General features: G+C 40.9%; 5 protein-coding genes across 17 annotated transcripts; 3 read left to right on the forward strand and 2 right to left on the reverse strand.

The window, feature by feature from the left end:
* Nucleotides 1–10191: 10191 nt before the first annotated feature.
* On the reverse strand, nucleotides 10192–278818 carry arvcfb (ARVCF delta catenin family member b). 9 transcript variants are annotated; one of them, XM_068006115.1, is made up of 21 exons: nucleotides 278617–278818; nucleotides 231562–231606; nucleotides 189475–189571; nucleotides 176246–176495; nucleotides 104709–104867; nucleotides 98149–98750; nucleotides 90126–90625; nucleotides 78389–78572; nucleotides 69752–69869; nucleotides 67239–67410; nucleotides 63928–63945; nucleotides 62954–63025; nucleotides 32551–32678; nucleotides 30405–30555; nucleotides 27747–27939; nucleotides 26791–26902; nucleotides 24712–24811; nucleotides 20588–20635; nucleotides 19700–19791; nucleotides 17776–17888; nucleotides 10192–12194 (listed from the first exon to the last, which is right to left on the reverse strand). In XM_068006115.1, exons 4-20 carry the CDS (start codon nucleotides 176453–176455, stop codon nucleotides 17787–17789), a joined length of 2961 nt encoding a protein of 986 aa, XP_067862216.1. In that variant the 5' UTR covers nucleotides 176456–176495; nucleotides 189475–189571; nucleotides 231562–231606; nucleotides 278617–278818; the 3' UTR covers nucleotides 10192–12194; nucleotides 17776–17786. The 9 variants fall into 9 exon arrangements, with proteins under 9 accessions (XP_067862216.1, XP_067862217.1, XP_067862215.1 ...); XM_068006116.1 differs by having other exon boundaries at nucleotides 278568–278818; XM_068006114.1 differs by lacking the exon at nucleotides 278617–278818 and adding an exon at nucleotides 278171–278544.
* Nucleotides 278819–279227: 409 nt separating this feature from the next.
* Nucleotides 279228–389266, forward strand: tango2 (transport and golgi organization 2 homolog (Drosophila)). 4 transcript variants are annotated; one of them, XM_068006123.1, is made up of 9 exons: nucleotides 279228–279329; nucleotides 344940–345054; nucleotides 349304–349392; nucleotides 365729–365848; nucleotides 370489–370603; nucleotides 384274–384344; nucleotides 384797–384950; nucleotides 386736–386840; nucleotides 387872–389266. In XM_068006123.1, the coding sequence occupies exons 2-9, from the start codon at nucleotides 345005–345007 to the stop codon at nucleotides 387990–387992; spliced, it is 825 nt and encodes a 274-aa protein (XP_067862224.1). In that variant the 5' UTR covers nucleotides 279228–279329; nucleotides 344940–345004; the 3' UTR covers nucleotides 387993–389266. The 4 variants fall into 4 exon arrangements, with proteins under 4 accessions (XP_067862224.1, XP_067862227.1, XP_067862226.1 ...); XM_068006125.1 differs by lacking the exon at nucleotides 279228–279329 and adding an exon at nucleotides 279397–279514; XM_068006124.1 differs by lacking the exon at nucleotides 279228–279329 and adding an exon at nucleotides 302980–303109.
* Nucleotides 389267–402304: 13038 nt separating this feature from the next.
* On the forward strand, nucleotides 402305–440215 carry dgcr8 (DGCR8 microprocessor complex subunit). Its single transcript, XM_068006127.1, has 14 exons — nucleotides 402305–402390; nucleotides 403795–404814; nucleotides 406431–406593; nucleotides 410448–410590; nucleotides 411630–411978; nucleotides 412924–413121; nucleotides 420399–420500; nucleotides 421744–421842; nucleotides 422942–423024; nucleotides 426223–426323; nucleotides 430216–430322; nucleotides 433146–433273; nucleotides 434969–435082; nucleotides 436599–440215. Exons 2-14 carry the CDS (start codon nucleotides 404098–404100, stop codon nucleotides 436680–436682), a joined length of 2388 nt encoding a protein of 795 aa, XP_067862228.1. The 5' UTR covers nucleotides 402305–402390; nucleotides 403795–404097; the 3' UTR covers nucleotides 436683–440215.
* Nucleotides 440216–442527: 2312 nt separating this feature from the next.
* On the reverse strand, nucleotides 442528–461878 carry trmt2a (tRNA methyltransferase 2 homolog A). 2 transcript variants are annotated; one of them, XM_068006128.1, is made up of 12 exons: nucleotides 461803–461878; nucleotides 458414–459045; nucleotides 454690–454798; nucleotides 453720–453901; nucleotides 452784–452898; nucleotides 451531–451646; nucleotides 449702–449813; nucleotides 448234–448356; nucleotides 446584–446659; nucleotides 444463–444579; nucleotides 444208–444304; nucleotides 442528–443025 (listed from the first exon to the last, which is right to left on the reverse strand). In XM_068006128.1, exons 2-12 carry the CDS (start codon nucleotides 459028–459030, stop codon nucleotides 442899–442901), a joined length of 1791 nt encoding a protein of 596 aa, XP_067862229.1. In that variant the 5' UTR covers nucleotides 459031–459045; nucleotides 461803–461878; the 3' UTR covers nucleotides 442528–442898. The 2 variants fall into 2 exon arrangements, with proteins under 2 accessions (XP_067862229.1, XP_067862230.1); XM_068006129.1 differs by having other exon boundaries at nucleotides 461776–461849.
* Nucleotides 461879–462087: 209 nt separating this feature from the next.
* Nucleotides 462088–483395, forward strand: ranbp1 (RAN binding protein 1). Its single transcript, XM_068006130.1, has 6 exons — nucleotides 462088–462206; nucleotides 465259–465395; nucleotides 472556–472713; nucleotides 475291–475419; nucleotides 480046–480102; nucleotides 481984–483395. Exons 1-6 carry the CDS (start codon nucleotides 462192–462194, stop codon nucleotides 482115–482117), a joined length of 630 nt encoding a protein of 209 aa, XP_067862231.1. The 5' UTR covers nucleotides 462088–462191; the 3' UTR covers nucleotides 482118–483395.
* Nucleotides 483396–493325: the final 9930 nt, after the last annotated feature.

Here is a 493325-nt window from a genome sequence, read left to right on the forward strand (position 1 = left end):
TGAATTTCCTTTCCACTGAAATCAAATGGAGACATCTACAGCCACAAAGTGCCTGCACATCTGTTTCAAAGAGAAAACATGGCAACAGGGAAGCAAATAAAGTGAAGTTTACATCAAAGCAGATAATATGCAACCTCCTACAGTAGTGTTTTTCAAATTTTTCAGTTGCTGACCTAATTCAAATATTGTTACATATGATTGCATTGAAAACACTTGGCTAGAGTTTCACTTCAAATATTAGGGGACCCTCTATCCTAACTTCTGAAAGACAGTGACAATTACCGAAAGGAAAACGGTGTTATAATTGCAGAAAGGATGTTTTAACATACAGCGTCAACAAATACGGGCATCCCAATTTGAAAACTTATGCTTTACAGCTAAGGGCTGCACAGCGTCTTTGGAATATTAACTCTGGATAACCGGTAAGGTCACAAGAAATAGGAGCAGTAGTAAGCCACACGGCCCATCAAGCCTGCTCCACCATTCAATCTGATCATGCTGATCTTCGACCTCAACTCCACTTTCCTGCCCAATTCCCATATCCCTTGATTCCCCTAGAGTCCAAAAATCTATCTATCTCAACTTTGAATATATTCAATGACTCAATAGCCACAACTCTCTGGGGTAGAGAATTCCAAAGATTCCCGACCCTCTGAGTGAAGAAATTCCTCCTCATCTCAGTTAGGATCAGGCTCGTTTGTGATATCTCCTCCATGGTCAGAAAGGTACATTACACAGACTCACTCAAAGCTTCTAGCACGTAGCTAACTGCACAACATCTTGAGTTCTCAACTTCCGAAGAAGGACGTGAGAAAGTTGGATTTAAAAATTCCTCTGTTGGCCACAATAATATTAATTTCATCAGGTTATATGTCCTTTCTAGACACTGGTTTTTCAAAGCATTGTGAGCTTATAAGGTTGCTGCTGTTCCTTAAGTGGACACCAATCACTTTGTGCAGCCAGTATAAGTGCACGTACTAGGCGGCATGCTGCCGAAGCTGGGAAGAACTTCAATTAAGGACTTGCCTGTTAAATGATAATTATTACATGCATTAGATATTACAATATACATAACATTTCTATTGGTATTTGATAGTTAAATTGAAAGTTTAGGAGTGAAAAGTAACTGAAGTGCTAATTGCATAGCACCAGCAAAAAGGGCAACAGTTATAATTAACACCTTGTCCTGTTAAAATTTCTCTCAATTGTGTAAAGTATACACAAATCTTACCAATCTAAAAATGCACACTGATTTATAGAGATGCCTCTTCACATGCATATTGTACAACATTTTAATCTGTTTTCTTCAACACAGTAAGATGGCATTTGTCCCATTAATTCATGACTGCATTTGAAATTTATTTCTTCAATTTCCTCTTTCCTTAAATGGTGCACATAGTCAGCAGATTTCTTTCTTACTATTTCAAACAACCACCACTTATTTAGGGCCATTAACGTGAAGAAATATCCCAATGCACTTCATAAAGAGGTGCAAAGAAGGTGATAGCAAGCAAGTGTAGGGAATTCCTTATTTTGTGAAATTCTTGGACACTGGATGAATAGTCAAGCAAAGAAAGTCACCCTCACTCATGGTGGTTTCGTTAATCAAAAGTAATTATTTAATGATGTTATCATTCATACTAGCATTCATGAAGCAAAATCAAACCATACATGTGACTTTCCTCTATAAAATCCCATTATACACTTAATTTGCAACGTTATGTAATGACTTAACAATTCATACACACATTAGGCAAATCATTAATACATATACAACCTTTAAACCAAGGCTTTTGCTCATCAGGCCTGAAGGTTGATCAGCTCTTCAGTACTGGAGGTCCTCCTCTTCTTGCATGATGTTCAACTGCAGTGTGTATTCCTTGTGACTGCCGGGTGGTAAAGAAAAGAGCCTGGTCTTCTCTCAAAGTCGTCTTTTTATGTTGATTTTTTACCAATAGGACGTAGGATTGGGGAGGGTTAGTTTTTCCAATTGCTCCCTGTGGCTATGCCTCAATCATTAACATACTTCAATGATTGACAGTTTAGGCTTTGATCATGTGACTGGAGATCCTTTGATGCAGACAAGACCATGTGCTCAAACGATCGGTTGTAAAAGGCCTCTTTACTGTCTCTGTTTATGGCCTTTCATGCAGAGATAGCCCCCTTACATTTCTACACAGGCATTCTTAATGGTCCTTGCATCTCCAATTTTGATTGCTCCAGTGGCTTCAAATCCATTCCTTATACCATTTGACTGAATGCTGGGTGCAATACTATTTGATATTCTACAATTCCCAGTTCTTTTGAACAGATTACCAGATATGAACGAGAGGCCTATGCTTGTTTCACACCAATCAGAGCTTTCCTGATCCGAAGCCTTTGATGTATGTCTTTGTTGCCTTTTCTTACAGCACCCCCTGCTGTGTGGAGAAACTTGTGCTCCCAAAAGCTGATGTGTTTTGAAAGGCTGACAAATGGTACGTTGGCCTTAATTACAAGAGAATTTGAGTACAGGAATAAAGATATCTTACTGCAATTATATAGGGGCTTGGTGAGACCGCACCTGGAGTATTGTGTACAATTATGGTCTCCTTACCTAAGAAAGGATATACTTGCTATAGAGGGAGTGCAATGAAGGTTCAACACACTGATTCCTGGAATGGCAGAATTGTCGGTTGAGGAGACATTGAGTAGACTAGGCCTGTATTCTCTAGAGTTTAAAAGAATGAGAGGTGATCTCATTGAAATATATAAAATTCTTACAGGGTAGATGCAGGGAGCATGTTTCCCCTGGGTGGGGAGCAGAGAACCAGGTGGTCACAGTCTCATAATAAGGGGTAGGCAATTTAGGGCTGAGATGAGGAGAAATTTCTTCACTCAGAGGGTGGTGAATCTTTGGAATTCTCTACCCCAGAGGGCTGTGGAGGCTCAGTCATTGAGTACATTCAAAACAGAGAGAGATAGATTTCTAGATAGTAAAAGGCATCAAAGGATATGGGGATGATGCAGGAAAACGGTGTTGAGGTAGATGATCAGCCACGATGTTGTTGAACGGCGGAATAGGTTCAAGGGGCCGAATGGCCTACTCCTGCTCCTATTTCTTATGTTCTTATGCTTTAAGCTCAATATTAACCATCTAGCTTATTTATTTATTAATCTAGATATCTGTCCACAGTAAGATATCTTCAATCCTGAAACTCATACTTCTCCAATGCCATAAGCATCAGTGAAGGAAAAATAGGATTTGCGAGAACAGAGTTTACCACATTCTGTGTCTTTGTTTATAAGGGGTACAGTTAACACTTTCCTTCAAATATCTTTTGTTAAAGGGGTTTTGAACCCCACACAAGGAAAGTGTTATAATCTGAAGGTGACAAAGTCACGTACAAGACTTTCAGTGGGTTAGATAATAGATAGGGTGAAACAGAACACCAAGATTATGAATGATTTGGCTCAACCTGTGTGTGGCCAGGGAGGGGGATGACATCAGTGGCAAATGATTGGAATTTGTGGCGGGGGCAACGATGATAGCTTTGGCCTTCCCAATGGAGGAAACTGTGACTAATCCAAGATTTGATATAGGATTTGCAGTCTGACAGCAAGGAGACAATCAAAGGGTCAAGAGGTGGAGAGGTAGAGATGGTATCGTAGTTGTATCTGTGATAGCTAACCCCCATGCCTCTGCTGTCACCAAGGGGCAATATACAAAAAGGGATGAAAAGGGAACAAGGATAGGCCTCGAGTTACCTCAGAGGTGAGGATGCAGGGGAGGGAAAAGGAGCCATTGCTGGAGATAAACTGCTGTGCTGTAGAATCTGGCAAGGGCAGTCAAAGGAAGCTGGATAATGAAGAGGAAGTATTATTAGACGCAAATAGTATGGTTAACTATATCAAATGCTGTGGAAAGTCTGAGGTATTGAGGATGACAATTGTGACTTTGGCTCTGGCTGATCCAGCGCTGAAGGAGAGAAGCCAGACTGGAAAGATTCAAACTGGGAGTTTAAGACATTTTATTTCTCTCGGCCTCCTACTATGCACCAGTCCCAGCCAAGAGGCAGACGTCATGCACCCAGGCTTCACTGATGCTTCTCTTGCCCAAATACTACCACCAAATCCTGGTGACTTAAATGTAATTTTTTTCTCACATTCCACAGGAAGGCTTGGCCTCCAAATTGCTACCTCCCAATAATACATCTAAAATCACAACCTTGCACCAAACTATTGTGGTACAACGCCCCTTCTGCAGTCCTGTGCAACATCTACTCGTTCATGTTTCAACTAGTTGCACACTAATTCAAGGAAGGAGGAAAAATACAAGTAGGTTCAACCCCCAAAGCAAGGTAGACTGCCTTAGTAGGTCAAGTAAGCTGCAGGGCTGATGGTGTCAGATAGTGTTGTAAGATTGGAACATCCTTTTCTTTTAAACAACAACACAATGGGGGAGGGGAGGGGAGGGAAGAAAGAAAGAAAAAAAAAATATTTTCAATGCAATGATTGCATTTTGTATCCAATTGGCTACCTCACCTTAAAAGAAAAAAAGGATACAAAATTGGATTGACGACAGAAGACAGAGGGTGGTTGTATAGGGTTGTTTTTCAAACTGGAGGCCTGTGACCAGCGGTGTGCCTCAGGGATCGGTGCTGGGTCTGCTGTTATTTGTTACTTATATTAATGATTTGGATGAGAATTTAGGAGGCATGGTTAGTAAGTTTCCAGATGACACCACGATTGGTGGCATTGTGGACAGTGAAGAAGGTTATCTAGGATTGCAACGGGATCTTGATAAATTGGGCCAGTGGGCCGATGAATGGCAGGTGGAGTTTAATTTAAATAAATGTGAGGTGATGCACTTTGGTAGATCGAATCGGGCCAGGACCTACTCCGTTAATGGTAGGGCGTTGGGGAGAGTTATAGAACAAAGAGATCTAGGAGTACAGGTTCATAGCTCCTTGAAAGTGGAGTCACAGGTGGATAGGGTGGTGAAGAAGGCATTCAGCATGCTTGGTTTCATTGGTCAGAACATTGAATACAGGAATTGGGATATCTTGTTGAAGTTGTACAAGACATTCGTAAGGCCACACTTGGAATACTGTGTACAGTTCTGGTCACCCTATTATAGAAAGGATATTATTAAACTAGAAAGAGTGCAGAAAAGATTTACTAGGATGCTACCGGGACTTGATGGTTTGACTTATAGGGAGAGGTTGGATAGACTGAGACTTTTTTCCCTGGAGAGTAGGAGGTTTAGGGGTGATCTTATAGAAGTCTATAAAATAATGAGGGGCATAGATAAGGTAGATAGTCAAAATCTTTTCCCAAAGGTAGAGGAGTCTATAACGAGGGGGGCATAGATTTAAGGTGAGAGGGGAGAAATACAAAAGGGTCCAGAGGGGCAATTTTTTCACTCAAAGGGTGGTGAGTGTCTGGAACGAGCTGCCAGAGGGAGTAGTGGAGGCGGGTACAATTTTGTCTTTTAAAAAGCATTTGGACAGTTACATGGGTAAGATGGGTATAGAGGGATATGGGCCAAGTGCAGGCAATTGGGACTAGCTTAGTGGTATAAACTGGGCGACATGGACATGTTGGGCCGAAGGGCCTGTTTCCATGTTGTAAACTTCTATGATTCTAAAATAAGAGAAATTCATCAAAAGATACAGAGCTCAGCTCCAACAGGGAAGCTTTGAACTTCTATTCAGACTGCAGGGGGTTTGAATCCAATGCCCTTTATCTTTGTTAAATGAAGCATCTTGCAATGACATTGCACTCACTTACAGGGGAAAACTAATCCAGTAGGGACACCTCTCACCATGACAACCTGCACAAAAAAAAACCTTTAAGTGGCGCATGGTCGGCTGAGATAGAGATAAAAGGCAGCAAAATTCTATTTTTTTTTAAAAACTCAATTTTCCACAAGGTACAATATCCTTTCAAAACAATTTAATTGAGGTGTGCCATTCACTTCTTCCAAATGGTTTTCTCGTCTATTTGTACTGGAGTTTTTTTTGTTCGAAAATGTTATACTGATCTGGTGGAAACTGCTGTTTGAAATTTGCTTTGTGTTACTAAAGACACACAAGCTGAAAATCACCACTTGTTCTAGTCTCAAGAAACCAAAAAAAAAGCTGGTTTGTATTCATGACGCAGCTCAGGATGAGCATCATTTCTGCATAAGGTCCAGTGGTGTGATTAAAATCTAGAAACACTTGAGGTTAATCTATCAAAAAAAATCAGTCTTGCCTAGCCAATTGATTTTGTGAGGTTACAGCAGTTGCTTTGATACAAAGGACAAAAGTTTGATGCTGGGAGAAATTGCACATTATAGTGAGACAACTAGAACATAAATCAGAATTTCCTTAATGGTTAACGGTAATTTTTCTTTTAGTAAGCTAATTTTTACAATTGAACCTGACCAAAAGTCCAGAATCTTAGAAAAAGTCCATGAGGTGATTTGCACTTTCAGACATGATTCTTCATGCATTTATCCAAAAGCTTGAATAAAATTTTGCAGGCTCAGGCAGAAGGGTGACAGATACTGTTCAATACAGAGAAACATGTGCATCTCTCCAGGTGATACTGCTGAACTCAAGACCAAATCTGGCCCCAGTGACCCAGAACATTACCATCAAGTAACATTACAAAGACTCAGGTGTAGAAGGGTTTGATCCGACTTGTTGAAGCTGCTTTGGGGGCTCAACCTCCACAGATAAAAACGATGGTGGCTCTGCTTAGGGCTAAATGGACCATTACATTGCTGACAGAGCTGTATATATTCAATATATTATGAAAACTAAATTTAAACTATGGTTAGGGATCACCAGCCATTAAATAACTCAATTTCAGAAAAATGTAAGGAATGCCACACAATGTTTCAGTATATTAGTTTTTGTGGAGTGGTGGAAAGTGAAAATTTTAATATTTGTCCTATATTCAGAGATTTTAGGGCATTTATGGGATATTACAGTTTAAAAATAGGAACCTTGCTTACTCAATGGTTTAGGTAGTTAAGACAGTGAATAGCTGCACCATATATTTCAGTAAGGTCCCAGGTTTGATCCCCAGTTTGTGCTGAGCTAGCAGAACTCAGCTAAGGCAATGGTAGCGGCACCAATGCCTGCTCCAGGTTCCTAACCAGCAACCAACACTGAATTGTCAGACAAGGGCAGGATCTGACTCACCCTGTGGTTCACACAAAGAACAGCTACTTGTTTGAGCTAGTGGAGTGTGCCTGGAGCCCACAGAACCGCACCCCAGCAAGGAGTCAATGTCTTGAGGAAAGTAAACATTCGCAGAAAAAAGGAATCTCAAATAGCCCAAGACATTTGGCTGTCTGCATCACTGCACAGAAGTTTCTGCAAATTCAAGCTTTTGAACACTTCTCTGATTAAGTTTACATAAGAACATAAGAAATAGGAGCAGGAGTGGGCCAATCGGCCCCTCGAGCCTGCTCCGCCATTCAATAAGATCATGGCTGATCTAATCCTAACCTCAAATCTAAATTCATGTCCAATTTCCTGCCCGCTCCCCGTAACCCCGAATTCCCTTTACTTCTAGGAAACTGTCGATTTCTGTTTTAAATTTATTTAATGATGTAGCTTCCACAGCTTCCTGGGGCAGCAAATTCCACAGACCTACTACCCTCTGAGTGAAGAAGTTTCTCCTCATCCCAGTTTTGAAAGAGCAGCCCCTTATTCTAAGATTATGCCCCCTCGTTCTAGTTTCACCCATCCTTGGGAACATCCTTACCGCATCCACCCGATCAAGCCCCTTCACAATCTTAGATGTTTCAATAAGATCGCCTCTCATTCTGCTGAACTCCAATGAGTAGAGTCCCAATCTACTCAACCTCTCCTCATATGTCCGCCCCCTCATCCCCGGGATTAACCGAGTGAACCTTAGTTCCAATAGCTGCCTGGAAAATGTTCAAATCGTAGTTGCACTGCTCAGTTAACAGTTTGTTAAAAATGTCACCAGTGTTCTTACAAAGTACCGAGTTCTTACAAAGTTCTCTTCATTATAACAGTAACTACACTTCAAAAAATACTTGATTGGCTGTGAAGCATTTTGGAAAGTCCTGAGGTCATGAAAGGTGCTATATAAGCGCAAGTCTGTTGTATCTTCCTTTGCTGCTTTCTATTTGTTATAGTTCAAAGTGGGTTGACTGAGTCTTGAATGCAGTTTAATGCATTCTGATCAATTCTATCAGTAAAACTGCTGGCTAAAATCACTAATCCCCATAGTTTCAAGTATTTGCCCGTATATGCTGTCACAAGCATGACTCAAAAAACTGATCAAATACTGATGTACTTTTTTTTCCCCATAAGTACATTTTAGCTAAGGAGAACCTTTGTACATCAATGGGTTCTTCAGAGTTTTCAGATGGATCAGTGAACATGATTAATGTAACTTTGTTGGTCTGATCACAGGCTTGCATGGGCTCAGCTATGACAGTATTTTGACTATTCCCCGTGGGGTCCTGGTTCATTATGAATCAGAGACCCATTGCTGAACTAGCGCTCAAGTTCACTTGTGAATAAATCAATTTCTACACCAAGAGTGTTCAGAATACCTTACTCCAAAATAAGAATGTGTTAAATTAGAAGCTGGTTGCAACCTTCTTGATTATATATATATATATATATATATTAATGACTTTGACTTGAGTGTATAGTGCACAATTTCAAAATTTGCAGATGACACAAAATTTGGCAGGGTAGTGAACAGCAAGGAGGATAGTAATAGACTTCAAGACGACAGACAGGCTGGTGGAATGAGCGGACACATAGCAGATGAAATTTAACAGAAAAAGTGTGAAGTGATACATTTTGGTGGGAAGAACGAGAGGCAATATAAACTAAAGGGTACAATTCTAAAAAGGAGTGCAGGAACAGAGATCTGGGGGTATATGTGCACAAATCATTGAAAGTGGCAGGGCAAGTTGAGAAAATGGTGAAGAAAGCATACAGGATCCCGGGCTTTATAAATAGAGGCAGAGAGTACAAAAGCGAGGTGGTTATGATGAACCTTTATAAAACACTGGTTCAGCCACAACTGGAGTATTGTGTCCAATTCTGGGCATTGCACTTTAGGAAGGATGTGAAGGCCTTAGATAGGGTGCAGAAGAGACTTACTAAAATAATTCCCAGGATGAGGGACTTCAGTTACATGGATAGACTGAAGAAGTTGGGGTTGGTCTCTAGAGCAGAGAAGGTTGAGAAGAGATTTGATAGAGGTGTTCAAAATCATGAAGGGTCTAGACAGAATAGATAGAGAAGAACTGTTCCCACTGGCAGAAGGGTCAAGAATCAGAGGACATAGATTTAAGATGATTCACAAAAGAACCAAAGGGAACAAGAGGAAAAACTTTTTATTTAAAGAACACAGCGAGTGGTTATGATCTAGAATGCACTGCCTGAGGGGATGGTGGAGGCAGATTCAATCATGGCTTTCAAAAGGGAATTGGATACTACTTGAAGGGAAAAAAATTTGCCGGGCTATGGCGGGGGAGTGGGACTAGCTGGATTGCTCTTGCAGAGCCAGCATGGACTCGATGGGCCAAATGGCTTACTTCCGTGCTGTTACCATTCTATGATTCTAAGTGAATACCTTTTAAATCCATTCATAGCAAACACTTGAAACTTTTAACCTTTAAAGCTTACTGGGAAATCTGCACTCAAGGGTTTAGAAGTTACAATGAGCAGAAGGTCAAGTTCCAAAGAATGAAGTCATTGCTGTTCATTGAAACAACTGAGGGCTTCCATAAATGCACAATAATGAACCTAAAATTAAGAATAAATCACAGGAGTTCAGTCTTTTTTCAGTGAACTGACAATGAAATAGTTCACTTATTTGGCACAGGAGCTCTTGCAGCACACGTTGGACAAAATGCTCAACTCCAGTAATCAGGAATGGTCAAGAAGTGGACCTCCAAGCACAAGGTTTCAGGTACAGAGAGTTAATAAATTAGACATACACAACAAAAACTGTTCCAGTATTACTAAGGCGGCAGGCTTCCTTCAACACGACCTCGACTTACCCGATCCAAGTGTGTGCCGCACGGCATCAAGTTCAGAGTCTGGCTTAACATCTAAAAATATTTACTGCTGACTGAAGAGTTTTGCTGGCTCAATGAGCAGTAATCCTTACAAACGAGCTGCACAAATCTGATGAATAGTTTGAAAAAAAACACAGAACCATTTCCAGGTATTGTTTATTGAAAACACACCAAGTTGTTAATTCTACAAACCTGGTTCAACAAGCTTTCTATCTGCTGCAGGATATTAGTGGAATTAAACATAATACATTCGGTCACTGTAGCATAGTTCTAAGAAAGCGTAAATCATTGTTAAGTGTAATTTATAATACAGTGTAATGCAATGCAATGCAAAACCCACCAGTATAAACTACAGTTATGCTAAGAGTAATATATATATTATATATATATATATATATATAAAAACACATTATCATCTTTTTCTACCATGAAAAGTTTAAGGCACATGATAGTACAAACACATTTGCCACTAATAACCAGAAGTTTCCAGAAATCTGAACAGTAATATCTACAACCAGAATGGCAGACCTTGCTTGTTGTTTCTTCAAAGCCGTCACCTGCAGCACATACTACACAAAAGAAATGTAATTAGAAGGTCACTAACAGCTCTTGTAATGTACTTCAAGACCTTCTCCATTTTCCAACCCTTTGGTAACAAACGAGAATTAACAGCAAATGTTGTGTCTATACCATCCAATGACACTGTTTTGGCAATACGTATTCCAGTTCATCCTTCAGGTACTTTAGTATTTGAAGAAAAGCACTGCTTCAGAATTAACCCCCTTTCAAAAAAAAAATTAAGATACTGTTCTGCTTCAAAATGGCATTGCAAAAAGTCAAGCCAGTATTGTTAGACACGATGGACACATATTGTACATGCCAGTTATTACGAATACAAAGTAAATTCAGCTCCTCCAGTAATTTGGAAGCACGTGAAGAAAGTCAGTTTAAATATGTTGTTTCCAGGCATTCAGGTTGAAAGTTCACAGTTTGTAATTCAGCTGCGAGAAGTAATAATCAATTGGAATTTTACACGACAAAACTCTTTTTTGAGTAAAAAGACTCAAAGTACAATGGTTCAAAATACATACACAAACTTGTCGCACTGGAATAGAACCCAATTTCCTTCAATTCTTTGATTTATTTGCGGGGTGGGGGGGGACTCTTTTTGTTTCTTCATTATATAGACTGGTCCAGCACCAAAGTCACGTGTCATGCTGGTTCTGAATGTATAAAGACTAAAGTGGGCCATAAACTGCAGAGCATCCCAATAATGTTAAGGGTTAAATCATCATTCCACAATCAGTAAAATCCAGAATGGAACTGGGTAAACGTACGAAATGGCAAAAAAGTTAAATGTCACCTATGCATTACAATTTGCTTCCATATTTCAATAGCTGGCACCATTCTGCCCCAGTCTATTGAAATATTTTGTATTTTCTTCATGGAACATGTAACATCTCAATTATAACTGTACATTTACACCAATTCAATAAAACCAGCAGTGTAAGTAAAGTGAGCTTACTCAGCTGATTAACTTCAAAGCCTTCTCTCCTCACCTATCAAACTCTTTTCTCTATTCACTTTCTTCATCCCAGCAGCTGTGCATTCATCTCATCTGCTTCACTCAGAACACAAAATCCTTCGTAAAATGAAAACAAATTTAAACTTGGTTTTCACAGTTCGAAAAGGAAGTGCTAGCAAAGTTATGGTAAATGGTTTTAATTGAAAAAAAACTATCTTGAAACCAGTTCTTAAAAGCAATGAAAGATTTTTTTTTAAAAAAAACACCCTCTTGGCCTCTTTTCTCTTCACCGCATAACATTCTCTCATCATCCTACATACCACCCTCTGAAAAGATTTCAAAAGAAATCTAGCCAACCAGACAAAAGCTTATTTTTTGGGCATGAGGCTGCTACATTTGGAGCCCCAAAGTTACAACTGTATTGCAACTTTCCATTCTTTCACATCCCTCCCCCCTCCCGGAAAGATGTGTTATTTTATGATTTGACCCATGGGATTCTTTTTTCCAACTCTTTAAAGTTAGTCGATAGCTTCTGTGAAATGAAGTCCTCCAAATCTAATGGCAGTGGTGAATAATGAGATCATCTGTATAGTGTTCAGTAACTGCTGCATTTCATGCCTGGAATAAACAAGTTTGGGAAAAGAAAAACAAGTTATAGGTTGTGGAAATAGATCAGTATCAAATTGTGTATGCTCCAGTTGTCACTGGACACATTTTCCTGGACTGATAATGCCACCTGTTCTGTAGAGTAATTGTTAAAAATTATTTCCTTTTTGGAAATAATCCCCTCCAAAGGGATCTGGGGGTACAGATACACAAATCACAAAGTAGCGACACAAGTTATTAAGGCCATAAAAAAGACAAACCAAGCACTGGGGTTCATTTCTAGAGGGACAGAATTGAAAAGCAGAGATGTTAAACTTGTATAGAACCTTGGTTAGACCACACTTGGAGTACCATTCACAGTTCTGGTCTCCATATTATAAAAAGGATATAGAGGCACTGAAGGTGCAAAAAAGATTCACATGGATGATACCAGTAATGGGGAGATATACCTATTAGGAAAGGCTGAACAGACTGGGGCTCTTTTCTCTAGGAAAGAGAAGTTTGAGGGGTGACCTGATAGAGGTCTTTAAGATGATGAAATGGTTTGATAGCATAAATGCAGAGAAAATGTTTCCACTTGTGGGGGAGTCCAAAACCAGAGGTCATCAATACAAGAATCACTAATAAATCCAATAGGGAATTCAGGGGAAACTTCTTTACCCAGAGTGTGGAACTCCTACCACACCCAGTAGTTGAGGCAAATAGCATAGAAGTATTTACGGGGAAGCTGGATAAACACACGAGTGAGAAAGGAATAGAAGGGTGTGCTGGTAGGGGTAGATGAAGTCGGGAGGAGGCTCGTGTGGAGCATAGACCAGGTGGGCCGAATGGCCTGTTTCTGTGCTATCAATCCCAATCATCTTAACTCAATGTAATAATTCCTTGCAGTCGTGAGGGTCAAATATCCAGTCCAAGGGAGGCCGTTTCCCAGCCTGTGCTATTAAGAGCATCCTTAGGTTTCATAAATAGGTGAATTTTAAGATTGATAAAGCTCAATAAAACTGAATAATGCTGCAAAACTACAGTCATCCCAACTTGCTTGCACTCTGCCTTATACACAAATTTACTGAGCAGCTTGTTCATTTTTTGTTTGAACACTCTGCAATCCATTTAAGTGTATCTTTTCCTGCATAATCATAGAAAATTTATGGCACAGGAGGCCATTCAGGCCATCGTGTCCACACTGGCTGAAAATGAGCCACCCAGCCTAATCCCACTTTCCAGCAATTGGTCCGTAGCCTTGTAGGTCACGGCACTTCAGGTGCACATCCAGGTGTACTTAAATGAGTTGAGAGTTTCTGCCTCTAACACCCTTTCAGACAGAGAGAGTGTTTCAGACCCCCACCACCTTCTGGGTGAAAAAAAAAAATCTTTCTTCAACTCCCCTCTAATCCTTCTACCAATCACTTCAAATCTATGCCCCCGGTTACTGACCTCTCTGCTAAGGGAAATAGGTCCTTCCTACCCACTCTATCTAGGCCCCTCATAATTTTGTACACCTCAATTAAATCACCCCTCAGCCTCCTCTGTTCCCAAGAGAACAACCCCAGTCTGTCCAATCTTCCCTCATGGCTAAAATTCTCCAGTCCTGACAACATCCTCGTAAATCTCCTCTGTATCCTCTCTAGTGCAATCACATCTTTCCTGTGATGCGGTGACCACAACTGTACACAGTACTCAAGCTGTGACCTAACCCATTACATTTCTCTCATATACTGGGGAGAATGGCATGACGACGACTGCAGAGCACCCGAGAACAGCAGAGTGTTGGCTGTTTGAATTGGGATTTGATCAGAAGAGAGATTAGTCAAGTCTCATAACAATTACTCTCTCTAGCAGGATGACAAAGAGAAAGTTTATCCTGTACAAAGATATCTACAGTTAATCAGTAGCACCAAGGAAACAGGCTCATAATTATGGATTGAGCTGTTTGTGGCTCTCATTTTAACGTAACACATTCTGACAGACTATGAGCAGGACCTATTCAAATAATAGAAGGATAAACTAGGTAACTATAGACCAACATAACCTAACTTTCATTGCAGGCAACTTCTTAGAATCAATAACTTATGATTAAATTAGCCAACATTTAATGATGCATAGGATAATAAAGGACAGGCAGCATGGATTTGTTAAAGGAAAGTCATGTTTGCCCATTTTAATAGGAGCTTTTGAAGAGCGATTGATTGCATAGATAAAGGGAATGCAGTAGATGCTGTGCATGTTCATGATATTAGATAAGGTGTCTCATTGGAGGCTTGCTATAAAAATATGGCCTAAGAATAAATATAGCAGCATGGATAGAAAGTTGGATGAGCAAACAGCAAGAAAGAGTCTTCAGAAGGACATGAAAAAGGTTAGCAGAATGGGCAGAAATATGGCAGATGCAATTTAATGCGGAGAAGTGTGAGGTCATGCATTTTGGGAGGAAAAACCAGGAATGTGAACATATGCTTAATGGAAAAATGCTAAAGGGTGCGGTGTAACAGAAATACCTATGGGTGCAAATATATAATTCCTCTGAAAGTGCAGGTACATAAAGTCTTAAAAGGCCAATAACATCTTGGGTTTTAAAACTACAGCACAGAAGACAAAAGCAGAGATTATCAATTTGTTGGTTAGGTCACAGACTACAGTGCACAGTTTTGTGCACCCCAATACAGAAGTGGTATTAAAGGATATAGCAAAGTTCCACCAGGATGATACCAGAAAGTAGAAACTATAGTTATGAGATACTGGGACTATTTCTACTGGATTAGCAAAGGCCAAGAGGGGATTTAATTGAGGTTTCTAAAATGATGAAGGGTTTTGATAGGGAAAAACTACTTCCTCTGGTTGGGGTGTTATGTTGAAGTATTAATTTAAAATGGTCACTAATTTTGGAGAGAGGAGTTAGGAGAAATCTCTTGATAGAGTTGTTTGAGCATGGAATGCTTTGTCTTCGGTCCTTTATAACTGGAACAGGTTGTAGTTTAATGGCCTTTTTGCTCATCCCTGCATCATGACAGCATTCATTGTAGGATCCAGGGGCTCCTTCCATAACTGAGACAAAGATCATTGCATTTTTTTAAGGCAAGAGTAGATAAAACTTGGAAGCAGAGGAAGATACAGGGAAGTAGGATTAGTTTAGGATTGCTCGAACAAAGACTGCTTTAGCAAAGACCCAACACCCAAACATGGTGGGCCAAATGGCCCCTTTCTGTGCTGCAAACTGCTAATGTTCTGTCGGACTTCTCACTGCTGTCGCTGAAGACAATTCCAGGGCTGTACTGAACAGAGAAAGTGAACATCATATTTTGGTGAATGTCCAGCATCTCCAGTTAAGATGACACTGAATTTTTCCTGTGGCATATTATCCCTTTGTACAGCAGTGAAGGATCCTGGTCTTGGTTTCAGCTAGAGAGCATGTCACAGCCCCTTAAGTACACAGCCTTAAAAAAATATATTCCGCACATATTTTCCAGCTGTTCTCTTCATGGAAGAAACCTCGATAGAAGGGCAGACTATTTCATTTTACAAACTTGCTGGAAGGAACAATCGATATCTTGGTTTATCAATTTAGCCATTGCTCTGTTCAAGGGATGGCCCAGTGACGATACTCGTTCCTTAATTAAACAGTATTTGATAAAATCAAAGGTTCTGTATCTCTTTTACGTTGACCTACAAGGTAGGTTAGAAACTGATTTTTTCTGATTCAGTTTATTCTGATAATCATGGTGGCATTGACAAATCCAGGAAAAAGACAACAAGTGACATAGCTAGTAGTTGGACAACAACAACAATTTAAGTAGGAGACACAATTACATAAAAACTGAAAAATGAAGCAAGGCATTAAACTAGCTAGGAAATTATTTAAAGCAAATTTAAATTGGCAACATGTTTTACAAAATAAATGTTTGATGGAGCAGTATGAATTACTTGACAGTATGGAGGCTGCTGTGAGATTTGAGACTAGAAATAATGCAAATCAGAAAAGGACATCAAAGCAGAGTCGGTGCAAGACTGACTGTTTCAGCAAGACAGGAAGTATTAATCTTTCGTTTAGATGGCACCAAAAATTTTGCATGCAAGTACTCTGTAAGCTCACATGGGTGTCAGTGCGGCTGAGTTGGAGCACTCTCACTGAAGTCAGAAGGTTGTAGGTTCAAGTCCTACTCCAGGTCTTGAGCACCTAATCTAGGCTGATACTTCAGTGCAGTACTAAGGGAGTGCTGCACTGTCAGAAGTGCCACCTTTCGGATAAACTGTTAATCCAAGACCCCGTCTCTTCCTTGACGTAGATGTAAACTATGCTATTGGAAGAGCAGCGAGTTCTCTTGGCCATTGCCCTTCCCTCAAACGGCTTAACTGGTCATTCATTTGATATTGTGTGAGGAACCTTGCGAGCAAGTTGGCTGCCATATTTGCCTATATGACAGGGACTACACTTGAAAAAGAAAATAGTTTAGATTAAAGCTGTGAGTTAATCAGAGTTAACTTCCGTGATTCTCATGCTCATTTTTTGAGATTAATTTTTTTAATGCACATTTAAGTTAGTGCAACTTAACAAAAAGTTACTTTTTAAAAAAAAACACAAATCACATTGAAAAATTACAACTTCCAATGAATGAGTCTGCTTTATCTTGCACACAGTCATAATTTATTTGTAGGTATTTAAATAAAACTAGCCAAAATGTCACAAAATTCGACCAGTGCTGTTCTTTGCAAGATGTGTGGTCCGAAACGAAGCCAGTTATGTTCACAGTCTGAAGTTGCAAATTGAAACAGAAAAAGTACTTGCCTTGATCGGCGACTTTAAAATCAAAATAGGTCCGAAGTGCAGTTTGAAAAAAGTAACAAAAAAAAATCTACTTAGGAAAAGGAGTAAGCCATTCAGCCCTTCGAGCCTGTTCTGCCATTCAATTAGATCATGGCTAATCTGTATCACTGTATTACTTCTTGTAATATTTGCATTTATATAGTGATTTATCGTAACAAAATGTCTTGAAGCACTTGACAAGGAATTACCTTTGAAGTACAATAAGTTATGTGGGCCAATACAGCAGCCATTCTGTGAAGTAATGCCCCACAAACAGCAATGACATAAATGACCAGTCTATTTTTTTGGTTGAAGGAGGAATTGTGGGCTGCTTACGAAAACTCTCTGCTCCTCTTCAATAGTGCTATGGGACCTTTGCTTACTCCAGAAATTCAGGTGGAAATTAGACAGGGTTACTGCTAAAATTGAGGTCTTGGTTTATAGATGTTTAAGTGGCACAGATCTGTCTTACAATTCAGATGTACATTAGTATGATACATAGGTTGGTCACCTTATGGGAGGAACAAAAGTAACCAGTTTACAGAAAATGGAAGTATCTGAAGTCTATTGTGATTCTGGTAGAAACATAGGATTTTAAAACAGCCTTTTCGTATAAAATAACAAGGCTCCTGAAAGATCTAACTGTTGCAATGAAAAAGCAATACTAGGAAGCAACTGCGGTGCAAATATTAGTCATTGAGACTTCAAAAAAAAATTACATGGTTTACTACTTAACTTCAAAGTGATTGGAGGTTGTCATGTGACTAGATTATTAATCATGTGATTGGAACCTACCATGCATGCACTTAGACCCAGGAGTCAACGGGCTGAGGTTTAGTGTCATGAGCATCCACAAGATTCACTGAGGCCCTATTAATCCTGTTAATGTTTCTCTTATTTGTATCATTCTGTGGCAACAGGGAAAGGGTTAATAGCAAGAGAGCTGGCCTTAAAACAGGTATAGATAAAAGCAAGTTAGTTTAAAATTAAAGCAATAAAGTATACTTGACAGCTCGAAGGTCAAGGCCACAAAGAAAAACCTTAAGTATAAAAAATTATTCCTAATGTGGAATTTGTGTATTAGAATTTGGGAGCGGTGAAGTCCCATTTTGATCCAAATTCAGTTGTTTAGCTGGACATGTGGAAGTGAAGGTTACTGATGATCTGCCCAATATGTGATCGAATTGACAGCAATTTTGAAGAAATTGTGAAGTCTCAACAGTCTGACATAAAATTTCTAAATAATGCAACACCCAGATGTAGTGCTCTGATATTTAATGAAAACTAAAGGATTTCAAAATGTTTTCTATGTATATCAGAGATTGAACTGAAAAGGAAATGCAACTTCACTCATGTTATTTAATTGAATTAGAAGATGAATTAAAGTGATGCAATAAATCTGAAGATTTTGTTTGAAAGCATACTGAGGTTTAAAAGGAAAATGTGAGTATCTGCTTTAGACTATAATAAAACAAGAATTGAGAGTTCATAACACAGCATATTCATGAAAATTTATTCTCCCTCCTTCATTTTTACTTTCTTATTCCATTTATTTAAAAAGGACAAATTACAGGTGGTTTTATAAAAGTGAAAATAGATCAGGCTAATGTAAAATTCAAAATAATAATGGATTTGAAACACTAATTTTTGTGCACATTCGATTTAAAAAGTGCTCCACCCAAAAATGACAAGTCTAACTATAATTAGTTCAGTTGCTTGCATAATTTAGTAATGGAGGTGTAAATTAAAAGCCATCTTCCAAAAACTTCAATGAAGAGAACTCAATAAAACATAAAATTTGCATTGTAAAAAACTATACATTAGGTTTTATTATACATTACTATTCACCAGTATCACAAATAGGTTTCTTCCCTAATACTACTGTAATGGAGTATGTAGTCATTGTACTAGCTACAAAATTATGCCAGTCGACCATACCTACACATTGTGCTTCTCTTTTATACTCTGCGACCTAACGGAACCTGCACTTCAAAAAAATATATATTTAGCAGTGGCAGTACAATTTGTCCAGTTCCCTGACTCTGCCCTGTGCCCCTCAAAGCTGAATCTGCCATGCCAGCTTCTAAATCTGGGTTTGCTGTATGGCAGACTGATGCACTGAAGCAAGATCAAGTAGCCAAACTAATGTTTATCGACTGACCACAGAATATACTCCAGTTCTCCAAAGTTAACATTGTGAAATTCAAAGCTTTCAAAAAAATTTTTAAAAAATTTACACGATTTTCTTTGTGGCCTTAACGTTTCTGGAACAGTTCGAGAACACAATTCATGCAAAATTCATGTACACGCTTAAGCACCCTTTTGATTGAGCGCAGCATTAAACATTCATGCATATAGCTGACCAAACATGGAAAGAGCAATCCAGAACAAGAATTTTGTTAAGAGGGCAAGAAAGCAGATAAAGCACCTAATCAGACGTTACCACCAACTAGGGCAATAAGCACGAAAATCATTATTTTCCTCAAAATAGCTAACTGCAGCAATAATTGCCATGCATTTATGAACAAGTCTATCACAAACAATAACCAACAAGCACCATAAAATACATCTATGCGTGCAAGGGCAATAGCTAACTAAGGAATTTTTCAACAGTTCTATCCAGAAATGGATTCAGGCATCAATGAGGTCTGCCTCATCTAAGTGGTAGTGTTTTAAGTCTATTGTGTGTAAAGTACAAGTGACTGTGCAAGTAGCCTACCCGCAATGGTTGCCGCTCAAAAGTATCCCCAGAAACGTCCGTAGTCTTATACTTGCGCTCTTTCTCCCTCTGCTCCAAGGTGGAGTACGCATCTGTGGTGACCAATGTACAATTCAAATACAGAGGCATTCATCTCAAGTGAATCATTTCCATGGATTTATCATGGTTTATATTATGCAGCACATTTTCAGAAAAGACTAGAAAACTAGAAAAATAATTCACAACCAGTCAAATCTTAGATCTCCAACACGCACCAAAAAGACTAGATGCCAGGTTAACCCACAAGCAGATTTTGGACAGACACAATCATTTAAGCCAAGTCTGGGGGAGAGGGAGGGAAAGAAAGCAGGAGAGAGAAAGACACAGAGGAATTGTTCATGGACGTACTAATCTAAGACCTAGTGTGTCAAAAAAGTTCACACTTTACAATAATTCACAGGCGTGTAGAATGTCCATAACTTATAAAAATACATCTAATGCACAGGTCAGTAAAAATATGCATATTGTAGTAACAGATTTCCACAGCTAGAGGCTGCAGTTGAATTACTTTAAATCTTAAATCATTTCTGTGGTTATTTCAAGTACTGCAACACAACATGTACTTGAAAAACACATCACCACGCCCCAAAGAAAAAAAATCACAAAGCTGTGACTGGGGGATTTCAACCCCTTGCAAAGCACACAGTCCAAAATCAAATTGAAATAATTGCCGAATTATTTATTTTTCAACCAAACCTAGATATTCTTCAGTTAAATAATAAAGCATGCTGTTTAAATGGAACAAGTGCTGCAAGATAATTTGTTCCTGGTTAAAGCACTGAACATGGGGTATACGAGCAAGAGCAATTCCTGAGATCATGAGAAAGGAGAATTCGAAGCCATGTTTACCTGGGCCAAACTCTTCCATGGATATCATTTCAGCAGACCATTTGTTACCTAAAAATAGAACTGATCATGAGGTTCCTAGTATGCAAAAGTTGAATCTGCTTACTGAAATCAGTAGGCTTCCAGCGTCCAATGTCAAACCCTTCGAGAATTGCAGGGCATTTTTTGAAGTTCTAAGAATTTAACAGTTAAAATATTTTTCTCCCCTCAAATATTTGGCATCAGTTAGTTAACTCTGTATATGCAACAGTGAAAACAAAGTACTGGAAACATCTCTTTCCATTAAAAGACAAAAACATCCCCGCTGCTTCCTCCTATCAGCATACCTTATTCAACCTGTGGCATATTTCATGTTCACAATCAATGCATTCCCATTATTTGCAGACAGCAGGCATGATTCTGGCAGCTTTTCCCTTTCCCATCACCCTCAGGTCAGACACTGAGCTCTGCTGCGGTGGCTTCCTCCCCCACATCTTATCATTTCCCAAGACTGCTTTCTTTCACCTCACATAGCCCACCTCCATAATACACCGAGTCATTGAATTTCTCAGACGTTGGCCTCTCCATTTGTATATTCATAAAATACAAGTCATTCAGAATGCTGCGGCCCATGTCCTCACTAACACCAAGTTTCACATCTCATCACCACTGTCCTCTGAGTAACAATGAACTGACTTCCTGTGCCCCACAGAACTGCCTTCAAGATTCTCATCTTCACCTTCAAATCCCTCCATGGCTTCACCCAGTCCCTGGCTTCATTATCCACTTCAGTCTTATGTTCCTACAGTACTGACCGACGACTCATCTCTTGTTTAATCATGGGTGGTTGCTCGTTCTGCTCCCTCTCACCCTCCTTCTGGAGTTCACTCCCTCAGTATCTCCATCTCGACACATATCTCCATGCCTTCAAAAATCTCCTTCGGACCCTCCTCTTAAATCATGCTTGTGCCTGTTCACGACCCTCCTCTTTTCCCCAAACCCTCATTATCCCCGTGTCCACTCGCTATCCACCACCCTGTAAAGCATTCTGATCATCTCTATGTATGCAATTAGTGGTACACAATTGCAAGCAATCATTCTTGTTCGAAAAAGCTCCCTCCATCTCACAGCCAATTAAAAACCATTAAAACCTGCGGCTGTGCCTGGGTGAGCAAAAATGTCAGCTAAAGACCTGAATACGAACTCGTGAATCAAATTCTTTACAACCAGAACCTTCAGACTACAGCTTTGGTCACAGTATGTCTTGGGGATGGCAACATTTTCATTATTTTTGGACACACTGCCTCTCATAGGGTCAACACAAAGTTATTGAATGACAGCTAGAATTGTGTATTAAAAATATTTCCAAATATTTTGCATATTTCCAAAAGCATTTTAAACATTTTTCCAGTTTCATTTTGCTGAGCTGGTGATCTTAGAAGTAAACTGGTCAAAATTGCAACTACCAATAGATGAAATTGTGGTGAATCAAGTAGCAACATTCAGTTCTATTTAAACTGGATACTATAATTTCACTGGATGAAGCATTGGCTCAGAATTTGATGTCAAAACAATGGTGGGGATAATGGCGCTCACTTAATTATGCGCAAATTGTACAGCAACTTCAGGCGAGGGCAGATGTGCAGTTAAATGTGGAAATCCAAAAGTTGCTGTCCAAATTGCGCCACTCCGCCGTTAGCTTTGTGAAAACGGCATCTCGCTGTCTGACTCACCGTTGAACTACACTGAACTGTGTGAAGTTCCTGTATTTGCGGTAGATACGAACTAAACTGGCCACAGAAATCAAGTCAAGTCATTTCAAGTCTAAGTACCCTTTTAACAGCATGATAAGTGTTAATTACTGCCAATCAATCTCTCTGGCACTGAAAATGAACTATTACAAGTGTGGAGTCTCATTCCTTCAGATTTTAATTGTTGGAGATTTAAAAAAATTAAAATTAAATAAAAATTTGTGTCTCTTTTTTTCTCACTCTTAATCCAATCTTTCTTTTCTTCTCTTTCTCCTTCAGTACCTGATTTGACATTGAATTCACTCACTAACTTACACTTCCTTCTCAGTTCTTGTGCTGTTCATTTCACAATCCTTCAATCTGATTGGTTAAGGAGATACACAGTTGCTAGCCCGGTTCACTCAGATCCCAGGCGCCCTGTAGAGGGCATTGCGCTTTTTCATCTCCCACTTCTAGAGACTTGTGGCACAAAATATCGTGGCGATTAAACAGGCAAGAGCAAGTCTAACTAACTGTAGGTGCCGTTCGTTGCCCTGCTACAGCAAATTCTGGGCTAATAATGCTAACCAACACAAAGCACTCAAGATTGGATGTCATTTGGTGCTTTATACATTTCACAACGCATATACACACACACACAGAACTAGACAAAGCACCATTTAATTTTAAACACATCATAGTATCATACAGCATATAGGGAGGCTATTTGGCCCATCGTGCCTGTGCCGGCTCTTTGAAAGAGCTATCCAATTAGTCCCACTCACCTGCTCTTTTCCCATAGCCCTAAAAAATTTTCCTTTTCAAGTATTTATCCAATTCCCTTTTGAAAGTTATTATTAAATCTGCTTCCACCACCCTTTCAGGCAGTGCATTCCAGATCATAACATCACGAATCAACTTTACAATTGAGGAGACTTTTTTTTTTAGAAAAGGTGGAGGTGGGATTTCATAAGTCATTTGTGCTCCTGCAAAAGTAACAAATGAACCCCAACTTTAAGCAACTGGAAGACAATGCTCAACGCTATATAACACACCGATAAAGTGAAAGAGATGCGATGTTTCTTAGCATGACAGGTCATATATTCACAGATGCAATTCTCCTTGCAATACAAACCAAGAGATTAGATCCCACAGGGAATAACAACTAGCAACAACTTAACCTGGGCCACTTTTTAGTTCCCAGTAAAGGATTACAGAGCAGCATTGGCAGAAACTTGGGAACAAGTTGCTTGCAGGCTCCCTCAGATGGATGCACTATGTACACTACAAGAGGAAAACTCATTCTGTGGTGAAGTAAAACATTTCAACATAGTACCATAGTAGGTACAGCACAGGAGGCGGCTATTCAGCCCATCGCGCTGTTCTTTGAAAGACCTATCCAATTAGTCCCATTCCCCCGCTCTTTCCCCATAGCCCTGTTAATTTTTTCCCTTCAAGTATTTATCCAATTCCTTTTTGAAAGTTACTATTGAACCACTCTTTCAGGCAGTGCATTCCATATCATTACAATTCGTTGCGTAAAAAAATATTTCCTTATGTTGCCTCTGGCTCTTTTGCCGATCACCATAAATCTGTGTCCTCTCGTTACTGACCCTCTGCCACCGGAAACAGTTTCTCCTTAATGACTTTCAAAACCGTTCATGATTTTGAACACCTCTATCAAATCTCCCCTTAACATTCACTGTTCTAAGGAGAACAACCCCAGCTTCTCTAGTCTCCCCACATAACTGAAGAGTTGACATGTAATGATTTACTCGTTGTTCTGACTGTGCACACATTTTAATTCAAATAAAGTGCCAAGCTGACTAAGGAAATCAAATTGAATGAGGCTTTCCCCTCTTGAGCCAAGAATGCACACGTTTTACAATGGTAGCAGCATTACTGCGGTCCTCAATTCTTTCTAAACCATGTGTACTTCGTTTCCTAAAATTAGGATCTGAAGACTGGCAGGTGGGATTCTATGATAAGCACCTGGTTGTAGTTCTTAAATCAAGACACACAAGGCAGTGTCAGAAAAGCAAAATGTGGATTTGTTCCTGCAATCCCCCAGAAATTCCTGACCTCAGGTGTGATGCTGTGCACGAGAGCCAAAGTCCAAGTACCTCAACAACAAAGGGGAAAAGGGGGAAAAAAATCAGTCCCTTTCAGAGCAACATTAGCAGAGATCTAGCTGGTGCAAGGGACAGGAAGACAATTCCACTTACAAATAAGAGAGGTTGCATAGGATAATTTAGTATGGCTACCTTATAGAAAGTGATGTTTTAAATGATGTATATTAAACGTATAGTATTTTCTAAAATCTAAGGCGATGAATGTTGGTGCTGCAGGCAGGCTACATAAATCAGACAAATTGGAGACACAAGAGAATGTGACCAAGTGCTAATGACCAATACTCACCATCTTTCTGGTTCCTTTCAATTAATGGCAGAGTGCTGTCATCATAGCCAGTTGCCTTGCCACCGCTTCTAGCTCCTTTGGGGAGTGTAGTTACATTAGGCTAGATAGTGTTTTAAAAAAAAAGCAGTAAGAAATTCAGTTCTGATGCAATGAATAGATATAATTTTTTTAAAACTTTGCTTTTCCCTCTATCCTGAAAGGTTCATCCACGAGTATTGTTCCACAAGAGCCAGGCACCCCCTAATACCTCACCCATGCAGCCATTTTTCAAGTGCGAGTCTAAACAGTGGGAATCAGTAGCTGATTTGACTGCAGAATAATGCAGCTATATCCGATTCTGCCATAATCAAACATGCAGACTTTCCAGCAGGGTTCATCTGTTTGTGACCATCAGCGGGAACCTTAGTCTATCCATCTCCACCCACCCCACCCAAAGAAATCCACGGCACTAGGACCAGTTATAGAAGCCATACCCCCACCCTGGCTGTGATCAGATTGGGAATTAAAAGATTTTCCTGGACTTTGTGACTTAGCTACATATTGACTTTACCCACTGACTAAGACATCATAGACTTCTGAAATGGTCAGTTAGTTATTCTTAGATTACATCATAATATTTCTTGAAGCTCTGTGTACAAAACTGAATTATTATTAGCACTGGCACAAGCCATGAGCTTCCTAAAACTAATAGAAATACTAGGAAATCTGTAATTAAAATATTAAGTTCCTTTTGAGCATTCCTGTTGGCCAATAGTAATCATGCAACTCTTCAATTGTTAGTGTCACTTTCTGGGAATCTCATTAACCAACAGTAATCATGTGACCACTGATTTGTTTCTACCAATACCATGTACCTTAGTTGCTAACAAGAATGTGAGATATCAGATTGTTCAGTCTTTGTTTGACAGGACTCTGAACCATTGCTAGTAAAAGCAGAGCAGGTGGAGGTGGCAATTCAGTAGGTTTCAATTAATTCAGCAGGTTTTAATTAATTCAGCAATGATTCATGGTAACCATACACTTTTCCAAGATAACTTCTGCTAAGTGATTGGTCCAAAGCAACAATAAACTGAAAAATATAAAGTATGATTGGTGCCTGAAAACCAAATTACTTAAATAGTATTATATTTATTTAAGGACCCTAATAGTGCCAATAGTAATGAATTATATCAATGATGATGGATTTGATAGCGCTAGTTGAGGGAATATTGACCAGAACACCATAACTCCTTGCTCCTCCTCAAAGTGTGTCATGGGATGTTTCACATCCATCTGCACAGGCAGCTGGGACCTTTGTTTAATGTCTCATCTATTGAACCAGGGGGTCAACCTAGATTACATGCTCAAGCCCTGGAGTGGTGTTTGGTCTCATGACTTTCTGGCAGAGACGAGACAATATATAATTGGGTAAGCAATGGAATAGCAGGAAATATATATACTGCAGGACATATAATAAATATACTTTTAAAAAAAGGTGTCCATGAGCAGTTCCACAGGAGATCAACTTAGTCTATAAGAGAGTGTTAAAGACAAGTGATTTATGGTTTGCACCTTCAGAACAATCTCAAGAATGCAATGCATTTTCATTTATTTTCTACTTCAACCTTTCAAATTCAAATTTCATTCAGAACAGTCAAATAGCTTTTTATAACAAACTGAATTATAGAAGAGAGCAAAAGTCAATATTATTTGTATGTTTAGCACTTTCCGTTTTTGACGTCCTGTCTATCCCAATCAGTTCAGGAGGTCAGATTGCGAGCTGTACTGTCATGTTGAGCTTGTAAAAGCCCTTGCAGATGAAGCAAAATTGTGACTTAAATATCGTACAAATGGCCGACTAGACTGAAAAATTACAACATAATCCTGTCTTGAAAGGTTTAACGAATTAGTGATGAACATGTAGATAATATACTAATGGTATAACTACAGCTTGAATCAAATGCTGTCAACTCTCTCCACAAAACTGCTGACCTTTTAACAGTCCACATTATGCAGCTAACTCATCCCTCAAAGCTGCACAACAAAAACCTAGAAATTATTCTACATCAGTTTACTTAATGTCCTAAAGGGGACGCTTACCTGGAAGTGGGACTTGTTCCAGCCATCTTTGTGCAAAACATTTCTCAACTCCTTGTAACTCCATACTGTCTGCAAGACATGAGCTGCAGCCTTCATCTCCCTGACTGACTGGCTACAATGTTGAATTCAAATCAATAAAAGACAAGTTAAAAATTTGCAAAAATATTAATGCATCTTTAGACAGTTTCAATATATGTGACGTATTGAAGACCATTGAAAGTAAACTGTAGTTGCCTTTGTTTCAAATTAAAAAATAGTTCTCCACACATTTACCAGCTTGCCTATTATTTTAATCCCCAACTAAAAGTCTCATGCAATCCCTTAAGCCTTAGTAATGCATTAGGCTCTTGCAGCTGATAATTAAGCTATATGGGACAACATGCACAGAGACCTGAGTATTCAGAAGCAGAGAGAATATATTTTGCTTGGTTGAAACATATTCGGAATTCCCATTACGGAGAAAGTTCAAAGTTTTAGGATTCCCGAAAGTACAAACTATTCCAGGACACTATATATGTGTATCAACTCTTACCGTCTCATGAATACGCACACTAATGATGTCTGATAACAGTATGTACTAACTTGATTTATACTAGCATATATCTGCACATGGTAAGACATTTTCCCAGTTTTAATTCTCAATGGATTCACTTCTAATGAAAATATGGCAAAAACCTGGTTTTAAGAACTCTACAATGGTACAGCAACACTGGAGCAGCAGGATGTGAGTTTGTGCCTCCAATTCCTGATCAGGCCAAGGAATTGTATATTAGCTGCATGCTTTGTTTTGGATTTGTTACAAAATAAAATCTTGGTTCTGCAAATGCAGTCTGTTAGGAATAGTGCTCAACTAAATACCAAAAAGAGGAAAGGACCTTCCAGTTCACAGACATAAATCTAAATTCCTCTAAACATCTAGAATTTTATAGCTAATTTATAAACATTACTGAGTTTACCTGGATTTGTTGATTGCCACAAGCTTCTCAATGCCCTGTGCTTGAATCAGGGATCGGGAATTTGATGAACTGTCAGTAACAATCTCATGGATAGTGTTGAGTATTGCCACTATTGTGTCTTCTTCAAGGTTCTTGGCAGGTCTTTGTTGGCCTCCCGTCAGATTGCTTACTAGATCATGCATAGCATAATTACCTGCAGAATAGCATGGGGGTAGAAAATACAATCATGAAAACTCATTTACCGAACATACTTTTCAAGAATGACAAGACAGCAGGACGGAATGGATTTCATTTTAATAGGATTAAGTTAACCTACTTTATCGCTGCCAAATATTTTTCAATCAGAAAAGTATGCTTTTGCTATTGGTGATAAATGCATCGCTAGGTGTAATATATTCACACACTTACGCTTCATGCTTAAAATCTAGTTTAGAAGGCCTTGTGGGAATTGACAACACAACTCTTCTGTTGAATTGTGGAAAAATATTTCAGCTGCAACATTTCAATGGGTTTTATTTCCTGAGCTCACAAATACATTCATTTCACAATCTGCAGTTTATCCAAAGCATGCATCATAACATTCAGTTGAAGAGATAATTAAAGTTGGTTCTGTTTCATGCTCATACCGTAACTGCTAGTTATGTCTTAGTGTGCTATTTTAATAGATTGAACTGAAAAACCATCTCAAGAAATTGTTTTACAGGAAACATTATTTTCTATGGGCTTGAACAGTAATTTGCTTCAAGAATTTCTGTTTGAAGGCATGAAACCCCCAATTTCTCACCTGCCTACCCGTCGCATTTTCCTTGTAAGTTAGTTACTCCTCCAATGAATGTTACACTGATCCAGGTATTAGATGCAGGTATTTGCAGCCTGGCGATCGCAGCTGGGGCAGCTGTCGATCTTTGACATCATGGACACTCAACTGTCAGAGGTACGAGATGACCCCCTCCCCTTTTAAAAGGAGTCTTGGTGCCACCGATTGCACTGGCATCACTGTTTACTTTACAGGGTCATTCTCAATGACTGTCAGAAGCAAATCTCTGAAGTTAATGGGGCACCAGAGACCTGGATTTATATCCTACACAGACTAGTGGAATGAAAAGGTCTGGTCTCAGTTGGTTTGTAAAGTCCCAAGTTAAATGAGCTTTGTCAGATTCATTCCAAGTGGTTACAAGTTTATAGCAAAAAACTGTCTGCTATTGAGCAAAAACTAGTCTTCCCAAGGAGGCCAAACAGATGGTTTGTGTGGGATATGGAAAAATTCACAGCATGAAGTTTGAGATGGGAGCAGATTGCTCTTCTGAGGTTAAGGGACTTTAAAGAACTCTAAACTGACTTGGTAATTCTCTATTCTGACATCTGATGCCAAAATTAGCAAGTGTTCCCTTCTTCAGTACCTGTTGTGCTGTGCATTTATTATGAATTTATCTTCAATAAACCTAAAACTCCTTTACGTCAAGCACAATAGATCCTAAGTTGTTTTACAATAGTTGGGGACACCTCAATTAGTGAAATGTACACAAAATGAAACATTTCTGCAGCACTAAAGAGCTGGTGGTATATCCAAAATATAACTAATATTCTTATTGGAGCTCTGATCAGTCACATTATGTAGTGTCATTCTGATAGGTTACATATGTAACCTAACCAAGAAAACAAGATTGTGGCCAGTATAGCAAATACCACAATAAGGCAAAATATTAAAAAAGTGATAAAATATTTCACTGTCAGGTTTAAATTTTCAAAATATTATGTATGCTTTGAAAAAAAAATGAATGAATAGTACATTTTAAGGAGTGAAATCAGCCAAATGTGACTAATCCCAAAACATTACCATTCCACACTCAACACTATAGAAATGCAGAGGGTGTGAGAGGACATCCTTGCTCACTATTAAAAGTGGATTGAGTGATCCAGAGGAAGACTTATTTTTGACTCCAAAAAAAATGATTCTTTGTGGTGGGCAGTCTAGTACTCATGATTAAAATTTTTCACATTCTCCCCCCACTTCTTCCCCCAACCACAGTCAATGGGTTGACTTCCATTGCTGCTTAAAACCCCAAACTCAGGAATTTAAATTAGGAGAGAGGGGGGGAATTTTGGTTACACGTTAACTGGGTCACTGTGTAGTGTGCAGTATCAATTCTGAGGGTGCTGGGGACAGCAGTGGGAGAAAGAAAGACAGGCCATCTCCCTCCTGGCATTAGAAACCACAGAAGTCTGCAGCCAACTGACATGTCAGCTCATCTTCAGCTGGTTCCATAGTCCCCTCTATGGTTTCTTGCTGGCACGTTGCCTCCCTCAGTTGGGAGAGTAACACAGTATGTGGTAAGGACTTCCAAAGCCATTGATCATACCGTCCTGTCATCAGATGAGAGATAGTTCCCTTGGACAGGATGAGACAGATCATGACAGGAGCTAGAGTCCTTCATTACAATGCAGTCCATTCAGTAGGTCAAATAAAAATTGGCAAAATTGTGACACCGAGGTCAACTAAGTTCAAATGACGGTTAAGACTAGAATTTCAATGAGTGCCTTCTGGATGAGAATCCACTGTTTTGCCACAAGAGCAGTTATTTAGTGATTCAGACAAGCTGACACTTAAAAAAAAAGTTACAAAAACTAAAACCTTGACATTTATCTTTGGTACTGTACCTATGAGATCCTTATTGCGTCCGTCTACAGAAAGATTACGCAATGCGATCGCCACAGCTCGTACGACCTTATCGGAATCTGACCTCAGCAGCTCCACTAAGATAGGGAGGCCCTTCTCTTTCCGCACAGTTGAACGAATGTAACTAGACCACTGTAATTACAAGCAAAATTACCAAAATAATTAACCATCTGCATATCAGTGCATACTGGAGAGAGCTGCACACTATAAAGTTATTTTACAAGTTAGAGAAACTGAATTCTGTTACCCAGTCTGGATTTTCTTTAATATATGTGAAGTATTACTCAGTTTAATGAAGACTACAGTAATTGATTATTTACTAACACTGAAGAGCTAAAACTCAGATCATGAAGGATAGTTTGTGAAGTAACTCAGCCCATAAATGTGGAATTCTCACAGCAGCATTGGTTAAGAATTTGAAGAGCAAGTCATCACCTACCCTTCAAAAAAATGAAATCTTTATATTAAAAAAAACACTTTGTTTAAAGAGCAAATGCTGAGAACTCATCCAGGGTATCTCTGCTTCAACCATGCACATCAATGAAGCACCTCATTAAGCTCAGTAACTCCAACAGTGCCGTCAAAACAAACAAAAAAATACATAGTCCAGTCAGCATCCAAAAAAGATATGCTAATATTTCAGATCTAACAGTTCAGCAGAATCCTGCCCAGGTTCTGTTGACCTAGTTTTGTGTTTCAGATGCTGCCAACCTGCTGTGCATTTGCAGCATTTCGTGTTTGTAATTAAAAATTTCCAACATTTAATTTAATTCCAAATCTGTGTAACCATTAGTGTTTTTTTTCCCCCATTTCTCTAATTCTTAGTAACCATTTGACCTCTGAAGTGTATTATGGATGTGGATATTTCTTTGTAAAGTGGCACTTCCCAAAATGTTTCCGTAATGTTCGGTACTCCCTGAAAAAAATCTCTTCAAAATAAATGCTTTTACATTTCCACACATGCAAATGCAGTTTTATTCCTTCCCCCTCTCCCCCAAGAAAAATTACTTTTTGCTTTCAGGCTAGTACAATGACCCTTAACTTAAACAGGAAATAAAGGGGAAAAAAGGCCACCTTTTAAAAAAAATTACTACACAAACATACATCTCTTCCAAGGGCTATTTCTCCACTCTCTTCCCCTCCCCTCTCCCCCACCCCCTGCCCACCAAAAGCTCCGACCAGTGGTTGCTCCTTCATGCGGTGCATGCACAAATTGTATCCGAAATGTGCTCTGCAGCTGTATATTAAAAGCACAGGATTTCGAACAAGTTGCATTTTGTTTAGGAGCCAAAAATTCTCAAAGTTTTACAGCACATCTTTAAAGCACGAGCTGACTATACAAAGAAGTGCTGTGTGGAGTCTATGAAGCTCTGTGAAGTCCAAGTGACCTGATGTTTTTCACAGGATCTGCACGGACGGCTTCTTGAAATTTTTTGGGTCCCCTAACTTTGCAGAGGCTCGGGGACTCCAAAAATGTACCGCCTCAATATGTTTACTCTTACTGGAATGCATTTCACAATGATGAAGCAATGTCATTCATCCTTGTCCCTTCCCAAGAGAGATATCTTTTGGATCAATACTGTCAAATACGTTAGCCCCTAGCCACATGTGGCCAATTGGGAATCCAGATGCGACTAATTGCATTCATGATTAGAAACTAAAAAATGAGTAAGTCACCATAGTCTGAATGTGATCTCAATACTCATTTGCATGAGTACGCAGGTGTACTCAACCTTTGTGTGCGCTTGCTGGTGAAAGCAGAGTGTGCAAGTGTTTTTTTGATCGTTGAGTGCTTTACTTCCTTGGTTACTGAATGGTGGCAGATGCTGGTTAAGTAAATATATACGTGAAGTACATTTACCTGTATTGTGTGCGTGTATGCAAGGAGTTTTCTACAAAAATTAGTGCATGTGGCTAAAACAGTATCACCATAGCCAGTCCTGTGGCCAATCAGCAATTTCTATTGGACACTATTTTAGTCAACTGAAATACTGATACAAGTTAGATTCCTCTGTAGAGAATTCATCTTTTAGGGAAAAAAAGAGGGCAGTTAGCAATTGGGGTGCTGTATTTAAGAATGTGAAACCTTGGATGATATTTCAATGTTATCTATATTATTGCACTCACCGTCCACTGGCCAGCACTTAGGTTCTGCAGGGCACCCGCTGCAGCCTCTAACGTGTTGTAATTTCGACTTTCTGTGAGCAAGGACAGGTAGAGTCGAACCACCTCGGGCTGGTACAGCAGCTCATAGCCTGAGAAGATATGAATGACATTTAATCTACATGCATTAACTTAACTCACAGTCATCCTCACCGCAAGACAAGAGGCAGGTTTGAGTTGTGTGTAGGTAAAAGCTTAAAATATATAGTGAACAAAATTGGTGAGCAAGAAGCACAAATTACTATGGGGGGGGAGGGGTATGATATAATAGCATTAACTGCGATTTGGCTTAGCCTACAGCATGACTAGGAGCTGAACATTCTTGGTTATAAAATATTCAAACATGTGCTCACACAAAAGGTGATTCAACTGGAGTTCCTTGGATGAATTGAGAAACTAAAATTGAGGTGAAAATGGGAGGCTGGGGGTGGGGGGGGGGGGATAATGAAGCATATGACAAATCTAGGGCTAATAATACAGAAGAAAATCAAGTAAAATAGAGAGGAAGCATAAAAAGATTAGAACGCAAAAGGTAAGTTGAAAGGCTGGCAGATAATGGAAACAAAGGGTTTTGTGAACACAAAGAAGGAAAAGACTAAAGGGTAGGGCCAATTAGTAATAAAAAAAATCAAATCTTCTTATGGAGGATGAAGGATTGGCAGAGATACTGAACGCCTCAGTTTTCACAGAAGAATGTAGTAGTGGGAGTTAAAGGGTACAAGTTGGAGCAATTAAATAGGATAACCATAGATAAGGAAGCAGTACTAAAAAAAATTGGTGGAACCCAATGGAAAAGGCACCAGGCCCTGAAGGCATGTATCCTAGAATGCTGAGGGAAGGCAGAAGAAATAGTACAGGCTCTGACCACTGTCTTCCAAACCTTCTTGGATATGGAAGTTATGCCAGATGACTGGAAGGTGGATAATTTAACACCTCTGTTCAAAATGGGAGAAAGATATACATCAGGCTATCAGTAGTGGGTAAGCTTCAACAGGCCATAATATGGGATAAAATTAATAGTCACCTAGAAAGACATGGGTTAATTAAAGACAGCCAGCACGATTTGTTTTAATATATATAGGTAGATAGATGTGGACTCGGCAAAAGGGGGCAGAATATCAAAATTTGCCAAAGAAGTGTGTTTAACTGTGAACAGGACCATAAGCAAATTCAGAAGGACAGGCAGGTTAATAAATTGGATAGACAGACAGCAGATGAAATTTATGGCCTTGAAATGTGTGGTGTTGCCTTTTGGTAGGAAGAAAGAGAGGACATATGCACCACGTAGAAAAAAATTAAAAGGAGCAAAGGATCACAGAGACTAAGGGGTTCAAATAAACATCTTCAAAAATGGAACAACAGGTTGAAAATGCTGTTGAAAAAAAAATCCTATGGGTCCCTATGTTTTATAACTATAGGCATAAAGTACAAGAGAGGTAATGCTAAACCTAAACAAATCATTTGCTTTCATTAGAGCAGAAGAGGCTGAGGAAATCTGATAGAAGCATTCAAAATTATATGGGGTTTTGTTGAAGTAAATAGGGAAAAAAACAATTTCACTGGTAGATGTTAGTAGAAGTGAGCATAAATATAAAACCATCACCACCTGACGAAGGAGGAAGCCTCCGAAAGCTTGTGAATTTAAAATAAAATTGCTGGACTATAACTTGGTGTTGTAAAATTGTTTACAAAAGAATGAAGGGAGAGATGAGCAGAATTGCTTTTTTTTTAATATAAGTAGAGGGTTGTTCGGACATTGAATGCCCTACCAGAAACAGTAGCAGAAGCAGGATCCATAATCATTTTCAGAAAGGGAAATGGACAAATATTTGAAACTTTTTTTTTAAAGTGCAGATAAAGGGTAGGAGAATGTCACTAAGTGGATAGCTCAGAGCTGGCACAGGCTCAATGGCTGGAAAGCCTCTTTCTGTGCTGTAAAATTCTATGATTCTATAAAGTCGAAACAGGACGAGTCTAAATGATTGTTTAGGTCAATATTTGCAGCTTATTCACTATCACATGATTAACAATTTTTTCCTCCAAATCTGTTTTGTTCCTCCTCCCTAGTGAAGAAGTCCATACGCCCAAAAGGAACATTCCCTGGAGCTTGATAACCAAATTGCATTCAGACATTGGGCTAATTCACACAAGCCAGGAACTGCTCATGAATGCTTCACTGTTAAGTGTCTTCATTTAGTCATTTCCACACTTCAAAAGAAACAGTGAGAAGTTCCTTGGATCCATATACATGTCAGACCATACAACTATCAACAATGTGAAATACTAAATCCGGCACCCCAATTTAACAGAATCCCTGCATTGAATGGTGCGTTCACATTAGTCACAGACATGTAGTGAACTCCTAGCATATCGCAAAATGTTAACATAATAAAACTAAAGAGCAGTGCATTTAAACTTTCTTCTGGGGGGGGGGGGGGGGGGTTTAGTTTAAGAAAAAAAGCGTTTGGCAGTGGGCTAGGATATTTTTCACTTCTGATCTGCCCAAGTCAATTCGAACCCAGACTAACGGCATGATCATTTCCAAGTGAGGATGATTAGTTTGATTGGTGTGGGTCAAATGGAAGCATCATGCAAGTGCAGTCCAGGAAAGGGGAGGGAAAAGGTAAAGAGAGTCAGGGAGGAGAGACAATCAGTTCTGAACTGAGTTGAACCACACTTCTATGGAGTTGTAGAAATGCTAGAATACAGAAGGAAAATATTTGTTTTGTTGCTTATAAGACCTTGGAGCACTCCAGTAGCATTTCTGGAACAGTTAAAACCAAGTAACACTTTTTTGTAAACCAGGGGTGGAAAGAGAAAGAGCCATGTAGGTAGTATCCAAATACAGCTGTTTTATGTGGAGCAGCGGATTAAAAAGAATGTTGATTCCAACCATCATTACACTACATATTTACAGCACTACTCATCCACAAAACTGTCAATGCACAAGACACTTGCAGATGACAAAACGTGGCAGCTGTTGGGGCTTAATGTAATTAAAATATTGAGTTTAGTTGGCTTGGATCTGTGCAAAACTCCAGGTGGTCTTCGCTTAGTAATATTCATATTTCACTGTCTAGTACAGCCTAACATTTATCAGCCTCATGGCGCCACTATTTACATTCTGTTAAATCTAACAGAAGGTGATGAGTGGAACTGCAGCTTGTGGAATGTGGCAGGATAAAGACCGAAGTGATCAGAAAATGGTGGTTCTATGATATTTTAATAATACACATCACACTTGGTGGATACCTCAGTGATGAGCATTTCTCTAAACACATTTATTCTCCCACCAGCTTTGAACGAGTACTTGGAAAGGATTGCAGCTGGAATGATCATTGACGAGAATCTTAACAGTGTTTGCCAAGCACTTTTCAACAAGGACTCTAATTTCTACTCGCTACGAAACCAGTCTGAAATGAGCTTAAAATAGGACACGTGAAGTGTTTACCAAGCTGCATTCTTTAACCCTAAATATAATGTATTTTGAACTGCTCAAAAGGAACAGTAGGGTAAATGTAAATATGAATTAATATTCTTGGATTCATTTTGCTTGAAGAAGTTACCTCGTTCACCTCATATTTCGGAGTTTAAACATCAGCACCCTGTTCAAAAACAGGTTTCCTTCAGCTCCCTTTGGAATTTAACTAGAAAATAAGGAGATCTACTCATGGAGGCAGAGGGCATGGCCAAGGTACTAAATGAGTACTTTGCGTCTGTCTTCACCAAGGAAGATGCTGCCCGAGTCTCAGTAAAGGAAGATGTAGTTGAGATACTGGACGGGCTAAAAATTGATGAAGGAGATACTAGAAAGGCTAGCTGTACTTAAAGTAGATAGGTCACCCAGTCCAGACGGGATGCATCCTAGGTTGCTGAGGGAAGTGAGGGTGGAAATTGGAGGTACTGGCCATAATCCTCCAAACATACTTAGATACAGGGGTGGTGCCAGAGGACTGGAGAATTGCAAATGTTACACCCTTGTTCAAAAAAGGGTGCAAGGATAAACCCAGCAATGACAGGCCAGTTTAACCTCGGTGGTGGGGAAACTTTTAGAAACGATAATTCGAGACAGAACAGTCACTTGGACAAGTGCGGATTGATTAGGGAAAGCCAGCACGGATTTGTTGAAGGCAAATTGTGTTTAACTAACTTGATAGAGTATTTTGATGATTTAACAGAGAAGGTTGATGAGAGCAATGCAGTTGATGGTGTATATGGACTTTCAAAGGTGTTTGATAAAGTGCCGCATAATAGGCTTGTCAGCAAAATTGAAGCCCATAGAACAAAAGGGACAGTGGCAGCATGGATACAGAATTGGCTAAGTAACAGGAAACAGAAAGTAGTGGTGAACAGTTGATTTTCAGACTGGAGGGAGGTGTACAGTGGTGTTCCCCAGGGGTCAAGTGCTGGGACCACTGCTTTTCTTGATATATATTAATGATTTGGACTTGGGTGTACAGGGCACAACTTCCAAATTTGCAGATGGTACAAAACTTGGCAGTGTAGTGAACAGTGAGGAGGATAGGTGATAGAGTTCAAGAGGATATAAACAGGCTGGTGGCATGGGCGGATACATGGCAGATGAAATTTAACGCAGAAAAATGCAAAGTAATATATTTTGGTAGGAAGAATGAGGAGAGGCAATATAAACTAAAGGGCACAATTCTAAAAGTGGTAAAGGAACAAAGAGATCTGGGGGTATATGTACACAAGTTGTTAAAGGTGGCAAGGCAGGTTGAGAAAGCGGTTAGAAAAGCATACGGGATCCTGGGCTTTATAAATAGAAGCATCGAGTACAAAAGCAAGAAAGTCATGATGAACCATGATGAGCACTGGTTTGGCCACAAGTGGAGTATTGTGTCCATTTCTGGGCACTGCACTTTAGGAAAGATGTGAAGTCCTTAGGGAGGATGCAGAAAAAATTTACTAGAACAATTCCAGGGATGAGGGACTTTGTGGTTACATGGATTGACTGGAGAAGTTGAGGCTGTTCTCCTTGGAACAGAGACAGTCAAGAGGAGATTTGATAGAGGTATTCATAATCATAAGGGGTCTAGACAAGAGTAGATGGAGAGAAACTGTTCCCATTGGCGGACGGGTCAAGAACAAAAGGACATAGATTTAAGGTGATTGGCAAAAGAACCAACGGTGGCATGAGGAAAAACCTTTTTTTACAGAGTGAGCGATTATGATCTGGAACACACTGCCTGAGGGGATGGTGGAGGCATCGTGGCTTCCAAAAGGGAATTGGATAAGTACTTGAAGGGAAAAAATTTGCAGGGTTACGGGGATAGGATGGGGGCGTAGCACTAGCTGGATTGCTCTTGCATAGAGCTGGCACAGACTCGATGGGCTGAATGGCCTCCTTCTGTGTTGTAACCTATGATTCTATAGGTGTCTATATACAGTAATACTGGTTCCAATATAACAACTGCAGCCAACACAACCCCTCAGAATCCAGTATAGATGCATACAGAAAATATTGCAAAGGAAGTGAGAACACCACTGTCTATAGGGAATGTTAGTTGACCAGGAGTTTGAGAAACTATTTATACTGCAGGACCAGTACCTGTATAATGCAATTCAGGGTCAGCTGACCACAGTTACACTGTTAGTTTTTAAATATCGAAGAGCCAATACAGGTCTAAGTTTACAAAGTTCACTTACCACCAGACTGCGGTTACATGCAGCCCAAGCAGTACAGGAATATCTCATGAAGGGGAACGATGATCACATACCTCTCGCCCTTAGTGCATTCTGTGCCAACTTGAATGCAGAATTATACTGCTGGTTTTGTGGCCATGAAGCATCACATTAATACAAATGCAGTAGCATAACTGGCCCATAATATCCCTCAATTGCCCCAGATAGGCTATAAATGTAGCAAGGGCACTAAATTCAGTTTGGTGGCACTTGGGCGTAGACTGTCTCAAGCTGAGAAAGCATGAAACAGAAGAAACTTAGTTCTCTTGAACTTGCTAATCATTTTCCATTGAAAAACAAATTCTTACATACAGCGAGGCAAAGCATCTCTCCTCCATTGTCTAGCACCATTGGACTGTCCTGGCTTGGTTCCACCCTTTCCTATCCAATCATAGCCAACGAATCTCTCACAATGATGTCTCTTCCCAACCTTGTACTCTCGCCTCCAGAGTCCCCCAAGGATCCATCCCCCAAGCTTCCTCATCTACATGACTCTTCTTGGCAATGTGATCTACAGACATGGGTGTCAGTTTTCACATGTAATCCAATGTCACCCAACTATACCTCTTCACTGCTTCTCTCAAATCCGCTGCTACCTCCGAACTATCAGACTGCTTGATAGTTAAATGTTGGGAGAGCAAATCCATCATCTTTGCCACAAACTCTACCCTCTCCACCGGCTCCACCCCCTCCTTGGCAATTGTCTCCAGCTCAACCAAACTGTTCGTAACCTCGTGGTCCTCTTTGAACCCCAAGCTGACCTTCGACCCATATCCTCTCCATCAAAAAGGCCATCAGATTCCACAACATTGTCCATCTCCATCCCTACCACAGCCCATCCGCTGCTGAAACCCTCAGCCATGCCTTTGTTACCTCCAGACTCGATTACTCCAAAGCTCTCCTGGCTGGCCTCCCATCCTCCACTCTCAACTTCAGCTTATCCAAAATATTGCTGCCCTCATCCTATCCTACGCCAAGTCCCACTTGCCTATCACTCCCATCCTTCCTGACCTACGTTGGCTCCTGGTCCCCAAGTGTCACAAATTTAAAACTACTGTGCATGTGTTTAAATCCCTCCATGGCACCACTCCTCCCCATCTGCAACTTTACAGCTTTTCTCCCCCCAAGCTCTCTGTTCCTCTCATTCCAGCCTCTTCTTCATCTCCCCTCTCTTTGCCCCACTTTGGTGGCGATTTCTTAGACTGACTCTGGAACTCCCTCCTTAAACCCCTCTGCCTCTCAACAACTTTCTTCTCCTTCAAGACCCTCTTTAAAATTTACCTCTCGTCACCCTTCCGACTGTCCTTGGGTACAACATCCATTTTTCTTCAGATCTCTGAAGTATCTTGGGGCATTTTCAATATGAAAAATGCTAAATAAATGCATTATTGTTCTGAAAAAGTCAACATGTCAAATTGAAGTATACCCTTTACTGCATTGGGCCCATTTCAGGCAACAGTTTGCTGCTTTCATTGTCAGAACAAACACTCTGTATTGTGTACAGGGCTGGGCTATTGCGAAGTTAACAAGAAATTTAAATGTTTACATTGGCTCCTAAACTACTGAAATTATAATTACAGGAAACAATTAGTCTGTGATTTCAAGATCAGAACATAATAGGTTACACACACACTCACACACACACACTCACACACACACACACACACTCGCAGAGGACTATGTGCAGAATCAAGCTGGATACCAGGAAACATGTAACTATTAAAGGATATATAGGGAGAGACTTCTTATTGAAAATACTGCTTCCCTTTTGACCAAGTTTGGAGAAATGAGTAACATTTATGCTATTGCAGATATGCTTATGGTAGCAGGATGACAACTTTGGGTTCCTAAAGAACAAACGAACTTGCATTTCTATTGCGCCTTTCACAACCTCAGGATGCCTCAAAGTGCTTTACAGCCAATTAAGTACTCTTGGAAGTGCAATCACTTGCAATGTAGGGAACTGTGGCAGCCAATTTGCACACAGCAAGGTCCCACAAACAGCAAGGAGATCATGACCAGATAATTCATTTTAGTGATGTTGGTTGAGGGATAGATATTGGCCAGGACACTGGGGAGAACTCCCCTGCTCTTCTTCCAATAGTGCCAAAAGATCTTTTACATCCACCTGAGAGGGCAGGCAGGACCTTGGTTTAATATCTCATCCTATAATGCCAAGTTCAGAAAAAAAGTATAGGTTTCAAAATAATAAACTAAAAACTCGTTATAAATTAAGAGTACACAAAGTCATTGCATGGACAATCTAGATTTTAACACAGCTCCCGAAGGCTGGATGAAAGAAAGCGTGGTTTGGTTTCTAAAATTGCTGATTAGCTCCTGCTGTGACTTTCCTGTTAAAGCTTTAACTTTTATTCTCAGCATTAAAGCTGTCAAAAAAAAAATCCCCAAGGAAGCAACAGTGCTTCCGATTTGCTTTCGGCCAGCTCCATTACATGGCTGTCAAATATTTCAAAAATTTCTCAGATAAACAGAAAATTGTGATGTTTTTGAAATGACAGAGCTGTTGCAGTGATGTGGAAAAGCAGACAATACTTGCCTGGAGACAGTCTTCACTGTGTAACTTCTGTGAATTAAGTTAAACCAGCAGGAATCAAATGAAGAAAGGATTTTTTATTCCATCTTTCAGAATCCGCACCGATCAAAGCACTGTCTTGTGCCTCTCCTTCTAATGAGAATTTTCATTGCCGACACTTGCCCACTTAAAGTCATGTACTAATCTGTATAAAAGTCCTGTACCTATCAATCAAGCTTAATACCCAACAAACACTATTCTACTAATCCAACAGGCTAACATTAACATTTAATAAAATGGTGATTAAATTTTTGGTGAAAATTAATGCAAGATATTTTAATATGTCTCTAGGTTATCTATATGTGCCAATTTAGTTTAAAACTTCTGTGGAAAATAAATGACAAGATATTAAATTATACAAAGTAATAATGTCACAACTAAGACACTCACATCTCATTACTGCTCTGGGCAGGGCTGTCATGCAAATCAACCTACTGAAAGCAAATGTGGAGTCTTTAAACACAAATGAATTGTGCTAATACATCACACTCTACGCTGAAATACCGTTAAATTGTGATCAGCTTAATAGGTACAATTTTGATGAATGACATTTCCAGACACATGAAGGAATGCAAATGTGGAGATAACAGTTAGTTAATCATACTCCTATCTACACACTTTGAATTTTAAAAATCTAAATGGCGAAAAGCTGCCAAAATGTGGGAACTGCAGTACATTTTCTCACCCCTACCCAACTGCAGTTAAAACTGGAATCATAAGGCAGACCTGAACAGAGCAATCTCTCCACACTAACATTAGAATCCTTGGGTGCTGTTACCATGACAATATCAATAATCAGATCCAGAGCATTGCTTATCTTGTATAAATAGCTGTGTGAGGAGAAAGGATTTTACTGAAGCATGAAAGCTGCTTCAAAGAGCAAAGCATTGAATCTCAGGCAGAATATTCTTTGCGTTGGTTCAGCTTCTTCTCACATTAAAATCAAAGAATTTCCAAAAGCCTTACTGAGTGGTTCATTAGAAGACTAAAACAGTGATTTACAATGACTTAACTCTACATCTTCATTCACTGTTGCAGGGCTGTAGACAAAACAACTGACCTTTCTATATTGAAGGCAATTATATCTACCATGCAAGCTCTGTATGACTGGTTGCTACATGGCATCGAATGCTCACAGAAGCTATGGGTCTCTAAGATTTTTTAAAAAATAATTAAGGATGTGTAATACTGAATTTCCCTTTTCTTCCTTCTCCTTCACCCCCCTCCAAAAAAAATACCATATCAAAATCAGACATTCATGGTTCTCAGTTAAATAAGCAAGGGCCAGTGTGGACAAATCTTCCGTTGATCAACCAATCGAGACGAGTGACAGGAAAGGGATGTCAGGCAACATTGTTGACTTTCCCTTCCTTCAGACAACTGAGCGAAAACTGCCAATATTACCTCCCCGTGGGAAGGTCACTGTGAATCTCAGTCAAGACTGGGAAATGGATTTTCTGTCGGCCACGTATTTTCATTACCATCTCTCAGAGCAAGAAATACAGCCTGCTTCATTGCATCGTACACAAACACTGCTTTAAGGCAACTGGGAGAAAAACAGGTAGTATAACAGTATTTTCCAGAACGGAGACATCTTATTTGGCACGAACTGGAAAGAGATACAACTCGCAAATGTAACTTTGAACCTGTGACTGTTGAACTAAGTGCTTCCCCAGACTTTGAGAGACAACACTTTATACACTTCATACAAACTTTTTAGAATTAAGCATTTTCTTCCCCACACAACAGTACCCTACAGTCTTAATATACAATTTATTATCCTGAATTGCCAATTTAACTGGCGATTTCATTTAAGTATTGCATCCCATTGAATAGAATTGCAAAAGAATTAACCAGAAATGAAGTTTTGAAAGTAACCATGGATTTTCAACTTCTGAAAATTAGACAGTACTTGGGATTCATCTGAAATAGATTTAGAGGGAGAAGAGATATTGGCTGTAAAGAGAGAAAAATAGTTATTGCCAATAGGGGTGGAAGCAAATGTTTGGATGAAGAAAATACAAATACAAAAAAGGTTCAATTCATGATCAAAGTTAATGGTTTTCATTCTGATGCAAGAAGCACTCGCAATAAGCCACTGGAAAAGAGGAATTTACATCTGGTAAAAGCACCAACACTACAAGCATCACAGCTATAAGCTGGACAAGAAATACAGATCAGAAATAAGGGTGTTCGCTGGTGATTACAGTGTGCTCGGCTCCATTGGCAAATCCTCAGATAATGAAGCAGTCCATGCCCACATGTAGCAAGACCTGGACAACATCCAGGCTTGGGTTGTAAGTTATAATTATATCCATGCCAAGGGCAATTAGGGATGGGCAATAAATGCTGGCCTTGCCAGCGATGCCCACATCCCATGAACGAATTTTAAAAAATTGCCAGGCAATGACTATCTCGAATAAGAGAGAGACCCTAACCACCTCCCCATGACATTCAATTGCATTACCACTGCAGAGTTCCCCACCAACATTCTAGGTGTCACCATTGACCAGAAACTCAACTGAACCAGCCATACAAATGCCACAGCTATTAGGGAGGCTGGGTTTTCTGCGGCAAGTGGCTCACCTCCCAACTCCTCAAAACCTCGCCACCACCGACAAGGCACAAGTCAGGAGTGTGATAGAATACTCTCCACATGCCTGGTTGAGTGCAAGTGCAACATTCAAGAAGCTTGACACCATCCAGGACAAAGCAGTCTGCTTGATCGGCACTTCATCCACTAGCCTAAACATCTACCCATCGACCACTAGCATACAGTGGCTGCAGTGTGCACTATCTACAGGATGCATGGCAGCAACTCACCAAAGTGACCTCCATCACCTAGAATAACAAAGGCAGCAGTTGCATTGGAACACCATCACCTCCAAGTGACATGCCATCCTGACTTCGACATATATCGTCTGGATCTTCATTGTCGCTGGATCAAAATCTTGGAACTCCCTACCTAACAGCACAGTGGGAGAACCTTCACCACATGGACTGCAGCGGTTCAAGAAGGTGGTTCACCACTTACTCAAGGGCAACTAGAGATGGGCAATAAATTCTGGTCTTGTCAGCGTTGCCCACATCCCAAGAATGATTTTTTTTAAAAAAGCTCAGAGGTCATAGAAAGTTACACAAATATGTTAAGCTAGACAAAGGAGTGACATAGGAACAGGAGTAGGCCATTCAGCCCCTCAAGCCTGTTCCACCAAACATGGCAGGCAATGACAAATGCTATTGAAAGGGTAGAAAGAGCAGTCGAAAAGAAGACTGCATAAATAGTTTGGCTAGAGATTAGTAGTAAGACAGCCACAGAATAGCTAACGTTGTCAAGATGATCAGGAAACAGTTCCTGGCTGCAGGAAACTAATGCAAGTCATGAGGGTTTTCAACATACCTAAAAAGGTACAACAGACAACTAAAAACTAGGGATAAGGGTAAATGGAAAAGTAATTGCAGTGGGGTAAGAATGGTTTCTGAACACAAACTCGTGAAGTGGCATTCCATATTTAACACTGCACACTGGAACAGATTAGTAACCTGGAAATGGGTGAATGTTTGGGTTCTTGCACTTATTGGAAAGTTAGATTTGATACCGTAACAAAAAGGGACGGTCAAAAACAATGCAGATGTCGAGACTATTGAAGAGTAAAACTTGTGGCTATTTTTGCAGCTCCAAGGAAAATTAAGTTGGGAACAGATACAGAATTTTTAAAAAAATGTATTTTTTTCTTCAAGATTATTATACTTTAAATAGGGATGTGGAAAGTAACTATATCCCTATCGGGGGGGAAAATAAAGCAACAGGACTAAGACCACAGTTGAATAAGGAGGTCAAAATTACCTCAAGGTGAAGAATTACTATTTATAAAATATACATGGAATCAAAATATAATGAGGTATGGGAGTCATAAAAAATTTAAGTTGAGTGTCACTAATATAACTATTAAAAGGGATAAAGAGATAACAGAAACAGTGGATTGCAGATACCAACAATCAAGAGCAAAAGTTACCTTAGCTGCACAGAGCACACAAGCACAAGAAAGTGAGCAAGAAAAAAAACTTTAGACTGAAGTAAATCAGCTAGGTTTTGCTTAATATTTTTAAGAACTCAATAGATATGATGATGTATCCCAGTGGTGGAAAATGGTAAATGTAATTCTAATATTCAAAAATCAAGGAGATGGACTGAGGCATTACATAAATGTTCAACAGCATTCCACAAAACACCATCATTGTTCATCCACATAGCACAGAGGCCCAAGGGATGAATCATTATTTTAGAAGCAACAGGTCATGCCTCACAAATTTACTGGAATTCTTTGAGGAAATAACAGGGCTTCGGGATCTACTTGGCTTTTCAGAACACATTCACTAAAGTTCTGCACAAAGCTTTGAAACATGAGCAAGATTGATATATTATCTAGCTGGACCGAAAGTTTGCTGGGCAAAAGAAAGCAGGTGGTGGTGATGATGAATAGCCAAGGCTCAATTTGTAGATCGGCGACTTGTAGAGTTCACAAAATCACATGATAAACATGGATGAGGGAAGCTATTGCACCTGTTTTGGTTATCTATCGAAAAAGACCCAACTCTCAAACACTCCCTTCCCCCACCCACATTGCAGCAACTGTTTTTTTTCTCAAATAATTCAAGGATTTTCACCTCGACTACCCTACTTGGAAGTCATTTCATGTATTAAACAATTTGTGCGAAGTACAACGTCCTGACATCATTCCTAAATTTCCCTTTTACTACTTTGAACCAGTGCCGACTTGTCCTAATCTTGCAATTTAGTTTGAAGTACTCGACTGGAATTACATTTTCCATGCCATTTACTATTTAATGCACTTCCACAAGATCACCTCTTGATCTTCTCCTTTCAAAAAGTCCAAATTTTTCCAGGTTTTCCTCATAAATCAGACCTCCAGCAACAGCCATCAACTTGGTGCTTGTTTCTGGATTGCTACTAGTGCTTGAATGTCTCTCCTTTGTGTCTTGATGACCAGAACAGGACACAGTACTCAAGGTGTGGTCTAATTAGTGCACAAGTGAGTTTAAGCACGACTTCTTGGCTTGACCTCTGCTGTTTGGGCTATATAGTTCAGCATTCTATTGGCTTTAATGACTGCTGCTCTGCAGTAGTTGGACCATTTGTAGGCTGTGTATGTTATCCATTTATTTTCCTTTGTAAAATACTTTACACTAACCCATATTGAATTTAATCTGCCATGGTTCTGCCCACTCATATTTTGTCCAACTCGTTTTATGTTTGCCAAGCTGCCTCCTTAAAATCAGCTGTCCTACTGTTTTGGTATCATCTACAAATTTGACCAATTGAGTTTCTGAATCCAAGTCACTGATGTTAATTAATAACAGTAGTGGTTCCGACACTGATCTCTGGGCATCTCCCCAACCACCACCTCATCCCCACCCCCAACTCCAACATAATTCCTTCAAAAATACCCAGAGTTTTTGACCCGTAAGCCAAATTCCTGATTCATCCCAACATTTACCTTAATCATCGCAGCTTTGAGCTTAAATGGTAAACTTTGTGCAGGATTTATAGAATGCTTTTTGGAAGTCGAGGTACACCATATTGTAGGCCTTTCTTCAGTCCACTTCAGATGTCACTTGCTCAAAAAAAACGAGTCAAAATGGTTGGTTAGGCAGCACCTTGCTCTTCTGAAACTACGATGACTGCTATTTATCTCTAGTATTTGTATTCTGTTCCTTTCCCACCCTTCCTCACTCAATCTTTCTCTCCTCCTCCTCCTCTTGTGAAAGTGCTTCCTACTGCAGAGTACAGTACTTTGGTACAGTGAAGCGCCCATCCTTCATTTGTAAACCTAGATAGCAAGTGCCAGCATCACAGCATACAATAGTCAAAACCAACCTGGTTCTTCCTCCATATCTGCATAAACAAACTTTCATGCAGGAGTCACCAGATAGGAATCAGGATTGGGAATCCTGGCTAATTTTCTCAACCTATAATTTGGGAATAAACGTTTGAACAGAATTGAACAATATTTATTGCTCGGCGCTGTAGCCAGTAATGGCAACAATTAGATTTTACCTCTAATGTGTGACTGCTGCCTCATTCGGACCACCAGAAAGCTCACTTCCTCTATTTTAGCAAGCTATTACCACATAGAAACACAGGCATTCACTTAAGGCTTGAAAGTTGCACTTGCATCTGATTACTTAACATTAGGGGGCCAATAACCCGAAAATAACAATTTGACCACCTTTCAAGCAAGAAGGTTGAAGATACTGTGTGAATTCTTACAGCTCTGCGAGAAGCTGTAATTAGATGGAAATGCAAACCGTGCAAGATTCCTTTCCTGTATGAGAGGTAACAGCTCATGTAAAAAATAAAATTCAACAGCTATCATAACCAAAAAGTCCAACTTGTACTTCAATGTTAAATTCTTTTCTTAGAAGCCAAACTGCTGACACTGACACTGCCCTAGCCCAAGAAAATGAGAGAATCAACCCAAGTGCTGAAATTTTCCCAATGCTAAAAATACTGCAGTGCACATTCCCCAGGGCCGTAAAATTACACTGGAATATTTGCATTCAAATGCGTAACATATTTGTCTGAAATCCTCCACTGGGGGCATTAGTCAACTTAAAAATAACTGAGTTGAAGGCTCTGCTAAAATAGCACAGAGAAATTTTAGACAAATGTGTTAAGTGTTCAAATGCTATTGCCCTACAGTTTAATTTCAAGGGCAAGATTTCAGCACTTGATAGTTGCAGTACAGTTTAAGCTTCTTCAGTGGACTTTCTTTTTGAAAGTACATTTTGTAATATCCTGTTAGAAGAACACTGGCATTGTCACCACACAAGTCATGCAACAGGATAGATCTTCAGAACCAGCATCATTATCTATACCGCTCTGTCCTTACACTGTCTTTCCTTTACTTCAGTCTGCCAGCCACGTGACAGCAGAAACAAAACAGCATTAAAGTTATAGACTAATTATAAAGATAAAAAGAGCCGCCAATGAGCTTCCAAGGCAAATCAATCTGAGTCTGTTTGCATAACCATTTGAGCTTCAACTTGCATGATTCAGGCTGTGCCAATTGATTTACTGCCTTCCGTTATCAAAAAATGTAATTATATACATGTCTCTCTGGATTATATTGTTTTCTTTCTTCGAATATTAAATTATTCTACAATTTCATATACAGATTTTGAACTGGAATTCCTATTAGAAGATAAATTCAAGAGGACTTCTGGTGAAATCACAGACCTAGCCAGCACTTTAATCTTGGAGCTCTGGATCCCAATATCAATTTCCCCACCTATTATCCCCATGGAGAGAAGGTAAATTAAGTTCTTCAGATAAGATGCAACAGGAAACGTTTGTTTTAGAAATGGAAATGACCTTTTAGAACTCCAGATGTTACTTCATAGATTGAGAGATGTAATGCTGGGAGAGATTGATCTAAAATCATTACACATCATTGTCAATTTCCTGGTTCGACCATTGAGAACATCCATCAAGCATGGAGGTAAAGAATTCTTGTACCCTGCAGTAGGATACATTTCATTTTCTAACATACTTCATATTATAATTGAATCCAGCCAGCCTGTAACTGTGAGCTAAATAGTTCTTACAGACAGTATGCCAACTATATTTCCTCAGGTGCGTGATGGGGGAAAGGGAGGGGCAAACCGAGGGAGTGTGAGCTCTGATGGTAGGAGGAGGAGGAAAAAAAAAAATCGGAGCGTGAACGTGCGTGGCAGCGGAGCTGAAGTTTAAACCACTGACAACCAGTAAGGGATCCAACCGGACCGGACGGCGTGGCTCAGCCCAGGCTGATTCGGCCCGTTACACTGGCACACACTATGTGCCAGTGGCTCCGGCTGTGTTAGTAAGTGAGGAGGGACTGTTGTGGTGAATTAGTTAGTTAATTTAGTACTGGGCAGCTGGTGGAATGGGCAGACGCATGGCAGATAAAATTTAACACAGAAGTGCGAAGTGATGCATTTTGGCAGGAAGAACGAGGAGAGGTAATATAAACTATTCTAAAGGGGGTGCAGGGGCATATGTGCACAAATCTTTAACGTTGGTCGGGCAGGTTGAGAAAGCGGCTAAAGCAGCATACGGGCTTTATAAATAGAGGCAGAGTACAAAAGCAAGGAAGTTATGTTGCACCTTTATAAAACACTGGTTCAGCCACAATGGGAGTGTTGTGTCCAATTCTGGGCACCGCACCTTAGAAAGGATGTGAAGGCCTTAGAAAGGATGCAGAAAAGATTTACTGGAAGGGTTCCAGGGATGAGGGACTTTAGTTACATGGATAGACTGGAGAAGCTGGGGGTGTTCTCCTTAGAGCAGAGAAGGTTAAGAGGAGATTTGATAGAAATGTTCAAAATCATGATGGTTAAGATAAAGTAAATGAAGAGAAACCGTTCCCATTGGCAGAAGGGTCGAGAACCAAAGGACACAGATTTAAGGTGACTGGAAAAAGAACCAAAGACGACATAAGGGAAAAACTTTTTTTACGTAGCGAGTAGTTTCAATCTGGGATGCACTGCTTGAAAGGGTGGTGGAAGCAGATTCAATCATGGCTTTCAAAAAGGAATTAGATAATTATTTGAAGGGAAAAAAAATTTGCAGGACGACAGGGAAAGAGAGGGGAATGGGACGAACTGGATTGCTCTTACAAAGAGCCAACATGGGCTCAATGGGCCGAATGGCCTCCTTCTGTGCTGTAACCATTCTATGATTCTTGGTGTGGAGTATGCTTGAAGGAACCAACTTGCATTTATACAACACCTTTCACATCCTGAGAACATCCCAAAGTACTTCACAGTTAATGAGTTACTTTTTTGAAGTGTGCTCATTGCACCACCACCTTCTCAAGGGCAATTAGGGATGGGCAATAAATGCTGGCCTTGCCCACATCCCATGAACGAATAAAAAAAAATTGTCAGAGGTGCTGTCTTTTGGATGAGATGTTAAACCAAGGCCTTGTCTGCAGCCTGTTCTGGTGGACATAAAAGGTGCCGTAGCACTATTCAATTGTTATGCAGGTAAACACAGCAACCAATTTGAGCACAGCAAGATTCCACAAACATCAAAAAAGACAAATAACAAGTTAATTGGTTTTTGGTACTGTTAAGAATGAATATTGGTCAGGACTGCCTGCCGTTCTTTGAATAGTGCTACAGCACCTTTTATGTCCACCAGAACAGACTGCAGACAAGGCCTTGGTTTAACATCTCATCCAAAAGACAGCACCTCTGACAATTTTTTTAAAATTCGTTCATGGGATGTGGGCAAGGCCAGCATTTATTGCCCATCCCTAATTGCCCTTGAGAAGGTGGTGGTGAGCCGCCTTCTTGAACTGCTGCAGTCCGGTGTAGTATTGCAATGAAGCATCAGCCTAGATTATGTACTGAAGTTCTGAAATGGGACTTCAAATTTCTGACAGAGGCAGGAATGCTACCAATCACCAGTTGAAGAGCCACATTTTCAACACTGCATTTAAAGAGGCCAATTTCTTCCATTCTTGCTTGTTGCCATCCACAATTCACAATTTGTATTGTCCCTTTTATCCCGCAGCAGACTTGGTAATCAGATATCCGAGCCAGGCAAGCCAGCAGCATCCAGGGGTTGTTGATCAACCACCTCACTGATGAATGAAACATGGAGTGAAAGAACTGTCTGGGATTCTTACTACTCCGCTCCAGGTAATTCGATAGAACAAAGTTCTAATGGGCAGAGTGGTCAAGCACCAGGAAACTTACCAATAATTTGCTCTGATAAGACACACAGTTTTAGCTAGTTAAACTTCATCACTACTCCTTCAAGCACTTGTGGGTCTCCCAAGCCTCGGCCCTGCTAACCTGCACCCAATTCGTTGGGACAATAAGTGGTATACTCTCCATGGGGAGGCAGTGTGCACTCCATATTGAACTAACAGAAAGGTGGGTGCAGATTTCTCAGTAGCTTGAATTGGAGACTCTCAAATACTGTTATGGGTTTCTGCATGTGTCATATGCTCGACTGATCGACAACAAAAAAATTACTACACTAAGACACTTCAGTACCTCACCTGTCATTCTGCTGCACAGGATTTTAGTGTTAGAGAGCCAGCAACCTACGCACCCTTTAAGAAATCTATTAGATCCACTTGTCTCCATCCCGTCAGAAATCAAACACCTATTTTGCCACCAAGCTGCATGTTTATGACATTCCAGTCTTTTCTGCTGGTGGGAAACTCTTCGAGTTACCAAAGTGGCGCAGTCCACTACATCAACTCCAGTCGATTGTCTACACATTCTATCATTTATGTTGTTGAATGGTTTCTAACTCAGGAAAAAAAAAATCCATTTTATTACATGGTCCATCTTAGCAGCCAGAGCAAATTACTGGCAACTTTCCCGCTACTTGACCATTAGAACTTTGTCCTGACGACTGAAAGAACATCACAACTTCATTTTGTCCATGGCTATTTTTTCATTTCTGTCCATGGCTATTTTTTCATTTCTGTCCACCACGTGCTTCCGCACATCATATTGTGGAGATTTATTAAGATTCACAGTAACTGAAAGTTGTGAAAAGTTTGAGACTCTGATTGAACAAATAAATTCCACTGCTGCTGTAATAGATTTCACAAGTTCCAGTACAGACCTTTTGGGTTTTGTCCAGCAGTCAGCCAAGAATGGTGAGCAGATGTGAAGATTCAAATTTCCAGTTAACCAAATATGATGCTGGGGGAACAGTACTGGGTTTGTTCTTGTATTTTTTTTGATATTTGTACCTCAGAAGTCATTTTACAGCATTTTCTGCAAAAGTTATCTGTACTAAGGTCCATGACAGTTCAATCAGTAGGGGTATGTTGTTTCATTACATAATCACACTTCAAATCCAAGCCTCGTGCACATTTCCATACTGATTAATGCAAAAATGGTCTGATAGACCACAGCATTCATATTCCATTATAACTAACAAAACTGTAAACAAAAGCAGCTCATACTGAACCTGATAGCTGTAAGGAGAAATTCAAAAGATGCACACATTATATAAGCCATCATAGTTCTTCAGACTAATTTTTCAAGACATATTTGTATTGCAGTTAGAGACAGAATATATTTCATACAATGAGTTGTCAAAAAACATTCATGCATTCAGCACATTGTTCACAAGCATTCAGGGGAAAAGACAATGACTGACAATCAAACACAGTGCAATCTCCCACATGAACGACAAGCCATAGATTCCAGGACACTTGAATTTGTCAGAACACCACAGGGTACTTTTAAAATGAAAGAAATCACATCATCTTCACCTTCAACAGATATTAATGCTGCACATTCATTTATTCAGTTGACTGAAGAAATACTGATTTGTCCTTCACATTAGTTTACCCCACTTGAGCTCCACTTCACTCCATAGCAGGCCCAAGTCAAATAGCCCAATTACTTTATCGTTTTCTCAATCATCTGCTCCCCAACTTATACTTGGGTCTGTTGCATGAACAGCACAGGGGAGCAGGGATGCAATAGTGGAAATGAGACAGATTTTAAGGAATACAGGAGAAAATCCTCACCTAATGATTATTGTGATCGGAAACTCCATGTGGTGAACAGCAAGTATGAACCCACATCATACTAACCTCTGCCACAGCATCTGGGGCTATCAATGTCCTGGACCCCACAAGCCCAGTTTGTTCCCACGTAATTAAACTGAAGGGATTTTCTGCTAATGCCATTGGATAGCCAACCAGAGGTGTTCCTGCGGGTTACGATTACATGGAAGAAAGGAAATCATAACCTTAATTATCCTGTTTGGATCTGGGGGATGACAGTAGTATGGGGGAAGAGGGGAGGAAGGAGATATGGTAACATTCTTGGCCTCAGTATCCCTGGTTGGAGGGATGGAAGAAATTAGCAAGAGTTTCTTGCTCCTGATCGCTACCCAGCAGTTCCAGCTAGAAATGCACGTGTATGGACATTGGTTGAAGATTGGGCTCAGCTGCGGTAGCCAAAAAATGTCAACACTCATCGTCTTAGCTCATACATTACATAGAATTAAATACTGTACAGCACAGAAACATGCCATTCGGCCCAACAGGTCCGTGCCAAAGTTTATGGTCCACACGAGCCTCCTCCCACTCCTCTTCATCTAACCCTATCAGCATATCCTCCAATTCCTTTCTCCCTCATGTGTTTATCTAGCTTCCCCTTCAATGCATCTATACATGAAAATGGACAACTGGAATAAGGTACCAGGGGTCAAATGACACCTATGGAATCATATCCTAATACTGAGTCAATTCATTAAGTAGAGAGGGAGAGGGGGGGGGGGCAGAAAAGAGATCAAAAAATCTAGGAAAATTTAGTATGTCTGATTATATTTTTATTTGATCAGAAATGTCACTGCAGTGTTCGAAGTGTTATGCAACAGATGGCAGTCTGATGTACATGTTTTTCAGGCAACATGGTCTGTGCTAAACTAGTAACAGAAGGTGAATTTTAATATTTCACAACAGAAAGTAGATTTTAATTTTAATACTTTCTTCCCCCTCCTTTTAAGTCTAACATGCTTCGCATAAATTCCCTCAGCAAAGAGGACAGTTAGGTGAAAAGTTTCCATGGCCTTTGCCAACACTGCGTGAGCTGGCCAGTGTTTGAGAGAATCACCGTGATAACTCTGAAATTACCTATTGGTCTCGAAAGAGCTCTCAGGTTTCTAGTCTGCGCACTCTCCTCCCATCCCATTAAAAAAAAACATATGTTTGAAATAGGAACTTGCAATGTGAGAGTCACAAGTGCAAACCTGCGTCCTAACACTGGGGCTTATATAATGCTTTGATGCCATATTAATTGTATGACTCAAGTTCTCTGGTGTCACCCCAGGGTTAGGGCTTGTTTAGTTCTAAATTGGAAGTGATTCCAAAGATCTCTACATGATATCAGTTTGTACTCTTATAGTCACTCCACAGTGCACAAGTCCAGTGCATTTTAACAAGACATTTTACTCAGTGACTAGGAAACTTCCAGAGCTCCACCAAAAGACACTGGATAAGGTGCTAAAATTACACTTTTCAAGCTGCACATACCAGCATCTTGCTACTTCCATCCCTCAACTTAGTGCCCTGAATATCCTTTGTTCCTTTTAAAATATGGATGTGTTTCCAATTATAGCAGTGTACACTAGAAACATGCAGAACATTAAACATTGTCCCAAGTTAAATGTCAATCTGCATTTACCATAAGAATCTCAGACCCAAGATTAAGTGGCTCACAAAGACCACTGTAATTATATTTTTGCTAATTACGTCACGTTATAGATAGAAGTTACAACATGGAAACAGGCCCTTCGGCCCAACATGTCCATGTCGCCCAGTTTATACCACTAAGCTAGTCCCAATTGCCTGCACTTGGCCCATATCCCTCGATACCCATCTTCCCCATGTAACTGTCCAAATGCTTTTTAAAAGACAAAATTGTACCCGCCTCTACTACTGCCTCTGGCAGCTCGTTCCAGACACTCACCACCCTTTGAGTGAAAAAATTGCCCCTCTGGATCCTTTTGTATCTCTCCCCTCTCACCTTAAATCTGTGCCCCCTCGTTATAGACTCCCCTACCTTTGGGAAAAGATTTTGACTATCGACCTTATCGATGCCCCTCATTATTTTATAGACTTCTATAAGATCACCCCTTAACCTCCTACTCTCCAGGGAATAAAGTCCCAGTCTGTCTAACCTCTCCCTGTAAGTCAAACCATCAAGTCCCGGTAGCATCCTAGTAAATCTTTTCTGCACTCTTTCTAGTTTAATAATATCCTTTCTATAATAGGGTGACCAGAACTGTACACAGTACTCCAAGTGTGGCCTCACCAATGCCCTGTACAACTTCAACAAGACATCCCAACTCCTGCATTCAATGTTCTGACCAATGAAACCAAGCATGCTGAATGCCTTCTTCACCACCCTATCCACCTGTGACTCCACTTTCAAGGAGCTATGAATCTGTACTCCTAGATCTCTTTGTTCTATAACTCTCCCCAACGCCCTACCATTAACGGAGTAGGTCCTGGCCCGATTCGATCTACCAAAATGCATCACCTCACATTTATCTAAATTAAACTCCATCTGCCATTCATCGGCCCACTGGCCCAATTTATCAAGATCCCGTTGCAATCCTAGATAACCTTCTTCACTGTCCACAATGCCACCAATCTTGGTGTCATCTGCAAACTTACTAACCATGCCTCCTAAATTCTCATCCAAATCATTAATATAAATAACAAATAACAGCGGACCCAGCACCGATCCCTGAGGCACACCGCTGGACACAGGCATCCAGTTTGAAAAACAACCCTCGACAACCACCCTCTGTCTTCTGTCGTCAAGCCAATTTTGTATCCAATTGGCTACCTCACCTTGGATCCCATGAGATTTAACCTTATGTAACAACCTAAGGTTTATTGTTAAAGTGAAGCTGTAGTTGATCATTCTTAAATCAAAATTTGATTCAACAAAAAAGTCTGAACAATTAAATTAAGGTTTGTTTTTGGAGGCACAATGTAACCTGGTTTTGCAAGACAACTTACAAGATTTGTGAACAAGAGTTTACAATAATGACACTGCATTATCTTTCCATGTGATGTAATTAACTTAAATCGATCTTATTTTGCCTGGACTTTAAAATCTGAGGTTGAAGAGTTAACAATATTCTTACCAGTGGTGCATTTTACTCATGCTGACAGGAAGGCTGTGTCTCGAACTTGTTAATTGAAGCAGTTTATGTAGGACAACTGCAGAGCCAAATTAGACAATACACTGTACACCTACATCCCTATTAAATTCACCTCAAATTTTTTTTAAAAGTGAGCGGCAATTTATAGGGGTTGGAGAACCTTTCTTGATCAAGAAACAAATTTATTTAGGACATCTTTACAGTTACAGGACAGTTACTCCTGAATTAAATTTGTACGGCCAATTTTGACGACAGAACTATAGTAACACTCAATATTTATACCGAGGCCACAAGTTTAGAGTAGACCATATAAACTGGCTTACAATAATGGGAAAAGACAACACAGAAGGCAGCTTCCATTCAGTCCATTGTGCCGGTGCTAGCTATCTACTCTATTCTCATTTCCCTGCCATTTCCTTAACCTTCTACATTCTTTTTCAAATAGATAACCAATTCTCTTTTAAATAATGCTATAGTCGCTGCGTCAATGGTCACTTGTGGTAAAATATTCCATGTTCTATTAACCGTGTGTGAAAAAAAATTATTTTCAACCCCCTTCATTCTGAGCTTAAGCCGCCCTGGTACCGATTCAGCAACCAGAGGAAACAATCATTCACTACTTACCCTCTAACAACGTTTCATAATTTTGACCACCTCTATCAGATACCCCCTTAAACTTCACTGTTCCAGTGAAAAAAGCCTCAGCTTTTCTTCATAACTATAACCTCTCATTCCTAGCATCATTCCAGTGAATCTTTGCTGGATCCATTGTTGGTTCTAATATTCTTCCTATCAGAACTGCATACAACAATCCAACTATGACCAAAATAATGCCGTATACAAATTTTACGTCAACTCTTTAAAAAAAATGTAATACCCCAGTATATAAAATCCAGAATTCTGTTGCCTTTTTCACCTGCAACCCCACCTTTAAAGATTTATGTATCTCCACTCCTAAATCTCTGTTCCTCCATTCTTGAGAATTCTCACATTTACAGCATACTTCCTTTTGCTGCTGTTCTTCGAAAATATATTTCACATTTCTCCACACCGAACTGCACCTCTTACAATTAACCCTGGTTTCCATTGTGACATTTGCTGCAACATTCTGGCTTAGCATGTTAGATCTTATATCAAACAACAGTGTCCCCCAAATGCTCCTTGTGGTGAATCCCTTCCCTAGTTTACAATAGGCCCTTATATCCTTGCTTAATTGCCAAATTAATTTGATGGGCATAGAGTACAATGCTGCAATTAGGCTCTTAATCTTTTGTTTACTATCCAGTACTTCATTTCTTAAAAACTGGAATCTCAAAAAACATATTTCCGTTTAAGATCAATTTTATAAGGGACAAAACCACTGCACAAAATTATTTTCTATTAGCTTGATTCTAACTTTTTACTTTGTTTCAGGAACAAAAAAAGTAAATCATAACTTAATTATTCCAACATGAGAAAACTAGTTTACCTCAAGAAGCTCACCACCTCCCCGCAAAACAGGCAGTTTTATATTTAGATTTTGTCACATTTTAAGGTACAAGTGCTGCTTTGTTGGAGTAAGGCAAAATCATTTGTAGATTTTCCACTCGTATAGAGTCTGACTTAAAAGCCCAACCACTTTACGCAATTTCTCGTGCTACTGTAGGATGGAATTATTTAAACCTATTCTTTAGACTGGATTTTGTTGATTTCAGCTTTTATATGTTAATCTTTAAAAAGTTAAAATCCACAACTCCATAGCTGTCAAGTAATTCAACTTCAGTTGACAAAATGTGCTGTACATGCACCTTCAGAATAAAGATTGAGCTTCTACTCACCTCAAAACCGGCAAACTATTTTGACTGAGATGCAGTTCAAAAAAAGTACAGGCATTTTTAGTTTGTGTGTCTGTTCGTGTCTCTTCACACAAATATGGTCAATTATATCTTTCTCACTTATCTTTCCAGTTCATAATCTGTTCCAGGAATCTGTAGTGCTCAAGTAACCATACCAGTTGAGTAAATGAGAATACAGATAATTTTAAGAGGCCCAGTTAAATGGAAACATATGTACACTAACAAATTCAAAAGTTGCAGCGTTACTCGCAGCTTCAGTTGGATATACAAACTATGGGGAAAAATTTCGGACTATTTTGTGCTCATTAACATAAGACCTGACAATCTTGTAGAATTAAGCATACTAGCAAAAAGGTCAAACAGTGTGCGATGCTCTCTCTTTCCAACTTTCATATGCAAACTATTTCAGCAATGCATTTCAAAGGAATACTTTAGGATAAGGTTGTATATTGGCCTCATCTTAAAAGAATCCATGTGAAAATCATCACCATATCCAATTTTTTTTGAACAAACTCCCAAGTGTTACAAATTCCTGAGAGTGGGTGAAGAAACATAGCATTTCTTCAAATAGCCTTGGTTGCAAGCCCTAGTCGTTGCTGCACTAAAAGCACGCAGCAGCAAATGTATTCGTGAGCTTGAATAAAAGTGTGTGTTGTGGGTGGCCGAGAGGGCGAGTGAGCAAGAGAGAGGGAGAGATAATGTCAGTCTTTATTGAGGGGGCATTTTTTTTTAAAGTTATACTAACACTTGAGAGCAAGGCTATTGTAGAACCAACATTAAGAGTCTGAGGTCTCTACAGTTTTCAACACTGATCAGTTAACTGAGAAAGAGGGGGGAGGGTAGGAGATAGGACAAGAGATACTTAATACTCTAAGAGTCATCTTTATTGGTCACTTTTCACAGAATTTTGGGAAGAGGAGAGTAGGTAAAACTACATTGAAATTTTGTGAAAGGATAATTGCAGCCACTAAATTAAAACTCGTAAGTCAGTGAATATTTTCTGGTGAAACTGCGATTAAAAAGAAGATGCTGCCAGAGCAAACTATTCCTTGGTAATTGGGGGGGAAAAAAATAACAATACTTCCTCCTTTGTGGCAATATCAGAAGAGGTAACTGCCAAATTAAATCAAAATTTTCAACAGCAAACTTAAGTTTTCTCCAAGCAATTTTTAGTGTTTTTGTTCCCATGTTCATTATTTCTTGGCAAGGTCCAAGAATGATGTCCAACTTACAATTAATATCCCCACCATGCAAACAACTAAGCACAACCATACTAACCTGGAACTGGTCTCCAGGATTGCCCACTGCCTAAGTTCTCTGTCAGTCTCAGTCAAGTGCCAGCTTCACTAAGTGGTAGCACTCTTGCCTCTTGTGTGCTTAAGCCTCAGTTTAGGAATTGAGCATGTAATCATGAATGACATTTCAGTGCAATACTGAGGGAATGCTACATTGTCAGACATGCTGCATGAGCACGGATGAGACTTGAAACTAAAGTCCCGTCTGCCTGTTCAGGTGGACGTATAAAATCCTGTTGTACTATTCAAAGAAGTTCTCCTGGTGTACTGGAGAAAACCAACAGCATCAAAATAGATTAGCTGGTCACTTAATCCAAGTTGCCCACATAACAGTGGCTGCACTTCAAAACAATAATTCAGTGATTGCTGAGTTTTTAAGACAGTCTGAGGGCTTGATAGGTGGTGTATAAACACAAGTTCATTCTCTTTTTACTACAAAGTATTATAGATGAATTATGCCATGTGCACTCCATATTATGAAATATGTCATCATACTGTAACTGAATAACCACAATTTTTTTTAAAAATGGACCAATAAAAAGTGGTCAGATACTGCCCATCAGAAATGAAATCTGCAGTGTAATAAGAAACAAAGGATTATTGCTAATGTTGGAGTCATTCTCTGGACAATTCAGAACTACTAAAGCAGAAAAGAAGTAAGCTGAACAGTGAGATCAAGCCACATGGCTGACATGGGATTTTTTAGTCAACTACAATTCCTGAAGTCACACATTTGGTTTGTACTACAAGTGTTTGCTGAAAGGAGCGCAATATATTTCTCACCATTTGGATCAATTTTATTTTTTTTTAAAAAATTCAAGCTTGGTGGATCTAAGAATTTGTAATGGATTCTGAAGCCAATACTGATTGGTCTCCACCTGTGTTCAGTTGTACCAGAGAAAGTAACAATTGCAATCTGGTGGAATATATTGGGTAACTTTGACAGCAACTTATATCATTTAATTACACTCGGTAAAGGAGAAACTTGACTGTGCTAAATTTACATTAACATAACTGGTTTATCACTGGTCTGTGCTGAGTTTGCTTATCTCAGCTGGGAGGGGAGGCGCAAGAGGCGGGGAGGAGAGGAGATGTGAGGGTGGAGGGCCCTGGGTACACTGACGCATTATTGCGGTCTCACAATCGCACAAATGAAGATCACACATAGCTCAGTGCCACACTTAGGGCCCAATATTAGGAGGGAGGCGGGTTGCCAGCTGGGGGGTCAACTGGGCCTGTGGGTAACCCATCTAGTAAAATCGGTGGGTTCCCCACGCGATCATAAATAAATTGAAGCCACTTACCCTGGCTTCCAGGTTTCGCACTGGAAAGCTGCGCAGCGGGCGGACTGCGCACCCCCATCATAGGCTGTCAGCTGGAGGAGCCCTATTTAAAGGGGCAGTCCTCCACTGACTAATGCTGCAGAAAGGAGCCAAAATTACAGCATAGAGCAACCCAGGGAGAAGGCTGCTCCCAGGTTTAATGATGCCTCATTCCAAGTCCTACTGGATGGGGTGAGGAGGAAGGGGAGGACAGAGAACTTCTCCCTGACAGACGGGAGGAAGTGGCCTTTCTCTACCACCACGAGGGTCTGGCTCGAGGTCGCAGAGGAGGTCACCAGCACCACCAACCTATCATGCATCTACATACAGTGCAGGAGGCGCTTCAATGACCTGAGTAGATCAGCCAAAGTGAGTACACTTCGTCATTCCCCTACACTCCGTCTGCCATATCATCGCCCCAACCCCACATCTCTTTCTGCACTGCCAAAACTACTCTCTGTCACATCACTCCTCACACCCACTCAAAGCTCATCCTCATCTTACCTGCACTTACTCACCTCGCCAGTACTCATCCCACCACGACCACTCAACCCAATCCTCATACAATCTCATGGCTCTGTCTCATACTCACCCCCTCATGCATCTCTTTCACAGTCAGCCTCACCCCACCTGCCACGATCTGTGCTGCAGCCACAGGGCATGCATCACGTATGTGTAGTAGGAAGCGTAAGGCAAATGTGTTGTGAGCATGAAGGGGATGCACAAGGGTGTTTGAGGGTATGTCATGGTTTTTTACTTACTATTTGATTTCTGATCAACTCACATTACATATTATATTGTCACCACTACTGCCAGATCTTGGCCATTCTTGACTGGCTTGTGCAATAATGCCCTTTCATGAGGTTCTCCATGAACACCCTTGATGCCACCCATTGGGTCACCCTACAGTGGGTGTATGTGTAGTTGCACGACTACTTTGTGCAGGTGCCTGTTGCACAGCACTGTGTTGTGTAGCACCACACGGCGGAGGTCGACGGCATGCCTGGTGAGGCTGGTGGTGTTGTTCGTCCTCCAATGGAGTGATGAATGCAGCAATGGACCCCCCCGCCACCATCCTGACGGTGAGTGTGAGGGGGTCCACAAAGTAGGTAAATGTGTTTGGACAGCAGAGTTTAGAGTATGATTTAATAATTTTGAATGTGGAGACAACGGTGCGGCAGGCAAAATTTTGTCTGAGGTGACAGAGTGCCCTGCTGCAATGAATGAAGGTTTACCCCGCACCTGTTAAATGGACCTTTGCAGCTGCCACTGGCTGCAACACGTCTGTTTAAAAAGGGAGTGTTTCCCGCAGCATGGGAAACATGCTCTGGGCAGTCCAAAATCCAAATCCTCCTAAAATCTCCAACTAATGAGGTCTGTAAACGACCTCAAGTACCCAGATAATGATCTTAAGTGGGATCCCGCCAGCTTTGATTGGCCGTGGGAGTCCTGCATGCGGGAGCTGCACGCGCACTGATTAGCGTCATTGGGGAACCCGGAAGTGGGTGGGTTGGAGCCGGGCTCCGGACCCGCTCTGGGAATTCCCAATTTTAGGAGCCCCCCTGCCACGAATGCACCCGCTCGGCCACCCGAAAATTGACCCCTTAGTCTGCATTTACTTGAGTTACCTGGAAAACCAAATTAACAAAATTCTAAAGATGCTGGAAATCGGAAAACATAAACAGAGAAAGCTAGAAATGTTCAGCAGGTCAGGCAGCATCTGTGGAAAAACCAGGTCAATGTTTCAGGTCTGAAGACTTTTCCTCAGGACCGGGAAATATTACAGATGCACAGCATTTAAAAAGAGAAGTCAGAGTGGGAGATTTGAAATGGCAAGCTGCAGGGAGCTCTGTCTTTGACCCTCTAGACTGTTACCAGTGAAATTCAACATAAGCTTGAGAAACAGTACCTCAATCTTTCTACTAGGCACTTTACAGTCCTGTGACCTTCTCATCGATTAACAGCTTCAAGCCTCAACCACAGCTCCCATTTCCTCTGCCAGTTAGTTCTGGCTTTGTAGGATGGGTCTGCAGGTGTTGGGGGGGGGGGGGGGGGGGGGGCGGGAAACAGGTTGGTTCTTGGGGTGGGGACCCCCCCAGTCAGACAACCACTGATGGGGTGGTCTGCACCTTCAATGTCGACCTGTTTTTTTTCTTCCACCAGACTCCACTGTGCCCTTTTTTATGCTTCCCCATCTATCTATCCACCTTTAGCTACTCACACACTTGTGTCTTGTATATGCTTTTAATTTCTTTGATTTCTCTCATTAAGACTCATTTTGTCTCCTGTTAATATCACATCTGCCATTTAATCATCCCCTATTCTCCACCCTTTTCTTGTTTATTTGTGTTGTTCTCTCCTCCCCCTCTTCCCTTGTTGCATTACTTTTTAAAATGCTGAACATTTATATCATCCCCCAGGCCTGAGGAACAGTCTTAAGACCTGAAACATCAACCGACGTCAGTTTTTCTGAGATGCTGCCTGACCTGCTGATATTTCCAGCTTTATCTCTATCTGGAAAACAAGACTTAATTTGACATTTTTGCACAATGGACCGAATGGCCTCCTTCTGTGTTGTAACCACTCTATGATTCTACAATTTTGCTAACACAATTTGGTAACACATCAAGTTCATTGTGTTTGGAATTAGAGCTGGCAGATGTGGAGAGTGTGCACAAAATAGCCTATTATTTATTTAGTGAGTTTCATTCACTTTGGAAGAGTACTCTTTGGGAATGGTTTAAAAAAAATTTATGCAGAAGTTGGAAGCACACAAAAGATCAGGAATTGAATGAATGAATGAATGGTGGATATTGCAATTAAAATGCATTTCCAGCATGCACAACATTGTGGAACATTTCAATGTTCGATTGTCAGTATATACAAGTTACCTTTTACTGGTTCTATACGCTTTGGCAAGTCCAGGGTATCGAAGTTCTTATCAGCATCTGCATTCCTTTTACCTGAGCATGGAACAGAAACAGGATATTACCAGAATGCTATCATCTGGAAAGCAGTCACACGATGGTGGCAAAAAATTAGTTGTGGCACAATCATTTAATGATGACACTAAAAAGATCAGCAAATCCATTTTGAATGTGGCTGCTCTATGAAAACTCCAGTCTTCTTACCTCTTAAAACTAGAGGTTATAGGAACATAGGAACTTGTGCTGCCATTCAATTAGATCACGGCTGATCTGCACCTCAACTCCATTTACCCACCTTTGCTCTGTATCGCTTAATACCCTTGCCTAACAAAAATCAATCTCTCTCAGTTTTGTAATTTCCAACTGACCTAGCCTCTTGCATTTTTTTTTGGGGGGGGGGTGGGGGTGGGGGGTGGTTGGAGAAGGGGTAGTGCAAATCTGGAACACCCTTTGTGAAAAAATGCTTCCTGACCACCCCTGAATAACCTGGCTCTAATTTTAAGGTTATACCCCTTGTTTTGGACTGCCCCCACCAGAGGAAATAGTTTCTCTTCATCAACCCTATCAACTTCTTTAACCATCTTGAATAACTTAATTAAATCACCCCTTCATCTTTTATACGCAAGGGAATACGAATCTAGTCTATGCAACTTGTCCTCATAACTTAGCCATTTTAGCCCCGGTATCATTCTGGTGAATCTGCACTGCACCCCATCAAGGACATATCCTCCCTGAGGTGTGGTGCCCGGAACTGAATGCAGTACTCTAACTGGGGCCTAACCAGCGTTTCATGTAACTAACATAACTTCTAACCCCTGATACTATATTGGAATGTTTCTCAATTAATAACAGCTCCGACATCACATCAACAGGAACAAGAGAACAGTAACAGGGACAAGCTCAGGATTAACAAAAATACAAAACAAAAGTAGACTTACCTTGATTAAACCACTCCTCTATTTGGTAGAAGAGCAGCCAAGAAAAGTGCAAAGAAGAAAGGAACAGTCAAACCAGGCATGAAAAAGCAATAAGATGTACTTAATAATGGGAAAATACACACGCTATCCTTAGGCAACAATAACATGCTAGTAAAAAGGATGAAACCAATGTTCTTTTCTATTTTTGCCGTAGGTACTTGCTTTTTGTTAGATAACTAAAATGATACATTTTATCAAATCTATTTCCAATCCTGATATTGCTTTACAATTTCATGAGCCTGGTTCTTCAGTCCCAATCGGGGAAAAAACTCCTGTCCACTTAAATATTAAATGAACATTTTTGTCAGCTATTATCAAAACCAACATGGAAGGAAACACGTCCTCTGCCGGCTGATCCTCAGAGTATGGGAAGAGATTTTTGGCCATTATCCATATTTGCAATATAGCAGAGACAGGTAGTTAAAGAGACAGATTCAGAAATAATTGGGTAGGGAGGGTTGGGTGGCTGGCCAGCCAAGGATCAGTTAGAGGTTTCATGTGACAACATAGGATCTGGTTACTTGTACTACACTGCAATATTTCAACCCAGGTCAAGCCAGATTAAGGACATAAGAAACAGGAGCAGGAGTAGGCTATACAGCCCCTCAAGCCTGCTCAGTCATTCAATCAAATCATGGCTGATCTTTGATCTCAACTCAACTTTCCCGCCCAATCCCCATGTCCCTTGATTCCCCTAGAATCTAAAAATCTATCCATCGCAGCCTTGAATATATTCAATGACTCAGCATCCACAGCCCTCTGGGGTAGAAAATTCCAAAGATTCACAACCCTTAGTGAAGAAATTCCTCCTCATCTCAGTCTTAAATGGCCAACCCCTTATCCTGAGACTATGCCCCCTAGTTCTAGACTCTCTAGCCAGGGGAAACAATCTACCTGTCAAGCCCCCTCAGAATCTTATATGTTTCAATGAGATCACCTCTCATTCTTCGAAACTCCAGAGAGTACAGGCCCATTCCACTCAACCTGTCTTCATAGGACAACCCTCTCATCCCAGGAATTAATCTAGTGAACCTTTGTTGCACCACCTCTAAGGCAAGTATATCCTTCCTTAGGAAAGGAGACCAAAACTGTACGCAGTACTCCAGGTGAGGTCTCACTAAAGCCCTGTATAACTGTAGTAAGACTTCCTCACTCTTGTACTCCAACCCCCTTGCAATAAAGGCCAACATGCCATTTGCCTTCCTAATTGCTTGCTAAACCTGCATACGAACTTTGTTTCTTGTGCGAGGACACCCAAGTCTCTATGAACACCAACATTTAATAGTTTCTCACCATTTAAAAAATTCTATTCTTCTATTCTTCCCACCAAAGTGAATAACCTCACATTATACTCCGTCTGCCACCTTCTTGCCCATTCACTTAACCTGTCGAGATCCCTTTGCAGACTTTGTATCCTCCTGACAGCTTACTTTCCCACCTAGCTTTGTATCGTCAGCAAACTTGGATACATTACTCTCGGTCCCTTCATCTAAGTCATTAACATAGATTGTAAATAGCTGAGGCCCAAGCACCGATCCTTGCGGCTCCTCATTAGTTACAGCCTGCCAACCTGAGAAAGACCCGTTTATCCATACTGTTTTCTGTTTTTTAACCAATCCTCAATCCATGCTAATATATTACCCTCAACCCCATGAGCCCTTACCTCGTCTAACAACCTTTTGTGGCACCTTATCGAATGCCTTTTGAAAATCCAAATATACGACATCCACTGGTTCTCCTTTATCTACCCTGCTAGTTACAGCCTCAAAAAACACAACAAATTTGTCAAACACGACTTTGCTTTCATAAGACCATGTTGACTCTGCCTTATCATATTACGATTTCCTAAGTGCCCTGTTGCCACATCCTTAATAATGGATTCCAGCATTTTCCCAATGACCAGGAAAATGTTAGAATCCAGGCTAACTGGCCTGTAGCTCCTCGTTATCTCTCCCTCCCTTTTTGAATAGCGGGGTAACGTTTGCTACCTTCCAATCCACTGGGACCGTTAGAGAATCTAGAGAATTTTGGAAGATCATAACCAATGCATCCACTATCTCTGCAACCACCTCTTTAGAACCCTCAGATGTAGGCCATCAGGTCCAGGATATCTGTCGGCTTTTAGTCCCATCAGTTTGTCCAGTACTTTTTCTCTAGGGATACTAATTGTTTTAAGTTCCTCACTCTCATTTACCCTTTGGTTCCCCACTATTTTTGGTTTGCTTTTTGTGTCTTCTATTGTGAAGACAGATACAAAATATTTGTTTAACACATCTGCCATTTCCTGATTCCCCATTATAATTTCTCCCATCTCATCCTCGAAGGGACCAACATTTACTTTTGCTACTCACTTCCTTTTTACATACTTGTAGAAGCTCTTACAATGTTTCTATATTTCTTGCTAGTTTACTTTCATATTCTATTTTCTCCCTTTTTCATCAATTTTTTGGTCAGTTTGTTGGTTTCTAAAACTCTCCCAATCCCCAGGCTTATTACTCTTCTTGGCAACATTACAGGCCTCTTCTTTCAATCTAATACTCTCCTTAACTTCTTTAGTTAGCCACGGGTGGATCACTCTTCCTGTGGAGTTTTTATTTCTCAATGGAATGTATATTTGTTGAGAATACTGAAATATTTCTTTAAATGTTTGCTATTGCTTTTCAACTGTCAAACCATTTAATGTAATTTCCCACACGACCTTTAACAACTCGCCCCTCGTACCTATGTAATTGGCTTTAAGTTTAACACTCTAGTTTCTGACTTAAATATGTTACTTTCAAACTCAATGTAAAATTCTCTCATATGATTGCTCTTCCCCAGAGGGTCTTTCACTGTGAGATCACTAATTAACCTGATCTCATTACACAATACAAGACCTAAAATAGCCTGTTCCCTGGTTGGTTCCACGACGTATTGCTCTAGGAAACCGTCTCAAATACATTCCATGAACTCGTCTTCCAAACTATCTTTGCCAATTTGATTTGCTCAGTCCATACGCAGATTAAAGTCCCCCATGATTACTGCATTACCTTTGTTACAAGCTCTATTATTTCATGATTTGTACTCTGTCCAATGGTATAGCTACTGTAGATTCTGTAACTATTATCGCTTTATAATCAAAAATATCTTCTAAACTTTCATTTTCTGCTGCAATCCAATCTTCTTGCAATAGTTCAATTCCCATTACTTTTAATCATATCACTACATGAAGCAAACAATGCTACACTGCAGGTTGCAACTTAAACGCTACATTCTCCCTGCCACATTCTTACCTTTTGCCTTCTTCCCACCAAAGCAACCAGAATCATCTTTCTTTTTCTTCTGAGCTCGTCCTGTTCCAGTTTGCTGGTCAGTTGCTTGCTCCCTGAATTTGTCAGCTCCTGGCACTTCTCTGTGCACTTGATAGGAGAGGTTCCGCATAATACACACACAATTCTCAACTGACTGTTAAACAAAAGCAATTAAACTTCCATAAGAAACACAAAGCAGCATATTTTAACTGGATTGAGACTTCCCTAGCTCATTTCTCAGACTTACAAATGGAAAAAGACTTCACATCCTTAGTCTTGGCTTTATTTGAGCCCAAGTCCCAGAAGTCGAAGGGCAGTATCTAACCCTCTGTCACCCAGTACACCCATGGACATGTAATTTTGTTAAGCAAATATTTCATGACTTGAATTGTGTGTGGTTTGTTCATAAGGTAGTCCATTACACTGTCTTCTAGTAATGATGTCATAATTTATTGACCTGATAAAATGGACTAATCTAGCATGCTACAGATTACAACTGTTTGATTGAAGACAAAAATTGGCTTGATTGAATGGTTTCTGGTGATGTACACACAAGAGATTTCCTTTCTGATAAATGCTTAATTGTTTATACCTATTATTTATGTCTCAGCAGTTATTTCCCTCCAACTCCAAACAAGTTCTTGCCCTTTCTCCTTTTTGGAAGGAAGTTGGAATATCTCAGTGCAGACTTCCTGACAGGCATTGCCAATACCACTCTATGATCAATTTTTGTTTTGCTACGAGAGGGGGTGACTAAGGTCTTTAGCCCCCGGTAGGGAGTGCTTCGCTACATTTTTTGACTCACTGAAGAACTAATGAAATCCAATGGTTCCAAAGACAGCTGGATTTTGATTGCATGAGCTGTTGCTTGAGGCCCAGTACTTGGCCACTGGAGCTGCCAAGCCATTGTTGACCTACATTGTCTCTTCTCACACTTATTGCTTCTTTCTGGAGTCAACAAAACTACAGCTGTGTAAATATCTCAATGCATACTACATATTGAGTTCAATGAAGACTTTAATTATTACCAAATGTTAAATAATCAACTAAGCATTGAATTTTGAATGCAATCATGCAATTATAAATTATCTATACAGAATAATGTTTATAAATATGCAGTAGCCATTTGACTAATTTTTCTTTCATGTGATCAGTTATTCTATAATATGGTTCCATTCTACAGTAGTGAATCTCTTAGATCCAAACTGACAATTATTTATTCCTGCACACACCACAGTTCTGCAAAGACAGTATTGAAATAGTTGTATAGCATGTCATTACTCTGCACCAACGCTAAATTTTTCTCAATTCTCTGCCCCGCAGTCTTGGAGGCAGTGTTGCATCCTGAGGTACAGCTCCATGGATGTCAGTCGCCCTCTCGCATCTCACCCATTTGGGCCATTCTTGATTGATAAATCTTAACAGTGCCAGCAGGCTATTGAACTGGGTCAGGCCTCACTTTCAAAGTCTCTCATAATATTCTGAATTTCTCTCCAACTCAGTTTTGCCTGCCTTCCTTTCTCTGGTGTCAGTTTGTTTTGATGTTAACTTCTAACTTTCAATAAGCAATTAAAATTGCTCCCAAATTCAAGAAAAAGAGAAACTTGAATATTATGGAAACCAGAGGTACAATTCTGTACTTACTCCCATTCATGAAGGAAGGAAATCTCCTGCTGACCAATAACTTAAAAAAAAACTTGCAATTTTGCCTAAAACAGTGTTCTACTTGAAGCATAACCATATTTGGCTTGAGAAAAATTTCTGGAGTTAACACTGCCCCCAAAAGGATAAACTTTTAGTATGCATAATGGCAAAAAGAAATCAAACAAAAACCTCATAAGCAGAAAGCTGCTAACGTTACAAGCAGATGGCACCTTGTAACAATTCCGGTTTAGCTATGCATGCAGTTTTTAATTACCATGAAAGGGTTAAAGGCATTTGCATTACTAAGATAAACAATGCAATAAAAAAAAACTAAAAGGCAAGTGGAGCCGTCATGCTTTAATGGTCTCAATTTACTTATTTAACATCTCACATACTTAGAGATTCCAAGACATTTTCCATGCATTTTCAATTTCGTAGGTTAATATTGGTTGAAAAAACAGTTTAAAGATAAGGCGCTGAAACTGTAGTCCATGGGCCACATTCAGTCACTGAGCCTTTGTAAAGCCAACCCTGTAGGCTAAGGCAACTCATTCAATCTGTGCTTATATTGCTTATTTGCTGATTTGTCCACTTTGAATTTTGAGGGACAGGAGGTTTTCAAAGGGTTCCCTGTCGCACTCTTGCCTCACTGGTAGATTAATCCTATTAGATCGGTTAGCATCAGCAATTTGAGCTTTAGGCATATTTAGGGATTATGGATTTAAGTTTTATACACTGTCTGAGAGGCTCCATGTTCAACACTACGCAGCCCATGAAGACTAAGAGGTTGGACACCACTGACCTAGAGGGACATTGCCTCTTTTAAATGCACAAACACAGTTTTACATTACCTTTCGATCCATGTCTTTCTTGCCCACTGCTGACTGCAGTGCATGCAGGAGTGCATCTACCAAACCCTCGCATTCACGAAGCCTTCTACGAGCATCGCTTCCATCTGAACTCACATTTCTACCGAATGAGAGAAAAGTATCAACAGAATTAGAAAAAGGAAAAAATACTCCTCTGACAGGCTGAAAGCTGTCCAGGAAAGTGAACTTAGCCAATTTCTCCACAGGTGTATTTAAATACTTCTGAACATCATGCCTAAAAATAATCAAGCCACCCAACCTTAATCCCATATTTTCAGTACATTATCGAAATAATACATTCCTGGAACAGCACAGGAGTCAACAGAATATTTTGGGTCAAAAAAATGTATCACCCACAGTATATACAACCAGTTCAACTTAGATTTTTCAAAGAATTAAACCCTACAGGAATATAAACATTAAACAGATAATATGAGCACAATTAGCAGCATTGTTCCCTCTCACAATGGAAATTTACTGAAGTAACAGCTTCAATTTCTCTGCTGTCGATCCATTTTTTTGGTTTGCTGACAAGCAAAGGCCAGTTCAGCCCAATTCATTTACATCACCTGCTGGACATCAGAAGTTCTGACACCAACCATCCTAAAATTCCTATTGCAGAATGTGAAGCAGAAAGTGGCACTATTAGGATAATGTTGCCAACTCTGGTGCCAAATCTGTGCTGCATTAGCCGATTTCAGTCAGAGCAGTGGTGGGAGTACAACAACTGGTCCCGAAACTCCTGGGATAGAGTGTAAACTCTTGATTGCTATTTGTGACCTCACATGATCTCCAGCCTCCGACCACCCCACTCCCCACCAGTGGTTGCCAGACAAGTCTGTCTTTGGGGCACACAGTCTTCCCACGCCAATTGGGAACAAAGCACTCTCTTATTACCTGATTGAACGCCAAGAATTGTCCAGTCACCGGCCCCCTTTCTCCCTCCTTTCCCCGCCCACCCCCCTCTCGCTGATTTTTTTTTTAAGGTTCCTATGACTTGTCTCCCAGGTTGCTCGCAACAGCATCCGGGAGATTAATTTCCAATCTCTGGTGATTCCAGGACAATCCAGGAGGGGTGGCAACTCTACATCAAGAAGAACATGGGGAAACAACTGCAAATGAATTCCAATGGCTTAATGAGCTAACCAGCAAGTAGGTAAATCCTAAAGATGAAGGCGACCAGAATCTGTGCTGCATTAGCCGATTTCAGTCAGAGCAGTGGTGGGAGTACAACAACTGGTCCCGAAACTCCTGGGATAGAGTGTAAACTCTTGATTGCTATTTGTGACCTCTGTTGGAAGAGATGTGTGGGGAGTTCGGGCAAAAATAAGATTGGGTAGCTGAATAACATGTTGATACTCACATTAAGAATGACCACTTGTGCAAGCTATCAGAACAACAGTGCATATGAAACTGTATCCCAAGCAAGGAGTCAACACATTCAGAAAAGGAAGGGGAAAATAAATGGCTAGAAAAAGAAATATTGCAGTTAAAAATCTCATACAGCTTCTAACAGCACCTTTTCCAATTGAGTGATGGACAGCAGTTATTTGCTGATGCAATTTTATAATGTATTGAAAAAAATCTATTTTTCATTTAATGATCTATCACTCACTGCAATCACTAATGGACAAACATTTGGAATATCAAGCAAAATCATAAATGTTAACAAATTAATACTAACACAAGATTCCACAAAAACAATGTTGATTTCTGTAAAAGTAGATATAAAATCAAATCTGTCAACAATTCCTCCAAGGAATACTTCAGACAAATGACATTAATGGGTCATTTTTTCCAGAGACTCAACTATCTAATTCAACATTAGTGAACAATTTTTCCCTCCATTCAGGCTTGACTAGCTGCCTGCACAGTTTCATCTGTATAAATTGTGGAGCTTACAATGCTGTTTGGGATTGGCAGTAGAAACATAGAAACAAATACCATAATAAACACAGGAAAAGGCAATGCTTGATGGAGAGTCATAGGGCAAGGATGCTGGATCACATCAGATTGGTTACAATTCTTAGAGCTGGAGCAAAAGTAATACATCTTTATCAAGCTCAACGTGAATGGTACATTTCTAGCTGTCTTAGAATATTACACCAAAGCCTTTGAACCTGCCTTATCTCAGAAGGAACTGAGCACATCTCCCTATGCCAGAGGGAACTAGCTGATAAGAAAATCCACTATCTTGTTTGTGGGAATTGTGTGCTTATCATCAAGTGTCTTTCCTTATCCCCTTTACAGGGGATGTTTATGAACATGGTATATTCCAAATGCAATTGTGGAGTTAAGAGGAGCAGATTAATTGGGATAATTGATGTAATAAAGTAATGCCATCACCTGGGTTCGTCCACACCAAGATAACTCCCTTCGCTGAAGGGAGAGCAGTCTAATTGCTTTTTTTGGGAGAGTGAATTTTGTGCCCATTAAGGTTCCGGACTTTATATAACTTATTTTAAAATCATTTTTAAAAAATCACCCAGCATTAGTATAAAGCACCCTGGATCATGAAGAGCATAGCCAGCCACACAATACAAAGCCTTTCAGTCATTTGAAAACATGTACCTTAGCTCCAAACTCAAAATTCCTTCTCTCTCCATCCCACACCAACATGAATTTTTTCGCCTCCCAACTGGTCAACCTTTAATGCCTTTGAGTGACATCGCCAATGTGCTAATTAGTTCCACAGAGTTTCATGGTGTGGACTCATATCAAGTCGGAGCTGCATCGAGACTTTTGATTGCTCCATAGGCACCAACAGGGTTCTTATCTGCGATTTGCAATTAGGTGAAGGGACATCCTTTCCCCAACAAAATTTTTCCCCATATCCAGCCAAGACTAAATAGCAGCAATATGTTACCCACCACTATTGGGGAATTGGATGTGAAATCTTGTATCCTAGTCATGACTCCAATGCTTTGACAATATAGTTACTAAGCTGAGTTGGTTGGTTTTGCTGCATCGCAGAAGTTCCACTCCAAAATTTCTGCATAGAAAGTTACTGATGTCACTCAGTGAGCTACAGAGGATGCAGCATAGGCAGAGTCCTGGGAACAGGTCACCAGCTGAACCCTCAGTTTGAGAATAATGTGTGGGGACCTAAGTAGATAGGAGAAAATTGCAAAATAAACTGAAAACATGACACACTGTTTTATAGAAGCTGCAAGGAAAGCTGCTGTGTTCCAACTTTATTTCCTCTTCAGTCATATAATGGCTCCATTGTTCCCATCATAAGCCTTTGTATAATTTATGAATATAAATGCTTACTCCCTTAACAGTCATGACCCAAATATTCGCTTGCAGCAGAATCAAGCAGCCTTGATTCACTTCCGTTTCTAGTGTTTAGGCCCCAGGACAGACTCCTCTCACATTTCTGAGATTCTACAAGAGAGCATTCATAATAGGAATACAGTTGGTGTGAAACAACAGGCTCCCTTCAAAATACTAACCTCCAAGATATTTCTCATTTTTCCCTCAGTACATATTTACTTAAAACATCCACTCACATATTGTGCAGACAACATAATGGACTCCTGATAAATATATAGCTGCTTCAAGTGTAGTTTAACTGGATTTTAATTTCTCCCATTATTTGAAATGCCAGATCCAGGAATTGTACAAAGATAAAATTCTGATCCATGAAGGCCATTTTCTTAGATCCTTCAGGCCTTCAATACAGTTCAATCTGATATATAACTTCACCTGCAAATCCCCTTGCAAATAATATTGTCATAACACGTCAATATTTTAATTGAAGATACATTTTCAAAATAAAAATCAGGGATGAGGTATTACTTGCAATTGTACAATTAGTTCACAGAAATCTTGAACAATGTGCCACTTTTTTTGCCTGATCCACAATTCAACTGCTTGTACCGATGACAGTTTTACCTAGCATTCATTTGCATATCATTATCTAAGGCACTCGTCAAAGTTATTCTTACACAGTAAGGTAGCAAATACCACAGCTATAAACTGTGCTTTTGTAACATAAGCATTTAGTGCTTTTAGTGAGTTCACCTGGAAGTGGAAGTCTGGCATTTGCAAGATGCATATTGGCTATGATATAAAACCACTTGGCTCAAAATTCCACCAAATTTTCAAAGTTACAAATAAACTCTGGCAGTCCAGTGTATGATAACTTGCATTTGAATAGATTAAAAAGAGTCATCACTGGCTTTGTTAAATCATTATTCTGCGCATCTCTGGTGGGATCTCAATCGTCAGCTCAAGTAAATTATTGAAAATAATCAGACCAGCAACTGGAGGGCAGTGAGCAGCACTCTGTTCACATATGTGTTAGCCAACTTCACAGTGGCAAAAACAATTTGCAAAAACATGGTTTCCCCACTTGCACCACCCTTGTTAACTGTAGCAGCATCCTACCAAGTTGTACCATTACAACAACATGATCATACATTTCAACAAAAAATGCCCTCTGGATTCCTGCAAGTTCTCAACACAAAATGGTCTTGCTATAAGATATTTAACAGACAAAAGATGGTGTTGTTCACCTTGGAGTAAATGTGCACACTGATCATTGTGTCCTCCCCTTTCCTAAAATTTTTTTAAAAATATATTATTATTCGTTCATGGGATGTGGGTGTCGCTGGTGAGGCCAGCATTTATTGCCCATCCCTAACTGCCCTCGAGAAGGTGGTGGTGAGCTGCCTTCTTGAACCGCTGCAGTCCATGTGGTGAAGGTTCTCCCACAGTGCTATTAGGAAGGGAGTCCCAGGATTTTGACCCTGCGACGATGAAGGAACGGTGATATATTTCCAAGTCGGGATGTCTCAGCATATGTAAAAGTTCACTGGTTGTAGTGCGAGCTATTACTAGACACCGACAGCCTAATAAAAATGATTGCCCTCTTCAGAGAAAATTGTTCATGGCTTATTAAACCCATAATTTCAGAGATAACCTTGAGACAGCAGAAGTGCACTATTAACCAATTGAAACATTTTAACATCTAATCATTTCCCAACCCCTTCCTTTCATACCCACACTGATATCCAGAGATTTAACCATCTAAGGGACACAATGACCAGCCAATAAAATGTGCTGAAGCATGTTGAGAAGAGGAACATCTGTCAATTTTTCTTATCCATAAACTAGAATAATTTGCATCCACTTGGGTACTATCCTGAGATCAGTAACTCAATGTCTGAAGGAAGTCCCAGTGTAAATTTTAGTTGAAGCTGGAAATTGAACACACTCTGTTGCACAGTAGAGCTTGCAAAATATTTCAATGCAATTTCTGGCAGTAATCAATTGAAAGGTGATTGCTTTAAAAGAAATATCAAGAAACTGGAGTGTTTATTGATCGCTTTCACAGGTATCAAACTAGCAGTCAATAGTATTACTTTTTAAATGCGATTCAATCTCAGTGGCTAAATGCAGCATCCAATATAGTACTGAGCAATACAAGCCACGAGGAACTACCAGGGCTACACTTGTAAGAAGTTATTATTTTGACTGTAAAAACGTGAGAAAGATTAAGTTGCATGAAAAAAGATCCTAACTACTGGTCTATGTGCCAAAAACCCTGTGCACCAAATTGGTCACCGTGTCTTGCAAACATACCTATGAAGTATATCTGCCAGATTCGAATTAGGAGTCAGTTTTTAACGTCCACCTGGTGCTCTGTGCTTTCTGCCTTGCTCACCATAAAAATTCATAGGAAAAAAAAAAGTGATTGAGACAAGCAAAAGTTGCCCTATCCAGACAGCATTACAAATGGTGCAGTTACTCTCAATCAACTGAAATAGATTAATTTGTTTAGCCTGGATTAAGGTACCAGAATTCTATATTTAAAAAGTCCTCTCATTTTTACATTCTAAAAATAGTTCATTTGCTAGCATATGACGTAATTGCAAACCAGCCAGTTACAACAAAATAGCTCTCTGTAACCTATGCAAAGTTGCTGATGTACATGGGTAGTTTACCATAGATTTTGTCCTTGGCCACTCAAATTCTGGCACACCATAATAACTGCTACATAACATGATTCCAAAACATTTCTGACCAAATTACGCACCTAGTTTTAAAAAAAATCTTGTGTACCAAAACATAATTTTCTTGCATTATTTAAGGAATGCTAGAGTACAGACACACTCAACTGAGCTAAATGCAATAACATTTTTAACCAGTGTGCAAATGTCACATGATCAGCGACTGCATGACCAAATGTCCAGGAATACCCTAGAATTGGCAACCTTAATGCCCATGGATCTGTACCTCAGCACTTGGGGAGTGTGAAGAAAAATAATTTTAAAAAGCTTGGCAACACTATTTTCCTCCTTTTTTCCATCCCTGTGTATCACACACTACTCAGAGGGCAGTCTGGTGATGTTTTCACAATCCAGTTTTACGCCATTGATACATAGGAGGCACTCTGGGCAACTTGCTGTTCAACTTTCCTCGATCTACACGTTTCGTGCAAGGGCTCTTGGCAGCATTCATGGGTCAGGGTTTCAGTGAAAAGAGAATAGTAGATGTAAACTTCCATCTTAACCAGTGAGATTAACATTCAACAAATTAAAGTGGAATTAAACCATAACTAGATGTCAACTAAGCTGCTTTTGCCCATCAGTGCACATGTCCAATACCACAACTGAAGACCATTAAGGAAGGTGTATTTCTGAATATGTCCCTTGCATGACCCCACAGTTGCACAGATCATTGATGAAGTCCAATCACTGTTTATTTTAATATCCACCTAGAATGCTGATTAAACCTGATTGGCCCGTCAAGCCTGTGCCAGTCAAATAGCCTCCTTCTGTGCTGTAACCATTCTATGATTCTATGACATGAAAGGTGTGCCTCGTCTGCAATGTTCTCTTTCAGTTTATATGTACCAGTGGACCCAAAACAGCTATCAAAAGTAACTAAGATAATGAAGTAATTATCTAAACATCCTGAGAGTCTTTATACAATACAGTGATCAACACATATTGCAAGACTGCGCTACGGTTCAAACAAGAACAGTACAGACCAGAAAAGGAAGGAAAATAAGTTTAGACATGTGGTAATGATTTACAGGTTTGAGCACTATGTGAACAAAAATAATTGAAACAGTAAGGCATAAACATCACATTAGCGAGACAAGTCTTGTGAAAATATACCATTTTTATACAGGTGCCAATTGCTACCATATCACTTTACAAAATGGCGATAGCTTTTGTATTTCTCTATTTATTATGGCTACAAAGTGGGCAAAAACCAATAGATTTCTATGAAAAAGTATGTAGAAGCACAAATAATACCAAGCTGCATTAGCTAAGGTCAAGGAGTCAATGTTATCCACCTCTGTGCCCCGCCTCCCCCCCAAAAAAGTGAGCAGCCTCGGTTGATTAAAACAAGAACTTAATTAAAAAGATTATATGATCCTAGAACACTGTCAAAGCCACGAATTCAATTAAAGGAATCTTGAGAAAGACTAACAGGCGGGGTGGATCACTTGTGAATGTCTGAGCTGCATATGACATTGGAGTTGAGCTGAATCCCATTGTTGAAACTATGGTAATTAGAGCATAAAAGTCTGCACTATGCAAGAGTAGGTAAGCTGTCTAGGTTGGCAGAACTTCGCAGTCAACAACTGAGACATAAATAAAGCTAACCATCGAACAGGGAAGCAGCCAAGCTCTGGACCTTCTGAAGGAAAAGGCATCTAAAGATCACGCCGAGGGGAATTTGACCACCCAAGACTAGTTCTCCAATTACACCAGTGCTAGCATGAGATTTCTCGGTTTACGTTAACTTAGGAAACAAAACTCACCTAAGCTTGTAATCGAAAGAGCAATATCTGTACCTCTCATCAAAAAAAAATCTGTTTCTGTCTCCTCTGTTCTCGGGATCCCCTTTTCTAAATCTTAACTAATATTAACCAACTATCTGTAAAGTAACACCCTATTATAACAGATATGGCAATATTACCAATAATTTTGGGAGAAGCCAGAGAAATAATTTTCAACAGACACTTTCCTCAAAGGGATAGAAGCCCAGAATGGTAACTGAAAATTCTCAAGTTTTATGAACTCATGTTTATACAAAAACTGGGGGAAGAATAGCAACATGCTAATCACTCATCTCAAAATGCATACATTCACCAGACTTCCTGTAACGTCATTGTGAAGAAAGACTTGCATTTCTATTGCGCTGTGTCACATAACCGAGTAGAATCTCAAAGCACTTCACACAAATCACTATCAAAAGGCAGTTTGGGGGCCAACATGGCAGCCAATTTGCACACAGCAAGATCGCACAAACAGAAGAGATGAATGACCAATTTATCTTTTTTGGTTGTTGGATGAATACTGGCTAGTATACTGTGAGAAACTCACTGTTTTTCTTTGAAAAGTGCCATGAGATCTTTATCATTCACCTGAACAGGCAGCTGGGACCTTGGCTTAACGCATCCTCAATGAAAGCACTTCCTGCAGTGCAGTACTGCTGGAAGTGTCAGCTTCGATCCTGTTGTGGTGTGGGATATTAACCAGCAACTTTGACTCCAAAACTAGAGAGCTACCATCGAGCTAAGTTAATACGAATACAGAATCAAACTCGCGTAGCAATGCAAGAACACTTAAGAGATGTGAAGGAAATCGCATTCACCTTAGGCACCCCGATGTGTTTTTGAAGACTGTTGTCCATTCAGCATCACGTGGCTTGGAATCTTCATTGGGTTCGTTCTCCCAGCCCGAATGAGGGATGATGATCTCATTTGTTAGAGTCTGAAGGCCATGATTAATAATCACAATTTTGAGTGGTTCATAGGAAGACAAGTTCCACAGTGTGCCTACAAAAGAGAAAAGTCATAACTTCTTTTGACAGCTTAAAAACAATTGTGGGCAATAAAACATTTCCACAGGCTGAACTGTGGGCTTGAACTTAACGCCTGTTGTGTGAAACCAAGAATATTTTGGCAAAGCTTGTATGCTGCAACAAACAGAGGGGATCTCATTGAAACAGACAATTCTGATGGGGCGAGACAGACTGGATGCAGGGAGGATGTTTCCCCTGGCTGGGGGGGTCCAGAACGAGGGGTCACAATCTCAGGATACGGGGTAAGACATTTAGGACTGAGATGAGGAGAAATTTCTTCACTCAGAGGGTGTGAACCTGTGGAATTCTCTACCACAGAAGGCTGTGGAGGCCAAGTCATTGAATATATTTAAGAAGGAGCGAGATAGATTTCTAAACACAAAAGGCATCAAGGGTTAATGGGGAGAGCACGGGAATATGGTATTGAGATAGGGGATCAGCCATAACCAAATTGAATGGCTGACTCCTCTTATTTTCTGTTTCCATGTAAATCAAAATTCCAACCTAACTATCCAACTCAGAGAATTGCTGTAAAGGAATAATCACATTCTAACTTAAAACTTCCAAAATCCAATGTCACAGTCATAACACCAAAATTGTAAGCTTGACATTTATCCAACGTGATTATACCAGCTGTACAGATATATGAACACTTTTAAAACATGTTCTGTTACAGTGTCTATTCCCTCGTTACCATCACCACACTTTGCTCTTCCTCCTCCACAATGTGACACAGCTCATCAGTGATCTTTTTACAATGTTTTCTGTACAAGTAGTAAAGTGACTTACATGCACAATTTAAAACCAATTAGCTGTCATAGCTTAAAGACTGTCTGGACCGACAGATACTCAAAACTCCAAGGATCACAACTTCAATATTTAAAATATGAATTGTCACCATTCTCAGATTTAAACTAGGTATGAGGAACAACTTGATCAGCTGGGGCTCTTCAGCCCTGAAGAGATACATCCGAGGGGATCTAAGACTCTTAGCAGAAGAGACAGGAAATCAGAAGTGCTCTCAGATACAGTAGGGGAACATACAAGAGGGTGCAGGTTCAGGGTTGCATGGAATAAGTTTAAAATGGGGACCAGGAAGTATTTCTTCAGACACTGATCAACAGCTGAAATGGGGTGGTTAAAGCCAGAATGCTTTGCTCATTTAAATACTGTTGAAGACGGCAATGGGAAGATGGCAGGCTTCCTATCATTTAATGGGAAATAAATAGGCCAAAAGGCCTTCTGCATCTGACCCCATCTTTCAAAACCTTTTCGGCTAGTGTGCAGTTTTGATTGGTAACAGAATTGAAACCAACCTCTTCCTACCCGTGTAATTTCAGGGAGGAGTTAATCTCACCCGAATACTTTTCTTTTCCACGATAAGGAAATCAAGCTTTACTTCATATTTTACACCAATCTCTCTCCTAGATTTAGTGACTTCCTTTTTTGCTTTCTTACTGGGAGTCTTTATTTAATTTTCCCTTTGGCTTCTTTAGTTTGATCACCGATTCCCCCACTGAGCAAATATTAACAATCCAGCTGCCTGAGCAGAATGAGGGCTTGGTATCAAGTACATAGAGGATTGCTTTATGTGACAGCACAAGCCATATTGTTTAGTACCTCCCACAGCTTCTGTGAAAGAACTTTTCACTAAAATATTATTAATCACAGTATCAGACATAAAATTGAACAACTGGGAGTAATGGCTTATGGAAAAATAGGCAAGTGACTCGACTTTGGGCTCAGGATTCATGACATGCTAGTCACTTCTCAGGTTACTTTTTGCATAACTGCACACTCAACCTTTAGACTCATTGTCGAACTTCTGCAAAAATACTTCCTAAAACTGAACATGTATATAAAAGAACGATTATGATACGAAATTAAGGGAACCCCCAGTTAGAGAAGGATGGACAGTTCACACAGGACCTCTCTTATACACTCATTTGCTACACATCAGAACTAGTTCATTTCCAATTATTGATTTGTTTGAAGCAAAGTAGGAGTTATCTATCTGCAATTAAAGCAAATCCAAATTGAATAATAAACTTGAAAATTAATTTGTATCTGTATAAGATAGAGCAACATAATACTCACTAGACCAAAACCAGACACTCAAGGTACCTTAGTTTTGTATTTTTTTCCTCTATCTTGACAAGCACACTAATAAAAATGTTTTCTGCAGTGATAGCACTGTACCTTTTGACTGATGACCTTGTATGAAGGGAGTTCCATTGAAATGTCCAAGGTTATATTACCCTATACTTGGTTTATATTAAATTAACTCCCAACAGAATATAATTTACTAAAGATACATGGGAAAAATGTGTTTGAAATGAAGTTTTTCCACTAACAAAAATCTGGTAAAGGAAATAATTACGCATTACCTTGTAGGTAACCCAGAGCAACTTAACATGTGTCACCCTGTTTCCAACACGTTGTGATTACTGTGGTCTACCTGAAGGCAGAGCACAATTGTTGAGGAGCCCAGAAAAGGTTGGCTCCCAAGGAAGGATATGCAGCACCCAGGCAAGAATAGGAATAAAGGAAGGGCAAGGACAATTAAAACCTTGTATATTTGTAGTAGGAAAGTGACTTAATGTGCTAAATCTGATAAATTTTACTGGATTATATCAATCCAGTAAATCTAATGGCATTTTATGTGGTTAGCATATTGAGACATATCATTTGTGACCGGCAAACATCTGAAGAACATCCATCATTCCATCTTCACATCCTCCTCCAAAGAGGCCATAGCAACACACCTACCACGGGACCAACATGGATAAAAATGTAGGAAATTTCCATGGGATTTATTGCTCAAGGTAGTAGGAAACATATTTTAAGCTCCTCTTGCCCCCACCCAAACCAACCACACAACCAAATTGGAACCAGTCTGGATTTTCAATTCTGTTTGAGCACAGATCTACCAACTCAAATGGAAGCACAGACCACAACTGTATGTTAACGAGTTACTGCAATTAGATTTCTCTTTCGGTCATGAAAAGCAACATTATTCATTTGTTAAAGGTCGTAACACAATGTGCACAAAGTGTCCCTATGAAACATAATTTTATAAGCACAATTAACATTAACTTTAATTCTTTCTAGAAATGAAAATAGTTGCAACAAAAACATTTATTCACCTTTTTAAAAAAAAAATAAACTTGACCAACTACTTACTGAGGTTCAGATAGCAACATAAGTTGCACTCTAAGCGCACACACACAGTTCAAAAAGAAAAGCACCACACAACAGTATGCAAGCAGGGTTTATATCAGTGGAAGTTGTGCTAGGAAATGGCAGGACAAAGGAGGAAGGTAAAATACTCTGCTTCTGAATTCAAAATACATTCTGTGGGGCTGGAATTCTGGAGTGTTTCAATCAATAACCACACCCAAAGACAACATCCTCCTTCCATGGTACTCGTGTGGATCCCATTTGGAACCAGCATCTTAAAACTGGGTGGAAATCACAGTGACCAATAATTTATTACAATTAATGGGTCTATTACTGCCACATTTCATCATAAAATCTATGTTCTGACTGTGTAGAAATTATGTGCTTATGAGTAATAGACTTGGACAGAAACACACTTGGATTTTTCTTGCCCTTTAAAAGGACAAATGCATTTTTCCAAAATTAAAAATAAGTTTGGTAAACCAGATTGCCAATTGCCTAAAAGAAATGTCCATTAACAATCATGTATTATCACCCACTAAGAAAGCACTACAGCAAGAGATGCAAGCACTGGGTCCTGCCAAATAATAGCACACCAACTCCATTACAGGACAAGCTGGCTGTGGATTAGTGCAATATTAAATTCAGTCAACAATAAATTCATTATTAATCCTTGGGTTTTTGCAATTCTGCAATCATCACTTTAGAGATCAAGTTCAGCATCATTCATACTTCAGTGTTCTTTTAATGTCCTCTGCTCACTAAGTCTTAATTTGAAAGTGAAGACACAAGATTTTCTTTTTTCACCTTGTGAATATGTTTCACATACTCTGCCATCTACACTTCATTTGACCCTCCTCCCAAATACTGTAAAACCAGACAATCCAAGAGGTTTTGTAAAATAAAACCAACAGCGGATCCTACTTATAACAACTGTATCTTTCAATATCTACAGCACTTTCCAAATATCATTATGGAACATGACTAAATACTTGAACAAAATAACTTGACAGAATTTGATACTAAGTGTCACAAAAACCAACAAGATGAGACCGAGAGATAGATGTGTTGTACAAGTGCATACTACCTTTCTCACAAGTTTGCCGCCATAATTGGTAATCAACGTTGGGGCTTTGCTACAGAACGAATAGTTGGGGAGTGACAGAGGGGGGCCGCGGGCACTTGGAATCTTCCTGAGACAGATCATTGAAAGAAAGTTTTAGTACTGCGAAGATTAAATTGCAGAATTAAAAGCAATGTGATGAAGTGCAGCCAAGTGTCCAACATCACCTGGTGTCTTTAGCAACCTGAACACGTTTGAACATGACCAAGCAAATTGGAAGACTGAGTGGGGGGGTTGGGGTGGGGGAAGTGATTAGATTGTTTCTTCGAGTTACAATCTCAGCCAAATTCACCACAACTCAGTCAACTGCTTTTTGTGAAACGGAGAAATATTTTGCAAAAGATTATTCCAATAATGAAAATATGTATTATGTCACATCAATTTGCATAAGCAGTTTGTAAGTTGGCTGATTTTCTGCAATAATCAAAGGGTTGCACAAATTGTATTTGCTGCTTTAAGTTCAACACCAATGATAGATTAGTCACAGAGCTACAATGACACCTTTAAGATAATTTCCTATCAGCAACAGCAAAAATCTCAAAATTTGATCTTAGCACATCTTAGATTTTGTCATTTTAAAGGCTGAAGCAGTGTACTTTTGCTAAAACTTCAGTTATACTTATTTCCATGATGTGTGCAAATATTAAATAAAAAAATGAACAAAACAATTATAGGGTACCACATTATGCTGCAGAATTGGCCCACTGAAGAGACATGACAATTCAATCATAATGCTGACCCTCAAATTTGAAGCACATTACCCTAGGGTCTGGAATAGATGCTGAGCAAATGCATTCTCAAAACATTCGAAGTGGCAGCAATAAAGTTGAGAGCAAGGGAAAAGTGTAAAAAAAAAGTACAAACTGGGAGGCAAGTAGGGATGACATAATTCCAGCTAGAAGCATCTTTTGATTTCGGTTTCTGTTCGATGGGAATTGTGGGGAGGGCACCACTAAATGGACTCTTTTCTAGAAAAGAGCAGACAGGTGACCTGATAGAAGTCTTCAAAATTATGAAGTGGCTCAGCAGGGTAGGCTTAGAAAAGATTTTTCCACTTGTGGAAGTGTGCAAAACTAGGCACCAGAAATACAAGATAGTCACCAATAAATCCAGTTAGGGATTCAGGAGAAATTTCTTTTCAAGAGTGGTGAGAAAAATGAAACTCCCTACCACATAGGTTTAGGTGAATAGCATAGATGCATTTCGAGGAAAGCTAGTTGCACACGAGGGAGAAAGGAATAGAAGGATATGTTGTTAGGGTGAGATAAAATAGTGGGAGGAAGCTCATTTGGTGCATCAACACCGGCATAGGCCTGTTGGGCCGAATAGCCTGTTCCTGTGCTGTAAATTCTATGTAATTCTATGTATACAGAGAATGCTTGCCCTACTTTCTATTCTTGCCCCATATGCAAGAAGGAAGTCTACTATTTGTGGAGTTCAGCAAACCAGGGGCAATCCCCCACAAAATCGCAACTGATTAGAATTTAATTTTCACCAAGTCCGCAAGATGCATTTTACATACTTCATGAACATTGGTTTAAACGTTAATGATAAAAATGACTTTTCAGATACACGCCCAATACATGCACCATTTGTACAATTAACCTAGAAATTTGGAGCGCATGCTAATTCCCCTCCGGAATTAAACAGTGCAAAAATAATCATTCGCAAAGCAGTTGAAGATTATAACCAATGCACAGGAGCAATAATATCTATTAAAACCAGGCTAATTTTCTTCAAGAGCCTTTTTGTAGGCAACTTTGCACACTGTCAATGGCGGCTCTAAGAAGTTCGCAGGAGGTCAGGGACAATACACTCATAATCCATGTTTTCATACCTACCACGATTGGGTTTGGGAGAGGCTAGTAGATTCTACTTAAGCTATGCATCTCCAACAGGTGGAACCCCAATTTGAAGCAGGATGTTGAGACCATGCTGTGTTCAGAATGATGGCAAACATTCACATTTAATGGTGACGTGTTGCTCACCATGCCATTGTTGTCTCACACGAGATCAGCTGTTTAATATCTTACTAGTTAGGGGAAGGGGAACCAAGAAAGGTATCTTTGGGGTTGATATGGCTCCAAGTTGATAGGTTTGAAGTCTGGGCCAAGTCAACCCTCCAGAATGGACTTCGTAATCCAATACTTCAGCTAGGTAGGAGTGCAGTATTCCAGACTACTGATTGATCAATTGGCCAGTCATTACTGAAACCTGAAAGGCAAGACCGGTAACTGGGGCCTGGGATTCTTCACACTCACCCCCAAATAACCAGCAAATCAATGGTGCAACAGATAAAGTGGTCCTGACTGGACAAGTGGCAGGAAGATAACCAGTGCTCTGAGCTCTTAAGATAGAGTTTTGTCTGCTTAACTCCAGCAGTAGTTCTGCAGAGACTGGAGGAATCCCTAAATTTTATACTGCTAACTTTCACTTTGGATAAATGGAGGTGGGAGGAAAGAGACTACGCCCCATACTGGGCAACAATTGTGCCTTTAATGTAGTAAAACGTCCAAAGGCGCTTCAAAGGAGCGTTATCAAACAAAATTTGACACTGAATCACATAAGATGATATTAAGAAAGGTGACCAAAAGCTTGATCAAAGATTTAAGTTTTAAGGAGCATCTTGAAGGATAAGTAATAAAGAGGCGGAGCGGTTTAGGGAGGGAATTCTAGAGCTTAGGGCCTATGCAGCTGAAGGCACAACCGCCAATGGTGGAATGATTAAAATTGGGAATGCGCAATTTGCAAGAACTGGAGGAATGCAGAGATCTCAAGGTGGTTATAGAGCTGGAGGAGGTTACAGAGATAGGGAGGGGCAAGTCCATGGAGGGATTTGAAAACAAGCATGAGAATTTTTATAAAATTGAGGCACAAACGGACCAGAAGCTAATGTAGGTCAGTGAGCACAGGGGTGATGGGTGAACAGGATCTGGTGTGAGTTACGATACAGGCAGCAGAATTTTGGATGAGCGCAAGTTTATGGAGGGTAGAAGGTGGGAGACCAGCCAGGGGAGCATTGGAAGAGTCAAGTCTAGAGGTAACAAAGGCATGGATGAGGGTTTCAGCAGATGAGCTGAGACGGACCGATGTTACGGAAGTGGAAGTAGGTGGTCCTAGTGATGCAGCAGACATGGTTGGAAGCTCATCTCAGGGTCAAATAGGACGCCAAGGTTGCGAACGGTCTGGTTCAGCCAGAGACAATGGCCAAGGAGAGGGATGGATTGGTGGCTAGGGAACTGAGTTTGTGGCAGGAACCAAAGATCCAATATTTAGTTGGAGGAAATTTCTGCCCATCCAGTACTAGATGTCAGACAAGCAGTGTGACATCACAGACACTAGAGGGGTCAAGAGGTGGTGGTGAGGTAGAGCTGGGTGCCGTCACAGTGTACGTGGAACCGGATAGTGTTTTCGGATGATGTCGCTGAGGGGCAGCTTGTAGATGGGAAATAGGAGGGAGCCAAGTATAGATCCTTGGGGGACTCCAGAGGTAACCGTGCAGGAGCGGGAAGAGAAGCCATTGCAGGTGATTCTCTGGCTACGACTGGATAGATAAGAATGAAATCAGGTGAGAGAAGTCCCACCCAGCTGGACGATGAAGGAGAGGTGATGGAGGAAGATGGTGTGGTCAACTGTGTGAAAGGCTGCAAAGAGGTAGAGAAGGATGAGGAGGGATAGTTTACCATGGTCACAGTTATATAGGATGTCATTTGTGACTTTGATAAAGCCCGTTTCAGTGCTATGGCAGGGATGGAAACCTGATTGGAGGGATTCAAACATGGACTTGCAGAAAAGATGGGTACGGATTTGGGAGGCGACAACACGGTCAAGGATTTTGGTGAGGAAAGTGAGGTTGGAGTTGGGGTGGTAGTTTGCAAGGACAGAGGGGTCAAGGGTAGGTCAAGAAACCGTACCTGTTTGGACATCTCAGTAGCTTGGTTGAGGGACTGAAACATGGTGATGGATTTCTGCATGTCAGACGCCAGGCTGACCAAAATAAAAATTAAAGCACAACAATGGTATTCTACTGCAGATAAATCCTGCAAGAGAAAATGATACTTAACTTCACTTGAAGTAGAAATAAAGATAGATGTTGTGATCAGCTCCTCAAAGCTCCATGTACACATTGATTTTTATAATGTGTATGGTCTACATAAATTTACTTTTAAGTACATCTGTCTCACTGTAATAAAGATGATCGGTTCGGGCAGGATTTAACACGACAACCTAAGCTGCTTTACAGAATGGTCATGGGCATATGGACTTTTCAACGACTCGTGTGAAGTGAAACAAACATAATTTATATGACCAATAATGATTTATAACTTATGCAGATAAATCACTTCAATTTTTTTTTAAAAATGAAGACATTGTACCTCAATTTATACTTTGCTGGAAATTATAAATTTTGATGTAGAGAATGCCTTCATTAAAAAAAAATTCCACACACATTAAAAGTTTGTTGACTGCATGTACTGGGGTGTTGGGAGAGGGTTGTTTTGGAAGACTAGAATTACCTTTCCTTGTCTCAGCCTGCAGCGCCAGGTGAGCTACTGTTCGAGTGGAAGAATGAATTCATAGAAAGTACAATGCACCTATTAGTTGTGTCTTGAATAGGAATCTAGACTGCTTTCTAATTCTTTTTTTAAAAAAGTAGCTGCTGAGCATTATTCTCTGATTGACATCTGTGTATCAATAATATGTTACCCACATTTGTGGTAGAGGGGTGGAACTCTGTCACAGTAGCTGAATTTACCTTCTCGCCAGTAGCTGCGAATATTGTGCATACACCTTCTGGCTCTGAACCCAAATCGACTCATTCTAGGCTGATGGTCCAATATGACACTGTGGGAATTCTGCATTGCTGCTGCTCGTCAGTTGAAAGGTTAAAGCAGGGCACCATGTCACTGTTCAACAAGACATTAAAATCCCATGGTGCTATTTGAAGAGGAGCGCATAGTTTTTCCAGTGTTTTGGCCAATAATTCTATCAAAAACAGATCAACTAGTTTACTCGTGCATTTTGCCTCTCAACAATCACTCTGCAGAAAAGTATTTTATTGCCTTTACGTAACATGACAAGGAGTTATATAAATGTAGCCCTCATTACCCTGGACAGCAGAGTTTTTTTTCTTATTCATTCATGGGATGTGGGCATCACTGGCAAGGCCAGCATTTATTGCCCATCCCTAATTGCCCTTGAGGTGGTGGTGATGATGAGCCGCCTTCTTGACCCGCTGCAGTCCGTGTGGTGAAGGTTCTCCCACTGTGCTGTTCGGTAGGGAGTTCCAGGATTTTGACCCAGTGACGATGAAGGAACGGCGATATATTTCCAAGTCGGGATGATGTGTGACTTAGAGGGGAACGTGCAGGTGGTGTTGTTCCCATATGCCTGCTGCCCTTGTCCTTCTAGGTGATAGAGGTCGCAGGTTTGGGAGGTGCTGTCGAAGAAGCCTTGGCGAGTTGCTGCAGTGCATCCTGCAGCTGGTACACACTGCAGCCACAGTGCGCCAGTGGTGAAGGGAGTGAATGTTTAGGGTGGTGGATGGGGGTGCCAATCAAACAGGCTGCAAGTCCATGTTGTAAGTACCAGTAATTAGCTGCATAAATTAAAAGAAATAAGAATGTGGTTTTAAATAGCCCTGTGTGGTCTCAAATGGCCCATGGTGCTGCACGTATAATGAATTATATTGTAGTTATTGTTTATTGGGTGAACTTTGCAGCCATTTTGCACACCATGTCCCAAACCAACAGCATGAAAGACGAGTTCATTTGTTTTGGTGGTGTTGGTTGATGGACGAATGTTGGCCAAGACTCCAGAAGAAAATATGGCACTTACAAAACTGCAGCACTCCCTCAGTACTGATGTGAAGAGTCAGCCCAGGTTACTGGAGTGTGGTTTGAACCGAGGAGGTAAGAGCCCTACTAATTGAGGCAGGCTGAAACCATCTTCAAATTGCTGCATTTTCTGACAATATAGTCATATAAACCTGATTGATACATGTCTCAATGGGCTATATTTTCTTGCATTCACTAATTTTAGCAAAAAATATAAAATGGGGAATTAAAATGAGCTAATAGAAGATACATCATGTCACATATTATTTGCAATTATCTTATTGTCAGAATTGACTTTTTGGTGGCACTTTCTGCATTTGTGGACACAAGATTGCATTTCACTGTTGTATGGAATTCAGATGGTTCACCTCATATCAGTTGCAACCAACCTAGTTAATAAGACAGTTCTTTAGAGTTCTGCCAACAGATATGCCACGATTTGACTTCCATATCTGCACTACAATCCCAATACCTAAACATAAATTCTAGGTATTTGAGGCACATTACCCATTTTGAATTTTAACTGAGGTGTTGTAAAAGTAGAATGGTTTATAATAGTGTAAACAAAGATTCATACAGGTGCACTCATGTGCCTGTTACTTGAAAAAATCCCACATTCTGCATACAGCTGTGCAATATTCATCATATCGTTGCAGGTTTGGGTTGAATGCGAAAAGATTTTCATCACAAATATAATACTATCCTTTCTCTTAATGGTAACTGCACAGCAGTGCTGGATTAAGAGAAAAGCAGCACGAACAGGCTCCTGACAACAAATCTAAAAATTGATGGGACATATGGGGAAATCTCACTAAGCTGTTGATGTAACTCGAAGTATCTGATCCAGGACTGCTGTAGAAAGCAGCTTCTAAATCAGAGATATCAATCCACAATCATAGCAATGTACCAGTAACCAGAGAATAACATGTTCATTTAAAGGGAAACAGAGTATTTTAAATATCAAGTACTTTTCCCTTTTCACCTCCTCTCCACCAATTTAATCAATGTCACCGGTAATCTCTCCCTATGCTGTCAGGGAAATCCGACTTCAGATTGCAGCCTCATGAAGACACGGCTTTTCAGATCTGCCAGCTGGCAAACAGCCACTCAGCAAGCAGATCCGTAGCATTGACAATGAACTGTATCCTTTCCTGCCTTGAACAAGGACTTTTAAAATTCACCACCAGCTGGGTACTGCTAAGCATTTGTTTGGCACTGAATTTATAGAAACTGACCATTTGGGATTGACACTCAAGGCCAAAGCAACATGCTGCTAGCTGTCAATTCTATAGAGCCATGTGCTGACAAACAAGTTCAGTGTACTGAGTGCAGTGACTTCTCATATTGAATTTCTGAAAATTATGAATAATTTCCCCACTATTCTTACCTGTAATCAATTCTCTAACTTCCATGTCATTGGTCTTCCTCAGTAATCGAACCAGGGCAGGAATTCCATCACAATTCTTGATTGCCACTTTGCTGTCATGATCTTTACCATACGAGATATTTCTCAGAGCACCACAGGCCCTACGATGGACATCTGGTTTCGGGTGATCCAGAAGTCCTACCAAAATAGGTATGCCCTTCAGCTGCCTTACTTCCTTTTTTATTTTGTCATTCTCGTAGCACAGATGCTGCAGGTACGCAGCAGCATTTGATTTAACTGGGTCAAGGTGATGGCTGAGCATTGCGATAACTTCTGGAAGATCAGGGTCCCGCCACCTGGGATCTTTCCGGATGCTGTCTATTGACGGCGAGCGTCTCCCGAGCAGGTCCAGGCTGGCCATGCTCCCCCTTTCTGGCTGAGCCAGTGGTGCATTGTACACTCCTGTCAGATACGGCATCCGATCTTCAATGATCTCTGCTTCAATGGGATCCTCATAACCTCTAAAAATAGGTACAAAATTATGGAGTCAGATCACGTAGAGTGAAGAACAGCCATTCTACCTCCCCCATGCAAAAACTGTAGTTAAATTCCATCCTGAATTTTTATTTGTCAATAGTTAACAAATGAAGCTGTTACTCAAGGGAACAAGCAAGATTTTAAATGGGTAAAGCAACAAGGAAAACTGCAAAAGCTGGAAATTGGAAATAAACTTAAGTCAGTCAGCATCGGTAAAGCGAAAGGATGTGTTGGGACTGTTCTGATGAACATGACATACTCGAATCATCATAACCTGGCTTTTCTCTTCACAGATGCTGATTGACGTGTTGCTATTTCCAGTATTTTTTTTGAACTTCAGGACTTAAAAAGGGTATGTGACCCTTGAAATCCTGACAAGTCATTAGTAGATCTATCAAAATGTTTTTTCTGCTTTATAGGCTTCAAGATAGTTTGTGATGAGTGAAGGATGGAGAGAACTTCTGCACTTGTGGCACCAATATCATTAGTGCGCGCATTAGGTCAGATACTGGATGGGCTGGATGCAGAGTTAAGCTTCCTCTACTCTGTTTCAACAATGAACCTTAACCCAAACTCAGAATAACTCTTACCACATGAATTTGAAGCCAACTCACTCAGTCTGGACTGCACTCAAATCCAGTTCCCAAGGGCCAAAAAAAGGGCAAAACCTCACTCACTGCAACATTGCCCCAGCAGGCTCCATTTGCCTGCACCCACCATATGGTCTTCTTCACACTTCAAAATTGCATCACCACAAGAACAATTTGCATTTATATGGCACCTTTAATGTAGCAGAACATCCAAGACACTTCACAGGAGTGTTATCAGACAAAATTTAACACGAGTCACCGAAGGAGATATTAGGACAGGGACTTTTAAAAGCTTGGTCAAAGAGGTAGGTTTTAAGGCGCTTCCTAAAGGAGGAGAGATGGAGAGGTTTAGTGAGGAAATTCCAGAGCAAAGGGCCGAGACAGCTGAAGACACGGCCACCAATGGCAGGGCAAAGGAAATTGTATGTAAAAGAGGCCTGAATTGGAGGAGTGCAGAGATCGCAGAAGGTTGTAGGGCTGGAGAAGATTACGGAGATAATGAGGGGCGAGGCCATGGAAGGATTTGAACACAAGGATGAGAATTTTAAATTTGAGGCGATGCCTGACCAGGTGCCAATGTAGATCAGCGAGCACAAACTCCTAACAAACTGAGGCTATCACTTTTATGCTATGTTCTAAGAACTGAAGATGTAAATTTGATATGTTTAAAATTGATGTTGAAGTGTAATCGTTAATTCCTGAACTGATAACCTTTTCTGGATTAGCTCCGATGACATAAAAATTGAAGCAGCATTTAGTAGATTCTTTTTGTCTCTGCCTAGAGGAACTAAATGAAAAGTCTTCTCTTTGCTGCAGGCCTAGCTCAAATCGATTTTCAGGGTCTCAACCCAGTTCCCTCTAGACACGAGTCCATAGCAGAAAACCACTCAAGTGAACTACACCCAAGGCACAAGGATAGCTGGTTCAGAAAGAGACAGGTGTCATCTTCAGGTTGAGGTTTTAATTTGAACTACATTCAGTCGAACTTGGCTTTACAGGTGGCCTGTGCTTTACCCAACTTGTGATAGAACTGGAACTAAGTCCTTCTTTCAGAAGCACTGATATCCATTACTGTGAGCATATAAATTTGCCACCAATAAACTTTAAAAAAAAAAGTAATAAAGATGCATGTTGAAATTCTTACAAGATGGCTGAACGTACCTTCATTTTGACTTCCCATTCAATTACGCCATCCAATGTTAAAAAATGCAATATTTATGTAAAGCCAGTACATACCTTGGAAATTTAAGACAAAAATAGTAATTGTAATTTGGGCCTACATGAAATTTGACAAATTTAACATTCCTGCCAAATGTGTATTCAGCAACTTACACAGTAACACTCAGATTAAATTTCCAAGGACACATGTAGTTGTCCAACTAATAGTGGTAAGACCAAAAACACGTCAACATCACACTCATAACTGCTGACACAATATCAAGTTGAACAAAGATTTGAATTGCCAAAAATGTAATTAACTTGTAACATGAATCCACTTGGCCAATGTTCTGATCGAGATGATTAACTCATCATCGTTAGTTGAAAACTCCAAAGCCTGGAATTTCCTCAGAGGTGCACCCGCTCTGTTGCCTTAACTTCACTGGAGGTGTGGAGGGGGAACAGGAGTGGATCAGAGGACATTCTGGGTCCAAGTTGTCAAATTCAGCTCCAATGACTGGGGGAAAATGCATCGAGAAAAACAGCTTCCTTCTACATCCTGGACTTACACTCCTGCCCCTGCTCCTCAAACACAATTGAATCGTTTTCACTCACTTTTGTTAGAATGATAAGCATATTATTCCATAGTTCCAGTTTGCAGTGCCTTGGTGTTACAACCAATAATAGTTAAAAATTTACAATGGCTTATGCTATCTACATTTGTACAGTAATTAGATAGAAATAGCTAGCACAGATTTCAAGAGTGACGATCATGCTCAACAAACGTCATGAAATTCTTTGAGGAGTTAAAAGATATGGTAGATGCAAGACTAGATGCAGGGAGGATGTTCCCTATGGCTGGGGAGTGCAGAACCAGGGGTCACAGTCTCAGGATATGGGGTATGCCATTTCGAACCGAGATGAGGAGAAATTTCTTCACTGAGGGTGGTGAACCTGTGGAATGCTCTACCACAGAAGGCAGTGGAGGCCAAGTCATTAGATGTATTCAAGAAGGAGATAGATATATTTCTTAATGCTAAAGGGATCAAGGGATCTGCAGAAAAAGCGGGAACAGGGTACTGAGTTAGACGATCAGCCATGATCATTTTGAATGGCGGAGCAGGCCCGGAGGGCCAAATGGCCTACTATTACTCCTATTTTCTACGTTTATATGTAAATACAGTAGATGTAGGAGAGGAAGAAGTATGGAAACAAGGTAACTAAAAATTATTTGGAAGGGAGAAAAGAGTCGGGGTTTCGAGCAGTTTTTCCCAGAGCAGGGAGTGGTGTGCCACAAGGTTCAGTTATGGGGTCACTTCTGTTCACTGTGTATATCACTAATTTTGATTATAGGCCAAGAGGGGTTGGGTGTCAAAATTAGAAGATGACACCAAAATAGGAAGCATTGTTAAATCTTTACAAGAATAAAAGGAAGCTGCCAATTGATATTGATAAGATGGGAAAATAGAATAAAACGTGGTAGATGGAATTCAACGGCAGTAAGTGTGAAGTGATACATTTTGGTTAAAAGAAACAGCAATAATTATACTCAGAATGGAAGCAGGCTCAGTGCTGCGGAAGAGCAGGGGGAGTTGGAGTACAGGTTAATGGGGTATTAAAGGCAGCACCACAGGTTGATGAGGCTGTAAACAAAAAGCTAATCAAAGTCTAGGTTTTATCACAAAAGGTATAGAATATACAAGCCAAGAAGTAATGATGAGTCGACTGTGAAACCTTAAGACCTGTTACTTTGTGGAGTTTGGGCTCCACATGATAGGAAGGATATGAAGGCTTCAAAGAGAGAACAACATAGGATTCACCAAGATGCCTGGTATAGTCCCCATTGCATATAGCTGGCGCATTGGTGCGACCACAATTTTTCCTCCATTTGCGTTGGATGGTTTAGATGAATCTACGTTTGTTTATATCCCTGTATCGTACTATAGATGAAACATTTCCTCACTTTTGTTTCCTACGTCTGCTAACAAAACTACATATTAAGATAAGAAGTCTTCCACAATATTCACGGCACTGAGTAAAATGAGACATCAGGGGGAGGGGTGATCAAAAGCTAGGTCAAAAAGTTTTTTTTTTAAATTGATTTTCTATTTTTGTCTGAGGCTATCTTGCTGTATATTGAGGATTACAACTTGAATTTCAACTTCAAAACTCAAATTCCAAGTTCTCAGAATGCCTATATACTTAAAAAAAAAACCAAAAAGAATGAGGATCTCAATGATCCTAGTACAGCTGCTGAATTAAATACAACTACCTTTTGCATTTTTAAACCCTAGGTGTTCAATATTCAAGACATTGGGGAGAGAGCAGGGGGAGAAGGGGAAGTGCTGAATGACATCCATTAATTGGTGGAGGTTCTTTCACAATTTAGGATATTATTGGAACTACTCAAAGCTTATTAAGCTTTAGAATTGTGCGTAGTAACATTCAAAGATTAACCTTGCAGCAATACAAACTGATTCATCGTTATTTCATGGCATAAGATAGACAATTTAGTGTCAATTAAATCATCATGTATCAAAGCTAGATGTTAAGAAAAGATTAGCAGTAGTTGGAAACCTCCAAGCAGTAATTTAGAACAGCTCAAATCAACAATGGGGAAAAAAATTATTGTAAACTAAATTACAACATTTGGGAATCTGCTTAATAGTACAGCATTCATCAAGTTCGGACAACTTTTATAAATGACTAGCTTTGCTCCAGATTTTAAACCCATCTGAATCTGCCACCAGCTACCTATTCTCTTTAACATAGCAAAAAGTAAACGTGCATTGCTGCAGATGATGTTGCAGAAAATAAATATTGGATATTGAAAAGTTGGCAGCCTATTTCAAAATTGGTGCAGTGAAAGGAAAAGGGCCAACACCCACTTTTTGAAACAGAGATCTGCAAATATAAGCCTTCGCTGCAATTAAAAACAGTACATCCAAAAACTTGCAATGAAGAAAATTACAATATTCCTTCAATTGTAGCCTGTTAATCAAACTTTTTAGATTAAAAAAACTATGTTGTAAAAAAGAATTTAGATATGTAATGGATTTTCGTTTCACCTTCCTGTTTTTGAAGCATCAGATCATAACATCCCTTCTGTGATTGATCCACCCAAACAAGACATCCTGAAATACATGCTTAATAGCACTTTAGAAAACTTGTCACAGGAGATTAACTAGCAGCACTACTCCCTTTGAAAGACCTTACAGAATTTTTTTTTTAAATGTATGTGCGACCACAAAGCGCTAAAGAACAATTAAAAACTAGAGTTATTCATGAAAGCAGCCAATCCAAGGAAACACGGCTATCAGGAGATCTTATATTGGTTTCAAATTTGGTAATTTTCTTTGCCCAAAAGTTACATCTTCCTCACTGTCCTACACACCACCTGTGGCAATGCAGGTAGCTAAGGTGGTGTGGTCCAACACTTGAGAAAGAAAAAAGAAATTGCATTTATATAGCCCCTTTCATGACCTCAGAACATCCCAAAGTGCTTTACAGCCAGTGAAGTACTCCAAGTATAGTTGCTGTTGTAGGTGGAATTCAACGTCAATGCTGCAGCCAATTCACGCACAACGTCCTCCCACAAACAGCAATAAGAAAAATGACCGATAATCTGTTTTTCTTCAAATGATATTGGCTGAAAGCTAAACTCTGCTCCTCTTCAAATAGTGCCATGGAATCTTTTACATCCATCTGAGGGGGCAAACGGGACCCCAGTTATATGTCTCATCCAAAAGATGGCATCTCTAACAGTGCAGCACTGTACTGAACTGTCAGCCGAGATTATACGCTCAAGTTACGGCATGGGGCTTGAATCCACAATCTTCTGTGTCAGAGGCAAACGTGCTACCACTGAGCCCAGGCTGACACCAATCAGCGATGAGAGAGTGCATGACAGAATCCCTTGGAAGCAGCTGGCCTCTGCTCTCTGTCTTCACACAATTGAGATTGTTATCTCATGGGGAAAACACAGAATAATGGAATTTTCAATGAACATATACTCTTATCAAGTGGTCTTAAGGTTCTAAAGGGATTGCAGTTGTAGGTGCCATCATAAGGATAACTTTACTTGGCCAATTGACTACAATGGCATCAAACACAATGAAACGTAACAGCCCCCAATCTAACAAGGAAATATAATAAGTAACTTGGTTAAAAATTCCCCCGCCCACTGAGCAAGTTTTTGGTCCCAACCCCACACCCCCTTGTTAGCTGAAGTTGCCCCTCTCAGGCTACCGTGATCTTACTTCACTTCCCTTTCCTTTTATAATCACACTCCTGATACTTTTCCCATTCACAGCACCTTCCCTCTCCCACCAGCTGGCAGTTCCATGCCTCAATCCCCCAATCCTGATTATCTCAATTCCCCTTCCTCCGTACTCCCTCCCCACTTCTCCTTTTCTCCCATGCCTCCGACTATATTATCCTTCTCCATTTCACCTTTTCTCCCCACCTATTTCTTCCTCCTCTCCATTCCCCCATATTATTTCCTTTATCCAGCAACCACTAGCACTACTTGATGTAAAAAAAAAATCAAATTGGTCTTGACTATCCATGTGCAATGCCATGGGAGATCAACTAGTAATTAGATTAAATTACTTCAGATGCATGAATAAACATATTCAGAGCAGTTCCATATTCCAAATAAACTCATGCTACCCTTCAGATACCTTTTAATGATGAACCATGTCAAAGATACTTTTTAATAACTAGTAAATTAAGTTAGAGGTTATTTGCAGATACAGCAACAAATTGTCCAATTTTATGGGCGGAAGAGTAAGAGGTAATTGTTCAATTTGCAGCCTTCCTTCTATCCATCAAATGAATTCCAAGTTCCTGCCAATACCTTATTTCCAGAGTACAAATACAGACTACATTTAATTCAAAATCCATTAATTTAAATTATTGGATAATTCAAACTATTACGTTCTAAATTCCCACTTTGCTTTCTTAATTAAATTGCTATTTCAAACTATTGGATAATTCAAGGTTTTTGAATTACCAGGAGTAGACCGCATCATTAACCAGCATCTTAAGCCAGAAAAAAGTGATTGTGGAAACATCTTGACACCTGAACTTCCACACCACTGATGTAAAAATAATGCAAAGAACATTACACCAGTGAACAGTTATGCCAGCAATTTTTTTTGCAATTGATATAGTCAACATACAAAGCTCTATTATAGCTAGTGTTCTGAAAGTATGAATGCATTTGGGTGTCTAATACTGGCTTCATGGAGCTAAATTTGAAACAAAAGCACTGGCCAAATAAACTTCCGACCCCTAAATGAATTTAGCATGTTAACTAAATATAGCAGAATATTGTAGTTAATTTATTTGAGACATCAATTCCAGAGGGTTGGGGGGGGGGGGGGGGGTGTGGCGGAGGGGCAACAATCAATACTGTTTCAACATTCTTATTACATCGATAGATTGCCATCAATGGCAAAGAGTCATTGAATTGGAATGCAAACTGTGCATACAGATGGTACTAATGAAAGGACATCAAACTCTACTCCTTACTCTGATCCTCCAGAGATATCTCTGAGAAATGGAGTGTAAAGCTGACAAAAGGTGGAAACAAAGATGAAAGCATAGGATACATTGACGAGCCATGGGAAAGCATTACAATAATGGTCAAAACTATGATGATGTGGTGTAAGTCACACTTTGGTCAACCAGTGTACTGCAGCATGCATGGTGAAAGATTGTAGGTATCATTACAATAAAGAGTGTCAAATTCTTACTTCCTTGGTCTCCTTCCATTAGCCCTTGTGGGTGCCCTTCGACCGACTGTCGAGTAATCTGGTTCTGGCTCTGGCTCTGCATCCAGTTCATATCCATCGTCATCAGGTCCTAGACTTCGATGGTCATCTTCAAGTCCATAAGGTTCTGGCTGGAAGCGTTCTGGTTGCGATCGGCTCAGGTCAACACTGCCGTCTGGCTGCACTTGTGGCTGGGCAACAGCATACTTGTTTCTACTAAGCAATGTGTAACTTTCATCGGGCCTGTAGTTGTCACGTGGCATATAAGCATAGCGGGGGCGGTAATGAACTCCTCGCGACAGGCTCCCGTAGTTATCAGATACATCTGCAAATCCATCCTGGCCTGTGTATGAACGGTACAGGTCATGGTGATTCTCATAAGAGTCTGGATAATTGTTGTAGACTCTTGTTAAAGTAGAATTGGCCTGTGGTGTGATGTAACGGTCTCCATTTTTCATATATCTTCTGTCAATGGAATCTGTACAACTGCCAGCAGGAGATGACCCCTCTGCAGGCAATCCATCTGGTCCAAGTGGCACCTGACGCACCGTTCGGGTTGTCACAGTTTTAACCACTTTAGTAACCTGCAAATACAAATTTAATAAAAATGTTGATTGGCATAAGGATCAGTAAGAACCTCACATAATTAGAGGGAATAATAGTAATCTTGCCACCAACACACACCGTCCCACACACAAAAAAATGAACACAGATTTTAGGGATGTGTTAATAACACATGCAAACAGAAGTACAGTGGGAAGTAAACAATTGGAAAGTAGTACTTATTTTAAACAATCCTCTGGGTGCCTAATGAAGGTTTTGTACAAGCAGAGGAGTGGGACTAATTGGAAAGCTCTTTCAAAGAGCAGGCACAGGCACGATGGGTCGAATGGCCTCCTTCTGTGCTGTATCATTCAATGATTCCAAGTGCTTTAAATGTGCTTTGAGTACAAGGGCCAAGCTGAAACTTGTTTTCCTGTTGTAAAAATTTAATCAACTGTGAACACATAAAAGGAGCAATCTAAATGCAGTAAACTTGATTGAAATAATGGACACATGGATATTAGGCAGTAAATAAATTAAATTTTGTAGATTTTAGTGAAGGATTCACTGTGGTCTCATAAGCAAATGGAAATTTTCATTTTACAACATGGATTAGATCAAATGTCCAACTAGATGTTTGAGCATCTGAAAATAAAATTGGCTTCTACTGCATAGAGATAATCAACAGAACAGTTCTAGAATATTTGATATATAAACAGTGCTTTTTCCCCCGATGTCTTTGGTACTGCCCACGGCCATCAATTTTACTCCCCTTCATTCTTTCACTCTTCAACATTTCAACTCCTTGATACGATATGGTTCGATAAGTGCCAGCAGCCCTCCAGCACGACTTTCCAAGTTGCCAATTTTCACCTGCAAACCTGGACAACAAACTATTCAACAATGGGGTACTGCAATTGGGCATTAAGCTATCCTCACTCAACATTCACACACACTTCCAGCAAAATTCAATGGATAGGGATCAGGAACAGAAATCACAGGCAATGTTTTCCCTCCCCAACCCACATCGCTGAGACTAATTCCAACGGAGGGGCAAACTCGGCACAGACTTGGTATTAAAACCTGGGATGCTCATTGTCTGTATGGCTCAGCCACTTACTGTCTTAACCAGCTGAGCTATTAGGGGCACTCAAACAGCACCATTTAGTCTAAATATAAACAATGGAAGTACAACAAATTTTTAAACATTTCATCTCCAGTTAACTAACCAGTGGGAGTTCACTAGACTAGAAAAAAATACAACTTAGACCTGAATTCCCACTTTCTGCAATATCAAACACTGCACGAAACAAACATGATCATGCAATTACTATAGCTGGTCATACATCATTCCAATTTCAAACACAGTCTAGGCATCGACAAAACTATAACTCTATCATGCTGCCCATTAGAGCAGGGAAGCAAGTCCATCATGTTCACCACAAAGAGCAACTATTACCATGAAGAAGATAAAATGAACAGCATCGTATCAGATGAAATATTAAAGACTAAAAGTGTTCAATTGAAGAGCCACACCACTGTCAACATGACTAAACAGATGTTAATCACTTAGTAAATAATTCCTTTCATATACGTATTAAGAATACACCCCATTTTGTTGATCCGCACAAGCAAAAACTGGAAATGGTTCAGAAAGTCAACCCTTCAGCTTAGGGGCATCAGAATATTTTTGACACAAATAATGGTCTTACTGGTCTAAAAATTTCTATACATCAATACAGCAACTATTCATCCAGCATTCAGCCCTTTTAAACTTACTTCTGTTCATAGGATGAATAGTAGCGGATATGGTGATGCCGCTAACGTGTAATAGGACTAAACACAAAAAATACTAATGCAGGGTTTTATTATATATAAAAAAAGCACGTGGATTACTGGGTCAACTTTGACGCTAACTGGCCAAGTCTCGACCAGGGTCTCCGTAAGAGTCACCGGGTGAAGGGTGCACTGTGTAATGGTTTTTATAACTTTTGTTATCTAGGAGTAGATACAGGGTTTCAAAGATGTGAGGTTCTCACTTGGCATGAGCTTAGAAAAGCAACACAATCAAACGGATAAGTACAAAGGTCCAGCTGTTCCTTTCGTTGACTGATCAAAGCATAGGCGCCTTTTCTAGATTTGCAGCTGGAGTCTGATTAATGTTCTAAATATTCCTATGCTTTTAAAACCAAAGAAAAAAAGTTAATGAATAGGTGCATCATAAAATCACCCCAAAGAGTTAGTGCAGAAACACCATTTTAAGTTCATGTAAGCATCTATATAAAACTTGCCATAAATTAGTGTATAAAATATAGAGTCAGTGCACGATATGGCATTTTTTCGGATAGCTTTCCAGTTACCAAATTGGTACACTCATCCTAAATCAAGGCGTGGTTGCTGGGATGCGCAAGTGTTAACTTGTACGACACAGAATCAAACCATTATTCACCAATAATATTCATTACTGATTCAAATCACAATAATGGGAAGTCTGGGCATAATATTACAAGGGTTCACTATCAATTGAGCAGTGCATTAAGAAACAAAGAAACAGATTGGCTTGGTGATGCAACATTTCCAGACCAGCATTCAAAGGACCACAAAACATCAAATAATGAAGCTTTATCCAACAAAGAACATTCCACAGCTCAGAACACTGGACAGTAACAACTTGCAAAACAGTTGAAAGTATGTAAAAGTCCATAAAAATATTGTGAATATGGCACCAGTCCACAAATTGGAAGCTTCACAAAAACCTGTACAATAGTATATGGGAGGGGCGTGTCATTTAGGGTGCAGTTAGTTATATTGTAACTTTTGCAGTATTGCACTCTTGCTCAATCTTTGCTCAGCAGTGACAACACAACATCCAAATCTGTTCCTGGTTGGACTTAAACGGAGCAAGACCTTCACCGGGAGACAGTCACATGATGCTTCAGCTGGACACCACACAGAATGCGATTGCAGTTGAAGTTACTTCTTGGGCACTATTAAACTGAAGGAAGAGTTTGTTTATATGTTTTGGCTGTACAGACATTCCCACTAACTCTGTCAAAGAAGTTAACATATATCCATGCATATACAGAGCTCTCTCCTGGACCAAGATCAGGATCTGCAGCCATGCAGCATTAACAGGAGGAGGGGGGAGGGAGGGGTGCTGCTGGCTGCTAATTGGTGATTTGGCTATGAAAATGCAGCTGCCACTGGCGGCTGGTGACCTTTTTGACAGCTGAAGCAGAGCGACACATGCCTCACAAAGTGAGCATGTTACCATGGCAATGGACCCTTCCTGTGGAAACCCACCACCATTTAAAAAAAATTATAATGGAGTATGTTTGAATGAGTCCAAGTGTATGCATTACTCACAGGATCAGTTAAAGAACTGTTCTACACTTGGACAAACTCTTCTTGGATTCTCTTATTAAAGACAGTGTTATGTGCAGAAAGTTGTACATTGACAGAGGGGTCACAATAGCAGCACTAGGTTCTGGAAACAAAAAGGTATCCAATTTTACTGACCATAACCCAATACTGTGGCTCAGATTTTGGTGTTTACAGGTGAATGTACGGTTATACAGTTATGCACATCTGCGTGCCAACAGCGACCACTGATTCTCCGCTCACGTGCATGTACAAAATTCTAGGTGCCTCACCTGATGAGCGGCCTCTGGTGGATGCCAATCTAAGTTTCCTTCGGCAGCTTAAGATAGGCATTTAGAATGTGATTTCTCATATTACAAACCCCATGCTCTTCGAATCACAAATTCCAAAAAACCCTTCTACTCCACCTGAAATCACTTCAATCCGGACTGGTTAAGGATACTGGGGCTGAATGTTCCTGCTAGCTTTTTGGGCTATGCATTGCACAACCACTTTTTAAAAAAATTCTAGGGGAATCCAGGCAAATTATACTTGTATAAAAAATGAAAAAAAATGTTACCTATAACTTGCAGCAAAAAATATTTTAAGATTTGCTAAACTGTGTATGGGACCCATCTACGCCCAGCTTGTCATTAAAAGAGATAATTATTCTTCTAACGGAAGGTCATCGACTTGAAACGTGAACTCTGTTTCTCTCTGCCCGACCTGCTGAAAATTTCTAACATTTTCTGTTGTTATTTCAGATTTCCAGCAACTGCAGTATTTTGCTTTTATTTTAATTCTTTTTGGCTATCAAAATTGCATAAACAAATGGCTAGTATTAATGTTTTAGCAGCAGTAGCTAATATGCAACTGTGAGTATCACAGACGCAATTAAAATTAGAAACTATGTAATTGCCATGCTAGAATTTGTTGATTAGCCGCAACTATTATTCTCCCATTACAACTTCGTCCCTGGAAAGCTACAATTCCGCAGAGGTAAAATCTGCTGCAAGATATCAGACTTGCCTGTCACCATGGGGGTCAATGGATTTTGACAAACAGGAATAAAATTGGCACTTTCACGCCAAACTCCCAACAGCATATGGTCTGCAGTTAATCTTCAAGCAGCAGCAATCACTTCCTGTAGTACTATTACATGCCTTTTTTGTGGCAAAGCAGAGCCCTGATCATGCTGTTTATTACTTCTAGCACGGAGTGATATATTGATCAGAAGCTCTCAGTCAGCACCCAATGGTAAAACCTTCACAACATCATCACAAGTAACATTTCAGGTCAAATATTGATAACACCATACATCTAGACACTACCACTACTAGTCGTAAAGCAGGACGGTTATGTTTAGAAAATTGTACAACACTGTGGTTTTTAGTGGACCCATCTTCACACTTTCCATACATCTCAATATGTACTTAACGCTATCTAAAATGCATCATAATAATGCTATTCAAAAACTTCAAAACACAATGCAGGACTCAGTTTATTCTAAAACTAAATTGACCTCATTCTCCAACTAAAAAATGTCACTTCCTACTCCATTGTGTCTTCTACAAATTAGACATGCAATAATCAGATAGAATAAAAGGAGGTAGTCTCAAATCTTCAAAATTAACTAATGGTTCGTGTTAGCATAGTTTGTCCAATTATACATTCGCCTTGGGCCTATTTTGACATACCAGTAAGGCTGACACGAGGTTGCACTCGGCTCACCAAACAAGAATCATCACAACAAGTGCCCCGATTAAGGCACCACTAATACAGGAAAGAAACATATGGTCCAATAAGAGGAGCTCAACATAAGCAATAAAGTGCCAACAAAAGCTAAGGGAACCTTCCCAACGAAATCAGAATGTTATCAGTGTCTAGACACACTGTACCCTGTGGTTTTTTTTTATTCGTTCATGGGATATGGGCGTCGCTGGAGAGGCCGGCATTTATTGCCCATCCCTAATTGCCCTCGAGAAGGTGGTGGTGAGCTGCTTTCTTGAACCGCTGCAGTCCATGAGGTGAAGGTTCTCCCACAGCGCTGTTAGGAAGGGAGTTCCAGGATTTTGACCCAGCGACGATGAAGGAACAGTGATATATTTCCAAGTCGGGATGGTGTGTGACTTGGAGGGGAACGTGCAGGTGGTGTTGTTCCCATGTGCCTGCTGCCCATGTCCTTCTAGGTGGTAGAGGTCGCGGGTTTGGGAGGTGCTGTCGAAGAAGCCTTGGCGAGTTGCTGCAATGCATCCTGTGGATGGTACACACTGCAGCCACTGTGCGCCAGCAGTGAATGTTTAGAGGGATGGATGGGGTGCCAATCAAGCGGGCTGCTTTGTCCTGCTTTGCCCATCAGTCCCTCTCCAAGGCCACAGAGAATACCGTGGAAGAGGGGCAGGCAGCCAGAGCTACCACCCCAAGGGGCCACGCCCATCCTGGACCTGTAAATCACAGTCTTTGCCAGACCCAGGAGCAGACCCACAAGAAGGACCTCCGACTTCTCCGCGCCCCCCTCTCTAGTTTACTTCTGGGTGGCACACTGCTATGGAATGGCAGGATGAAAATGTATCAGGAAAAGTACTGTAGAAAGGTAGGAGTGTGAGTGCCCTCAAGTTAAAAGCATAATGATCTCTTACCTTAGTTTCTGTCCGTCTTGTAGTTCCATCATCTGATGTCACCACAGATATATGAGAGGTGGGAGTTCCCGGGTCTTCTTCAATGGTAACAGTTTCTTCCACTAACTCTTGTGGCTCCTGCATTATTGCTTTTGAGGTCTGATTACTGGGGTTTTGCTCCTGGAAATTAAACATGACACGTTGTAAGCTGTGGCTAATTGCACATGTTGAATATTATTTTCACTCTTTTACTCTGGTGTTGATTAGATTAGTTTTTCTCAGGGATACAAGAAGTTTATTTAATAGAATTAAAAGATGCATTATACATTTCATAGTTGCTTATAGCAGGACCTCTTCTCTCCCACAACTCCAAAATAAAGCCCTTTTTGCAATCTTCTGCTTTTAGCTGGTTAATGGGAGGGGAGTTCTGGCACAAATCAGTAAAATGCTTCTTCGCTGGCACAGGTTTTGTAATCAAGAAGATAATTGTATCTTCAATATTAAAGTAAGTCATTTTCAATATATATTGTCCATTGTAAGAAATTATGGCCTAGCATTTTAAACAAAGAATGCAAGATTTAGTTTTTGTGCATTTCATCCCAAAATGGCACTATAAAAAGTGTGCAAAGTTCCCATTAGTCATACTTCTTCAACAGTACTTAACAAAAACTTGTTTATATAACACTTTTAACATAAAGACAATCCAAAGTGCTTCACAGAGACAGAATCAAACAAATCAACCCCTAACCAAAATAGGAGATTTTAAGAAGAGTGACCTAAAGCTTGGTGAAACAAGTGGATGAAGAGAGATGCACAAGAGGTCAGACTCAGAGGAATGGAGTGTTTGGAGGGAGTGGTTCTGGCATTGGAGAAGGTTAGAGACAGGGAAGGGCAATGGCATGGAGTGATTTAAGCAAGGAATGAGAATTTTGAATTTGAGGCACTGAAGGGACTGAGAGCCAATGCAGGTCAGCGAGGATAGTGATGATGGGCAAGCTGGACTTGATGTGGGACAGGACACAGGCGCCAGAGTTTTCGATTAGCTTATGTTCACGAACAGTGGAGGATGGGAGACCAGCCAAGAGAGCATGGGAATAACTGAGTCTGGAGGTGACAGACATGAATGAGGTTTTATAGGCAGAAGCATGGAAAAAGTTAGAGCTGAACGTAGGCAGTCTTCATAATGAAGAGGATATGGGGTCAGAAGCTCAGCTCCAGCATGAATGGGGTGCCAAGGTTATGACCAGACTGCATCAGCCTTTCTGCTTTTTCAGTTCTACATTTCATTCTCCAAAAAAAAAAAAAAAATCGAGAAAACATGTTTATGTATTAAATTTAAGCCAAATTTACTTTAAAAGCCATGTGACTATCATATTTTTGGGCAGTCAAATATTGTAACTTAAAGCTACCATTATGACTCACTAAATGCCACAGTCAACCGCTTTGAGGGGCATATCTGGGTTATCAGTCCACTACACGACCTGTTAGCACTGAAGCCAGAACTCCTCCATCTTCATGCTAAGGTCACAAAAGCTGCTCCAGCTACTCAAATATTCAGCATCAATCCAAAATGTCCCCAGATAATACCACTTTCTCTGGCCCATCATTCCCTCAACCAGTGTAATTATCCAGAATGGCCCGCTGCATGTGGATGTTCAGTCAACCATCACTGCCCAGGAGATATTGTACTATAGGAAACCTCATTTACCTATTAATATTCCAGTGAAAGTTTCAAATCTTTCCATGCCACCCACCACATTGAAGCAGTGAGATATTTCCTCGTTAGTCATTTCTGGCACCACCTTACTTACAAAAAGCTACTGGCCTCGTACAATGAAATTGGAATATCTGTAGTCACATTCTAAATTTACCAGTGCTGCAGCTACTCCTTTTGTTGCTATATCGGTAGATATAGATATATTGTCCTGGTCAATAATTATCCCTCAACCATCACTAAAACACATTATCTGGTCATTAACTCATTTTTTTTTTTTTTTTATTCGTTCACGGGATGTGGGCGTCGCTGGCAAGGCCGGCATTTATTGCCCATCCCTAATTGCCCTCGAGAAGGTGGTGGTGAGCCGTCTTCTTCAACCGCTGCAGTCCGTGTGGTGACGGTTCTCCCACAGTGCTGTTAGGAAGGGAGTTCCAGGATTTTAACCCAGCGACAATGAAGGAACGGCGATATATTTCCAAGTCGGGATGGTGTGTGACTTGGAGGGGAACGTGCAGGTGGTGTTGTTCCCATGCGCCTGCTGCCCTTGTCCTTCTAGGTGGGAGAGGTCGCGGGTTTGGGAGGTGCTGTCGAAGAAGCCTTGGCGAGTTGCTGCAGTGCATCCTGTGGATGGTACACACTGCAGCCACAGTGCGCCGGTGGTGAAGGGAGTGAATGTTTAGGGTGGTGGATGGGGTGCCAATCAAGCGGGCTGCTTTATCTTGGATGGTGTCGAGCTTCTTGAGTGTTGTTGGAGCTGCACTCATCCAGGCAAGTGGAGAGTATTCCATCACACTCCTGACTTGTGCCTTGTAGATGGTGGAAAGGCTTTGGGGAGTCAGGAGGTGAGTCACTCGCCGCAGAATACCCAGCCTCTGACCTGCTCTCGTAGCCACAGTATTTATATGGCTGGTCCAGTTAAGTTTCTGGTCAATGATGACCCCCAGGATGTTGATGGTGGGGGATTCGGCGATGGTAATGCCGTTGAATGTCAAGGGGAGGTGGTTAGACTCTCTCTTGTTGGAGATGGTCATTGCCTGGCACTTATCTGGCGCGAATGTTACTTGCCACTTATGAGCCCAAGCCTGGATGTTGTCCAGGTCTTGCTGCATGCAGGCTCGGACTGCTTCATTATCTGAGGGGTTGCGAATGGAACTGAACACTGTGCAGTCATCAGCGAACATCCCCATTTCTGCTTATGATGGAGGGAAGGTCATTGATGAAGCAGCTGAAGATGGTTGGGCCTAGGACACTGCCCTGAGGAACTCCTGCAGCAATGCCCTGGGGCTGAGATGATTGGCCTCCAACAACCACGACCATCTTCCTTTGTGCTAGGTATGACTCCAGCCACTGGAGAGTTTTCCCCCTGATTCCCATGGACTTCAATTTTACTAGGGCTCCTTGGTGCCACACTCGGTCAAATGCTACCTTGATGTCAAGGGCAGTCACTCTCACCTCACCTCTGGAATTCAGCTCTTTTGTCCATGTTTGGACCAAGGCTGTAATGAGGTCTGGAGCCGAGTGGTCCTGGCGGAACCCAAACTGAGCATCGGTGAGCAGGTTATTGGTGAGTAAGTGCCGCCTTCCATCACTTTGCTGATGATTGAGAGTAGACTGATGGGGCGGTAATTGGCCGGATTGGATTTGTCCTGCTTTTTGTGGACAGGACATTCCTGGGCAATTTTCCACATTGTCGGGTGGATGCCAGTGTTGTAGCTGTACTGGAACAGCTTGGCTAGAGGCGCAGCTCGTTCTGGAGCACAAGTCTTCAGCACTACAGCTGGGATGTTGTCGGGGCCCATAGCCTTTGCTGTATCCAGTGCACTCAGCCATTTCTTGATATCACATGGAGTGAATCAAATTGGCCGAAGACTGGCTTCCGTGATGGTGGGGATATCGGGAGGAGGCTGAGATGGATTATCCACTCGGCACTTCTGGCTGAAGATGGTTGCAAACGCTTCAGCCTTGTCTTTTGCACTCACGTGCTGGACTCCGCCATCATTGAGAATGGGGATGTTTGCAGAGCCTCCTCCTCCCGTTAGTTGTTTAATTGTCCACCACCATTCACGACTGGATGTGGCAGGACTGCAGAGCTTTGATCTGATCCGTTGGTTGTGGAATCGCTTAGCTCTGTCTATAGCATGTTGCTTCCACTGTTTAGCATGCATGTAGTCCTGAGTTGTAGCTTCACCAGGTTGGCACCTCATTTTTAGGTACGCCTGGTGCTGCTCCTGGCATGCTCTTCTACACTCCTCATTGAACCAGGGTTGATCCCCTGGCTTGTTGGTAATGGTAGAGTGAGGAATATGCCAGGCCATGAGGTTACAGATTGTGCTGGAATACAATTCTGCTGCTGCTGATGGCCCACAGCGCCTCATGGATGCCCAGTTTTGAGCTGCCAGATCTGTTCTGAATCTATCCCATTTAGCACAGTGGTAGTGCCACACAACACGTTGGATGGTGTCCTCAGTGCGAAGACGGGATTTCATCTCCACGAGGACTGTGCGGTGGTCACTCCTACCAATACTGTCATGGACAGATGCATTTGCGACAGGTAGATTGGTGAGGACGAGGTCAAGTAAGTTTTTCCCTCGTGTTGGTTCGCTCACCACCTGCCGCAGGCCCAGTCTGGCAGCTATGTCCTTCAGGACTCGGCCAGCTCGGTCAGTAGTGGTGCTACCGAGCCACTCTTGGTGATGGACATTGAAGTCCCCCACCCAGAGTACATTTTGTGCCCTTGCTACCCTCAGTGCTTCCTCCAAGTGGTGTTCAACATGGAGGAGGACTGATTCATCAGCTGAGGGAGGACGGTAGGTGGTAATCAGCAGGAGGTTTCCTTGCCCATGTTTGACCTGATGCCATGAGATTTCATGGGGTCCAGAGTCAATGTTGAGGACTCCCAGGGCCACTCCCTCCTGACTGTATATCACTGTACCGCCACCTCTGGTGGGTCTGTCCTGCCGGTGGGACAGGACATACCCAGGGATGGTGATGGAAGAGTCTGGGACGTTAGCTGAAAGATATGATTCTGTGAGTATGGCTATGTCACGCTGTTGCTTGACTAGTCTGTGGGACAGCTCTCCCAATTTTGGCACAAGTCCCCAGATGTTAGTAAGGAGGACCTTGCAGGGTCGACTGGGCTTGGTGTTTTTCCGTTGTCGTGTCCGGCGCCTAGTGGTCCGATGCCGGGTGGTCCGTCCGGTTTTATTCTTATTATGACTTTTCGTAGCGAGATTTTACAACTGAGTGGCTTGCTAGGCCATTTCAGAGGGCAATTAAGAATCAACCACATTGCTGTGGGTCTGGAGTCACATATGGGCCAGACCGGGTAAGGGCGGCAGGCTTCCTTCCCGAAAGGACATTAGTGAACCAGATGGGTTTTTACGACAATCCGGTAGTTTCATGGCCATCATTACTGATACTGGTATTTTAATTCCAGATTTTTATTTAATTAATTGAATTTAATTAATTAATTGAATTTTTTAATTAGCCAGCTGCCGTGGCAGGATTTGAACTCATGACTCTGGATTTTAGTCCAGGCCTCTGGATTACTAGCCCAGTAACATAACCACTATGCTACCGTACCCGTATAATCATTGCTGTCTTCAGGACCTTGCAGTGTGCAAATTGGCTGCCACACTTCCGATATTACAACAGTGACTACATTTCAATGGCTGCAAAGGCTTTGGGATGTCCTGAAGGCATGAAAGGAGTTCCATAAATTTCTTTTTTTAATCTCTATTACTTATTAAAAATTTTGTGCAAAGCACACAGCACTCTGCAACAACTGTGTAGCATTTTCTGTAATGCTTCTTTGTAACACCTAATCAGTCAAATTTAATCTAATCTAGGCAAATTTACTTGGCAACTTTATTCTACACCCGATTGTGTTATTCATCCTGGTTTTGGGGCTCCCAGCCCCAACATGCGCACTTTCAACAGTTGCAGCCAGCGACGGATGAGTAAGTTAAAATTTAAAAATTATATAGCTCCAGGTTTGGTCAACGTGAGAAAGTTTAAACTTTCTCACAATGATTCCTACAATTAGGAAAACTTACACATTCTGCACTTGGTTGTTCTTTTTAAACATGCAAAATAGTTTCAAAACACAGTGTGTTTCAGCTCCGTTGCTCCAAGAACATACCAATTCCTTAATGTCTTCCAACTTAAATGGCTAAATAAAGCCAGGGTTCTGAACTGTAGTCTGACTTGCCCCAGCATTCATTTCAAGAATGCAGAGCAATTACACCTTCTAGCCTTAAAGGGGCACACACATGCATCCGATTTATAATGTTCCTGACCTTCTAAAACCATGCACTCTGACTTACTGTGAGCAGCACCACAGGCCATTCATGAACAAAGACCACTAATTTACAAATTTGACAGGCAAAAATGGACATAACCTATGGAATATGTTCCCTAAAACACCAGTAAAAATCCTTCAATGCCCCTTGCATTAGAAGAATTTGACTTATTCAGTGGCCTAAATACACTCTGCTACATAGCATAACATCCATATTATAAATATGGCACTTTCTGAGTCACCATGAGCAATGGTACAGAAGATTTGCGAAAATATAAAAGAACTCTCCCAAAAGTACAGCAATAAATCTTTTCTTCTTTAAAAATTGTGTGGTTTATAGTACTTCTGCACATCTGGCTTGTGGTATCAAGTTTCTTTTACGCTGTCCCAAAAAGATGTCTAATTAACAGTCAGAAACTGCTGTTTTGAGACTTTGCTGTGTGCAAATTGGTTGCCATATTTGCCTACATAAGTGACTATGCTTCAAAAGTAATTAATTGGTAGTAAAGCACTTTGGGATGCCCTGCTGACATTAAACGGCTATATAAATACAATTTTTTTCTTCCATTAGCGCACCAACAATACTATCGTTCATTTGAGATGCTGAATTATTGTATGTGGTACACTGGGAACTGAGTTGAGAGCGCCCGACTCATTTCACCCAAGGCTCTTGCATTCAGTGCAGATTACTTCAGTTTCGACAATGTGGGCAGCATTCCAACCCAGAAGTGAAAGGACAGTGTGCTAACTCACCTAATCCCCAACCCTGCAAGTTTACAAAAATTGTTTTTGTTACTTATTTAGATTAGCAACCCAATCAGAATCCTTGCCAGCCCTGGCTTTGTGTTGTTTTCATGGCATAAACAACTAATCTCACTTCCACATTCATGTTAAGCTTGTTTTTGCATTAAAGGATACTGCACTTCAAACAATAGCATTTAATTCCTGCACAATCGCACTTCCTGTTGGAATGCCTGCGACTGACGCTCCCACATTGGGTCAAAAACAGTTGCTATGTTTTGTACAGAATGAGACACCAGCAGCACTGTTAGGTCACAAAGGAAGCAATCATAGCAGTGAAATCTAGGGTAATGGCACAAGATTTTACAATAAACAACCTTTATAGCATTGTCAATCACAAGGGGCTCTCCTGGAATGGGAAGAGAGAGAGAACTGGTTTGGACAGTGATAAACTGATTAGAATGATGAATGAATCACGGGGCAAATTAACCTCCTCAGATCTTCTTCATAACATGGGAAATACTTAAAACTGAAAAAAATACATCAAGGAGTAGACAATGAACAGTCTTGTTCCTGGATCATATACGAACATACGAATTAAGAGCAGTAGGCCATTCGGCCCCTTGAGCCTGCTCTGCCATTTTAGAAGATCATAGCTGATCTGATTGTGACCTCAACCCTACTTTCCTGTCAACCTACTATAACCTTTGACTTCCTTGTTAATCAGGAATCCATCTAACTCAGCCTTAAAAATATTCAATGACCCTGCCTCCACCACTCTCTGGGGAAGGGAGTTCCACAGACTCTCGACCCTCAGAAACAATTTCTCATCTCCGTCTTAAATGGGAGACCCCTTATTTTTAAACTGTGGCCCCAAGTTCTAGTCTCGCCCAACAAGTGGAAACATCCCCTCAGCATCTACCCCTTCTGGTCCCCTCAGGATCTTATACGTTACAATAAGATCACCTCTCATTCTTCTAAGCTGCAATGTATACAGGCCCAACTTGTCCAACCTTTCCTCATAAGATAACCCCCTCATCCCAGGAAACAGTCGAGTGAACCTTCTGTGGACCGCCTCTAAAGCAATTATGTTCTTTCTTAAATAAGGAGACCAAAACTGCACACTGTATTCCAGATGTGGTCTCACCAATGCCCTATACAACTGTTGCAAAACATCTCTACTTTTATATTCCATTCCCCTTGCAATAAATGACAACATTCCATTTGCCTTCCTAATCACTTGCGGTACCTGCATACTAACTTTTTGTGATTCATGTACTAGGACACCCAGATTCCTCTGTACATCAGAGTTCTGCAATCTCTCTCAATTTAAATATACTGCTTTTCTATTCCTCCTGCCAAAGTGGACAAGTTCACATTTTCCCACATTACACTCCTTCTGCCAAATTTTTGCCCACTTACTTAACCTATCTATATCCCTTTGCAGACTCCTTATGTCCTCTTCACAACTTACTTTCCTACGTACCTTTGTGTCATCAGCGAACTTAACCACCATACATTCGGTCCCTTCATCCAAGTCATTGATATAGATTGTAAGTAGTTGAGGCCCCAGCACTGATCCCTGTGGCACTCCAGTTGTTACATCTTGCCAACCTGAAAATGACGCAATTATGCCTACCCTCTTTCCCGTTAGCTAACCAATCCTTTTTCTATGCTAATATGTTACCCCCTACACCATGAGCTCTTATTGTGTAGTAGCCTTTGATGTGGCACCTTGTCAAATGCCTTCTGGAAATCCAAGTCCACCACATCCACAGGATCCCCTTTATCCACATTGCTTTTTACTTCCTCAGAGAACTCTAATAAATTAGTCAAAACATAATTTCCCTTTCACAAAGCTGTGTTAACTCTGCCTGATTGCATTGAGATTTTCTAAGTGCCCTGTGATAACCTCCTTAATAATAGATTCTAGCATTTTCCCTGTGACAGATGTTAAGCTAACTGGCCTGTAGTTTCCTGCTTTCGGTCTCCCTCCTTTCTTGAATAGAGGAGTTACATTCGCAATTTTCCAATCTGATGGGACCCTTCCAGAATCTAGGGAATTTTGACTCTTCACTCAAGCAATTAGTGCATGGAAGTGGACCACTGGCTGAGACAGTGGAGGCACTAATGCCAATGCATCTACTATCTCTGTAGCCACTTCTTTTAAGACATAGGATCAAGTCAGTCAGGACCTGGGGACTTGTCAGCTTTTAGTTCTAATAATTTTTTCAGAACCCTTTGCCTGGTGATTGTAAATGTTTTAAGTTCCTCCCTCCCTTGCATCTCTTGATTCACAATTATTTCTGGCACGTTATTTGTATCCTCTACAGTGAAGACGGATGCAAAATATCTGTTCAATTCTTCCGCCATTTCCTTATTCTCCATTATTAATTCCCCAGACTCACTCCCTGGAGAACTGATGCTCACTTTACTTACTATACTACAAGAACAAACAAATACAAGGTACATTTTGCAATTTATCTTAACTTTTGAAAAACAAAGTTAAATCACAAACTTATTTCTAGTGTCAAAACAAACAATAGCACATCTCAATGGGGCCATAATAACAGTGCAAACTTCAATACTCATCCATGCTACTGCAAGTACTTGTATATATTGGGGCCTAATAAAAATCGAACTACTAAGTCCCACCAACTTTAGCGCCATAAAGAACATGGCAATATGTAGTGCTGGTCACCAAGACACAGACATTCAAGTCCTGGAGGCTGTTCAGATTAAAGCTCCAAGACTGATCCTTAGTAATTGACGCACAATTTCAGGAGATGGACTGGAAAGAATTGGACTTCTTAACCTTGATAGATGACTAACAAGGTACTTCACGAAAGATGTGAAAAATAGCAAACAGTACAGCAATAAAATCTGAATATTACTTCAAATAAATCTACAGCAGCTAGGTAATGGGGACAGGTTCAAATTAGCAAAAAGCAGATTTAGGACAAACATGACTCTTCACTCAAGCAATCAGTGCATGGAAGTGGATCACTGGCTGAAACAGTGGAGGTACTAATGCCAAAATCATCAAACAGTGGAATACCATGAAAGAGTACTATAAGCTTTTTCAGGATGGAATATAGGTATAACCAGTAAACTAATATAAAGAAATAGCATTTATATAGTGCCTTTCATGACCTCACAACGTCCCAAAGCATTTCACAGCTACTGAATTACTTTTGAAGTGTAGTCACTTGTAATGTAGGGAAATATGCTATATTGAAAATGAACATCAGTGTGTAATCTTAGATAAACCATTGTTAATTATTCATTAAAAAATGGGCAAGGTTTTCTTGGGGGTTGGGGGGGGAAAGAAGAGAGGAGCATTTATAAATCTCCTTTAACTACATTGTCACTATAGATTATTACTTCATTTATAACTCAGGAATACTGAATAAATTAAAAGGCATTTAATAATGTTGTGCAAATCAAGAACCACAGAAAGGTTGCAACACAGAAGGCAGCCATTCGGCCCATTGAGTCCACGCTGGCTTTATGCAAGAGCAATCCAGCTAGTCCCACTCTCCCGTCCTATCCCCGTAGCCCTGCAATTTTTTTTTCCTTTCAAGTACTTATCCAGTTCCCTTTTGAAGGCCATGATTGAAACTGCCTCCATCAACTCCTCGGGCAGTGCATTCCAGATCCTAACCACTCGCTGTGTAAAAAAGTTTTTCCTCATCTCACCTGTGGTTCTTTAATCCTCTTGTTCTTGACCCTTCCACCATTGGGAACAGGTTCTCTGTCTTGACCCTTCATGATTTTGAATACCTTATCAAATCTCATTGCAACTGTCTCTGTTCCAAGGAGAACAACCCCAGCTTCTCCAGTCTATCCATGTGACTAAAGCCCCCATCCCTGGAATCTTCTGCACCCTAAATCTCGTATAAAAATAGTTAACTTTGGAAATATTTGCAAATTCAACACATAATGCATGGTTAATGCAGGTGACCTTTCCCCCACTAAAATTAGTTTATTGGGAAGTTTGTACGCGTCACCAATAGATGAAACAAAGTACCTATTGTTTGTGAAGTTAGTTACAAAGAAACCGTTCGGTTACAAATCCTACATAGTACAATATATGAAACATAATTTCTCCAGCTATCAGCAAAAGAATGCAGATAACTCATTAGTGCTCCTGCTAAACAGAGCATAAAATTCTTGATTTTACTTAAGCAGGCATTAATAGGATCTTCACATTTCAAGTGATTTTTCAAGTTTGATGACAATGAGTCTAACAATTGTTCTCTGAAGGCTTGGCTGTCTGCTGAGGGGTCTGGAAAATGTCATGCTGTAAATTCTGTTTCTTATGAGACAATTAAGTCGCAGCCAATATTTTCAGGAACATTTCGGGACGCATGAAAGAGCTTTGGCATGAAGTTTTAATTATTTCTTGAATGCCTAAACACACGAGACCTACGATAGATCAACACAACTAGTACGCAAGAATGCTAAACAAAACAAACCTCAACGTCATGTTTCCTTTAAGAAGTTACTTCATTCTAGATAACATTATATATTTCCTTTTGGAATATGAGGTAACAACTTGCAATTATACAGTGTCTTTAATGTAGTGAAACGTCTCAAGGCCCTTCCACAGGAGCGTTATCAAACAAAATTTGACACCGACCCACATTAGGAGATATTAGGATAGGTGACCAAAAGGAGCGTCTTAAAGGACGAGAGGTAGAGAGGCGGAGATGTTTAGGGGGGGGGGCAATTCCAGAGCTTAGGGCCGAGGCAGCTAAAGGCACAGCCGCCAATGATGGAGCGATTAAAATTGGGGATGCGCAAGAGGTCAGAATTGGAGAAATGCAGAGATGACGGAGGGTTGTAGGAGGTTACAGAGATAGGGAGGGGAAAGACCATGGAGGGATTTAAAAACAAGGCTGAGAATTTTTAAAATCGTGACTTGCCGGATCAGGAGCCAACGTGTGACAGTGAGCACAGGGGTGATGGGTGAATGGGACGTAGTCCGAGTTAGGATACGGGCAGCAGAGTTTTGTACACAAAGTACTTGAAGATATCAAACGCAGATAGATAAGACTCAAATTTAAATTTAGTGGCTGCTGAGCTACCCCGAATGGCAGAAATTACTGGGTGCCAGCTGAGTCACAAATTTCCCATCATTTGATCCAGTGACCATTGCTGAAACTCTGAAGCAAGGGACAGAGTTACAAGCAACAAATGCCCATGAGACAGTTCGACAAACAGGAGTAGCAGTGTTTGAAATGCTACAGCTGGTAATCTAAGTGACCCCTCTTGGCTGGGAATCCAGCCATTGAAACTCATGCAAATCAGTGCTGTTTCAATTTATATTACCTATTTGCTGATTTGTCCTGTTCATTTTGAGAGCCTTGAGCTTTAGAAAGCAGTTATATTAATGATGGTTAAACCTTCAATGAGAACACTAAGAATTGTTGGTATCAGCAGTTTGAGACCTAGAGAAATTAATGGGAACATAGATTTAAACTTTGAATGTGGTCCATAAGGCTCCATAGCTCACAAAGACCAGGTGCTTGGACTCCCCATCACCCCTGTAGTAGACTTTTCAAATTCGTGGAATTGCTTCACTGTAAATTTGACAGGTGTCTGAAACTTTCCCTTCGGGAACAGGAGTAACTCAATTTCCTGAATTTTGTCACTAACAATAAATCAGCTCTAAGGTCCGAGAGATATTTTCAACAGACTGGGAAATGTTGCAGTAATAAATTTGGAGTAGTTATTCAGCACTCAAACTGGTGAAACTGAAAGCATTGAACTTTTGGGGCAAAATTCACAAATCTTTAGGTTTATTTAATATTCAACATGTTCATCAGAACCATTGCCCATGACACTTAAAAAAAATGAAAAGCATTACTGCCTTGGTAAACTTCAAAAATTAGGCAGCTGTTAGATCCCTAAAGAATGCTTACTGCTGTCTCAAATTCTCTTTCAACTTTCCTGGGAGATATTACAAGGAGTAGCCTCATGATAGCAATTCAACAAGTGAGAAAGTAATGCAACATTTCAAATGTCATCTTTTTAATTATTTTTAAATAAAGATATCAGTCTAAAAATTATATCAGATACCTGAAGGAAATTAGCTTTTCCTCATTTGAGAGCGTTGAAGCTGTCCCACTAGGTTTCATCTGAAACAGTGGGTAATATCATTAAGGAAGCTTCCCGCTGCTAGAAATGAGCACTTCATTAGCATGTTGAGATGTTCAGATTATTTACGTTTGGTTGTTCATGGAATAAATTAGTTCTCCCCATTTCAAAATTAGATAAGATCTAAACAAGCACATTGCCGTACCTACATATCATGAGTGGTACAACATGGGTTTTAACTTACAATTCCCCACTGTCTTTCTGTTCAGTTCTAGGCAATTTGGGAAGTTGCTGAGTTGACACAGGATGCTCATGGCAGGAAATTTGTCCATCACCCATTCCATGATCTCATACTTGCAGCTTGTACAATAGGATTGGAATTGCTCCTCACTATCCCACTTAACTGTTGCAAACTGTATTTGCAGTTTCAAAAATAGTCTTAACGTCAAGTCTCAGGTTTAAAGCACAAGATTAAGAAAGCTTGCACAAAAAAAAATGGTGCATTCCTAGTATTAAAAGCCAAGAAAAGGCGACTGTCATACTCCAGCTTCTGCCAGATGTTTCGTTGTCCATCTTGACATGGCTGTCAAGCAACTAAACAATGATGGGGAGATTGGGGGGGGGGGGGGGGGTGGAGAGAAGAGGAGGAGGAAGAGAAAAAATAGAAACCAGATTAAACGCATGTCAATTCATGGCCACAACCTCCCACAGCAAAGGCTGTGGAGGTATCTGCAACTGCTTACCCGACCACAGTTTACAGCTAGTAGTCCAGGAGACTGCTAAAGGAAAAGCAGAGACAAAATCAAATTTGTCAGATTAGCCATACACGGTCCACTTCCCTTACCAAAGTGAGCTTTTAAAAAGAGCTCGAATTTGCTGATTTCAAACACGACCTTCCCAACCTCCCGCCAACTATTTCACAAATTTAAGCATAAGTCATTAAGCAGTATTGACACAAGATAGTTCCCGGGTATATGAAATATGACTACTATTTTCAAAATCATATTACAAGTTTCCAGGCTTCTGTTAATAATTATCCATTGGCTGCAGAACATGCAGCATTCCATAGATCACTCACACAGTGAATACAGACAAGCTATGCTTATGTATGTGGAAATAAGACACAAACACAGATGTCTTTCTGCTCATTCTGCACACCTTACATTTGTGTACCCGATAAGAGGCTTATGAGCTAAGCATCAACAGAGATACAGTCAGCAGGATTATACCTCAAACATGTCTTCAAAGTCGTTAGAACACTTTTTAAAAAAAAACATGGAAGGGCATTCAGCCAATCATTTCACAGACTGAGAATCGGTTATGGATGTTATACCGCCTATTTAATTTCCTACGGGAAATGTCTGCTTAAATTGGCACCTCATCCATCACCGGCGCACCATGGCTGCAGTGTGTACCATCCATAGGATGCACTGCAACAACTCGCCACGGCTTCTTCGACAGCACCTCCCAAACCCCCGACCTCCACCACCGAGAAGGACAAGAGCAGCAAGCACATGGGAACATCACCACCTGCACGTTCCCCTCCAAGTCACACACCATCCCGACTTGGAAATATGTCGCTGGGTCAAAATCCTGGAACTCCCTTCCTAACAGCACTGTGGGAGAACCTTCACCACACTGACTGCAGCAATTCAAGAAGGTGGCTCACCATCGCCTTCTCGAGGGCAATAAATGCTGGCCTTGCCAGCAATGCCCACATCCCATGAATGAATAAAAAAAATTGGCTCATTTAACAAATTCTCGGACCGGTACACTGCTGTTGAACCAGAGGTCTCTAAAATCTGACTTTGCCTTCATTCTGAGCTCCATGGGGTTGAACTGCAACTCTGCCCTTATGAGGAAGATCCTGGTTACCATCCATAGCCGCTGACTGGGATCATTTCTAGTGTTTCTCCTACCAACTTATTTTTATTTTCCTTTCCATCTTTCATTGCTAGCTTGGAGCAAAAAAAATTATCTGCTAAAGTTATGCATTAATACATCTTTTGTGGATTTTTAAATAATTCCTTCATTGCTGAAGGAAAGTTCGAAATTCACTGAAAACTCATTCCAAGTGGTTTATTTTGTTGTTGATAGGCAGTATAAATACTAACACTACTGAGAAAATACCTGCAAACGCACTTTGGTGGGCCAGAACATGAGTGTAAACTGCGACTGGCAGGAGGAAATAAAGAGAAGGTAACGCTTTGAGTATTGTTGGAAAGGGCAGGTGGCATATTGGTATAACCAATATTCTGTGCCAGAGTAGTATCATAGTGGCTCACACATCCAATTCTCCACAGAATAAGCTCTTCAATGTCATGATCGTGGGGAGAAGAATTTCCCAACTGAAAATGAAAGGAATTGGTAGCTAGTCACCTGGTTCACTCTTGCACCATCTGTCACTGCTTCCAGAGTGGAACTATCAAAGGAGCAGGAGAAAGTCAAATGCCCATCTTGTTGGCTAAGGTTGTAATGTAATCGAGGTGAGCAAGAACACATTCAATACAAGAGGGGGCAGTGTCATGACTTGCTTTTGTCGTGTATCTTTCAAAGGTATACTGAAGGCACCTCGCAATGCCTGAATTTTTAAAAAATATTGAAGGCATGCAACGTCCATTGCTATTGGACATACTCCAAATTAGTTGTGGTTACAGAAAATGTTTGGTTTCCAAGTATTCAATAAATCCCAGTCATTTTTCAGAGCTTACAACAACAGATTAACAAGCTACCAGCATCTTTATATCAATGGTTCTTTTTGTGAAATTTACATCTCGAAACAGCAAGAATACAAGGTCAGCTGATTAATTGACAAGTAACTGGCACAAGTTTGAATTCATGAAGCAAGAATTGATCTGGAAAGATAGATGGCAAGTCAAGAACAAGTTATATATTGAGGGGGGAAAAAAAACCCACAGCATTTATATTATGCCTCATCAAGTCTCAAACGTTCCCAAGCATTTTACACACAATAAATTACCCTGAATTGCAGGGATTGCTAAGTAGGCAGACAGAGCAGCCATTTTGCACACAGCATAATCCCACAAATAGCAATGAGATGAATGATAAGTTATCTGACTTTTGATGGTGTTGGCTGATGGGGCAATGTTGATCAGAACCAGAACACTGCTCTTCTGTGTCCATCTGACCCACAAGAGGCAGACACGTGTTTTCATAGAATCATAGAAGTTTACAACATGGAAACAGGCCCTTCGGCCCAACATGTCCTTGTCACCCAGTTTATACCACTAAGCTAGTCCCAATTGCCTGCACTTGGCCCATATCCCTCGATACCCATCTTACCCATGTAACTGTCCAAATGCTTTTTAAAAGACAAAATTGTACCCGCCTCTACTACTGCCTCTGGCAGCTCGTTCCAGACACTCACCACCCTTTGAGTGAAAAAATTGCCCCTCTGGACCCTTTTGTATCTCTCCCCTCTCACCTTAAATCTATGTCCCCTCGTTATAGACTCCCCTACCTTTGGGAAAAGATTTTGACTATCTACCTTATCTATGCCCCTCATTATTTTATAGACTTCTATAAGATCACCCCTTAACCTCCTACTCTTCAGGGAAAAAAGTCCCAGTCCATCTCACCTCTCCCTGTAAGTCAAACCATCAAGTCCCGGCAGCATCCTAGTAAATCTTTTCTGCACTCTTTCTAGTTTAATAATATCCTTTCTATAATAGGGTGACCAGAACTGTACACAGTATTCCAAGTGTGGCCTAACTAATGTCTTGTACAACTTCAACAAGACATCCCAACTCCTGTATTCAATGTTCTGACCAATGAAACCAAGCAAGCTGAATGCCTTCTTCACCACCCTATCCACCTGTGACTCCACTTTCAAGGAGCTATGAACCTGCACTCCCAGATCTCTTTGTTCTATAACTCTCCCCAACGCCCTACCATTAACGGAGTAGGTCCTGGCCCGATTCGATCTCCCAAAATGCATCACCTCACATTTATCTAAATTAAACTCCATCTGCCATTCATCGGCCCACTGGCCCAATTTATCAAGGTCCCGTTGCAATCCTAGATAACCTTCTTCACTGTCCACAATGCCACCAATCTTGGTGTCATCTGCAAACTTGCTAACCATGCCTCCTAAATTCTCATCCAAATCATTAATATAAATAACAAATAACAGCGGACCCAGCACCGATCCCTGAGGCACACCGCTGGTCACAGGCCTCCAATTTGAAAAACAACCCTCTACACCCACCCTCTGTCTTCTGTCGTCAAGCCAATTTTGTATCCAATTGGCTACCTCACCTTTGATCCCATGAGATTTAACCTTATGTAACAACCTACCATGCGGTACCTTGTCAAAGGCTTTGCTAAAGTCCATGTAGACCACGTCTACTGCACAGCCCTCATCTATCTTCTTGGTTACCCCTTCAAAAAACTCAATCAAATTTGTGAGACATGATTTTCCTCTCACAAAACCATGCTGACTGTTCCTAATCAGTCCCTGCCTCTCCAAATGCCCGTAGATCCTGTCTCTCAGAATACCCTCTAACAACTTACCCACTACAGATGTCAGGCTCACCGGTCTGTAGTTCCCAGGCTTTTCCCTGCCGCCCTTCTTAAACAAAGGTACAACATTTGCTACCCTCCAATCTTCAGGCACCTCACCTGTAGCGGTGGATGATTCAAATATCTCTGCTAGGGGACCCGCAATTTCCTCCCTATCCTCCCTAACCTCCCATAACGTCCTGGGATACATTTAATCAGGTCCCGGAGATTTATCCACCTTGATGCGCGTTAAGACTTCCAGCACCTCCCTCTCTGTAATATGTACACTCCTCAAGACATCACTATTTATTTCCCCAAGTTCCCTAACATCCATGCCTTTCTCAACCGTAAATACTGCTGCGAAATATTCATTTAGGACCTCACCCATCTCTTGTGGTTCCGCACATAGATGACCTTGTTGATCCTTCAGAGGCCCTACTTTCTCCCTAGTTACTCTTTTGCCCTTTATGTATTTGTAGAAGCTCTTTGGATTCACCTTTGCCTTATCTGCCAAAGCAATCTCATGTCCCCTTTTTGCCCTCCTGATTTCTCTCTTAACTCTACTCCGGCAATCTCTATACTCTTCAAGGGATCCACTTGATCCCAGCTGCCTATGCATGTCATATGCCGCCTCCTTCTTTCTGACTTGGGCCTCAATCTCCCGAGTCATCCAAGGTTCCCTACTTCTACCAGCCTTGCCCTTTACTTTATAAGGAATGTGCTTACCCTGAACCCTGGTTAACACATTTTTGAAGGACTCCCACTTACCAGACGTCCCTTTGCCTGCCAACAGACTCTCCCAATCAACTTCTGAAAGTTCCTGTCTAATACCATCAAAATTGGCCTTTCCCCAATTTAGAATTTTTAACTTTTGGGCCAGACCTATCCTTCTCCATAGCTATCTTAAAACTAATGGAATTATGATCACTGGTCCCAAAGTGATCACTCACTAACACTTCTGTCACCTGCCCTTCCTTATTTCCCAAGAGGTGGTCAAGTTTTGCCCCCTCTCTAGTCGGGCCATCCACATACTGAATGAGAAATTCCTCCTGAATACACTCAACAAATTTCTCTCCATCCAAGCCCCAAATGCTATGGCTGTCCCAGTCAATGTTGGGAAAGTTAAAGTCCCCTACTATTACCACCCTATTTTTCTTGCAGCTGTCTGTAATCTCCTTACATATTTGCTCCTCAATTTCCCGTTGACTATTTGGGGGTCTGCAGTACAATCCTATCAACGTGATCTCTCCCTTCTTATTTTTCAGTTCTACCCATATCGACTCCGTGGGCGAACCCTCGGATATATCCTCTCTCATATGGTCATCTCATTCGAAGTACGGCACCTCTAACATAGCATTCCTTCATAATTGCACTGGAGTACCAGTTCCTACAACACATGGGGCCACCACATTTGCAGAAATGCGCCTTACATTAAACAGTAAAAATTTGGAGTAGAGAAAATAGATTCTGTACATTTTTATAAGTCATCATACAATGCTTTAATCATTGCATTCTCTATCAGTGGACTATGATCCGGTTACTACTGGTTGTTCATTAAAAAGAGAGCGCACACAGTAGGCGACAGTAAGGCTGTACCATTTGGTGAAAGCCCAGGAATATTTTGTATTTTTCATTCCTCATGGTTGCTGGATAATAGATGTTTTTCTCTCATCCCATGTAAACTTTGAAGTCAATCTACACTATGCCAGAGGCTTAAAATAATCCAATTATCTATTTCAAGCAGAAACAAAGTCCTTTGAAGTCTCAACAAGGTGGATATATAAAGGATACTGCAAAGAGCATGAAATATTAATTTTTTTAAGCAAGTTGACCTAATAGTTAACAAACACAGCTAAGAGTTCAAATCAGTAAAGTATTTCATATTTTACACCTCCCATACAGTATTGAGATTTGAATGTATTTCCCCCCCATCTTCAAAATCAAGTCCATCTTTTAGCCAACACCATAAATGTTGATCTGTTCCATAGTAAGCAATAATAGGGATTTTGAGTTAAACAAACGTGTATGCATATAACACTACATTGTAGTGCTGTGACACTGGATCATCACAGATTCTGAACACCAAATTTTAATGCTAAGAGTTTCATTAATGTCTACATTTTATAAGCTGCAGAGCATGCTGATGCTATTTAACAGTCCAGTACTGGAGTGTCCAAATTATGGTCTGTGGCTCTGGCTAACTGGCCCAGGAAGTTCAGGTCTTATTGCATTTTTATTTCTTGCATGCCATTCTTTCCCATTTGAATTATGTGGGTCTGGAGGTTTGGAAAGAACTGTGTTTAAGTGTTGTCGCCTGATAAGTGGATAAACCTAAAATCAGACCAATATCAGAATCCCAGATATATGCAAATTATGGGAATGTTGATTTGAACTTTGCGAAGCCTGAGACACTATCCCTCTACATGGGCCGCAAAAAAAAAAACCCTGTTCTACTGGCGACATTTGACGTCAAAATATTCAATGCTAAAAAGAACAATGATTATAAAATAACCTCAATTCATCTTTCCAATCTACTCCTTGAATCTGCTACAAGCATTCATGAAGAACATTCCTCTGCATCTGTATGGCAGTTCCCTAACTGATCCAATTATACGTCATTCCAAACCAGTTTGATTTCCCCATCACGGAAGCAGACCATGATCAAAAATAGATCACACATATGTAAAGAAAAGCTTGTCCTAATTCCACCATTCGAGATAATCTGCGTGCAATTGGCTTTGGACTTAGGCATAGGAACGGCAATATCAAAATCTGATGACCCAAAATAGGGAGTTTGGCAAACAGCAAGGGCTGTACAAGAATGAGGTCAGGTTAGGAACCTAATACAAGAGGTTCATCCCAGGCTACCTCAAACACCTCGATAGCTCATGACAATATAGCACTGGAGGAGGTTTAAGCACTGTGTACTGTTCTTGCAAAGAATGATGCATTTCAGGATGAGGGAATTAACAAGGAGAAAATTTCAAAAAAGTACTCCAAACTAACAACTTTTTCTGTAAAACTGTATGCAAAGCTTCTTTGTAGTCAAAAGTGACCTCATTCATAAATAGTTATCCTTTGCAGAGGCACAATTCAGAGTTGTGGGACACATCAAATGAAAGACCTTGAATTTGAAGATTTGAATCAGAGCAAAATGAGCTGTCAAAAAAATGTCACCAGTGCTACTGATCTTTCAGGTTCATCTGCTGAAGTGTGTATTCTTGCATGTGCAGTCATTAGGTTATTCTCCAGTCTGAACATTACTATGCAAAGTAACACATACCAATTTTGTTCCAAGGACAGAGACAACAGACACAGACTAAACATAATACAATACATAACACATTTCAAAACTTCAAATCTAATCTTAGAGTTCTGATGGCTGTCAAACTTATTTTATGGGGTTTTATCCACATCAACTTTTGGTGATTTGTCTAAATGTTAGCGCTCTATATATTTGAACAAAGACAACCAAACCAGGTTAATTAATTTTTTTTTAAAAAACTCGAACTTTGATTTACTGCACATTTTACCCTCCCCCCTGCTCTTGCCCTCATCACCCATAGGTTCCAGTTTGATCAGAGATCAAGAGGAGCTGATCAGTGACAGGGGATGTTATTTTTCCATGAGTAACGTAGACCTGCAACACAAAAGCATCCACTAAGGGTCTTTGGGCTGAGTGAAACAATGTCTGGAACTTATCACAGTTGCAAGGTTTCAGAGAGAGTGAATGATGCCTGGAATCTTAGAGCAGTTTTCCAGCTGAACTGTTGCATGTAATTGCAATCCTTTCTCTCCTCTCAATATTTTCCATCCCTCTAGACAATGAAATTGTTACTCCCAACTAATGAACTTTTTTTGTTCCCCAGCCACCAGTTCTGACTTTGCAGGATCTATTTTCTGAGAAACAGACTTGGCAATCGCAATGCATATAGGAATTTTTACGTGATGCTAATCATGGTGTCACAATGATTGGCTTTAAACATAGACTTTGAGTGAACACAAAGTACAACAAACAACAGTACGAGGAAATGGAACCATTTTGTCTGGTCACATCCAGGCTCTTTCCCAATAAGCAAAAAATTGTAGATGCTGGAAATCAAACAAAAACAGAAAATGGTGGGGGCACACAGCAATTCTGACAGCATCTATGGAGACAACAGATAAGTTAATGTTTCAGATGTAGACACTTTTTCAGAACTCAGTGCTAATGAAGGGTGCACACCTGAAATGTTAACTCGTGTTCTCTGAACAGATGCTGGCTGGCCTGCTGCATTTCCAGCAGTTTCCGTTTTTGTTTCTTCTTTTGCAATGTTCTCTTTGCTGGCCTCCCAAGCTCTGCCCTCCTTAAACTCCAACTCATCCACAACCCGGCCACCCGCATCTCATCTCATTTACCTGCCATCCCTACCCTTGCCAACCTCCATTGGTTTCCCATTCACGTGAAAAGCACGTATATGAAAATAACTTGTTACGTCAGTCAACAGGATTTCAGAAGGTCTGACATTTACTGGGTTATTTTCACGTAGGTGAGCAAGTTTGTTACTAATTAATTCATTATTTTGACAGTTACCTAAAAATAATGGGACCATAGTTTTGGTAAATATGTACCATGCTGGCTTGTTTCCAATCCAAGGGAAGGATCGTAGCATTTGCTGCTTTTCACAAGATAATGGTCAAGACTTAATAGATTTCACTTAGTATCTTGGGTACATATTATCTATCCCAGTGGATTCATTGATTTTGATCGTGTCTGGCAATTGATGTTAATAACAACAACTTGCATTTATATAGCACCTATAATGCAGTAAAATGTCCCAAGGTGCTTCACAGGAGCGTTATCAAACAAAATTTGAAACCAAGCCACGGATATTAGCAAAGATGACCAAAGCTTTGTCCAAGAGCTAGGTTTTGAGGAGCGTCTTGAAAGGAGTGGAGAGGGGTAGACAGGCGAAGAGGTGTAGGGAGGAAATTCCAGAATTTAGGACCTAGGCAGCTGAAGGCACGGCCACCAATGGTGGGGCAACGGAAATCGGGGATAAGCACAAGACCAGAATTGGAGGAGCGTAGTGATCTCGAAGGGTTTTAAGGCTGGAGGAGGCTACAGAGATAGGGAGGGGTGAGGCCATGGAGAGATTTGAACAGAATTTAAATTGTAGACGTTGGTGGACCAAGAGCCAATGTAGGTCAGCAAGCACAGGGGTAATGGATGAACAGGAGTTGGTGCAAGTTCGGACACAGGCAGCAGGGTTTTGGATGAGCTGAAGTTTACGGGGGGGGGGGGGTGGGGGGAAGGTGGGAGACTGGCCAAGAGAGCAGTGAAATAGTATTTGACAAGAGAAATTGTGCACCAAAATTAAGGTCAGTATTGAGTATGCTCGTAGCTTAATTGAAACATGTTCAGGGTGAACGCAACGATGGTAGTGTAACTGGACGAATAATCCAGGGAATGTGAGCTCAAATCCAACTGCAGAAGTTGAGGATTTGAATTCAGTTTAAAAGTAGTAAAATCTGGAAATAAAAATTGGGTATTAAAAGTGACCATGAAGCTGTTGGATTCTCGTAAAAACCCAACTGGTTCACCAGAGTTTTGGATGGGCTAAAGTTTACGAGGGTGGAAGATGGGAGGCCAGCCAAGAGAGTGTTCGAATTGTTGAGTCTAGAGGTAACAAATGCATGGATGAGGATTTCAGTAGCCAATGAGCTGAGGCAGGGTGGAGACAGGCGACATTACCATGGTGGAGGTAGGCGGTCTTGGTGATTTAAAGGATATGGGGTCGGAATCTCAGCTCAGGGTCAAATATGATGCCAAAGTTGCGAGAAGTTCAGACAGCAGCCAGGGAGGGGGATGGAGTGGGTGGCTAGCTAGGGAATGGAATGTGTGGCAAAGACAATGGCTTCGGACTTTACAATGTTTAACTGGAGGAAATTTCTGCTCATCCAACACTGGATGTTGGACAAGCAGTGTGACAAATCAGTCATTAGATTTAATTGTCAAGCTTCCTGTGATGAGTGGCATACTACAAAGTTTCATCTGATGTATACTTTCAGAAAATGAGTCAGTGTGTTTATTATTTATTACTTCATCCTTACAACTTAACTTACACCCTAAAATGATCTCAATTCTATTTTGATAACTGTGTTTCCTGGTATAATACTGGAAGAATTTCCGACGGTTGCATTTGGCTTCTATGGCTATACTAATTTCCGATTCCCTCTTTCTCCTTCACATTTTTTTCTTTGGAGATGCTTCAATTCTTCCAAATGGATCCCTTTACATTTTCCCCCCTAAAAGACCGTTGTAGAGTTCAAATTTAAAAAAAAACTTATTTCCCTTCCTGTTGGTGTGTTAGCATCCTAGACTGATATTTTTCACAATCCTGTGGGAAAGGGCATTCCTTCCCATTTTCTTCATCTTTACCACAGTTCAAAATTCAAGTCACATCACACGAAAATCACTCCTCTTTATGAAGCAACATTTCACATTAGAATTAATATATTGGTGTTCTTTTAACAAGATAGGCAATACCCTCAGCAGCAAGCCATACTTCAATAATTCAAATTTCTCCAAGAATTTCAAAAAATGCTTCAAAATGACTGACGCTTTATATGCTCAGCACAATGTTTACCAGTTAATAGCAGAGCAAGTGCAGTTTAAAGGGCTTCCTCTACTTCATACCAGTGAAAATGGATAGTAGGTTTCAAGTCTACTGGAGAACAACCTTACAATTTATGGGAAGCTTAAATAATTTTCAGGAAACTTCACAACAGGATCTCATCACAGACACAAACTGAACTGTATTTGATTCATTAATTCATCACCTTCCACCAGCTTCTCCAGTAGAGCTACTAACTATGAACCGTAACAGTCTGCAAATAACAGTGAAACCATTCCAGTATTCAATTCGTTCCTCTGGCTTAACCAACTCAAAATAGTCGTATTTTGTAAAACCAGTAACAAAATCTATTTTCTTCATCATGCCCATCATTTAGGGTAAATTTTCAACAATTTCTTAGATGTGGCCTATCAATACAAAGCTCCTTTGCTAAACTCATTGATGTACTGAAGCAACCACCATTACTCAAATACCATTAGACCACTAGTTAACATTGAAAAGGACTCAGACAACTGATCAGTGATGTCAGAAGCATCTAATTCAATGATTGTATTCAAACCCAAGTCTGGGTAGATAACCTTCTGCGTCAATTATATCTTTACATTTTTTGTTTAAAAACACTATCCATTTTAACTAGACTGAAACAAAACTCCAACAGGAATTGGTCTGATCCAAACATAATTTGGACTAATTGCTCACAATTTGATGTATGCGATACTGATGGGATCCATTAGATTTTTAAGCTGGGAGGGAGAATGGTCACTTAAATACTGAATCACAATCTGAAAGCAGCAATGGGAGCCTGCAATGAAGTAAGGAATTGGGGGGTAGGGAGAAAAAAAAAGAATATCCTTTTAAATGACAGGAATGCGCTCCAGCCACCCGCCGTCAGCTGGCACTCCAGCCACCGTGATATTGATAAGGCAGTTCTCCCTCCATACTCCTAACTTCACTAATTTCAAACTGGAGAGATTTCTTGTCTCTTCAATGAGTGATCAGTCACATGCCAAACATTACTTGATCATAGTCAAAAGTCCTGGTCTGTGAATGAGTATTTATTTATAAAATGCCTTTAGAACTTCGAAATTAAGGTTAACCTTTAAGGCCAATTTACCCGATGACCAAAGATCCAATCTAACCACGTAGGATGAATGTCTGTCTTTGAAGTTCCGACAAGAAATGAGTTTGGGCAGTCACAATCTTATACTTGAATGGTGTTACTTCACACCAAATGAAAATTGTCTGAACTTGGCAATCTCATTCATAACAGCCACATGCCTGGCTGGCAGTTAAGGACAATCTCTTTGCAAGTACCACTGACCATCTTGCCTAGCCCCATTCTCTAATGCCAAACTTCAACTCATGGATCTTTTTCTTCAAGATTGAGATTATCTCCTTAGCTGCTCAGCTACCCCTTCCTCATCCCATAACTGCCCCTTAATATTCCCTCATCCATCTTCACCCCCCATATCACACTGTAATTCAGTTTCCATCTCTCCCCATGTCTTTACCAGCCACATCTCCATGAGACCCATTCTCTTGCCCTTGACATCACCCAAATCAACTCAACCACAAATAACTTTGCTGGCCCTAATGTTCATTCGCATCCTGAGCAACTCCCTTCAGACATGCACAGATCCCGGCCTCTTCAAACCAGTCATCCCACATCTCAAAGCCCACTCTAATCCTGACGGCTACTATTACTACTACCCCACGCCCCCCCCCACCCAATCACTTTCCTCTGAAGTCTTCGTCATCCAATCACCACCCAGCTATATGCTCAATTTTTCCATCATTACCTATTCACGTCCATTCAGTCTAATCTCAGTCCTGCACTCAGCACCGAAACCACACTGATGAAAAAAAAATTCAGTGACTTCCTCTGACTAAAATGGTGGCACATTCTTCCTTCTCTTTCTCAAACTCCAGCATCCACCCCATGGCCCTGCCCTCACTTAATTCTATTCCTAGCTGTCTCAATACAACCTCTGGGTTACCTTGGAAATACCCAAAGGTTTATCCTTGACACCATCTATGCCCAGTCCATATGTTGCTCTCAGCAACACTATCCTTATATGAACACACGAACTAAGAGCAGAAGTAGGCCTTTCAAACCCTCGAGCTGACTCTACCATTTGTTAAGATCATGGCTGATCTGATCATGACCTCAACCCTACTTTCCCATCTACCTACTATAATCTTTGACTCCCTTGTTAATCAGGAATCTATCTAACTCAGCCTTAAAAATATTCAATGACCCTGCCTGCACCGCTCTACGGGGAAGGGAGTTCCACAGACTCATGACCAGAGAAAAATTTCTCCTTATCTCAGTCTTAAATGGGGGACCCCTTATTTTTAAACTGTGGCTCTGAGTTCTAGTCTCTCCCACAAGGGGAAACATCCCCTCAGCATCTACCCCTTCTAGTCCCCTCAGGATCTTATATGTTTCAATAAGATCACCTCTCATTCTCCGAAACTCGAATGTATACAGGCCCGACTTGTCCAACCTCTCCTCAAAGATAACCCCCCTCATCCCAGGAATCAGTGAAGTGAACCTACTCTGAATGCATGGGGTCAGTTTTCATGCATGTGTGGACAACATCCAGCTCTACCTCTCCACCATGACCATCATGGTTCTGTCAGACTGCTCACCTGACATCAAGTCAAGGAGAGCCCAGAACTTTCCCCAACTTCGAAGCAAGACCAAAACCTCCCTGCTTGGCTCCTCACAAAAACTTGACCCTGACTTAATCCCCCCTTAATACCCCTCAGCACTGCACTCTTTCTCTTACACCCCACCTGATGGCCCAGCTGAGATCAGAAATTCAATACAAGGTAAATTGTAAAGTTAAGGCCACGTCTTAACCACTCAATGGCAGTGTGCTTGTACATCAACTTAAATTATCCACTGGAGCCAACCTTTGGCTATAGACCTCCAAAAGTACTCAACAGCAAATGCACACCGGTTTCCATATTTTACTTTTAAGATGTAGAATGGGATTTTTTACGGTAAAAGGGTGACCAAATTCTTTTTAGAGATCACGGTGTATTATCTAAGCATTTCCAACAGTTACTCACTTACCTGGCAATAGGACTTTTCCAGCCTAATCAAAAAACTGAAAGTGTTGCCGCAAATTCTAGATACATCATGGACTAAATAGCAGAATCAAGGGAAGGATAGGAAGATGGACGATGCATAAATTGGCCTTTGCTGGAAATCTCTACCTCCAACCAGCCAGCCATTCTTAATTAAGTAAATCAGCAATGAGTATTGTAGGCAATAGAAAAGCAGTACAAATGGTGGGTAATTATTAAAACACTATTGCATTATATGATAAGAAATTCACAGTGCTCATGGTGTAAATCCAGAGTAGGGATGGGACTTTAGCATAAATAGAGTCATACTCCCCTGAAGGGGGATCTTCCTGGGCCTTATCCAGATTCACACTAAAATTTGAACATCTAAGGCAAGCAAAACATCTTGGTTACAATTGTGTAAACGATGGTTTAATATTTGGCGTTTATTCTAATCAGAGTAACCTCATCTATTACAAGAGCAATTAAATAGTACAAATTACGCATTTAAAAAAAATTAAAAGTAGCGTTGTATGGAAGCAACTATCTTGAGAGCTGTCTCCAAGATAGCAACCTTGTGGAGGGCAAAAAACAGCCAGAGATGCAGTCTTGCAGTTGCACTGCTAAGTGCCTTTCTTGAACATGAAGTAGGCAGGGAAAACAAGACAAACAAATAACACTTGTTACACTATAAAAGTACAACACGATTCAGTGTTATGCTTTTGAAAATTATGCCAACATATAGAATTTCAATTTAATTAGTGCAGGGTTCTTCACAAGTTTATGCTTAGATCATGTAGCACTGATCCCAACTGCTGCCTAAAAGACATGTCATGGGAACAATTTCCATTTAAAAATAATGCATAGGGGGCTAACAAGGACTGAGAAAGTTATTACACAAAAAAAAATTGCAAAAACATTTTGCTAGTGCGGCCTGGGGTTTTGGTGGGGGGGGGTGGTTTGCAGAAGAGCAAAAAGGCTCATGCACATAAAACTGGTTTATGAGGAGTAACTTATAAAAAGTTCACCTGACACAGCAAGCATCAGCCAGATGGCTGAGCACTTTGGCTCCCCAAAAAACAGGTAGTGTGCGCGCAATGGAGGCAACAGTACTACCTGCATCTGGCTGACGACAGGTATGGAGCTCAGCAAGTCCAGTGTGTTTTTTTTTTGTTAGTTTGTAAAGACTTTCCCCAGCTATCTGTGAAGGTATGCAGCCAGAAATGTAAAACCACAATTTTCAAACAACTGCTCACTTGCAACTTGAACAGTTGAAAACTAGCACCAGTTATGTGGAATCCATCCCAAGAAACAAATTTGACAGCACTAGGACCACTTAAATATTACAGAATCTAATAGTTCTTTAAATGTTCTTGAAAATGTCACAATTCACAATATCAGACTAATAAATAAAGCCTATTTCATTCATTGCATGTCACAAAATATGTCCTTCACATTTCAATGCAACCAATATACAAACTCCCTTCAATACAGAAGCTGGTACAAGAGGTCAGCACACTAATTACTGGCTCCACTTAATCTTTTCCTCTCGTACAGTCTGTAATGCAGTTGGAATTTATTTACATGACATCATGTACTAAAATAGTTTTTTTTAAGATTGTTACTGGTCACTTTTCATTGTATTTTCAGTCAAACTAACTCAATTATTCCTCATCAGCCTTTTATGTACTCTGACCAAATCTGGCTCATCAAATTAATGAGTATTATTGATCATCTCTCTGGAAAAAAAAAGTAACTGTACACTAAAGACAATGAACACTTTCAGGCCCCCTGTGACACGTTAAAGTTGTGCAGTAGATTAAAAGAATTATAAAGCTAGCAGACCATTTAGTTGTACATTAGAATACCACAGTAATAAGATCAACCCCACCCTGCCTAGGAGTTAAAATATTTTATATTAAATCAGAATCAATATCCTGCCCACATATTTCAATACAATTTGATGAAACATTTAATGATTGCCCTTCTTTCCATGGCAGTGAATGACTTCTTTATATATTCATATGGGTGAATACCCTTACCAAGTCTAAATAAGCAATGACAGTTAGTCAGGATGTTAACCCTCAAGTACAAAAAAAAACCTAAAAACTCAACACTATGCAAGAATGACCTCTGCACTTCACTGCCACATGACCCCTGCTTTGACAACTACCAGATGCCATACCACTCTATAATGGGCACCCTTGAAGAGGTCATTTGAAGGAGAGTCAACAAGTGATTAAGAGTCAGTGCCAAAATGGATATATGGGTACTAAAATTAACTTTCATTGTTTGATTCTGCAAGCTCAATCATGCTACCTCAATACTTCAATTCAACCTTTGTTAACATTAAATCCGCATCAGAGTAAACTCAGCATTACAGTAATATGCAAAGTCAGTCAATATTTAGATCCATAGAATTACATCATATACCAGCAAAAACATATCAGCACCATAAGCAACCACAAAAAGTAGCCAATAATGCAGGAAGTAACAGCTTAAAATACCTATTAAACTCCCATCTTGAATCCAGATTCTAATACATTGGTCTACAGTGCATAATCTATTACCTGAACAGTTCTCCTGCACATAAGAGTAACAGATAACAAACTGCATGTATGGGTAGGTATGAGAGGGGCGGGGGGGGGAAGGGAGAGGACAAACATTTAACTGCTTTAGGATTCAATGCACTATGACCTATTTTTCTCCAGACCAGAAGATATCGGGAGTCCAACAAATGGATTTATACTTGGGTGTGGCGTGGTGTTGTATCACATTCCTGCCGGTAGGTGGAAATATTGCATTACACCAGCCATTGGCAGAAACTAAGAACTGCAGCAAGGAACTATTTGCCTTATGATCAAAAAACAAAATGAGAAAGTAAGAAAGATATAGGGTGAGAAAATTTGATGGGCATTGAAGGAAGACTATTAAAAATAGTTGAACAATGTTATCCAATCTTAGGCTATTATAAATTGAAAAGAAAATTGCTGTCAAATAATAATACATTTGCACATTTCAATTTATTGCATTTACCAACCTCAAACAGCATTATTTTGCATAAAACTGGTCAGCCTTGGATTATGGAAAATATTCTTGGCACTCATTTTCACATTCAACAGCACATTCAGTTGAAAACAAATAGTTTGAAGGAACTGCAGCAGTGAGGTTTTACTTTTGGGGAACTGAGAATTAGTGACGAAATCCAAATTTGTGAAGTTTTAGCACACACTAGGTTAAGCAAACAAGTACTTGCAGCTTCCCTGATTTATCAGTTGGTCAGGCCAGTTGAACCACAGAGCCCAGGATTCCAAGTTTTTGCTGAGTTAACGGATCACAGCTGGGAGTGCCACAATTGGACAGGAAGGGAGAACGTATGCCTCGATTCCCACTTACAATCACCATCTTGTGAGCACTGCTGGAAAGTGCAATTTATATGGACATTGATGGAGAGTAAGACTCAGCTTTGCTGTGATGCTTCCCATGGTAGAATAACTGACATAACACTCACCATCTAAACTCACACAAGAGAATAGCCTCTTGGGTGAGAGACCAGAGAGAAACTGGTGGCAATGGAACTGTACCTGTGTTAATGACGTCAGGACGCAAAAAAATTGGCAAGAAGTCAGCATTTGAGATATATTTGTACTATAACAACAAGCAAGTCTGGAGTATTAGTATCTCCCTCAGTCATCATCTCAGAATTCAAGCTACACAAAATTAAAATAGCTACATGACATGCTGCTCGTTAATCTTAAATTATCCTGACAAAAAGTTTATTTTTTTTTAAATGACTCAGGTACGTATCAAAACAGTCGAAAGATTGCATCTTTAAAGAATTATTGGCTAACACTAAATTTTTGTAAAGGACCTACTGATTCTAAACTTGGTTTGTTATAATGACCATATTCACAAATGTGGATTTCCTTCAGTGAAGTAGCCTCCCCAAGGAAATTTAAAACCTCATTAAGCAACCAAATGCCAGTTTTAGAACCCGACATAACCTTAAAACATGAATACATTCATCAAACTCCCACAGTGTTCTCAAATACATCAACAAGTACACAAAATAGTAGCGACTAGTTAGTATCATAATTCATTCATTCTGTTGAGCATCTTTCAAAACTGCTTTCCTGCTCTCCAACATTTAGCTTTACAACATGCAGCCAGTCTTCCTGCACACCAGCTCCACAGTGGGTACCCAAAATTCTGCACATATACAGAACAGCGCCACACTTGGACCAATATTTACACGAGGTCCTGACACTTGGGGAGATGGAGATGTTCGTGCATAATGATGCAGCCAATAGACAAATCAACATAAACCTGCCTGATTTTGTTTTAGACAAGGGACAAGACCTATTTTTCACTGGATCTTCCTGGCTACTGACTCTCTTACTACAAGGCAATATACATCACAGCATCAAACTATATTTTAAAACGACTCCAATTCTTCTTTGCCTCTACTATCTTGCCTTAAAATTCTTGCAAACATTCATCGGAACAGGAGTAGGCCATTCAGCCCCTCAAGCCTGTTCCGCCATTCAATGAAATCATGTCTGATCTGAATCCGAACTTCATATCCCTTAATACCCTTGGTTCGCAAAAACCTATTGATCTCAGATTTAAAATGTTTTAATTGAGCTAGCACCTACTGGTTTTTTTGGGAGTTCCACACTTCTACCACCCTTTGTGTGATGAAGTCTTTCCTAACTTCTCTCCTGAATGGCCTGGCTCTAATTTTAAGGTTACGTCACCTTGCTCCAGACTCCCCCACCAGCGGCAAAACTTTGTCTCAATCTACCCCATCAATTCCTTTCAAAATCCAAAAACCTCAACCAAATACTCCTTAACCTTCAATATTACAGGGAATACGTGCCTAATTTATGTAATCTCTCCATATAATTTAACCCGAAGCCCTGGTAACATTCTGGTGAATCTGCGCTGCACTCCTTCTGTGGCCAATATATCCTTGCTAAGGTGCGGTGCCCAGAACTGTACACAGTACTCCAGATGTGGTCTAACTAGGGCTGCAACAAAACTGCCTCCCCTATGTATTCTAGCCCTCTAGATATAAAGACTAACATTTAAAACAAGTTTCCCCCCCCCCCCCCCGAATATCCATTTCAAATTTACCTTTCACTAATTTCCATTTACGTTCTGTGGTCCTACTTTCCTGGCTGACTTTGAAGTAATAATCTGGAGTCATGTTATGGACACCATTACATGCAAGTCAATGAGGTCCTCGTTAACCACCACCGTTCCAGTCTGTGAAGCTTAAGCATCTCTAATCTTCCATCAGAACTCATTCCTCTACAGTTCTGTTGCAGCCAGTACATCTGCACAACTCTCCCTGGAGTGAAAGTTGTATTTAGTAATATCGCTTTTGAAGTGCACCAATTCTCTCAAGTTTTTTTTAAAAAAGCTATTGAAGAACATGCCCATTTTATGAACTTCTAACTTCATTTAGCATTCAGGCTTCTCAGCTATATGGTGACAACAATTAATAAGCCCCAATGGTAAAAACAAGTATATGGCCTCATTTCATGCCATTGAATCTTGTGTAATAATTTATGGATATGGAACCTTCTCTCTGTAATTGCTTCATGCAGTTGGTATTAAATGTAACTTTCTTTTCCTAAGTCACAAGTGACTAATATTTGCAGGAAAGCACAATCGAAGACCTAATTCTCAGTAACCACTTCATTATTGATGAAATCACTGCTTTTGCATAAATTATCCAGAACATACCTTACCATTACTGGTGAACATTAAAATGAGGCAGTAATACAAAATGGCTGTAACAGATTTATTTTGGGGCTTGTACATGCAAACACTTGCAGTATAACCAATTAGCGCATTATGAAAATGCAGCAATTCATTTGCTGACCCATTTTTAACATGCAAACGAAGCCTCTGGTTTGCACATCAAATTTAGTGTGTTTCAAGCAGCAATCCCCATGTGGTGTTTATGTTTCATGTGTAATTACAGAACTTGCTCAGATATGAGCACATTTGAAGGTGCACTGCCTGCAAGATAACTGCTAAAACCACAAGGCAAGTGCAAATAAACTCATTTATAAAAGCCAACTGCTATAAATGATTAACTGTAACTATACCTGCAGCAAGATACATATTATTTTGCTTGCAGCACAAGTTTTACTTCACAGTTATGAAATTTATCTCAAGAACATAAGGCAGTCTATGCTGAGTTTCTCAGGTACAAGGTAGCAGAATATCAAAACACTCAGGACTTTAAAAGTGAGACGACAAGCTGAAGTTAAATATTTTGAAATCATGGCAGTACTTATCCTTTTTTTAAAAAAAAGCTATAATTATTCACACTGAACAGATAAATAAGAAACAATGCCCAGGGCAAGAAAATGCATCAAACCCCTCCATCCACCACACAATCATGCAGTGTTATTAATATCTCTATTAGCTGTAATATCCCACCTATTCCCTTCCAATTGGATAAACTCAATTTCCCAGTGACACAAAATAGGTGGTTTGTCAAACAGTGAGGACTGTAAACCAACTTCAGGAGGGCAGACAAGTTAATGGAAGAGGCAAGCAGACAGGTGGCAAATGCAATTTAATGTGGCCAAGTGTGAGGCAACACATTTCGAGAAATAAAAACAAGGAATGGAAGCATACACAGCCAAAAGACACTAAAAAGTGTGTGGATGGACAGAGATCTCAGGGTTTAAATACATAATTCCCTGAAAGTTGAAGTGCAGGTAAATAAAGCTGTAAAGAAAAAGCCAAAAGAATTTTGGGTTTATAAATAGAGACAAGAGTTAATTAATAAATGTACACAAAATATTGGTTCGGTCACAGTTAGAGTGCACTATAGAAAGGACATCAAAGTTAGAGAACATACAGCACAGATTGGGGATGGGAAAGTATAATAGGAGACTCTCGAGATAATGGGACTATTTTCACTGGAGCAGAGAAGGCCAAGAGATTTAAGACAGATTTTATGAAATCTCTCTTAAATCTAAAGAGCTTCGATAGAACGGAGGAAAGACTCTTTCCTGAAATTGGGGAGTCATAAATTTGAAATATTCACAGAAGTAGGGGAGAGGTTAGACAAATTTCTTTACACAGAGGGTCGTTGGGAGCATAAAATGGTTTGCCAGAGTGTGGTTGCAGCAGAAACATTGCAACTTTTAAGCGAAAGAGAAAGCACAGCAATGGGATTAATTTTAGATTGTTCTAGTTAATAGCTGGTACAGATATGATGGGCTTCCCTTTATGATTCAAATGTAATAATTTAGAGTCAATGCACCAAAATTGCAATGTGAATAAGCTATTGCTTCAGGAAAGGTGAGGGACGAGATGCACCGATTTTCTCTTCCTCCACCCTGCATTCCCACCACATTGAAAAAGATTAAACTCACTTCTACTCAAGCTCATTCTTTCCAGCACTTGAAAACGGTAATACTCGTAAACACACTATTTTCTTCCTCCTAAAATTGTCAGACTATTAAAGTCCAAGCTGGTTATCACCCACTCATTGGCTTTTCATTCATCTCTTCTTCATCTGCTCTTTTCAATCTTGATGTGGAGATGCCGGTGATGGACTGGGGTTAACAATTGTAAACAATTTTACAACACCAAGTTATAGTCCAGCAATTTACCCGAGGAAGGAGGAAGCCTCCGAAAGCTTGTGAATTTAAAATAAAATTGCTGGACTATAACTTGGTGTTGTAAAATTGTTTACAACTTTTCAATCTTGTCAGTGTCTTGCATTAGGGGGTCTTGGTATCAAAAAAATATGGGGCAGGGGCAGAGGCAGAGACACCCAGGGGCAGGGGCAGAGGGACCGAGAGAGAGCGAATTCTAAACCTCATGTTACTACTTAGTCCCAAAGAATTACAATAGAGTACGGTCTTCCTCTTGGAAAACAGATTTGACTTGGCAGCTAACATGAAGCTTTTACTTAAAACACTTCATGAATAAATGAACTGTCAAGCTCTCAATAATTCTAAATTAAATGAGCACCAAAATAAAACCAATTATACATTCAGTATGAATAGAAACCAGTAAGATTCAAGATAGATAGAAAAGTTAAAAGGCACGAAATTCAACTCTGATTAAAACTTTAAAAAAATACCAGTTTATATCCACAATACGTCCTTGTTATGAAGTCGCTCCAGCTCGAGGGAAACAAGATTATCTGTGCCAGAGAAATTCAAACCAGGGTCATCCTGTACACAAAGACCATGCAAGATCATGGGATTACAAAAGATTCTAGATATTTTGCTGTGTTGTAATTACATGTTTGATGCCATAGCAATTGGAAAAAAATGTTGGCACTTGTTTAGGTTTTAACTGTGAAGAGCACCATTTGGTAACGCAATTCCCCAAACACAAGAATTGGGGGTACAAGATCACACCCTATATTGAAGCATCAAAAAAGAATGTTCTGGGTCACATTACACTATCCCTCCGATTTGAAAATAAACTGAAATGCTGCCTCTCCCTGCATCTCTCTGAACCATACCCCATAATGAATCATTCTCAAGAGGAATAATCTCTGGGGGCAATTGGAATTCAACTCATTTAGACTTTGCTCCTGCATTTCACAAGGTTATCAGACCACAGATTAGAGGGGGAAAAAATAATCCACAGTGCAGTGGCCATTTGGAACAGACTCAAATCCGTGCAATTCCAAGGTAAAAGCTGGAAATGGGCAAGAAACTGTCTGAAACAAAGCAAACAGCAGTTACTTGCAAAGGGAATGATGCAAGAGCAAGTGGAGCGCCTCAGGGCTTGTTCCAGGGATCCCCGCTGTTCCTAATTTATACCAATGATTTGGACTCGAACTCAATTTGAAGTGGCCCAATTGGCAGATGATAGCAAAATGAGTGTGGGTGAGGAAGTGAAATCAGCAGCGAGAGGTCTACAAAAGAAATTAAATAAAATGTGTGAATGTGCAGAACAGTGATACAAGTGTCCAGTTCTACATACTGTTCGAAAAATTGAAGTAACACACGTAAAGGTGTAGGAATAAATGAAGACAAGGTTGAAAAACTTGTGGGTGCTAAGAGCTTGGCAAGGAACTGTGGAGCAGCAATTCTTTAAGTACATATTACCAAATCAATAGCATTCAAGTCAGAGGAGGTATGCTAAAACTGCACAGTGCTCTCGTCAGACCACAACTCACGTAGTGCAAGCACACCCCCCCCATTTTGGTCACCAAGACATAAAAATTGTCAAGCCCTCAATGCTGTTCAACAAAGATCTAGGCTGATTCCCAGCATCAGAAGGCTGCCTCAAAACGATGAGGTTATAGAAGATAACAAGAAATTAAACAGGGCTTTAGGAAAAAAAAACAGGGCAGTGGGCTGAATGGTGTTCCTCTAGGCTGTAAAATTATATGGCTCTTATGATATCGAAAAGGCAACCCAGAGTATTGCTCCAAACTAAACCAAGTCAGTAGGACAATACAGCATATGTTAAAAATTAGTAATGGGCACATTTGGAATTGATGTCAGCAAAAAATTTTGCAACAAACTGTAATCAACGTTCGGAACAGTAGCAGAGGCCAAAGTTTTCAAATCATTCGAGAGCCTACTGGATGGTGAGATAGGGGAAGGGAGAAAACTAAGTTTTACTTCTGGATATCGGAGCTAAATTGGGTTGAATGGCCTTGCAAAAAGCAGCAAATGCTGAGTCAACAATCTCTCAAAAGAAGCTGCAAAAATGTCAGCTGAAGATTAAAGGGATAAGACATCAAGCTGCACAAGACATGATGGTTGAAACCGGGAATGTAGTCCAGAACTGAATAGTAGAGATGTGAAAATGAATAAATATTTTGCTTAATTATGGGGTAATCTATAAATATTTATGTACAACTTTCACTCAGTTGAAGTAAAGCAAAGTACTGTCCAAGGCATGGTAGATTGTATAATAGTTTGTGGACAGAGCAGGCTTGATGAGCCAAATGGCCGACTCTTACTCCACACTTAAATATTCTTCCCATCGCACAGGACTATGAAGTATATACATGGAATCCTGACCCCTGCATATGATTGGAGAAAATATTTTCTCCAAAGCAAATATGAATTCTCAAATGTTAAAATCTTGTTCAGAAAAATAGACAAGAAACAAGAGTGCTGACATGAAAGAACAGGGAAGAAATTACTGTGCCCAACATGAGGGAACCAAATTAATAGCTCAAATAAAAATGACACGATCACTGAAACACCGTTGATTAATGACAATCTACTGATGTTAATTCAGCTTCCTCACATGGCCAAGCATAACAATTCCTTCCAATCAGTAACATAAAGTTAGCAACTTTCAATGTTGGAACAAAAATATTCATGAGATAAAGAAAGAAAAAGATTGTAATTGTTAAGTTTTAAAAAATTTTAAATAGTCCTCTCAATGACTCAATTGATTAAGGTGCTAAATACCTAAGTCACAGAGGCCAGGAAAGTTCCAGATTCCACCCGAGGCCTATAAGAAACATAAGAAATAGGAGGAGGAGTAGGCCACACGGCCCCTCGAGCCTGCTACGCCATTCAAGATCATGGCTGATCTTCAACCTCAACTCCATTTCCCTGCCCGATCCCAATATCCCGTGTCCATAAATCTATCCATCTATCTATCTATCTATCTATCTCAGTCTTGAATATACTGAACGACTGAGCATCCACAGCACTCTGGGGTGGAAAATTCCAAAGATTCACAACCCTCTGAATGAAGAAATTCCTCATCTCAGTCCAAAATGGCCAACCCCTTATCCTCAGACTATGGCCCCGAGCCCGAGTGTCTCCAGCCAGGGGAAACAGCCTCTCAGCATCGACCCTGTCAAGCCCTCAGAATCTTATATGTTTCAATGAGATCACCTCTCATTCTTCTAAACTCCATCGGTATAGGCCCATTCTACTCGATCTCTCCTCATAGGACAACCCTCTCATCCCAGCAATCAATCCAATAAACCTTCGTTGTACCGCCTCCAAGGCAAGTGTATCCTTCCTTAGGTAAGGATACCAAAACTGTACACAATACTCCAGGTGTGGTCTCACCAAAGCCCTGTACAACTGCAGCAAGACGTCCTTACTCTTGTACTCCAATCCCCTTGTAATAAAGGCCAACATACCATTTGCCTTCCTAATTGCTTGCTGTACCTGCCTGTTAACTTTTTGTGTTTTGTGTACAAGGACACCCAAATCCCTTTGAACAACATTTAACAGTTACTCACCATTCAAAAAATATTCTGTTTTTCTATTCTTTCTACTGGAGTGAATAACCTCACATTTCCCCACGATACTCCATCTGCCATCTTCATACCCGCTCATTTAACCTGTCCCTTTGCGGACACACTGCGCCCTCCTCACAGCTTACTTTCCCACCTAGCTTTGTATTGTTAGCAAACTTAGATACATTACACTTGGTCCCTTCATCTAAGTCGTTGACATAGATTGTATATTGCTGAGGCCCAAACACTGATCCTTGCCACACCCCACTAGTTACAGCCGACTCGTGCTATGTTAGCTGTTCTGAGCTGGTGGTACAGCAATGACATGGAAATTGCTCCAGCACAGCATGTTATCGAGTGGAGCATTAGCCAATGTTCCCACTTCTGATGGTAATCCATTGATCCCTGCTGGAAATGTACTCGCGAGTGCCAGGTGAGGACAGGATTACAGAGTCAAATAGCCCACAGATGCGCACCAACCGGCTATTCACATCTGAAGAATGGTCAGTTGGGCAAAGTATTCAAGGATGGCTTGCACGTATGGGACCACATCCCAGCAACAAGTTACCACCTTCAGAAAACTGGCAAAAATTAAAAATTGAACTATAAATCTTGGCGAAAGGCAGGGGAGTGGGACTAATTGGATAGCTCTTTCAAAGCCAGCAAATCAGAATACTTTCTTAATGGTGAGAGACCAGGAGCTGTGGAAGAGCAGAAGGATTTTGATATCCATGTACACAAACCACTAAAAGCTAGAGCACAGGTACACAAAGGGTAATGGAATGTTGACTCTTATCTCAAGGGTTTGGAATTCAAATGAGGAGGTGTTGCTTCAGTTGAACAGAGCCTTGATCAGACCTTATTTGGAGCACTGCATTCACTTTTAGGCACTGAACCTCAGGAAAGATATGTTGGCTTTGGAAGGGGTACAGTGCAAATTTACACAAATGATACCGGGGCTTAAAGGATTAAATTATGAGGACACGTTTCATAAACTTAACTTGTATTCCCGAGTGGAGATGGCTGAGGGGTGATCTAAATCAAGGTTTTTAAAATGAAGGCATTCGATAGAGCCATTTCCTTTAGTGGAGGAATCCATAATAAGGGAGCATAATCTTACAATTAGAGCCAGACCATTCAGGAGTGAAATCAGGAAGCACATTTTCACACAAAGGGTAGTAGAAATCTGGAACCCACAATCTCAAAAGGCTGTGGATGCTGGATCAATTGAAATTTTCAAGACTGAGATCAATAGATGTGTGTTAGGTAAGGGCATCAAGGGATCTGGAGTGAAGGCAGGTAAGCTGAGTTGAGGTGCAGATTAGCCATGATCTAATTGAATGGTGGAGTAGGCTCAAGAGGCTGAATGACCTATTCCTGGTCTTATGATCCTACGGTCAGATAGCTAACAAAATGTCGGCAGATAGAACGTGAACAAGCAACACAACAAATGCTAATAGCGTCAGCCTTGACTCAGTGGTACTGCTGGAAAAAGTGCAAGGGAGTTCTTTTGGTGTCCCAGCCAATGTTTATCCCTCAATCAACATCACTGAAAAAAAATTATCTGGACATTTACTTGATTGCTATTTGTGGGACCTTGCTCTATGCAAATTGGCTGCCCTGTTTCCCAAGATTATAACAGCGACGACACTCCAAAAAATGCTTCATTGTCTGTTAAGTGCGATGAGATGTACTGAGGTCGAGAAAAGTGCTATTTAAATCCAAATTCTTTCTTTGTTTAGATGCATACATTCCCATTAGTTCAGTGAATAAGAAAGTGAATGCTAGAAATGGCCACATGAAAGAGTACGGTTAATGTTTCAGATGGGATCCTGCATATTTTGTAGCATCTTGTGAAACTACAATGTTAAACAATTTGCAATTAAGAACATGTATCAAAAGGCTTTTTTTAATATTCTATGATGTTGGGAGAACCATGTTTAAGGGATTACCAATCTCAGTGCGGTTTTCTTTTTACTAGCGCAGTGCAGATTGCTATCAGGCCAGCTGGTTGCCCAAGTGCATCTTTCACCATCTCCAAAAGCTCTCCGGACCTGCAAAAAGCCAGGCATTGAACATTGCTGGAGGTGCGTAATTGACTTCCTTTACGTTGATACGGTGCCATTGGCAGTGAGAGCGGTGTGCACATGTGGCAAAAAGCACAATATCAACATAAAAAGACCATAAGGTAGGGGACTGCAGTAGGTTATACCATCGATCACAACGAACGCTGAACTTTCAGAATCGGCACGTTTTCCATTTTATTGTCGGCAAGTGCCAGCCTTTAGTGCTCGACTTCTGTTTCTAAATAGTATTTCAACAATGCAAAGGTTTGTTCACATGCTTCTCCTCCAGAAGAAAAGTTAACTACATATTACATTTTTTGATTATATCTTCATCTTGCATATGTAATAGTAGATGCTGTGCAAGGGAAGCAGCAATGACTGCAAATTGAATCACAATCTTCGGCTGACCTCCCAACGACAGCAGCAAAATCCTGAGCAATTTCTCAATGTCATTTGAAACCAGGGATTGGATTACAGCCTCTTACTTTGCTTGAAATGTAATTTCCATATATTTGTTGCTTATTACAATTTTCTTAGTTTCTGAGCTCTGCACTGTCTTGCATAGACTAACAGATGCTAGACTTCGCACTGTACTCACTCCACGGTCCAGCAGCTGACAAGCACCACTGGCCTGCCAACAGGGTGGAAACTCAAATACTTTTAAGCAACTTTACTACTGATCACTAAAATGCCAAATGTTTTCAGGTTTGCATTAACATAGGCTGTGTACTGTATTTAGAATGTAATGTTGACTAAATGAGCTTGCATAAGAGTACAGACACCAAAGCTTAGTTGTTCTTGGGCGCAGCAACTGCATGGAGCCACCATTATAACTTTTCATTTGGCTCTGTGCCTGTCATGCCCTTAAATACAGATTTTACAAGATGATTTGTGAAGGACAACATAGCTGATTTGCCTGAAAATGTACAAGACGTGGTTGCAGTAAAGAACGACGATTTATCTTGCACCTTTCACGACCTCAGGATGTCGCAAAGTGATTCAAAGCCAATTAAGTATATTTTGAAGTATAATCACGGTTGCAGTGCTGGCTGGCCAATGTTTGAGAAGCTTCATTAAAAATAATCAGAAGTTAGCATTGGATGCCAATAAAAATTCATCATAGTTGAAGTTATCTCTCAAATTTGCAATATACATAATGAATTCTTTCTTTTTAATATAAAAAGACCGCCTACAAAGAAACACTCGCTATCACTTGCTGTTATCTGGGTTGGGGGGGGTTGGCAATAGTGGGACGTATATTACGCAATAACTATAACAATTGCGTAACTCATGCCAGTCAGGTTACAGGCTACAGAGACTGATACACACCTATTTGCTTGGAAACAGCAGAATTACATTACATACTAATGCAACATTTCATATACTGTACTGCATCAAGTTAGAACACGAGTCTGTGGCGTCTGTACCCATTACACTTGGCTACGCACACAATGGCCTGTAAATTGCTGAGCGGTGAACCAACAGTGCTCGCTGCTCCATAGATTTATACTAACCACTAACATACCGCAGCCTTTAATGCGGGCACTTCCTCTAATAGGAAGCTAAGAGCCTGGCGTTACCTCCAGCGAAGCTAGGACCCATGGGAAAGACGAGGCAATTGCATTCTCCCCTCGACCAGATTGCAGTATTTTTGACAAGCTGGAGAATGGATTTTACATTCCAGCTTGCAGAAACCAGAAAGTGGAAAGGTACAACACTAAAATCATTTGTAAAAACAGTTAGACAGTGAAAAAAAAGGATAAGAAATAATCAAATTAAATAAAAAAAGCAAAAAATTTTAAAAAATTTAATGACCAAAAACTATTAAAATAAGGAGGAATGAGGCTCCACATTTTTAAAAGTTGATTTTTGGTTGTTTGGCAGTCATTAAGACTTACCACCCTGTTAAAACTTAGTTTAGACCTGATATTTTTAAGCGTACCTGTTTTGTGGTGATATTAGTTACTACCAGCTGGCCAGAAGAGCAAGTTGGCGCTGGTTCATTGATTCTATTGATTGCAGCCAGCAATATCCCTTTAAAGCGAAGCTGACAGATCGCCAGCGAACCAGGAAGAGCACGTTCCAGATTTCCACGTTTGTCTGTGCGTGTGCGAATGCCGGAACTTGCTCTTTCATTTCATCACTAATAACGGTGAGCGCTGTTGAGCTCACTGATTTTTTAAAGCAATTTTTGGCCCAATGAATCCACCGGCACCTTGCGGGAGTGGAGTAGGGAAGAGAATGGAAGAAAGTGCTGAACCAATGCTAAAAGTAAATGGCGACAGTTTCAATGCAGATTATGATGTGCAAGCATGTTCTGGTCCACCATGTCATGTCCAGCTGTTATACTAGAGCTAAAAGCACTCTTCTGATGTCACTAATTTGATGGGTTTTATTGCAAATGCAGCAACTTGGTTACAATGCAACTCAGCTGTTCTATACATGCATTTTCATGCTGAATTTGTGACTATGAACGTAAATTAGAATACAGTATACTGAATACATAACATCGCAATGACATCTATCTACATCATTAAGGATTAGGATTTTAACTGACATTAAAAGTTCACAAAGCCTCTGGTGATACAAAAAAGTGGTCATTAAAGATGCAATTTAGGTTGTATTAAAGTTGATCTTGCTAGTTGTATTACCACAGTCTCACCCCTGCTTATTTCACATTTTTCCCCAATACGAGGAAGTATTAATTCACTAATAAAAAGGAACAGGAATTTTTATGATTAACTACTTTATCTGGAAGTCTACTCGACAAACCCACAGCTGGACAAAAGTCTCCAAAGCTTTAGCTTTGTTTGAAACTTGTTAATTTTATATCCTGTCCTAGCTTTACATAACTCATCTCAGCATTGTGAAAACCTCGATCAAATTGGCTTCCTAATCTTTTGCCCCTCATTAAAAAAAGCATCAGTCCTTTTTGACACTCATAACTTAAAGCAGTAAAGCATGAAAACATCCTAATCATTCTTCTCTGAACACAATGTACTTTCAAGGTAACTGGACATAATCAAAATACAGCCTCACCAATTATCCTTAAAGTTGAAAATAATTTTTCCTGATTATAAAATAAAGGGCAAGGCAGCAAAAATTTAAGATAATCACTAAAAGAACCAAGACAGAGGTTAGAGTATGGAGAATGGGACTTTCAGCAAGCTGGCACAGGAGCAATAGGCCAAATGGCCTCTATGCTTTAACTTCTGATACTACAAGGTGTGCTATACCGATGCCCATAAATAGGTTAGGAACTCCATTAAGGTTAGGGTTTCCTTACATTTTGTTGTAAATTAGGGAAATTTTCATGTGAAATCTTCTTTGTTTTAGTTCTTATGTACTGTTCAGGGTAGCTTCGTGACAAGCTTGTTTTGTGCACCAATACCATGCATCATGGAGCTCTGCCTCCTCTCTGATTGAAAACCAGATTGTTTTGCATTCAGAACAGAGGAAAATCCTTCCTCTTAAATTACATACTAGTCTTACACAATGACACCAAAACAAACTTTCCAGAAGTGCTAAAAGCCCGTTTAAAGAAAAGGTCAGGAGCCAGTGGTACTGTGGTATTAAGCACAATATAGAATAATAGAAAGGTTACCGCATGGAAGGAAGCTATTCAGCCCATCGAGTCCGTGGCGGCTTTATGCAGGAGCAATCCAGCTAGTCCCACTCCCCCGCCCTAACCATGCAAATTTTTTCCTTTGAAAACCACGATTGAATCTGCCTCCACCACCTCACCTGTACAATGCAAATCATAATTGCTTGCTGCGTAAAAAAGTTTTTCCTCACGTCGCCTTTGGTTCTTTTGCCAATCGCCTTAAATCTATGTCCACTGGTTCTTGAGCCTTCCGCCAATGGCAATGTATAAGAAAACCTTTCTAAGTAGTCTAAATTTTCCTTTCGCTCCTTTAAACCAGTGCCTCCTTGTCCTGTCACAATTACACGATCACAGTTGCCTTTCACGATACTAAGGCTCAATGTAGAAAATAGGACATCACACTCATCAGTTTAAGAAAAAAAATTCAAAACACAATATTTCAGTACTTTATATGCTTAAAAACTATTATGCCAAAAGACATTATCTGAAAGAAGTGTGCAATCCTGAGTTTTATACTGTGCTAATTACAATTAAATATTGCCATTTAGAACTACCAAGAAAAAAATATTACTTTTCAGTGAGTTTTCCCACACTGTCACCTTCTTGGAGCATTATCTAGGCCAGACATGTTCCTGGCAGAGAAGACAGCCTACATAACTATAACCCAAGGCTCCTCTAACACTGCTTTATAGCAAAAGGCTAGAGACATACAAGAATGGTTTGGGTTGATGAGCACTAGTTTTCCCGAATTCTGAAGGATGCATCCTATTTATTTTTATTACAGATGCTGACTGAGTGCCCGTCCATTTGCAGCAGTGCGTGTCCCGGTTGAATATCACTCCATATGGGACTGCCATGTGTGGTGCCACACCGTAAAATCATATTCCTACCACTTTAATTTGCAGCAAGCTGGAGCTTCAGTAATTGCACTACCATCCCGTCCTTACATAGTTTAAGTTAACACAGCAAAAGAAAAGCTTTGCTGAAGGGTCTAAAAGATATTGCTCCTGTGGTTTTCCTGCTTGATGACAGGGTACAAGGACAGCAACCAATGATACCATTTTGACTACCATTTCTAGGCCCAGTATTCTACAAAAATAACCACATATTCAGTATGGCAACAAAAAAATAATTTCAAATGCCACTTCACCTTTTTCTCATAACTATCAGCCAAGAGCATCTGAAAACAAAAAATTAATTCTGGAGCACCTTTAAATGTATATTTAAGTTTGTAACATGTAATGCCACTTGTGATTTATAAAAGAATCTCTTCAAATGTTTAATACATTCTCAAAACAGTTCCTTGCTTCAAGGATTGCTGTAAATCAGCAATGTTTACCAACTTCCCTTTTTGAAACAGTACAGGACTTAATTAATTCTATTCCACCCAACTGCTCTAAATAGCTATACGGGCTTTGTAATTAGTTCTAAATAGTCTCACCTCAAATGTTGTCAGAATTAGGGCTACTTAAGAAAAAAGAAATTATATTACTTTTAAGCCATATTGGTTTCCTTCATGGCATATTTGCCCACACAATGTTCATTCCAGAAGAAATCTGGGTAAAAACCTCAAAACCACTTTGGTACCCAAGTTAAACTCCTAAAATGGCTAATTGTACTATGTCAATATAAACAATTACTTTAAGAAATTTACATGCACCTAAATTTATCTTGATCGATAAATGACTTGCTGGGGCAGCACTTGGCAAACAACTGAACAGTGATGCAGTCAATTAGAAAACCAGCCACTTAGGCTCTGTATTTAGTCACTATAGCATAATAAATGGAGAAATGGTTTTTAAAAAAGCGGCCAGGGACAGACGCACTCTACTGCTCAACAGATAGAGCTCTAATATGCCATCAGAAAGTACACAAGGGAAATTACACAATCTGTTGAGCTGTGCAAAGTTGCTACAAGAACTCTCTCTTCACATTGCACTTTAAATACCAATAATTCATTCATGTTGGTGTATAGCCAGAGGAAATCAGTTCAACATCCCAATTTGCAGCAATTACTTGATTCTTGCTTTCAGTGGGTTGCTCTCCAAATTATTCACCAACTTGTTTCACTTTATGGTCGCATTATGTGCGAGAACATTTCCTCGAAAATGATCTAAGAAATACATCCAACAGCCTCAAGAGTCATTGCACATATCTCCATTTAGCTTGTTGGCTACACTCAAGTGAAATGCAACTGAGGGTGAAATCTATTTGGAATCAAGTCTGTACAATTCAGCAGCAAATGGACAGGTGACATCAGATTCTGAATTGAACCATGCACAGTTGAAGCATGTGGGCCATCAGCCTTAGATATCCATTTCACACTGCAAGTCTCATTATGACAGCATTTCAGTCATGTGTGGGCTGGGTCACTATCCCCAAGGCTACCGATCTTCATATTTTAAACTGTGTGGGCAGTGCTGGATAATGAGGTGCTGGGGGTACACCAAGTTTAGAAAGGAAATTGAGTGCCAAATGCTTTTCAGAATATACTTAAAACAGCTTCATGTTAATATTAAGATTTGAGAATGAGAAATCTCTTCAATAACAAAAAATTATACACTACAGTTCCAGAGTGATGCTAAATAAATTAGAAGTTGGAAAAACTTAGTTGAATTAACAAATGCCACCACCTTTTTTAAAAAAAAGTTACTATCTACAATACATATTGATACACAGAAGATTTGTTTCAATTTTTGGAGTATCATGTTGCTTTTAAGAAACATCACTATCAGCCATTTGTGCAGCACCAGTTCCTAGAATCAAACAAGGCCAGATGTACAGGTTTCCAGTACAAACATCAGAATTACATCCTTTAGAATATAGACATTTCAACGCACTGGCCACCATTCAACAACATAAGCACTACTTAAAATAAAATTCTCCCCAAGTGTCCATCTAACAGATTCCATGATAACTTTTAAACTTAGACTTTTCAACAGTTTCAAAGATGCAACAGTCACAGAACAGCTTTTTAAAAATAAATCAATCCTATTGAAACAGTGCATGGTTGCAGTGGAACCTCCATTATCCTCCATGATGGAGGGGATCCCCAGAATGGAAATGGAAACATAAATAATCAAGAGTCCCAAAATTTTGGTCTTGCTCATTTATAGATACCCTAAGCACAGGAATAAAAACAAGGTTGATGAAAACAAATTGAATTTCATTTTTCTCGGACTGTGAGTGCAACTTGTTTTATTAAAGAAAAGATTGGGGTTAGCAGGCGGTACAATGAGGTGACGCCTGGGGTTAGCAGGCGGTACAATGAGGTGACGCCTTATGTAAGGCTGTTCAACAAAAGTTTTCGCTTTTAGTCAGGAAGGTAGATAATTGGATCACAGATAATCAAGGTTCCACTGCGCAGTTAAAAAAAAGTTATTGCAGAATTTCCAACTTTGATCAAAACTACCATCTGTTGGCATACAAATACTTCTGATTGGCAAGTTAGAAAATCTTTCTGCCCAAGGGTACTAGGGGAAGGAAGGAGGGAAGATGAGGACAGTGAAAATGTTTTAATAATTGAGTCTCATACAAACTAATTAACTGCATTCAATGTTGAATATTTATTAACAAAATCCCAAGAATGGTCAGACACAGCACCTAGCATGTAATGTGTTAAACCAATCCAACATAAGATGCTGCAAATACATATACATTCACCACATGTATATTAATTTCACATTTTAACTAAAACCCAAGACAGATCACAAAAATGAGCACTTCAATGTGGTAGAATAGTGTGCCCCAAACCAAACTAGTACTGCTGTTGACACAAATCTCAAAGCCAGAACAAAAATACACAAAGTAAACTCTATCAGTAGCTGTTAAACCCTTTTGCATGCACCAGAGATGACGGTTCGTATCTACCATACTTACATTTTTTTTTTACTTAAATCTTTCTCGCACCCCACCTAACCCATTTATCTGGATTACTAAAGGATCTTCTGCAAAGCATCAGCAGGTAAGTTCCAAATTAAGTGTCCCAGAATCAATTTTATATTTAAACCCCTGTGGAGATGGGATTTAGTGTCGTTTTGGATGATGTATACTGAATGGTTTAACACTTCCAGCTGCTCACTTTCAGTTCATGCGCTGGGCAGCATTAGATTACAAACTCTGCACCTCCACTGAATTTTTATGAAGAAACAGGAGGAAAACACTGACCATTTCTACAAAACCAGTAAACCTCCTCTGATTCACACCCCAATTCATCTCCACTATCAAGGGGTGTCATTTCTACGAATTCACTACAATCAGTAATCAGTTGTCAATAACTTCACACCACTTACATTCCATAGCTTAATGCGAGTCAGCAGCAAATTCACAAGTGTGGAACTGTAGAATAAACTGAACTAAGAAACCTTAAAATCAAATCTATGCACAGCACAATCTTTTCTGAACTGGATAAAATACTAAAAGTAAAGTCTAATAGTGAAGACATAAGAGCTTTAGATCCCAGTATAGGACTGACAGTAACAAAAGCTATTTGGTCATTTTCTGTTTGTGAAATAGGTAGGCCATTCCTTTTTGTTTAGAATTCTTCTCCCAGCATTTCTTATCTCTTTCCTTCTCTCTATTCACCACCCCCACAACCACAAAACCTGAATACAAGACTTAAGCATTTTCACTCTTTCCACACATGAGCTCCATTTCTTTTCACGCCTCCTTCATAAGTATTTATCTGTCCTTCGCACAATTCACTTTTCTAAATCTCAGGCAGTGCAGTCTCTTACCTTAGCTTGTGTGTCAGTCTGTCAAAGTCCTTCCAAAAGCAATGGCACTCAAATTCCAGTTATCTCTAGTTTATCGCTCAAATTCCATACAAGTTCCACATTAAACTCACAACTGAGAAGGTCCGTGACTCTGCTTATCCCTCTGCATCAATTCATAATCTGTTAAATGTCCCTTTCTAATGAACTGCTGGCTCTCATACTGCGGCCAACACCTCCAAACTTCGCATTTCCACGGCTCTATAACGCAGCAAGCAGTTCCAAGTCCAGCTACTACTTCATTTTCCTCCAACAGCCCTCACCCAATGCCCATCCCATACTACTGAGCATGTGCAGAACAGCAGTTTGCAGAGATGGACAGTCACAACTGGAAACTCCAATACAGCCATATCTGGCCACGCCCTAATCAACAGAAACCAAGGACAGTGCTAAAGCAGACTTTAAAGTTTAGGTCACAGAATTTAACTCACAGCTGCTGCACTTCCTAAAATCTGTGCTAACAGTCTCTCTCTCTCTCCCCCCACTCCTCAGATATGGCCATGATTTCAGCAATTTTGCAACTAGTTGAATTCTCTCGACAAAGGCAAATACAATACCAAAATTTTGCTATAAATTGCAACAATGCCAAATAGTCAGGTTTGATCAATCTTGATAAACTGCATACGCACAATAACCATTCCTTTACAAAGGAACTGAACCACGTTCCCAGGAAAAACCCCGATATCTTAATTAAGTAAAAACCAAAATATTGCCGATGGTGGAAATCTGAAATAGAAACAGGAAATGCTGGAAAAGCTCAGCAAGTGAGGCAGCATTTGTGGAGCAAGAAACAGTGTTAACATTTCAGGTAAAAGACCAGGGTTCTGACAAAAGGTCTTTGACCGGAAACGTTAACTCTGTTTCTTTCTCCACAGATGCTGCCTCACTTGCTGTGCTTTTCCAGCATTTTCTGTTCTTATATCTTAAGTATATTTGTAGCTCAAATAGGTACTTCAATAGGGAGCAAGATTTAAACACCTGTACATGCTCTTACTTTGAGGAACAGAAATGGTAAAAATTTCAAATCCACACAAGGCAATTTTATGTTCACCCACATACTCAACAGTTCTGCTTGAAACACAAAAGGATCTGGTCACAGGGACTACAGTTTAGTTTTACATGGCAAAAGTAAACTTGGCACAACAGTGCAAAACAAGGTTTGTTTTATAGAAAAAGCTGCACTGCACATTGACCTTTTGAGCCTACAGATACACAACAAAGACTTCATTAAGTTACATCTACAACGTCCCAGGTTCGATCCCTTATTTGTGCTTAGTTAGCTGATCTCATGCAGGTCATCAGTACAGACATAACAATTTATCTCCATGAGGGTTGGAGGCAAATTGGAATGCCCTACTTACTACACAATAAACTCTGCTGTAAATCTACACGAGGCCAAGGATAGACTTGGCTATCATACCCCATGGGCGAGGAGTCTCTCAAAACACCATCAAGACTGGATCAACAAATGATGCGTGCGAGAGTGAGTGACAAGATTTGACTCTCCGTTTCAAGTCTTCCTTCCAAGTGCCAGAATGATCTGGTGCCAGAGTCTTAATAGTTTGGCACAGCATGTTAGCACACCAATCTACTGTAGTACAGGACTGCTAAACACTTAAAATAAAACAAATGTGTTGTTCCTCAAAATAAGCCAAAGTGCCAATTTTGTTCCAAAACTGCACTTGCCTAAAACGCTCTCACAACTTTATTCTAAATGTGACGTTTGGAACTAATCAACAGCTCCTTCTGTAAATATTGATAGGCATTTGCATCAAAGTTTAAATTAATACAGATTACTGTGCTCATGACCAAGAAAATGAGCCACATAACATTCAACTGAAATGGCACAGAATAAAAATCAGCTCATCTTCCTAACAATCATTTTCTGACATCCACATGTTAACGGCTGGACAAGTACCTTACTGTACACAATGCATGGTTTTCAGCACCAGGTGATATTGTTTGTTACACAACTCTGCTCTTCAACACTAAGTTATTTATCATTGCTTTGGACATCTGAGGCTTCGACAGGTTCTGGTGCCATGCAGTTGTAAATACGTTAACACATGCCCTCCCACCAAAGTTACATTCATGGATATCTAATATCCTTTCCAGTTGCTCGAATACTTCCACTCATCTTACCCTATCGCTCTTTGCTGATGATCCAACTCTACATTCCCCAACTTTCTTCAAATTGCACGCCCTCAAAGCTCAGAACCTCCCATTCTTCACAGGACAATGCTTGAATCATTACATCTCAATCTCTTCTATGCCATTTAATAAGACATTGAAAATCTTGTTTTCAATTCTTTAAGACCCAATGAATGATGTCTCTAACAAACCTGGTGACCCATTACCTTTGATGGTGCCACCGTTAGACCATCATAATACTTGGTCCAAAATCTTTTCTGATTTCAAACAACACCCAAAGCCCCTCCATTTGCTGAAGCGGTTCCTCTTCAGTCAAACATAATTTTTCTCCTTAATACTTCAATCTCTAATATCTAAGTTCATCCAACATTTGAATACTGCTGCCAGTGGTCTGGAGAAGCTCCTTTTGTATTTCTCTCACATCCTTGGACAAGCTACCAAAAAAACTCATGACCCAATGGGCAATTCACTTACCTCCACTCCAGCCTCTGACTCCTCTCGCCCTTGTAACTTTTTCCATTTTTCTCCATTTTTGACTTTCTTTTGAGCTCCAAATACACTATTCTGCATGCCCTTCCTTCTCCCTACATCACCACTGTAATAAGACATCTCTTCCCTTTTTGTCAAGGCGTGACCAAAAGGATCGAGAAACAACGTAATGGCATTCATTCCCGGTATTTCAAAACTCTACCTCCTTCAATTACAGTCTTCAAGCATATTTTAAAACTTAGAGGTGCCTAGATCACACTCTTGGATCTAGCTAGTCATTCTTTTCACTCTTTTCAACATTGACTGTACCCTGCAAAAAGGATCTTAGCCCTTCTGCTTGGTTTCAGAACATTTTTCAGCTTTGGGTTAGTCCAAAATTACATGGCGAGTGAACTTTCAACAATCCTATTCATTTTATATGAAGGAAAATGTTTACTACAACATTTATCACCTTCACAGCAGTACTTGATGCAGGCTCCATTTTAAAATAATCTCCCTCCCCTCCTCAAACAAACAAATGTCTCAAGTCTGCAACGTTTGCTTGATCTGCATAATACATGAAAATATTTAAACTAAGAACTACTTCAGAAACTCAGCCCAGATCATGTCTTATGTCCATTACTTTATGAGAGGGAATACAGCAGACCTGTCAACTTCAACAAGCTATTACTAGCAATAACACACAGTTCTAACATTTGGCAGTTACCATTTATGGTAGCGATGTGGTCTCCTCACAAGTAGTGCTATGTCAATTATTTATTGACCCAAGATCAAATTCATTCAGTGTTTGTTTAAAAGCCCAGGAATGTTTCTGGATGAAACATGGTTAGTGCTGCAATGAAGCATTATCCTGACCATAGCCAAATCAGTAACAGTACAGTGAGCATCAAACAAAGTTAATTTATTAAAACATCATTTCCAAGTGACCAGTACCAGGGCTTTTTAAATGTCAACTTGTTCTAATTCACAACTTGCACATTTCTATTTCACCCATTTTATAACAGATATATACACTAGTCTCAACTACAGTCCACTCAAATTTTAATTGCTAGTTTCTTGTAATGCAGCTTTGCTTTTATCTGTTTCTCAAGAAAGGAACTTGCCCTCTGCAAAAGACCTCTGCAAAATCTTGACCAAGAAACTGCTGGGGGCGGGGCTGCTCAATAGGCAGTTTGATCTTTAGGTAGCAAATCCCCTATACGCAGATCTGCATAGAAAATCCTGGGTAACTGGTCACTTCCCAGCGACTCCTGCGACAGTGCCCATGCATGGTTACTGGGTGGGGAAAGGATCAGGTCAGGCTGCGGTCATCTCCAACCATCACCGGTGTACACCCCTCCAATATACCGTATGGGCCAACACATGAAGAAAAGCCATTTTCGAGAGGGCGGCCTGTAACTGTGGAACCAAATTCTAGCCTCAGTCAACACTTTCAGAAGGGGAGAAAGTGGGGTGGGGGGAGAATCTCATCTGGTAAACTACTGTTTATTAGACATGTTTTTTCAAAATTATTCATGGCTGCTTCGAAAGAAGTCCTGAAGTTACAATGCACTAGAATTTTAAAACAATTCCCATTTTCCTCTATGTCACTGAATAATAATGTTTCAAATCGAAGTTTGCAATGAGATGCGAATAGCATCTGGTCAACAATGGGTGAGTTTAAAGTGATTTTGCATCACAATTGAATGATGTCCTCCATTATACTCCAGCAGACTTCAAATCTTGCAGCAGAATCAATATGGCTTGATGCACAATAAAGATGTCATTTTTAAACTGTTTTTATGTTTGTTTTAGCGACGTGCTAGTGTCTCTCAGCCTATCGGCCTTTTGCAGCCGAGTCAAATCTAATGTAAAGTTGTTGGTTTCACTCAGGCTGGCACAATCAGTTTTAATTTAAAAAAAATAAAATCGGGTCAGCCCAGCCACAATCTTTAGCAAAATTGGCAGTTTGACCTTGGGGATGTCACCGGCTGCACATGGACAGCTAGACTAGCACATCACTAAACCCAAAATAAACGCAACTTCAGTTTACATATCCAAAGCATTTCAAGTAACTGATTCAAAGCAAAGTAACATCGCACTCAAAGCTGCAGCAAAACGAAATTTGAACAGATATAAATCACCTTCAGAGGGAAGGGATAAAGAAATAAATATTGTACTTCATCCTGTCACATCTGGATGTCCTTTGGATGTGTGCACAGGGTCTGATTTTTCACTTCCTGTGAACACTTCAATAGACAGTGATTCACACCCATAAAAGAAACCACTGTGGGGTGCCGGTAAAACTGTGTGCTCTTCCTTCTATGAGAAGCGAGGCAGTTCTGGCTTAATGCTAATTTAGTTCACGATAAAGCAAATATTAGAAAACAGGAAAAAAAAGACAACAACTTTTAAAATACAAAAGCTGCACAGTTTTATGAAATATAAATTTTTAGAAACGTAAACCCATTTACTCCAGTTAGTAAAATCAGTGTACTGGCCCAATAATTAACGAGAACATAACCTGCGCAGGCATTCTAGTGCAGTACTGCAGGATTGTAGGGGGTGCCGCCCTTCAGATGAAGAGTTGAATCATGGTCCTGTCTCCCGGTGGACAGATGTTAAAAAATCCCATGGCACTATTAAAAAAGAGTGACCTAACAGCAGTTGTTCATATACACAAGTGCTACTCTCAATCAGCACCAAAAACACATTAACTGGTCATTCATTTCTTGCTGTTCGTGGGATTTTACTGTGCATAACCTGGCTGCCATATTTGCACACAGAAAAATCACTACACTTTAAATTCACTATATTTGAAAGCGTTTTGAGGTATTTGAAATGTGCTGACTTGCAAGTCTTCGTTTCCTTCTTCCATTAAGATGTTGTAAATATAGATTGACACAAAGCACAATTAAACTTCTTATAACAAAACTGCAATACTGTCAAACAGTAAACTTCAATTACTATACTTTGCAAGTAATCCCCGAGTATCTCAATTTTTTTTTGTTTGAAGTTTCAAAGTAGTCCAAACCTGAGAAAAGTTCTATTTGAAAAAAGTTAAATATATTAATTGTTAACAGCTGAATGTTTCCAGAGATCATAACTTGTAACAAACTGCAAAATTCTAAATGAATGACAGTGGAAAGTTGTCAAATTTAAAATTAAGTGCTCACCCTTCATTGCCTGAAGGCTCCATTTACAAATACTCCATGCAGGATTGCTCTGTGACTGTTACACAAAGCACACTCCAATGCAATTCCCTTTAATGTACAGCAGTTGTTAATATACCAAGTGCTTCAAATTAACAACAGCGAATGCTAAACTAAAGCCAAATTCCAAGACGACAGGTGCTTGGCAAAACGTGGGTTTGGTTTCTGAAAGTGCTGCTGTAGCTGTTTTGAGATCTCTGAAAATTTTCAGAAAACTCAACTCACCAAAATTTGCAATATAGGCATTCTACATTTAAATGTACTGCCTAGCAAAAAATACTTTCTGTAGACAGACTTTCTAAATGATGTCCAAAAGCCCATGCAGTTGGATCGTATTCTATAACAGTGATTTGTTAAAACCAAACTCTTAAGCCAATCTTATCAAATGCAGGAGCCAGCAAGAAATTGTAAAGTGTTTAATAAAAATTGTGCTCCAAAATTGTTTTCAAATGAAGCCAAGAACTAGCATGGCCTAGACTCTTGGCAGCAATTACAAGGACGAGCTACAGAAATAGGAATGCTGGCCAATCAGACGAAAATTCAAATGACTAAAATGTAGGGTTTCCAACACAAAGGGTAAAAAAGGGTAAATGCACCATTTAGTGCAGTACTGAGTCATGCAGACTTAAGAGCTCCACACTGATCAGCACATCACAATGAGCCAGCTAGAGTATCTGGTTGCTAAACTGAAATCCCTGCAGGAAAATGCATCCTTTGCAGATAACGGGATCAGGCTAAGTTGTTACATCCCCCTCACACAACATTAGTTAAAGCAAAAATTTATGTTCAGTTACTGGGTTCACAACTGAATTGCTACTACATGGGAGTGAAATACTAGGGGCTGCAAGCAGCCAACACAAGAATCACTGCCATCAACAGCCACACGCTCCCACTTTGAAGCAAGGGCCACTGGTTAGTGATCAGGAATGGGAACTCTGGTTGGCTTTCCACTCCCTAACCCTGGATACAAAAATCAATGACATAATCTCTCTCTCTCTGACGAATATAAATTATCTTAGCCTAGAATCTCAATTACGACCTCCAGGTCTATGTGAATCACCTGCAGAACCAAGCTGTTGGTGGAGTATTGCTCCATTCCTTAAGGTAAGTTACTCATACTAGAATGCAAAGCCACAGGTGCCAGCAACACACCCAACTAAACATTATCCACATGTAAGCCTCAACAGGCTCAAAACAACAAGGCGGAACCACTGATTAGCATAATTCTCTCCTCACAAATATGCACCCCATAACATATCTTCAAATAGCAGTAGGAACACAATTTTCATTCCCTCAGACTTGGTTGTTCATACTAAGATTGACTTGGTCACATCTATGACCTATAAGGTCACAATCCCAGCAAGCAATGTTCTCCATTTTGGATTCTGCTCAGTTTTGTTCAAAAGGCAGAATCCAACTGGGACAGAAGACTATACTTACTTACTGCAAGTATGATGTTCCTTGCTCTTTCAAAGAAGTTCAACTATTAAATACAATTACAAATGTCATCATACACAGGAAAGGGAAATAAAAACAAGAATGCTATGGGCATCAATTGTCCAAGTCAGAGTATTGAAACTGTTCAATTACTGCAGCCTAGCTTACTCAGTTGAAGAAAAAAAATTGCAATGGATTCTTCAACTTTTGAGAATGTGGTAATTGACCGTACACAACTTAATGTAAAATAGCCTTATTCAACCATAACAATTACAACATCCCACCTATACAATGAAGAAAAGATACAACTCATAACAGCATGCAACTAAAATCATAAAAATGCATGGATATTACACAGGAGGAAACAAATCTTGCTTGAATTTGTGTGCGCTGCCCAAACTTGTTCAGCAAGAAGCGAGGGAGCTAATTTCCATCAACTGATTGGATGACGTGCATTACCCAGAACTTGTTGCAATTGAAAACCAATCTTCTTACTCCTCCACGAAAATACATTCAAGGTCACAATATCCACTGTAAATAGAATTTAACCGATTATCCCAGGCCCCATCAGCACAGTGTTAGTGCACGAATATGCTGTTTCTTGGAATGGGGTGGGATGCTGGTTTAAGGCACAACGATTCACATGGCAGGTTCCACATTAAGTGATAAGTACCTTCCCCCTCTTTGACCTCCCAGTTTCGTCGAGCTGCTTGATGTGATAGCAAACCCAACAAGTTGTGGTTTAGGTTTTGACCCTCCACTCCCCTCCATCACCAATGTATGTGGTCAGGATATCACAAAAATGAATAGTAAGACTTCGATAAAGCAAAACAACTCAAGATTTACTGATGGGTGTTCAGAAAAGCCCAGCACTACGACATTTCTTCAGTCAGAGTTCAAAGTTAAGTGAAACCACACCCAACTTGCCCCACCTTCCCCCCCCCCCCCCACCCCTATTTAAACAACAAAATGCAGAGTGTCTGCCCTTTCTCCAAGGCATGTAACTGTCGTGGTCCAATATGACTCATCCTGATTTTTCCCCCACCAGTATTGTTCTCCCCATTGCCCCTCCCCAGACTGAACAACAGGTCAAGATTAGCAAAGTTCATATCAACCCTCTCAATCTTCAATCCTCCAAAATTAAACTGATTTTTATCTGATAAGGGGCAAGGAGGGCAATTTCTGCCAGAATATAGAATTAAATTCTTAGTTGAGGTGAATGCTCTGCATATCATCTGCTCTACAAGTGGCTTAGATAATTAATTGTGTTGTTTTTTTGAAGTGTAAGATGGTTTACTGCTAACTAACAGAGCCCAAACTGTGCACTTTTGTTGTTGTGCTGATAAATGAGGTTTGTGCCATGAATGTGCCAGTTTGGGATCTCTCATCATTTATAGTACCAGCTTTGTCTTTTTGGTTAGGCCCATCTGTGGAAACAGAAGATACTGTGGTTTATGAAAGATCACACTGATCCTTACTAAAGAATGGAATCTCTTCAAAAACTTCTAGTGAAAGACAGTAACTTTCAGAATGAAGCAAATTGAAGACTTTTGCACTTACTTTTAAGAAAAATGCCCCTCATTATAGTGAACACCACATTTAAAACTCTTCAAACCTGCATGACTTGAAAACATAAAAAGGAATCCAAAAGTCTTCTACAGGCATATAAACCGTAAATGGGTATTAAGAGGAGGGGTGGGACCGATTAGGGACCAAAAAAGAGATCCACTCATGGGGGTAGAGGGCATGGCTGAGGTACTAAATAAATACTTTGCATCTGTCTTTACCAAGGAAGAAGGTGCTCCAAATTCACAGTAAAAGAGGCAGTTGAGATACTGGATGGGGTAAAAATTGATAAAGAGGGGGTATTCGAAAGGCGAGCTGTACTTAAAGTAGATAAGTCTCCCGGTCTGGATGAGATGCATCCTCGGTCGCTGAAGGAAGTAAAGGTGGAAATTGCAGAGGTACTGGCCATAATCTTGCAATCATCTTAGATATGGGAGTGGTGCCAGAGGACTTAAGAATTGCAGATGTTACACCCTTGTTCAACAAAGGGTGCAAGGATAAACCCAGTAACTATAGGCCACTCAGTTTAACATCAGTGGTGGGGAAACTTTTAGAAACGACAGTCTGGGACAAAGTCAATAGGAGTGATTAAGGAAAGCCACACAAATTTGTTAAAGGCAAATAGCGTTTCACTTGATTGAGCTTTTTAATGATGTAACAGAGGGTCGATGAGGGCAATGCGGTTCATGTGGTGTATATGGACTTCCAAAAAGCGTTTGATAAAGTGCCACATAATAGGCTTGTCAAAATTGAAGCTCATGGAATAAAAGGGACAGTGGCAACATGGATACCAAATTGGCTAAGTGACAGGAAACAGAGTAGTGGTGAATGATTGTTTTTCAGACTGGAGAGAGGAATACAGTGGTGTTCCCCAGGGGACAACACCAGGACCACTGCTTTTCTTGATATATATTATGACTTGGATTTGGGCACAATTTCAAAATGTGCAGATGAAACAAAACTTGCATGTGTAGTGAACAGTGAGGAGGATAGTGATAAACCTCAAGAGCACATACAGGCTGGTGGAATGGGTGGACACATGGCAGATGAAATTTAACGCAGAAAAGTGCAAAGTAATATGTTTTTACATTTTGGTAGGAACATCAGAAATAGGCGCAGGAGTTGACCACATCGCCCCTCAAGCCTGCTCCGCCATTCAATCAGATCATGGTTGATCTTGGACCTCAACTCCACTTCCCTGCCCGATCCCCATGTCCCTTAATTCCCCTCGAGTCCAAAAACCTTCCTATCTCAGTCTTCAATATATTCAACGACTCAGCATCCACAGCCTCTGGGGTAGAGAATTCCAAAGATTCGCAACCCTTTGAGTGAAGAAATTCCTCCTCATCTCAGTCTTAAATGGCTGACCCCTTATCCTGCAACTATGCCCCCTAGGTCTAGACTCTCCAGCTATGGGAAACAGCCTCTCAGCATCTACCCTGTCAATCCCTCTCTGAATCTTATATGTTTCAATGATATCATCTCATTACTCTGAACTCGAGAGTATATGCCCATTCCACTCAACCTCTCTTTATAGGACAACCCTCTCATCCCAGGAATTAATCTAGTGAACTTTCAATGCACCGCCTCGAAAGGCAAATATATCCTTCCTTAAATAGGGAGACCAAAACTGTACGCAATACTCCAGGTGAGGTCTTACCAAAGCTCTGTACAATAGTAAGGAAGAACAAGGAGAGGCAATATAAACTGAAGCATACAATTCTAAAAAAGGTGCAGGAACAGTGAGATATGAGGGTGTATGTGCACAAATCTTTGAAGGTGGTAGGGCAGGTTGAGAAAGCAGTTTAAAGAAAACCAAGTGGGACCCTTTATAAATAGAGGCAGAGAGTACAAAAGTAAGGAAGTTATGATGAACCTTCATAGAACACTGGCTCAGCCACAACTGGAGTATTGTGTCCAGTTCTGGACACTGCACTGTCGGAAGGATGTGACGGCTTTACAGAGGGTGCAGAAGAGATTTACGAGAATGGTTCCAGGGATGAAGGACTTCAGTTACATGGATAGACTGGAGAAGCTGGGGGTGTTCTCCAGAGAAGGTTGAAAGGAGATTTGATTGAGGTATTCAAAATCATGAAGGGTCTAGACAGAGTAGATAGAGACAAACTGTTCCCATTGGCGGAAGAGTCAAGAACCGGAGGACATGGATGCAAGGTGATCGGCAAAAGAACCAAAGGCGACATGAGAACATATTTTTTTTAAAACACTGTGATTAAGATCTGGAATGCACTGCCTGAGGGGGTGGTGGAAGAAGCAGATTCAAATCATGGCTTTCAAAAGGGAATTGGATAAGTGCTTGAAGGAAAGAAATTTGCAGGGCTACTGAGAAAGGGCGGGGGAGTGATTCTAGCTGGACAGCTGTTGCATAGAGCCGGCATGGATTCAACGGGCCGAATGGCCTCCTTCCGTGTCGTAACCTTTTTTTTTTATTCGTTCATGGGATGTGGGCGTCGCTGGAAAGGCCAGCATTTGTTGCCCATCCCTAATTGCCCTCGAGAAGGTGGTGGTGAGCCACTTTCTTGAACCGCTGCAGTCCGTGTGGTGAAGGTTCTCCCACAGTGCTTTTGTTCGGTAGGGAGTTCCAGGATTGAACGATGAAGGAACGGCAATATATTTCCAAGTCGGGATGGTGTGTGACTCGGAGGGGAACGTGCAGGTGGTGTTGTTCCCATGTGCCTGCTGCCCTTGTCCTTCTAGGTGGTAGAGGTCATTGGTTTGGGAGGTGCTGTCGAAGATGCCTTGGCAAGTTGCTGCAGTGCATCCTGTGGATGGTACACACTGCAGCCACAGTGTGCCGGTGGTGAAGGGAGTGAATGTTTCGGGTGGTGGATGGGGTGCTGATCAAGCGGGCTGCTTTGTCCTGGATGGTGTCGACCTTCGAGTGTTGTTGGAGCTGCACTCATCCAGGCAAGTGGAGAGTATTCCATCACACTCCTGACGTGCGCCTTGCAGATGGTGGAAAGGCTTTGGGGAGTCAGGAGGGGAGTCACTCACCGCAGAATACCCAGTCTCTGACCTGCTCTTGTAGCCACAGTATTTATGTGGCTGGTCCAGTTAAGTTTCTGGTCAATGGTGACCCCCAGGATGTTGATGGTGGGGGATTTGGCGATGGTAATGCCACTGAATGTCAAGGGGAGGTAGTTCGACTCTCTTGTTGGAGATGGTCATTGCTTGGCGCAAATGTTACTTGCCACTCATCAGCCCAAGCCTGGATGTTGTCCAGGTCTTGCTGCATGTGGGCACAGACTGCTTCATTATCTGAGGGGTTGCAAATGGAATTGAACACTGCAATCATCAGCAAATATCCCCATTACTGACCTTATGATGGAGGGAAGGACATTGATGAAGCAGCTGAAGATGGTTGGGCCGAGGACACTGCTCTGAGGAACTCCTGCAGCAATGTCCTGGTGATTGGCCTCCAACAACCACTACCATCTTCCTTTCTGCTAGGTATGACTCCAACCACTGGAGTGTTTTCCCCGATTCCCATTGACTTCAATTTTACTAGGGCTCCTTGGTGCCACACTCAGTCAAATGCTGCCTTGATGTCAAAGGTAGTCACTCTCGCCTCACCTCTGGAATTCAGCTCTTTTGTCCATGTTTGGACCAAGGCTATAATGAGGTCTGGAGCAGAGTGGTCCTGGCGGAACCCAAACTGAGCATCGGTGAGCAGGTTATTGGTGAGTAAGTGCCGCTTGACAGCACTGTCGACGACACCTTCCATCACTTTGCTGATGATCGAGAGTAGGCTGATGGGGCGGTAACTGGCCGGATTGGATTTGTCCTGCTTTTTGTGGTCAGGACATAGCTGGGCAATTTTCCACATTGTCAGGTAGATGCCAGTGTTGTCGCTGTACTGGAACAGCTTGGCTAGAGGCGTGGCTAGTTCTGGAGCACAAGTCTTCACCACTACAGCCGGGATGTTATCGGGGCCCATAGCCTTTGCTGTATCCAGTGCATTCAGCCGTTTCTTGATATCACGTGATTTACTTGGTGATTTGCCATATTTTTGGTAAGACACAGCATGCAAGGAAATGTTTCATCTTTTTCACTTATCATCCTGAACTTCTACAACTCAGTTTCCTTGGTTAAAGAAATAAAGTTCAGTGAGGAGAAACTATTAAATCTTATAGATTTGTAGTTGATGAATATAAAAAGCAAATCTTGAAAGAAGTCCATAGGCTAGTGATCTTTTCATAGGACTTGAAAAACATGAAAATACGTATTTTATAAACCAAGCTTTAGCACTGTACTTCTATAGCATCAGCTGTTAATGTAAAAAAATAAGTTGTCTTTCAATTCAGAAGAGATACATGTATAAAAAAAGTGTATAATTCAACTTTAAATACAAAACAATAGGCTTGCACCATGGTAAAGGATGTGGGCTGGTTGGAGCTAGCGACAGACATAACCAAAATTGCATACTTCAGTCCTCATTTTACCCTCACAGCACAGCTGTTACGTCGCAAAACACAATAGTACACTCTTGCAGATAGATGCTCACATATGAATGCGGGATTAAAATGGTTTTGATACACTCAATTTTCCGATAAGGGTACTGCCACTCAATTTATTATAGTTCGCACAGCAATAATGTTCCAGGTTTGAGTAAGAACAGGTATCAGCTGGATTGGGAATAAGAACATAAGAAATAGGAGCAGGAGTAGGCCAATCGGCCCCTCGAGCCTGCTCCGCCATTCAATAAGATCATGGCTGATCTGGTCCTAACCTCAAATCTAAAATCATGTCCAATTTCCTGCCCGCTCCCTGTAACCCCTAATTCCCTTCACTTCTGGGAAACTGTCGATTTCTGTTTTAAATTTATTTAATGATGCAGCTTCCACAGCTTCCTGGGGCAGCAAATTCCACAGACCTACCACCCTCCGAGTGAAGAAGTTTCTCCTCATCTCAGTTTTGAAAGAGCAACCCCTTATTCTAAGATTATGCCCCCTAGTTCCAGTTTCACCCATCCATGGGAACATCCTTACCGCATCCACCCGATCAAGCCCCTTCACAATCTTAGATGTTTCAATAAGATCGCCTCTCATTCTTCTGAACTCCAATGAGTAGAGTCCCAATCTACTCAACCTCTCCTCATATGTCCGCCCCCTCATCCCCGGGATTAACCGAGTGAACCTTCTTTGTACTGCCTCGAGAGCAAGTATGTCTTCTCAAGTATGGAGACCAAAACTGTATGCAGTATTCCAGGTGCGGTCTCACCAATACCTTATATAACTGCAGCAATACCTCCCTGTTTTTATATTCTATCCCCCTAGGAATAAAAGCCAACATTCCGTTGGCCTTCTTGATCACCTGCTGCACCTGCATACTAACCTTTTGATTTTCTTGCACTAGGACCCCCAGATCCCTTTGTACTGCAGTACTTTCCAGTTTCTCGCCATTAAGCTAATAACTTGCTCTCCGATTTTTCCTGCCAAAGTGCATAACCTCACATTTTCCAACATTATATTGCATCTGCCAAATCTCCGCCCACTCACCCAGCCTGTCAATATCCCCCTGTTGGTTTTTTATGTCCTCCTCACTCTCTACTTTACTTTCCCTCCCATCTTTGTATCATCTGCAAACTTTGATATATTACACTTGGTCCCCTCCTCCAAATCGTTAATATAGATTGTAAAGAGTTGGGGACCCAGCACCGACCCCTGCGGAACACCGCTGGCTACTGGTTGCCAGTCCGAGAATGTACCATTTATCCCAACTCTCTGCTTCCTGTTAGATAACCAATCCTCCACCCATGCCAGAATATTACCCCCAATCCAGTGATTCTTTATCTTGAGCAATAATCTTTTATGTGGCACCTTGTCGAATGCCTTCTGGAAGTCTAAATACACTACATCCACTGGTTCCCCTTTATCCACTCTGTACGTTATATCCTCAAAGAACTCAAGCAAATTTGTCAGACATGACTTCCCCTTCGTAAAGCCATGCTGACTTTGTCCTATTAAATTATGTTTATCCAAATGTTCCGCTACTGTCTCCTTAATAATAGACTCCAAAATTTTACCCACCACAGATGTTAGGCTAACTGGTCTATAATTTCCAGCCTTCTGCCTACTACCCTTTTTAAATAACGGTGTTACATTAGCAGTTTTCCAATCTGCCGGGACCTTTGCCAAGTCCAGAGAATTTTGGAAAATTATTACCAAAGCATCCACAATCCCGACTGCCACTTCCCTCAAGACCCTGGGATGTAAGCCATCAGGTCCAGGGGATTTATCCGCCTCGAGTCCCATTAATTTACTGAGTACCAATTCCTTAGTGATTTTAATCGTATTTTGCTCCTCCTCCCCGAGAGCCCCCCGTTTGTCCACTGTTGGGATATTCTTAGTGTCCTCTACCGTAAAGACTGAAACAAAATATTTGTTCAGCATTTTTGCCATCTCCATGTTTCCCACCATTAATTTCCCGGTCTCATCCTCTAAGGGACAAACTTTTGCCTTAGCCACCCTTTTTCTTTTTATATAACTGTAGAAACTCTTGCTATCTGTTTTTATACTTTTTGCTAATTTATTTTCATAATCTATCTTCCCTTTCTTAATCAATCCTTTCGTTACTTTTTGCTGTCTTTTGAAGACTTCCCAATCGTCTATCCTCCCACTAAGTTTGGCTAGCTTATATGTCCTTGTTTTTAGTCGGATACTATCCTTTATTTCTTTACTTAGCCACGGATGGCTGTCATTTCTTTTACACCCTTTTTTCCTCAGTGGAATATATATTTTTTGAAAGTTGTAGAATAACTCCTTGAATGAACACCACTGCTCATGTACCGTCTTACCCTTTAATCTATTTTCCCAGCCACTTTAATCAATTCCACTCTCATACCATCATAGTCTCCTTTATTCGAGCTCAGTACGCTTGTTTGAGAACCAACCTTCTCACCCTCTAATTGGATATGGAATGTAACCATGTTATGGTCACTCATTCCAAGGGGATCCTTAACTAGGACATTATTAATTAATCCTGGCTCATTACACAGGACCAGGTCCAAGGTTGCTTGCCCCCTTGTAGGATCAGTTAATGTGTATGACAGACAGCTTCACAAATCATTCCAATAGATAAGTCACCAAATTAAGCAATCTCAAAAACAGTTCCATTGGTTCTTGCAGCTCAGCAGAGTGCAGCAGCCTTGGAATCCTTTAGAGCTTGGGAAATCAGCAAGAAACCAAATCTAACTGTGGCCAAACCTTACAAGATATTGAACAAGATTGGAGACAATAAACTAACAAAGTGCAAAAGCTCTGGGAAGAAAAGATGTTAGCTTTGAACTGTAAGGTGCAGGCCAACATACTTCCGCTGAAGGATTAGGGTGCTTCATGCCATTATGGTTTTGGGATGTTTCATGCCATTATATATTTTGCTTGCGAAGGAGAATTAGCAGATGTTCATGCTGGGTTAATAAATGCCGGATGGTCAGTTTCCCAGGGTTAACGTGGCCAAATGCAATAAGGTCTGAATGCATGCCTTAAAAAGAACCAAGGTCACTATGCACTGTCTCAAAGTATACTTTTAAATAGCATATCTCTTAACCAATGTCTGGTTGCGCAGTCTGATAGCAAGTGTCTTTGCACCTCTTGATTCTTATGTAGAAAACAGGACATATGGTTATGGGCACCCGGTAGCTTGCTGAACAAAGGGGAAATTGGTGATTATATTTAACAAGAGTTTTAAAAAAAAGGGACAGTGACTACAGGGAAGGGACAGTTGCTAGATTCTAGTAAACAAGTCATCTATACAAGTGTACATTGCCACCTGTTTGTTAGAACAGACGAGAGAGATGACTGCCAGTGAAGCCCATCGCTCTCTCCTCCCGGAGTGGAACTATAACTTTTTTGTTTGGCATTTTTTATGGCACTAGTCTGTATATTAGTGCTGTTAATAAAAGTCATTAAAGACAATTTGTTGCTGTGAGCTTAATTATCTGAGGTCCACAACCTTAGGACTCCCATCATTGAAGCCAACAGAACTCTTAACGTAATGCATATCTAGCATTCAGTGTATAGATTCAGTCAATTCAGTTGAAAATCCTCTACAAATTCTATTACACTCAGCATACAATGGCTCAACTGGGCTATTCGCGGAAGGCGAAGTGTTTTGCACCCACTCAAAGGGAATACTTCTTCACATACTGTGGCACTAATCTAAAACTTCCCGTTCTGGGGCATGGTGGTGAGTACCAAAGCCAAGTTAGGTGATGTAGACATTGATGATAATCCTAAAATATTGATTTCAACTGGTTGGTTGATTTACCTTGTGCTCAGTTTTATTCTCCTGAACTTCAAGTCATTACTCCATAGTTACAAGTGGAAAAATATCAAAATGCAATCGTAATAAAACCATCAAAACTGAAATAAATAGGTTTATGATCCTCATTCTACCACACAAATCATTTCATGCACTTAACAGAAAGATTTTAATGTGCTCCATCAAGGTCAGTATATTCCCAACTCCTACACATACATATCCACAAACTGCTTAATGTCATTGAGAATAGTAACATCCTGTGCTAGCATAGCACAGGAAAGAATATGGACAAGCAATAGAGAAAAATAAACTGCAAAACCACTTTATTTCAACAAAATATTTTAAAAATTAGAATGCATTTCAGGAGTTAATCGAGGGATCTGGGGATACAGATACACAAATCACAAAGTTGCGTCACAGGTTATTAAGGCCATAAAAAAAGGCAAATTAAGAACTGGGGTTCATTTCTAGAGGGATAGAATTGAAAAGCAGAGAAGGTATGTTAAACTTGTATAGAACCATGGTTAGATCACACTTGGAGTACTGTGCACAGTTCTAGTCTCCAGATCATAAAAAGGATAGAGAGACATTGGAGAGGGTGCAAAAAAGATTCACAAGAATGATACCAGAACTGAGAGGACACCCTGATCATGAAAGGCTGAACAGACTGAGACTCATCTCTCCAGAAAAGGCTGAGGGGTGACATGATTGATAAGATACTGAAAGGGTTTGATAAGGTCGACAGAGAAAATATTTCCACTTGTGGGGGAGTCCGAAACTAGAGGACATAAATATAAAATAGTCACTAATAAATCCAATAGGGAATTCAGGAGCAACTTCTTTACCCAAAGGGTGGTAAGAATGTGGAATGGGCTATCACAGGAGTATTTGAGGCAAATAGCATAGATGCATTTAAGGGGAAACTAGATAAGCACATGAGGGAGAAAGCAATAGAAAGGTATGATGGTAGGGTTAGATGAAATAGGGAGGGAGGAGGCTCATGTGGAGCATAAACACCAGCTAAGGCCAGTTGGGCCGAATGGCCTGTTTCTGCTCTGCAGTTTCGAAGTAACTCGATGCAAGGCCAGATATGTATTAAATATGAAATTTGCTTCCTTTTTAGTAACTGTATCCATATTTTTAAGATTCAGATAAAATCAGATTTTTTTTGCAACAAAAATTAATTCCAATCTCAGCCCTGTAAAATAAAGCAAGAATTCAGGCTTTTAGCCTTATTTTTCTGTTTCAAGATGTCAGCATGGGGGAAAGGAGGGAAGAGGGCAAATTTGGGGCACAAAGAAAGCGTGCGCACAAAGCAAGAGAACGAGTTAAGGGGCCCGGGGGGGGGGGAGAAGCTCCCATCCCCCCCCGGGCCCCTTAACTCGTTCTCTTGCTTTGTGCGCACGCTTTCTTTGTGCCCCAAATTTGCCCTCTTCCCTCCTTTCCTCTCCTCCTTCCCCCCCACCTCCATCATCAATAAATTACTTTTCAAGTCTTCTGTAAGCAAATGCTGCATCCAAATCATACACTGCAGGATTTCACAAACAGCAAAGGAGATTTATCACGTGTTCTTGGTGGGGTTAGCTGAGCAAGGAATGCTGCCCAGAAGACTGGAGGAACTCTCTGCTCTTCATAATGTAATACGATCTTTGACATTCCACTTAAACTAAGGCCCAATATTCTACCCTATACTAATGCTGTACAAAGTCAATTACTAATAGAATATTAGATTTGTATAGGTTGTAATTGTATGAACCATTTTTGCATTTTCTTTCCTGTGCTTACTGTTGGAAATGGAATTAAGGCAGAGATTTATCAGATCTTAATTGCCAGTTCTGTTCCCATAGTTACAAATTAACTGGTGGAAATTTTATGGTCTATAACAATAAAATATTAATTACAAAAATCTACATTGTTGAAAAGTAGTTAAAATTAAGTAAAACAAGCTTCAACTTGAGGGGAAGAACACAAAATCAAAAATCTCAAGTATGTAGGAGAAGCTCCCTTAATCCCATCTTCAATATATAAAAGAAAACCTCTAATTCCCCTCCCCCCAAAAATATAACAAATTAGTACACATTTTCACTACAGTGATAAGATGCCACTTCATTACAAGCTAACTATATGCAAGACCACCATTCAGCAAGATTTTAAACTCTCCCTATTTCAGTACCCAATTATTTCTCAAATGATGCCAAGGATTTTGCCTCCACTATTCTTTCTGAAAGGATAGATAGATACATAGATAATATGAAGATGAATTTCCTTACATCAGTCCTAAATGTACCTTGTACTAGTTTGAATCTGTATACTCGTGTCCTACTCTCAATTTGATTGAAACTAATATCGAAGATTTACTTCTTCCACTCCTTCACTCTTATCTTGAAGACGACTAATATGCCTCCTTTGCAGACTGAAAAGCCCAAGATCATGACTGCAATATACATACATTTTTAAGAGCAAAACAAATCTGGCACAGTACATTCCAGCAGAATTCTAGGGCATGAATTCTCAGTCATTTCCAACACCCAGAACTTGCAGGTTTGACCAGCTACTGAGAGCATCATCACTCGAGGTAACATTTTTTTAAATCCCATAATTGTTCATGCAATGCAACTTTCCTACTGTTTTATACATCCCTGCAACCATTGCCAAATAGCCTTGGGAGAAGCACTGCATCAGGTTGATGTCAGCCTTACCAGATAGAAAACAATGCTCAATAGTGGAGATACCCAAGCAGATATACAAGCTGAAGACTAGGCTTGCACTGCCTTGAATATAGAAGATTAAGGGGTGAACTAATTTAGGTGTTTAAGATGATTGAAGGAGTTGATAGGGTTGATAGAAAGAAATAAGGGGGCATAACTTGAAATTCGAGCTCGGCCGTTCGTGAGTGATGTCACAAAGAACTTCTTCACACAAAGTGTAGTGGAAATCTGAGACTTCTCTCCCATGATCTAAATTGAATGATGGAACAGGCACGAGGGGCTGAAAGGCCGACTCCTGCTCTTATGTCGAAGGATGTGATCTATTATAGACATGATAATCTGCATGAAGTTGTACAAAGTAGTAATCAGCGCACAAGCTTGTTCTTTTAACATTCAGCTTAGTTGCAAGATCATAACAATGACCTCGACACGACAAGCAACAACTTGCATTTATGTAGCGCCTTTAACGCAGTGAAGCGTCCCAAGGCACTTCAAAGCAGCGTAATCAGACAGAAATTGACAGGAAATATTTCATAGTATGCAACAGGCGGCAGTACTATTTTCACTTAACCAACCATATTATTTTCCACATTATGCAAAAATGTATTCATTCGAAATTAATAAGCCACAAATTGCATTTAAAACATCAGCCATCTGGAGCTAACTGGTTATCACACAATTAAAATAAAAAATACAAGGAACTAAAGCAAAAATAATTTAGGCAAGGAATATGATTTCCTGCTGCACAATAGAATACCAGACAACTTCCCTGCTAAAACTGTAAACTCTCTTCCTCAATAGGCAAATTTATTTTACCACAATGAGTGAAAATAAAACATATAATGTTAACTTGCAGTCAAACTATCTCATTCAATTTCTCTTAATGAGATGTAAACCATGACTAATGAATCAGTCTCATCTATAACAGCCTCAAATCACTTTTCTTCCATTTGTTGCATTTTCACTCAGCTCTGATCATTCTTTGTGGATTCATCAAGCTTAATAATGTAAAAGTGCAACAAGATGTTCAAAAGTTACTCTTAGTATTTGCCCTCTTCCCATCCTTTGAGCCTTTTCCATTTCAGCTTTGGTCCAAGGCCTCTCAGAAATGCAGTCAAAGATGATTGGTCTCTCAACTTTCCCTCCCTCTCAGGAACGAAGAGCACTAATTAGCAATCTACCACGAATAGCAGTGAATTACAGCCACAAAATACTGTGCCAGCCTAGAAGATTGTTTTTTGTGAATTTTGCCCTCAAGGTGCTGAGTGATGTTTGCGTTCGGGAATTCAATGCCTTCCACTTTGTGCACCCAGTCAGCATCAAGCACTCTCAGGTAAGGTATGAATGCGCCTCAGCTGCAACCACAGAAGAGCACTCTTTTTTTTCTATATCACTTATCTTTATTGTCCAAATTCAGGAGCAGTTTTGGTGCTGAAAATGCATTTCCTACTATAATCACATGCTGTCGATCAAGATAGCATTTGTTTAAAAATTTCATTTTGAACTTCAATTAGTTTTAAGGTGCAATTTAAGACATCACCTCATCTTCTGCATTAAATTAAAAGTACCTAAGAGTAAGCTGTAATGAGGTGAAAAATTGTGAAAGGCCATTTCTAGATTTCATCATCATTAGGGCTGGAACATTCCATTTACACTTCACTGAAAGCAGACAGGGATCCAGCACACTCGTGTACTAGTGCACTATGACTTGGAAGTTTGAGATATAGCTTCAATGCTCTACCAATGCTGAGAATCAGGAAAATTATGGTTGAAATAGAGAGGGGAAATTTGATGGGCAAGACAGCCACAACCAAACTGCTGCTTGCATATTGTGTCTAGATCCAAGGCACAGAGATGAAACAAAAAACGAACAAGTAGTCACCTAGTGCTGCTTGCATCAGTTTGGGGAAACAAACAGGCATACAAGCAACTTCACTTTTGGAAGTAAGATGACAGAACAAAACTGAACACTTGCCAGCCTTTAGCTCTGAAAGCCTGAACCTATCAATTTCAAGATCCTTTCAATGTAAACACCCAGCCACCCTTAACTGAGTCAGCAGTGGCTCAGTTGATCGCACTCTTACCTTTGAGTCAGGAGGTTGTGGGTTCAAGTTCCACTCCAGAGTCTTGAGCACAAGATCTAGGCTGACACTTCAGCGCAGTACTGAGGGAGTGCTGCACTGTTGGAGGTGCTGTTCAACCGAGGCCCCATCTGCCCTCTCGGATGGACATAAAAGATCCCAGGGCACTATTTTGAAGAAGAGCAGCTATCTCCAGTGTCCTGGCCAATATTTATCCCTCAACCAAGATTTTTTTTAAAATCTGATCATCATCACATTGCTGTTTGTCGGACCTTGCCGTGCGCAAGTTGGCTGCCCCGTTTCCTACATTAAAAACTGATGACACTTCAAAAGTACTTCATGGGTTGTAATGCGCTTTGGGACAACCTGAAGTCATGAAAAGCACTATATAAATGCAAGTCCTTCTTTTAATTTTAGCTAAAAAGCCAAACATCTGCTTTACTACAACTATAGGGAAAGACTTTTAGCTTTCCAAATCATTTCTTATTCTAAAACTAAACTTCCCATAAAGGAATTCTGATCCCAAATGCAACACATTTAGATACACCATGATCCATAACATATTGCTTATGGTTCTTGTTTTTATAGAATTATACAACATTGTCCCTACAATATGCTCACAAACAACCAGACTCTGATTATAGAGCCAATAAAAATGCTTGTGCAGCCAAGTAATCTCACACTTCATAGACCTCAGGGGCACAGTAAGCCCAAACCATTTTAATGTTTCATTTCTCTTCGCCATAATCAGTACTCAGTTTAGTATTAACAGTATTTGCCATTCAAAATGTGTATTCTCATTTACAACAGAGAAGTTGTGAGGAAGTTACAGCAGTTTTATTACACAAATATCCATATTTTTTTGGTCTCACTGGTGTCAAGTAACACATCAATTCAGTCCAGTCAAGATTAAAGGATAAGTTACCTGTAACACTAGCTGCTGCCATGCAAACGACTCACTGTTGTGAATGTTGGATGTACTCGCTCTGTCTGAGGGGATAGCGGCCCACTCTAGTTGCATGGAAACATTACGACGCTCTTCCTCAAGTGCTCTGGTCAACTTCTCAAACCGAGCCTCCTGTTCTTTAACTGAAGCTAGAATGCTAGCAGCAGATCTTACATCATAATCATCCATGATCGTCCTGAGGTTCTTGCCTGGTGGCTAATCAGGCAACCTTAGGGTCAAGGGTTAGAGGTTAGCAGATCAGTAAAAGTAGTTATTTTTTAAATGAAGAAAATCAGAATGATCATTCATACATGGTTAATAAAAGCAACACACACAGTTTGGTTTAATAGTTTCTTAAGTTAAAGAATCACCTGCTACAGCTACAAGGAAGCCTAGGAAAGCACAGCAACAGCCTCAAGCAGAATCAGAAAGCTGCAGGGGGAAAAAAAGTATAGGAATAGTGAATTAATGAGTTAAGTATTAAAGTCAGAAAAATGTAACTTCTATAAGCATTGAGGCAAGTAGCAACAGCAAATATAAAAGTTAAAGACAGACATGAAAAGGACAGACAGGAATAAAACATCAACAGCCACTGTTCTGAAATTTAACAGGGGAAAATGCAGCTAATTCTGTGAAAACCATCCAATAATATTTAGAAAGCAACACACATGCCCCCCCTATAAATAATGCTTTTCTGTGCTTTGGTTTCCACCTCACTGTACTCTAGGAACTCTGACACTGGACAGAGATAACGAGACCTAAAATTACATGGAAATTACAATACGAAAACAGGCCATAGGCCCCACCAGCCCATGTTCGTTTATCCTCCACAAGAGCAGTATTCCAAATCTTACACCCGTTACACTCCCATCTCATTATGCATCTATCCAGCCTATTCTAAAACGTTGACATAGTATCTGCTTCAATCACTAACTCTAGCAATGCATTCCAAAGACCCTCAACCCTCTGTAAAAAAGTTTCTCGGGCTCTCTCCTGCATCTCTCACATTTTATCTTCTATCAAATGTGTCCTCAATCACTGGAAACAGTATTTCTATCTACACTGTCCCAACACTTCATAATTTTAAATACTTGTCAAATCATCCTGTAATCATCTCTGTTGCAACAAAGACTGCCCCAATTTTTCAAGTCTCTTCATGTTTCTATTTCCTCATACCAGGCAGCATCCAAGTGAATCTGTGCTGGTCCCTCTCTACCGCCCCACATCCTTCCCACAGTTTGGAACCCAGAATTGCATGCCAGTCTTCCAACTGTGGTCTGACTAATGTTTTCTATAAATTCATCATTACATCTTAACTTATTCCATACCAATTGCCATAAAACCCAGTATTCCATTCGTTTTTTTTTTAAAAACGGCCGTATCCACTTGAAGCGCTGCTTTTGAAGTCATGTGAACCTGAACCCAAAATAGGTAGCCTAATTGTAAGTGAAGAATGTTCAACATTCAAAAGCAAGAATTTTTCAAGGAGAAAACACAAATGGTTAAACAATCACCCACAGTCAGTCATTCAAAATTTATGACTGTGGGTTCTTTTAAGCTACTGAAAAAACCAAAGTGCAGCACTAAGTGCAAGACTGAAGAAGAGGTGATGCTAACTTTGGCTTTTAAAAGCCTTTTGATTGCACAAGGAGGCAAAGACAGGAGGTAGCAAGTTCCAGTTTTGAGATTCAGGGAAAGAATAAATAGGAGGCTCTTTGGTGATCCTCAATTTTGAAGGGACACAGGAGGGAAGACGTGTGTGCCAGATGGTCCATCAACTTTGAAGGAACATTGGTAAATTCAGAGCTGCACCAATCATTGTGTTTTGATACAAGAGAGACAAAAAAGGCAGAGGCTAGAGCGAGATCACCTTTCCAGCATTCAATGAGAAAAGTGGTGTAGTGACTTCCCTAAATAAGAGATATCTATTCAAATCTTCAACATAGAGCTTTATACAGTTCAATTATTCGGGGAAAAGCATTTGGCACCAAGAGGACAGCAAACTTCTTGGAGGCAGTTTAGCAATCGAGTAAATGTGGAAATTCCATTTGAGATCACAAGTAGTAAATCGTCCAGGAATGTTGATGGATTAAGGATGGAGACATTAGGGGTAAGCAGCAGCAGCTGTTGGTTAGTCTCACAGTAGACATGAAAAAAGCTGTCTGAAGAATTTAAATTTTCCTTCATGCTCTCAGAGCCCGGATGTCGTGCAATCCAAAGGAAATCAATTAATGTAGTGTGGAACAATCAACAAAATATTGGATAGGGTTGGGGAGGTGGTTATTGATTAGAAAGGAATAGAATGGGTGACTTCTCTGGGGAACCAAAAATAGAAAATGAGCCATCAACAAATGGAATGACTTAACAGGAAGTGAGAGACAGCCGTACAAATAATTTTGATAGAAAGCTATATGGTGGCAACATGACAATGGAAGATTGGAATGGGGTCAACCTCCTGTGGAAAATTTGTTTGATGACTGACGAGCCAAACTTGGCATTAAGAGGACAGGAGGCATGGGCCTTTCACTGAAGGCGCCCACTCAGCTTCATTGCCCTAATCGTTAGGGTGACTCTGGTTCTACAAGCAACAGGAAGTTTACCACTACACTGTGCTGGTAAACTGCACCACTTAAATTGCACTCAAGCTCTCTGGATGCGGTTAAGTAGGGGCCGGGCACCCACACAGCGAGAGCGGGTAAGCTGGGGGAGGGGGGGGGGGGAAGGAAGAGAGGGAAAGCACCCGCACAGCGAGAGCGGGGGGGGGGGGGGGGGGGTCCAGGTGAAAAGCAACTACCTTCAACTCAAAGCCATCCCATTCAGCTCTTGCCAGAAACCATCTTAGCCCCGACTCCACTCCCCTCTCAGGCTGACCCCAGCAGCATTGTGCAACCATCATGTCTGGTCACACCCCAAACTAAGTTTCAACACTTGCTACCGAAGCCACACATTTCTACCTCAGCAGTGATGGTCGCTTCTATACCATCTCATCCTACTGCTACTAAAACCCTTCTCCATAACTCTATTGCCTTCAGACGCATTACAACACTTTCCATTCCAGCCTTCACAAATTGCAACTTCGTCCAAAAGTCTGTCACTCACATCCTACCTCGCACTTCATTGGCTCCCCCAACACATCAATTTCAAAAGTGCCATCTTCATGCAAGAGTCCCTGCATGGCCTCGCCCCTCTCTGCCTCTGCAGCATTTTTCAACCTTGCGATCCAGAACTTGCCCTCTGCTCCCCTGTACATCTATCTGCCCTTTTCTCCACAGCAAAGCCTTCATCCATCTGAGCCCCATGCTCTGAAATACACTACATAAACCTCTCTGCCTTACGACCGCTTCCCCTCCTTCAAATCTACCTCTTCCATCTCGTCATCACTCACCACCCCAAATCTTCCTCCCACCACTGCTTCATATCTGGTTATTTGTTCGCCCCTGTGAAATGCTTTTGGATGTTTTATTAAGTTTACAGCACTATAAAAGTGGAAAAAGCGGTTGTCTGATCCACCCTTTTGTGAATCACAATATAAAAAGGAGGTGGTGAACTTCAGGCAGTGGCTATGTTCGGTCAACCACTTTCAGCATCCTGCTGACAAAGCTTTCCCACATTAAACAGGGATGTTTCACTAGAGGAAATGTAAAACCATGAATTTACAGAAGTACTTTCAAAAGCTCGGCTGTCGTATAAATTGGCTCCAAGTGAATTGGCCACACAAATTCAATATGGTTAAACTCTCCTCAGGGAGCAGTAAATTGATGCTACAGATATTTAAAAATACTGATATTTGATTCAGTCCGAAACAAAACTTTCAGAATCAGTTATGAACTCTCAAATTTCCTCCCATCAGTAGAATTAGGCAATATCAATCTAAAACAAATGGACAAGGGTCATTAAAGTTCTCACTGAAAACAGGATTCAGTAGGTTCCAATTTACTGTGACTTCTGTGCTGATAAGAAATGTGAAACCAGAAACATCTACGTTTGTCTCTATAGAATACGACACAGCAATAGCTCTATAAATCAGGTGTCCAAAACTGCTGGCAAGTTCAGTAAATTGCTGTCTCCCAAGTACAGACACTAAGAAAAACACTGCAGTTATGAAGCAACACAAATTTCAGGAACAGTAACATTACATAACTAAAAAGACATCAAAAAAACATTTATCTGTTCACCAAGTTGTCCTTCCAGTACCACTCATTTTTAAACCCATGTTACTTCATTTCTACCCAAATCAATTTTCTTTTCGGTCCCTTATTTTCTAAAATTAAAAGCCTTTTACTTACCCTTTCTCCCCCACATTCATCCTGACTCGCAACTTCCATTTCGGATGCTAGAGCGTTTTTAAAGACAGAACCACTGGATTTCCAATGTGAAAAATGGCTCAAAATGCCAGGTTTTCTTCCAGGTTGAAGGCCATGATGCAAAAATGAATTGGTGGCAGATGTGACCAAGTTCATTTATGATATTAAACGCACACAGAAGAGGCTCTGCTGAGCAAATATACTCCAAGTGACTCAAGGACACAGGCACTGCCCAGAAGAGTAAACACTGCATGGGGTTAATTTTACCATCTTAATTTTCTCGTGTTGTAGGATCTCTTAGGTAATAAAATTCTGCACCTGATTATAACTAGCTTCGTCAATTTTGTTTTGGAATTATTTGAAAAGCATAGCATAGGAACGGCTTTAATCATCTATTCACACCATCCTTGAAATACTAAATTGACAGGTATCGCAATCATTAAACCAATTGCTAAGATCTGTGTTCTCGCTGACCAACATTGGCACCCTGTCCAGCAATGCCTCGAATTTAAAATTCTCATACTCGTTTTTAAATTCCTCCATGGCCTCGCCCCTCCTTATCTCTAACCTCCTCCAGCCCGACAATCCTCAGAGATCTGTGCTGCTCCAATGCTGGCCTCATGCGTATCCCCGATTTTCTTCGGGCCACCATTGGCAGCTATGCCTTCAGCTGTCTCGGCCCCAAGCTCTAATTCCCTCCCTAACCTCTCCCACTATCTCTAAGACAGTCCTTAAAACATACCTCTCTGACCAAGCTTTTGGTCACCTGTCCTAATAGCGCATGTGGCTCGGTGTCAAATTTTGTTTGAGAATTTTGTTAAGCGCCTTAGGATGTTTTACAACTTTAAAGGTGCTATATAAATGCAAGTTGTTTTTGTGTTACACAGAAGACAAGACTTCAGTGCCAGACTCTCTCCTCTGCTCCAGCCTGCGCTGCTGCTTCTCCATGATGGTGACAGCATACACGGGCATGCCCGTATGGAAGCCATACTCGCTGGCGAGAAGCCCTCACCGTAGGGGTGGGCAAAAAAACTCCCAGCGGTCTCACTGATGGAAACAAGTCAAAGTCTGCATGCACAAAATGTCAACAAAAAAAAAAATTGGTTCCCAGCTGCCAGTCCAGCAAAACTCTCCACATTCTGCAGGCTCAGCAACTCCTCAATTGTGCCTGTCTCAGCTGATGCTGGCAACTGCTGTGCCTTACAATTCTCAGTACAAGGTACCAGGACACTTTGCAAGAGTAAAAGCAGGAAATGCAGCACTGCCGCGCCTTTGGCTCTCACTATATTATATAAAAATTAGGCCGCACAGGACTTGCCGAATGGATCACAGGAAGCTCACAGGAATTCTGGGGCATTGATTTTTTGAGTCTGAACACCAGTGGAAACAGCTTCCCCCCCATTTTCCTGCCACAAAATATTACTTGCCCCAATTATGCACTGAAACTATATCAAAAATGGCCAAGAAACTTTGCCCTTTAATCTACACCTGCCAGCTGATTAATTTAACCCCTTGAGAGCCAAGTTCAGCTCAACAGCAGCACTCTTCACATAACAGAGGTCCTTTTGTGGTGTCAAAATCTGAAATCCCAAAACGTGACACCTCCAACAACAACTTGACACCCACGTCTAGTAGTACAACCCCAATATTTACCTACTCTGTGAAAACTAAAGCAAAGTACTCATTTAGTACATCTGCCATTCACTCTCTCAACTGTCCTTTCACTACGAGTGTGCCAGTAGAAAAACTTTTCATTGCTCTTTGTTTTTTCTGTTCTTCGTTGCTACTTTTGTCTAGGAGGTAACACCATATGGGATACACATTTACGGACACAAGTAACTGACTACTCCTCGTCACTATTGAATCTCCCATTAAAACTGCAGACAGAAGGATTACCAATTCGGATGTGAATACTCAAATTTATGATATAAATGAATGGTGGTTGAAAAATTCAATGTAAAATGTTTTAATTTGGTTCAATATCTTTTCATGCAGGTGGAAAATAATGAAGTAGTAGGAGAAGAAACTGCAGTCATCTTTTTTCCCTAGCTGTACAAATGATGCCAACAGCCTTTCTACTATATAGAGCGTCGAGCCCAAGAGATACTTGGAACTCTATAATGTAATTTTTATTCCTTCAAATCTATTCAAATGAGGCTCCCTTGACAGCTTAATGGGTTTACCAGTATAAACCCTGGAATTGAACCATGCAGACCAGGAAAGCCCTGGATTCCATTCCTGATTTGCACCAAGTTAACGGATGACAGGAGGAGCAGCAGTAGTGCAGTACAACTGGTCTTAAGCACCATCGGTTTAGAGAGAAAACTCAGGTTCCCACTCCTGTTTGGCATCAAGCATCCTGAAACTATGTAAAAGTGCATGTACATGCATTGACTACAGCACTGGACTCCCCTGTGATGCCCTTTGTGCTAGGACAGCCTGCCAAAACTCATACAAAAAGAATGGTCATCTGCAAGAGGTGAGCCATGAAATCATACCCTAGCAAGAAATTGTTCAGAAGAATGTTATATGAAATGTAAGTTTCTGAGAGGGCTTGACAGGGTAGATGCTTCGAGGCTGTTTCTCCTGCCTGGGGAGTCTAGAACTAGGGGGCAGAGTCTCAGGACAAGGTCAGATATTTAGGACTGATGAGAAATTTCTTCACTCAGGGTTGTGAATCTTGGGAATTCTCTACCCCATAGAGCTGTGGATGCTGAGTCATTGATTATATTCAAGACTGAGATCAAGAGATTTTTGGACACAAAGGAAATCAAGGGATATGGGAATGGGGCAGGAAAGCAGAATGAGGTCGGAGATCAGCCATGATCTTATTGAATGGCGAAGCAGGCTCGAGGGGCAGTATGGCCTACTCCTATCTTTTATATTCTAATGGTTTGGGGGGGGGGGGGGGGGGGGGGGGGGAGAAAACTGGAGGAAAGGGGAAGAGGATGTTCAAAAAATTCATTCAAATTAAATTGAACTGTTGCAAATTAAACTGCGAAGTGCAAGAGGGACAAAAAACTTCACAGTGCAAAAATTGTTAAAATCTTATGATTGGATTCTCCTTCAATCGACCTCCATTTTTTCTGAAATAGAAACTGTTGAATGACTGCAAGCCTGTATCGACACGTACCACTACAAACAATATACTAAGCAGTGTCACATATATTTACTGCGATGATGCCTCTAACAGTTACATTCCTAATCGACATGCACAGCTGCTCACAGAATGCACATCAAGTTTCATGTGTCCAGATGTCACTGGCCTTCATATTCAGGGCACAATTGAATTTGATGCCTCGTGTTTCAAATGACATGTTGATAAAAGTTACATTAGTCGTCTTTTCCAGCTCCACTAAAAGTTCACAAAAAAAACTAGTGCATTTAACAACTGATTCACCAAGCTCTTAATGAAAAGGTCACTGAAAATCTTCACCAATTTAAAACCGCTTTATGTGCAACATAGTGCACTAAATCAACCTATTTTGTTTTCCCATCCAACACTAATTGAAAGAGTCACAGTAACAAACAGAACTCTCAGCACTAGTGTCGTGTCCTTACCTTGTTCTCTGAATGGCAGAGCCACCGATGTAAGGTGAAGAACTGCGCTAAAATTATTTAAACTCTGCAACAAACAGCAGCTGGAGTTTGGAAGTACGATGCTCAAGATCAACCATAAAAATGCACCAAAAATCATTGTATTGTGCTCCATTTATGAAGTAATTCTCTTTTAAACAAGATTATACCTAGTGGCATTTTAATAATATATTCTGTATAGTTTAACCGTCCTACAGAATTCTCAACAATTTCAGGGTAAACAAAGCAGCTAACAAAATTAGTAATAAGCTGCTCCGAATACTGCAAAATTTAAGTGTTGCTTTTCCTACATTAGTAATCATCAAATCAAGTAACCTCGACATTACAAAATTCAGACCACCAATGAGTGATGAATAAAAGAATTTATCAATTGCTTCATTTTTCCTCTTCAGCTTGGTGGCTGAAATGATTTTCCCCTTTAAAACGTGTGTGATACACTGATGTAGCACATTGCTGCTCAAGTGTCACCGAGTGCTAAAACATGGGATCACACTCACAGGTCCCCATATGGCAAGTTGTGGATGAGATGAAATCCATGACCGCTTTCCAAATACCAAGTTTCCCACAGAATAAAATATTCTCAATTGTTAATCACAAGGCAGGCAATGATAGATGCTTTATTATATTTGAGATTGATATGCTTGTGCCAGTTTACGTGCCCAATTGGACTAAAAAAACCTCACAGTTTTCACCAAATATGGTTCATTAGCCAGCTGTGGTACTACACAAAAGATTATCTATTCACTTCTGGGGAACCTGGGTTGCAATTTACCTCTGTCAGATGACTACCTCCTCTCGCTGCCAAAAGTAGCAAGTTTGGACATCAACCCACTTCCTTGAAAGGAAAGTGTACTTACGTGAAAAATAATAATTGTACTCCGAACAGATATTTCAACCTAAAAAAATTCCTGATATGGAGATCCTGGAATAGGGTCGTCTCCTTCCTCAGCTGCTCCAGTGACATCAATTACTGGGAAAGTCAGAGTGGCTCTATTGTGAACATTTGGGAATATAATTTCTAGACCAGCCTCAAAGCTGCTCCTAACGATATTACAATGCTCGGAACGAAGTCACACCATCCATGAATCTTGCAATTAAACAGTACCAGAATGTATGGGGACATTCCATTAAATTGACACCATGAAGCAGACAAGGGTGAAAAAGAATGCTTTAATGAACAGTGTTAGGTAAAATACAAAGTTTTATTAGAAAGGGGGAGCACTTCAAACCAAATAATTCGAGCTACACTTTCCTACTCCTTTAATGGATTCATAGATTAAAACTGCGCATAATTTGGCTCAGACCTAAGAATGGATAACATCACAGTGGAGCAGTAAAGAAAGTTCTGAGGTGGAACAGTCAAAGGAGCTTAATTCTGCATTCATCATCTGTTGTACACAACCTGATTATGCTGGATGGTGACAACAGATGTCAGAAATGGACAAGTGGACATTTCCCCAAGAAGAAAACTTCAGCTTGAAAATGTGCTCCTTTTCCTTCCCCTTCCTCCCATAAACAAGTTATAAACAATCATCAATTTGCCTGCCTGAAAAACAAATCAGATCAAAGCTCTGCAGTCTTGCCACATCATCCAGTCGTGAATGGTGGTCGACAATTAAACAACTAATGGGAGGAGGCGGCTCTGTAAACATCACCATCCTCAATGATAGCAGAGTCCAGCACCTGAGTGCAAAAGACAAGGCTGAAGCATTTGCAACCATCTTCAGCCAGAAGTGCAGAGTGGATGATCCATCTCAGCCTCCTCCCGATATCCCCACCATCACAGAAGCCAGACTTCAGACAATTCGATTCACTCCACGTGATATCAAGAAACGGCTGAGTGCACTGGATACAACAAAGGCTATGGGCCCCAACAACATCCCAGCTGTAGTGCTGAAGACTTGTGCTCCAGAACTAGCCACGCCTCTAGCCAAGCTGTTCCAGTACAGCTACAACACTGGCAAATACCCAACAATGTGGAAAATTGTCCAGGTACGTCCTGTCCACAAAAAGCAGGACAAATTCAATTCGGCCAATTACCGCCGCATCAGTCTGCTCTCAATCATCAGCAAAGTGATGGAAGGTGTCGTCGACAGTGCTATCAAGCGGCACTTACTCACCGACGCTCAGTTTGGGCTCTAGACCTCATTACAGCCTTTGTCCAAACATGAACAAAACAGCTGAATTCCAGAGGTGAGGTGAGTGACTGCCGTTGACATCAACGCAGCATTTGACCGAGTGTGGCACCAAGGAGCCCTAGTAAAATTGAAGTCAATGGGAATCGGGGAAAACTATCCAGTGGCTGGCGTCATACCTAGCACAAAGGAAGATGGTAGTGGTTGTTGGAGGCCAATCATCTCAGCCCCAGGATATTGCTGAAGGGGTTCATCGGGGCAGTGTCCTCGGCCCAACCATCTTCAGCTGCTTCACCAATGACCCTCCCTCCATCATGAGGTCAGAAATGGGGATGTTCGTTGACGATTGCAGTGTTCCGTTCCATTCGCAACCCTTCAGCTAATGAAGCAGTCCGTGCCCACATGCAGCAAGACCTGGACGACATCCAGGCTTGGGCTCATAAGTGGCAAGTAACATTCGTGCCAGACAAGTGCCAAGCAATGACCATCTCCAACAAGAGTCCAACCACCATCAACATCCTGGGTGGGTCACCATTGACTAGAAACTTAACTGGACCAGCCATATAAATACTGTGGCTACGAGAGCAGGTCAGAGGCTGGGTATTCTGCGGCGAGTGACTCACCTCCTGACTCACCATAGCCTTTCCACCATCTACAAGGCACAAGTCAGGAGTGTGATGGATCTCCACTTGCCTGGATGAGTGCAGCTCCAACAACACAAGAAGCTCGACACCATCCAGGACAAAGCAGCCCGCTGATTGGCACCCCAACCACCACCCTAAACATTCACTCACTCCACCACCAGCGTACCGTGGCTGCAGTGTGTACTATCCACAGGATGCACTGCAGCAACTCGCCAAGGCTTCTTCGACAGCACCTCCCAAACCCGCAACCTCTACCATCTAGAAGGACAAGAACAGCAGGCACATGGAAACACCACCACCTGCACGTGCCCCTCCAAGTCACACACCATCCCGACTTGGAAATATATCGCTGTTCCTTCATCGTCGCTGGGTCAAAATCCTGGAACTCCCTTCCTAACAGCACTGTGGGAGAACCTTCACCACGCGGACTGCAGCGGTTCAAGGCGGCTCACCACCACCTTCTCAAGGACAATTAGGGATGGGCAATAAATGCTGGCTTTGCCAGCGAAGCCCACATCCCATGGACGAATAAAAAAAAACGGTAAAAAGGAGTGTTGATGGGAACTGGGTGATGCAGTGCATCAGACATTGACCTTTAGTCTGGAGTTCCAATCCAGCTCACGCTGGTGGGATTTAAATTTCCTCTCCGTTCACTTCAAGAATTGTGTGTGAAATGAGTATGAGCAGTTTCAATCCAGTTTCAATCCAATATCGGCCAAGGGCCGATATTGGGAAAACTGTCCAGAATTCGCATGGTCAGTGACCCCAGGACGGCGAGTGAAGGAAATGGAAAAAAATGCCACATTTCAATAGCAGATGCTCTTCTGGAGTTGGGGCAGAGCAGAAGCAGCTTTACTCTGCATCTGGATGTACTATTACTGACCTGAGCGTGCTTGATGCCAACACTATGCCTGAAAAACTTCCTCACCCCCCCAATCTCAACACTAAATATTTCACCTAGATTAGCGCAACTGACTTAATATACTAGTGGACGTTCACATTACAAATCATTTTATGTGCCCTCAGCATCATTAGCAGCCAACAGATTGATTGAAACTGGGTTTCATTTTACATCAGTTCAACAGACTGCAGAACAATTAGCCCAGGTCTCCAAGTACCAGTGTAGGCATTGCAAATAACGTGACCAACATTTCACCAAATTTAGCACCTAAAATCCAGTTTTCAAAGAAGCATTCCAAGTAACTCGCAAAATGCTAATTTGTAAAAACTTGCCCTTTTTTTAAAAAACCACTGACATGATTAACTGATTCCTGTCCAAGAGAAACAATTAACACACACACGGGCAATTTGATACAGTGCCACACAAGAGGTTGTTACATAAGATTGGGGCTCATGGGATTGGGAGTAATATACTAGCATCAATTGAGGATTGGTTAATGGACAGAAAAAAAAGAATAGGAATGAACACGTCATTCTCAGGTTGGCAGGCTGTAACTAATGGGGTACCACAAGGATTGGTGCTTGGGCCTCAGCTGATTGCAATATACATCAATAACTTAGATGAGGGGAGCAAGTGTAATGTATCCAACTTTGCCGACGATACAAAGCTAGGTGGGAAAGTAAGCTGTGAGGAGGACGCAAAGACGCTGCAAAGGGATATAGACAGTTTAAGTGAGTGGTGGTAGATGGAGTATAATATGGGGAACTGTGAGGTTATTCACTTTAGGAAGAAAAGAAAAACAGAATTTTTTTTAAATGGGGAGAAACTATTAAATATTGGTGTTCAGAGAGACTTGGTGTCCTTGTACAAGAAACAAAAAGTTAGCGTGCAGGTACAACAAGCAATTAGGAAGGCAAATGGCATGTTAGCCTTTATTGGAAGGGAGTTGGAGTACAAGAGTAAGGAAGTCTTACCATAACTGTACAGCGTTTTGTTGAGACCAAACCTGGGGTACTGTGCACAGTTGTGGTCTCCTTATCTAAGGAAGGATATAGATGCCTTAGAGGCAGTGCAGCGAAGGTTCACTAGATTGATTCCTGGGATGAGAGGGTTGTCCAATGAAGAGTGATTGAGTAGAATGGGCCGATACTCTGGAGTTTAGAAGAATGAGTGGTGATCTCATGAAAATATAAGATTTTTGAGAGGGCTTGACAGGGTAGATGATGAGAGGCTGGTTCCCCTGGCTGGAGTGTCGAGAACTATGGGGCATAGTCTCAAGATAAGGGGTCGGCCATTTAGGACAGAGATCAGGAAAAATTTCTTTGCTCAGAGGATTGTGAATCTTTGGAATTCTCTTCCCCAAAGGGCTGAGTACATTCAAGATTGAGATCGATGGATATTTGGACACCAAAGGAATCAAGGGATATGGGGATAGGGTGGATAAGTTGAGTTAAGGTAGAAGATCGGCCATAATTTTCCTCAGCCCCTCTCCCCATTTAAAAGTTGTGCAATTCAGTTCAGCAATAAATATCAAGTGAAAAAAATAATGTCCTGCAGGATTACGAAGAAATTGAATACCCAAAAGGGTTATTAACCCTCATGCTGTAGAGAAAGTATTGACTCCTACCTTGTGTGTAGCGTTCCAGAGGGGCAAACACTGTCAGTCAAACACTGAACATTAGCTCCACAACTGGTTAAGACAGTCTTTTAGCAAACTTGTTGCACTGGAAAAAAAATAGAAGAAACCATCAGATCTTGCGATCTTAATATTACTGAACAAGGAACTCAAAAGCAGAACTGATTTAAAATTTAAACGGTAGTTGAACAGTGGGGTATTTCTGCCACTTGTTCCCCTTCCCACAAATTCTGCTTCCAAGTGCAAGGGCTTTTGGTACGCCATTATAAACAAAGCCCATTTAGATACTGTATAAATCTATATACATACATATCTCTTTACAGTACAGTATCCAAAAGTTCAATCAAAAGCACACACTTCGGCCCAACTCAACCTATTCTGTGCAAGAGCTCCACTGCAGACCAACCAGAACTTTGTACTGAAATGGTGTAAACAGCAATAAATGAAAAAGAGAATCGTCTCCTCAATAAAATCTTTAGACTCTTTTTTCCCACAGGAAGCTGAATCATGGGAGAGCAGAAACCAACACGGCTTTTATGCTGAACTAGGAGCTAAGTGTGTTCTGGGCAATTGCACATCCATGACAAATTAGCCACCGCACAAGTGCAATGTTATGGAGTTTCAATGTTAACAGATGAGGTCCTGGTGTAGGAAACATCTAGTGCAATAAAATGAGTTACATCATGACATTAGGACAGTGGGTATGCATGATGACATCATGACATATCATTACATTAGCAGGGGGTGTTCCAGGTCCTGCTGCCACTAGTGCAGTACACTAAGTGGCTCGTGATTAACAAACTGGTCTTCTGGACCACTCGTGTCCTTGAGCTTGGAAAGGGGGTTGAAGATTTTAAAATAAAGCTGAGGTTCTCAAATGTGAGTGCTGTGCAGCAATTTCTGCTGAATATGGTTATCTGTAGAAATCAGTTGAACAGAGATCACGCTTGGCTATGAATCTCCTGTTGCAGCCCACAAATAGCCTGCCGACATTATCTATCTACACTCATGCATGAAGAATGGCATTTGACTGAGATAACAGTGGGCTGCTGTACCCATAGAACAAAGTTCCAGTATGAGCCAGTCTTTGAAAGAGAAGCAGTGGAAAGCATTGACAAAATCATGCCCAGCGACAACTGGCCAGGTTTGAATAATGGAGGTGTGCGTGTAGATGCATAGAGTGAAATCTTGCTCAATGATCTGTGGGAGATCAGGGGGAATAACGTGCAGCTTCTATCCCAATCACCAGAGGACAATCCACATATGAACAACCTGTAAAGTAACCTGTGACAGGACGAGACTGTGTGACAGGACTCAATTTTATGTGCCAGCTTAAACGGAGGCAGAAAATGCTGCGTATACACAGCAGGTCTGTCCACATCGAAAAGGCAGAAAGTATGGGTTCATGTTTCAACTGTACAGGTCAATTAATCATTGCCTTTTTTTCTGAAGTGATATCAATTAGCTTGCGTTTTTTCAGCTTTTCTGCTTTCATTTAGATACACAAGCATTGCTGAAAAATCTGAAGCGGCCTTTTCTTGTTCCATTTTTTTCTTCCTGCTCACATACTGGGAAACTGTAGATTGTTAAATTTAATCTCAGCCATCAGAAAGCTCTCAAGTGATTGCGATCTCCATGGGGTAAATATTTAGAAAAGTAGTTTTTTTTTTAAAAGGCAGTCACTCAAGTATGCAGATATTCCTGACATGGTAGATGGGTGAAATAGAGTTTAATAATTTGAGGATTTTCAGAAATTTTTGATAAGACATGAGCTTTAATGAGTCAGATGGCCTTTTCTCATCTTCGGCTTTTTTTTTTAAGTAGTCCTTAAAATGATAAATAGAAGACCGTTGATTGAATGAGAAATAAAAGGCTCAATTATCTTTGACCCAAGAATAAAGCACAAAAATATTGTTAAATGACATGCATGAGGAGGAAATAGTTGACTTTCTCCAACTCTGGCAAACAACTTTAGCCCGAATTTGAGTAATAGTCAAGCAAGTGGAGACTACTGAACAAGAGGAAACAAGAATATGAGTTCAAATTCAGGCCAAGGCACCAAAGTTACCTCCCCAACCCAGGACATGGAAAGTGAGTTTTGCTCCTCTCAAAACTAGCTTCTGTTGAACATAAGCCCACAGTATGAACAGCCTGTAGCTTATGCAGTCGGACTCATTTCTCAGCTTCATGAACAAGATTTTCCCTGTTTCCTTTCGCGTCTTTTGCTAACTCTTACCGTGCGCACATGAGGTGGAAGGAATCCCCAACAGAACATACAACATTCCTGGGTTAATAAGTCAGTCAATATAACAGTTAGAAGGGGCACAAGCACACCAGGTCACCTGCCCACATTTCCCCTTCTCTTTCTGGAAACTATCAGCTTCCCCCAGGACCTCCACCTGGCCACTGGTATCTCTGGAGTCCCCCAAGGATTTTCCATCTCCAATAGCCAAAGATTAAAAAAGCCAGAACACAGTCAACTGTAGTCATCAACCAATGTCCATGACTTGACAACATAAATAGACCACCACCGTTCATCTTCAATTGATATGAATGAACTTGCATTTATAATGCACCTTCCATGACCTCAGGACATGACATGCGCTTTAATGAGTCTAATGGTCTTTTCTAGTCTCCGGCTCTTTTTGAAAAAAAAAGTCCTTAAAATGATAAACAGGAGATCATTGATTGAATGAGAAATAAGAGGCGCACTTATCTCTGCTCAAGAATAAAGCACAAAAACATTGTTACATGACATGCTTAGGAGGAGGAAAAAGTTGACTTTCTCTAATCCTCCCTCTCTACTGCACTGAAGTGTCAGTCTGGGTTATATGCTCGAGGCTATGGAGTGGGGTTTGAACCCAAGACCAATCTGACTCAAAGGCAAAAGTTCTACCACTAAGCCAAGGCTGAGATCGAAGTTAAAACTAAAACGTTCAACTAATCATGTTTGCTGGAGACATTCATACTAGTCTAAACCATTCTATTGTAAGGTACCGAAAAACTTCAAGTACACTGAATTTGCAAATTAACAAATGGAAACCTATGTGCTTTCGATATGTTACTAAGCTCTTTAGCTTTTTCATACTCCAGATTATCTTAAAAAATGCAGAAAGATATTGGTACGAGATCTACAATCCCTGAAGGAAACGCAGTTTAAAATCTTCAAAACAAAATGTATGTTAATCTTCTGAATTTATACAAGCAGCTCAAGTTTTGCTGCTGACTTGAAGGATTATTAAACTCACCATTTTTTCTCCACAATACCTGATGGGAATAAAACTGCTGGTATGAAGTACTATTGTGCACGTCACAATAGTACATCAACACAACACTCATTCAGCTAGAAGATGGTCAAGTTCCTTCAATTTAGTCAGCAACTAATTCAGCACCCATTTATTTTGTTCAGTACCACATCAGTTTAAGCCATCATGCCAGATTTTAACAGGTCAGGTAGATCGTTTTTTGTTTTAAATGAAAAGTAAATAAATGGAAGTCACCATTGTGTTGCCTCCCTATTAATCTGTGGTGGGATAGTTATGCCAAAGCCAGAAGAGAAACAGTGACCTTTTCCATAGCCACTAGACAAGATGCATGGTCTCCAGGCTATAGGACATATAATACACAGGGGTCAAAAACCTTCAATGTCACTTCAATAGAACCCTTTTTATAATACAATACTTTTCCAACTCACTATTTGTAACATTACATTGAAATGCTTTCAATTTTACCAGAGATTTTCTATTTGTTACTACAACACATACAAGCTCTAGAGCTATAGACCATGCATCGATCACTTATTAATGTCTCAATAGCTTTTCTCTTACGTTTAATTACACATTGTGACAAAAATGAAAGCAATGGTATTTTTTGATTCATTGATGGGATGTGCACGTTGCCTGCAAGGCCAGCATTTATTGCCCACCCCTAATTGCCTTCGAGAAGGTGGTGGTGGGCTGCCATCTTCAACCGCTGCAGTCCATGTGGTGAAGGTTCTCCCACAGTGCTGCAGTTTGGTCGGGAGCTCCAGGATTTTGACCCAACGATGAAGGAACGGCTATATATTTCCAAGTCATGATGGTGTGTCATTTGGAGGGGAACGTGCAGGTGGTGGTGTTCCCACGTGCCTGCTGCCCTTGTCCTTCTAGTGGTAGAGGTCATGGTTTTGGGAGGTGCTGTCGAAGAAGCCTTGGTGAGTTGCTGCAGTGCGTGCTGCAGATGGTACACACTGCAGCCACGGTGCTCCAGTGGTGGAGGGAATTTTTAGGGTGGTGGATGGGGTGCCAATCAAGCAGGCTGCTTTGTCCTGGATGGTGTTGAGCTTCTTGAGTGTTGTTGGAGCTGCACTCATCCAGGCAAGTGGAGAGTATTCCATCACACTCCTGACTTGTGCCTTGTAGATGGTGGAAAGGCTTCGGGAAGTCAGGAGGTGAGTCACTTGCCACAGAATATCCAGCCTCTGACCTGGTCTTGTAGCCATTGTATATGTGTGTGGATGGTCCAGTTAAATTTCTGGTGACCTCCAGAATGTTGATAGTGGGGGATTTGGCGATGGTAATGTTGTTGAATGTCAAGGGGAGATGGTTGGACTCTCTTTTTGGAGATGGTGATTGCATGGCACGACTGTTACTTGCCACTCATCAGTTTGTGTGCGTGTCACAGAAAGAAATAGGTGTTTGGAGTGGGTGTGGGGCGAAGGGAGATGTTTGAGGGGTGCTTCAAAGCTAATCTCAAATATTTCAGCCAAGTCAGTGAACCAGACCAAGATCACAGCAAATGGAAATCTACTTAGGTGCAGGTCACTTGAAGGTAGGCATCACTACTGATGCCAACTGCAAACAAACACCAAACATTTTGTATTTTTAATTGAATATTACAGATTTCAAAATTAAATCACAATCCTTACTTCTGTCTTTAGCAAATACAAGTACTGGCATGCACCTTCAATAGAGAAAAGAGAAATATCATAATCCAATAGACCAATCATAGTTACACTTCTGTTTATGACCCAAAAGCAAAAAAAGGTATAAGTGATACTATCGCACCCATTTTCCCCCCCTTACAGTCAAGCAGTAACATAGCAGAAAATATCACTGTCTTAATTAGCATGTTATTTGTGTACTGTATATGGCATTTCAGTTATCTTTCCTAACATTGCAGCAAGTACTTTGAGGCTTAGAATCAATTTTGAAGCATTGCTGTCGAATTAACGACGAGATGTTGGGCCCAATATCACACCATTACTTGACTGAATTAGTTTGGTTTATTTTTTAGTTCATGCCACCGCCCCCCGCATTTCTCCCCTCAGCTATAAACGATCACCGTCAGTACTCATTTCCTGAAGAGGCATCAAACAACATAAATTGCCTCGTTTGCAATGATTAGCCATGCTATGCAATTCATACTCCATGAAAGGGGAAAACAGATTTGTTAATCCCAAAATATTAGGTTACTCATCTGGAATAAGTAGTATGTGTTTACTTTTCTATAGAAGCTATTAGTCACAAATTTGAGCACACTGGACAATTAACACCAAGTACTTCAACATGTGACACAAAATGGTTGACTTCTTTAAAAAATCATTTCAGTTTTCTTCTCTCCTGAATGCAGCAGCTGATGCTGAATGATGGTTCTACTCGCACCAATAGACATCTGGTACCTCATCAGAGTAACCATTCTTCATACATTAGCCAAAACTCAGCGTTGGCAGACTATTTGACCATAAGGGGACACCTCAGCCGAGCCTGATCATGTCCTCACCCAACATGCACACACCGGCCCTGTCCAGTCCTCCCCAGCTTGAGAGTGCTGAAGCCAATTTATAGTACCCTTCTCTTCCAACACAAGTTCAGATTGGCTACCTCAGCACAAACCAGGGATCAACATTTCTTTGTCTAGCAGCAAAACATTCAGAAACTGTTGATGGGTAGAAATGAAACTACATTACCACATTTCCATAAAGCTCAAGTGTCATTTTAGGGCACAAAGGGCTCCAGTCAGAAAGTCTGACAAATTATTGGCGTCACAACGTCATCATTGCAATTCCTATTACAATGGATTGCTTCACTGTCTCGTAACATTAAGAGGATATGTAGCTGTTATCCCACTTGAAATAAAAATAAGTTTGCCCAACATTTGGCCCCTTCCTCCAGCAAGATAGTGCTCTTCAATGGATTATATACAGTGCAAACTACTGCTTAGTGTTTAGAGATATTACATTGGTTTAACTAAATTGAGGAAATTAGGAGACTAGACCCAAAACTGTATTCTGCCAACAAGATTCAAGAAACAATGACTTTCCTTAAAAAAAAATCATTTCTGCGATTCAAAAATGTGTATGACTAAACCATTTTAAGAGCCACCCACTTAAATTTCTGCTGACAAAAAAAACTGACGAAATGACAGTGAGTTAATTGGGGAAAACTCCGGTATAAAATGTAACCTTTCTGCCATACATGACTTATCAAAACTGTTTTGTATGGCAGCTTGAAAAGCAACACTAAATGTCAACATCCAAGTTAGTCATCCACTCTATGGCCTCTGGTGATACGGAGTGAGTAGAAACTATTCTCCAGGGAAGGATCTTTGAGAGCAATGGTTCACAAGGTGCTCTGTGGTTTGGATAGCATCTCTCAGTTGCACATCAGGCTATCTTTCACCCTCCATTTGCGTAGCAGGTGGTTGCAGCACCTGTATGAAATTCTGATGCAGTTCATGGCATAGTGAAGCCAGTTCATTGATCCCTGGAGTCCACGATCAGGTCCTGATTCTTGATCCTGCGAGTTTCCCACATTCTCTGCTGCTTTCCTTTAGGAAACATTTGCCTGAGGAAGGAGAAAATCTCCGAAAGCTTGTGAATTTAAAATAAAATTGCTGGACTATAACTTGGTGTTGTAAAATTGTTTACAATTCCTTTAGGAGAGACTATGTTTTGATCATGAACCAGAAAAGGTTCCTGGACCTAAGCGGAGAGCTTCAGGAGATCTTCATTAACAGGCAGATTAGACTTTGCCAGGGCCCAGTTGTATTCTATGATTATTGATGCTTCTATTCGAAGAGCTGGTGGCAAGATATACGAGAGAACAGGGAGCCAGACTGTCTGTGTTGCTTTCAGTACTCCTGTGATGATTCTCCTATGGTGTTCAGTTGTATGTCAACAAGATTTATCTGTGCACTTCCTGCTCATGTGCAATATTCAGCTACTGAGAAAACATGGGTCACAGTGGCTGTCCATAAGGTGTGAGCATCTGCTCCTCAGCTGGTCCCAGCCAAATGGTAGATTAGGTTGATTCTACTCTTAATCTTGGCTGCAGTTTTTGTCAGACGTTGACAGTATGAGAGTCTACGATCCACAACTACTCCAAGGTCATTTGGGAAATCCTCGTGCCAGAGTTGAGTGCCACAGAATGGAGCACTCGAGCAGCCTGCATGCGAACAAGTGCTTAAGTGAAATGCAGAGAAGTGTTCAGGATTTAGACAAAGCTGCCACAGTTTTTAATAGTCCTCAAGTACTTTCAAATCTTCTGCAAGCATGCAAGAGTTCAAGACTAATTTTGAAGGACTAAATACGACATGTGAGAAGGCAAACACTTGCTGTAGCTCTGGTATTATACCGTGAGTGAAGCTACACAGCTTTGATCCCACCTCAAATGAATTCTCAACCGTACTCACTGCATGGGGAGAGAATTAACAGGAAAGATATTGCCAGGTTAATTCTGCAGAAGTCCAAGTCATTGGCCAAATGGATTGGCAGAAACCAGGGAGCAGGTGGCTTGTTGCAACTGTGTCAAGTGCATGTATTCATACAAGGCTTGGCTGGGGGGGGGGGGCGGGGGGGGGGGGCATTATACTGTCCAAAATATTGCCTCTGCTGTTGCTTAGTATGACCTTATTGAAGTATTGTTAATAAGTGTAATTTTCATTTTGTCCATACACTGTTGGTCATTGTATACAACCACACAAAATGTCCTATTTGACCCAACGCTGAACTTCCAGTTCTCTATCCTCTCCATCCCAAAGGCTGAGGTGGAAGTGGGCAGTCACATTGCTCACCACCACCCATCTGCTGCCTAAACCCCTATCCACACATTTGTCACCTTCATACTCTAATATTCTAATGCTTTCCTGGCTGGCCTCTCATCCTCCACCCTGCATTAAACTTCAGCTCACATCCAAATTTCTGTTGCCAACATTGATCCCACACCAAGTCACGCTAACCCATTGACCCTGACAGACTGGAAGCCATTGCAGGTCAAACACCTCAAATGTTAAATTCTTATCCTCCTGCTGCAATCCCATCATGGCCTCTCCCCTCCCCACCTTCGTAACCTCTTTCAGCCCTAAATCATTCCTTCCCCCAAATTCACCATTCCCCAGATTCTAGCCTCTTGTGCTTCCATCTGTTTGCCCCACCAGTGGCAGCTCAAGCCCCAAGGTCTGGAATCCCCTCAATAGCCCTCTCCTTTAAAGCCCTCCTTAAAACCCACCTCTGGGTGACCCACTTTTGGTCACCCCACCGAATACAGCAACATGCATTTATATATCATCTTTAACGTAGTAAAACATCCCAAGGCTCTTAGATCCTCCTTTGGTTCGCCATCCATTTTATTACGCTTGTGTGAAGCGCCTTGGAATGTTTTTATACGTTAAAAAGGTGCTATGTATGCAAGTTGTTTTTCATGTTAATACTTCATTTGAAATGCTATCCTTTTTCTCGATGTGGAGATGCCGGTGATGGACTGGGGTGAACAAATGTAAGGAGTCTTACAACACCAGGTTATCGTCCAACAGCTTTATTTAAAAACACAAGCTTTCGGAGGCTTCCTCCTTCGTCAGGTGACTCTCACTTGACGAAGGAGGAAACCTCCGAAAGCTTGTGATTTTAAATAAAGCTGTTGGACTATAACCTGGTGTTGTAAGACTCCTTACATCCTTTTTCTCAATCTCTCTGAAAATGGGTATGACAGATAGTTTCACAGGGATAACAGAACTTGAATACTTCATTCAAGTGACTATACTTCATGCAAGAGCTGGACAACAAGCATCAATTGGCTGTTCCACTCTGGCAGTCTTCACAGGCACACCCAGGCACTTTCTAACAGGGTTCACTGTATAGTGACCCTGAACAGCTAAATATGTTAACTTGAGTCAGATTGCAATTGTCTTTTCAACCTTGATCAGAAAAGATAGTGCATTCTGTCTACCGTGCCTTTCAAAAAAAGTCTTCAGGTTATTGAAAGCAATTATTTTCTCTAATCTCCCTGAAATCTAGACATGAGCGTAAGAACTTAAGATATTCATTCTTCCTCCCCATTCTGAAAAGGCAGCTTTCCTTTTCATTATCTCTTCCACCCAATGCATATGCCCAGTCATAGTCAACCCTAGAACCAGCTCTGCATAAACACTCCCTCTATTTCTCCACTACGCTTCTCCTAACCCTCTCCACTTGATATCCTCCCATCTCCATCACTTCTCCCAACCCCCTTGCCCCCAATTTGTGTCGAAGCCTACATGGCAACTTCAGTGGAGTAATGGTTCAATGCACAGCTCTATAGCAATGGAATCAATATTTTGTTAATGGGGATAGGAATATTTGCAATAGAAAACAGAAAAATTTACAGCAGAGGCCGCCATTCAGCCCATCATGTCTGTCAATCGAGAAAGAGCTACCCAGCCTAATCCCACTTTCCAATATTTTGTCCGTGGCCTTGTAGATTACTGCACTACGAGTGGATATCCAAGTACTTTTTAAAATGTGATGAAGGTTTCTACCTCTACCACCCTTTCAGGTAGTGAGTTCCAGAACATTTTTCACCCTCTGGGTGAAAAATGTTTGCCTCAGCTCCCCTCTAACCCTTCTACCAATAACTTGAAATCTATGCCCCTGGTTATTGACCCCTCTGCTAAGTGAAATAGGTCTTTCCTAGCCACTCCATCTTGGCCCTTCAAAATTTTGTACACCTCAATTAAATCTCCCCTCACCTCCTCTGTTCCAAAGAAAGCAACCCCAGCCTATCCAATATTTCTTCAGGACTAAAATTCTCCAGTCCTGGCAACATCCTCGTAAATCTCCTCTGCACCCTCTCTAGTGCAATCACATCTTTCCTGTAATGTGGTGACCAGAACTGTACACAGCACTCAAGCTGTGGCCGAACTAGTGTTTTATACAGTTCTAGCATAGCCTCCCTGCTCTTATATTCTATGCCTTGGCTAATAAAAAGGAAAGTATCCCGTATACCTTCTTAACCACCTTATCTTCCTGTCCAGCTACCTTTAGGGGTCTGTGGACATGCACACTAAGGTCCCTCTCTTGCTATACACCTTTCAGTATCCTCCCATTTATTGGATATTCCCTTGCCTTGTTTGATCTCCAAATGTATTACCTCACTTCTCCGGATTGAATGCCATTTGCCACTTTGCCCACCTGACCAGTCCATTGATATCTTCCTGCAGTCTACAGCTTTCCTCCTCACTATCAACCACACAGCCAATTTTTATATCATCTGCAAACTTCATCATGCCCCCTACATTTACATCTAAATCGTTAATGTATATACACACCACAAAAAGCAAGGGACCGAGCATTGAGCCCTGCGCAACCCCACGAGAAACAGCCGACCAGTCACAAAAACACCCAATTACCCTTTGCTTCCTGCCACTGAGCAAATTTTGGATCCAATTTGCCACTTGCCCTTGGGCTTTTACTTTTTTGACCAGTCTAACATATAGGACCCTGTCAGTAGCCTTGCTGAAATCCATGTAAACGACATCAAACACGCTACCCTCATCGACCCTCCTGGTTACCGCCTCAAAAAATGTAATCAAGTTAGGCAGACACAACCTTCCCTTAACAAATCCATGTTGACTGTCCTTGTAAGATTCTCAATAAAAATGACTTTCAAAACAGACTTAGTAACCAATCTGTAGCATTAGCCTAGTTAGTACAGAATATAAAAACCTAACAACCAAAATCATAGCATTTCAGATTAGTGCAAATTATCCTTTCAGAATTTAAGTGTTTTAGCCCTTATATGCATTATGATGTCACCTATTGCAGGGTGATGCAACCTTTGAGCAGTTGGCCAGATCATGAGCAAGTGGACTCCACACAAGTTGGACAATCATTCAACACCACATACAACTGCCAATCAAATTTATATTTGAGACACTGGACCATCAACCAATCACTTTCTCTCTTCCTACTCCTTCCTTTCCGCTTCACCTTTTCTACACTTTGCTGCCACCTTTCCCATCCGCTGCCACCTTTCCCATCCGCTGCCACCTTTCCCATCCGCTGCCACCTTTCCCATCCGCTGCCACCTTTCCCATCCGCTGCCACCTTTCCCATCCGCTGCCACCTTTCCCATCCGCTGCCACCTTTCCCATCCGCTGCCACCTTTCCCATCCGCTGCCACCTTTCCCATCCGCTGCCACCTTTCCCATCCGCTGCCACCTTTCCCATCCGCTGCCACCTTTCCCATCCGCTGCCACCTTTCCCATCCGCTGCCACCTTTCCCATCCGCTGCCACCTTTCCCATCCGCTGCCACCTTTCCCATCCGCTGGTTGCGGAGAGTGGGGACTTCAGCAAATGCCAAGTTAGAAGCAGCATCAGGGGGCACTACGTAGGGGGTTTGGTTGGGAAGAAGCTGATGGGAAGAAATGCTTAGGCTATGCAACTCAACCTTTTTAAAAAGGGCTTTTCTGCACTGCTCCAAGGTGATCTGCCCAACCACTAATCTACAACACCCTATCCAACTGCCTGAACAGAGTCACATTTGAATGAGGTGAACCCTATGAATGAAAAGCCCTCTCCCTAGAAAGTAGCTGATCGGCCTCTGGTAAATAAAGTAACTAATGCCACAAACACTGAAAATACAATGGGTTGAACCTGCCTTCTGCTTTCAGCAGTCTGTTGTCCAGCACCAGAATCTACAATGCTTAGTGCCCCATGATAAGGAGTGTCCCACGAGAGCTGCCAACATGGTCAGTGATAGTTATTTTTATTCCCTACTGGAAGCAGTTATTTCATCAATCAGGAACTGCTTGGAAGACTATGAAATCATGAACTGGGCCAGTTATGGGCCATGGAATCCCACACTCACCTGACGAAGGAGAAAGCCTCCGAAAGCTTGTGATCTTCAAATAAAACTGTTGGACTATAACCTGGTGTTGTAAGATTCCTTACATGCATCCTCCTATGAACAAGGTGATGGTTTTACAACTTGGAGGTGGGCTACATACCATTTACAAAACATTTAAAATTGGACTCAAACCTGTACAATTTCAATCTACATTGCTATCAGTAGAAAACATGTACAACTGGAATCAAGCAAACATAAAACAAAGTATTTTTATTCACCATCATGCATTCTATTATGGCCAGATCAAGCAACTTTAAGATGCAGATCTTCCAATTCAACATTTTCACTTCAACAGTAAGATCTCCTGGGTAACTATTTCCCCATCTATTTCCATTTGTGAAATGCTTTGGGGTGTTTAACAATCGAGGTACTGCATGAATGAGAGTTGCTGCTGTCGTCGTAAACAGGTAAAGTCAGTTTTCCACCGAATTTGAGGCAATCTGCTTAGCCATCAAGGAAATCTGCTATCTAGAAGTACAGTACAGTTGACAGCTCATCTCAGCAAAAGTTGGCAAAGCATGAAGAGCTCAGAGACTGAAACCTACATAGAAAAATAGAAAATAGGAGCAGGAGTCGGCCATTCGGCCCTTTGAGCCTGCTCCGCCATTCAATATCATGGCTAATCCTCCATCTCAATACCATACTCCCACTCTCTCCCCATACCGCTTGATGCCTTGTGTCAAGAAATCTATCTAGCTCCTTCTTAAATATATTCAGTGACTTGACCTCCACAGACTTCTGTGGTAGAGAATTCCACAGGTTCACCACCCTCCGAGTGAAGAAATTTCTCCACATCTCAGTCCTAAATGTCCTACCCCGTATCCTGAGACTGTGACCCCTCGTTCTGGACCCCCTGCAGCCAGGGGAAACATCCTCCCTGCTCTCTGTCTAGCCCAGTCAGAATTTTATCTGTTTCTATGAGATTTGTACAACATCTGGACTGTGAATTGGGTATTCTTATGACTACATTGCTTAATCTGTTGCAGTTTTTAGATTTTACAAGTCATAATGCACAACAATCAGATGTGTGGAAAAACTGGTATATGAGATTCAGCTATTTCCCATAGAAACAGCCCTAGCATTCAAATTTTATATGAAATATAAACAAATGTAGTCTGTACATCTTGAATTTATATATTAGCTTAATTGTTAAGCAACACCCCACAGCACTTAAATAGGCATAAGGAATCCCTATTTGTGACATGCTCAACACAGCATCCAACTGCCTCTTCCAGGACTGAAGTTTTTGCCTCCACTCCAGACACAAAGCCATTCCAGGTGTTACAACATCAAGTGCATCCTGAACTCAGTTCTGAACTTGCCTTTTTACCAGTTTGTACTTGGATTTTTTAAAAATCTGATTACATCTCTTACGTGCCTTGGGATGTTTCTCTACATTAAAAGACACTACATAAATGAAAGTTGTTACTGTTCTTTATCTCCTTGTCCTGGAGTTGTGGATTAACTTCAAAGTGCACAGGGTTAACTTTTTCTATTCCATCTAGTATATTTTAAATATGTAAAGTCCTCCCTCGTACATGTCTAAGAGTCTAAGCATTTTTAACCTTTCCTCATTGCTCAGTTATGACACTAGGGTTCCTCCTTCGTCAGGTGAGGAAGCCTCCGAAAGCTTGTGGAATTTAAAATAAATTTGTTGGACTATAACTTGGTGTTGTAAAATTGTTTACAATAGTCAACCCCAGTCCATCACCGGCATCTCCACATCATGACACGAGGGATCAGTTTTGTTGCAATAGCACATTTCCAGGGTTTCTTATGTATATAAAAAAAAGTCATCTTTACATTCTATCTAAAGTGATCATCAGGTGACTCCAGATACAGTAAAAGGTCTGCAGAGCTGCACACTTGCTCAATTTCCAAACCAATTGGTAGCTATTCCTTCAACTCAATCTGCAGGGGTTTTACTGTATTTATTGCAGCACAGGAAATGGGATGTCTGTCTACCCTTAAACATTTTTCTAATTACGTCACATAAATAAAGCACATGGAACACAGATGGGGGGGGTATCAACTTAACATTCCAACAGTACTTGCAACCGAGTATCCCAGGCCTACAACTAGAAGAGAGAAACTATTCAAATCAAGTAAACATTCCCAGAAACTCCAAACAAAAAAAGTTTAATTTCTGTGAAAATGAGGCATAAGTGATGAGCAGCAGTAATGCTGTTGACAAAGCACTATCTTTTTATGGATATATAAAATCGTTTGAAGTTTCCTGTATTAGGCTTGGATCCAAACAACCCAAGGGAGATTTCAATATAGACACTAAGCTGCAATTCTCTCAACCAGGATTTCAATAAGGTCATTTCAGTGCGAGGCATGTGGTACGACATGAATGAGGAATAATCTGCCTATATCAGCTCCCAGAGTGTTCCCAAATTCTGGCCACGAAAATAAAAGGCATTTAGAGACACTTATGGACTGTCCCCAGAATGACTGACTGGAGAGGTACAGGAAAGGAAAACAACCTAGGAACAATGGATTCAAAATACAATATTATTTGCATTACACTTGAAGGTGTAAAGCATCCATTGCACAATGCTGTGCACCTTCAGGTGAACCAAGACCCAACAAGCTGCTTCATCCTCTGACCCTCACTGCTCCTAGTGCACACGCAGTCATGCCAAGAAATCTCGATATACTGATGCATTCCACCCACAAGCAGCATGCAATTGGAACGTATTCAATACCTATGGGCATGTACACTTCTATGTGCATTAGCTGCATAAAACAAATGTAAACATACTTTCCAGAGAACCAAAAAAAAAAGCAAAGGGTTGGATACATCTTGATCTTTAATGAGAGGGCACTACACAAAGTATTTCCAGACTCTATCCTTCTTTTACACATCAAAACGTATGGAAGTGGTTCAGTTAAAATATCTTTGCTTTCATGATTTATGACATTTATATCCTTTGAAGCCATTTTAGCCTTGCAACACACAATGATTGCATTATCCATGTCAAAATCTGAAAGAAAACCTGCTCAGCACCCAACACACATCATGCACTAAATTATAGCACAATCCACTGTAAAGAAGTGTCAGAGCCACAATCATCACCCATTCTAGTTAGTGACAAGAATTGAACTGGGCTCCAATATAATTTTTGTAAAAGGGATACGGAACAAAGCCAACGACACAAATTCAATATATGCTGACATTTTATGAGCTCATTTGAACTCAAGGTTACAATCTAAATTCACCCTATTATAATTTTAGAAATATGAAAAATTGGCTGGATTTGGCAAACTTTTAAACCCATTAAAGTTGTTTGAGACCTTATCTGGACTATTGTAGTTTTATTTAATGTAGAATTAATTTACTCATTACATCAAATAAAGATGATAGTATTGTAATTCCAGAGAATCAGAGGATCATGTAATATATACCAAAAAAATGTAAATGGCTGTCACATAATGGAAAGCTGCAAATAGTACAACGAAAATAACTTGTATAGCACCTTCAGCAAGGTAAGATGTCCCGAAGTGTTGGAGGCAAAATGTACCCCAAGCCAAAAGGAAAAGAGATCGTGAGGGATGACCAAATGCTTGGTCAAAGGTGTCTTTTTTAAAAATTTGTTCATGGAATGTGGGCAACATTGGTACGGTCGGCATTTATTTCCCATCCTCGCTGCCCTTTAAAATTGAGTGGCTTGCTCGGCCACTTCAGAAGCAGCAGTTGTCAAACAACATTGATGGTTCCCTGAAAGGACAGTGAGCCAGTTGGGTTTTTAGTCCTATAGAGGGAGGAGAGTCAAAAAGAGGTGAGGAGGCAGATGTGTTTAGAGATGGAATTCCAGAGTGAGACATTGCAACTGAAGGTAATGTATAAAGGGTAGGGCAAAAGGGGTATGAAAGACACGAGGCCAGAGTCATAGGAACGGAAAGTTTGGGGGGAACTCCTGGGGTGGAGGAGGTTAGAGATAGGGAGGGGTGATGCCATGAAGGAATTTAAACACGAGGATAAGAATTTAAAATTTGAGGCGTTGGGTGGGGAGGGGGAGATCAGGAGCCAATGTAGGCCAGTGAAGACTTGTCTGATGGGCGCGTGAGAGTTGGTGTGGGATAGGATCTGGCCAATGGAGTTTTGGATGAGCTGAAGTTTAGAGGGTGGAGATTAGCTAGGAAAACATTGCAGTAATTCAGTCTGGAACTTGGGGCTCATTCAAAACTGGATGGCAGACAAGCAGTCCAACAGAAGAACTGGAAAAAAGCTGATTTTAAGGAGATGTGAACTAGGGAAAATATATTTGGATTTTCAAAAGGCCTTGAATAAGATACCACATAGTAGACTCATGACTAAGATCAAAGCATGTGGAGTCAGGTGACAAGTAGCAGAATGGAAAACAAGCTGGCTACAAAACAGGAAACAGAAATTAACTTGAGTTAAAGGTAGTTACTCAGACTGGCAAAAGGTGGTAAGTGATGTTCCACAAGGATTGGAGCTGGGACCACTGTTCACTATTTACATAAACTTGGGAATTGCAAGTACAACTTCAAAATTTGCAGACGACACCAAATTGGAGGGTTAATATCGAGGAGAACTGAGTCAAAATACAGGAAGACATTAATAAACTTGCAGAACGGGCGTGTAATTGGCACATGAATTTCAATATAGATGAGTGTGAGGTGGTACATTTTGGTAGGAAGAATAAGGAGGCCACATTCTCCTTAGAAAATAAATGATTGAATGGGGTAGAAGAACAGGGATCTGGGGGTGCAGATGCACAAAACAAAGTGACGCAGGTTAATAAAGTCATCAAAAAAAAGCAAAACAAGCACTGGGGTTCATTTCTAGAGAGGTAGAATTGAAAAGTAGGGAAGTTATGTTAAACTTGTATAGAACCTTGATTAGACCACACTTGGAGTACTGTGAACAGTTCTGGTCTCCATATTATAAAAAGGATATTGATCTACTGGAGAAGGTGCAAAAAAGATTCACTAGGATGATATCAGAACTGAGCGGTTATACCTCTCAGGAAAGATTGAACAGTCTGGGGCACTTTTCTCTTGAAAAAAAGACTGAGGGGTGACCAGGTAGACAGCTTTAAGGTTATGAAAGGGTTTGATAGGGTAGACATGGCGATGATGTTTCCACTTGCAGGGGACACCAGAACTGGGGGTCATAAATAGAAGATAGTTGCTAATAAACCCAATAGGGAATTCAAAAGAAACTTCTTAACCCAGAGTGGTGAGAATGTGAAACTCACTACCACAAGGAGTAGTTGAGGCGACTCGCATAAATGCAGTTAAGGGGAAGCTAAATAAATACGAGAGAGGAAGGAAAAGACGGATATGTTAATGGGGTTAGATGAAGGGTGGGAGGAGGCTCGTGTGGAGCATAAACACCAGCATGGATCTGTCGGGCCAAATGGCCTGTTTCTCTACTGTACGTTCTATGCAATGTTGATGGATTGAGAGGGGTGATGCAGGAGCAGAGCTGTCTAAGTATGCATGTGGAAGCTAACCCCATGGCTTCAGATGCTGTCACCAAGGGGATGGATGACGTCGACCATCAATTTATATTTGTCCAACACCCTGAACATAGAAAAGTGGCCCCAAGATCTTCACAAAGAATAAAAAAGTCCTTGCATAAGTTGATCAGAATCAGCACAATGTTAACCTGATGGTCAGCAGAAAATATTACAGGAAAAAAAGTCTGGTCAATCTGTAAAATTATTATTGCAGGTTTATTGAGAAATATTACTACAGGGGAAAGAAACAGAAGGACTTATAATCCCAAGTACTAATCACCTCGAATGTGTAAAGTGACAATGTCAAGTTCCAGAGAGTGTACCGAAATTAACATTTATATCGCATCATGATCGAGTCAACTGCAGCCAACCACCTGCAGCTAAGAGTGATCCATCACCTCGGTCATTCACGCGGGTCTTTTTCTATCCACAAGACACGCAACATGATGGGTCTCTGCAAGGCTGATTTTACATCAGATGAATAGATTCATGACCACCGCCCCCCCCCCCCCATCCCAGCCAATGAAGGAGATATTCTTTACAGTTTGTCATCTTCAAATTTTATCTAGAGTATTTCTCTTCATTCCCCTCCAAATCCCATGGTAATGCTCCCCATGAATGCGAGTAAGATCTTCAACAGTTTCATTACATTTAGACAAAAACAAACATCTTGGAATTTGGGTGACTGCCCAGCACAATAACAAATTCATTCTATTTCACGAACTGTCGATTTACTTTCTCACAAACAAGGTTTAATTGTAAACTACCCTGCCGAGCTCAGTTTACCACATTTAAAATCATTCAAATGAACTAAATAAACTACTGACTATTTTGGGAACTGTTGTTCTTTCCCAAACCTTTAAACCCTTTGCTCCACTGAATAGGAGCATCAGTAAAACAAATGAGACAATTTTCATTTAATTTACATTTATAGTTCAATTACAAGCATCTACTATTTTTGAAATAACATCCTATTAAACATCTACAGCAATGTTCTGTGCTATGGTACTTCAATATATGAAATTTCATGTTCAAAGTCTATGAATTAAAGTGGACTGCTATGACGAGCGCACATGAGGGAGAGCGGGAGAGAATCTGTGACAGGCGTAATTTTAAGTGCTCCGTTGAAGAAACAGTCTTGATGTCCCAAATGCCTTTTCTTATCTGGCGGACAGTCCTCAATGTGAAGCTATTTGTAAAAGGTATGACTGGCAAACTATCCTGCTCAGAACACTTACTTCTCTTTTGAATTACATACTAGAAGGCAGTCAGGTTCATGCATCCAGTTCAACATTCCAATCCAGCCAAACTCACTTCACCCCTTCAATGGAGACACAGCCCAATTCAGAGGCATGTGGAGCCCTGCCAGTATCAACTGGTAGATTCCATGCTAAATATCAAACTCCCAGCAAATTGCACATCCATACTCAGTCGCCCAGCAGTGGTTTTGAAAAAGTAATAAATCTATTCCCCACACCCTCCAAGAAAAGCACCTCTGCTGATATGAGAACAGTCTTTCAGGACTTCAGTGTAACTTTTCCTTCCAAGCAGATTGTGCTTGAGGGCCAGAATATTCCAACAGAGGCTGAAACTATCCTGCATCATGAAGGTACAATTTTGAAAAAAAAAGAGCATGTCCAAATGCACAAACTGGAAAAATATTTCTCCAACTAAGTGCATTATAATTAAAGCCAACATCTTTTACATTTCAACAGGAACATTTCTAACCAGTAACAGACTTTGAAAACATTAACATGATTCTGTTTAAGTAGATTGTACAATGGGTAGTTGAGATATAAGAAGCTATCAGAATAAGTAAAAATTTAGCCTCAACTTGAGTTCAGCACTGAAGTGTTGGCATGAAACTTGATTATATTAGAGTTCAATGCAGCTCATTTATTATGGCAGGACAACAGCAAAACTTGCATAATGAGAATTTCTTGAAATTATGAACGTCCAGGACAACCACAAGTGAAAGTGAGCAGCTGCAGACGCAATTGCTCAAGTTCAAAGTTACTGAACTTGAGAAACCATTAGAGACACATCATATTGGAAGTGAGTGTGTTCCTGGAATGCACATTGCAGGAGGTCGGAACCCCACAGCAAGAAGTGATCAGTAAAACAAAAAGGGAAGTGGGCGATCATCCACTCTGAGGGGGCCAGAAACGGAGGACTCAGGAATAGGTGATGCAGGAAAGTCAAAGGGGTTTCAAGTTGCCCAATAGGTTTACAGTGCTGGATATCCATTAGATGGATAAGAATGGCAACTCAGGAGAAAGTTCCCTGAATAGTGGGGGAAGTAATAGCAAGAAGAAATAACTTGCATTGATGTAGTGCCTTTCCTGTACCCAGGACAACGCAAAGCATTCTACATCCAATTAATTACTTTTGAAGTCTAGTCACTTGCTTTGTAGGCAACATTCATGCACAAGATCTCACAAACAATGAGATGAAGGGAGATGTTGGTTGAAGGATCAAAAGGGGAATGGGGGAAATCACACTCCTGAAATGGTGCATGGAATCTTTTACATCCATTTGAAAAGGGTGGACAGGGCCTCAGTTTAACGTCTCATTCCAAAGGCAGCACCACCTCAGTATGGTACTGAAATGTCAACCTAGATTATTGTCAAGTGCTGCAGTGAGGCTTAAACCCCTGACTCAGACAACAGTGTTACCACTGAGCCAAGGCAGACCCTTGGATGGAGTATAAAGATGTGATAATGATTGGAATTCCCCATAACTAAGTAGGATAAATGGCCTCATCTTCAACTGCGACCAGAAGTTCCAAATGGTCTGTCACCTTCCAGGTGCCAGGAGATGATTCCAGAAAGGGAGGATGAGCAGCCTGAAAATGTGGTAAACTAATAAACTCAGCATTTCTTCTGGAAAATCTTTGTGTAACACCAGATTTCAATACTTAGGTCATCCGTTTGTTGAAATCCAATGTTGGACTCCGTTTATACATTTTATGGTTTGGTCTTCGACAGCTCTTCCTCCACTGCAAATTACCAGACAGCTCAGCTACCGTGACCCTGCGTATCAGTGTGAAATCCCCCTGCTCGAGTTAAGATTCAGTCACCTGCTATTCGGCAGGGAGCTCCACGATTCCATTTATGCTTCATTGATCAACTGTGGTGAATTATTACTTAAGAAAGTTACCTATTCTTCTGTATGCTTGTTGTTCACAAATAGCTTCTCAACTATGACCTGTAAAAATAGATATATCCCAACGGTCGATCTATATGGAGGATGGAAGCCACCAGAGATTGCGATAGTCTTAAATGGTGCCAATCAAAAACAATCTGTTGAAGGAAACAGATGATGTTGCTGGGTGGACAGAGAGAGACTGGCCCAAAATCAATCCTGCAAGGACATGGGTTACAACGCTTCAAGTCACCTCATCCTCAGACAGCTGGTCCAAAGAGAATGGTCAGTAGACCAGGTAACACTTTGTAGGAGAGGGTAGGAAGGAGCAACATAATAAACCACAAACAAATTACATTCCAAAACTCATTCTGATCCATATATACCACCCAAAATTGTTCCCATTATCCTTAGCACTGAACTAATCAAGTTGATTTGATGGAGCTTAAGTAGCTGATGCATGAAAATGTAACCTTGTTTCAAGTGTAACCACTACTGCACGTAAGTCACAGCAGAGGTTTCAATGAATTTCAATAGTAAAATTCTTGAATTTCTCCATGCATTGATTGAACTAAATTTAGCAATCCTGTTTAAAGAAAGCATTTTAATTTTTAAGCTTAACCTGTTGCAAAAGCTATCTAGCAGAGAAAAATAAATGACATTTCAATTTCAGCAGAAAGATAAGCGCATCTGATCAGGTCTAGTTTGGTTTCTAGCCAAGAGTTTCATTTAGTTCCTCAGCAAAGCCTCACTGTATAAATTATCTTTGTAATCTGATAAACAGCTATTCCTTCACAATTAAGCCATGGCAATTTGAAAATGTCAAGCTGCAATGAAATAAAAAGTTCAAACACAGGCGAACATTACAATATCCTAATATTCCAACAGTGTTTACGACTGGCCCATTATCAAGTTACAGCAAGCACAAATCTTTCATACAACTGCTTGAGGTGCATTTTTTGAATAGCCCAAAACAATGCTACAATATTTTGGGAGAAAACACAACTGGCTTACCATTTCTACAAAAATTCCATATTTATCTGGGCAACATGAAAAGTCAACCTTCACATTATACTGGTTACTTTTCCAGTCGCAAAATGATGGTCGTACAAACCCTTTCCACCAAACCACAATATACCTCCTGTTTTGGCAAATGCTCCTATATCCAGCCATGTTGCTTTAAATGTCTAATCAGTATCAGCAGACTCAACATGCCAGACAGATCCCAAAATTAATTTAGCCAGTTATAATCGAGCACAAGAATTATCAAAAATAGGTGGCCTGGGGTGAGGCACACGTCGGAACAATGTCTGGGTGCTTCTACAGTTCATAGCATTGGCTCTCCTGCATTGTGTTCATCTTCTCACACTATAGTCTACAACAAGCTATGAACTTTATGCTACTTTACACACAAATTTGGGCTAAAATTCAAAAAAAGTCATAGGATTTAAAATTAGCCACTTAATTCAGACCTGATTTTAAAATGAAATTAGATAGTTGCCTTTAAAAGAGAAATACTGGAAAGTACAGTGAGCAAGCCAAAGAATGGGTTTAGACTGGGTGGCTCGTGGAGAAAAACAGCAGACTTAATGGGCCAAATGGCCTGTTTCTATGCTGTAAGATTCTATTGTAAACAATTTTACAACACCAAGTTATAGTCCAGCAATTTTATTTTAAATTCACAAGCTTTCGGAGGCTTCCTCCTTCGTCAGGTGAACGATGTGAAAATGAAATCCTCGAAATGAAATCGCATTTATAATTCACAGAACAATGCTTGGTGATTACAGACAGTTTTTTCAACTGCCCGTTGCCAAGGCAATCAGTGTGCAGACAGACAGGTGTTACCTGCCAGGTCTCAGAATATACAAATCACCAAAAAAAACAACAAACAAAAAAAAAAGAGATAGAGAGGCAGAAACATAGAAAAGACAGCAACTGACCCGTTATATTAAAAACAGATAACATTTGTTCGCTGGTGGGGTAACGTGTAGCGTGACATGAACCCAAGATCCCGGTTGAGGCCGTCCTCATGGGTGCGGAACTTGGCTATCAATTTCTGCTCGACGATTTTGCGTTGTCGTGTGTCTCGAAGGCCGCCTTGGAGTACGCTTACCCGAAGGTCGGTGGATGAATGTCCATGACTGCTGAAGTGTTCCCCGACTGGGAGGGAACCCTCCTGTTTGGCGATTGTTGCGCGGTGTCCGTTCATCCGTTGTCGCAGCGTCTGCATGGTCTCGCCAATGTACCATGCTCTGGGGCATCCTTTCCTGCAACGTATGAGGTAGACAACGTTGGCCGAGTCACAGGAGTATGAACCATGCACCTGGTGGGTGGTGTCCTCTCGTGTGATGGTGGTATCTGTGTCGATGATCTGGCATGTCTTGCAGAGGTTACCGTGGCAGGGTTGTGTGGCGTCGTGGACGCTGTTCTCTTGAAAGCTAGGTAATTTGCTGCGAACGATGGTCTGTTTGAGGTTGGGTGGCTGTTTAAAGGCGAGTAGTGGAGGTGTGGGATGGCCATAGCGAGGTGCTTCTACAGTTCATAGCATTGACCATGCAGACGCTGCCACAACGGATGAACGGACACCGCGCAACAATCGCCAAACAGGAGGGTTCCCTCCCAGTCGGGGAACACTTCAGCAGTCATGGACATTCATCCACCGACCTTCGGGTAAGCGTACTCCAAGGCGGCCTTCGAGACACACGACAACGCAAAATCGTCGAGCAGAAATTGATAGCCTAGTTCCGCACCCATGAGGACGACCTCAACCGGGATCTTGGGTTCATGTCACGCTACACGTTACCCCACCAGCGAACAAATGTTATCTGTTTTTAATATAACGGGTCAGTTGCTGTCTTTTCTATGTTTCTGCCTCTCTATCTCTTTTTTTTTTTTGTTTGTTGTTTTTTTTGGTGATTTGTATATTCTGAGACCTGGCAGGTAACACCTGTCTGTCTGCACACTGATTGCCTTGGCAACGGGCAGTTGAAAAAACTGTCTGTAATCACCAAGCATTGTTCTGTGAATTATAAATGCGATTTCATTTCGAGGATTTCATTTTCACATCGTTCACCTGACGAAGGAGGAAGCCTCCGAAAGCTTGTGAATTTAAAATAAAATTGCTGGACTATAACTTGGTGTTGTAAAATTGTTTACAATTGTCAACCCCAGTCCATCACCGGCATCTCCACATCGTAAGATTCTATGATCTGGATCATGGTATGACAAAAAAACCCAGTCATCTGCAAATTTCACTCATTTGAATTCTAGTTGAAAGCACAGCAGTTTCTTGAATATTTTAGTGCTGTAAAAACAGCAAGTCAGTATTCATTTCTCAAACAACTGATTAACTAAATTCCTATTTCACAAGATCAATTCTGCCACAGAGCAAGCACATTTCATCAGCTGGGTATGGTTTAGAAATCTGGAGCTTTTAATTTGCTTAGCCAGAACCAAATTGAAACATTTACAATCAATTGTCCTTGAACTTCTTAGCCACTCTGTCCCCCAAATACATTTTTATAATATTAACTATTTCCCCTCCCAAGTTAATCACTTTCTTCAAAAAAAAGGTAGCACAGTTCAGTTTATGGACATACACATAACAAATACAGTTCTGATCGGGGGCATACATTCAACAGCAAGGGAGGGGACATGCTTTCTCCAACTCACCTGATCCAGTAATGGCCCAACTACAAGTGACCTGCTGAGTGTTTCCAGCACTTTGTTTTTATTTCTGATTTGCAGCATCGGCAGTATTTTGCTTTCAGTTTTATTATTGTCGGTTCCTGGCTGACGATGAAAATATCACCCCCAAAAAAACTGAACTTTATATATGCCTCAACACTAACAACTACCTTCTTGGAAGAGCAATTTCAATGTTTAGTTGACTTCAAATGCCAGTTCCAGAGCAAATATAATTGGTGAATTGGAGCACATTACATGAAAAGTATGTAATATCTGTAACTAAAAATTTAGTCTATGGGATTTTGAACTCTTACCTATCACCTCCCCCCACCCCCCTCCCCAGTTTGTAAAAGCAGAAATTACCAACTCCACACAACCAACTGCACAAAGTCTCCCAATACTGCAATGTTTCCATAAAGCAGTACACACGACACACTGGCACAAAAATTCTTGGATTGATACTGCATTGCGTTAAAAACTCAAACTCAATAGCACCTGAGCATTTATTCTCCAGTTCAAACTTGCAGACTACAGTCGTTCTCTACTGACCAAATTAACTTCCCACCTATTTCATTGTATTTATGTGACCACAAATATTTCTGACCTCCCAAAAATCTATGGATGCATCTCTGCATTGCTCTGTGAAATGGAAAAACAGGTCCACTCCTACGATTCTGTTAACCACATTCCTTGGTCAGATTGTGAGGAAATAAATAACTAAACCGAGTACAAGCCAGAGTTTGATTTCATCAAATGAATCTGACTGACCTTAAATTGGCCTGGTATGGAATAATAAAAGCCCAACAACTTTACTAATCATGAAAAGTAGGACGATGGAAAAAAATGCAGACATAAACTGACTATTCATTAGCCATTGAAACCAAACTGCCAGCGACATGCAGTATAATTTACATCAAACTAAAATCAAAATATTCATTACCAGTAAATTGTAGGATTTCCCCTATGAACATACCTACATCTATTGATAGAAGAAATGGACACTGACTCACTGTTAATTGGCTGATATCTCCCTACTTTATTTTAGTCATGCATGGTTAGACCATCTCATTGGAATTCAGTGGTCCCTTAAACTTGCATCGCTATTATTAATTTACCACATCCCATTCAAGTATTGTTGCTGATAAACTCCCCAAAAAGGAAAATATGCAGTTCATGTCTTTAGTTACTTGTGCCTGAAGTAGCCAAGTATCATACTTCGTTGATGTAACCATCTTTTATCCAATTTACACGTCACGATCATTGTAGGCTGTGCGTGCACTCATGTTAACGAGCTGATCAGCTTCAACAGAATTTCCATATTTACATATTCTTCTAACTATGCCTTTACAAAGGTTTGCTTGGTGTGGCATGCATAACCAAGTAGATGTAATATTAACAAACATTCCAGAAAACAAATCCAGAACTCAGTTTCAACCTTGCACTTCTCTATTTGACCAAGACAATGCATATTTTACCATATTCAACCTAACCAAGCTGACCCAGGTTAAGAAATTCATTTACGATATCCACGCAAGTTCAATTTACAGCACAGTATCAAAAAACAAATCTATCTATATTTAAAGTTCAGCATTCATACATCATTGTATAATGCTCATTGAGTCCATACAAGTGATAAATGACCAACAGTGCCAGAGTCAAAAACAGTAATTATAAAACCTGATCAAATTAAGTATTCGGTCAGCTAGAAGTAAAAGCATTTCAGATTATTTTAATTGGTAACAAAAAGTTGATGCCAACTCCCAATGTCATAGCGTCTTCCAGTCTATTTGTTTCTTTGATGATAATTAAGTCCATGTTGCAAATATATTGCAAAGAATATAAGCTGCTCATTAGAGAGGAGCAAAGGATAGATGTGGAAGTGGCAATTTTAATACCTTTTGCTGTACTACAGCACTGTCCTCATCCTGTCTCTAAACCCAGGTCCTGCAAACAAGCTGAATCAGTGCTGGGATCTTCATTACTGTGGGATCACATGAGCAAAGGTCTTCACTTTAACAGGAGAGATGAGCCTACCCACAGCTCCCACGGGGCATGCACTTGGTTTGTGTTAAGCAAGCAGCATCAATCAAACCTGTAGTGTCATGTAAACCATATGCAACTCGCTCAATTAGCTGCAGGTATCTACCTCCCCAATAAGCGCATTGTAGTGTCGGTAAACGAGTTGGCACAGCACACTCCATTTAAAGCACAGGTCCATTCTGTTACCATGAATTTAATATAAAATATCACAATTCTCTGATTTTAGGTCCGACACATACATATAGTTGTCAAACCTGAAACTTACTCTCCCATACTCAAACATAAAATCTGAAAGATTACATTGTCGCCATTTCTTAGTCTGACTGCATTCTACAGCTTAACCATGGCTGTGGAAGGTTTTACAGTCAAGTATTTCAGGCACAGCAGCAATGTTTGTGAATCTTGGGAATTCTCTACCCTAGAGGGCTATAGATGCTCAGTCGTTGAGTATGTTTAAGACTGAGATCAATAGATTTTTGGACACTACGGGAATCAAAAGACATGGAGATAGGATGGGAAAGGGGAGTTAAGGCAGAAGATCAGCTGTGATCTTATTGAATGGCGGAACAATCTAAAGGGGCCGTATGGTCTATTCCTGCTCCTATTTCTTATGTTCATTTACAGCTCCGAATAAACGTGCACGACTGAATTTCTTTTCATTTTATTCAGTGAACATACATCCTACCCTATGTTTTGTAACTTGCAAGTACCAAAGGCTGATGAAGATTGGCCATTGGCTGCACTACTTCTGATCCGCCACAATGCTTGCTGCGGCATATTCTACTTAGACCACCAAGAAATTTTGGATTAAGTTAGCAATGACTAGATTGGCACCCGAGATGGAAAAGTTTACAGTGCAAGTTGTTGATCGCGCCATTGTCTGTATGACCAGCATGACAGGAGTTGAGATTCTCAACGTGGCTTCTGGTCACATCTTACCAGTCCCGTTACATTTTTGAGACCGTTACTGGGTTGGTGGACAAATGTACCCTGGTTGACATGAGAGATTTCAAAAAGCTTTCGACAAGGTGCCATACAACAGGCTACTCAAGATAGTGGGATTGGCAGGCAGATCTCAGGGTGGATAAGAAATTGTTATTAATGACAGTAGTTTTACAAGGGGACTGGTTATGAGTGGAGCCCCACAGGGATCAGTGCTGGGACATTGCCCCTTACAATCTTTATTAACCAAGGTGTTAATTGTATGCATGTGATTTATATCAATTAGTGTTAATTGTATTCAGGTGGTGTGCTTCAATTGGGGCTCTTGTATCCATATACAAGAGCTAATCTAGGGTGTGGTGTGTGTCATTTGGAGCTCTGTGAATAAAGGCTTAGAAGCAACTGAAGACTAGGCTCCAGTATTCTATCCTTCACCAAAAGGTGTTGGGGAAACCCTCTGCAATTGCATGGATTATTTGTCAAAGTGTTAGGATCTTATATGAGAAAAAACAATTAAGATAGGTCCCGAGTCTAGAAGATATAATTTAACATAAATAAAGGCCATTTTATGCATGTGGGAAGGGCCAATGCCAAGCACATGTTTATCATGATTTATTTGTACTTCTTTAGTGTACTGTATTTGCTGCTCACAATGTAGTCTCTTCTATAACAGGGAGACCAAATACAGATTGGGTGATCACTTTGCTGAACACCTCCGTTCAGTCCGCATGCATGACCCCGAGCTTCCGGTCACTTGCCATTTTAATTCTCTGTCCCACTCCCATCTCTCTGTACTCTGCCTCCGACACATTTCGAGTGAAGCTCAACGGAAGCTGAAGGAACAACACCCCATCTTTTGATTAGGCACTCTACAACCTTGCAGACTCAACATGGATTTCAATAACTTGAGATCATAACCACTGCTCCCTTTTTTTCCCTCCACCCTCCCAACAGCAGGTGCTGGTAATGGTTCTTCTGTTGCTATTTCCAGCTCCTCCAGATCCATCTTTTGTTTCTCGTGTTCCATTACCACCGCCATTGCCTTGCACCATCATGCCTTTTGTCATTTAATCATCCTGCCCTCCACCCTATCACAGGTCTTCCCTTTTGTTCTTTGCTCCCCTCCACCCCTTTCCCTGGCTCTGCACTTGCTTAAAAACTGTTCAAATCTAACTTCTTCAGTTCTGACAAAAAGGTAATCAACCTGAAACTTTAACCTGATTCTCTCTCCACAGCTGCTGCTGAATCTGCTGAGTATTTCCAGCATTTTGTTTTTATTTTGTATACCATGTATACTTCACCTGTGTAAAAGGACTTTTACATAGTTTTAAGAATAATGCAAACTCAAAATTTAAAAAATTCTTTCAAAGCACAAAAGTAGAGAATTAACAGGTTGATTGCTACTTAATTTCACTTTCACAGTGCCACTACCTGGACAAAATTGTTTCATCATAAAGCATTTCTAAAAATCTTAATTTGGCTTTCTTTCCTTGCAACAGATGTTTCCTTTGCGTTAGATTAAATCAAAAAACTGTGTTCGACTGGGTTGTTTTTTGTACAAAACATTATTTGATGGGACATTTAAATCAGCACGAGTGTTTTTGTGTTAGGCAATTAATGGTAACCAGGGGAATTAAAAAACCTTACTAACTGTACTGGCAAAGTATGCAACTGGCCATTTCTATCAACTGGGAAATGATATTACTCCTGACAGAACCAGGATATTACTTGATTCATCATAGCTTGCATGCAACACACTGTTGATTATTATTTCATCAGTATGAATAAACTCACAGCTAATTAATACTGCAAGTTAGCAAGATGTTTCTAATTAGTTACAGGGACAGGGCAGGGGCAGAAAAAGAGATTGAAGAAATTACATTAGCTCTGAGATTCTAGGAGTTGATAGGGAGTGGGAGGGAGAAAAGAGATCGAGATGTCAGAATTAGTGTCCATGAGTTAGGAAGATCTATCCTATCCTTGATACCACATGTGCACTGTGTTCATGAGCTTGGGGGAGGGGGTGGGAATGACAACTGGGCATGATTGTCATTCATGGCTGCTACTTGGTAGAATCCTTTTTCCTATATATTTGTTTGGACCTGTCACTCATCCTCAAAAGTTATTACTGGAGTGGGATTTGAAATTATTCCATAGCGTAATGGCCACTTACATGTGTAGAATATAATGTTCACCAGTATTTATTATTCTCTTTACCCCTCCTCCCCTGAAAGCAATGACTCATGTAGGGTACAGTCCCACAGGTACTGGCAGCCCTTTCATACCCAGCCATTCTTCAAGAGTAAATCTGGACAATGCATGTCAATGAACTATTAAATTACTGGGGGTTGCATGGGAAGGGGTAGGGGGAAACATGGGAAAGAAAATCACTATCAAACCCAACCCTGTCCTCCTCCATCCATACACACATACCTTCAGCAAGTCACTGCATAATAATCATGACTGGGAAGCCTGTCTTCTGAAAGACAGTAGTTTCAGGGAGGTTTCATACACCAGTCAGTGCTAAAGAGCTCCCAAACTGAATTTTCCAGATGGGGACAACTGTTCTTGTTGCCAATACTGAAGATTATACCAACAGACTGCTGGGAGCAGACAAGGGTATTCCCCAAAAGAAGCAGCCCAAGTCAGACCTCTTTTTAGTAGAGACTTCATATAATCTGATAACAATCTGGGTGCACTCCTGTCGTACATGGTGTCGATCAGAGGTCACCTGTTACGGTTACTGGCTTAGTACAAAGAGGAGATGGGAATCTCAGGTTACTGCAGCCCCTGGCCAACAATGGGAAAGCTAGAAGAACAAACCTATAGTGCAAGTTGAAGTCCAACATACACATTTTCAATAAAGTATCTCCACAACCTTAAGTTAAATGGAAAATTGTGGCGCATTATTATCTCTGCAAGACCAACTTAAGTTTCAGTTCAACACAATTCATATTGCATTTCTCTAACCTGATTTCCCCTTCTCGATTAACACATCCAACAAGTTTCTCAATCCATCTTCCACTGCTGTAGAGAACTGACAAAATCCAATCATGCATGTCAACCACCAGTCCTGACACTCGGACACAGCCACTCAACTATGCAGGGTCATCAACAAATTATCGACCTACTATACTCAAAACTTAATAGGAGATACACCAGTTCAATTCTAATCCCATATGGGTAGACTTTCAGTTTAACACACAACCTTCTTCCATCACCCCACTACCCATTCGCCAATACTTGAAATAATTTTGCATATCAATAGAAGAAACTTAATTCTTGATTTGGATACATAACTAAAAACTAATCCTCAATACCACCATATTCCATTCCGACCCAATTTTCTTAATTGAATTAATTTTTTCTACCTAAATGATGGTTATTTTTATTTTCAGTTAACAAAAATACAATAGCAACCTTATGATGCAATCCCAGCTGCAATATTCCATTTCTTACTTTGCAGGAAGCTCAGGATGTTTTCTACATTGGGGGGGGGGGGGGGGGGCACAACACTATCATATCCGCTGCAGTCCTCAATAGGATGAAAAATACTTAAGTTGCACCATTTGGCTACCAAAAGTAGTTGTTGAAATGACTTCCAAGTTATGAATCGACAGACGCCAAATGACAGGGAAGGTGTGGATATTAAAGAGAAAAAAAATCACTCATTCAGCAACATTACTCCATTTAATCTCCCACAAAAGGACGAAATCTCAGCACACAAATCTAACAATTTTCAGACACTAAACACATCCTTGAGCACCTTAAGATTTTTTTTTAAAATACTCATCCAAGAAATGCCATCATGCAGCTGCTTCTGCAAATGCCTTGCATTTAAAGCAACAGGAGGTTACAGTATTATAATGGGATTGTTTCAGACCATCTCTCAGGCTCTTCAATCACAACAATGCACATGATTTATCCAACCACCGCTTCTCCTTACAATTATGATTTATCATCCAGAGCGCAGCTTGGACAGTCTTAATATTTTCCAGCAATTTACAATTATTGTAACATCAAAAGTTGGCAAGATAATGAGTTTTATGATAACTATAATTTAAAAAAACATTCAATCTTTGTGCATTACACAAACAAGCAGTCAGACAGATGACCAACTCCAGCCAATTACCAGGAAGTGTGCGTGAAAGTAATCAGGGGGAGTTGTTCAATTTGTCCTCCCTTCTTCTGTGCAATTCCCATGCAGAGCTCAAAGTGTCCACTCCTTTCTCACCCACCCACCCCCAAAATCTGAAACTTGCCAAGAGAGAAACAAGCATAAATCTAAAACCTGTCCTTGGAAAGTAAATTTTGTGAGAACATTCATATTATGTAGAAATGCAAGTTCTTTCTTCATAAGATTTTTAAAAAACCCTCATCCAAGAAATGCCATCTGTAGCTGCTTTTACAAGTGGCTTGCAGGATGTGTTTAATGTCTGAATTTTGTCATGTGACTTAATGGAAATTTTCTTGTTTCTCATTTCAGTTTATTCCCTGCCTCTTATTGTTGTGCACCAAGGGTGTGGCAGCCTTCTTGTATATTGCTGAAGAGGCCATTCTTCATGCAGGAGCCTGGATTCTTGTATTGCAACACAAGAAATTTAGAAAAATTGCAAAGTTGGGACAATGAAGAAATTAAAGCAAATGAACTGTAGGGATATATCTGTACAAGTTTAGAGGTTATACTAAGGCTTGATAATGGACTAGTCTAACTACTTGGACCACTGTGTTCAAATCCAATGACTACATTAGAAAAAGTAAATACGTGTTGGAAAGGATGCAGAAAATAGCAAGAACTGATCCAAGTGTGAAGGTGATCAATTATGAGAAACTATTAACGAAACTTAGCCTTTGTTCTTGACTATCAGATTAAGACCCAGTAAGACCAGAGGATAAATTTACAAGTATACTGGGAAGAACTTGTTAACTCAAAATGGCTATAAATGTTTGGAATAACTTACCAGGAAATGTAAGAGAAAGATAAAGGATATTAGGAATGCAGTTGGAAGCTTGGCTGAATGTGTTGAGATACAAATAGGATGACCTTCGACAGGTCAACCAAACTCATTCGTCAATGCTCTTATTTCAGACAAGCTACACTTGAAGCAGGTGAATAAATGTAATGAAATCCACAACGTAACCTTTTCTTCTATCAGCAAGGAAAGCAGCATTACAGGAGCATCAGGCATTCCCCTACACCTGCCATCATTAAGTCCCCGGTCAATTGTTAACAGAGGCAAGATACAACCTCGAGCATTTTACTTCACCCAAGGTCAAGTACTCTTCCATACCATTCTACATGAACAGATTAAGGAAAAATAACTGCAAATGGTGTAAATTTGAAATAAAAACAGAAAATGCTCAAAATATAGCAATCATCTATCAAAAGAGGGGACAAGTTGATCTTTTCAGCAGATCCTTTCTTCAGAATTGAAAAATGCAACAAACATACATTTTAGCAGAATCAGAAAGTAACAGGGAAGGATATGAAAACAGATGCTGGGTTGAATGACCAAGCACCTGCTTAAAAAAACAAAAAATTGTTCAATGAAAGATTCTTAGTGAGGCAAAGCAAAGATATTTAAAATACAGAGAATGTGTAAACTACTAAGAAACGTCCACCCAAGTAAAAAGGAAGACAACGGAGAGAGAAAAAAAACTTCGCGGATAAGGTCTAAAATTAAATTTGAAAATGATGGAACACACAGCGGGTGTGTCAGTCCTGCGGGGAAAATAAATTAGACCAAGACGCTGCCTGCCCCCTGCCACCTCCCCCGACCCCAAATCAGAACTGTGCTCTGAAATGTCGATATCCAGGATGTCAACTAACCTCACCTGAACACCAACAGACTCATTCCACATCACTGGCACATTGTGCTGTTAAGAAAATAGTGTATATAGCTAAAGTCTGAACTTACTAAAACAGAGACCGGAGGACTGCAGATAGCCCAGGAGAACGATGCAGTATAATGGTTATGGTAACCCAGACCTCCTGAGTTCAAATTCCAACAAAGCAATTTATGAAATGGAATTTAATGGATTTGGTTGTTTGTGGGCTTGTACCAGAGCAACGACCATGAAAACTGCCAGATTGCCATAAAAATCCAACTGGCTTACTTCTATGAAGGGAACCGGCAACCCCTATATATGGCTCCAGTCCCACACTATGTGGCTGACTCTTAATGTCCTTTGAAGTGGCTTAGCAACCAAAGCAGAAGGCCCATCACCCTCTCATTAGACAGCCTTCTCAGGGCATCTAGGGATGGGCAATAAATGCAACCTTGCCAGCATCATTCTAAAAACGAACAAAAACAAGATTTAAGCTTGCATTGGGCTTGGTGGAACAGTGCAAGAAGCTAAAGACCATGAGGTCAAATTAAAGTGGTGAGCCACAAGAAAGTCAGGATAATGCTTATGGATAGAAAGTGATCAGCAAAGCAGTCTCCTAACGTGCATTCAGCGCCCCCAATGTAGATGAGACTGCATTGTGAGCAGTGAACAGTAGACCAGATTGGAGAAAGTAAATGTAAATTGCTGTCTCACAAGACTAAGTGTCCACATTTTGTGGCCTAAGATTCAAATTTTCATTCCTTTGGATGAGTCTCTTCCACAAAAGCAATGATCATCTTCAAAATGGGTAGAAAACAAGTTCATAAATGTAGTGGAGGACATTTCTACTAACATCTTAATTCCTAGACTGACAACTTACAGTCTTCACATTGTATTTACTTTTATCCACGGAAACCATTTTAATCCTCTACCTTGAATTTTAGTTTTGTTTTAAGTGTAGTCTTCAGAAGGAAATTAATACTAATTACATCTTAATAAAATGTAATAATTGTCAACTGGTAGCTAACAAGTGAGCAACAAAAATGAGTGAGATATTCTTTATCATCTCAACTGCTTCAGATCGGGGAAGGGAAGGAAGGAAAAGATATTACTCAGCAACAAAAATGACAAACTGTATGTCCAACACAAATCCTCTTAGATCAACTGAATGAACTGCTTTTAGCAAAACAAAAATTCATATTACTTTATATATACACACGTCTACCAGAAAGCCTACAATGAGGGAAAATGTATGTGTAAATGCAACTGCAGTCACCGAAAGATTGATTAGTGCATTTCCACATCTAATCAGAAAAGGTGATGCAAGAAACAGCTAAAACCCACCTAAGAATTGTGGGGTTCAAAACTCCTTTAACATAAGACATTGAAGGAAAGGGTTAACTGTACCCCTTTTAAACCAAGACATTTGAAAACTGTGTTCTTGCAAATCCTGTTTTTCCCTCACTGACGCTGATAGCATTGATGTCGTACGAGCTTCGGAATCGAAGACATTGTACTGCGGATAGATATCTAGATTTTAAAATATAAGCTAAATGGATAATATTGAGCTTGAAGCATTGGCAGGTTTTCAAAACAGGCTTTTGGAAGCACAACATCTCAACCCAGCAGGGGGCGATGTAAGAAAAAGCAACAAGGACATACATCAAAGGCTTTGGATCAGGAAAGCCATGATAGGTGTGAAAAAAGCATGGGCCTCTCATTCATATCTGGTAATCTGTTCAAAAGAACTAGGATTTGTAAAACATCAAATAGTATGGCACCCAGCATATGGCCAAATGCTATAAGGAATGGATTTGAAGCCACTGAAGCAATCAAAATTGGAGAGGCAAGGACCATTAAGAATGTCTGGGCATAGAAATGTCAGGGACCTTTTACAACCCATCATTTGAACACGGTCTTTTCTACATCAAAAGGATCTCCAGTCACATGATCAAAGCCTAAACTGTCAATCGTTGAAGTATGTTCATGATTGAGGCACAGCCACGGAGTGAGATTGGACAAGAATGACCCTCCCCAATCCTATGCCCTATTGGTAAAAATCAAAATAAACATGACTGAGAGAAGAACGGTCTCTTCTCTTCTTTACCACCCAGCAGTCACAAGGAATGCACACTGCAGTTCAACATCACGCAAGAAGAGGACCTCGAGTACTCAAGAGCTGATCAATCTTCAAGCCTGATGAGCAAAAGCTTTAGTTTAAAAGGTTTTTTTATTCGTTCATGGGATGTAGGCATCGCCGGCGAAGCCGGCATTTATTGCCCATCCATAATTGCCCTCGAGAAGGTGGTGGTGAGCCGCCTTCTTGAACCGCTGCAGTCCGTGTGGTGAAGGTTCTCCCACAGTGCTGTTAGGAAGGGAGTTCCAGGAATTGACCCAGCGACGATGAAGGAACGGAGATATATTTCCAAGTCGGGATGGTGTGAGACTTGGAGGGGAACGTGCAGGTGGTGTTGTTCCAATGTGCCTGCTGCTCCTGTCCTTCTAGGTGGTAGAGGTCGCAGGTTGGGGAGGTGCTGTCGAAGAAGCCTTGGCGAGTTGCTGCAGTGCATCTGTGGATGGTACACACTGCAGCCACAGTGCACCGGTGGTGAAGGGAGTGAATGTTTAGGGTGGTGGATGGGGTGCCAATCAAGCGGGCTGCTTTGTCCTGGATGGTGTCGAGCTTCGAGTGTTGTTGGAGCTGCTCTCATCCAGGCAAGTGGAGAGTATTCCATCACACTCCTGACTTGTGCCTTGTAGATGGTGGAAAGGCTTTGGGGAGTCAGGAGGTGAGTCACTCGCCGCAGAATACCCAGCCTCTGACCTGCTCTTGTAGCCACAGTATTTATATGGCTGGTCCAATTAAGTTTCTGGTCGATGGTGACCCCCAGGATGTTGATGGTAATGCCGTTGAATGTCAAGGGGAGTTGGTTAGACACTCTTGTTGGAGATAGTCATTGCCAGGCACTTGTCTGGCACCAATGTTACTTGCCATTTATCAGCCCATGCCTGGATGTTGTCCAGGTCTTGCTGTATGCGGGCTCGGACTGCTTCATTATCTGAGGGGTTGCGAATGGAAGTGAACACTTCAATCATCAGTGAACATCCACATTTCAGACCTTATGATGGAGGGAAGATCATTGATGAAGCAGCTGAAGATGGTTGGGCCTAGGACACTGCCCTGAGGAACTCCTGCAGCAATGTCCTGGGGCTGAGATGATTGGCCTCCAACAACCACTACCATCTTCCTTTGTGCTAGGTATGACTCCAGCCACTGGAGAGTTTTCCCCAATTCCCATTGACTTCAATTTTACTAAGGCTCCTTGGTGCCACACTCAGCCAAATGCTGCCTTGATGTCAAGGGCAGTCACTCTCACCTCACCTCTGGAATTCACCTCTTTTGTACAATGATTTGTTTCACACTGACAAAAACTAAAATTTCAGATGAAACTCTTACAAAATAAAGTTTTGAATTTGGATTCTTACCAACAGTAGCTGAGACTATTTCCTCTCCTAAAGACCGACAAGAAAGACATTTAAATAAAAAGTAGCAAGGGCAGCCCATCAGAAGTGATGGCATTCTTGCATAAGGCAATCAGTCATGGATCAGAACAGCTCGAAAATCCACTCCTCATGCTTAAAATACTGAGGATCACAGACACAAGAGAAAAGAACACAGCACTATTAAAAAAGTGTTTGGAAAGGAGGAAAACAAACAGACATTTTGCAAAAGCAATCATTTCTACCCTATGCCAAGTATTTAATTAGAAAGTCAAGTACTGGCAAACAGAGTTAAAACCACAGATAGTACTGACATTTCTGAACTGGGCAACCTTTCAATGATGGGAGCAATATCACCACCTTGTGGAAAGTCAAGACACAACCCAAATATGAAACTTGAAGACACTACTTTGTTGGGAGGCGGGGGGGGGGGGGGGGGGTCGAGAAAGAAAGGGACCAGACAAGAGGATACAGAAATATTGCCCATGCAAATCAGCTGCATTTGAAGTCCAAGTGATGACAGAATAGTGTTCAGTAAACAGCACACTCTGGCAACAAGCATCTCCACCGCCACAGAAACAGGTAAACACCTTATTTTATTCCCTGGATGCTGCTCAAACAGTTGTTTTAGTGCCAAGTGCCAATCAAATATTCAGTTAGCAAATTCCCATTTTGAATAAACACCCAGGAAGAAAACAATGCCATCTTTACTAGTCAGAAGAATGCTACCTCAGAATGCCTGACTTCAAATATGCAGTCTGCACAGGGATGTGCGCAGTGAGCTCGTCACCTAAGCTGCTTTTATACTTCAGCTAGCAAAAGTGCTGGGGCTGCCAGCAACCAAAGCACATCTCACACAGCCAGTGGCAACCCCAGAGTGAACTTGCCAGATGTGTTAGGCCCAACCACCGAGAAAACCCAGTAAGAGAAGACTTTCTGGCAGCTAGCGTCAGCAAATTCATTAAGTTAACTCTTGAGGTGCACAAGACCTGCACTTCAGAAGCCAGTGGCCATAGCATCCCACAAAGCCGAACGTAAAAGCTATTTATGATTTGCCTTGAGTAGGCATAATGTGTTTTTTTGTGCACACGGGAAGCCCAATACTTCTGAGAGATGATTCTCTTCCTCCCCCTCTAGCTTGGTTCAAAGCATTACGAACCAAAGTGATGATGTGGTGATGCCGGTGATGGACTGGGGTTGATAAATGTAAGGAATCTTACAACACCAGGTTATAGTCCAACTGTTTTATTTGAAAATCACAAGCTTTCGGAGGCTTTCTCCTTCGTCAGGCGAGTGTGAGTCACACTCGCCTAACGAAGGAGAAAGCCTCCGAAAGCTTGTGATTTTCAAATAGAACAGTTGGACTATAACCTGGTGTTGTAAGATTCCTTACATTAACCAAAGTGAAACAGACCAAAATAAAGCTGTATGATAAATATGAAAGCATTAGGTCTCACTTGTTTTCACACAAAAATTTAAATAAAGTTATGAGAGAAATATCTAAGGAAAATAAAAAGGATTGAGAAAGCTACACAAGGTCATCTGTACCTTCTGGTGTTTGCAGACTTTGAAAACCCCTTTCAATTGAAAGAGAAACCAATGGAGAGGTATGCATAACTATGATCTTTTGAAGGATTTAGTAACTGTTTATCTAAACCTCTGAGTGACAAATGAAATGGGAAGGAGCAAAGATAAAAAGTTCAAAAATTGATATGACGACTATGGGGAGAGAAACACACAAACGCAGAGTTTGAGTTTGAAGTTTCAAGGTTCAAAAAGAGCTTAGAATATTAGTATATTGCATTTTATGATGGAAAGATTGGAGAGCGACTGCACAATTAAAGATATAATGTGCTTGTAGTGGTATAGATGAATTTAGTAATTAATTTATATCACATCTTTACAAGGAAGTTTTATTGTACCTATGGTGTAGATTTTTTTTGAATAGAGGAAAAGGAAACTAACAACTGTTAATGTAGGCTGCACATGGAGGAAGAGGAGAGTTTCTGAAGGAATAAAAAAAGGCTGCTGAATGTTTGAATCGGGTAAAAAAAAAATTGCAAGCGGGCAAGGAATTGTGGGTGGGAAGGAGGGAAGGAACAAGGAGGGAGAATGGCAAGTGCAACAAGAGGAAGGCCTAGAAGAACGGGAAGTGCTGACTGAATTTAGAGCTGGTTGTAGGTCATGGGAACAGTGGAAAACAGTAAGGAGAGTAATCCAAGTAGAAACTTATTTTTGGGTTGATTAATTTAAACCATTTTTTTCCTTCAATTTGAAGCTTTGCTTATTGTTCTGGTGCAGCTGTTCACAAAGTACTTGTCAGATCTACAGATCAGGGCGAGAAGGACCAGGGCAAGCTAGAGTTAGTAAGAAAGTACATTTGGGATAATATAAATTAGTGATTGAGAGGCATTAAAGAAAAAAAGTGATAGAAAGTAGCAAGTGTTATAGGAAGCAAGCATTCCACTTGCAATACGAATTAATTTTTAAGACCCACGAGTGGTATGAGAACACATTTAATTTCACAATGCAAAAAATGCCATGAGTTCATGACATGAAGAAAAACTTTACACAGCGAGTGATTAGTATCTGGAATGCACTGCCGGAGGGGGTGGTTGAGGCAGATTCAATCATGGCCTTAAAAAGGGAGCTGGATAAGTACTTGAAAGGAAAAAAAAATGCAGCATTACGGGGATAAGGCAGGGGACTGGGACTAGCTGGACTGCTCTTGCCGAGCGCTGGCAGGGACTCGATGGGCCGAATGGCCTCCTTCTGTGCTGTAACCTATGATTGTCTGCGAGCAGTATTAGCCATCCCAACCCACCTAATTAATGCAATTTCTATTATGCAAATTTAATGCAGGTGGAATGAAAAAGCAACTAAATCAATCTAAAAATGAATAAAGATTCAGATATGCAATATTTTTAATCGACAGAATAATTTGATCTGAAGTTTGAGCAGCTCCTGAAATGCTTCACCCCTAGTCCAAGATTTTTTGTTAGTGTTCAATTTATCTTGTCTTAACTGAAGTGCTTTAAAAAAAAAATCAAAGCTTAAAAACCCATTATTCTTCACAAAAAACAGATCAAATCCAAAAAGTGCTCAACAATACTAGATAATTGTAATGGAAAACTGATAAACTACGAAAGGAAAAAAAAATTACTGGAGTGCTAAATACCAGTAGTGCATTTCCAACTGCCCCAGCCACGTTATTTGGCCACATAAAGGGTTACAGAAAAATGTCAGGAATTTTTCATAACTATAACCACATTTACAGTTTTACAAACTCCCTCAGTTTTAAAAAGAGTTCCAGCTCTTGACAAACTAGATTTCAGAGTCAAGCTTACATTCCACTTGGGTTTTCCACATTTCTATATCTTTTGTGCACTGGAGCACATGGTTTCCCAAAAATCTTATAGAACTGAAAGGAAGTCAAAGGGTCACTTTTTAACATGTCCATCAAAATCAATACGCTGTTCAGAGGACTGCCAAACCTGAAAAGCTTAAATACCCTGAAGACAAATTCAACAAGGTGAGACTATGGTGAGGGAGGTGACAAGGAATTTCCCTAGAGAGAAATAAGATTTTGAACAGGATCCAAATAATTATAATTTGAGATTCATAAACACAGACAAGTCTAAAGCTCAAACCTATAAAATAAATAACCATGATAAAAATACAGCATATCATTGATTTTCTTTTCTGTCTGAGAGGACAAAACTAACCAATAGTCTTCAATTACCTGACCTCTGTTCCATTGGTCTTGCACTTATCAATAGAATCTACAATATTTTCACTTTTTTCATGCCAAAACTCAAAAAATTAGTGGCATGCTACCATCCGCTTCTAGCCAACCAGATGCATCACGGACCTGTTCTACAAAAGACGCGATAGAATCTTTACGACAGAGCATATTTTATTTGCTTAGATAGTTTTTCCCTCTGTACAATGCAAGTAAAATTAATAATTCACTACACATGGTAAAATCGCAGCAATTAATTGCAGACTCCTTGATAAACATGCAGAAAAGACACAATCGTTATCAGTCATGTCTGATCACAAAAGGGTTAAGAGTCACCAACAGAAAAAACCTTCCCACTTGTACTTGTAAATTGTACACTGTTTATACAGCATGCAACCTTCAAACTTTTCATCTTTTCTGCACAAGAGTAAAACTGAAGCTTGTCCCTCTCCACTGATGTTCAGCATCTGTTTTAATAATAACCATCCCATCAGCCTACTCACCTAGATAGGTTGCAGAAGCAAGATTTTTGAAATTCCATATGTATATTACCCAAACTTTGGTTGCCATTTGTCAGCGAGGAGAACAAAACATGGTTAAATTGAGGTGCAAAATCATCAAAGTACATAGAGCCAGGAGCTGTCAAAATGGAATTGAAAAGATTAAGACAAAAATGTTACCTTTGCTCCATCACAACATGCTTTAATATAGCACCTTTAATATAGAAAAATGTCCCAAGGTGCTTCAGGTGGGGTAAGACAAAATAATGGACACCCTGCCAAAAAAACGAGGTATTTGGCAGGGTGCCGAAAAGCCTGGTCAAAGAGGTGGGTTTTATGGAGTGTGCTAAAAAAAGAAGAGGGGGGTGTAAAGACAATTCCAGAGCATGAGACCTAAGCAGCTGCATTTCTCCTACCATAACTGCAAAGAGATCTGCAAATATTTAATACACATGTGGGGGTACATTACCCCAGGCACAAAATGTATACAAACTAAAACAGCATGCAGTTTTATTCACCAAGATGAAATGCAAAAAAGTTGTGCAATAAGGTAAAATTTCTGGTAGACTGTCAACACATGACGACTTATTATCCAGATTTATGAAGACATGTTAGAAACAAATCAGAGTTAGCACATGGCCGAACATCAGGTATTGATGATTGGGGCTCACCCAGTCAAATTTTTAGTTTAAAGTGACACAGGGTGGAAAAGAAGGATCGAGCAGAGAAGGTTCCATTATGCTGCTCAAGAATTAAGCACACTCACACAACCATTTTTTCACTGCATAGGAACCATACTGTTTTATATATTGTACTTGTGCTAAGGATTGAATGTGTTTTCTATTAGACTGTGTACTTCATGCTTTTGGAAAGAGTATGCTGATATTACTTACATAGAAACAGCAGTCTGAACAGACTTTGATGACGTATCCAGATTATCAGTAACACATAGCTGAACCTCAGTAATTGGTGAATGGTGTCCAGCCACTCAAGTTTTCATTTAAAAAGACATGGGGTGGGAAAAGAAAATCAAAGATTGTAATGCAATTTTACTTACCCAAGGATGGGTGTCCTGGGAGATTGTTCTGATGCCAGCAGTTGTCTGGAAAAGAAAGTGAACTTTTTATTGGTTGGAAGATTACAGCAAGACTAACTACATATTTATAAGAGTTCAAACTATTCAGAAACAATCAAATCCATTTTAAATTAGAGAATGGATACCAAGTACCAAACTAAAATTCACTTTGAAAAACTGAATATAATGAGCATTCATGTCAACTAACACACTGAAATGCAAGAATCTCTCCAGTCCATCCAAAGATGTGTTTGAATTCTACAAAATAAGAGAGCTCCTTTAGGGCACCAATACCACAAGACATAAAAAATCCTCAATCTGAAACACCAGAAGCTCAACTGAACTTCAATCTTACAAAGAACTGATGTAATGTTAGTTTTGCATGAGGATGAAATTGCAGGGCTCAAATTCAATGCTAGCTCAATCAGCAGCACTAATCATTCTCCTCTTGCGACTCAGCTTATCGATAGTAAATTTCAGCATCTGGTCCTGCGGGTTTTTTTGGCTGCCTTGCATTAACAGTAACTGCCAGAATCTTCCACCATTCCAGTCTGCTTTATTGGAAATATGCCAAAAGCAGAAGAAGCAAAGCCAACATCTATATTTTGCAAGGTTTTTATATCCACAAAACATGTTTTCTAAAACTGGTAGCAGCAATCAAAACATTGTCAGATTATTTTTATTTCAGATTTCCAGCATGTGCAGTATTTTGCTTTTATATTATTGTAAACTTGTGTGTACTTGAGCACCAATATCTGCTAAGGAAAACATAGTAAATATCCTTAAGGTCACTTGCAAAAAATTCCCTATGATTAGAAGTGGACGGAAAAAAAAAGATTTAACATTTTTTCTTGTCTTTGTCCATCATATCATAATCCTATGATAATAGGATTCCAAGAGAAGCACAAGGCTAAAACACAAAAAATTAGCAAGCAGGTACAGCAGGCAATTAGGAAAGCAAATGGAATGTCGGCCTTTATTGCCAAGGGGGGTTGGAGTACAAAAGTAAGGAAGTCTTACTACAATTGTACAGGGCTTTGGGGAGACCTCACCTGGAGTACTGTATACAGTTTGGGTCTCCTTATCTAAGGAAGGATATACTTGCCTTAGAGGCGGTGCAGCGACGGTTCACTAGATTAATTCCTGGGTTGAGGGTTGTCCGATGAGGAGAGATTGAGTAGAATGGGTTATACCCTCTGGAGTTTTGAAGAATGAGAGGTGATCTCATTGAAACATAAGATTCTGAGGGGGCTTGACAGGGTAAATGCTGAGAGGTTGTTTCCCATAGCTGGAGAGTCTAAAACTAGGGGGCATAGTCGCAGGATAAGGGATCGGCCATTTAAGACTAAGAGAAGGAATTCCTTCACTCAGAGGGTTATGAATCTTAGGAATTCTCCACCTAAGAGGGCTGAGTCGTTGAATATATTCAAGGCTGAGATAGACAGATTTCTGGACTCTAGGGGGAAATCAAGGGATATGAGGATCAGGCAGGAAAGTAGAGTTGAGATCGAATATCATCCATGATCGGATTGAATAGCGGAGCAGGCTCGTGAGGCGACGTGGCCTACTCCTGCTCTTATTTCTTATGTTCTTATCGGTCTTGCAAGACAAACAGTGGATCATACTGATTAAAAACTTGGCAACCTTGGAATACTTCCACAGCAAAATTCAGCGCAAAGCTAAAAATTTAAATATCAAGTTCTTTTACCCGTGTTGTAATTTTTTATAATCTGTGGGAAAAACAGGCTTGTAAATCGAAGTATTTTGCAAACTTAATCTTAGCTCCTCTAAGTTTCTGACTTGATTTTTCTTTCCCGAAAGCAATGACTTATGCTGGGGTGGTCACTGAGTTGAAGTGGCGATTCTTGATGCAGGAGCCTTCAGGATTAGTGCAGAGATGCATCAGAACCATGGTGACGAGCACATCAAAGCATTATCGTTTCCTTAGCCGCTGTCCACAGATGCACACTTCCAGTAGACGTGGCTAGATAAACAGAAATGCTGGCCAATTGCTCCCTCTCAGCCCCCTCCCTGCCAAAGCCCGAGGTGCTGAGGACAACTCACATCTGGTACAACCGTGGTTAACTTAACATAGACTAAGGATTGAACATGGGTCATCCCTGGTCAACATGATCCTGTACCACAGAACGTACTGATCTTCCCTACTCAACCAAATTATTAAAAACTGCCTTTTTATTTCTTGTCCCTATGTCATTCCTTGGTTTATTTGTACCACTTACTATTGTGAGCCAATACAGAAAGTAGGTGATGCCCTCTTAGCCCTCTGATGTTCAACTCTTCTCTAGGCGTTGCAAATTCACATGGGATTAGGACTACTGCTTGTGTGGAGGATAAATACCATCACGGATTGGTTTGGCCGAACAGCCTCTTTATTTTGTTTGTATACCCTGCCTCCATCTGCAGACAGCCTCACCGACATATCCCGAGGAAACACTTTCTTGAAACAGTATTAACATAGAAAACATTAAAAGCTTCGCGACACATTACTTGCTTTTGTTTTGCCAACCCTTCTCACACATTGAAGAGCACTTGGGTTGTAACCTGTTCAAAATAATTTTAATAGCTTCAAATTTCTTCTCAGCTCAATTGTTATGAGGTATGAAGCAGGTTTCAGCTTCAAAACCTGTGGAAAGCAGCAACTCAGGGCAGAATATTTTTGAGATTTTAAACAAAAGAATAACCCTGCAGCATGCAGAGAAATATTTTCACCACACCATGTGTGAAGCATCCTTGCCACATTTGACCTGAAATGAGAACACCCTGTGCTGGGAAAGTCACACGGGAAGAACCTAGCAATCCAACTATTGATATAGATCTATGTACGAGTTGGAAAATTGCCAAGATTTTTTTTTAAACAACATATTTGAATTTGTGCTTTCCCCAAATGACTCACTTGTTATTTCAGCACCCAAAGTCAAACTGAGCCACACAACTTTGGACGGTCCCAGGTTCGATCCCCAGTCCCTGCCAAGTCAGCCAATCTCATCCAGAGTGACACAAAGGCCACTACAGTTGATCTTGGAGGAAAGCAAGGAAATAAAATGACCGGGGCTCCTTGCTCCCGATTGCTATCCAATGACTCCTGACGGAAAGTTAAAATTCCTGCATGCCAAAGATAAGATTGGGGTCAGCTCAGATGTCAGCCATGGTAGAATAGGTAGCTTGTGCACATTGTCTTGCAGGACAAATGGCCACTTGAACGAGGTACTGGAGGGTAGCAGCGTTTGTGGAACCTTATGCCAGTACAAATTAGTGCCTTCAGAAGAGGAGAGGTAGAGAAAAAAGAGATGGGATAAAGAGCTGCATTCATTGTTAATAATTTTTTTTAAATTCACTACAGCACACCATTCTAGAGTTCCAACAAGCAACTCCATGAAATGGCAGGATATGGCTTGGCACCCTTGCTTCTCCAGAGTCGCAATCTGAACAGTGATGTCGTGGGAAGTTGGCACTTCTCCACAAAGTGGGGGAAAAAGAAAAAGATACATGTTGGTGCTCTTGTGCAACAATTTCAAAAACAGAAGCCAGGGAGGAATCATCAATTCTGTCATTGATTGCTTATAAGGATTAGAACATTGGAACAGGAGTAGGCCATTCAGCCCCTCGTGCCTGCTCCGCCATTTGATAAGATCATGGCTGATCTGTGATCTAGCTCCATATACCCGCCTTTGGCCCATATCCCTTAATACCTTTGGTTGCCAAAAAGCTATCTATCTCACATTTAAATTTCACAATTGAGCTAGTATCAATTGCCGTTTGCGGAAGAGAGTTCCAAACTTCTACAACCCTTTTGTGTAGAAATGTTTTCTAATCTCGCTCCTGAAAGGTCTGGCTCTAATTTTTAGACTGTGCCCCCACTCCTAAAATCCCCAACCAGCGGAAATAGTTTCTCTCTATCCACCCTATCCGTTCCCCTTAATATCTTATAAACTTCGATCAGATCACCCCTTAACCTTCAAAACTCCAGAGAATACAACCCCAATTTGTGTAATCTCTCCTCGTATCTTAACCCTTGAAGTCCGGGTATCATTCTAGTAAACCTACGCTGCACACCCTCCAAGGCCAATATGTCCTTCCGAAGGTGCGGTGCCCAGAACTGCTCACAGTACTCCAGGTGCGGTGTAACCAGGGTTTTGTATAGCTGCAGCATAACTTCTGCCCCCTTGTACTCCAGTCCTCTAGATATAAAGGCCAGCATTCCATTAACCTTACTGGTTATTTTCTTCACCTGATCATGACACTTCAATGATCTATGTACCTGAACCCCTAAGTCCCTTTGGACATCCACTGTTTTTAACTTTTTACCATTTAGAAAGTACCCTGTTCTATCCTTTTTTGATCTCAAGTGGACGACCTCACATTTGTCTACGTTGAATTCCATTTGCCACAGTTTTGCCCATTCACCTAATCTATCAATATCGCTTTGTAATTTTATGTTTTCATCCACACTGCTTACAATGCCACCAATCTTTGTGTCATCAGCAAACTTAGATATGAGACTTTTTATGCCTTCATCTAAGTCGTTAATAAATATTGTGAATAATTGAGGCCCCAAGACAGATCCCTGCGGGACTCCACTAGTCACATCCTGCCAATGTGAGTACCTACCATTATCCATACGCTCTGTCGCCTTTCGTTCAGCCAACTTCCTAATCAAGTCCGGACTTTTCCCTCGATTCCATGGGCTTCTATCTTAGCTAACAGCCTCTTATGTGGGACCTTATCAAATGCCTTCTGGAAGTCCATATAAATAACATCCATTGACATTCCCCTGTCCACTACTTTAGTCACCTCTTCAAAAAATTCAATCAGGTTTGTCAGGCACGACCTACCTTTCACAAATCCATGCTGGCTCGCCCTGATTAACTGAAAATTCTTGAGGTGTTCAGTCACCCTATCCTTAATTATAGACTCCAGCAATTTCCCCACAACAGATGTTAGGCTAACTGGTCTATAATTCCCCGGTTTCCCTCTCTCCTTTCTTAAAAAGCAGACTGACGTGCAATTTTCCAATCTAGAGGGACAGTTCCTGAATCTAGAGAACTTTGAAAGATTATAGTTCGGGCATGTGCAATGTGCTCACCTACTTCCTTTAAAACCCTGGGATGGAAACCATCTGGTCCAGGGGAAAAAGTTGTATTTTGCATTTCTGCTCCCCTCCCCTCCCGGGTATTTTCCTTCCATGCATGTCAGGCACTCCCTTGTCCCTCAGTGAATGTCCAATTTTCAGGTATCAGCCTAGACAGTGAATTTTGTCAAGCTATTCTACGTGAGGGGCCAACACAGCTGGGCACACAGTCCTGTCCTTATTCCATGTCCACACACATGCGCTTTCCAGAAGGGAGTTACTCGATGGGAATCAGAAAAGGGAGCCCAGTTTTATTTTTCTCTCCCTAACCCAAGGGCATGAAGACCAACCGTAGTAACCCAACTCTGTTCCAGCTAAGACAAGTTATCTCACTCACTCATTTTTAAGCAGTGCAATTTAAAGAAGGACAAGTTAGTGTTCGCCAACCACGTTTTGATTATAAATGGAGGTTAACAATTTCACACTCTGAAACAGGTTCATGCCTGATTCTTACAGACATGACGTCACAACACAGAACAAAACCATGATTACGGACTTCTAGCACCAACATTCTAAAGCAAAGATCATTTTTGTATTTGAAAATTATGTCTGACATACAGAAATTCCCATTATGAAAACACTATGACCTAAGCCCACTGGTTGAAAGCATTTGTTTGGCAAAGCATAAGAATTGTCACTACTGAATATCTCCACCAGTTCCACAAATAAGCGATAACAAAGATATTTTACTCAGTATGATCAAAAAAAATGAAAATCATGGGTATCAAAAATTTGTATATAAGGGTCATGTAGTTATTAATATATTTATGTTGACAGAAGAGTTTTCATTACACCAAACTTAAAAAAGCTACTTACCTGTATCACAGGTATAAAAAAAGTTCTGCATCTGACACACGTCTGACCTTCACACCTGAAAGTGGTCTGAGGCGCCAAACCTCAAAAGGGGAATTCATAACGCAAAAGTTTGTGATTAATCACATATTTGGTTTTAACCAAACATGAAAAAAAAAATTGAACAGCAAAATATACCAATAAGCTGCAGAAAACCAAAGCCCCCATTTTTTTTTCCTCAAACTACCATTCACAAACTAGTAAGTCCAACAAAAATCAACTAATCAAAAGGTTTAAATAATTTCTTTGGACTATTTTCATCTGTCATTTTCAGGTGACTGCATACAACTAGAAACATGACAAACAAATACAATTCTTGAGGGGGAAATAATATTAACTGAGCAATTCATTCGTAAGTTTAATGTTAGTAATACCTGCAAAGGTCCCACAAACAGCAATACAATGACCAGTAATGCATTTTGGTGTTGTTGGCTGAGGAATGACTTTTGGCCATGACACCAGAAGAACTCCTTGCTCTTCTTGCAATAGTGCCATAGGATCGTTTATGTCCAAGTGAACAAGCAAATAGCACCTCATCCAAAAGACAGTAGTTCCATTAATACAGCACTCCTCAGTACTGCACTGAAATGTCAGAATAGATTAGTCTTGGAGTGGCGCTCATGAGGCAGCAGTGCAGTGACTCAGCCAAGCTGACACTTGCTGTCTTTTAGCACTGGGTAAACTGGTGTCATACTTGGGCTGCAGTGGAAGTACAGCCAACGTGAGAAATTTCACTCCAGCTTCCAGACTACCCACTGAGGGGGAGGGGTGGGGGGGCGGATCAAGCGGAGGTGGAGTGTGAGGGTGGAATTAATCAGGAGATTTAATCTGAAATGGATTCTTGTCGCAGAATTTTAAAAATGTTTGAGTGGTCGAAACAGTTTGTGACATAACTTCAAGCACCAGCGGTTTATGTGTGGATAAGAACATGGCTTGACACTTAATGGGCGAATTGTGTGTAAACTTTACTTTAGAACCATGAAGACTGTGGCTAAAGTCAATGTGGAACAACTTAATCTGAATTATCTTGACCCAAAGGCTTTTATGCCTGTTCCTGACAAATCAATGGATACCCACACATGGAAACAAAAAGAGATTTATCCATGGCTGCTTAGTCTGAGAAAACTTTTACAGTGCAAATTACACAGTTACAGTTTGAAAACTTTTAGCCATAAAGGAAAAAAGTTAAATTAATTTCTTTCCACACAAACAGCTGGAAAGGTTGGGGGGGGGGGGGGAAGGCAGTGGAGAAACAAGCTGTTTGATGGTTCTAATTGGGTTAAAAAAAATTAGATAATCTTTCCATGAGGAAAAGCTGAACTGTGTCTTGGAAACCAAAAAAGGCAACTGCCAAATTAAAACAATAAAATGTAAATCATGAAGGAGAGCAGCATGAGACAAGTTGAAGTGTTCCACATCTTCACCCGCCCTCGAGAAATGTTGTTAACTCTCTTGGGAAGTTGTACAAAAACGCAAATCGAAAATCTACTAAGGGGAAATGAAGGTCAATGTTATAGTATGGGTGCCATATTATGATTTATAATACCCTTCATTTGTATTCTGTATGTTGCATACAATGCAGAAGTCAAAAATTTAAAATGTCTGCTCTTTCATAAAATTGACTGCAAAACATACCACCCTGGCATAAATTACAAAGATTGAAGAACTGCAGGGGTAAAATCACCATATTGCTCCACAATGCATCAGCAGTGCATTGCCTTATTTATTTTTTTTGTTAAAACTTAAAATAAAACAGTGAAGTGAGCAACCATTCTCTCAACTCAGAAGGCATAGACAAAGCTCAGGATTAGTCATGCAAAGCATCTGCCTTTATGGGTCACTTTTAACCACTTGGCACAAGATCAACTGCAATAACTTCATGGGCTTGCTGTTCAGCAGATCAAGGGCAAAAAATAAATTTGATAGGCTATTCAAAAGGGGTAGCCACAAAAGAGTTTCAAGCATCCATTACTTTGAGGTTCGTGAGCACATGCTGAGCATGAGCCTTTGCTCCCCATTCCCCCAAGGTACCCAAACATGACAGCGTGAAACCCTTCTTTCCCCCATGTCTTAGCACCTTCAGGTCTCCACTACTCAAGAAAAGACAGCAGATGCTGAAAGCTATGAGTGGTCAAAGGGTGGCTCAAACAGTAGCTGAAATTGTGATCGAACAGCAAAACAGAACTGGTCCTTAATTTACAGGGGAAAACCAGAAAAGACAATGAGCTGTTTTGAAGCCATGAAAATTTGGAAGGGAGAAATCAGTTTTGCAAGTAAGAAGTGCTGCCCCACCCAAAATAAAAACATGGTAAAAATGTACAATACATTGAAATTAAAAATCCTAAATCTATCAAGTAAACTGTTCCCCACTGAATTTAAGGATCCTGCAAGACCATGTATTACTTTACTTTTTATACCCAAGTATAGAAACGCCAGTTTCAAAAGGTAAACCCACCACTGATCTTTTCATTATGTCACTGAAATTCAATTTTTGCTTTTTGGTTTACTGGCTCTGTAGTTAAAAGCATTTTCTACTACAACTATCCAGATGTCAATTTGGGAGGGGAAGGGGCAGGAATTGTCAGCAGGATCTACACTCAATTATTGCATCTGAAGCTTCTCTGTAAAACCACAAATACTTTCCTTCATAACACTAAGCATACCCTAAACTGTATACATGATCAATGATTAGAAACTGTTTTAAAAAATTCTAATAGTCCAACTCTTGTATGCTATTGATCCAAAGGAGGATGCTGGCTGCTATGGGATTTAGAAATCTTCCAGAAGTCAAGAGAAGAACAAACTGCCCACCGGCATGCATGACTTCATCAGCAGAAATCATTCCAGCCTGGCAGAGAGTTGGCATGGTAACCAGATCCAGGGTAGTCACTACTGTACAGTACAGAAAGAACATGTCAGGAGTTCAGCCCAGCCGGTTAAGATTTTTCATTCCAGTAAGTCAGATCATTTTCATTCAAAATGGTTTCTCCAACAGCAAACATAGTAATGAAAGATAAAATTTTTAAAATAAAAACAATGAACTGTTTCATAAACAGACTGGTTTAAAAAAACCTGAAATATTTATATTCAAGATATCCTAGCTACCAAAACAATTCAGCTTGTAAACAGACATGCCCCTTTTCACTGCTGAGTATGATTTTATTGCCTTCACACACACACCTGCATCCACATCAAGATTTAAAATGTAAAAGGGACATGGTGAATGCAGGATAAAATGTACATCACATGTAACCACAACAGCCTTGCATTATTTCTCCTTTTTGGCATCAATCGCCCAGTATTTACACATTGAGGGAGAGTAAAGAAGTCATCTCCTTTGAATTAAACCAATGCCCTTCAAAACTAATTTGCAGAATCACCATGCCACACTGGGGGGAAAAAAATTTGCATTTATTTAGCACCTTTCAAGACCCCAGGACGTCCCAGCCAATGAGTGCTACCAATGAGTGCTACCACTGAGGCAGAATATTGAACTAGGACTCCAACTGAAACCATAAAACACTCAAGATGAAACACTAGTTTTCAACTAAATCACTAAAGTGGCTTGGCTCAGTGACTCCAAGTTATCACTCGTGTAAGTTGTGCAGCAATACCACTAGCCATTTTACTTTGACCTCAATGTTTTCTTCAATTTCCCATCACCAAGGACATCCATGCTGCAGCAAAAAGCACTTTGACCATTTCAGCTAGTGGCTGCATCAGTTCACTGTACACTGTTGCTGTGCAAAGTGAGCTAAGCTTAGGCATAATTAATACTGTATCACATCTATATATGCATTTTATACGACACTACTGTGTTTTAAAATCTCATTTGCATGCACCATTCAATCCCAGGAATTATTTGAAGAATATTACATAGAATGAAAAGCCGTTCTTTAACTATTACGTGGAGGTAGCTGGAAGTTCAAATGACTAAGATTTTTCTTTTGGTTGATTACATCCGAACCCCCTCAAATTGGGTTAAAACAACCTTGCAACTCCATTTGCGATATTAATTATTTTGTTTCAAACTTGCCTAATTACATACCATTTTTGAGATAAAGAAGTTTAAATTTCTCATGGGAAATCAGAAGCCAAACTGGAAGTAGATCACATAACTCCCTGAATTGGGAAGCAAAAACTACCATACACACAGAACTGGGCTAATTGGTTCAGGCTTCTTCTGATCAGACCATACACGGAGATGATTGGCTTAATCGGTTGTTCATTTCTTCCTGGAGAAACAACAGGCCACTAGTCACTTGCATCTGGGGCCAGTACAGAAGAGTACAATAGTGAACTTAGGGAATGCCTCTAACCTGGAAAGAAGAGTCCAAAATCTACCCATTGAAAAGGGAATTTGGTTCCTTAGAAATACCTATAGGTTGAAGGTATCTTCAGATACCCACTTTGAATTCAACATTTGCTACGGCAGCTAATCAATGACCAGATTTTTGAGGAAAGAAATAAAGTAACAAATAGCATTGTTATATGACAGTATAAAAATCCCAGGAACAACTGTAATGATTAAGTATTTGATTTGAGGTAACGAGTCTCAGTTGGTAGCATTCTCATCTTGAGATAAAAATGTACCCCTAATCTACAGTGACATTTCAGTGCAGCAATGAGGGAATGCTGCATTGTTGGAAACACTGTCCTTTGGATGAGGTGTTAAACTGACATTGTGTTTATTTTTTCCAATCACCAAAAATAGATTAACAAGTCATTTATCTCATTACTGTTTGTAAGGCCTTGCTGTGCAAGCAACAGCATCTGTGTTAACTTACATGACAATCAGTGCACTCCAAAGTAACACATAGTATGTGAAACACTTCGAAACATTTGTGACGTAATATGCTATAAAAATGCACGTTCCTTCTGTCTTATAACTGGTTGCACAAGTGCAGCACCTCAAGGACTTTGACAAAAAACTCCAGATTGCAACTTAAGCAATTTAAAAATTGTGCTATATTTTAATCCTAGTCAAATATATATGGACCTTGTCTTTTGCTCAAACTGATCCTATCTCCCAAGTGTGTCCAATGGTGGCTTCCTTTGGAGTGAATGTTGGTTCAATATTCAAGTAACCATTCTAAATATTAGTCCCTTCGATCCAGTCACTTTGTTTTAGGGCAGTCAATTATAATTGATGAACCCAAACAAACTCCAAGGTTACTAGTCAAACTAAAAGTCTACTCTCCTAATTAAGGACAGGGAAGAGCAGAGAGTCCCTCTCTTAACCAAGGAGATTACCAGCTGTTAGGTCGGTTTGCTGAACACAAATTCTGCAACACAGTTATCCAGGGTCCTGGAGCTAATTCAAAAAGTAATGAAATTTGGTCCTCAGTAGCATATTCATCAATATTGGTGGAGAACGATCCAATCATATACTCCCGAGATTAATGCCAGCTGCTCAGTGTCAAGTTTAGCCAATTGTTGCTTAATAATGCAATAAGATTGCATCGCATTTTTTGTCAACTTTGCGCATTTCAATAAAAATCATACTGCTCAGTTGTGGGGTAGATCTACACAGTGTCGATTGTGACACAAAACAAATGGGTTAAGAGTTGTAGCTAGCACACGCAAGTCTATGCCATTAGTATCGTGGCCACCCAATCAAATGGAGGAAGGAAAACAGTATTAATACATTTAACAAACTCTGTACAGCAGCAAATCTCAATAAAATTTTATACCAATTAAAATACAGAGACCATCCCAACAAACAGGTCAAAACAAAAAAAAACACAACTGTCAGTTCTTCCTCTCACCGACAGCATTGAAATAACAGTGCCACCTTATATTTTGAAATACACAACAGCTGCCAGAAGCAAGGAGCCAACACAGTTATCTCCAGCAGTAATTGGAGCTACTTAAAAATGTTAATTTGAAGTCAATGCCCATTAAACTCGATATTACCTTTTCTCTCCCTGCCCTGAAAGATTATATCCAAGGACAGGGTTAAAGTCAATAACACCCAGGAACAGTCAGCACACTGCAGTTCTCCTGTGGCACACACAGCTGCTTTCCCCATACCAACATACAGCACATCTTCAGTCACCTGCATCACATACAGACAACCGAACAAAGTCCATAGGGAGAAGCAGCTCAGGATACAGCTAATGATGCACATCAACTCCTTTTAGCATATGCTTTGTGAAGACAGCTACAAAACAAGTGTTTTATTTGTTCCTTCTGAAACTGTTCTACTGATCAAACCCAAAAAGGTTTCTGACCAGAAATAAAAATGCACTCGCAACTTTTACATATCAAATGTCTTCCACTTAAACAAGGTTATTGATTAATATACTTGAACAGAAGCAGAATTCTTCAGAATACAGAATTTAGTGTGATTTGAATGGCTGCTTCCAAAATTCCACTAACTACCCAACCACTAGTTTAACACATTAGAACATTTAATGTACAAATACCACTGATGAAGGATGTCTCCAACATAGGTCACCTGTGTCACAATCTCGACTGATCAGGAATCAATAGTCAAATGACCTCTGAAAGGTAACAAACTAACACTTTTGAAATGGGTTGTATAGATTATATGTAGCTCAAACCTACGAAATACCAAAGTGAGGATTCAGACTTCATGATCAACAACCAATTATTGATTTCAAGTGTTATGCTGTTGTATCAGCCTTCCTGCTGCAATGTTCCCTCTACTTCACACACCAACTATCATTACGAACTCTCCAAAAGTGCTGGTGTGCGCTGTGGAAACATGCCCACTAGGAAATGGGTTGAGCCGGTCCAATTTCATTCCTTCGAACCATTACAGCCAAAGAAACGTTTGTCTATTCAGTCTAGACTGAATTAGAAGCAGTCACAGGAAGTAAAAAAGAACAGACTACTGTATCAACATTCTATTTCACACAATCCTTCAAGCTCCAATTCTAAAAGACAGCTGTACAGAGCTCTGGTTAGACCCCATCTGAAGTACTGCATTCAGTTCTGGGCACCGCACTTCAGGAATGATATATTCGCCTTGGAGGAGGTACAGTGCAGATTCACCAGAATGATACTGTGGCTAAAAGGGTTAAATTGTAAGGACAGGTTGCATTGACTAGGCTTGTATTCCCCTGAGTGCAGAAGATTAAGGTGTGATGATTTAAGGATGATAGGGTAGAGAGAGAAACTGTTTCCTCTGGTGAGAGTCCAGAACAAAGCAGCATAACATTAAAATTAGAGCTAAGTCATTCAGGAGTAATACTAGAAATCACTTCTTCATACAAAGGGCAGCGGAAATCTAGAACTCTCTCCACTAAAAAGCTGTTGAGGCTGGGAGTCAATTGAAAATTTCAAAACTGAGATTGATAGATTTTTGTTAGGCAAGGGTATTAAAGGTTACAGAACCAAGGCAGGTAGATGGAGTTAAGATACAGATCAGCCATAATTTAACTGAATGGTGTGGAGATGCCGGTGATGGACTGGGGTTGACAATTGTAAACAATTTTACAACACCAAGTTATAGTCCAACAAATTTATTTTAAATTCCACAAGCTTTCGGAGGCTTCCTCCTTCCTCAGGTGGTGTGGAAATGAAATTTTCGAATCCTTTGCATTTGAAAATCACAGAACAATTAACTGAATGGCACATCAAGCTAGGAGGGGCTGAATGGCTTACTCCTGTTCCAAGTAGTCATTTTTTTTTATACACACAATATCCAACCTGATCTGGTGATGTCACTGAAAATGAAGAACTGTTACATTAGTGAAGCTTGCAGTACACTTGCCAATGATGAAGGAATTCAGTAATTGCCTGCAAACAACCACTATTGCATTATTATCCAAGGGTGCAACATGGAATCAGTGGGAGGGCGAAAGAAATTAAACCATTTTAAAAAGCAGACACAAATATTTTAGTGCTTTACTCCCTATCAATCTTCAACAATTTCAATTCACCTGTCCCTCCCTCCTCAAACCACCATGTTGGGGGCATGTTTAACATTATCGCTCATCGTCCAAACAACTTTACAAACAGGAAGGAAACATCATATACATATAAATCGGAAGACTCAAACTGATATGGTAACTGCCTAATCTTATCCGAATGTCAGCTTGGTTCAACTGGTAGTTTAATCTAGTCTTGATCAGAGGTTGCAGTTTATGGTCCCACTGCAGGGTTTGAACGCATAATCTAGCGGACACTTCAGTGTATTGTGACAGGAACGCTATATTGTCTGAAGTGCCATCTTTTGGATAAGACTTTAAACTGAGATTCTGTCTGGCTGTTGAGGTGAACACAAAAGATTTGCACAATTCAAAGAGTTGCCAGTGCCCTGACCAATTAAACAGATTAGCTATTCATTTCCTCTTTGTGGGACTTCAGTGTGTGCAAATTGCCTCTTGCTTTTGTCTACATTATAGTGACAGCACTTCAAAGCCATTGATTGTAAAGCACCTTGGAACTTTGAGGATGTGATCAGGCATTATATAAATTCAAGTTCTTATTTTAAAACAAAAATATGATTAGAATTTATACAGTCAATTACTTGTGTTTTGTATATAACAACAAAAATATTGGAATGCTACTTTTAGTTCATAACAGTATATTTTCTCCAAAATTACAATAACTCACCTCAATAAATGAAAAAAAAACATACAAAACAGAAATAACTGACATAGTATTCAAATTCCAATTAAACATCACAAATAGAATATGAAGGGATCATCCTCTTGCTTTACACTGGGATCAGCAAAATGTAATCCCTTCACTTGTCCTAGCTCTGCTTTAGCATTGCTGCTTCTGATTGTGTAAATGAATATGATGTAACATAACCATCACTTTACAAAAAAAATATTTAAAATGAAAAGAACACAGCCATCTATTCTATTAAGTTTTCACTCATTATTATGCAGGACAAATAGATACCTTAAAGGAGATATCTGATCATAACCACAAGTTGAAGTACCAGAATACTGAGCAGCCATCTGTCAAAAATCCAATTTATGAGTCTCACAGCTGGGAGATGAGGCTTACGCACACTAATAATTGGTGAAGTGCATTACCCTATGGTGCTTAATGCGAACTGAAGTACCACAAAAAAAAAATTCACAAAAGTAATAGAAGGACCACCTTAAGAGGCAGAGACAAATGATACTTGGAACAAAATAAAAGTTAGAGCTGCAGATCAAAAGGCATTTTCAAATCAATGAAGTAGAGAATATTGATAGCATTCCGAAGCCTCTACAAACGTAGCCAAAAGCCTTTGGTGTAAGGTGTGAATGCCATTTACACCATCTTGTCCACAATTACAAAAAAAATTCAAGTACTTACTTTCCAGTCAGTCAAAAAATTATGTTTTCACACCCGCTAAATCAAATTCAATATAGTTACTCATGGCTACCCCTTTAGAAAGAAACCAGTCCCAAGGCATTGGGGCCTCCATGCTGGGAACACACTCCCAAATGCTTGGGGATGCCCCAGGAGAAATAACTTTACTGGTCCATTAGATATCTGGGATAAACTCAACTGACTGAAGCAGTGAAGGCAATGAGTTTCTAGAATGTATTTGGGACAGTTTTCTGTAACAATGTTTTAGAACCGACAAGGGATAAGGCCATTCTAGATTTAGTGGTGAGTAACGAACCAGAATTAGTTAACAATGTGACTAAGGGAAACATCTCGTGAATAGTGACCATATGATTAAATCTGGTATTTGGTTTGAGAAGGAGAAGAGTCTCAAATCAAGATTTTAAATTTAAGTAAGGCAAACTTTAATGGATAAGAAATAAATTGACCACAGTAAACTGGACACAGCTGTCAATGGGTAAACCAACATATATACAGTGAGAAGTTTTCAAGGACATTTTTGGTACTTTTCAAAGCCAGTACACACCACTAAAAGGCAAAAGCTCCACTTGTGTAGTTAACCCGCCATGGTCAACAAATGAGATAAACAGTATTAGATAAGGCTCACACAAATGCAAGGAAAAGTGGAAATCCAGAAGACTGGGACAGCTACAATAACCAAGGGATACAAAGAAAGGTGATGAGGAACAAGAAAGTGATGAGGAACAAAGACCTGCAAGAGATATCAAAGCTAACAGTAAAAAGCTTTTATAAATATATTAGAGAAAGAGATTGGCAAGGGGGAACGTGGGCCCATTAAAGACATATGCAGGTGATACTATAATGGATAATAAAGAAATGGCAACTTGTTAAATGAATACTTCGTATCCGTTTTCACAGTATAGGAAGAGAACAATATACCAGCGATACAAGGGAACCTAAAAATAAGTCAAAGGGAGGGACTTAGTGGATTTAATGAGTTAAAAAAAATGGTAATGGAGAGAATAATGGGACTTAACCAATCCATACTGAAAGTGCATGTATGTGATTGTCGGGTGATGATTGGGCATACCTGTAATGCCTACTAGTAACATGCATCAGATAATGAATGTCCATTTGGTGAGGTACTGAGGGCAAGTGGCACCCATGGAACCACACCTCCACACGGAGCTAACGGCTTCAGAAGAGGAAAAGGGAAAAAAGTCAGAAATGAAAGCACTTGTCACCAAGCGTTGGGTCCATTACAAAATTGTGCTCCAACTCAATCATCTTGTGATCCTTACAGAAGGTTTTTTTTGGTGCCAATCCACAAAGTACCTTTCTATCGACCCCTCCCAAAAGCAAAATAATTTATTTTGGAGGAGGCAAACAAACTCAATGACTGCAGCAGTCATCAATTTAGATAACATCATGGTCACCCATGAACTGATAAAGTGCAGACTCTTTCAGGAGTACATTTCCATAGACACGAGCAGCCCTCCAATATCTCATCCATGCAAACACAGTGCTGGCAGGCTATTTGACTGAAAGGCATTACAGTGAAGCCCAATGTGGTCCTGACCCAACATCGACCAAGGCACATTTTCCAGCAAGGGTCAGGGCTAACAATCAGGAACAGTAACTTGGACAATGTTTTTTCCCTTCTTTATCCAGCCAACTTGGTCAGTGTGGCCCAGGGATCATACCTAGGATTTTCAAGTTTGTATGTTTCAGTACCTGGCAGTGCCTTTTATCAATCAATATTTGCATGTTTTTAAATGGCAACTACGATGTGGAGCAGTTGCAGATCATCAGTTCAGGCCCCCGACACTATATAAGTCACTGCCATTTTATTGCACAGTGATGACCAGAACACACACAACATATCTTGTAGTTCAGGACCAAGTGCGTGACCATCTCAAAGGCTGGGAAGTTGCAAGAAGATCAGAGAGGTTTCTCCACTTTCTGCAGGTTGACAGCCAAAATATGGCCATCTCCACTGGCTAATCCAATTTTTTGATGGTTACTGAGGGTGCTATTACCTCCAGAGATGCCCACAAAAATCTCTCGTTGATGCAAACTGCCCGAGCAGTCCATCCCACCAAAAACCTAAATGTGTAATTTACAGTACTGAGTGCCTAAAATCTCTCATACTTTCCATTCCTTCATGGAATTATTTATAACTGGGTCTGTGGCTACTTCTGGTGCCGTTCATATAGTCAGCACACATGGATAAATTTCAATCTGCACTGTTGAGAAAAGCCCAGTACTTACCACATGAAGCCACATGTTGAACGCACATCAAAAAAAGGATTACAAATCGGTATTCAGGGGACAAACTGGTTCTTCAGTCTGACTGATGGACTCCTGCCCAGATGAAATAAACCTGCCAAGAATATTCATTTGAAGCTAAAAATACTGGAATTAAATCAGAATTCTTTTCATATTTGGGTTAAACCTTAGACACAATGCTGTTTTTTTTAGGTCTCTAGATGTTCATGAAAACTTGGCTCTTTAAAGTTAGTAATAGTGACATTTTGCTGCCCAAGACCACATTATTGGATGGCGTTAGACCACAAACATGAACACTACTTCCACCAGCATATTTTTTTTAAAAAGCTTGATTTTTGTTGGATTTTAATTTCCTAATTCTTCTGAAAACAATGCAACAGGAGAAATCAGAATAGACAAACACGCGCCGATAACTGTTCACTTTGCTTTGTATAGATGTTTAACCTCAAATGTTAGCAAACAAAAATTTCAACAACTAATTGATAGTTCTAAAACTGGAATGCTTCCATGCTGACAGCTTGAATTTTTTGCCGAGATAAATACTATATAGAAGATAGTCATTAATCTATTAGACAGGCTTTCCTTATGCAGGGACAGTTCGTGTAGGTGCAGACACCCCAGTGCAAAGCTCCATAATATTTGCCAACACTTCGCTTAAACTACCTCTTACATCGCTAGAGGAATCCCTGATTCTCTATATCCAATCACACTGATCCTATGCTCGAAAACAAAATCAAGGTTAATGCACTCAATCATTTGTTTAAATGGAAATTCACACATTTCACAATTGATGGGCAACATAAGAAAAAGGAAAAAGAGTCGGCCATACAGCCCCTCAAGCTTGTTCCACCGTTCAGTAAGATCATGGCTGATCTTTAACCTCAACTCCACTTTCCAGCCCTATCTCCATATCCCTTCATTCCCCTAGAGTCCAAAAATCTATCAATCTCAGCCTTGAATATACTCAATGACTCAGCATCCACAGCCCTCTGGGGTAGAGAATTCCAGATTCACAACCTTCAGTGAAGAATTTCCTTCTCATCTGAGTACTGAATGCCCCACCCCTTATCCTAAGACTATGCCCCCTAGTTCTAAACCCATCAGCTAGGGGAGACAGCCTCTCTGCACCTACCCTGTCAAGTCCTATAAGAATTTTATACATTTCAATGAGATCACCTCTCATTCTTCTAAACTCCAGAGAATAAAGGCCCATTCTACTCAACCACTCCTCAAAAGGACAACCCTCTCATCCCAGGAATTAATCTGGTGAACCTTCATTGAACCCCCTCTAAGGCAAGTATAGCCTTCCTTAGTTAAGACGACCAAAACTGTACACAGTACTCCAGGTGCGGTTTCACTAAGGCCCTATACAATTGTAGCAGGACTTCCTTACTCTTGTACCCCAATCCCCTTGCAATGAAGGCCAACATACCATTTGCCTTCCTAACTGCTTTCTGTACCTGCATGTTAAACGTGTGCATCTTTGATCCAAGAACCACTTTTGAAAATATAACTTAACAGCTTTATTTTGTGCCTGATGTGTAACTGTCTACAAACCGAACGTCAAGGGATGAGGGTTGTCCAATGAGAGATTGAGTCAAATGGGCCTATACTCTCTGGAGTTTAGAATAATGAGAGGTGATCTCATTGAAAGATAGAAGATTCTGAGGGGGCCTGACAGGATAGATGCTGAAAGGCTGTTTCCCCTGCCTGCAGAGTCTAGAACTAGGGCATAGTCTCAGGATAAGGGGTCAGACATTTAGGACTGAGATGAGGAGGAATTTCTTCACTCGGAGGGTTGTCAATCTTCGCAATTCTCTACCCTAGAGGGCTGTGGATGCTTAGTCGTTCAGTATATTCAAGACTGCGATCGATAGATTTTTGGACACTAAAGGAATCAAGGGATATGGGAGTTGAAATAGAAGATCAGCAGTGATCTTACTGAAGGCTCGAGGCCACATGGCCTACTCCTGCTCCTATTTCGTATTTTATGTAAAACTGCCAGGGCTTGCCAAGACCAGCGACCAGGAAGACCCTTTTCCGTGGGTATCAGTTTTATCTACCTCCGTCCTCTGGAAAACAGATTTAACAGCACAAGAGCCAGGAGCCGCACAGAGATGCCAGACTCTGGAATCCAAATTAAAACATAAGAGCAGCTTTACATTTGACTTTGAAGCAGAAGCTCAAGACCCACACTTCTGGATCTCACAGCAATATAATCCAAGCAGTTTCTACACCGTAAACCATTTTCCACATACTCTTCAGGAATTTATAATCTCTTCACACACTCCTGGGCAAGGGGGGGGGGGGGGGGAAAGAGAGAAAGAGATCAAGAAAAGGCTAGGTTTTCAGTTCCCAATTACTATTCAGCAATCCTTACTGGAAATGTACATGTGTCAGTAAGCGAGGATAGTTTCAGGCTTGGCTGAAATGCCTTCTGCTTTCAATTAGTCTGGCAACAGTGAAAAACTTGTAAATTAGGAACACCTAAAGGCACTTGCATCAGGTGTCCTTTATTTACAGGTCTTCATTTTCAAAATGGGTCACTGTACGTGCAGTAAACCTGATGAGTCAAATATCCCGGGAGTGGCTGTATCGCCTGCAGTGTTCCTCCTTTTTTTTGCCCTCACTTGGGATCGTGCTTAATTCTGGAGTCCTGCCAGTGGGATATGATTTCAGTTCATTCTGTTTGTTGGTTTTCCCAGTTCATTGGATGTCCTGATCCTGGGAGCTGCTATGTTAGCAGCCAGCACGAGGCAATCACCAATCTCTCGCTCTCGCATCGCCCCACCAAAATCACAGCTCTTTGCGGGTACCTGGTCTGAGCAGCAGCCAGTTACCAGCTCCATGGAAAAGGCTGAGAAACGACAGTTCAAAATTAATGGAGGAGTTTAACCTTGTTCTGACTCCCAACCCCAGGCTGTCAGTAATTATTTACAATACCACACGCAGTGTCTGTTGTTCATGTGGGCACACTGCAGCAGGAAATTTAAATCATGAACTCCCGGGCTGCTGGAGGCAGCGTTTGGGAGAGGAACCCCCAGTTATTCGAAGATGGTTGGGAATCCTAGGGGTGGGTAGGGGACTGTTAGCAGCTCATCAGTACCTGACCTACTGGTGGGGTGAGGTGACTTGCCCAGTGCAGTTCCTGGCTTTTGTGGAATGGAAAATTCTTCACACAGCATCCATAGCTGCAGAGAAAGCCCTCTTTCTTGAGATAAAGCCGTGCAAGCATTCAAGTGGTTTCTCTGCCGCTATGGATGCTGGGTAAAAAGATTTCCATTTCACAAAGGCCGTTTCTCATCTGTGTTGCTCATGTTTTAAGTTATAAACCTACAGCGCACTGAAGGCTGTCCATAGTTCGTAATTTGCAAGTGCCCATGGTTTCAAGCTTAGGGTTGTATCTATTACAGTGTCAGTTAGTTGGGACAGTCAATAAGTGGCCTTTCTTAAAAAAAAAACAGGTGTCTGCTTTGGGGGGGGGGGGGGGGTCCGTTTTTACAGTTCTCACTGTCCTATCAATGCTTTCACATGAAAACTGGCCACTTGGTTAAGATGCCTATGGAATCATATGTAATCAAGGAGCCAGTTCCTCACCAAGGAGAGCTAGGGACAAAGGTGTTGAGAAATTAACAAAACATTTAAGTCACAGTATGCAGTGTATTGTCTCCAAGTGAATTCCATACAGTAAAGCCCATTACAACAATCACTGGTGTTGGGTACTGATCTATTTTCCCAATTATACAAGTAAACATTTTCTGCCACCATTGAACCTTACAATGGTTTGGGGGCACGCTGCAGTACAAAGGATAATAAAACAGACAGTTAGGCTTCTTGCCTTTCACCAAGGGTCTTAATCGACTTCAAGTAGCCATCTGTTTGATTTTAAAAAGGCTGTCCAGAAATTTTTTAAATGCAAACTGGACATTTTAAATGGACATTCATTATTCCACTTTGCTTACATCATTCATGATAGAGACCTTTACTGATCAATGTTTTCAATTAATTTTCATTACTAAGTCAAATATCGAACCAAAACCACGCTCCCACTTCCTGCACAGTCTAAATAGTTAGACGATGCAGGCCATTCGGTCCAAGGAAGGTTCTGCACAGCGTTTCAACCACCAGTTCAGGCTGAACAAAGTTCTTAATGTTCTCCTAATGCCCAAAAAACTAAGTTCTTCAAAAGGAATCCATCTATAACTTACTATATAGCCACAAATGTTACACTATGTAGTTGTACAAACTTGCTCTGCCTATCAATTTTACTAATTTTTTTTAACTGTATACTTTTTTAAACTTACAGGTAAGAGTGCATGTTTCATGTAAACAAATATTGCAAGTAGATACTTCAATTTTGCATTGCCATTTGGACAATTTTCACACATGGAGCTGTTCTGACAGATTTAGCCCTGAGGCAGTGTCAGGGTTTCTTGTGTGTGAAGAGATAGGCACCACAGTCTGAATAACAATAAAGCAAATGTCACAGTAGCAAAGGCATACAAGCACTATATGATCCATATGCCATTAGAAATTCCTCAGATATTTGTACTGCAAAATGGATTTTAATGAGTAAACCTGGCTCTGCAAACTCACTCGTGAGCAGCTTCATAAACCATATTCAGTTTCTGGAAGGCTATATTCAGGCTATTTTTCCTCCTAAACAACTGTACAACCTTAAAATTTTGAAAAAAGTTGAAGGTTTGAAATTAAAATGCTCCATTTGATGCTTACAGTGCATTATTTAATAAAATTTAATTGCACATATTAAGCTGCAAATATATCATACTGTCTTCCTGCATTCTCATTGTGTTGGAATCAATACTGGTTGCAGTCTCCAACTCAAATTGATCCTCTCCCACGGCTTCAAAACACAAACTGCTAAACTCCCTTGCTCAGTCTTTCCTTCAACAATCTTAGTCTTAAACCCCGAAGTTTGGTTTCTCCTGTTCACTTGATCCAGTCTGATCTAGTCTTCAGTGTTCGTGGTGTCCTGTAGGACAAGCGTAGGGCTTAGCCCTTCGCTTTAGTTTCTCAATTTGAAAAATGACCTTGAGATCCACCAGGGAGCTGCTCACAGTTAACCGGAAGTTACACTGCTAAGGACAGAATCATTATGCAGTTTTGTAAGAACAGGAAAGTTATACCAGGATACATAAAATGCTGTTCTACTGTTAGCTGTACCATTAAAGCCAGGAGGCCTAATTTCCAAAAAGCAACAATTAAAATAATTAACATCCCCTTGTAAGTTCCTGACTCCTACCCAAGGTAAAAGAAACCAGCATCACACGACTGGCTTTCTTTCACTTTTGGATAGTGTTCTGTAAGCTTGGTAGATATATTTGAAATTACCTTTCTCTGACAATGATTGAGAAATATCCAAGAAACATAACATAAGCAATCCCTGAAATCTATGATCTTCATAAACCTAACTCTGACGAAACCAGAAAAAAATGTTACTGTAAAATGTTGAACTTGTCTGAACCCTACAATACAACCTGGATCTCAACTCTTAATAAGATAGTTATAAACAATTTTACAACACCAAGTCATAGTCCAGCAATTTTATTTGAAATTCACAAGCTTTCGGAGGCTTCCTCCTTCCTCAGATGAATGTTGTGGTTTTTTTCCACAACATTCACCTGAGGAAGGAGGAAGCCTCCGAAAGCTTGTGAATTTCAAATAAAATTGCTGGACTATGACTTGGTGTTGTAAAATTGTTTACAATTGTCAACCCCAGTCCATCACCGGCATCTCCACATCATGAGATAGTTATGTTCTGTTTCACAAATCTTTGCCATTAACTAGTGCACAACTATGCCATTATCTTGATATTGTTTCCAAAGCTATTCAAATGTCTAATAACCATTTAATGCATTATCTGTATGCAGCAAATTTAAAAAAAACTGAAAACCTTACCTATATTGCAGAAAAGCTGCACTCCAATTAATGATTTAGTAAAGGTGACAAATGGGTTCATGCCCCTATTGTTCCATATGTCTGGAACAGTACCCAGAAAAAAGCCATTTCTCTACATGAAATTTCATCAAATTATGCATAAACTATCTGGTATTCTCTTGTGAAATTGTTGCTATTGGGCTTCAGCACAACAATCACAAAAGGTAAGCATAGCTAATGGAGTCACGTTCGGCCCATGCTTCTATGGAAACCTACAGTGCCCCAACCGTATTGTCTGTCTGTTGAATTATTTCAAAAGGAGTTATTAGGACAGGTGACAGGGAGGGAGGTTTTAAGGAGAGTCTTAAAATAGGAGACAGAGGTAGAGGGAATTCCAGAACTCAGGGCCTAGGCAGCTGAATGCACAGCCACCAATCGTGGAGCAATTAAAATCAGGGATGCACAAGAGGCAAGTGAACTACAGATGATGCTTTTAGAGACTCAATTCTGCAAGTGAAAAAGCAAAACTTCTAATTTATCCAAATGTGAATGGCAAGTCATCACTCCCAACAGCCAACTTAAGAGCAGCATTGCCAAGAAATAGCATGTAGAAGGGGAGTGCGTGGGCGCTTGGGGGGGGGGGGGGGGGGAAGGGGTGGGGGAAAAAGAAGAGAAAGGAGCAGTGGAGATGGAGGGAAAATTCTAGTATTAATATTGTACACCCAATGCCTGAAAAATTAAGTAGGAAATAGGGTTAATGTGAATTATACAAATACAAAGTGTTGTTTTTAAGCCTAAAACATCAAACATTTTAAAATGCTACATGGAGTACCAGAGGAGCAAGTACATTGCACATCCAGCATTTTGACAAGTACAGCATAGTAAATCAGCATGAAGTTCTTGCTCGAGTTATAAATGAAGTGGCCTGAGCGTGAAAAAATATATCACTAAAGGGGCCAAACATCTGTGCACCTACTAAATTTATGTGCAACATACACTTAATGGCAAATAAAAACAGAAAACGTGGGAGAAGCTCAGCAAGTCAGGCAGCATCTGTGGAGAAAGAAACAGTGTTAACGTTTCAGGTCGAAGACCTTTCGTCAGAACTGAAAGATGTTGAGAATTAAAGATTTTGAGCAAGTACAGTGCCAGGGAAATTGGGGGGGGGGGTGGGGGGACACAGGGGAGAACAAAAGGGAGGCTCTGTGATAGGGTGGAGGGCATGAGTGATTAAATGACATAAGGGATGATGGTGCAAGGCAAGGAAGGTGGTAATGGGACAAGTAAAGAAACAAAAGATTGATCAGGGGTAGCTGTAAATGGCAGCAGAACCATTACCAGCACTAGCTGACTGAAAAAAATGGAAGCAGAGGTTACGAGCTGAAGTTATTGAAATCAATGTTGAGTCTGGAAGTTTGTAAAGTGCCTAAACGAAAGATGAGGTGCTGTTCCGAGCTTACACTGTTCCAATGAAGCTCAGTGTAAGAGGCAAATGACAGACATCAGAGTAGGAGAGGGAAGTGGAATTAAAATGGCAAGCAACCGGCAGGTTAGGGTCAAGCTTGCGGACATAGCGGAGGTGTACTTGCTCAACAACTTTAACTCTTAACATCTTTCAGTTCTGATGAAAGGTCTTCGACCTGAAACGGTAACTGTTTCTTTCTCCACAGATGCTGTCTGATTTGCCAAGCTTCTCCCGCATTTTCTGTTTTTATTTCAGATTTCCAGCATCTGCAGCATTTTGCTTTTGATGCACTTAATGTCAATCTAAAAAAAAACTCAAACCCATGAAATGTCAGAGTATCTGAATAAATTGACAGTGATACTGTAGTTACATAACTACACAAATGCAAGGATGAACTTTCTTTAAATAGAAAGGAACAGAAATCCACTATTGTTAATTATTGAAGTTAACAGTTTCATATAAATTATTTATCCCATTTTAATTTAATTTCCTCAGTCAACTGGAGGAATACACCACCTTACCGCACCCCCCCGCCCCCCCCCCCCAAACCCCTTGCTCCAAGTTTTATGCATTTTGGATACTTCCCATAAACAAAGCCTCTACTGCAGAGGTAATCACAAAGCTGTAGAAATTCTTAATAAACCTGCAGCATATTTGAGCATAATTCAAACTCCCCAAATTTTCTAACCGACCATCCTGAAGGTGGCAACTTCAGCTAGGTCACAATTAGCTGTACACCAGCAGTCCTCTGCCACCTCAACCAAAAAGCCATCTGCCTGCATGAACCAGGACTATGAGTGCAGCAGGCTATTTGCCCAAGATGAATTTTAGGCAGTGAATTGAGTCCTTATTAAAATATCATTCACACACCAATCTGAAGCAGAAACCTTGACTCAGTATTCCCCTATTTAACCTGGAGACACAAATATCAATAGTGCCTCAACTAACAACACAAACCAACGGAACTTAGCACCATCCTGTTCTACATGGTTCAATATCATCCCATATAGTTCAGTGAATGAATTCATTGGAGGAGCATGCAAGCAACATTTTTCACGTCAACAGCTGATACAGTTCTTTGGATTATATAATCAGAAGTTTCAGTGCAAGAGGTTACCATGCAGCTCACAGTAATTTAGCCAGCACTGATCTTATGACCCTGCTCTTTTCATGTGGACTAGTAGGACATATGCTAAATTGCTTGAAAACAGCACCAAATAAAAAGTTATTCTCTTATCACACTGTCAGATAGTTACACAAAACATTACTAGAGAATGGGGTATAGTTTCAGTTTCCCACTCCATGGAATTCCAGATCTTAGCCACATAGTTGTACAAGCAATAAGCAGAAGCCAGTTACTTTCCCATGAAAAGGAATCTGCACATCCAAAAATCAGACAAACAAACTAGTACAGGTCATTTCTCCCGGTCATGGATTCCTCCGGCTGAGCAAGTTGGCAATCTTATGTTGGGTGGGCTGGATGAAAAAGAACTTGCACATTATTTAAATGGAAAAAATAAAATTCCACTCCTCTGAATGATGAAATAGATGTAATACTCAAGACCAATTACTGTGCTCACTGTAGTCATTTCCCAAATTGGGAGTACCTGTGATGCCTTTTGGACAACAGAGCATCACAGTACATGCTCAAATCAAAATTCTTTTTGTTCCATAATGTAACTTCAGCAAAAAGGCATGTTGCAACAATCCTTCAACGTATTAAAGTGACTCATTTACAATGCATACTCACACATACCTCAGAAAATATCTTATACATTCAATGCAAAGACACATCAGGGACACAAAGACCAGACACAAGAGTCCATATCCAAGTCCCTCCAAATTAACAAACAAATCCACACAAATTCCAATAAATATTAGAAAATATAAACTGAGAAAAAGACCTACTTGATACTCTACTTGGGAACCAGGTAAAATGCCTCAATATATATGGCAGCTAATGGAAATAATATATATTAAGAATCCAGGGCAACTGCATCTAAAGAGCCAGGTGAGGTTTGGGGGGGGGGGGTGGGGGGTGCAAGGGAAGAGGAGGGGAGAGAAAGAAAACTGAAATTATCACATTCCCTATAACTCAACATGTGCTGACAGCAAATGATGGCATGTACAGCTACAGCACCCCCACTTCAAATTATTGAGGCTGCATAATGGTCTTAAACTATACCGCAGCTCCACCTCCCTCACCCTTTCGAGCCCACTTCTTAGGAATAGCAGAACAAGTGTCAACTTTACAAGTCAGCTTACAATTTCAATTTGTCACTATTCACTTAAATAAACTTGATTCTATTAGTAGAAAAAAAGATGTTAATCAATTAATTGATTAGAGATGCAAGGAACTATGCATTTTATTTTTATTAAAAACAATGAGGTCTCAGAATTAATAGCCTGCAGCAACTTTGACAAGCAGATATTAACTCGACCTAAAGTGCTAATTAGTGAAAGGAAACTACAAAGAGAAACCCTGGCTCTAAATCATAATCTTTGTTACACTAGTTCCTGATTTTGTCACATATAGTGATAGAGCAACTACTTAATTTTGACTCAACACAAAACATGCTGATATCTGCAGTCACTGTACCGTGGCAAAATGATGGCCATTATGGACATCGTACCCTCCACTTAAAAATGCATTTGCAGTACCCAGTCAATAACCTAGTTCAGTTAAAATGTCTCACTGAATTATTGGCAAGCTGTCAGAGCTCAACGTATTTCACTCATTTCTTTTTCATTTCCACTGTCAGTTTATTGTGAAGCTCAAACAAAAATACAGATTATTGACAAATAATAAATTGTCCTGAAACAAAAATTACAGAGAGGGGAAAAAAAATTGAACTATCAGTTCCTCTCCCCATTGGCTCAAAAATGTCCTACAGCATATAGGCTAAATCGCTAGTCTATGCAGAGTTAACTGGTCTCAGCCGAGGCTACAATGAGGGCACTACAGTTAAGCTGCTTTTGTACTATGCCAGACCAGTGGCAGCACTGACTATTCACTTTGCATTTATGAAGCTCCTTTCACATCCTCAGGATGTCCCACTGCGCCTCACAGCCAAAAGAATTCGAACACGTACAAGCAGGGTTGGAGTTAGGACTGTGCAATTACACTGGACCCCAACCCAGTCAGTGGCCCCGAACTTAGAGGTGTTCTTTCACTGAATACAATGGTAATACCTGATCCTTGATTATAGTGAACTATTTTTAATATTTCCCACTGCAAACTTGCACTTTCACAATAATACATTGTGCAGATTTGACACCAGATTAGAAGGTATTATTTAGTATAATTGCCCAGTAAAATAAAAAGGTGGCCAAGCCGAAGCTTTGCACTCCACTCTTGCATTTAGGTTAACATTAAAATTACATCAAATGGCATTAAGTGCGACGGCAATAAATGCAAATGCTGCATTTTAATCAAGTTCGATTAAAAAAGAAAAAGAAAACCGAAAATGCTGGAAACTTGAAATATAAGGCAAGTGCTGCAGATATGGTTAATTTCCTGGATGTGATTAGAGTATCCGTTCTTTTCCTCCTATGCCCCCGCCCCCCCACCCCAGGGGACTTGCTTATCTTCCAGTTTTCGGATCTGGCGAAGGATCTGCAGCCAAAACGTTAATCGATCTTTTCTCTTCACAGCTGCCGACAGACCTGCGGTGTACTTCCAGCATTTTCCAACTTTATTTGAAATAACGTCAGTTTTGAAGCGCAAAGTAGGCAAAACCTGGTATTGTTTAATTTGAAAAAAAAAACTTGCTTCAAAAGGGCTCCAAAATACCTGCGTGTACAGGAAAGCACTGCTTGAAGCATCAAGTTCACCTCTACTATGGTCAGGGGTTCACTGATCAGGTCTGTCATTTCCCATGATTCTGCTCTAGCCCCCTTCCCTTCTCTGAAAGTGTTAGCCAGGTATTCACCTTGCACCCCACCTGCCTCCACATTCGCTCGACCACCTTGCGCCATTTCCACCACCGACAACATGATCCCATCACTAACTATTTCCTCCCCTCCACTTTCTGGACAGACCGTTGCCCGACAACATCCAGGTACACTCTTTAGCCACCCCTATTTATAGCTGCCCTTCCCCAGGCATCTTCCCGTGCAAACAAAGGAGATGCAACCGCCAGTATTCATCTCACAGCACAGTCCTGGGCCAAAAACGCTCCTTCCATGCAAAACAGCATTTAAAATTCTCATTCTTGTTTTCAAATCTCTCCATGGCCTCAGCCCTCCCTACCTCTAACCTCCTCCAGCCTTACAACCCTCCAAGATCTTTGTGCTCTTCTAATTCTGGACTCTTGCGCATCCCTGATTTTCATTGCTCCACCAATGGCAGCTGTGCATCCAGCTGCCTAGGCCCTAACTCTGGAATGCCCTCCCTAAACCTCTGCTTCTCCACCTCTCTCTCCTCCTTTAAGACACTTTAATCAAGCTTTTGGTCATCTGTCCCACTATCTCCTTAGGTGGCTCAGTGTCAAATTTTGTTTGATAATCGCTCCTGTGAAGCACCTTGGGACATTTTACCATGTTAAAGGCACTATATAAATGCAAGTTGTTGTTGCAAATGTAGTTCCTCTAATCTAGTATACTGTAGTCCTACACTTGATGCCATCTCCTCTACATTGTGGAAACCAAATGCAGATTTTATGACCGCTTTGCCAAACTTACATTCTGTCCACAAGTGTAACCACAACCTATCAGTGGCTCCACTTGAACTCTCTCTCACACCTCTGGCATTGACCTTTTACACCATTCTAATGGAGCTCCATGCAAGCTTAAATAATACTGCATCTTTCTCCTCGGCACCCTGAAGCCCATTGGTTTGAACAATTACTTCAGAGTAGATGCTTCCTATTTTAATTTTAAACCTGTGCTCAGATTTTCCATGTTTTCTTTGTCTCCCATTTCCCCAGACTGCCCACTTCCTTAGCTATTTACGTAACCTTCGATTCTTCAAATGTCTTCATGCTGCTGTCCATTACTTGACAGATGATCTACCACATCATTCTACTCATGATTCCCCTTTGACTATAAATCTATCCCCAGTGACGTGAGAGATTATCCATTCCAATTTTGCTCTCCTGGAAAACACCTTGTCTTGAGTTTACCATCACCTTGAACAAAGAGACCTTGGAAAAAAAAAAGTGATCAACATTAATGGCACTCAAATCTTCAGTCCAAAAAGAGTCATACCTTCTTCGCTGAAGCAATTCTGGGAAGCAAGGCCGCCTTTTAAAAGGACAAAATTCCAATCCTGAAGCCACAAGAATGTTCATTAAGTTCCCCCTGCCGAATTTTCACCCCTCCTCACCCAAATATACTAACTGCTGCTTGCCTACAGTTTCATTAGCTCGAGGAGCCTTCTGGTATCCACTCATGTGAGCCTTGACCGAATCGACTGCAAACAAACGCAATTATGCAGTGATCGTAGCTGAACAGAATCCTATTCTCACCCAGCATCCATAGATATGCGATTTACAGCAAAGAAAACTGGACAGGGATCAGGAGCAGCAACCCTGGCTGGCTTCTCCCCTCTTAGTCCAGGGGGCACTAAAGCCAATTATAGCAAGCCGACTTATCCATCTAATACAACACCAATTGGAAATGAAATCCGGAACTTCAGAGTCTGTTTGACTTAGTGCTACACTAGGCAGTGCCCATCCAAAAAGCAGGTCCTTTTTGATAACCCCATTGCCCTGACTGCACGAAACCCAAACTGTTGATTTTCTTCAACATGGTGCTTCACTTGTAAATTATCCAACACTGTCTGCACACTTTTCAGTGATTAGCTATAGAGTGGGATCAATAAAGACCTGGGAAGTCATCTCTAGTCCATCATCTTCACCAAATACAGTGAGCAATATAGGAGTTTACCAGTGGGCATTGGGAGGAAAGGAAAGGCAGCATCAAGTCAACTGGTGTCCTCACATCATGTCACCTAGAAAGATCAGTTTCACTTCTAAGTCCTAAAGGCAGCACTGCTGAAGCTGAAAGTTTAGTGCTGAAAATTGAAACCAAAAACTAAGCCTTCCCAAGCAAGCCACTGGAGACAGGATCACAATAACGGTGGCCAACACCTACAAAGTCATCAAAAATTAGACCAATCTAACAGTACAGTAAACCTTAGCTGTCAGAATCTCCAACATTTGTTTCTCACAAAGCAATGTGACACTATCCATTCAGGAGCTTTTTTTAAAAAAACATTGAAGGCTGTCTTACACAAAATATTGAAGATTTCAGAGGTACTAAAGATTACAAATGAAATTTGAAGCCTTAAAAGAATCCTTAGGCTATGATTCATTCACACTTTCTGTAAAATGAGGAAAGTCATCAGGAACCAGGTAACTAAGTAAATGGGCGCACAAGAAATTTACATTTATGAAATGAAATAACACCACCTGAACTCCAGGGCGCTTCCCATGTCCTGGACAACCACAGGTGCAGGAAGTGTCATCAGCTGGAGGAGCTGAAGCTCCAGGTTTTGGAGCTTGAGCAGCATATGGCATCACTGCAGTCCATCTACAAGGCTGAGTTTTGTGGATAGCACGTTTCAGCAGGTGCTCACCCCACAGCTCAAGAGAGTCCGGGCAGAGAGGGACTGGGTGACCGTCAGTCAGGCAAGGAGGACTAAGCAGGTACTGCAGGAGTCGCCTGAGGACATCTCACTCTCGAACCAGTATTCAGTTCTGAATACTGGTGGTGGAGAGGGTTCCTCCAGGGAGTGCAGCCAGAGCTAAGACCATAGCACCATGGCTGGCTCAGCAATACAGGGGGTGGGAGAAAGGTCAGGAGAGCAATAGTGATAGGGGATTCTATAGTTCGGGGAGCAGACAGGCATTTCTGCAGCTGCAGACAAGGTTCCAGGATAGTATGTTGCCTCCCTAGTGCCAGGGTCAAGGATGTCACCGAGCGGCTGAAGGACATTCTGGAGGGGAAGGGTGAACAGCCAGAGGTCGTGGTCCATATCGATACCAATGACATAGGTAGAAAGAGGGATGAGGTCCTGCAGGCAGATTTTAAGGAGTTAGGAGAGAGATTAATAAACAGGACCTCAATGGTAGTAATCTCCATATTACTCCCAGTGCCACACACTAGTAAATATAGAAATAGGAGAGTAGAGATGAATGGGGGGCTGGAGAGATGGTGCAGGAGGGAGGGCTTTAGATTCCAGGGGCATTGGGACCGGTTCTGGAGAGGTGAGAAATGTGCAAGCCGGACAGGTTGCACCTCAACAGGGCTGGGACCAATATCCTCGCAGGGAGGTTTGCTATTGGGGAGGGTTTAAACTAGCTTGGCAGGGGGATGGGAACTTGTGTAGATTCAGAAGGGAGAGAAGCAGAGCTGAAAATGGAAGGCAGAAAATTAGTAAGTGAGTTTGGAAGGCAGAGGAAATAAAGGTTAGAAACTAGACAACAAAAGGAGTTTGGCCGTGCTTAATGGTATTTAACTCAATGTAAGGAGTGTAGTGAATAAGGTGGATGAGCTAAGGGCATGGATAGACACGTGGAAGTACGATATCTAAGCTATTACAGAAACACGGCTTAAACAGGGGCAGGAATAGCAGCTCAATGTTCCGAGTTAGAGTTTTCAGATAGAGAGGGGAATGGCAATATTAGTTGAAGAAACAATTACAGCTGTGAGGAGGGATGACATGTTGGAAGGATCAAATGAGGCCAAATGGGTTGAGCTGAAGAACAAAAAAGGGGCAGTCACACTGCTTGGAGTGTACTATAACCCCCCCCCCCACCCCCCACCCCAGTCAGAAGATGATAGAAGAGCAAATATATAGGCAAATTTCAGAGAAGTGCAATAATTAGGACAGTAATAGGGCAGGATTTCAACTATCCTAAAATTAACTGGGATATAATCAGTGCAAAAGGTGTACAGGATTTAGGAGGGCACAGAATTCTTAAATTGCATTCAGGAGAACTTTAGCCAGTACGTAGCAAGCCCAACAAGAGTGGGGGCAGTTCTGGATTTAGTTTTAGGGAACAAAGCTGGGTTGGTGGAAGGAGTATCAGTGGGAGAGCATTTTGGTTGAAGTGATCATAATTCAGTTAGATTTAACAGTTATGGAAAAGGACAAACATAGAACAAGAGTAAAAGTCCGAAATTGGGGAAAGGCCAATTTCACTAAGCTGAGAGGCGATTTCGCAAAAGTGGAATGAAAACAGCTAGTTGAAGATAAATTAGTGCAAGAGCAATGGGAGGCATTCAAGGGGGAATTTAATGGGTTCAGAGTAAACATGTTCCCACAAAGAGGGTGGGACTGCCAAATCTAGAGCGCCCCTTGGATGACAAGGAATATACAGTGTAAGATAAGGCAAAAAAGGTCAGATACCAGAGCTCAATACTATAGAAAGCCTAGGAGTATACTAAGTGCAGGGTGAAATTGAAAAGGAAATTGGGAAAGCAAAGAGCAGGCATGAAAAAGTACTAGCAAGTAAAATTAAAGAAAACCCCAAAATGTTTTATAAATACATCAAGAGCAAGAGGATAACTAAGGAAAGAGTAGGGCCTATTGGAGACCAAAAAGATAACCTATGTGTGGAGGCAGAAGATGTGGGTATGGTTGTTGATGAATACTTTGTCTGTCTTCACAAAAGAGGGAGGTGATGCAGACATTGTAATTAAGGAGGAGTGTGAAATATTGAATGAGATAATCATAATGAGAGCAGAAGTGCGAAGGGGTTCAGCATCTCTGAAAGTAGATAAATCACCAGGCCCAGATGAAATGTATCCTAGGCTGTTAAGAGAAGCAAGGGAGGAAATAGCCAAAGCTCTGACCATTTTCCAATCCTCCCTGGCTACAGGCATGGTGCCAGAGGATTGGAGGACTGCTAATGTTGTACCGTTGTTTAATAAGGGAGAGAGACTGAGTAATTATAGGCCAGTCAGTCTAACCTCGGTGGTGGGCAAATTATTAGAATCAATTCTGAGGGACAGCATAAATGGTCATTTAGAAAGGCATGGGTTAATCAAGGACAGTCAGCATGGATTTATTAAGGGAAGGCCGTGTCTGATTAACTTGATTGAATTTTTTGAGCAGGTCACAAGGAGCGTCGATGAGTGTAACACATTTGATTTAGCGTGCATGGATTTTAGCAAGGCATTTGACAAAGTCCCACATGGCGGGCTGGTCAAAAAATTAAAAGCCCATGGGATCCAAAATTGGCTGTGGCAGGAAGCAAAGGGTAATGGTCGACAGGTGTTTTTGTGACTGAAAGGCTCAGTTTTAGCTTTTTGTGGTATATATTAATGATTTGGAATTGATCAAGAAATTTGCAGATGATACAAAAATTGACTGTGTGGTTGATAGTGAAGAGGATAGCTGTGGACTGCAAGAAGATATCAACGGACTGGTCAGGTGTGCGTAACAGTGGCAAATGGAATTCAACCAGAGAAGTGTGAGGTAATGCATTTGGGGAGGGCAAACAAGCCAAGGGAGTACACAATAAATGGAAGGATACTGACAGGTGTCGAGGAACAAAGGGACCTTGGAGTGCATGTCCACAAATCCCTGCAGGTAGCAGGACAGGTAGATAAGGTGGTTAAAAATGCATATGGGATACTTTCCTTCATTAGCCACAGCATAGAATATAAGAGCAAGGAGGTTATGCTAGAACTGTATAAGATATTGGTAAGGCCACAGCTTGAGTTCTGCATACAGTTCTGGTCACCACATTACAGGAAAGATATGATTGCACAAGAGAGGGTGCAGAGAAGATTTACGAGGATGTTGCCAGGGATGGAGAATTTTAGCTATTGAAAAGATTGGATAGGCTGGGGTTGTTTTCTTTGGAACAGAGGAGGCTGAGGGGAGATTTAATTGAGGTATATAAAATTATGGCAGGACTAGATAGAGTGGACAGGGAGGACCTATTTCTCTTAGAGGGGTCAGTGACCAGGAAGGCATAGATTTCAAGTAATTGGTAGAAGGATTAGAGGGGAGTTGAGGAAATTTTTTTTCCTATCCAGAGAGTGGTGGGGGTCTGGAACTCACTGCCTGAAATGGTGGTAGAGGCAGAAACCCTCAACTCATTTAAAAAGTACTTGGATGTGCACTTGAAGTTCCGGACCTACAGGGCTACGGACCAAGTGCTGGAAAGTGGGATCAAGCTGTCTCGCTCTTTTTCGGCCGGCATGGACACAATGGCTTCCTTCTGTGCCATAACTTTCTATGATTCTATGATCCTCAAGGCACCCCAAAAAAACTTCCCAGTGAATTGCTTTAAGTGCAGTCACATCTGCTGTGAAAGCAAATACAGCAGCCAATTTTGCACACAGCAAGGTCCCATAAACAGCAAATGAGATGCATGACCAGTTAAAACACATAGGTGCAACAGGAAAAATCCAGCGGTGACTTCGAGTGGAGTCATCACATTTTGTCGAGTCCAAAACTGGACAAGGAGAAAAACTGGAGCTGGGCAAGAGGTGCTCAAATTCTGATGTTCGATTGAGAAACTAAAATCAGAATCTCCACTTTATAAATGACAAGTTGGAAAAAAAAAGACTGGTTTTGACAGCTGGTTTCTAGATTACAGTTTGGAAAAGTTTACAGAAGGCCCATACAAAAAATAACAATGTCCAATACAAAACTAAACCATCAGCAATCCTGATTTTCATTCTAATAGCTGGAGGAACATCTTCCTATTCAACAAAGAAAACCCCAAATTTTCAAAACTCAACTGCTGAAATATAGCATCTTCAAGCTTAGTCACAATTCTAACAGATCATGCCTTTCTGTACTTTGGCAGCTTATTTCATTTTGTTTGTAAACAATTGGGAATCAATTTTAATAGTTGATTAAAAATACAAGTTATTAATTATAATGCAACACAAATCATTGAGGAGCACAGTCTTCGACTGGCAAAAGGGTCGAGATGGAAGCATTTACACTGACTACACGTTGCCATAGACGAAATATCATAGTGTCAACTAAGCTATTTAGGTGAATAATTAACAAATTAGCAATGGTCAAGGCAAGAATGGGACTGCTGACTGTAAACTCACATACTTCATTGAAAATTATCCTACATATCCTGAAGAAATGGCTGCGACAGAAGGAGAAAAAAATGTTGCCTTTTCAAAACTAGGCACTTTAATGTAACACATGCTGCAAAGAAAAAGCAGATTGCATTCTATTAACAATTTCCACCCATCAAAGTGCAAACAAATAATTTATACCTGGTGCCAATTTTGCAGCAAATATTTATTTTTGCAAATAAATATGCATAAGTCAATCTCCCATGGCAAGTAGAAACCAAGTGCAGTTTTCAGTTGAAGCAGGGTTATAAGTTGGGGATAATTGGACCGGGGATAGATATGATATATTTCAGTTCCCACTTTGAAGTCACACAGTCTGCCCTTGTTTTTATGCTTCCATTACAAATTTGGGTATCCACAACAATAATAAAATTTGGTTATGTAAACTTGTCACACTGTAATTACAGCCTTCTGCCCACTGCGGCATTGCAAGACTTCCACTGGAAGCAGGGTGCAATTCATGTGACAAGTTTTCATAGGTTGTTTCCACTATAAATAGACAAAAAGGAATTTATAATAGAAAATATTCACAGGAAATGTGCACAGATGCAAGATTTTATAAGAAAGAATTTGCATTTATATAGCTCCTTTCACGACCTCAGGCAGTCCTAAAAGCATTTTACAGCCAATGAAGCATAGTCATGGTTGTAATGTAGGAAACACACACACACAGACTGTGATGGTCTAAATACACAGGGGCCAGCTTACCAACTGTTTGGAGGCTAAATTTCTAAAATTAGGCAGCCAGCTGGTTACACTCATTTTAAAACATTGCACACATTATTCACACATTAGCAAATCTTTCTTCACATTAAAAATTGCTAAATGTCAAGATTGGAACAGACTGTTGATGTCACAGTAATGGAACTTAAACATCTACACGGTAACACGTGTGGCACAAGGTTATGTAGGAAAATGATCCGTGCCTTTACAAGCACAGAGAACTGCAGGACCAAATAACCTCACTGACGATCAGGCAATTTAAAATAAATGCTTCATTTTCAGTCACCTGGATGTCTGTCATTCACAAAAGCCTATCACCATGCTCAAGAGTCTCCAAATCAAGCTACTGAGAAAACCACACAGGCAGAGGTTTTGTTTGCATCTCTCTGCAGGGACACACCCCAGTTACCCAAATTCAAGAGCTTTGATGCAGGTTGGCAGAACCAAGATTTCGGATCAGTCAAGAGTACTGCTGTAGTTCAACCAGCTAAAATCATACAGCTTACCAGCACCAGGTCACTATGTCAAGGCAATGGTTTGCAGGATCGTCTGGAGCCGGGTGGAAAAATCCCAGGTTCCATTAGTCAGTTTCCTGGAGTACAACAAACCTACCTAGTTCAGCTACCAAATTAATTAGCCTACCACGGTGGGATGACATGGTTTATGAAATTCTATCACTGGATGTTTAACCTTTTTTAAACTACAAAGAAACCCTGCTCACCTTTCCCCCTTCACTCAAAAGGAAGGGGGTCACTAGTTGGTCATTAAACACAACTGACAACCATGGGTTTGAGCCCTCACGAAGTGAAAATATGTACCAGGAGCTGCTCACGAGAATTGTTTTGGACACAAGCAGCCCAGTGAGCAACACAATCCATCACAAAATGCATGCATTCCCACCATCTTCCTCACCCAGGATATGGACACACGGTATTGCCACACCAGCCAAAAGGAAGCCCTTCTGTTGCTCAGCTATGAGTTCTGAACCACAAAGGAGACCTGTTTGGATCCAAATGCTCTTCATCTTGTCTCAATCCTGCAGATGGTTCCTTACTCTGACCAGTTGACGCACCACAATTAAATATAATTGTTCTTCTAGATCTTGAGAATGCCTCATGATTTGTTGATTGTAAACAATTTTACAACACCAAGTTAAAGTCCAACAATTTTTATTTGAAATCTACAAGCTTTCTACAAACATTTACCTGACGAAGGAGGAAGCCTCCGAAAGCTTGTAGATTTCAAATAAAAATTGTTGGACTATGACTTGGTGTTGTAAAATTGTTTACAATTGTCAACCCCAGTCCATCACCGGCATCTCCACATCATGATTTGTTGGACAGCATCAGACTTGATCACTAACTGGCACTAGACCAATAAAATTTATCTCCTTGTAAAAACAGAAAAAACTCAATCAGGAAGCCCACAAGCAAAGCTAACTAGAAAATTCACAAATTACAAAAATGTAATAATGGATAGATCCACCCAATAAAAAGGTTAGATTTAACCCAAAACTTATCAGGGTGCATTCAGTTTACATTTGTTCATTTGAAAAAAAAAAATCACTAGAGCTTCCCCATACAAATGTCTCAAGTTTCAGTACACATTAAAATCTACCTTTATCAGTCATGGATAAAATTTGATTTTCAAATTTGGATGATAATCCTCCTGCACTACTTAAACTAAATTGCTTCACACTATGTCAAGCAACACCACTGACCAACAGTGGTAGGACAAGTTTCTGCCCACGATTTCCCCTTCCCTTCCCACGTCGAATAATCCCCAAGTTTCCCATCTCTGTAGTGCTGCAATAGGCAAGTACTAAGTGGAAGTGACATGGGAAGCTAGCGAGGAAATTCGAGGCTAGCTCTGAACAGCTGGTTTCAGAGTGGTACGGTCAGAAGCAAATGATCAAGTTACCCAGGCTTTTGGCCAAAAATTCGGCATGGCATAGGTAAAGACTGAAAAGGAATAGGGGGGAAAAAAGTATCTGAGAGAAAATATCACCTTCAACAAAAAATAGTTATGTAGAGGCTTTAATAGAAGTTCTCAATATATATCACTGTAAATGTCTTTTATAAATTAAGTTAGTGCTGCATAAATGAATGGGCACTTGGGTATCACTTCAACTTATTATCTTGTATAAGGGGAAGGGAATGGCCAATGTTCAGAGACAATTAATGAAAAAAACCATTAGCAAGGAATCCCATTCTGAATTCACTACATGATATAAAAATTACTGTACCTATAGATGACTTCTATTCAATGGTTGTGAAGCGATGACAAGGCCACAAAGAACATTTATTTACATAGTATTAGCACTACACCCTCAGGGTGACCAAAAGCAGTTCCAATGAATTACTTTTGGAGTGCAGCCAGCAAAACATTACCAACTAAACCAAGCCGACACCGGTATCCTAACAAACAAGTGATGGAAATGCTCAGCAAGTCAGCCAGCATTTGCTGAGAACAGACAAGTTAATGTTCCAGATGTGGACCCTCTGACAAAGGGTTTACACCTGAAACGTTAACTTGCCTATTCTCTCCACAGATCCTGATTGAGTATTTCCACCAATTAATATTTTTGTTTCAGATTTCCAGCATCTGTCGTTTAAGCTTTTTTTTTTGTTTACCAGTAACTTAATCTTGGGGTGCAGACAAACTTCAACTTAAACTGTTTGTAACCATTATGTTGCAATTATTCTCAAAATGTTTTTTAAAATTCATTTTCAATGAAGATTTTAATTTATTTTGGTTCTTTTCTCCTCCCTCCCTCTCCTCCACAGCAGTATTCATGCAAACGATGTTTCCAGTGCCAGAGTTGAAAATATATTACATGACCTTTTCCACAGCACGATGAGTGATCATGACATTACAATAGCTCACCCCTCTGTAAATTACAAGACATTCATTCAATTGAGGGATGCGCCTGTTGTCAAACTCATGTAATTTCCTGAACCCCCAAAAGTGGATTAGCCCTGTAAGTCTTAGTGTTTAACAGTGGATTGTAGTCATGATGCACAACAGGTTTTTGTTCATTTTTCCCCACATTGACAGAAGATTATTGCTTTCAGCTGAATTATTTTCCTTTTTTTAAAAAGGAAAATAGTTCAGGTAGCACCTGGCAGTTCTGTGCAGTATTGTCAGGTTACTTTGGATCAGAAATCAGGATGAAATTTGCACAACATTAAATATTTATTCAATGAATGGTTTGAAGTAGGGGTTCAACTCCAGTCTGAACAACTTAACTAGACAACAAAATAGCTCACTAGGAGTTTATGCACATGGCAAACCCAAGCTGTGAGTAACTCAAGCTCAGTCACTTACAATAACTATAAGCATTTAGAAGCCATAAAGAAGCAAACTCAGTTATCAAAAGGTCCATGAACTTGGAGAAACAAGCACTACATCTGAACTGGTTCGAATAGAAGGACTCCACCAGAAGTCCACCGGACTTCAAGGGTTAAGTTACGAGGAGAGATTACACAAATTGGGGTTGTATTCTTGAGTTTAGAAAGTTAAGGGGTGATCTGATCGAAGTTTATAAGATATTAAGGGGAACGGATAGGGTGGATAGAGAGAAACTATTTCCGCTGGTTGGGGATTTTAGGAGGAGGGGCACAGTCTAAAAATTAGAGCCAGACCTTTCAGGAGCGAGATTAGAAAACATTTCTACACACAAAGGAAGGTAGAAGTTTGGAACTCTCTTCCGCAAACGGCAATTGATACTAGCTCAATTGCTAAATTTAAATCTGAGATAGATAGCTTTTTGGCAACCAAAGGTATTAAGGGATATGGGCCAAAGGCAGGTATATGGAGTTAGATTACAGATCAGCCATGATCTTATCAAATGGCAGAGCAGGCTCGAGGGGCTGAACAGCCTACTCCTGTTCCGAAATTCCTATGTTCCTGGAAACACTTAGGTATTTCCAGGTTTTATTTCATACATCCAACCATCACGGTTTTGCTTTTACAGTCAGTAATGAGTACTTTGTATTAAAATTCCCAACTAAACTAATAATGTTAAAACTAGAAAATACTCATTACAAACCTGGCATTACCATCGCCGAATCCCCCATCAATATCCTGGGGGTCACCATTGACCAGAAACTTAACTGGACCAGCCATATAAATACTGTGGCTACAAGAGCAGGTCAGAGGCTGGGTATTCTGTGGCGAGTGACTCACCTCCTGACTCCCCAAAGCCTTTCCACCATCTACAAGGCACAAGGCAGGAGTGTGATTGAATACTCCCCACTTGCCTGGATGAGTGCAGCTCCAACATCACTCAAGAAGCTTGACACCATCCAGGACAAAGCAGCCCGCTTGATTGGCACCCCATCCACCACCCTAAACATTCACTCCCTTCACCACCGGCACACGGTGGCTGCAGTGTGTACCATCCACAGGATGCACTGCAGCACCTCCCAAACCCACGATCTCTACCACCTAGAAAGACAAGGGCAGCAGGTACATGGGAACACCACCTGCACGTTCCCCTCCAAGTCACACACCATCCTGACTTGGAAATATATCGCCGATCCTTCATCGTCGCTGGGTCAAAATCCTGGAACTCCCTTCCTAACAGCATTGTGGGAGAACCTTCACCAGACGGACTGCAGCGGTTCAAGATGGCAGCTCACCACCACTTCTCAAGGGCAATATATGCTGGCCACCAGCGATGCTCACATCCCATGAACAAATAAAAAAAACTGCCAATTAAAATCACAATTCCAAAGCACTACACAGTGGAGCACTGGCTAAGAGATTTGAGGATTAACTGCAAAAGTTTCTGTGGACCCTGGATTCTAATAGTTAAGCACTGAATGAGTGGAACACATTAAGGCCTGGACAGAACACTACTTCAATCCTGGCTTATATTGGGTCAATGGAAATCTCTCTTTATCCCAACGGATGTAACTCCCATTTTCATTATTTTTGGCAAAAGGGTATAGTTATTAAGTGTTATACCACCATGAAGATGGAACATTTCAGCCTTTTCCTGAGCACCCAAGACTCTACTTTAGCACCTTTTTACCTCCATTATTCTCATCATTTCTATCTGCATTCCTCAGTTAGTCTCTCGATTGCTTCTGATGTTTTCTTTTAGTCCAGTAATCTTTCCCAACTCAACACCTCTGAACAGCTTTGCTCATATAATGCGTACTCAACAACAAAATCCTTATCAACATGGTAGACACAGCACATAGCAACACTGATTGTGATGGGAGGCAGCTAAGAAATCTTCATCACAGCAACGACTTCCCATTAAAACATAGCAGCTTCCTGCCAAGCAGTGAACATGCAGTATTGCAGACCCACCCAAAAAAAGGTCTTGTGCCAAATCTGGGAATCGGAATATAAAAGATCAAGTGAGGTTGTGAGCCCAAGCAGAAGCACGAGGACTATTCAAGAAGTTAGGCAAATCAGGGCTGCACAGGACTTGTATATGGTTCCAATGGATCCACATTTATGCTCCAAGTTGAGATTCTCCCACCCCACCCCCCAATGTGAGAGTCACTTGTGCCTGAAGATGTGTTTGGGCGTGGCAGCATAGGATCATACTAGAGATCCTCCATAGTAATTCCTAACAACAGCTTTCATTAGTGAGGTGGTAATAGCAGAAAGAAGTCACACTCCCATAAAGAGGGAGAAAATGCACACCAACCTGGGCCACTCACGCCACCCACCTAGCAAACACATGTTCAATGAGGAACTGATGCATGGGCTACCATTTACTCGGAAACATTCTACCAGTCTAAGTCTAGGACAAATAGGACCCATGGTGTAACAGATTAAATTGTCACCTCGTCACATTTCAGTCCTTAAAACTTAAAAAGTAGATATCATATCTAAGTTACTAAGTTCAGGTAAACACCAACACTTTCCCTAAAACATTAGGGAAAATGTCAAAAGGTCACTTCAAAGTGACACTAGATATTAAAAGCAAATAAACATATACTTCCATTTGTCTTTACAAACCAAGAGGTTACTCTATTATTCTAATGCTGCATATTAAACACTGACATAACTAGTGACAACTATTATTCAAGCATGGTTTAAACAAAGGCCAACTTACAGCCCAGCAGGAATCGGATATTCCTAGCTAACATTACTCAAGCAACACCATCAAAACAGATTAAATGATCTCATCTTATTGCTGCTTGTTGTACCTGGCTGTCACGTTTGCCTACATAACAAGAGTGATCACACTCATAGGCTATGAGACACTCTGGGAAGTCTGAAGGATGTGAAATGTGCTGTAAAAATTAAAGCTCATTCTCTTTACAATTTTCAAGCTTTTATAACTCAAGCTTCATGATATTTTGGATGAAATGTATCCCAGGCTGTTAAGAAAAGCAAGGGAGAAAATAGCTGAGGCTCTGACCATCATTTTCCAATCTTCTCTGGCTACAGGCATAGTGCCTGAGGACTGCGAACATTGTACCGTTGTTTAAAAAGGGAGAAAGGGATAGACCGAGTAATTACAAGCCAGTCAGCCTAACCTACCGGTGGTGGGCAAGTTATTACAAAAAATTCTGAAGGACAGTATTACTCGTCATTTAGAAAGGCACAGATTAATCAAGGACAGTGAGCATGGATTTGTTAGGAGAAGGTCGTGTCTGACTAACCTGATTGCATTTTTTTGAGGAGGGTAGCACGTTTGATGTAGTCTACCAAGTCTTCTGACCAGTCTGCCATGTGGGACCTTGTCAAATGTCCATGGGATCCAAGAGAAAGTGGCAAGTTAGATCCAAAATTGGCTCAGTGGCAGGAAGCAAAGGGGAAGGGCAACAGGTGTTTTTGTGACTGGAAGGCTGTTTCCAGGGGAGTTCCACAGGGCTCAGTACTAGGTCCCTTGCTTTTTGTGGTATATATTAAGGATTTCAACTTAAATGTACAGAGCATCATTAAGAAGTTGACAGACGATATAAAAATTGGCCTTGCAGTTGATAGTAGGGCAGAAAGCTGCGAACTGCAGAAAGATATCAACGGACTGGTCCGGTGGGCAGAAAAGTGGCAAGTGGAATTCAATCTGGAGATGTGAGAGGTAATACATTTGAAGAGGACAAACAAGGCAAGGAAATATACAATAAATGGGAGGATACCGAGAGGTGTTGAGGAAGTGAAGGACCTTGGAGTGCATGTCCGCAGATCCATGAAGATAGCAGGACGGGTAGATAAGGTGGTCAAATCGACATATGGGATACTTTTCTTTATTAGCCAAGGCATAGAATATAACAGTAGGATTATGCTGGAACTGTATAAAACACTCGTTCGGCCAAAGCTAGAGTACTGAGTACAGTTCTGGTCACCACATCACAGGAAGGATATGATTGCACTAGAGAGGATACAGAGGAGATTTACAAGGATGTTGCCAGGACTGGAGAATTTTAGCCATGAGGAAAGATTGGATAGGCTGGAGTTTTTTTTCCTTTGGAACAGAGGAGACTGAGGGAAGATTTAATTGAGGTGCATAACATTATGAGGGGCCTAGGTAGAGTGGATAGGAAGGACCTAGTTCCCTTAGCAGAGGTGTTAATAACGAGGGAGCACAGATTTGAAGTAATTGGTAAAAGGATTAGAGAGGAGTTGGGAAGAGTTTTTTTCACCCAGAGGTCTGGAACTCACTGCCTGAAAGGGTGGTATAGGCAGAAACCCTTACCGCATTTACTAAGTACTTAGATAGGCGCTTGAAGTGCCGTAACCTACAAGGCTACAGATCAAGAGCTGGAAAGTAGGATTAGGCTGGATGACTCTTTTTCGACCGGATGGGCCAAATGGCCTCCATTTGTGCCCTAAATTTCTATGATTCATCACCTGGTCTGAACTTACTTTTTTCAACCTTCGTCAAGTGCCCTGCACAATAATCCTAAAGTTTTCATCTTGGCTTCTCAAAAAAAGAGATGTACGCTGCATTTGTGTATCAAGATACTCAGTCCCAGAGCCAAGACTAGGAAAGTTTTAAATCACAGTTACCCCCCCACCCCCCACTCCAGTCTTTACTGAAAAGGCTCAAGACTTGTAGATAATTGAGTAAAGGGTAAAAGGGCCATTTTAGCCAGCTGAACCTACAGAAGCATGTCCTTTTCTCGAAGAGCATTGGTGCCACAATTGCATTTATTTAACTCATTTTTAGAAGTTAGCTCCTGGGTTAAGTAACAGGACAACACACCCACAAAAACATCCAATATTTACGCTCATCTTCTCCAGTGATGCAACAGCTCCTTGCTAAGGATTTAAGATTTTTTTCATATTGCTCCTAATTAAACTGTTACCATTTAACACCAACAGATGTACAGAAATATACAACCAGCTCTGTCATAAACTGAATCCAACAACAACTTGCATTTATATAGCACCTCTAACATAGGAAAACATCCCAAGGCACTTTACAGGAGCGTTACCAGACAAATCTTTACTCAGTGGTTAGAATGTGGAACTGGCTACTACATACAGTAATTGAGGCAATAGCATAGATGTATTTAAGTAAGTACCGTGAGGGAGAAGGCTGATAGCAGGCTCGTGTGCAGCATAAACACCGACATAGACCAGTCGAGCCGAATGGCCGGTATCTGCTGTAAATTCTATGTAATTCTGTCTAGAATTTGACACCGAGCCATACGAGGTATTAGGACAGGTGAGGTAGGTTCTAAATCCAAAAATAAATTGCATGGCTCCATTCACTTTCCATATGCGAGACCGCTAAACTCTGAACCGTTTCCTACACTGCTTTTAACAATTTCCTATACATATCCGTTCTACGATAAGACTGAACATTCCATCTCTTCAAGGCTGCAACGTGTCCACCTGTCACGATCAGTAAAACATCAATTGTCACTCCACCAAAAACACTACATGGCAACAGTAGCAGAGGCGGAGTCCGCTTTTCATTGAATGCTGTGAACAGTTTGAAAGCACTACGGTTCACTAATGTACAACCAGATTTCCTCTAGAATAAAACATTTGGACAACAAAAACTGAACGGTTTGCAGTATCTTCCGGAAAAAAAACATTTTGATCAATTCCATTAGACGCGACAGAAAGGAATTTTAAAAACTTCACAACTGTATAAAAAAAATGCTCAGCATTGCAATCGTGTTAACTGAATTAAAACTCAACTTAATTCTCCACCAAAATTAAAACTTGTTATTAAATGTGAAGTGTTTCGATAAACAGAAAAATCATACACAATATAACTTGGAAAGAGAACATAAACACGACAGGATGCTAGTCTACCAGATAATAAAAAATGTCACCCACGGTCCCCAGCTGTTCCGCTTGTTCTGTCTTTTACACTGTAACGAAGATGGTCTAATGTTGCTATACAGGCATGGTATCGAATTAGAAATCAGATTGCTACCGAAGCTGAACAAATAAGCAAATTTTGCTATTAAAAAACAAACTCCAATAGCTGATGCTACTTGATTCTATTCTAGAGAACCCAATCCCAACATTTCGCAGCATTGTTTTTGCCTTGTAGGTTTCCAAAATGTTACTCAAGCCAAATACAGTTGAAATAGATTTCCAAAATACACCAACACATACAGGCAGTACAAGGAACATATCTGCAAACAGTGTCAAGTTTAACAGTGCTTAGATTCAGCCCCCTTGGGCCGAAATAGATTGCAGTCTCACATTCATTAGCTGGTTCTTTTTTTTCCCCATCCCTATTTCTACTCTTAGAAAAATAAAAGGCAAAAATAGGAATCTATTACTAGGTAGTTGGGTATCATTCCAATGCACAAAAAAAAAAGTTTGAGGCTTTCATCCCAAAATGCAAACACAAATGTTCGAGACTCAGGATTCCCATCTTGGAAAATCCTCTCTCGAAAAAAAGCAGCGCTTTGGTTATTTAATCCATTCCATACCTCAAATGTGTTATCCCAGTTTCAGAAAGAGGATTTGTTCCTCTTTCCTCCTCGAAAAGGCGGCTTCACTCGCGGTCCCAGACAGATTAATTACAGCACCTTTTGTTAAGTTGTGTGCACTGTGCCGGACCTCTCCTCCCAAACCCGCTCCTTTCACCACAGCAACAGCAGAGCGGTTACGGCCTCTTCTTTTTTATTGTTGCGTTCGGCCTCACTTAACGGCGTTTTAAAAGAAAGGGGGAAACGGAGCGTGAAAGAAAAACCTTCCACTGGGTTGTTAATATTTTTTTTTCTTCCCTGTTTTCATCAAATGGAAAACACACTCAAATAAAATATTTTTTCTGAGGATTTATCTGCGGGTTTTTCCCCTCCTCCCACCTCCCCTTTTAAAACAAACCTGCTGTAGAGTTTCCCCCCTCAGGCGACTTCTCCGCGGATTAACGTACCTGAAGGAAAAAGGAGCGGGGGTGGGGTGGGGGGAGGGCTCGATCTGAAGTAAAATTCAATGAGGGGAGGGGACCAGGGGGGGGGTGGGGGAAACCTCGAGGAAATTGAAAAGGGAACGAGCGGCTGGCTGCAAATCTCAGCCAGTGAGACGGCGGCTGCCTCTCCCTCCTCCTGTGGCTGGGAACGGCCAAACCGCCGCTTTCATCGCACGACGACGCCGCCTCAAATCCCGCCCCCCGACCGCAGCACCCCGCCAAATAACAAATCGGCTGCAGATGAGTGACATCGGCTTCACCCAATCGGCAATCAGTCTGCTATGATTGACATCACAAATAACGAATCACCGATCGTCGAAGGCGGTCGCGGGCGAAAGATTGACGTGCGAATTGAGCAATCAGAGCTAGCCAACCGAATTAGTGTTGATTGGCCAATCAGAACGAGTGATAGATTTGCGCCCGAATACTTCCCCGCCTTCCCAAAAATTAACCAATCAAAATATGGCAGTTGGTTTGAATGACGTGAATATTAACCAATAGAAAAAAAGGTGATGGATAAAAGTTATCCAATCATGGTAAGAGAAGGGCGGTAGTTTAGTCGTCAGTGGAAAATCTCTGCGCCAATAGGATTGATCGTTATTGGAGGGACTGCAGTAAGAGAGGAATTGTTTGTGAGATTTATGGAGAAGTTGAACGGCCAAGTATCCAAGGAAACAGTATGTAATTTTTTATATTGTTTTATCAGTTATTAATATCTTGTAATTACAAGGCTCGCAGGTTGCGGCTGGGTTTTGCTGAAATTACCGCAATAAATAGGATACCACCAATTTATCTTCAGAGGGCCCAGGATCACCTCCCTATCCCCAATTTTGGTATTTTACACGTTATACAACATGAAGAGGTGAGGAGATTATTTCCTGGATTTCGATAATATCTAGGGTTCAAAACACAGGTTTGGTGAATTGCAATGTTACCTCAACCCCCTTTTTTTGTTGTTTACACTTCACTTTTGTAAAGGTGGCAGATGGTCAGAGAGGCGGCAGAAGTGTTTGGTTGCATCTGCAGACAACCCTGTTAATCCTTCAGATTGAAAGAAATTTGGACACATGACTGGCGCAGCTTTCCCCTTTCACCCACATTTGTGTTATAATGCCGAGTATGGATTCTTCTAACTTAGAGAAATTCTCTCTCTTTATGTCAACCTTGCCTGACTGTACAATTTGCAAGTGTTTCTTTTTGTTTTCTCTGTCTGTAAATCAAGAGACAACTATGGAGGGAAGGCTATCCCAGCATTCATAGCAGTCATGCAAGCTTTCTATCAATTCTAGTTTCATACAGAACAAGCGATTAACTTTTTAACAAGAGATATTCCAGTACTTACTGACACACTTGTATCTGCCTTGGGGTTGAAATCAAAATTTTCTGTGTGAATCTCCTGTTAAATGAGGAAGAGTTGTGGGGTCTGATTTTTATCCAGGCAATCATACTATTAATAGCAGGTTATTCAAAGAATTACGATTTCAGTTTTGTGTCGGCTGTTTGTGTTTCAGAGTTAACATATTAGATGTTGGGAAAATTTATGTTGCAATGAATGTAATAAGTACTGCACTACAAACTTGCAATATGGTTTTTATGTGGCTCTCCTATTTTTTTTCATAATCTTCCAATAAAGTTTATAACTATTATAGCAGCGGATGCAATTGGATGATGTAATTATCTAACATTCCATTACCTTGCATGTGTGCAATGGCTCTTTACATGAAAAAGATACAAAATCCCAGAATGTACAAAACATTATAATGTGCGCTTTCACCAGTAATATATCATAACATGAGTAGAGTCAGACGACAATTTGCTTTATGTGAAAGTGAAGTAGTCCAGTCCGAAACTAGGGTCCTAAATCTAAACAAAGGAAACTACGAAGGTATGAGGAGTGAGTTGGTTATGATAGATTGGGAAGCTTCATTAAAAGGCATGTCAGTGGATAGGCAATGGCTAACATTTAAGGAACGAATGCATGAATTGCAACAAGTATACATTCCTTTCTGGTGCAAAAACACAAAAGGAAATGCGGGCCAACCATGGTTAACAAAAGAAATTAAGGATCGTATTAGATCCAAAGAGGAGTCATATAAAGTTGCCAGAAAAAGTAGCAAGCCTGAGGATTGGGAGCAGTTTAGAATTCAGCAAAAAAGGACCAAGAGATTGGGGATCTCATTGAAACATATAAAATTCTGACAGGGCGAGACAGACTGGATGCGGGGAGGATGTTTCCCCTGGTTGGGGGGTCCAGAACGAGGGGGGTCACAGTCTCAGGATATGGGGTAGGACATTTAGGACTGAGATGAGGAAAAATTTCTTTGCTCACAGGGTGATGAACCTGTGGAATTCTCTACCACAGAAGGCTGTGGAGGCCAAGTCACTGAATATATTTAAGAAGGAGCTAGATAGATTTCTTGATACAAAAGGCATCAAGGGGTATGGGGAGAGAGCGGGAATATGGTATTGAGATAGAGGATCAGCCATGATCATATTGTAAACAATTTTACAACACCAAGTTATAGTCCAGCAATTTTATTTAAAATTTAATGGTAAAATTGCTGGACTATAACTTGGTGTTGTAAAATTGTTTACAATTGTCAACCCCAGTCCATCACCGGCATCTCCACATCATGATCATATTGAATGGCAGAGCAGGCTTGAAGGGCCAAATGGCCGACTCGTGCTCCTATTTTCTATGTTTATCATTGATATGGTCTGTGATTTTATGCCATATCATTAGCATCCAACAAAAGCACTGCAGTGATCTTGCCCAACATTGTAACATTACGATCTAAAATTAGCAGTATGCCATTACATTGATTCCTCTCGATGTAAATCTAGTCGTGTGATTGTTTAAGGTGCAGTATTATGTTAAAATGACTGAGGAAACATGTCTTTAGAATACAGCATATGCTTTGGTCAGAACAGTTTTTTTTAGTTACTTCTGTATTTCTGTCGATAATTTTAAGCAAAAATTTATAAAAGCTGTGGTGATTACCGTTTATATTGGCTTCTAGAACTATAGCAGTTTCTTGTAAATCTTGTGTGTGTCGTGATGCACCTTGTAAACAGTCATATTATTGATGCAGGTAAGGAGCAATGGTCATATTTTCAGTACTTGTATTGCATGCTGGCTGATCAACCATGGTGTTCCTCTAAGGTGACCTAGGATGTAGTGTTCAGATACGAGGGTACCTCATTGAATCCCAGGGATCAGTCTGGTGAACCTTTGCTGCACTTCCTCTAAGGCAAGTATATCCTTTCTTAGGTAAGGAGACCAAAACTGCACACAATACTCTCGATGTGGTCTCACCAAGGCTCTATATAACTGCAGTAAGATATCCTTGCTCCTATACTCAAATCCTCTTGCAATGAAGACCAACATACCATTTGCCTTCCTAACTGCTTGCTGCACCTGCATGTTTGCTTTCAGTGACTGGTGTACAAAGACACCCAGGCCCCTTTGTACATCAACATTCCCCAGGCACTCCCTATAGGAAGTGATTTAAATAGTCATTTTGTGAGGTCAATTAGAGGCTAATTGTTGAAGGTTTCTGTAGTTTGGCAGCTGCTAGTAACTTTGTGGTTCCTGCCCTTGCATACAAACAAGGTCAGAAAAACCTAGTATGGAATGACTGGCTTTCTTTTTTTTTAAATTAAAAACTTTTGCATATGTTATAAAGTGTAAATAGACAAAACATTTTTGCATATACTGGTGAATCTCTGGCATTGCCCATGGTTAATTAACAGCAGCAACAACTTATCTTTATATTGTACCTTCAACATAGAGGGGCGAAGAAAAAATAATGAATAAAAGGAATATAAGAGCAGATGCAGAGCCATGGTGTGGGTTAGGAGAGGTGACCAAAAGCTTGATCGAAAAGGAAGGCTTTTAAAGGTGCAGACAGAAGGACTTCCAGGGAGTCGGGCCGTGAGGCAAATGGAGGGCAGGATGTGCATAAGGTCAGAGTCATAAGGATTTAAGCTGGAGGAGGTTGTAGAAATAGCATGGGGCAAAACCATGAAAAGATTTCAAGTTGAAGACAAGGATTTTAAATTTAACATTTTCCGTTACAGGGAGCAATAATAGATCACTGAGGACAGGATTGATGGACGAACAGGACTTGGTGGACTGCTCAGTTTTGAAGTTTATGGAGGATGGGGAATGGGAGGCCAGCGAGGAGCACACTGGGGAAATAAATCTGGTTCTAACAAAAGCAGATATAGGCAGCGTTGCACAAGTGGGAGTAACCAGTCTTAATGATGGCTAGGACGTGAAGTCGAAGCTCAACTCAGGATCCAACAGGACCCTAAAGTTTCACATGGTGTGGTCCAGCCTGAGCAAGTGTCTTGGGGGGAGTTGGAGGAAATTTTGACTCATCCAACAAAAACAACAGCTTGCATTTATATAGTGACTTTCAACGTAGTAAAATGTCCCATGGTGATTCACAGGAACGTTATCGAGCAAAATTTGACGCTGAGCCACATGATACATTAGGACAAGGGTCAAAGAGGTAGGTTTTAAGGAGCATCTTAAAGGAGGAGAGAAAGGTAGTGAGGCGGTTTAGGGAGGGAATTCCAGCGCTTGGAGCCTCGGCAGCTGAGAGCACGGCCTCCAATGGTGGAGCGATTAAAAGCAGGGATGCGCAAGAGGCAACGATTGGAGGACCGCAGACATCTCGGAGGGTTGTAGGACTGGAGGTGGTTCCAGAGGTAGGGTGGAGTGAGGCCATGGAAGGATTTGAAAACAAGGGTGGGAATTTTAAAATCGAGGCGTGTATCCATATATTAAATATCCACTGCACCATTTTTGTCGAATGCTAACATTTTTTTAGACAGAGGTACCTCTGCATTTCTTTTGCATTTCCTGCTTCTATGTCCAACTATTGATAATGTAAGAGCAACAGAACACTTTGTTTTGTACTTGCCAAATACTGTATTCATTTAACAGTTCTTAGCGTGACACTGTACTACATACACAATTATGTAGAACAAGTAAGTGTAATGTTTGCATGAAATGTTATCTGGATATTACAGTCGATGTGCTAGAAAACTCCCAATTAAGAAGATATTTGCCATTTGTTTGTATTCTAGGACAAATTCTGAAATTGTAGGTCAGCGAGCACAGGGGTGATGGGTGAACGGTACTTGGTGCGAGTAAGGATACGGGCAGCAGAATTTTGGATGAGCTCAAGTTCATGGAGGGTGGAAGTTGGGAGGCCGGCCAGGAGAGCATTGGAATAGTCAAGTCTAGAGGTAACAAAGACATGGATGAAGGTTTCAGCAGCAGATGAGATGAGGCAGGGGAGGAGACAGGCAATGTTACGGAGGTGGAAGTCGGTGGTGTTGGTGATGGGGCGGATGTTTGGTTGGAAGCTCATCTCTGGGTCAAATAGGACGTCAAGGTTGCGAATGGTCCAGTTCAGCCTCAGATAGTGGCCAAGGAGAGGGATGGAGTAATTGGCTAGGGAACAGAGTTTGCAGCAGGGACCTGAGACAATGGCTTTGGTCTTCCCAATGTTTAGTTCGAGGAAATTTTTGCTCATCCAGTACTGGATGTCAGACGGGCTGTATGACAAATCAGAGAAAGTGGAGGGGTCGAGAAAGATGGTCATGAGATAGAGCTGGGTGTCGTCAGCGTATATGTGGAATACAGTGGAGCCTGATGTGTTTTCGGATGTAGAAGAGAAATAGAAGGGGGCCAAGGGTAGATTCTTGGAGGACTCCAGAGGTAACGGTGCGGGAGCGGGAAGATAAGCCATTGCAGATGATTCTCTGGCTACGACTGGATAGATAAGAATGGAACCAGGTGAGCGCAGTCCCACTCAGCTGGACGACAGAGGGGAGGCGTTGAAGAAGGATGGTGTGGTCAACCGTGTCAAAGGCTGCAGACAGGTCGTGAAGGATGAGAAAGGATAGTTTACCACGGTCACAGTCACATAGGATGTCATTTGTGACTTTGGTAAGGGCAGTTTCAGTACTGTGGCAGGGGCGGAAACCTGATTGGAGGCATTCAAACATGGAGTTGCATGAAAGATGGGCATGGATTTGGGAGGTGATAACACAGTCAAGGACTTTGGAAAGGAAAGGGAGGTTGGAGATGGGGCGGTAGTTTGCAAGGACAGAGGGGGCACAGGTGGGCTTTTGAAGAGGGAGGTGATGATGGCAGATTTGAAGGGGAGGGGATCAGTACCTGAGGAGAGGGAACCGTTAACAATATCAGCTAACGTAGGGGCCAGGAAGAGAAGTTGGGTGGTCAGCAGTTTGGTGGGAATAGGGTCGAGGGAGCAGGAGATGGGTCTCATGGTCAAGATGAGCTTGGAGGGGACATATGGGGAGATAGGAGAAAAACTAGAGAAAGATGAGACAATACTATACAACAATAACTTGCATTTATATATCGCCTTTAACACAGTAAAATGTCCCAAAGCGCTTCACAGTAGTATTAGCAAACAAAATTTGACACTAAGCCAGATTTGTTGTTGTTGAATGATAAAACTGAGTAAGTTAAGTAAATATGAAATGAAATAAGAACAATAACAGAAGAAATTAAATACAGACAAGTGTAAAGTGCTTAACATAGGAAGGAAAATAGGTGACACACGTACTTCGTGAATGTTGTTGAAATAGCAAAGGATGAAGCTGAATGAGATCTAGAAATCTCAGCAGACTTGAAGCTCAACATATCCCAACAATGCAGAACAGCAATCAACAAGGCCAACAGAATGTTGAAGTACGTTGCTAAAACAGTAAAATAGGTCACACCTTGAATACTATATCCAGTTCTGGTCGCCACAAAACATTCAAATTGGACGTAGTGCAGAGAAGAGCCAAGAGGCTGATCCCTTGTGTCAGGGGTCTGAGTTATAAGGAAAAACTGGAGAGACTTGGGCTTTTTGCCTAAAAGGGAAACATCTGAAAGGTGATCTTATTCTGGTACTGTATATAAATTTAAGGGAATGGAATAAGTAAACCCGGAATATTACTTTAAATTAAATTGTCGGAGTAGAACATGGGGACACGGGTTCTAATTAATTAAAAGCAATTTTTGTACTGAAATCAGGAAATTTTTCTTCACACAAGAAGTGATAAAAAGGTCATGATGTGGAGATGCCGGTGATGGACTGGGGTTGACAATTGTAAACAATTTTACAACACCAAGTTATAGTCCAGCAATTTTATTTTAAATTCACAAGCTTTCGGAGGCTACCTCCTTCCTCAGGTGAAGGAATCACATCGTTCACCTGAGGAAGGAGGTAGCCTCCGAAAGCTTGTGAATTTAAAATAAAATTGCTGGACTATAACTTGGTGTTGTAAAATTGTTTACAATTGATAAAAAGGTGGATTAGATTTCCAGATTGAGACAATTAGGCAAAAATCCTGGAATAATTTAAGATACAATTGGATGCTACAATGGGGGAACTTTAGGATTTTTTATTATTCGTTCATGGGATGTGGGCGTCGCTGGCGAGGCCGGCATTTATTGTCCATCCCTAATTGCCCTTGAGAAGGTGGTGGTGAGCCGCCTTCTTGAACCTCTGAAGTCCGTGTGGTGAAGGTTCTCCCACAGTGCTGTTAGGAAGGGAGTTCCAGGATTTTGACCCAGCGACGATGAAGGAACGACGATATATTTCCAAGTTTCTGGATGAATGAGTTACGATGTCTTCCTCATCCATAATTACATTGTGAATTGTAATGTGGTGTGGAGGATCCCACAATACTGTACTTAGCTACGTTCAAAATGGCTGGACATGAAAGTGCTGTATATGAGTAGTGGAGGTCAAGTAACAATGAGGAATACCATATAATGTAGCGGAATCATTTTCCTGGACTTAAGAATGGAGTAGTTTTCAATTGATTTTTACCTGTAAAGTTTTGTTTGCAACTCATTATTTTAAGCTGTAAATTCTCTTGGGCCTCAGGGCAGCCAGTGGGAAAAGTGGCCAATATTATCGGGCAGTGGAGCAATAATTTCATATTAAATTTTCCTATATGTACTTATAAATGGAGTCATTTTCAATTGATTACTTTTACCTGCAAAGTTTCGCAAGTATTAAGGCCAGCAAGGTTTTAGAAGGAAAAGAAAGTGGGGAGCATTATCAAGTTGGCTGAATAATTAACTAAGAAATGTTCTTTTTAATTTGTGAATTGAGTATTTATGAATTGTGCAGCCTTACCTGTAAAGCTTTGTTGTGCAGTCGAGAGGGATTCTTGTGGTAAATGAGTAGTTTATTGATACAGTGGGAGGTGGAGCCTTGAAGACGAGGGTCACGTGCTGGATTGAGCAAACCAGAGTTCAGTGGAGGAAATTTTCCAACATAAGAGTAAATTTAGAGAATTATAATAAATTTGACTGATTAAGCATGAGTGAGAAGTGCAACTGAAAAGTTGCAGGAAGTATAGTAGTGCAGTGGTTATAGTACTGCCTGCCTTGGTTCAGTGGTAGAACTTTCTTTCTCCCCCGAGTCAGAAGGCTGTCGGTTCACGCCCCACTCCACAGGCTTGATTACATAATCTCGGCTGACACTTCAGCGCTGCTCTGTCGGAAGTGCTGTCTTTCGGACGAGATGTTAAACCGAGGCTCCGTCTGCCTTCTCGGTTGTATCCCGTTGCTCTTTTCAAAGAGATGGGGATTTCTCCCTGGTGTCTTGGCCAACATTTATCGCTCAATCAACATCAATAAAACGGATTATCTAGTCATTTATCTCTATGCTGTTCATGGGACCTTGCTGTACACAAATTAGCTGCTGCATTTCCAAGTGCAACAACAGCGATTGCAATTCAAAAGTACTTCATTGGCTGTGAAGTGATTTGGGACGTCCTGAGATCATGGAAGTCTGTATGTAAATGCAAGTTCTTTCTTTTTTGGACTAGCAACCCAGAGAATTAAAATTTATCCAACCATAACAAGTTGTGAAATTGAATTTAATAAATCATTTGCATTGTGGGCTGACACCAGAAATAAAATATTCATGAAAGCTGCTGGTTGTTGTAAAAACCCATCGAGTTCACTAATATCCTTCATGGAATGGAACCTGCCGCTCCTAGCAAGTCTGACCTACACAAAATTCCAGCCCCACACTACGTGTGTGACTCCTAATGCCCTCTGAAGTTGCCTAGCATGGCACTCAGTCGTCAAAGCAACAGGGATAACCAGTAAATTCACATTTGCGACATCATGCACATCCCAAGAATTTTTTTTAAAGTAGGTCTTACAACCACAGGAAGTGCATGTTATGCTCACGTACCTCCTGTAAGTGTAACATTTATTTTTCTAATATACGAGTTAATCTCCTGTGGCATTGCTCACAGGAAGTCAAGACAAGTGCAGTATTCAAGTCAAGCAGGGTCAGATGGAGCGGGCCTAATTGGAGTCAGGTGGGAGAGGGGGGAAGGAGAGGGAATGGGAGAGAGAGGATTTGGATGGGGGAAGTGGATGGAGAGGGGAGTGTGAAGGGAAAGGGGAGGAGGGAGTTGAGAAAAGATAAGAATGGGGAGGAATACAGGAATGATAGGAGACGACAGTAGGATAAGGAAGGTGGGTGGAGGATGGGGATAGGGGAGTAGAGAGAGACAGGGGAGGGCGATAGGGGAAAAGAAGGAACAACAAAGAAATTGCCACATAGAGAGTGAGCTCCTCTTCCCTCCACCAGGCCCAAATTTCCATCCTGGTAGGGGGGAAGGGGAAGGTTGTTTGCTGCACGGAATTCTTGCTCACCAAAATGGAGCAGTTCACACTCCTGTTTTGGGGTTCAAGATTGCTGCTAAATGGAGAAGGAGCTGGCCAGCAAAGGCACGCCATGGTGATGTGACTTGAAATCACATTCACTGGGGAGAGAAGGGTGCTGGCCACCTAAAGCAATCAATGGGGAGGGGAGAAGCGGGTGTTGGAGATTGAGAGGCTAACATGCTTAACCAGTCAGTGTGTAAGAAGGATGGGGGAGGTGGGGAAAGAGAATGGGCATGGAATAAGTTGAGTGGGGCAAATATGTTCAGCTGGGGGTTGCTGTCTGGCAAAATCTACTGAGTGGGGAGGGATGGATTGGTCTAGGGGAGTGCATCCAGTGATGGGGCTCCATTCTAGGTGGTGAGATCGCTCATGCTGTCATAAAGTTTCATCTATTTTCAGGTATTCAACGACAACAACAACTACTTTCATTTATATAGCACCTTCAACGTCCCAAGGCGCTTCACAGGAGCGATTATCAAACAAAATTTGACACCGAGCCACATGAGATGTTAGGATAGGTGACCATAAACTTGGTCAAAGAGATAGGTTTTAAGGAGGATAGAGAGTTGGAGAGGTTTAGGGAGGGCATTCAAGAGCTTAGGGGCTGGACAGCTGAAGGCACAGCCACCAATGGTGGAGCAATTAAAATCAGCGATGCGCAAGAGGCAAGAATTGCAGGAGCGCAGAGATCATGGAGGGTTGTAGGGCTGGAGGAGGATACAGAGATAGGGAGGGGTGAGGGCCATGGAGGGATTTGAGAACAAAGATGAGAATTTTAAAATCAATGCTTTGCCAGACTGGGAGCCAATGTCGGTCAGTGAGCACAGGGGTGATGGGTGAACGGGACTTGGTTGGGGGGAAGGCGATGGAGAGACTGCTGTATTCACTGCACGAAGGTGAGAGGAAATTTTTGGTGGAGGACTCTAGAATGAGGTACAATGCTCACTGTCAGTGCATTTCCTTTCCTCGGCAGGTGCAGAGAAAAAAATAAGGGCAGTTTCATGCAACAAGAGCATTAGTTGGAACATTGGGTGAGAAGTTCAACACTCATGGTTGGCCCGATTTTCTACTGATTAGTTTCATTGAGCAGAAAATTGGGTGAAGCGTGAATCGGATGCAGTAACCTTTAGGTCTGATATTCCAAATAACGCTCGCATCACACAGAGCACGGTGCTGGGAGTGTTGCACCATGAATTCTGTTCCACAGTGTTGAAGTGGAAGATTTGCTCTTGGAGGTGATTTGGGCCACGTTGGGGATTTATGAAGTTTAATGTTCGATGGGCGAAACGGGAAGCATTGAGTTTGGGTCGAGTGTTGGGGAGGTATAAAACATTACGGGAGGAAGGAACAGGAAAGAATACAAGTGCAGAGAGGTTGGTGGTGGTAATTGGGATAGAGATTGGTGGTGGCAAGTGGGTGCTAATGTGGGAGTTTAGCATAGGTTGGAGAGGGTGGGTGTAGGTACTGGTGGTTGGGTTGGGAGTCGTGAGATGTGGCAGCAGTGAGAGGGGGAAACAGATAGGCGATAGAGGTGGGAGAATTCCTAGATGACACAAGCGAGTGGGGGAAAAAACAAGGTCACCCAATGATGAGAGGCAGAAGGAGGGAGTTGGGGGGTGGAACCACAGGCACGTGGGACAGGGGGAAATGTTGGTAAGAGTGAATGGGGAATGCCATAGCTTTTGAGTTACAAGTGGTTAGGAGGGAGCAAGCAGGATAAAAGCATAAGTGTTCAGGACGGTGAGAGACAGGTAGGAGTGGGTGGAAGGCACAGATTGCCCGGGCAGATAGGGATGGAGCGAGAAGAGAGGGTAAGATGGAGCAGGCAGATGGGCACAGGCTCTCGGAGCAGGAACAGTGGGAGCCAGTGGAAAGGAGTAGGATGGGTGAGGGCACGGGCTCTGTGGATGAATTAAGATGGGGGGGTGCAAGGCAGGGGCACCCAGGTAATGTGGATGGGAATGGGGAGGGTTAATGGGAGTGAAGGAGAATCCTTCAGCTCATTTCTTTGGAAGATTTAAAAATCTTTAGGGCATTTTTATTATCAAAAACTGTTTCAGTTCAACAGGGAAAACTACAGTTAAATAATACAAGGCTTTCTATAGGGAATACTCACCTGCCCCACATTACTAAAAGCTGATTCCAATGTGAGTGGGATGGCTCCAAATTACTAATGTATTTTTGAGAGTTTTAAAAATGTTATTATTAATTATTAATAGTTTTAAAGTGCTTGAGTAATTTAAATTTGTTCCACTCACAGCAGGAACCAACTCTAAGCAGTGCAGGGCACGGTGACTGGGGGCTTGGGTCAGGAGGTTATGCTGCCCTGCAAGTGGAAGGGGTGTAGCAACAGGTGGGATGTGCAGGGTCCTGAAAGGAGGGGGGGGGGAAATCCAGCAGCCAGGTGGAGAATGGACAGCAGTACCCGAGTTTCAAAAACTGCGTGGGACACATGAAGGGTATCCAGCTCCTGCAGTCTGAAAAGCTGGATTCGGGCAATCAGCAGGAACTGGCTTTAAGTTTTTTTTAAGGCGAGTAAATTTTAATAATTTTAAAGCACTTATGACACTTAGAGCTGGCTCCTGCTGACAGTAGAATCTGACACCGGAACTCTAGGAGCTGAATTAGAGCTGGCCTCAGGTGACGTACAGTGAAGCACAGTGACACCTAGCTTGAAGTAGTGAGTTCAGAGGACTTGCTGGCTGGCCTAGAGCGCCACCTATTGCCAAGAGGAAAACTGGAGGACTCCAGCAAAGGTGAGGAGAAATCAACAGGTAAGTTTAAACGGGTCAGAAAATTTGATCGTAATTTGGTACTAATAATTTTTGGATCCTTAGGGTCCCGAAGGCTATTTCTACCAACGTCTGTGTGACCTGCAGTTTGGACAAGCTGCTAAAGTCCAGCAGCTTCTGCATCTCCTTAATATGTGGGTCCAAGTCAATGATCTCCTGATCCAGAGCAGAGACCTCAGGGACATAGTTGTCCCTCCTCTCTTGCTCTTCTTCCTAGCATGACAGAAATAGCGTTAAAGAAAATTGTTATAGGAAGAGCGTTTAACATATTTTACATAGAAATATAGATTGGTACCAGTACACTAAACGCTATGGGGAAAATTGTACAGCAGCCAACATTCTTCTAAAGTCATGCAGTACGTTTGTTGTGTGCTGCTTTTAAACAGTCACTTCAAATTGCTGTTACTGCAGCCACCGCCAGTGACAAACCTGTAACCACCAGTAATTCAGTCTAATGTGATTTCACTCAAAATCCTCTCTCCAAACACAATTCGAGTTGGGAAAGGCAACATTTACAATTGTACTGCTGTTTTTTTCCAGAGTTTAAGTGAACATAATAGGAAAATTTCATATTCATTATCGTGATCTACCACTTCTCTCAGACACATCCCACTGCACTTCACAGACAACAAATTACTTTGAAGTTCAGTGAGTTGGCAAACGCAGCAGCAATTTTGTGCACTTTTATCTGGGACAGCATCCAACCATCTCAGCCCTACTTTCTGGAACATCATTCAACTCTCTACTTCCCCCTTCACCTTTAAAACCCTCCTTAAAACCCATCTCTTCTCTGAACTCCTTGACATCTATTCCCTGCTTCCTTTGTGAAGCACCTTGGGATTCTTTCCACATTAAAGGCACTATATAAAAGCATTGTTGTATTGTTGTGGCAACTGAGTTACAATTGCCACAGACAGTGACAGACCAAATTCTTCCAAAAGTTAGCGATTCTCCATGTTCATTCCTATCCAGGCATGCACAACCAAAATTTATGCTTTCAGGTTGGTTGAGCATTACCCATTGGGTACATTTACATTATAATGGTAACATCTGTGTGACAAGAAGGCTGTAACTCACGAGATTTAAACCACAAAACTTCAGCATTGGTGCAAAGGTTGCTTCTTCACACTGATGACACCATTGGAGTGCTGAAACAGTTTTAAATTCAGTTGAACAGTCAGTTCCAGCAGCAGTTGTGCATTTTCAATGCTGATTAAAAAGAGTCGTCAATGGAAAAATTTTGCCCCATTTTCCATTTTTTTTTACTGTATAATTTAGAGATTTGAAGGCCAGTTTCCGAATATCACCATTAGGAGAACAGTGCAGTTTCAAACCAGGGAAAGGCAAATTTAGGACCGATGTCAGGAAATTCTTCTTCATACAAATTGTGTGAACAAATGCTTAGCACTTATTTATGTAGTTCCTTTGTCCACTATGTTAATGAAGAGTAATTTTGAGGCATAATGGTGATCAACAGTTCTAGATAGGGAAATGGAGGCATAAACCTTGGAAATGCTGTGATGGGGTGACTGGAATTTTCTAGATGGTTGACCCAAGATGTAATGAATGGACTTCCTCATCCATACTTATCTTGTGACCTCTCCCAAATATCACACTTCATGTGTCCTCTTCTGATGTCCTCACGTACCTACTTTCCACCAGATGGCATTGGGCAGTGATCAGGAGCAGGTAGTCCTCTATTTCTTCTCCCCCCTTGCTTGATAATACTGAAACTCATTGCCATTTCCACCACTGCTGCCTCAGCTGAGATCAGTTAGCATCACATGTACTATGAATCTGATGTTCTGTTTAACTTAATATCAAATGGCAAATTTACCCTCTTAGCTATCGGGAAAGCTCCAATTCTATTTGTTTCAAAGCCGTATGATGAATGAAACTTGACAATTTGCATGCCCAAATGGAAGAAATTGTCTCACTCTTCATTAAGCTTTGGGATATTCAATCTACGTGTCAATAATGCCCTTCCTGATGACATTATAGGTACACATCATTGGGGTGAATGTGGCTGTATTTTATGCAGTAGACACAAGGCATGGCTGAATACACAAATCAGTAAATCAAATGTCAATACAATGAAATGGAGTATGCTGATGTGTTCTTTAAATGGCACTATCATCTCAGTTGGTGCTAAATCTGAATTGCGACCTTTTTTTCTTCCTAGCACAAGGCCAAGATTATCGTAGGTGCAACTGAATTTAGCTATCAAATAATTTTGTTAACAAACACAAACTCTTACTTTTATCAGGGATTTGCTTTATTCAAAATTGACTTTGATTTAAAGGAGGTGAAGAAAGAAAAAAGGGGCATAGATTTGGTGGTGTCTTAAACACAGATGAAGCAGTGCATTGATTTCAGTGAATCTAGAATCTCACCAAGTCACAGTTGGTACAGATATACCTGCTGATTGAACTTAAGGGAAACAAGCCTCCAAGAGAAAGCAGTACCTGGTGAAGTACTTTGGTGTGTTTTATATGGACCATTTCTAATAGAGTGAAATACTCTATGTGGGCAGGGTTAGAATCACTGATTTTTTTAAAATGTAGATATTATTTGAGAAATGTTCAAGTGAAGCTGGCTAGAAAGCATGTCCATTTAGAACATGAATCACCACTCAATATAGAGAGTAGGAAATGGTACTGTAGTTTGAGGCCAAGGTTTACCATCTTACCATATGTTTGTTTTTCACTGGAGCAACTTACCTATTTTTAAAATTTATGTAATAATTTAATCCATCTAAATAGATTTAAGAAAAAAGGGGGAATAAAGTTAAAAGAATAGTTTTCCAAGTCAGGTAAAGCAATGGAGAAGGTAAGGTGTTAATAGCATCTCTTTGTGCCATTGAAAATCATGGAAGCATGACTGTATGAGTTACCCTACCTGTATGGGTTAACCTCCTCCAGCCCTACAACCGTCCGAGATCTCTGCACTCCTCCAATTCTTGCCTCTTGCGCATCCCCGATTTTAATCACTCTGCCATTGGCGGCCGTGCCTTTAGCTGCCGAGGCCCTAAGCTCTGGAATTCCCTCCCTAAACCTCTCCGCCTCTTTACCTCTCTCTCTCTTCCTTTTAAGGCGCTCCTTTCCTGGTAAAGCTGAGGTCAATTGCTCAATTGCCGTGCCCTCACTACCACCTCAGCCAAGATCAGTTAACATTGCATATACCCACAATCGTGTTCTGTATAACTTAGTATTTCCTCAATGTGATACTTTTTTCTCCAGATCACATTCTTTTACAATATAAACTGCCCAAATGACACAAGCATGCTCTGTATACACACTGACCAACATTGGCTCCCGGCCCGGGAACGCCTCAATTTTAAAATTCTCATCCTTATTTTTAAATCCTTCCATGGCCTCGTCCCTCCCAATCTCTGTAACCTCCTCCAGCCCTACAACCGTCCGAGATCTCTGCACTCCTCCAATTCTTGCCTCTTGCGCATCCCCGATTTTAATCACTCTGCCATTGGCGGCCGTGCCTTTAGCTGCCGAGGCCCTAAGCTCTGGAATTCCCTCCCTAAACCTCTCCGCCTCTTTACCTCTCTCTCTCTTCCTTTTAAGGCGCTCCTTAAAACCTAGCTCTTTGACCAAGCTTTTGGTCACCTGTCCTAATATCTCCTTATGTGGTTTGGTGTCAAATTTTGTTTGGTAATGCTCCTGTGAAGCGCCTTGGGACGTTTGACTACATTAAAGGCGATATATAAATCCAAGTTGTTGCTATTGTACGATAGTCCAATAGGACTGCTGGTGTGTTTTTGACTTGCCCCTATAAAGCTTGAGATCAAACTGGGTAAAAGATATAAAACTGCCTGACTCTGGTTCAGCCTGAGATTTTTTTAAAAAGCCAGAAGCAAGCCAATGTAGCAATTATCTTTTTCCTTTCTGTTGTAAGGTATCAAATTATCATATTACAACAAAAAAAATGACAATAGTCATAGTTGAAATGCAGCTTCAGCTGAGTCAAGGTTAGCAATTAAATATACCTGAACGTAACATTTTCAGAAGAGATACAGATACTCTGGCAGAGTCAGTGCTGGAGGGCACCGGGCAGGCACTGGATGGGCAGTCTCCAGCGTAACTGCTAGGATTGTGGCCCTTGGATGATCAGCCCCAGTGTGTTCAGTGGCTGGAGTGAGCCATCTCTGTGACCTAGTTTCCCAACGAATAAAAGAGCTACTGCAGTTTATTATTTCTTTTCAAAACACCCTGACAGTGGAAATTGACAATCGTTTCACCTCACTCTAAAAGCTCATCCTGATGTGTTCATAAAAGGTTACTAATGTGATTTTTGATGCCTTGAATCACTTAGTGCTTATGTATGCAATGCACTCATGGTTTCCACACTTTCTGCTTCCACTGTACATTTTGTAACAGACTGTCTTTGCCCTTATATCTTAGAGGTCATGGCTTGCTTCTGGCTGGACTCTATTCCTTTCATGACCTAGCTCTGCAATATTTCTGTTTTAGTCAGAGCACAGTTCTGCAGGCATTCTAGTTGAAATCCATCAGAAAAAAGTGATTCAATTTTAAATTCAATTATGCAGCCTTGAATAAACAAAAGGTCACAACAGCTGCCCTTTTTACACAAATGAGGTGAATTGGGTCACCTAATTGTGAAGTGCAGCCCCCTCATCAACGGCTTATGCTGCCACTATAAATTATGAAGATAGCCTGAGGGACTTGTGAACTAAGGTTTTCTGTACATGGGAGTGCCGTATCATAATCGACCGTTTGTCGTGTCAAATCTGCGGAATTGTGATGTGAAGCAGATTTGTTCCTCCATTCCAGCCTCGCTGGCGCAGGTGATGATCCTCAGGACAGGTTTAAATTCCTTCCGTTTTATTTATTGCGAATGTTTTTAATCATGGAAAAGCTCTTGACACATCTTTTTTTCAATTGATCACAAATGCAGCACATTATAATCCATAGGCCTCATGTCGCCCCTCAGCCGCAGTAATCCAGCGCTTGAAGCCCAGGCTACTCTGCCAACTCAGTCCAATTTGTACTTATAGAATCATACTGCACAGAATGAGGCCATTCGGCCCATCATGCCATGCCGGCTCTTTGAAAGAGCTAATCAAATAGTCCCACTCCCCTGCTCTTTCCCCATGGCCCTGCAAATTTCTCCTATTTTTTTTAATTGCTGGCTTGGAATTTGTGGGCCTGGAGGATTGTAAAATGCTGTTTTTAGCATTGCCTCATTCATAGATAAATCGTACATCAGTACCTCAAACACTGTTGGTATCAGCCACCTGAGGATATGCAAATTAACAGGAACATTGATTTTAAACTTTATATGTGGCCCAGAGAATTCATGGCAAGTACCAACGTGGCCCGCGAAGACAAAAACTTGGGCAACCCTGGTATAGGATATATTTTCCTTTGTTTGCCATGTTTGGAAACAACTTGGTGTGAGTATAAATTGGGGAAAATAACATAAATCATCAGCACTCCGTCACTTAGGTGCTTCATAATTTTGAGGAGAAATATGCACAGCTCTGTGGCTCTCTTCTAGACAACAAAAGATTTGTTGAATATTTTTTCATGATGACTGCGTCCCTTTAAAAGCTTCCAGTATATATTGGACAGAGAATTTCGAGTTAGATCGGCAATAAAAGATGTCAGAGTCATTAACATGCTTGTTTGAACATTCTCGCTTGTGAAGGACATGGAATGCACTGGCAGTTGGCCTCCATGCTGACTGTGAGCACTAAAAACTGGCGCAAAATAAATTCCTGTCCCGCATCCAGCCAAGACCATATAAATTCTTCTTAAAAGCAATACCAAACAATAGTTTCAAGGCATTAATGTAATTGAGAAGTTCACATCACAGTTCCAAACAACACGTGCTTTGTTTCTAACAACATCTAAACCCCTTGATTAGATTAATGCCTTGCAATTGCTTTCAGTTATTCATTATTTTTGTTCGATCTTGTGCTCCATCCACTTTGCTTCTTTGTGGGGCTAGTGTTCAAGGAATAGCATGCAATTGCTCGGTACATTGTTTATTTGTAATAATAAAGGTACAGGACATATCTGAATGGTAGTAGATCTGTGCTAGTTCGCGATCTTCGGTCTATGGCTAACCAGAAACTGTTCTTTTTGTGTTTCTAATCATCAGTACTTTTGCCATTTTAGCATGAAAAGCCCAAGATCAGGTTCTGATTCAGTTCACTGAAATTTGAGTCACAGCCAAATTCCAGACACCCATCCCTAATGGTTCTGAATGCATTGGGCTTCATGGTTGGAAATTATTTCACTCAGTTACTTGTTCATGGTCAATTCACAGATAAAATTACTGTTCTTAGTTTCTGAATAACTGGGCCAGACACTGTAATCCAGACATTCCAAAACTTGTTGTCTTTGTGGGCCTCGAGGGCCACAATTAAATACAAAACACTGACATGCCAGCCACCACTGCCAAATTACAAACTCACTTTATGTAATTAAATTTACAAAAAGCCACTCTCCAAACTTAAGCTACAGGTGGAGTTTAGAATTTTTCAACCGATTGAGAACAGACCTTTTGAAACCACCAGGTCTTCAAAATGCAATTGTAAACAATTTTACAACACCAAGTTATAGTCCAGCAATTTTATTTTAAATTCACAAGCTTTCGGAGATTTCCTCCTTCCTCAGGCATTTGCCTGAGGAAGGAGGAAATCTCCGAAAGCTTGTGAATTTAAAATAAAATTGCTGGACTATAACTTGGTGTTGTAAAATTGTTTACAATTGTCAACCCCAGTCCATCACCGGCATCTCCACTTCAAAATGCAAGTGGTTGAACCCAGTTGAATGAGAAATGTAAGCACAAATAAAGACTGTTCCATTGGGGATTTGCAGAACAAACATTACTTGTGAGCCACGTGCATAAGTCATCGTTTTCCCATTCTCAACCATGTCTATTTTCTAGTCTTTTCTCCCCCTATCTTAACACTCTGTCTGGCTTATCTTGTGCAGAATCACATCTCCCAGTTCCAACACACTGTGGTTCAGTACTTAGATTTGTCAATGTGTTATACCACTGCATTCCTTGTTCAAAGTCCATTTTAACATTGTGGGACATTGTATCTTTTAAAATACTTCCTGAAGAGCATCAATTTGTGTTCTTTATTCCTAGAGTACCACGGAGCTGTGACTAGTACAGAAATATACCCAGGGGTGATTCACGTGGCACCTTTTGTGGTCTTAGACTACTACACAGCTGTGAAATATTGTTGGTTGCTCAAAAATAGCAGTGTAAGCCGAAATATAGGTTAATCGCATCTTGGGGGCATCATGTTCAATCTGCAGGCTTGTAGCTATGAAAATTGAAGGCCAATGAATAGCTTACAAGAGAAAACTATCAAAATACACCTTTTCAATACATAGGTCATTGTCCAAGCTGCATGGGGGACCGGTACAATTATAGTGATGTCGTTTAAAAAGTCATTTGTAAGCTATCACCGTAGCTCTAGTGGATAGGCCACAAGAACACATGATTGTTAAGGATGAGGAAAGCCATTCAGCCCATCTATTCCATCCAAACAGAAAGACGCAGTAGTACACACACACACGCACCCACACACCAAACGTCTCGTAGTACCCAACAGATTCTGGGGTTTTTGGCTCCATGATTTTATCTGGGAATTTCCTGTTATCAATTCTAAATTTGCCTTGAATCTGTGTCCCTTGTCTTACTCCGACAATGTAATTTAAAGTAGCTTTCTGGATTTACTTTTTCTACATCATGCACTATCAAATACCTTTATAAGACCATCTCCTTTCATGGTTGATGAGCTCAAGTTTATCCGGTCATTCCTCATAACTCAAACCTTAAAAATAAACCTCGAGGCTCATCTCCGCACTGCCTCCAATGATAGAATGTCTCCCTTGTGTCTCAGTGGCAAGAACTGGCACAGTACTCAAGGTACAGTCTGACAAGAGCTCTTTGTAGTTGTCTGCACCTCTTGGCCTGGAATGGTGCACAACATTTAACACTATATAAATGTTTTGCCATTCCTTTTAACTGTTTTTAAATGTAATCCTCATCCTGCTGAATAAACTTGCATAGAAATCGGTTCCTGCCCACAATCTCTTCAAACAGCAAGTTCCCAATTCACATATCAAAATGAGGCAATTAAACAAAATACAGATTTTCTTTTCCTTCTCCCCACCATCCCAAAAGGGAAGAGTGGTGAGTAACTCACCCTGGCTACTCATGACAGTTTATACAGCGCTGTTGGCAATTGGCAAGTCCTGGAATTGGGTTGCCTATTAGGTCTCTTAGGAAGTGTGTGTAGATTTGAAAAACATTTTAGAAGTAGGGCAAGAATTATTATTATTGTTTAGTTGATGTGACATGTATGAAAAATACTGTTGGGCTGTGTAAAGCTGTCTTATTTCACTCACAAAGATAATTTTGAGAATTATAACGAATATTCCTTCCAGCATTACAAATCCACTTTTTTAAATACCTAAATTTTTCCCTCTGAGTTCCTGCCTTTCCCACCTCCTCTCAAGGCCTCAACTGCTTGCTGGGGTTCGGTTCCAGGTCTTGTACCTTTCCCAAGTGGCCATTTATTCATGTGTGAGTCTTGATTGCACCACAGCCAAACCTGATCCTTTCCTAGTCAACTCTCGGGTGCACTTGCAATTCTAGCAGAAGTCACTGGATAGCGACCACGAGCAGGAATCCTGGCTGATCTTATTTTTCCCCTCCCCTCAATCCGGGAGCGCTGTGCCGAGTTATAGCACTCCTCCTGCTATCCTGATTCAGCTCAGCATACTCGTCACAGAGTTCCAACAGTGTTGTCCTGTGCTTTGAAGGACACTGAAAAAAGAACTTGAATCCAACCCTATAACTCAACACTGTACAGGGCTTGTATTAAGTGATTGCAGTCTTTCCCACAATTACAGCCATTAACATCTTCAATAGACACTTTCTTGTCTATAGTCTACAACTTTACATTTGATTAATAGAAACAAAGGAACAGAGTGCCCCAAGTGCAATAATTGCAGACAAGCTTCAAAGCTTTGATGTAAAGAATATTTGAAGCTTTGAAGTCCATTTTTAAAAAGGGCAACCATTCCTGCCCAAGTGTTGAAGAAAATGAGCTTTGGGAAGACAATTAACATCTTCTTGATTATATTAGAATTTAAGTGCAGATTATCTTCAGGGTAATTTCAGATACAGTTGGTGAACGAGAAATCAATACACAGTTAGCATGTGAATGTTATAATTATTTGATGTGAAGCACCTTGGGATGTTTTACTACATTAAAGGTGCGATATAAATGCAAGTTGTTGTTATTGGAGAAAATGCCTTTGAAAATGTCGGGAATTTTGTTTTTTTCTCATACCACTTTTAAGCCCTGAATTTTTTTAACTACAAAATGATGACAGCCAATATCATATCCATTAGAAATTGGTTTAACACGTCTTGCTGTATCACTTGGTTTTACGCTACTGTTTTTACTGATAGTGTTATTTCAGATATAATTGATGATCTAAGATATTATCACAAGATCAGTGTTTCATACACATAGGTGTCAGCCGTGGCTCAGTGGTAGCACTCTTGCATCTGAGTCAGAAGGTTGTGAGTTAAAGACCCACTCCAGAGGCTTGAGCACATAATCTGACACTTCAGTGCGGTACTGAGGGAGTGCTGCCCTGTCGGAGGTGCCCTCTTTCAGATGAAATGTTAAACCGAGGCCCCGACTACCCTCTCAGGTGGACCTAAAAGATCTCATGGCACTATTTCGAAGTAGAGCAGAGGAGTTCAAGCAAATTTTTAATTACATTATTTCTATTGAACACATCTTTCGCTTGATACTTAAAACCAGCCTATGTAGCAAAATAAACATCAGAATTACATGTTGTCATTTTTCAAACCCCTGGAATGAAAAATAACTGTAGATTGTAGATAATCAGCAAAAAAAGATTTTCTGATTGACCAAGACTGTACCAAACCATAATCTAACGTCAACTCAAAAGGTATTTAACTGCTATATGACATTTCAGTTACAGCTGAAGCAGGTGCTGCAGAAGTCTTTTTTTTAAACCCAGAGTATACCACCAGAAAACTTGATTGTTGCTTCTTAGTTGGGAATTTAAATTTGTATCCACTTGGATGACCTGATTGTAATGGCCCTAATACTAGGTTAAGGGGTAATTTTTTGCTTGGCTCAGCTTCTCTTCAATGTTTTGGCATGCTGCCATGTTGGTATTCTGGCAATTTGCCATTTTCTCCTGCCTTTCCTGAGGTGCCGGGATTGCTAAACACTGCCACAAAAAACTTAATGAAACGTAGATATTAACCAAACGAAAACAAGAAAACTATATCTGCAAGCAACAAGTTTTAGAAGGATATGCAAATAGGGTGAGATGAAGTAGGGTGGGAGGAGGCTCACATGCAGCATAACCACTGGCACAGACCAGTTGGACCGAATGGCCTGTTTCTATGCTGTACGTTCTATTTTTTTGCAGATGTTCTGTCCTGCCATGCTGGGTTTTATCATGCATGACTATTATTTCTGCTGCAATGTGAACTTCTTCAGGAGTTTTTTTTTAAATTTTCATTAAAACTAAGGGGAAAATCACTTCTGGCATCCTTTTTCCCTGTTTTGATGGTGAATGTCATGCAAGCCTCCACCATTTTAATGGCGTCATTAGCCCAATGAAATTAAATGGGTGAGCGCATCAGTTAAAATAGCAGAGACAAATTTGACACAAATTCATCAAGCATTTGAACTGTAACATCATTCACAGTAATTTTCAATGTCTTGAAGTCTTTCTTTTATTTGCTCCATGGAATGTGGGTAAAGCTGGAAAAACTACATTTATTGGTCATCTTGAGTTCTCCTGAGACGGTGGTGATGGCCTTTTTCCTTGGACCGCTGCAGTCCTTGTGCTGATGGTGCTTGCACAATGATGTTAGGGAGTGAATTCCAGGATTTTATCCCAGCGACGATGAAGGGATGACTATGTACGTCCAAGTCAGGATGGTTTGTGACTTAGAGAGGAACTTGGATGCGATGGTGTTACCATGATCTTGTTGCTCTTGTCTTTCATTGGCAGAGGTTGTGAGGCTGGGAGGTGCTGTTGAAGTAAGCCTGGTGAGTTGCTGCCAGTGCTCCGGTGGCAGGGCCACTGATCAAGTGGACTGATCTGTACTGGATGGTGTTGAGCTTCGAGAATGTTACTGCAGTGGCACCCATCCAGGCGAATGTGAGTGTTTCATCACACTCCTGACTTGAATCTTGTAAATGCTGAACAGGCTTTAAGATGATACCTGTTAAATCTGTATTTTCTAGCAATTGATGGAATAGACAGAAATTTGGCAACATTATTATTTGCCTGCTTTTTCAAATGGGTATTATTGTGTTGAGAATTCAATACAAATGGTAGTAAAAATTTAAAAGAACTTGCAAAAATCTGGAGATTATTCAAATAACTTCTGGCACTGGGTATGTTGCAATAGCACCAACATGTAGCTGTTTTTATGGTGGGGAGAAGGTGAATCTTTCATTCCTCGTCAGTCCTTTCAATTAACAATCACCCTGTGCTTTATTAAGTGATTAATATTAACATCTGCGTATCTTTGCATATCTGCTACCAGTTTTTAATAGTAGTTCATTTTTACCCCTCTGGCAACTCGTGGAATGTATAATTATATATTAATTTTGTAATAATTAATATATTAATTATATGAAATTGTATCAGGCAGTGAGGAGGAATGGCGTGTGCCTGTGTTGCGAAACAAGTCTGTCTGAAGTCCAGGTCAAAGAACAGAAGAGCAGTCAGCAGTCACCAGAGAGGTAGAACTTAGTGACCAAGCAACAGCTGCCCAAATGTGACGGGAAGATATTTGGTGTCAGAATTAACTTTTGTGATGCACTTATAAGGGTCGATTGCTATACGGACTCATCTTGAAGGTAAGAGAACAAAATTTCGAGAAAGAATGGGATAGGTTAAGAAAGAATCTGGCATGACATGAACATAGTCCTACCAAACACTGAGAGCCAAGAGCAAACTGTAATCATTGTTAATGGAGCAAAATTTAGTTACTACTCGACACATCCAAGAAAACACAGACCAATAGATTTGGTCTGTTGAGTTGCTGCTTCATTTCTGCATTGAAATGAACTGGTAATGGAGCCTTGTCAGCTGCCAGCACTGCTGTCAACAGTTTACTAAAATCAGCTTTTAGGCAGCAAAAAAACACTGCAGCAATTACCAGAACAGCATTCCTTACGTTTTGGCAAGCAAAGTAAAAGAGATGGGGTATCCTTTTTTTCTTTTATCGCGATGAAAAACTGACTTTTGTCAGGTGTACCCTTTTCTGCGACAATTGTCACTATAACAGGATAAGATCCCACCTTACTGCGTGTGATTCTGCTAATCCATTCCAGCCCTTCTGGGGCCTTCAGTATGACACACCACTTCTGACAATGCAGGGTTTTTTTAGCTTGCACAAATCCTACAGGAAAGGGTCATAATGATTGAACTTGCTTCCTCAAGCTTCATGCATATGATTTTTTTTTATTAGTCATTTCTAATTGAACAATCAACATAACTGCTGCTCCCCATGCCATGCTGGTGACTGCAGATTTAAAATAAGTTCCTAGAGATGGTTGTCTGTTTGATCATTTGAGTATTATAATTTTTCAAATTCTAGTTCCAGCTTGTCATAATGAGCATTTTCAGATTTTTGGCTGATTTCTTCTGCCATAAATTTATGACTCTATCATTCAGCCTCTTATTTATTTTTAAGGGTACTTTGTCCTCTTTCCTTTTCTTGTATTTTCACACAGCAAGCAGCATCTGCAGGTGAAGGACATGACTAGGTGACCTACTCGTGTGCCATTACATCTGGGAGGCACCAAAAAAAAATCAGCCTGGGTGATTTTCCTCCTCTGATTTTAATTTTCTCTTCCCATCTTTGTGAAAATGCTTGGCTTCTCACACTGGTACAATTAATGTTGGTAATTCACTATGTGGAGGATCATAGGAATGAATGTACATTTCGCCACTACAGGTGCATTTACAGCACAGGGTTAGCATCTGCCGAAACTGAAGCAAAGTAGAATGAGACTCCCTTCTGGACGGTCTCACTCTGCTTTGTTCCGGTGTCAGTCAGACTCTCATTCCAGATTCAGGCTGCATTTACACTATAACTGTACTGTCAATATGAAATTAAACTTCTTCATACCAACACTACAGTTGAAATGTAAATACACTGTATGTCACAATGCACTGAGACTCCAACTTGCAGCTCCTGCATTTTTTTTTGGACCTTTTAGTCAAGAAAGTGAGTGATGTTGGTGTTGGGGAATGCAGTACAGTATTATGCTTGGCAGCCAGTATTAGCATCAAGCACTCCTAAGCCAGAATTGGTGTAACTAGATGCAGAATAAAGCTCCTTCTTCTCTGTGCTAACACCCTGCCCTAACTCCAACCTTCAGGGCGAATTTTCCATTTCCCAATTCAGCCATTGTTATTTCTTGTCTTGAGATAAGGCAATTTGTACTGAGCTATGGACAGTTTTATGCTGAATGCTGTTCCCACCAGGATTTAGATTGAAATAGCGCAGAATCATTTCGCTGAAGGCCCTCAATTGCTGCAGAGATTATCCCAATTTCCCGCCGTAACTTTGGCGGATGATTGGCAGTGCCCCTGGAGAAATGGCGTAAATGGCCATTTTCAGCATATTTTCCAGAGGTTCCGCTGATCTCCTGCCAAAGTTAAAGCAGGAAATCGGGAGAACCCATCCTCCCCACCAGCCCATGGAAGTTCAGGGTCAAGAGCACATTCATGGCCAGCTCAAGGAGTTTGGGGGCCCTCTGAAAGAGCTGTTCAGCTCCTGACTGCAGAAGCCAAGCACTGAAGGAACAGAAGGGTTTGGGGCATCAGAAATTTACTTTACAAGATGAGATAATGTGAGGAAAAGAAATTGGACTTAAAATAGTAGTTGTTGAAGAAAAATATTGCTTGAAGTAGATTAATTTCAGTAGACTGCAGCTTATTCCTGAGCTTTAGTGTCAATTGTATCCATGTGATTTATATCAATTAATGTTAATTGTATTCAGGTGGTGCGTATCAATTGGGAACACTCTTGTATCCATTTGTGAAGGAGCTGTTCTAGGGTGTGGTGTTGGTGCAATGTAAATCTCTGTGAATAAAGGCTTCGAAACAACAAGCTGTAGTATTCTATCCTTCACCACCTGGCTATCCAGTTTATTACATTTAGGTCTCTTTCTCCCCGTCACAAATTGCTGCTTGGTATCTACCTCTCTGTCCGATAAAACACTCAGAGACATTAGCCCCATAAGCATGAGCTCATCAAAAATTTTGCTGCCTGTATCCTAACTAGCACCAAGTCCCGTTCACCCATCACTCCTGTGCTCGCTGACCTACATTGGCTCCCGATTGGGGCACGCCTCGATTTTAAAATTGTCATCCTTGTTTTCAAATCCCTCCATGGCCTCGCCCCTCTCTATCTCTGTAACCTCCTCCAGCCCTACAACCCTCTGAGATCTCTGCGGTCCTCCAATTCTTGCCTCTTGTGCATCCCCGATTTTAATCGCTCAGCCATTGGCGGCCGTGCCGTCAGCTACCTAGATCCTAAGCTCTGGAATTCCCTCCCTAAACCTCTCCATTTCTTTCTACCTCTCTCCTTCTTTAAGACACTCCTTAAAACCTACCTCTTTGACCAAGCTTTTGGTCACCTGTCCTAATATCTCCTTATGTGAATAGGTGTCAACTTTTGTTTGAGAATCGTTCCTGTGAAGCACCTTGGGACATTTTACTACATTAAAGGCACTATATAAATGCAAGTTGTTGTATGCCCATGGGTCGTTATCGCACAGATGAAGGCCATTGTAAGTTTTGCAATATAAGCCTGCCCCCTATTTTGGATTGTCTTTTGGCACAGAAACAGCTTTTTCTGTGAGTTTAGCTGGGGATTGTTAGATATGGTGTGGGAGCAGCTCTTAAAGGACTGCAACTCATCATAAAAAGGGAAGTTGCAGAGGTAACGAACATTGTCTAATTGTTTGCAATGGCACACAGTTAGCTTCAGCCTCTGTATTTAGAAGGTGAGGAGGGGGAAAGGAGGAAGACAGATATTTTTGTTCCTGAGAGCAGTAAAGAGATGGTACATTTTTTTTATTTGTTCTCAGGATGTGGGAGATGTTAGCAAGGCTGGATTTATTGCCCATCCCTAGTTGATCTGAATAGGTGGTGGTGGTGGGCCGCCTTCTTGAACCACTGCAGTCCTTGTGCTGATGGTGCTGCCACAATGGTTTAAGGTCGGGAATTTCAGGATATTGACCCAGCGATGATCAGGGTACTGTGATATATATCCGAGTCAGGATGGTGTAGGGTTGCCAACCCTCCTGGATTCTCTTGGAGTCTCTAGGAATTAAAGATTAATCTCCAGGACACGGCTGCGAGTAAAAACCCAGGAGAAAATCATAGGGCCATTAAAAGAAAATGAGGATTTTTTTAATCAGCTATAAAAATATCGGCTATCATAGTAGGTATAGCAATTACCTACCCGCTGCCCTGTGATGTCACTCATTCAAATTTCTGCCTGTGCGAGTTCATCTCAACTGCAAGTGAAGGAGGTTCTCTGCTCTCGCTCAGCTCCCACTGTTTGATTATCCAATTAGGTAACAAAGAGTCTGTTGGCTTTCCAGTTGGCGTAGGAAGGTGGTACGCTGCGAGGAGGGACATGTTGGATGACCAATGGCGGAGTGGGGAGGGGCGGTTGGAGGTGGGAGGTCATGTGATGAAACCTCCTGGAATATGTTCAACCAGAGATGGCAATCCTAGAATGGTGTGTGATTTGGAGGTGACGGTGTTTCCACGATATTACTGCTCTTTTCCTTTTTGGTGCTGGAGTTTGCAGGGGAGGGAAGTGTTGTCGAAATAAATTTGGTGAATTGCTGCTGTTGCCCTGTACATACCGCAGCCAGAGGTGGAGCGAGTGGATATTGAGCCCAGTAGCAGGGTCTCCGATTAACCAATCTGCTCTGTTATGGATAAGTGTGTTGCAGCTGGAACCAACCAGGTGAGTATTTCATCAACACTCCTGACTTGAGCCTTGTAGATGGTGGAGAGACTTTGTAAAGTCAGGTGGTGAGCCACTTGTCGCAGAGCATCCCACCTCTGCCCCGCTATTGTAGCCACAAATTTGTGGCAGATGGAATTCAGTCTCGAGAAGTGTGAGGTCGTCCACTTTGGACCTATGAAAGTTCGATCAGAGTATTTTCTAAATGGCAAGAAGCTAGGAACTGTGGAGGAGAAGAGAGATTTAGGGGTCCATGTACAGAAATCACTTAAGGAGTAGTGGACATATCCAGAAAATAATCAAAAGGGCTAATGGAATGTTAGCCTTTATTTCAAGGTGGGTAGAAGGTATGATGTATTGCATAAAGCTTTATTTTAATGGTGTAGTAAAAGATAGACAATGTCAATCGGATTACCTACATTCACCAACCTAGTAGTTTCCTCAACAAATTCAACCAGGTTACCGTGACATGGGGGAGTAGGAGTAATTTGATAGCTCTTTCAAAGAGCCAGCACAGGCACAATGGGCTGAATGGCCTCTTTCTATGATGTATGAATCTATGTTAGTAGGAGTTCCAGATCTCCTGCATTTGGCAGGAGACTCGCTCTTGAGATTATAGTCTCCCATCTTGGGATTGCAATCTCATACTTTGTGCATTTTTCAATAGTCCCTATAGTTTTAATAGATGACTGTCACTACTTCTCTGGATGCTGGTTTAGCCCTGCCTCCATAATGCTCTCTTGCTTTCAACAGGAGAAAGCACTGATGAGCTCCACTGCCAAACAGGCTGCAACAAGAGAAAAAACAGAGAGACATTTTTCTCTTGTATTCTATTATTGCTGCTCCTCAGGCTCCAGTGGGAGACACCAGTTTTACTATGGTTATACTCTTGGAACAAATCAGGTATACGGCTCGCGACTGGAAATCTCAAACCTGCGATTCATCCAACGTTGATAGCTCTGCTACGTATTAAAGTTGCGGTTTGATCATCATGCATCGTTCCTATACCTCCAGCAATATCTGACAGTGGAACTATAAAGAGTTCATAACAGGTGTTGAAAGACTTCCAAAGGTAGAGGAAAAATTGGAAACCTTCACAATTACTCCTAATCCAATAAAACCGGCATTGCTCATGTATTTAGCACTCAGATAAAAATCCCAAAATACATCACCTCAAAGTTTCATTTCATTTTTCTTTATTGCTTGCTGTACTAATCTGCTTATAAAACAGAATTATAGTTACATTCAGTTGTAAAGGAATTATACTGTAATAATCAGGTTTAAAGGTTATGATATGTTTGATATTGATCAGTATCCCAAGAGAGCTCATTTTTTGCAGGTGTGATTCATAAATTATTTTAAATCGGTTGTTCAAGCCAAGTGAATCACAACATTCAAGAAGGAATTAGATAAGCTCTGGAAGAAGAAAAATATTAGAGTACAGAAAAAGGCAGAATATGACCCATAAAGTCAATAATCTGGGCTACTTGGATACTCCTGAATGAAGACATTAGGATCCATTCTTCAACGTGATGTAGTCTTTTTTTTTCTCTTTTGCCAACCACCAAAGAAGTGACAATATTGGAGTGTGCCCCACATACTAAAACTTGGCTTTTATTGTGGATCTGGCTGATTCCCAAGATGTTATTAAAGGTACCAATACAGACAATCACACAATACCACCATGTGCAATTGAGAGTGAAATACTCCAATTATTAAAAAACATTTGAAGCGTCTGTTTGGCTCAGGGATAGCACCCCTGCCTCAGAAGATTGAGGGTTCAAGCACTATTTAACACTTAAGCACATAATCTAGGCTGACAATGCAGTACGGAGGGCTTGTTGCATTGATAAGGATTCTGTATTTTGGATAAGATTTTAAACTGAGACACTGTCTGCTGCTCAGGTGGATGTAAAGAATCCCATTGCAATATTCGAAGAAGAGCAGCAAAGCTCTCCTGATAGTCCTGACCAACGTTTATCCATTAACCAACACCACCAAACAGATTATCTGTTTATTTATGTCAGCATGTACAAATTGGCTGCTGCGTTTCCCTACGAAACAACAGTGACAGCACTTCAACAGTAATTCATTGGCTGTAAAGCGTTTCAGGGAGATTTGACGTCGCCAAGGGCTACATAGATATAAGTTATCCCTGCTTTGCACAGATTGGGCAAGGTCCAATCCCACCAGAATGCTGTAAGCACCGCCCCCACTGAGGAGAAGGGCAACACTAAATTTAAAATCAGACGGACTGTCCTAAATAAAATAGCAAAATTCATATCAAATGACAGTCATCAAATCTGAATTAATAAAATGTTAAATCTGATTCAATGGCTACCAGACACAGAATCTAAACGTGAGTAAACAGGTAGAGGCACCCCGCCTACAGTCCTATGCATCCTGGTTCTATGACTGTATTGTTTCTTGCTCTGTGATTCTGTCTTCGTGTGAAAATGTATTGGTGTCCTTTATTTGAAGAACTCTTGTTATGGAAATTACACCTATTTTACAGTACTTTAGGTTCACGATCCAGGCAACGGAAATGTAGATCGGGTACATTTCTCTGCATAATGCTTCTGTTAAAAACCTTATTGGTCCTTGAATTTTTGTCTTGCTTTTTGTCATTGGAGGATTTGATTGAATTTTTAATCCAAGTTACTGCCTAAAGTTTTATTTTGTCTTTTCTGCATGTATATTTTTTGATGTGAAAAATACAGTGCATGCTGTAAGTGCACAGACATTTCTCACTGTCTGATATAAAATTAGAAAAAATGTTCACTGTAATCTGGACTGTTGGGTGTGCATATGATTCTTATCCATCAGTCCTATCATAGAAAACATTCTTAAGCCAGATGGGCACTTAAAGTAATCTGTTGTTGTGTAAGTATGGACCTATTGCGTCTTAAAACATCCTTGCAATAAACCACAATGGCACGTGTTATTAGCCTGTCTAGCTGATGAAGTTATTTTTGTCTCTTAACAAAATATTTCAACTAGCAGCTGCTGCAGGCCTTCGATTTTCCAACATAACTTTGGTGCTAGACACTGAGATACAGCTGGAAAAACAGGCTTCATTTTCTCCACTCCTTTTTTATAGTACCATAAAGTATGGAGTATAAGTCATACCTTCATTTAGGTTTTGATGACTTGTGACCAGAACTTGCAATTTATGTTTGTGGTGCAATCAATGTTTTACAACAAGAACTTGCGCCTTTAACATAGTAAAACGTCCCAAGGCACTTCACGGGAGCGTAAATTGGGTAACAATTGACACAGAGCCAAAGAAGGAGACATTAGAACAGGTGACCAAATGCTTGGTCAAAGAGGTATGGTTTAAGCAGAGTGTTAAAGGAGGAGAGAGAGAGGTAAAGGGGCGAAGAGGTTTTAGGAGGAAATTCCAGAACTAAGGGTCTAGATGGCTTAAGGCACCGACCGCAACGGTGGGGCAAAGGAAGTGGGGGAATTGGCAAGAGACCAAAGTTGGAGGAACGTAGAGTTCTCGGAGGGTTAATGGGCTGGAGGAGGTTACAGAGATAGGGAGGGGCGAGGCCATGGAGGGATTTGAACACCAGAATGAGAGTTTTAAAATCGAGGCATTGGTGGACCGGGAGTCAATGTAGGTCAGCGAGCACAAGAGAATTTCCTGCTGCCTTATTGCTCAGCAAGATGCTCCCTCAGTCTCTCAGCGGGTAAATGTGCTTTATGGAGTGCGACTCAACCATGCAGACCAAGAGGGAACCAGGATCGATCTGTGTTGAGTTAGATGATGCCAGCTGGGGAACCAGTGGGTGTTGGTGGCACTGTTAGTTGTCCTCAGTATCTCTGAGTTTGGATGGGGCTAAACTAATCTGAGCGCCAACTCCTGATCACTACTGTCATGCCTGCTGAAAAATGCACAGTTTTCACATTGAACATGATTAGGACTGGACTCTGCTGCGACCAACCAATTAAATGCTGTGCTCAGTGTCAGGAAGAAAGATCAAGGCAATGCCAGGCTGCTGGCACCTGTGGAGCCTTGAAAATGCCACTTTGCTCAGGTTTGACAACACAGTGGAATTTATGGTAGCTCACCTTGCAAAGCTATAGAGAATATTGGATAACAAGGAGCAATTATAAGGCAATGTCTATTCAAAAGATAGCAAAACGTGAACAGTTCATACCTATATTTTGAACTCTAAGAAATTGAAGTAATTCCTTACTATTTGTTTAATGAAATGTATACTGTAATTTTATAGGGTGGTTTTTGTGTAAAAATTGACATTTGGGATATCATTACTACAAGTTTATCAAAGTAATTCAGAGTGTTGCTGAGGAATTCTATGGATTGTAACCTTGAAAATAGGATTTTAGGTGTAAAACTTCTTGCTGTGCTTTTCCTTTTATTCCAGCACTTGTGAATGTGTTAATTGTTGCACTGGGCCACATCTACAGTCACAAAGCTACTATTTATTAAGCAAGATGGGCCAATAGGTGGCAGATTCAGTGCAAGATGGCCAAGTGTAAAATAATTAGTAATGGGAGCAAGAAGCCGGGGGAGAATGTGCTGAAGATTTTTCTCAATGAGGGATAAATCTATAAAATCATCAGCTTAATGCATGATTACAAGGAAAAAAAGGTGACAAAGGTACTGGGTTACGTTAGCAGAGGAATAAGGGTGTGAGCCATAAGAATCCTTGTGTAGCTATAGAAGGCATTAGCTAGATTCCACACAGAGTACTGTGTGTTGTTCTTGTCACTCAATTCTAATAAGGATATTATTGCCCTTGAAAAGCAGGGGAGAGAAGTGAGAAACTAAGATGATTTTGGGTTTCTGCACTATACATTGAGGCAAGGTTTGAGCTTGGACTTATCAACTGGGTTTAACCAATGTCTTGTACAAGTTCAGCATCACTTCCTTTTATATTCCATGTCCCTAAATATAAAATATAACAGTAGGCACGTCAGGTATCTAGCCATATAAATAAATATATATACATATTAAACTTACTCTGTAGTAATTGTGGTGGTTAATCAGGATGAGGTCAGTGGCTGAAGGTTGGGACAGGCAGGACTTGATAATAGTCTGTAGGAAGAGATGGGAAAGGAATGTTAACGAACGGGCATGGTGCCAGATAGTCTGGTATTGAAAAGGAAATGTGAGGCATGAATTGAGCTAGCTGTGAAATATATCTGGACGAGATAAGAAAGCGAAGGCTATGTCTGACAGACGTGGTTACTCATGCAGAACGAACGATGAACAGAGATCGATGGTGTGCTGAAGGAACGTTACTCAACGTGGTGCTATCATAGGCAGAATACATTAACGTATTCATCAGACAGAGATAGGACATGCTGATGTAATGGTGTCACATTAGGAAAATGTAATTAACTCTATGAAGATACGGTGCACCTAGGTTCCTGAGGGACTTCTACCTAGTCTTGTTTAGGGCTTGCATGACCAGTCAAGACGATGTGCTTACAACACCTGATGAGTCCGTTGCACGTGAGTTGCTTTTGCTACCAGGATCATGGGCACTGCATGTAATGGGTTGTATCAATTATGCAATAAATTAAGAATATTAATCAGGCGGCTCAGTATTTCCTAGTCCTCAAACTTGTATCAAGAGTAAGGATAAAGGATTATCCTATAAACCCAATATAAAACCCAGAATCACATGGATTTTTTTCTTAAACCTGTGTTTCAGATAAGTGGAGACAACTAGATATGTTTCTGGAGAGAGAGAGAGAGAGAATGAGGGATTTGGTGAAAAAAGTGGGTTGGTGGGATGAGAGAAATCGATAAGGGACAGGATTATTCTTTAACAAAGAGTAAATGCTGGAAACACACAACAGGTCAAACAGCATCTACGGTGAAAATAGACAAGTTAATGTCTTAAATAAAAACAGAAAACACTGCAAATACTCAACAAGTCAGGCAGCATCTGTGGAGAAAGTAACAGAGTTAACTTTTCAGGTCGATGACCCTTCATCAGAAATGGAGGAAGTGGAAGATGAAACAGTTTTTAAGCAAGTACAGAGTCAGGGAAAGTGGGGGAGGGAAGGGAGGAAAGAACAAAAGGGAAGGTGTCTGATAGGGTGGAGGGCAGGAGTGATTAAATGACAAAAGGGATGATGATGCAAGGCAAAGAGGGTGGTAATGGGACAGGTAAAGAAACAAAAGAGGGTCTAAAGGAGCTATTAAATGGCAACATCAGAACCATTACCAGCACCAGCACTGAGTTCTGATGATAGGTCTGCGACCTGAAACGCTAACTCTGTTTCTTTCCCCACTGATGTTGCCTGACATGCTGAGTATTTCCAGCATTTTCTGTTTTCATTACTAGCACTTGCTGTCCAAAAAAACAGGAGCAGTGGTTATGATCTGGAGTTACTGAAATCAGTGTTGAGTCCAGAAGGTTGTAAAGTGCCTAATCGAAAGATGAGATGCTGTTCCTCGAACTTCCGTTAATGTCTTGGCATCTGCATCAGATTCATTAACTTGTCCCTCCACAGATGCTAACTAACCTGCTGAGTGTTTCTCCCACTTTCTGTTTTTGTTTCATATTTCCAGTGTCTTCAGTTTTTGTATTTTTACCAGGAATTATTTGTTTCTTGTTTCTAAAAATTGTGGGTGACAATGTCTATTGAAGCCTCCGAATCCTTATTTAGCAACAAATTTTATTCTCATACCACCTGCTGCTGGACAAAAACTCTTCCAGAATTAAATGGAACTTCTTTGAACTTTATGTCTTTGGATTCTATGGGGATGAAATATTACTTGTCCGGTAATGCAAAATGGCCGCTATCATATCGGCAGCTCTTCTTGCACTCCCTCTCCCAATTTTCTTCTCCATTTTCTTCAAAGGAAAATAAAATTGGGCGGAGTGTCAGATGGGCTGCTGATATGCTAGTGCCCATTTTACACACTCACCCAAGACCAATTTCAATCCCTATTTCTTTAGATTTCTGCTATTTTCTTACAGCCCCGAGGAAGGAAAGTAAGAAATAACTTGCATTTAAATAACGCCTTTCACAATCTCAAGACATCCCAAAGTGCTTTACAGCCAATGAAGTACTTTTGAAGTGTAGTCACTGTTGTAATGTAGGAAACGCAGCAGCCAATTTGTGCACAGCAAGATCCCACAAACAGCAATGTGACAATCATCAGATCTGTTTTAGTGATCGAGGTTTAAATATTTAGTTCATTGAGGTTTAAATATTGGCCAAGACACCAGGGAGAACTCCCCTGCTCTTCGAATAGCGCCATGGGATCTTTTAGGTCCACCCTCGGTTTTACACCTCATCCGAAAGACGGCACCACCGACAGTGCAACACTTCTCAGTACTGCACTGGAGTGTTAGCCTAGTCTCTGGAGTGGAACTTAGAATCATAGAAATTTACAGCACAGAAGGAGGTCATTCGGCCTGTAATGTGTGCCGGCTGAAAAAGAGCTATCCAGCTTAATCCCACTTTCCAGCACTTGGTCCGTAGCCCTGTAGGTTACAGCACTTCAAGTGCATATCAAAGTACTCTTTAAATGAGTTGAGGGTTTCTGCCTCGACCAACCTCTCAGGCAGTGAGTTCCAGACCCCCACCACCCTCTGGGTGAAAAGAATTCTCCTCAGCTCCCCTCTAATCCTTCTACCAATTACTTTAAATCTATGCCCCCCCGGTCACTGACCCCTCAGCAAGGGGAAATAGGTCCTCCCTATCCATTCTATCAAGTCCCGTCATAATTTTATATACCTCAATTAAATCTCCCCTCAGCCTCCTTTGTTCCAAAGAAAACAGCTCCAGCCGAGCCAATCTTCCCTCCATAGCTAAAATTCTCCAGTCCTGGCAATATCCTCATAAATCTCCTCTGTACCCTCTCTAGTGCTATCACATCTTTCCTGTGAAGTGGTGACCAGAACTGTACGCAGTACTCAAGCTGTGGCCTAACTAGTGTTTTATACAGTTCTAGTATAACCTTCCTACTCTTGCTTTCCTTTATTAGCCAAGGCATAGAATATCTACTTATCCTGCTACCTTCAGGGATCTGTGGTAATGCACTCCATGGTCCCTCTGTTCCTCTATATACTTCGCAGTATCCTCCCATTTGTTGTGTATTCCCTTGCCTTGTTTGCTCTCCCCAAATGCATTACTTCACACTTCTCCGGATTGAATTCCATTTGCCACTTTTCTGCCCACCTGACCAGACCATTGATATCTTCCTGCAGTCTACAGCTTTCTTTCTCACCATCGACCACACAGTCAATTTTTGTATCGTCTGCAAACTTCTTAAATGTAGGGCGCATAATTAAGTCTAAATCATTGAGATGTACCACAAAACCTAGTACTTGTACCCCTAGTACCCTGCGGAGCCCCACTGGAAACAGCCTTTCAGTCACAAAAAAGACCCGTTGACCATTACCCTTTGCTTCCTGCCACCGAGCCAATTTTGGATCCAACTTGCCACTTTCCCATGGATCCCATTTATTTTTCTGACGATTCTGCCATGTGGGACCTTGACAAAAGCCTTGCTAAAATCTGTGTAGACTATATCAAATGCGCTACCCTCATCGACCCTCCTTGTTACCTCCTCAAAAAATTCAATCAAGTTAGTCAGACACGACCTTCTCTTAACAAATCCATGCTGACTGCCCTTGGTTAATCCGTGCCTTTCGACATATTACTGTTGATTAATACTGTCCCTCAGAATTATTTCCAATAATTTGCCCACCACTGAGGTTAGGCTGACTGGCCTGTAATTACTCGGTGCTTCTCTTTTTAAGCAATGATATAGTCCTCTGGTACCATGCCTGTAGCCATAGAGGATTAGAAAATGATGGTCAGAGCCTCCGCTATTTCCTCCCTTGCTTCTCTTAACAGCCTGGGATATATTTCATCCGGGCCTGGTGATTTATCCACTTTCAAAGATGCCAAACCCCTTAATATTTCCCCTCTCACTATGTTGATCCCATCCAATATTTCACACTCCTCCTCCTTAACTACAATGTCTGCATCATCCCCCTCTTTTATGAAGACAGACGCAAAGTATTAATTTAGAACCCTACCCACATCTTCCGCCTCCAAACACAGGTTACCTCTATGGTCTCTAATAGGCCCTACTCTTCCTTAGTTATCCTCTTGCTCTTTATATATTTGTAAAACATGTTTGGGTTTTCCTTGATTTTTACTTGCCAATATTTTTTCATGCCCTCTCTTTGCTTTCCTAATTTCTACTTAAATTTCACCCCTGCACTTTCTATACTCCTATAGGCTTCCTGCAGTATCGAGCTCTGGGTATCTGACATAAGCTTCCTCTTTTTTTGCCTGATCATACCCTTGACATCCAGGGGGCTCTACATTTCAGAGTCCCACCCTTCTTCTTTGTGGTTCCCCCAGAACTGGTCCCAGTGCCTCAGGAATTTAAAGCCTGCCCTCCTGCACCATCTCTCCAACCATGCATTCATCTACACCATCCTCCTATTTCTGTACTCGCTAGCGCATGGCACTGGGAGTAATCTAGAGATTACTGCCTTTTGAGGCCCTGCTTATTAATATCTTTCCTAGCTCCCTAAAATCTGCCTGCAGGACCTCATCCCTCTTTCTACCTAAGTCCTTGGTACCGATATGGACCACGACCTCTGGCTGTTAACCCTCCCCCCTCAGAATGGCCTGCAGCCACTCAGTGACATCTTTGACCCTGGCACCAGGGAGGCAACAGCCATCCTGAAATCATGTCTGCGGCTGCAGAAACGCCTTTCTGTTCCCCCAATTATTGAATCCCCTATCACTATTGCTTTCCTGACCTTCCTCCTCCCCGCCCCTGTACAGCTGAGCCACCCATGGTGCCATGGACTTGGCTCTGGCTGTACTCCTCAGAGGAACCATCGCTCTCACTGGTATTCAGAACCAGTTAAAGAGCGAGATGCACTCAGGGGACTCCTGCACTACTTGCCTGGTCCTCCTTGTCTGCCTGGCGGTCATCCATTCTCTCTCTGTTTGCACGCCCTTAAGCTGCGGGATGACCACTTCCTGAAACATGCTATCCACTTAGGTCTCAACCTCGCGGATTCACTGCAGTGACGCCAGCCACTGCTCAAGCTGCGAAACCCAGAGCTTGAGATTCCCCCAGTTGACAGCATTTCCTGCACATGTGGTTATCCAGAAGCGTCCTGGACTTCCCACATGGCCAAAACCTTCTGGCTCAGAGGCGAGAGTGCTACCACTGAACCACAGCTTTATCTTAAAAGCCATTTTTGAAATTCTTGATCCTCACTCTGTAAATAGTATTTGAAAATTCTGCACTTTGTTTACTTGACCTCTATCATTTACTAAGCTGTCATTCTTTATTGGCATCATGTTGCATCTAAAATAGCCTGTAGTCCCTATGGGCTTGACATGCCTTAAGACTCATTATTGTATGAATGCTTTAATTTTGTTTTTATCCTGGAGGTATCACGTATTCCTGTCATTTTCCTTGCTTGGCTTTAATTCTTAAGTAGTTTCTTTTTGTGACATTGCCCATTCCTTTGCTCCAAAAAGGTACGTGTTTTTTGTTATAACAGGAATTACCATGCCCTCTTTCCATACTCATTAAAAAAAATTGTAATGTACTTGTATAAATGATGAGCCTGTTTTAAACTGACTTCCATGGCTGATTACTCATCTGCAGCTGTGCTTACAGAGTGAATAAAATCAGGGGATTTGCAGTTTGAACACGGTTCACACATTTCCACTGGGTCTCCTAAAAAGAAAAGTGCTGTTGCTGTGTAATGAGCTGCTTGGGGAGTGCAGTGAAATCCCCCTCCCTACATGAATTATGTATCACATGAAGTCTCAATAGACTTTAGGATTTAAGATAATTGACACTTAGAAGTTAAATATTTCCAAAATTTGCCTTGCGGCTTACAAAAGTAGATTCATTTCCAGTTTTAACGAGTTGACTTCCAAAATGTCCTTCCATTTCGGCAGTGGCTTACTGTTTTCATACTGTATCTGAATTGCTGGTTTAACGGTATAATTTGTTTCCTATAGAAGGGTTTCTTCTTCCTGTCGCCAGGGTCAGCTATTTTATTGCTCACAAAGCCTGCTTTGCTACCCAGTGATGAAATATTGTAGCCCGGTTTGACAGGTTACGGAGAAACCCATCTGTTGCTCCTGTATTTTGGACGCTGAAAAGCTATTAACTTAAGTCAACCACATGAGCCCTGATAACCGCAGAGAGTTGCAGCCAGGCTGCTAGTTCTCTAACAGGTCATGACTGGTGCAGCGTCACAAAAGTTGCTCAAGGAATATGAGAGCTGCACCTCGACACTCTACACAAATATAGGCATGGTATACCAACACCAAAGCTTTGCATGCTGATACTTTTGCCTATACAATTGTCTCCCAGACAATGTGGTTACCTGGAACTCTGTCCCTTGTATACTTAAGTTTCAACACAGCGTTGGCCATTACTTGGTGAACCAAGATTTTTTGAGCACACATTAGACCATCAGACAGCTCTGGACTTGGCTTTGACACTTCAGTTCAGATTTTCAGTGTTCTGATACTGCAGCAACCAACGGGATATATTTTGTAAGATATTTGTCCAATATTGCAGTTGCTTCTCGCTGGATCATGTCGCATCACATATGGGGAAAGAATAAAAATGTAATGGAAGAATAAATCTTTGCAATAGGACTCAAACCTGTGTCACTGAATTCTGTCAAGCACCTTTCTTTCCCATTTGTCCTTGGATGTGGGTGATGCAGTCAAGTTCACATTTATTTCTCATCTCGAGTTAATCTGATAAGGTGGCGGGCCTTCTCCATGAACTGCTAGAATCCTTAAGGTGATGTCCTCCAATATTTCCTAGGCTACTTCACAGTACATTAAGAGTCAACCACATATTGTGGCACTGGATTTGCGTTTAGGTCAGACCAGGTAGCGGCGATAGGTTCCCTCCCCCGAAGGACATACTGAACCAGTCGGTTTTTAATGATAATCTGGCAATTGGGTGGGATTTGAGCTCAGAACTTCTGAGTTGGCAGTCCAGTATCACAACCATTGGGTCATCATTGCCACATCTTTCGTGATAGCTTGTGTCCGTGCTAAAAGCAGCTATTTCGCTTGAAAATTTATCCCAAAACGGTGATTGTTCCTAGCACTTCCCTAGGATAAACAGTGTACACAGGTGTAATATCATTCTGACAAGTGGAAACAACTCCCTAAAATGGAAGTGACAACATTACCGGGGGCATTTTCCAGTAGCTAAGAAGAGAACACTGATAGCTGAGGCAACCAAGGGTGCTGTCGTACCCTTCCCAGCAGGCAGGTCCACAGTGGCATTGACAGAGGCCAGCGGGAGGTTGCTCTCGGTTGAGCAGAAGGATAGAAAAAAAAAGAGGGGTTGAGGCAAAAATAAAGTATTACTAACTGGATATTTGTACAGAACAAGATGGGCTTGTAACAGAGCTCTGTTACTACATACTTCAGCTGGCATGAATCTGGGCTGCCTCTTTGATTTTGTCATCACTCAATTAAAAGTATTGCCTGCTGAAAGTTAACAAAACTATTTTTATTGTTCAGCTTCTCTTTTTTTTTGCCAGATTTGCTTTCAGACCCTAGCCCAAAGCAATAATGATTGGAGGTGTCTTGATTTTTAAAGTGGATACACTGTCTGTGGTCTGCCCCTCTGGATTGACAGTACCAAAACGAGATGAATCTTTGGCTTTTAATACATTAGGGCCCTTGCATGCAGCTTATGGGAGTATTCCACCGAAGCTTTGTAATTACTGGAAAAACAAATTAAAAGCTTCTTGTTATGGTGGTATCCTTCGTGTTTGGGGATGGCCTGAAACTGAGCAACTTGCTTTGCTACAAGCACAAGCGGCTGATAGCTGATCACAGTGTGCAACTGACTGTTGTGGCAAGAGCTACAACTCATCATTTAATCCCTTCCCCGGCTGAACAAATCTGCACAGTGACACAATGCAAAAGATAAAACGAAAAATAAGGGAGAAGAAGAAATCCTTGTGTTGTTGGCCAGAGGCCGTAAGGAGAAAAGTTAATTATCTGATGGTGTACAATTATGAAATGCTGCTCGACTGTAAGGGGAGAAAAAAAATGACTTTTTTTTGTGTGGAAGATTTTCGGGTTTATGCGTGTTGCCAAAGCACCAAAATGAAAACCGAATTTCAAAATTTGCTAGTGTATCGTATCAAGGATCCAAGAGATTTGCAACTGGGGCCAAAGGATCAGAGCACTTGCACGGTGATAGGGTGTCCAAAATACTGTCTTGTCTGGTAGATAAATTAGTGCTGTAAAACAGGCCTTCGATTGAATTTTCTCCCAGTTATCACAATCAAAAGAATAGTTATTTTTTTGCCCTTGTATTTCTGAAGAATAATTGGAAGGCTAAAAAATGAAGGTGATGAGTGACTAAAGGCACAAATAAAGATGCTGCATCTGGTGCACATTTGAGGTATCGCATCTGAAAGTGTGGCCTCTGCCACATCACACTTCCGTAAAACAAAAAAAAATTGTGATTTTCTTAAATAACCACTTGCCGTTAATATCTGATCGACTAAATGGGAATAAATCAAAAAGTACCATTTAAGGCATGAGGAACCACCTGAAAACAGAAATCAAATCCCTCAATTTTTTTTTCAAAGCCATCGTTTATGAACTAGTAGGTACCACAGTACAAGCAATCGTATTGGTCAAATAATTTCTTCGCTGTGCATGCATGTTCTCCATCTAATCTTTGGGAAGACCAAAGCCACTGTCTTCGACACCTGCCATAACTTTCATACCTTTGCCACTGATTCTGCCCACCTTCCCAGCCACTGTCTCTCACTGACGCAGATTGTTCCAAACCTTTGCGTTCTGTTTAACCACAAACTGAGCTTCCAGCCCCATATCCTCTCCATCAGAAAGACTGCCTATTTCAACCTCTGTAACATCATCCATTTCTGCCCCTTCCTCATCATCTGCCATTGAAACCCTGACCTGCCTTTGTCACCTCTCGACTTGATTACTCCAGTGGTCTTCTTTCTGGCCTCCCATCCTCCACCTTCCATAAACTTCAGTTCATCCAAAACCTTTCTGACTGTACCATGTCCCCATCACTTATCACCCCTGTTCTCACTGACCTGAACTAAATGGGGGGGGGGGGGCTCAGGTGGGGAGAAGTTTAGATTGATAAAGAGAAAAGACAAGGAAGTAGTACAGGTAAGTGATGGGGATAATGATAAACAGTGTGTGTCAGGAAGGGACAGAGCAACCCCACTGCCTATTCAGGGTTATTTAACATTTTGGAAGGATAGGAAAAAAGGTAAAGGCAGTGGGGTTGCTCTGTTAGTAAAGGATGAAATTGGTATAATAGTGAGAAATGATCTTGGCTCAGAAGATCAAGATGTTGAATCAATTTGGGTGGAGGTAAGAAATAGCAAGGGAAAGAAATCACTGGTGGGAGTAGTATATTGGCCCCCTAACAGTAGCTACACTGTAGGGCAAAATATTAATCAGGAAATAAGGGGGACTTGTAAAAAAGGTAATGCAATAATCATGGACGATTTTAACTTTCACATAGATTAGACAAATCAAATTGGCAAAAATAGCCCTGAGGAGGAGTTCATGGAGTGTATTAGGGACTGTTTCGTAGACCAATACGTCGGGGAACCAACCAGGGAACAGGCCATTTTGGATCTGGTAATGGGTAACGAAACAGGATTAATTAATGATCTCAAAGTAAATGATCCCTTGGGAAGCAGTGATCATAACATGATAGAATTTCACACCCAGTTTGAGAGCGAGGATCTCTGGTCTGAAAATACCATATTAAAGTTAAATAAGGGCAATTATAAAGTAATGAGGGCGGAATTGGCTAAAGTGGACTGGGTAAACAGATTAGATGGTATGATGGTGGATAAGTAGTGGCAAACATTTAAAAAGATATTTCATGACTCGCAACAAAAATATTTCCCTGTGAGGAGGAAAGACTCCACAAAAAGGGTGAACCAACCATGGCTAACTAAGGAAGTAAAGTAAAAGAAAAAGCGTACAACATGGCAAAGATTACTGGTAAGCCCGAAGATTGGGAAAACTTTAAAAACCAGAAGAGGATGACTAAAAGAATAATAAAGAGGGAGAAAATAAATTGAGAGTAAACTAGCAAGTAAAAGCTTCTACAAGTATATAAATAGGAAGAGTAGCCATGATGTGGAGATGCCGATGATGGACTGGGGTGGACAACTGTAAGGAATCTTACAACACCAGGTTATAGTCCAACAGTTTTATTTGAAAATCACAAGCTTTCAGAGATTATCTCCTTCGTCAGGTGAGTCACCTGACGAAGGAGATAATCTCCGAAAACTTGTGATTTTCAAATAAAACTGTTGGACTATAACCTGGTGTTGTAAGATTCCTTACATAAAAAGGAAGAGGGTAGCTAAAGTAAACATTCATCCCTTAGAGGATGAGACTGGGGAAATAATGGAAAACAAGGAAATGGCAGAGGAATTGAACAGATATTTTGTATCTGTCTTCACAGTAGAAGACACTAATAACATACCAGTAATAGTAGAAAATCAAGGGGCAAAGGGGAGGAAGGAACAATCACTATCATTGGAGAAAAAGTACTAGGTAAACTAATAGGTCTAAAGGCTGACAAGTCCCCTGGACCTGATGGCTTGCATCCGAGGGTCTTAAAGGAAGTGGCTACAGAGACAGTGGATGCATTGGTTGTAATCTTTCAGAATTCACTAGATTCTGGAAAGGTCCCAGCGGATTGGAAAACCGCAAACGTAACACCCCTATTCAAGAAGGGAGTGAGACAGAAAGCAGGTAACTATAGACCAGGTAGCCTAACATCTGTCATTGGGGAAATGTTGGAATCCATTATTAAGGAAGTAGTAGCAGGACATTTGGAGACTCATAATACAATCAAGGAGAATCAGTATGGTTTTATGAAGGGGAAATCGTGTCTGACAATTTTATTAGAGTTCTTTGAGGAAGTAACGGGCAGGGTGGATAAAGGGGAACCAATGGATGCAGTATATTTGGATTTCTAAAAGGCATTCGATAAGGTGCCACATAAAAGATTATTCCACAAGATAAGTGCTCATGGTGTTGGGGGTAATATATTTGCATGGATAGAGGATTGGCTAACTAACAGAAAACAAAGAGTCGGGATAAAAATGGCAATCTGTAACTAGTGGGGTGCTGCAGGGATCAGTGCTGGGGCCTCAACTATTTACAATATATATATCAATGAGTTGGATGAAGGAACAGAGTGTCTTGTGGCCAAATTTGCTGATGACACAAAGATAGGTGCAAAAGCAAGTTGTGATGAAGACACAAAGTGTCTGCAAAGGGATATTGACAGTTTAAGCGAATGGGCAAAAATTTGGCAGATGGAATATAATGTGGGCAAATGTGAAGTCATCCACTGTGGGAGGAAAAATAAAAAAGCAAAATATTATTTGAATGGAGAAATACTACAGAATGTTGCGGTACAGAGGGATCTGGGTGTCCTCGTACATGAAGCACAAAAAAGTCAATATTCAGGTGCAGCAAGTAATCTGTAAGGCAAACGGAATATTGGCCTTTATTTCTGGGGGGATGGAGTATAAAAGCAGGGAAGTCATGCTACAACTGTGCAGGGTGCTGGTGAGACCACACCTGTAGTGCTGCGTACAGTTCTGGTGCCCTTATTTAAGGAAGGACATACTTGCATTAGAGGCAGTTCAGAGAAGATTCACAAGGTTGATTCTGGGTATGGAAGGCTTGTCTTATGAGGAAAGATTGAACAGGTTGGGTCTATACTCATTGGAGTTTAGAAGAATGAGAGGAGATCTTACTGAAACATACAAGATTCTGAGGGGACTCGATAGGGTAGATGCTGAGAGGATGTTATCCCTCATGGGGGAATCTAAAACTAGGGGGCATTGTCTCAGAATAAGGGGTCGCCCATTTGAGACTGAAATAAGGAGGAATTTCTTCTGCCAGAGGGTCGTGAATCTTTGGAATTCTTTACCCCAAAAAGCTGTGGAGGCTGAGTCATTGAATACATTCAAGGCTGAGTTCGACAAATTTTTGATCAGCAAGGGAGTCAAAGGATGTGGGGAAAGGGCGGGCAAGTGGAGTTGAGGTAAAAATCAGATCAGCCATGATCTCATTAAATGGCGGAGCAGGCTCGAGGGGCCGAATGGCCTACTCCTCCTATCTCTTACGGTCTTATGACTTACACTAACTTCCCACAATACCTCAAATTTAATATCCTCATCGTGATGTTTAAATGCGTTCATGGCCTCGCCCCTCTTCCAGTCCTATAACCCTCAGAACTCTCCATTTCTCTGCCTCCACCACCTTGCGCACTCTCCTCTCCCTTTGCTCCACCATGGGTTGCCATGCCTTCAGCCAACTGGTTCCACTCTCTAGAATTCCCTCTCTAAACCTCTTGGTCTCCTTTAAAACCCTCCTTAAAACCGACTTCTTTGACCAAGCTTTTGGTCACCCCTTCCACTAGCTCCTTCTTGCACCTCTGTGAAGCACTTTGGGATTTTTTTTCTGCATTAAAGACACTACATAAATGCACGTTGTTGTTGTTGTTGTTGTTGTATTTCCTGCTCACTGGTTTGTCCTGTTTAAATTTCATGGGCCTGAAGCTTTGGAAATGGCTGTTTTTAGTGCTGTTGCCTTGTTGGTGGATTAATCCCCGATCAGATTGTCAAGAATTTTAGTGTTAGCAACTTGAGACCTGTGTAAAATTAATTTAAATTTTACATGTTGCCCATGAGGCTCCATAGTATGTGCCCAAGCAGCCCATGCAGACAAAAAGCTTGGCACCCCCCCCTTTCAGAGCATTTATGTACGAAACAGAAATCAAAATCAGAGTAGTTATATAATCCCCATAAGAGGCAGCACTTCGAGGCAGTAACATGCTGCTTAAGATCATTAGCATTTTTTAATGACTTCTTTTTACTCTATCTGTATTGGCATTTCTAATGAAGAAAAACTGGAAAAATCTGAACTATAAACAGAAAGTGCAGGAAATATACAGCAGTACTGTAAAGAGAGAGAGGACAGGATGATGAGCCTTTGTTAGAATGTGTCCTTTATGTTTCCAGTTGCAGACACACCTGTGTATTTCCACCATTTCTATTTTTGTATTAAAATTTATGTTCATTAGCTCTATCCCCCCATCACAGTGTTTATTCTCCCCTCCTTCTCTTCCACCACCACACATTGAACACAGGACCAGTCAGATACACACGAAAATCATGTATTACTCTTGGAAAAAAATTGACATTCCAATTTATAAAGCTGGAAGTAACAACTAGCTGTAAATGTTTTACTTGCCCAGTTTCTAACATTTCTTTGTCCTTTTCTGAGGAGAAGGAGAGGGTCAAATCAGCCCATATCCTGAAAATAATGAGGTTTGTTCAAATGTGAAGTATCCATTGAATTGTAGCTAAAAGGAGAAATGAGACTTGCTGTCTATGATAAAGGAGAGCAGTCTATAAGGATTATGAAGGGAGGAAATATTGCTGCCACTGAGATCTGTTTTATCTTCCAATAAATTTCTGCAGTGCACTTTATAATGTTTGGTGGGAACAGTGTGTAGTGCTTATTGCTTTGCCAGAGAAAATTGATAGCAGTTGCCAGGAACACTTCACATATTTCGAAATGTCATTCAGCGTCTTGTACTGGAATACTGCAGAAGTAAACATAAAAATGTACAATTACCAATAATTTGTCGTAATTTATTGAGCAGATAAACGTCACAAGACGTGGGCACACTCTATTAAACGGAGTGCCTTGGTGCTCACAGGAGAGGCTGTGGGTAGAATAATGGACGAACAACAGCTGGCAGGGGTGTAATTGGATAAGGTATTTACTTGCTAAAAATGACATTGTCTGCATCGTGCAGTAACTAGAGTACAATAACCTAAAACATCGTGTAAGCTGTCTTGTGTGAAGATGTATTCCAAATCAGAGAGGTTCTAGGATTCTTGTGCAATCATTTCAAAGACCTGTTGTTTTTTTATAAGTACAAATTAAGGTACACTGCTGGAAAGAAAGGAGAAAAAAAGCAAATCACTAAGTTTGAGTGTGCCTTTGTGTTCCGTTAGCTGCTGCAGTGCACCAGCGCACTTATCCATCATTTTGTGCATGTACAGTGGGTCTTGGAGAGAAATTATGTTTTGCTGCTGATGACGTCTTTTTTCCTTTGTGAAATTGGGAAGGGCAGTAGAGCCAAAGAGACAAGCAAAACGAAATAACAAGCCATGCGGCACCATTCAGATTTTCACCTCCACAGAGGCATTGCTACATCTGGTGCACATAAAGGTTACAATATGCCTCCAATGCTAACAGACGGCTGTGGGCCAAACCTAGTTGTTTTGCTAACTATGAAAACACGTCAGATTCTACGTGTATGCTGACGACTCCCAGCTCTACCTCATCACCACCTCCCTTGACCCCTTCAGTCTCTGATTTGACATACTGCTTGTCTGACATCCAGTACTGGATAAACAAAAATTTTCTCCGACTAAATATTGGGAAGACCTAAGCCAGTGTCTTTGGTCCCCACTGCAAACTCCGTTCCCTCGTCACTGACTCCATCCCTCTTCCTCGCCACTTTCTGAGGCCGAACCAAACAGTTAGCATCCTTGGCGTCCTTTTGACCTTGAGATGAGCTTCGAACCATATGTCCGCTTCATCACCAAGACCGCCTACTTCCACCTCCGTAACATTGCCCGTCTCCACCCCTGCCTTAGCTCATCTGCTGCTGAAACCCTCATCCATGCCTTTGTTACCTCCTAGACTTGACTATTCCAATGCTCTCCTGGCTGGCACCCCATCTTCCACCCTCCATAAACTTAAGCTCGTCCAAAGCTCTGCTGCCTGTACCCTAATTTGCACCAAGTCCCGTTCTCTCATCACTCCTGTGCCTGTTAACCTACATTGGCTCCCAGTCCGGGAACGCCTTGATTTTAAAATTCTGATCATTGTTTTCAAATCTCTCCATGGTCTCGCCCCTCCCTATCTCTGTAACCTCCTCCAGCCCTACAACCATTCGCGATCTCTGCGCTCCTCCAATTCTTGCCTCTTGCGCATCCCCGATTTTAATCGCTCCACCATTGACGGCCGTGCCTTCAGCTGCCTAGGCTGTATGCTCTGGCATTCTCTCCCTAAACCTCTCTGCCTCTCTAACCTCTTTCCTCCTTTAAGACACTCCTTAAAACCTACCTCTTTGACCAGGCTTTTGGTCACCTGTCTTAATATCTCTTTATGTGGCTCAGTGTCAAATTTTGTTTGATTACGCTCCTGTGAAGCGCCTTGGGATGTTTTACTACATTAAATGTGCTATATAAATGTAAGTTGTTGTTGGTACTGCTAATGGCATTGATCATGCTCCCTTGCTGCTGCTTTCGTGTGCCTAGACCATCTTTCTGTTAAACATCAGTTGCTGCTTTCTTTTTAATAAGTTGTTTGGGTACAATTCCATGAGCGCAAGTGAGCATTCTTCATTCGATCCTTGACAATGAGTGTCAGCAGCTGTTCAACTACAGTGGGCATCATTCCTGAGCCTGATTCTGCCCTCGCTTATCACCCATACGCATGCAGTTCTCGTGGAGGTTGCTGAACATTGTCCAGAGGTGAGAACCCTGGACAATTTTTAAACCCCGAGGCACTGAAGCCGATTGTAGTCCCCCTGCTGCCACCCTGGCTGAGATCCGCCAGTTCAGCAGAGAACAGAGATCAAATCTGGGGCTTTTCTGTGCAATATGACTCAGTTATTCACGGTATAAACTTGATGAGCGATTTTTAAAGAATATGAAAATGGTCTAGGTATGAGAAATACTCGAACAAAATATTTCATTGTTTATAACTGGAATTTTGTTGTGTATACTGAGAAACCAAACTTAAGGGGGAAAACCATCAGGACTGGAAAGTGTAAAAGAGAAGACAAAGCAAATTGTATTGCTGAGCCAACGCCAAGCTTGCATTTTAAAAGCCTGAAAGATTTCAGGAGGAAGGAAAGACTGAGGGAAATGAGGAGTTCCACAGTTTTGAGATACTGGGAAAGAATGAGTGGGTGTAGGAGACAGTTGAATTGAGCTTCAATGCAACAAGGATGTAAGGAGGGGGAAGAGCATCTAGGATGATGCATCTGAAGCTTAAGTGGAACAGAAGGAAAAGTTAAGAGAAGCACTGCTCATCGTGATATCAGTAGAATAGCGACAAGAAAGGTTGCAACTAAAGCTGCGACTATGTTACGTCACAGCACCAATGCTAAAGCTGTGCAATTCCATTGTCTGGGCCTGACCCGAGACTCCAGAGTGAGACTCCATGATCATTTCTGAATTTATCGTAATTAAATGTGACGAATGTTTGGTATGATTTTTTTTGTTTTTGAAGTATTTAACTTTTGTTGCAAACACTTGAGATTTTCCCAAGTATTGTTCAGTTGTGAAAAACAGCAGTTATATAAAATCCAGTTGCTTGGAACTGACTGCTGATGGATTCTTATGAGCTTTAACGGTTTACATTCTAGAACACATTTACTGCAGTTCTCCAGATGAATAGTTCTGCCTGCCTCTGCTCAAACTCTGCAATCAAACATCCACAAATATTGACGTGCAAAGTGCAAGTGGATGGAAGGTAAAACAGCAGTTAATCATTCTGTATCACAGAATCTGCCACTAGAGGAAGGACGCAAGTCCTGTGATTTGATCATACATTTATTTATTTATTTATTTCCATTTCATTTTCCTCATTTCCTGGGTTGCTGACGTGAATGTGTGCTGATGAATCCCATTATTGCAGACTAAACAACGTTGATAGGTGAGGGAGGGAGAGAAGAGGTGGGGACCATCTGATTCATGAGGAATCATTTTTCAATAAGTCAAGCATTATGTAGGAGCGTTGAAAGTGTGCTGCAGATGTGGATTATACCGAAGACATGGATTTAGGGTAACACTATGTGTTCCATATCAATTTCGATTTCTGAGAAAACTGGGTGCTCAGTTGTTCGAGCGCTGGACTTAGGACTGGACGGTTCCAGGTTCCAATCTCAAGAGGATGCTTTCACCTTCTGAAATGGATAAGAGATCCAAGGGGCTGAGAGACTGCAGTGCTTTCTGTACTGTTCAAACAGGAATGCCGAGTTGTCAGATGTTAATGTCTGACACTCCTGGTTAATGATGTGGAGATGCCGGTGATGGACTGGGGTTAACAATTGTAAACAATTTTACAACACCAAGTTATAGTCCAACGATTTTATTTTTAATCCCACAAGCTTTCGGGGGCTTTCCCCTTCCTCAGGCAGTGTGGAAAAAGACAGCAATCAGTGCTGACTTGTTAACGGTGCATTCACTGTGCAGCTACTGGTCTGAGATTGGGTTTCAGGCAGGCAGTATCCTGACAACACAGCCTGGGTGGGAAACTTCAATTCTGCTGCTCATGAGCTGTATCACTCTCCAAGTCATTAAATTTTATGGGGGAGAATTTCTGCGGGGGTTCTCCCGATAGCCAAGAACACTGTTCCCAGCAATCTTCTACCAAAGTTGTGGTAGATGATTGGGCAAACCCCCACAGAAATTCTACCTCTGAATGTTTAGACAGTGGAGGCAGTAGTGCACACACTGTCTAAACATTCTAATTAATTGCAAGTAAGTGTTAAGTGTTCAAGAGGTCCAAGGGATCTCCTGGGCACTTCTTGCACCTGACTTGACACTGCACTGGTTTACACTACATCTGGTATAAAATGGAAGTTGGCTGAGACACTCTCCTTCAGGGAATCTCACCTCTGCTTCTCTCTGGAGTGAAGCCAGGCCCTGATTACAACTTCAGTATTGGTGCAATGCTGAAATTATAATGAAAGAAAGAACTTGCATTGATATAGCACCTTATCGTGTCCTCAGAAGGTCTTAAGAACATAAGAAATAGGAGCAGGAGTAGGCCATCCAGCCCCTCGAGCCTGCTCCGCCATTCAATCAGATCATGGCTGATCTTCAACCTCAACTCCACTTTCCCACCCTATCCCCATATCCCTTGATTCCCTTAGTGTCCAAAAATCTATCCATCTCAGACTTGAACATACTCAACGACTGAGCATCCACAGCCCTCTGGGGTAGAGAATTTCAAAGATTCACAACCCTCACTGAAGAAATTTTTCCTCATCTCGGTCCTAAATGGCTGACCCCTTATCCTGCGACTATATCCCCTAGTTCTAGGCTCTCCAGCCAGCGGAAACAGGCTCTCAGCATCTACCCTGTCAAGCCCTCTAAGAATCTTATACATTTCAATGAGATCTCCTCATCCTTCTAAACTCCAGAGAGTATAGGCCCATTCTACTCAATCTCTCCTCATAGGACAACCCTCTCATCCCAGGAATCAATCTAATGGACCTTCGTTGGACCGCCTCTAAGGCAAGTATATCCTTCCTTAGGTAAGGAGGCCAAAACTCTGCGTAGTACTCCAGGTGAGGTCTCACCAAAGCCCTGAACAATTATAGTGAGACTTCCTTACTCTTGTACTCCAACCCCCTTGCAATAAAGGCCAACATACCATTTGCTTTCCCAATTGCTTGCTGTACATATATGTTAACTTTCTGTGTTTCATGTACAAGGACACCCAAATCCCACTGAATGCCAACATTTCTTAGTCTCCCACCTTTTCAAAAATATTCAGCTTTTCCATTCTCCCTACCAAAGTAGATAATTTCACATTTCCCCACATTATACTCCATCTGCCACCATCTTGCTCAATCACTTAACTTGTCTATATCCCTTTGTAGCCTCTTTGTGCCCTCCTCACAACTTGGTTTCCCACCTAACTTTGTATCATCAGCAAACTTGGATACATTACACTTGGTCCCTTCATCTAAGTCACTGATATAGATTGTAAACAGCTGAGGCCCAAGCACTGATCCTTGCGGCACCCCACTAGTTACAGCCTGCCAATCCGACAATGACCCGTTTATTCCTAATCTCTGTTTTCTGTCCATTAACCAATCCTCTATCCATGATAATATATTACCCCCAACCCCATGTGCCCTAATCTTGTGTAACAACCTTTTATGTGGCACCTTATCGAATGCCTTTTGAAAATCCAAATATACTCCATCCAGTGGTTCCCCCTTATCTGACCTACCAGTTACACCCACAAAAAACTAATAGATTTGCCAAACACGATTATCCTTTCATAAAACCATGTTGACTCTGCCTAATCATATGATTTTCTAAGAGACCTGTTACCACGTCCTTGATAATACATTCTAGCATTTTCCCTACTACTGATGTCAGGCTAACTGGCCTATAGTTCTCTGCTTTCTCTCTCCCTCCTTTCTTCTTGTCTTGATGAACTTGACATCCAAGGAAGTATAGTGACTGTTATATAACCAAATACAGCAGCCAATTTGCACACAAGATCACAGAAACAGCAAATTCAATGACTGACCAGTTAATCTATTTCTGGTGGTGTTGGTTGAGGGAGGAATGTTGGCCGGGACAACTCTCTGCTCTTCCTTTTTTTTCATGCCCACTTCAATAGGCAGACAGGGTTCAACATCTCCTCCAGATGGTATCTCTGATACTGCACTGAAGTGTCAGCCAAGATTATGTGCTGAACTCCTGGAGCGAGGCTTCAATCTGCAACTCTCTCATTCAGAAGCAAGAGTGCTAATATTGAGTCACGCCGACACTTGTCACGTAAATGTGTCCTAAAGGAAATCAGCTTCTATAGGTTGACTTCTCTCGACTCTCTCTATGCTTTACACCATAATTTCTTTGATGTAGCAGCAACATAAATCTTTCACCAACCTGCAGCAAGAAATACTGACAACATGTGGTAAGTAGAGGTTACTTTTGATTGTGGTTGGGAGGAATCATTTAAGGTGCATTGTTCAAGTCTGTTAATTTGCTATAAATAGAAAATGCCATTTTAGTTTTGCACAGCAGTCTAACAATGTCCATTTTTCTTTTATTCAACAGAGATAATCGACATCTGGTAGTAATTACCAGGTAATAATGTAGCATAGGAGCTTTGATGATGTAAGTCATGAGAACAAAGCTCTACACGATTATGATAGTTATCTGAGCCCCTTGATTTGATTGCTAGTTTGAAATCATTTCCTGGAGTAATTTATAATGTTGGTGCGACAGTATGTTGTGCCTTAGTGTTCCATATAAAATGCACACCTGTCAAGTCTTACACATTTAGAGTGCCACTTATTTTGGAGCTTCATAGTATGATACAGCACAGAAGGGTGCCATTCGGCCCATCATGCCTGTGCCGGCTCTTTGGTAGAGCTATCCAATTAATCTCTTTCCCCAGAGCCCTGCAAATTTTTCCCCTTCAAATATTTATCCAATTCCCTTTTGAAAGTTAAGATTGAATCTGCTTCCACCACCCTTTCAAGCAGTGCATTCCAGATCATCATAACTCATTGCGTATAAAAAAAGGTTTCCTCATGTAGTCTGTGGTTCTTTTGCCAATCACCTTAAATCTGTTACCGACCTTTCTGCCACTGGAAACTGTTTCTCCTTATTTATTCTATCCAAAATCATGAACAGTTTTAACACCTCTATCAAATCTCCTCTTAACCTTCTCTGCCCTAAGGAGAACAACCCCAGCTTCTCCAGTCTCTCCACATAACTGAAGTCCCTCATCCCTGGTACCATTCTACTAAATCTCCTCTGCACCCTCTTTATTGCCTTGACATCCTTCCTAAAATATGGTGCCCAGAATTGAACACAATATTCCAACTGAGGCCAAACCAGAGTTTTATATAGGTTTAACGTAACTTCCTTGCTTTGGTACTCTGCTTCTATTAATAAAGCCAAGGATCCCAAATGCTTTTTTAACAGCCTTCTCAAATGTTTCCCCTTTTGTCCTGCCACCATCAAACATTTGTGAACATAGACCCCCAGGTCTCTCTGTTCCTCTCACCCTTTAAAATTGTACTATTTAGTTTATATTGCCTCTCCTCATTCTTCCTACCAAAATGTATCACTTCACACTTTTCTGCCATGTGTCTGTCTAATTCCTTCTGAAGTTAGTATCCTCCACATTGTTTACTACATTTCCGACTTTCATGTCATCTGCACACTTTGAAATTATACCCTGTATACCTAGGTCCAGATTATTAATATTTGATATGTCATTCTGAAATAATAAAGATCCATTTGTTTAAATGGACTTGCAATTTGTCTCAATCTTGGTGACCGTAAATCTCATTCACAATATTTTCCTCCGTGTTGACAGCCCTGTTCACACATGGCATGTTCCCAATCATCCCTATGCCATCAGCCAGAGAGGCCTAGCAAAAGCTAAATGCCTTCCCATGAGCAAGGAGGGAAAAAGCTTAGTGTCATGCTGCTCTCGGGCACCTCCCTGCAGCTGACTTGATCAGCATTAGAAGCTCGGGAACAGGTGGCCTGGGGATGGACAACACAAGGAGAAAGCAAAGGAATGTTTTTTAAAAAAAAAGAATTGAAGGAGGGGATCTGCAGTTTTAATCCCACCCCGACTTAAAATCGGGTTCATTGTGTCGGTATATGGATATATACTGTGTGTGTGTGTTCATTAATTCTGTGCCCTACATATCCTGCCCTTTACATCTCTCCTCATCTGTCACTGCCAGCCTCTAACAGGTCCACCTTGTTGCACAAAGCTGTGCTTTGATTTTCCCTCCTGTGAAATGCCAAATGTACACAGATCAGCTGTCTCCTCATTGAAGCGTGAGCCCCATGAATACCCCTTTTCCAGGCACTCCAGTTTAGAGATTTGGCACTGCAAGTAGAAGCCATAACAAACATTATCACCTGCCAAAAATTAGATTGGTAAGAGCTAAAAAGAACATCGACTTGGGGCCCAACCATTGAGATCTGTAAGTTAAACGCTTATCTGGCATTTATCCACCAGTGAACTTGTCTTCCACAAGCCTTCTGCCTAGTCTGGAATTGGCAAGAATGTATTAGTTGTAGGTGCTGCCAGGAAGATTAGGCCACATGCCTATGATGATATTGCTGGCATACAATACTATCTGCACACTAATAGAATGAAATCCTTTCTTGTAACAGCAGATAAACGCATTCTCTGCAGGTGCACTAAGACAAAGAATGTCTGTCCAGCTCTCCGTCTCAGCTGCTGTTGCTGTGGAGATGCCATGAAGCCGTTGTATCATTCTGCCCTCCTCAGCAAAGCAGCACTGGTTTGAGAAATTGCTTTGGATGCTGTTATATGAAGTGCTGTGGTCACCCTCACCGGCAGAGGCACTGGCAAATTTGAGTGGGCCTAAAATTCCAAGTGCTCTTCAAACTCATCTCACAGGTTGTCTAGCATTTGCTTATTAAATCAAGATTTCCCAAAAAACTTCACTTAAGACCAATTGATAAATCTAATGGCCTGGAATTTCCTCCTCGTGCGCAACCTGGAGGTTAGACCTGAAAATGCGTCCATTTTGCCGATCTCAAGTTACGCCCAAGAATTCTCTTAATCTCATGAGAATACTTCTGAACTTGAAATGGGCGTAAATCAGCGCAAACAATCTGAGCTCAAGGAAACCTTGAAACCCACACGAGTATATTTTTTTCTTTAGAGTTTTAAAATTGAAGTTTCATCTCATTTAACCATTATGCATGCAGATCAGGCACATATTTAAGAATGGTTTTCAATTTTTAATGTGACATACTTATACCATAAAAATGTATCCGAAGAAACAGAAAATACAAAGCAGGTCTCGGTGAGGATAAATTTAAAATAAAAACTCAAAAAATTGCAATTAAAGGACCAGGAAAAATGACTTTGCTTCCTGCTGCGCTTGAAAATCTGGCTGCAATGTTAAAAGACACCACCTCCCCCTAACAAGCACAATTGGAAGATAGTCGCATTTGAGAGTCAGGGGCGTGGCCAGTTTTGTGGACGGAGAGTTTGATGGACGAAAGTCAACGATCGACAAGACTTGGGCACATTCCAGTTACATGCATACCTCCCTGACACCCAAAATTCAGCAATCTTTTAAGCTACGTAATTGGTTTACGCCCAGATCACGGGTGTATCTGGGTGCAAATGCGGAGAATACTCCAGGCCAATATGTTTATAAATCCTGAGGCATGCTTCTCTTTCCACAGTCTGAGTGTGCCTGTATTGCCAGCCTCCTCGCAGCCATTTATATGCTGCACCTTTGTTGTTCCACTGTAGAGTACTAATTTTGAAACATTTTTGCATTTTATGCTTGAATATGTTGTCATATCTGCAAAATATCAGTGCGCAAGAAACAAGTCCCTGTTTGCAGCAGATGTGATGTTGAGTTGGTGTGCTGCACATCATTGAAGTCTGATAACTTCCAGGCAGGAGGAATCATGGCATAATACTGAGGCATTTTCTGCAATCACGAGTAAATTCTGAGCCTGCAGTATTTTTATGCTCTATTATAAAGCTAATGCGCTAGCAACTGTGGTTGGTTGCTTCTCTATCACAATGTACAGACTTAATTATTAATAAACTGGACGGAAGTTGGATTTAATATTGATTATTATCCCCCCTCCTATCTGACAGTACAGTTTCAGGATCAGCGCTGTTAATGTACTGAAAAAAAACCTACCATGGATTGTATTGGTGGTCTTGGGATGATAGATTTCCTCACTGTGTCATGCAGATGCATTCTATGTCTAATTCACAGTTTTGGCTTTCTATCATTTATCATAGCATCATAGGAGGTCATTCGGCCCACCGTGCCTGTGCCGGCTCTTTGGTAGAGCTATCCTATTAGTCCCACTTCCCTGCTCTTTCCCCATAGCCTCATTTTTTCCCTTCAAGTATCCAATTCCCTTCTGAAAGTTGTTATTGAATCTGCTTCCACCACCCTTTCAGGCAGTGCGTTCCAGATCATAACAACTTACTGCGTTTTAAAAAAAAAAGTTTCCTGTGTCACCTCTGGTTCTTTTGCCAGTCACCTTAAATCTGTGTCCTCTGGTTACCGACCCATCTGCTATTGGAAACTGTTTCTCCTTATTTACTCTATCAAAACTGTTCGTGATTTTAAATACCTCTATCAAATCTCCTCATAACCTTCTCTGCTGTAAGGAGAACAACCCCAGCTTCTCCAGTCTCTCCATGTAACTGAAGTCCCTCATCCCTGGTACCATTCTACACCCTCTCTAAGGCCTTAACATCCTTCCTAAAGTGTGGTGCTCAGAATTGAACACATTATTCCAGCTGCGACTGAACCAGTGTTTTATAAAGGTTTAGTATAACTTCCCTGTTTTTGTACTCTGCCTCTATTAATAAATGTAAAGGATCTTACAACACCAGGTTATAGTCCAACAATTTTATTTGAAAATTCTATTAATAAACCCCAAGCTTGTCTTGCTATCTTCAAAGATTTGTGTATATATACCCCCAGGTCTCTCTGTTCCTACACCCCCTTTAAAATTGTATCATTTCGTGTATATTGCCTCCTCACTCTTCTGACCAAAATGAATTACTTCACACTTCTCTGCGTTAAATTTCATCTGCCATGTGTCTGCCCATTTCACCAGTCTGTTTATGTCCTCCTAAAAGTCTGTTACTATGCTCCACATTGTTTACCACATTTCCAAGTCTCGAGTCATCTGCGAACTTTGAAATTATACCTTGTATCCCCAAGTCCAGGTTTTATATAATGTGCTTTGGTCCCAACATCGACCTCTGGGGAACACCACTGTACACTTCCCTCCAGTCTGAAAAACAATTGTTCACCACTACTTTCTGTCCCTTAATAATAGATCCTTGAGATGCTGCCTCCAGCCATATTTGTGTGTCCTGGTTTACACTGAATCTTGCACTGCTGAATTTCGACCGATCACCTGGAGGCACAATGATGCATTTTATGTCTCAAAGACTTGTCCATCGTTATATCACCACTAATCTTCCCCAATTGATTTTTATTATATGATTCTAGATTAACCAATAAAATACCACGTTTTGGAGTTACACTTGTGTGAGCTTTTGAGCACCACTTAACATAATGCCTTTCCATTTGAGTTTGTGGAACAGGCTGCAGCAAGGGATAAGAAAATTTACTGTGCTAGATTTCAAGAGAACTTATTCTAATGAAACGAAAGAAGAGCTAAGAAAGAATAAGTTTGAAGTAAAATTCAGAGGGGATTTGAAATCAAAAAATAAAAATGAAAGTGGAGGATATGAATTATACCTACAGTGTGTGAGCTCTTAAACAATAAGTGGCTGTTACAAATTTAGGGTCTTACCTTAGATATTCTCCAACTTGTCACTCCTACAAGGAGCCTGAGCATCTTAAGTTTGTGAGGTGCCCGTTGTACCCAATATCAAACAATATAATAGCTTCATCTCAAGGACCATATTTTCAATAAATTATAATTTTCAAGGTTTTGAAAATTATTTTTGAGTTTGTTGAACAAACTAGCTCTTCAACATCAAGTTCAGGCTGCTTTCTTCACCGTGATAACCATCGCCATTCACAAAAATCATGGAATACAACAGCAGACACATTACAAAAATGTGTTGTGCATTAGTAATTTGTCATGTGCAATTATCTTGGAGTGGCCATTGATCTCCATGATTTTCATAATACCACTGGCGTGCTTGAGATCATGCCATTGAACCCTCTAAAGGACTTATGAACTGCTTATTTCTGTGAGCGTTTTTGACATGGACAGCAATGAATCAGAACACCTGGAAAAATCGTAGTGGTGGACACTACAGAACGGTCTTAGAAAATGCCAGTATGTTACCAGACAGCAAAAGTAGGATGAAAATCTAACGTTTGTTAGGTACATCAGTACCAAAATGTAGCTCAACTTGACTGAGCAAGAAAACTGTCCATCAGGTGGGAGAAGTTGACAGTTACAGCTCCAGATTAACCATAAGCATGTACTGTAATGACCCACAGGATTCCACAACTGGTCTGAGTTCAAAATACAACAGCAGTGCTTCCTAAAACTTGGAAATTGTTCCTGGCCTATCAGGGAGAATACAGTCTACTGTTAATTCAAAGGTTTTTTTGCTCAGAAAATCAAATTCAAATTATCCAGTAGTTCAAATTAGGCAATTTTAATGAAACAGCTTAGAAACACATGGCAGGAACAACAGAGAAACACTTAAAAATGTCAAAAAAAAACAAAGCAATTATTGAAATGTGCTTGATCAAAACATGAGCACTGTACAAGTTTCACATCACAACGTTCAATCATTTTGCAAAGTACTCAGTGATTGTAGTTTGCTTCCTGCCGACAACATATTCGTCCACAAAATTATCAGTTCGATTTAGCACAGAGAAAATGTTCCATCGGGACATCGAGCTTAGTTATCAGCCACTCCTCATCAAACACACAGAATTGGACACCATAGCCACGGTGAGGGCTGGGTCTTCTACCTCTGCTCATTGGACTCACTCATCATGCCTCTTCCTCACTCTTGACATCAACAGTTTGCGTGTTAGTGAGCAATCCAGGCATCAGGACAACCTTATCAGTACTGACAGTGGATTTACAAGTCATGTCTGTTACCATTAGCAACAGACAACACATGCAGCTTAGAAGGTTGCTGCTTCAGAGTCGGCCGGCAGTGCCTCAGTCAGATCCCGTGTCAGGTGAAGCTACTTCCATTGCTAGTGGGATGAATTTTAAGTGCCGAAAACAATTGCTTTTAGCTCGTCCCATGACAAATGGATCATGCGAAGTGTCTGCAGAATATCCAATGAAAGTGGTATGCCAGCATCATGCAAGGCACTCATTTGGCACTAAACTTTTTTTGTAGTGCTGTTTCATATAACAAATCACACCAGCATCCAGTGGCTGCATCTAAATGCTAAACGTTGTGTTTAGCATTTAGATGCAGGCACTTCACTTGAGTCCTACAGTTCTCAACTCTCTGGGCTACATTTCTGCTTTGCAATGCTGTGCTTTAGTCAAAGTGATGCAGCCTTTCCTCAAAAAGAGCATACCAGCCATCCAATCCTTTTTGTTGTTTCCATAAAAACATCGGGGGCCTTTGGAGTTCCCAATTATCAGCTGCTTCCCTCCCCCCTCCTAGTCATGCTCGAGCAAACTGATGGTAATTTGCTGCTTGACTTTTTTGTTCCACCTGAGCATTTTTCTTTGACGAAAGCCAACATTCCACTTGGGCACAGCTTGTTTTTTTTTAAAAAAAGGCCAATTTCATCAGATGTTTAAGCTTGTAACGAGGTAAAATTTCAAGAATTTCATCACATAACCAGTTGTCGATGCTTTCTGTCGGAACACCGCTTGTCTCCTGCTGTATGCAACTGCTTTTGATTAGGTGGCAGTCTCTGAAGAGGCTGATCCAGAAACAGGACTGGTTCCAAATGCTTCAGCAAATTGCCTCTTCCAGCAAAGCTAATTTGATGCAAGTTGAGGTGTGCATGCTCTTCCCTTGGCTGGAAAAAATCTGTTAGTAATCAGTGGGGTTTTTGTTAGGTAGATGGAGAGGGTGGTGGGAGAGATGTTAAATTTCTGTGCCACACATTTCTTCATTTCTCCAGGACACCCTTCCACATAGTTGATGAGCTTGTGTTTTTAATGGGGCGGGGCCTCCTGAAAACTGCTTTTAAACTGCTTCCCAACCCCAGTTGATACGCGACACTCGGGTGAACAAGGGCTGCCGCAAGTAGGTACTTGATGTTGATCACAGGATTGAATTCGAAGTAAGCAGCAGATTGCACTGGTCAGGACCCATTTGAATTAACCAATAATTCGAGTTAAGAAGATCGAATTAAGCAACAAATGTTCAATGCATTTTCAATGGGAAGCCCGATTTCAATTGGAATTAACAGCTAATTTGCATTAAACAACTTTGGATTAAGAGGACTGCACTCTACGCAATTCTGTCTCACTGATCCATCTTCCAGTGCTTGCAAGTCCATATCAGCTTATGAAGTTAACTCCACTTGTCTCCACACATAGCAACAGGAGTAGGCCATTTCGGTCCTTGAGCCTGTTCCATCTTTCAATGAGATCATGGCTGATCTGTGATCTAACTCCATATACCTGCCTTAGCCCCATATCTCTTAATACCTTTGGTTAACAAAAATCTATCGATCTCAGATTTAAAATTAACAATTAAACTCTCATCAACTGCCATTTGCAGAAGAGAGTTCCAAACTTCTACCACCCTTTGCATGTAGAAGTGTTTCCTAACTTGACTCCTGAAAGTTCTGGCTTGAATTTTTAGGCTATGTCCCCTAGTCATGGACGCTCCAACCAGCGGAAATAGTTTCTCTCTATCTACCCTATCAGTTCCCCTTAATATCTTGAAAACTTTGATCAAATCACCCCTTAATCTTCTAAATTCCGGGGAATACAACCCTAGTTTGTGTAATCTCTCACTGTAATTTAACCCTTGGAGTCCAGGTATCATTCTAGTAAATCTACGCTGCACTCCCTCCAAGGCCAATATATCCTTCCTAAGGTGAGATGCCCAGAACTGAACACAGTACTCCAGGTGTGGTCTAACCAGGGCTTTGTATAGCTGAGCATAACTTCCACCCCCTTGTATTCTAGTCCTCCAGATATAAAGGCCACACGATGGTCATTCACCTTGAAACTGTGTATAAGAGAAGAGTGGCCCCATGGAGGAGTTCTGTTAGAACTTTGTCCAATGGTAAAGGCACGGAATGAACACCTGAATCATCCTACAATAGTAAGGGTACTGGAGCAGAAGATGTGATGGAGGTCAACAGAACGGCTGCATTGTCAGAAGTATTCCTGTGGAACATCCGGGGCTCAATTTTAAAATTAAATTGTGGGTGGGGTGGCTGCGAAAATGGCAAAAATCCCCAGCGGGTTTGGAAGCCGGCTCCGACCTGCCGACTTCCGGGTTTCCCAAGACGCGTCCGTGTGTGCGCACGCTTCCCGAATCTGGAAGTCCCGCCAGCAATTAAAGCCGGCGGGATGACAGTTAAAGAACCAAATGTACCTCACTGAGGTACTTAAGGTACTTTACTTCTGACATATTAGGCAGTTAAAACGATTTTAAACTTACTTGGGCGACTTTCAATTCATGCCTGATGAAACCTGGCATGAAGGGCCGGATCAGGCAAATATAAATTAAATAAAAAACAATTGTACAAAGCTTAAAAATAAATTAAACCTACCTTTCCACCCTGCTCCGATGTCTCCCTCTCCGATGTCCCCCTCTTCCCAACCCCCTACCCGAAGTCCCTCTCCAATCTTCCATTCTTTTTCGTCCCTCTCCAATCTTCCACTCTTCCCCTCTTCCCCCCCCCCCCCCCGGTCTTCCATTCCTTTTCCCCTCCCCCCAGCCGATCTTCCGTTCCAACGCCGGATGACGTCTCTCTCTCCCTTCACCCCCCCCCCCCCGCCTCCGTCGACATTGCAGCTCCTGTCAGTAGCCAGCCTGTCAATCAGGCTGCCACCGCGAAACCCGGAAAGAACTTTAATCACCATCAATTACATCGCGATTGCGTCAGAAAAGGTACATTTTTTTATTTGGCTTTGCCACACGCACCATCACCCCTCCTGCTGCCAACCCACCACCATTTCAAAATTGAGCTCCCAGAGTCTATCTATGGAGCTGGGTTGATATCTAATGGATCCTATAAGAGAATCTGTAGCTGCCTGTGCTGAAAATGGGGCTGCTGCTAGTCACTATAAACATTGCTGAGCATGTATTCCGCCACTTCTCCAAAATACCAACACTTAAACACTAACTGCTGCCCACTGGCTTCTTTCAATAGACTGGAGCTTAATGGACTCCTGGGTATGAAAATAATGCTGAAAGGAGTGATCAACTTGATATTATCCATAGCAACAAATAAATCTCTGCAGTCTTTTTGACAAATGAACTCTTAGGACTGATGCTGTCAAATCAGATGAAATATTAAACCGAGGCCCCCTCTGCCCTGTCACATGGACCTACAAGATCCCATGGTACTATTCGAAGATGAGCTGGGGAGTTCTCCCGATGTCCTGGTCCACATTTATCCCTGAACGAACATCACTAAAGCAGATTATCAGAAACAGAAGCAAGTGTCCTGGCCAGCAAATATACCTCAACCACCAGCACCAAAACTGTCATTAATCTCTTTGCTGTTTGTGGGATCTTGCTGTGAGCGGTTTTGCCACTGGGGTAAAGCGGAGTGACCTGAGCCCCCGAAGACAGGGCAAGTTCTATTTTTAATAATTATTGGATAGTCCCCATTACGTAAGGGACTGAGGAGCGCAGCCCCCTCTCCAATGGCAGGCAGGTGCTGGATTTTCCACCAGACTCATGTAAATAAAGTGCCATCCCATTTATCCCCACAGACCCTGGCGGGGACAGCACTGGAGGGCACTAGCAAGCACAGTCCTTGTGTAACCGCTGGAATGGCAGCCTGTGGATTTTTAGAGTTTTTATGGTATAAACACAATATTTTTAAATTAAATTTTCACTACTTTACATTAATACACATTTGTTATGCTATTTTATTGCATGGTGCTTGTGTTGTGAAGGAATTTGGGGACAAGGGGTACCTACTTTTGAAGCACATGGTGAAGACAGCGGATAGGGTCAAGAGGGCCTACCTTAGAGCATTCCTTGCTAACCCTACACAATGGGACACAGATAAGCAAAAAGCAGAAAACAGCAGCTGGCTCAAGGGCACCTGCCTTTTAACCAGTACTTGAAGTAACTCTTTACGATGAACATGGGCTGAAGAAAAACAGTCGTCAGCTAAAATGCAACTAGTTTTGATTAATATTAATAAGTAAGAATTGAAACCAAGTTAATTAACAAGAGCCTTGTCATCAAGAATGCTCACAGCCAAGATGAAGTAATTGGAAAAAATGATGTAAATTTTGAGAGCTCAGCTGAAGTTTTTCAGATTCGCTTAAAAGGGCTGAAGCGTCTCTCGACTATCAGAGTAAGGTGACTTTATAGTCTTCTACTACTCCGGGATTTAAGGGAAAAGCTACCTTAATAATTGATGGATATCCTGTCTAAATACTTTTAAGAATTAGAATTTTTATCTTTTCAAGAAACTATTAATGTTGCAATTGACCGGTCTCACATCTGTAGATTGCAAATTGTTTCATCAGTAAACCTCTGTATAGTTTTTATAGTGTCTCGCATAGTCTTCTGTATCACTAACTCGTGAACCCCATCTCCATATACTCTTTTTTTGGTGAAGAGGTACATTACTGAGAAGAGACCCCCGGACCCCCTCAATATCCGGGACATTACAATCTGGCTGGAACTAGCTAAAATCGCTATCTGGAGGACGATAATATTGTCGGGTGATCCCTTTCCCTTGGGGAGAGATAGACCAGACCTTCAGACCCAGTCAGTGTCTTTAGGATTTGGCTACCTCGACCTTTGGTTGAGAGTGAACGCCTGAGAAGTACGCCTGATCTGGGATAGCCCCAAAGGGGTTAGGATTGTAAAATCACCACAGTGTGTGATTACACTATGGAATATATAAACTTGTAGTCAGGCAGGAAAAAAAATGAAATAAATTGGGAACTGGATTTTTGTTCCAATGTCACTGAACAGTTCACTTCTGCAGGTGTACATACTTGGGCTAGTGCCTGTAGAATTATGTACAAACTGTGTGCTGAATATTGCATGCTATACTTAACTCATTTGCTGTTTGCACATGTTGAAAATGAAATAAGTATGAATAGTCTTAATTTGGACATATTGACAGCCATATTCATGTGGTTAATAATGTAAGCACTTAAGGGGATGAATTTTAACTCGCCCACCCCCTCAGCAGTAGGAATAGGGTGGGCGCAAAATTAAAATAGCAAGAAAGGCAATTCCCAGCATGGGAAAGATTTCCCTTCAGTCCTCTAACGTCGGGGGCCATCAGAAGTTTTACCTGTTCCTGGCTCTTGTGCAAATTCACAACCAGCAGCTTTTCGGACCCAGAATACTTACAGCAGTTGTAATCTTTACCAATCTCCTTGAAAGGTCAAATCAACAACTCCTATACTGTCTTTCAACATAACATTGATTTTTGAAACGTGATTGCTCACTTCCTACGTGGTGTAATGCTGCCATGTAGCCAGCTCGAGTTCATTCTCTCTGCTGGCCTGAAATTCCTCCGGCTGGCTTTGGATGTACCATTCAACATCTTTTGAAGAGATACTGAAACAAAGAGCATTAGACATCTGTTTCATAATTAGATCAACAGCCATTACAAGTTCTCAATTGCACCGAATGTTTGTTCATACAACTACATCTACTTGTCTGTCTCTGCTTGACCAGTGTCAAGTTAACCAAATTGAATAGAATGAGATATGAGCAGTGAGGTGTGAAGAAATGCTTCCTCGGAACACTGCATTTGAAGTGACCCTTTTACATCCAAACTGTAATGTATATTCCTGTAGCTTGCAGAAACAGCCAGCATAAACCAATATTAACCCTGTGCGCATAAAGAAATAAATAGATGACTTAACACAGACAAAGATGCTTCATTTCTGCCACTTTTTTTTCAAAGTGTGGAAGCAAAAATCAATACCTTGTCATCATTTTAAAATTTGGCTAAATCTTAGTGTGATTTTCTTTCCGTTTTCTGGATAGCTTGTATTTTGACACAAACTACACCTTAATAAATAAGTACAAGTTTATATCTTGATGTCTTAATATTGCACACAGGTGGGGCCAGCAGCAGAGACCTGGAAGTTATGCTGTGTTTGATGGCTGGCGTCATCTGAATACCATTAATTTGATTTCTTTTTCTGTAGGCCTTGTACCAATGACCCTAGCCTTTTCTCTGGCTCTGAAGAAGTGAAGTTAACCTGAGGTCTCCATGTGTATCATCTTCTTTCAGTTTGATCCGGATCGAGTTTCTGCTTACAGGTATTCTAATTGCAAATCCCCTGCATGACAAACTCTCAAACCTTGCAGCAGGGGTGTCCATACTGCAGCCTTTGGTTCATGTGGCTCCAATTCCTGGCAATCCAATCCTTGAAGCCCAAAAAATGCAGTCGTTTTGCACTTTTTTTCTTACCTGCTGGATTGTCTTCTTTAAATTTGGTGGGCCTAGGGGTTTGATTTTAGCGCTGTTCCCTCATTAGTGCATAAATCCCAAATCAGATTAACGGTTGCTGTCAGTAACTTGAGGCCCCCCAACCCCCACAAGGCTCCATTGTCTCCATGGTCTGCACCGATACAACCCATGAAGGACAAAAGTCTTGGATACCCCTGTCTTCCAGTAGTGACCATAAGTGCAACTGATAGAGTGCAGCGTGATAGAGTTGAGCGCCCCTTAAGATTGTATGGCTGATAGAATTTCAAACGATGGACATTTTCATGTCTTTACAGATACTGGATGAAAAAAATCCCTTGTGGAATTTCAGGACCAGCCAGTTTAAAATGGGGCCTGAATACTGAGACAGTGATGTGTTCACTCAATGTTACTGTTTAACAAGGTCATAGATGATTCAGAGTTACAAAATAAGTTTATGATGCAATTTTCCTAAGCAAATTTATATCTTAATATTTCTATCTTCAATTGTGTTTTAGTTGACTGCCCCATAAGAGTTTGAAACCAGTCAGGTGAAATTCAAGCTATATTTAGTCCATGTTGATCTTTTTTCAAAAAAGAACTTCATTTTTTAAAACTTTTTTTGGTCTGTTTCAAATTATGTCAATGTACATTTCACTTCATCTCTCTCACTAAATTGGCACTCAGGAATCTTTCAAAAAATCTGTGAAAAGCAAAATAAAAATAATTTAGTAATTAATAATTGTGTTAGCTTGGCTCAGTGATAGCACTCTGACCTCCGAGACCGAAGGTTTTAGGTTCAAGCCCCACTCTAAGATTTGAGCACCTAATCAAGGCTGACACTTCAGCACAGAACTGAGAGTGCTGTATTGTTAGAGGTGTTGTCTTTTGGATGAGACATTAAACTGCCTGTTCAGGTGGACGTAAAAGATCCCAAGGCACTATTCATTGAAGAGCAGAGGAATCCTACAAGTGTCCTGGCCAGCAAATATACCTCAATCACCCCCACCAAAATTGATCATTCATCTTATTGCTGTTTGTGGGACTTTGTGTGCAAATTGGCTGCTATGTTTTCCTACAGAACAAAAGTGACTACACTTCAAAAATAATTCATTGCCTGAGAAGCGCTTTGGGATATCTTGAGGAAGTGAAAGGTGCTGTATAAATGAAGTTCCTTCTTACACAAAATAAGCCACTTGTGCCATGGCTGCGAATTTTGCGGTTGACAGCACTTGGGTGTAGTTTGTGTAAGTCATGGTTCTCAGCATGGGTCTTCGAACGTTGATGTCACAAGCACAACTCGTCTTTAGTTTTTAAAAGACAAATGATTTTTAACTGGAGCTCCCCACGAAATGGCTGGCCTACTCCTATTTTGGAGTTTTTCTTTCTCAATATTTTTCACTTAAACTTTATAAAATTGTGCATGTTTGTGTATAGTTAACAAGATGACAATTCCAACATTTAACGTTTCTTTGCTCAGCGCCTATGACAGCATTAAGCAAGTCTCGGTCAGGCAGATCTCAACAAAGCACCTGAATCTCTACATCAAAAGACTGCTTCCCCCACTTGATCAACTTGACTTTCAATTTCCTATATGGCCAACCTTATCCTTTCTGCGCACTCTGGATGAGATTGCCATGACTGCTCGTTCTGCTGTGAGTGAGAACCTTTTTGTGCTGTGGACTTTGGACATAATTGCAGTCACATCTATTTGAGCTGCCTCCAGACTCACATTCCAGATCTAAGAGGACAGAGTTTTAACCCTTTAAATAAAAGTGTACAAATTGTACATTGATCTTTTCCTCCATTATATGGAATGAATAACTGCCAGACTACAAAAGGGTATATTTCAGTGTTAAGCTCCACTCCCTTACAGTATCAGGGTGTATGACCTTTAGACGATTTAGAGATGACTTTTGCCTTTCATTCTTTGGGACAAATTCCTTTGACATTACTAGCAGCGATGAATCTAGTGAAATCGCAGACTAAAGCTGTAAATTGGCAGATTTTGTGTCTGCAATATGTAATTAGCACCGCGTTTACAGTGATTGTTGATTATTGTTGGACTTGGATTTTTCTCCTGTCACTGCACTTGCTTCGGACTCGTCTGCTGCCTTAACTCTAGATTTTCATCAAGCTTATTAGCCTTTAAAAAGCCCCACAAATTGATGCAAGACTACACCGATTTAATATCGCAATGTTCAGTTTTGTACATCCAATGACATTTTTGTGTATATATTTTGGGCTACTGTGACTGGTGCATTATCCCTCTTCATCCTTCCCGACCTCTCTGCAACCTTCCACACTGTCGACCACATCATCTCGCCAAAGCCTCTCCTCCATTGTCCAGCTTTATCCACTCATCCATCTGATCCTATCCAGAGCATCGCCAGCAATGACTTCTCTTCCCACCCATTCACTGCCACCTCCAGAATCCCCCTTGGCTCCATCCTCTTCCTCATTTATATGCTGTCCCTTGGCGGCACAATCCACAGACACAGGGTTAGGTTATACATATAAGCTGATGACATTTAATTCTACCTCTCCACCACCTCCCTTGACCACTCCACCGTCTCCGTGCTCCGCAACTGCTTGACTGACATCCAGTCATCAATAAGCCACGCTTGTCACCTGCCACCCAGTGGAGCCCACTTCTGCACTTTTTTTGAGGCTGGTATGCCTCATCTCATTGGGTACTTCAGGTCCCTAGGGGGGCTAGGGAAGCGGATTCGCCCAGTATAAAGTCACCGCCCCCTCACATAAGTGACTTTAGATGGGAGGAGGGTCCATCCCTTACAAGACCAAGTGGAGATTCCCAATTAAAATTGGGACCCTGTGCTTCCAGGTCCCAGCCTTTTTCAGAACCATTCCATCTGGAGGAATTGCCAAGGGAATTGAGCACCACCACTTTAGAATTTTCCGCATGATGGTTTGTTCTACTCAGCCCATATTTTTCATATGTCTGTGTTGAGTTAGCTAATGTCAACCGAAGTGGCCGTGGGCATGTTACAGTTGGCATCAGTGCCTCTGGCCGAGGGTGGAGAAAAATCATCCACAGCTCCCGCTTATGTTAACTGCCCATTGACCCATGTGCACGTGTGTGGACTCTGATGAGTACAAGATCGAGTTTACCCCTAATTCTCCATGTGGTTGAATAGCCTGCTACTACTTAATAGCTATGCCTCACACATGACTGGCCCATTGACAACATCTGAGGAAACAGGTTTAAGGTGATTGGCAAAAGAAATAGAGACGACATGAGGAAAAAACATTTTATGCAACAAGTTGTTATGATCTAGAATGCACTGCCAGAAAGGGTGGTGGAAGCAAATTCAGTAGTAACTTTCAAAAGGGAATTGGATAAATACTTGAAGGGGAGAAAATTGTAGGGCTATGGAGAAAGAGCAGGGGAATGGGACTAATTGGATAGCTCTTTCAAAGAGGCACAGGCACGATGGGCTGAATGGCCTCCATCTGTGCTGTATCATTCTATGATTCTATATTGAATGGTTGCCAATACCTGTAGAACCATGTCCCAGAAAGAATCAACGCTTTGAGAAGAGAAAGATTCTGGATGGGACATTAAACTGAGGTCCCATCTGCCTGTTTTTGTAGTTCAGGTGGATATTCAGCTGGCACTATTCAAAGAATAGCAGGGAATTCTCCCAGTGACAACAGCAAGAACTGATTAACTGGTCAGTCTTCTCAGTGGTGTTTGTGGCAGCTTACTGTGCACAGAATGGCTGCCACATTTACCCACATTACGACAGTTGTTGCACAATGTGAAGCTTGGGACACTTCTGAAACACACATTATTTTGAATTATTTAGGAAGGGAGTAATTTCAAAAAATAAATTACCTCTCACCTGATGTGATGTAAAATAATTTACATGTCACTCTAACATTTGTGAAAAGCAACAGGGGGTTTATTTTCCTCTTCCCTAATAAAAAGTCATTGTGAGGATAAAGCTGGTTTCCCCAATTTCCACTTATCCTGACTGTTCCGATTACATTCGCAAATAGGGTTTTAAATCCAGTAGGATACATTTAAAGGCTTTCTCTCCAATATATGTTTATTTTTCTACATTCTATTTTTTGCAGGTTTATCCTAGCAGCAAACAGGGATGAATACTATTCGAGACCAACAAAGCCAGCAGATTTCTGGGAAAACAACAGTGATGTTCTGAGTGGTAAGGACATGACCTAGCAAATCCACAATCCTCAAAAAAAAAAGCTTGAATAGAATAAGCATGATCAATCTTGACTGGTGCGTGTTTTACTTTTTGTGTATTACCTTGTGAAATGTGTTCCCTTTGAACCAAAGCAAATGTAAATTCTTGGCCTTGTGGGCACGTTCAAATGAGGAAACACGCTTCAACTCTATCAACACTGGTTTTAAAAATAAACTAGTTTTATTGTATTCGGTAAGCAACTGACAGCAGAATTGTATGGTGATGGTGCCACAGGGTGCTACATATTGAGCACTAACGTGCACTGCCACCGAATTGGAAGATCACAGCTTTAAATGGCCATCAAAAAGGTAATTTGAGACAAGATGTATGTTAAGTGTATTATGATTGGGAAGAACAAGTTGCTTTAGACTTATGTTTCCCAAAGCTCCCCACCACTGGGTAGTATCATTGTCTCATGTCTGGATCTGTTGTAGACTAATCGATAGAGATTGGTTGCCACGGAGTGTGGTAAATAAGGTTGGCGAGCTGCAGGTACAAGTAGCTGCAAGCGATTATGATATAGTGGCAGTATCAAAGACCTGGCTCAAACAAGGGGAGGAATGGGCACGTAATATTCCTAGCTACAATGCATTCAGGAAAGATAGGGAAGGAAAAAAATGAGGGGGGGGTTGACACTATTGATCCAAGATACTGTTAAAGCACTAGAAGGGATAATGTACTTGAGGTTTAAAGAACAGAATCTATTTGGTTAGAATTAAGGAACAATAGAGGAGCTATTATGCTGTTGGGTGTATACTACAGGCTACCAAATAGTGGGAAGGAGATAGAGGAGCAAATTTGCAGGCAAATTGCAAAAGATGCAAGATCTTTAGAGAAGTGATAATGGGAGACTTCAATTGCACTAATATAAACTGGGAAAATAACGTTGTAAAGGGCCAAGAGGGAGAGGAATTTGTGAAATATGTACCAGAGAAAACTTTTGATCAGCCATGTTTCCAGCCCGACAAGGAAGGAAGCTGTGCTGGACGTGGTTCTGGGGAATGAAGTGTGGTAAGTGGAGCATTGTTCAGTGGGGTCGCATTTGGGAAACAGTGATCACAATATCATTTAGGTTAGAGTAGTTATGGAAAAGGACGAGGAAAAATCAAATGTGAAAATACTCAACTGGAGGAGGGCTAATTTCAGTGAGTTGAAAAGGGATCTGGCCCAGGTGGATTGGAATCAAAGATCGGCAGGTAAAACAGTAAATGAGCAATGGGAGGCCTTCAAAGAGGAGATAGTTCGGGTACAGAGTAGATACATTCCCACCTGGGGGAAAGTAAGGGCATCCAAATCTCGAGCTCCCTGGATGACTAAAGCTATCGAGATAAAAATGAAACCAAAAAAGCTTTATGATAAATGTTATGTTCATAATTCAGTAGAGAACCAAGCTAAGTACAGAAAGTACAGGGGAGAACTGAAAAAGGAAATAAGAGTGGCAAAGAGAGTGTATGAGAATAGTTTAGCGGTTAACATAAAGGGGAAACCCAAAAGTCTTTTATAAATATATAAATAGTAAAAGGGTCATCAAAGGAAGGGTGGGGCCATTTAGGGACCAAAAAGGAGATCTTTTTGTGGAGGCAGTGTGCATGGTTGAGGTAGTAAATGAATACTTTACATCTGTCTTCACTAAAGAAGAGGATGCTGCCAATGTCACAGAGAAATTGGATAGGATAAAAATAGATAAAGAGGAGGTAGTTAAAAGGTTGGCAGCGCTCAAAGTAGAAAAGTCACCCGGTCCAGATGGGATGCATCCTGGGTTGCTGAGGGAAGTAAGGTGGAAATTGCAGAGGCTCTGGTCAATATTCCAAGCCTCCTTAGATATGGGAGTGGTGCCAGAGGACTGGAGGATTGCAAATGTTACACCCCTGTTCAAGAAAGGAGAGAGGGATACCCAGCAATGACAGGCCAGTCAGCCCAACGTCGGTGGTGGGGAAACTTTTAGAGACGTTAATCTGGAACGAAATTAATTGGCACTTGGAAAAATATGGGCTAATAAATGAAAACAAATTTGTTATAGGCAAGTCATGTTTGACTAACTTGATTGAGTTCTTTGATAGAGTAACAGAGAGGGTTGATGAGGGTAGTGTGGACAATTGATAAAGTATCACATATTAGACTTGTTAGCAAAATCGAAGCCCTTGGGATTAAAGGGACAGTGGCAGTGTGGATACGAAATTAGCTCAGGGACAGAAAGCAGACAGTAGTGGTGAACGGTTGTTTTTCAGACTGGAGGGAAGGATACAGAGGTGTCGTCCAGTGATCAGTGTTGGGACCTTTGCTCCTTTTGATATATATTAATGACCTGGACTTGGGTATACATGGCATAATTTCGAAGTTTGCCGATGACACAATTGTAGTAAACAGTGAGTTAACAGACTTCAGGAGGACATAGACAGACTGGTGAAATGGATAGACACATGGCAGATTAAATTTAACAGAGAGAAGTGTGAAGTGATTCATATTGGTAGGAAGAAAGAGGAGAGGCAATATAAACTAAATGGTACAATTTTAATGTGGGTGCAGGAACAGAGAGACCTAGAGGTGTCGTTGAAGGTGGCAGGACAAGTTGAAAAGGATATTAAAAAGGCATATGGTATCCTTGGCTTTATAAATAGAGGCATAGAGTTCAATTTTAAAATCAAAACGTGGGTGCATTGGGGGCAGGGGGACTGCGAAAATGACGAAAATCCCAAGCGGGTTCGGAAGTCGGATCCAACTCCTCGACTTCCAAGTTCCCCACAGACGTCCCTGTGTGCGTGCGCGCGCTTGACGAATCCGGAAGTCCCGCCGGCTTTAATTGCCAGCAGGATGATAGTTAAAGAACCAAATGTACCGAATTGAGGTACTTAAGGTACTTTATTTCGGATGTAGTAGATAGTTGAAACGATTTTAAACTTAGCTCGGCGGCTTTCCCACAGCTTCTGATTCACTCTTGGTGCAGGCATGAAGGGCCGGATCAAGCAAAAGTAAACAAAATAAATTAAATCAAAAACCATCGCAGAAAGTTTTTTTAAAAAAAATAAAATAAACCTACCTTTCCACCCTGCTCCGAAGTTCCCCTCAGCCCCCCGGTGTCTCCCACTCCGATCTTCCACTCGCCCCCACCCCCCCGATCTTCCACTCGCGTCCTCCACTCTCTGTTCCAACGAAGGATGAATTCCCGCTCTCTCTTTCTCTCCATCGCCCCCCCACCCCCACCGCAGGCGTTGACAGGCTGGCTGCCGACAGGAGCTGCAATCAGGCTGGCTGCCAGGCGCGAAACCCAGAAAGAACTTTAATCACCATCAATTACACTGCGATCATGTCGGAAACGGTAAGTTTTTTTTTTCAGGTTTGCCACGCACACCTTCACCATCTCCAGCCTGCCACCATTTCAAAATTGAGCCCATAGTGTACAAAAGCAAGGAAGTTATTCTAAACCTTAAAAAACAGCTGGGCACCACACTTTAGGAAGGATGTCAAGGCCTTGGAGAAGGTGCAGAGGAGATTTACTACAATGGTACCAGGGATGAAGGCCTTCAGTTACATGGAGAGAATAAAGAAACTGGAGTTGTTCTTCTTAGAGCAGAGAAGATTAAGGGAAGATTTAATAGAGGTGTTCAAAATCATAATGGCTTTAATACAGTAAATAAGAAGAAACTGTTTCCAGTGGCAGAAAGGGCGGTAACCAGAGGACACAGATTTAAGGTGATGGGCAAAAGAACCAGAGGCGACATGAGGAAAATAATTTTTATGCAGCGAGTTGTTGTGATCTGGAATGCACTGCCTCAAAGGGTGGTGGAAGCACATTTAATAGTAATTTTCAAAAGGGAATTGGATAAATACTTGAAGGGAAAACATTTACAGTGCTATGGGAAAGAGCAGGGGAATGGGACTAATTTGAGAGATCTACAAAAGAGCCGGCACAGGCACAATGGGCCGAATGGCTTCCTCCTATGTTGTATCATTCTCCGATTCTAACAACTCCATTCTTGTTGACTACCAGATGGAAGGCAAACTCGATGGACGGTCTTTTCTCGTCTAGCGATTCCTGTGTTTCCCCATTCTGTTCAGCTTCTGACCTGAATTACTCCAGGCAAAGACTGTGGTGCCTTTTATATAGGGGGAGAAATAAAAAAAAAATTGAACTGGCTTGTCCTGCCTGAGCAATATGCCTCATTCCATAATGGCTGACCAAAGGGCTCCATTGCCAAGCAGCTGGTAACAAGTCACTTGGCCTCTCAATAGCTGAGATACAAGACCAGGTAAAGTTGTAGAAGTTTAAAAACTTCATAACTCAAGAGCATGCTGGTTGGTCACCCCTGGTGTAGGCATTATCAAAAATAGTACAAAATAGATTTTTGGATGATTTTGTGTTTTCCCTCCCCACAATTTTTGCGATAGACTCTTTCAAATACAGCTCAGATTTGACTTTTAACCAATGGCACCAGGAGTTTGAGTTTGCTGGGTCTACTGGTGGCCGATAAGAGTCAATTCCTGTCAGATTTCTCAGAGGGACAGTTTGGATGGTATTATTGAACCATGTGAATATGTACTGAGAAAAACCTAATGATGTAGAAGGCAACACAATGCTAAATCCTCAACTTGCCTGCACATTGTAATGTTTGCTGTGTCATGTTTTATGATCAATAATGTCCAGTTCCATAACTTTATTAAAAAAAATTATTGTTCCGATTAATTGCAAAGATAAATATTGATCATTAACAAATGTTTAACAAACTTATCCAAGACAATTGTTTTCCTTTTAACGTTTACACAAAACAAAATAGCTGGCAGAATTCCAAGTAGCTTTCTTGAGGGTGTATTACTCTCCTGCACCCTCTTTCTTTTCTCTCACTTTACTTAGATATACATAGAAGTTACAACACGGAACCAGGCCGTTCAGTCCAACCAGTCCATATCAGCATTTACTTCCCATGCGAGCACCCGCCCTGTTCCCACATCCCTTCAACCTCTTTTCCTCCACCCACCAATCCAATCTAATCTTGAAGATTGATATAGTTTCTGCCTTAACCACTAACCATGGAAGTGAATTCCATGGTCTCAACTCTGTATAAAGAAGTTTATCCTGCTCTCTTTGCTTCCCTTGAACATTCTCAGGCCCCTAGGTGACGCATCTTTGTGATTGTGAGGTACCCTGGGTGCTGGGTCACAACTTGTAACCCTACTGGAGTGGGGATGGGGGGAAAGAAACTAAATAAATAGAATTATTTATTAACTTGCATAAGTGGCTTGTAAGTTCAAGTGGCAACCGTGGTTAGAACTGAAATCCCATGGTATATAATCACCTCAGTATCGGTCAGGGATGCCAAAGCACTCTGGTCACTCAATCAGTATCAGCAGTGATCACTACTAGCGAAGAAAACAAACTAGTAGTGAATGATGGACTTGAGAATGAAAGTGAAATGAAGAGTGGGCCAATTTGTAACCGATACGAGGGGAACCCACAAACTCATTACTTCACTTTTCAGTTGAATTGCTTAGATGAGTATGTCAGCCATGGGAAATGAACACAAGGGAGTAAATGCATAAAATATAGATCTTTTTGAAATCTCGCTATAAATGGAGCAAACATACTGATTCTTTGCTACTCTTGTAAAATCATGTTCCTGACTCTGTTTCTAAAGGCATCAGATGGCCTCATGGGTAAAGATATCACTCAATGTAGCGCAAAATCACAAACATCAAAAGGTCCCAGATTCAATTCCTGTTGTGTTCTGAGGTAGCGAGTCCTGCACCTGATTCTTCACCCGGCTCCTGTGGAGCAAGACTGTGCCTTGCCTCACAAAATGTACATTATAGTTTTACAGTGCGGGAGAATTTCAAGTACACTGGTAGTTTTACAGTGCTTGTGAGTAGTATACACTACTTGACACTGCCACAAAATACTATGCCCTGTTGCTTGTATAAGAGTTGGAGAATGATGTGCATTGTTGTATTTTGAAGCACCAATATACTCCTGATGAAGGACAGCACATGGGAATATTATAAGCCTCTACAATAAGTCACCAAAACCAGATTTTTTTTTTTTTGCTTCTCACTACTTCTTACCGGGTCAGACCACAGGCCGATTTTCTGCTCCCCACCTTCCCGCTCCCAACTCAGTGAGAGCTTCCCTTGAGCAGGTTGGCATTCCTTATGGGTATACCCTTGTATGCCTGTATCATGAAGGAAGAGGAGGAGCACAAGATGGAGCAAAGGGGACAGGCACCATTTAAGAATGGTGCAGCCCACCAACTATTTAAACCCCCCACCCAGGAAATATGCAGGCAGAACCAGTTATATGAGGGCCTTACTGAGGATACCTGTATAAGAAGAGTGTCCTTCACGAAAGATGCCTCCTGGATGATGATCTGCAACCATTGCTTATCTGCCCGTGTTACTCTCTCTCTGGCTGTGAAGGTGACAACCACCCTCAACCTTTTTGGCGCTGACTCATTCAAGCAGCCAGGGACTCTCTGTACAATCATCCAGGCTGCAGTTCGGGCATGCATTCATCGGGTCACTGACGCACTTTACAGGAGAGCTGGCAAATTCATCACATTTGGCATTAAGATGAGATAGGGCCATAAAGTTTTACGGGTGTGCTGACTTCCCCAATGTCACCTCTTCACTAATACTATCTAATTGTCCCTGGGTGAAAGGCAGACACATGGCAGATGAAGTTTAATGCAGAGAACTGTGAAGTGATACGTTTTGGTCAGAAGAATTAGGAGAGGCAATATAAACTAAATGGTACAATTTTAAAGGAACAGAGAGATCTGGCGGTGTATGTACACAAATCTTTGAAGGTGGCAAGTTGAGAATGCTGTTAAAAAAGCATATGGGATCCTGGGCTTTATGAATAAATGCATAGAGTACAAAAGCATGGAGTTTATACGAAGCCTTTATAAATCGCTGATTAGGTCCCAGCTGAAGTATTGTGTCTAATTCTGGACGGCACACTTTAGGAAGGATGTCAAGGCCTTAGAGAGGGTGCAGAAGAGATTTCCTAGAATTGTACCAGGGATGAGGGGCTTCAGTTATATGGTGAGATTGGAGAAGCTGGAGTTATTCTTAGAACAGAAAAGGTTAAGAGGAGATTTGATAGAGGTGTTCAATATCATCAACGGTTTTGATAGAGTAAATAAGGAGAAACTGTTTCCAGTGGCAGAAGGGTTGGTAACCAAAGGACTCAGATTTAAGGTGGTTGGCAAAAGAACCAGAGGCTACATGAGGAAACATTTTTTACGCAGCAAGTTATGATCGAGAATGCACTGCCTGTAAGGGTGGTGGAAGCAGATTCAAGAGCAACATTCAAAAGGGAATTGGATAAATATTAGAAGGGGAAAAATTTGCAGGACTATGGGGAAAGAGCAGGGATGTGGGACTAATTAGATAGCTCTTTCAAAGAGCTGGCACAGGCACGATACCCCGAATGGCCTCCTTCTGTGCTGTATCATTCCACAATTCTATGATCTGAGCTGATGCTTGGAAGTGAAGAAGCAAAGCTTTTTACAGGCTGCTTTCTAATTTCTGTGCACTTCACCAGATTACACTGGTTTTACATGGGATTTATACCAATGGGAATAAAATCAGGCAACTTCTTTACAGGGCAGCCAACCCACAATGCCAGTTTTACACCTGGGCGGCAAGTTGAAAATCTTTGTCTCCTCTTTGAATATTGCCGATAGTATCTTGTGGATTTGCTAATGAATACTTCATGATTTAATGGATTGCTACAGCTGGCTGTCTGGAATGAGAGGGGGAAAGGAAACAAGGTATTTTCCCAGAGGGAGGGGAAAACCAAAGGCCAAATCAGCCGACAGTGATTTTCAGTACTTCCTATCATCCGGCTCAATTAGGATAAAGTCTGCAAGTAGGTCACCCAACTGACTGTTGGTTGAGGGTGTGATGTGTGACATTAGGGAGGGGGGGGAAGACCCTTTTTTTTAAAGAAAAGAGAAAAATAACTATTACATTAGGGAGGGGAAACATTATTTTCATCACTTAAAATAACTGAGTCAATTCTTGGCTGTGTTGTTTGGTTCACTTGCAATGTAAAAGTCATAAATACTGTTCACTGCCTATCATCTCTTTATTTTTCAGCTGAGAATATTACCTGATTTGTGTAGTGAAATTATTTTTTAATAATGACTATGATACACTGTCTTAAAGGGGCAGTCTCTGGATCAAAAAAAGTATTTGGTAAGTGTTTTTTTCTTCATGAACACACGATGCAATGACCTATGTTCATGATTCAGGATTTTTGTTGGATAATTTTTCAGAGAAAAGGTTTGGGAAAAGAGTTACTTTTAAATGAATTTTAAATCACAGTATATTCCCAGCAGTTTAATAAAAAGGCTCTTAGACCATAGGTCGTAAAGTTGCTAATGAGCCATCTTTAATGTTATTTCCCCATGGACTGTGGATAATGAGCAGTTCATTAGCTTGTCTTAGCATTTGATAAACACCTCACACCCATTGTGCTGGTTTTGGGTGCTTGGCAGGGATCAGACAGGCCTTCCCTTTCTGGCTGTGAACAGCAAGAGATAAAACACAGAGACAGAAGCAGGCCAGGAGGTTTTTTGAAAGAGAAAGACTGCAAAGGTATTCTAATTTGTTGAAGAGAAAGCTGTGAGGGCATTCATTGAGGCACAGAGGTAAGAAAATGCTAGAGAATAGTTAGAAGCCATTTTGTTTAAATCATATATGGTGACTCACTTATATGGGTGGCATGGCGTGTTCTTTATTTTGTATTATTACATAAAGGTAAGCTGTACATTTTGAATTAAGTGAGTTTGATTACAACGACTTCTGTACGTTCACCTTACTCTGAAATCAAGCAGCTTAACGAATCATACCTGGTCTCGTCGCAAGTGTTTGCTTGGCCTACCTTGTAAGAGATTGAAGAAGCACATGTGTGAAAGACATGACTATCCAGTCCAGATCACAAGGAGATGCTATTGTAATGTCCTAGGGTCATGCTATTGTACAGGTATAAGGCAGTGTGAGTCAACTAACATAGGTTCACATCCACAATCCCTCATTGTGGTACCTCACTCTCAACTAAAAAGCTGCTCTATACAAAGAGGATGGGACTGGCACTGGTCTTGGAGGAACCACCAGGTCTCCTTAGAACTACCTTTCTGAAACTGGTGAATCGGTTTCCATTTGAGTCACATATGCCCTCAGTTTTCCAGGGCGCACTTGTGATTTCTGGCAACATGAAGAGGAATTCTGGTGATCCTGAAAGTTACTGAGCAATTTTGCTTATATCATTGGCCGTTAAGGTGCTTCTTCGGATTGTCCTGGCATGCATGTCAGTTACTTCAGAGGCCCTCCGAGTAATCAGAAAAGGAGCAGGCTGAATTTTGCTCTTGTGAGGAACGTGTAGGCAGATTTCTGAAGCTCATGTAAAATCAAAGACTTGGAAACACACGTGCATTGCTTTCATCGGTTTCTGTCAGCCTTTTGAACAGATGCTCACGTGACGCTCGTGGAAAAGCTGGAATGTATGGGAGTACACGGTCAAATCTTGGATATCATGCAGCATGTGTACTCCAGCTCCAAGATCTGTGTAAGGATAGGTGAGAAACTCACTGAACCTGTCTCTCTCAAAAGAGGAATGAGGCTAGGTTGTCCATTGTCACTGATCCAATTCAATGTCTTCAATCATGATGTTGGAAAGCATCATAAGATATGGCCCCAGGGTGTCTATTTCAGGCAGTTGCAGCTCTCCTTTGTGCAGGTGATATTTTGATGACAGACTAATCTAGGGATCTAGTGCACTCTACTTACCGTCATGAACAGTGGGCTACCAAGTAGGAGATGATGGTGGGTGTTCCAATTATAGTATGGCTTTGTAAGAAGGAATCTCAAAGAAATTGATTGGAAAATAAAAGAGGTACCTGTCCCACCTGTTGATTCATATCAATATCAAACATGGTGGTTGCCAACTTTAACCTAGATGTACCCCTTCAGGACTGCACTGAGAAGGGGCACATGACACTTTGGTCAGTTCTGATGAAGGATCATTGACCTGAATCATAACTCAGTTTCTTTATCCACAGATGCTGCCTGACTTGCTGAGTATTTCCAACATTTTCTGTTTTTATTTCAGATTTCCAGCATTTGCAGTATTTTACTTTTGATTTAGAGTTTAATTCACTGCCACTTCTCTTCCAGGAATTCCCACCTTTTGAAGAAGTTCTGCTGTTCTCTCTGACGAGATTTCCGTTTGTCTCTTTACCTTGTTCACCTTCATTGCTTTCTGTTTCCCTCCTCGTGTTTGATCAGGTATCTACTAAAACTTGCTTTCCCAGCCGCATCTCTTTCCTCAGCAACTGTCTCCAGCACCGACTTATTCCACGTGGATTCCCACTTAAATTCCACCCTTCATGTTTCAGATCCACCCAAAAAAAAACAGTTCTGATGAAGGATCATCGACCTGAAACGTTAACTCTGTTTCTTTCTCCACAGATGCTGCCTGACTTGCTGAATATTTCCAGCATTTTCTGTTTTTATTTCAGATTTCCAGCATCCGCAGTCTTATGCTTTTGACACTTTGGTCTTTCTCATCTTCAATAACAGCAAATTCCAATAATAATAGATTGAGGATTCAGAGTGAGATTCATAGTTGGAGACCACTTGTCTGAAGCCATCCCCACAGATGGTTGTTACAGATGGGTTTCACTATAATTTCATTACATTTCTCAACAGCTTGGCTCTAATGTAATTTTTTTTTCTTGGCTGAGGAGTTTTGCTGGAGGATTGTTGCTGTCACCAGTGAATACTCTTTTCTACTTGTAAAACAAAGGCCATATTGAAGCTTATGGCAATCTTATCTGATTAACAAAAAAAAACACTGGAAAATGTACTGTACTTCAAGATCTACACCACATACTTGCTATCTCTATCAAAACATCTGGATTCAGAGGCAGAAGGTTTAAGTCCTTGCCAGCAATATTCTGCTATTCAAAAGCTTAGTAGAAAAATTGAAGATTTCAATCTTCATTTTGTAGTAAGGTAGAATTAAATTTGAAAAGTTGTCAGTTGTAACTGGAAAATAAAAAGGGAAATAATCTGGAAATCGTTCTCCGTGAATACAGGGTCTGACCAGTTTTTCACACGTACATTGATCAAACCTCCCCCAGTTTAAGGTCATTTCTAAATGTGATAGATGCAGCTGGTTCCAAGATCTGACTGTTCGGTTTGTTTTTGTGCAGCGAAGGGACTGAACAGTAAAAAAAAAAAAAATCAATTTTAAACTATTTTACAAGGAAACATATGGTCACAAACTACGATTATGTGACTGGCATGTATTACCTGACTATAAAGAAAACTTTTTTTGATATATTTTGTTGCACTCTTCAAGGACAGGGATGCCAGTGCTGAGTAATGGAATACTCCCAGGTCAGGTATTGCACAAAAACAGAAAATCCTGGAAATATTGGAAGCATCTTCGTGGAAATGAATAACCCTTCGTGAAGTTAACTAATTTTTTCTCTCCACAGATGCTGACTGATCTGCTGAGTGTTTCCAGCATTTTCTGTATTTGTTTCAGATTTTCAGTATCTGTAATTTTTTGCTTTCAGGTGTAGCACAGTTGGATGCAGAGTAAAGCCTCTCCTCCTTCTCTACCCCATCAACATGACTCAGCCACAACCACAGAAGTGCATCCCCGCTGCACCAATGTGGGACTTTCTTTATCTCCCACGAGAACCAGACATAGGTCTGTCTTAGTGACATTGTCAATAAATGTCAAATTAAGGGCTGTTTGTTTTGTGGATCCATCCCCGCTAGGAACCGAGTGAGACTGCCCAAACTCATTTCACATAGAACCCTTACTTCAATGTATGGAGGAGACTTTCATCCCATCAGTCTGAGCTGGATTTGAACCCAGGTCCAAGAGGTAAAAGGCCATGTCTAACCCAACTGCACCACCGAGTTCCCTAACATTTTTAAATGCTTCATCATTAAAATGCTTGAATGGTGTGAAGTTGCTGTATTTGAGTGGTAGATACGAATTAAACTCACCATAGAAAGTTAAGTCAAGTCATTTCAAGTCGAAGTACTCTTTTAACGATGTTATAAGTGTTATTTGCTGTCAATCAATCTCTCTGGCACTGAAAATTATCTATTACAGGTGTGGAGTCTCATTCCTTCAGGATTTAATTGTTGGAGATTTTAGAAATGTAAAATTTTTATTTTTACATTTTTTTCTTTTCTGTTTTTTTTTCTCTCTCTCTCTCTTAATCCAATCTTTCTTTCCCTCTCTTTATTTCTCTTTCTGTACCTGATTTGACACTGAATTCATTCATTCAAATTTACACTTCCTCCTCAGTCCTTGCGCTGTTTATTTCACAATCCTTCAATCTGATTGGTTAAGGACATGCACAGTTGCTTGCCCTTTCACTCTGGTCCCAGATGCCCAGTTACCCTCACTGCGACGTTATCAACTTTCAGTTTAAAATCAGAGCACAGAACAGATTAATTGACCACCTTGAGAGAGTGAACATGTTGTTTCAAGTTCTGTCCCCATTTGGTGTTGGTAAGAAGATGAATAAATGAGGAAGGGCCATCCTGGAGTTCAAGTTATATTTTTAGATTAAGATTTGACTGTATAATGATGCCCCCAACCCCCCAAAAAATTGTTTATTTTCTTTATATGTGTAAATTAATAGAATATACTAAATGCAAAAACAGTGACACACAAGATTTTGATTCAGGATTGGAATATAAGGATAAATTCACCAATTCCACACTCCCTGCATGACACCATGCTCAAAGGAAGCCCCTGTCAGATGGAGGTAGAACGACAACACTGTAGCACCAATTCTCCAGCCCACCCCCCACTGGCCATACAGGATCAGTAAATTTATCCCAATAAAACATTTCTTACCTTTGTTTTATTGTTTCTTCTCTTTGCTTTCCCACTATCTTATTCTTTTAAATTCTCAGTCGCTTTGCTTATCTCTGTGCCTGTGTTGATAAAGTGGCTCACAGAGCTGATTACAAATATAAAGAGGAACAAGCTTATGTAGATATTTTCAAGCTGGCCACCATTCTAGGCTTTACAGATGTACTTTCTCTGTCAACATTGATCTCTGCTGATTTTTAAGTATGATTTCCAGATTCCATTTCACTTTTATATATTATTAAAATGCTAGTGATGGTAAATCTATTTTATGAGTATGAATCTACACATCTGCATTAGTTTGGGCAGAAGGGACTCCAACTGCCTGTATCATAATCCAGGTCAGCGTTCTGCAGTTCCCTTTTCTTACCCGTATATCACAGAATCTTTCAAATGTACCAGTTCACTGCTGTTCTTTTCAAAATTTGTTTTATCTAGTGTACAAGTCGCTCTCACCATCTGTAGCTTTGATGTTCAAGCGGTCACCAAGATTACTGGAGAAATCTCTTACATATTTTCTCGGAGAATCTTAGCAACCATTTAAACAGTAGAGAGCAAACATGGTGATGTAAAACTCTGCCTAAATTTGTTTGAGTTCCTGCTTAAATGCAAGAATTCGCTTCGATCTGGGAATGCTGATCACATTGGATTTTATTATTTTTTAAATTACAGTGTGTTTTAATTGATGGGTAAATGCTAAAACCTGAGTTTTGACTTTTGTGAGTTTCCACTCGGTCATAGTTAAGTCACACCAGGAACAGAGGGGTTTGTTACTCTTCAGTGGAGATCAGGAGTTTTCTCGATGCTTATTATGAAATATGTGTGTTTGATGTCTTATGTAAGCACTTTAAAAATGTAATAAAACACTTCATTACAAATATAAAGAGGAACAAGCTTATCTTGACATTTTCAAGCTGCCACCATTCTAGGCTTTACAGGTGTCCGTTCTCTGTCAACATTGATCTCTGCTGATTTTAAAGTATGATTTATGATTTTTAGATTCCATTTCACTTTTATATTATTAAAATACTAGTGATCGTAAATCTATTTTGTATGGGTATGAATCTACAGAAGAGTAGTGGATCAAACTGAATGAAGATAATGTATTTTATAAGAAATAAGAGAATAGATCTTCAGCAGATGCGGAGAGGCAGTTTAATAATCAAGAGGATTTGGCCCCTTTCCTGGTTTTGCCTGTGTGTTGTGTGTCTGCCCCATCTGGTGTTGGTATATTGATTCAGGATATTGTTCTCCTCCACTCCCCTGGCCCTAACCCACCCAATACTCCTTCGACCAAGAGACAATCTGGGTCACAGACTTCTCAACAGCTGCCATTGGTGAAACTTCACTCGTAGCATCAGGTATCTTGGTGGGGTAGGACAGCTCTCACCTGCCAGTTTCTTGAGAGAGGAGAGAATTCCACCTTGGCAAAGCACTCCATCTGGTGGTCTGCCTGAGAACCAGTGAAGGTTTTCCATAGAGGACAGCTGAATGACAGTCCAAGAGGAAAATCCAATTCTGGGTCTTCCAAATTGGGAGTTCAGCTCTGCAAAATGAATTTTATTGGTTACAAAGTGCTTTGGGAAATCCTGAGGGCATGAAAGGTGCTATTGAAATGCAATTTCTTTCCTCTTCCTTTTTTGAAAGTGTTGATTCCCAGGATACGTGTCCTTGCTCAAATGCTCCTTGTGTGTGTAATGGCAAACAAGAGGCTTTGACATCCAAACCCAATCCGGTCCACCACTCACACAGGTGTACTTTGCGCAGGGACGATTTTCCCCCTCACTAATTCAGTGGTGTTGTGAATTTTAGTACCCGTTCTGCTGCCCAAGCTGAGATCACCTAATGCAGTGGAGATCAGAACTTCGATCACATCACTTGTAATTCAGCTGCTAGTAGGTCTGCAAGATTGATTTGATTTGGGAGACTGAGAGTGTTTTCCTCCTGGTGGGATAACTCTGAGAGGGGGGTGAAATTCCTCTTTTAGCAGGAATATGTCTGGTTTTCTCAAATTGCCATCTCACAAATGAAATTGCATTTTTATAAATTTCACATTACAAAGCTGCACATTACACAAATATAAGTACAGCAGAGTTAGGAACAAAAGTAGGCTATTCAGCTCCTCGAGCCTGTTGCGCTATTCAATTGGATCATCGCTGATCTATACCTCAAATCCATTTACCTGCCTTTGCTCCATATCCCTTGATACCCTTACCAAACAAAAAAATCTATCCATCTCAGTCTTGGAAATTTCAATTGGCCCCCAGCATCCATAGTCTTTTGGGGGAGAGAGTTCCAGATTGCCACTACCCTTTGTGTGAACAAATGCTTCCTGATTCACTCATAGAAACATAGAAAATAGGAGCAGGAGTATGCCGTTCGACTCTTCGAGCCTGCTCCGCCATTCAATATGATCATGGCTGATCCTCTATCTCAATACCATGTTCCCGCTCTCTCCCCATACCCCTTGATGCCTTTTGTGTCCAGAAATTTATTTAGCTCCTTCTTAAATATTTTCAGTGACGTGGCCTCCACAGCCTTCTGTGGTAGAGAATTCCACAGGTTCACCACCCTCTGAGTGAAGAAATTTCTCCTCATCTCAGTCCTCAATGTCCTACCCTGTATCCTGAGACTGTGACCCCTCGTTCTCGACCCCAGGGGAAACATCCTCCCTGCATCCGGTCTGTCTAGCTCTGTCAGAATTTTATATCCTAAATGGCCTAGCTCTAATTTCATACAGGCCATTCTGCCCATCTGTCTGATCTTTCTGGGGAAAACTATGATTCTCCCATCACAACATCTAACAGCTGCATGAATGATTCCAGAGTTTTTGCCTCCAGTACCCTAACCAGAAGTTCATCCCAGATAACAATCAGTCTTTGGGTGAAGTAGTGCTTCCTAATCTGTCCTGTTCTTGCTTTTTACCTGATTGTACCTGTGTCCCCTTGTCCTGCAGTTGTGGTTTAATTTGTAGACGTGCTCCAGATTAACCTTTTCTATTCCATTTAGTATCTTAATTTCCTGAGATTTTGTTAGTGTCCATTAATTACGGAGAAAAAAACCCGGAGATTCTGTCACTCCACCCGGACTCACGGAGCATTCCCTCTGACACCCAAGTAATGAATTCACCAAGAGAGAATTATTGACTTCAGAATTCAAAATAGTTACTTGCATCCACAAAGAAATTATTGTAAACAATAAGTTCTAGTTCCTCTGCCTCTTTCCCCCTGCCCCCCCCCCCACCAACATGATGAGGTTCTGATTTATTTAAGATATTGTTCAGTAAGTGGTTCACAATGATCGGTAGGTTCCTAAATAAATGATGTGGATTATGTAGTGAAACAGCACATATGCAAACCTCTGTATTGCTTCTGTTCCATGTGTCACCTATAGGACTGGATATGGAAAAAGGCAAAGAAGGCGGAACATGGTTGGGCATGAGCAAGAAAGGCAAGTTTGCCGCCCTGACCAATTATCTTCAACCCACAGTCAACTTGAACGCATTAGGCAGAGGTAAGGAGGACTATCAACTGTAAGTTTCTTATTATAGAAGCAACAAACACCTATTGCTTTACTTAATGATCCTATTGTTAATTTTTAGTGCATCATTCTAATTTCATTACGATGGAATGGAACAAATGTGCCTGTGTTATTGCTACTGCAGGCCAACATCTGTATTCCTCTGACAGTATGGTTTTATATTCTGTGATACTTGAGTAGTTAATGAACACCTCAGCAGGTGTAAAGTGCAAAGTATGAATGAGGAACCATGTGAAGCCAACATGTTTTCAGCAGTAGATTTTGAGGCCAATTTACCTGTGGATTGTGTCAGCTTTTTTTCCCTGGGTGTAAACCACAGGAAACGGGGGCAGACACCTTGAACCTCAGGTCCCCACCTTCTTTACGTTGCTCCGGGTGTTTAGTGAGGGCAGGATCGGGCTCAGTTTTATGTCCACATTATTGCGTATCCTGCTAACACTCATTGTTTAACTCACACATGAAGAGTGGGGCTTGGGACAGGCACTGGAGTGTGTTGGTGCTCGTGCAAATGTACCTGAGCAAGAGTCAGCACCTGCAGGAAATAAGACAAAAGGGGAGAAGAAATTAGGGTGGAAAAAAGCATCAAAAGATTTTAAAGAGCTCTGTATCCCTTTATTTGACATTGTTACTCTTGATATTGTTAATCCAGTCCCCACCACTTATACCACCCACGTTTAAATAAGGCAGTCGTTTAAATTGGGCAAATAACGCAAATGAAGATTGACCCTCTGGTCCACCCACCCTGTCCCAAAGAATTATGTTACCTTGTGCATCACAATATATACACTCTCCACCCAACCCAAAACCACGTGATCTCCTGGGAGAGGCAAAAAAACAGATTAAAAACTCAGGCCAATTTGGGGGAAAAAAATCTGGGAAATTCCCCTCCGACCCCCCCCCCCAACTCCATAGGCAATCATAACGAGTCCAGGAGATCACTCTGGCCCTGATAATGCTATGCAATACCTACTTAAAAATATCAGAAATAGGAGCAGGGGTTGGCCGTACAGCCCCTCAAATCTGCTCCACCATTCAATAAGATCATGGCTGACCTTCTACCTCAACTCCACTTTCCCGCCCAATCCCCATATTCCTTGATTCCCTTAATGTCCAAATATCCATCGATCTCAGTCTTGAATATACTCAACGACTGAGCATCCAGAGCCCTCTGGGATAGAAAATTCCAAAGATTCACAACCCTCTGAGTGAAGAAATTTTTCTTCATCTCAGTCCTAAATGGCCAACTCCTTATCTTGAGACTACGGCCCTTAGTTCTAGACTCTCCAGCCAGGGGAAACAACCTCTCAGCATCTACCCCGTCAAGCCCTCTAAGAATTTTATATGTTTCAACGAGATCACCTCTCATTCTTCTAAACTCCAGAGAATATCGGCCCAATCTACTCAATCTCTCCTCATAGGACAACCCTCTCATCCCAGGAATCAATCTAGTGAACCTTTGTTGCACCCCCTCTAAGGCAAGTACATCCTTTCTTATCTAAGGAGACCAAAACTGTACACAGTACTCCAGGTGTGGTCTCACCAGAGCCCTGTATAATTGCAGCAAGACCGCCTTACTCTTATACTCCAACCCCCTTGCAATAAAGGCTAACATACCATTTTCCTTCCTAATTGCTTGCTGTACCTGCATGTTAACTTTCTGTGATTAATGTACAAGGACACCCAAATCACTCTGACTACCAACATTTCTTTTCTCTCACCTTTTAAAAAATATTCTGCTTTTCTGTTCTTGCTACCAAAGTGGATAATTTCACATTTCCCCACATCATACTCGATATGCCACCTTCTGCCCACTCACTTAACTTGTCTATATCCCTCTGCAGCCTTTTGTACGAGGTGATCTCCGCCCCAGCCAGAAACGATATCCACTCTTGCTTGAAGGAATTCAGAGAATCGGTGTCCACCGCACGAGCCGGTAGCCTGTTCCACTATTGTCTGGAAAAGGAACCACCTCCTGTCATCTAACCGAGACCTGGCCTTATACAACTTAAAATTCTAAAGCACAAGAAACAGGTCAGTCTCCAGGTGGCAGTGAACACTAAAAATAGAAGCACTGGCAGTGTAGCAGGTGCATACTCTATTTGTAATTCTAAAACAAAAATCATAATTATATATTTTTATTTGGCAAAAATTGCCCTCAATTTGTGAGGGGAATCAAAGGAGCAGCTTTAATTGCAAACTGCCACCAATAGATAAACACTCGACTTAGAATTATTTAAATTGGAAAGTAGCAAAAGTGAACCTGGTCCTCCCTAACCTGTTTAATTGGAACAAACTATCTACTGGATCACAATCTATTCCCTTCATCATCTTAAATTCATCCCTAAGTCTACACTTCTCTAAAGTGTAGAGTCCCAGCTCTTTTAGCCTATCTTGATAACTAAGATGCTGAATAATTGGATATTAATCTAGTCACCCTTCTCTGAACCCTTTCCAAAGCCTCAGTCTTACCCACCATGTGAGGAGATCAAAACTGGACAGAGTATTCAATAAACTATTATCACTTAATGTCAATTACAAAGTCACCGTTTACAGCCTGTTAAGCGCACCGGCTATTTCGGGCAAAAACAGGTGTTCAGTAAGTAGTTTGCACCTCGTTGAGGTGCAGTTACCTTGTATACTTAATCATCTCTACGTGGTATCGGCCAATACTCAAGACGTTTGAAGAAATTGCTAACACAATGATTGACAAATGCGTGAAAAGGGGCCGCTTTCAAGCTTCAGTTAGATTTTTTAATTAGTTGCCAATAGAAGGTTTCACATGCTAAGGTGCTAACCGAAAACCAGGTTCACTTTAGCTACTTTCCAATTTAAATAATTCTAAGTCGAGTGTTTATCTATTGGTGGCAGTTTGCAATTAAAGCTGCTCCTTCGATTCCCCTCACAAATTGAGGGCAATTTTTGCCAACCCAAATCTGCCAAATAAAAATATATAATTATGATTTTTGTTTTAGAATTACAAATAGAGTATGCACCTGCTACCCTGCCAGTGCTTCTATTTTTAGTGTTCACTGCCACCTGGAGACTGACCTGTTTCTTGTGCTTTATGCAGCACAGAGACAGAGGCTGTTGCACCGTCATCTCGTCTGTCATTCCAGTTGCCTGTAAGATGAGATAGGATGAGGCAGGACCAGCTGCGTTAGGGAATCGTTCCACTAATAAATTATTTTTAAAAGCTGTCTTCCTGCGGTTACATTAAATTTACATTTAAAAAGGTTCTTTTAAAATTTGAATTTAATTGAAGAAGACTATGAATTAAAGATGTATTTGATTCTTTGTATTTCTGAGATAATTCTTATACAATATTTAGCATTGGAACCTTACAAAAAAAATGTAGTACTCAGCCGTACAGACCAGAACATAGGAAAAGAAGCAGGCCATTCAGCCCCCTGAGTCTGTTCCATCATTTAATTAGATCATGGCTGATCTGTGCCTCAATTCCATTTACCCTTCTTTGCTCCACATCCCTTGATACTCTTACCCAACAAGATTCTATCGATCTCAGCATCCACAATTTTTTGGGGAGCGAATTCCAGATTTCCATGATTCTTCATGAAAAAAAGTGCACCCTGATTTCACTCCAAAATGGCCTAGCTCTGCATAAGAAATAGGAGCAGGAATGAAAGATTTTCCAGTGCCTGTAGGACCATACCCCAGCAAGAGAACTGTGCCATATGGATCAGGAAGGTCCTAAGCTTGATCCCTGATCTAAGTTGAATTTGTTGATTACAGCCAGTGTGGCAGTTGGAGTGATACAGTTGGTCTCCATATCTCTGGCAGTTGGGGTGATGCATTGATCTTAGCATCTCTGGGTTAGGAAGGTGGAAATTTGCCCTGGTTTGCACTCTTGATTGCTATCCAGTGACTCCTGCATGCATACTTCAAGATCATGCCCTTATGAATTAATAACCTGTCATCACTCACTGACCAACCATGCTGACGCAGCTGTCCAGCAAGGCTCCACTCTGGGAATGTAGCCTTGCCAAATTTGCCCCAATGAGAGTTATCAAGCTCATCAACTGTGGGGGCGTCACAGCCAGGTTCAATCCTGCCCTCACCCACTGCCTTCTGGCGTTACGCATTTCTTAGTAAGAGTTAGGAGAACATCGGAGAGAAGAATTTAGCGAATGAGAATATTTTGGAAATGAACTGTGCTCCTTTCTGTTGCTGAACCTTGTGCAGTAGATTAGGTGAAATAAGAACAGAAGAAATAGGAGCAGGAGTTGTCCATTCGGCCCTTCGAGTCTGCTCCACCATTCAATAAGGTGGCTGATCTTCGACCTCAGCTCCACTTTCCCGCCCGAACCCCATATCCCTTGATTCCCTTAGAATCTAAAAATCTATCGATCTCAGCCTTGAATATACTCACTGACTGAGCATCCTCAGCCCTATGGGGTAGAGAATTATAGAATCCAAGAATATTTATATAATCTTGTAAAAATGTATTCCAAGACTATCAGTTTTATCATTTTGATGCAGAAATGATTCTGCAATCCTGAAGGCGGTTTGTGTATTCTGGATAAAGTGCTACATGCTGTGCCTGTCATTGTGAGATTTTATATAACTCTCTGTATTTTTTTACATTATTACTCAAGGTCATCTAGTGGCAAATTTCCTGACTGAAGAGGAGGACAGTTTGACTTATTTAAAGAAAATTTCTTCACAGGGACATCTGTATAATGGATTTAATTTGATAACTGCAGACTTTAAGTAAGTTCACCAGTAACACACGTAAAGCAATGCTGGCTTTGAGTACGATTCAGATAAACACAGATATGTGCTCGGTGTTTTTGATTGTTCAGCCCCTCTAGCCTCACCACTGCTGTAAATCTGCACGGGGGCCTTGTCTGTCTTCTAAAGACATAGCAAGGGACGGGATACAGGTGGGAGGCCCCTTACCAACAGCCATTCGAGGCAGTAAACAACCTTTAATCACACATCTGGTTTGCAGATTCGACTGTCAGCTTTCTAAGAATAAACCTTTAATCATAATATAGGTATCTGACCACCTGATCCTCACAAGCATTCCATTCAATGAGCACCATTTTTTTCCTACTTGTATTCCTTTAGTCACTAGACGCTTGTCATGTCTATCAATTATATATTAAAAAGGGTGAGCTGGCTCAGGATTCCAAAGGTACTGTAAGACTCTGGTGGGAGTTGTCTACAGACCTCCTGATAGTTGTGATGTAATAGGGGGGATGTATAAATACGGAGAACAGTGAAGCATGCAGCAGAAATAATGTCGTTATAATGGGAGATTTTAATTTTCACACAGACAGGGAGAAGCAGAACAGCTCAAGTTGTAAAGGCAGTGGATTTCTAGAATGTATTCGAAACCATGTCCTGTGCCCTTCTACACCCTGCCTTCTGTCCCGTCTCTGCTCCTATTCCCCTTTCCCACCCCTTCCCCTCCCCTACTCTGCTCTCTCCTGAACCCCCACCCTTCCTCTTCCCCAGCCTTCATCCGACCCTCCCAATCCTTCCCCCTCTTCTAGGCCTTTCCGAGCCTCCTCCCCTTACCTCTCCTCCCCTCCCTCTTCTCTTCCCTCCTCCCCTCCCTCTTCTCTTCCCTCCTCCCCTCCCTCTTCTCTTCCCTCCTCCCCTCCCTCTTCTCTTCCCTCCTCCCCTCCCTCTTCTCTTCCCTCCTCCCCTCCCTCTTCTCTTCCCTCCTCCCCTCCCTCTTCTCTTCCCTCCTCCCCTCCCTCTTCTCTTCCCTCCTCCCCTCCCTCTTCTCTTCCCTCCTCCCCTCCCTCTTCTCTTCCCTCCTCCCCTCCCTCTTCTCTTCCCTCCTCCCCTCCCTCTTCTCTTCCCTCCTCCCCTCCCTCTTCTCTTCCCTCCTCCCCTCCCTCTTCTCTTCTGTCTCCTCTCCCTAATTCTGCCCCTTAACCCTGAAATGACAACACCCTTCGTCTTGACTTCCCATGTGCAATATCATGGCAGATTGACTACATACAATGAGTGGTTGCAACATTCTAATGGTATTACGCCTGCAGGCGATGCTGAGAGGATCACATTATGGCCCATATTTTGCTGCCAAAATAACCGTGAGGCTAATGGCGCTCAGTGTTATTTGTGCGGAAATGGTATAACTTCAGGCAAGGAGCAGATGCACGGTTAAACTCTAATATCCAAAAGTTGCTATCCAAGATGCGCCACTCTGCCGTTAGCTTCGCGAAAACAGCATCTCTCCATCTGCCTCACTATTCAAATGCATTGAATGGCGTGAAGTTCCTGTATTTGCACAATAGATACAAACTAAACTCACCACAGAAAGTTAAGTCTTGTCCATTCCAGTCTAAGTACCCTTTTAACGACATGATAAGTATTAATTACTGCCAATCAACCTCTTTGGCATTGAAAATTAACTATTGCAAGTGTGGAGTCTTATTCCTTCAGGTTTTAATTGTTGGAGATTTTAAAAATGTAAAATTTTAAATTAAACTTTTGTTTTACTTTTATGTCTCTTTTTTTCTCTCTCTTAATCCAATCTTTCTTTCCCTCTTGATTTCTCTTTCTGTACCTGATTTGACACTGAATTCACCCACTCAAATTTACACTTCCTTCTCAGTCCTTGTGCTGTTTATTTCACAATCCTCCAATCTGATTGGTTAAGGAGATACCCTGTTCACTCAGGTCCCAGATGCCCTCTTTCCCTTGATGCGACGTTATCAGCTCGCACTTTCAGCAACTTACCACGCAAAAAATTTTAAAACTTCAACGGGCAAGGACAAGTCTCATTAACGGGAGACGCTGTTAGATGCCTTGCTGCAGCAAAATCTGGGCCTGTGTGACACATTAAGAATAATAAAACACACACCAACCAACCTGTGATTTTATGCTCACCTCAGGAGTGCCCTCTTTCAGGAACTCCTCCATTGTGTTTGAAGCTCTCTTCATAACCACCCTCGATAGTGCCTCACACATGAACATTCACTGTAGAGTCATGCTGGGCAACATGCAACAAGAATCCTGAGACTCCATCTGTTGCTATCAAATTTAAACTGCCTCAGTTCCATTAGCAAACTTTCATTCGGACCCACCCAACCCCACCCAGCTGTGATGATTTTCCTGCAGCAGTCCTCCTGAGATAATTTTCTGATACTTGGTCACCCCCAATTTCCCTTCTGCTCTCCCTCTCCATCCCGTTTCTCCTTCCCCCCCCCCCCTCCCCTTCTCTTGCCTTTTGCTCCCTTTGTCTTCCTACCCTCTCCTTGTTTGTCCCTCTCCCGCTCTCTCCTCCCCCTCTCTCGTCCCTTTTCCCTCCTCCTCTTTCCCCCCTTCTCCTCCTCTCACCCTCATTCTGACACTTAGGTGCTTTTTCATCAGTTTTTTTTTGACGTATCAGTTCAGAGGCTGTACCTTCAGATCTGCTGATCCCACCAGTCCCTACTCTGTCACGGAAAGTGATGGCTATGGAAGTGAGCTTATTGCCTTTCTTCGCTGCCTGATGCCCTGTCTCTGGGAAACTAGGTCAGACTCCAGTGACAGGCAACATGCACTCAGTCAGTATGGATCTGAAATAATGGCCATGATGGAGTAGCAGGAAAGGTTGTTTACTTTTAATTAACTTTTCAATACTAAGAATTGGAAAACAAGACATGCAGATCTCTTGGTTTGGTAGCTCATTGACTATTAGCAATTCTACCATTAACAAATCCAACCTGTGTGAAATGCTTATCCTTCATTAGCTGAATGTAGAAATCTTGGTATTTTCCCTTTTTAAACTGGGGACGTTAATAATGAAACCCCATTTAAAAATCAGATTCCACCCCTCCCCCCACTTCCCTGGCCCAGTGAGTCGATCCAATAAGTTATTGAGCCAGCAGACCAGGAAAGCCCCAAGATCGATCCTTCGGCAGTGCTGAGCTTGCTGATCTTCACCAGGGAGGCAGTCTGAACGTTACAGTTGCTCTCCGCCCTTGGGTTAGAGAGGAGAAAATCAGGCAGGTTCCTGCCCGATCTGGACTCGTGCTGGATGAGGACTTATGAATGGGCTGTGATGTTTCCCATGGTCAAATATCCTGCTAATGATGCCAGTGTTCACATTTGAATAATGGCCCTGTGGGTAAGGTGCTGGAGGACACGCAGTGCTCGAGGAGTCAGAACAGGAGGTAATAGGAGAAAATTGGCAACAAAGAAGTCAGTTACAGAGAATTATGGTTTAACTTGAGCATCCTTTTTATTTTTATTTCTCAGTCATTCTCTTGAAATTCTTCAAACAGTGAACTTTGGCTGATTAAGAAAGACATTGGGAGTAACTGAGTTTCACATTGTTGGTGCTCTGAATGAATCAGTATAGGAAAATCAGGGTACTTCAGTTATCTTGTGTTAATTCAGCTCTCTCACCCTGTCAGACTCAATGGGGCATATTTTCCTGTTCCTGCACCACTGGCAACTGGCTCACCTGCCGCAGTGAATATAGGAAAATTGGATGTGATCCCTTACAGGCATGCACTGTTTCCTGCTCGATTTTTCTTGTAGGAGGAACAAGAAAATCTGCCCCACCACCTGTTTCTTGAGCCAGCCTTCCCCAATAAAGTCATCACTTAGTACTTTGCTTGTGGCTTGGTGAAGGTCTGTGTGCAGAATATTCTAATTACTGAGCTTCTGCAGCCACTGGTGACCCTCTATGACCTTTTCTGCTTGTGTCTGCACCCAAATCCTGTTTCATTCACCCATCACTCCTGACCTTGCCAATGTCCATTGGCCCCATTTCCCCAATGTACTGAAATGAAAATTCTGCAACCCCTCCACAGCCTTGTTCCACTTTACCTCTGCAACCTCTTCCAGTCCTACGTCCCAGCTGTAGCCTTTGGTTCTCTGACTACGGCCTCTTGTGCTTCTGTAACCACCCCCGTCATCTATTCCACAGGCAGTGGGCACAGCTTTGTCTCAGCCTTTTCTGGAACTTTCTCTCTAAACCTTCTACCTTGCTACATCTCTTCCACCTTCAAAAGTCTCCTGAAAACCTATGGTGCTTTTGATTGTATGATCACAGAAATTACAGCACAGAAGGAGAACATTAGACCCACTTGAGACTCTGCTTGTGCTAGCTCTTCAACTGGATTGCTAATCTGGTAACGTAACCACTACACAACCATACCCCTTAGTTCAATGTTTATGTAACTTATGCACTTCCAATTGGTCCTCCCTAACATATCTAGCATGAAACTCTGCTGCCCGTATCCTAACTCGCACCAAGCCCCATTCACCCATCACCCCTGAGCTCACTGACCTACATTGGCTCCCAGTCCAGCAACTCCTCACATTTAAAATTCTCATCCTTGTATTCAAATCCCTCCATGGCCTCGCCCCATCCGATCTCTGTGACTTCATCCAGCCCTACAACCCTCTGAGAACTCTGCGCTTCTCCAATTCTGGCCTCTTGCGCATCCCCAATTTCCTTCACTCCACCATAGGCAGCCGTGCCATCAGCTGTTCAGGCCCTAAGCTCTGGAATTCCCTTCCTAAACCTCTCCATCTGTCCATTGCTCTCTCCTCCTTTAAGATGTTGCTTAAAACCTACCTCTTTGACAAAGCTTTTGGTTACCTGTCCTAATGTTTCCTTAGGTGGCTCAGTGTCAAATTTTGTCTGATAATCGCTCCTGTGAAGCACCTTGTGACAATTTACTACGGTAAAGGCGCTATATAAATGCAAGTTGTTGTTATTGAATCAAATAATCATGATCAACTTGAGGATGATCTGTACTATTAGAATCTATCAAATAGGAGTCAACATGGATTCAGAAGGGGGATATCCTGCCTGACCAACCTCCTTGATTTCTTCGAGGAAGTGACAATCCAAGTGGACTGTGGCAATCCTTTTGATATGGTATAACGCAAATTTCAAAAGGCTATCAATTAAACTCAAAGCTGTGGGTATTCAGGAAAAGAAACAATGAGTGCTTATTGGAGAAATTATGTCGGGGCGGTGGGGGGGGAAGTACTGAGTGGGGTGTCTCCGGGCTCAATACTGGACCACAACTGTTCCTAATTTACATAAACACAACTTGGATTCAGAAGCTCAATGTAAAGTGGTCAAATTTGCAGATGATACCAAACTGGGAGGCTCAGTGGAATTCAACGAGACAGCTCAGAAATTAGAGAATGAGTTGGACAAGATAATAAGTGGGAAGAAAAATGGTAGATGAAATCTCATGCAGACAAACATAAAGTTCTATATACAGAGGAAGAAAAATAGATGACATGCATACCATATGAATGAAGTATTGAATAGAATGGGCCTGTACTCTTGAGTTTAGAAGAATGAGAGGTGATCTCATTGAAACATTTAAGATTCTGAGGGGACTTGACAGGATAGATGCTGAGAGGTTGTTTCCCCTGGCTGGAGAGTCTGGAACTAGGGGGCATTGTCGCAGGATAACTGGTCGGCCATTTAAGACTGAGATGAGGAGGAATTTCTTCACTGAGGTTGTGAATCTTTGGAATTCTCCACCCCAAAGGGCTGTGGATGCTGAGTCATTGAATATATTCAAGGCGGAGATAGATAGATTTTTGGACTCTAAGGGAATCAAAGGATATGGAGATCGGGCAGGAAAGTGGAGTTGAGGTCTAAGATCAGCCATGATCTTATTGAATGGCGGAGCAGTCTCATGGGGCCATATGGCCTGCTCCTGCTCCTATTTCTTATGTTCTTACGGTGTTGAAATAGCTAAGAATGAAGCTGAAAGAGGTCTGGAAATTTCAGTGTACTAAATGCTAAACACGTCCAACCAATGGAGAGCAGCAATCAACAAATCCAATAGAATGTTGAATTACCTAGCCAAAACAGTAGAGTATAAGTCGGAGGAAGAAGTAATGATCAAACTCAATAGTGCTCTGGTCAGACCACACCTTGAATACGGTGTCCAGTTTTGGTTGCTAAAAAACATTCAAAAAGAACCCACATCCCAGCAAATATTCTATGATTCATGATTTCCTTCGAACATGTTGCAGCCTTGAAGCCATTCTCAGGTCTTCAATTATCCTTTTTATTACAAAGACTTTTGAAGCTTTGGAGAGCAATTCTGATGGAAAGGAAACAAAATGTTATTTTAAAAAATGCAGGTACAGGTATTGAATAAGTAACAGAGCTGCATTTGATTTGAGGAATAATGAATTGGAGCAGAGTGATAAGTCCTCAATGCTGCAGAAGAGTGTAGCCATTATTAGGAGGAATGTGTAAAGAATAAGATGCAGATGTGCTGAATTTTTAACTAATTTTCTGAATGCTTAAAAAAACGTTTTCCACTTGTGTGTAAGCCCTTAAGGGAACTTGCTCCAGTAAGTTTCCTAGGGACTTTATTCCTGACTTTAATATGCTGGCGTTTCAAAGCAGCTGTCATGTATTTAGTGCACTTTCATTTTCAGTGTTACATATTAAAGCAGAGAAACCCACTAGTTTAACTTGCATTTAAAATAAATGGTTACTGCTCCAGTACCCAATGTGCATATATGTACCATATGAAAGCTCAGTCAATGCACCCCACCCTGGGGACGGGTAACTCTAGCTGCCAAAACAAGGAAACTAATGGAAATTGCTCTGAGGTAACTTTATTGCAGTTGAAAATGGAAATAGCACCGCCATGTCAAAATTTGGTTGAACAGCACTTCAATTAAGGGCCCTCCATAATTATTATGTTTCTCACAAGAACACAAAGAGAGTACTCTTTTACTCACCACCACAGCCTTCCCCAAAGTGCACTCTTGTGAAAATGATGGCAATTAAGGATGAGCCCTCATAATTCTCGTTGAATACATAAATTTAATTCTGATTTGATGTTTTGCAGAAATGGCCCAGACTGGCAGCCCTTCACGACATATATACCAATGGGCTAGACATCTATTTTAAAGCTCAATTATATTAATGGGGAAGGAAAGTCGTGGGGAGTGCTTTTGATTAAGAGTACTTCCCCTTTCTATATAAGGAAATAGCCATCTTAACAGAATTTCCTTTGCCATTTTAAAAAAAAATCAATTTTATCACTGCCACGACGGCCCTCAAGTAGGGTCTCTCCCTGTTAGACAGCCCTGGTACGGTTAATCATGGGGCGTGTAATGCAGATATCCCAGCCTGTAGTGTGGATTTGCAGCAGCTCCAGAGTGGACCTGGTCTGTTTGAAGTTGTGGATCCTGTTTGCAGTGGAGCCTCTCTGGGACATACAAAGCATTCCGTGTATTTGATATCACTGGAGGGATCCAGTAGAAAGGGAGCCCGTCCTTGAGAGTCTCCATGATGGTGATAAAATTGACATTTTAAAAAGAATGTCAAAGAAATTTCTGGTGAGACAGTTGTTTTCTTCTACAAAAATAGGTGGTACTTTTGAACCAAAAGGAGCCCCCCCACCCCCCCCCCCAATCCACCTTTTCCTTTACGTAAAGACAGTACAGTACCAATGATTTGGAAAAGTTGATTTTTTTCTTGCCTGGTTTAAGGTCTCTCTGCCCATCTCCCATTCCCCATTTAGTTTCAGTGTTGGGTTGTTAACAGTCATAATGAAGTATGCAAGGGTGAACCAAGTTGACCTACCTCTTGATTCTCCTCTCTTCCCCCAACCCCCGCCCTCTGACAGACTAGCTAAGGTAGGGAATTCATCATATGGGGAACTGCAGGCACTCAACCCGCACATCACTCACTGCTCCATAGGATGTTCCAAAATTCAGCTCGTAGATTGTAAAAGTTGCTGGAATTTTCCAGGCGGTGCCATGGAGAAGCAGAACGTCTGTTCTTTCTTGCTCGCGATCCCCCACACATCAAATCTGTGTGCCATGAGCTGAGTGGAGGCTGGGCACTATAAGGATGGAGAATCACCTCACGTATCTTTGAACAATTGGCTGAATGACGTGTGGATTCCAAGAATGAGGGAGGGGCCAACTTTAGAGAAAGAGTGAAACTAAAGTAGAAACATACTATATATGGGAGGAGATAAAATCAACACAAATATCTTTAAAACCGCTGCCATGTGGAACCCTTAATTTTTTTTTCAAAGGCATCTTAAGGGCTCATATATTTAGCTTCATATTTTGGGACAACATAATTGTATGTTTGAATGCTTTTAAATGGCTGTTACAGACTTTTAATGATTTCTAGTAGGATTTGTCTTATTTATTTAGGAACAGCTCTGAAACCCCACAGTGATATTTTGACAGAGACAAGTTACTGCAAAGAAAGATAACATAAACTTGCATACCGATCAGGGAGAGAGGTTCCTGCACAGTCAAACAAAGGTCCAATTCAGCTGAGGCCCCCATTGATTTTTGTCCAACAAATAACTTCCACTTAACAGGTTGTATCTAAGCAGCTGAAGTAAATTTAGAGATGGGAGCTCCTGGCACTGACTGCCAACTGCACGGGTTTGGACGGTCGTTCTTCTGTAACTTGGAGTTCAGTTCAAGGAGAACTGACAGGAAAGTTGATCATCCAAGAGTATTTGCATCAAAGGCAGTGAGTGTCAGTGAGGGTGCTCCAACATGCCAGAGTTTAACATGCTGTGCTTCACTCATTACAGAGAAGCATGTACCTTTTTAGAAAGAGTTTTGATTTTCTTTTTAATTTTCCCCTGTCCTGCAATGCAAAGCTGTACATGTCTTGATGTAAACCGGCACACATTGTTGTGCCAGGCCCAAATCATTGCAGTAGTTCAGCTGTTTCTACAAAGCAGCTAACACTTACTGGAGTATAAACTGAGCACTGCTATACTGTAACAATGTCACCTGAGCACGTCAGCATTTTAGATTTGTGATTCCTTGTGTTTCAATTCATAGGAACATAGGAACAGGAGTAGGCCATTCAGCCCCTCGTGCCTGCTCCGCCATTTGATAAGATCATGGCTGATCTGTGATCTAACTCCATATACCTGCCTTTGGCCCATATCCCTTAATACCTTTGGTTGCCAAAAAGCTATCGATCTCAGATTTAAATTTAGCAATTGAGCTAGTATCAATTGCCGTTTGTGGAAGAGAGTTCCAAACTTCTACCACCCTTTGTGTGTAGAAATGTTTTCTAATCTCGCTCCTGAAAGGTTTGGCTCTAATTTTTAGACTGTGCCCCCTACTCCTAAAATCCCCAACCAGCGGAAATAGTTTCTCTCTATCCACCCTATCTGTTCCCCTTAATATCTTATAAACTTTGATCAGATCAATTCAAGACCATTATAAAAAAAAATACAATATCTGAGTTTAACAGTTAAGTTTTAGTTCAGTGATAACTAAGGCAGGTAATGGGCTCTTAATGCCACTCCTTGATTTACCCACTGGCAGATAGGTTTAAGCAAGAAATAAAGCGCAAGATGCAATGTGGGAAGGTTTCTCCTGCCAATTCTCCTTCCTTCCCTCTCTTATAATCTGGCCAAACGCTCAATGGCAAGTCTGAATATGAATGAATGCTGATTACTACTTCACCAATATTTCACCTTGATTGTCCTTGTTGTGACTCCTAACGCTTTACCATTATAGCTACTTGAGTTGTAGTTGAATGAAAAGCATTTTTTAGGACGTGTATTATTTTTGCTATTTTAACTATTGATGCTAGAAACAAAAGATAAATGCATGATAAGTGAGCACTCTATATTTAACACAAAGGGTTTTTAAAAAATGCCCAAATAAAATAAAGATTCTTTCTTTTTTCTCCTTTGGGGAAGCATTTTTTGCTCTTCTCAGTAACTACCCCCAAATGGGTATCTGAGATTGAAGGATAGAATCCTAAGGATTTACAGCACAGAAAGAGGCCATTTGCCACATCTTGGGGTAATTTTTACCTAACCTGCCTGGTGGGAAACGGACGGGATTGGATTCAGCTGCCCGTTTTACATCCTGCCCCATTTTATTTCCATTTAAGTCAATTAATAAAAGCAATTGTCTTCAGGAGCTGAGCATCAGTTGAGAAACAGTCAGGAGCCACAATAACCTGCTCAAACAGGTCAAGTAAAGAAAGAAAGAACGAACCTGCATTTATATAACGCCTTTCACTACTTCAGGACGTCCCAAAGCGCTTCACGGTCAATGAAGTGCATTTGAAGTGTAGTCACTTGTTATGCAGGAAACACGGCAACCAATTTGAGCTGAGTAGAGGAAACAGCCTTTTGCACGACAGCTTGAACTTCTTTGGAAGTTTCTAAATGTAGACTTTTTTTGTGAACTGTGGTATTGTAGTGCTAATGTAAGGTATGAATCCCCAGCATTAATGGTCTATTTATGCTGTCTGTACCGCTGATGTCATGGGTCAGTCGTGCAGTGAAGCAGATCAGCTAACAGCAGGAGAGCGACAACAATCTGGAGTTTAAGGTACATTGTCATTCAGGATTAAAAACCATTGAACCAATCTTATATTAACAAGGGGCCATTGAGTTGGGAGTTTTTATTAGAAGCTATGTGCAGTTAGGCATGACGATTCACTTTACCGTCAGCAATCTTTTTCTTAAAATGATTGTATGTCAAATAATCCCCTAAAACCTTCCTCAAATGTTGTAATTGCAATGCTATGCAATACAAACTGTATGTTTGAATAACAACAGTATTCAACCCATGCTTTTTATTCCAGTTTAGGTTTCTGTTCCTTTAGAATTGTACCATTTCATGCATGAAATGACTAAAGAATTATAACATAACTTTAAAATCTTGTGATAAAATCTTCCCTGGAGAAATTTTTTTTTACACAGTGAGCTGTTGTGAGCTGTAATGCACTGCCTGAAAGGGTGGTGGAAGCAGATTCAATAGTAACTTTCAAAAGGGAATTGGATAAATACTTGAAAAGGAAAAGATTGCAGGGCTATGGGGAAAGAGCAGGTGAGTGGGACTAATTGGATCGCTTTTTCAAAGAGCCGGCACAGGCACGATGGGCCAAATCGCCTCCTTCTGTGTTCTATGATTCCATAAATAAGAGTTTAGAAGAAAGTAAACATTTATTTAATGAAAATCCAGCATTTTAAGCAGTTAAAAAAGTTAAAGAAAACATTTTATTTAATTGAACGTAAGAAAATGCTGATTTGGATCCGATTGTCCCTCCTGCATGTGTCGGTGCCCAGCTTTGAGAAGAGGCAGTATCTGTGATGATACTTGTGAATGCAGGTACCCCTGAAAATTCCCCAAACATTCAGGGATTATAAAGGAGCAGAGGTGTCCACGATACATACAGCCCATATGTCAAATGTAGCCCTAATATTCTGCCCACAAACCCCAAGCAACCCAACTCTATTTACACATTTTACTTACATAGAATGTCGAGCACAAAAACAGGCCATTCGATCCAACTGGTCTGATAGCATGAGAAATAGGAGCGGGAACAGGCCATACGGCCCCTTGAGCCTGCTCCGCCATTCAATCAGATGATGGCTGATCTTCTACCTCAGCTCTTTCCCACCCTGTCCCCGTATCCCTTGATTCCCTTAGTGTCCAAATATCCATCAATCTCAGTCTTGAATATACTCAATGCTTGAGCATCTGCAGCCCTCTGGGGTAGAGAATGCCAAAGATTGACAACCCTCTGAGTGAAGATATTTTTCCTTATCTTGGTCCTAAATGGTCGATTCCTTAACTTGAGACTATGACCCCTAGTCTAGACTCTCCAGCCAGAGGAAAACACCTCTCAGCATCTACCCGATCAAGCCCTCTAAGAATTTTATACGTTTCAATTAGATCATCTCTCATTCTTCTAAGCTCCAGAGAATGTAGGCCCATTCCACTCAATCTCTCCTCACAGGACAACCCTCTAAGGCAAGTATAACCTTCCTTCGGTAAGGAGACCAAAACTGTACACAGTACTCCAGGTGTGGTCTCACCAGAGTGCTATATAATTGCAGCAAGACCTCCTTACTCTTATACTCCAACTTCCTTGCAATAAAGGCTAACATACCATTTTCATTCCTAACTGCTTGCTGTACCTGCATGTTAACTTTCTGTGATTCATGTACAAGGACACCCAAATCTCTCTGAACACCAACATTTCTGTCTCTCGCCTTTTAAAAAATATTCAGCTTTTCTATTCTTCCTACCAAAATGGATAATTTCACATTTCCCCACATTATACTCTATCTGCCACTTTCTCGCCCACTCACTTAACCTGTCCATATCCCTTTGCAGCCTCTTTGCATCCTCCTCACAGCTTACCTTCCCACCTAGCTTTGTATCGTCAGCAGACCTGGATACATTACACTCAGACCCCTCATCGAAGTCATTAATAAAGATTGTAAACAGCTGAGGCCGAAGCACTGATTCTCGCAGCACCCCACTAGTTACAACCTGCCAACCTGAAAATTTATTCCTACTCTCTGTTTTCTGTGCCGGTGTTTATGTTCCACACAAGCCTCCTCCCACCCTGCTTCATCTAACCCTATCAGCATAACCTTCTATTCCTTTCTCCCTCATGTGTTTATCTTGCTTCCCCTTAAATGCACCTATAGTATTTGCCTCAACCACTCCTTGTGGTAGCGAGTTCCACATTCTAACCATTCTCTGGGTAAAGAAGTTTCTCCTGAATTCCCTATTGGATTTATTATTATTACTTGTTTGCTGACTTTGTCCTGTTTGCATTTTGTGGGCCTGGCGGTTTGGAAAAATCTGTTTTTAGCATCCATTAGTGGATAAATCCTAAATCAGAAAACCTAGATCTACTAGTACCTACAACTTGAAATATATGTACAAAGTAATGGGAACATCTACATATTATTAAAAATCCTGCATAGTGTGTGCACATCCTGTCCCCAAGCTTCACTTCCTGTTATCATGATTTTTGGTCTCGCTCTTCTGTTAATGTTTACCATTGTAAATTACTATGTCAACATTTGCCGCACAGTTTTATTATGTTAACTGTCACAATGTAATTGCTGGCTTTAGCTGCTAAGTGGCTCTGTGGAGCAAGTTTCTGAAGTCTCTTTCTCAGCTCCATCCACATCTTTTGTATGATTAAAAAAAATATATTCACTAACTGACCATGAGCAACAGCATAGGCAATTTACTATTTGATTTAAACATATATGTGTCCTTGTGAGGCTCCATGCTGTGCACCTAAGAAGCCTCTGAGGGAAAAAAAAACTCATAGCATGCTGGAAAAGACCATTTGCAGTGAAAGTGAACTGAGGACGAAAAGGACTTGGGTTCAGAAGAATGAGTTTTCTTAAAGTCTGTTCTCTGTAGAACATCAGAGCAGGGGCCTGTGATGACCCAGTGTGATGTTCTATACATGACTGCGCTGGTCCAATGAAGTGTACGATGACAATCAAAGCAACGTCATCAACTGTTCCAAGGTGCTGTAATAATCATGCTACCATTCAAAACACCCAAAGGGATAAAGCAGTGTGTTTAAGTGCACCATATGTACTGTTATCATAAACCCTGTGCAAAGCAAGGCAAGTTCTTAGACCAAACATATTTTCTTCTTACAGCAACACCAAAGGAGATATGATGTGTTACTATGGAAATAAAAGTGGCCAGGAGCCTAATGCACTGGAGCCAGGTTTGTATTTTTAATTTGTGAACAAAATTAAATTTCTTGAATTATTAATTTAGAATTTTATATCTATCTGTATATATAAAATGTATGTGTTTGTCAGTCTGTCCTATGAGTTTGTCTGGGCCAATGCTGAAACTTGTCCTTCACCTGAGGCAGACCTAAATTGAAACTGACATTCTTCCAAGATCCACAGTATGTGTGTGCGGTCTTGTTTCTTGAATAGATACCTTCTAGCTGATCCCAACATGTGGCTTGTTATGGGAGCTCAAGGATGTAACACCTTGCCTGATCTATTCCAAACTGGATGTTCACACCTTCTTAGTTTAAGAGTGGTGATCATGGAAAGACTGGAGATTTGGCATCCCATTTGAGCCAGCAATGGGAGACGAGAGATAGTTGTGCACTGAATGAGATTAATGGAATCTTTCTTGTGGTTTCTTTTCTTTCATCCCTAGGTATTTATGCGCTTTCCAACAGTCTTCTTGAGACCCCATGGAAGAAACTTGTTCATGGAAAAAAGCTTTTCACAGATGCAATTAAACAAAGCAATGAACTTTCTCCAGAGAACTTGGTGCAAGAACTCATCAATGTGATGAATAATGAGGAATTGTATGTACTATTTACAATATTTGTCCTAAAGCTGCTTTACACCATAGATATTAAAATCCAAATAGTGGCTGCTCCAATGGCCTGGTAGGTAAAGGCACCACCATTTGTAGTACTAAGCCATTCAGACCAGAAGACCCCAGGTTTGGCCAGTGGTTTAGCTTATCTCAGTTAGGACAGCAATCGGGTTGCTAAATTGGCCTTGCCATCCATGGACTACAGCGGGCAAAAAATCAGTCATTCCCTCTTGACGGTGGGAATTCCGCTGGGAGCCCACTGTGCATAGAGGATGAATCCAACCCAGGAAAAGGGGCAGGATAGGAGCAGATCCAGAGAGGCAAGCGGAAGTCCTACCCTGCCAGAACTCCACCCTCAAGAGGTAAAAGATCCCATTACACTATTCAAAGAACCGCAGGGAAGTTCTCCGGATGACCTGGCCAAAATGTATCCCTCAACCAACATGACAAAAAACGGATTAATTGATTGTTCACTTCATTGCCCTTTATGGGATCTTGCTGTGTGCAGATTTGCTGTTGAATTTTCCTACATTACAAGTGACTACATTGCAAAAATGATTGGCTGTAAACCACTAAGATATCTGAGGATGTGAAAGGCACGATATAAAAGGCAAATTATTTCTGCTAGACCCTCTGGTAAAATTCCCTCTCTAAACCTCTCCACTCCCTTTTCTCTTGTAATACCTTCCCTAAAACCCATCTCTTGACCAAACTTTTAGCCACCCTGTTTAGCTCGGCATCCATTTCTGTCCAATTACACCTTTATGAAGTGCCTTGGGATGTTTTTCTAAATTGAAGGTGCCATATAACTGCAAATTGTTGTTCTTTTGATCGGTTTTATCACTGAGTGTGCTACTACAGTTCACTGGCCAGTATTGGGAAGGAAGAGAAGGGGAGAAAAAATTAACAAGTACAAGGTACAGTAAAGGAAAGCTGAGCTCTTTGGTAAAATGAATATTAATACTTTTTAAACAAAAGACTGAAGAATAAAATCGATCCAATTTGTCTGGTGAGGAAGAATCCCCCCTCCCCTCCCTGGTCAAACAAATCTGGGTTTAAGCAGAACCAATCTGTTGAATTGGATACTTTTTTTGCCTGACTATTGGTTTCTGACTTGCAGTATATATCTGAGTCACGAATTAAATACATTAATTTAGTGGTCTCCTTTAATAAAAAGTACACCGTAGAAGTTCAGTCGGCAAAGTTGACATGCAAAGGTTCAGCGCGCCTGTACTGTTTTCCTGTGTGCTCTATTTTCCTGCGTGCTCTATTTTCTTGCTGTCAATGCATTTAAAATAAATAGGTAAATACTCCTTTTAAAACAGCACATTCAGGGATAGGGCGTTTAACAAGCCTGTTAAATGTTTGTGCGCGAACTTCACCGATCTGAAGTTCCACAGTGTTATGTTTTAAATTGGCCGTTTGTAAATGTTGCCCACTTTACTACGTTCTTGCCTGTACGCTCTCCAGTGCTGACTTTAACGCCATAAATCCCATGTGATGAACATCGTTGAGTTTAACTGCAAGCCGAGGCTGCAATTCAAACTCAGCCTCTCTGGGAGTACAGTGCTGTGCCACGAGTGCACCAGGGATTCTTGCCCATCTCTATACGTAAGTTGCATTGCTTCAGATGGAGCACCTCATTGTGGCAAAGTTAAAGGAAAGGGAACTTCACTGATTTATTGCAGAAGATTAAAATCTGAGCAAATTGTCACTGTATTTGGTCGTAGCACTGTTTGACACTAGATTTTTGTCATTATTTTCTTACCAGCCAATTGCCAGCTGCTGATATAGAGGAGCAGGGTCAGGATTTCATCCGACCCATCATAAAGGAGGTCTCGGCATTATTCGTCCGCACTTCCTCTTATGGCACCCGGTGAGTTCTGAACTATCGTCGTTTCTCTTGAGTTGCAGTCAGCATTGCGCTATTTCGCCAGTGGTATCAGAGCTAAGTAATAATGGACAAACCACCTGGGTTGAGCTGCAGTAGTGGTGGTAGGGACATGAGAATTGTCCTTAGCACCTCTCTATATATGGAGTGTATATCGGCCAGGGTTCCTGATCAGTATCCAGTGACCCCTGCTGGAAATGTACATATCTTAACATCGGATGAGAAAGTAATCAGGGCCAGCTGTGGTTCTTTCTGTGGTTCAGCGGACTGTTGCAATTCATTGTCGAGGCTCATGCATGAATAATGGTCACTTGGATGAGGTACCAGAGGACAACCAAGCTGATGGAACCTTGCCCAGTCAGGATTCAACTCCTCCAGGAGTGATGGGGAGGAGAGAATTTTTGAAAGGACAATAGAGTAACAGATGAGAGGTGGGTGTTTTCCAAATCAATTCAAAAAGGACATATATATTTCCATCATTTGTGCCAAAAAGCAAAACCAAAGTGTTCTTTGTAATATGTATCTTTTTGATAATTTGTTTGGAATGGATTATTTAGACACTGACACTCTGCACAATCAAACCATTAGGGATTACATTTCCCAAGTTATTTTTCAAATCTGCCGTACAATAACATGTACAAAACTAAGAATCTGTGATTGTTAAAGAAGAGTAACAAAACTAATAGTGAAGAGGAAGACATCAAACCATCAAATTCGAGCCATCGGTTTTGATGAATAAGGAAGTTGTTGCGGTTATATTTCTTTGGCTTAAATACTTCATAGTTCTCAAAGAGTTAACACTTTACATCATTAGTTTAATCTACATCCCATCTTACATATTTGGACTCACTATAGCAAGAATGGCAGTCAGCACTTTGGTGATCATTAGATGGAACTTCATCCCTTTTTATGTTGTTTTTCTTATTGACTTTTGTTCCCTTTTGGTTTTGTGTTTTTTCTTTTAACTCCAAAGTTCTTTTAAGTTCATTGAAACATTTGATTTATTTTCTTGTCAGGACAAACACAGTCATCCTCGTTGATGCAAAAGGACACGTAACCTTCACAGAGCGTACCATGCTTAAACCCGACTTAAACCAATGGAAAGTCAGCTCCTACCAGTTTGAACTTGAGACTTAACAGCTTTCTATTGAGCGCACAGTGAAAAAGAAAGGAACGGGAAACAAAGTTGAATAGAAATGAAAGCATACTTCACAGATCCTGCAGGTTTCTGGGGCATTACAGATGTAAATAGTTGATTAAAACATGCTGCATCCTAGCAACTGCCTTGCTTTTAAATGCACAGTATCTCTGCTAATTGGTGTTCCATGCAGTTTATGGTGGATGTGTTTGTATGTGTGTTTGTGTGAGTGTGTGTGTGTATTGGGAGCTGCTTATATTTGTTCCAGTTTGGTTAATAATTCTACCATTGTCCAATGCAATTGTATTCTTATAAATAATGCAGGTAATTTCAGATTACTATTGCTTAAATACAATAATTTCTCAAAAACGTTGATTGCACTTTTGTGTGGAGCATTAGGAAAAAAATGTAATTTTTTTTATCCCTTCCCCCCCCACACAATTTTTAGTTATGTTTTTCCCTCTTTATAAGCCTTAGAGGGACAGGTGACCTACTCCCTGGCTCCTGCTATATAACTCAGTAACCGGTCACAAAGGGAGACACAGTTGCACTGTGAGGGAATCACTTTTCCCTCACTTATTTTTTTCCCCTGCCTGTCCTGTGGGGAAGGCCCTCTTGGTAATCTCAGCACTCATGCACTCCCAAGGGAGCCACTTCTGAACAGAGCACAGCTCAGAGAATTAGCAGTACAGTGTTGTAACCCGATCCTCAACCCGTGTTCCCATCGAGCCTGGGTTCCTGCTGAGAGCCCTGAATTTACCCTGTCATTTTCACTAGGTACTGCTCCTCCATTGACATTTCATCTGGGATTGGGATTTTACCGTGAGGGGAGTTGTGAGTGAACTTGTCAGGCCACACTACAAAGGAATAGAATTATTAATATTTGCTTTTCTCAAGGCTGATGGATATAAAATTATAATTGAGACTGATAGCGCGAGGGTGTTAAGATTGTTGGTCAGTGCACTTTTCTTAATCTTTTTTCAGAAGGAAGAGAATAAAACAATATAAAGCTCCTCTCTGAAAGAATGGTGCATGCTGTAAAACCTAAAACTGTGCAAATGGCTAGACTCTACTGAATGTTTCCTTTAAATATGCCTCAGATGCACATAACTTTTTAAATTAACTATTCGAACAGCCCAATCTTTTCTTCAGCCAACAATGAAAGTTAACTGTTGTTAGCTGCAGCCTTACCTTTGTTTCAATATGATGGAATGGTGGTGCAGGAAAATCCAGATGTATTAAATCTGCATACAATACCTGCAGGGTGCAGTAATTACCGTCTATGTGTCCTTATTCAAAGCAGAATGAAGTGTGGGAGCCATCAAACTGGTCCCAGTGCAACGTGTTCTTAAGAGAATTTTTCTGACTCAGGTCTACAGTTGAATTCATTTTTTAAAAAATCAAACTAACTATATGATTGTCTCAGTAAAGACCTGGATCCAGATTCAGTCCCCAGTCTGTGCTGAATTAGTTGGTTGCAGCTGAGACAGCAGTTGGAGTGCTACAGTTTTCCTCAATGCCACTGTGCTAGGGAGGGGAAAAACAGGCAGAATTCCTGCTCCTATTGGTATGCAGTGACACCTGGGAAGTGCGTATGTGTGGGGTTTTGGTGAGGATGGGGCGGGCTCAGCCCTGATGCTTTTGGTGGTCGGACATGCATGCCAGCACTCACTGTCTAGACTCACACATGAAGAATGACCACTTTGCTGAGATACTGGATGATGCCCAGTGCCTATGCCCAGCAACAAATCAATGCCTTCAGGGAGGGGAGAAAATTTGTGGCAAAAGAAAAACAAAGTTGGAGAGGGAAAAACAACTAAGCAGGTGCCACGATGGAAGAGGGTGCCAGCGTTGCTCGATCGGGCAATTCTCGAGCTCCAGTTTGTGTCTGAGATTTGGGAAGGTGGAATAAAGTCAAAAGAGAGTTGACTCACTTTGCTCATGCTTACTAATGTATGATATCTGAAAGATGTTGGTGCAGCCTTGGAACAGGAGAATGCCCATCCTCTCAGAGATGGGCATCTGATGCATGGGAACTTTGTGTAGAAGAAAATACTTGAAAATGACACCGAAGGGAGGATGTTGGTGTGGGGAGGTAATCACTTGGGCAAGTCAGATACAAAAGGTTTTCTGGGTTAATAATCAACATAGAAATGGATACGTTTTTCAGCAACTGCGTGACTCTCAACAGATGTCATCCATTTTTTATTTCTGATCCTGGAAGTCAAGTCCCTCAGTGACTGAAAGGTTTGTCGACCCTCATAGAAACATTATCATGCTGGGGAGAATGATCGAATATTTGACTTTGATTTGTTTGCCCATATCTGAATTAAGCTATGAACACTGTTACCAACCCACACTCCTTCAGTTACTTTTGCAATGATTGTGAAGAAGATTGTATTCACGTACTCCTTTGCACAATGCAGAGATTGCTGCTAACTGTCAAGAGTTCTTATTCTGTAATAGGTTTTTGATGCACATGTTGTATAGCAGCATAGGAACTGGGGTAGGCCATTCAGCCCCACCATTCAATTCGATCATGCCTCATCTGTACCTCAACTCTATTTTACATAAAATTATATAGAATGTACAGCACAGAAACAGGCCACTTGACTCAAATGGTCCGTGCCGGTGTTCATGCTCCACACGAGCCTCCTCCCTCCCCTCTTCATCTAACCCTATCAGCATAACTCTATTCCTTTCTCCCTCATGTGTTTATCTAGCTTCCCCTTAAATGCATCTATGCTATTCACCTCAACTGCTCCTTGTGGTAGCAAGTTCCACATTCTAACCACTCTCTGGGTAAAGAAGTTTCTCCTGAATTCCCTATTGGATTTATTAGTGACAATCTTCTATTTATGGTGCCTAGTTTTGGTCTCCCCTGCAAGTGGGAGCATCTCCTCCATGTCTACCCTATAAAACCCTTTCATAATTTTAAATACCTCTATCAGATCACTCCTCAGCCTTCTCTTTTCTGGAGAAAAGAGCCTCAATCTGTTCAATCTTTCCTGACAGATATAACCTCTCAGTTCAGGTATCATCCTTGTAAATCTTTTTTGCACCTTCTCCCACCTTTACCCGCCTTTGTTCCATATCCCATGATACCCTTACCCAACAAAAATCTATCGATCTCAGTCTTGAAAATTTCATTTGACCCGGCCTCCACTGCCTTTTGGGGGAGGGAGTTCCAGATTTCCACTACCCTTCGGATGAAAATGTGCTTCCTGATCTAAATGGCCGAGCTCTAATTTTAAGATTATGCCATTTTGTTCTGGATTCCCACACCAGAGGGAATAGTTTCTCTCTATCTATCCTATCAAATCCCATATTAAACACCTTGATTAGATCACCCCTCAAACTGAAGGGAATACAAGCCAAGTTTGTACAATGTGTCTTCATAGTTTAACTCTTTATGCCCTAGTATCATTATGGTGAATCTACACAATATCCCTTCTAAGGTTCGGTGCTCAAAATTGAACACAGTACTTCAGATAGGGTCTGACCAAGGCTCTGTACAGCTGAAGCATAACTTTGTATTCCGATCCCCTTGAGATAAAGCCCAACAGTCCATTAGCCTTTTTGATTACTTCTTGTACCTGTGCACTAGCTTTTAGTAATTTGTGAACAAAACTCTTTGCTCCTTCACAGCTCCTACTCTCTCATCTGTATAGCAGTGGTGATTTGGTGTCTCTGATCCATAGTTACAGAAACAAAAAGTACAGTACTACAGCAGGCCCTGTGGTCCTGAAAAAACACATAGTTGAGGACACCAAAGTTCCAATATTGAAGTAAGCCACAGATTATTCAGTTTTCTAACCTTGCCCTGCTGGGGAATCAGTGAAATGTTTTAAAATTGTCACCAACAGAGTGAGGAGAGAGGTAAGGAGAAATTCCTTTATGTAGAGAATTGTTGGAGCATAGAATGCTTTGCTGCAGGAAGGAGTAGTTGAGGCAGAGATTATTGAATTTTATAATTGAAAAGTGGATAAATAGTTGAAGCAGAGGAAGATACAGGGCTATGGGGAGGGAGCAAGGCGGTGGGATTAATTTTGGATTGCTCCAGCAAACAGCCGGCACAGACTCAATGGGCCGAGCGGCTTCCTCCTGTGCTGTGCAAGCTTCTGCTGTTTTCCAACTTTTCCGTTCCTTTCCTACTTGGTTTTCTTTTACTCTTTTTTAAATCACATTTTCTCCAACTTTCATTCTTTTTATGCTATGTCTCTCACATTCATTGCTGACTTACTCTCTTTTCTCGTGGCATTGCTCTTGCCGAGTATCTCTGTGTCAAGAAGGAAAAGTTGTTAAAAATAGAGAAAATAGTAGAATGAGGGAAAGTAATACAAAATGAAGAATAAATTGTATTTTTTTAAAAATAAAAGTGAACACTTGAGGGAAAGTTCACACAAAATATGAGAAAGGAAAAGAAAATGAATGAATTAAATAGGAAACACAATGAAATTAAATACCAACAAACAAAAAAGGAGATAGGACAGATTGACAAAGGATAAGAATAGGTAAATGAGTAAAGATGGAAACTAAATAGTGATAAAAAGAATGACACAATGAAACAAAGTTGGAATATTTGAAATCGAAACATCCGGACAGGATCTGAAAACCCTCTTTTAATGAGAATGGGAGGGAGGAAGCCTGCGTTTCTCCATAGTTAATGGTGCGAATGAAATTATTTAAAACTCCAAATCCTGAGAATGCAATTTTTTTTTGCAGGTTGCTGATTATGGAAAAGAAATGTCATCCCCTCATTTTTCATTATTAGGGGAATTTCTGGCTCCTGGTTTTGACCTAAATGTCAAAGGGGATGCTCACTCATTTAGAATAAAGCTCATTGTTTACAACTGTAATGATCTCTAGATGTTGAATTATCTTTTCATGTCATATTGTAACAACCGTTCCTTAAACCTAACTTGTCTTTGCAAAAATCATCGGTAATTTGAATAAAAGAATTCGTTCTACAAACACAAAAATTTCTACCTTTTAACATAAGCAGTTTAATTTTTGTTTCAAAAAAAGTTCTGCTAATTTTTATACTCTGTAGTGTTTGTATATCAGGGAGTGATGTATTGGATACAGGTTGCAGCAAATGAAAAATCATCTAGCAAATGTGTCATTCTGCAGGGATATTTTTTGTCATTTACCTAAATTAAACTATATTGGTGCAATTCTAGGATCATTTAGGTGATACACATAATTATTTAAGATTTCCCCACCTGTGGTCATGACTAATTCTTATCAACAACTTGTTGAAATTAATCAAGCAGGATTACTACTGAAAACTTGAATACTGTGTTTTGTGATTCAAACTTTTTTTTTGCAACAACAATGTAAATAGAAATTTACATTTCCTAATGATCACTGTTGATAATAAGATGTTATATATTAATATCAATAAAAGCTACCCGAATGAGAAATTTATGCTGTTGAAAATAGTGTCACTTCCTAATCACAATATAATCTGCTGCTAAAAAAGAATTAACTGATTTAAATATTTTGAAGACTTACAGTCATGTACTGGGAAATTCCTCGGAGCTGCTTCCGCTCCACCAGCGTTACTTTTGTCGGAAATGGAGCGGAAACCACGTTAACGTGGTTTTCATTACATATCCAGCAAAGTCACGCTGCCAGCATAGGAGCAGCTTCCGAGGAATTTCCCTGCTATGATCAATTTTGATTTTCCGTTCCCGTGTACTTATTCAGTAATTTACTAGTCGATCTCCCATGGTGTTGCACAGGGGGCAAGGAGATAACAGGACCAAGGCGCTGGAGGGAGAAATGAGGGAAGGGGTGAGGAGGCAGATCGGAGGACAGGGAGAGGTGGAGGACTGGGGGTGAAGGAGGCGGGGATGGGGAGGTGGATAAGGCACTTTAGGCCAACAAACTCGGTTAGCAGGTTGCAGTTGGGTATGGTGGTCACCAGAGGATTGCGGGAAAGGTGGTCGAGCGTTAAATAGAAAATGCTTTACTTTTAAATTTGGACTGCCGCTGCTGTACCAGAGATAAGAACCCTATTTCACGTTATTAAGTTGCCATTTGCTGAAATGATTGTGCTGAACAGACACCCAGTGGCTTTGGGGTGGAATTACAAAAAGAATCATAAAAGCCAATTTATAATCCAAGCTCATGTTTGGTAAGGTAACGTTAGGTGAGAGTTTTAATATTGCAAAGGCCTATGAAACAAGAACAGGTTGCACTTATAAAGCGTTTAAGTAATACCCATGCACTAAAGGTTGAGCAAATCATTTTTACTGAAAAGAAGCGGCTTCTGGCAAGCAGACCTGGATTCACATTACGTCATGTTAATGGATGGAGCATTCTGCTTTTTCCTAATTTAAAAAATACAGTTCCATTTAGAAAATATATTATCTAGTGATCTCTTACAGTTGCTGTTCTCTGTTGCATGTAGCAGAATTAATGTCCAAATGCATTTGCTGAAGCTGTAATCTTTGTTCAGAGCAATTAACGTCTGATTCAGCAGGCTGTAATCTTTCCGTTGGCTGACACACAGTATCATCATTAAATTAGGGGTGGTGCTTCCACAAGCAGCTGAATGGATAAATGCTGTACTATTAAACCTCGCAGACCATGAAGGTCTGCACTAATATAAAAACAGAAAATGCTGGAAATACTCAGCAGGTCAGGCAACTTCTTTGGAGAGAAAAACAGAGTTAACATTTCAGGTCAATGATGTTTTGTCAGAACTGGAAGAAGATGAGAGACTTAACAGTTTATTAGCAAGTACAGAGCAAGGGAAAGAAGAGGGGAGGAAAGAACAAAAGGGAAGGCCTGTGATTGGATGGAGGGCGAGTGATTAAATGACAAAAGGGATGATGGTGCAAGGCAAAAGGGGGTGGAAATGGGACAAGTAAAGAAACAAAAGATGGGTCTGGAGTCGCTGTAAATGGCAACAGCAGAACCATTACCTGCATCTGCTGTCGGAAATAATGGGAGCAATGGTTATGATCTGAAGTTACATAGGAACAGGAGTAGGCCATTCAGCCCCTCATGCCTGCTCCGCCATTTGATAAGATCATGGCTGATCTGTGATCTAACTCCATATACCCGCCTTTGGCCCATATCCCTTAATACCTTTGGTTGCCAAAAAGCTATCTATCTCACATTTAAATTTCGCAATTGAGCTAGTATCAATTGCCGTTTGCAGAAGAGAGTTCCAAACTTCTACAACCCTTTGTGTGTAGAAATGTTTTCTAATCTCGCTCCTGAAAGGTCTGGCTCTAATTTTTAGACCGTGCCCCCTACTCCTAGAATCCCCAACCAGCGGAAATAGTTTCTCTCTATCCACCCTATCCGTTCCCCTTAATATCTTATAAACTTCGATCAGATCACCCCTTAACCTTCAAAACTCCAGAGAATACAACCCCAATTTGTGTAATCTCGCCTCGTAACTTAACCCTTGAAGTCCGGGTATCATTCTAGTAAACCTACGCTGCACTCCCTCCAAGGCCAATATGTCCTTCCGAAGGTGCGGTGCCCAGAACTGCTCACAGTACTCCAGGTGCGGTCTAACCAGGGTTTTGTATAGCTGCAGCATAACTTCTGCCCCCTTGTACTCTAGTCCTCTAGATATAAAGGCCAGCATTCCATTTGCCTTCTTGATTATTTTCTGCACCTGTTCATGACACTTCAATGATCTATGTACCTGAACCCCTCAGTTCCTTTGGACATCCACTGTTTTTAACTTTTTACCATTTAGAAAGTACCCTGTTCTATCCTTTTTTGATCCAAAGTGGATGGCCTCACATTTGTCTACATTGAATTCCATTTGCCACAGTTTTGCCCATTCACCTAATCTATCAATATCACTTTGTAATTTTATGTTTTCATCTACACTGCTTGCAATGCCACCAATCTTGTTGAACTTCTGTGCTGAATTGTTTATTCTCAGCCGTGGAGGCTACGAGAGTCCTACAGCTAGCTTCAGCATCCTTAGGCTGGAGAGGGAGAAACATCATCTGGAAAGTGCACATGTGTTGATGTCAGGTAAGGACAAGAGCAACAACTTGCACTTATGGCGCATCTTCAAGGTAATAAACACCTCAAGATGCTTCGCCAAGGAAAATCAGACGCTGAGCGGTCGTAGAAAAGTTAGGAAGGTCGACCGAAAGCATAGTCAAAAAGATAGAGATGGTGAGAGAAGTAGCCAGATGGAAGGGTTCAGGAAGGAAGTTCCAAAGATTAGGGCCAAGATGACTGAAGGTTCGGCCACCCGTGGTGGAGCAGAGGAAACATTTGTGAATTTGATGCAGTGGAAGGCAGGAACCCAATGGAGATCTGTGAGGACCCAGGTGATGGCAAACGGAACTTAGTGTGAGACAGGATGCGAGCAGCAGAGTTTGAATAAGTAGGAGTTTGTATATGGTGGAGCTCAGGAGGATGGTGAGGAGAACTTCTGTTGTGTAGATAAGGAAAAGGGTTTCAGTGGTAGTGGGGATGAGGCAACAATGGAAGTGAGCGATATTGCTGAAGTGGAAGTAAGCGGTCTGCAACAGTGATGGATAAATGTGGGGTAAGATTTCAACTCGTCCACTCACCTGGCCGGGGAAGTCCCACGAAATGGCAATGATGTCGCTCCGACAAATGACCAATGGGCTCTGTGTGTGGGAGGCTGCCTCCCACAGTAACATAAGTGGATTATCGCAATCTAAGGCAGTGTCCCAAACCGCTACACGTGTAGGGAGCACGGCCGAAGTGTTCACTTTGGGATGCACCTCAACATCATTTTTTCTGAAAATATTTTATTTCTCCTCGCGCCCCCCCCCCCCCACCCCCTTTGGAACCTTTCGGGGACGCGCCACACAGGTTGGGAAACGCTGCTCTAAATTATTGAGGGACTTGGATATGTTAACATGTTTCCATTGGAGAAAAGAAAAGTGCAATGTCATTATCCAATGGGGGGATTTTTCACCTAACCCCCACCCCACATTGGGGAACTGATGGGATCAGGTGCAACGATGGTTTTACACTCCACCAGATTTTTTTTTCTGCCTTGAAGTCAACGGAAAATAATATCGGGTGGGGTGTAAAACCAGCATTCCACCCGATCCCATGGGTTGCCCACTGGCGAGATAGGTTAAAATTATCCCCAGGTGATGTGGGGCATGAGTAAAATACATGATAATTTAACTTTGACTGTTATTGCAGAACAAGAGGACATGATTACAAAATTAACATAGCAGTGAATATGTGAAGCAAATTCTCAACAGAAGCAGTTAATTTGGAGATTACGAAAGTTGAAATGAAGGCCAAAAATGAAACAGTCTAACTTAAGCTTCCCAGCAGGCAAACAACAGGGTTAACAATTGAAGTCACCTACAACAAGGAAAGGAAGATAGCAGTGTTTTACAGGATGATTTAAGAAGGTTCTGCACAGGTAAACTAATAACAACAATAGGTGACGTTATCTAAAATAAATTAATTAACATGTATTGCTGAGATGACTGGGTTGAAGGAAAAAGGAAACTTTTAAAACGACAACATTAAATACTCAAGATAAGTGTATACTCAAGAAAAATAAGTGTAGCCTAACCAAGCAATCCCCAAAATGGCTGAACAGAGTACTTAAAATGGAAATAAGAAAGAAAAGCAATACTAAGCTTACAAGGAAAAAGTGGGAGAGAACTTTGGAGGGATATTGGAAAATACAAAAAATGTTCCATTGGGTGCAAAGAAGGCACTAAAAATAAACAAAGCAAATGATGGGAAGCATAAGAAAACATAACTGAAAAGTAATCGAGTAATCAGGGATAAAGTTAGAGCTCTAAAGGGGTAGAATAATTGGAAATGAAAGGAAAATGGTAACATTGTATAATAGTTATTTTCTGGAAGTATTCACCAGGCAGGAACCTATTGACTTGCTAGCCAGAGGATATCCTGGAGGATTTTGAAATCAGGTATTTGCTCGGTTAAGGATGCTGAATACTAATAAATCCCCTGGGCCAGATGACATACATCCCAAGGTACTGAAAGAGACTAGGAGGAAAACTTGTGGGATACTGGCTAAAGTGATGAAAGAGTCATTGGGTACTGCAGGATTGAAAGCAAATAAATATAGTATCTATATTTGAAAAGTAAATATATGTACATACATAAGCCTAGGTTTTAACTAGCTGCAGTCACACTTCAAGGGAATTATGTATTTGAACTCTTAGGTCTTTCTGTTTTTCCACACACTTCAGTGTCTTTCCATTGAGTATTTACTTCCATTCCTTATTTAAAACGCTTACAGATCTCCCATGCTTTTGGAGTACTTATGGAACAGACTGTGTTCACCTTGCATTATACTAACAAACTTGGGCTGATAAGCGGTGTAAATTTTAACCAGCCACCTAAGTTCCAGGTAATGACTATCTTCAACAAGAGAAAATGTAACCATCTCCACTTAACCTTCAATGGCATCACTATGGCCGAGTCCTACAGCATCAACATCTTGGGGGTCACTATTGACTAGAAGGTTAACTGGGCCAACCCTATCAACACCATGGCTACAAGAGCAGGGCAGAGGCTGGATACTAAGGCTTCAGTTGTGGGTCAGTGGTAGCACTCATGCCTCTGAGTTCAAGTCCCACTCCAGAGACTTGAGCACACTAACTAGGCTCACTTCAGTGCAGTACTAAGGGAGCTCTGCATTGTCAGAGCTGCTGACTTATGGATGACATTAAACCGAAGCCCCATTTGTCCTCTCAGGAGGACGTAAAAGATCCCACGGCATTATTTCAAAGAACAGCAAGGGAGTTCTCCCCTAGTGTCCTCGCCAAAATTTATCCTTCAACCAACATCACTAAATCAGATTGCTGTTTGTGGGAATGTGCTGTGCACAAATTGACTGCCGCGTTTCCTATAATACAACAGTGACTACACGTCAAAAAAAGTACTGGCTGTAAAGCGCTTTGGGGCATCCTGAGATTGTGAAAGGCACCATATAAATGCAGATTTTTTTACTTTGTGATGAGTGACTCATCTCTCAACACATTAAAACCTCGCCACCATTTACAAGGCTCAAGTCGGGAGTGTGATGGACTACTCTCCACTCTCCTGGATGGGTGCAGTCAGAACACTTGAAGCTCGACGCCATCAAGTTTGCATGCTCGGCACCGCTGCTACCACTGGCACACCACCTGCAATATGTGCCATCTACAGGATGTACTGCGGCAATTCACCAACATTACTTTGACAGCAGCTCCCAGCTCTCTACCACCAAGCAAACAGGGAGCATCAATGTCATGCGAACACCGTCACGGTCAAATTTCCTTGCAAATCACACACCATCCCAACTTGGACATATATCGCTGTAAATTCATCGTCACAGGGTCAATGTCCTGGAATTCCCTACCTAACACCATCCTGAGGGCACCATCAGCTCAAGGACTGCAGTGGTTCAAGGAGAAGGCCCGCAACCATCAAATCCCACTCCAGAGACTCGAGCACACAATCTAGGCTCACTTCAGGGATATAACCCATCTAGGGATGGGCAATAAATGTGGCCTTGTCCAGTCTCACTCATAACCCACAAAGATTTTTTTTAAAGATACTTGGAGAATTTGGATATATACTTGAAAAGGAAGCATTTGCAGGGCTATGGGGAAAGGGCAGGGGAGTGTGACTAATTGGATAGTCGGCACAGGCATGATGGGCTGAATGGCCTTCTATGCTGTAAAATTATGAGAACAACAACAACTACAACTTGCATTTATTAACATAGTAAAACGTCCCAAGGCGCTTCATAGGAGCGATTATCGAACAAAATTTGACACCAAGCCACATAAGGAGATATTCCCAACTGTTACAAATTCCCCAACTGCCGAGCCTTTGGCCCTCCATTCACCACGACATTTCTGCAGCCATCGATCTGCACAATCACACCCTCACCTCCACCTTTGATGCCCTTGTCCTCATTAAAACCATTACACTCTCTCACCCTGGTTGTTCCCCCTGGTACAGCCCTCATCTCTGCTCCCTTAAGTCTAAGGGATGCAGACTTCAACATGTATGGCAAACAACTGATTCAGCCATTCATCGCCAAACCTGAATGGACCACATAAATCACTATCGGGTCCTGCTCTCTTCTGCCAAAACTGATCACTATTCCAGGATCATTCTGGAATGCAAAGATAACCCGCGGCTTCTCTTCACCACAAACCGTCTTCTGAAACCCCTCTCTCCTGCCCCCTCCACCCTCACCTCCAACAATAAGTACGAGGAGCTCATGGATTACTTTGGCACTAAGATTGAGACCATCCGTTCAGTTGCCTCTGCCACTTCTCTCCCTTCCCCTAGCCCACCAAGCCAAACTTCCCCTATGGTCCCCCCCTGCCCTAACATCTTTCTCTAGTTTCTCTCCTATCTCCCCTCATGCCCTCTCTGAGCTTATCTTGACTATGAGACCCACTTCCTGCTCCCTTGACCCTATTCCCACCAAACTGCTAACCACCCAACTTCCCTTCCTGGCCCCCATGTTAGCTAATATTGTTAACGGTTCCCTCTCCTCGGGTACTGATCTCCTCCCCTTCAAATCTGCTGTCATCAACTCCTTCCTCAAAAAAACCTTGACCCCACTGACCTTGCAAACTACCGCCCCGTCTCCAACCTCCCTTTCCTCTCCAAAGTCCTTGAATGTTTTGCCTCCCAAATCCGTGGCCATCTTTCTAGCAACTCCACATTTGAATCCCTCCAATCAGGTTTCCGCCCCTACCACAGTACGGAAACGGCCCTTATCAAAGTCACAAATGACATCCTATGTGACTGTGGCCATGGTAAACTATCCCTCCTCATCCTTCTCAACCTGTATGCAGCCGTTGACATGGTTGACCTCCTACTTCCACCTCTGTAACATTGCCCATCTCTGCCCCTGCCTCAGCTCATCTGCTGCTGAAACCCTCCCATACCTTTCTTACCTCTACTTGACTATTCCAATGCTCTTCTGGTTGGCCTCTCATCTTCCACCCTCCATAAACTTCAGCTCATCCATAACTCTGCTGCCCATATCCTAACTCGCACCAAGTTCACCCATTACCCCTGTGCTTGCTGACTTAATTTGGCACCCAGTCCGGGAACGCTTCAATTTTAAAATTCTCATCCTTGTTACATAAGAAAGCGGAGCAGGAGTAGGCCATACGGCCCCTTGAGCCTGCTGCGCCATTCAATAAGATCATGGCTGATCTTGAACATCAACTCCACTTTCCCACCCTATCCTCATATTCCTTGATTCCCTTAGTGTCCAAAAATTGTTTTCAAATCCCTCCTTGGCCTCGGCCATCCTTATGTCTGTAACCTCCTCCAGCCCTACAACCCTCCAAGATCTCTGCACTCCTCCAAATCTTGCCTCTTGCGCATCCCTGATTTTCATTGCTCCACCATTGGTGGCTGTGCCTTCGGCTGCCTAGGCCCTAAGCTCTGCCTCTCTACCTCTCTCCTCCTCCTTTAAGACACTCCTTAAAACTTATCTCTTCCCTGTCCCTAATAGCTCCTTATGTGGCTTGGTGTCAAATTGTGTCCCATTACGCTCCTGTGAACGGCCTTGGGACGTTTTACTACATTTAAAGGCACTGTCCAAATGCAAGTTGTCGTTGAACAAGACTAAACAAAAGTCAGCTGTAGATTTTCTGATGCAAATTCTTTTTTTTAAAAGAAGGAAAGTTTATTTTTAAATGCTTGGCAAAGAATTATGTTTGGAAAAAAAAATCAGACAGTTAATGACTTGGGATACTCGCCTTGTGTGTGTACTTTTAACCCTTCTGCCTTTAGAGAGATGCAAGGAATCTTACAACACCAGGTTATAGTCCAGCAATTTTATTTTAAAATAAAATTGTTGGACTATAACCTGGTGTTGTAAGATTCCTTGCATTTGTCCACCCCAGTCCATCACCAGCATCTCCACATCATGCCTTCAGAGAGGGGGGGAGGCGGGAGGCGGTGCTAGGGCTTTGATTGACGTTCAGCCCGGGCCCGGGCGCTGGCGTGCGAGAGGCGGAGCGGGAGGCGGTGCCAGGGCTTTGATTGACGTTCAGCCCGGGCCCGGGCGCTGGCGTGCGAGAGGCGGAGCGGGAGGCGGTGCCAGGGCTTTGATTGACGTTCAGCCCGGGCCCGGGCGCTGGCGTGCGAGAGGCGGAGCGGGAGGCGGTGCCAGGGCTTTGATTGACGTTCAGCCCGGGCCCGGGCGCTGGCGTGCGAGAGGCGGAGCGGGAGGCGGTGCCAGGGCTTTGATTGACGTTCAGCCCGGGCCCGGGCGCTGGCGTGCGAGAGGCGGAGCGGGACGTCAATCATCACGTCAGGCGGGCTCGAGCCGAGGCTGCGGCTGGTGCCGGAGTCGATGGGCGAAGGGAAGGCGATGAATTTATACGGTGTTTATAAATGTCGCGGACTATAATGGTAGGCTTTCTCACGTTAAATTACGATAAAAAAATTACCGGCGGTGCCTTTTACTTTACAAAATAAGGTTGCGCATTTCATGCAGCCGAATCTGTCTGAAGCACTCACTAAATAAATGTCTTTTTGTTGAAGCCGAGACGAGGCCTGATTCGAGGCCTGGTCGGTTTTTTCTTCCCCCCCCCCCCCTCTCTCTCTCTCTCTCTCCACTTAACTTTTGATTTTAAATTACGGCAAAATTTAAACTGGGTTCAGTTTCTATATGAAATATGTGCACTTCTTTTTTTTTAATAAAAAGAAAAATGTTGTGCTGTATTTGATTGCTATAAATCAGCGACAGGTTTCTGGTTGATGAGTGAAGCTGGATGGTCACCAAAGGCCTGTTGCTGTGTGGCCTACACTGATGAAGTTTTAATCAGAATTGTTTTAATGCTACACCTGCCGCAGTGCTACCGGTCCAAATAGATGCACAGAAAGTCCGGAGTAATTGGAATTTAAAACTCTGAGAAGATTCATATCTGTACTTAATGGGTGTGATAAATCCAGCTGCTTGAAGAGGTGCAATTTCTTAATATTGTATTGGGAATTACTTTTCAATACAATTTATATTGGGTTAAAATTATACCTAAGTCGTATTTTTTTAAACTTAAAAAGATGTTATATCTTGAATTTTCTCATACTGTAAAACTTCGACTATTAATGCTGTAAAACCAGATTTTGTTTTTTTAAATATTGAAACTAAAAATTGTAGTGTAACTATGAAATTTGTTTATTTTACCTTACTGAATTTTTAATGCAGTACTGCTTAATGTATTGTATATCGAATTGAAGAGTAATGAGAATGTGGTAATTAATTTAAATTTACCAGTGTAACTATAGTGACTGCACTTAAAAGTAATTCATTGTGTGAAGCACTGTCGGAGGTTTTTAGAGAGAAGGGCGATGTAAATACTTTTTTTTCCCCTTTAATGTCAGGAAGATGTAAACTGTGGTTTATGTCCTCCCTGACTCGTCATTTTCTGTAACCTGATTACTAGGTTTAGTAATACCACATGTGGTACATTAACATTTTTAAACTTGTATATGTATAAAATGCCAGTGCTAGTTGTGACCCTGTGACTTGAAATTATGAAGTATTACTATCATTATATATGGATTATTTAATTAACTGCCTGGATAATTTCTTAATGCTTGTTGATTAACTAATTTTTAAAAGGAGCTGGATAAGTTATAAATTGCAGACTTAGGTGATGTGATCTGATATTTGAACTGAGAACTGACAGAGGAATTTAAGTTTAAGAGTACTATACTGGTACTATGGCATAGTTGTGACAGCTCAGTTTTCACTGTGATAGTTTATGACCCTTTGTTGGAAATGATTAATTCTGTTTTATTCTATCTGTACAGGTGGTGATCAGTAGAAGATGGTGTTAAGGACTCAAGATGATGAACTCTGTCTAATCCCAGACGTTGATTAAGCTGAATACATTGTGATTTCCAATAATTGAGACAGTGATTCTAAAAGCTGTCTACTTTAATGAAAAGAACAATGTAGTCAGCTTAACTGAATCATCAGTAAATTTTGATTAGAACCATAACTTCCAGATAATTCACTTGGACTGGCATATGTTTAATTTCTTCTTAGTAGGGTATTTGAGTAAGAAATTATTTGTTTAGGACTCTTTATAGCTTAGTATTAAGTTTTGAAAGATGGAGATGTTTGGAAGTACACCACCAATGCCCAAAGAGCCTGCATTACCACTGAATGTGGAGAACCATCCGTGTCCCCCACCTCTTCCTCCAAGTGTTCCGCCGCCTCCACCACCTCCCCTGCAAACGTCCAGTGACGCAGAAGTTATGGACGTTGGCTCTGGTGGTGATGGACTTTCAGATACCCCCGCTGGGGACTGTAACACGTGCAGCCAAGACCAGCTTCTTACGATGGGATCCACTGTCTTTAACAGCCAATTCACAGCAGAATCGGGCAGCTGTCCACTGAATCCAAGAACAGCACGTCACGCACCAGCTATTCCTAAGTTTGCCCCTGATATTAAGTTGCTCAAAGATGTAAAAATTAGTATTGTCTTTACAGATAATAGTAAAAGCAAAGACAGGCAGGTAGTTTATACTGGTGTTGAATCTGGTGAGAAAGATACAGAATTTAGCAATAGCATGAATGGAGATTTGCATGGCACTCCTTTTGATAGTAATAGAGCAGTGGGGTCAGGGGGCTTTTGTAGTAAAAGTACTGATAAACAAGAAGTTGAAGACAATCAAGAGAAAAAAGTGGAATTTGCGGTACTCGACGAACTAGAAGACTTTACGGAAAACTTTGAAACAGATGATGTAGAGGGAACAGGTTTCAAATCTGAAATGATCATTCAACAGGATCACGTCGATGAAGAAGCTCTGAGTTATTCATTTGAGGTATGTGAGCAGGGTTCAAAATACTCACATGCACATGTGATTGCATGTGGATTTATCCTTGTGTTATGTCAATGCCTTCCCTTCCATTTCCCTTTTGTCCTTTTCACCTGCTTGGTGCATGTCACCTTTTCATTAAAAAGATTGGCCTGTCATTAATTTGCAAAAATATATGCTAGACTTAAAAATTCTTAACTGTTGAGATTTGCAGGCCATTGTGATCAGGTTTTTAGTAGCTCACTCAGAATTTACATGCATCAGGTAATATGTATAGTATTTTGAACCCTGTGTGTGTTCACGTAGTCCTTTCTGACCAGCACAGCTTGTACATCTGCATAACTTTTAAAGCTGGCGAAGTTTCGGAGACTAAATTATTTTCTGTTTATATGTGTCCACAGTACAGCAAGCTATATTTAACATATGTGCACATAAATAGATAAGGGGGAAAAATTAGCATTATTGGTAAATAATATAGGTTGTCTTAATTTTTTTTAAATGTAAAAGTATCCTTCCATTCCTACTTAGCTTCTGTTTCTGCAACTGTGGTCCTTCAGCCAATAGAGTGGATGAACAGAAACACAAACTGCTGCGTAGTTCTGATGCCAGTCCCTTGTCTATGAATTGGTCAGTCGGAGTTGTGTCCACCCATCTGTAGGTGTGTATGGATGAACCAACTCTGAAGACTGACCAGAGCATTAGATAAAGCTCAATACAGTGATGGCATCGAGCCCAGGCTGGAACTCTAAACTGTGACAACGGAAGTGTGAAACAAGTATCTTTTGCATCTTCATTATGTTGTTTATGTGTTTCAATTTGAGATAACCTGCCCACTTTTTAAATAACTGTAAAATCATTTATTTGTAGATCTTTAAGAACCGATTTTCAGTGCTTTAAAGAAATTTATTGTAATGGCAAAGACATCAAATTAAAATCATAGCATTCCATGTAATGTTATTATAGTTATAAACTCCAGTGATAAAATACAAGTTTGTCTTTGGGCTAACCAGACTAATTCTTCAGGTATGTTATATTACTTTATTAGTTTATGAAGGATTTTGTGAAACACAGAACCTCTTTTATAGCAACTTAAAATGCTTTTGAAGCTAACAGCATTCTTTTTACTTTTGTATTATTAAAAGTGCTTTAAAAATTGCCCAGAATCAAACTGGAGGTACTAAGATGACTCATCATAGTTTCTATGTGAGCTGAAACTATAGTCCACAAAGGAGCATCAGCAGACTTTGTTATTTAGTAACATGAACTCTGAAATTAACTGACAGGCTTTTTAGGTTTTTAAAATACATATATATATATATATATATATATATACATATTTCAGTTATCAAATGTGCGACAGTGTTGCCGAGCATCCCCATCAAAGTTTTGGGACAACTTGGTAAAGGATCAGTATTGTGGCTATTCCTATACAACTTGATTTGACTTGCTGGAACATGCTATGATCTTTTAGCTTCAGTTTAATGGAGCAAACAAGATAAATTGCACAATTATTGTGTGACTACAGCTAGAGTTAAAATCTTCATTTTTTTTCTTTTCAAATGGCCCATTTAGAAATCTTCATATTATTATAGTAGGATGGCCTTCAATACTGTATTTTACAGGATGATTTTGATAATGATGTTGATGCGCTCCTGGAGGCAGTGCTACCTCCTCCCAAAAAGAGGAAACGGGTTGAAGAGGAGAATGCTGATGACAGTGACCACCTGACCGATGAAGAAACAAGTGTGCAGCCAATGATGACCAAAATTAAAACTGTGTTAAAAAGTAAGTGAATTACACTACCTAACTCAATTTTCTTCCCTTTCCTGCTGAAAGCATTGTACAATTCAGTGGGTTCAGGCAGTGCCTGATACCTCACTCAAATGATAACTTTTCACAGGTAACATTGAGTGTTGGCTGGCAATTTTATTACGAAGAGCATCAGAAACCTATTCTATCCTTGAGCAACATCAACATATGCACACTTTTCAGCATAGGATAATTGGTGACAATTGGAAGCAGGAACTCTCATTGATTTGTTTTTTCCTACGTTAGTACCCCAGCTACCACCTTGGCTAAAATCAAATTGGCACAGGCTGGGGATTGAGCCTGGGACCTTTCTGGTTTGTTTGCCTCAGCGACAGCACAATAAATGTTGATGGAAGCATTAGGTATGTGAAGAGTAAAAACAGAGTTTTATTTGTGATTATAGGATCCAATATTAAAGCACATATACTATAAAGGTGCACAATGGCTGTATTGGAGAGTTTTTGGCCAGTCTTAAATCTGTACAAACCTGTCTTAAGAGTTGTCACGTTTCCAACATTGGCTGAATGGTTGAATGGCCATTGCTGAATGTGGCGCAACTGTAAACTTTGTAACATTTTATTAAACTGTAAAAGGCTGTTGTCCTCACCTGAAAGAAGAATTAAGTTGGATAATGGGTGTGATCTCAACCAACATAGATGAATTTGAGACACTCGGTGTTAATGGCTTCCTTTAAGCAGATGTTATATTAGCTTCTCCCAACCAGTATTCTGCTCACTGTTCAAGCACACATTTAAAAAAAGAATACTTGGGGCATAAAGAATTGTCAAATTTGTAATTTATTTTTAAAATGGGTACTTGATGGTGTTTAACAAAAGGCAACACATTATTCACGTTTTTGCATCCAAGGTTGGAATCAAGTATGATGTGTGTGGTGTAAAGTGGATTTGGTGCAGATGGAAGCTCCTCCTACTCTACCTCATTCCTACCCTTCTGTGGCAGTTATCTTTTTAACATGAGCCCTAATTCCTGACACTGACATTGTTGATGTACTTTATTGCGATTATGCAGAATGTCATGATCATTATGTATGTGTCTGGTAGGGCTCTGAGTTTTGGAGGGAACTTGTGTTACTGGGTCCACATGGTGTAATTATGGACTTCAGTTGTCATCTGGAAAAGTGTGATCTTGCTCTGGTAGGCTAAGAATGAACAAAGGCATTTAGGTACATTATAGTGTTTTGTTATGTTGCACAATAAATTCCGGATTGTTGTCATTTTTGGCTTTAATTTGAAACTTGACCGACCTTGCCTCACTTAAGGACCGTTTTATACTGGCAACTCTGTGCTTAATTTTAGTATTATATTTGCCATTAAGATGATGTGAATACAGCAAGTCTAAACGGGTATTTTGCTCTAGCATGAGATTTCAATATCCATCCCTGAGGCTCTGAATTAATGCCAATGTAAGGGAAGTTTTGTGTTGTAGACTGCGTGTTGATTAGGAATTTAATTTGAGACTGAACACATTAGTATCATTCGTACCCATACACAGCTATCTGAGAGAAGATGTTTATTTCATGAATCTGGCTCAATCACAGGCCCAAGAGTTGAAAGGACTGAAAACTAACCCATTGATAATGCACTTCCTGATCTGTGTTGCCATTGTTCTTTCTTTTTCAATTCCTGTTGGCATTGATCAGGCCATCAGTCGATTCCCTACATCTCTACCAGAATGCAGGGTGAAAACTGTGTTGTAGTTAAATTAAACCTTGTATTTGCTGTTTTTTGGCAAAGTTTGGAACATGGTCTGCTATTCTCCAGTGTTTTAGTATATCCACATGTACCTGGGCCTCAGGGTGATCGAGTGTGCTTTGACTGACTGTGCTCTACAATGAATTGAAAAGAAAATATCATTTGACAATTATTTGTATTGATGGTGACTAGGGCGAGTTACTGGAGGGTGGCCATCTTGCATACAACCATACCCAAGTGAGGGAGTTGGTGCCTTCAGGAGAGGGAAGGGAGAAAATTAGGGGGAGGGGTGAAATAACGAGGGTACCGTTGTGTAGAATCATAGAAATTTATGACACATTTGGCCCAATGTGTCTGTGCCGGCCAAAAAAAAACTGTCCAGCTTAATCCCACTTTCCAGCTCTTGGTCCGTAGCCTTGTAGGTTGTGGCACTTTTTAAATGCGATGAGGGTTTCTGCCTCTACCACCCTATCGGGCTTTGAGTTCCAGATCCTCCACCACCCTCTGGGTGAAAAAATTTCTCCTCAACTCCCCTCTAATCCTTCCACCAATTACTTTAAATCTGTGCCCCCAGGTTATTGACCTCTCTACTGAGGGAAATAGGTCCTTCCTGTCCACTCTATCTAGGCCCCTCATAATTTTATACACCTCAATTGAATCTCCCCTCAGCCTCCTGTGTTCTAAAGAAAACAACCCCAACCTTTCCAATCTTTGCTTATAGCTAAAATTCTCCAGTCCTGGCAACATCCTCATAAATCTCCAGAGAGGATTGGAAAATGATGGTCAGAGCCTCTGCTATTTCCTCCCTTGCTTCTCTTAACAGCCTGGGATACATTTCATCTGGGCCTGGCGATTTATCTACTTTCAAATTTGCTAATCTCCCTAATATTTCCTCTCTCAGTTTATCTCATCCAATATTTCACACTCCTCCTCCTTAACTACAATGCCTGCATCGTCCCCCCCCCCCCTCTTTTGAAAAGACAGACGCAAAGTATCCATTAAGAACCATACCCATGTCTTCTGCCTCCACACACGGGTTACCTTTTTGATCTCTAAAAGGCCCTGCTTTTTCCATAGTTATCCTCCTGCTCTTTATATATATTTATAAAACATCTTTGTATTTTCCTTGATTTTACTTGCCAATATTTTTTCATGCCCTCTCTTTGCTTCCCTAATTTCCTTTTTAATTTCACCCCTGCACTTTCTATACTCCTCTATGCTTTCTGCAGTATTCAGTTCTCTATATCTGACAAGCTTCCCTTTTTTGCCTTACCCTACCCTGTATGCTCCTTGACATCTGGGGGCTCCAGATTTGTCAGTCCCACCCTTTTTCTTTGTGGGAGCATATTTGCTCTGAACCCTCAATACCTCCTCCTTGAATGCCTCCCACTGCTCTGACAGAATTATAGCTTTCTTGTGGAGACTTCTTCAGTTTAAATAAGACAGTTTTAATAAAGCTGGAAGTGGGGGTTTTTGCTATACAAATTGTCAAAGCAAGCCTGTCAGATCTCCATTCAGTCAATGGATGAATGCAGAGGAAAGATGGAACAGATGCTAATTTATTTGAGGTTGGCCTGCACTAAAATTAAGGTGTGTTAGTAATTTTTCTCCCAATCTTTATATTGGCTGCGCTGTTCTCTGGCCAAAAGTTCGGCAGGTGATCTGCTCCCAGGTCTCTGCCAGGGGTGCAGTTGCACTTGTTTACAGAAAGTGTGTGAATAACCCATTTTGGTTTATTCTGAGATATATTTTATTATCCCTAATGCATCTTTCAGTTATATTTAGGACACTATTGGTTTATTAATTAAAAGTTCCAGCTTGGATTGTTCGTGTTTTTGCTGTTTTGTTCTGGTGGAGTTCCAGTAATTCTCTTCCCTTCTTCCTGTTTGTAGCAACCGATGCAATTTTGTTTTCCTGTTGGATTTTTGAAGTCATTTTGTTAGCTCCCATAAGCTTAGTGGAGTGTTTTTTGTGCCACTGTTTCCACTGGCTGGTGATCCCCATGGTCGTCAATTGGTTCTATTACATTTTCATCCCTCGGGCTTTTATTTTTGTATTGTGACTGAATTAAAACTCCTTGCACTTTGCGTGGTATTAAATTTGTTTTAATCTTTATAGATCGTGGCCGTCCACCGACTGAACCCCTTCCTGACGGTTGGATCATGACATTCCATAATTCTGGTATTCCAGTTTACCTGCACAGAGAAACCAGAGTGGTTACCTGGTCACGACCTTATTTCTTGGGAACCGGAAGCATCAGGGTAGGTAATAAATTAAATAATATGACTTGTTGTAAGTAGTTATATTATTCATTTTCTGCTGAAGGGAGTAACTCATGTTGGTACAGTTCCATGTGTCCAGGCTACTTTCCAGTACCTTTTTAAAAAAAATCATTCTTGGGACATGGACATCGCTGGCAAGGCCAACATTTTTTGACCTTGACCTTGTGGTGGTGGGCCTTCTTGAACCACTGCAGTTCATGTGGTGAAGGTATTCCCACAATGCTCACCCAAATGAACTCTCATAGTGAGTGTTGGTGAGCTGTTCTTGCATTTTTGCACTTTTAGCAGAGGTCCACTAGATAGCTGTTGATGGCTGATTTTGTTCCACTTGCAGAACCCAGCAATGCGGTGGCCAGTTGCTCCTCTGGCTGTTTCGCGTTTATAGGTCTTGGATTGAACTTGGGATATTTTTGATCTTCATGTTGGATCATGTGTTTCCCCAGAAAGCCAGTGGCATAATTTGAATTGTTTTCTTATCCCCAATAAGGATTTTTAGTTTCCAGAGCTGTGTTCTAGCAGCGGTGCTATGATTTATTAATCTGTGATGGAGGGGATAGACCATGTCTCTTTTCTCCTTCCCCATCCCACCCTGCCAATTTAACTCCCTTTCATTGTCTCAACAGTGCACGCAATTTGCTTGTGGAGAAGATTACCTGTCGCGACGTCTGTGTGCTGCTCTGTTAGAATTTGCTAAGTGAAGTGCAAGAAAAATGTGGGGTGACTTGAACTTCGTATCTTTTTTCCCCTTCCCCAAACTTTTCCCTTTACCGGTCCTTCATGGGACATGCAGGCACCTCGCTCTTAGTTGGGTGCTGGGGGACATACAATAGGAGTAGGCTCGTGAAGATGCCCTACCTTTCTTTCTGTGTTCTTTTGGGTACTTGACGTGGCCTTATTTTGGTGCTTTCATTCAAATGTTCTTCATCAATCGTCACGTTTAATTGTCTTTACCAAATGTCTTTTATGAACCTTACAGATCACTGAATTAAAAGTTTATTTTTATTTTTGTTCTGTGCAGAAACATGATCCTCCACAGAGTAGCATTCCCTGTCTACACTACATGAAAATGAGAGACCAAGAAGAGAGAGAGCAGAATGTGCCGGCTAGTAATGGTGAGGTAACCAAAGTGACCACGAATGGCGAAATGTCCCCAGAAAATTATGAGAACACACCTATAGAAATAAATGAGGAGCCAGACTGCACTGGCACTGAGCATAACTCTGTTACTAATCCAGTACCTCTCAGTAGCTCAGGTACGATAAACTCTAAATCTTTAGATGAAAGAGACGTCTTGGGTGGAATCATTGCAGCAGGAGCCCTTGGGCAGGTGAAGGCTAAAGTAGAAGTATGCAAAGAAGAATCTATTGGTAAGGTGATTCTGGATCTTATCTAAAATAGAATAATAAGTGGTTATTAGGGCTAAGAATTTAACTTTTCTTCTTCCCTGTGGTGTGTGTGTGTGTGTGTGTGTGTGTGGTGGCTTTTGATTTTTTTTCTTGCTTTTTACGATCTGCATGGCAAAAAGGACCTGCTCCCAGGCCTCAGCCAAGGTCACTTAGGCTTCAGTTGCATGGAGGAGGTATGAGGTGACTCAGCCACTTTTATTTATTTTTTGCATGCTTCCTTTCTCTTGGGAAGTCGCAAGACCACATTGTATGCTGCCCCATGATGGTACAACTGAGATTCGGAATATTTTGTAATTTTTCTTTATACAGTTTTGAACTGTCCCACAAATTGTACTCAAAAAGTTGGAAGGTGCACTTTGCATCACCACAGTTTTAGGTATTGTAATGTATTGAGATTGCCCATTGGATTCATATGATCTTAAGTCACCATGCAAGATGAGAGAGTTATTTTGTGCTTGTAATTTGTAAATGTGGCCATTGTATTATCTGACTTAGTCATGTTAGCTGCCTAATTGGAACATAAACACACAGTTTTGTGATTTTTTTCCCCCTAAAGATTCATATTTAGCATCTGCACCTGTCTTTTGGTGTTTCTTGTTTCTTGTAAGTGCTGCTGATTTCTGAAGCATGCTGCAAATCTGTGTTCATGACCTAGCTGGTCATTTTGATTTTTATTACATTAGAATAGTATCCATTACCCTTTCCTATCCCAATCAACCTTTGATTACGTAGTACAAAAAGAACCCTGAGGAATTTTACATATAATTATGTTATATTTTATATAACTTTCCAAATGTCTATCTTTGGGACTGGCAGTCCTGAAAAGTACACTGAATACATATAGTTGCTACTGTTCTCTTCCCATTTTGTTACTTATGCAATAAAAAATTTCCACAAAATTTCCAGGTATTGAGGATTTTAAAAAATACCTGGAAAAGCGCTTTGATTTCGAACAAGTCACTGTGAAGAAATTCAGGACCTGGGCTGAACGGCGTCAGTTTAATCGGGAGATGAAGCGGAAGCAGGCAGAAGCCGAGCGGCCTATCTTGCCAGCCAATCAGAAGCTCATTACTCTCTCTGTCCAGGATGCACCCACGAAAAAAGGTAAAAGCAATATTTAACTTTTCCACTAACTTCTGATATAAACTGCCCGAATTATGCCTGTAACATCTTTTAGAAAAATAGACTTTTATACAAAATGGCATGCAGACTTAATTTCGAGCCTATATACTAGGGTGTTGACATTAGCACCAGTGTCCAATTCTAGGTGCTGTGATTTCAAATTTCTTCCCAATCGCACCCTCCCGCCAAACACAAAGCCACATGACTTGAACTGAGGACAGAGAAGATTGTACTTCCTGAAAAAACATTCAGTTCAAATCATCCCAGTTTGATTTGTGTATGATATTGGTCATGTTGACAAAGCTCAATTGTATAGCAAACTTAATTGACCTTGTTTGTATTGGTATCACAAAATGAGAATCTTAGTATGTAATTCTGATATTGGAAAGGTGTGATGTGAGTCGAGCTGCTGTTTGAGCGTACTGAATAGACCCAAGCCCTTGTTCAACTGTAGCAGGCACTTGTGGTTTTTATTCAGATTTTTACAATGCAAAGTGTAGTTGACTGTGCAAAACTAAGAAACTTCGTGTTTGGGAACACAAGTTTTGTGATATTCTCAATCTAAGCCCCTCTCTGGGTGGGAGTGGGGGAAACAGTAGAACTGTAAGAGTTTACAGCAAAGAAGGAGGATGTTTGGCCCACTGCGTCTGTGTTTGCTCTTTGCGAGAGCAATTCAAAACTAATCCCACTGCACTGCTGTCTCCCCATAGCCCTGTACCTTCCTCCGCTTAAGTTATTTATCCAATTTTCCCTTTAAAGATGGTCTCTGCCTCAGCCACTCGCTGGAAAAACGTCCCATGTTGCAACAACTCGCTATGTAAAGAAATTTCTCCTAACCCCATTTTCTCTTACAGACCATTTTAAATTGATGATAGTGCTGAGTTTTGGAGGATCCTTTGTCACTGATGCCCCAACCAGAAGAAATAATCTTTTCCCCCTTCAAGAGCGCTACTAACTGAACCATGCTGTGACAGTATTGCTATAGGAGTTAAGATTTTTTTTCTGATTAATTTGCATTTTCTTGGTTGAAACTTGTGCTTTTTTTAAAGCTTTATCTCTTCATACATTCTCTGCCACCTGCTGGAAAGTAAGCAGGAATGGCCTGGGGGTGATGGCTTCCTATTGATTTTTTCCTCTCTTTGCCTTCCTGTGTGGTATCATGGGTGCACATTGGTGTTACTCCAATGTGACGTGCCTCTTCTGTGAAAGATTATTTTTGACCATACCATGGTCCAAAAACATGTTTTGTTCTATTTCAAATATTGTAAAATTTCTGCACACATCTGCAATATCCCCAGCCAAAAGGGTTGCTTCATGATTTGCTCTCAGCCCTGCATGTGAGGTGCCCTGGGACAAGTGACACGGTAGATTGTGCTGATCGTCCTCCCTGGGAGGAAGTTCCTAGCCTCTCCAGTACCCCCTTAAGGCATGTCTGAGTTTAGGCGCTTGCCATCATAGAATCATAGAAGTTTACAACATGGAAACAGGCCCTTCGGCCCAACATGTCCATGTCGCCCAGTTTATACCATTAAGCTAGTCCCAATTGCCTGCACTTGGCCCATATCCCTCTATACCCATCTTACCCATGTAACTGTCCAAATGCTTTTTAAAAGACAAAATTGTACCCGCCTCTACTACTGCCTCTGGCAGCTCGTTCCAGACACTCACCATCCTTTGAGTGAAAAAATTGCCCCTCTGGACCCTTTTGTATCTCTCCCCTCTCACCTTAAATCTATGCCCCCTCATTATAGACTCCCCTACCTTTGGGAAAAGATTTTGACTATCTACCTTATCTATGCCCCCCATTATTTTATAGACTTCTATAAGATCACCCCTTAACCTCCTACTCTCCAGGGAAAAAAGTCCCAGTCTGTCTAACCTCTCCCTATAAGTCAAACCATCAAGTCCCGGTAGCATCCTAGTAAATCTTTTCTGCACTCTTTCTAGTTTAATAATATCCTTTCTATAATAGGGTGACCAGAACTGTACACAGTATTCCAAGTGTGGCCTAACTAATGTCTTGTACAACTTCAACAAGACATCCCAACTCCTGTATTCAATGTTGTGACCAATGAAACCAGGCATGCTGAATGCCTTCTTTACCACCCTATCCACCTGTGACTCCACTTTCAAGGAGCTATGAACCTGTACCCCTTGATCTCTTTGTTCTATAACTCTCCCCAACGCCCTACCATTAATGGAGTAGGTCCTGGCCCGATTCGATCTACCAAAGTGCATCACCTCACATTTATCTAAATTAAACTCCATCTGCCATTCATCGGCCCACTGGCCCAATTTATCAAGATTCCGTTGCAATCCTAGATAACCTTCTTCACTGTCCACAATGCCACCAATCTTGGTGTCATCTGCAAACTTACTAACCATGCCTCCTAAATTCTCATCCAAATCATTAATATAAATAACAAATAACAGCGGACCCAGCACCGATCCCTGAGGCACACCGCTGGTCACAGGCCTCCAGTTTGAAAAACAACCCTATACAACCACCCTCTGTCTTCTGTCGTCAATCCAATTTTGTATCCAATTGGCTACCTCACCTTGGATCCCGTGAGATTTAACCTTATGTAACAACCTTCCATGTGGTACCTTGTCAAGTGCTTTGCTAAAGTCCATGTAGACCACGTCTACTGCACAGCCCTCATCTATCTTCTTGGTTACCCCTTCAAAAAACTCAATCAAATTCATGAGACATGATTTTCCTCTCTCAAAACCATGCTGACTGTTCCTGATCAGTCCCTGCCTCTCCAAATGCCTGTAGATCCTATCTCTCAGAATACCCTCTAACAACTTACCCACTACAGACGTCAGGCTTACCGGTCTGTAGTTCCCAGGCTTTTCCCTGCCGCCCTTCTTAAACAAGGGCACAACATTTGCTACCCTCCAATCTTCAGGCATCTCACCTGTAGCTGTCGATGATTCAAATATCTCTGCTAGGGGACCCGCAATTTCCTCCCTAACCTCCCATAACGTCGATAATCACAAGAACACCTAGGAAAATGCACAAGAATTTATAGGATCGTTTTCCTCGGGGGTGTTCTTAAAAAGTCATGTGGATTGCTTTACTGTGAGAAATTGCATCACAGAACACTGTATGCCTGTGATTACCAGTATGACAATTATGGAATGGAATTGTCTACTTTTCTTTACATGTAGTGGCTCGGATAACTGCCATTACTTATGAATGCGCTTGCAGAGAATAGAAATAGCTTTACTCTTAATTATGTTTTTAAGATAATGACATGAAAGGACATATAAAATAGTGTTCATGTGAGAATGTACAATGAATATAGATTGTTCCTGTTTTAGATTTATTACTTCTGACTTTTGCAGTACTTTGACTTTAGTGATGTAGCAGAAATCAATTTTTACAATTTTGTTTTAAAAGCAAGGGAAGAATTGAAGATTCAGATTAAGTTTTGCAATAAGTAGAAACCAGATACAGCTGAGCCAATAGTGAAACCTGCCCTTGCATTACTGCAAAATTTAAGTTTCTACAAAACCAATATTTTGTATTAAACTGTTTGCCTCTTTCTTTCACTATGTATAATGTCCCTTCTCCCATTTGCATGCCAGATCCCAAAACCATGTCTGTAGTGTTATTTCGAACTAGTTCAGCAACGAAAACAACCATTTGTACTCTCCACGATAAAACTGTTAATTCTAGATGTAAACACTGACAGAAATGGTGGCTGAAAACCATGTGAAGAAACTATTTGACTGTCAATACTTGGCTTCTCAATATTTGCTACCTTGAGAATGATAGCTGCAGGAAAGAATAAGGGATTTGATTGTTTGGCTTCCTGCTGGATCTTGATCCTTATTTATAGTTTTTGTTGGCATTTGATTCATTTGCATTTTGGTAATTGGATATTTGGTAACAGATTGCTTATTTCAGCCTAATTCCCCCGCGCACTGGTGCCCTCCCCTAATTCCCCCGCGTACTGGTGCCCTCCCCTAGTTCCCCCACGTACTGGTGCCCTCCCCTAGTTCCCCCATTTGCTGGTGCCCATCCTGGACTCCCCCATTTGCCGGTGCCCACTCCCTCAGTACTGCACTACAGTGTCAGTCTAGATCATGTGCTCAAGCCTCTTGAATCCAGGACTTTCTGATTCTGAGGTGAGAGTGCTACCACTGAGCCAAGGCTGACACCTAGCTACGGATGAATTTGAAATACTTCATAGACTCGATACTCAACATGCCCACCCAATGCAGAGTAACAATCAACAGTAAATTCAATGTTGAACTATACAACCAAAACATAGAATGCAAGTCAGCAGAAGTCGTGATCAAATTTCATCATGTTCTGGTCAGGCCATATCTTGAGGACTGTGTCCCATTTTGGTTACTGAGATACAGGGAGGAAACATTGAAGAGCTCTAGGTAGTGCAGAGAAGAGTCACAAGACTGATCCCTCATGTCAACGGTCTTGGTTATGGTCTGGATAAACTTAAGACTTTTTAGCCTTGGAAGGGAGGTATTAGCGGTGATCTTCTAGAGCTGTATAAGTTGTATGGAAAAGGTTAATCCAGAAAATTACTTTAAACTAAATTACAGACGCGCTCCTTCTGGGTCCCCCTGCAAGCTCTCAGTCCTAGGGTAAGTCCAGCTGCCTCTCTAACCTCCAAGCTCTCGCAACCCTTCTTGATTTAGTCTATATGTTAAATGTTATGGTCAGATTTCAGTTGATTGAGAAATCTAAACGGCTGCATAGTGTTGCGCAAATTCTGCAGCTGAGGTAATATACTGTTCCAATGTAGTAAACTGGAGTTCGTGGCTATCGATTCTAGTTCTTAATGCTACTAATTTATCATGTGACTACCCTTCAGTCAGTCTGTAGTACTTCAGTCTGAAAGTATTAGGTTAGGAGAGCAACAGAATAAGCTTCCAGACCTTCATATGTTTTTCTTTGAAGTCTTATCTGAGCATGTTTAAACACCTAGTCTCTGTGGATTTTAAAGTCGGCACCTCCATGGAGAAATCATTAGAAGCCAAGAGCCTTTAGCTCAGGTCTTGGAGGTGCGGGCTGGAGCTTGTGGTATATATTCAGGGAATGATTTTGTTCAGCTGTTAAGTCTGTGGTTGGTCAGGCAGTTGGAGTTCCAGGCAGGTGTTTGTGGGGGTTTATGCCACACCAGCTGATTTTGGCAGTGGGCCCAACATAGGTGAGTGTTACTCAGGAATGGGGGCACAGAGAACTATTTACAATTCAGAATAGTAAATACCTGTGTAACTCTGACCTGGGTGCGGAGGAGAAGGGGGAGTGTGTTCCTCTGACAGTTCTGCTCGAAGACAGCTGATAAAGGTATGTCGTAGTGGTCAAGCCCTGAAAAGAGATAGATATTTCCATTGAAGAATGATGTTGATGATTTTTGATGAAGTTTACAGCCCTCCTGGACTCTTTGTCGTTTTAGTTGGAAGGTGAGGGATTGACTGCCATAATTGTGGAGAAATAGAAATGAGATTTTTTTTTTTTCCTTGCAAGTCCACAATATCTGCTAGTACTAGGGATAAATATAAAAATGGTGATCTTGGAATTTTGTAATTATAATGACTCACATTATCTTTTGTTTATAAAGGTGAAGTTGATTAATGTTTCTGTTTAGCTGCTGCACTGCTTGCAAATGTGTGTGATTTACAGTGTGAATGCAGACTTTTCTGCATGTAGGAAGGACAGTTTTGCAAGTCCACATCAGGCATTTCTTAATTGTACACTGTATTTGGACATCTAAGAAAATAAAATAACTTGGAATAAGGGAAGGCGACTTGGCCCATCAAGCTTGCTTACTTCTATGTATGTCTTCTTCAGTTGTGGTGCTTTTCAAATCTATAGATGAAGCAGTTTTCTCTTTGTTCCTCCACTTTCCTATACTTTGCTCCTACGCCCTCTTGCGAACTGCTGTGTCAACCAGCTCTGTTAATATCCCTAAAACCCTCGGTTCCCTTTCTTGACAGGTTTTGATTCAGTTCCACTGACAGGTAGGGAGGGAGAGGGGGTTCTGATAAACTTGTAGCTTGTGAATTTTAATCTACCCTTAAGTTCTGTGCCTTATCAACACTTTATTATTCTAAAGACCTGTATCATTTCTTCTCTCTATCTTTTCCCAAGCGAAAAAAAAGTTGTCACCTGATTCATTCTTCGTAACTTAATCCCCTAGCACCTGGAATCATCCTTGTCATTCTTGTTTGAACTCTTTCCAGTTATTTTTTTCTTTGAAAAAAAACCCGTGTCTGTAATATTATATGATTGACTATGAGCCTGTAACATTGGTAATTGGTCCATGCTACCCACGTGATTCCACAGATCTATTGGAGAACAATTTCAAACAAATTTCAGCTGCTATGGCCCTATTTTCTCCCTTTTGTAATTTTGCCTACTCCACTTGGCCTGTGCTCCATATTGGCTCCCCCATCCCCAATTCTCCAACCGTTCTCCACCCTTCATTTCCCCAAAGCCTGCCCAAGTGCTCCAGCTCTGCCCTTTCCTAATGGCCAGGTCCACTCCAAATATTCGAGGTCTGCCTCCACTCCCTTTCACAGAGATTTTCAAGTGCACCAGCTTTCACTCCCAGGCCCTGGTTCCTAATATTTCCTGGCTTCCCACCCAAAAACTCCTCTTATTGCACCCTTGCTGTCCAGTATTGGGACTGATAAATGCTATGGGGGATCTCCTACTGTATCTTTATTCCTCATGGTATATTGACCAAAACTGCACACTACTCCGGAAGTGGCCTCACCAGTGATCCGTACAATGTCATAGCTTGTACTGGCTATCGTTTACCCTCCAGCTGCACCACAATGTCCAATAAGGTGCTTCATCTTAGACTTGGAGTTCCATTAAGTTGCATAAAAAGAAATGTTATCTAGAATATAAAAATGTATAGAATGACCTTGACTGATGGGGAAAATTGAGTCATTAAATAGACAAATTGCATAACTGATAATCAACCGTAAAAAATTAAATAAGAAATGACGTACTGTATGTGTTTATATATTGCATTAATCTTCATTACTGGATTGACCATTTAATGGAAATTTGAGCAAATATGAGGCATTTATCATAAAGTGCATGATTTGTTTCATAAGGAATGAATGATTCATTTAGTGATGGTATTTAATCTGGATGGTGCATTGCAGTTAATGAAATTTTATTATTTAGTATTCTGAGCACATTCCACAAGGGTCTGAAACTGCTTGTGGTAGAAGCTTTCTGATTTAATATTCTGTAATTTCTTTGTCAGAGTTCATCATTAATCCAAATGGGAAATCAGAAGTTTGCATACTGCACGAATATATGCAACGGGTCCTGAAGGTTCGCCCTGTTTACAATTTTTTTGAATGTGGTAAGTCTCCTTTTGTGAGCATGTTTTACAAGTTTATTATTAAGTGGTTTCTATTCCATTTTCCTCTGTTGAAGAGGGCAGGTAACCAGAACTGCAGACAGTTGTAAGAAAATACTGCGTAGTGGGAACACCCTCCCCGTTGTAAGTTTTGCAGCATCGGTCACCACGTGTATAATTGGCAAAAGGGAGTGCTTTTCTTAACAAGGGCATCTTCATAGAACCATAGAGATATAAAGAGTGTACCACATTGTAATGAGTCAGAACCAGTTTTAATTTTGGAAACAATAGAATTATAGGGGTTTGCTGCAAATTCACAATGTAAATGCTGCTGGCATTGTTGAAGGAGGTGCTTTTCAGCCTCCAACAGCACCAACTGCCTCAACCTCCAATATAAACACTAGATAATGGGCATGGGGCAGCAGCAGCCAGGCAAACCGGCTCTGTACAAGTAGTGAATGGTCACTGCCTTGCATTGGTCGTGCTCAGCCATTGGCAGAGATAGTGGCATGGAATAAAATATTTGCTAACAAATAAAAAGAGGACAGTGGTATCATGGTTATGGTACTGGATTAACAACCCTGAGGTTGAGTGCCCAAGTCCTACTATAGCAAGTACTGAATTTGAATTCATTAAATCTGGTAATTTGTCAATTGGTACCAGAAATCAAACTGACCCGAAAGCTGCGGAATTGTCATTAAAAAACCCAACTGGTTTGATAATGTCCTTCAGGGAAGGGAGCCTGCCACCCCTACGTGGTCTGGCCTGTGTGACTCTAGACCGCACGGTGTGGCTGAATCTTAATGTCCTCTGAAGTAGCCTAATGAGCCACTCAGTTGTCAAGGCAACTAGGGATAAGCAATAAGTACAACCTTGCCATCGTCGTTTCCATTCCGAGGACAAGTTTAAAAAAGGAAGTTAAAACATCTATTTGACCTAGCTACTGTATAAACTGCCTGGCAATACAGCTGTGTGGCTTCCATAGCAATGGGCCTGGTAGTTCTGAGATATAAAAGTACTATTAGTTTCAATTGACTGAGTTTTAAATGATTTGTCAATTTTTTCCCTGGCCTGGTTATTATCAAATAGATGTAACATTTTGCTATTTCAAATGCCAAATATTTTAGGTGCAAGGATAATTATAAACTCTTACTGTAAAACAAATTTAGACAGTTCTACAAAACATTATATTTGACATTTTTCTTCATCCAAAAGTGCTAACTTTTCAGTGCTACATACATTTCAGAAAATCCAAGTGACCCTTTTGGAGCCTCAGTCGTAATTGATGGAGTAACCTATGGTACAGGAACTGCCAGCAGCAAAAAACTTGCAAAGAATAAAGCTGGTATTTATGGTTTATTAAAAGTTATTTTTTTTTTGTATTTGTAGCAGAAGGTCACCAAAGAGGTTGCATGAAGGAAGCCCATTTGATTTCAACCTTACAGAATGCAAGCTCTTTCCATAGCAACATCTAGTTTTTAAAAATAAGTCCAATGGCCTGGATCACCTTTCCTGGCAACCTGTTCCACTGTTGGTTACCTTCTGTGTAAAGAAATATTTCTTGACACAGTCCTAAATTTGCGCTTCATACCTAGGACTCTTGTCCAGCTACGCTGATGTATTTGAAATGTAATTTTGCAGGGATTTTTCGTTGCTAACTTTCTCCCATCCTTATACTCGCCTTATTGCTGAGATATTGTTCAATGCGTAGTGGTCACCAGCTCATACAATGCCCAGGTGTCTATTATTTGTGTTAGCCTTAATGACAAGTGTCAGCAACCTATTTTACCACGAGAGGTGTCTCAGTCTCACCCAAATCTATCCTTACCAGGTGTGTCTGGTTAGCTATCTGGAGCTGGAACCCTGATTTTCTTTCCCTCCTCCCGAACCAAGGGATGCTGTGGCCAATTGTAGTGCTCCTACTTTCACTCCAGCTGAGATCATCTAATTCAGCACAGACTGGCAATCAAACCCAGTACTTTCCTCGTCTGTATAGTTCAATTATTTGATGTAGCTGCTGCTGCAGGACTTGAGCTGCTGCAGGATCTGTTTAAATTTATTTTTAAATGAACTTGAATGTTAAATACTAACAGCTCTCCCCTGGAATTGCTCACAGTGAGACAGAGAATATGCTGTTTTTTAACAATAAGGGGTGTGAACAACAAAATGTGACTGGGAAAGTATTATAGGAAGTAACGGTGATATTTCCAGCAAGTGTAAACGATAGGCAAGACTTTTGATGTATTGACTATATATATTATATATATATATATATAATATATATATATATGTATAAATTTTTTATGAATCACAATCATTTAATTCTCTTGGAAATAGTAGTTTAACAGTTTTTTTTGTACGGCACAGAATTTTTTTTAGTGATTTTAATTATAATAGCTGTTACGCAAAATTATTACAGTTAGTATGTCTGTTAACTTTGCCAGCCCGCGCTACACTGGAAATCCTCATTCCTGACTTTATCAAACAGACCTCTGATGAGAAGCCCAAAGACAGTGATGAACTTGAGGTAAATGTGATGTAGTTTAACTCTCATCTTGTTTTCTTTTTGTTTTTTCTATCCCTTGCATTCTCTGCTACTCCTTAATCACACTAAAAGAATTATGCATTAACTTTTTATTTTACCTTGTTCAATTTAATTGGTTTGTACTACATTGTACAATGCATTGGTATTTAGTGATTGCTTTTTTATCTGCACTCCATGATCAGCTGTTCCACTACTGTGCTTTGTCTTCTCTGTTTGTTTATTTCTTGCTACATACTTCAAAATGGTGAGATAAAATGTAATTTTGTTTCAAAAGTTCATTGATGTATAATCTATGTTTCTGAGCCTCATCTCAAAGTTGAAAAAACCTTTCTTTGCCAGAATGTAAATTCCAAAAGAACACTATGCATATTTACATTTTTTCCCCTTCTATGGAAGATTAAAGAAGGACAGTTTCGAAATTGCTTGCTGTGCTACCTGATTTTGTATAAGGTTAAACCATGTAGACAATGAATATAGGGGATACTATTAGGAGTGGAAATAAAAATCAATATTACACTGCTATGCTATGAAGTATTCAACTTGAATGTTTCTAGGCTTTGAAGTAAGGAATAAGGCATGTAGTGCTGTTACAGCCTTTTGCAACTTTCTGAATGTATAGACCTGGCTATGTAAATAGTTTGAAGATGAAACAAATATAATTGTAATTCCTGAAAGCACAAGTTCGCAGTTTGTAGCTACTATATGTTCTTCCTTTACCTGGAAGCTTATACTTTATTTAAAAAAATTAAATGTGCAATATATTGAGTGTTGTATGCCTTGCTTTATTCTCATTCAACACACTGAAAATAGTAAAGCACAAATTCATCGAAACACAACTGATCAGAACAGGGAAAGAACCCAATAGCATCTGCTGACTGTTAGAATTAATATTAAACTTTGTAGGAGGATTCCCCTTCCGGTAATGAGGACTGTTGTCAGCTATTGTGAAGTTCAGCTGTACAGTTGGTAGAAATCGCTTTATAATTCCACATGAGATTTCAAGTTAGTTCTTTCATGGTTGGATAGATGGGTGGTGGTGATTGTGTTTCATGGGGTGGGGAGGTGTTGGAAGTTTTCTTTGTCGTTGGATATAATTTTCATCGGCCTAGTTGTGCACCACATAACATGAATGATAGTTTGAAATATGAATTATTACACTTCAACAAAAATTTTGAAAAATTTAGCCCATATTAACCAGCAATTTTTATCTTGCCGTTTTTCATTGCTTAAGTTTTTGATGGCTGCTGTTTACCAAGATAAAAAAAAACACTTTATAAAGAGACACCAGACTAGTTAGCATTTGCATTAAGTTCAGAGGAAAAATTACTAACTCACTAAGGTTGATAATTTGGCACTGAAAGTTCAAAATATTTGAAAAACCTACTTACATTTTTTGAAATGGAATATTTTAAATTCTAGCTGTATTCCATTGGCTTCCTGTCCCCGATGCATTGAGTTCAAAGTCCTTGTCTACAAATCCCTCCATGGTTTAGCCTCACCCTATCTCTAGAACCTCCTCCAGCCCTAAATGTCAGCTTGTGCCCTTTGGTCCTCGTATTCTTGCTGAAGCTTTCAAATTGTCTTGGCCTTATTCTCTGCAGCTTCCTCAGTAAATCTTGACCGCCTTGCTATTTCTCTCCTCCCCTTCCCTTTAAAAGTTTCTTCTTTCTCCTAACTCTTCTGTTACTGCTTAGCATCATCTTAAACATATTAAGAATTCCAAGTTACTTAAGTCCCCTTATGTAAATGGAGGTCGTTGTTGTTTCGCCTTTTCTCTCCTTTCTTGTCTTTTTTTTGCCACCACAGCATGGTGCACTCCCCTTCAGTAGAACTGAAATGAAGAAGTTTTGTACCTATGGGAATTTATCTCGTCATCCAGGTCTGGCCATTTATCCCTGATTTTCAGGGCCTCTTTTCAATGTGGGTTGAAAGGTGTGGATGTGCTGAGGTGAAAAACTTAGTGGGATGGTGAATCAAACCTGTTTCTCAGCTCTCCATGCCTAGGCACATTGGTACTGCAAGATGACGTGACTCAAATTTGACTTTCTCTTTAAATAGCAGCTATACATTTGTACGTAACTCTAAAATTTTCTAGTACTGTTTTAACAATGAACTTTTAAGTTGCATTTTATTCATGACTTGACTTAGTGTATATGTTTTCTGGTGTACCAAAAACAATTAATAGCCTACTACCAGTGAAGCTTTAATGTTTGGTGCAGGGGGAAGAATGCATTTGGATACAATACTTTTGCTCTTTTATGCAAGTCATCATGAAAGTTTATCCTTCAAACAATTAACCTTTCAAAGAACTATTTTGCTTAACATTGCCAGTAACAAACTGGGACATCCATTGACTGCCATTTTAACATGGCTAGTTATGAATTATATTTTTCTCCTTTTCCTGAAGATGTTGACTCATGGCCATTGGTGTTTTTGAATGCTCTTGAGTGCCTTGCACAAGTGGCAATTCAACTGGTCAGCAATCTGTTGAACATGAGTGGGTGAGATCACAACTGTGCCCATCCTCTCCCACCATCTATAATTGCTTACTTTCCAGCAGAGGTCATTGGATAGCTATTGAGAACAAAAATCTGGCTGATTTTTTTTTTTCCCCCTTGTCGTTGAGCATTGGGATGCTGAGATCATCTAACACAGCGCAGACCAGGAATTGAATCTGGGATTGCCTGAACTGATGGGCTCAGTTGCATACAAACTGAGCTATTGGGGCATATTATTTTTTGGCTTATTGTGCAACAGAAGTCTTGGCTAAGGTGATGAGCTGGAGTCCTAATGTCGGGACTCACCAATGCTACAGTACAGCTGCTGCAAGGAACTGGAACTGTGAAGGAGTAATCAAAGGCACGTGATTTATTTTAGCTTGTGGGAAGTAGCGGCTTCTCCAAACAGCACTGCTTGCCCTTTAAAACCCTCAACCTTTGTGTCTTTTTTCACTGTCTTCCCTTTGTACCTCGTCTCTGCAGTCTTGCACTTAAATTCCCTTTTGATCAGTTTTTCTGTACTGGATATAGTTCATCAGTGCCATCTAGTGTTAACACTTCAAGTTGAACTACAACAGAACATATTGCACCATAGTTGCAGATATTCAAAGGAGAGCTCAACATTAATGTAAAAAAAAAACATGTTTTGTACAATACTGATGTGGATTTCTTTCTATTTCAGTACTTCAACCACATCAGTATTGAGGACTCACGGGTATATGAACTGACCAATAAGGCTGGACTGTTGTCACCATATCAAATTCTCCATGAGTGCCTTAAGAGGTAAGCCATAAAGTTGAAGCTTCCTTCATGTGATCTCCTGTGTAATGAATTTAAATGTTTGTAAGTAAAACCTTTTTTTAACCTTGCATTCTGGTGTCCCTGTAAGATCACTTTTATTTTCCATACAAGTCCTCCATTTCTGTGTGGGAATTGTTTTAAACCTTGCTGGAGTTTATTCTGAGCAATTTTGGGTTGATTAATAAAAGGGATTGAGATGGATGTGTGAATTTATTATAATCAATTACACTTCAGTAACATGCATGTTTTAAGTATGTTTTCAGACCCAGTGCAGCACTGATGTTATAACATACAACAAAACTGTCAGCTTATGGTTTAAATTTCTTAACAGTACATTAACAATCTTCTGTGCAGTTAATTATTGTCACAAATTCCAAGTGCAATATAATTCATGAATATGGGACCACAAAATTCATTCCTCTTTACATGTTTATTATTAACATACCATGGGCAGCTGCACTCACCCTCTGGGGAGAAAAGTTGATGGAATAGCATTCCTCTACAGATTTTTATTCTTTGAAGTCTTGATATTCATCAGTCCCAAACTTCATAAAAGCCAAGCCCACTGGCCAGTCCCTGGTTTCTTTTCCTATTTTCAGAAGTGAAGTCATAGCTGTTGCTTTGCCATAGAAGTTATTTTTGTCTTGTGCTCCAGACTTTGCTCATTGCAGTCTGTGAAGCTTTGATGCCCTCTTCTGGATTTGGTTGAAATGTCCATGTAGATATCTCGGATAATCATTCTTGGTGAGAGAGATATGTGAAACAAGACCAGCTGACCTTCCAACCAAAAAGTTCAAACTCTTTGGCACATCTGTGCTTAAGGCAGACTGCAACATCAAATCTTAGTTGGCTCACGCCCAATTTATTTAGGACCTCCGTGGTGTCGTGATAAGATATGCGGAATGTGAACTAATAAGGAAGCCAGAAAGATTATCTGCCAGTAGTATGTCTTTCTATGTCCTTTGTATGTAACTTACTTTCCAAATACATCTACTTTGTCCTCAGTTGCCACAATTTTCTAACATTTGAGTATTTAGTTGTTTAATTTTTTAATATGTTGGAAAGAACTGAGGACTGGTCTTTTGGAGAAACTGTGTCTCATGATTTCCTGTCCTTCCTTTCCCTACCCCACAGACAAGGTATAAGGAGTAAGGAAGACTATGCTGAGAGAGGGTAATCTCTGATATGTGTAGTGTTTGACACCATCTTAGTTAGAGCCATTTCACAATATTCTCTGAAACTCAGTTTAGCATAGATTTTTATACATCACAATTACATCAGTGTGATCTATATCTGGATGCGCAAGGATTTCCAAAATTTTGAGCATCTTTTAATTTTGGACTCAATAAATAAGCTGATGTGCTCACTTCTTAAACTGCATCCTTGTAATCCTTGCACCTGTTTCTTAGCAATCTCAAAGCAGCTTAAATATGTTTGTGGATGCAGTAGATGTTTTAATTGGTAAAGGAATGAATCTTGCTGGCTTGTCTAGCTTGTTACGGTGAGTTTATAGCCATTATAATTTTGAGGATGTGGTGTTACAAATATATGGTAATCAGCAGTGCAGTAGCATAGTGAGTTGGAGTGATGGAATGTGGTTTTGTGCCTGTGATACCTCCATGCCATGCCTCTGGTATCAGCTGTGGGTAGATGCCAAATAGAGGGCAGGTGCTTCCCCATAAGGAGAGAAAAACTGAATTAGCCCAGGCAGCTCTTGTATACTTCCTCGTGACTGTGACTGTGCCAGTGACAGAAAGCAGGTCACTTGGCTGAAGAAAATAGACACAGTAATTAAAACAATAGCTATTACTAAGTATGCATGTCTTTTTAAATAAATTTTATTTCCTTTTTTGCAAATATTAGTGAGCCAAACTGCAACATTTGAGGAGATGGATATGTAAATTGCCCTCCCCAAAATGTCTGAGATCAATTTTTCCTTAGATGCCCTGCATTTCAAATGCCAACTTGATTATGGTACTCCTAGAAAGAAACAAGGTGTTGATATTATTCCTGCAGTTTAACTCCAACTGATAGTCAAAAAATGGAACCAATTGTAAGATGGTTCTGTTCCTGCCAAAAGGAAAACTGAACCACCTACCAAAGCTGTCTTGAGACTGCAAGCCGCAGCTACAGAAATCTCTGCAATTTTAGTTTGAGAGTTAGAGTCTCAAAAGGATTTATGAAAGATCTTAGATCTAGTTCAAGTGTGGAATTAGCTCTCTACATGCAGAAAGAAGAAATTATAGCCGCACAGGTTTAGAAACTTGTTTTTTATTCCCTGGTCATGTAGCAAATTGGAGATTTGTGATTATTTCCAAAAGCTGCTGCAGTGATACCTCTGATGAGTGGGTTGTACACTTGTACTGTACAACCCACTCAAGTTGTGAGGGATGGTGCTAGCTCGAAACAGTGGAGCTCCAAAGAGACTTCGAGGTCCATGTGCATAGATCATTAAAATATCATGGACGGGTACAGAAAATAATCAAAAAGGCTAATGGAATGCTGGCCTTTACATCAAGAGACTAGAATACAAGGGGGGAGAAGTTATGCTACAGCTATACAAAGCCCTGGTTAGACCACACCTGGAGTACTGTGTTCCGTTCTGGGCACCGCACCTTAGGAAGCATATATTGGCCTTGGATGGAGTGCAGCGTAGATTTACTAGAATGATAGCTGGACTCCAAGGGTTAAATTACAATGAGAGATTACACAAACTACGGTTGTATTCCTTGGAATTTATAAGACTAAGGGGTAATTTGATTAAAGTTTTCAAGATATTAAGGGGAACTGATTGGGTAGATATTTCCGCTTGTTAGGGAGTCTAGGACTATGGGACATAGCCTCAAAGTTAGAGCCAGGACTTTCAGGAGTGAAGTTAGGAAACACTTCTACACCCAAAGGGCAGTTGATGCTAGCTTAATTGTTAATTTTAAATCTGAGATTGATAGATTTTTGATAACCAAAGGTATTAAGGGATATGGGGCTACGTTAGATATATGGAATTAGGTCACAGATTAGCCATGATCTCATTGAATGGCGGAACAGGCTTGAGGGGCTTAATAGCCTACTCCTGTTCCGATGGTTGGATTTCAGCCAGTGCTCATTCAGGTGCCACAATAACCTGGCAGTGGGCTCTGCTTGTATTTTTTTCTCCCTCTTCCAGCCTTATTTCAAATTATAGGAAGGAGGTACGAAGGGGAGATAAAATCCCATCTTGGCAAATAGTGAGGTTGAATTCAATAAATCTGACAATTTGTGGCTGGCACCAGGAAAATAATAATGAAAGTTGCCAGATTTTCATTAAAAACCTAACTGCTTCATTAAAGTCCTTCAGGGAAGGGGAACTGCCACCCCTAACTCGTGTGATTGCAGTCCCACACTATTAGGTTGACTCTTTATACTCTTGGAAAAAATTAGGGATAGACAATAAATACTGCCTTGCAAGTGTCACCCACATCCCAAGAACACAAAATTCTATGGAGCTGCTCTTGAGGATTCCCAAACCAGCTGGGGAGCTCCACAAATCACCCTTCAGCATCTCCATGCACTGAGTCTGATTTATGATAGTGTCTTTGTAGTCTTAGGGGGGTCTCTAAATGAGGGGCAGTTATAAACATGGAATTATAGTTTGCAGAGTTGGGACTCTGGTGTTAAAGATGCTGTTTCTAACATTGTGAAAGCATAATAAACTTTAAAATCTTTGTCATTGCGTATTGCTGACTTGAAGCACGGGCTTATTGCAGGGACATTGTTCATCTGCATTAATATTCTGTCATATTACCAGAGTGACTTTAATTGCTTCATTGCTGTGAGGTTATTAAAATCCATTTTGACTGAGCATTACAATACAGTCTGAATACATTTTCATTTTCAGAAACCATGGAATGGGCGACACAAACATCAAGTTTGAGGTAATTCCTGGTAAAAACCAGAAAAGTGAATATGTCATGACCTGTGGCAAGCACACAGTGAGAGGCTGGTGTAAGTATGGAAATGACTGTAGATGCAGTTTTGTGTTATGTCTAATATTTTGTAATAATTCCTTCAAGGTTATTCGACATTTAAAGCTACCAGAAAATGATTCATATGATTTCTGTTTGACTACAGAAAGATGTACTGAATGCATGCTTATATTGGGTGCCCAAGTCATTGTTGGCAACAGAGGCACTTGAAGCCATGCCCCAGCCATCCATTAGAAAAGAGGGGGGGGTGGGGGGGAGAAGAAAGTGCACATTTTTTTTCTTGTACAGTACTTTCAGTATGGGAGTAGTTTGAAAATACTAAATTGCTATTTTCACAGTATTATCGGTGCTTATGGATTGCTGTATTGGCTCCTTGTTATTTGATCTCATCTTTAAATACCTGACCCAAACAGTACCATTAATGGAATTTTTGAAACATAATTTTTGTATCTAGGTACCTAGCTGGTTAATGCACTGTCTGAGTGAAGACTATTGTTCATTAGGTTCTTTTCTTAAGGACTGTGGCAGCATTTGTGGAAAATTATTTTTGTTTTAACCAAGAATACTACATAAAAATTAGTAGAAATTCGGTAGAACATTTTGTACACCCATGATTAATGGCTGCCGTGATTCTCTGCATCAAAAACTCAAATTTGGAAATGGCCACTTGGAAATGAGCTGCAAAGCTGTAATATTAAGAGGCTGATGTCTTAAACTGAGTAGGGCTCCAGGACTTTGTAAACTGCACATCAAGTTGAATGTTTCCGATTCACTTCCTGTGATGTTGTGCAGGTGTTAACACTTCTGGTTCTCATTGCTACATTGCCAGCTTTTTTTTAAACTGACTAATTCTTCAATATATTTATTTTCCCTTTCCCCGTCCTCCCCTTCCTAATTTTTAATGCATTTTGAAATGTACTTTTTGTTTTTAAGTACCTACCTGATTAACATGCTGTTGCTGCTGAGTGAGTGAATATTACTGTTCATTTGGATTTTTTTTTAAGGGTTCTGTATATAAATGCTTTGCTTTTAACCTATCCGTAAAAATTCTCGAATATTTTTTATAAGTATTAGTCCTGAAACTTTCTTTACTTAAGACTGAACTATAACTATCCCCTTCGACTGCCTCGCCTATGGTTAGAAAGTTTGTTCTTTGCTTTCACTTTAGCCATTCATTATTGAATCCTGCCTATCGTAAAATGCTATTCTTATGTGTTCAAATGATCTGTTTCCTATTGTTTAACGGCAATTGCATATCAGGGTTCTTGTTTGTGGTATGGGAGGTTTTAAACTTGTTTATATATTATTTTTCATATATAATTTTCACAGACCATTAATAGGTAACTCAATTATCAGTGTAGGTTTGTTTGCATAGAGGCATGTGGACCTCCTATTTGCATTCCTCCTGATTCACGTGTTTATCAAGTGAATAGCTAAACTATACAGACCAGATAGCTCCTAGGTTCAATCCCCACTGAATTAAATTATCTGTTGGAACAAGAAAGGATCACTGCAGTTGGTCTCAGAACCTGTGGGATATGGGAGGGAAAATCGATCAGGGTTCCCACTGCTGATTGCTGCCCAGCAGTCCATGCCGGAAGGGGCAGGTGTGTGGACTCTGGGTGAGGTTGTGAAGCATCCTGCCTTCACCACCCACCCCACCCCCAAAAAAAAGTATGGATGGCAACATTCGTTGTCACGGCTCTGGTGTGGAGAATGGCCACCTGCGAGAGGTACCGATGGGCATCTGATACCTATAAAACTGTACCTCAATAGGGAGTTGACACATTCAGGGGGAGAGGGGGTAAACCTTGATTTCCAGCTCTGAGAAGCAATAAATGCTCCCTTTTTTAAAAAAAATTGAAATGTCATTTAAAATGTTGACAAAACTGCAGTTATATATCAGTTTTCCAAAATAAAATGAATTATTGTCTTTTTATTATAATAAGATTTTCTAGATTCCATGTGGAAAATTCTGTCTCAGGAATGGTGGGTATCTTGTGAAGCCTTATTGACACTTCACCATTTTATTATCACTTTTTGATTGGTGAACAGGAAGAGATGACAATGACTGCAAAGACCTAGGAGTTCAGTTCACCAATCTAAAGGCTTTTGATGTGTTGGATCTTGATAGTATAATTTTATTTAGTTACAGATGATGGTAATGGATTTCTGTTCCTCATTTTATGAGTAGAAGGATGCTTTATACAGCTGTGCTAGGATTATATGAAGGCTGAATTCAACTTTCTATCCAGTGCATGCATTTATCACGTAAATTAAGCTGCCATTTCTACCCAATTATAATCCCATGTTTTTGTTTTATTTGTTGTTAGGGAGACTTTATTGTGTTTTTCTTCAGTTGTGTTAAGTGCTATCTAAAGTCATTATAATGTTGTATAAAATTCGAATCTCTTGGCCGGTGCTGTGATTCACACTTCTTGAATCTTTGTGCGTAGTATTGAAGGTTACCATAACGTTTACATTTACATGTTTACTTAGTTAACTCTAATTGAAAGGTTGCTCGTCACTTAAATCTGCCACTTTACTCAGAGTCGTGAGAATGTGGAATTCGCTACCACAAGGAGTGATTGAGGCGAATAGCATAGATGCATTTAAGGGAAAGCCAGATAAGTACATGAGGGAGAAAGGAATAGAAAGACATGTTGATAAGGGGAGATGAAGTAGGATAGGAGGAGGCTCATGTGGAGCATAAACACCGGCCAAATGGCATGTTTCTGTGCTGTAAAATTCTATGTAATTCTATGTCAGACCAGAAAATAAGGGCAGGGATAAATCGTCTGTATTTTCCAAATGATGTAATAAAAAAACTGCAATTTTTCAGGCAAGAACAAACGAGTTGGCAAACAGCTGGCATCTCAGAAAATTCTACAATTACTACACCCTCATGTGAAGAACTGGGGGTCACTACTACGCATGTACGGCAGGGAAAGCAATAAAATGGTCAAACAGGTAAATTGTGAGGTAATGAGATGAATGTAATATTTCTGTAGGCATTGGATCAAGGCTGACCTGCATTTGACATACAGCTGCTGTTTTTTTTGTGGGAACAAGGTAAGCTTTATAAGGGGATGTAAATCTCTCACTTAGTTTTAGGAGCGAGAGGGATGTGAAATTAAAAGAAAAAGAGCTGAGTGGGAAAATATTTTTAAAAATTTAGATGATGGTAACATTTTTGCAGTATCTATTGCAGCATGAATTAAGTGAAATTTTGAAGATGTTCCAAGTGAAAAATGAAAAGATGATTTTACTAACTGGCTAAATGTTGTTCCAGTAAAACCATGAGAACCACCATTCCAACATCATTCTGATGTTATTTTTGTGTCCCTAGGGCACCATTTCAATTAGGTATTTTTATTCCAGTTACATAATGTTTTTCAAACCTCTTTTAAGTACACATCTAAAGGTCTTGCAAGATAGTCTAAGTAGAACTTTTTATATTTGATGCCAAAAGCACATTCATTACACCCAAACACTCAGGTTAAAAAAAGAAATTGGATTTCTGTGTTGGATTTCATTTCCTTAGCGCATCTCACAGTGCTTCACAGCCAGTTAATTACTTTGAAGTGTAGCCACTGTTGTTACGTAGGCAAATGCAGTAGTCAATTTATACACAAGGTCCTACTAACACCAGTAAGGTAAATGACCAGTTCATATGTTTCGGCATTGTTGGTTGTGGAATAAATAGCGACCAGGACACCGAGAATGCCTCTTCAAATAGTACCATAACATCTTTTATGTCTACCTGAAAAGGCAGACATGACCTCAGTTTAATATCTCATCTGAAAAATGCCACCTTCAGTAATACAGCACTTCTTCAGTACTGCACCAAAATTAGTCTAGACTCTGTGCTCAAATCCTGCAGTGGGGCTTGAACCCACAACCAACTGACTCAGAAAATGCAACCATTAAGCCATACTGTCTGTTGATTAAGTATGAATTGCCAAGGCTCTTGGCTAGTTCAGTTTCTTGATTTATATTAGGTGAATATAATAGCAAGGAGCAAACAGATGTTTCCCACTCAACAAAGGCTTTCCTTTGTGTGAAATGGGAAATTTATGGCTCTCTAAATTTTTCCCTTTTTTTAAAAGTATACTTTCTTTGTATGAACTGTTTATACGACAGCATTGGTGCAGCCACAGTTTCAACTCAATAAGAAAAAGGAATGATGTTCTCTTATAGAGTTGCTATGGAAATTCAGCAACATTGAATCTAGACAAGGCAGTGATGATGGTCATTGAGTGTGAGGGTCCCAAATTAAATTTTTTTGGATGGTGTGTATTCAGTTCCTAGAGGACTTCATGTTCACAGCATATATCAACCCATACGATTGTACAGTTCGCACTTGAAGGCAATGACCGCTATGCCCAAAGAAATTTCACTGAGAAGAGTTTCATGTTCTTGGTTTAAGGCATTATGTAATGTACCAATAATTGCATCATATGGCATTGTGGTCTTGACTTGCATGTGGTTATTGCAGGTGGAAAAACATAACCCCTCCTTGGCTTTCCTGTTACTTGCCTTCATTAAAGCAAGTTTTTTTTCTACCTCTGTCATAAAATGTGGTAATTTAGCCTTTTGTTGTATTTGCCCATAATTTATATGCTACCTTTTTAAAATGCATCTGTTTCTACTATTTTAACACAGGAAATGTCTGATAAAAGTGTGATTGAACTGCAGCAGTTTGCCAAAAAGAACAAACCGAATCTGCATATTTTGAACAAGTTACGAGATGAGATGAAGAAACTGGCACGGGACAGGGTAAATGTTTACGTGCTTTTGGGGGAAAAGGAGGAGCTCATGCTTTGAGCGCTACCAAAAAATTAACTTCTGCTGGGCATGTCTCCGGTTCAAATTAATAGAGCGTACAGCACAGATACAGGCTATTCGGCCCAACGGGTGTGTTTGTGCTCCGCACGAGCCTCCTCCCTCCTTACTTCATCTCACCCTATCAGCATATCCTTCCATTCCTTTCTTCCTTGTGTTTATCTAGCTTCCTCTTAAACGCATCTATACAAGTCACTTCAACCACTCCTTGTGGTAGCGAGTTCCACATTCTAACCACTCTCTGGCTAAAGGAGTTTTTCCTGAATTCCCTATTGAATTTATTAGTGACTATCCTTTATTTATGGCCCCCAGTTTTGGTCTCCCCTGCAAGTGGAAACATCTTCTCTACATCTACCCTAACAAACCCTTTCATGATCTTAAAGACATCTATCAGGTCACCCCTCAGTCTTCTCTTTTCTAGAGAAAAGAGCCCCAGCCGGCTCAATCTTTTCTGATAGCTATAACCTCTCAGTTTTGGTATCATCCTAGTAAATCTTTTTTGCACCTTCTCCGGTGTCTCTACATCCTTTTTATAGTGTGGAGAGCAGAACTGTTCACAGTACTCTGAGTGTGGTCTAACCACGGTTCTATACAAGTTTAACATAACTTCTCAGTGCTTTTCAATTCTATCCCTTTAGAAATGAACCCCAGTGCTTGGTTTGCTTTTTTTTTAATGGCCTTATTAACCTGCGTTGCTATTTTTTAGTGATTTGTGTATCCCTCTGTTCTACCCCATTTAGACACTTATTATCCAAGCTGTATGTGGCCCCCTTATTCTTCCTATCAAACTGTAATACCTCACACTTGTCTATATTGAAATTCATTTGCCAATTACACAACCATTCTGCAAGTTTATTGATGTCTTCCTGTATTTTGTCGCAGTCCTCCCCGGTATTAACCATAAATTTTGAAATTGTGCTTCTCATTCCTGAGTCCAAATCGGTAATGCAAATAGTGAACAACAGTGGTCCCAACCTTGTGGAACACCACTTCCCACCTTTTGCCAGTCTGAGTAACAAAGTTTGCCTTGTTTTTTTTCTTGCCAGTTATTTGCTCCATGCTTCCTCTCCTGCCAGCTTACAGTTCTACTGGTACTAAGCACCCACTAGTACCATACTCAGTAGGCCATTCTTTAAGTGTGAGCCTTGACAATGAGTGTTATAAAACTGTTTAAGTGAAATACCAAGTGAGATCCTGTCCTCAAAAGCAAAATACCGCGGATGCTGGAAATCTGAAATAAAAACAGAAAATGCTGGAAATACTCAGCAAGTCAGGCAGCATCCGTGGAGATAGAAGCAGAGTTAACGTTTTAGGTTGATGACCTTTCATCAGATTTGAATGTGAGATCTTGACCTCACCTGACATTGAAAATAATTGAATTATAAAGGTGTTAAAAAACAAAAATGGCATATAAATGTAAATCTTTTTTCCCCTCCCACCTTTCACAAAGGAGGAAACTCGGAAGAAGCCGAAGATGACAATAATGGAATCAGCACAGCCAGGCAGCGAACCTCTTTGTACTGTTGACGTGTAAAGCACTGCAAAATGGAGAGCAATAACGCACTGGAGAAACTCATCCTCGACAATTATCTTTACCTTCTTACAGAGAACATATTAAGTTGCAAAATGCAGACAATTTTTAAAGGTCCCCCACCCCAGCTTGACAGTGTACTGCTTTAATTATGCATCAGCGTTTTGCATTACAACAGGGCAATATTATTGAACTTGAATCTTTTACCTCTATGTCAGGAAAGAACACAAAGCTAAAGGTAGATTGAGAGTATTGGATGATATTTGTTACCCAAAAAAATAACCTTTAGACCTGTGAACTTTTGAATTTGGTCTATCAGTTAAATTTTAAGGCAGATTTAATGGGTCAATGATTTCCCCCGCATTGGCCAACTACAGAATGGTGATTAAAATTTCATTGTGCACTGATCTATTGGTCAATTAGACGCTATTGTACTACGGGGGTAACTTGCTGGAAGAAGTTGTACTTTTCATTGTTTACGTGTAAGATGGTGCCAGTTAGAAATGGCTTTCAATAGTCACTATTTAAGTTATTTCTTTTAATATGAGCTATTCTTTTTGTGAACGAATTTTAAGCAATTTATCAAGGAACTTTTATCAGTAAACTACATGTTTTAATGAAGTGACACTTAGCTAGCCATCATTGAAGAAACACAGTGTTTATATGTGGAGATCGTATGAAGCAAGGGTTTTAGGAACCATGGATTTATATTGGAAATTTTAGAGCAAGGTACTGGCATTTTGACTCTACAGTTTAACAATGGCCTTTATAGGATGTTAATCATTAGTGAACGGCTCTTAAATTGGAAAAAGAAACAATGACTATCGTGGTCTCTAATACATGGACATACAATGGGTTTTTAAATACGTTTTGTAGTAATTGTGTTGTGACTTTGATTTTGTTAAGGGACTCTGTCAATATGCATCATTTTTATATGTAAATGGGTCAAAAATCTGGATCCTCTATAAGTAAATATAATGCATGTTGAGACTGCAAAATCCTGTTGAAGAACTGGCGGTGTTTTGTCTTTCACTCTCAACTTCTGTCATTTGGCACAAATAGAGAATGTGTATTTTTGTAGCGGTAGTTTAGTATAACCAGTGCCAAACTGATGTTCAGCTTTGGAATTGTTGCATCAGAGCTGGAGTTTCAGCCATTTGTGTTTTCTTCTGATTCTGCTTTGCAATGTTATGTCCAGTACCAGATCTTGCAAGTTTGGACAATTCCAACTCTCTTCGTCAGTATTTTTTTGGTAGGAGCTTTATCATTGTTAAAGCTGTTGTAGGTATTTGTTGATTTTTTTTAAGTATAGTCTGGCCCACTGTTTTGGAACAAATCATTAATGATGCAAACGAACAGGTTTGATTTGTGCCACTGCTAGAAGTAGTTAAAGTAATGATGAGTTGATAAAAAGAATATAATGTTCCTCCACTTAAAGTTTAAATTATTACCAGACATGCAGATTTGGAGGTTGTGAAATAGAAGCTTGAATTAGTTCTCATTGTCTTATACTTACTTTGTGTTGGGAAACGACTTTCCTTTCAACAACTTAGTTTTACCTCACTTAAACCCAGGATAATAACCTGAAGGAAACAAAGTACCATGACTAGCTCCTGTGCACTCTTGGTAATGTGAACCAAAGCTTAATAATAGTGTCTTATGCAAACTGACAAACTAATAAACTTTTTTTAATGCTTGCTGCAGGCTTCAACAGTGGCATAGAGAGGGGGAAACAAAAAGAAAATAATGCAATAACTGCTGGAACAAAAACTTGTATTTAAACTGCTGTGCACTGTCATTTTGTGAAGTTTTTTGTGTGTTTTAAATGTTTACTACTTTTCTCTGTTGAATGCAACTTTTCTTGCCTTTGCACATAAGCACAAGTGCTGCTGCGATAGAGTACAGATTGTGGTTTTGCGAATTTGCATCTGCGTGATCAACTTAAAGTGAAATGAAAACTAGTTGTCTTACCTTCATCCTAATTGATTTGTACCTTTAACATTGGTATTTGTGTGTATGGATTGTAACTTGTAAGTACATTATATTCAATGTGGATCTCTTTTTTAAAAAAAATTAAACCCATCAACTAATTTTGCTGCCTAGAAGGTAATCATGAAGTATGGGATTGTAATTTGACTGCCTTTTTTCAATCCATTGGAAGCAAAAATTGTTTGTGATTATGGGTTGTATCTTGATTGTGCATTGTTCCATCTTTTTTTAAGCATGAGACTGTCTTATTGGTGCATCATTGTGTAAATGGTATTATAGGAAGGAACAACCAATAAGCCTGAAAAGATGTTAAACTCTCATTAAATAACTACATGATAAATCCGTTCCAGGATTCAGAAAAACGTTTACTCTTAAATGCATGTCAAATACATAATAGATTTAATATTCATTCAAAATGAGAAAAAAAAACTTTTTTAAATAAAACATTTTTTGATTAAATACAATAGACCCTCTAACACTGCAAGAAAGGTATTGATGTCTTATGCAATCTATAAAATTTGGAAACAATGTGAGAGGCAACTGCGTTTTCTTTTTAAACTTGCATTTGTTTTGCTCAAGAATTTGAGGACTTGACCTCACTTTAAATGTAGCTATCAACCAATTGCAATTACTACTGTTCTTGATGTCCGAAAATTTATTCCAGCAAAGCTTATGATAACTTGTATTTTGTATGATTGAAGTGTTTAAATGTGACTCTTCACAAACTGGCATAAAGAAAATTAATTCCAATGAACATTGAAGCATCCATAGAAATCTGGATTCTGCTAAGAATTGGTGTAGAAAGAGTCTTATAAGGTTTTATTTTTGTTTGGTATTCTTGGAGCCTGCTACCTAAATTGTATTAGAGTCAAGAAAGAACACTGCAGCTTCCCTGGCTTTACAAACTGGTTCACTTGTATCGTTTCAGATTTATTTTTGTTTCTTCATTAACTGATTATGGTCTTAGTCTGTGGTCTACTTAAAACCAGAAGCTCTATCACCAATGTTACATTTCAGTCAAAAACACATTATCCTTCTCCAGTGACTAATTAATGAAGTTTCTCAAATTAAAGTGCGAAATGTTTTTTCATTTGAACAGTTAAAGGAATGAAGTCCTTAAGTGGTGGAATTTTTAAGGGTGAAGTTATTGTCATGGAGTGTTTTTATGATTTGTCCTAGTTTGCCAAGAAACAATAAGAATTGTGCAATTGCAGCATTGCATTACATAGGAGATTTGGCCTGGAGTCTTTTTTTAAAAAAAGTATAACAAACAGTTCATGTTGTGCCCTGTGTTTTTAAGTCGTTTGTGTCTGAATAGGGAACTTGCAGTGCAAGAGTGATACTGCACTTATGAATTGTGCATTGTGTGCAGTTGTCACAATAACAGTGCTATTGTAAGTGGCTACTTTCAGGCTTCACGTACATGTCCTTCGGCCTATGCTTGCTGCAGCCATCTGGATATTTGTGTGTGGTCCTTTTCGAGTGTGACACGTATTTTTTTTGCTCTGTAGTTTGAAGCAATAAAGTTTGATAATTCATTATAAAAAGTTTTCTTTCACCATTCCTACAAATTTTTTTTAGTGCAATCACTTGTGCTTTGACATGAAAAATGAATATATTGAGCAAAATATTGGAAGCTTGCTAAATGAACAGTAGAAATATTATGCAGTGGAACCCTCCTGGTCCATATTGCCATATAAGATTGGATTGAATTTCTGGGTCTGTGCAAATATAGGTTAAGCTCAAAGCTGTGAATAATCAGGGTAAATCTTGGATATGGATAAGAAATTGGCTAAAGGGTACTTGTTCAGAGTTATATCAGGGTGGGAGGAAATTATTGAATGGAGTGCCCCAGGAATCAGTATTGGGGCCACCACTGTTGACATCAATGACTAGGTCTCAGGAATCCAATGCAAATTAGTGAAATTTGCAGATGATAGTTAACTATAAGGGACAGTGAAATATGAGGAGGTAGCTGAAATTACATAATGAGCTGGACAAAGTATGTTAAGGGCTAGAATGGCAGATGACATTTAGTGCAGACAATTGCAAAGTAGTCCACATTGGAAGGAAAAATGGGCAACACACATATTCCATAAAATGTGTTGAAAAGGCGAAGGATGAAGTTGAAAGAGACAGGGGTCTAATTACTCAACAGGTTCAACCAATGCAGAGCAGCAATCAACAAAACCAATAGAATGTTGAACGATGTAGCTAAATTGGTAGTATATAATTCAGAGGACATCAGTCATATATCGTGCTCTAGTCTGACCACACATTGAGTACTTTTGTAGTACTTGTAGTTTTAGAGATCTAAGTTAGATGAAAGATCAGCAAGACTTGGGCTTTTCAGCCTGGAAAGAGGCATCTGAGATGTGATCTTGTATACCTTTAAGATACTAAATGGTATAGACAAAGTAAAACCAGAATATTCTTTTAAATAATGAGTGGAACAAGAGGCTACAAGTTCAAACTAATAAAAGGCAAACGTAGGACTGAGAGCAAAGTTCTTCAGAGTGATTAATGGAGTGGACATGAATAGAGCAGTGGAGGTAAAAAACCTGGAATCATTGAAGAACCAATTGGATGCTTTAATGGGGGGACTTGGTCAGAAAGTGCCCCCACCTTTCATGGTAGGTAAATTTAAAAACTCATCTGAAATTAACAAGAACCATGGCTATGCACTGATGTTGACATGTGCCTAACTATGCTGTGGCAGCATGTAAACATTTATTTTGATTGTGTGAAGTGATGCAAAATATGCTTTATCTGAAGAAATGATTTCTTTATATGCTGGTCATGAGAAACCAATTGGAGGGAGCGATGTCTATATTTAGTACTGACTCATATTCAGAGATGGCCCATACAATATTCTGAGTATTAGCTAATACTGTGTGCAGGGGTGGAGAAACCACAAAAACTGACTTTTCAGGAAACCACTAAAAGGGGACAATATTTACAAACTGACTATCTGAAAGAAATGCCCTGCCTTGTATTTTATATGGTGCTGCCCCAAATGAATCTATGCCCAGCAAGCAACTCCTTTCGGATAAGCACTCATCAGCAATGCTAATCTTCAACTTTTTTTGTGTATATATATTTTTAGCAGCAATAGTTAGAGGTCCACATCAGTATGTTATCAGATGTATAGTTGTGCACCTAGCCTAGGCTGATTTAGTACCTCAATGGAGTATGCCATTGCTTGGACAAGATATTAAATGGATAATCCCTCGGCACTATTCAAAGAAGAGCAGGGAGGCTCTCGATATCTTAGCCAACATTCATCTCAACCAATACCAACAAAATAGATTGGTCACTTCTTACTTGCTGTCCACAAATTGGCTGCCACATTTTCTACATTATAACTGACTACACGTAAAGCACTTGAGATAGCCTGAGGTCATGAAAGGTGCTATAGAAATGCAAGTTTTTTTTATATAATGAAGTGGGAGGGAAGGGATTCTGACATGTTTTTTCTGCAATGTAGCTTGCTTCTGCTCTCGCCATATCAGTAGGAAGCACTGGTGGTTGTATCTCACAGGCAAGGAGGAAGAAAGTTGGAGGCAGACACTGCCAGAGCTTTGAGCTTTATAATCAGCTGAAGCACTGAGGGAGCACTGTACTATCGGTCCTGTCTTTCAGCTGAGATGTAAAACCAAGGCATTGTCTGCCATCCCAGGTGGATGTATAAATATCCCTTTGTGCTATTTTAGGAGCAAGGGAGTTCTTCTGGTGTACTGGCAAACATTTATCCCTCAAACACTGCCAAAACAGTTTAATTAGTTATCTCATTGATGTGTTGCTTACAAGGGCACAGACATGAAACCTATTAGAAATATAATTGACCAACAAATGATCATAACCTTCAAGTACTGACCACAGATTTTATTTAGTTCCAACAAATTCATACACAGTGGGAATATTTTATATGGAGTACATGAATCATTCAGATTGAAGTCCTAATCACAGCAGCCACTGTGGTGACTTAGTTAAAACACTTGAAATTACTTAAATATTGTACATAAAAAAAATTGTATTCTAACATCATACAGAAAGGAAATAAAATAATTACATGCTGCAGAAAGTTATGCACATGGTAGATATGAAGATGTGATCTTCAAGGTAGCTTCTTTGGTTAATCCCAAATTTCATTATTTTTAACTCCAGGTCATTTGCATCAGATTTAGCCTTGCTTTCAGTGTGCTCCGGTCGGTTCTGGAACATCTGATCTTATTCCACCCTCTCAAACAATATTAACAGCTCATAGTACATTGTATGTGGGAAGAGATCGACAGCCATGGCTTTAACTGGACGGAAAGGAAATCCCTTCACTCGGTGAGATGGGGCACGACAAAGGCTGTGGCAAAGGGGGAGGAAAAAAGTCATTTATATAGTAGTTTGCTTCAAATTTGATCAGAATGCTGTTGATTCATTTAGCCTGGGTAAAGACCCCCAACCTTCAGCTCTCAGTGAGAAACTCAGCCATTCTAGAGCTGGCAGAGTAAAGGCTCATTTTTGAAAAATATATTTAATTTTGGAAACCTTTTAAACAAAGCACATTTTTAAACTCAAATTATAGCTGCATCTCCTACAATTGATTAATTTATAAAATCAGTTCAACAGTGGTAGCAGAGAAGATAGTTATACAACGTTTGCAAATTACTTGCATTAACTTAAAACTTTTTTCAAAATTGCTATTTATATTCAAATCACAAGTACAGATTCTACTGCAGATCAATTAGTTTAAACAACTTTCTCATTTATATACTGTTACCACAATAAACCAATCGCACCACAATAATCAGTAAACAAAAGTATTAGTTGGGACATCTAGTGTTCTATTAACTGGAATTTTTCCCATTTTCACCCTCTGCACAGCAGCACTGTAATTTTAATTGGAACCTGGTAAGTTCAATCCACTTTTCTATTCCTATTAATTTTCAGCATATAATTCCCCATCCATTGCACAGTTCACCTGCTGAGCAGTACACTCAATTGTCTATCCCCATTAATTGCAAGGTTCTTAATCATCCACCTTTGCAAATGCTCCCAATCTCTAGTGTTTGAGCCATGGTTTCATGCCAGTATATGCAAGTTGCATGTCCCCAGTATGTTGGTCGCAACCTGAAGGCCAAGTTGCAGAAGTGGCTTCAGTGCACTCATCTCCCATGTTTAAATCCACATAGTGCAGCCATTCTGTGTGAAATGGTTGGGAACTTAACCCCATCAAAATCTGGTACTTCATGCCAGCAGGTGGGACAGCACTGCACTTAAGACTGCTATCCTGCAAGCCAGCATTCATAACTGTGAAGTAAAATGTATGGAGGAAATAAGAGGTGATACCTTGTCTCATCATTAGGGCACTGCACACAATACGATTACAAGTAAAAATTGGAGTGATGCAGCTCTACCTGAAACAATTTGCAGGTTTTACTGTGTTGTGCTTTTATATCCCAGAAAAAAAATCTGAATTTGTATAACAGTTCCTCAACTACATTTTTATATTAAAAGTGCTAAAATAATAAGTACATAAACTTACTCCACAAAATTGTTCATAGCTGCTCGGGCATTACAAGCAACATAAATTAGACTTTTCAGGTGTTCTGCTCTTCTTATTGCTAGTACAACTCTGGAATCTGTAAGTCAAAAAATGGTTAGATGCAAAAAAAAAGCACAATGTTAATAGAATATAGGATGCTCAGTTCTTAAGAGGAAAAAATACAACAAAAAATGTCTGTAATCCTGGACTGGCAACATTCAGTAATGCAGTGTTCAGTATCAAAATGGTTCTTACGCAGTCCTGCCCTGGGTGGGTCCACAATAGCAACCAAGTTTTGCGATGTTATAGAGTTAATTACAGTGGGAAAGAGATCTTCAGCTTTCCCACATAAGAATTCCACATTGGATAGACCTGAATGGAAACAAAAATGTCAACATACAGTGATTAAAACAAATATGCTTCCTGCCAGCCTTGAATAAGAGCATTTGTGTAAACTGCAAGACATTAATATACTTTGATGTATATCATAAAGAGAATGATTTGAAAACTGCATCAAAATTATGCTTATACCAGTGGAACTTCTAGAATACAGTGAAACCTGTAAATTAGGGACACCTAAGGGACTTGCATCAGGTGTCCTTATTTTCAAAATGGCCATTGTATGTACAGTAAACTGGATGAGCCAAATATCCTGCAGCGTTCCTTTTTTTTGCTCTCACCTGCGATCGTGTCTAATTCTGAAGCCCTGCCAGCGGGATGTGATTTCAGTTCATTGCCATCCCAGAGACCTTTTCCATTGAGAGAGGGATGTCCTGATTCGAGGATCTGCTACGTTGGCTGCTGTCGGGCCGGAGTGCCTGGGAGATCCCAGCCAAATTGGGGGGAGGAGGGGGGGTTTAACGTCCTGCGGACCAACATCCGGGACCCCCTCCCTCCTACGGTTGCCAAATCTGGTTGGAGGCATTCCTGGAGGTTTGATGGTGACATCCGACCATGTGACATCTACAAATATTATTGCATTTACCTTAAAGATTGGGTCCCCTGTAGTTGACTATTTTTGCTTGGGGTTTCGCACCAGCAGCTGTTGTGCGAGAAGTTCCAAGAACCCAGATGGACGACTCCAGCCTCCTCCTGACTGCGCTCCATGAGGTCCCGGCTCTCTATGGGTGACAGCACTGAGCCAGAGGATTCTCCAACAGCAGTTGGCATTCTTTACTCAGCATCCATAGCAGCAGAGAAAGCGCTCTATCCTTGGGATCGAGCCATGCAAGCATTCAATCCCAGAGATAAAGCAGTTTCCTGGCTGCTATGGATGCTGGGTAAGGAGATCCCCATCCCACAAAAGCTGTTTCTTTCACCCGCTGCCATCTCACACGGGATCTTGCCTCAACCGGGATCTTGGGTTCATGTCACGCTACACGTAACCCCACCAGCGAAAAAAAGTTACCTGTTTTTAATACAACTGGTCATTCTCTCTCTTTCTCTTCCTTTTGGATGTTTCTCTCTCTCTCTCTCTCTCTCTCTCTGTCTTTGGGTTCTGACCGTTTGTATATTCAGTAGTCTTGTATGTAATGTCTCTCTGTCTGAACACTATTCAACTCCTTTGATTGCCTTGATAACGGGCAGTTGGAAAGATTATCTGTAATCACCAGGCATTGTTCTCTGACTATATATGCGGTACCTTTCATGGAATCCCACACTCACCTGACGAAGGAGGAAGCCTCCGAAAGCTTGTGATTTTAAATGAAGCTGTTGGACTATAACCTGGTGTTGTAAGACTCCTTACGCTTAGCTCAGTGAGTGTTTTAAGTTGTAAACAGACTTGGTGTGTTGAAAGCTGTCCGTAGTTCGTAATTTGCGAGTGTCTGTGGTTTCAAGGTGCAGCTCGTATCTATTGCAATGCAGGTTATTTGGGATTGTTAATAAGAGTCTGTTTTTTTGAAGGTGTCCATTTTTTAGGGGTTTCCGTTTGTACAGGTTTCACTGTATACTAACAAGCTTGTAATAAAATTTGACTGCTTCCTCATCTGACTTGAATCAGTGAGAATTTCAGTATCTGCTTGAATCCAAGCTGTGAACAACAATTGCTACTGAATATTCCCTGGGAGACTTTCTGCAGGTTCAGCCTGGTTATTCATGAGAGGCTGCAAAAATGAGCTTGCGGCAGAGGGAAGAGAACAAATAAGATCGATCTCTTTCCCATATCCGTCATGATCATGTTGATCAAGATGTGGCTTTGACAGTATCTGGGGTGGGGCCAAGAGATGGACCATCCTGCTGTTATGACTAAGGAAGGCACCGCAGTAGTAGCATTAACATGGTGGTTTAGGGGAGAAGGTTCTGAAACAGGAAATCCAGATTTGGCTTGATTAAGATTAAGAAGTCAATTTACCAGAGATGTTATTAAGTACTAACCATTTAACTCTGCATTCACTTTAGCATCTTCTACAGCTTCCTGGCACATTTCAATTCCAATAACTTTCTTCACTCTCTGAGTGAGAAGATAAAAAAATATTGTTAATCCTAATTATCAAAATATCTAATCCCAATATTCCTTCTGTTACTCTAATGCTTCAACAAATTTTAGAAATACTAGTTGATCTCCAGTGTTGAAGCTAGAGGAGTCTGAAGCCTAGAATATAGCTGCAATGTTTAGCTGTTAACCTTTTAAGGCCACTGTTCCAGGTACTCCCTATGGGTCCTACTCGGTCCGCAGGTCAATTAGAGTTTGTTTATAGGATGTTTGCAGATTCTTAGACTCTGCCATGCCACTGCCCATAGGGAAGACAACACATGGAAGGGTCAAATACTTTGAGTCTACAGCACAGAAACAGGCCATTCGGCCCAACTGGTCTATGCCGGAGTTTATACTCCACACAAGCCTCCTCCTTCCCTACTTCATCTAACCCTATCAGCATACCCTTCTATTCCTTTCTCCTTTGTGTGCTTATCTAGCTTCCCCTTAAATGCATCTATGCTATTTGCCTCAACTACTTCTTGCGGTAGCGTGTTCCACATTCTTACCACTGGGTTAAGATGTTTCTCCTGAATTCCCTTTTGGGTTTATTAGTGACAATCTTAAATTGATGACATCTACTTTTGGATTCCCCCACAAGTGGAAACATATTCTCTATGTCAACCCTTTGAAACCCTTTCCTGATCTTAAAGACCTCTATCAGGTCATCCCTCAACCTTCTATTCTCTAGAGAAAAGAGCCCCAGCCTGTTTAGTCTTTCCTGATAAATATATCCTCTCAGATCTGTTATCATCCTTGTGAATCTTTTTTGCACCCTCTCCCATGCCTCTACATCCTTTTTATAATATGGGGACCAGAACTATTCACAGTACTCTGTGTGGTCTAATCAAGTTTCTTTACAGTATCATCTTCGCTTTTCAATTCTATCTTTTTGCATGGATAAATAGAGAAACCAGATGGATTCCTTCTCAGCCTGACTCGAGTAGTGCAAATACAGAAATCGTCCACCAATTTCCCTTCTAGTGCTGCTTTACCTTTCAACACATCACATAGCATGATGAGCGAACAAGCAAGAGAAGATCAGAGATAAGAAAGCGAAGGTAGCTTTAAGTAACTTGGGCAGGAAAACAAATATTCATGCTACTTATTGGATATGGAAACTTCTGCTGACTTTTGATACTGTTGGCAAAAGAGTGCAGCAACAGGCAGTGACGTTCTTGAGTAGAGATACCAACTGTGTTGAGGATGGAGGCAATAACATGGACATCAATTCAATTTCAGTGAATACATTGCAAGGTACTGCAGTCTGAATTGATAGTTTTTAAGTTCAAGTAGCTACTTTCACTTTTTCTGAAATCAAGATTCATCACTGTCTCCTCCTCTAACTCTTTCCCTCTCCCCAGAACCTCAAAACTGTGGAATTACTAAGTCTTCCCTAACCCCTACATTCCACAAGATTTTAAAACCCAGGCTTAACATCAACCCAAGTTTCCCCCAAACGATCTCTCCTACTCTTTTCAATGTTGTTGACGCTTTGCACTATGGCCCTGGATCCTTCAAGGTTTCTCAAAAGGAAACCTTTCACATACCTTTGCCAGGGAAAGCCCAATAGTTCCAGTGCCACAGCAAACATCCAAGACTATACTGTCTTGGTTAAGATGGGCCCAGTCTCCAACTGCTGAATAAAGCACCTCCGCAGCCTGGGTGTTCACCTAGATACGAAAATGTTTACATCAGAGTAATATACATCAGAGTAATAATACTTAATTAATCGGGTTATTAAGTCCCCAGCACAAAACAGCCCCTTTTGTCCCCGAACAAACCAGGACACACCTCCTGCCGTCAGGAAATCAGCCCTGGTTGCAGGTCTCAACAAAAGCTACTTTTCAGTCAGACAATAGCAGCCGAATGATGATTCTGATTTTCTTTATCCTGATATGGGGAGATGCCTGGCTCCCAATAAGGTAGACACTACAGACCAAATAAAGAATGTAGAAGTTTCTTTACAGAGAATGGTGAGAATGTGGAGCTTGCTGCCACATGGAAGTGGTTGAAGGAGATGGCACTGATGCATTTAACCGGAGGCTTGATAAATACATGAAGCAGAAGGGAATAGAGGGATATAGCGACATGGTGGGAAAAGGTAATTAGAGTTGAAGGAGGCTGGTGTAGAGTATAAACACTAGCATAGATCAGTTGGGTCGAATGGCCCGTTTCTATGCTGTACATATTATGCACTTAACATGCCCTTTCCCAGTTTATTTCCTTACCTAAGTGAGGCAGGAACAATAAAATGGAGGAATATAGTGGAGTGCCTTGTGACACAGGATGCTGATGTATTAACTTCCTGTGCAACAAAATGGTAGAGCATGCAAGGTCATCACTCAACATTCCCCACATCTCTTCAAATTTTCCCTCCCTCGGGGGAAGCACTAGCCATCTTTTCTATGCCTTCCCTCAACAATGTCGCCGACATTGGGAACTTAGCAGGGCGTGCAGGTGGTAGAAAGAACAAAAACCTACATCCCACCACTCCACGCTGGCAAAGTTCACAGCAGAATCCAAATTTTAAATGTTTTTGGGAACCAGGCTGTGTAGTGGGTTAGTACACCGTCCTTTCCCCTCTGCGGCCAGGGTTTAAAACCAGCTGAGACGTAAAGCTTATTCCTGTTTGTACCCTCTCTGGACTGTAAAGTCCCTATGTGATAAGTGTTTGAATAGTATAAACCCACTTCCTGGTAGGCTGATGACTGCAGCACAAAGCAGTCCATAATTTGGCAGTAAATATCAAAGCTCGCCAAGCAGTCACAAAAATGGTTGCTGTGGGAGATAAAAATGCCACACTGGTGCAGTAGGTGGGACCCTTCTCAAGCTGGTGTTTAAGCACCTGTCAGAGCAGGGTAGAGCTGTCCATCTAGCTGTGCTATACTCAAACGGGAAATGCTTGATATGCACACCAAGAACCTACAACAGAATGTGTTCCATTCGCTAGCACTACATCCTCAAAGGCAAAATAAAAGTTCAGCTTTAAACAATATTTAAAAAATTCAATTTCACCTGGAAAAATGCATGAGGAGAAATTCTGAATTTAAGTCCAAGGAGCTCTTCATATATGTACTTTTCCCCAGTCACGTGGTCCAAAGGCAAGTCTTCCAAGTTAGGAGATTTTCTGAAAGTATTCAACTTTTCAATTAGAGATTTTGACAACTGATGCAGTTCGAGAAAGAAAAATAACCTGCATTTCTATGGCACTTTAACACATCCTCAGGATGTCCCAAGCACTTTATTATCAATGAAGTTTGAACCTTTATAACCTTTGAAGTGTAGTCATGTGGGCAATTTGCAGCAAGGTCCCACAAAGATCAAATGACTGGATAATTACTTTCTGGTGGTGTTGGTTGAGGGACGAATGTTGGTCAGAACACTGATAGAACTCTTATCCCTTAAATAGTGCTATGGGTCTTTTACATCCGATTAGCAGACAGACGGTGACTTGGTTTAACGTCTCATCTGAAAGACAGCATCTCAAACAATGCAGCACTCCCTTAATAATGCACTCAAGTGTCAGCCTAAACTACGTGCTCAAGTTTGTAATGTGACTGGGGTTCACTTGTCAAAGCTGCCCAGGCAATGTACAAAACCCAAGAATACTATAGTTCGACTATACAGTTCTGGTATGTTCGCACTTGAATCATGGTGTCCAGATTTGGTACCTGCAGATAGTGAAGGATGCCAAGGTTCTGGAGAGGGTGCAAAGGAGGAAGACCAGGATGATCTCAGATCTTAGAGCTCTTGTTCGGAGGATTCCGTTTCCCCTTTGTTGACCATCCCTTCCTGACTCTTCCTCATCTATGCCTTTCATTTCCCTTTCCAGCTCTTGACCTTTTGAAATTTATCTTAAGCTCCTCTCCTGTTTTTATTTTGCATCTATGCTTTTGTGATATGGAAGAGATAATCAGTAGTGTGGGTGGGTAGAGAGCCAGGTGATCAGAAATCTGTGGGGAGGGGGGAGGTCGGAAAGAATCAAACCAACAGAAAAACTGGAAGGGTTTATGAGCTGTCATGCATGCGCAGGTAACAGAACCTGGGGTCATTCATGAGTCATTGAGATGGATTGTAAAGTAAAAAAAAACAATTTAGGAAATGAAGCTGGAGACAAGAAAAAAACACTGACCCAAACTTAAATGGGACAGACAGCCTGTTTTCATGCTGTAACTCTACACGAAAGAGTCCCACCTGTTAATTGTATCTGTGTGATTTATATCAATTAATGTTAATTATATTCAAGTGGTGGGTATCAATTGGGAACTCTCTTGTATCCATTTATAGGAGGGTGTGTTATGTTGTGCTCTGTGAATAAAGGCTTGGAAGCAACTGAAGACCAGGCTCCCATATTCTATCCTTCACCAACTGGCTACCCAGTTATAACACCACGCATCCCCTCCCCTGTCACACAGGAAGGCCCCCGATAAGAAAAAGCAAGGTAGGAATATGGAATACAAAACGGATTTTTACAGCAATGTTTGATTATAAGGTAAATTGTGTAATTTTCTTTTAATTTATCTAATTTTATTTATGCGGCAATATATTCAGCCAGGTCAGGAAGAAGTGCTGGTTGGTACTGGATCAGTACACAGTGACATGGAGAGACTGCTGAGTTACATTGCCAGTTCTCTGGTAAAACAAAGTGAAGGTTGGAGCAGGTATTTACCTTCCCATGGGCAGAGCTCCTTTCATAGGCATCTGAATGCTGGTAAATCCTCTCTTAAAATTGGTGAAGAGTCCAGTGAACCAACATTAAAAAGTTTAACAATTTTAAAAAGTTCCCAGATAATCCATTGAAATTGGTGCTAAACACAATTTCTCAAATCTGGATAATTCCTTACCTCTGACCTTCTTCCGCAAAGTAAAGTGAAGTTACTCCACAATCCTTCCCATCACCTTCTGTGAAATATTTGGCTAATTCACCTTGCAGTTCTTCTAGTTCCTGTTTGGTTAGTTTCTAAAAACAGGGGGGAGAATTTTTTTTTAAAAAACATAGAAGCTCACCAAGAAATTAGGAAAAACTAGCAGTGAAACTACGAAAGAGGCAACAAAAACAGACACAAATTAACAGTAATTGTACAGCATACACATAGTCCCATGACAGAAATTTCTGAATCTGAACAAAGCCACTGTTCAGAGGTGCTGAGTAATGGTCACTGGGTGAGAATTATGCCTCCCCTGTCTCTCTAGTGGTCAACTCAGAGCAGCAGAGCTTGGGGGCAGGTCATGATTGAGGAAGAGAAGAGGAATTCACACCTTAAAAGTGGTTGGTAATGTGTTTGAGGGTGTAATAAAGTCTTCTGGGTTCACATGACCTTGTAAGCCTAATACTTGTCCTTCCATAGTTGCTGTCATCCAAATCCTTGCGTTATTGTTTTGTAATGTACTCCCAAGTATTACTTAAAAATCCCTTTAAAAATTGTATGGTTTTAATAGGGAAAAAAAGTCAATAGTACAGTGTAGAAGCCAAAACGATTGGTTCAATCTACCTAGACAACTGATGACCTCTTCAAGTGCTCATTCAACCAGATCTACGTAATAAGCAATTCCACCCACATTGGTCAGGACTGTCAAGTAACATTCACATCATCAGCCGATAACAGATTGGCCTACTGAGAACTTAGCAGTTTTCATGGGACTCAAGGCGTCAGAAATCGCTGAAAGTGTAGACTAGAACAATTTTCTATCTTTTTTTAAAACTGCGTTTTATGCTTCAGAACTGCTAGTCGACGGCAGCCCCACAGCAGAAGTTTTTGTGGAATCACTTTGATATGAAGACAGTACTTTACCCCGTGGCAATGAATGGGACAGAGGGCAGCACTCTCAATTCAAGATGTTGCTGCAGCAGAACGTCAGCAAATGTCTGTTCCCAAGCTGCCTCCAATGAACAGGTAGACATAAAAACACAGGAACAAAAGACAGACAACTGGCATTGGTAAGTGTACAAATAGCTAGCCACCTTTATGTGACAGCCCGGATGAATTCTACATTTGGTACATTAACCGTTCTACATCCATTTTCTCTTGACTTAGTACTGAAGTACAAAATGACCATGAGACGATAAGACTTCAAGAACGTAATTACTGAATAGTACCTGAGGGTTGAAGTAAATTATAGCCATGATCTGCTTGGCTCTAGTGATGCGTACAGTCAACTGCTTCCAGTGACCTTCATATGTTTCTGGGCTATACACGGAATAAGGAGATGACCTGCGAACCAAAACACAATCAGAAATTCAATAAACTTTTAAATAGAATGGGAAGGGGGGAGGGGAAAGAGAGGGACTTTCTGTAGCTTGAATATGAATTATTTCAGCATGATCTTAATAAATTTTCCATTTTGCTGCTACTGTACTTTCCTTGACATTGTATAACCAAATTGGCACACAAGCAAAAGCCCATCTGGAGTGGATTTCCCCTATATCTATTCTGTCTGCACGTCGTGTAATCACCAGAGGATTGTCTGAAACAATGCTGCTGTTTTGTTTTTAGTAGCAGCTAAGACAACCACACAACAACGACCACCCACATACAACTAAACTATTTCAAAAGAGTCCACATATTTTAGATTGCCAAGTGGTTTGCAAAAAAATAAATGCGCTGATTGCTGTATAGAATTTTGCAGGTCATTGTGACAAAAATACAAGAATGTTGGATTGGTATTTCAAGCTGCAACACGTGTATGCAAAACAGCACAGGTCGGATTCCCACCCTTGTCTGCTATTTGCATTTGGGTGTATTTCACCAGATCACGAGAAATGAACCCAGGCTCCCAGCCTGGCTGAAATGCATGCCTTCCTTCAAACCAACATAAAGGGGCATTGGGCAGAACTGGTAGAGAAGCAAGATCTCAGATTTTGCAGCTTTCCAGGTGAATGGGAGACACCATTTCTGGGGCAGACAAAGGGAAGCAGCAGCAAAAAAAAGGGATATGGAAAAAATACTGTAATAATCCAACTCAACAGAAAAATAACACAGTAATCTTATTACACACTATTTGTTCCACCGAAATAGTGAGCAGCTTCAATAACCTTATGTAGTCCTGAAATGCCTTCGCAACTTCTTTCGTTTTGGCAGGAATGTGAATCGTATCAAACGGCTCTACAACTGCACACGATCCACCCTTGTATTTACCCAAGCGACATCCTATAGTTTTATCTTTTCCATTTGCTCCAACGCCAATTAGAAACTCGCACTTGTTACGGTATTCAGTCTGAAACAAAAAATCGCAACGCTAAAGATAAAACTGGCACGATTGAAACCATTAGTACAAACATCAAACCTGCACTGTTGTAGCCGCTACATTTCACGTCGCTGAATGGATTCAGGTAGCATCCCAGTTAGGATTTTGGAAAGTTAGGCAACAATTCTTAGATGAACGCCAAATGTTAAAATATAAGATGTTAAAGTTCAAATACATTATTGTGTGTGTGGGGGGGGAAGGAGTCGAATTCCCTGCCAAAATGGCTACTACCTTATTCGCTAGTAGAGTGTTTCTGGTCTAGCAAAGTTTGCAGAAAAAGACTGGGGTGTCTATTTACATTTAGCAATATAGGCTTTCAATATTCATGCTTCTCTAAATGCGCAAGAACTATTTCCACTACTGAGGCTCCATTTGGAGGCTCTGTAGTTCACTGCCGTTTCTGTCCCTCTAACTGCATTCATCAAACTGGATCGGCTGGCATCCGGATCCAGAAGGCTCAATCAGAAAATCTGAGGATCAGCTTTTCTGTACAATTACAATAATGTATTTGAACTTAAGCTCCCCCCTCCCTCAGAGGGCTCACCAGAATCATTATTCTTTTGTTCATTCAGATGTTAGGAAAGATTTCAGCTACAAGAAGAAACAAAGATCTAAATTTTAAAAAAGGCAACACCATGAGGCACTTTTAAGGCATCTACATCCTTAACAGGATTGCAAGATATTTCTAATGAAACAACACAGCAAATATCTTAGTGGACATGAATTCAGTCTTGTGACTTACTCTGATGTTACCGTACCTGTAGAGGTGATGGTTTCACTCCCTCGAATGGACAACAGGTTCCTCCGTATATCTTTTTCTGTTGAAACACCCATGGCACGAAGGCTCGATTATGGGTTCCTATTTCCCTAATAGTTAAAAAAAATTATATATGGGGCACCAATTAGATTCCACTAAATTAAGAAGTTGTACCATAAAAAACCCAATTAACTGATCCATTTCAGTGCTGTTTGTGGAGCATGTTGGTGCAGATTGGCTGCAATATTTGACTACTTAATAATAATCACTGCACTTCAAATTTACTGTGTGAATTACTTTGAAGTGTGATAAGGCGCTCTACAAATCTCTCTAGTTTGGGGTACAGTTTTTTTTGCTTTTAAATTTGATTTTCCTTCTTCACCCCCTTCACAATTTTGTTTAGGAGCTTCATTTCCTTGTTCAGTCAGGTAGGCCAACTCAGACTAGACTTCTAAGTGTCCACAGATCAATGCTGCTCAGCGATGAGTCAGCAATACAAGCTCTCCAGATACTGCCTCATCGTGTCTGGCCCAATAACCTTTGAAACATGCCTAATGAGGTTGGCAAGTTCTGCCAAGGGCTCAGTGTCCCTGCATCCCATAGCACAGTGACACAGCAGAATATGTGTTCACTCAAGTGAGGGACGCCATTTAAAAATTCAGTTCAGAATAGAGCCCAGCAATAATTTCCCCCCCCAACTCCTCAAAATAGTCCAATAATCTTGACTGAAGGCATTTACGCTTCAAGTGCAGATATCCTCAGTTATTTTTTCCAGCCATGTTCTCATTGCTACGCAATTCTGCAGCCGGGAGGGTGGCACCAACCTGCACCCCAGCAACTATCAATGTCTCATCTGTCCATCTGCCAGGGGGCCACTAGTAAAGACACCCCTTCTGATTTACCCTCTTTCTTGTGCTATGCAGCTTAGAGAAGTCATATTTACACACCGCCTTTAATGTAGAAAAACATCCCAAGGCGCTTCGCAGCTGTGCAAGGAAAAGGAGAGATTAGGCTGGATGACCAAAAGTTTGGTTAAAGACGTAGGTTTTAAAGGGGGCCTTAAAAGGAGAGGGAGGTGGAGAAATGGAGAGCTGTGGAGGGAGGGAATTCCACATTATGGAGCCTAGGCAGCTGAAGGTATTTCTGCCAATGGTGGGCAACATTTAAGAAGCCGGAGAGTTTTGAGGGGTGGGGGGTTACAGAAATATGGAGGGGCAATGCGATGGAGGGATTTAAAAGCAAGGGTGAGTATTTTAAATTTCAGGTATTGAGATTCAGAAGCCAATGAAGGTCAGTGAGCACAGGGGTGATGGACGTGTTCCTACTGGGTATTGTAACTAGTGGAGTGCCGCAAGGATCAGTGTTTGGCTGACTCCTTACCCTGAGACTATACCCCCTAGTTCTAGACTCTCCAGCCAAGGGAAACAACATCTCAGCATCTACCCCTGTCAAACCCCCTCAGAATCTTATATGAGAGGTAATAATGTAATTACCTCTCATAATGTAATTACCTCTCATTCTTCTAAACTCAAGAGAGTATAGGCCCAGCTATTTACAATCTATATTAATGACTTAGATGAAGGGACCGAGTGTAATGTATCCAAGTTTGCTGACGATACAAAGCTAGGTGGGAAAGTAAGCTGTGAGGAGGACACAAAGAGTCTGCAAAGGGATATAGACAGATTAAGTGAATGGGCAAGAAGGTGGCAGATGGTGTATAATGTGGGGAAATGTGAAATTATCCACTTTGGTAGGAAGAATAGAAAAACAGAATACTTTTTAAATGGTGATAAGCTCTTCAATGTTGGTGTTCAAAGAGATCTGGGTGTCCTCCTACAATAAACACAAAGTTAGCATGTAGGTACAGCAAGCAATTAGGAAGGCAAATGGCATGTTGTATTCCAACCATCTTGCAATAAAGGCCAAGTGTAAGGAAGTCTCACTACAATTGTAAGTAAGGAATCTTACAACACCAGGTTATAGTCCAACAATTTTATTTTAAAATCACAAGCTTTCGGAGATTATCCCCTTCGTTAGGGGATAATCTCCGAAAGCTTGTGATTTTAAAATAAAATTGTTGGACTATAACCTGGTGTTGTAAGATTCCTTACATTTGTCCACCCCAGTCCATCACCGGCATCTCCACATCATGGCTACAATTGTAAGGGCTTTGGTGACACTTCATCTGGAGTACTGTATACAGTTTTGGTCTCTTTATCTAAGGAAGGATATACTCACCTTGGAGGCAGTGCAATGAAGGTTCACTAGATTGATTCCTGGGAAGAGAGGGTTATCCTATGAGGAGAGGTTGAGTAGAATGGGCCTATACTCTCTGGAGTTTAGAAGAATGAGATGTAATTATATTGAAACATATAAGATTCTGAGGGGGTTTGACAGGGTAGATGCTGAGAGGCTGTTTCCCTTGGCTGGAGAGTCTAGAACTGGGGGGGAATAATCTCAGGGTAAGGGGTCAGCCAATTAAGACTGAGATGAGGAGGAATTTCTTCACTCAGAGGGTTGTGAATCTTTGGAATTCGCTACCCCAGAGGGCTGTGGATGCTGAGTTGTTGAATATGTTCGAGGCTGAGATCGATAAACTTTTGGACTCTAGGGGAATCAAGGAATATGGGGATCAGGCGGGAAAGTGCTTGTTGAGGTTGAAGATTCAGCCATGATCTTATTGAATGGCGGAGCAGACTCGAGGGACTGTATGGCCTACTCCTGCTCCTATTTCTTATCATCTTATGTGCTCCAATGGGCTGCACTGTCACCACCAAAAGCCTGCAGACCAAAGTCTGGAAATTGGATTGCGCCTGAAATGGGGTCTGCCTGCTCCCAGTGCAGCCTATGCTGCAGGCACCTAATGAGAATGGCAGCAGGTCCACAGTGCGTTGATCCGCTGACCTCATTAGGATAGTACCAGTGAGCTCTGGCCGCCAGTCACGGAATGGGGAGCAAAATTGGCATGCTGGGATGCCAGCCAAGGCCCTCAACCAAGTTTGGGAGAGGGGAGTAGATACAATCAGGAGGGTTGAGAGTTTAATTTCTGTTCAAAATGTAGACTGCTATTCCAGTAAGAATCCAAATAGTAAAGATTTTGATTCCATCCACCTTGTAAAGGACTAGTCAGCATAACGATCAACCTTCCACTGAAACCACTTACGACTCATTATTTATTCAAATTTATATTCTATTGTGATTTTTTTTAAGCTCATAACAGTGAGGGTTGTCCGTGCTGGCGAATGGAACGCACTTCTGTTATGGACACTCAGTTGCAGCACTTCCAGGTCAGGTATGGGGCTTTTCAATGAAAGGCAAAGCTCCCTCTATTCTGTTCCAACAATGCACCTAAATGGTCAGAATAGCATTGAGAATTAGATCAAAACTTAACTCATTCCACACTAACTATGCTGGCCGGCTGAATGGGAATCCATTTATGGGCAGCTGTGTGCTGCGGACCCCCACCAGTAACTGGCTTGAGACGGTCCAAACTCAATTCATTTAGAATCCCTACAGCTGGCAGAGACTTCCATCTTGGTAGTCTGGATTAGTTTTGGATTTCTGAAAATCAGGCAGCTGCATTAAAAAAGACCAAGCGGCAGGGTTGTGTGTGAGTGTGTGTGTGTGTGTGTGTGTGTGTATGTGTGTTTGTTTTTATAAAAGACATGCCTTCACATTAGTTGCTTGACTATCCAAACCCAGAATCCCGAGGTTAATGTACATACGTGGTCAATAATGCCAACACTTGCAAGACATTCTGCTCTTTCTTTTTCAGCTGTTCTTCATATGGAACGTTCCATAGGGGTGTCACAACGTCAGCAATTTGTTCGCTTAAAGGTCTGTCCAAACCTTCTGCTGGAACAGCACGCTTCTGCACATGATTATCATTCTCAGAGCTTTCCTGCTTTCGTTTCTTGGCAATAGGATCAGCTTTTGGTTTTGCTAATCGGACGCACAAATTCCTATTTTTCCAAACTTGCCCCTGAAGGACCTCCATGGCTCGGTCTCGTTCTTGCTCTTCTTTAAAAGTCACAAATGCAAAAGGCCGTTTTCCAAAGAGTTTGATTTTATGAGGAACCAGGCTGTTCCTGCTGAGGAATTTTCTTAAATCACTGAAACTTACAAACTTTGGGAGGTTCTGTATTTCAATCTTGTAAATCTCAGATGTAAAAAGATCACCTTTGATATATCGATAGACGTCAGCTCCAGGTTCAGTCCCTTCCATCTGAGTTTCATTTGAGATACTGGAATCTTCATTTTTCTCCGGCACAGTTAAATCAGTTGGTTCATTGGCTTCTCCTTGAACTTCTCCAGGAGATATGCTGGTTCCTTCTTCCGCCATTATTTCACCAAGATTCTAAAATAGATATAATCCCACCATTACTATTCTACAAAAACTTTCCGCTGACACACATTCATTCAACAAGCATTCCTAGATCAAACATTACACTGCCACATACTCCCTCAATTCTGTTCCAACAATGTGCTTTAACCCCAAATTCAGAAGAATGCTCAACAGATCAACATGAACTCTTGATTTTTAACACGTCTAAAGGATATTGTTAATTTGTGTCAAATAAGATTTTTTTTTAGGACCTGGATTGAATGCTTAAATGCTTTGTTTCACTACCCCCCCCCCCCACCCCCACATACAAGATCCTTATAGCCTTTAGAGACAGTAGACTTTCATCCCTCTATCCAAACTGAACTCAGTACCCAAAGTGAAAGGATATGGTGCATCATCCAGTCCCCTTCATGTGCAAAAATGCCACAGGGATCTAAGCACTCTGAAGACAGACAGACAGAAAAGTGCCATCGCTTAGAATTGACTTTGTACAATCCCCTATCCCAATGCACCACCCATCTATAAGTTGTCAAATAAGTCATCTGCTCCCACACCTCTGCCAATGTTCTTTTTGAACTGGCGTACAGGAGGTGCATGTGGTAGCCCAATTTGACTTGCCCTCCCACACTGTGTGTAAGTGAAAGCTTCAGCTCTACACTCACTGAACAGTGGAACTGTAACCAATTTACATCCTACCATTCAATGGCACAAAAAGCACATACACCACTGCTTCACTTCTTCAACAGAGCAGGACAAAGCACCTGTTTCTCCTTATCCCACATCACACAAAACTTCTGCCTCCGTCAAGTGTTGCAGTATTGTTGACCTTAAATACAGCACCCACTTCCTACAACATTATAGCACATCATGGTGCGGTGCCAGCTGCCATTTCTCTTCTACCCAATTATGCTAGAATATAACACTTTACACACCATCAATCCTCTGGTAGCTGTACCTCATGTGTAAGTCAGCTACGAGTCCAAACAGGCTATGGAGGAGGTTCCACCCCAGCTCATTTAGTAAATGTATGCATTTCCAGCAGGGGATCATTGGATCACAAGGAGTGAAAACCCTGCCTGGTTCTCTTTTCTCCCCCCTTTCCAACTCAGAGGGACTGAAAGCAACTACCAACCCAATCAGCTAAATTGGCACCTACCAAGAATCAAACTTGGTCTGTATAGTTTCGTTCCACAATGTGCAGGCCCATTGCTCATTAAGCTATCCAAAGCACTTGTGTGTGTGTTTTTAAAAAAAAATAAAACTTCCTACGTAAATAGTGTCAAGTGCACAATCAAGATATAACTAAAATTTAACAGCTCCATATACTTGAATATTTGACAGCATTAGGGAAAAAATATATTGTCTCTGCCACTTAAGTACCCCTAAGCTGCTAGATGATGTTTCAGAGTTGTCCAATGTAATTTGTCTTCAGATTCAGTGTCAGCCTTAGCTCAATGGTGGTACTCTTGCTGGTCAGAAGGTCACGAGTTCAGAACTTGAGCACATAAGCAAGGCTGACAGTGCAGTACTGAGGGAGTGCTGCATTATCACTGATGCTGCCTTTCATACAAGATATTAAACCAAGACCCCATGTACTTTCAGGTGGATGTAAAATATTCCATAGCACTATCCAAAGGCAGAGAAGCTCTTACATGTCCTGGCAAACATTTATCCTTCAGCCAACACCACCAAGGACAAATTAAATGGTCATTCATCTCATTGGTATTTGTGGGAACTTGGCTGCAAATTCCCACCATCTTTGCCTATAAAACAGCGACTCCACTTCAAAAGTAATTAATCGGCTGTAAGGCACTTTGGGGAATCCTGAGAACATCAAAGACACGATATAAACGTGTGCTTTTACTTGCTGGTTGTTGTAAAGCCCAAGGCCATCATTCAATAAAACTGCCCAGCATCCTTTTTACCACCCTTCCAAAAGTACAGTATTTGTAACATGAGGAAATAGAGGAGCAAAACTTTTTTCCTAACACCACTACATTCTGCCTTCTGGAAGTCACAAGAATCCTGTAGTTCCTATCTATACTTTATTTTTAAAAGATGCAAATACAAGGCACTGTGCTAAGGAGATTTAATTTGCAATAGGTTTAGCCCAAAAGCAGATCAACTCATTGCTTATTTGTCTATTAACAAATAAGCAATTGGATGCTGAATACAAATACTACAGTAAAGTAGTAAAACAAGTTAGTAATATAATAAACTAAAACCATAGCTTTGCAAAAATAAACTTTAATAAAACAAACTGTTACCGTTTTAGTTTATTAAATCTAGGTAAACTATTGCTCAGCAGCTGGTTTTGCATAATTTCAGGTGACCTGCACACAAAAATCGTCTAAGAATATTCGTATTTAACTTGGACACGTTACTAAAATTTTAAATAAACTGAAACATATTTCAGATGCAAAAAAAGTGCACATTATTATAGCAGCAATTCTAAGGCCTCTTTAAGGGCAGGAAAATTGATAAAACCATTCATTTTTAAAACAGGATTAAAAGAAACACATCTCACTCAGAAAAATTAACTACTTAAAAGTACAAGATTTTGAAAGCGGATTTTTTTGGAGGGGGTGGGGGTAGGAATTTTTTTGCACGTGGCTGCTATAATGCAGCTTTTTAATAGTATTTGTTTAAATCTCATGAGAAATGTATTTTCACACACTGAAAATAAAACTTCGACATTCTTTTACGATTGAGAAAACGTACATACTGAAAACAAATACATACCACCCTAACTTGTTTATTTTTACTCACATTAACTAATTTACTCTTTAACGGTTCACTACAGCACGCCTGTGGGCGCGTCCATTTTATAAAGGCCACTGTGGGCAGCCCCGCAAAGCATTGTGGGAATACCGCCCGGGAATGAGGTAAAAAATGAAAATAAGTCAAATTTCTAGTTTATATTCCACGTGGCTGAAAGTTAAATACAGTTTTAAAAATATTAATGTAAATTAATTTGGATCACACTCAACTAAAGTGGGACTATTTCGATTTTTTTAAAAAGGAAAAAGGTTCCTCCCCGTTGCTAGGGAGGCCATATTGGACTGAGGTAAACTGGGTGAAAAATCAAGCGCGAAAGTAAAACGGGGAGAGAAGCTTTATTGTCTGTTATCCATAATCCGAAACCATCATCCCTTAAAATGGCAGATGAGAGAGTAAGTATCCGCATGCACTTGAAGTTCGGAGACTCTATTTTTCATTCAAATGGATATTTCTGTTGAATTTTATAACTAACGGTTTTTTTTAAGTATTGAAAGTCATGATAATGCTGGGCTGTTTTTTTGGATGAGATCCGCCAAAGCCGGCTAGGATTTTACTCCTGAATCGAGAGAGGGAGAGGAAGAGCGTGAGATGGAGAGGCCGCTGTCATTCAAATCGATGGTTAAGATTTAAAGACTGGGGAGGAAGTGGAGGGAAACTGTATCTGTGAAAATGTTTTTGTTTGTTTTCCTCTTTTTTTTTCTCTCTCTTTGCTTGAGGCCTTCTTCCCCCCTCCCCCCCCCCCTCTGCAGTAAAATTCACCCCTGGTCCAGCGGTGGCCTATTTGGATTTGCATCTTTAAAAAAAAAATATATATATTTTTTCGATGTGGATTGATGAAGTGATTAAATTTTGTTCTTTCGTATTAGTTATTTTAATTAGGAAGATGTGGTTTATTAGACAACGGTGTAGTTAATCATCTTATAGCCAGCCGCAAAAGATGCGAGGTAATGTCTACACATATATTTATTAGATTTAACAATTCTTTTGAAAATGATGGATCTTTCATAAAATCATCCTACTTGGTTTACTGTGACTATAAATTAAAGAGAACCTGTGATCAGTGTAGTTTATGTTGTATATTGAGTCTGTGACATAGTTTTGTCGTCTCATATGTGACAGGCGAATTTCTTACGGTAGTTATTAAATAGATGGGGTAAATTTTGTAGTTTGTATCTGAATTTTATTCTAGGGAGCTGGTGGTTTTCCCAGGTATAAGTAAGTGTGGGTCTAAATTTCACATTGTATCACTCTTGCTGTTTTTTCATTCCTTATTCTTCATGAACTGATGTATCCTCATTGTGCCATTTAACTCTACTTTCTGTCCGTGTAATGTTGGCTTGCATAATTTTTGCCAGGACTGCAGACTTTTTCCCTCCCAGTGGTAGACTGGATCAGCTTGCTTATAAGTGACATTTTGAGGCCAAATATCTCTGGGTTTGCACTTGGGCCTCCTGAATCTCTGCAAAATTACCATAAAAATATTTAACTTTTCCTTTTTGTGTACTCATTACAAATTGCTTGACATTTGATATTGTTTTGAAGAAATCTTTTAGGATTAAACATTGTTTGTTTTTATTTGTGGGTTATTTATTGTGTTTGCAGCAAAGGCAAATTTAACTTTATTTTGGTGGCTGAGAAAAGTGTTTTATGTTTTGAAAGGTAAAACTCTCCCATTGAACTTAACACATGATCCTTCACATTCCTAGTGAATGAATCCCAATGTCAAGAGCTTGCATTTATATAATTATTTTCTGTGATCATTGATCAAAAGGAAATGTACTCACTCCTGTTGCATTAAATGGTGGTACTCAACTTTCTTTGCCTTGGAAACTCCATGTTTGGGACCTAGGTCTGAATGCATTTCAGCCAGTGAGGTGAAAGCTTAGTTTCTGATGAATATCTGAAATGAAATGAGTTTGTAGGCCTTATTCCATTTCATAGTGGACACCAGTCTACAAAGGAAAAAACTGGCATCCTCATTTGAGTCACAGTAGTGACTGGTGTGGGAAATGGAAATGTATTCTGTTAAGGGTACTCTTGTGAATTTTGGGTTACGGTACATTTGGGGAGCAGATTCTGTATCTTGCTCATGATATAGCTGTGCTGCAAGTGCTAGATACTGACCCTGGATGTAGATTTTTTTTTTAAAAAGGTTGTTTGCCTGGTACTGATATTTTTCAACTGAAAAATTACTCTCCTCTTTCTCTCTTTTTCTTTCTCTTTTCCTCCCCCCCCCCCCACCCACTCCCAGCAAAAAAAAAAACTTTAGTCTGTCCAATCCTTCCAACAGTTAAAACATGCTTTTGTGTCTCAGCAGGTTTAATGTAAGACACTCATTGTGTCATACCAGAGAGGAGCTGGCATCCCACGTGCTTTCTAATTCCCCCCATTCAGGTCATCTTTGACCAGTGTTTTGTTATTTGTAAATGCTATTTGCTCATTTAAGCTGACATCAGTTTCCTCCCTGATGGCTGGCTGCATTATAAATCCTGCAGTGACTGATCAGCATTTCAAAATAGTAGGCAGAACCTTTAACCCTACTTATCTAAATTGGACAAAATGACATATGTTAGTGCAGATTTGATGATTCATAAATACATTGCCTGAAATATAGATTAAGAACTGCTTTTTACTCAAACAACATGTAGATATATGCACGCACAAAATGTAACAAGAAAGCCAACTAATTTAGATGAATTTCAGTTATGGCCTTGCATTTTTTTCCTCATCAGTTTTCCACCTCCAGTTCTGAAGATGTTGACTCCTTCCTGGGGTATGGTGCCATGTGTGTTGGCACCCTCCAGGAACTCTCCCAAGTGGCCACTGTTCAGGTGTGAGCCTTAATAGTAAGTGATAGTAAGCTAACCATGCTTGGATGTATCACAACCATACCTGATTCTATCCTCCTGATGACCACAAGTCCATGCTTTCATCCATCAGGCGTTGCTGGAAAGTGATGAGAGATGAGAACCCTAGCCATTGGAATTTGAGGGGAGGAGGACAGGTTGGAGTTTGAAATGAGGAGAATGGGAGGCCAACGATGAAGGTGTTGGAGTAGAGTCTGAAAATGAAAAGGGCGTGTATAATAATAACAAAAAGAGGAAGATGTTTCATACTACACCTGCACATAACTCATTTTGGTGCAGTGTAAGAATTAGTGTTTGCATACTGAAATGGCTTGAAATCCTTCATAGGATTTAGTGGGATGTTAAGCATTCAGTTTAACCAACACCTGCATTCCAAATTTACAAAATTGTTGTGTAGCTAGGTGTTAGAATTTCAACATTAATTTGTTATCGAATTCAGTCAGAGAAAGTGGCCCTTAAATTATCTAAGCAAGTAAATGTTTTTATAGCCAACAAAATTACATTTAATTACAAAATGTAATTACATAATATAAATTAGATTGAAAAGACACTAATTTCATGTTTTGTCTTTCCCCAGGAAGCAGGAGACCATGATACTTCTGCAGAGACTGTGACTGAAGATTCCAACCATGATCCTCACTTTGAGCCAATAGTTTCTCTTCCTGAGCAAGAGGTGAAAACGTTGGAAGAAGATGAGGAGGAACTTTTCAGAATGTAAGTAAGATATAATGAAGTACAGTACAAAGTCGTATAACATGCCTGCGAATAACTCAGTCCAACTTATATATGCAGGTGTACGGTCAGCTTTAGCTTGGTCTCTTGTGCTCTGTTTGTGGTGGATGGTTTTGTTACTCACCTGTTTCTGACCAGATCTGATACTCCTATTTGTCTTGGGCTTGTCTTCCAATTTCTCTTGTTTCTCCATCATTGCACTGCTTAGACGAGGTCTACCTGCTATTGCATTGATTAGGACTGCAGCTTATCTGGGAAAGTGCAGTCACTTGCTTCTGGGCCTGTTCCCCCTTTTAGTGTCTGGCCTTGGGCTCTCCAGCATTGGCCTCCTGTTCTCCCCTGGGATCTAGTTTGTATCACTATTTCCGGTCTTTTTGGCGTCTTTCACACGTAGTGGCGTCCCAAAATGTTTCATGGCCACTTTTGAAATGTAGCCACTAATATTTTTGTTGGGGAATCTAACAGCCAATTTTCTCACAGCAAGGTCCCACAAGCAACAATGAGGTGACTGATCAGTTAATCTGCTTTTGGTTAAAGGATAGAACTTGCATTTATATAACACCTTTAATGTAGTAAAACACCCCACAGCACTTCACAGGAACGCTATCAAACAAAATTTGACACCGAGCTACATCAGGACATATTAGGTCGTGACCAAAAGCTTGGTGAAAGAGGTAGGTTTTAAGGAGCGTCTTAAAGGAGGAGAGAGAGGCGGAGGGGTTTGGGGACGGAATTCCAGAGCTTAGGGCCTAGGCAGCTGAAGGCATGGCCACCAATGGTGGAGCGATTAAAATCAGGGATGTGCAAGAGGCAAGAATTGGAGGAGCGCGGAGATTCCCGAGGGTTGGAGGAGGTTACAGAGATAGGGAGGGGCAAGGCCATTGAGGGATTTGAAAACAAAGATGAGAATTTTAAAATCACGGTGTTCCTGGATCGGGAGCCAATGTAGGTCAACGAGCACAGGGGTGAGAGAACGGCACTTGGTGCGAGTTAGGGCAGCAGAGTTTCGGATGAGCTCAAGTTTATGGAGGGTGGAAGATGGGAGGTCAGCCTGGATGAGGGTTTCAGCAGCAGATGAGCTGAGGCAGGGGCAGAGGCGGGCGATGTTATGGAGGTGGAAGTAGGCGGTCTTGATGGAGCAGATATGTGGTCGAAAGCTCATCTCAGGGTCAAATAGGACGCCAAGGTTTTGAATGATCTAGTTCAGCCTCAAACAGTGGCCAGGGAGAGGGATGGAGTTGGTGGATGGGAAATGAGTTTGCAGCGGGGACCAAAGACAATGGCTTCGGTGTTCCCAGTTTTAGTTGGAGGAAATTTTTGCTCAACCAGTACTGGATGTCAGACAAGCATTGTGACAAATGTGAGACAGTGGAGGGGTCAAGGGAGGTGGTTGTGAGGTAGAGCTGGGTGTCGTCAGCGTGCTGCATGTGAAATCCGATGTTGTTTTCAGATGATGTGGATGAGAAATAGGAGGGGGCCAAGGATAGATCCTTGGACTCCAAAGGTAACCGTGCAGGAGCGGGAAGAGAAGGCATTGCAGGTGATTCTCTGGCTACGACTGGATAGATAAGAATGGAACCAGGCGAGCGCCGTCCCACCCAGCTGGACGACGGAGGAGAGGCGTTGGAGCAGGATGGTGTGGTCAATCGTGTCAAAGGCTGCCGACATGGTCGAGGAGGATGAGGAGGGATAGTTTACCATCGTCGCAGTCACATAGGATGTCATTTGTGACTTTGATAAGAGCCGTTTCAGTACTGTGGCAGGGACTGAAACCTGATTGGAGGGATTCAAATGTGACGTAATGGGAAAGATGGGCACGGATTTGGCAGGCGACATCGCAGTCAAGGACTTTGGAGAGGAAAGGAAGGTTGGAGATGGGGCGGTAGTTTGCAAGGTCAGAGGGGTCAAGGGTGGTTTTTTTGAGACGGGGTGTGATGACAGCAGATTTGAAGGGAAGGGGGACAGTACCTGAGGAGAGGGAAGCGTTAACAATATCAGCCAACATGGGGGCCAGGAAGGGAAGTTGGGTGGCCAGCAGTTTAATGGAAATAGGATCGAGGGAGCAGGAGGTGGATCTCATAGTCAAGATGAGCTTGGAGAGGGCATGAGGGGAGATAGGAGAGAAACTAGAGAAGGATGCTAGGGCGGGGGGACCATTGGGGAAATTTGGCTTGGTGGGCTTCGGGGAAGGGAGAGAAGTGGCAGAGGCAGCTGAATGGATGGTCTCAGTTTTAGTGATAAAGAAGTCCATGAGCTCCTCACTTTTTATTGGAGGTGAGGGGGAGGGGGCAGAGGAGATGGTTTAAGAGATGGCTTGTAGTGAAGAGAAGTCGGGGGTTATCTTTGCATTCCAGGATGATCCTGGAATAGTGAACAGTTTTGGCAGAGGAGAGCAGTACGCGATAGTGCATTGAAGTACATTTGAAGTGTAGTCACTTGTAATGTAGGGAAATTAAACAGATAATTTGCGCACAGCAAGGTACCACAAACAGCAACAAGATAATGAAGAGATAATCTATTTTAGTGATGTTGGTTGAGGATAAATATTAGACAGGTCACAGGGAGAACTCCCCTGGTTTTCTTCGAAAAGTGCCATGGGGTCTTTTACGTCCACCTGAGGGGGCAGACGGGACCTAGGTTTAATGTCTCGCTGAAAGACGACACCCATGACTGCAGCATTCCTTCAGTACTGCACTGAAGTGTTAGCCTAGATTATGCGCTCAAATATCTGGAATGGGACTTGAACATACAACCTTCTGACTCAGCAGCGAGAGTGCTACCACTGAGCCAAGGCTGCCAGATAAAGGTATGAATGTTGGCTAGGGCACTGGGAGAGCACCCTGCATTTTAAAAAATATTTTTCTTCCACCTGAAGACAGGGCCTTGCTTTAACATCTGAAAAGACTACGCCTATAACAATGCAGCATTCCCTCAGTACTGCAGTGAAGTGTCTGCCTTGATTATGTGCTCAGGTCCTGCAGTGAGTGTGCTACCTGAACCAATCTGACACTTGTGTACGTGGAACAGTCAGCCTGACTCTGGAGGATGGCGCTGGAGTGTACTGAACATATAGAAAAGCAGAACTCATCCAAGAGCGCATCCCCAATGTGAGGCATTTAGAGATAGGGAGGGTCGAGGCCGTGGAGGGATTTGAACACAATGAAAAGAATTTTAAATTTGGGGCGTAAGTGGACCGGGAGCCAGTGTAGGTCAATGAGCATGGGGTGATGGGTGAATGGGACTTAGTGCGAGTTAGGATACGGAAGTTTGGATGAGTTCTAGTTTGTGGAGGGTGCAAGGTGGGAGGTCGGCCGGGAGAGCATCGGAATAGTTGAGTTTGGACGTAACAAAAGCATGGACCGGGGTTTCAGCAACAAATGGGCGGAGATGGGCATCAGTGGAAGTAGGCAGTCTTGTTGATGGAGAGGATATTTGGTCGGAAGCTTAGCTCAGGGTCGAATAGGATGCTGAGGTTGCTGTCAGCCTGGTTCAGCCTCGGGGAGGGGGGTGGAATCTATGGCACGGTAACGGAGTTTGTTGCGGGGAACGAAGAAAATGGCTTCTGTCTTCCTAGTGTTTAATTTGAGGAAATTTCGGCTCATCCAGGATTGAATGTGGGACAAGCAATCTGACAGCACAGAGGCAGTGGAGGGATCGAGAGAGTGGTGGTGAGGTAGAGATGGGTGTCGTCACCGCACACGTGGAACCTGACGTGTTTTCGGATGATGTCGCTGAGGGGCAGCGTGTAGATGAGAAATAGGGAAGAGAAGCCATTGCGAGAGATTCTCTGGCTACGACCCAGTAGATAAAAATGGAACTAGGCGAGGGCAGCTGGCTAGCGGAGGAAAGGCGTTGGGGGAGGATGGTGTGGTCAGTAGCGTCAAAGGCTGCAGACAGGTGAGGATGGATAGTGCACCATGGTCACAGTATCATAGAGTATCACTGTGGCTTTGATTAGGGCCAAAAAAACTAGCTTGATGGTGATGTATAATAACATCAAACAACTTGGGGAGGGGGGGGGGGTCTAATTCTTTAAGGAATGAAGATTCTGTTTTGTGTTATCACATATTTTAGGCTACCAATTTTGTGATAGCTGTAAAAGTTTCTTGTTTCCTGTTTTTGTTTGCTTTTCATTTAGCTTGGTGAGTGAACCACAGGTGTTTTCTTATGACTTCAACCCCAATTTAGCTCTCTGCTATTCCAGGGAGGGAAGATGTTAGCAGAAGGACAATGCAGATTATGATTGGCTCTTCATTCCAGATATGAAAAGTTTGCTGCTATGGGTGGTTTGGTATTTTTAATGGAAATTTAGGGTTTTTTTTCCCCACTGACTTCTAATCCATAAAAAATTCTTTAATGTTTTTTCTCAAAGCATTTAACAGTGTCTGAATGCTCGCTTGGGTTACAGTATATTACAGTCCCCATCATCGCAAATCCGTTGGTACCAACGCAATTTGCTTGGGAGACGCTGTAATCGAGAATAATTTTTTTTTTTTTTTTTTTAAGTACTTTGGTTCAAAAGAGTACTCTCCTCCTTCCAAAACCTGTGTGAAAGCGTCGGGGCCAGTGTCCTCGAATACCTGACAGCTGTTGTTTTCTTTGTTGACTGTCTAATCAATCAAGTGACTCCTAAGCAACCAAAAATTATTTTTCTGGCGAGTGCTGAAAGAAATATTTGTTCAAGCCAAATATGCATTGGGCTAATAGTTCTCTGTTCCCCATCCTATGAGATCCAAGGCATTTATAAGCTTGGATTGGGAATTCATTTTTAACTACGGTACAGACTACAGTCTTAATTCCAGTCAGTGGAGCCACTTTAAATAATAAAAATGAAACTGCCCTGCCCTGGTTCATTTCAAAGTTCCTGCACCGCCAAGTTTGTTAACTTCTTTCAGACCTGCTCTAGTCAATTTTAAAGTTCCTGAACTGTGAACAGTGCTGCAGGGTGGATGGAAGGTGACCGAACAGCTGCTTGAACTGCCTGAAATAGCCAGTTCGCTTAATATGGTTTTTTGTTCAAACAATAGTTTACCCAAGAAAAGGTAACACTCCCTGAAAACAACCATTTCTGACCATCTTAATCCATTATGCGTTAGACTTTCCCCTGGGAGACTAATCACTGGATTGGGGGTAATATTCTGGCATGGGTGGAGGATTGGTTATCTAACAGGAAGCAGAGAGTTGGGATAAATGGTTCATTCTCGGACTGGCAACCAGTAGCCAGCGGTGTTCCGCAGGGGTCGGTGCTGGGTCCCCAACTCTTTACAATCTATATTAACGATTTGGAGGAGGGGACCGAGTGTAACATATCAAAGTTTGCAGATGATACAAAGATGGGAGGGAAAGTGGAGAGTGAGGAGGACATAAAAAAACCAACAGGGAGATATAGACAGGCTGGGTGAGTGGGTGGAGATTTGGCAGATGCAATACAATATTGGAAAATGTGAGGTTATGCACTTTGGCAGGAAAAATCGGAGAGCAAGTTATTATCTTAACGGCGAGAAACTGGAAAGTACTGCAGTGCAAAGGGATCTGGGGGACCTAGTGCAAGAAAATCAAAAAGTTAGTTTGCAGGTGCAGCAGGTGATCAAGAAGGCTTTTATTGCTAGGGGGATAGAATATAAAAACAGGGAGGTATTGCTGCAGTTATATAAGGTATTGGTGAGACCACATCTGGAATACTGCATACAGTTTTGGTGTCCATACTTAAGAAAAGACATACTTGCTCTCGAGGCAGTACAAAGAAGGTTCACTCGGTTAATCCCGGGGATGAGGGGGCGGACATATGAGGAGAGGTTGTGTAGATTGGGACTCTACTCATTGGAGTTCAGAAGAATGAGAGGCGATCTTATTGAAACATCTAAGATTGTGAAGGGGCTTGATCGGGTGGATGCGGTAAGGATGTTCCCAAGGATGGGTGAAACTAGAACTAGGGGGCATAATCTTAGAATAAGGGGTTGCTCTTTCAAAACTGAGATGAGGAGAAACTTCTTCACTCAGATGGTAGTAGGTCTGTGGAATTTGCTGCCCCAGGAAGCTGTGGAAGCTACATCATTAAATAAATTTGAAACAGAAATAGACAGTTTCCTAGAAGTAAAGGGAATTAGGGGTTACGGGGAGCGGGCAGGAAATTGGACGTGAATTTAGATTTGAGGTTAGGATCAGATCAGCCATGATCTTATTGAATGGCGGAGCAGGCTCGAGGGGCCGATTGGCCTACTCCTGCTCCTATTTCTTATGTTCTTATGTTTATACGGCGCTTTTGTAATTGACGCCTATGGTACTGGCAAATGGTTAGCACCGTTTGCCCAATATAGGCGACTGTCCGGGATAAATGGGACGGTTTAAGTGGTGGGGCTTGTACATGGTATGCAGATACCTGTTGTGCTTGGGGTGAGACTTGCTTCCACTCGGAAAGCTATAACATCATATTCTAATAGAGCCTTAGCTCCCATAAACCTCCTACGCATAATACATACTTTCAAGTTGCCAATTTTCTCTTTAAATACAACACAACACTCATGGGTATGTTTGAGGAAAGAATTCAGCTAAGTGTCCTTGTTCACCTGTACTTCGTTTTCCAGTCTGCATGTAATCTAGGGGCTGGTGGTATTGGGTCACTGACCCATAATCGATGGTCAGAAATGGTTGTATTGAGGGAGTGTTACCTTTTTTTTCTAAACATTATTGTTGGAACAAAAAAAACTCCCTTTGGGAGGGCAAAGTACCCAAGTTTTACTTTAATTATGTTTTGAATTTTTGTGTTTATCAAACTGAGAGTTATGTGCGAGAAAGACCCAACAAAAATTTGGGGACCCTGTATTGTCCCGAATCAAATCGGATCAGCTATACTACAGAAAACTCCAAACTGAAGCTCCCTCTGCTTAGCCCAACAATATGCCTTAACCTCAACCAAGCACCCAGTATGGAATTGCAGGGAGCCCTTGTCTATCAGTTGCCTTCCCAACCCTTTTCACATAGTACCTTTATTTTTCTGGATTCCAATACAGATGAAAGGATAATATGCTGATCTACTGTACCGAAAGTCCCCTTAAATAAAGTAGATAGTGAACACCAGTAAATGCTTTGAGAAGAAAAACGGTAAGATATTAATTGGCCTAATTTATTTTTTGTTTCATCAGGCGTGCAAAACTTTTTAGATATGCGTCAGAGAATGATCCTCCTGAGTGGAAAGAACGAGGAACTGGGGATGTGAAGTTGCTGAAGCACAAGGAGAAGGGAACAATTCGCCTTCTGATGAGGAGAGATAAAACTCTCAAAATCTGTGCAAACCACTATCGTAGGTCACTTATTCCAAAGTTTAAAATTATACTTGTAAATTTGCCTTCAGTAGTTGTAAGTCAACTTAGATGATTCTTTGGGGATCAGCATTGATTTTGTTCATTGTGTGAGCTACTAATTTTGCATCCTGGTAAAACTCCTGGATACATAGGCCAGTCTCTGATCGAACCATAGAAAAGATACAACACAGAAGGGGGCCATTCGGTCCATCGTGTCCGCACCGGCTCAAAGAACAACCAGGTGCCCATTCTAATCCTACCTTTCAGCACCCGGTCCGTAGCCCTGTAGCTTTCAGCACTTTAGGTGGAGGTCCAGGTACTTTTAAAAAGAGTTGAGGGTCCCTGCCTCTACCACCAATTCGGGCAGCGAATTCCATACACACACCACCCTCTGGGTAAAAAAAAGTTTTTCCTCATGTCCCCTCTAGTCCTTCCGCCAATCAGCTTAAATCTATACCCTCTAGTTCTTGAACTCTCCGCTAGGGGAAACAGGTACTTCCTGTCTACTCTATCTGGGCTCCTCATAATTTTGTACACCTCAATCAAGTCACCCCTCAGCCTCCTCTGCTCCAAGGTAAACAATCCCAGCCTATCCAATCTCTCCTCATAGCTGCAATTTTCAAGCCCTGGCAACATTCTTGTAAATCTTCTCTGCACTCTCTCCAGAGTAATTTCGTCCTTCCTGTAATGTGGTGACCAGAACTGCGCGCAATACTCCAGCTGTGGCCTTACCAGCGTTTTATACAGTTCCATCATTACATCCCTGCTTTTGTATCCTATACCTCGGCTAATAACGGAAAACATTCCGTATGCCTTCTTCACAACCTCATCTACCTATACTGCCACCTTCAGGGACCTGTGCACATGCACTCCAAGGTCTCACTTCCTCTACACTTCACCTGACGAAGGAGAAAGCCTCCGAAAGCTTGTGATTTTCAAATAAAACTGTTGGACTATAACCTGGTGTTGTAAGATTCCTTACAATATATTCTCGTTTACTGCGTATTCCCTTTTACTGTTTGCCCTCCCTGAGTGCATTACCTCACACTTCTCCGGGTTGAACTCCATTTGCCACTTTTCCGCCCACTCCACCAACCCATTGATATCTTCTTGGAGTCCACAGCTATCCTCTTCACTATCAACTACACGGCCAATTTTTGTGTCGTCTGCAGATTTGCCAATCATGCCCCCTACATTCAAGTCCAAATCATTAATATATACCACAAACAGCAAGGGACGCAACACTGAGCCCTGTGGCACACCACTGGAAACGGATTTGAATCTGAAAGATTTTATTCAATGATTTGAATAATCCTTTGGAGTACTCTTATCTCCACGTGCTATGGTTCTGGCTTGCTGCTTCCTTTTTACATTTGAGGAAGAATTACATTTCTGCTATTGTTAGTGTTGTAGAAGCTGCTGCATAATCAGCTAAGGCTGAAAATATTTGGGTGCCCTGATGGTGAAATCTTTTGGATAATCTGCACTCTGGTAAAAAGAGAGAAATGGGATAGAAGCTGTCTTTTAAGCCATGAAAACCATAAATGGCATAACTCATAGACAGAAAGACCACCTTCAGACTGTTGGTAAGAAACTCTAATGTCAAGAATGTAGTTTTCTGCTCCAGGATGTGAAATGTCAATGTCCATGTTCTGCCTTTCCTGCCATGATTTTTTTTTTTCTATCCCTTTTCCTGATTCTGGTTTCCAGTAATAGTGGAATAAAGGAGAAGAGAGAGACACACACAAAGTTTTCAGCTTCCAACTCTTTTCGCCACCCCCTCTCTTCTCCCCTGACGAGACTTCAGCTCTCTTGTTACCACTTAGGATGGACTTGCAGTCCTGGGGGTGTTTCTTCCGCCAGCCACTAACTTGAGGTTACTTGTTGGGGACCAAATTGAACTTTTTGTTGCCCTCTGAAACCTGCACGAAAGCAACAGAACATTGAGTGTAAATCAGTGAGTGCACTAGGCCACAGAGACCAGCTTCCAATCCGCAGTCTGTGCTGAGTCAGCTATTCTTCGAAATTGTCTGGTTGCCCTTGGCTAGTGAAGGGTCAGCATTTAGCCAGGATTCCTGCTGCTTTCTGCTACCCAGCCACTGCCCTTGAAATGCACATGTGGCCACCAGATTGGGCTCAGCTGTGTTGGTCTCTCAGTTGAATACTCAGTCAATACAAACTTGTCCTGGTTCACACACAAAGAATGGACACACAAGTGAGGTACCAAAGGGCTGCAGGGCCTGTGCACCTGTGCCTGGAGCAATGAGCCACCGGCTTCAGGAGATGAGAGTTAAAGGGAGAAGAATCCACAATTTGAAAGAGTGATGAGAGGTTGGTTCTCCTAAGCTTTTGAAAATATTGACCACTGAAAATTGAGGAATTGTCTTTTTGAACTAAATTGAAGCCTATTGCTCCGGTATGGCTGATTTTGTATTAAACAAATTGATGCTATATAAAATACTACGCTTACTTCAGACAACTGGCCAAATGTAAATGCTGCTGTTTTTATGATTGAGCAAATGGCCATTGTTTATTTTGATGAGTGAAACACTAATTTTATGTCTTTTTATTCCTAGTTACACCTACAATGGAGCTAAGGCCTAATGTTGGTAGTGACCGGGCATGGGTCTGGAATGCACCCGCTGATTTTGCCGATGAAGAACCCAAACCTGAGCTTTTGGCTATCCGGTTCTTGAATAAAGAAAGTAAGTATTTGGGTTGGAAATAAACTGTCTGTCGGCATGAGTTTTATTTTCCTAAAGAACCCAACTGAAATTATATATTTCACCTAGATTGACACACTTGTTCAATGTTCTGATGTATCTTCTGCAGTAGGAGTACTGTCCTGTAGTTTGTAACCAACCCAGATTGTCCAAATTAAAATTAGGCGGCACCTTGTGGGGAATTGCAGAGAAGAGGTGCATCTCATCTGCTGCTTCTTTGTTATTGGTGTTCTTGGAATAGTTATAACATTTGACATAGCTTAATTGGAAAAGGGTTGTACTGGCTCACTAGTTTGATGGTAGCAGTAGGATTCCTGGGCGGAATAAGTTTTTTTGAGATGCATAATTTTTTTTATCACTGTAAAGTTATGTGACAAATTGAAAGCAATGAGGTGCTCGCTAACATTATGTGACAGCCTAAATGCTACCCATATCAAATCCCAGGCAATGATCCATTAAACAAATGACCCAGTCTGGCAATATAGGAAGTATAAATAGAAGCATGTACTCATATACAATCAGTGAGCTCATTTTGTCGGTGAACCTTTTTTATTAAAATAAAAATTAAACAGAAACAACGTCCCAAAGTGGATAACATGAAGAAGGCACTTCATGAAGAAAGCGATGTGAGTAGACGTGAGACAGCAAAAGAAGTAAAAATGGAAATTTGGCCCTGAGCAACAATGTCAGAAAACAAACTGAGAACGCTCACCCAAAAAAACCTGCTAAATCAGAAGAGAACAAGTGTATAGTTCTTGGTGAAAGTGCAGTTAAAGTAAAACATACTCTTAGCACTGCTGGACAAGCTTTGGGCAGCTACCTCCTGCCAAAAGGACTTTGTGGTACACTCCTGCTGATGGAGCCTCCCCCACACCTCCCAGCACTGATGACTTGCCCTTTTTCCCCTAATTCCTCTTCCTGTCCTGTCTCCCTCCTCCCTTCTCATTTTCCCTTTTCCCCCTCCCTCTTCCTAACTCCTCTCCCACTGTCTTCTTCCCCCTTCCCTGCCTATATTGGACTAATTATCCTCCATTCTTGCTTGTTCTGGAAAATTCAAATTGGTCTTGACCACCATGTGTGGCACTACAGATAACTAGTACATTAAAAATGGTGACTGAGTCGTTAAAATACCATATTAAAATTTGTTGAAACTTTGTGTCAAGCTCTACCTATGGAAAAATCAATTTTTAAAAACATTAACATTTACCTGCAGTGCCAATTGCACCTTTGGTGATACTATGATTGGCAATTAATATGATAAATCTGTCATAGTAATATTGAGTGCAATTCTGTGCTGTAAATTCTATGTAAAGCCCTTTACTGGTACTGTATTTTGGCTGTGAGTGAGCATGCAGTTCCAATACAAATCCATTGGGTGGCAGCACAAGAATGGGGTTGGCTGTGGAGGACAAAAGGTAAATGCGTAGAATTAAAAACTGATCCGTAAAAGCAGCTTGTCTTTTAACTGAAGCCTGAAATGTAAACCATTTTAACACACGTGAATAAAATTCTGCACAGTTACCGCTCAAGCCATGGATAGGTAGCCTTCTGGTTATGACACTATGCTGGAGGTCGTGCGTTCAAATGCCACCATGGCAAGTTGTATTTTGAATTTAACAAATCTGGTAACTTGTGGGCTTGTGTCAGAAAAAATAAGCATGAAAGATTCTGGATTGTCATAAAGATGCAACTGGTTCACTAATTCCATTCAGGGAAGGGAGCCTCCCCTGCCTGGTCTGATCATCGTGTGATTCCAGTCCCACAGTTTGTGGTTGGTTGATTCTTGATGCCCTTGGGCAACTCTGGGTGGGTAATAAATTCCACTGCCGCCGATACAATCCTAACCACTTAAAACGTCCATGTTTCAAACGGGCAAAAAGGTATAACTATTTCCATTTGCATTAACGTTGATTTCACAGTTGCCGGTTATAGAGTTCTTAAGTACTCTGTTTATTTTGGGCAGAAACAGCTATGCTTATTCTGTAGTTCACACCTTGCAGATGCACTGATAACTTTTTTATTATTCGTTCATGGGATGTGGGCATCGCTGGCAAGGCCAGCATTTATTGCCCATCCCTAATTGCCCTTGAGAAGGTGGTGGTGAGCCGCCTCCTTGAACTGTTGCAGTCCGTGTGGTGAAGGTTCTCCCACAGTGCTGTTAGGAAGGGCGTTCCAGGATTTTGACCCAGTGATGATGAAGGAACGGCGATGTATTTCCAAGTCGGGATGGTGTGTGACTTGGAGGGGAACGTGCAGGAGGTGGTGTTCCCATGTACCTGCTGCTCTTGTCCTTCTAGGTGGTAGAGGTTGCGGGTTTGGGAGGTGCTGTCGAAGAAGCCTTGGCGAGTTGCTGCAGTGCATCCTGTGGATGGTACACACTGCAGCCAGGTGGTGAAGGGAGTGAATGTTTAGGGAACTTAAAGGAAGATTCTTCTTAGCTGCTGCCAACGCAAGGAGATACTCTGCAAAGTATAGCTCACATTTTGTTTAAAAGTACAGTCCCCACCGCATATTCGCGGAGGGTGGTAAATCCATCGTAAATTAGGTACATATTTCAATTGCATTCTCAGAGGGAAAAGCCCTAACCAGAAAAGATCTAGTGACAGTACTGTTACCTGCTTGTCTATTAAAGAAAAAAACAACAGCTTGCATTTTTACAGTGCCTTTAATGTAGTGAAACATCATAAGGTGCTTCACAGGAACGTTAGCGAACAAAATTTGACACCGAGTCAAGGTATTCGGACAGGTGACCAAAAGCTTGGTCAAAGATGTAGGTTTTAAAGAGTATCTTGAAGGATCGAATCCCAGAGCTTAGGGCCTAGGCAGCTGAAGGCACGGCCGCCAATGGTGGAGTGATTTAAAATCGGGGATGCGCAAGAGGCAAGGATTGGAGGAGTGCAGAGATCTTGGGAGGGTTGTGGGGTTGGCGGAGGTTACAGAGATAGGGAGGGGCGAATCCATGGATGGATTTGAAAACAAGGATGAGAATTTTAAAATATAACCGAAGGTAATCAGCTTCAGATAATCAACTTCTTGGAATACTGTGTACAGTTCTGGTCACCCTATTATAGAAAGGATATTATTAAACTAGAAAGAGTGCAGAAAGGATTTACTAGGATGCTACCGGGACTTGATGGTTTGACTTATAGGGAGAGTTTGGATAGACTGAGACTTTTTTCCCTGGAGAGTAGGAGGTTTAGGGGTGATCTTATAGAAGTCTATAAAATAATGAGGGGCATAGATAAGGTAGATAGTCAAAATCTTTTCCCAAAGGTAGGGGAGTCTATAACGAGGGGGCATAGATTTAAGGTGAGAGGGGAGAGATACAAAAGGGTCCAGAGGGGCAATTTTTTCACTCAAAGGGTGGTGAGTGTCTGGAACGAGCTGCCAGAGGCAGTAGTAGAGGCGGGTACAATTTTGTCTTTTAAAAAGCATTTGGACAGTTACATGGGTAAGATGGGTATAGAGGGATATGGGCCAAGTGCAGGCAATTGGGACTAGCTTAGTGGTATAAACTGGGCGACATGGACATGTTGGGCCGAAGGGCCTGTTTCCATGTTGTAAACTTCTATGATTCTATTCTTTTATGCTTATTAAACGATGTGCTGAAATTGTGAAAAATTGTCTTTCAAGAACTGTTTAATGTTGGTTACTAATAGTTTATTTGGTTTTTCTATTCAAGCACCGTGTTTAATACATAGAACAATTGTTGTAAATTAACCCCCACCCGCTTAAATCCTCCAGACACACGGGCCAATGTTAAACACACACACCGCTTCAATCTTGGACGCGCCCGCTATAAGCGGTGGGGACTGTATCCCAAAAACATTTTTTTTAAACGAAAAAGCTCCAAGATCCTGGACCCACACCCCTTCCTGCATATATATGCGCTCCGACCAAGTCCCACTGCTGTAGTTTTTGACAAGCTGACACAGTACACTGACTGGAGAAGGTAGAAGATTAGTATATCGTGTCAGCCTGTCAAAAAAAACTCCCACTGCGATCGAAATTCACAACTCAGTTTGGGAAGGTGACCCTTCCACCACTGGCAGGAGGAAGTAATGCAACGTGAGTAGTTTCCATTATAAATGCGGGCATAAGAATTTGTAATGGAAATATATGGACAAAATGTACGATTTGAAAATGGGGACCAAATTGCTTCTGTATGCTCTGGTCCACTGATTTCCGGACTTCTAACCTTGCTTCATCTGAAAATCACACTTGATCCTGACTCTCCCATGCAACGTTATGGGAGAATGATTAGTACCTTCAACAATAAGATGGTTATGATATCAAAACCATCATATCCTGCATGAAAGTATCCAGTTCTCCAAGCAGCTAAGTTGTGCTGAACTTGGACATTGTCCAAATTCTAACAGATTTCAGTGGCAGAACATTATATACTTCTGCTCTGAGTATCCAGGAAATTGAATATTGCTCAAAGTAATGGAATTGCTGCAGTACATTGGGTCAGTCTTTACACTTGTAATATGCCATATTCTGGGTAATTAAATTACTTGCTTATTGAAGTACATCTCATAGTATCCGCAAAGAAAGTTTTATTCTTGTAGGCGTTAGCAGTGTTAATGTTTTTCATTTTCCTTTTAGATGCACAGAAGTTTAAGGCAAAGTTTGAAGAATGCAAGGAGAAGATGAAACTAAAAGGTAAGACATCTTATTAGTTCTGACTTGCAACGTATTCAAAATAGTAAAATGCTTATAAGAAATTATAAATAATGCATTATGCAATTAAAAAATCACCTAACTGAGAAATTGAATAGTTCAGGTTTAAGTTGAATATGGAGCCTGTTAAGTGAAATCAAATCTTACAACAGATTTGCCATATAATAATGCAATAATAACATTTTATGTATGTGTGAAAATACTTAACTGGTTTCAGTCACTAGGATGCTTGACCACACTATCCAAGCATGTAGTTGTGATGAATTTCATCATCATTGAACAATCTATTGTTTGAAACTGGCATATAAATGTTTTGCTGTGATGCTACGCGTTGAACAGGAATCTACTAATTTTGAATCGTACTCCAACTCCTTTATCATTCAAGACTTTGTAAGAACACATTAGGTTGAAGTTAATATCAACATATATCATCAATAACTGACAGTTCTACCCAGTCATGTTCTCCGTGCTATATTATTGCTATGACAAGTTTGTGCAGTGCACTGTGCAAACAATACATTAGCAAGATAGCTTCTTAGAAGTCAACTACACAACTTTCATACAGAAAAATATCTTGACTTGCTTCTCCAAGGAGCATATTTACTGTTGTCTGATGAAAAGAATTATCACTTTCAAACAGTGCAATCCAAAGATTCCCTAACAGCTGGACTACAGAGGGGTAATATATTGGATGCTTACTGATTTATAAGACGTGTTTTATTTTTGTCTTGTTTGTCCAGTATATAATCTATATTTTTCCATTTGCAAGTGGCGAACTATTTTTCGCCCCTTCTCTCCCTAACCCCCACTTTGCCCGCTAGTAAATTAAGGTTAAGTAGAGAGTGATTAGAGAAAACCTGGGGGGTAAGATTGCAATCCAGGATTCTTACTGTACGTTGCTGTGGATACACTATATTCTTTAATTGCCCTTTTGCCTTGTGCGTTAAAGAAAGAACGAGCCTGTATTTAAATAGTATCTTTCATGTTCTCAGTATATCCTAAGATGCTTTACAGCCAATGATTACTTTTGAAGTGTAGTCACTGTTATTATGTAGGCAAATATAGCAGCCAATTTGCATACAAGGTACCACTAATGAGATAATTGGCCCTATAATGTTTAGTGGTGTTAGCTGAGGGATCCATGTTGGTCAGGACATGGGGAGAACCCCTGCCTCAGCTTATCTGCTGAAACCCTCATCCATGCTTTTGTTACTACTAGACTTGACTGTTCCAATGCTCTTCTGACCAGCCTCCCATCTTCCACCCTCCATAAACTTGAGCTCATCCAAAACTGCTGTCCGTATCCTAACTCACACCAAGTCCTGTTCACCCATCACCCCTGCACTCGATGACCTACATTGATTCCCGCCCGGGACCGCCTCGATTTTAAAAAAAAATTCTCATCCTTGTTTTCAAATCCCTCTCCTCAATGCCCAAGAGTTTTCGGGATAAAACTTTACTTATCTCTATGACCACCTCCAGCCCTACAACCCTCTGAGATCTCTGCGCTCTTCCAACTCTGCCTCTTGCGCATCCTCAATTTTCATCGCTCCACTATTGGCAGCTGTGCCTTCAGCTGCCTCGGTCCCAAGCTCTGGAATTCCCTCCCTAAACCTCTCCACATCTCTCTCCTCCTTTAAGGCGCTCCTTAAAACCTACCTTTGACCAAGTGTTTTGCCACCTGACCTAATATCTCCTTATGTGGCTTGGTGTCAAATTTTGTCTGATAATTGCTCCTGTGACACGCCTCGGGACGTTTTACTATGTTAAAGGTGCTATATAAATGCAAGTTGTTGCTGTTGAGTAAAGTTTTTATTCTTAAAAGGACTGTTGATGCCCATTTCAATGTCTGTTTTCCAATAGGTGACAATGAAAGTGCAGACACTGTTGCTGAAAAGCTAGAGGAGCTATCTGTTAAGGAGGATAAAAAAGAATCCACCAAAGAGGAAGAATGCGAGAAGACAGAAGCGACCAGTGAAAAAACTGAAGAGAATTAAATAATCCTGGTCCTTGTTTCCCTTTCCTTTTATACAGCAGACTGTAATGAACTGGGTTTGGACACAGGTGAGCCCTTTTCTAGGCTTTTGCCCTGTGGTCCCAAATTGGTTATGAAGATACAGTACCTTCACAGAATGTCATTCCTCAGTCATCAGCCACCGTAAATGTGCTAATGTATTCCTTGGTGAAAATTCTAGGAGTGTTAACTACTGCCTTATCTATTTACAGTCTTCTGAGAGAATAATTTAAATCTATTGCTTTAATTCCTGAAAATTGGCGATTATAACATGCTTTACAGTGTATGACTGACTTTTTTAAAATTTCATTTTTCTGTGAAGACTCAAAATGTCAGAATTCCCACATTGGGTAGCACATGGTTTATAACTAAATAAAATTCAGTTAAGTTGTACATGAGAATACTCTTAGGTTGTTTTTTTTTTATTATTATTTTTGCCCTACAGGGTTTCTGAATGGGTCAGGTATGACACCAATGCTGGAAGATTGCATTTAAGATTTTTTTTTAAACTTTTACTGTAGTTTTTTCCCCCCTGTCTAAATTGGTTAAACTAGTAACTGACAGATTACACAATAGAAAGATTAGTGGTAAGTTCATTGCAGATTTAAGTAAAGTTTTATCCTGAAAACTCTTGGGCATTGAGGAGGGGGAAGAGGGAAAATTTCTGTTGTAAATTGGCTATGCTTGACTAGAATATCCTGATGGAACAATCAAGCAGCGATAGACTGGTACAATGCCAACACCTTTTGGTTTTGTCTGTTGTCCCCCTTAGAGCTCCCCCAGAACAATTGTAAACCAATACAGGTCCAAATACATTGCTATCAAATCATATAGCAGAACTTGTACTGAAACCGAATACTGTCTGTGATGGTACAAATGTGATGCATGAGTAATGCATGTGAAAAGGGAGAGATGGTGATAGTTTCACAGGGGACCTCTTGATTTTATACTGTCTACAGCTATGCTGCTGGTACACAGCAGTATCTATATTTGTAGCAGTGTGATATTTGGCATGTACAAAACTAGTTACACTGACATTGCCTACGGAAAGGGTCGCTCAATTTTGAGAGAGAAAACCTGATCTGATAAGTTTGCATATGCTTGCCATGGACCATGAACATTTGTGTATAGTCTTGTTTTCTGTTGGAATGAACAAACCATCTTGATCTACTGTTTTGTAATGGGGGAAACTTATAAATGGAACTGTTGAAAATTGATAGTCTCGTTAGGAAATTTGCAATAAAGGTTTTTGCAAACGGCATGCGGTGCAGCGAAGTTGTTTTCTTGGTCTTCTAACAGATCGGATTGTTTCATTTCAATTTTTTTAATCCTTTTCCTTAATTTTCCCCCCCAAGCTATTTTTGTAATCTGCAAGAGGTTGTACTTTGTGGTGCAGGACCGGTCCTACCAGTTTAAACTATTTGGTTGAAACTAGTTTTTAGTGCTGTTTAACATTATACAATTCAGCACCTGTGTGAGACAGGACTTGATTCAGAGGCAGATCTTTGTTTTTCAGTAAAATGAATGTGCCATCTCTGTGCCATTGGTTGTGGTTTCTGTTTCCCAGTTACTTGTAGATACTGTTTTGTTGGTGGGACTGAAGTGAATTACATGGAATGTACAGCACAGAAGCAGGCGATTTGGCCCAACTGATCTATGCTGGTATTTATGTTCCACACGAACCTCCTCCCACCTCTCTTCATCTAACCCTATCAACATAACTGTCTATTCCTTTCTCCTTCTTGTGTTTGTCTAGCTTCCCCTTAAATGCATCAGTAATTACAGAAACAAGCACAGCACTCACTGGCAAGTTACAGATAATAAGAATATATTTGCATAACTTGCTACCAGTTAATAGTTTTTGTCTTCCACCAACAAATATAAGTGTTAAAACCCAAGTGTGGCCTTGCACAACCATAACTTCTTGTACCTTGCTTCTCTCCCAACTCTTCAGTCCTGGTGGTGTTCTGCATTATGGTCTTGGCCCTTCACCCAGGTTTCTTTTAAATGTCTGCGATTCTTCTTTATGCTTTTCAACTGCAAAACCTGAGGGGATTCCTTACATTTCATAAATGTAAGAAATAATGCAGAGGTCCTGCTCCAGCTGGGATGGAACTCATTCAGCCTATCTTAAAATGTCATTGGTTTATGTACCAAGCCTTAATCGAGAAGGATCCAGATGACCTATTAGGTGGTTCTATACTTTTGAACATTTGACCTAGCCTTTTGAACACCACCAAAACTTAATCATGCACCCTTGTACTATCCTGCAGTATATACTTGCACAGTTGGACTGCTTCAAAATAGCAGCATGATCCTTTAGCTGGGATAATCATGGGTGATTTTAATCTGCATATAGATTGGAAGAATCTGATGGGCAAAGGTAGCCTGGAAGATGAGTTCATAGTGCTTTCAGGACAGTTTCTTAGAGCAGCACATCCTAGAGCCAACCGGAGAGCAAGCTATTCTAGATCTGGTCATGTGTGGTGAGACACGATTAATTAATGATCTCATTGTAAAGGAGCCTCTAGGTAGCAGTGATCACAATATGATTGAATTTCGCATTCAGTTTGAGGGAGAGAAAATTAAGTCTAAGACTTTAAACTTAAATAAGGGCATTTATGAGGGCATGAAGACAGAGCTGGCTAAAGTGAACTGGGAAATTAGGTTAAGGGATAGGTCAGTAGATATGCAGTGACAGACATTTAGTGAGATATTTCATAACGCTCAGCAAAGATACATTCCAGTGAGAAAGAAAGACTGGGGGAAAGACGTACCATCCGTGGCTAACTAAGGAAGTTAAAGATAGTGTCAAATTGAAAGAAAAAGCATGCAATTCTGTGAAGATTAGTGGTAGGTCAAGATTGGACAGAATATAGAAAACAGCAAAGAATGACTAAAAGAATAATGAGGACGAAATTAGAGTATGAGAAAGCTAGCTAGAAATATAAAAACAGATGGTAAGAGTTTCTACAGGTATTTAAAAAAGAAAAAGAATAAGTAAAGTGAGTGTTGGTCCTCCAGAGAGTGAGTCTGGGGAATTAATAATGGAGCATAAGGAAATGGCCGATGAATTAAACGGATATTTTGGGTCTGTCTTCACAGTCGAGGGTACAAATAACATGCCAGAAATAATTGTGAATCAAGAGATGAAAGGGAGGGAGGAACTTAAAACATTTACAATCACCAGGGGAAGGGTTCTGAAAAAAATATTAGAACTAAAAGCTGAAAGTCCCTAGGTCCTGACGGACTTCATCCTAGGGTCTTAAAAGAAGTGGCTGCAGAGATAGTAGATACATTGGTATTAATTTTCCAAAATTCCCTAGATTCTGGAAGGGTCCCATCAGATTGGAAAATAGTGAATGTAACTATTCAAGAAAGGAGGGAGACAGAAAGCAGAAAACTACAGGCCAGTTAGCTTAACATCTGTCATAGGGAAAATGCTAGAATCTATTATTAAGGAGGTTATAGCAGGGCACTGAGAAAATCTCAATGCAATCAGGCAGTCAACACGGCTTTGTGAAAGGGAAATCGTGTTTGACTAATTTATTAGAGCTCTTTGAGGAAGTAACAAGCAACGTGGATAAAGGGGATCCTGTGGATGTGATGTACTTGGATTTCCAGAAGGCTTTTGACAAGGTGCCACATCAAAGGCTACTACACAAAATAAGAGCTCATAGTGTCGGGGGTAACACATTAGCATGGATAAAGGATTGGTTAGCTAACAGGAAACAGAAAGTAGACATAAATGGGTCATTTTCAGCTTGGCAAAATGTAAAGAGTGGTGTGCCACAGGGATCAGTGCTGGGGCCTCAACTATTTACAATCTATATCAATGACTTGGATGAAGGGACCGAAGGTATGGTTGCTAAATTTGCTGATGACACATAGGTAGGTAGGAAAGTAAGTTGTGAAGAGGACATAAGGAGTCTGCAAAGGGATATAGATAGGCTAAGTGAGTGGGCAGAAATTTGGCAGATGGAGTATAATGTGGGAAAATGTGAACTTGTCCACTTTGGTAGGAGGAATAGAAAAGCAGTATATTATTTAAATGGAGAGATTGCAGAACTCTGAGGTGCAGAGGGATCTGGGTGTCCTCGTACATGAATCACAAAAAGTTAGTATGCAGGTACAGCAAGTGATTAGGAAGGCAAATGGAATGTTGTCATTTATTGCAAGGGGAATGGAATATAAAAGTAGAGATGTTTTGCTATAGTTGTACAGGGCATTGGTGAGACCACATCTAGAATACTGTGTGCAGTTTTAGTCTCCTTATTTAAGAAAGGACTTAATTGTTTTAAAGGCGGTTCAGAGAAGGTTCACTCAACTGACTCCTGGGATGAGGGGGTTATCTTATGAGGAAAGGTTGGACAAGTTGGGCCTGTATACATTGGAGTTTAGAAGAATGAGAGGTGATCTTATTGAAATATATATCATCTTGAGGGGACTTGAAGGGGTAGATGCTGAGAGGATGTTTCCCCTTATGGGAGAGACTAGAACTAGGGGCCACAGTTTTAAAAATATGGGATCTCCCATTTAAGATGGAGATGAGGAGAAATTTTTACTCTGAGGGTCGTGAGTCTGTGGAACTCCCTTCCCCAGAGAGCGGTGGAGGCAGAATATTTTTAAGGCTGAGTTAGATAGATTCCTGATTAACAAGGGAGTCAAAGGTTATAGTAGATAGACGGGAAAGTAGGGTTGAGGTCACAATCAGATCAGCTATGATCTTATCAAATGGCAGAACAGGCTTGAGGGGCCGAATGGCCTACTGCTCTTAATTCATATGTTCATAGAAGCTCTTCTGGCACCAACTTATGTTTTACCTCATGACTGGACCATTTGATGTAGGTCTGGAACTTGTAAGTACACCAATGGATCAGAAGTATTGTATTGTGTGGGATGTAGCTTCCACCGAGATTATACAGTTGTGCACTCTGGCGTTCTCCCAGACCCCTCTGCCTTGCTTCATCTCTTCCCACTTTCCAAACTGTTCTCTAACTAACTAATGTCTGCTCGGTATCTAATTTGACTTCCCCAATCTCTTATGGACTATCCCAAAGTATTTCACTGCACGCTTACAACATACAGTTGTAAGTTGGTGAGTGGGAGACCTGGGAATATCAATGCCTTTTGCTTTGAATGTCCTGGTCAACTTTAAATCCAGCCCGTTATTTTTCCATTAATTCCATACATTTTTATTGTCTCAAAGTCTGAAATGCCCTTTAAGTAATTGATAAAGTACCCATAATGTGTGATTTTGTCCACTAACAATGATGGTCTAACCGGACTGTATTTCCTCATTAGTGTCTTTCCTGCAATGCTCTCATGTTCTTTCCTACAGGTGTGACTCATTCTCTGAGTAATACCTGGTTCCACAGGTACCAGTACCGTAACCAGGTGACCATTCTTCATGTGTGAGCCTGCACAATGAACTTTAGGCTTTCTATTCAACTTTTGGTGGCATTATAGCTGACCCTGGTTCTGTCCCCACTCAATATCCCAACATTTTCCAGTGGAAATCATTGGATAGAGATCAGGACTCTGAATCCTTGCCTCACAGGGCAATTTTAGCTTCCCCCCCCCCGGCAATTGTCACAGACAGTTCAACTAACTTGGCACTTGGCACAGACTAGCAAACAAACCTGAGGTATGTGATCTGCAGACGGGACAGTATATTTGTCCATTAGCCATAAGGGAGTCCCACATCTCACTTTTAAGAATACTAGTGCGGTAGGAAAGTGGAGTGGAATACAAAATTTTAAAATTAATACCCGAACCTGGGGTTTACCTGTTAACCGAACACAATGAACTGTTATGGTAGGTATCCGAGATCTGATATCCAATCAGAATATGGGACAAAAATGTTTAGTTAAAATTGTAATATGTCTGAACCATGAGAATTTTTAAATCCGACAAGAATGGTGACAAGAATGGCTATTTCCAGAACAAGTTATGATTTCCTGTTTGTAAGGCTGACGCTCCATGTTCATTGCTTCTCTTTAGTCCATTGAAATAATCTTTAATTGTTGTAATAAAGCAGAGAGACGTGCACTTTGACAGCACAATATAATTATGGATGCGGAAGGCCACTTTGCGCCATCTTCATTTATCTATAAAAACCCTAAAGTCCCCCCATTGCGACATCCAAGTATTTCTTAATTGATTCCAGGATTTCTGCCTTCACTATTCTATCGGGAAATCCATTCCATACATTAATCACACTGAAGGATTTCCTGATATCAGTCTTAAATTTACCTTTTACTGATTTGAACTTGTGTGCCATTGTACCCTGCAATTTAATTTAATGTTCTGAGTTTACCTTTTCCATTCCCTTACCTATTTTAAATGTCTCTATCAGATCAGCTGCTTGGATACATGTTTTCCATGCTGAAAAACCCATGTTTTCCCAGTCTTTCCTCATACCTCAGACTTTTGATACTGGGGATCACTCTTGTGGTTCTTTTATGCTCCAACTCGGGTGCTTGACTGTCTCCTTTGTATTTCAGTGACCAGTACTGAATGTTATACTCAAGGTGTGGTCTGACCAGGGTACTGTACAGTTTGATCATTACTTCCTCTGACGTTCATTGTCTTGTTTTGGCCATTAAATTCACCATTCTGGCAGCTTTGTTGATTGCTACTCTGCATTGTTTGGATACGTTGACTGCTGAATCTACTAAGACTCCTGGCTATACATCAGCATCCTTGGCCATTTCAACATCATTCATGGCGTACGTGGGCTGCCCGTTTTTCCTTCCTTTACACTCGTCTACTGAATTTCATCTGCCATTGTTCTGCTCAACTACATATCGAGCCAAACCTTGCTGGAGCGGGGTATCGCGTGGCGTACGCTGTTAGACATTTTCCTGCACGCCTTCAGCTTAAATTTTTTGCACCGTAACTTGCTGGAAGCGCAGTGAGGGCAACGGGGACCTTAGTGAAGGGCGGGACCAACAGTATCTCCTTAAACAATGAGATTTAAGGATTGAGAAAGAAACAAACAATGGAGAAGGAGGGTGAAATTGAGTCAAATCAGTAAGAGAAAGAGAAATAAGGAAGGAAAGATTGGATTAAGAGAGTAAAAAGAGACAAAGGAAATGTAAGAAAAAAAATTGAAATTTTTAAAATCTCTTAGAGTTTACTGCCTGCAGGAATGAGATTGAACAGTTTAAATTGTTCCCTTTCTGGGCCTAGAGAGGTTTGGGTTTGCATTAGGAATTATCACATCGTTAAAAGGGTACGTGTGCTTCTAATCACCAACCCTAACTTTCTGTGGCATATTTAATAGGCAATTAATGTGCAAATCTAGCAAGTTCTTAAAAATAACAGGGAGGTTAAGGGCGAGATGCCATTTGTGCGAAGCGAACGGTGGTGCAGCATAAATCGATCATCAGATTCTGGAGTTTCGCAACTCATGCCGTATCTCTTAATCCCCTGAACCTGCTGGCCAATTTGCGCATTAATAAAGGCGTCCGTCGTCAGCATGCAGTTATTTTTCCAGCAAGATTTGGCCCCTTATGTCAACTCATTCTGTAATTTCTGAGCTGCCTCCTCAGTTCCACTGCCTCTTCTAGTTGTCAATTCTGGTAATTGTAATAAATCAGCATAGCTTGCAAAATGACGCTGGGAGCCTGCTACTTGATTCTACTTCTTTGGTCAGACTTGGGGAAATTTAGCAAAATTCAAGCCACTAGCTTCTGATCAAAAACGAGATGTTAGCATTAAGAAAAGCCCACTCCGAATGCACAAAGCCAGTGAACAGAAAATATAAGCACAAATAGTGAGTCGTCTGGGCTTCCAGGTTGGACTGCCAGGGCTGCAGTTTGGTTACAACTTCCCTCAAAGGTCCTATTTGGCCTTTAATACTGTGTATTTTATTTGCGTTGCTTAAATAAACCTATTGCTTCCAATTTGTTTTAGAAAAATCCACCTTTGTGGTTTCCTCTTGCCTGCTGACTTTTACATGACTCATAATCCTCATTACCTCTTGATCCCCCGTATATATTTTAAAATAGGTCTTGGCCTTTATGTTCAATCTCCTTATTGAACTGTGCATTGCTATTTTTCTCAGGGATATTCTTTTCTGCATCCTTCGAACTTTGGGTTGCCAACCCTCCAGGATTGCCTTGGAGTCTCCAGGAATTAAAGATTAATCTCCTGGACACTGCTGTGAGCAAACCAGGGAAAAAATCATAGGTGCATTTAAAAAAAAAGTTTGATTTTTCAGTTCCTTTTAACACTTATTAGTTATAAAAATATTGGCAATTTGAGGGGGAGGGGAAAGGCTGATTGACTGGGTGGGGCAATTGGAGGTGGGAAGTCACCTGATGAAACCTCCAGAAATATATTGAACCAGAACTGATGTGGTTTCATTTTCTAGTGCTGCCTTCTCCCATTTAATCCTCTGTTAACCTCCTTATGGCCTCAAAGTTATTTTTGGCTTTCATCTTAATTAAGATATCACGGAGCACAGTTTTTCTTCCATCTCCTGGTTGTTAATCATTTCTAGTGTACTGTTGATTACTAAATCTCCTGTACCATCTGCCCTGGTGCCCTCCTTCATGTGTTGGCTGAAGCAGTTCCTGATTATCTTTCTGAAAATGTTTATACTTTGGCACCTGCATATTTTACGTGTGAGATATTTAAATCACGTTATGGTTTGAGTTGCTAGGCTTTTGATAAAGGAAGGATGTTTCCAAATTCATTGGGAAGATTCAAGCTAGGATCTCATGCGTGGCATAAACTGTAAACTGGCGGTGCTGGGAAATTCTTATGCAAATTTTAATCCTACCATTTGGCCCCACAAGTCACTGCTGTATCCGCCTGTTGAACCATTCACAAATTTGAGCTGGCAGAACAAAAACTCGTGTTTGTGGACAGTAATTTACTATGTTCAACACTAGAGGGAGCAAGATGCTTAGTTTTCTGTACTGGTGAAAAAGAACTGCGTTACTATTTTTAAAATTTGCTCCCCTCTCTCCTGAAGGCACTGACCCCTGCTGCGATAAGGTTCCAAAAGCATCAATCAGTTTCCAGCACCTTGCCCAGTTGGCCAATCTTCATGTGTGAGTTTGCAGGCTACTTGACCAGTGAGCTTGATTGTGTTCTCATCCGATGTCCATAAACGAGCAGGGGGCACAAGATTGTGATCAGTACTAGTGGGGACCAGTCAAGTAATTCCACAATTACACTTGAGACTTTTTGACCTGTATCTTTCTGAAGCCATATTTTAAACACCCAGTTGTTATCAAATTGTTTGTTATAATCCATTTTTTCTTACATATACTGCATAGTGAATTCTTTGGAATCTATTATATAACAATATTGTATGCATTTGACAATTCTTGTTATAGATCAGAGAATGTGATTACTTGTTGGATGACATCAGTTGGTACTCATTTTAACTGCTTTTCTGAATCAATCAAACAGCTATTGGTCGCTTAAATGAAACCCAGAAACGGTGGTTTATAAAAAGTTACAAATTACAGAAACCGTTGAAAATCTCTGCCCTGAAGTCTCATTTAATTAAAACAATCAGCAGCAAGGTTGGCAATGGCAGTGTGTTACTGAGTCATGCAGAACAGAAGACACCAGGTTTCGATTACTAGCATAAGTTGAGTTAGCTGATCTCTAGTGGCCAGCAGTAGGCTGTTACAATTGATTTTAGTTCCCCGCGGCTAGATTAGAGAGGGGAAACTCAGCCAGGGTTCCCACTCCTGATATTGATGCCTTGCGGAAAGTGGGCATGTACAGACTTCAGATGAGGACAGGATCGAGTGTGGCTGTGATGGCCTCCACAGTTGATTAGCCTGCCAATAGTCATTATCTAGGCTCACACGTGGAGAACAGTAAAGTTAGGCATGGTACAGGAGGGTAAGCAACGATTGTGGAACTTTTTCCAACATGGAGCCTTCAGAAAAGGGGGAAACGATAGGTCAAAAGGGGAAGAAAAAGGAACGGGCTGAAAAAAAGACTGAGCTCAGCTGTGATTTCTCTGTCAAATCGTACACATGAATAACGGTCACGGGTGACGTACCAGACCATCCATGAAACCATATCCCAACGAATCAACACCTTCAAGAGAGAAGGGAAGCAAAGAAAAGTTCCAAGAATTGTTATTTGAAAAAATGAAAGATGTGGAAGTGGTGTTTCATTTAAAAAATGAGTTTTTATGTACCGCACTTGTTATATAACCTCTCAAGAATGACAACTGCATTGTATTAGAGTACTAACCATTAAATTCAGGCACCCTTCAGGAGTCTGAACTATGCAAGCTAAAAACTTGATCTTACTATAAAGATGACTTGTGTACATTTTATAAAATAACAAACAGTAGAGGAAGGTAATGGCTGTAATCCAATCTCAGGGTTCTGCTAATGTTTATAAACTCAGACTTGTCATCACCCAACAGCCACACAAACACTGGGGTCACTTGATAGCAATGAGGACCAGGGATGCTGGAAGATTTTCCCCTCCTTAACCCAGGGGCATAACACCCTTACCTCCGCTTCTGTTGTACTTCTTTTAAAAGGCATTGTAAACATTGATGGCAACAAATGGAAATAGTGCTATAGGTTCCAAATTCTTTTTCTTTCTTTTGGCTGTGAAAAATAATTTAGTCAACACCAGAGTTGACTCAGTGCATTTTATCTAGGTTAATCGTCGCTGATTGTCTGATGAGAGGATTTGAGCCAAAAGTTAATCCTTCTGATGCTTCTTTAGATGCTGCTGTTTGCAAAGACTGTCTGAGGCTCTTGGACCTGTCTCTTGTGTGTGCACGCACGCACGCACGCACACACACACACACACACACACACACACACACACACAGAGTACAACAAAGTGCTGCCGTCTCTTAGGTAAAGTGGCAGCCCATATTTTCAACATATACTCCCAGCAAGGGTTTATCCAGCTGGAGCCAGATGGCAAGACTTGGTGTATGTTATGAAATCGTGGGAGGAATGCTGTACACCATTTGTATAGCAGTGTGTGTAAACACAGCATATTAAAATTCAGCATTTGACAACAACTGAGCCCTCACTGCTGCCTTGCTCTATTATTGAGCCATACCGACCATATGGTTTCAGGTTTGATCTTTGGTCTGACTGTGGTCCCGTCAGTTGATCTCAGCTGGAGCAACATTTGGGGTGTTACAATTGGCCTCAGTACTCAGGCTAGAGAGTGGAAAACT

Source organism: Heptranchias perlo, chromosome 25, assembly GCF_035084215.1.
Source record: "Heptranchias perlo isolate sHepPer1 chromosome 25, sHepPer1.hap1, whole genome shotgun sequence".
NCBI classification, from domain to species: Eukaryota; Metazoa; Chordata; class Chondrichthyes; order Hexanchiformes; family Hexanchidae; genus Heptranchias; species Heptranchias perlo.

Excerpts from the sequence above, each read along its gene's own strand:
- dgcr8 (XM_068006127.1), top strand. The coding sequence starts at position 404,098 with ATGGAGATGTTTGGAAGTACACCACCAATGCCCAAAGAGCCTGCATTA. Across the intron at positions 420,501-421,743 it reads TTACAATTTTTTTGAATGTG|AAAATCCAAGTGACCCTTTT; the intron begins GTAAGTCTCCTT and ends CATACATTTCAG. Across the intron at positions 423,025-426,222 it reads AAGACAGTGATGAACTTGAG|TACTTCAACCACATCAGTAT; the intron begins GTAAATGTGATG and ends TTTCTATTTCAG.
- tango2 (XM_068006123.1), top strand. The coding sequence starts at position 345,005 with ATGTGTATCATCTTCTTTCAGTTTGATCCGGATCGAGTTTCTGCTTAC. Across the intron at positions 345,055-349,303 it reads GATCGAGTTTCTGCTTACAG|GTTTATCCTAGCAGCAAACA; the intron begins GTATTCTAATTG and ends TATTTTTTGCAG. Across the intron at positions 386,841-387,871 it reads ACTTCCTCTTATGGCACCCG|GACAAACACAGTCATCCTCG; the intron begins GTGAGTTCTGAA and ends TTTTCTTGTCAG.
- arvcfb (XM_068006115.1), bottom strand. The coding sequence starts at position 176,455 with ATGGATGATTATGATGTAAGATCTGCTGCTAGCATTCTAGCTTCAGTT. Across the intron at positions 69,870-78,388 it reads AACACATCGGGGTGCCTAAG|AAATGTGAGTTCAGATGGAA; the intron begins GTGAATGCGATT and ends CTCATTCGGTAG. Across the intron at positions 19,792-20,587 it reads CATGGAAGAGTTTGGCCCAG|ATGCGTACTCCACCTTGGAG; the intron begins GTAAACATGGCT and ends TGGTCACCACAG.
- trmt2a (XM_068006128.1), bottom strand. The coding sequence starts at position 459,030 with ATGGCGGAAGAAGGAACCAGCATATCTCCTGGAGAAGTTCAAGGAGAA. Across the intron at positions 449,814-451,530 it reads TTTGCGGAAGAAGGTCAGAG|AAAATCTCCTAACTTGGAAG; the intron begins GTAAGGAATTAT and ends GAATACTTTCAG. Across the intron at positions 444,580-446,583 it reads AGTGAATGCAGAGTTAAATG|GTCTATCCAATGTGGAATTC; the intron begins GTTAGTACTTAA and ends GTTTCCATTCAG.
- ranbp1 (XM_068006130.1), top strand. Across the intron at positions 475,420-480,045 it reads CCGGTTCTTGAATAAAGAAA|ATGCACAGAAGTTTAAGGCA; the intron begins GTAAGTATTTGG and ends TTTTCCTTTTAG. Across the intron at positions 480,103-481,983 it reads GGAGAAGATGAAACTAAAAG|GTGACAATGAAAGTGCAGAC; the intron begins GTAAGACATCTT and ends GTTTTCCAATAG.